Source organism: Pangasianodon hypophthalmus, chromosome 12 (assembly GCF_027358585.1).
Source record: "Pangasianodon hypophthalmus isolate fPanHyp1 chromosome 12, fPanHyp1.pri, whole genome shotgun sequence".
Taxonomy (NCBI): domain Eukaryota; kingdom Metazoa; phylum Chordata; class Actinopteri; order Siluriformes; family Pangasiidae; genus Pangasianodon; species Pangasianodon hypophthalmus.
In genome coordinates, this window is record NC_069721.1 from 17,647,338 (window position 1) to 18,103,458 (window position 456,121).

Below are 456,121 nucleotides of genomic sequence, written 5' to 3' on the forward strand. Positions count from 1 at the left end.
GTATCAGTCTGTCTGTACATGCATGCTTTGCTGTATGGTTAGGATTGATTTCACCACCCTACATGCACACACACACACACACACACACACACATTCTGTTTGCCCTTTAAAAGCCAATTAAACAGTAAACTCTCAGTGTCCCACTTACTATGCATACTGTCTCTAGTTCCCTTCCACACTCCTTTGCATTTTTTGTTACCCATCACTCCTGATGCTGCTGCTTTGTAGCCTCCAAACCCTAGCTGACACTTCCCCCTTCAGGACAAGTGTAGAAATAAATAGACCTTAAAAGCCTGTACTTTTCATTCTCAAAAAAGTTCATTCTTTCTCACATTTTAATGTCACAATTGCCAAGGATGATGACTATCGGATGACAATGTGTATGGGCCTGTTATTAATGCAGTGTTAATGGTAAGACAATAAACACATTTACATTTCCACATCCAAGCTCAGACAGCTCTGTTTCACACGCTCCAGGTCAACCACCTGGACTCTGATATTTCACTGTGCCACTTTAAAAGTCACCCACTGGGATAACACAACCAGTGTACTTGTGTTTGTATCAGTGTAGTCTAATGTAATGATTTTAGTTGGGTTATAAATAATGAAAAAACATTTCTTCTTACTTTTAGAGGCTTTTTCTCAAACTATTTTATACCAAGAAAGCCCTTTGCTGCCACTAGACTGCTTTTCATAATACTTGCACATACCATTTCAACCACTAGAGTTCAGTAAAGTACCAAAGAAGTACACAGGCTTTCACATGTGATCCTATGAAATGTCTGTATTCTGATATCACATGCCCACTAAACCCTCAGGTGTATACACTCAGGTAAACCCCCCCCCCCCCCCCCCCCCCCCCACCACACCACACCACACACACACACACACACACACACACACACCCCTCTAAAGGAGTGTCCACCCCCCAGTTTTGCAGTTTTGCTGCTGAAGTATCCATGTATGTGTAATCTCTTTACTCAGACGTATTTATTACCAAACTTTTCATAAAGTCATGGTGTGTGTGATAGAGCAGGAAAAGCATTACCACTCCAGGAGCAGGACTGGGAAGCACTGCTGTAGTCTATAGTCCACACCACCCTTCCAGGTAACTTTCATTAGTTTCCTTAGCTGACATCTTTGTTAATGTTTCACAAAAAAAAAAAAGCTGTTCAGTACAGCGTAAATCAGTGCAACACTGCAGGATGGCACAGTTGTTTCTTTTTAATTAGGCTATAATGCTATAACATATAGGGCTGTTCAACATGAGGATATAATACTGATATCATGATCAATAACATCACAGTGCACATTTCTGCCATGTTGTTGGTATTTTCAGTATTTTTAGAACACTGTTTAATTTTGCCTTCTATACTGTGTTAACTAGGCTATTTTATTTTTGTAGTCAATAATAGTGTCATTGAACTTATTATTGTACTTTTTTAAGGGGGATCTACTAATAGGGATCTACCAAATGCCATAAATGTAAATCTAAATCTACTGTTTTGCTGGCTTTGTTTTTTTTTTTTTTGCAAAACACTAACAAAAATGTCAACTAAGGAAACTAATGAAAGTTACCTGGAATCATCCACCCTAAAATGTTACTCGCTATTTCACAGCATTGTGAATTCTATAGCTATGCCAATCCCATTGCATAAAGAGATTATTTATCATGAAATGCAATGCAATGAATCTGTGCACAGGGGCTCTAATGTGCATTATATCAGACAGTTTCCTACAGGGGCCCCTAAGGCTCCATGGCTATACTCAAGGCCTTTGGTTAACTTTCCTAGCTCCTTTCCCATGGCTCCTCGGGGCCCTTGGTGTCTTTCTTTCCTAGGGTCTCACTGAGCCCTAGAAAATTGGTCTCATTCCCACCTTCTCCATTTATGGCAACCTACTCTAAGAAATGAATCAAACGAATCAAAACCGCGTATTCGGTTCACTACAACGAGTTTGCGCGAAAGAATCGACACAGTAACGTGTGTCCCATTGCGCGTAATTATTTCCAGCAGGGAGAACAATAAAATGTAGGCAACAGTGTGGCTGACTCCAGCAGCAGGACTGGGAAACACAGATGTGAGGTGCTCTTCGCTTGAATACACACACACACACACACACACACACACGCACAGACTCCCTTCATCCGGCGCGGCTCGATCAACCGACGCGTTTTGCGCACTTCCTGCTCCGGCCGTCAGGCGCACGGGAGGGACAGAGAGAGAGAGAGAGAGAGGGAGAGAGAGAGAGGGGAAAGGGGAGGAATGCTGCAGGAAAAATCAGTACAGATCTGGTGTATCCACTGAACAGACAAGCGGCTCAAATGCCGCGGAGAATTCCTCACGCCCATAAAACGCGATCGAGACAAGCAGACGGCGAGCCCCAGCTGCTCGGGAAGAAAGAAGATCCCTGAATGGCCAGCTTGGGTTAATCTTTTTTTCTCTCTTGATGGAAGAGGACTAGCTGGAATGCACCGCTGCTGCTGCTGCTGAAGACCTTCACGTTTCATTCGGGGCCGTTTCCTCTGAGATCAAGATCTCCGCCAGTTTATGTTGACATGGTTTGCCTGCTTTAAGCATCGCCCTGATTCCAGCTTGTTATCGCTTGGAGAAGAAAACTCCACCGAGATTCTGTTCAGAGAGAGAGAACAGACCCATAGAGGAGAGGGGATTCGTTTGTTTACGCGCGTTCACGATCGTAAACAAAAGCAGGAGAATCAAAGTCCTTGCTTTTCCTGCTTGTTCCTTTTGCGCTCGTAGCCTGCATTCATTTTCAGAGAGCCTGGGTTGCTGGACGTCAGGAAAAAAACTCAGTATTTTTAAAAATCAAAGCAACATCCAGTAAAACTGATCCTTACTAATGACGTGATGGTAACTACATGCAAAACATTTCCGCTGGATTAAAGTTTGACACTGTAAAGGTAAGCAGTTGCCTGTTCTCACATCATCATGGTTGTTTTCAACGGCTTGCTGAAGATAAAAGTCTGCAAAGCTCTGGACCTGAAGCCCACACCATGGTCACTGCGCCATGCCGTGGGCCCCAAGACCCAGACCTTCTTGCTGGACACATATATTGCCCTCAACGTGGATGATTCACGTGTGGGCCAGACCTCCACCAGGCAGAAGACCAACAGCCCGGCATGGAACGATGAGTTTGTCACAGAGGTATATGATGGAAAGAAGATCGAACTCTCAGTTTTTCATGACTCCCCGATCGGCTATGATGACTTCGTGGCCAACTGCACCATCCAGTTTGAAGATTTGCTGCAGAATGGCAGTAGGCACTTCGAGGACTGGGTATGTTTCTGAGCCAGGCCTGAACAGCTTTGCTCCTAAAGTGATGGAGTCAAGTTTGGTTATTTTCTTGCTCTAACTGGTCTGATTCAACTCTTTGATAAACTGCCAGATTTAACAGACGTGTAAGAGGAGGGAAGTCACCAAACTAGACTTTGACCCTGGAGGTCAGCAGTTGGTCACTATCTGAGCTTTAAATCCTACACTGAGTGTCATGGTACTCACATAGTCCTTTGGTAGAGAGAGCTGTCTTTAAAGCCTGTATTTTCCACAGGCTCTTCTGGGCGGCTTTCCTGCTTATCACCAAACATATTATGCTCTTTGGATCAGAGAGTGACATTCACAATTTCTATCACATGAAAATGTTTTGCAAACTCAAGTCATAAGACATGGCCTGTCAGTGCGAATGTATGAAATAACAGGATTACAGATTTTGATATGCACTCCACTAGCTTAGTTTATAATGAAGTAGTCAGAAGCATGCTATAGAGTGGATGTGACTGAAGAGGTGGGAGAGGGGGCACTCATTTGCTTTAAAAAATCTGAACTCTATTTACTGAGTATGCATCTCTCCAATGTTACATAAAAATATGAAATACGAACCTATACCTTGCTAGACTCTAGTTCAGGCTTAGTATATTCACACAATATCAGGCTTTCAGCTAGAGACATGTTGTAGAATAATCAGCAAGTGGTTGTTTTTTAGGGCAAGGTGTTGACAGTTTGGGGAATAAATAGCTCACATCTACTTTTGTTCCTTGTAACACCCAATCTAATCTTAGACACCACTCACAGACTGACTACTGTGCACAGTAAATTGCAATCTATTATTGAGTCACATATAGATGGTTGACAAATTAAAGGAAAAAACTGGTGAGTTATGCTGTGCACAGCATTTTGCTGGCATGGTTTGGGTCCACTTGTCCTCTTAGAGGGACAGTGCATATTAATACAAATTTCTTCTGGCGGACCAGCTTTATCCTATAATGGTTTGCTGATAGTGGGTTCTTTCAGGATGACCCCACCCCCATCCACAGGACATGAGGTCAAACTGAATGATTTGATGAGGATGAAAATGGAGTAAATCATATGCTGTGGCCTTCACAGTCACCAGAACTCAGCCCAGTTGAACACCTATGGGAGATTTTTGAGTGATGTGTTAGAGCGCTCTGTATCACCATCATCAACACACCAACTGAGGGAATATCTCTGGGAAGATTCATCCCTGCAGTATAGTTCCAGAGATGTGCAGAATCTATCCCAAAGGCACACTGAAGGTGTTGTAGTGCCTGGAGACAGCCTGGCACCTTACAAAGACATTTTATCTTGGTTTTCCCTTAAATTTGTCAGCCATCTGTAGAAAGCTAACTTCAGTGTGAGCGATAAAGCGGTTTACATTGTTGTCAGTTTGTAGGCAATATAAAATATAGCGTTAGATTTGCATTGCATGCCAATGAGCTACCATTGTGTTTTATAATCTCAGTCCAGCAAAAGGGTTACTCAGATGTCGCCATGGTGGGCATCCAGGGAAAGGTCAGTGTGAATTGTGAATTGATCATGTTCCTGTACTGGTACATCGTCCCATATCCATGTTGCCAGCTCACTCTGCAAATGTGTCAAGTGACAGTGTGATGGGAGGAAATCAATTTAATCTCTGCTCTCCGCTATTATTTATGCTCACAGACACATCGGTCTTTAGTGCTGCTGGCAGAATAGGTCTCTTGCTGCCTGATGTAGAGCTCCTACATGTGCTCAAGGCTGTGTTTTGCATGACTGAAAGTGTATTAGCAGACGTCTATTTTGGAATCACATGAGCTTGGGTACACTGTTAGAGGTTACAGCCTTATTTCTCAGTGCTGTATAACTGATATAACCTTGGTTGAACTTAAACCAATGTTTAAGCTAAAGAATTCAAGTTTGATGAGAGAGCAAAGCATTGTATGAGAGCTGGGGATTGGTTCTGTATAACAGGACTTGTTATATAGAATGCTCGGCTTGTATGCTTATCTGTTTGGTCAGTCGAACATGTGGCTAGACGTCTACAGTCAAAACGCAGCTCCTAAGAGACAGCATACATCAACACTCCCACACACGGATGCACAGGTAGACCTTTATTTTCTTCAGACTACAGTGTTTGAGAGTGTTTATTTAGATACCTGTCTTAATCTTAATCTTATGCCACACATGCAATATAGGGCATTTCGGATGAAAATGTCATCGTTGTGGTAAAATAATAATTAATAATTTGCATTTTGTGAGAATTCAAAGGGGCTTTTCTTAAAGAAACAAGAAGTTGTTGGTGTTGTGTCATATTTGTTACATAACTACTTCTTTTTCTGTCACAAACTACACTGAAAACCGCCTTGTAAGATGGCAAATGCTGTAATGCCGTACCACTGATTTCAACATACTGTAAACTAATGTGCGTGTGACTCAATTGTCAATGACAATTTTTATGTCTCACTGGATGCATGTAAGAGTGTCATACTTTGTCTCGCTCAGGCTCAGTGATGAACTGCTTATAAATGGCTTTTTAATGTGTTATGTGCACACACATTGGTTTTGTCTGCAGAATCCATCCAGGGGCGTAACTAGAGCCGAGGGCCATGTGTTTGTGGCTGTGTTTCAGACAGCAGCGAGACCTGCCCTCCTGTCTTTGTCGTGTGAGGCAGGGAGGACTTAATAATTCACAGGCCTAATTCAATCAGGCTCTTTGTGTAGCACTCAGGCCTTTAGTCTACAACCATGGTTACAAGGTGCTTAGGTTTGATACGATCCCTTGCTCTCGTTTTTTATTTCTATCTTATTTTAAGATGCACTTGTCTGTAAGAGTCTCATCCTCGTCACTTTGCAATGGATTAGGATAGCTTCTCAGATATCACCTGTTTGCTGAGCTTAAAGTAGGGTGTTAATGATGCTCTGGCTTGTTTGGAATTTGGTCTGATTTGGTTGTACACTGCACAAATTTAAGCAGGCAAGTAAGACTAATATGTGTACTAAGGGGCGTGTGTAAACAAGCACTGCTGGAAACATACTTGCAAAGTCGTTTATTTATAATTATCACAGTTATCGCATGAACAAGAGTGCTGTTGTACTGAATATTAGTATGTCTGTATTATATCCACATAATATCAGTATTATTCATGCATGAGGCTGCAGGTAATCACAACCGTGCTGATATTCAGTGCAACAGCATAGTTAACAAGAATTAACAAGATTAATATGGGGTAACATTTCAGACACAATGTGGCTAAATATTTTTGCTCCATCAACGAAAACAATTCCCAAAGAAGGTACAGATGAATAGAGTGTTGCGTGTTGCCATGCAACATGCAGACTGACTGACAGCCCATAGTAAGCGTAGCAATGGTTTTAAGGTAACTTTTGCTAGAATTGGAATTTCATGTAGCAAAAACAGACAAGTGGAGTGATACAAACAGTGAAATGTCCCAATGCTGTTAGACTAAATATCAGCACTCTTGGAAGACTGCTTATCCAATGAATGTAGTGAACCAGAACTAGAACTAATTGAATATATATATATAAACATTTCAGAAGCATGTATAGAAATCACAGCAATCAACCAAGAAAAGTAAGCAGATAACTGAGTAATAAAATAATAACTTATTGTGTTTGTCAGCACTTTTCAAAAATTCAGTTTAGCATCTCGCATATCAGTAAATGCTACAACCTGTAATACATTTCATGTTTGGGTTACTTCATGTTAATCAGGATTGTTCTCAGTGCAATCAAACCACACTAGGGTTAATTTAGAATCATACTAAGGGGTTCAACAAACCAGTTTGCAATTTAAACAGATGAAATATGCTTAGTACTTTTTAAGGAGCATTTTTAAGGAGCAGCAGTGTGTGTGTGTGTGTGTGTGTGTGTGTGTGTGTGTTTGTGTGTGTGTGTTGGTATGGATGGAGAGGGTGATGCTCCTGCTGGCAAAAGGCTCAGGCTAAATGGGGATCACCCATCTTTCAGGACTACCACCCACTCACTTCATTTCTTTGTTTTGTTCATTTGGTCTCCTTCCTAGTATTGTCTTCCATTTTCTGTCCTCTTACCTCTCTCACCCTTCAGTCCTGAGCTTCCTTCCTGTATTTCCAATTTTTTTTTTTGCTACCTTTTTGACATTGTCCACATTTCACCACTATCTTATTAGCTCTTATAAGGTCTCTATTCAGATTCTTACAGATAATTTCACACTGAATGCTGTGTGTAGCTAATGACATTAGACTCTGAAGACCTGCTATTTGTCTAATGCTTTTGCGTTTCAAAGTGTGGCCTGCATTATAGTGATCAATGGCTTTAGTGTGTTTTCTGCCCAGCAGCCTCCTCGTTTCTTCTGCTTAAATATGGCAGGCTGAGTTGGGGACGCCATCCTCTCTCTTCCTCTTTGGCACATGGTTGCCATGACAACTCATGGCACTCCCTTGCCAAGGCAGAGCTGTTAACAAGAGTCCTCACCTGCCAGTAAAGGGATGAGCATCTGTTGTGTTCACACATCCTTCTCCCTTGACCTTAGCTTTTAAACTGTATAAATATATTAAAAATGCATTCTGTTTAGAATGAAACAGAAATGGATCACTCTGTACTGAAGGTCTTGGGATTGTAGCCTGCTTGTTCTCTGTATGCAGACTCTATGGAAAGTGCAGTCGCCCATAGCAGGCTCTTTCTCTGGTGGATAAGGACGATAGAGTGGGCCATACAGCAGCAGTAATTAGTGATAAGAAGTGATGTGCTGAGGAACTGTTATCTCTTCATTTCCTGTGTATTATTATCTTTCAACCTGATCCAACCATTGAGATGTTGAGTTGTATTAAGAGCACTGCTGCTTCTCAGTTTGAATGAGCGACATGCAGTTTGAGTTCTATTAAACTAGAGATGTTGCGATATCTAGCAGGCCTCAGTTTGTCAGTATGGACCACTTTCTTCAGTCATCCAACTTCTGCATTCAGCTTTTATCCACCATCTTCATTAATGATGTAAAGTATAATAATTTACATGTTATAGAATATTTTCGTAGATTGTATCACAGTTAATCAAACTTTATAGTGTGTCATACCAGACCCTGTTGAATTCTCATTTCAGAGTCGGAAGGTATGGATAAATTTACTATAACAGCAGCTCGTACCTAACTGCTGGCAGTAATTCAAATCATGTGTATATTAACGCACTCATTCTAATACATTATTATTTCTACACTAACAGCTAATTCACAGGGAATTTGTGGATGCTCCACATAATCTAAGCCTAATAATAAAATAACTGATTTTTAAAAATTTTATTTAACAAAGAAATATAGTCATTGATATGATGCTTTTTGTAAGTAAACGTTTATTTAACATTCATGGAAAGTCTTAGGTGTCAGTGTTTTCTGCCACAGGAGGGTCATCAGGACAGAAGACTTTGCTTCAAGAAGCACAAAGAATGCAACAAGAAGTCACTTTTTTTTTGTTTGTCTGTTTTTTGTTATTTTTTTTGTCTTATTAATTCAAGAGAGTAGAAAAAAAGAGGCTGGTGAAGAAACAACTGTTTATAGCTGCTACAACATTAATGATAATATGAACTAACTTATCTCATGAATGTTCCACATTAAATGTAACTATAAATGGTTAAAAGTATGATATGTCATTCTTTAATTAATTTGTAAAAAAAAAATGTATCATTGACAAATTGCTGTGGTATAAGAGGAATAAACCCCTTCAGGACATGATGTTATTGGGAAAAAATATTTTGGGGTTGAAATGATAACTCTCGTTGCATTTCACCACTCTGTTGTTGATTACTTTCCTATAACAGCACTCCACATCATATTTTATTCCTTACAGATCTTCCATATCATGTGTTTATTGCTCCTTAGCTGAGATTGTATTGAATATTGGGGTCTACTGTATATTGATTGATATTGTTGATTTTACAGTCAAAAATTTAAAACACAAGTGTATGCAAAAGCAGAAAGGCTATAATGTAAGTCTGGAACTCCTCCATATGTGTTATGAAATACCTGTAGATACTTTGCAGTGAATAGTCATCTATTACATCACATGGAAACTATCTTCATATGAAGACTAAAAACCTCTTCACCAAGTACTTAAATTAGCACTTTGTTATTATATAAAAAAAAAAAAATCCTTGTCCTGTATTTTTCATACAATACCAAACTCCCCAACAGGGTTTTTAGACTGATGGTACGCTTAATCCCTGACCTAGTGAACTAGCATGAGGATGTGTTTTTTGATAGACACTTCAAAGCACTTATGTAAGTTGCTCTGGATAAGGGCATCTGCCAAATGCCATAAATGGAAATGGAAATGGAAACAAAAGGAAAATCAAGTCAAATGAGATGACAGTGTTTCTAAGCATACTTGTTTATTTGATCATACTTTAATTTGTATGCTTTTTAGATTTTATTTAATGGATTAGATTATGGCTGTGGAATAACTGGTTTGTTGGTTGACCTTTTACTGATTTAGCTATTGAGCCTTTGGGTGTGGTTGTGGTGTGGGTGTGTGTCAGTGCTAATAAGGGTGTTGGTTATTTTACTGTAACATGTTGTGCTGTACTGTTGCCCAGGACTTGTGGATTTTACTTTCACCGGAAAGGAACAATGGTGTGACATACAAATATTTATGTACTCTAACAAAAACATTAGTGCCGCCCTGCCCTCGGGACAATCACACTCATGCACATGCACATCACACTCATACACATGGATATACTGTATACACATACATATTCAAATTACTGCCCTTCAGTAGTATCTAATGCATATGTACATTCATGTGCCGTAAAGAAATACCTGATTGTATTGGCAATGGTGCAGATTAGAAGTAAAACTAATAAGTAGAAGTTTGAGATAGTGTGGTGCGTGTGTGTGGGTGGGATTGAAGTGGAGAGGGTGATGCCCCCGCTGGCAGAGGGTGAGGAATGGTGAAAAATAAAGGGATTGGATTGTGGTGAGCAAGAACGAAGCGAGGACTTGGTGTTGCCCCATGTCTCGATTAACACTCACTCTCATGTGGAGTTGCATTCTGACCAGGCGGATGAGCCAGGCGCTCTCTCACCATCTTCATTAATGCCATCATCATCTCTGCGGGAGTTTATAAGAGGCCCAGTGAGTTTCAGCACTCCATTCACACACAGCGCATTCACACTCACACGTCCACCCATGCACTACAGTCGCCCGTGTGTGTGTGTGTGTGTGCGCAGACATGGCAGTTATCAAAGCATCACTGTGATGTTTAACAGGCCAGTTGGTTCTTGTCTCTGTAAAATTCCATCCCACCATTGTGTCTACCTCTCAGCTATTGTTTTTGTTTTGTCAGGATCTGATTTTCGTTATTTACAGAGTGAAAGCCTCTGAGCTTTACTCGCAGAAACGAGTATTTATTCGAACATATTTTCAATCAGAACTTCAAAGGATCCCATTATTGCACCCTCCCATAAATTATGCAAAATTAGCCTGTGTGTTTGCTGATTAATAATTCATAGCACTTAAACAGTCACACTAGTGTGTTTGAGATTTGAACATGCACATGTGAGTGTACAATGCATTCTTCATGTGTATGTATGTGTGTGTGTGTGTGTGTGTGTGTGTGTGTGCGTGTGAGAGAGATAGAGAGTGTGAATGGGTTCCAGGCGTGCTGCCCTGTCTTCATACTGAGAGTGTGCTGTTGACAGATGGACGTGGGAGGGCTGTTACTGAGCTCGAACTGTCCGAGAGAGAGAAGTTGGGAGGGGGCCTTGGGGTGGGGGGAGATATATGGATGGAGAGAGGAGTTTAAAGGGAGGGGTTCATTGAGGGGGAGGTGAGAGAGAAAGTGAAAGAGAGGGATTACTTGAATTGTGTAATTGTGGAGGAGTTAATTTTATTAAGAACTGAGCAGTACATGTGTTTAAGGTTGCCTGCGTTGCCTGGACCTATTTTTGATTTCCCCAATGCACAGTGGAAATGAAAGAATTTTCAATCACATCACTCTTATTCTCATGGGCTCTCTCTCTCTCTCTTTCTCTGCCCTCCTGAACGAATAAACAGTTTTAACAGAACTCAGAACCTAGTGCACTATGCTATTGTTTCTTCGTCTTGTTCTTGGATACCGCAGTGACTTTTACAGACTCAGCTGCTGTGTGTGTGTGTTTGTGTGTATGTGTGTGTGTGTGTATGTGTGTGTGTGTGCATTTCTATTTGGGGTGGGACAGGGAGGATCTGAGACATTAATTTGTGAAAATTGTTCTAGCTTTGTGGGAGTCGTGATTCAGTTTGATTGCTGGTTTTTATTTAGTTTTTTTTTATTTATAGTCTGCATTATGATTTGTTCCAGTATGACCATTTGTTACTTTAAAACATCATTATTATTATTATTATTATTATTATTATTATTATTATTATTCATGAAGAACACTAGGCCCAATGGCTTTGTAACAGTATTTATGCATAAGCTATGTGTAAAGCGTATAATATGTAATAGTTGCTCAAGGGTATGTAACAATCGATTATTTTTCCCATCCCCACCTCGTATATAGCAGTTATCCAAAAGCCTGAGATTTAACCTTTATTGGGAGAGCATCATTCTTAGAAAATGTTCAGAAAATAATCTGTGTTACACAAGCATTTGGGCGTTGGGCAAACTATCAGAGAACCGTGTTATGTAATGATGTTCATATACTATGCACCCTATGTGCCAGTGTTGCACTCTGCGGTTTTACTCTCAGCCTCAAGTTTGAAAAGAAACAAGAAACACTCTAACTGTGTCAACGTTCTGCAAACTTTTGTGGCCAAGTTATGCAAAATATCAGAGGCATGGTCATGGCAGAATGCATAATTCAGTCTAAATTGTGCCCATGTTTACATGCAAGATTGTGCTGTGTTAGTCAAAATTCGTTATGAATGTATAAAATGTATAAATACACGTCAGATTTTAGCCTATACTGATCCAGCATTTCAGACCAGTATCAGTCTGCACACATATTGCTAAAACCGGCATTGCAAACATTTGTCCAAGCTTTAGCATACATCAGTCCAACTATTTGTCAATATACATGAAATACACGAAATGCACAAAAAGACTAGAACCATGACCATGAACTAAGATCACAAGATAAGTGCATACTGGCATCAGGTAACACACAACAAATGCTGGACAAGGAAATGCACAAAAAAACAGAACTTAAATAACGGTCCTCATTAAGTGCGATAAGGAACACGTGTGTGCGATCAGTGGTGCATGTGACATAGTTCTGTGATATGCTGGTGCTGATGGGTATTGTACTTCCTTCCCGATTTTGGCGCTAACGTGACATAAATAAATTTTTTTCCAGTCAACCTTTTAAACAGTGTGCATCATGTCAAATAAAAAAGTGCAAGGCCTTTCAACAATTTACAAAAATTTAAGAAAATAAGTAAGGAATAAAATAGGATGGAACATGTTGTTAGGCAAATAATCAATGATGGGGTGGTGTGATGCAATTGCCAACACTAGCAATTTTTTATTCATTAAAGAACGATACTGTACATTGTTTTGACGCGTTTATAGTTATGTTTAATGTTGTGGAACATCCTTGAAACAAGTTCATTTCTGGTATTGTTCCCTCACCTCCCTCTCTTTTTTTCGCTCACTTGAAGGTAATAACACAAAAGAAAATGCAGCTTGTCATATTACCAGGAAACTGCAAAGTGCAAAGTCCTTTGTCCAAGACTTTTCTGTGTAGGAGTACTTTAAAAGAAGTGCCATACATCACCCTATCAGAAAGATCTGACACTGGAGACTCCTTCTGAAAATGTTAAATAAACATCTCCTCACAGAAAACTTTACCATTTCAACGATTAAACACATTCTTTAATCTGTTTATGAGCTTCTGTCTTTTGTGTTAGATGTTACTGCAGAAATGAGTAATGAGTATGATATTAGAATGAGCATATTAATATAAATCTATTGACTGAATTACAGCTAGCGCTATTGTCAGAGCTACTATGATAGAAAATTAATCATCACCTACTGACCAATCAGAATAGAGAATTTAAAAGTGCTGTGGTATCATAGGATTTAAGTATTCATAATCATACTGCTTGTAGTTGTAAGACTAGTATCAGTCTCATGCAACACATTACCTTGCCAACCCACTCGATTTGATAATAGTCAACATCTATGTAAGATATTTGTGGATCAGCTGTTTTTAACTACCTCACAAGGATATACAGCCTATTGCTTTGTGACGTCTTTCATTATAGGAGATCATATTAAAATGAAATCAAAGAAGCGCTCAAAACAAGTCAAATGACAACATTCCAGGTTGTGACAATCATTTATGTTAAAAGAATGCTGATAAATACTGTAAAGTTTAAAGATGACTAAGCTGTTTTTTTCTTCTTTTTCGTAATAAGACAGTACATAAGTACATAAGACAATAAATATTAAAACTCAAATTTAACCAAGCTTAAGAGACACTAGAGAAATTAATTGACTGTTTCGAAGAAAATTCTAATGGTGTGTATGTGTGTAAGTGTGTAAGTGTAAGCTGTTTATTCTCTTTGATTTGTATTTGCACGGCAGTGATTAGAGCTGAAGTGTAACAGAGATGGGAGGAGAGCACAAGATGAGCGATTTGTGTATTTCCCAGAACTAGAGCGAGAGAGTGCAGAATGTACAGATGGGCAAACAGCAGTGGCAGCAGCTCTTCCCTGTTTATGCTCTCAGGCTGATCCACATAAACACACGCAGTGACCATACAGACGGGTGACAAATTAAAGGAAAAACCCAACAAAATGGTTTAGTAAGGTGTTGGGTTACAGCTTCGATGAACCTTGGCATTGATTCTACACATCTCTGGAACTGTACTGGATGGATCAACAACATACTTCCTGAAGATTGGATGTTGGTGTTTTGATGATAGTGGTGGAGAGTGCTGTCTAACACGTCAGTCTGAAATCTCTCATAGATGTTAATTTAGGGTGAGCTCTGGTGACTATGAAGGCCATAGCATATGATTTATATCATTTTGACAGCATAGTAGAGCCACCAGTTTTTCCTTTGTCAAGTGACTATATATCAGACACAGATATGCTTCAACTGTTTAGTTAAAAATATGGAGTCAGGAGGTCAGGGAGAAGAATAGTTTTTTTTTCTTGGAATCATATATTAAGTGTATAAGTATACACTTTCTTCTGTGAGCACAGGGTGTTGCATAAGAGGATCTGCTGCTGTCCCCAGCTTATCCTTTGCTTTATCCCTGCACCATATCTTTCTTGCTTACACACACACACACACATACACACACACACACGCATACACGGAGACAGTCCTTGCTTCCTCTGTCTTCGTCTTACTCTCACTGTCCCTTAAATGCACTTATATACATGTGCGCACTTTGTTTTTCTGCCTCTCTACTCTTTGTGCATGCATAAGTCTGTGTTTGTGTGTATATGCCTGTGTGTGTAACGTAATCCAGCGCTGAGCAATGCCGCTCTGCATTATTTAGCTGACACAAATCAGCTGATTGACAGGTCTGTCACTGTGATGCTTGCTTAGTGTTGATGATTTGCCTCTTGAACCCTGGTTTGTTGTAAGTGTGGGCAATATGTTTTTGTTAGTGTGATAATTTCTATTAAGTGTCACATGAAGGGTTTTAGTATATAGTGGTTATTGTCAATATTTTCAGAAACACTGACCTACTGCATATTTTTTTATTTAAAAAAAATGATAGATAATGGTTATGTACAACAGACTAGTAAACAAGCATTAATTATTGAATTAAAATCACACTGTAGCAACATGGAGGTATTATAGGAACTGGAGAGAGTAATTTTAAGGTTTGTTCACTGGTGCATTGTCAAATGGCATTGTTTTCTTTACTTCACGGAACTTACTTTGCAGTTGTATAGTTTTAACCTCAGTCACAAATGCTGTGTGACCAACCATGTTAGAAACCCTAACACTAACAGCATTTCACCATCATTGATGAGTTAGTCATGAGGTGGAGAAAAAATAAAGTGCTTTTTTCAGTTCAGTTCATTTTTATTTGTTTAGCCCTTTTAACAATAGACAGTTAGAGAGATAACTTTACAGAAATCCAGATGTATCTCAAGATCTCTGCTGAGCAAGTGAGTGGTGAAAGCGGCAAGAAAAACATGAGGGAAAAACCTTGAGAGGAGCCGGACTCAAAAGATAACGCATCCTCTTCTGGGTGACACTGGATAGTGAGATTATAAATCAGTTCGGTCCTAGGATGTGCACGGGACAGTGATTGCAGCAGCAGTTGTTAGGTATGTTCTTTGCTGCTTCACCCTAAATCAAACAGTATCTGGAAAAAAATAATTAGTGTAATAACATAAAGAGACCCAGATATCACTTAGAAACTTGTAAGGCTATGTGGAAACGTGCTTTTTGGCAACATAATTGATTTCATACTATTTGACTGCCAAACCCTTCCCCAGCGGCTGAATATATTTTATCCTGTTACAGAAATCTAATTTTGTATATGTTTTACTTTAATATGTTCATACTTTTAATTTGTATAAATGCTGACTTTATTGTATTTACAGCCTTTAAATGTAGCACTTTGGTACTACAGTTTTGCTAGTACTAGTGCATTATGGAATCTCTATGGAAGCTACATTAGCCACCAACCATGTGTTAGTGGTTATACACTATTTGACCAAAAGTATGTGGACACCTGACCATCACACCCATATGTGTGTTTTGAAGATCCTATTCCACATTTAATCCCCCTTTGCTGTTATAATAACACCCAGTCTTCTGGGAAGGCTTTCCACTAGATTTTGGAGCATTGCTATGGGGATTTGCCATTTAGAGGAGCATTAGTGAGGTCAGGCACTGAGGTTGGGTGAGAAGATCTGGGGTCCAGTTCATCCCAGAGGTGTTCAGTGGGATTGAGGTCAGGGATCTGTGCAGGCAACTCAAGTTCTTCCACTCTAAACTTTGCAAACTGTGTCTTTATAAACCTCGCTTTTTGCACAATAGCATTGTCATGCTGGAACTTGATTGGGCCTCTTAGTTCCAGTGAAAGGAAACTGTAGTGCTCCAGCATACAAAGACATTCTATAGAGTTGTGTGCTTCCACCTTTGTGGCAGCAGTTTTGAGAAGTCCCACATATGGGTGCAAAGGTCCACAAACCTTTGGCGATGTAGTGTATGTGTATTTGGATATACACCACACATACCATGTCTCTTTCCGGCAAGCCTAACATCAGCGCAGAAAGTTGCACCAGTCTTCATGACCCAATCGATACGGTAAAGAGAATAAAGTAAAGGAGGGATGAGAGAAGATAATCTTCTACTTTTATGAGGCTTTTATGATTAGCCCATGTGCTTATACATAAACAATCTCTCCCATTTATTGACTCTATACAAACTGATTTTATTCAACTTGTTTTTCACTGGCTTGTTGTATGTGAAAATAATATTGCAGTAAATATTTGCACAAAAAGTACTTTGCTAACAATTATGTAATTTAGGAATAATTTGTTTACAAACTGACTGTATTATCCAAGTTTGTTTTCACATATGAGGAATTTGTCCTGCTGAGTGTGGGTGCATTAAATTAAACATTATAATAATGAAGGCAAGGCTATTCCTTATAGTAACATGTAGTACAGTATGGAGTACAGCAGAATTATCATTTGATTTACTGCAGTCATGTGACAATCCATCAGTCAAATTCACTTAAGGACACAGTTCCCCAGAATGATATGCATCATTTTTAGGCATTTAAAATTTGTTAACTTTTGAAAATTAAAGTTAAAAATGATGTCCTGATGCAGCAGAAAAGCTATAATGTAATTTAGCTATAATTATGGAAAAAATGACTGCAATGAAAATACAATAATACTACAATTAGCATAGATAGACTGTTCTGTATCAGGTAAGCCATCATATCACAGCATAACCATCGTCTTCCATATTCTATTAAAAAAAATAAAATGACCACATTGCATTTGTTTCATAAAGACAGCTATACTAGAAATTGTTATATGGTTCACATACTACATACTTCTTTAAGGTGGGGTTTAGTACAAATAGTATGTTTAATATGACATTTTAAAAACAACCAGAGATTAACTGTACTAAACATTATCAGAGTGGCTGATCATCGAGAAAACAATTAAAATGTCAGTAAGACTAAAAATGTAGATTGTTGCCCAGTGTTTTAGTTACCAGGCATGTGAGAGAGCATGGTTCTCTGCCACAGGCCTTGTTACTTTCAGTAATGGAAGACAGAGTTCTGGTGACTCTAGGCTTTGTTTATGTGTGTGTCTGTGTGTGTGTCTGTGTGTGTGTGTGTGTGTGTTGTTCAGTAGTTAAAGCGTTGTTTGGCCTGGCTGTGAGCACGTTCTGGGTGTGTGAAGTGAAGCGAGGCCATCGCTGGGGCATCGCACTGCTGCCTGCACTCTGTTTGTGTACGTGTGTGTGTACAAGTTGTGCTTTGACTACAGTGTACAGTCCTGCAGCACCTTCTGATGAGAGTGACTTTGGGAAATAGGACACAGCATGCACTTAGTCATGTACACACACACGCACACACACACAGAGCCAGAGAATCTCGACTGTGTCTTGCCAACATTGTTTAGCTGCAAAGCATTTACCCCCTCTTATACAGACAGTATCATCAGAGAAAATTGCACACGTGGGACAAGTGAGCACGTATACACACACACACACACACACACACAAACACACACAAACACACACAAACAGAAGCTTTTCCTTCCTCTGCTATATTTAGTGGCCATCGAACCTTAGAGACAGCCTCGTTCGAAGAGGCAGCAGTTGAATGGAATCTGGTGACATCACCGGAAGGGGGAGGGGCTTGTATGGCGGGATGACAGACATGTCATCACCTCATTTGTGCTCTAGATGACATCATCAGCTATTCACAGGGAATCTGTTTTTCAGCTTATTCCACTGTGACATTTCCATCAAGACATTTTCCTCTTTGAGAAGCTGGGAGACTACTTACAGACATACTGCCTGTTTTGCAGATTGATGTCATTTGCCATTAATGGATATTTATTAGATTAGATTAGATTCAACTTTATTGTCATTGTCCAGAGTACGAGTACATAGCCAATGAAATGCAGATATTTATATAAATATTATAAATAAATATTAGCAAAAAAAATTAAAATGAGGAAGAATCTGTTTAGAAACATGCAGTTTGTTTACACATCGGAGAAATTACATGTGATGCCGACACATTAAATTAGACATAATGAATTTTAAAAAACTGAAGAGTTTATTAAACAGCAGCATTCAGGTCAGTCTGTCAACGGTAAATCTAGCTCATTTCTATGAAAAGGCATAGACAAAAAAAATTATAAGCCCCAGTTCCTATCTGTTTTCATTGGGTGTCCTATTCACAATTGTCTCTGTCCCTAGACTTGCTCTGATTGGCTGCTGACATCCAAAAAGTAAAAGACAGTGAGAGAACGAGCTAGCGCTTTCACACCAGACCATGTGCTACAGCATCGTATGGTTGCTAACTGAAATAAAGAACTCTGGTCGAGTATCTGTGGGAATTTCCCACCACATAACTGTACCCATGAAAGCAGGAGGAGTTCTTTGGAGGTTGTGAGGTTGGGGTCATGGGGATTAGTGGTTAACACAAGTAGCATAAGGAGATTAGCATAAGGGCACACAAACACCAAAACAAGAATATAGGTTAATTTATTTTAAAATCTATGTTGCACTGTCATTTATCTACGTCACAGAGCATCTGCTGTACACAAGACACAGCAGGTTTGTTGTGAGCAAACCAAATAAGGCAAAGGGTGCCAATACTTTTTTAAAAAATGTTTGATAAAATAAAGAGAATGTAGTATACTAAGTTTATAAGACAGTTTTATAATATAACAATTATTTTGATATGGCTTATCCTACGTAGTGTGCAATATTTTGTCTATATTTTATTTTGATAACATTTTGTTAGTGCCTTATTAAATGCCAGCATAAAAAAGGTGGGAAAAAAGTGAAACTTTAGCTGATAATCAGTATTCTGCAACTGAAGATTGTTGTGCCATACTGAATGGTAGCTATTCTATCTACCTAATATTTGAGACAATTCTGTCCCGATTGTGTTTGAGCAGTGGTCTGCATTAGTTCAAGCTCCGCCCATATGTCCCTGTTGTGTACTCTTGGTAAGTAGTATGTGTGTTCAAAGACAGTTGTTGTTTAGTGATACAGCTTCAACAAATTTTCAGAAATAATGTTGCTTAAGCAAATTAACTGTCAAAATGTATGATTTTCTGTGATGTACCATGAGGTTTGAAAACAGAGATAAGGGTAGTGTATGGTGATTTTATATGTGTGTTGGTGTCTGAGTCTGTGTGTCTGATGATGAATAGGAAATAGAAAATTGTGCTGAATTTAGAAATAAATCCTGTTCGCAGTTTTTATTTGAATCTTCCAAGTATCCTGATTCAGCCGTCTTCCTGACAACCCCATCCTCCTCCAGCTATTGGATGCGCCACATCCTTCACTCTTTCCATCCCCCTCATCTCGCTGTCTCTTTCTCTGACTGTCTCTCACTGGATAATGAGATTAAGCAGTGGTTTCCTGTCAGTGTGAAGCTTCTCCCTCTCATGGCTCAGCTGCCCCATGCTGTGCTGATGGCAGGGTGGGCGTCATGGTAGTGCAAATGATCTGAAGTGGATTTATAAAACATCAGCATTCTCCATGCTAAATGTCTGTAGCTCAGCATGTCCATAACTGAGAGAAACAGCTATATGGGACATGATGAAGATGCAACAGTATGGCAGTGTAGCATGATAAGAAAATCCGGCATGCTTATCCTGTTATGCTGTACTAAAATAGATCACGACTGCAAAAAGACAACAAGTGCAAAAATAAGAAGTAAGCCATAGATGTGATATTTTTGGTAAATAAAGTAAATCAGATAAAATACAACTTATTATACAACATTAAGTATATAACATATTTTCTGCTCCATTAGTAAATAGATGCAGTAAATAGAGATTACGCTGAAAAAAATCATTGAATGTTTATTTGGACTTTTTTTTGAATTAATAAGTTTATAGGCACAGAGGCTGATGAAATGCATGGCATTATGAAATGGGTAGTGAATAGTGCTTTGATGTCACAGTGATTGTATAATCTCCCAGTCCATCAGCTAGAGTGATATTTGCCAGAGTACAAGTCCTCTAATCTCTGATTCCGTGTGTGTTCTCTCCTCAGATTGACCTGGAGCCTGAGGGCAAAGTCTACGTCATCATTGACTTGTCAGGATCCTCCAGTGAAGGTAAAATTAAAATCCATGCAGATTCTAGGTGTTTCCTGACGAAAAATCTTGAAAATTTCTAAATGCAGTAAGATAATACTGCGTCAATGCATCTTTCTATTATCGGAGCAGCTTTTGCTCTGATGAAGGTTCCGTTTTGTTTTACAGTGGACTTCTGCTTTCTGATACATATGCATTAGAGCAACAGGTTTGGTACTTCCTGTGCCAGCCTGGCTGGAACATTGTGTGTGTGTGTGTGTGTCTGTGTGTGTGTGTGTGCGTGCTCATGTGTGTGTGTGCATGTTGGAGAAAGTGTTGGAGAAAGTGGCAGCTATCTGCAGGGAAATCCCACTCTTTTAAACTCTGAAAGTGTGTGTGGGTGCCGGAAATGCGAGGATCATAGCGTCTGAGCAACCTGAAGAGCTCCCACGCAATATTGCAGCTCTCGACTGCAGGCTGGCACACATAGGCTTCCTGTGCACTGGAGCAAATCTAACGAACCACCACATATCAGTTTCAGGATATCAAATGCACACATTTCAGCTCATCTTGGGTTTCTTTAGAAGCTTAATATTTTCTCTCACAAGATCAAAAAAGCTCCTCCTTCACTCTCAGAATTTTAAGAAATTGATTTAGTTTTTTTAAGCAATAGTGAGGATTTCTTTTTCTGAGGAGCTGAAAAAAAAGTTTTCCTTCCACACTGAAACATTGAAACCTATATACTGACCATGTGCATGCTACCTGAGCCAGAATCATAGCTTGATTCATCAAATTTTTTCACCAGACACTCATTCGTTCTGGTCTTAGCCTAAATCTTCACACTTTTTGTGTGGTCAGTAAGAGCACTGAACATCCTGAGTCCGGCCATCCAACATTATATACAAAGTACTTAAACTTACACAATAATGCTGCATTTATATTGTACTTAGTATTTTCAGTTGTATAAGAGCATCCAGAAGCTACCTTTTGCAGCTTAAATAATGTGGCAGTCAGGAGCTTACACATAGTTACAGGGCATCACATTTTTGAAAATCACATTGCAATGCACAAAGCAGAAACTGTATGTGTTTACTGATTGTCAGAAATACTGTTACATTGTGGATGGAAGGCCAAAATGGAGAATAACTGTCATAATAATCAGCCTAAAATTTTATAGTGCCATAGGAAAAATAACATAAGCAGTGATGCAACACTAAGATTTTGAATCACATAACAGTGAAAGTGAATTTTTTTTCTTAAGGAAAAAAATCAGGCAATATCATCATTTTATCATAAAATATAATGCTTTAGGTTATGTTTTTATTTATTAACTAGCAGTAATGTTTTCCTGTCACTGTTATATAGTGTGCACTTATTTTTAGTCACTCCAACATGCAGTTAGGCCAAGTCCCAAATGGCTTCCTATTCACTATAAAAGCTCACTACATGGCATCTAATGTAATGATGTTCTACAATCTATGTAGTGTACTAAATACCCAGTAAAATGGCATTTGAACTTTGCAACTAATGAAAATAAAGTATGTATAAATGACTTCCATTTACTGAGAGCTCTTTTCCTGCCACAAGCAATGCGAGGGTCATTTCAGCATGAAGTTAAGGAAATGTGTATTTTGTTACGTAACTAATAGGAACACATGAGACCTCAAACAATGGAATATTTTTCTTCTACCTTCGGATACAGAAATATAATGAAAACTCAAATATAAATTTGTTCTGACAGCTCTAATGTAGATAAGGCTTTAAACATACTGAACTGGTTTACCAACATCCTGAGATGATATCTCCCTGAATTCCAGAGGATGTTGCCAGGATTAGCAGACACACACACACACACACACACACACCAAAAACAAACACACAGATGGATGATTAGTGTGTAAAACGATAATGGTGGTGGTGTGTGGTTGACACTGTAATCACAGGCCCCTGCTGCGTGGTGTTGGTAACTAATTTCAGTTTAATTCTAGCTTGTCTGTGTCTCACTGCAAACAGCCGTTCTGTGCTAATGTGTGGGCATGGCTCAGCACAATGTGTACAGTGCCTGGTCACTTTGCATGGACCGTTAATGAAAGTGCAGCATCATTCATGCCTCATTTGAATGGTCTTATGTGCACAGGCCTGCGCTAAGCCATGGCCGTGATCTCTACTCTGTTCCAGGAAGCCCACTGCAGTGTGACTATGTTCATTCGCATGCTCATTGATTTCTGGTTGATTTGCTCCATCGACCCAAAGCGGGGTGATCTTACTCCCAGAGAATGAGTGAGAATGCTTACACCAGTAGATGCACTTCTATAAACACACAAATAGTATGTTAACAATAAAACTTAGAACATATCAGCATACCTTTACTAGTTTGGGCTTTGCATCATTCAAACTTGCAGCCTTCAAATGGTATTTTACTTGGATGCATGCATTCACAATTACATTAGATGTCATTTGACATGTAATTGATCAATAGATTTTGTGGAATTTATGTTTCAAACACTTGAGTTTGTCAATCACCTGCATCTCCTCTTTACTTACACCATGTTTTTGCTGTTGATTTAATGATAAATGAAGCATCTCACAGTGCCATTCATTCAAGGAAAATTTATTAGTTTCTGCACAAATGACTGACAGGTTCTTCTTTCCCAGCAGTGTACAGGTTTCTGTTCACACAGGAGCCCTCCAGCTAGTTTCCCTATAATTTTCCAGTAGTTTTGGCATGTCCATTTTCCACAAGATATCAACTCTGGCTTGTTTTCACACTTAATCTCTTCATGATTAATGATCAGAAAATTCCAGCATAGAACTGTGTGTGTAAATCTTTCCCAGAGTTTTCAACCTTAAAATCTGAGACATTGTCACTATATTGTTAAGTTCAGGCTGCCCATCATTCAAACTTTCAGCCTTTAAATTACATTCTGCCAGGACAAACCTGTCTACATTTGCAGTGAAAGTCCAGTTGTAATGTATAAGGATGTGATATATAACAAATCCCACATACAGAGGAGTTTGTGAAATTTATATTTTTAACAGTTTAGTTTGAATTTATTATTGCATCTTCTCTTTACTTATTTTCTGCTGATAAATGATCGTATCCTGCAGGCCAACTGAGCCATTCATTTACAAAATAATATTTGTCCTTGGCAAATAGCTCTGTCATTTTTAAATTTATCTAATTTCCAGACATTTTTTCTGTTCTTCTTTGTCAACTTTATTGTTTTCCCCTAACACAACTTATTGTTTTCCCCTAACATAACTAATGTTTGAAATCAGCTGCCACAAAAGGTGTCAGAGCACTGTAAGATAAATAGTCATCAAGATATCATGCTGATAATTTCCCAGGAATTGTACTAGGTCATGTCCTGATTGATTGCTGTGTCAGTTTTCCTAGCATTTTGTCCTTCTAGGTTCATACACAACTCCTTTCTGATTAGTTACGCCTGCGGAAGCCAATATGAAAAAAGACATATCCAACATGCACAATTTTTTCCCAAATGATGACCCCAACATGACCTTTTACCTACTCCTATGGCAACAAAAGCAGCTAGTGTCCTTCGGGCAGTATAGAAAAGAGAAACAGACACCCTTTCTGTTTCCACAGACAGACCAATCGATGACACACACACACACACACACACACAAGAGAAACTCTCCAACGCTGTGAGGGGGAAGCTGTGCTATTTTCAGTGATGCCTCAAGCTATGCAGTCCTGAATAGCTCACACTGCAGCTCCCCACAATCCCTGCACCATTACCCATAATCCCACCTGCTTGGCCCTGTCCTGCTCAACAGTAGTTCAGGCTCAGAGATAAAAAAAATTTTATCTCCTTTCAAAACTCTGCTGACTCTACAAGCCCTGTGTCAGAAAGAGAGACTCCATGTAATTATTAGATTTGGAGTGAGTCCCATTTGGAGCAGTCTCATCTTCCTCTGTACTGCCAAAAAACCTTTCGCAGAAAAACTGAATTTCATACTCAGTGGGCTAAAATTAAAGATGGTGGGTCCTGTATGTTCCCTCCTTAGGGCATGAATTGAAGTTAATAAAACTAGATTCACTCAGTGCAATTCATCTTGGCTTTCTGAATCAGTCTATTCCTGATCATCACTGATGACATCGGAGGGCTATTTATGCTATCTGTCCTTCTGTCATGGTGCTAAAACAAGCATATCAAGTCAGTGATTAATTTTAAACCTAAATCACGAGGGAATCACTATCTAAGAGTTACACATGCATCCATACAGGAAGAATATAAAGAAGATGCTATGCGAGTGTGACGTCAGAAGAGTTAGTCACACAGTACATTATATAGACCCAAATCACTCACTTGCCACTAACTAGAGCAATGAACAGGATTAAATTAATTAACTAACACTGCCTGGGGAGCTTGTGTGCATTAGTGGGGTGTCTCTTTCTTGTATCTGTCTGTATGTGTGGTACATGCATGTATATGTGCATGAATAGAAACGTTTCTGTCGGGTTCATTATATCGGCTGACCAGGGTTTACATGTCTCAAAATAGCAAATGAGACTTAAGCTATGGATTATCGTACACAGATATACACACACTTAACTGGAATCCTAGGGACGATCAGACTGTACGTGTGCTGCTGACCATCGACTGGAAAATTATGTACCTGAATATCTATGTATTTCTAAAGAGATCATTTTACCTAGCTTGTTTGAGTGTCCTCATCATGCATACACAAACTCCAGAACTGAGAAATATGGACACCCATCAAAAGGGTAGACAAAATAATTGTATAAAACAAATATTACACACAATTATTTAAATTTAACATTTGAGTACTTGCCAAAAACTGCTTACTTTTCCAGCAGCAAAAATAATTCTCATAATTATTGCTTTTTTTTTTTTTTTTGGAGAATAGATTATTGCCACTCCTAAAGAATATTTAAAATAAATGCACCAAAAACTTTTAGCCTTGAAAAGCTACATTATCTTAAATCTTATTTTAAAGTCTTTCTAGGAAATCTGCTTTTGCTCTTGACCATATCCTGTTTCCCTGGATTATGAAAATGAGGTTGCACACATGTAAGATTAATTGTTTTGCAATGACCATTTTATTCTCCAGATGTGATTTCTATTGAAACCTGTCTGAACTGACCACATGTGCATGCTTAAGAATATAAAGGTGTTGAAATATCTTCTACAAGTGTCTTCAAACTTGTTAGACATTACAGGTAGAGGCTCAGCACTGTTTAGGAGAGACTTCATATATACACTATATGTTGTCCCCATATTTTAAAGCTCGTATTGTCTTATCGAATCTGTTATTAATGTTTTTCTATGAATTTTTGCTCATTTTCATTAAGGATGGCAATAATTCTAGAGCTGACTGTATATATACTGATACTATATAGTAACATCAGGAGTTACATCAGGAGAATATTGGTTGGTTTAGTATCAGATATAATGTATAATATATACTTTTAACGAGTACATTTTTGCATAATTAGGATGAGATACTAAGCCATCGCTCCAGCTAAAACCTCCCCAGTTTCTGTTTTCTCTTTCCTCGTTATATATTCTGTCTCCACCCATGTCCTCTTCTAGCCTCACCTAAACTTTCTCTGAGGCTTAATTCGTTCCTAATGTGTGCAACCCATCACCAATTACCATGCAAACGCATGCGGCTCTGGAGAGAGTGGTGGAGCGAGAGGTCTATTTTTAGACATACTCACTGTCTCTGTCTCTCTCTCTCTCACACACGCACACACACTCTCAATGATTTGTTTTAAGCCTAATATTTTCCCATCGTTCCTTTCTCTCCATCCCTCATCTCTGCTCAGACCCTCACTGCTATCTCCGTCATGGTTGAATCGATCGGTGCACGAGTGTGTTCGGGGTCTTTTCCACTCTCTCCTCGTGTTTGTACAGCAGGGCAGCCCTAGCGCTCTGATCGTTTAGATTGCGGGGGTCGTCATGGAAACCAGCCTGTGAGCTCACAGGTTTCCAGGGATGGAAAAAAGGCGAGAACAAGGTCTGGAGAGGAAAAGAGAGAAAGAGGCCAAGGGATGAGAGACGTGCATGTAAAGGGGATTGGTCCAAAGTCCTCATCTGTTTATAATCTGTTTCCAGCATGCTTATAGCACCTTAAAATCCTGTTAGAGTGCACAGTGCTTTTTTGTGTATTCATGGAAATTGTAGTTTTTCAAATGTAGTATTTCTGCACAGTGGAGAACTTCTCCTCTGCTCTAATATGTTGAAAGAGATAGAGTGAGAAAGATATTTGCCAGATGGCTTGTTAGATAACATCTCTTCTAGACACAGCATGTCCATCATATCCTTGTATTCATCGTCAGCCAGCTCCCAGTGTGTTTCTGAAGGAAAGAGAGATAGAGATTGAAGAATAAATCTCTGTGCCCTTCTCTCAGTCTGGTTTTTTCTGTCACTCTTATTCTAAGGAAGACAAATGAGGTGGGGCTTCATAGCTCTCACTGAACGTTATCAAAGAATAGTTCAGCAAAATATCACATTTACACATTGTTCCCTGAATGTGTGGTGTCTTTCTTCTTCAGTTTTTCAGGTAATAATTAATAGAAGACAATTTTACCCAAAATCTCTTCTGTAAATGTTCGATCCAATTCTATTTGTATAGTACTTTTCACAGTAGACATTGTCACAAAAGCAGCGAACAAACCTTGGAACTCAAATGGACTCAGACCATTTCTAGTGAGATAGTGAAATTATAAATCATTACAGAATACAGTTGTTGAAGACTAATGGCAAGCAGCAATATGTTTGTGTTACATGAATGGTCATAATGAGCATATTGTGAATAAGAGTCCTGGGATGAGCACAGGAAAGTGTTTATGATTACAGCAGCAGTTTTTAGGTAAAAAATCTACAGTATCCAGGTGAGATTGTCCACTGAAGCATGAGTGACAGTTAATTGTTTTTGGAAAGTGCAAATCATTAGGGTATCCATGTGGGACCATCTACAAGAGCAGAGGGTGAGTTGGAACTGCAGAAAGCTTGAAGCAGAAGTAGAGCATCAGAATGCATCCAATTCTTCAGTAATGTTATGCAGACTTGATGATGTGCCTTAACACCCAGTATGACCTACTGTGATCTATAAACATGAACAAAACCTCTCCACCAATTGCAGTGACCCCAGGTCCTATCTCAAAACACTTCAAGGCATGATCATATAGTTCCACTCTGAAAAAAAAAAAAATATATATATATATATATATACAGTACTGTGCAAACGTCTTAGGCACACTATTTTTTTTTTAATACAAACTTTGTTATACATTTTTATTTTATGACATTATTGATTCAGTACAAAAAACATTTTAGATTTCTGAACATTAGTTTTCCAGCACAAAATTAAATGTTACAGAAAAATATTTGTATGTCAGTAAAGAAAGTGGCATACTACATAAGAAAAAAAATAAGAAGCAAGTGTTATAGTCAAAGTCTCCAGAAGAACTGTGGCTGCTTCTGCAAGATGCTCAGTAACACTTACAGCTCATTTCCTTATAAAACTGCACACACTGCACCTGAGATACTGTTTTATTTTTAAAAAAGCGAAGGATCGTCACACCAAATATTGACTTTGTTTCATTTATTACTGTTTACTGCTCTTTATAATGTAGAAACATTTAATTTCATTATTTTTGAAGGCATCTTTGCTCTACAGTATTTCTTTGCATGTGCCTAAGACTTTTACACAGTACTAGTGTATATATATGTATATATATATATATATATGTATACATATATATGTATATATATGTATATATATATATGTATATATATATGTATATATATGTATATATATATATGTATATATATGTATATATATATATATATATATATATATATATATATATATATATATATAAAGTATATGGGGATTTGGGAATGGATTTAGGGTGAGATAGACTTCCATTATGTGTTAGCTACTTCAAACTTGTAGCTTCAGTGCAAAACGAATGCTCTCTACACACAAAACATTTCTTGATTGATTGACTATATACTGTTTGTGTTGTTGGAGTAACATTAAATTCCTTTAAATATGCCATATACTGCCAAACACAGTGTTAAGTAGTGAGATGTATGTTGGTCCAGAGCCGACCAGATCAAACCAGTACTACACTGGGCCATGTTGTTTTTGCTTTTACTATCATAATTCAACTCATATTTTTAATAATGTGTCAACATCTATGCTCTGAAATATGAATCTGTCTCTGTTTGATAAATTTCAGCTGTAGTGTAATTGATTGACCTCAAGCTATAAAATGGCTCTATACTGTGTTTCCAGCAGATGTGTGATTTTTCTCACTCTCTTTCTCTCTGATTAATACTGTTTTCATTGGTGTGTGGCCGAACCGTGGCTGGCTTGGAGTGTGCTTGTGTTGCCTGTTTATGGTTTGTCTGGGGCTGAAGTGGTGTTGGCGGTGAATTGTTGTCCTCTGGCAGTCTGGCTGTGGGCGAACATGGCCCTCTGTTTCACTCGGCCTGCCCTCTCATCAGCTCAGCCTCCTGCACGATTCATCCTCCACTCCACGCTGACAGAGAGAAGAACGAGAGAGAATTTAATGAGAGAGTGAGACTTAAAAATTGAGGGGTGACGATGAGGAGGCATGAGGGATTGTAAGGACAGGGACAAGGGGAGATGGTCTGACTGTATTTAGGTGTGTTTACATTTAAATGCTTCACAAATGTTAAGCTGATTCCTAAGTTGGCAACAGAACATGTGAATTGTGTATTCTGTCTTTTACCATTCTAAAGAGAAACAGTAAGATGGCCAAAATAATAATAATAATGATAATAGTAATAATAATGATAATAAGCTGTAAGATGGTGTAAGTTGTAATTCTGATCTTGTTTGTCAGTAATGAGTGGAATCATGTAAATATTAAGCAGTTAGATCACATTAGTTGTGGAGAAACTGCACCGTTCTGAGGTTACACTAAATGTTTGGAAGTCTGTGCTGCCAGACTTTTGAGCATTTTTTAAGGTGTAGAGTAAGCACTTGGAATGTCATTGCTTATTTGAAAAATACGTTTCCATTGCTATTGGTTACATCATGCTTTATTGGAATGCCAGTTTTCCATCTTGGGCAAAGACCCTTATATTTTTCCTTATGGAGAGATTCAACACTTCAATAAAGCTATGCAGATGGAAACTCTATTTAAGTGGACCAATTTGTTTAGACAGTTTGTTTTTGAATTCCACCTGCTGAATGCTGTCATGCTTTTATGTATGTACAAGTGTCTACAAGTGAGCTTGCGTGTGTGTGTGTGTGTGTGTGTGTGATTACTTGAGGGTTATTTCAAAATATAGAGTGGTTGGAGGGTTGCAGACTCTGTTTTTACCTTACAGCCATGGACAAACATCTGGAGGAACATCTGGAGGTCAAAAAAAGCACAGACACATACGTCCTAAACAGTCACCGAGACACACACACACACACATACACACACACACACACACACACAATATTATTCAAATGTTTGAACATTTCCTCATGGAAGGGTTTTTTCTGCTATTTTGAATATTTTAGCGTAAAATAGAAAAGATCTTAGATGTAGATTTAGACAATTATACAAAATGTTCAAAAATGATCTTACTACCCAATCTAATTATCTGGAATGCTTATTTTACTATTATTATGAGTACACAGTATATATGTATACCATGTTAGGTTCCTATAAATTCTAAACATGTTTAGGCTGCTTTTGTTAAGTTAGAAATTATAAATTTAAATGTAATTTTTTTTGTTCCAGAAACAAGTCCATACATAAGCATTAACTTCACTATGTATATTTGTTTTTGTATCTAAAGCATGAGTCTTGATGATGTCAGGTGTGTCTTTTCACTGTTCCTAGATATGAAGATATAGTAGATGCATAATAGCCATGTCAAAAGCATTGTATTCAAGCATCATGTCTTTTGTGTGTGTGTGTCTGTCTGTGTCTGAGTGTATCTGTGTGTTTTTGACTTTGTGTGCTATATGGAAATGAGCTGTGTATCATAGCTTGGGCATCACTGATGGTTTGTAGATTTGTTTTCCTGCAATCTGTTACAGTCAGCTCTCTAATCAGATAAAGCATTATGTAAGCACATCTATCCCGCTGAAGTCCTCTTCTCCTTAGCAGCTGCCCTTGCTGCAGTATACCCAACAACACATATGCAAATATGAAGCACATTCCAGAAGACTAAAGATACAAAACTGACAAAGAGGCAACAGAAGAGTTGATGGTGCATATGTTTGTAAAAGTAGGTAAAGAAACGCACACAGTATGACAGAACACACACAGTATGATTCCCCATTCCCAGAAGCTTTGTTGTAAAAGGGAGAATTGCTCATCCACAGTTCATACTATAATATCTATACAAACACTCACACACACGTGGAAAAAGAGTAAAATTTTAATTAGCCCAGACCAGCCAGTAGCATGAAAACTTTGTTTGGAGTCCAGTCCATCCCACAACACAAAAAATTCTGTCCAATCCCGAATGTCATCAATAAGAAACCAAATATACTCCAACATTCCTTAATGATAGCATGTTACCTTGTAACAATGACAGCTGTTGTCAGATCATAATTAATATTAGTCAAATCCACATACAAGCTAACAATAATCAGATTTAATCTACACCTAATACACACTGGAACTTTAATCAGGTCTGAGTCTGAGAAGTTTCTGAATGAGTCTAACCAGAGCTCCAAAACATGAAAGAACAAGATGCAACAGATAGTTCATTGACAATAGTGAAACTGGCTTGTTATTTTATGCAAACTCTCCTCTGAACAGAATGGATTTAATGCCAGGTCCTAATGTCCAATCGTGCATGTACGCACACACACATGGAAAGAACCGAGCCCAGTCAATGCTATTCTCCATGCATTGTGATGTCCCCAGGCTATGTGATTTGACCTGTGTTAAGGCACATGGCTGAGCAGAGCACATGCTGGGTCAGGTGCTGTCAGGCCCCAGGTTTCTCTCTCTCTCTCTCTCTCTCACACACACACAAACACACACACAGTGTTGAACCTTCAGGAGGGCAATTAGGTGGAGGAATGAAAGATGTGTTTGTTCTTATTCTCTGCCGCCTGAGGTGACCTCAGACAGTGGGCTTGAGTAACTCTGTTTTAAAGAGGGATATTTCGGCACAGCACAAGTGGGTGTGTTTCCCCTGTGCAGTTTACAGTTGGAGATGTTTAACTCTGCATGTGAGAGAGTGTGGATGAGTGTGTACGGTCAGATGTATGAGGAAAGGATTCAATCTGGGGTAGAAATTGACCTAGACGCTGCCCTTTTGCATGGTGACGATCTGTAGAATTTAAAGGTGCTTTAAAGCTATAGTCATTAGTTGTAGTAGTAGTAGTAGTTTTTATTATTTAGCCTGTGGCTCCACAGAGAGTTTTTTTTATAATATAGTTAATTGACAGCTACCGTAACATTAGAAGATTGATGCCAAATATCACAAAACTTAAAAATCACTGACCCTTACGGCTGATCTTTACGGCTCTTTAAGTCCTATATAATATATTCTATAAGCGCAATTTTTGGGATGTAGTGTTACAGTAATGTCTGTACTGTCTCACTGTTTTAATTCTTGAGCAACTTAACCTTTATCTCTTTGTGTGTCTGACAGCTGCTGCATCTGGGGAAAATGAAGAACGAGTGTTCCGTGAGCGCATGCGACCCCGCAAACGTCAGGGGGCAGTACGCAGACGTGTCCATCAGGTGAACGGACACAAGTTTATGGCCACTTACCTGAGACAGCCCACCTACTGCTCCCACTGTCGTGACTTCATCTGGTAAGGTGTCTCTCTCTCTCTCTCTCTCTCTCTCTCTCTCTCTCTGGCCCTCTGAGTGCATTCACATGCACACTAATATTCATTACCATTATCTGATTAGTGAACTGGTCATGTAAACAGCATACTATGATACTTTCTAGCCAAACAAATGAAAGATAACTCAGAGAAGGACAGCATTCTGTGAAACCTGTTAACCTCATTAGAAGCCAGACACCTTGAGTCAATTGTCACAAAATATAAATCATGATGGATTAAAAATATATAGTTTGTTTTGTGTGTCAATAAAACAGAACAATATTCTGCTAAAATAAATGTGATTATTAGTTGACTCCTGTAGACCAGAGTTTTCCTGTTATTGGATTACTGAAGTGCATTGTGAGCAAGCTGATAGAATTATTGCCCAAATCATATTTTTGGCAGTTATCAGATTACTTTGAGCATGTAAATGTTCTCTTCTCTTTCTTTCTCTCTCTCTCTCACTCTCTCTCTCTCTCTCACTCACTCTTTCTCTTTCCCATCCAACTCCTGGAATTTGCATCCACCTGTTTTTATGCAAATGTCTAATGGTGATGCCAGAAATAAACAAAAAACACATTGGGTGTCCAATCAGTACAGAGACAATGTGATAAAGGACAATGGGAAAAGTATATATAGTATATTATATATTTTCTGTTTTGAATGTAAAATGTCAATCACTGTGTGCTTCTGAAGAGGGACAACAGATGATGCAGTCAAAAAAGTGCCAGTCCTATACACACGGCTTCAGTTTTAGTTATCTTTACAGTTCTTGATAGACTTTTATCCTCTACTACATTTACTTTCTATACAGTATGTAATATAGTTTACTATAGCCTACTGTGATATAGACATATTATTTAATCAAGTCCCTTTGGGACGCAGTAAGATGTGCTGATGGAGCAGACAGACAGCTGTGGATATTTTTACTCCTCTGCTGTTTAGTTCTTTTTTTGGTCTCAAGGCCGCACAGTTAGTCAATTTGCATAACTGTGTGCCTGTGTGACACCAAACAACAGTGTGTCTGTGTGTCACCACACAATGTTGCCTTTTTTCTGCCATCAGTAAGCATGGTGTGACGTTTATTTAACTTTTTTTTTTTTTTTTTTTTTTTTTTGAGCAAATGGCGTCCTCTACTGCTCACAACAGGCTGTACACCTTTTCGGCTGTGCTTCTGTGCTGTGGAAAATTCAGACATGTATATGCGTTGACAGACCGTGATATCTGGTTCGCCTAACATGTGTTTTCTGTGTTAATTTGCAGGGGTGTATTAGGAAAACAGGGATACCAGTGTCAAGGTTGGGACCTTTCACCTTTCCATGTGTGCTTAGCTTTCTTTACACTTCTTTAGCCTCTTTTCTTTCAGAGAAAGACAAGATATTCCAGTATCTAGTATAAATATAAGCACTATTCTTGTAGCATAGGACAAACCTTCCTTTAACACTCCTTTAACTGAAAGTGGTTTTAATGTGAACGTAATATATGTGTGTGTGTGTGTGTGTGTGTGTGTGTATATATATATACATATTTATATATTTTTTTTCCAGTTTGTACCTGTGTAGTCCATAAAAGATGCCATGAGCTCATCATCACAAAGTGTCCCGGGCTAAAGAAGCAGGATGACACTCCAGAGGAGGTAAGTTTTCACTCTATTTTCGTACATTTTTATAGTCAGATACATAAAATAGAATTTTTCCAGAAGAGTGAATCTAGAACAAATGAACAGCGAGTGTTATGGATGTGATTTCTGTGCACAGGTTGGCTCTCAGCGCTTCAGTGTAAACATGCCTCACAAATTCAGTATCCACAATTATAAAGTACCAACCTTCTGCGACCACTGCGGCTCTTTACTCTGGGGGCTGATGCGACAAGGGCTGCAGTGCAAAGGTAAGGCAGATATTAAGGGTGTTGTTATGAATGTGTTGTGTTGAAGGAGTAGTTTGTATTTCTTTTCAGGTTTCTGTTGTTTTTGAGGACAATTGATAACGCAAGAAAAACATGGAGAACATTTCACCTTAATCTCATCCCACTCTCCGATAAAACTTTGTATACCCCATTATTCAGAGCTGACTGGAGGCGGAGCCTATCTTGGGGCCTGAATAGAAAAGATTTTTAACCTGGAATTTTAAAAATGGCATTGCATGACAATCTGAATTAGAGTTTTTAATGTATCTTTGAAAGTATATGATTATTACAGCTCTGGAAATATATAAATATCACAAACCACTATTTTAATTTAGTTTCACTATTTCATTTGTTTCACTATTTTATTTGTTCTTGAAAAAAGGACAAATGTTGTTATTGATATGAATTATTCTGGTGCTTGTTTGTGCCTACGATCATTAAGTATGCAGGTCAGGGCTGAATATAGATGATATCACTGAAGCCTTTCCTTGATCAAATGAAGAAGTTGTTCAGATTTTCATATCAAGTGTGAAAAGAATGAATGTGATGTAGGAAGCTGTTAGATATTTCTGTCTGTAGCTGATCAACAGTTGTGTATGTCTAATGTGAAAAATGTTCCTGGCTGTAGGCATTTGGGTAATGAGAGCAGTTAATAGTTGGTCTTATATGCTTATTATATTCACATAAAACATGGTTTAGGTCCAGCATACGAATACTTTTAGCATTAAGCCACTAGGACAGAACAGTTACTACTGACATTAATAATGTTGTATGATGGTAGCAGAATTAAATGTGGCCTACTTATGCATAAAGGTTTTTACTTTTACTCCATATATGCACAATTTGTGCAAATATTCATACATTTGTTAGATCTAACCAGAGTCAGCTCACATCAGGTCCTCCCCTTTCAGCAATCATGTATACACATTTTATTTGAGTAATAGTGCCCCCTGGTGGGGGATCTTCAGCCTGTTAAACCTAATTCAATCATTAGGTTCATAAAGTGTTTATTCAGTGATTGAGCTACAACCCTTGAGATGCTTGAGATGAGGTGAATCAAAACATTCATGTTGGAGATTAACAACCGCAGAGGCTCTAGAGTGATTTTTCTACATCTCTCACTGTTTCTTTGTCTGCCCATGTTTCAGTTTGTAAAATGAATGTTCACCGGCGTTGTGAGACTAATGTAGCTCCTAACTGTGGGGTGGATGCAAGAGGAATCGCGAAGGTTTTGTCTGATCTCGGAGTGACACCAGATAAGATCTCTAACAGCACCCAGCGCAGGAAAAAGGTAAATAAAACTTGAGCTGTAAAACCTCTGATAAACCACACTCACTGAGCACTTTATCAGGAACACTATGCTACTACTGGGTAGGACCTCATTTTGCTCTCAAAACAGCCTCAAGTCTTCATGGCATGGATTCCACAAGATGTTGGAAACATTTGTTTGAGATTCTGGTCCATGTTGACATGATTGCATCACGCAGTTCCTGCAGATTTTTCAGGTGCACTTTCATGCTGCGAATCTCCTGTTCTACCACATCCCAAAGATTTTCTAGCGGATTCAGATCCGGTGCCTGGGAAGGCCACTGAAGAACACTGAACTCATTGTCATGTTCATGAAACCAGTTTGAGACATTTGTACTTTGTGACATGGTACATTATCATGCTGGAAGTAGCCAGGTAAATTGATGGGTAAATCAAGCGATGATTGATTGGTATTAACAGGCCCAAAATGTGCCAAGAAAATATTCCCCACACCATTACCACCTCTACCAGCCTCGACTGGCGACACAAGGCAGGTTGGGTCCATGCATTTATGCTGTTGGTGCCAAATTCTGACCCTACCATCTGTGTGCCTCAGCAGAAATCGAGATTCATCAGATCAGACTACATTTTTCCAGTCTTCAACTGTGCTCACTGCAGCCTTAGCTTTCTGTTCTTAGCTTAAGTGGAACCCAACATGGCCTCCTGCTATTGTAGCCCATCCACCTCAAGGTTTGAAGTGTTGTACGTTCTGAGATGCTTTTTTCTCACCACAATTGTACAAAGTGGTTATCTCTGTCAGCTTGAACCAGTCTGGCCATTCTCCACTGACCTCTCTCATTAACAAGGTGTTTCCTTCTGCAGAAATGCTTACTACTCGCTGGATTTTTTTTTGTTTGTTTGTTTATTGCACCATTCTGAGTAAACTCTAGAGCGTGAAAATTCGAGGAGATCAGCAGTTATAGAAATACTTAAACTAGCCCGTCTGGCACCAACAGTCATTCCACGGTCAAAATCACTGAGGTCACATTTTTCCCCATTCTGATGGTTGATATGAGCATTACCTGAAGCTGCTGGCCTGAATCTACATGAATTTATGCAATGCCCTGATGCCACACTGATTGGCTGATTAGATAATTGCATGAATGAGTAGGTGTATAGGTGTTCCTAATAAAGTGATCTGTGAGTGTATGTGCAGCATACAAATTTCCTTCCAAATAAACAGAGTTCTAATTCTGAAATGAGTGTCAACAAGGGATGGTGAAAATGATGATGATAATGATGAAGGTGGGTGGTGATAGATTAGGGAAAGACAGTAATGACAGTAAAATCCATTATGATTAAGGCAAGTGAAATGAGGAATGTGATGTTTTTATTCTGTACGCAGTTGACTCCGGGCCAGGACGCCCAGCCAGCCACCACAGAGCCAACCTCATCAGAAGAATCTGATCGCTGCAAATCAGCTCCAACGTCACCTTGTGAACAGGGTAAACACACTTCATTTCTTTGTTTCTTTAGTGGGATTTCCGTCCACTGGTTTAAATGCAAATTTCTAAATAAGAAAATCATGAATTGAAATGACAGACATTTAAAAGGGAATTTTTAAAAAATAAATGATGCCTACTTCCAAAACCACATACTAGCATAATAAATAGTAGGCAGAGATAGATTGTTGAACTTAAGTGTTTTTGCCTTTGGAATTGAACTTCCCTTATCACCATGTCGGCTGTGTTTGCTTTTCATTTTTTTCACATTTTACAACTTTTCATAAATTTGCTTTAAAAACATTTTAATCTGTATGGAAAAATGTACAGCATTTCATTGAAATTATCCATGCATTCAGCAGTGAACTGTTTCCTTTTCTTTCTGTCTCAGAGCTGGCCGAGCTTGAAAGCATACGTAAGGCTTTGTCATTCGGTCAAGAGCACAAGTCTTCCTCGTCCTCTTCTTCCGTAGCCACTGGGCTCCAGGATACAGTGAATGAGGGCCATGAGAATGGAGACGTGAAGAGTGTTCAGTCGAAGAGGATGAGCCTTGATCACTTTTCCTTTATCAAAGTGCTGGGCAAAGGCAGCTTTGGGAAGGTGGGAAAAAATAAGTCAGCTTTTGTCGTTATGTAATACAGAACCTAGTGCAAAAGGAATTATATCTCATACTGTGTGACAGATTCATGATTACATGAGTGCAAGATATGCAAGATAATATTGTTATTATATAGCACACTACTGGAAAGCACTTTGGTGCTGTGTATATATGGGACTGCAATATATACGCAGCACCAGTGTCCTTTCCAGTAGCGTGCTGCATATATATATGGGACTGCAATATCAAAATTAAGATCATACAGTTGAAAATGTGACAGTGGATTTGCATAAAAAATTGCAAAATATTGATAGGATACTAAATACTTGTAGGACTAAAACTCCATTTTATTGATTATGTAGTGCAAAGGACCAACAAATTTTTTAAAATATTGGATTTATAGTGCAGAAGGTTCTAGATGTAGCTAAAATACAATGATATAAGATGTTTTTAACATCATACTTACTTCAGTTACAAATTTAAACTGTCTTTTGATTGGAATCAATGCAAAAAAAATAAATAAATAAACGTGTCAGAGGATCAAACGTGTAAAATGGTTGTAATGCACGTTTCTCTTGTCTCCCCTTCCAGGTGATGCTAGCTGAACTGAGAGGCACAGATGAGGTGTATGCTGTGAAGGTGTTGAAGAAAGATGTCATCCTGCAGGACGATGATGTCGACTGCACTCTGACTGAGAAACGCATCCTCGCTCTGGCCAGAAAACACCCCTACCTGACCCAGCTTTTCTGCTGCTTCCAGACCAAGGTATAGGACCTGCTCAAAAATAATCAACCCACATCCAGCTCATTTAACCAGAAAGTCAGAACACACACATTGTACCAGGTAGTGACGTTCTCCTCATATTCTGGCAGCTGTCAATAATATACATATCTGCGGATATGTGGAACCAGGCTCTGTGGAACCAGGCTCTGTAAATGGGAAAAAGCAAATGAATGGGCCAGCATCCTACCAATCAGGATGAAGAGTTGTCTGCACTTACCTGTAAATATTGTGGGTTTTTCCATTAAACTCCTTCTCCTATAGTAGTATTCAGACATGAGTTTCAAAACAGATTCAGCTGACTTCCACCAAAATCACCTACTATACCTTTAAGACTCATATTGTAAGAATTATGACTTTGTTCACACAGCAGGGCAAGTCTGATTTCATAAGTCCAGTTTCATAAGTCCAAGAGACCAAGTCTGATTTGTTTGTTCAGAATTTGTTTTCTTAGCCACAATAATTGTCATAGGACCATATTTAAGCTGTGTTAAGCTCTCATAGAGAGGACTTAATACCAAAATTGCACACATCTGTATTCAGATTTCAAACATAACTATGGGTTTACATAATATTCACACAATTGTGCAAGAGCAGAGAGGAGCAGTATTAAGTCCAGTGCCACTGTCTGACAATTTGTTGTACCCACAGTACATAACCATTAAATGTCGTGGGTTGCAAATACACTCTGAAAAACTATGGAATTGCATTAAAGTGCAATATTATATAGATAACAATGACACTATACTTTTTGCATGACATAAGAGACATTATCTTAGTCAGAGGTATTACATGTCTCGAGGATTGAATTTTTTTATGGATAAAATTATGACCTGCACTTATTAAAAGTGAACTGTAACTGTAGAAGATGAAGGCTCTGTCAGCTTAGACTTTAAACCACATTTTCTGGTATTTCTGGTATTTGATTAATTTGACATCTCAAAATAGTCAATTAAAAACATGATAAAACACATCCCATAGGCACATTACTATTTCAAGCCATTATCTCATTACGTTTTCATGTCCTTATTTAGTATCTTGTAGCCGCATTGCTCTCACAATTAACTATGCATGATCTAATACTTAAATAAATAAATATTTTTATGGCTGGTCCATTCACTTGTTGCAACTCTCAACTTAAGCTTTACACTTTTTGCAACTGTACTTCTATTTCACTGTACAGACAATACACTGTGTTGACCCAAGTGCTATTTTATAACTTGCCTGATAAACAGTTATACAGACATATTGTTAAAAATGTGCAGTAATTAACCTGATAATTATGACAAGGACTATACAAATGTGGCTTAAATCAATCAGTATACTTAAGTCAGGAAATTTATATGAACCAATATTTCAATATTTCTGTGATCTCTTAGCTACTGCACCTGGAACACTGGTGGTAGAATGTTACCAGAAGGGGGCAATGCAGCCTCAGTCTCATCCCCAGGAAGGAAACAAGACATGTTCCTGGCATTATTTGTCAGCAGAGTTTACAGTCAGTGGTTAAGAGTTATGCTTTTGTGCTTTGCTAGGCAAAAATGTGCAGGAAATGTGTCAGGTTGCTTTAATAGTTAAAATTCAGTGAGAATGAATTTGGTTTTTTTGTTTCTAATTGAGTCATCAAGTTAACGGTGTGCAATGAGGACGTTACACAATTTGTATGTAAAGTGAATGAAATAATTGTTAATTATTACAGTCCGTTTTATTACTGTTAGCAATGCCACATAAAAAAAACCCTTATAAATATGTTTGTACGTCTTTCAGACCTGTTGTGGCATATCCACTCATTTTTACATTCATTCTGAAGAGAGTAGAGAGGCAGTCACGAAACAGAACTATGGAGCACAAGAATAGCTAAGGAGAGAACTAGAAAAATCCAGAGTCCTGAAGTAAGCAGCGAGGAAAAGAGGAAAATAAAGAGATGAAGTGATCAAGGTTGAACTCCAGATGAACCTCAGGCTCTGTGCTTAATCAGCACTGGAATCGCGGCCATGCTCTTATCAGCCATAATTACAGCGCAGCAATGTAAATAATGTTACATAGCGGGCTCTAAGAGAGCCTGTTAGGACCACAGAGAGACATGTTGGTGCAGAGAGAGAAAGCGCCTAAGCAGGAGGGGATTAGAGGAGATGTGAAGCGAGGTAGAGGAATGGCAGTTGAGATGATGTGCATAGAGCTGGAGTGAAGAATGGTTAATGGCATTATGGAGTTTATGATGCTTGCAAGATAGCTTGGGGCTAAAGAGAAGGATCAGGGTCAGGCAGGTTTAAGAAAGTTTAAAGAACCTAAAACACACACACACACACTTAACAATACATTTAGTACCTTTAGGAAACTTCTTGACACTAAATTACTGGTAATTAAACTGTAAAACTGAGCTTTCTGCTGAATGAGGTCATTTCAAAGTTCAAAAAAGCTACAGTAATGCCGAAAACAATACAGTACTGTACTGTTGTCTTACAGTAGAATCGATTAATTGACTATCATAAATGCACTGTTTTTTACTGTAATAATCATTAGAGTAATATGTTAACATCAGTTACATTTTACCGTATTATTGTGGTAGAAGTTAAGATTTGTACTGTATAAATAAACAATAAATTCTAGGAAACTACAACTAAAGAAAAAATAAGGTCACTAGGAAAACCCCAGAGCCCGCAACCTTGTTCACTATGTGAACTATTCTTATTTATAAAGTGCGCAATAAAGACTAGATAGATAGATAGATAGATAGATAGATAGATATCATAGTGGTTGAGGCCATGACTTTATGCAAATCTGCATGGTTAGGAAGATAAGCCAGAGATTTAATGGCTGATGTGGAACACCTGAACTTTGCTTCACTTTCTGTTATTTTTTTCTCTTTCTCCCTCTGTTTTTCTCTCTCTAGCAGTGAGATATGGTTGTATGCATGTGTGGTATTGTTGCTGAAGGTGAGACAGAAGTAAGGAAAGAGTTGGAAAGCTACTATTTAGTTAACGCTTATGAGTTTAGTTCAGTTCTAACCCGTGCAAACTGTCCAAGTTCAAGTTCAAAACTCACCCTGGGTCTGATGAAAAAAAAGGGGGAGAAAAAAGGGGAGGGGAAAATCTAATTGGAAAATCTGTGTGATACGAAAATGTGAATGTGTAATATGAAAGTGTCATTACATCATAAAATATAAAAGCCAATCAGGCTTTAATATGCAAATACAGACAATGCAGTATTAGATTATCAGGAGAAGGAAGTGGGATGTGTAAGGTTGGGGTCAAACAGCAGTGTGTGGGTTTTTTCTTGTTTTTTCTTTATTCCATTTCAATGGGATGTGAAATTTGATATTTTGCGAATAAATGGCTGTAGCTTGAGCTTGTCCCGTGCTCATGTTCCTGTGTGAGTTCAGTACGGTAACCCAAGGCACAAGTAGAAGCAAGATGAGGTAATTTTATGTGTGTTCTCGCTGCTTGCTGATCCAGCTTTGTTCCAGCCTGTTTCCCAAGCATTCATGTCTTCACTGACCTCCTTAGTGTTTGATCAATAATTATAGTAATATAGATTTACTGTGATACTGTGATAACTGGTGGATATACTTGAGTAAATATTTAATATCTAATGAGCATTAAACGTTTTTGTGAACTGCAGGTAATAGATGTAAGGAGAACACTGACACACAGAGAACATTTAGTCTGTATGTCTTTTATATTTTTATAGCTTTGACGTTTTATATAGACAACTTAAAATGGCAAAATCAGTTAATTGCAAAGTCGTTGTTGTGCAAATTATAATATGCACTCTAGAAAAAAAATAAAATGATTATATGAGATATAATCTGGTGCTGCAGGTGGATTCAGGATCAGGCTGTGAAACCCCTAACCTAGACAACCTCACCCTCTCCCTAGTGTTTGTTTCTGTATCTCAGTGATGGCTGTTTTGTTATTTACTTTCTGGTCTTCTTAGATGATGCTCTTCTTGCTGCCAGGAACATGCTGAGTCTGAACACTCTGTTTTGGACACACATGTGTAGACCCTTGCCAGGTCTGTTATGGGTTGCATTGTGTTTGTGCATTGTCTTGCTTGGTGTGTGTTTTCCAGAACTCTTTATTGCTTTGTGGGACTTGCTACTGGTAATTGAAATTGTGGCTGATATGCACATTTCATCTGTTTTATCTACATTTTGTTCAATATTGACTTTCTCAGAGTCTGCTCAGGGGGCAGAAATTATTGTGACTGGTTAGATTTGACCACCAGTTAAATGAAAATAGAGAGGAGGCAAGGCTTCCTGCACCTTCAGTTAAATAGGTAATGTATTTATTGTTGTCACAGACATTACTGGGGCATTTTACTGAAAATATTTATTTCATTTTTACACTTGATACACTATCCAACAGAAATAAGAACAGGTTTAAGATTACGTATGTCATTCATCTGTCTTCTTCTCTCATAGATTAATAAACAATGTTTTGAATCCGACCATTCAGGAGTGTTGCTTTTATGTGAGAATATGTTTGTAATTTTGTTTCCCTCTTTCACTTTTCTTTCTCAATGCACTGTTCATGGAACTTGGTGCTTCCACAAAGACTGTCTCCATGTTACTGATTATTTAGCTCTGGTTCCTCATTTTGCTTCCTCTGCACTTTTGCGGAAAGTGGAAGATGTGGAAGATAGAGGAATATGAGTGCATAATTCTTTCTAAAGCTTATATAGCTTTATTTTTTCATATTCATGCTCACCACTTTCCTTAGAGTCTCACTTTTTGCTACATAATTTTTGCTCTGAAAACTGTGAGACATTTGCAGCTGATGTGCTTGGTATGCCTCATGAATAGAAACACTTGACTTGGTCTGTTTTTGTTGTTCTCAGTATTGTTAATCATCCTGTTTCTCAGAGTAGACAGTGTGCACTTCAGGCTCCGATCTGTTGGGCCATGTCTGCTCTGCTATCTCCCAATCAGAGCTGTACTGCCGCAGCTTGCACCACCCGGAAGACATTATTTGTCTGTTTCTAATTAGGAGCAGGCACTGTTTGTTCACATTTGATTGGGTGGACCTCCTTCAGGATTCTTGGCACATTTAAACAATTTCTAAGCATCCTGTTTAAAACTGTTCTCTATATAAAGAACAAAACATACTCAATGTAGAGGACAGTGTAATGGTGTCTGTGTTAAGCACAAAATGTAGATTGTTTCACGTTGAATAGTAATTAATACTTACCAATTCCCCAAGGGCCCTGGGTTTGAACATAAGCTCAGGTTACTGTCTGTGCAGAGTTTTACAGGTGAGTTTTAACATGTTCTCCCCATGTTTGTGTGGGTTTCCACCAGGTTCTCCTGTTTCCTCCCACTGTCCAAAAACATGCAGGTAGGCAGACTGGCTGTGCTAAACTGCCCCTAGATGTGAATGAGTGCCCTACAATAGACTGGCAGCCCATCTGGAGAGAATTTTCCCTCCTTTTACCAAATGTTCCCAGGATAAGCTCCGGATCCACCCTGATCAGGATTACAATTTCCTTTCACTGGAACTAAGGCGCCCAAACCTGTTAATTATGAAAGTGCCTCTGTGCACAAAGCGAGGTCCATGAAGACATGGTTTGGCAAGGCTGAAGTGGAAGAAATCAAGTGTACTGCACAGTGCTCTGACCTCAACTCCACTGAACGCCCTTTGGATGAACTGGAACACTGACTGCACGCCAGGACTCCACACCTTACTTCAGTGACCAGCCTCACTAATGCTCTTGTGGCTGAATGGACAAATCTCCACAGCCATGTTCCAAAAGCTAGTGGAAAGCCTTCCCAAAAGAGTGGAGGATATAACAGCAAAGGGGAACTAAATCTGGAATGAGATGTTCAACAAGCACATACAGGTTGTGATGGTCAGGTGTCCACATACTTTTGGCAACATACTATATTTCTCGGATCCATTGGACCTTTTTATTCCTGAACTTTCCACCCACAGAGCACTAAGCAGTTACACTGTATTACAGGACTCTAAACATTTTGTATCATATTAACAGAACCGTAACAAAAGTGGCAGGACTCTGAGTGTTCAGAGACTGTAAGTGAGATTTGATTTATTGCTGGTTGTGGCCCTTGGCAGGGTCAGCAGGTAGTAATATAAAACTTAAAAAGCTTTGGTTGCTTCATTCAGCTCTCTTAGTGGAAGGAAACCATGAGCCTTTTGGCCTTTCCCACACACCATTCAAACCATTCGATTATAGTTATGACTTACAATAACTTTGTGATATTCACCACTATTAAAAAAAATCACTGACCCGCTGGCTATGCTTCATAGATCCCACTTTGTGAAACATGGACACTCATTTCATTTCTCTTCATCTGGAAGAGTCTGGCAGTTTTTTAATGGATGCATGTTTTATGACTTTTTAACACTAGAGGTATAGTTTTGTGATATTGCATTGAAAAAATGGTTTCCAAAGTGTCTTCACGATATTTTTATTTTAGCTATGACAAATTCTTCTTTAAGGGCTCCTTAAAGTCCTTAAGTCCTTAACCTACTAACAGTGTTCTACTTGTAACTCTTTCTAATAGACAAACACTCTGTTGTACGGTTCTACATAGAACCTTTAAGGGTTACTCCAGAGAGGCAAGCAAAGAACCCTTAAGGCTTTTTGAGAGTGTAGACGTAAGTGTCTGTTGGTCACATTCAGAACGTTGTATGACCGCGATGTATAAATGTGTAGTTCATTGTCAGTATGAGTGTGTGGTTCATTGTCAGTATGAATGTGTAGTTCATTGTCAGTAAGCTATTTCAAAACAGAGATCAGCAGATCTCACTTCACTGAAACTGGAAGGCTCTTCCTTTTCACCAAACTTATGGCATTGTTCCACTGTAAGGACATTATAAAAAATGTGTCACCTTCCTTATTGCAATCCGTAAGGAAAAAAAAGCAACAATGGCATGTGATGAGAAATAGTGCAGTGGATATCTGTATATGTTCCCCCCACCATTTCCCACATCAGCAAACAGGAATGCAGGAAGGCCGACCTTTCCTTTTCTTATTCCCCTGGGGGAGGAGCTTCATCAGGCTGGATTAAAGAGCATGCTGATCCTGCTGCGCTGTTAAAAGTCTATTGTTATTATACCTTTGTACTTGTATTGTTTGTAGGGAAACAGAATTGATTTTGCATTGCACAAGAAAAATACTTGTGCATTAGGAAACTTCTTATCCATATTATGATGAGTCTATGTGCCTTATGCAGGCACGGGCATTATTTAGTTGTATCACAACAGTACACTGGTAATTTTTGTCTTTCCCTGTTCTTGCCCAGTTGCTGTTTTATTGTCCATAAATAAATGTTCCTGCTTTTGGGTGGAGCAGCATAACCGCGGGTTTAAATATTTTAAATCTGCTGGCACAGTGGTATTTAGGTCCAAAATTGCATTTATGTTATTAACTATAGAGAGCTTTTCTTAGTGCAGACACAAAGGCAAAATGCTACTTTCCTGACTTAAAACAGAACCCTATCCCTTAACCCTATTTCTTAAAAGCAGGTTTTGTGGATTTATGCTATTTATGTTACCCCACTTTTATATATAAATGAGCCACTTCACCCAAATAAGAACTAAGCGCAGTGGACTTAATCTATTTTTAATACATAACAAATAAGAACAAACAAATGATTTGCGGATAAATGTGAATCAGTTGACATTTGAACATCATTTAATTAAAAGAATCAACTGAAATTAAATGCCAGAATTACCAAATTTATTGCCATAATTGAGACAATGTATAAACACTCATAGAGAGAATCATAGAGAGAAGAGCCCTTGTTTGCATTAATTAGTTATTATTAATTATTTTTAGAGCCGCACAGTGGTCTAGTGGATAGCACTGCAGCAACACACAGCTCCAGGGTCTTCCATTCAATCTGATGCTTGGATTACTGTCTATGTAGATTTTTTGTGCCTGTTCTCCTCTTGTCTGTTTGGGTTTCCTCCAGGTTCTCTGGTTTCTTCCCACCTCCCAAAAACATTGTGGAACCTTACATCTCCCTTGTCTCTGTCTTTGTCTCACCACAGGATCGGTTATTCTTTGTTATGGAATATGTGAACGGGGGAGACCTGATGTTCCAGATCCAGCGCTCACGGAAGTTTGATGAGGCCCGTTCACGTTTTTATGCTGCTGAAGTCACGTCTGCCCTCATGTTTCTGCATCAAAATGGAGTCATCTATAGGTACATTAATGAACACACACATCTGTACCCTCATCGAAAATATCAGCACAAATCAGATATGAATGCATAATACAAAGTATGTACTCTGAAACACTTATGAGGCTAAACCTCTCCTGAAAGTGCAAGTGCTGAGTATAACCCCAGTGACCAAGCCTCGTCTAGCCTGACCAGCCAGGCCATCCTGCTGATCTCAGAGAACCTGTTCTGCCAAAACCTCCTCTCCTTTTATGCTTTACATGGTTAGTCATTTGTAACATCTTCAGTGAAAAAGAGGGCTGCTGTGGGTTCTCCATGGGGTGAGAGCAAGTTTAGCCTAGAGGGCAAAATCTGTGCCAATGTTTTATTGCTGCATATTTTATTCTATTTTTTTTTTTTTTTTTTGCATCATCTCTTTATCTAATTCATTCAGAGCTGCAGAGGTAATTGACAGTACAGAAGTTGGACCCTTGATTAAATGAACATTGAGAGTTTGAACACTTATTCAGCAACTGGAAACATCTTTATTATCTTATTATCAACCACAGTGGTGTGCGGTAGGGGACAAACTACAGATATACTGCCTTTCTTTCATTTCTCATGACTCCATTCTTCAGAAAGTTTTCAAAGGAAAGCTTTACTATCTGTGATTTAAAATGCTGACTATACCAGTTTATCAAGAGTCTTCCTATCTTCTGTGTAGCTCTAAGTTTATCTCCCATAGTACTTATTAACTAGAAATCAAATTTTACTATCAATACCTTCACTATGCATTCATCAAAGTTGTAATTTAAGTACACACTGTTGTTTTACTATATACTTTCATTTCATAATAGTAGAGTTTTTTACTTAATGAACTTGGGGATTAAAGGAGAGAAAGGTTAACTTTTGAGTTATCTTAATCAGAAAAATGTATTGGGAATTGGTGGGTAATGGGGGAGGGAATGAACCTGTCGAACTCAACAGAATTTCCCTTCTCCCCCAGCTCCCCCATCTGGTTCTTTTGACTTAACCTAGGTCTTTTTGCGTGAAAGAGGTTATAGATGACAGCTCTTCAAGTGCCCCACCTTAAAAAAAGAACATTTGCTTTGATTAATACCTGACCTTTTACAGATGTCAAGCACTGAAATGCATGAAATAACTGTCATCATGACATTTCAAGCTGTCATCATTGTCATATTTTGGATGTTTCTTTGCATATTCAAAAGTGAAAACATACATTTAATTTAATATTTGAGTACTATTTAGAAGTTTGTGTGTGTGTTCAGTAAGTGACCATGCACAGCTTTATCTCATATTCATTTAAAATGACTGTGTTCCTATATGATTTTCTCCTTGTCTGTGCATTTACATGGAACTACAGAGCAGAAATACTCTTCCTATAGACTTATAATATATAATCTAAAGTTATAATTCAGCATCTAATGTAGACAATTAAGGAACAGACAGTGGTAAAACTGGTTATTCATATAAGGTCACTTTATATAAATACTAAATACAGTGTTTAACAGCAGTCCAAAAACTTTCCCAACACAAGAAGCTGCATCAGCCTGCAAAATCACTGAGGTATCTATATGGACAGGACTAAAATGATCAGAGTAGAAAACAGTAGGTAATTTGTTCAGTAATTCCTGTCAGGGAGAAGGGAGTAAAACACAGGAATGGCAGATCCAGACAGAAATAAAATCACAGAGTAGCACCTGCAAATGATTAACCCCAGGCTCACATTTAAATCTAATCTTATCCAAATAGGGCTTATGACTGACTACTATAGTAACGAAAGTTTAACCATGGTTTGCAAATGTTGTTGTTGTTGTTGTTCATCAGAAAACACACATTCCATAATGTAGTTAACAGGCCAAAAAAAAAAACAAGCTGACCGTAAAGGCTGTGGAACAACATTTTGCAACTCCCTCCACAAACGGTCAAATCTGGAAGCACTTTCCTGGAAAAAGCAAGGATTACAAAAAATTGAAATGAAATTAGTTTCACTTTATGAATCCAAAGACCCCGTTCTGTACTCATCAGTACTGTGTAAACTGCTTTCTGTTTACTGCCATTATCACTCTGGGTTTTCCCTCTAGTGTTTTCTGCAAAGAAGGATTGAGAAAGATTGGGAGGTTTTTTGTCACTGAGGAACAGAGCACAGAAGAATGAGTAGAGCATGCTGCATCTTGCTGTTCTAGCTGTCCAGTCTGATTTTTATCACCTGCCCTGCAGCACTTGCATTCTCTCTGCTTCGTCTGACTCTTTAAGACATTGGGCTACTGATCAGAATCAGAATGGTGCAAGTTCAAATCCCAGCACCACCAAGCTACAGTCATTGGGTCCTTGATCAAGGCTCTTAACCCTCAACTGCTTAATTGTATCTTGTCTCAGTTGTAAGCCACTTTGTAAATGTTATGTTGTGGTTATTTGTGTGTATGAAGTGAGTCCAGGCTTCATGGCTGGGCTGGAACAGGGAGTTATCGCACGAGACGTGAGTTTGTCCTGAAGTCCTATGGAACAATCACTCCACACTAATGAGGAACACAGGAAGAGTTTTCAATAGGGTCTGATTGAGTGTGTGTGTATGTGAATACATATGTGTGTATGTCTGTGAGGCTGCTAGTGGGTGGGGGGAGATGAAGCAAAAAATAACAGCATCAGGGCTTTGTAAACTATATCTACAACATGAGAGTCCAAGGGAGCACAGGACAATGTGTCATGTCTCCAATCAGCAGATGTTAGCTTGCATTTTGTCATGTTTAAGATAAGAGTCCAGTTGCTTAACTGGACCAATCGTAATGCAGTGAGTTGCTGAACATCTGACTGATTGATTCCAGTAGCTGATGTTTCTGTCAGGGTTTTTTTTATTGTCATGTTGAGCAGCACTCAGACTGAATTTAGAGCACTTAAAGCACAACCTGCTGGGAATCAGGCAGTGTTGTCATGTTAAGTGCATATTGCTCTTAAATCATTTTTCTCCCAGTTGTCTCTGTCTCTAAAATAGAACAGTTACATAAAATCAGTCTCCTGGCTCTTGTCAGAACAGTGGCTCAGAAAAACACCTCTACTTGAGTGATGCTGGTGAAGCCATGTTGACATTTTTTACCATTCAACCATCAAAGCCTGAGTCTTTTTCCTGGGAGACTTTATCTGGACATCTTCACACACACACACACACACATACACACACAAACAAGAGATAACAAGAGATAATATAAGCAAGGAAAAACACAGGCAGTGCTGGTGATTCTAGAATTTGTTGAAAATACTAATGACTAATTACCTAAATTCATTTTTAAGGAAAATGGTAGTTCGCTATATAAGGAATAAACACGACGGGCCATGCGGTTGCTGGAAAATAATCAATGTCGGGTCTGTCACCACCTTGAAGTTGATTATTTTCCAATAACAGCTTATTACAAAGTTTTTTTAATTCCTCTTATACCATAGGAATTTGCCAACACTAATATTAAAAAAATAAAGAAGGAGGGACACATCAAAGGTTTTATCTGTTTATAGTCACATTTGATATTGTGGAATGTCTGCAAATGTCTGTTACAAAGCGCTGATACTGGAGGGTCCTTCCAAAAATGCTAAATAAATGTGTTACTTGTTACGGTAGAAATGATAACATTACAAAGAGTGCATTAATAAAAACACCTTCTGACTAATTAGAATTAAGAATTCAACAGCACTGTGTGTGAGAGATTATAATCACCTCTTAATTTTGCATAAACGAGTTATGTATGTTATCTGTCATGAGGGTTCCTATTCATCTTTGGAAAATTATAAACTAGTTTTTTGAAGTCATGGGAAGCACCAGGGAAATGTGAAAGTGGACAAAATATCCTAGAGATATTATTCTGGAAAAGTATAAACTTGTCCTTAAACTTCCAGGGCCCATCAGCAGATCCAGATTTTAATTCCTTGTTCTTGTCGAATAACTAGCTATATAACTAGTTTGTCAAGGTTTATTGGTGTTTTGAGAATAGTTACTAAATATTAAATAGTAGCTAGTGATTAGCCTGCTTTTAATGGGTTATGCCAGTGACATTCCGTATCTCTTGTAAAAAATATGACATTAGGGGCCAGTGAGGGTCACTGTCTAGTTCGTGTCACCCAGCAGAGTCAGTTTACTTAAATGTACTTATGTACTGCATATTAAAAGAAGAATCCCACTGAGGTAGAATTTTATTTATTTGGCTTTCTCACCAGATCTGAGATTGTTATGGGCTTAGGTGTCAAATTGTATGTATTTTTCTTTTCATACAAGCCATGAAATCTGAATGTTGTTCATTTTCTACTTGGTTCTTGGTTCAGATTTTTTTTGGTAGGCAGGTGGACTTTTATTTATTTATTTATTTTTTAAATTAAAGAGTCAGTTAACTTTATCAGTGAGTAATTCTGTATATTTAAAATTTATATATCGTTATATAATTATTTTATATATAATTTATATATATTTAAAACTTAAGATCAAATGAGAATTGGTTGAGGAGTGGTTTATCTGTGTGTGTCTGTTTCAGTAATTCAGCCAAGGGTCGTTAGAGGTCATGTTGTTGACTTTAATGTTAAAGATGTCGGCAGATGTGAGTCATTGTAAGATGATGATCCGTGGGCAGAGGCTGTGACATATATGGCAAATGTCCTAGAAAGTTCCTGGAAAATGATTTGATAAAAAACACTGGAACCACTGTCATGTCATTTGATGCCATATGCAGTGGAGTACTGAAAGGAACTTTTTTTATGGATCTTTACTCTGATTAAAGGGCATTCACACAACTTCACACAACTGATTTTTTTTTTCCAAACTGGATCCACACCGGACACATCAACACGTCCTACAACACACCATTTTTCATTGTAAAGATGCTTAAGTAGCACATGGCAGAGTCTAATCTTCACCTTCTCTGCTTGCTGGCCTGCTCGCCTCAAACAGGTGCTTAAAACCCGATGAGCTGCAGGATGACAAACAACACTGAGCATGAATATTAAAGACTCATGTTGAGCAGTCTGTAATCGGATTTTCTGTTTGTGAAATGTTCCAGTGGTTTGTTTTGCTGTGAACATTTTGAAGTCATGCTGGTCTACTCTCTTCATCATCTTTTATATATCTGTGCCTACAGGGAATGTTCTTGATCTGTTCAAGTTGAGGCTTTTCTTTATGATTGAAATAAATGGTTTCTTCATCTGTCAGGTCATCTGTATTTCCATGTTCACCAGCAATCGCTTTATTCCTCACGATAGGTGGCAAAAAATAGCATATCTTGGTTTTAATCATATTTTTAATATGTTACTATTTTATATTGTATGATATTGATATTAGCATATCGCTCTTCTTTTCAATGGTCCAAACTGTACAAAATGTTTTAACTCCTCTTCATTTCTGATTTTTCATAATTGCATTGACATTTTTGGCCCTCATGCTGAGAGGCAAAAACAGCAATGTTTCAAGGAAAATGGCACATGTAGAATCAACTGTAGACTTTTTGTAAGCTCTCTTGTTAGTGCATAAATTAATTATGCAACCACATGCCAAGAAATCTTTTCATATTGATCCATAATTATCCAATAGAGATAATAAATAAAGTATATACCCAGGACCAGACTGGTGCTTGTGAACCCTATTCTCCCTGAGACACTGACCCAAACACGCAATCAGGCACTGCTCTTCAGTCTGCTTTCAGCTTCTTTGAAAAAAAAAAAACAGCTTATCATCGAGGACAATCATATAAGCCATGTTCTTCATTCCTGTCTCTGTGTAGCCAGTTTGTTCATGTTACAATCACACATATGCATGACCTGTACTTACTGTATATATTTATACTGTATACATAGACTCACATGCCAACTTTGCTTGACCCACTTACAGGATTAGAGTTCTTCTGTGATTTTGCCTTTGTCTTTATGCACCAAAGCATTACTACATTCTCTGGAGAAAAGAACCATTTGTATATATGAGATCCCTCACATACAGAACCACTGCTGATATGACTGGTATGTCACATGTGACAGAAAATGTCATACAAGCTGACAGATAGATCTCCTATTGATACATGTTGAGATCCCTGTCCTTGGTCTAGATTCCACTGTGTAATCCTCAATGGTGTGCGCAGAGAACTCAAACATAAGAGTGCAGAAGCATATATAGCACATTTCACCCTTCATGTGTTCTTTCCAGTAGCCACTTAATTAAGCTCAGAGATCAGACCTTTTCAGATAGCTTCAGTTTGACTTTCACACTCTTAAAGCTTGAAATTACAGAGAAATGATGTGTGTGTGTTTATAAGAGAGTGACTGGGGACATGGCCTGAGGGATGGAGATCTGGAGGAGGAAAAGTAGGACTCTGGGTGGAATGGGTGGAATGGCAGAACGGGGGAAGCTTAGATGGAAGGATAAGATGAAAGCTGGCACTTTGGGTGGTCTAGTAGGTAATGGCCAGTGGCCTGCTGGGGGCACTGCAATGGCCTCTCAGTGTACGGACTGTTTACACACTCATTCAGTCAGATGCTGCATGCCTCAAGCCCTTCTGACTTCTAAGAATCCATACATAAATTTAAAATTTTATAATTATAAAATTATAATTTTATAAAATATTCAATTTATTATAAAATAATAAATTTAAATTTAGAAATTTATTTATATAATATAAGCGTTACATATATTTCGTATATATTTTAAAGGCATTTGAAAACCATTAGGTTGTGTCCGTTAGATGCGTTACGAAAACTTTGAGGAACTATAGTTACAGAACTCTTCTAAACAAACAATACAAGATCCCCTTTATCAGTCTGCATTTTCTTTCCCCTTTTTTGGGGGCTTAAAGGCAAGTACTTTAAAGGGGTGGTCTAAAAAACATCTTAGACAGCTCTACTCATGAATCTGGCATAGTAACTGCACTTAGGTAGTTTTAATAATCTGAATGGGCTGTCCAGAAAATCAGTTTAAGCACCTGCGTAAGCCAGCTCTGAATGTGGAGAAATTTTGCAGTGTAAATATTTATTTAACTTTTGAACTTAAGTTGCCATATTAAGTCACGAATAGTGTATGCTTGTTAGAGAAATGTCACTCCATTAAGCTTGTGCTTGAAGAGTCAGCCATGAACAGTATGGCAAGGTCTGCCACAATAGTGACTGGGTTCCTATAAACACCAGTTTTACTCCCCTTTGTTTTTTTTCCATTTTTCTCCCCAGCTTGGTGATCTGTCACTTCCCACCCACCAGTCAGCCCTTGCCCATCTGCCCTCTTCCACATACATGAGCTCACAGCCACCCATGATTTGCTAGTGTTGCTGTGATTGACAAGGGACAGACAGTAATGCCATCCTTCCCACCCAGTAAACATAGTAAATTTTTGACTGTGGCATCAATGGGGTTCCATCATGCAATATTCTGAAGAAAGGGCAACTGCTTTTCTGTTGCGCCACTTGGGAGCCATTTTTGATATTTTTAAAAGGGGGTTTTTAAGCATGCTTTGTTTTTATAATGGCAATATAATGTTGGTAAATCTTCTCTCATGGGGACATGGGACTGAGCATAAAACAGATAAAGTCTTTGCATAAATATTAAGATTTAACTTTATTGTCATTGTGCAGAGTACATTTACAAAGCCAAGGAAATGCAGTTTTTCACGTATCCCAGCTTGCCAGGAAGCTGGGGTCAGAGCACAGGGTCAGCTATGATACAGTACCCCTGGAACGGATGTGGTTAAGGGCCTTGCTCAAGTGCCCAAAAGCAGCAGCTTGATAGTGCTGGGGCTTGAACCCCCAACCTGTAACCCAAAGCCTTAACCATTCAGCCACCCCTGCCCATCACTAGTTGGCTACTGTTCAGCCACTGTTCAGCCATCACCGCCCACAGCCACCACTGTGTTATACTATCACATTTGAAATAGACCTTCTTTATGCCCATATGTTCTCAAATTGTCAGATTGGTCAGTAAACATTTTGTGTGTGTGTGTTTTTTTTTTATTTTACTTAAAGTGGCTAAGCTTACAAAATCTGGCTATAATGAGGGCATTATTACTCTTGTTAAGACCTATTAAGACTGTTAAGACATAACACTTTGTCAGGGAGTTCACATAATAGAGTGTCTCTGCCCCAGCCTGGGTAAGTAGTGGTGCTAAACTTTAAATAATGGTGGTACTTTGTGAAACGATTACTTTGACATTAACATTGTCCTGCATTGTCCTACAATAACATTGTCCTGCAGTTATTGACATTAACCACCAAAATGGTTCCTCATGTTAATGTGTGTTACGTGCAGTTGAGGTTCACCCAGCGCACCTGATGCTATTTTTCTAAAGACCTTGGTGACCTGTGCAATTTTAACATACATACCCAGAAATGCAGAGCTATTCTGTCAGTGCTGGTGCAGTTATGCCCTGGTGATCTCGACTGTCACCCGGCTCTCATCACAATTCACCTTGGGAGAAAAATGACTGTTAATGACTTAAAGCTCTGAAGCCCCATCACTCTCTCTTTCTGTTTTGTTCTTGCTATGTTTATGTCAGAGACCTGAAGCTCGATAACATTCTGCTGGATGCCGAAGGTCACTGCAAGCTGGCGGACTTTGGCATGTGTAAAGAGGGAATCCTGAATGGTGTCACCACCACCACCTTCTGTGGCACTCCAGACTACATTGCCCCTGAGGTACAAAAATAAATGCAGAATTCAGACTTTTCCTGTCTTGCTGTCAGCACTGCTTGTCTATGTATGTAATATTTCACACCTCTTCTCAGATCCTTCAAGAGTTGGAGTATGGTCCATCAGTGGACTGGTGGGCTCTGGGCGTGCTGATGTACGAGATGATGGCAGGTCAGCCACCATTCGAGGCCGATAATGAGGATGATCTATTCGAATCTATTCTCCATGACGATGTACTCTACCCTGTCTGGCTCAGCAAAGAGGCAGTCAGCATCCTCAAAGCAGTGAGTGACCTCTTCCTTATGAGCTACTGTTTGTACTTATAGTGCACTTTTTGTCCTCACTCTTTTTGTTTTTTCCATCTCTGTGTGATTTCTTTGGGGTCTTTCCTCTAATTGCTTCGCCCCTCCCTGTTCATTTCCTACCCTTATTTGCCCTTCACTCAAGTCCTCCTCAATGATGTCTCCAGTTAAGCAGGTTTATGTATTTGTGTTCATGTGTACTATCTGATGCTCCAGTCTGGCATCCTAAATATTAGCATTAAAAGAGTGAAAATCAGAGAGTAAATTAGCAGGATTGGAACAACCTTTTTTTGGTGCTGATTACTGTGGGCTAACTACATTGCATTTATGAAAGTGCTTTGCAGCTGTCAGCTCTTGCTGTCTCCCATATATAGACACACAAATATGCTCACAAAATGTCAGGGTTGAGTCAATGGTAAGTGGTCTCCTTAAGTGGTACAGCTCTCATTTGCCTTAAATTGCAATTGTTCAGCTGAGATATTCTTAAATATGGTGCTGGCGTAATTTTCACGTCAGGTTGGCTGTGTATCTCAGTAATCAAGTCATTTACCTGCAAGTCAAGTCTAAAGAGTCTGAACAGGGAACAGTGCTGTATGGCATGGTGTGATAACATATTTGTGATCCCACATTTTGTTATTTACATTGTCACTGAATACCTAAGCAGAATATGGTTACCTTTCTCACCAGGGTACCAGAAGGATTTATGGGAAAGGCATACGGATGGTACACTAGACACTAGGCAATAACTTTTCTACCATGAATTTACAGCACAGCAGTAGTAACAATCGTAGTAGTAGTAGTAGTAGTAGTAGTCTCACATGAGTAGTGTCTCATAACATCCATTAAGTAGAATTTGAAAACCAGAAAGTTCCATTTGGATGGCTGATTTTTGAAAAAATTTAAAAAGTCAATCAGACTTTTTAAGTTTCTGTTGCTGCAACCGTTGTTAGCATTTACTGTTAACTCAAGTGACGTGTAGGAAAAACCACCCTATGACCTCCAGAAAACTCCTCCTACTTTCATGTAATGGGAAAGGGAAACAGGTATTCAACCAGGATACAGAGATTTCTGAATTAAAATCAGTAACAACACTAAAGCCGTATCACACTGTCAGATGGAAAAGCACTGAGTCAGCCCACCTTATCCAAGTCAGATCTGCACTTTTACTCGGCACAGCAGCTATTTAACAAAACTTAGCATTGCTCTCTGATGGCTCCAAACATTCTACTATGTAAAGCAGGCTGCAACTGCTCAGTGCAAAAAGTGGCCATCGGTCCACACTTCATTCCTGGCATGGTTTAACCTATTATCCGGGTATTATACCATATATCCCACTGGATATCCCAGTGTTAAAATACTATGCCCATTAAGCATGCAGTGTATGCTACAGAGCTAATATTTCTTTCCAAAACAGCTATTACTGTTGACTGATAGCTGTTAGCAGTGTTTATTTGTCAGTTTGTCTTCAGGTTATAGAAAATGTGGGTCCACTTATGATTTTTCAAAACCCAGAACCTAAATTTGTTCCTATTTCAATTGTGTACTACTTTGGTTTGTTTCTTTGGAGACAGCTATATTGCATATTGAACTTCCTTGTTCAGCACTTTTCACTAAGTGGCAGTTCTGCTTCATGTTAGCACCATGTAGTCACATTTTGGCCCTAATGACATCTATAAATATTTAATGCATTCATAATAAGTTACTGTGGATTACATGTTGAATGTAATTTTTATTGACCTTTATTGAAGAGTGACAAAGTAATACTTGTCACTTGGATCAGTTAAAACCTGGGATTTGCCATTTCATAATGATGTTGAAACATGATCCAGCTAATGGTAGGATGCGTACACAGAGCTGTAGGCCTGTCGTAAACACTAAGAATACGATCTGTTATGTGAAGAAGCTGAATGTCTAATTTTCTGCTCAATTCTCAGTTTATGACGAAGAGCCCAAATAAGAGGCTGGGCTGTGTGGTGTCTCAGGGGCTGGAGGAGGCCATTAAAGTTCATCCCTTTTTCCGGGAGATAGACTGGGTTCTGCTGGAGCAGCGGAAGATCAAACCGCCATTTAAACCACGTATTGTGAGTGCCCTCAAACACACACACACACACACACACACACACACATATACACACACACACTTTTGCTATCCTAGTGACAATCTTCCATTGATGTAATTATTAATGCAGCTAAATAAGTCTATGCCTACATGTAAACATAACCCTTAACTTCAGTAACTAAATGGAAACATTTTGGGTTTTTCATTTTTTTTAAACAAAAGCTGCAGTTTTTATTGAAAAAAAAAACAGGTTTCCTTGTGGGGACCCACCAAATGTCCCCACATCTTTTGTCAGCTCACACACACAAACACACAATAGATAAAGATGCTATTTATTAAGTACTCGATTTAACTCTTGTGCACTAAATATATAATGTGCAGAACACAGCAAAACTCACCCCACCAGATTAGAGACTGCCTACTTTAACTGAAAGTGTGTTTTTGTGGTCTAGACTGAAAGTCAGATGCCACAACGACATCGCTCTGCTTCTGCTTTCCCATGGTCTGTGCCTGTGTGTGTGTGAGAGAGAGAGAGAGAATTTGTTTCTAAGTATGTGTGGTAAATCATAAGGTCACAGAAAGGTTAGGCAGAGATGCTGCCACCACTTGCTCTGGTGCCTTTCTGTGTGACCTTTGTCTGACCTTCTCTGTCACCTCATTGGCTTACCAAGAGTCTGTACAAGTACAGTAATGAAAGTAAAGAAGCATCACTTTCTGCAAAGCGGAAATAGTAATGTATGTTTGTGAAATTATTAGAATAAAGTATGATCTGATCCTTGGACTGATCAAAGCCAGGTCTGGTGAAGAATTATGCTTTCCCCATTGTGCATGTTTTATATCAGACGTTTGCTTATGTCATACAAGGAAACAAGCTTTTCAATTGTCATCTCCCTGTTCTGTCCCTTTCATTAAAATATGCTAGGAAAGCACAGTGCACAGCACATGTCTCTAGATGTAGTACACAATCAAAGCTTTTGCTCAAACATTTCAAATGAGTAGCTCTCTGTTCTCTATAGACTTTGGAAATCAAAATTATCTGAAAGCTTGGAATTTCGGTTTTCAGTCGATGCAAAATGTAATTACAGTGTAAGTTTAGTCATAAGGGTTTAGAGGGAGGGTTTTATTAATTCAACCACACATCTGATAAAAGTGTTTTTTTTTTATTCGCTTCATTGATGTGTAGTATGTCAGAGTCCATTCATTACTCATTACTAAGGTAATAGTAGAAGTCCATATTTCCCAGTTTGCCTAGTAAGGTTCTCATGACTTTTACCACTTTTACCACTGTGAGCATGTCATGGGTTTGACTTCCCATGTTACATAAAAACAGCAAGAAGAAGTTTAACATCATTCCGCTTTCTGCATGTTTGCTTTTTAAAATGTTTAACTTCTAAAAATATGCTGGTCAGCTTTCGTTAACATGCAGGTTTGGCATGTACACAGAGATTCAGACTGCGTGCTAAATCAGACTCAAAATCCATCCATCTGTTCAATCAGTAGAATTTCATTCAGTCATTCAATTTATTCTTTTCATCCGATTTCTAATGGGCCGCATGTAATACAATGGCACTATATGTATCTGTTTAGTGCTCCAAATATTTCTGTATCTGTATTGGGATTTAAACTTGAATTGGATGTGGCCTACATCTAAAAGTTTATTTTATTAAATAGAAGTGGATGTGGCCTACATCTAAAGGTTTGTTTTATTAAATATGAACCCTACATGGAAAACAACAGATCCTACACTGTCAGCATGGTGTGTACATTCTAGCTCTGACATTTTCTCAACCTCAGCTACAGCACTCAAGTTCATAATTCTGAATAAATGAATGCTGTAAATGCATCCCAGTCTTTTTTTTTCATTCCATGAGCTTTGTATCTCACCGCTCACCCTTTTCTTGTTGTGCTCTGTGGGAACCCATTCCCAGCACAACCCTCTAGACTCAGTCAGATGCCCTGTGAGCCTTTCTGGCAAGCTTTAGAAAAAAAAAACTGAATAGTGTGCCTCCTGTTCCTATTTCTATTTGTTTATAACACATTATCTGTCCATTCCAAATAACATATTTGTAATCAGTCGTGTAAATGTAGATTTAACTCTCTCTCTCTTTCCAGAAAACCAAGAGGGACGTTAACAACTTTGACCAGGATTTTACACGTGAGGACCCCATCCTTACCCCTGTGGATGATGCCATTATAAAGCAGATCAACCAGGAGGAGTTCAAGGGTTTCTCCTATTTTGGAGAAGAGGCACTGTCTTAAATGTCAGCCTCTCAGCACCTGTTCAGACACACATACAACAACATTCTCTCTCACACACATACACATGCACACACACACATACAGACACATAAACACACACACAAGTGGTGACAAATGTGGACAGAAATGCTGATATTGGGGTTAAGGCAAGAGGTCCGGGTGTACGTCTGAAGCTACTACTGCTTTTGTTCTTTTCCACCTCCAATCGCTTCCTCTTGCCTTCTTTCACTTCAGCTCTTTTTTTTTCATCCCTTGCCTCTCCAGCCTCACAGATGCTCCGTTAATATAAAGCTACTTCCCAAACTGCTCAAGAGTGTCTGCTTTTGGAGAGGAGGGGCGGGATTGCACTATGTCGAACCAAATTTGATTATACCAATGATTGTAGTAACGTTAGCAATCAGATAGAAATGAAGAAAAAACAATGACAATGATGTCCAAAAAGGAAGAATATTATCCTGCATAAATGACAATGAAATGTGTTGTGTTGTGCAGTCTAATTCCTTTGTGTATTCAGGTGAACATTTTGGGAGCAATTTTATTTATAATAACGTTACTATACAGTATATTTCTTGATAGTGTTATGAAGGCCTGCTGTATGTGGGTTGTGTTGAACCGAAGTGTTGACTGGTCGGTCCGTGCCCGTGTGCATGTGTTTGCATGAGCGAGTGCACATGCCATCTTTAAATCTCTTTATTTTGGTTGTTGTGTTTTTTTTCTCACACATTCATTCTCTTTTCCTGGCTGCTATGTGTGTTTAGTGACCTGCCACTATGCAACAGCAGACATAGAGGCCAGTGCCCGTAGCCGTCTTGCCCTTTGTACAGAGCGTAATGTACATACTATCTGCTCCAAAGCCTGTGAACGCTTCAAATAGAGTAGTCAACTGTTGCATGGTCTGGCAAATGAAGCTATTATTTGAGTTGTACTATGTACTAAATGTATGGAGAGAAAAAACAAGTTTCTGATATTCATGTGCAATACACTGAACATACTTTTCAGTTATTATTCTTATTCTTTTGCTGTTGTTTGTTCTTCGTTTGTGTTGTCGCTTTCCTGTCCATCAGCCTTGCTGATATTAAATGGAGAAGAGTGTTCGATGGGTCAGAAGCCTGGCTGAACAGCAGGATGTTGATGTTGAATTAATGAGGAGGGTCTCTCTCTCGCTCTCTCTCTCTCTCTCTCTCGCTCTCCCTCTCTCTCTCTCTCTCTCTCTCTCTCGCACTCTCTCTCTCTCCAGATCTCTACTCATGTACATAAAGCATAAACTGTGGAATGTAGCTTAAAAAAATGTGTGCGTGCTCATAATTTATTTTATATCGTACACATAGTGACCCTCTTGTGTCAATAAGCAGGTCATTTCCTGCTTACGCATGTTTCAGATGACTAAGCCTTGTTATTACACAGCTCCATGATTCTTACAGAAGGTTTTCCCTGTCTATCTTATACATTTAATAGTGAAGTCAGTTATTTATAAAATGTGAACAAACATGACAGAGAGGTCAATAAGAGAAACAGGGTACATTTCAGGCGCACTAATTAAACCTTACTGGAATGTGACAACTTTGCTTGAACAACTCAGTGGCAATTTGACAAATCTTTAGAGTTTTGTTTCCAAAGGCGTTCTTTTTGATCATTCATCACTTCTAGTTTTTTTCCCTTAGTCTTAAGTGTTTATTCTTTGAAACTGCATTGTATTTAACTGTTTGTCGCTCCTTCTTTCTGTCACATCCCAAACGTTCTCTCTGCTCTGCTTTGTTCTTTCCACTTTCTTTTCTACTGTAAATGAATGAATTTGCTATTTAGGAATCCACAATGGTCTGTCTTCTAAGTAAATAAAAAGAAATAGCTAAAATATTACCTCTTAAATTAAGTACAAAGGTTTGTCTGGCTGAATATTAAATATTTGTGCATACAGTATTACAATACATAAGCATTTCATAATGTATGATAGTGCTGTATGTATTATATACATCTTGTATTAGATTTTAGTTTGTTTGGTGAAACTTTGTGTGAACAGAGAATTCTCTCTCTCTTTTTTTCCTGGATACACTATCTCTCTCTCTCTCTCTCTCTCTCTCTCTCTCAGTGTAAGCATTTTATTATGTGCCAAACGTACTGTAATCTAAAGGATGTGAATGTGTTTGGTTTTTCTTTTTGATCCTATTAAATACTATGATGTCAAACCCTGATGAGGTCTGAAGTGATTACATTGATTAGCTTTAATAGTTTTGTGGCACACCCACACATTCAATCAGAAGAAAGTCTTTCAATCTTCAAATTACAGGAGGGGGGAAAAATGCAGCCTTTTGTTTTATTACATGTTTGGTCACTGTAAACAGAAACAGTGTTCCTTTGTCTTGATAAGGGCTAACCTGTTAGGCTGGCTTGGTAGGGTGCTATGATGATCAGTTAGTCTAGTTTGAACTTTAGCCCTGTTTTCCCCAAAGTCCACCAGAGGAAATGCGCCACTGATCTTATATCCTGTCTGACCCGTTAGGGCCACTAAATGAAACAATTACCATGCTGTCACCCTTCAGATTGTGGCTGTGTGTATGTTACTGGTGGCATGGTGAATGTGTAAGAAGGATCTAGAGGTCAGAAAACACGCACATTCAAGCGCTCTGAGGTTGAGGTGGTGCAAGACAACGTCAAGGTCCCACTGTGGAACGCCAAATGGATCACAAACACGGGCAGTTTATACCCAGACCCTCACCTGAAATCAAAAAGCCTGTCTTTAATTAACTTGTTAGATTACATACATATATTAGTATCAATCACTTAAAATCGCTCCATAATCCTACTTTAAAATACAATTATTCTGTGGCCTAATCATGTTCTCCTTCTTTCGGCCGCTCACATTAGGGGTTGCCACAGCGGATCATTGGTGCGCATATTTGATTTGGCACAGCTTTTTTTCCCCACTGACGCAACCCTCCCCAGTTTTATTCCGGGCCTGGGACCGGCACTGGGAGTGCACTGTCATATGCAACCCCAGTCTCTGGGGTTGGTTCCCTGGCCGGAAATCGAACCCGGGCCACGTCTGTGAGAGCGCCGTGGCCTAACCACTAGTCCTCCAGGGACCACTATGTCTTCTAACTATATAAAACATTAATATTAATAAGTGCTCCCAAGTGGCACAGCAGAAAAGCATAAGGGGTTGGCATATTCTCTTTCTTCTGTCAATCACAGCAACACTAGCCAATAGTGGGTGACTGTGAGCTCACGTATGCAGAAGAGGGTAGATAGCGCTCTCTTCTGAGTGTGTTGCACTGCGCTGTGTTGCAGCATGAGCAGCCGTTCGAAAAGAATTCAGCTATCATTGATCAAAACTGCTGAACCAAATTTCACTTAGAAATAAACAGGAAGAAAACAGTCTTTACCAACTTTGTAATAATGTCAGCGTTGACATATTGAGTCATATTTGTTTCATATCTTTGCTTAGCATCTTATTTTAAGTCAAATATTACAGTAATTCAATTCCAGTGAACCTCGAGTGAGGTTACTGTTTTGAAATACAACAAATGTTAGGTTGCATTTAAGATGAAAGTAAACACAAGCTGATAATTAAAGTATATAGTATTAACCCAAAATACACAAAAATAATCAAAGGTACATCAAATAATCAAATAATCAAATCAAAATCATGTTTCTGATGCCCAAACAAAGGTTTGTGGAAATTGATGGAAAAAAATACTTTTTTTAAAGCTCTATTCGGACAGGATTAGATTTACATTGGGAACTGAGATAATTACATCATTCACAGGTACAACCTGATGATTTTATTTCCATCTGGATAGGCAATGTCAGTGTTTTTCCTTTCTCTAAAATGTGTTGTAAACTGTTTTGTTGTTCTGATCATTTTTGACCCATCTGTTAGCTATCTATAGCCCTATCTGAAAATGATTAGTGTCTCTGAGTGGTATCTGTGATAACATTTTTACATCTCCTCCATGTTAAAACTCTTGCTTCTGGACAGCAATTAAATTAATGCTGGACAGCGAACGTTTCTACTGTGTTGTTTTTCCTATGAACACAGATGTTCGTGTTACACATGGTAAAAGGGTTTTTAGTCTTGTGATGTTCTTAGACCATAGCCTACTTGTACTTGTACTTCAGTGCACCTCTGTAAGTCACTCTGTAAGTCTTTCTTTCTTTCTTACATTTTTTATGTTTAATCTTTAAAACATTTACAACTACATTTACTAATTTATTTGGCATTATGTGACATTACATGACAGTGACACACCTGCTATTCCTTTATTTCTAGAAAGCTAAATGTTAGCTGATATTGTCACATAAGTGAATAGCACATATGTGACATTATACCTGTACCTGTCATTATAATAGACCCTTTAAACACTTTGATACGGATGGATATGACGGATATGCGCCATCTAAATATAGCAAGTAGTTCTCAACATTTTCTAATGCAAGATGCTGCATTGGACTCCAAAATCACAGGGTTGTCTATCTGAATGGGACTAAAATGATCAGAGTGAAAAACAGATCATTTGGTCAGTAATTTGTCAGGGAGGAGGAGGAAGAACTCATACACAGCAAGACAGAAGTAAAATCACTGAGTAGCACCTGCAGAATCCCTATGTAGATCTGATCTGGTCACAATGGGGCCTTTTTGCTAAGGTTTTAAAGTTTTCGTTTACGCTCTGCGAGTTCACGTTTACATTTTAAGTTTACATTCTGACACAAACCTCTCATGTGGGCGGGCTTAACAACGCTTTACTCTCATTGGTTAATGAGATTTGGATGGACAGATCCCTGACCTGGAAGTAGAGACTTTCACTGGCGCAGATTTTGGAGAGCGTTCTGGATGCGGTTCTCTGTGTAGTTATAGCATTTGTACTTTGTAGCGGAAATGACTTACTTACTTACTTGGTTAGTGTATTAGTTCGTAATTAATATTTGAGGTTTGGGTAGTCTCATACGACTATTTTTTCCAGATGAGCTCTCAGGAGCGTCTCTACTTCCAGGTCAGGGATCAGTCGATCCAAATCTCACTAACCAATGAGAGTAAATCGCTGTTAAGTGCGCGCACACGATAGGTTTGTGTCAGAATGGTGAAATTAAACTTGCGGCGCGTAAACAAGAACTTTGAAAGCGTAAATGAAAACTCTGGCAGCGCATTCTTAAACCACGCTTAGTGAAAAGGAAGCTTGGAAAACGGTTAATAAGGAAAGCTGTTTATTTGAAGACCATGTTAAAAAATTTTGCCACTAAATTTTTGTCACTGTTTTCAGTTTCAGAGTATTTTTCTTTTTCTCATTGTTCTCATTTTGTTCATTTGTTGAAAAGTTACATTTGATACTTTTGGCACAAATTTCATTCCATATGCAGCAAAAAAAAAAAAAGAAAGAAAGAAAGCAGCCTAAATAATAATAATAATAATAATAATAATAATAATAATAATAATAATATACAAACAAACAAGCAAACAAACAAACAAACACTGCATATGTGATAGAACCGTACCACAGAGGGTAAAATCAGTGAGTGTAAGTCAGTATTTTTGGACCATATGGCTTTCCATAGCAGACTTTAAACTTGTCCTCACCAAGACGCGTGGCCCGGAGAGCTTTCGACCTTAAAGCGCTCGCGCCTCCCCGCCTGCTTTCCACCGGAGAGGCAGTGCAATCCTCGGCAGTGCTCTGAGACTGCACTTTACTACTCCGACCTCTCATCAAATGAGCTCAAACCCAGAGCATGGACATTTCAGATTATAAATAACGACGACGCTGGAGCTGGATATTGACGGGTTTTGCGCGTAAAACATTTTCCCCGAGAGTTTTCTCAACTGCCTGATTTAGGGTTTGGAACAGGAATTAACCATGGCTTCTGAGAAAGAGAAGAAGAGGTAAGAGGATTTATGTTCATACTTCTGTCCTGAGAAAGCGTTCATTCGGAGCTATTACAGCAGGATAGTGTGTTTGTGTGATGGTGTTTATTTTGGCATTGGGGGGATTGTTAACTGCGCAGTCTTTTTTTACTGTTGGAGAGGCGCACGGTTTCACATTCACACCCACCTGTGTGTTTAACACGTTCTCAGATGATTATTATTGCTGGTATAACGCATCTTATCACGTGAAAGTGCACCAACAGTCAAATCAGTTAGAGCCCCTTTTTTTAGGTCGCATCTTAGAAAAAGTTCTTCAGTGGTTCTTCACTGGGTTCTTTGAATAGTTAAGGGTGCTTAGCTTCATGCCTGGGTTCTAGCCTGGAATCCCTTCTGACAGGGAAACACTCTTACAGGGTTCTAGAATAAAGAACAATCCACCAGAAGGGCAACTAGAGAACCTTTCATGGTTCTAGATTCGACTTTTTTTTTCCTATGAGTGTAAGACTGATACTTTTCATTACTCAGTATGAAAATTACTTTGTAAGGTCTGCTTAAAAAAAGTGCTTTATAGGACAAGGTGTCAAAAGAAAGTGCTTTGTAGGACAAGGTGTCAAAAGAAGAAAGGCACATGGTGTAGTCTGTTATCTGTCAACCGCCTGATCACTCAGCTCATAAACCTGCTTTAGACTTCTGATGTGGTTTTCCTTAATGTTTCCTTTTTGTTCATAACTGTGTCCTGTTTCAGAAACAAATAGAGAGAGAAAACATGCATTCTTACTATTTATGACCTACAATTTAGGCAGTTAAAATCCAACAAGGGCCATTAAGATGAACCAGATAAGAACATGTTAAGGTTCAGATGGACGTTTGAGAATATCCTGGAATTCATTCAACAGAAATGAGTTTACTAAAACAGTTTATTATATGTATATATAAAAAAATCATTGGGTTGTTGTTGAAATCAGTGTTCATTCAGGAGTAATGATTAGGAGTAAAGAGTAATCTCTTTCACATTATTGTATTATAATATTTCTGATACAGTAGATGCAGCAGATACAGTAGATGCTACTACTTTGTCAGAGAATGTCTACTGCATGATCATGTGTAGCATTTCTCAGTTAAAAATGAAATATACATGTGGAAACATCCAGATATTGAATGATGTCTTCATATGTTGCATTCTTGTAAATTACACTTACGTTGGAGGCATTTGGTGAGAAAACGGGGCAGCTAATTAAAACATCAGGTGTTTTCAAATTCCATTGAAATTGTATTTCAGAGTAAATCCTCATGATAAACTAAAAATGAGGAACTGAGTAACTCTTCAGGTAATATCACTCATTTACTGTCTCCCTGTTTTCCTCTCATTCTGTCTGCGTTAAAGAAATGGCCCTGTTTTGCATTTAGTACAAGGCGACACTGAGTGCCTTTTTATTGCCACCTGCTCTGCACTAGGCAGTCCGAGTCACAATGGTCCCTGTTAACCACATAGTCACAATCCACTGCATTTGGTATCATTTACGAGTTAGACTTTATTCACGTTTTACTTAGTTGACTTTCTGTTTTCAACCATGATTTTCATTCTGTATTACATTTTCTACCATGTGGGCATTTAATCAGAATATGAATCAGTGTGGCATTGCTGTGAGCTGATGCTGGCTCATGGATGTTCAAGGGACATTTAGAGAAGGACTGATTTGTTCGTAGTGGCTGCACTCAGGCTGTTATTTGCTTGCTAAAGGGAACTTAATGTTCAAGAGAGGATTAAAATTAGCACCTTTCAGAATTGGTGGAAAACACAAAGCGTTGGGTAACTAGCACAGCATGGTTAGGACTCTTCAGTGCAGCTCCAGTCCTTTCTAGTCTTCTCTTCACTTTATCAGGTCATCACATGTCATTCATGCTTAATTATATTTTAACCTCATTATCTTTAGAGGGAGTTTTGATGATGAGCTATTGCATGCGTTTGTGTCCATAATCACCTGCATGACCTTATAAGTGATTTTCTTTTCTTTTATTCAGTTAGTCATAATCATTTTCTCTAGCATGCATTATTTTATACAATAGCACCCTTTGACCACCTCAATTATAGCTGCTTTTCCTGTAGATGGATGAGTAAAGGACATGTCATGTCTTTGTATAATAATTTAAATCCTTATTCGGTGTGAATGGACACTCTATGTTGCCAGAGGTCGGTTTTCTTTTTTTCCTTTTTTGAATTCAGTGTAATCTTGTTATGTAGCGAGAGCGATTGGAAGAGGGGCGAGGGTCAGCTTAGCAGTCATGTGACTGCCTTTTTTTTCCCTTGCCAATCAAGAGTTAAGAAGGCCTCAAGGTATTGAGGATTGATAGAAGTTTTATCTTATTTAACTCCAGTTGTAATCAACATCGTGATTTGGATTTGAGAAGCCAATTTTCTTTTCTTTTATACAGTTTGGTATGGGACATTGTAGATAAAGATGACCCAAAACAGGTGCACTGAAATTTGTGTCTTTGTTTCTTTACAGAATATTACAGTATATGTTTGCTTAATTTATGTACTTTAAATATATAAGTATGTAATCAAATGGTTTTAATTAACAAATAAAAAATTTTTATAGTATAGTTTAATTTCAAAGAGGCACACAATTACTCATGAAACGGCCCAAATAGTGAAATGCGTTCACTTCAAAATGGGATGTATTCAATGTATTCAAAATGGGATTAAACTGTTGTGTGATTCAAAAAAGCTGACACGCTCTATCATTCCCTCTCTATCTCTTCCTGTCTCTCCCAAATGTCTTTCATTTTTCATCCAGATCTCATCCAGATCTGCTTTAACATTGCTCTGAAGCGTTTTTCCCATTTAGTGCTTGATTGACACTTTTAATCAAAAGCGATCTATAATTAAAAGCCAAAGGTAATGGCTAGTAAGTAGCTGTCAGATAACATATTTTATAGCTCATTCTGTTGTAATAATTCAGGGAAAGAAATATGATTGATTATGCTGTCAGCCTGGGGCATGTGCAAATAACACAGACGTGTTAAAATTGCTGACAGCAGAATGTGCAGCACACCTTGACCTCCTTTTCTTTTTCGTTATCGAATGCTACAGAAGCATGTGAATTCCTTTAGTGCATGTATGCAGGGGCCCCTTTACCCTGCTAAAGCTGAAGCCCTGTGCAGTGCAGGCTTGAGGTGGAGGTCAGCAGCTGGAGTGTGTGGGAAAAGGACTCAGTACACTAGGCCACTTCATTCTGATGAACAGAGCCAGGAGGAGTGAAGCCAAGGCTACTGCAGAGAGAGAGAGAGTGAGAGAGAGAGAGAGAGAGAGAGAGAGAGAGAGAGAACTCGCAGCCAAAACAACACAGCTACTCAGATACAGTCTATTATGAGCTTTTTGGAGTTTATGCAAATATGTAATTTAATAGATTATATAAGTGCTGCAGTCGAAGCTTATTATAAATGGACAAGTTGAGTGTGAGAAGGGCCAGGGTTTGTGCAGATACTACATAGTTGCTATGATACTATAATATTAAAACTGTTACAGTATTATCATGCTTCAGAGTGTGATTACTAAAGCTACTATAACGGAGAGGTTTTCAGATTGTTACGCCAACATGTTATTCATAGCCACAATTCTGTAGTGTCTCATGTTTTCTGAGGCACCTACATTATAGCTGCCCTCTGTACAGTTTGTTTCTGAGTGTAGAACACATTTGGCCCGGGTTAAGGCCTAGTTTATGCTTGATGTGTGACTGTGTATGCGTGCGGATGCGGCAGCAACATGATCAGCATTGTTCACATACTCACCTGTGTGAGTTATGTACATCTGGAAGATTAAAAGCAACATCCACTAGATGGCACGTCGGAGCCAAAATGTCACTCACTGTCAGGTTTCTATGTAAACCTATAAAAAATTTCACAATTTCATGCCATGTTTGTCTCTGTGCAGAAGCATGAATATGACAGGATGTTAGTTTCTCATTAAAACTTTCCATTGTTGTCATGACTGAGAGGCAGCTCATGACAACAGTTGGAAAACTATGCCCTTACTTTCAAACATTTTGACTACACTAAAAGATTCAGAAATATGTAACATAGCCTTTTTAAATTAAAACACTAACGGTAAGGCAGTTAGTGTACTTTACATATGTATGAAATTGAGGCACAGTTCTAGTTTGTTCAGTTGGTTGTAGACATCGTATCATATCACATCACGCTATACTGACCCCACTATTTACGCTGTGCACGCTCAAATGAAGTGCAAAATGAATGCAGGTAACGCACAGGATATTGTGTACGCATAGTTAAATATAAACAAATATAAACCCGGTCTAAATCTACAGTCCTCACCTTGTATAAGTAGATTTGTGTGTAGTGTGATAACTATTAATTTATTAAATCAGTCCATCAGCCGTTGATATTTGAGCTCTAGCTACTGCAGAGAATTGTACATAAAGCTAGAACCTCACGTGCACATGTTGCTTTACCTCAGGCTGTAAATGTTTCAGTAACAGGTGAAATGATGGCTGACAGGGAGAACATTCATTTCATCATCTGTCACCTTGTGCCATTAATTTATCATTACCAGGTATTGCTCTTGTTGCTCTCTCCTCTGGATTGCAGTTTGTAATGATGGCCCTGTGTTTTCCCTGTATTTCAGCCACCAAGATGATTGATGATGTGTCATGTGCTCACTGACATTTCAGTTCTTGTTCATTTGACAAAAATTTCATTCTAGTATTTTTCCTGGTTTTCCTATTTGTCTCAAATTATTGTTAGATTTTTTTATTCTTACTGAAATTTCACACTAAAAAGTCTCATTGTGATTCACTATTAATCTATATTTAGCATATCTAACGCTGCAGTACAGCCAGAAATGTTAAAAAAAAAAAAAAATTCCTTAACTTCCAAACACCACATTTCCATTACTCCCTCTTGTAATTTTAGAGAAGAAGTTTAAAAATCCTTTCCCCAAAACTATCCTAACCATCTTCTTATACCAGTAGCAAAATCCTATATGCGAAATATGAATTAGTTCAAACTATATCAAACCTGGTAAAAGTTTAGAGTAACTACATTGCACCATTATGTAAGTCTCAGAGGTTGTAACCTTTGTAAAGCATGATAATAATGCAGATGTTGTCCAGTCTTTGTGGCTCAGCATGAGTTACATACAAGTTAGATATCTCAAATGTAAATATACAGTATAGTACACTGTTGCATGTACAAATAACATATATAGCTTTACTTGTATTTACAATGAATAAATATGCATGTTGCTGACTAATAAAAGACTGTAATGGCCTTTATGTCTTGGGAAAAATGATGACGATGTGTGATGATGATGTGAAATGTGGGTCATAGAAAGGACATGTTTCTGCTGCCTAATACGCAATACGCAAATCCATAATAAATGATTTAGCTCAGTCCAGCAGGCCCAGAACTTTGTTTTACACACACCGTTTGAGCTGGACTAGGGAAGCTAAGGATGCTCACACACTACACAAGTGATATAGGAGTTATATAACCAATTCCCACAGTAAAAACAGAACCACCTATTAATGCAATTAATGCAATTTGTAGCATCGGTTTTGTGTTTCTGTTTCTGTCTGTATTTATATTGATATTAATAAAGGTAATAAAAAGCCCAGTATACTTAGCGCTTTCTCTTCTACAAAGAAAGAAGAAGCAGAGGAATATTATTTGGACTGTGTGTATGGGTGACATGGGTTGCTGTGGTGTGCCACACATGGGGCACGTGGAGTTCAACCTCTCTCTGCCACACGTATTCGTACTTTCATAACCCAAGCTGCAAAGCCTCAGACCACAATGCCATTACTTCCGGAAAGATAATGCCTTCCAGACATTAGATTACAGAATTAAGATTACAGAATCTTATTGATCGTTACACATTTCTAAATACAGAATTTCTTTTGAAGAGTTCAGAAAGTTAGACTTTCTCTTATGTACATACAGTTTGTGCAATATTAGAAAGAGTTAAAAAAGAGAAAATTGTTTACATTTTATTTTTGGCCAAACAATTTCTTTAAGACTTGAACAGAAGATTTATTTTTTTTGTCTAACGTCATTGCTAATAAGTCAATGGTCACCATATTTAATAAACTTCAGAGTATTGAAGAATAAACTAAATTGTGTTGTTATAGTATAGTTTCATTTCAAAGTGGCACCCCAATGAACAGAAGTCTGTGAGTTCAAGGTCATTAAGGAAGCACATGATAAGTGAGCCATATTTGGCCATGCTGTAGTAATCCTGCCTCACCCACGCGTTACCGTCCAATTTCATATTGTTGTCTGGCTCTGCTCATTGTGATAATGACTTCATTGTTTCCCTTGGAGGGCATGTCCGCACTCATTTACAGTGGATAAACAGGAAGTAGTAGCGGTCTGCTCAGGTACGGACTGAAAAAGATCACCAGACATTCTGGCTCTGTGCTGCAGTACAATCAAGGCTCCTGGAATAATCATCCTGTTTTAAATATAGTAGAGATGTTTGGCACACACCCTGACATCCTCCAGCACTTGATTGAGTTGTGTTGACTTTTGACCTTTGGCCTGTGTCCACAGACATCCTTCAGAACGACGGAAAGAGAAGTCGCGTGATGCAGCGCGTTGCAGACGGAGTAAGGAGACGGAGGTGTTCTACGAGTTGGCACATCAGCTGCCTCTGCCTCATAGTATCCGCTCACACCTGGATAAAGCGTCCATCATGAGACTGACCATCAGCTTCCTCCGTACACGCAAACTTCTCACATCAGGTTTGGGTTTTACACAAACACACACACACACACACACACACATTGTCGTCACAAACTGAAACACTGGCCATGTGATTCTTCAGTACGTGCGTCAGTTTTGGTGATGGTTTGATACTGACCATCAGTACTATCAGCTCGGGTAAATACCAACAAGGCTCTTATCAACAGACATACACACACACACACACACACACACACACATATACAGCCTCCATCATGATCATCACCTTCCTTTGTGCACTCATAAACTCATCTGCACTGCTCACACATTTACATTTATTAATTTGGTTAAATATTTAATGTATATATATATATATATATATATATATATATATATATATATATATATATATATGTATGTATGTATGTATATATATATATATATATATATATATATATATATATATATATATATATATATATATGTAATGTGTGTGTCTGTGTCTCTTGGTTATTATAATTATTTACACTGAAAGTTGTTTTCTATTTTTCTGTTTGTATTTCATCATGGTTGCCTTCATTCTTAAGATGTTGCCTTTATCACTTGCATTAGTTTTAAGATGAAGAAGAACAGATGCAATATTACACGACTCAGGAGGAAATGAAGGGTGAACAGTATAATTTAATTTTACAGGATAATATGATGCTATAATGAAATCTCACCTGATTTAGCAAAAGAAATCAGATTTATGAAGAGCACTCAAAACTAGTGCTATGTGGTGTTAGTCAGACCAGTAGCAAAAATATCGTAATGGGGCTGTATGCTTTATGATTGGGATTATATAATAATAATAATAATATGAACTTTTATGAACCCCTTGAACTTTTCCACATTTTGTAGTTTTACACTACAACTGAACTGAAATGGATTTTATTGGGATCGTATATCTTGAATGTACAAAAAATAGCCTGTAATATTGAAGTAATGGTGAGGCTTGTTTAGGTATGTTGTCTGATAAACTCTGGGGCTGCTTCCAAATGTACCTACTACCTTACTATACAGTAGGTGAAATGTGGTATGCCAAAGGAGTAGTGTGTCCAAATTCCCAGTATTCATAAAACAGTAGGCGAGAAATACCCGGATGACCTACTGCTTCCACCGAGATTCTGCAGTATGGAAGCAATGCACACTGGGACTGGCGAAGGAGTGGCGAAAGACAGCGTGTCAGCTCTTTTTAAGTTGTAGGTCACATGACAATGCCAACCTGGCAGATGTAGTATGTCTGGATTGTATTCATACTACACACATATACTGATCAGTACGTACTATATCAACAGCCGAGCAGTAGGTACTGAATCGAATGCAGTACGTACTGTCACGGTATGCGATTTCGGACACAGCCTGGGGCTTAGCAGGAGCTTATATTGGGATCATTTGACCCTTTAATTGCACACAGGTTAACTCCATTCAACTAATTATGTCACTCTTGAACCAGAACTAATTTAGGACTTTGACAGCATTGTGGGTGAATACTAATGCAATCAAAGCTTTTACAATGTCTTTTGTTACTGTGTCAATGGAGTTAATTTAAGATCTTGGACAGTAATATATAATATAGTGCACTCAAATATGCCCCAGTTTTTGTTGTTTCTTTGTATTCCAGCATCATGTATTTAAAATAAAACAATGGTCATGACTTTAAGGTGCAAACTGTACAGTTTAATTGAATTCTAATTTAATATGTGGTTGCTAAACATTATACTAAATCTATACATAATGACTGTATGAATTCTGTGACTCACAAACATCTCGAACGTTGGCTGTTCTAACGATGTTCTCTCAGCCTCTAACGCTGCTGTTTGCAGTTGCTACATGTTTTTGCTTTTAGTAAACTGCAGGTCAGTGTGGTTCAGCTTGGATGATTCAGTCAGGAATTAAATTAAATTGGCCAGACAGGAACATTTTATTTTTTAGCCTTGAATAATGCATCTGTGCTTTTAGTAGGACATTTCAGATCATCATTACGTCTTTGAGCTTTGTGTGTGTGTGTCTATACATATTTAGCTCTTCATGAGCAGCAAATAGGACCAATTTCCCTACAATGATAGGATGCTGTCAACTGTTCCCACAATCATGAAGTCCTCACAGAAATACTGATTTTAGTTTTGCCTGAATGCTAAGGTTAAGTTTAGAGTTAAATTTAGATGTAGGCGTAGCATTAATTAGCTAGAACATTCGTTATGTTTAGGGAAGATCCTCACAAAGATAGATGAGAATGTGCCCAAAATGATAGGGATATCTGTCCGTTTAGAACTTGCGGGGACCAGGTAAACTACACTCTTTAGTTAAAAAAAGAAAATAAAAGAGCCAAATTGGTTTCTTTTGGTTACTGAGATTTATATTAAGCTTAGCTTCTGGTGTAGGCAAAGTATTAATTAGTTACAACAATCATCACCTCACAAAGATAGAAAGAGTGTGTGTGTGTGTGTGTATGTGTGTATGTGTGTGTGTGTGTGTGTGTGTGTGTGTGTGTGTGTGTGTGTGTGTGTGTGTGTGCGCGTGTGTGCGCGCATGTGCGTGTGCGTGCACTGGCCTCTGCAGAACAGCCGTAGAGACGTTCTGTACTCTGTGACACAATAAGATTATGATCTCAGGAACATAGACAAAGAACGTGGGCGGTTTCCAAAGTTCATCACTGATTACGAACTCACAAGGTTGTGTGTTTGTGTGTGCTAACTAGACTGTTTTTGTGACATACATGACAGGTGTTTGCAGTGGCAGGGAGCATAATGCAAAGAGAGAGATAGAAGCAAGTGGTGAAAACATGCAAGTGGGTGGAGGTGAATGACGAATTGTGGTGAGATTAGTTGATATAGTGTTCTGTGATTGATGAATATAATTATTTTTCTTCTTCTTAAATCAAAACCTTAGCTCAAAATCAGATATCACACCTTGGTGTTAAAATGAGAATCTACTTTTCTGTTATTTTGTAGGTGACGTAAGAGCTCTTCTAGTCTCGTCCAGTAAGCAAAATATCAAAGTATTTTTTTCCTCAGTACTGTAGTTTGTCTTTTTAGTACATCTGATGGTCTAGAAAATTTGCTTGCACTTGTGTTCTTGTGGTGTTGACTGGGGGAAAAAAATTTTTTTTCGTTTCCTTCATGCATTTAAAATTCACTTAGAAGAAGAGCAGATTAAAGGAGCCGTTTGTTATTTTTAATGCCCTCTGCTGCCTGCAATGCAAATTTTAATGAAGCCATTAACCAGTCCCTCCTTTCCCCAGCAGACACCGTCCCCGCTAATGAAACTACATGTACCTTATGGGTTGCCATATAACTAAAAGAGCAGTTCTATTCTGGATGTGGAGGGAGATCATTTCTGGACCAGAAAATTTTAAACAGAAGCTTGAAACAAAGAAACTAACATGATCCACTGCATAGTAATACTGCAAACCACAGTTTTGCTGAGATATGATAGTTATACCTCTAAAGGTATAACATTTAAACAAGAACACAAACTGTACCTTTAACCTCTCAAATCCCTAGCTTATTATTCAATTATTCCAGGGCAGCCATTGTTAGTATTGCCATGCCAACACTACTTTTCATTTACATATTGTCCCGCAGTACTAAGAAGCAGTTTAGTTGGTGAATAATGTGTGTTCAAGTATTAACACTGATAGATAAAATCTAGAGAAATCCAGTCCTGATTTTATCTTAGTCATCTAGACGCGATCAAGCGTGCACTTGCGCAACTCAAGCAGATCTCCTTCCCTCACTGTCAGTGGTCCGTGGTGCTTTGACAGAAAAGCATAAAAAGATATTTTGCTTGATGTGTGAAAACCGTACGCACAATAGACCAATATGAATTATTATGCACCGGCACCATTAATAACGCTACTACTAGCTAATGTCTGGCTAATTCCTGTTACCATCAAGCTATTTAGTAACTGCCCAAATGCGCAGCTATAAGTGTTGTTATAGTTATAGCTATCAAGTTGCTCAATAAAGTCACATACATGCACCTTTAAACATCTGTTAAACTAATGTTACATGCACCATTAATATACATTTAGCACAATGGGCAGCAAGTCATACGTCTTCTTAAAAAAATACCACAACAAAGACATTTGGGACATTATGCTGTTGAGTTTTTTTTTTTTTTTTTTTTTTTTAAGTAACTTTTACTTTTATACTTTTATATCAAGCACTGAAGAGTAACTGGTCTAACACCAGACCAACACATAGGAAATAGTTACGTAGATATTAAATTAAAATTTAAGTTATGCTTTCGAAGCTTCGACTGTGCTTAGTTTTAAATAAAATACTGCAGAATGCATATTTGTATATTTATAGTGGATGAAAGTGGGGGGAAAATGACATTCAGTAGAAAACATGTATTTATTCTTTCCCTCTGAAATTATGTAATCTGATATTAAAAGTAATTTTTGAATCTAAATCAAATCGTAAGCTTATGGAAATTAATACAAATTGAAGTTATTATTTTATATTATTATGTAAAATTATATATTTTTTATTTTCTAAATAAAATGTATTTCATTTAAATTCATTTTATATATTATTATTATATTCATTTATATTATTATTTGTGGGATTAGGTTTAGGATATAAAACATGGCTACATGGGTGTTAGGGTGTCAGTTTGAGTACAGTCTTTATGCAATTCATGTGCATTGCTTAGCATGCAATTTGGGCAAAACTACTCTTACACAAGTACTTTAAGTTAAAGTATTTAAAGTACGTTATTCAGTAACTGCTATAAATTGTTTGGTAACTACACTGAAACTAATAGAAAAGCTATGTAGTCATGAGAACATGAGGAATGTACTGTAAGTTTAAGAGGTTAAACAGGCTGATTTCTGAGAAAACAGGTAAGGAGAGACATGCTTAAACAAGAACTGCTTCTCAGGCTGTGATAGTGATTGACAGAAAACTTCAAAAGAATGTCAGGAATGTCAAGGCCTGGCACAGAAGCAACCTAGTTGGACATCAAGGAGCAGTATTTATAGTGTGCAGATGTTTTTAAATACTGTAGGGCTAAAGGTAGAAGAAAGAGCAAGGAGCCTGACTGCCTGCTTGGAAAAAAAAAAAACCTCTGAATGCGGCAGAATGAATGATGATGTCCCGTGTGGGTCAGAAAGACCACAGTCAGACCCTCGCGCCTACTCCCAGCCTTTGAGGGAAGGAAGGTCTTATCAGGGGGAAGCAGATCTCCACCTCCCAGCATGAAGCCTTGCTTTAATTATTGCCTCAAGTTCTTAAGATTGTTCAGTGCCATTGTGTGTGTTGAAGCTCCTCCCTTTGCTGATGTTAGATCTGAGATGTGTTTTGGTTCTCATGGTGAATTAGTTAGGAGGGACAAAAACGAGGAATTTTTTTTTTTTGTAATGTAGGTATTTGGTGAGTTAATAGGATTAGAATTTTCATATTTGAATGTTTTAATGTGTGTTATTGGCAGGATGCTTGAGCAGACAGCTAAAGGACGACCCACAGATGGACACTCTGTATCTGAAGTCTCTGCAAGGCTTTGTTGCCGTGGTGACGTCAGAAGGAGACATGATCTTCCTCTCAGAGAACATCAGTAAATTCATGGGTCTCTCACAGGTGAATCTTTTCTTCTTCTTTCCGTCTCTCACTCCAGCATGTCTGTATCACTGTGACAGAGGTAGCCAGGATGCTGTAGTGTTGTGTACTTTCTCTCTTAATGTTCTGTGGTAAAACCTTTCAGGTGGAATTAACAGGACACAGCATTTATGATTTCACACACCCTTGTGATCATGAGGAGATCCGAGAGAACCTCAGTGTCAAAGCAGGTGTGTAATTTTTGAGTTGTTGTTTCATTTGTGTTTTGAAATGTGTAGCTCAGTCTTTAAAGCCTGAGAAAGTTTGTTTCTTCCTTATCTTTTTACATAGTAGCAGGGAAGATGCCCTTATGCATTATGCCTTATCACCATTTGGATGATACATTTCTTACATTCCTCGGGTGGTTCTTTTTAAGGACTTTCTTGCTCTTACCAAGAGGCCCTAGATCCCTACTTTATTTACGTTCTCATAGTTAGGAGAACATACTTGTACTCTAACAATACTGTAAGTTAACAATCCAACTGATGCAAAAAAAAAAAAAAACTGGTTCAGTGAGGTTCATGAAAGTTCCTGTTACACATTTTAAGAGGTTTCAAATAACTGTGAGCTTGGATGTGGATAAGATGGACAGAATGATGCTATAAATCAATGCTTCATGCTGTCTTATGTTTAATAAGTACATTATCCAAAAAAGGTGGGATAAAACAAAAATCCTTTGCTCTGTACTGCTACTATCACTGTCATTTCTAATCCCTTCACTAGGCACTTTTCTATTAAATATTGTAGTATATAGTATATTTCATATTTCTTTATATTCCTTATATAGGTTTAAATTGGGTTGAGATCTGGTGACTGTGAAGACCATAGCGTACATCCGTATCTATCTGGATAGAAATGTTTTCTCTTAGGATAAAGATGATCGGTCACCAGAATTTTTTATTGATTTGCAGTGATTCTTCCTTCTAAGAGGACAAGTGGACACAAACAGTGCAAGCAAAAGAGCCATTTGTTTTACCTTTAATTTGTCATCAGTTTGTATGTAATAAAATTATATATAAAAATGTAGAATTTAAATATTATGAATCATTTTTAACTATGTTGGAAGCCATAAATCTATTATATTTTCTGAATGTTATTATGTTGAATGGGGTGAGTTTATGACCAAACACTGGGAAAAATTCCTAATATATGTTAATAAATTTGGTGATTCTGTAATAATAATGATAATAAATGGCTTGAATGTGGTTGTTAGGGCCGGTGTATGGCAGGAGACATAAGGAGTTGAGCACAGAGAGAGATTTCTTCATGAGGATGAAGTGCACTGTCACCAACAGAGGACGCACAGTCAACCTTAAATCAGCCAGCTGGAAGGTAGGTTCATGTGGATTGCAATAAATAAAAACACATAAACACAATTCTTTGGACAGGACCATGTTAGTTGATGATTATAACCCACCGGTGAACCCCTGTCTTTTTTAGTGTCATGTCTGATGTAGTGTGTGTCTTCCCTCAGGTGCTGCACTGCACAGGGCATTTAAAGGTATACCCCAGCCGGCCCCCTCATATTTTGTGTGGGTTTGCTGAGCCCCCCCTGACTTGCCTGGTAGTGATGTGTGAGCCCATCCCTCATCCATCCAGTGTGGACACACCAATTGACTGCAAGACCTTCATGAGTCGACACAGCATGGACTTGAAGTTCACCTACTGTGATGAGAGGCATGTAGCACTCTCTGACTATTCTGGCTGCTGAGTATTTGAGAAACCACTGAGTATTGAGTATTTCAGAAACTGCTGAACTTCTGGGTTTTTTACACAGAACAGTCTCTAGAGGTTACACAGAATGGTGAGAAAAAACAAAAAATATCCAGTGAGCAGCAGTTCTGCAGACCTTGTTGATTAAAGAGGTTAGAGGATAATAGCCAGGATGGTTTTAGCTGACAGGAAGACTATGGCAACTCAATCAACAGAGCAGAAAAGCATCTCAGAACACACAACACTTCAAACCTCGAGGCTGACAGGAGTGGAACCCAGTGTGGTCTTCTGCTGAGATATCCAAAAATGCTGAGATGTCAGATTAACCATTTTAGGAATAGTCTGAAAGTGTGTTTATAGTAAATAAGCATTTTATACTATTCCTACGTTAAAGAACCCTGGGAAGCACCATTCAGTCTTTCCTCAAATGCGTATCATCTAGGTTTAGGTTGTTGTATATTTATAGAACGTTTTTATGAGTTTTGGTATATTTGTGTGATTAAAGTTAGGATTCAATTTCTCATCTTCACTGAGATATACCATAGAGATGCCTGTATCATTATTATTCTGTGTAAGACCGGAAAGCAATTAGAGTTGTTTTTGTTTAGAGTTGCCCAGCCTCGGGCTTGTGTGTGGGAGTAACCTCTGCCATCTTACATAACCAGCATATGGATAGCTAACTTGACCAGTAGAGGGATAAAAGTCAGTCTGCCATCAATCTGTCAAGACTCTAAACACATACAAAATGTGCAGTGAAGAAGAGCCTAAAAGATTGATATACTGTATATGTCTCATTGCTATGTTTGTTCCATGCCGGTACGTAAATGCCTGACACCGCGATCACAAAAAAGATCAATTTCTGAGAGAGTCCTGGAGAAATTAAGTTTGAAATGTATGTAAAAAAATTGATTTAGCTTCCTGTTGCCACTGGTTTTAAGGAGGAAAAGGCAGATATGTGTAAATCCTGTAGTTCGTGTTAAAAAGTAGTTCAGCAGTAGGAAATTTTAGAACAAAGATGACCGTCACTAAGAGGTCAAAGCAATCACAAAGGTAAGAGGAGAAACAAAGTAAGGATATTGATCAGTGAGATAAGTTGTGTGTTGATTAACATCTCATTTCATAGCTGCATTTAATCATGCTAATGTACTAAGGTGGGCTTTAAAAGCTTAAACTGCTCTTTGCACGGTACTGAAATCAGTCAAACAAAGCAAGGGCAGCACCTCAAAAGCAACAATATGCCCTTCACCAACATACAAGTGTATAACTCACAGTGTGTTATTTCAACAAGCAGGGAAAAATCTCAGAAATAACAGACAGAGAAAAAAAGGAGTCCAGAGAGAATGAGGGAGAGAAGGATTTATTTTCTCAGAAAACAAAAAGCCCCGATTGTCAACAGTTGGCATTAAAGTGGGAAAGGCATTTACTTTGGCTTCTCTTGTCTCATTTAGTGAACTGATTGCTTGTCCTGTCTTTCAGCAGCATATTGCAGGATCTGAGACTCGATCTGTGAATGCGTGCTTTTTTTTAAATTTTTTTTAACTTTTGTGGAATTTGTAGAATATCCAAGCATATTGTACCAAAGCTCTAACAACTTTGACAATACTTACACTATAATACATCTGTATGCAAGATAGGATATAGTTAGAAAAGCATTTGGATTTTTCAATTGCTTATAACAAGTTTGGAGTTTAAACAGACTGTATCAATTATTTAACACTGTTTTTCAGTGTGAGAAATCTGATGGGCTACACACCAGAGGACTTAGTGGGGCGCTCTGTCTATGACTTCTACCATGCACTGGACGTGGACACGATGACTAAGAGCCACCAGAACTGTGAGTACATACTTCACCCATTAGCTACTGTATGCATTTGAAGTGCATAGTATATACACAACCAGTATTTAATCCTCAAACATTCTCATAAACTCCTGTATAGGCAGGAAGATACCTAATGTTATATGTATCAACATGTATCACGTGTCCTAAAACTCACTGGAAATCATAAGCAGTTCCCTTTCCAAGAATGCACCAAGATCTTAACCAAAATGACCATTTATTTGGCAGCGATCCATGTTTCTTATCTCTTAGAATGGGTTAGATTGCTGTCTTGAAATCAGGCTTCCCTGGACATGAGGCACTTCCCATGCACCCGCTGACTGAGGGAAGCAGATGTCCAGCTTGCGCCTAGGAATTGTTGAGTTATTTATAAGCTCAATGGTTATTGCATTGCACTGTTTATTTGCTTAGCAGATGCCACGGTGCAAATGTTCCACTCTGGCCCAATAGCATTAAATGTTTACATGATGGGTTTTATGGCTTTACCCTTCAAAGTAGTCCGGGATAAAAAAAAATGCACAGTTAAAAACCATGGCTTTATTCTTTTCAGCCAGCATTGGATGAAGTGATTTGTGGATATTGTGCGTCAGAAGGATTGTCCTGTGTCCTTTTTATGTTTTGTCCACAGTGGAGTTTGGTATGTGCAACCTGACCCACACATGTATTCAGCTTCGACCTTTCCACACAATCTATCAAAGCAACCTATGGCACTTTCTCTATGCCATGACTATTTTTTACAAATTGCAAATTCTTGGATGTCTTTTGCAAGCCTTGTGTAGCATCAAGTGACTGCTGACCTGTCCACACTGACTGTCTGACTATTTTCATTCAGGGCTGCAACTCAGGCAGTTTGGCCTGAAAGAAAGAGGGCTTTTCTTTTTTCCCTCTCTTTTTCTAATTATAAGGTCATTACAGGTTAATAATATTAAGCATGAGCTTGACCTCACCTTTATGTTTATCCAGTGGGTCAGATAAGTGGTAAAGACACATGTCATTGAGTACATTGTTTGTGTGTGTGTGTGTGTGTGTGTATATATATATATATATATATATATATATATATATATATATATATATATATATATATATATATATGTATGTATGTAATATATTTTATATATATAATATACTACATTTGAAATCGTTAGTTAATTTGTAGCTAGTTAGCTAGGATTATCAATGAAGATTATGAGCATTTATGACTATGACCTAAAATCCATTCAGAAATCCTTTAAAGTTAATATTATCAGTGAGGTTTATAAACATTTCTGAATATTACTTACTTACCCTCTTATTTAGCTAGCTACATAACTAACTCAGCTGTTAATGAGTTTCTGGAGTGCAATTATCAGCAACCAGAAACCATCTTAATCACATAATCGTTTGATTTCAATGAAGCCATGATTAAAAAAATATGCACACATGAAAAATTGATGAGATATTTCTTTACACTTGAGACAAATTAACAGTGAGCTGACAGTGTTATGTCAGAGATGTTCAGGTATACCAAGTAAGGGAATTGTATTGCTTGACGTTTGTTAGGCTATTCTGTGCTGGGGCGCTGATTTTTAGACCAGAAGACATCTTTCTGTTCTCTCATTGAAAATTAGTGTACAGTTTGTTCAAGTTCACTCAAGTCTTGACAATTCTCAAGTGCTTATTACATGGTTACTGTAAAAATTTACTAAACAGTAGTCTGTAGCATGTCAAGTGTGATAGTCTCTCGACTTTATTTAATATTGTTCTGCCCCATCAAAATTTATGGTCACGAGCTGCTCCTGTGTACAAGAGCGCTAAAACAACAGAGTTGGTTGTTGTTTCTCTGAGGTCTAATGCAATGTCAGTGCTAATAAATTAACTCATTACGAGGGTGAAAAGTCAGAGTAAATCTATTAGAGACAAAGACAAAATGTTAGTGATGTTCGTAAGATCTTTGTTAATTATATGCTTATGGGCTAGATGGTCCTTCTGAGCTCTGGGGGCTTTATTAATACCTACTAATTGAAGTGTCATATGACTCAAATGATCAGTGTCTTGTGACTGCTTTAGCAACTGCTCAGTCTCGAGTCTGGTAGGTAGGTCAGTCCACCCTATTATCTTATTGATTAATGGCATTTTAAAGTGAACTGACAGGGTTTCTCTGATTTTTCCCCAAAAAAGAAGTCAAGTCAGCTATGCTAGCATGAAGATTATGAACAATTATCTGTATGATTTACAAATTCTGCTTAGCTAATAAAGTCAGCTTGGCTAATAAACTCTGTGCAAATACATGTGCTATATGAAAACCAGTAAACTTCTTTATTCCTATTTGAAGACTTCTGTATCTAATCAAACACAGAGCCACTCACACATCCTCTCAGAGCTGCTCTCATTTTCATATATGAACTCAAGGACACACTTTCTGCAGTCTATGATGTGCAGGCATATCTGAGGTACTTACACATCTTGTAACTGTTCAGTCCTGAGTTTGGCAAGGCAGCTGAGTATCTTATTGATAAATGACACTTTAAAATTAACTGACATCGTTTTTCAGATCTCCACCCAAAACAGAGCGGTTTCAAAGCTTATCTGTGCTGGTAGGGAAACTAAACTGCGTGCAAAATTTCACACATTAATAGAACATTGTATGCAGGTAAATACCAGGACTCCAGCTAGCTTTAGATCTAGATCTGGATTTCTGTAAAGTTGCTTTTTCATAAGATTTCTTGTTAAAAGCATGATACAAATAAAATTGAATTAACATTATGAATGAAATAACATTAAAAACAGCAAACTAAGAAGTACAGTTTGGTTGTTTGATATACCAGAAGTTCTAATTCAATTTTTATATCTAAATGAAGATCACAATGTGAGGATATAATTTCCCTCTCTGCATAAATTAGCTATGCTGTTTTTTCTTTGAAGGCATCAAGTCCTCTGGCTTCTCTCAAAAAATAGTAATAATTAATAGTAGTTACTACAGTAGCAGTTATACATGATTAAAATGTATTAGTGTTTCTCCATCTGTACTTGTTAAAAAGTACAAAACTCTGTAACATGTAACAATAAGTTCCTTTTTCATCACATGCATTCATCAGTTGCATATTTTATAAAAGAATTCCTGCTTATTTTTTTTCTTTTGTTCTGCTAAATATGCTTTGAATTCTTAGTGCCAGACATTTGCAAGACTTAAGCAAATCATCAAGTTTTATTTCAGGGCTTAATAGTTCCAAAGCTTCAGGTTAATGCAGTAAAATATATATTTTTTATTACAGAGGGCTATATGTTCTTCCAATAGTTATAGAAACTACATTATACACATTCTTCCATAATTGTTGAGTTGCCTGACATTTACAAATACAGTGCCTTACAAGGAGTAGTTTTGGGCAGAGCTTATAAAAGTTAATTATTATTGTTATTATTAGGTTTATAATTTGTCCATATATAGACATATATTTGATCCACTCCCAACTGGAACAACTTTTCTTAAAAAAAGGCAAATTGTATAAATGGAATAGGAAAGCTAAATGTTTTAGAGAACGCTTTTAAAAACTGCTGCTTTAAGTGTGTGAAAGATGCCAGTGTGCAGCCCATAAATTGAATCACCTCTAGATCCAGTAACCAATCTGGATGAGGGTCATCACCTCTGTGGACTTTTGAGACCAATTTCTATTCATTATAAGGGAGTGGGCAGTGATTGGATTATCATGATAATGTTATATACTGTATGTAGTCCACAATTTATTGTGCATAAACTAAATTGTGACAGACTATAATGAATGCCTTTTCAAAAAAAATTCACATAAAATATTATTGATTTCTTTTGTGTGCAGTGTGTGCTAAGGGCCAGGTGGTGAGTGGTCACTATCGAATGTTGGCTAAGCATGGTGGTTACGTATGGGTGGAGACACACGGCACGGTCATCTATAACAGCCGCAACTCTCAGCCACAGTGCATCATGTGCATCAACTACGTCTTAAGGTAAGACTTCATATGCTGGCATATTAACCATAACCTATGCTGCTATATATATTGATTTAAAATTACATGCAATTTGCACATTCTGTTTAGCGTTGCAACTTCCAGCATGATCTCAAATGTTATTACTGTTCTGTTTCAGTGACGTTGAAGAGAAGTCCACTGTGCTCTCCATGGACCAGATGGAGTCGTTTTTCAAACCTCGAAACATGCTGGTCACCAGTGAACTCTTCTGCCAGGGCTCAGAAACATCTAACATGCCCTTTACCAAACTCAAGGAGGAACCTGAAGAGGTGCCGCAGCTCGTGCCAACACCAGGAGAAGCGATCATTGCCCTGGACTTTGGTCAGAATTCCACCCACCGCTACCTCTATCCCCACAACAACTTCTGCCTGTACTCCACCCTACCCTTTGACAGCATGGCCACTCCCCTCCTGCATGCATGAACTCATTTAATTAATATCAGTATTTATCATTTTCTACCTCAGAACCACAACACGCACATATGCAGTGCCCATAGTGATGAGCTTTGCAATGGCAGCCTTTGTAAAGTTGCATGCTTGTAGCTTGGCATTGCTGCAGGTTACGCATTATATAAAACTAATTTGATATCTCTGCTCTGAAGAAAATTATGCCTTATTCAGAATAGCATGGGCACATTAAGTATTGATTACAAACATGAAAATGATTGTTTTTTAAAATAAAATTTTAAATGAATTTTTCCCTGGTGTGCAAAATGTTGGGGTGCTGGTGGTGTATGTCATCCTCTGCTGGTTCTGGGTTTTAATGGGTATGCAATTTCAACTATTACCATAATTTATTGCATGCAATGGAAACCAAACTAATTTCTCTTTTGTCTATTTTAGATGAAACCTTGGGAGCATGTGTGGGCTCATTTTCCCTTGCCATTCTCACACTCTCATCTTTCGTTCATACACACATGTTGGGCGGGAACCCTAACATTCTCAACTAATACTGTGATAGCTTATACTGGACCAAATGCAAAGCATATGATATTGGTCTTAAAGGAATATGTCAGCGTTTTTCAATCTAAATTGTGTGTACCACATCTGTAGCTTATGTGTGATTACCACAGACAATAATTTTGATACATTTCCCTTTGCTAAGAAAACAGGAAACGTGTTTAACCGAACTTTCACTTTTTAAGAATGTCTGAGGTAATGTGTATAAACTATTTAAGACTATATAATGCAAATTCAAAACTACACACTCTAACGGTGAGGTTTCTTAGGTTACTCTGGCTACTTCTGAAAAGAATTCAAATTACACAGATTAATCATATAATCATATATATCTTTATATATACCCCAACAGCTGCCCTTGGACTTTCATTATAAGTGAAGTTTGGGTTTTCTTGGGGTTTTTTTTTCGTAACAGAGAGGCATCAAAATTCTTGTCCATAGTATCCAAACATACGCTACAGACATTGGTATTCAAAATGCTGGACTATTCTTTTAACACTGTTTCTAACACTATATTTGTATCTATGGATGTATGTATACATCATACAATGTTTCAGACAGCATTCAGCTTTTAGACTGGTTTTTGGCTACAACAGTGACATGAGCTACCCCATGCATGTTCTGCACTTTGCATTTACAGGAAGTCCAGAGTTTGAAGCTCCTGCTACCTTCTACAAATCTCCTAGTCAGGCTTCAGTCAATAAGCTGTGGGAAACTGAGTCTCCACAGCATAGCTCTGACAGGGGCCTGGCCAAATCTTCATCCAGCCCAACTACAACCCTGAGCAACAGTGGCAGCTCCACCGTACGTTTCCCTCTGTGTCTCTCATATCCATCTAACGAATGATGCTGACTATTGTGTTGTATTTCAGAGCTGGTTGCTTACCTTTATGACACTTTTATATATAATTTATAATCATGTTGTCTGCTTGTGGTGTGCAGCCTGATAGTACAGGAGGAGATTACTATGACAGTGAGGAGACTGAGCTGAAGGTTGAGCTGACAGAAGGCTTTTTTGCGCAGGACACTGACAATGAAGTAAGTCCATTACACATTTTGGCACAATACTATAGTCTGTCTGAGGTGCCAACATCTACTGCTTAACAGTAGCATTTATAATTTCTGACTCCTGGAGACTTGAAAACTGCACTTCTCTGCTTTTTTAGCTAAAGCATCAGTCAGAATAAACAATTCGCCTGGCAGAAAAAATTCGCCTGGCAGAAAAGTCAATTCACTGAAGGGGAAAGGACAAGAAAGATGTGCATTTGTTGCTAGTAGTAGTTACAACACTGCAAAAAAAAAAGACATCTTAGCAAGTGGAAATATCTTGAATATATTCAAATTTGCTATTATAAGATTACATGTATTATAAGATTATTAACCAAACTTAAGATTATTAAACCTATTTGTAGACATTTTACTAATTTATCAGTCTTCATGTGTAATAAATAGTAAATAGTTCTACTGGCAGATAATTTTGCTAATTTGAAGCAGTTGTTTCTAGAAATAAGCTAAATTATCTGTCAATAGGATAAAAATATTCAAAGTTTGAAATTAGTAAAAATGTCTTAAAATGGGTTTAATTATTGTATATTTGGTTTATTGTAATCTTATAATAGGAAATCCTAGATAAATTTGAATATATATTCAAGATATTTTCACTTACTAAGATTTTTTTTGTAGTGTTCAGCTTCATGCCAGATTTATCTAGGTGAACTTTGACATGTGAATTCACAAGCTTTGGAAGCTAATAGAAACCATGTGTGTGGGTCTGTGGCCTTCTTTGGAAGATAAATAAAAATGTAGCTGTTTATAATTACACAGCTTCCACATTGGATTTTTGTCTCTTCCTTGCTTTCATACTGTTGCTTGGCACAGACCTTTAAAAAAAAAAAAAGCCTTCTCGTCCACTGACATACTAGTTTTGTGGTAAAATTCTGTTTTTTCTCTCTTCCTGATAGGATTTTCTTATTAGCAATGTTAATAATGGTCATAATGGTTTTCAAACATCCAGGTCATTTCAGAATGTCTACTAATAGTTGAGATGACTGGGTTGAGATGTCAGTTCTAGAGTCCTGTCACCTTTTGAACATTAAATATAAATTTAAAGGTGAATGTAAAAAGAAATTAATGACATTCTGCTGTTTGTAATTTTCAGCAGTGGAACTTCAGTGATCTGGACTTGGAGACATTGGCTCCCTACATCCCCATGGACGGTGAGGACTTCCAGCTCAACCCCGTTGCTCAGGATGAGTCCTTACCTGAGTCCAGCTCAAACCTTTGTGCCCAGCCTCAGTATAAGTTCAGCAATGTGACGAGCCTCTTCCAGCCTTTGGCCCACCCCACTTCTGAAAACAAGAACTGCCCCAGCTCCTACCCTGAGATACCACTCGTTCCTGCTTACCAGGCTCCTCCAAGTATCCCGCACTCGTCCGGAGCAGGCATGCGCCTTGATCAGATTACTCTGGCTAACAGTTTCAAACGCAAGAGACAGGATGAATTTGTTTCTTCCTGCTCGTTTCCAGATATTCCTCAGGTAGGGTTTAAGGAAATTTCCCATGCAGATTAAAAAATGATAAATATTAGCACAGTTGTCTAAATGAATACGTTTCTGTCTGTGTTTGAAGTGTATTAGGCAGGATGGAATAAGTCGCAGTGAGTCAGTAGACAACGTGTGGAAGCGAATGAAGACAGCAAACACAAATGGGTGTGCCTTTTCTACCAGGAAACCCCCTGATCCCATAGGTACATAGAAATGGTTTCTAAATACGCATATTTTTGTTTTGTCTGTCTCTCATTTCATAGCATTTGATGTGCTTGGTTTTTGTTTTGGGTTTTTTTCCAGACCTCTTCTCAGCTGGGCTAGTAGGCAGGCATTATCAGCCTATTCGTTGTCGGCCTCCTCCAGATCCCCGGATCTCTGGAGAGCTCAAACAGCCTTTTACTGAGCGCTTCTGCTCTTCAGCGTACAGTCCATATGGCATGCCACCTTCCATAAAACTCACAGGTCAGTGCTGTAAGCTGCATTCATGCATGCATTTCCATCATTTTATATGTTTACATTTACACAAATTGTTGAGAGAGGATACAATCCAAGCAATTAAAGGCTTTTAAGAGTGGCTTCCTGAGATTTTTGGGATTCTAACTCATAACCTTCCTCTCACTACGTCATAGCCTTAACTGCTGAGCCTTAACATCACCTTTAATACACGTTGTGTCTCTTAGGGGTTACAAATCGATTACTAGGCCCTTCCTTTGACCCCTACTGCCTGGCGGAGCTGACGCAGTATGACTGTGACGTCAACGTGCCACTGCAGGGAAATCTTCACCTGCTGCAGGGCAATGATCTGCTCAGAGCTTTAGACCAGTCCACGTAGGCTGTGAAATACTTAAATTACACCCAGTCTGGGTCTCTCCGTTTATTCTGTGCCTACTACATACATGCCTTTCTTACAATGGTTGCCTTTCCAATCACATATATCTACAATTTCAGAATATAGAATACAATCTCCATAACTCAGACACAACTGTTTCAGCTTCAGACATATACATAAGAGCTCTATGAAATGTGCATTTTATTGTTTATGTAAGAGTTGTTACTACCTTATAAGCTGTTAGTACCAGTTAATAATGTGTAAACTTTACCTGCTTTTGTTTGGTGTTGCAATTTATGCTCACATTCAGACATATTATACTGAGAGTAATTTCTTTAAGATGGTATAGTTTAATATTGGTATTACTGGTGCAATTTTCTCATTTCTCTTTTACATATATATGAAATGTATTATATGGTCTCAAGTCAGTTTGGATGTTGCAAAGAAAAATGCAGTTTTTTAATAGTAACTAAAACATTTTCGTTTAGGGTTTGGGGTAAAATAAAAATGCATGGAAATTCAAATCATGAATGTGTTTTGCAATTTGGATAATTTGTAAAATACCCTTTTCTTGCTTCTTTTTTGTTTCAGTCTCTCTTTCAGTCTCCCCAATCTACCCGAACAACTGTGATGCTATATGTTGCATTTCTCTCCTCTACATCATGTGAAGCACTTTATTTAAAGAACATTAAATGGACCCTTTTTTTGCATAGACCAAATACAAGAGAATGTAATATTACTTTTGCATGTGGTGCTTTTAGTTCTTAGCATCTAGTCAACCACATCCAACTTTAACCAGTACCAACCAACTCTTCATAATTTTCTGTCTTATCCTTCCCACCAGTATCACCAGCACGTTATGCTAGCAGCAGTGGTTAAGTTAAAGTTATATATTCTCATATAGATATGTGCAGTGTCTATAGGTGGTGCTGATCAGTGCCTCGGTACCTTATCTTGTGTACTCTAGTAGAAACTGTAGCTTTTCTTTTTTTGCATTCTTAATGCAGTTTAAAGTTATATGTATGATTGTTTTTTTGCAGCTCAAGCTAATGTATATAACCTCCATTTGATACTATGGAGCTCTTATGTTTCATTAGTGGACATCTAGAACGATTTCTGTCTAAGACTGTCAGTGTTTTTCAAAGGAAGGGTGATTATAAACATGCACAAAATGTTGGCATATAGTAATAATACTTGTTTTTAACTGTTTCACTCAAACTATGTAGCAGTTCGAAATTATTCAAGATTCATCATGAAATATAACTGAACATGTATTTAACACATGGCCTTGTAAGCTATATTAACTCATGCACATTTTAATGATGAACCATAGTACCTGGTCAGTATTTATTTTTCTAATGATCCTCGTATTTCTGAGAAAGCCTTACTTAAATGTTGCTGATGTTCACATTACACAGTAACATAAATCTATGCGCTATATATATATATATATATATATATATATATATATATATATATATATATATATATACACCTATTCAGATTACAGTTACTGTCATGTATTACTTTAAAACATTTTTTGACATAAATGAATGGTAGTTCATTAATTTGTAATTTATTAAGTGTGTCCATAAACTGCATATTTGCTGTCTCAATACAATTTATGACTTACATAACTAGCTCTGAGTTTAGGATGGACAGGGTAAACCAATTGCTAAGTGAAAATGTTTAACTTACAATGCAATGTTACATAACTGTTCTCTGAAGGGAGATCCACTGGTTTATTTTTTTTCTTTTGTTAAGTCAGGAAGCCTAAGATACTGAAAAAAATGTATCTAACTTTATGTGATATTATGAATTGCCTACATATCAAGATGTTACTTTCATGTTTCTTTTACTCCATGTAAAGAAGCACTTTGTTGGGCTCTTTTTGGTAATAAAAGGAGTAGTCAATAAAACCTATGTTTCTATCTTTTTTGTGCTTGTATTAAATATTAATGATGATTATTATACAGAAGTATATAATATTCAATAAACCGGTTAGCTCTTGAGTCTGAAATTAATCTAAAACTAATTAAAAGTGTTATAAAGGATCTTTTGGTGTGTAATATGGTAGTGGGTTACATTAATAATTCTACTTAACACTGCAATTCTTCTAACAGTGCGCTTTATTACCCATTTCTGCCTGTGAATATGTGATTAGCTCTTGGAATTTCAGTTTTTTGTGCTGAATGTACAACCAAATGAACCATAGTTTCCTCTACTACAGACCAGAAAGTTAAGCCTGTACCCACTGTTGAAGTCACACTGACGTCTCGTAGCAAGTAGAACAGGAACTACACTGAACTGAACTAGTAAAATGCTGCGCACTGCATTTTTGTTAGAACAGGTTTTTTTTTTTTTGTCAGACATTGCATACCTAAAGTGGGAAATTGAGAGGAGAAAGAGACTGTATTTATTACCCTGTGTTTGGGGTTTAAAAAATTAAAGGATCATATACCCGTGAGTGAGTGAACATAAGGAAAGTAGTGAATGTAAATCACATTTTACAATACAAATACAGGACATGGATTGACTCCTGGAAAATTCAAGCCCATAATCTTCTAAGAACTGTTTATATTGTTCATACTGAACTGTTCGTATTGAATTCCATACAATACCCCAATCTCATAACAACATACAGAATATTTCTTATTAGTCTTACTGAATAAGCTCAGGTTAGAAGAACTGGTGATTTTATTCTGGACTGCGTATTAATTTTTTTGATGTCAGTAATATTAGCCCTAGCATCCATTTCTAAATAAACAGAGTAGTAAAGTATAGACCACTGTTATACCACAGAGGAAACTGAAATAACAGTGCATTCAGACCCCCTCACTTTTTCCTTATTTTGTTAGTGAGCCTCACCCAAAAATGGTTCTGCATCAATAAACAAGTTTTGTAAATTTATTAAAAATAATTTTAAAAAAACCCTGAAATTTCAGATTATACCTTTTATTCAATACTTTGTTGAAGGACTTTGGCAGTGATTAGAGTCAGAACCTCTCAAGCACTGTCAGGAGGGAAAGTATCAACATACCAGACTGAACAAGGCACGATGGCAGGATGGGTCCATGATTACACGTTGCTCACGTCAAATTCTGACCATACCACCTGCCTAACCACGTAGCAGCAGAAATCTGTTTCGGCTGCTACTCTACTACTCTCTTCTTTCTAAGGTGATTTTATTCTGGACTGCGTATTAATTTTTTTGATGTCAGTACTATTAGCCCTAGCATCCATTTCTAAGTAAACAGAGTAGTAAAGTAGTAAACAGAGCCGTTCTTTCTCACGAAAGCTATGGAGCCCAGCCAAGTGCTCTTATTCTCAGTGGAGCGCACAGACGTCTTTGAGAGGGGCAGGGGCTCTGCAGTGGAGCACCGTTTTCCATGGCTAAAAGGAAAATCACTGTGTCAACACATCACTCTGAGCAAATAGAAATATATTTTGAAATATTTTTCTAAGTGTGGCACACTGCTCCTATTAAGGAGTTCGAAAGTTGAATGAAGGTGAAGGAACCATTCTTTCCATTCCTATTGTGGCCTCCAAAATTACACATGATATATGACAATCAAAGTCTTCTCTGGAACAGGAAATTCCCATTCACTTGTTTATCCCAGTAGTCCCATATAACTTAAATTATGTCTTATTATGCAACAAAGTCAGCTTTTTTATTCTTGCTGTGAATAATATTTTGAGGGCAGAAGGAAATGTGAACCCATTGCTAAAATCCTATTCCCATATAGAATATATTTTAGAGCATTCAGAAAGGGGTTTTGCCAATTTTTGTTAAATAAATAATATTATAAATAATGATCACTGATCTCCTGTTGGCAGTAGTGCAGTCTTGGCAATTTATGACTAAATTCTTGAGTCAGACTTCAAACCAAGATATTAATTAACTCAAACTGGCAGATGTCTTTGCTGATTTCAGGCTTTTATTTCTAGAGAGAAGCAAAATTACATTCAGGTTGTACAACCATTGATTATGTAAACCATCCAGTAACTTCTCTACGAATTTTATTTCTACTGAGTTGGTTTTGTTTTTGTGGAATTTTTTTTGAGTATTCATTTTTATGTCAGTAATATTAGCCCTGGTCTCCATTTCTCTGAGCTACTGTTTATTTTGTAGTTTTATTTCTAGCCAGACAAGACCATTTTAACCTAAACTTGAGATTAATAAAATGTCTAGAAGTAGGTTTGATTATCTTATATTTGTTATTTGCCATGATATGAGTTTGACAGTATTTGGTAAATGAAGCATCATATACTGAAACCTGTTAAGTGAATTTTTTCTCTGCGTTTCACTGCAATTCTTGAATGATTACTGTTTTTTTTTCTGATGACAGTTAAAAATCAGCTTATCAGGAAAACAAAATTATTGAAATATCTACTGTATTTCTACCCTAATTTTACTTCCTGTAATTCTGTGTGTGTTAAAACCTGTGGAAAAAGTATTCGCCTAAAGACACAAGAAAAAAGAATCAATGAAATTTTAAAAGCGCCAATCCTTCTCCCCCTGTCTTTTTAGTTACAGTTATAAATAGAGCTTACGCTTCACTAACATTGGCAGTTACTGAGACACAAGAGAAACTTGTCTGTGATTATATCTGGGTACAACATCCTGTGCGACCTCTGAGTGACTTTTTGACCTGAGTGTATCAGGGAAGTCATTCTGTGGCCTTGTGAGGGACATGTGATAAGTTGTGAAAGTAACATGGTTACAGCTGTAATTTGCCATTGACAAGCATGATTCAAGAATGCTCTGATCTGGATAGTGCACTTTTTGAATAAAAATACAGGATTTGAACCGCTTATTTGAGCTGATGAGGTTGTAACTGACAGTGCTTTGTGACGTTGTCTCTCAGTCAAGCCCATGCTGTGTTATACACACATGAAAAAAAGAAAAACCACACTGACCACAGCTTCCGGCAGAGAGGCACACGACAGGAGCTTTCTCGTGGGAACTTGTTCAACTCTTTGCCTTGCAGCCCTCCCACACTTACACACTTCTGTCTGTCGTGTGTGTCATGTGTACTTATGTATGTAGTTATGTACTAAATCTGTGGATGTGGGTCTGTCTCTGTGTATATGATCGTGATTGTGTAATGAATCTGTGTGTAATTCTTTGCGTTTAGCACTCAAAGTGGTAAAGCCTTATAGGTGCTATAAAACATACCAGGCATAACCAAATCTGCTGAACACAAAAAGCCCCTTAAGGACTTGTGGGCCTTAATGCTGGATGCTGAGGTATAATTTGGGGTCATGAATAAGAGAGAGTCCCTTTAAACAGTGATTAAACAGCATTCATTGCACAGAAAAGCCAAGTACACCAATCAGGCCTTGTGAAAAGCACCGCTAGATTCTTTAACCCTTGACACTTAATCACCTGATGATTGTGTGTTATCACACTTGACTCTACACCCTCTATACCAACAACTGCACCTGCAAAGATCCTTCTGTAGAAACGTTTGCTAATACAAAACACTCATTTTCTTCTTATGACAGAGATGAGTAAGGTTACATGTAAGTGGTGGACCAGCTCATGTCCTGGTGCAGTGTTTAAAGTGAAATATTCTACAGACTGTAGAGATGATTGACACCCCCTCCTCTACCAACCATCATGAAGAAGGACATGTGGTAGCTGAAGATATTTGCCAGTGTCTTGTTTGGCTCTACTACCTACCACCAACGTGTTATTCGATCTGAAGGGAAGCTCATTGGCTGTGACTTCCCCTCCCTCACCAACCTTCATGACAGCAGAGCCAAGTAGAGTGCAGTCAAGACTGTCTCTGACCCTTCTCACTCTGCTAACCCACTTTTTTAACCACTTCCTTCAGGGGTGAGATCTCGAACCATGATACCAAAAATCTCCAGACATAGAGACAGTTTATTCCACTGAGCTGTAGCCCTACTCTGGACAAATCTCATTAACACAAACTAGCGCACTGCAGAAACTACTGTATCTTTACAACTAGTGCATGTCCTCTCAAACTGGATGATACAGCACTCATAATTTTGCACCTATTGTCATATTCTATATATCGTTATGATCTTATATTCTATATTATTTCCATTATTAATTCAATTTTTCCCTGTACCTGTCTAATTCACAGATTTGTTTCAGTTTAGTCTCTGTTAATGGAGCAAAGTAAAATGCTCTTTTTAAGTGAAATTTTACTTGACCAGTGTATTTCTGATTCTGAAGCTATTATCTAGTATCTGACAGCTATATGGCGCCCTCATGTGGCCTAACAGCATAAGCAACAACTTCCTGCTCAGTATAAATGCTCAGAAAATCAAGAGTGGTTGTAGCTTGTCATTTTTCTCTAATGCATTTCTATACAATATATGCAGATATAAACAGTTGGATTGCATAATACAATTAAACTGAGATATTGTTGCAGGCATGTCTGAACTGTGGACTTTCATGATCTTTAGATCAACTTAGCTAGTAGTACAAATATTAACTGATGTGTAAGAGGCTCGTCCTTCACCTAATTACAGGGGTAGTATGTATTTGTTTTATTTTTCTATTTAATTCCTGCTGCTCATTTGATTACAAACCTATATGTGTCTCCTCTTAATTAGTGAAAATACTTCTTTACATCATGATATTATTCCTTCTATCTTGATTAGAGCCCCAGTTCCAGTTGAAGAGAAGCAGCCACATAGCATGATGCTACCACCACCATGCTTCACTGTGGGTATGGTGTTCTTTGGGTGATAAGCTGTCTTGTTTTTGTACCAAACGTATCTTTTAGAATTTTCCCCAAAATGTTCTACCATGATCTCATCAGACCATTATACATATTGCCACATGGTTTGGGGTGATTTAGGCAGGTTTAGATGTTTTGTTTTTTTGAAAAAGGGCTCCTGTCTAGCCACCCTTCCCCATAGCCCAGACATGTGAAGAATACATGAGATTGTTTTACCATACAAGGAGTGACCAGTACTTGCCAGATATTCCTCCTTTAATGTTGCCATAGGTCTCTTGGCAGCTTCGGTGATTGGTGTTCTTGTTCTTTCAGATTTGGAGGGACATCCTGTTCTTGGTAATGTCCCCATTTTCTCCATTTTGTTGTTGATGGCCTTCAGAGTGTTTTTTTTCTTCCCCTCCCCACTCCCTAAAATGTTTCTGTTTATTTTTCACTTGAATTTTGTTGGTTGCTATATCACATTAATGTTAATCAAATGTTATGTTAAACAAAGCACTGCCTGTTGCATAACCTCAACAGCGAATCAAATTACCAGTCAATCAGGACAAGGCAGGATTTACAAACTTTACACATGGAATTAATTTTTTGCTTCTTCTTAATGCCACAGTTGTAAGACTTTATTTTAACCTTTGGGTGAATAGTGTCCAGTGTAAGAGGCTTAAGCAAAGGGTCAACAGCTCTGGTGTGTTTGCTGTGGAGGAATATAGCATGTGCCAAATGAGTGTCATATTTCTGTCTCTCTCTCTCTCTCTCTCTCTCTCTCTCTCTCTCTCTCTCGGTTAAACTTGTGCATTCAAAGGCTATATTAATAACACTGTTTCTTTGAGTGCTCTGTCACCTCTATAATCATTTCCCTAAAACTCAGCTATGATTTTTTTTTAAATTTATTAAAAATGAACCTAACAGTAAAATATAGAGATTTTCTTTTATAAATTACTCAGCCTCGTATATCAAATTCTTATTTCATGCTGATTTTAACACTTTTCACACATATACTGGTTTTTGTTTTCTGTATTGCCTCTTTGGCATTCCATATACAGAATGTTCATTTGTTTTATTACTGAATCAAATGTGTCATGTTTTATATTAGATATTTTATAATATATAAGAAATAATGCAGTATAATTGGTTTGTATTTGCTTTAATAATGTACTGACTATAGCTTAAGGGGCCATTAGTGCCTTGTGAGCTTGCTGCTGAGTGCTGATTTTCCTCGCACTAAGAATAACAGCAAGTAGGACATTGTAATTAAACACTGCTGCACCAAACAAACACTTTTCCCAGGAAATATATTGGTGAAAGCCTTTATTTGACAAGCACAGAACTGGGTATTATCATCCAATCAAATCTTGTGTGTGGAGTGGGTCAAAGCACCATAATTTACTGTCTCCCCACCTCCCCCCTCATCCAACCACATGGTGGGTGTTGTCTGCGTGGGAGCCAATGATGTGCTCCCACTCCCCTCAGTGAAACATAACCATGATGAAACACACCCCCAAAGACAGGCTACTGAACAGGAGGGCAGAGTGGAGAGGAGAAAAACAAGGCATGCTGGGAGTGTTTCCTTTATCACAGGCTGTACTTTATGACTTTTTATGGCTGTGCTTGATAAAAAAATATCAGGTTCTTATATGCTCTTTGCCATCAGATAAAGGTCCAGGGAATAAGTCATAACTTAACTTAAATAGTCACATATCCTTAAATATTAACACAAACATTATATATTATTGTCACCAGTCTAATATTGGTGACAACAATATATAAGGTTGACCTTTAAAGGGCAAGCAGTGTATATATATGCAACATTTTTGTCCAATTTTCAACTGTTCACTTGAACCTGTGCACATTGTAACCTCAGATTGTTGTCCTTGGCTGACAGGAGTGGAACCTTATGTAGTAAAATGCTGTAGTAACCCATTTGCCTCAAGGTTGATGTGTTGTGTGTTCTGAGATGTTCTGACAGTTGTAGAGTTGTCAGCTACAAGTTAACAAGATAGTTTTCTGTTTTATATGCACCAAATTATAATAAGGACTAAAAAGGTTCACTAAACTGACATGCAATAACCAGTAATATAATCTAATGTTTGATTAACTTAGAGTGCGAATTTAGCACTTATTCTTTGGCACTGTGAGATCTAATTCTTATCTTGCCCTTTGAAAGTCCATAGAAACCTGAGATCCTATCACTCCTGACAGAACCAGACTTTACAGGTCATCGCCATTGACTTGTGAAGACAGGCTGTGCAGGGAAGCGTGTGACGCAGCATTTCCCCAAGGTTGCCCTCGTACCTATCTTATCTGCTGGGCAGAGTCCATATGAGCCAATTTAGGGTCAGTGCAAAAATCTGTGTAGTCAGCGTCAGCAAAATGCAATTCCTGTTTTCACTGTTCACTGAACGTACAATTTGACTGTCACAGCCTGATACAGAAGTCAGATTGTTGTAGGGGTTTATGCTATAGAGCAGGGGTTCCTAACTATTTTTGTCAGCTGAACATATACAGCCTAAATTATTTGTCTTAATTACCCCCTGAGATTTCAGGCAGGTTAACGTTAAGTGAAACATTTACTTCTTGAAAATGTTTTCTTTTTAAACTGCTTGTCTGCTGTTTTAAACTACGCAGCCTGCCTTGAAACATTCAACTAGTTTTGTGGCCATTCATGCTTTGCACTAAAAAAAAATAAATAAATAAATAAAATATTCCTCTTTGTACTTACAGAACGCTTCCCACTTTGGAACTTTTGTTGTCTTATTTTTGTGCTTCGATGTTCTTCCTCTTGTGATCTACTTTTACTGACAACATATGTCCATTTTCATAGATTTGACGGTATTGTAAAGATAAGGACATTTTTAGTCATGAAGAATGCATTACCTAGCTAACACTGTTTTTTATGTTTAACTCTCATGTGCTAAGAACTATTATCACATGACCCATGAGTAATTCAATCAACTACTACTATTTTTTACTTATGAACTGAGAATAAAATGTTGGAATTAACTGTTTTAATTAATTTAGTTTCAGCTTATATTTTTAATTAGTATTATATTATTGAAATTTAACTTAATGTGACATTGACATTTTCATTACAGTCTCACAAACCCCCTACAATGCCACCACGAACCCCTGGTTGGGAACCCCTGCTGTAGAGAATTCATCACCCAGCTTAGTTATTATATTTAACGTTAATGTTGTTGTGATTGTTAGGTTTGAATAATCACAAGACATGCCACTTTAGAGGTCTATTTGAATGCAAGCATTGTGCTGACTGGTTTGACAAACAGGTAATGTGTAAAGGTCTTGTCTGTCAAACAGGAAATCATTAACCACAAACTAATGAAGGAGAACGACATACCAATATCAGCAAGACAACCCTGAAACCTTCTATACAGGACTATCTGAATTTCTACACAATTTGTAATCTAGGGAGGACATTGTGTTATCTGTTTAGAGATATACACACAGGTCTTTTCTTTTTTATTCAGAAAACTACAGCCACACTACAGCAGGTCGTATTGCTGGATAGTGAACTACAGTAGGACTGTGACTTGCACATCATGTAAAACAGAATGTAATAATAGAGGTGTGCACGATTAACCTTTCCTGCTGCAAAGCTTCAAAATGCCTCAGTGCTGTTGCTCTTCAATGAATCTGTATTGACACTAGAGTAAATGTGTTTAACCTTCATTCATCTAAACCACCAACAAGACTGATAACAGTGTCCTATAATAACCCAAGAATAAGAATTAATAAGCTATTCAGATACTCTGACAGAAGAATGGGTTCAATTATATAAAGTGATAAAGTCAATCAAGTAATATTGAGCACTTGCACTTATCTGAGCAAATTAAATCAATTTCCTAGTTGTAGAAGTGTTACGACTACAGAAAGAGCGATGTGTGGCGCAATGTAACACTTGCTCCTACCTCCATTTTTAGTTACATTTCACATAATACACTTTGTAAGTGTATTATGCCATGAAGCCCCGCCCCTTCCCCCATCTCACATTAGTAATTTTTTGGCTGATGCTCTCATCTTGATTTAATCTCATCTCTGAAATATGTGGCCTCACTTTCTGTCAAGGTTTTGAGTTCGTTAATGTGAAATTAATCTATCAGTGTATGTTCAACTTAGCTAACGTTACTTAAGTACATATTTATTAGGCATGCACCAAAATTTTGGCTGAAAACAAGCAAAAGCGGCAATCTCAGTTTTCGGCCACAACAAAATGTTTCACAAAAAAAAAAACGTTGAAAAATTGAAAAATTGGAAAAAAATAAAATAAAATGTTGGCCCTGTGGAACCATTTCACAGTTCCTACAAGGGACATGAGATAAGTGATTTGTGACAGGACTCCATCGAAAATGTTTTTTTTTTTTTTTAGTGTTTACTGCATCCCCCTCCTTCTAACCCAGGACTACACAGTATACCTCTGAAAATGACATGGTCAGTGGAGCAGACGACGGCGTAAACTCACAGTCTTAACTTTATTGAGTACACATCAGTGCTATATCTCAATACACTCTCTAGACTAGCAGAAGAACCCCCAAACCTAGCAACCCACCCTGGACCCAACAGTTTAACACCCAATCACACTCTACAGTGTACATGATATATCACCACAGTCAGGAGAACTACACTGCATGGTGTCCTAAAAGTCTCCATACATAGGGAAATTAACACTTTTTAGCAAAATGTTTTCCAAAATTTCTCATAGTTAGTTTATATATATATATATATATATATATATATATATATATATATATATATATATATATATATATATATATGTATATATATATATATATATATTGTTCAGCCTTTAAGAATGCCTTTGACAAAAGAAGAACGTATTGAAATAATTCTCATAGCTGCATGCATAAATCATTCTCAGGAAGCTGTTGCAAGGTTGACTTTAACAGGAAACATGGCAAGCACATCACGCACGACACTGCTGCCAAACTTATTAACAAATTCAAAAAGACTGAAAGTGTTGTGGACCAACCGAGAAGTGGACGTCCACGAACATCCACTGACGAAGGCACAACTGACATGGTACTGGCAAACACAGCCCCCTATGTATGGAGACTTTTGAGACACCCTGTATATGGCTGAAATTTTGTGGACACCTGACTATCAAACACATATCTGCTTTTTGAACATCGCATTCCAGATTTAGTCCCCTTTTCCTGTTACAATAACCTCCACTCTTATGAGAATGATTTCCACTAGATTTTGGATTGTGGCTGTGGGGATTTGCTCATTCGGCCACAAGAGCATTAGTGAGATCAGGCACTGATGTTGGGTGAGGAGGTCTGGAGTGCAGTCAGAGTCCCAGTTCATCCCAAAAGTGTTCAGTGGGCTTGAGATCAGGGCTGTGTGCAGGACACTAGACTTCCACTCCAACCTTCTTCATGTCTTCATGCATCTCGCTTTGTGCACAGGAGCATTGTCATGCTTTGTGCACAGGAGCTTTTTTCATGTTGGAACCGGCTCCTTAGTTCCTGTGAGGAGAAATCTTAAAGCTACAAAGACATTTTATACAGTTGTGTGCTTCCACCTTTGTTGGAAAAGTTTGGAGCAGGCACATATACAGTATGGGTGTGATGGTCAGGTGTCCACACAGATTTGACTGTACAGTATAGTGTATCAGGGGCAGGTGCTCCACCCCTAGAGACGCGCCCCCTAGTGCCCTTAGTGCTAAGTGCACTAGCTCTGCGCACTTCGCGGTGCCTTTTAAAGCGAGGGGGGATGGCACGAGCGCTGTCATTTCAATACTGAATGAGGCTCACAGAGGAGCTCGTGCAGTCCTCGTTCACTTCCCCCTGTTTTCGTTTCCTTTGCAGGCCTCTTTGTTTATTTTAATCTCTTCTCTTCCATTTTAAACAACACCCGCTTTCCCTGGTCGAAATGTACCGGTATTTTGGCGAGCTTGTGAGCCGCGGAGCAGGCAGCGCTCTGGCGGCGGGGTGCGTGGAGGCAGCGATGCCGGCTTCAGCGTCTGTAATGCGGCTAAGGCACTACAGCGACGCCGCGGATAAAGAGGACGACCCCAACTTCTTCAGGATGGTGGAGGGCTTCTTTGACCGCGGCGCCGCCATAGTGGAGAACAAGCTGGTGGAGGACCTGAAGACGAGAGAGACACCCGAGCAGAAGAGACACCGAGTCCGGGGGATCCTCAAGATCATCAAGCCGTGCAACCACGTCCTCAGCGTGTCTTTCCCCATCAAGAGAGACAACGGAGAGTGGGAGGTTATCGAGGGCTACCGGGCGCAGCACAGCCAGCACAGAACTCCCTGCAAAGGAGGTATAACATGTTTGTTTATGCCTTTATTTACAAATACATTCACATTCCCGCGGTTTACAAATACACTCATTTCCTTTACATAGAATTAAGTTTGGGACATAACCTCCAGCATACAGAATGCCTGTCTGGGAGCTAGCATAGCCCTATACCGTTAATTGTACCGCAAGACAAGGACGTTCCAAATCCTCCTCACGCACTACACTCGAACACTACTTAGGGTATGGCATAAAGGTTTGTGCACCTTACACAGTGCACTCTACCTTCAGTAAGGGGTAATCAGGACGCGGCCAGGGTCTCCCTGCTAGTTCCGGGAACAAGAGAGCTAGTTTCAGGAACTGGCAAATAGCTTTGGTTTTGATAACTTCAGTATTGTTGTTACTACTTACACCATATATAGTGCAAAATATAGTTTATATAGTAGTTTTTATAATATTATATATAGTACACACACACACACACACACACACATATATACTGTATATATATATATATATATATATATATATATATATATATATATATATAATGTGTGTATGTATGTATGTATATATTTGTACCATTCTTTCTATTATATAGTCTAATCCCTTTTCAGAATGTGAGAACTCAAGGTGATGTTTAAAAACCTAACTGTCCTGGTACATGGAGACATGGATACAAGGACATGGAGTTGTCCCTATGGCATTGAAGAGCTACAAGACCAAATTGCTCCAAAACTCCAAAATGCCTTAAACTCAATTTTAAAAAAAACCCTCAAACATATCCCTTTGTCAGAAGACACTTAAATAGCACTTGGTTGGATCTGTGTGTGTGTGAGAGAGTGTGGGTGTGTGTTTGATTTATGACTGCATTGATTAATATGACTGAGAGCACTGAGATCAGGTACAGTAAAAAATGAATGGACAGAACACTGCTATAAAGCATGTTAGCCGTCTGTAACAGAGCATGAAGACATCAGCACAGAGCTCTTGTGTCCTTCAGACTCTATTAATAACTCAATAAGAGAGTAGCTCAAAACCCATTCCATTCACTGGAATACAAAGGTGTGTAATGCATGTTGCTCTGATGTTAAGGAACAGTGGTGCATTCCCGTGCTCGAGGATACGAGGTGTGGGAGGAAGAACACCGCAATGGGCTGTGGGTAAAATTTGAGTTGAGGACGTGACGTAGGCTATCCAGAGGGCGTTTTTACGAGGGTGGGCTGGGGGAGGGTGGATCGTACTGGCCCAGGCACTCGTATTTTGTCAGCTGCATGACACAAATGCATTTCTAACCAGCATGCGTCAGAGTGCATGGGCATCTGGCTCACGAGGGTAGCCGTTTCCATGTTCAGGCAGGTTATGTAAGAGTTTTCTAGCTTGCGAAAAAGATCTAAAGATTATTTTCAGGTTTGACCGTATCCTGACTTTTGTAAATCAGACTGTTCACTGTACAAGAGAAGCCAGACAGACCTATAATACTATTTGGCATTTGTGTAAAACTAGCTGTTCATTTCATTCCTATACTCTTTTAATTATATAGGTATTTGGCTGATAGTTGCTCATTGTGGGTCTGCAAAAAGCAAAGCAAGCTTGCTGTGCAATTAAGTCTTCTGCAACAGTGATAATCCAATGTCCTACAGGTTGCTCAAGCATTTGGAATCATGTAATCAGCAAATTTCTGGCATAAGATCAAACAAGGAAATAAACAAGAGCGACTCCATGATGTGAACATGACTTTAAGCTAAGTTGAGTGAGTGTCCAGACTTGTGGTTATCCAGGAGATGGCAAGCAGAAGAGCTCAGTGCTGAGTCATTCCTCCCTCTCTCTCTCTCTCTCTCTCTCGCCCTCGCCTATCAACCTCTCTCCCGCTCTTTCCATGTCGTCCAAAGTAGTCCTTTCTAGAATGTGCATGTTTCAGGACACATCATTTCAGAGGGACTTGTTTGTAAATGTTGGATCTTGAATTAAACTCTATTGTTTTTGATCATTTTTTTTTCACTATGTTATCATGCAGTACATTACTGAGGTTTGCACTTGTTCAAAATGTCACTGAAAGGCTGCATGTAGTCACTCCAGTACACAGAAAGAAAAATCTTCATTGGGCTATGTGTACCGATGCAATAGCATATCTGTCCTTTATTTTATTGACGTATATTTTATTGACAGTATAACACAATGTCTCCCAGGTTCATTTCTATCTGAAATAGAAGTTGCTGTCCTGTGTTGCACAATGCCGACCTGTGAAAATGGATTTGATCTGTTGATTTATGATGGTCTTGCTTAGGAGATTAGCTGCTTCAGACACACACATACACACACACAGAGGGCTTTAGCACTCAGAGGTAAAAATTTCAAATAAATGATATGCTCTTTGTTGAACCTTCATATGCCACATCATTTGCCATCATTAAAGGGTTAGATTTGAGTATTTCTGCTGGTTACAGCACTAATTTCCGAGCCAGAAACCAAATTAAATCTCTTGTATTATTGAGTCACAGCTTTTCTTACAGCTGACAAGTTACAGCTGACAAGTTACAGCTGACAAGTTACAGCTCTAACCCTTAAATAGAACAAGCCACTCCTTAAATTTTGGCCAGACGAATGTGTCACATCACAGGTTTTACTTGTTTGTTTTAAGAGATTGCATGACAGTTGCGGTGTGAAGCAATAAATGTGTAGTATGCTATTTTTGTCTATCTTACGCAGACCTGCCGTAGCAGCCTTGGATTCTAATGGATGTGTGTCAGTGATATAATAGTGAAGTCTGCTTCTCTAATCCATTCTGTACCTCGAGTGCAATCACGCTTGTCTGCACAATAATTGTATTTTGTATAACTGAATCATTGTTGAATCACGAGCTAAAACTCAGTGTTTTCAGCATATACTAGTATTCTGCATGGAGATCAGTCTGCTGTTTCTATTCTGCTAATCTTATTAGCCTCATTCAAAAGAATAAATGGCCGTAGTGATGTTTTTTTTCTTTCTCTCTGTCGTCTGGCTTTTACAAAGCAGCAGCTACTACAGGAGTGAGAATTATTTAGCACGGCAAGAACATTTCCTTCAGTCCGATTACTGTGCTGATTGTAGCAATTACATGAAGCTGTTTTAATTAGAGTGAGTTATTAGTCCAGTTATTAACAGTGATTTAACTTCCATATTAGAACAGGTGAAAGTAGTAAAAAGAAAATTCAGTCTTTTGTAGTTTCCCTTTAATAATACTGACTTTTCTGCGTTTCTTTTGTTGTCTTTTTTTTAGGTATCCGGTACAGCACAGATGTGTCTGTGGATGAAGTTAAAGCCTTGGCCTCGCTGATGACCTATAAATGTGCTGTTGTGGGTAAGTGGCTCTACAATTAATGGTGGACAAATCAGTAGTTTGGGCGCCTGGGGCAAGCAGATTTCATGTAAGGACATTAGTGTTTTATTTGCAATTGCCCGACAGACAAGTGGGTTCAACAATCGGAGAAGGGGAAAAAAGCAATTTCCTTACTGACATTCGCAATAGTTCTGCTGCTGCAATACACTCTTCAGGTTCCGGTACTTACGTGCAGTGCAGCACACAACAGGATACAACATGTAAGGAAAAAGATATAAAAGTATAACCATATAAAAGAGTACAACAGTATACAAAAGTAAATACAATAACAATATAATAAATACACAGTATTACATATGTACAACAGAGTTGTTGTGTGCAGGTATGTGCAAAACATGTAAAGGTATATAACCAGTAGTATATTGCACTATTTCTCAACAATTGCAAATTGTTGAAAATAAAGACGCTAGTCGGATTTGAATAATATCTTTTACATCCACTGCATCTCCTAGCTGAAATGTTGCCCAGCAACTTGCTGAGTTGTTGTTGAGGGTGCACGCATGATAGAAATTTTGTTAGAATAGAATAAGGTCCATGATGGAAATAAACTTTTCTGCTTTGTGCTCAATCCTGCATATTCTGTTGCAGCTCACTCACCATGCAAACTCAGATGCCATTATTGTCTGTGTGCTATTATTTAAAAAAAAAAATCGAAATGTTTTGTAATTCTTCCCCAGATGTGCCGTTTGGAGGTGCCAAAGCTGGAGTCAAAATCAACCCTAAAAATTTCTCTGTAAGTACAACACTCCAAGGAAATGAATAGTAACCAATGCATAAATGTCTTAGTAACTGTTTTTTTCTCTCTTTTTCTCACTGTTTCCTTCTGTAGCTCTATGATGTTATAATAAATGATAGTATTTATTTCTGTATAACAGAAATGTCTGTAGGTTGAGTCTAAACTCCAGGCAGCTTGCGCCCTACAATCTGAATTCAGTCCACAGATCATCTTTTCTCAGATTCCATATCCTGACTGTATTCCTGAATCCATAAGATTCAAGATTGTTCTTGCAGACGTGCATCTCTCTATTTTTTTTTTTTATAGCCGATATATTTCTCACATCTTTGACTTAATGGAGGGAGCAGATTGCTCTGGGGATCAATACAGAGACAGAGGAGGTGCATTTAGACCTCTTCTTCATCCTAAATGTACTTTCCAATATCTCTCTTTAGATCCCTATTCAGCCTGTGGTCTAAAATACAAGCAGACTAATTTGCTCTTTTTGTCTTTTATTTAGTTCGTAATGCTTGAAATCTGAACATTTTGAAAATGAAAAAAAGATACGCATAACTTTCAAAAGTTTATTTATATTATGGACGTCATTCTGTTAGTCATTCAACACGGCTAATTTTGTCAGAAGCAATAGTAAAGGAGTTCTTCTCTGAAATTTTGCACTCTGCTAGCTAAGGAGTCTTTGTGCCCTTCAGAGTGAAAGTGCTGATCAGAGAGACAGTGGTTTGCTTCTTTAGCTTTATGGCTGAAGTAGCAAATCTGCTGGAACAAACTAGCTGGGTTTATTAGTTTTGGTAATTGACATGCGAAGTGCATACAACATTTTTATATCTCGTATCACATTACTATTTTTTTGATCCCAATGAAAAGAATATCTTAGCTGACTTTTATCTGTCCATACAATTTATTTTTATGATTTGTATATGATTTTATTTTGATAATTTGGTCGTTGATGCTGTGTAGGACAATGAGTTGGAGAAAATCACAAGAAGATTCACCATTGAGCTTGCCAAAAAGGGATTCATTGGTGAGTAGCATTAACACTAATTATATTTGCTCTTACTCAAACAACTGCTTTACAAATCATTCAGCTCCAGGTAGTGCCAAATCCATCCCAGTGGCTTTATTGCTTAGCAAATAAGTCATGTTGCCCTTTAAGCACACCGTTTTGTTTGTAGAGCAAGCTTCAATCCTGATAAAAACTGCCCTTTGATCTCTGATAAATGGTCATGGATGTATTACCAAATACATACCTGAGGAGGTATACCCTTAGGTTCTGCATTTACAGTAACACGGCCTGTAATTCTGGGGTAGACGTGAAAAGCTGTTTAGCACCTCTTTAAACATTCTTTAACTTCTCCTGGTTCTCCTGGCCTGGAAAAGCTTTTCTCCCTGTGTTTTGTTCGGAAATGACCTCCTGCTTACCTCCTCCACCAGAGCTGTTTTTGGAAATGTATTTATTTGGACGCCTCATCAGTGACCCCCGCCATGACAGGTGGCAGTAGCAGAGTGAAGATTAGAGTGAAGCAGGGATTAGAAACAGCGCATATTGGAGTGGCAGGAATGCTGAACTGTCTCAAGGTTCAGTCTTGAAACTCTCATACGACATCAAGATGAGCAATGAGCTGAGAGTAATTAATAAATTAGTAACATTCTCTTAAACCAGACCCTTACGGCTGAGCAATATAACAATAAAATATAAATATCGTGATTAAGTTTTGTTATGATAGTTTCAGAGCTATGTGAGATATTGGAGATATCCATATTCTGAGCAATAATATTGAGCTGACTGTCATATCTCCTGCTCTTCTGTGGCCTATTACTGCAACCTTTTCCTTGTAATATTGTCATTGTAATTAATTTTGTCATTGTAATATACAGTAGGCTACAATTACAAAATATAAGCAAAGATGCAAATAAATTGGGAGAAAGAAAAAAGAAATTTCACTGAAACTGGCCACAAATTGAGACTTTCAGAAGCAACATTTTGGCCTCAAACAAAAGTGTCTCACTAAACAAAAATATTAAATATAATAACAGTATTAAAACTTAATTACTTAGTGTAGTGCCATGATTGTATTTATTATTTATTATTGTGTATTACTTTTATATGTCTATATTATAAAGATAAACAATTTAGATTAATTATTTATATAACTTGTTGATTTAAATGAAGATATGAGTAATAAGTAATTTAAGTAAGTAATTTAACCACACATTAGTTATTTCATCCTGCATAATGAAGCTGATATACACTCGTGTTGCCTTTGTTTGTGCTGTGAGTGTATCTGGTATACCGGTTCACATGGGCAGTGTGTGTGTATTCCGACCTCAGCACCTCTGTGCCACTGTTGTGTAGCTGTCAGGTTATAATAAAGCCTCTCATGTCTTTTTCTGTATCCTCTCAGGACCCGGTGTTGATGTCCCTGCCCCTGACATGAGCACTGGCGAGAGGGAGATGTCCTGGATTGCTGATACTTACGCTAACACTATTGCTCACACTGTAAGTCACTGTGCATGAGTATGTCCATTACACAGAACTTCTATATTCATAGACTTTTTATTTTTTAGCCAAGCAACAAGCCCTGCAAACAGTAATGTCATCAGCACAGAATGTCCATTACACAGAACTTCTATATTCATAGACTTTTTTTTTTTTAGCCAAGCAACAAGCCCTGCAAACAGTAATGTCATCAGCAAACAGTGACTGATATAAACGTTCACCTAGGCAGAAAAGCCCTTTCAACTTAGAGCAGTGTAAACAGCTCCAGTTATATGTACATATTAACACTGGCTTTGTCAGACAGGCTTTGTAATGTTTGCCTCAGTAAGTTACAGCCACATAGATTTCTGTCTGAATAAACAAACGTTTAAAATGCATCTCCAGGCAACATGTGTTCATATTAATATTTGTATTAGTGATTTGTTTGGAACATTAATGATGGTACACCCACTGATAGAGAGCAGCAGCTGGCATGAATTAAGTTACACTCTTCTCTGGAGTCACACGATACACTATTGACATTAGGGCATGAATACAACACACCATGTAAGCTTTTATTTTATTTCTATTACCCAAATCAGATAAGATAATGTGAAGATAATGATGCCAAATAATTGTCCATGCCGAATGAAGGTTCATAATGTCAAAATATCAGTAAGCCTGAAGTTTTTCTTGAAATTATTTTAGTGGCAGATAATTTTCTTTATTTTAAGCCTGGATCCTCTTTGTGTTTATAGAAAGAAGCAAATTATCTGAGAAATATTAATTAAACTTGTTTTTTTTTTGCTTTTTTTTTCCCCAGTTTCCCCAAAATGTTTTTATGTATCAAGATATGATATTTCTTAATCCTTATTTTCTTAATCCTTTCCTTTTTGTCACTTTCTCTCCATAGACATGTTTGTTTTCAATGTTCTTGTACAGTTCTTACACAGAGTTCATGCACTGGCAGTGCTGTTGCCGTGGCAGCTTGGGAAAACTTTCTTTTTAACACAGCACAATTTCCTATTAGCATGCGAAAACCGAAGCGTGCAGAACAGCATCTGTAAGTGTTTCATAGCAGGATGTGTCCCTGTGCTCAGCTCGGCAGTGGAGAGGAGAAGAAACAGCTGTCGTTCTTATTTCGCTGTGCTTGAATACAATGAAGCCAGCACAAGCAATTCATGTGCATGATGTGCCACTTCATGTAATCTCTTTAGTGCAGAGATAGATTTCGCATTTTAGCCAGTTTAGCCGGATAGATTGTATGTATAGTGTGTTTTATTCACATTTGAGCCCCCTGCATTGTGCACAGGATAAACATGCATTTGCTTGTGTATTCAGTTGACTCAGATGAACAATAGGAGCCATTGTTCAGCTCAGCCTCTGAATAGGACATGTCCCATATACAAGGATGATGGTCCTTATGTTTCTTTGTGACCTCTGGGATTTTTAAAAGCCACATGGTCCTTGCTTGTATACAAAGCTTTCCAGGTTATTTTTGGCTTTGTTCAAAGAGCTGATTTCTGACAGATCTGGGTAATTCGATGGCCGTGGGCAGTGTTTCTGTTAAAGTGTTCCTTCATTTGAAATGGCAGAGAGACAGTGTGGTGCTGACCCACAGGTGAACAGTAAGTGATTAATGATTCTGTGGAAAGGATCTAAGTGGGCTGGAGTTGATCCAGGTTTGAGTGAGGACAGCGTTTAAAAAGACAAACAGGCATGTTGTAAGCACTGGTAGAGGGAAAAGAAGAGTGAATAAATAGAATTATGGGTGGGCGATATGACTAAAATATATCACGAGTCATTACAGTTATATTTATCATAGCATTTAGGTTTACTACCAAATTACCAGCGAAACTGCAAATAACAATCAATTATCTGTTGAGGACAAAGAGGTAGAATTTTAAAAAATGGCACAAAAATAGACTTCGACATCCAATCAGCTGTGAGTGACTGTGGTCTGTGTTAAAGTACTGACAAAACCTGTAATACTCTTAGTGTTTGGTGTTACGATATTGTGAAAGATTATTGTCATATTGACCAGCTTGGAATAAATGAATGAAAATGAATAACACGGTTAAAGAATAATGTATAAATTCCTGCATGAAGTCTTAAAATGTAGCTCTTAATATTTTTTTAGCCATTAGTTATTTTTCAGCATTTTCAAGCATTTTTCAGCTATGTAAATCCTCACTGTAGTCTAGTACAATAAATCGATAATCTAGTATATTTTTATTGTATCTGATTCTATATAATAAAGGTAGTTTATATTTAGATGGCTGCTGACCTCATGTGAGGGTTAGTCAAGGTGGTATAGCTGTTTTGTACTTCTCTCGTGTCGTATAGCCCTGTGACTACATGTCCTCTGTCCTTAGTTGCCCCTAAGGGCAGGTTCCAATATAAGGTTCCATATGGTCATGTAAATAGACCCATTCCTCATGCCTTTCCCATAGGAAGTAGCCATGCTTTTAGTTGACTGTCTGTCACATTTGACCCGTAGTGCATGGATGATTCCGCAGTTGGTGTGCCATTTAGCCCTGGTGACTCTTAAAAATAAAACTTTTTAAAATAATTTTTCAACACTTAATTAAAGAAAACATGCATTCAAAAAATGCATTAACCCGTTTCAGGCAATCATCTATAAGTTCTTTGCTGACAGTGGCTACATTTTTCTCTTAAATTAGTAACATGGTTGAAAGTAATAGTGTTCACTTTTTAGCAAAGAACTATGAAATGTGCAAAATGTATTAACTAGCATCCATGCAAATGGCATGAAGACAGTAAGGACATTCTGATAATTTACTTAAAAGTAACTTGAATGAATAATGTAGCTATCATTTGGATAACAGGGTTGTGCTTTCAAAATGGCCTCATTGGTAAAGATCACAATATCATTGAAAATTAGGGGAAAAATCAGAAGAACTTACTTTTCTTCTTCGCATGATCTTCAGGAAATTTGGATGATGCAACTTCCTGTTGAACATATGACTCGTGAAATATTTTATAGGGGTGAATGTGTAAAATGGACATTTTTTCATAACCTATATGGAAAAGGATGCTTCAAGCATGAGGTGTTCAAATAATGCAAAAAATAATATCATGATATCAATAATATCAAGGTATTTTAATGATTATATTTCAAGGTAAAGTGGTGTTGTAGTGGGCTGGGACAGACAAACTGCTTTTTTCTAAATGCTGTAGATTTTCTAGGTTTTATTAATGTTTTTTATGTGTTTTAAAGTTATTTATCTAAAAAATGCATGTGATGATGTAAAGAACACTTTAACTATGTTTAAAATGTCTCTTACCTTTGCTTTACATACCTATTTGTAAATGTAAAAATCAGTGAGACACCCCAGTGGCACCCCAATCATGGAATTACTTGCATGGACTTCTGGGATTTGTAGTTCAGCCTTGTCTCTGGCAAATCGTTTTAGTTTAACTGAGAGCCTGAGAGAAGCCACCGTGGATTTCATCTGAATGTTAGACCTGTGTCATTTTTCAACATGCCTGTGTGTATACCTCAACAAACACTCATCCAGCTACTCAGGTGTAGATGTTTCACTATGCCATGATGATTTTCCCCCACTGCAGTCTACCTTTTTTCCCTTATATTAACATAATCTTAGGTACTCATGTGTAGAACAGTGAATTTGGTAGTACATGTTTCAGTATTGTAATTGTATATGCTTTTTTGTAATTATACATAGTATATTAATGTGTATAGTGTATTTCTCTCTATAAAGGACATTAACGCTCATGCCTGCGTGACGGGGAAGCCCATCAGCCAGGGAGGAATCCACGGCAGAGTGTCAGCCACAGGGCGTGGAGTTTTCCACGGCATCGAGAACTTCATCAACGAGGCATCCTACATGAGCAAGCTCGGACTGACGCCAGGCTTCGCTGACAAGACCTTCATCATCCAGGTACAGTGTGTAAAAGAATGGTTTAGAAGCAATATGTATTGTTAATTTAAAAAGAAAAATCTGTTAATCACCCAAAGGATACACTAGGGTATATAAACATGTGCATTATGTAGAGTTTTGTGTTGAATTTATCTTTTTTTTTCTGTAATGCTCACTGGTTTCAAACAGGAATAGAGAGTTAAACATCAGCATCAGATATAACTCTCAGTTCCTTCTGGGTTTCCTCATGGTGCTTCCTCTCTGTCTAATCCACTCGTCTTTGCTCTGGGTGCCTGTCTCAGAGTATTGAACTCCAGCTGCTGTCTGTTCTCAAGATTAAGAATCAGTGTCAGAGAACAGTAGCAGACAATGACTCTTTCTCTTATCCACTGACGTTTGCTCTTAATTGCATTGGAGATAAATCTGCTGCGACCTGTGATGTGAAGGAGAAATCCCTAACTATTCCTCTTTTTTACACACTGACTAATCTGGTGCTTTTCTATAGGGATTATTGCCTTGTATTAAACTGTCTGAGATTTACTGTTACATTTACTGTTACACAGTTCTCATACAGAGAAGGGACTGCAGGAGGAGTGCATTAAAAGGACATGGTGAACAGTAATGTAGATTTATGCACATGAAGCTAATGCTGAAACTTCCCTCTAAAGGGACAGTTACACTTTCTGATAGATGCTAAATTAAATTTCATTGCTCTTGTACTTTGTGCAATGATGATAAAAACATATCTGAGTGGTTGCTTTAACTCATAGAGAACACATGGTGGCACCAGAGATCATTTACAAACTAAGCATGTAGAAATGCTGATTCATTAGCAAATAAGATATCTTTAAACAGCTTCCCAGTAGTCTATCAATTCAAATAATAATACATAATCTAATAATTCAAATAGTAATACAGAAACTGATAATTAAGTCCTTTTCCTCAAACAGTACATGTTTATTTGATTATCACCTCCTGCTGCTTCTGAGCAGATTGTAAATTTTTTTCTTTCTGTTACTGTCAATAGCAGTTATTCTCCACACCACACAGAAGAAAAATGGCTTACATTATTTAAAAGAATTTCTTTTCTTTCTCAGGGTTTCGGAAATGTTGGCTTGCACTCTATGCGTTACCTCCACCGTTACGGTGCTAAATGCGTGGGTATTGCTGAGATTGACGGAAACATCTGGAATCCTAATGGCATCGACCCCAAGGAACTCGAGGACTACAAACTGGTGAGCACAGAAGAAATGTTTAGTCCTATTCGGTGCTGTCTTTGTGGCTCGACTGTGCTATTACAAATGGATGTCTATCTGCTTTTCTCACAGCAACATGGCACTATTGTGGGCTTCCCTAACGCTCAGCCCTATGAGGGTAGCATCCTGGAGGCAGACTGTGACATCCTCATCCCTGCCGCTGGAGAGAAACAACTTACCCGGAAGAACGCTCCCAACATCAAGGCTAAGGTCAGAGATGCGTACCAACCCACTGCTTTGAAATCTCCACACTGTGAAGTCAAGCACATCCCATAGCTAATTATCTCTCCTATTTAGGCCTGAAAATCCCTTCCAGTGATGTAAGCCTGTTCAAGTGAAAGTCTATGGATTTGGTGTCTGTCTTTATCCAAGGTGTTTTTGGTTTGATAAATGTGACTGTCAGACCATTCTACTCAGAATGTAGGCATCGAGGGTAGACTGTTTATCTAAATGGATGTTTATCTGATGTTCCCTGCTGGAATTAATGAAAACCATTAATCCTGATGACACCCAGCATCTCACATCACAGGAAACAGGGGGCTGGTAGAGAATCATTACATTTAACTATTCACTACTATTCACTCATTCTCCTACTAAGAATTACAGCTTCAGGATCCAGACAACAGAAATTTCTGTGTAGAATGCAAACAGTGGGTGATTTTATGAAATTGAAAATTTTATATTGCAGTATTGCAGTTATATAGAAGTACATATTAGTGTACACACATTTTTATGGAATTTCAATCAAAAATGATTGAGACTAGTTTGAATTAAATTTACATCTAACAATTTACTTGAGTCTTTTACGAAGTTAAGATGCGACACAATTGAAAAAGTATATATTAGTTATGTAAAATGCAGTGAAACAAACCAGAGAACTAATGAAGAAATGTATTGTAGAAGATCAAGAAAAAGAAAAAGAAGAAAGCATTTACGGTATACAAGTACAGTACTGTGAAATCCTTACTTTACATATTCTTGTTAGGAAGCTGGAGCTCAGGGTTAGCCATGATACGATGCCACTGGAGCAGAGCTCGCTAATGACCTTGCTCAGTGGCAGCTTGGTGCTGCTGTGATTCAAATTCAAAACCTTTGGATCTGTAGCCCAGAACCTTAACCACTGTGCCACCAGATCTGTACCGCAAATGAGTCTGTCCGCAGTGCAAAAGAAGCTCTTAGTTCTTAAAGTGCTATTAAAAAGACCATATAAATCACTTCAAACCAATTACTTCCTAGCCAGTTCTTCACTATCAGTAATTCAGTTTGTGAGTTTTACCGTATTCTAGCTGAACAGGGTCAATGTGGCAAAATCACAGTCCTTTTGGTGGTGTGACTGTCAGCATGTTGTGTACACAACTTATTTTGTAACTACTCTTTAATCACAGGTACCATGTAATGATTGTATGTGCAGAGGTTTTGCATTTCGCATTACAATTTTTAGTTTCTCATTTATCCTGGTACACTACCTATCACTATATAATGCTATCTGTAACATTGTCTTTGGGCTTAGCTTAATACACACTTAACCTGCGTATTGTGATGGTTTAGATCATTGCTGAGGGAGCTAACGGCCCCACCACACCCGATGCTGACAAGATCTTCTTGGAGAGGAACATCATGGTCATCCCGGTAAGATTCTCCACAAACGTGCCCTCAATTAAACACTGCGATGTTGCTACTGTATGATTTTAACAGCATGTATCATTTATGTTCCTGAAACATGAACATGCTGTCAATACGTTCTTCTGTTGAAATTGTTTTTTATCTCAAAGGTTGTTTGACGTGATAAATTAGTCATTGAACTTTGTGCTAAGCGAGTTCACTTCTGATCTAACTATAGGACATGTACCTGAATGCCGGTGGTGTGACCGTCTCCTACTTCGAGTGGCTGAAGAACCTGAACCATGTCAGTTACGGGCGTCTGACCTTCAAGTACGAGAGGGACTCCAACTACCACCTGCTGAGTGAGTCTTATACAAACTCCCTTACTTACTACACTAAAACACAATGTGCATTACCTCTGCTTTAATTACTAAAAGCAAGTATACACCTTGCTTTAACGACTTATTTCAAATAATAATTAGAAGAGAGTTTCATGTCTGCGTTAGACACACTGATTGAGCTGAGTCATTAAGGAGGAGAAAAATAGGGGTTACTTCAATCACTGCTTGTATTTTGAGCTGCTTCTTTCATTTGAATTTGTTTTGTTTTTAAGGGAGGTACTGCATAGGCTGTGGTGTTGGAATAAGAACAGATGGTGACATTGTCTATGCCTCATTCATTAAATCATTCATTCATCTTCAATAAATGTATTATGTGCTTTTTGGAGCATCTTTGTTTATTAGTAACCTAACAATGCAGAGCTAAAGAACCAGATTCACTTCTTAGTCCATTTTACACAACAATCCATACGTTCAACAATCTGTGACTCAGCCTAGACTCTTTGTCTGCACCCGAATCATCAGGGTGGTGCCTTTTGCCCTGCAGCAACATGAACATTCCTACCTTCTCAGTGGCAAGTGCTTATGCGTTAGCACAAGGTCGCTTACATTTTTCTGTTTGATGTTTTTTCCCTCTCTTAGGTTCTCATGTACATCATATAAACTGGCTCGCTGTTGTTGGTAGAACATTAGAGATATAAAGTAGGAAAGAGGAGGACCACCATTGTCAGAGGGGCCTGTTGCTAATTTTGATGATATGGATATTTTTTTACTACAGTGTCGGTATACAGATAGAAGCATATAGTATGTGTGAAAATGATTAGGATCATGTCATGGTCAATTTTTCTGCCTATTGCCATGTCTCATGCCATCATTTATGATATTCTTTTATATATTTGAAGGAATGAAAGAATAAATCTTAGCAGAAATTAGAAAGACTTGCATATCTGTGTCTCGGTTATTGTTCAAAATGAGTTAGTGAATCATTAAAATGGAGAAAAGCACTATTACTTTAAACTCTGGTATGGTAAATCATATCTCGGTGTGGAGTAGCTGGTAAATTTAATTTTTAAGGATGTTCTGCGTAGGCTATGAACAAATATTTTTACATGCAGAATTCATAGTTCACCCAGCTTAATGTTTCATAAGGCAAGTACATGACCATTTCATTGCTCTTATCACAGTGTTAATACACTGTATCATACAAAAGCTATACCGTAAAGCATATCTTTATTCTTACTGCCAGTGTGGGAATATTTTAATACTCTCGGATTATTGCAGAACACTGCTGCATTACCTCCGTCTCAGTCCTCCTGCAGGTGTTTGGTAGGAAAATACTCATCATTTCACTAATTCTTGCATTCGTGTTTTCCAGTGTCTGTGCAGGAAAGTCTTGAGAGGAAGTTTGGAAAGCAAGGTGGTCCCATCCCTGTGGTTCCCACTGCAGAATTCCAGGCTCGTGTGGCAGTGAGTATCAGTTCTATCTTTGTGTGTCTTTGCGTGCATTAGAAAACAACATAGCACATTAAGAGAGTTATTAAATATGAACCAAGAATTAATTATGCTAAATGAAATTACAGAGCACTGTATGACATAAAAAGTGTGACATAAAAATTGGCTAAACCTGAATAATTGAGATCGTAATAGAGGTCTTATGCTGTCCAAGCAAAAAATATTGAAAAGAGGAAGAGTTTCTCACTGAGAGATGTCTTACTGTGACATTTGCACGTCCAATCATTTTTCATGATCACTTTACTTTTCATTTTACTGCACGGATATCAGTCGGGCCACTCAGAGGTGCGTTGACTGCAAGTGTAAATGCATGTGGTTAAAATCTTTTCAGGATAGGGTATAAGCTTATTTTATTTCATTTAGCTACTTATATTGAGTAAACAGGTTAAATAATTTTGTGTATAGTAGTTTTCAACTGGCTGAAGGCTTTTAGCTATATTCGTCAAGTCTGGAGGATACTGTTGCACAATGCTTTGATTTCACGCTTGTGAAATCCTTTCTAATCCGTTAAGTTTTAATGAACTAATAATGAACATATAGCCACTTCACATGTCTCATTTATTCGATAAATGATTAGTGAGTGCTGGTCTGTTATATACTCGTCTAATATAGCTTTTCTGTATTGTGTAGGGTGCCTCTGAGAAGGACATTGTGCACTCTGGTCTTGCCTACACAATGGAGAGATCTGCAAGGGTAAGTCATCCTGCGTGAGAGTTTCATCACTATATATAAAAATATTCTTTATGTGACACAAAGATGAGAATTTACTGTATGGGTTTTCTGTGTGTCATGCTTTCTTTGTTGTCACAAAAAGAAAATGTGAAAAATGTAACTAAAAGTTTGTTTAAACGAGGTCTTTTTTTTTTACAATGACTCCTTTTCTTGTGTAAAGGAGGTATTAGCTCTGTTTGTGCAACCTTAAACACATGATTTAAAAAAAGAGCTCGTAGACGGCAGTAGAGTTGGATGTCATTGCAGATGAAGTCTGGCAAACAGCCAGTTTCCTAATATAACAACACAATAGCAACACATCATGTGCTTAGTAGATGATAATTGTGATCGAGCCACTACCCCTACTTCAGGCATGTATGAGTCTTCTCTGTGGAATGATCATTACTGTGTGTACAAACGCCTCTGGGGCTTTTCATGCCCTTAATATTGAGCTTATTTTAGCAGTTCTCAGTATCTGTGTCCAAATTGTCTTTCAATTAGAAAGTCTTACTTTAATCAATGTGTTCTTAGTAGTTATTCAAGAAGAACAAATCATTTTTTATTGAAAAAAATTCTTTCTGTCTTTTGTAGCAAATTATGCGTACGGCCAACAAGTACAACCTGGGCTTGGACCTCAGGACAGCAGCTTACGTCAATGCCATTGAGAAGGTCTTCAAAGTGTACAATGAGGCTGGCCTGACCTTCACATAAATCCTCAATCTCCCCTCTACCAGCCACTCTATACCGGCCTTAGACCAACCCTGTGCCCCATACCACAGCCTTTTGTCATTTTCTGAGTTTACAATGACACCTATAGTATCCCCACATTATTAAAGTAAATGAAATGAAATATTAAATTACCCCATTCATATTTTGCCAAGTTTTTCCATATAGTTTATCGTAATTATGCTGTAACATCTGTATACTACTGTTCTGTATGACATAGAAAGAAGCTGCTAATTATGTCATGGAGTACATCATGCTATGATGTTATTCAGTTCAAATATCTCAAATTACTGTTAGTTTTGTACTAATTTTGTCATTAACTAATGTTTGCAGTATTGGCAGTATTCATTCGCCAGCCCTCAAGATATATTTAGATTCATTTATTAATATTGTTTGTTGGCCCAAAGCTTGTGACTCCACATTGTAAGTATTGAAAGACAACACTAAAGATGCCTTTGACCTTAGAGCAGGAGTTTTATACTCGCAGGAATTCTGTCTTTATACCAGTGGTTCAACATTCATAAAATACCTCACATAGGAAAAATCCATCCAACACACTGGTCCTATTCAGCAATTTGTCTTGGAGACATTCTAAATCTAAAAATCTTCAATTTAAAATGTCTGAATATTAAACCCAGTGGATTTTGTGACACTCTGGAAAAGTGCGCGTGTTCGTGTGTGCGTGTATTCGTGTGTGTGTGTGTGTGTGTGTGTGTGTGTGTGTGTGTGTGTGTGTGTGTGTGTAGGTGAGTGTAGCTCATGGGGGAACAAAACCATTCACAAAGCTCATCTACACCGTCATGTGGAAATTTGCTTTGGAAAAATTTGTATTGCTTTTCTTTGTTGTTGAGAATAAAGAAATTGAAACACGTTTTTGTTCCATTGGTGTTTAATTAAACATTTTTTATGCACAGGATTAATAATCATGTGATATAAACAGACAACTAAAGTGCTTTTGTTCCATTACAACAGAAGCAGGATTTGTTTGTTTGTTTGCTTAAGTCTGGTTTAGATATAGAAAGTACTACAAAGCACTGTAGGTTGCAGGTATGCGTACAGGACTGAAGGATAAGGTTGCTTTTTGAGGAGGTGCATTATAAGAGATTTACTCTGCAGCAAATAAATGAAAATCATTCAAACAGCTTCTTCGTAAAAGGGATAGCCTTATCTGCTGCGTTCCCAGCTACTTGGTCCGCTGCTGCTTTGCCAATCGCACCGCTCACCATGTTGCCAATACCTGCAGCAATTACAGTCATAATTGTACAGTACACATTGATCATAACGAAGAATTTTATTCCAACCCTATAACTGTAACACAATCTACCACTGCTTTAGGATACATTACAAAGATAATGAAACTGCTTGATCCTTGCTAATACAAAACAGTCAGAGATTATTATTATTTTTTTTTTTAATAAATATTGGCCAAAGATAATAAAATTACCTCCCGCCTGTTTCTTGTTCTTGTTTTGTTCTCCTCCAATGACCTCACCAATTTTCTCTTTGGCAACCCCAGCTTTAAAAAAAAAGATTTTAATATTACAAATAATGTAATCCTGTGAGACAACTTTTAAGAAATCGATACTGCACAAAACTTCATGCAAACTTTTAGTAGCATGCAAACCACCCTCAATCTACAAATTTCACACAGGACTGTAGCATGTTTTGTAAGATTTTTAATCGAAACAGAAAAATGTGTAAAGAAAAAGTGGAAAGACATTTCTAATAATAATAATAATAATAATAATAATAATAATATAGAGAACATATCTAACTGCATTACAAGTAGTATTTGTATAAATTCTTTAATTATTTTATTTAAATTTTATTCACATCATGATAGTAAATTTATTCATAAATACCTGTTTAAATGTATTTACTGACTCACCTGCCTGATCGATGACCTTATTGACCTGTCCATCAATGGCCCCCTTGGCAAAGTCCATGTTGGTGAGTTTAGTCTTACTGTCAACAAGTGATAAGTCAGTGTTTTTGTGTGTGTTTGTGTGTAACCAGAGAACAGCATACTTTTTATAGACGCAAAACTCCCAAACACACCCCCTGAGCATAAAACACAACCACTCACAGTTCTTCAACCTTTGCCACGCACAATGCACAGTCAATATTTTGTTCTTTCTTTCTTTCACTCAGCTTGTTTAAGCGTATTGTGGAATCCTCGTGAAGCTCGGGGAAACTGTGTATTGTAGCCCACTGACTTTCCTACTTTCAGACTGAATTTCTTGTAGAGAAATTATGTAAATATACACAAATGATCATTTAGTGATTACAGTGGCACATTTGTATAAACAGAATAGTTACATTAGATAGGAAAAAAAAGAAATATCATGACTGATTATACATGTAAACAAATTCGATTATCTGGCTGCAAGTGTGATGAAGTCAGTTTTTTCCATTCTTTTTTTTCATCTTGTTTAATAATAAACTGAATAGCACACATTCTCAGTATGGGCAGTTTTATTCTGAACAGGAAATACAGGCTTTCCGTGAAAGGGTAGTAATGCCCTACCATAAGACTGCTGCCTTGTAAAGCATAATTAAAAAGACACCCAAAACAGACACACCTGATTAGAATCCGACGCTTATATACAGTTAGATATCCACTGCAGTGCATGTAATGTGGAGGTTGTAAATAGTGTAACATTAACTAAGTAAAATAAAATAAAAAAAACAATACTTAAAATGATACAGGTGTCTGAAAAAAATCCTCAGTTTATGTCCTCTGTCCTGATTTGTGTCTCCCACCAGGTTTGGCTCATTTCTCACAGCATTTGTGTTTGGGGTGCGGTGCTCAATTGTTTTGTTTTGATGTTGGTTTTCTTTATGGAATTTTCTGTGGTTTAATTAAAGATCCTACACTACTAGGTCATAAAACTGCTTCACGGATTGCTAACAGAAGACGCCCAATTCTATTACTACTTCTATTCTACTGTAATCTGCTACAAACCAACAGAAAACAGCTTCCATGTTGTTTCACCTAAATAATGCGATAACAAAATGTCTGATTTGTGTGACTTTTTAGGTTTAGATTCAGCTCTTACACTGCCCGATTCTCTTACACATTGGAGCTGGAGGAGACAGGACAGGACGAAAGTATTATACATAGTATATACTTATAAGGTGATCATAGTACTTTTTGCTGAGCCTAAAATATTTATTTCAAGTTGTAGTTAACGTCTCTTACCACTTCTTTGCAAGAAACTTTGACTGTTGGAACTAAAGCGAAGATCAGATTTAATAGGACATCTTAATACATGACTTTGTAAGTAATAATGCTCAGATATTAATTAGTAATTAAGTAGTAGACAATTTTATTCACTTAACTGCAGTAAACATTACTGATTTATTCTTAGTTTCTGTCTCCTGTTTTCCTTCAGCTTTCACTTTTTCACTTTTCAGTGTTATTAGACAAAAAGAACAAAAACTAATGTACTGTCATGTACTGTAATGCCAGAATCGACATCGAACTCCAATTCCCAGAACACCTTGCAGCCTACAAACACGGCAGCTCTAGACCACAGCACCCATCGCACAAGATCACAATCACATTCCCACTCCCCTCATTACTGATTGCACTCATCTGGTTCCCATTATCCATTACCCTATACATACAGTCATTGGACAGTCAGTTAATTGCGAAGTAACGCTCAGTGTATTCTAGCCTGACTTTCCAAACTTTATTTTCGATGTTGAGATATTGTTTTGATCACATTCATTACCAGTCATGTACATTAGTCATGCTTAATGCATAACACAACATAGCATTAGTCAATGCATATGACCAGCAAACTTACAGAGTTGGTTTTGTGCTTGTTGTTCTGTTTGGTGATCACCTGACTCTCTGCCTGTTTTTTGACCCTGAAATTGTCTTGCATTTTTGTCTGCCACTTTCCTAAAAAACATCTTTATCTGCAACTGCAAGCATCTCCACCACCTGACATTTACAATGTGCTTGATTATTTACAGGAGTGGAACAAGTACTGAGAAATAATACGTAAGTGAAAATGTAGATACTGTGTCAAAATTTTAGTCAAAAGTGGAAGTACTTTTGGAAGAAAAAAGTTGATCCTTTTTTTTTCTCTTTTTTTTAGGTTAATTTTATGGTTTTATGTGAAAAGTAACTTTTATTTACATAAGTTTGCTGGTCATATGCATGACTACTGCTATGTTGTTTTATGCATTACGCATGACTAATGTGCATGACTGGTAATGAATTAATCAGAAGTTAATCATTAATCAAAATATCTTTACCAATATTTACCATTAGCTAGAATTTGACTTGCTGCCTAGCTAATTTATGTTAGCTACTGGAACTGATGCTAGTCCAACTTGGCATTAGCAAAGGAACATTTTATTGAGGTAGGGCCACGGGTGTTCATCCTCAAGTTTCTGAAGCCTGGTGGCTTATCCATATTCAAACACACATGGATAGCTCCAGCATTAACTCCATTGTGTAGCATGAGAAGATCACAGCGGATGATGAATTGGCACAGTTTTGATAGTTTTTCTACATTAATGTAGAACTTGACTAGAGGTTTTTTCTTGGAAATGTATTTATGTAAGAGTACAAGTACTCAATTACAATAATACTCAAATAAAGTATAAATACAGCAAAGTAATACTTAAGTATAGCAATGAAGTATTTTCCACCCATGGTTATTTCCAATTTTGGAGCTTGGAACTTCTACTCCTCTAATTTTTCTAAAAACTGTTATTTTGGATTGTATTAAATGAACATGTCATGATTTAAATATGTATGTACAGAGCAGATGTACATGTAAAATATTAACTCACCTCTGTAACTCAAGTACATTTTAAGGGCAAGTACATTAGTATTATCTCAAGTGGGTTAGCTTCTGCACCTTATATTAAATGTTAAAGTGATTAAAAACATTTAACAGACTTTAACAGATTTCAACAAAACTTTATTTCAGTTTTTAATTTCATTTATACTCTCTATAAAATCAGCTTTTCTGCTTTGATGCCAACTTAATCAGGTTGGGGAGTGAATGTATGTTTGTACATGTGTGTGCATGTGTGTGTGTGTGTGTGTGTGTGCGCATGTGTGTATGTGTGTGTATGTATGTGTATACATGCGTGTATACATGCGTGTCTGTATGTGAATTTGTGTATCCTAGGAAATTAGTGTGAGGAAAAACATCAGAATTTTTTTCCACGTGTGATGATTAGAGTGCTGATAAGGCAACATGCAGTCTTCAGGTTCCAGTGGCTTCAAACAAAGAACACACAGCGATATTCGAAACATTTCCCCTGCTAAAAGCCAACATAAGCGTACACAGACTGAGCCGGGACACAATGTCTAAGGGACTTCAGTTGGAGAGGGAATAAATAGGGATGGATAAAGTCTTCAACTATCAACACATCTTGGCATTCAGTTAATATAACACAGTGCTGAAATATCATCACTGCAAATTGCTACAGAACAAACCATTGACAAACTCTGCAGTGGTAGAACTATTGCTTCACATCACAGGCATTAGAAATCTCTGCTATGCTGGCACACCAAATTCACAACATGCGCTGCAGAAAAATAAAAATCAAACAGCATGAGATGGGTTTGTTTTTTTCTATTTTCCCTCCAGCTTGCATCATTTTTTTCAGACACATACTGCTTCTTTTAAATAAATAACAATACTCGCATCTCGATTTCTGCCTTTTCACAATTGTACAAAGACAAGCGAAGGAATAGATGCAAGACTGCCAGTGCTACATAAAGACTAAGCAAAATAGAGTTGTATTGAAATGTGGATAAATATCCATTTATTTCTTTGTAGAATTCTCTATACAATAAATCTACTATTAGTGATCAAGCACACATCGATTCTTTCATTCAGTCTGAGCTAAAGGAATGTAATGTATCTGAGTGTACACACCTCATACAGCATCTTAAAGACAAAATAACTCCAAATAAGACTGCATTCATGAATTACAAGGACGTAACATTGATTATTACATGCTCTAATGGATGTGAATGAAAATGTCTTGTAAAACGTCAACCATCCTTCACTCACGTGATAATTCTCCTACAGGTTCACATCATTGGCCTTACTTGTTTAAACTGCTTGTAAGAAAAATATGACACTGTAAACTGTGTTATTGTTAAATTAGACTGCCTAGATGAAGGTTAAATCACATTTTGGGAGTCAAAACGCACCACAATAATTTTCACACAACTACACATGGCCAAGCATGATCTCCTCTTCATATTTGCCATTTAACATAACATTGCTTGTGTGTGAAATTAGTAACTGGACTCGGGGTGACAACACCAGGAAAACAGCATGACGACACCAACACTGGAGCTTTGAGGGAACGAGAGCATTACACATAGCAAACAGGAGCCCGGGAAAGACATGTTCTGTTTTGGTTTTCCATACTGTCACAAAAAAATCTGTGTGACGTGTTGCTGGGATGAGAGGACAGGAGTGAGGAAACTGACGGGTTGAGTGTCTGAGGAAGGGCAAGGGTGTTGTTTCTGACTCCAGGCCTAATAACCCTGTTTGAAAGAGATGAAAAAGTTTTATTAGCATCATAGTCATGCTGTATATCATTCAAATGATAGGTGTTAGATAATGTTCAACTGTTCTTGTGGCATTTACCTGGCCACCATCTCCACCCTCCATCCCGCCCTGGGAGAAGTCCGCCTGGGGATACACATGCACGCGCACACACACACACACACACACACACACACACACATCTTACTATCCTTGTGAGGACCTTCCACTGACAATTTTTTTGACAATTTTTAATGCTGATAATTAATGGTATTCTACACCTAAACCTAACCGTAACCAAAAAGAAACCTTTTGACTCTAAGTTTTGTGGCATGGTGAGACAGTGCATAGCATTGCGTCCTCAGAGCTCCAGGGTCCCTGGTTTGATGCTGTGCTTGGGTTAGTGTGTAACCCTGGTTACACAGTAACCCCTGCCCCTGTGTGTGAATAAGTGTGTAAATTGTGTATGCATGGTGCCCTAAGGTGGACTGGGGACCCATACAGGATGTATTCTTGCCTCAAACCTGGTGTTTCTGGGGAAAGATTCTGGATGAACAGATGAATGAATGAGGGTTTTTGCAGCAAAGGTTTTGGGGTCAGCTAAATGTCCCTACAATGTCAAAATTGTCAGATATTCCTAACCTTGTGGGGTTGTGGAGTTACACAGAAACATTTGTGTGTCATGTTTGGAATAGCAAAAAGCTTCACTGATTCTACAGACTTGCCCTATTGATTTGGATAGAGCCCCCCCATCTCTCTCTCTCTCTCTCTCTCTCTCTCTCTCTCTCCCCCCCCTCCCCCCAGTCTCTCGGTACCCTCTCTCTGCAGTGCAGCTAGAAGGTTCTGCTGAGTCACTGATCCAGGAAAATGGATCCAGACACCCTTTTTCTATTCTCTTAAATCTCATTCTGCCATTCTCACTGCTGTTCAGTGCCTCATGTACTGCACTATTTGTTCAGCATTTTGTAGGCCAGCCTACAACACCATCATTTAAAGAAAAAATGAAAAGCCTATCAGACTTGCAGACCTGCTGACCTGCTGGTCAGACAAAAAAACCCACATCATCTCTAGAGCATTGATTTTTCTCAGTTATTATGTTGTTATGGATGTATTGTCCCATATGAAATATTTCCCTCTACCATCAAACTACTGTGTCAATTTGTTAAGAAATTTTGTTAACAACAGCAATAATAATAATAATAATAATAATAATAATAATAATCTTTTGTCTTGCACTCTGGTGTATTTATTTTTGTATATACATACATCAGTTTTCACCCACCATCTTGGTTGGAACAGTACAGAATGATTACGTTTTTACAATAGATGTTTTGGAATATTTCAGCTTGGTTAGGTCACACCATAGCAAGTTTGAATATTATTAATCAATTTGAAAACCACAAGCATATTTTATTGGCTCTGGGTGGTGCATAACAATGAATCATCTTCAGTGAGTATCTAGATTCTTATAACTGACACACCACACTAAGTTCCTAATGAAACTCCAGGTTTGAGACTTTATGTCAGATGTACTGTAAAATTTAGGAGGGGGAACTAGTGAAAACAGTCCGGCTTGTGACAGAAAGCAATAGTGAGGTCTTTCTTGTCCACGTCCAGAACTGTATTTCAAGGTATCTTAAGGTCTGCTCAATTCAGTTCAATTCAGTGCAGGCATGCAATATGAGTCTATCAGAGAAAATCAAGGCAATTACAGAAGCAAGTATTCATGCATCCACTATACACTAAAATTACTATTATTGAAATTTTTTTTTTAATTGTGAAGCACTTCACAGTTAAACTGTCACTTACACTGTAACTATAATAATAGATAAAGCATAAATATAATCAAATCAAAAGTAACAGAAGAAAAAATAGTCAAGTTTCTTTGTATGTAAACTTTCCAGTTCCAAAAATAAATCTTTTCTGACTCCAATTCAAATCTTCACCATTTGTTACAGGATCTGATCCACCATTTTTTGCTTTTTTGCATTATTGGCCTGATACTGATACCCAGTATCAGTGTACCATCAGTATCACCAGTGCCATCTTTAGTATTAATTGATATTTGCTTTAATTAGCTAAATGTACCTACATATAGCTAATGTTTGTTCATCCATAACTAAAACTCCACATGAATTACCATAAATTAGAAGTCCACATGAATTACTGCAAATTAATTATATGGTAAATTAAAACCCGTCTCTGGGTGTAAGGATTAATTAAGGTTTTAATTCATATTGGTCGTTGTGCGCTTATTTGTGCACTAATAAATAGAAAAACTTTGGCTGAAATAGGTGCTCATTATCTGACTTATTTGGTTCATTACAATTTGGGTTCAATATTATCAACTAATGTTATAAATAGTATTACTTAAACATTCCTGAGTGCATGTCAGAGGAATGAAAAGTATAGAGTGATTTATTTCCCTGCGTTTATTCTATTGTTATGAGACTCGGATTAGTATGTACAGGTTAGTGTGTTATTTCTGTTGCCGCATAGGGAGCGGTAGGCAATCTTATCTATTCCTTTTGGCAGATTAGCAGATAGAATGTTATTTCTGGATTGAAGCATCTTTGCATCTTAGTAATGAGGTTAGAATTAATTCATTGTAAGAAAGTTGTATGATAAACAAACAAGAAAACAAATGCACACTGATCTATATGCAGGTAGAAAACACATCCTGTGTAGTGTTAGTAGGATTTCTAGTTATTGGTTTTAATAGTAGTGATAGATTAAAACCGCAAGCACTGTTGTAAACTAAAAGGCATCACAATATAAGATTTTGTTATACACCAGCCTCAAGGCACCACTTCATGTATACAAAAATAGAGATATCTGCACGAATTTATTCTAGACAGTAAGACATGCATACATTAGTATTGATGTCTCAATGAAGAGAAATATCATAAGCACAGGGCCATTATCTGTATGATATACATTAGCTCTGACATTCCTGCATTCTGCTTCATCCTGTGTGTTAGCATACATGCTATGCATTCAGTAACCATACAGTTATGCTTCCCCTCCCAAACCCATAAATAGGCACCTCATATACAGGTTCATCCTGTTATCGGCATGGTGATAAAGACAGACAGAAAGGGTTAGTTACACAAAATCGTTCAAAACACAAGAGAAGGGAAACACCCAACTGGAACAGTGTTAGAAATCTAGGTTAAGTGTTTTATTTCCTGGTTGGCACTTACTGATACACAGCGTATGTCTATAAAAATGGGTTAGAGTTACACTGTTGCATAGTTAATACTTACTTCTACTTACTACACTGGTCATCTACATCATTCTGAAATGTATAATAGTACTAAGATAAAGGAACTTGAGTGATAATCTTAAAATCGTGGCTCATTTGAGGTTCTAGTCCACAAGAGAACTGAGGAATAGCAAAACATCTTTCTAGAATTGTATAGAAGATATATCTAGCTCCACAAACCTACTATAAAATATGCAGCCTTGTTTTAAAGGTACGGGTTGCATTGTATAAAGGTGTTTCTAGACCTATAATAATTATATAATTTTAAAGGCATAAAGGAAAACTAACTTGCAATATTGCCATGCAAAAGACTTGGCTAGTTTCCTCATTTCAAGCTTCTTTTTACATATTTTCTGACCCTGAAATGAGCTCCACCCCCATTCAGAATAGGGTTGCCCAGCTCTGCCTCCTTAAAAGGTAACTAACAAAGCATACATAGGCTAGTTTTAACTGAGGAGGTAGAGTCTGGTGGGGGGAGAGGAAAGCTTATAAGTGGTTTCACTGAAATTGCAATTCACATTACAGACAGCAGAGGGCCCTAAACATTGTGTACTGCTCCTTTAATTGAACACTGCAGTTCCTGCAGGCAGTAGAACTCATTTTGGGAATGTGCGTCATCTGCTGGCACTGAGAAGGAAAGCTGCTCGATTCAGATTGACATGCACTTACTGGATTCACCAAGCCAGTTGATGCAGCCACGTTCTCCACTCCCTCCACAGTCTTCTGTCCCAAATCATTAGCACTCGCCACTGCTGCATCGCCAACGATGTTTGCCTGCTCTGTAGTCCTGTTTGTCACTGGTACAGGCACAGAGAGATGTAAGTTTATTTATCAACCTACCACAGCTATTTCACACAGTTAACCTATCACAGTTATTGCTACCTTTACCTGTGTTGACACCTGATACAACTCCCTCCTTTGTCTTATTACCTGTGACACAAAAGAAAACAATTATTGCCTCAATGTTTTTCAGACAGAGTAATATCATTGCACTGGGTAATTGCAATTGGATAATTGTATGCCTGCTTATTCATGCAATTATCCAATCAGTTAATGATGTTGCAGTAGCCGAATACATGAAATCATGTAAATACAGGTCAAGAGCTTCAGTTAATGTTTATATCAAACAACAAAATGGAGAAAAAATGTGATCTCAGTGACTTTGACCATGGCATGGTTGTTGATACTAGATGGGCTGGATTAAGTGTAAACTGCTGATCTCCTGGGATTTTCATGCAAAACAGCCTCTAGTGTATACACAAAATAGTGCGACAAACAAAACACATGCAGTTAGTGGCAGTTCTGTCTTGTTGATGAGAGAGGTCAGAGGAGAATGATCAGACTGGTTTGAGCTAACAGGAGGGCTATGGTAAATCAAATAACTACTCTTTGCAACCGTGGTGAGCATAAAAAGCATCTCAGAATGCACAGCAGGTTGAACCTTGAGGCAGATGGGCTACAACAATAGAAGACCACACTGGGTTCCACTCCTGTCAGTCATGAACAGGAATGTGAGGCTACAGTGGGACTCACCCAAACTGGGAATGAGACAGTTGAAGTTTGGAAAAAGACCAAGCAACGTTTTTCAAATCTTCAACATACAGTGTGTGTATACACACACACACACACAGAGAGTGAGAGAGAGAGAGAGAGAGAGTACTCTAAAACATATATTTTTTTGATGGAGGAATGTATTACATACACATTCTCCATCAAAAAATATATATACTTTAGATGGAGAGATGTGTCAAAGACATATCTATCTGAAAAAATGTATTTGCTGCTGATGGCTGAACCTAAAAGCATTCTGCTTGTTTCGTGACTGTCCACAGGCCTGCTTTCAGATGCTTCCCTGCTGATTAAATGGCAGTTATATAACAGGCTCTAGGGAGGCTGAGAATATGGTTGTGAGGAGAGGGGCAAGGGAAAGATGGAGATGGATGGTGAGAGAGAGCAAGACAGAAACAGGGAAAGATAGATAGATAGATAGATAGATAGATGAAAGGAAAGAGATGAATTGACAAAAAAGAAAACGGCCTAAGGGATCCAGATGCAGGGAAAATACCAATAATTATGTCAGTAAGCTATTTATCTAATCACATTATTTGTTCATTTGTAATAGGAAGAACCTGTGACCTTTAAGAAGCATGTGTGTTTCAAGATGGAAGCATCTGTTTTCGGTTTCTCTCACGTCCAAATATGATGGCGCACCTCTCTCCCTATTTTTGAACACACTCAGTGTTTAGTAGGAGCCACATGGTTCTGGCTGCCTGAGCGGGACTGTGTGACAAGCGTCTGCATGTCTGCACCTTCTGCAGTTTCTATTCCTGTTATCCCTGAAAACTGCATCACACTGTCCTAGCCTGCACTTACTCAGAAGCATGAGCAAGATCTTTTTGTTTTTCCATATGCCTTAGGATAAAATGGGGGGCACAGTGTATATTTAACTGCTTTTTTCCCCGTTGAAGCCACAGGAATGCTTCCATTTAACCATTATAAAATAGTTAGTCATAGTGAGATTCTGTGGAAAGCAGTGGATTCCTGGAACCTTAAAACAAAACTAACCTTTTAAGCTTCCATAGAAATCCAACAATTGCATATCACTTTACCTTGTCATCACTTGTTAGCCACCAATAGAACCGACTTATGTTACACATAAGCATATTCTCATTTTGTTTTGTTTGTTTTTTAAACTAAACCAGAATAAATTAATCTGCCTCATGTCTCAGAGAAGACAAATGTGTAGACAAAAGCAAACGATAAGTAGAATACGTAAAAACACACAAGACTGTGAGCAAAAACTATGAAGGTCGTAACACACCTTAAATGGTTTTGGGCCCAGGGAGTTATTAAAATCCTACACCATGTACATTGTGCCATATCAGTGACAATCATATTGTCCTATTCTGAGACGTTCTTGCAGTGAATCAAACTGAGGCATTCTCTGCAGACCTATATATTTTATCCAGCAACTACTTCACAGATGTCTTGGTCACATTCCTATCCTACATCATACAGAACTAAAGATGAAACCTCAGAACTGCAAATAATATCTACACAAATTTTGTATTGTTATGATGAGTCAGGATACTGTTTTTTTTTTAATCAGTTAACCTGAGTTCGTTTATACTGCATAAGATTATAAATAAACGAGCACAAGCTTTGGAGAAATGACCTTGGTGAGAGGAGTGGTGCAATCCGGAGAAACAGAGCACGCCGTCCTTTACTGCAGCGTTAGGACATTAACGCTGATGCAGGCTGGTAAGCATGACTGATTTAATTGGATTAGTTAATTTCATCACAGAAGAGGTATAAATGAGCAATAAATCATTAGCATTTAAAGGTTTAAAAGAGTTAACCTTAGGAGTATGAAAATATCATATCCTGGAATTAAGCTATTGGATATGTAATGCTTCCTGTTTCTTAGGTAGAGGCATCAATCAACCCCTAATCTTGTTTAATGACTTTTTCAACATGCACTAAGGCCATAGTGAAGATGTCGCAATTTTTTTCTGTCGCATTACATCACTGGGCTAATGAACATGTGGACACAGCTGGAGCTGCATGCCTGCCACACACCACACTGCATCTGTCATTCCAGCTTCCGTCTTTCTTTCAGTCGCGGTGGAGCTACTGATCTCAAGCAGGCTAACAAACCCTGCCGCAGAGGCATGCACGCACACGCATGCATGGAAACACACACACTCACACATACACACACACATGCACACACACACACACACACGTTAGGGAGGGAGGAGACACACGAGAGGAGGGGGGATGACTGCAGCAGTGCTCAGCTGATCTTTAGTTATCCACAGACAGGTACAGTGCTAGATGCTGCACAGAGTAATAATAATAATTAAAAAAAAAAAAAAATCGTATCACAGTCTCATAACTTTGGATCACTATAAATGGATTTGACACACCTGAACACGCATTCTGCAAAGTCCCAATTAACAAAGTGTTATCATGCAATCTTCACAGTTAGACAAGATCTAATATTATGGGAATATTTAGGTTCAATACTGTCCTACAATTCAAAATGCTGCAGATTTTTGTACCCTCTTTTTTGCATCACTTGGATGAAAATATTTAGCACATTTCTGCATCACAAGAAATGTCACAACCAGTCACAAACCAGAAACATAATTTGCTAACTATAATTGCTTTGTATTCATCTTTCCTTTAGGCATTAAATCTGATCTGCAATTCATTCCATTTGGTTGCTTCTAAAACCTGCTCGTCCTTTCTGTTCCCTGCACTGGCTCTGCAGTACCATAGCTCATCTGCCTTTCACATTTCCTCCAACCTACTGAGACACGCATAAAATAAACATGCTTTATCATATTTACCATCCCCATGAGACCCCTGTCATACACACTCATACACAGACACATAGGAATTACAGAATGGAGTCATTAATCACATGCACTTAAACTCCACAGAGACCACATCTGAGTCCTCTGTTTGGGTTCTTTTACATAATGAGCAGATCATCACTGGTGTCAGCGCTGCAGTGTGTTATACTACATCAGGATATGTTATAGCACTGCACCTGCAGCAGACAGACAATCCAGCTCTGCTCTGCTTTCCCTGTCTCACTGGCACTTACCTACATACAAGACACCCTCTTTGGTCTTGAGAGCCGCCTCTTCAACGCCAGCTTTGGTCTTCTCTGCAGCAGCCACCACTCCCTCTTTGGCCATGGAAAATCCCTTCATTAGTACATCCATCCTGGATGCTGTGTATGGAGCTGAGGCTGAGATGGAACAGAGAGAGAGAGAGAGAGAGAGAGACGGGACAGCTCTCTGCGGTAATGTGCGTGTGAGTGTTTGTGAGTAAATAGAGCAGCACAGAGAGAGAATGAGGGAGAGAGGATTATGGGGCAATTCTGTGCTCAAACAGAAACACACTGAGCCACCTTCGACGTAGAGATTGGTCTATCGAGCATGTGAGAGTGAGAATGAGTGCGTGAGTGAGTGTGTGAGAGAGAGAGAGAGAGAGAGAGAGAGATAGAGAGAGAGAGAGAGAGAGAGCAGGCTCACCAGGACTGGGTGCAGAGAGACAGAACCTGCTGGATGCTGCAGTGCATTTAAGTCAGGCTGCGGCTACAGACCAGCCCCCATTCCATACACACACACACACACACACACACACACACACACACGCACGTACACACGCACGTACACACGCACGCACACACGCACGCACACACGCACGTCAAATAAATTGATCATGAATGAAATACACTGATCTGAAGTAGGCACTTTTACATCACGGTTTTTAACATCAGCATCATCGTTTAATCAAAATCTTTTTTTTACATTATAAACAGGTAATTTCTTGTTGATTGTTACATTTGTGCTTTATGTACTATAACATACCATCTCAGCAGTTTCACACTGTTTCTTAGTTGCTTAAGAGTATTGGTTATTATACTTGGCGATTATACTTTAGTGAAACTAAGCTGTGATATTTCTTCATGTTTCTATTAGTATTCTCCCAGCATTTTTTTTTTCTAACAAATAGTAATATAGATGATACATATGAAGACGCTCTAAAGGAAAATATGCTTGAGGAGAATCCTCAATGATGAAATCCAACCATGTCCAAAATCCCAAAATGTTCCATTACTAAAAACTGACCACAATCCTAACAGCAGAAAACCTGACCACCAAAAACAGCTGAATCACTCTGTTTTAATCCCGGGAAAGGATATGACTACACAGCAAAATTTTTTATCTAGTGTGCTGTGAACTGCTGAACGTCCACTCTCTTGCTCAAAGCTGATTGGTCCATGACGGGTGAGTGGGCGGATTTGACGGAGGCAGAGGCAGTCTCTGGAGGCCTGTAAGATGGAGTGAGCCCTGATGACAGCAGATGGGATCTCTCTCCTTCTACACACTCAACGCTGGGCTTCCAGTCGGCCAGCTGGCTACTATTACTGCCAGACACAGCATGAGGGGGGTAGCGTCAAACACACGAAGTAAAGCAGACAAAACATGAAGCATGTTTGTGCTCCCTTCTGCAGTGGCTACAAACATGTCACAGACATAACACCCCATTACACGACAGAATTACACTGCTGTATACTGCAAAATATCATGTTACCAGTATATGCACATTCATAGCTCTTAGACAGTGCATACATATATATATATATGAAATGTGTTGCATATTGTAAATTAAATTTCGTGCATAAAATGTAACTCGATGTATCGCTAACAAAATCCTTATTGTCCTCTGAAAAGTGGGACTGGCAGTCAGGCATGTTGGATTGAGTATATATTTATATTTTTTAAAGGCATTTTGATAAAGGCTAAGTGCTGAAATCTGTTTCTAAGGTGGTCTTAGTGCTGAAATCTGTTTCTAAGGTGGTCTTAGTGCTGAAATCTGTTTCTAAGGTGGTCTTAGTGCTGAAATCTGTTTCTAAGGTGGTCAGGTTTTCTGCTGTTAGGATTTTGGTCAGTTTTTAGACATGGAACATTTAGGGATTTTGGATAAAGGTGTGTCCAAAACTTTAACTGGTAATGTATATTCAATATATATTTTAACAATATTTCAGTCATTATATTTTCATATAAATACACTTATAAATGGGGGTCTTAGTGGTTAGCACTGTTGCCTCGCACCTCCGCAGTTGGGGGTTCAAATCCTGTCCCCACCCTGTGTGTGCGGAGCTTGCATGTTCTCCCCGTGCTTTGGGGGTTTCCTCCAGGTACTCCATTTTCAGTCTCCAGTTCAAAGACATGCATTGTAGGCTGACTGGCATTTCCAAATTGTCTGGAGTGTGTGTGCAATTGTGCCCTGAGATGGGTTGGCACCCCGTCCAGAGTGTCACCCGCCTTGTGCCCCGAGTCCCCAGGGATAGGCTCTAGGCAATTTCAAAAGAGATTCTAGACATGATTTCTTAGTTTTCGGTCAACGAAATCATCTGCAGCAACTGAGAGCCACTCATGATTATGAGATCAGCTTTCCCATTTTGGTCATGTATTTCAAATATAATTCTAAGAATTAAGGCTGAGAAATAAGCACAGAGCCAGTGAGGTGGGAATTTCTGTCTTCATACTTCAGTTATGGAGTGTTTAACCAGGACCTGGTTGGATGGCTTCAATCCCACAGTGAAAGTGGACTGAATCCAGGCATCACCGCACAACTTAACATGGCAACATAGACAATTATAGGCTCAAAGACTGAAGTTTGACCAGGACAATTGAAAATTCTCACAGAAATATGACTGCACTATTTTCTCTCTGTCTGTCAGTCTGACACCACCAGCACTTCTGAACTGAAATCTCAGTTCCCAGGGGAAAATGTGTAGGATAGGAAATGACTAGCAAACCGCAGGCACAATATTCTTTTCATGTGGACATAATTAATGTTTTTCTCCATTTTTATATGATTTAGTTGTTGCCAATTCCCACCAAACAGCTGGTTCTTTCCTATTGCATAACAGTTACCAATCTGAAAGGGTGAACTAGAACATCTGCTTTCTCTGAGCTATGAGAAAGTAGTGACCATCTTTTGTGCTGTCACTCATGCAATGGTACATGGTAGCTGAACTTGCTTGAAGGGGAGCACTAATTTTTCTATTCTGTACCTCTTCTGTATATATAAATTAAGACACACTGGAAATTGGCTAACACTGCTCTGCTTGAGCATGGATATACGTTCTTAGATTCCCAGCCACAGATGCTCGTAGCATCACTGGAATTTGAAGTTTTGATCAAAGTGAAGTTGTGATTGGAGTGGGTGTGGAAGTGAGTAAACAGGAAGTTTTTTTTTTCTTTGTTTCTTTTTATTAATAGAGAGGTGCGAGTGACTGTTTGTTAAAATGTTGGTCATGCAGTTATTATTTTTGTTTGTACCTGGCTGTGACCCAAAATATATACAATCTAGTAGCCTAATTTAAACCACCTTGCCCAGGCAGTGACTAAGGATAATTGAATGAAATGTATCGCTTAATATCTGAAGAATAAACTTCCCATTCACGTAATTTGTTACATCCCGTGGGATCTGAGTGATGATAAACACCTCTACCAGATGAAAGCTGAACCTTTTTGGTAAGCTTTCTAAAAAAAATAGTGTACCATCTATTTGTAACTGAATTTAAAATGTTTATGTTCATTCTACTAAAGTACTATACTTGGTGATATTCCAACTCCAGAGGATCAGGTGAATGCTTAGACCATTGCACCACTTGGGAGCCATTTTTAAAATTTAATCAAGTTTTCCACTCCAGGGATATAACACAAATAATGGCTAAAATGCGATGACACAGTGGTTCTGAAATGTGAGGTCACTAAAGGTCTGCTCAGCAGACAGGAAGCTCTTGATCAGTGTGCAGGAAACAGTGAAGTTTTGACAGGGTCTGAGGCCAGCAGCATGTGTTTGTTGTCACAGCTGAGCCGCACACGATAGAATTGGTCAGGCGGACACTGAACCCGTGGCTCTGAGGCGCACCACACTACAGATCTACACTGAAGCCTGCATTTCTTCAACTTGTCCACACAATAGGACCCTTCTCCCTGAGATTGTCATTATTCCAAACAGTGTGAGCCCTGCACAGCTGCTTCACTGGTGGGATGTTGTCTCTTCAGCTTGAGAAAGAGCAGCTGATGTCTGCTAAAAGGGTCTGGGGTCAGCACTGAGAACAAGGCCTCCAGTGTGAGAGCACGTCGTTGATAATTGAGGACACAGACGTGAAACCAGGCTTTGGTCATGGTTCATTTTCAGCTCTTTTGCTCTGGTTAATTTTGTGATGTTAAAAAACATCTGATAAAATGATAAAATGAAGATCTATTCTGAAAATTGCAAAATAAATCTCTAGGATCCATAACAATATGCAAAACACACAGAAAATTTAAACTCAACTGTTTTCATACAGGTTAGAAAGCATATGAAGGGCACATACGTGTGTGTGGCTGTGCAAGCCCAAGCCCACTATATATTTGACAACTGGTTTATTGTCCAGCACCTTTAACCCTTTAAAGCAGGCAGCCTCTTTCCTTCAATTGTCTGAAGGCGTGATATTGTCAAGGGAGAGGAGGGGGTGAGAGAACGAGAGACAGGAAGTGGGCGCAGAGAGGGTGGGGACTGAGAAAGTTTTGTGAAAATGCTTGAACTCTGAGAGAGAAAAGCACACAGATAGAAAGGCAGAGGAAAAAACTGTTCAACGCTGTTCTCAGAAGCAAACCACAAACTGGAGAAGCATTTCCAGTGTATTTTACCTGATGCTGCCTGTGTGTTTTTGTGTAAGAGGCAGTAGGATGGACCTCACAGTGCTCACGTTGCTGCTGGCCATGCTGCAGTTCTCATCCTGCTTAAGTGAGCTGAGAGCCAGGGATCCAGATGTAGAGGAAAAAGAAAATCCAGGGCTCAAGAGCAGCTTTAGCACAGCTCACATTCCAGTACCTCTTGGACATGAGCATCTCAGCAGATCTGGACAACTGGATACTCAGCTGGAGACACCTCAGAGCCCTTTGCCCTTCTTGAGAGAGAGTTCACACCAGCCTGCACGCAGAGGGTAAGTACATCTGACTTATAACATCAACAATAAAAAACAAAGATTATATTGACACACTGAGACTTAGAAAAAGATAAATACCACACCAGACTATCAGTGCTTCTCAGTAGAAATGATGCTTGTTTGTTTCCCATAAAACTATAGATATCAGGGCTAGTAAGAATGCCTCAGTTTGTTAATTTGGCCATTTTCCTCCCATCAACTATATCATATATTTAAATAAAATACAAATGATCTGCCTTCACTGTAAGAAAAAAGTTACTGTGGAAGTACAGTTTTGTATCCCAAAGTACAAATAATATAAATGACTTCCTCAAAGGTACAACAGTGGTCCTTAAAGGCAAATTATCTATTGTATTTGGGTTATACAGATATGTTACGTTCCCTTTGACGCACTTGCATCTTACATTCTCCCAAATCGTCTATTATATAGTGAGGGGAAGTAAGTATTCAGACACTCTTGATTATATTATTTAATATACTTCCAGTGCATAGATCCACCTCAAATGTACACACATTACACATTTACACACAAAGTCTTTTCACTTGGTACTTAGAAATATGAACAAAAAAGTATGTATTTATGAAGAGCTGAATTATTGCCAAAGAGTTCTATTTTTGTTTCGTCTGACCAGAGTATATTGTTCCAAAAGAGTTTTGACTGGTCTACATGCTTTTAGATGTGCATCTCTGTGATTCTTTTTTTAGCAGAGGAGATTTGCGTGGAATGTTGGAAAAGAGATGATTGCGGTGCAATTCATAGCTTATAGTCCTCTGTGTAACTGTCGATCCCGCTGCTTTCAGGTCATCCTGCAACTCTTTTCAAGTGACTTGACTTCTGTCTTACCTTCATCGTTATTAGTCTGCGAGCACGAAATGTGAGAGCGTGTGAAATCTTGCATGGTGCATGTGTCCTGGGATGATTAGTGGACTTTCCACCTGCATATTATTGAACCAATTGTCCTGACAGGGATGTTTATGGTCTTTGCTATTGCTCTGTAGTTGTTTTCATTTGAGCGTGTTTAATAATTTCGTCCCTGAGAAATTTAGGAGTCTCCGTCACCTTCACCATCATTGCTACTTGTTCTCAACCAATGTCAACATATTTTTCACATCAGATACACTGTATATAGAAGGTATTCAGACACAATTAATTTTATATATTGATAATGTATCAATTATATTTGGTAAACATATATTTGCTTGAATTGTTCAATTCAATTCAACACAGGCATTGTCAAGCAGCTTTACAGAAATCCAGATATAAATTTTAAATCTATCCCTAATGAGCAATGTGATGTCCATATTTATAAATACAAAGTCAACAGATATTATGTTCATAAATTTGAAGTGGTTCTATGCACTGGAAATATATTAAATAGCAAAAAAAGAATGTGCCATCAAATATATTTGATGCTGCTGTCAAAACTGCAAAACATAATTGTACGGAAGAGTGGAAAAGCTATAATTTAGTTTTAAAGAGGTTGAAATAATATAATATGTTTTCAATCATTTGAGGATAAGGTGGTAAATGTGGCTGTTTCATGGGCATTAGATCATATCACGACCTCAAGCAGATATGCTGTCATCATTTAGAGCACACATACCCAGTGAACAGAAAATATTATTCCAGGAGATTCTCTGCAATGGGGATACACAGTATAGCTCAATCATCAGCGTATACGAGTCTAGACCAGCATGAGCCATTGTATGTTCGCAGACATGACTCATAAAGGAGCCTCGTAGAGAAATAAGAGGTGTTTAAAAGGAGATTAATTGATAAAAGCTTAGAGAGATGAAAGAAAGAGTGAAGATTAAAGAGAGATGAGATGAGGGATATAGAGGCATGAGCAAATGGTAGTAGATAAAAGTATACAGCACACAAAGAACAGGACAGTCAAGCCACATGATAATATGATAATTACAGATGATAAGCCAATCCATTTTTAACCTTGTATGTGTACTGAGCAATTCATAGTACCAAAGTAAACAGCATTCTTTTGTTTCAGTCTATTAAATGTTAAATATGAATGTTTTAGTTATGTCTTTTTTGCCTAATACTTGAAAGTACTAGATTTTGTGTACATCTAAATAAAGACATCTTGGTCGACCCAGGCCTGACTAGGTTTAAGAATTGGCTAGGGTTAGGGTTGGACTGGGGTTGCAGATAAAGGAAATAGTGAATAGTGACTTTGAAAACACTTCTATATGTCTCTGCTAATAAATATTGTAAATATGTCAGTTGAAAAACATCTTATGCTTCAGATTAAGCTTTTCTGTTAGCACTGAATTATGATTAAACATAATTTACACAGAAAGTGGCACAGGTTGGTCTAAAGTACCAACTGGTGCTATATTTTTAAAAAGTAAGTAATGTATATATGCACTGAATAGTACACTAAAACATCTTTATTATAGGCATTAATACTTTAATATCATCATAAATGTTGGAACATCAAATTCAACATTACTTCAATGTTAGAACAATCTACTAGATCTGTAATCTTATTGCTAGTATATTGTACATGTTGGTGTAGAACAAAGAACCCTTATTTTTAGTTTTTGAAAGAGTGACACTATCTGTCGTAGAACTTAAAAGAGCCAATAGAAAAAGAAACAGAGCCTCTCTACTGCATTTATTCATCCTTTCTCATATCGCTTGTCATATCTCAGCTCTTATCTTCCTTTTCTGTTTAGTCTTTAATCTTTTCTTCATTTAACCCAGATTTCCTCCTTTTTGTGTTTCTTTTGTTGTGCTCTCTCCATCCAGAAACTGGTGTGCATTTGTCCATCAGCGTTTGGTAAGCGTGGTAGAGCTCAGTGATGCTGAGGAGCATATAGCGAAGTCAGTCAACCCCTGCATTAATGGTGACCCTGACTGCCAAATATTTAAGTGAGTTGCCTCTGTCAGCCTCGTCAACTCTCATGTATACAACATCTCATGTTTATACATCAGGCTTCATTTGTGAAGATATTTAATCTCAGTTTTTCGTGTTACCATAAATTTGGTTTGGCATGTCAGTTAGGGCATCTACTTTGTTCACATCAGAGGTAATTTTAAAACAATTGATTACAGACAGATTTTTTAAGCTTTGATTCACTAATTCCAGTAGGTCAAAAGTTAAGGAGTTGGTGGCATCAGGTACCAAAGTATGTATATCTACCTTTAAGAGAGTCCTACATCAGCATGGCCTGAAAGACCTTCATGCAAGGAAGAAGCCCTACTCCATGACTGAAATGAAAAAAGCCAAACTGAAGTTTGCCGGTGATCACCAGGATGAAGCCCTTTGGAGGACAAAAATTGAAGTGTTTGGCTAAAACGATCAGCCCTATGTATGGAGGAAAAAGAGTTAGGATTAAATTCAAAGAACACCATCCCATCTGTGAAGCATGAGGGTGGCAGCATCATGTTGTGGGGTGTTTTGTTGGAAAAGGGACTGGTACGCTTCAGAAAATAGATGGCATCCTGAAGAAGGAAGATTATTTATAAATACTAGACAGACATCAGCCATAAACTTTAAACCTGGTTGCAACTGGGTCTTCCAGCAGGACAATGATCCTAAGCATATCGCAAGGCTCACAAACCTGACTGAGTTACACCAGTACTGTCAGGAGGAATGGGCAATAACTACTGTATTGTGAGAACAGCCAAGGGCTAAGGGCTAAGGGCTAAGTCCAAGCAATTAAAAGGCAATGCCACCAGATCCTAACAAAGTGTATGTAAATTTCTGACCTACTGAAAATCTGATATAGTAAATAAAAGCTGAAATAAATCTGCCTCTTATGGAAACAAAGCAGATACCCTAAATGACTGTACACAGGAAATTTATGTGAAAACTTAAATTTGAACTGTAAGTTTGAACTGTATAACTGTATGCTGTTAACTGTAAGCTGATGTTTAGATATCAGCTCTCCTCATGGCCTGTGTACAGACAGAAGCAGAAAACTATTACTGCACTGCACTGGAAGTGCTGCCCAGGCCATGGAGGCAACAATTGTCAGGAGACAGGTAAACACATACATCCACAATCACATTAACCCCATTTTACACTATAAGCACCCATGTCTCACTGCTTTTCAATTTACACCGGACAATGGAGGGCGGAGTGTGGAGCTTCACTTCCATGCTTTTCTGCACTAGGTTAGTGAATATAAATTGCCAGGTTATTATGAACATGCCTTACCACAATATATAATCAAATAGTGTTTATGAATCTAATTAAATTTTCACTCCTGTGCTTGGTGGCAGTTACAACCTTCACAGTCTTCACAAAAGTCTAAATTTTGACAATTTCGGTAGAACTACAAGCTAGAGTATTTTGAATAGAATAGAATAGAATAGAATAGAATAGAATAGAATATTTTGCAGTTAAAATTATTTATGTAACTTGTGCAGCAAGCAGCAGAAATAGAACTCAGGCCATAAAATACGCATTTCATTGCACACATTTGATGTAAAAGGATACATTAAGTAGCACTGCTTGGTACTGGTGTAAAATGGGGGTAGGAACACTGTGGATTATGTCAGAGGTCTTAAATCTTATTGGGAAAAGTGCAGGGCTTTCATGTTTTCATTCCAGCCAAACTGAAGCCACACCTACTAGTTTAAAGAACAACATTGATTGTTTAAACAAGTGTGATCAGCCACATTGACCCCTGCATTATGTTTTAATGAATTGTTTACACTTTATTTTGGTTATATTTCATGTTAATGAAATATATTTCATATTATGTCCATGTACCACTTCTATGTCATCCACAGTGAGTCTGACAGAAGAAAGTCAGTCCAGTCAAGAACACACAGAATCAGCTCCAACAGGCGTTTCACAGGCTGATGACTCTGACTCTGGCAAGTATTCTGAATTTGATCTGGGCCTGAATGATCTCACTTTTGGCCCATAACCCATAATCACTCACACTACAGCCCTTGTTTGCTTATTCCAATGACTTCTGGCTCTGACATATAGAAGAAATTCCCCAAAAGTATCTGGCTCTCTGATGGACTTCAACTGTCTTCAGACAGGAAAGTGAGGGTGAGCTGCTCTTCTGTGTATGGGGAGTATTGTAGGCAGGGAAAACAAGAGGGAGGCTCAATATTTCCATTGAACCTAAGTATCAGACAGCGTGAAAGTGTTTATCTAAAAAAAAAGTCAATACAACAATTATAAAAAAGAAATTTCCAGGTCAGCTATTAAAATATTTCAGCTGTTAATACATCTCTGCATCATGTGTGAACCCTAAATGGATTTGAGATATCACTGTACTTATTGCTATACTTAACCTTACTGTTCAACCATCAAAGTCCTCACATGATATAGAAATGTACAGGTAGTGTAAATATAAATACTGAGAGGTGCTCAGAGGATGTGCAAATTGGTTATAAACCTCTTTATGTATCCTCTAAGCAATATTTAATTCCTCTCAGTATTCACATCTATGTCACTATACACTGCCTTCTTCAAATCAGGTCAAGCCAAGAAGGTCAAGAAGACAAAACTGTGACTTCTGATTTTTGGTTCTGTCAAACTATTTTTCTGCGGTTTAGCCTTATATTTTAGGTAGGATCTTGTTGCAGGATACATACACATTTCATTTTAGATTTGCATTTTCCTTTTCTCATCCAGAAAACATTGATAGATGGAAAATTTTCTGCTGAACTTTAGATTGTCCAGGGATAGGCTCCAGATCTACCATGACCCTGGTTAAAATAAAGCAGTGACTGAAGATGAATGTAAAATATGGCTTTATGAGAATACACCAAGGCTTGATGGAGGAAAGAAAAAACAATAAAGAAAAATACATTATTTTATTGAAGCTTATTCTTTTTTAAAAGGGAAGCAAGAGTGCCAGCATGTCTGGAACTTCTTTGTGGGATGATTTAGCATTGACAGCTATTTTTGACTGTATAAAAAGCCATGGTAATAAATGTTCAGACTAGAGGCAGATATGGCTGAAGCTCTTACTGAGGCTATGTATCCTACTCTGAGTAGGTGAAATGGTTAAGATTACTGACATCAATGTTTTGTTTTAGGCAGTGGTGGAGCTATTCCTCCTCCTTCTTCTCTGCCTTTCATGGATTCCAGCAGCCTCTTGGCATTTCATCAAATATTTGCAGCAGTAATGACCCAACTTCAGCCAGTGCTGGATGGCTTTAATCGTACTTTGGAGAATTTGTCCAGAAAGGTGGAAGGTCTGTCCATTGATCTGAAGAATCTGAGGCATGAGCAAGACAGCATTTCCAAAACTAGGCATGTCCATGAAGAAAAATGTGAGAAAGGCTTAGAAGACAGCTTTGAACAGATGCAGCAGATATGGACAGAGTTGGACTCACAACAAAAAGAGATAGAACAAACAGTACACTTGCAACAAGAACATCTGCTTCATAACATGACCAGTCTAAAGAACAAAATTGACCACTATATCAACATGAGTCATGAGGAAATACAGGTAACACATTATTACCCACTATTAAACAGCCTTCAGATCAGAGTAAATTAGAACTCAAGGCTGCAAGAAATAGTAAAAGAATATTAGAGTGTGTTTGAGTCTTCTTTTGTTTGTTGTCATGACATTTAGGTGAGCTTACAGTCTCTGAATAAGTCCATGGAGAAAATTCGACTTGATCATGAAAGGCTGCAGGAGACAACACTGGAAGAACATGCTCTCTCAGTTAATGCCAGTGGAAGCCAGTCACTACTGGAGACCAGTGTGTGGGAGGCCATCAGTAGTCTGGACATGAAGGTGCTGAATAACACAATGGAGCTCAGTCCCCTAATTGAAAACTCCAAACATTTGATTAATATTGTCCGGAAGCAGGACCATGGCTTGAGGAACTTGAGTCAAAGACTGGAGTATGTCAGCCACAGCACAGAGGCCCATTTGGCACACATCGGGCTTGAAGTGGAGGGAGCTAGAGTGGCTACGCTGAAAATCGTTAATGAACTAGCTTCTAATCTCAGTATCCAAGAGAGAGATTTGCGAGAGATTCAACTTGACGTGGACAATATTTATCAGCATCTCCAAAATAATGAGCCCACCACAGCAGGCGAGATTTGCAGCTGTAAAGAAATCAGTGATTCATTGACTAGGTTAGAATCTGAGGTGGCTAATGTCACAAACTTCGCCAAAGAGAACCGGTATGCCCTGGAAGATGCCGAGGCAAAGAGGGGGCTTAGCCAGTGGGCCCCAGAAGTTGAAGATCTCCAGCAAGGTTTGTGGAGTGTAAGAGAATCACTAGCATTTGAACAAGTGAAGAGGAAGACTATTAATGACAACCTAGCCCAGTTAAAAACCTCCCTCCTGGACAGCCAAAAAGAGATTATAGGACTTAAAGGCCAATTTGTTGCTAAGGAAGCTGAAATCAGAGATCTCTCTGCATCATTCAGTTCTTTACTCAAGGATGCCATCCGCCACTCTGACATTCTTGAGGTGCTTTTAGGAGATGAGGTCATGGAGTTCTCAAGCTGGTCTAACAGCCAGCAGAAGGAGCTTGCTATTCCTGTACTGCTACAGAAAATGCGTCTGATGCAAGAAAAGATTGATAGTCATGAGAACAGCTTGACCTCTCTAAGGAGGAGCAGTACAGAGAAAGCTCAAATGACCAATGATGACCCTGTTGCATTCACAGAATGGAGCCTCACAAAATACCAGGGAAGTTATGCTGAAGATCATCTAGACACTTTACCAGACATTTCCAAAAGGGAGGATGATGAGGACTACTCTGTTAGCGACTTCTGGAGCCTTGGGAGGGAAGTGGAGCAGCTTGCTAACAGACTCAGCATGCTGGAACAGCAACCATGCAACTGCACTGCTGCCCCCAGTGGTGTTGTAATGGAACTACAGAGAGATATTATAACCCTGCAACAAACTCTGGAGACTCATTTGAGTACTTTCCAGAATTTATTCAGATATACAGAAGAGCTGGCTAGCTCCTCTGATGGTGTGAACTTGGACCAGCTGCAGACCATGGTGAGGACAAAAGAGAGGAAGAGAAAGAAAGGACAAAATATGAGGAAAAAGGGAGATACAAGCAGCATGCGCAGTAAAAGGCACATTGGTACAAAGTAAGACCACTCCTGGTGACTATCATCATTCCGTTAGATCATCACAAAATCATTACGGGGACACTCTTAGGGGGGCACTAAGGGGGCTAAAAGACAAAAAAAATACCGAGTGGCTTCTAGACTTTAGATTTGTAAGTACAAAAATTGTGAAAACAACTTCCAGATGATGCATCTTACTGTTGGAAGTAAAATTTTAAAAACTCTTTTAGCAAATTGGATGTTTGGACTTCATTACACATTTCTGCTAGCTTCCTTACACTCAAAAACTAGTAGGAGAGCAGGAAAAATAAGCAGTCCTATACTGCTATTGCTAGCTAAAGTGGTACAAACTCTTTGGGAAAATCCCCTCCAAGGGTTCTTACCTGTGTAAAAGTGTTCTGCTTGGAAGCACTCAGTTGTACAAAGTACCTTTAAGGGTTCTCCCAGGGAGACAACAAAAAATCCCTTAATGTGTAGAATCGTAGTGAGAATCCTAATGATTTTATGACAGATTTGCATAATGCAAGCTGGGTAATTGTAGTGAGAGAACAGATTGTTTATTCAACAATCATAAAAAAATGTGAATTTTGCAAGTCTGGGAAAACAAATTTGTTCTACAGAAGACTATAAAAGATGATGTCACTATATGCTAGCTTAATGTTATAAAGCCCTTTAATCAAATTTTACAAGATCACTGGTGCTAGATGACATGATACCATTATCACAACATATTAACATGAAATATTTTCTGTATATCATGGGTATCATCAAGTATTGTTGCTTTTACAAATCCATGGCTGCTTACTGTAATAAGTATCTGATTATACATTATTTTCTGTTTATACCATTATTTTCTCTTTAATTTTCCCTCCTTCTTTTTGAAAGTGTTGAATAGAACATTCTTTCTGTGTCTCATTTTTATTTATAGTATTGCAGTATATTTTTGCCATATTGCTCATCTTGCAAATAAGCTTTACAAGTAAAATACAAGTAAAAATGTTAACATCCTTTTCATACGCTATTTCATTCAACATACTTATGCAGCCATCACTCTCCTGTGGAGTTCATCACTGGTGTCCAAGAGGCAGCAAGGTGTTTCTAAACCATGGCAGTGCTTTACAGGAGCATGTTATGTATCTCACAGTGGCATCTACCCGACATTAGATTGGGTCATTTCTGTCCCAAATGAAGTGGGTATCACTCCTGTGGTGTCCCTCAGGCTGGGACAGGAAGAAGTAAGGCTTCTGAGGCAAGCATGTCTCCTAAAGCTTGAGATAGATGAGGGAGTCACACAGGAGCATTGTGAAAGGACGATACAGAGGAGAAGGACATGACAGAGACCTAGTAGAAGTAACTTTGAGTTACTGCCTGCTATCCTTTAACGCACACAAAACTGCCAAAAGAACACATTCCATTATTTTTGTTGTAGATCTTTGTATTCAAGTGCCCCCTTGTGGCCATTTGTAAAACAGCAAAAACACACATATAGGTCCTGCTGTTCAACCTTGCTCTGTTGCTACAAATAGAGTTCATGATGCTTCAAATAAAAGTGAAAAAAGAGTAACTCCGGTGACCAATCTTCCCTTTGTTAAACTGGCCAGTGGATATCATGGCGTCATAACAGACACGGTAACACAGAAAGCGGTTCTCTGATAGAGGTTCTCTTATGTTCCACTAAAACATAGGTAAGACAGAAGCAGGCAATAGAGTCAATGAGCTACCCAATGGCTACGTGTAGCAACTTTGTCCAAAAAGGTTTTAAGGCTGATATACGCATTATATGCCATTGTCACGAATTAACTGTTAAAAAGTCTCAATTAGTGGATAAATTTCTTCTGGTTTATTATTTATACTGCTTATCTTCCACCACTTAGTGCATTTTAAAACAGTGCAGTTCTTAGCTAGCTAGTTTTGAATAGACAAGCACAACTGTACCTTTTAACAGCCCCAATCAAATAAGCCATGGCACTAGTTTATGGGGGTCATGGCACATGTCTTAGGTCTAACATCAATAACATTTTTGGGACATATATGGTTAAAGAAACATCACTTTTGTCTAGACTTTGGCATGATCTAAATAAGACCATGCTTCTCTTACCTTATGTGTATGTTATGCACTATAACAACCTCCTGATCTGCATAATTCAAGTATGAGGAGAAACACAACCTTATTCAGTCAAAAGAATTACAAAGGGTTGCATACTAAAATATTGTAATTTACTTTAAAATTGATACACTGGACAAATTTTGTGTACAGAACAGCTTTTCTTGGTAAACATAAGGCACCTTTCTTTAACCCAGATGCTGTACAAAATAAACAACAAAAAAAACTTTCTACACAAGCTTCTTTTGCACATTGGACATATAAGACAAGGATAAAAGATTCTGTAATCAATCAATTAATGATACAGATGAATTTCTACTGGCTACAACACATTTATTTAGTCAAGAACAAGGTAATGGTCATGCGCTGATGAACCGATTTTGAGTGCATAGGTGCCGAGCTTTAGTAATTACACAAAACAAGCTCTGATGCATATTAACACATGGACACTGTGGTGTGGAAACACTGTATTCTGAAGGTCTGAGCATTGAATGCAAATGAATTCCCAGAAACTGTGTTCCTATATCAGATGCATAACGTTGGCATTGTTATGGTACTAAAGCGTTTTGGCGGGAATAACTGAACTCATTTTAATTCAATAGTTACTTCAATTCAATTATCCAGGCTAAATATAGGCACACAGTCAATAAGCACAATACGTTTAATTTTTTTTTAGCAGAATTCATGTGATTACTGGAATCAATATACTCCGTATATTTTCTGGAACAATTTTTAAATTAAAAGTTTCACTTAAAAAGGTAACCATTTTTTAAAAAGTAAATAAGATGGATTTTTAAGAAAAGTACTGATATTTTGACTTTTTGTACAGTAAGAACGGGACATTAAGCTAATGTTAAGCTGTTCTGTAATAATATTGAATACGTCACTTTTAAAATGAGTATTTTCTTTTTATCACAATAGTTCATTCAACATGACATGATTAGAATAAATAGCACATGCAGTTTTATTCTTCAATCCCATCTGATATTTATGAGATTCTATAAGTAATCAGTCACATTAACCAAAACTCTAAAAAGTAAACTCATGAATCCTATCTGGCATGTATTAATGTGATTTATTGGCATGTTTAAAGCAGTGATGGCTTAGTGGTTAGGGCTTTAGTTCAGATCACTAGCACTGCCAATGTTGGGTCCGTGAGCAAGGCCCTTAACCCTGAACTGCTCAGCTGTATTCTGTCTCAACTGTAAGTCACTTTAGATAAAAGAGGAAGCCAAATGACGAAATGTGAAGGTAAAATTTAATGTGGATGATGAAGCTACATGGCACTACATCATAGTCAACCAAACCATGCTTGTTATTCAGACAGAATACATGACTGACAGCCCTGCCATTTATAAAGTGTAGAATGATTTCTGTCCTATGGTGTGGAAAATCTGTGATGAGATTGTTAATGCCCATGTACAAGGCTGTTTCTAAACCTCTGTGAGTCCTGTATATAAATCATGCACTCTCATGGCGCCCACTATTCTTGGAGGCCCCAAATGACCGCTTACACCAGTTATAGCTCAAAACGGCCCTGCCCCTGTACTTCTGTCCTCACTGATTACATCATCCAAATAATTTTTGACAACACATCAATATTAATTGGACAGACGTTTTAAAATAGAGAATGTGTAAGAAATTCTTCACTTGAGTAATTTTTTTTTAAATATCAATAACATTATTGATGAATAATATTTACTTATCTATAATAATATGAGAGAAGATCATTTAAAATAACGGTGCTCTTTCCTTTGCACCTGTATTGTGTGCTGCACATAGTCCGCATTCAGAGCAGTCATTTTGAATCTGCATGGAAGAATACCTCCATTTTGATTCATACATCTCTAAGGCTGATGAGGGATGGAAGAACGGTACCATACGGAAAATGAATCAGCCTTCTCCAAAACGTTCTTGTACTTCAGGTTTTCCACTCAGTTGGCATGTGCTGCCATTTGCATCACGACACACAGCTTTCACGGAAAGCAATTGATTCGGCAGATCTCTCCCAATAGAGTGTCTAAAGTAAAAGAGGATGGACGGTTGAAGTAGGGATACAGCTTGATCACTCTACTTTGAGTTAGTGTTTAGGATCGAAGAGACCCACACTAGGTCTGTATGTAGTTCTTTGTAGTGGTGACACGGCACTCCTGGTCCAGCAGAGGGTGCTACAGGGACACTGAGGGATTTCAGTGAAAGAGAAGTGCTCTGCTCCATAGCACTCTGCTTCACATTTATGTTTGGGAACTCAGGGAACAATTCCTGTTTCAAAGGAGTTCACATTTCCACTCTGTCACTGAAGCACACAGTGTAATGTGTAGTGATGCACATCTCATATTTTGATGTCTTGTGATTCCACCATTTTGGCAAGTGTTTTCTTTATTCTCAGAGCAGTGAGGCGAGAGGCTGGGTTATGGGCCCAGCACTCGGACATCAGCTTCAGCATGGCTCTGAGACACTGTGGGGAAAAAGAAAGAGAGGAAAAAAAGACCATTCTGTAAGCAGGATCACATTACCAAATTAAGCCTTGAGGTATATTATTTCTGAATTATTCAGTAACTACTATAGCCTATGAAGAAAACCCTATGTCCCAATAAAATATGTATAATTGGAATGATGAAATTGCAATTTAAAAACCACAATTACGTTCACTGGTACTTTAATGACTTTATTAAAATAAAAATATAACTCATTACCTCGTCGCTGTTCCAGCGATTGGAGACTGTAGGCCGCGTGCCCTTTACACACACAACTTCCCTCATGTCCTCGTAAGATGGATCTGAAGGAACTGCGTCCCAGTACGGTAACTGGTACTCTTCCACAATGCCTGCAGAAACAACAGAATCTAAATAGGGCTGATCTTTAGCCAGGATCATTCAATAACATGTTTAGGAAGTATAGATGTTAAAATAATTTAGACTACTTGTGCTTTAGATGCTCATGTAGTATGTTAAATTCTCTAAAAGACACAGGAGTGTAAAGACAACAGATAGATAGCACAACAGACCTCCTGTTACACATCGCCGGGCCATCTCCCAAACCACGAGGCCATAACTGTAGATGTCTGCCATGATGTAGGCCTGGAACTGATTCTTATTCATCGTCTCATCCAAAACCTCAGGGGCCATATACCTCCGTGTTCCCATTCGCGTACTCAGAGGGACGTCCACCTCATTAGTGTCACTGAGGGGAAATAAGGTAAAGGTGTATGGATCATTAAGTGTGCATTCAGACATCTGAAAGGGTTTATTCAATATCCAACAAAAACAACAAATATAAACGTGTGCATAGTCAGACAGCGTGTGCATGCATCCATGTGCATGCGTACCTGTTGTATTTAACAGCCAGACCCAGATCAGCGATGCAGCAGGTGCCGTTCTTCTTGATGAGGATGTTCTTGCTCTTCAGGTCTCGGTGAGCGATGGCTGGTTTGCCCTGCGTGCCATAGATCTCAGTATGGAGGTGACATAGACCACAGGCTGCAGAGTAGGCCAGCTTCAGCAGAGCCTGAGTGTCCAGGGTGGTGAACTTCAGATAGTCATACAGAGAGCCGTTCTCATGGTAGTCTGTGATGAGGAAGAGCTGAGTGAAGGCTCCTGTGCCCTTAATGTCAGCCGCAATAAAACCTGGACAGAGGAAAACAAGTCCATACAGTCAGTGCAACTCCACACTGGTTAAAAAGAAACTCTGAATGTTATACTGATCATGGTACACTACACTGGTAATAGATAATACACCTTCTAACCACACTGTTAACATTGTAATCTCATTTTATAATACGCAATTTTTGTATGAGATTAGGACATTTTGTAACCTTTCCAGTACATATTCACCTTCAAACTTTGGAAGGCTGGGGCTTATGGGCCTACTGTGTGTCAGTATCAGACTATACAGCTACATTTGACTATACAGCTACATTTGACTATACAGCTGTGTTCATTTTTAAAGATTACACCAAGTCATGCACTGAAAAGCCTTGATATTACTGGAGAACTGAATGAAGTTAGAGAAAGATATTAACAGATTTTGGTCAACAAAACTGACAGGATGTCCTAATGCAGAGCTATTCAGTTAGAGGCTCAGGTGCCAAACCTGGACCTTGAGTAAATCATAATTGGTCCTTTGACTAATAAGAGCTATTTAAATGAAGACGAAGAAGAAAACATGGATTTTGTACACACTATGTGCTTTTAACCTTACAGACATTAGCTCGGCCATGAGAGTGGAGCAGCAGGCAGTGTGGTAAGCGAGTTCGATCCCGAAGATCTTTCAAGTACCCGTTTGCCTGCCATCAACTTAGATATTAGGTTTGGCTAACATTTCCGCCTTTACTAGGAAATTAATTGACACAGAAGAAAAAGATCTGCATATAATGTGGTTAACATTTCTCAGATAATAATTTAATCACCATCAATGATGCAAGATAGCTAGCTAACAACTTGTAAGCCTAAATTCATTGCTACCGTTAGATTTAAAAAAAAAAAAAAGCAATTTTTCTAACTAGGTATGCAGCATGTGTATGCCTATGTGCTTGAATATGTAAAATAGTGAAAAGTACCTAAGGTGCATGGTGCTATTTGAATATGGAAATGGCTTTGTGTATCTTGATAGAGTATTTTGCCCTAAAGACTGTTGATACATTGCTCTCATACTTCACAATTCATGTTATATAAAAGGTTTCATGCTTTTTTTTTTAATAAAGGTAATTCAAATATGTCCACTGAAACAAAAGTTATAACAACATCTTTGGCCCCTCATCTGGTATTGTTTTTGTAATCTTGCACCTACTGTGAACTAATTAAGTAGCCCTGTCCTTATCCTGATAGTTAAAAGTTAACTACACAGTAGTCAGATGAAAATACAGTGGTGTGACATACCGAGAATGTTCTCGTGTCTCATCAGTACAGTCTGGTAGATTTCAGTCTCCCTGAACCAGCTGGTCTCCTCACGGGTGAAAAACACCTTTACTGCCACTTTCTCTCCTCTCCAGCGTCCAAGCCACACCTCACCATAGCGCCCCTTCCCGATCTGACGCACCATCTGGATCTGTTTAGCGATAGTGCGCTGCACCTGGGAAAAAAAACACGAGCAGTTGAGCAGACCATCAGAGCTCACACCTTTAAATAGCGTACCTTTAATAAGCAAAATTAATGGCAGATTTTTCATTTCCTACATTTTATTTTCCTAATTATGTGTGGCTGTAGACATGCAATCAGTGAGCTTTATTAGAAAGAGAAAAGTAAGGTGTGATTGGAGGCCAAGGTTATTCCGTTTCCCTGTGAAATTTCATTTTAATAAGTTTTCACTTAGGATTTCTTAAGGTAGGTAATTAATTTTTTTTTTTTTTAAAAAGGGTGCTATATACAGCATATGGTCATTGTCAAGAAATGTAGACTATAGGTGGAGTTTGAACAATTAAACCAGAATTTAGGTGTAATAAGTTTCTCATGTCTAGATCCTTTGTTTCAGTCTGACTAAATGTTCTAATAATGAAAAACATGTGTACAACATGAGCCTGAAGCAAAATAAAGGGAGGTCAGTTAGTCGATATTTTCTACGTACCAGCAGGGGGAGGCCTGAGCCTGAGCCGGTGCTCGACTGGCTGATCAGGTCTTTGAGAGACTCGCCAGCAGGAATGAAGGCCTCATCCTGCTCCAGGTCTCTTTGGTAGCGTCTCCTCTCTGTCTGCAGCTTATACCTGAACACACACACAGGCAATCAAATCACAGTTCAGCATTATCACGTAGTTTACTGAGCCATTCAATAATGACACCTATTGTTACTTATCACTCGTTCCCACATTCATACTTATTGAACGTTTTCAGTAAGTGTTGCAGCGTGTTCTTCAGTGGGTGAGTCTGTCCCTATTCTGTGAGTAGCCAAATCTTTCGCCTTATTACAAAACAATCTGTATTACCTGTAGTATACCACAATGGTAATTGCGATGAGTGTGAAGCAGCACACGGTCACAGAGATCAGGAAGGCAAGCCAGTGGGCATTCACGAACAAGGGGTCTGGATTAAGAAAAAGACACACTCAGATTTGAAAGAGAAAAAAAAAAATTAACAACAAACGATGACACTTATCACAAGATTCAACTACAGTATGTTTATATAAATGTGCTTAAGTCTGGTCACTTCAGACAGAGATTTCTAGGGTCAGAAATACATAACCAAGGTCTTTTTATTTCAAGTCTGTATTGGATTTTTTTTTTTTTAAATTAAGTATACCAAGAGTCAACATCATGTTAATATTTATAGACAGGTGACAAATTAACAGTGGCTCTGTTGTACTACAGGAGGCATTTTGATAGCATGGTTTGGGTCCACTTGTCCTCTCAGAGGGAAGAGTTACTGCAAATCATTACAAAGTTCTTCTGACTGATCACCTTTATCCTATGATGAAACATTGCTATTCTGATGGGAGGGGTCTCCTCCAGGAAGACTCTGCTCCCAATCACAGGGCAATAGGGCTCACTGAATGGTTTGATGAGGATGAAACTTATGTATATCATACGCTATATCCTTCACAGTCACCAGATCTCAATCTAACTGAACACTTATGGCAGATTTTGGATCAGTGAGTTAGACTGTGCTCTCCACCCCCATCATTGAAAAATTAATTTAGGGAATATCTTTTGGAAGAATAGTGTTCAGAGAGCAGAGTAGAGTAGAGTTCAGTAGAGTAAAGCTGTTCTGGCAAAACTCTTGTTTTTTTTAACTGTTGTTAGGAATTTTAGTAAATTCCTAACAGCCTTGTGGTTGAAGTAGCAATAAAGTATTGATCTGAGTTGTGTCCGGTCAATCATATTTGAGCTTTGAGCTCAAGTTCACCTTGGATAACAGGAGGTGGAAGAGTAGGCTGCAAGTCTCTGTTACAGAAGTCTGTGGAACAACACTCAATCGTCCTCCTCGTCTGAGCGTTGGGAGAATCCTGTCACAAAACAAACACTCATCAACACCCAAAAGCTACAAACCTATTTGTTAAAGCTTAGTACATTTAAAATTGGACATACTACTATTAAAAAAAAGTAATATATAGGATGACATCATGTATATTGTTCAGAAATATGTGACTTTTATGCAGATCATAGATATTTGAATAAATAAAATCGGATCGGAGTATATTATACTTATGGAGTAAGATGTACGTTTTACCATTACCCATCATGCATTGTGCATCTTTATAAGGGGTTTACCTTGCACTGAAAGTGGGAGCCTTCATATTTCATACATCCAGATGTGAGGACAGCTTCACCATGCTCATCCTCCTCGATGATGGCAAAGCACTGCCCGTTGGTCCTGATCACACACACACACACACACAGAGAGATCCATTACTCACAGGTCTAACATGTGTAATGGCTTTGAGGTGTTACGCACTGATGACAGAGAGGAAGAGAAGAGTGCGAGTGGTTAGTTTAAGGCCAGTGGAGTAAGACGGTGACTCACTCGCAGGTGTTGTTGGTGGCGTCCTCTGGGCAGTGGCCTGAGCAGTAACAGCTGAGGAATCGTGCAGCGTCTTCTGGAGCCACGGTGGAGCCGTCCTCCGCCTGAGATTTTTTTGGCTCTCCATGTTTTACTCCCGTGCCATGGAGCACGTAGTCTGGATTCTGCCCGCCTATGAGTAAAGACAGTTAAATTTTTAATTTAAAAAAACAAAAGAAGAATAATGTTGTACACTTTTGACTTTATAGAGTTTAATGTACATGAACTACGAATACTAAAAACAGGACCTTGGATTAAAGCACACTTGACTCAAAGTAATGAGATTTTTAAGTGGTTAACTCGTCTTGGAGCTTTGGGGGTTTGTGTCAAATTTGTTAGAATGCTAGTAAGCTGTCTTTTTTTCTATTTGAAACTGACATGTTTTCAGCACTTCCATAAAAACACTGACTTGTTACATATGAACTCAGGTTCAGTGGCTTGCAATGATCACGTCCGATATGCAAACTTTTAGAGGACGATGCCATGGTGTCCAGAGAAACCATGTGGTATGTGCGCCATCTAGTAATAAACAACACTGAGGTTGTTCTGGAACATTCTGACAGGTTTGACTATTGTTAAATAAACTGCTAAGAGTATGACGGAAATCAAGACCACCCATAAAAGCCCATTCATGTTGTGACAAATGAAAGATAGGTTAATCGTTGTGACTAGTCAGCTAGCTAACTGGGATGGCAAGTGGACATGCGTGCATTTATTGCAAAAACTGCATATTTAGGTATATTCATAGTATTTTAACGAGAGTGGACACAAAGTTTTGTGTTATTTCTTGTAAGTTTAAAGGAAATTTATTACATGGTTAAAAAAAATAAAATTACATGTTCATGGGTACTTTATGCACAATGTTTATAACCACCTAAACCAATCTGTTTGCACAAAAAAAATTCCAGCTAATCACATTTGATATATATTTTGTCTGATTGTATAACAGGTTTTTGCTTATTTTTATGCATGGTTTATACTGATCACGAGTGAATGCTACGATTAACCTTCAGACTAAACAAGCTGAATTGATTGTTACGGTAGATTTACTGACTGACTCATCTTGCTTAACTACAAGAATCCAAGTTGACTTATTACTGATTGAAGCTCCTCTTTAAGGAAACAATCACAAATATATACGCAACACTTCTATTGTGAGATCTTATAAAAGCAAACGAGGAGATAAGTCAAATAAGGAGTGTCAAAAGTTTAGCTAACCCAGGAAAGATAAGGAGGAGATTGAATAAAAGTGCTGTTAGCTAAGGAGGTAGTCATTAGCTCCCTCATTAACTAACAATCTACATTTCCCACTGCAGTACAATTAACCAGCAACATAGATTTTTTTCCCCCGATAGTGAAGCATATATTCAATTACAGCACAGAAAATCACTCAAAGAAGCTTTATCAAATACATGGGAGGCGGTACAGCATGACCAAAACAGACTCTCAGACTGTGAGTAAGAGACGAAGATAAAGATTGAAGCAGGAACAGAGGGAAGACAGAGTCATGGATGTCTGAGAACTGTAACCTGATCTATGTGTGTGTGTGTGTGTGTGTGTGTGTCTTAGACAAGCAGTGTGCATACTCCCCAAGCACAAAGGCTCCTGTGTTGAGAGCTGTGGTTCCTCTTAAAGTCACGGTGCTGCTCCTCAGCCTGCAGGTCCAGACAGGCCTTCTGGAGGCCTCGTCTCCGTCAAAATAAGCCCACGTTAACGTTTACTCAAACGCCACATTCCACCCCTAGAGTCCCGCTTCAGTGCCGCACACCTCAACACTCACATTGACAGAAGATGACGGAGCCATGAAATCACCCAGCCACACATTTCCCCTCGTGGAATTACAGGAATATGGCGGGGGGGAAGAGGAGGAGGAGGTGCAGACTTGGAGCACATACAGTAGGCAGATCCAGTCATGTATCAGTGCAGATAGCAGGCAGTGACACCTCTACATCTATCAGACTGGGTGGAGTCGAGCTTGCTGATATACAGCATGATATCTCTTCAGCCGTGTGGAGCCAGGCAGTCAGAGCGCTTTCAACTCCAACACTGATATCAGCTGGGGGGGGGCACAACGACCAAACACACTGATATGACAGAAAGGGGGAAGGGAGGAGTGGTAGGGTTTTACTTGCTCGCTGCTAAATAGGAAATGACCTCTGTGTCCCAAGGCTTTTGTTCTTTACTACACTCAGCATCTCATGTTCCAAAAATCAATGAGTCCATGATACAGCACTGAGGCCCTAACGCCCGCCTTCAACAGAAAAGAACATGATATAATGCCGTGTTCAAATGGAAGTCAAAAACGTGTGCTCCGACACGGGAAAGTGGTCACACAATGCACTCGCAGTGCAACTGGTTAAATTTGTGAGACCACTGTTGCTAGGCAACGGGGAAATATGAATACTGAATACAAGTTAGCTAATTAATGATTTAGCTAGCCAGCACATACATGTTAAGTCTTTTATATGGACCACATAAAAATATAGCAACAACGCAAACAAGATAAAACCAAGGGGAATATAAACATTTCTTTCAGATGTGTCAGTGAATTACTAAGAAAATATTCTGTAACACTGTAATTGCACTGATCGTGAAAGAGATCTACCATACTGAGAAACGTCAACATATCATTACGACTCATGAACTCAGAGCCGACAGAGAAGTGAAAACTGTTCATGTGGAAACTTTTTGTAAACACAGTGAACATGACCATTTTTGACTTTAGCATAAGCTGCGTTTCCAGCAAAAGTCCTGAACCTTTTTAAGGAACCAAGAATTTCTAGAACACTCTTAAATGAGAATGATACATTTCCTGGATGAGGTATTAATTTACGTTTCCACCAGAAAGCAGAAACCATGACCATTAACGTAAATATATATTTTGTTGTGGAAACTTTCCTCTTTTTCAGCCTTTATAGCCATCTGCTCTAATCTAAGTCTTAGTAACCGCTGTTTAACATTTAATTTATTTATTAGTGTTTATAAAAATATCAATTTAAAAGGGTTAAGTCATTTTCTTATACTTGTGTTTAACCAATTAATGATGTTCAGTCTGACTCAACGCAAATAGATTCTGGTCCTCAGAAACTACATACTCTGGAGCAGAGCAGAACCAACGAAGAACTCTGATCAAAGGGTGTAAGGCCCAGGACCTAAAAATCAAATTAATCAAACTAAATTTCCTAAATTCCTTAAAAAGCCCTGCAGTGTAAATGCATCTATAATATAAAATCTGCAGCTCTTGAAGCTGCTTTGTGATTTATTTACTTTTATCACCCAGGCAACTGTGATCAGCAGCATCCTTCATAAAACACTGTGCAAAACTGTAAGAAAAAGAATTAGCAGAAAACAACACATTGTATTAGCAGCATTTAAAAGGCCTGTGCCTTCTCTCCCACACTGATACACGCACACACACTCTGTGGTGTTTGAAAGCCTTTCCAGACATTTGCTGGGTGCCAGGGATATAAAATATAAATCCTTTGCTTATGTGTCAGGGTTTGATTTTTACAGTTGAGAAATGTTCGTTTGATGCCGCGGTGGAAAGCGTCCCTCAGCCCCTCCATTAAGCTGAGCATAAAATACACATGTTGAAAGCGTTTAATTTTACATCTTTGATCAGTTTGCAGTTTAGGCCAGGCGCCGCCGCTGTTAAACAGAGCTCTGAACGATAATGGAGGAGGAAGCCGGTAATGTAAACACTGCTTGATGGAAAAAAAATAAAACGTCCTCCTGCGAGGTGAGAGTCCACACTCTGGAGTCCCTCAGAGAACACGCTCACAGAGGCCTGTTTTTTGTCGTCCGCCCCTCCCATCTCTCTCTCCCTCTCTGCAAGAGAGCACTAAATTTAAGGAAAGAATGCAAGTAGTGGGGCCATGATACAGGCTACTTTTAAGCGAAACAGTAAAAGTCGATCCAATCTGTCATGATGTGTTCGGTTTACCTACAATGATGGCTACAAAACTGCAAAAAAAAAAAAAAAAAAAAAAAAAAGGAACAAAAATGGAAACAAATAAGGCACAGGTTAGACTGCACATTAGTCTCTAAATCAGAGCACACACAGCATGGTGAGTGCGCGCCTCTGAGGGACCTCGACAGCTCAAATTACTGCACCAACAGAGCCGGCCTCCAAACCCTATCCAATCTACTCGCTTTCCCTGCTCCTCCCTTGAAAAAGAGCTGCAGTGTCTCCCTGCTTCTACATGTGTGCTTAATTCTGGCTGGCCGTCACAGCGGAGTCTGAGGTCTGGCAGCGCTCAGGCAGTAATGAGTCCCTCTGACCACATTCTCCCAGCCTGCAGACTGCTCTTAAAGAGACAGCAGCCATAAAAGCAACCCAATTCACCCGCCATTGCTCTCTAAAGATGCCTGAAAGCACGCATTCAACACAAAAAGAAATTAAGAGTGAGTGTGAGTCATGTGGAGGAATACAGTGAAGTCTAACTGCAGTTATTGTGCAGTTACTTTATGTCAGATAGGAGCTACATGGAATGAATTTTTGCAGTTTGCAAAAGCTCTAGCACATCTGGGGTTTAACCCTCATAAATATGAGGGCAGGGTAGGCAGTTTGGAGAGCCCAGTGCAAGGCTCATAAGAGCCCGGAGCAAGATGTGAGCTGGGATATGCTGAGAATGCAGAAGCAAAGGGGTGGAAACTTCACACCTTGATAAACAGGATTCATCCAAACCACAATGCATACCATGACCAGAATGATCAGAATTAACTATGTTGAGAATGTAAAATAAATTTTAAAAAATAATAATAAAATATAGCTTTTCTAAAAAAAAAAAAAAAAAAAGTAGCAACACTTTTTTTTTTTTTTTTTTTTTTTTTTTCAGCAAACTGACTTTCTCAGAACCACAAGAAAGTCTGAGCAGGAAATGATGCAAGACCTCAGCCAAGTCTCTCGAAGTCTATAATCAAGGCAGAGCTCATTCTTACTGCGCCTCGAAGACTAAGCTAGAGCTGTGGAGAAACACAAATCCTCCGTTACACAAATCCTAGGCCAAGGCAGAGCTCAGAGTATTCATTCTCTAAAATACATCAAAACAAGCAAAAAACCAAGCCACAATATGCTAAATAAGGGACATGCACTTTTGTAGTAGTTAAGTCAGAGGTCCTTGTTCCATGTTGCATTGTACAAAACCTATGCAGTTCAGCATTTACCACACAATACCCTTACACTTTCTATAACAGCTCTATGAGAAAGTCCATTGAAAGACTGATGATTAAACAAAAGCAGACCACACTTCTAAATTGGATAGTTAACACTAGCAAGGCTTAACAATAAATCACAGTGCCTGTAATGGTCAGAGGTTTTCAAGACATGGCCTCAGGTTTCAGAAGAAAGTCTCCAACACTTAATAATCCTTTGCTATTAAAGGACTAGCTTGTTAAAAGGGAATGAGAGGGAGAAAGGAGAACATGTGGAAAACAAGTGCCTGCCTGAGACAGACTCATAAAGTGGACTGGATTCATTAAAGTGTGTTTTTAATGGGTTGCGAGACACCTCCTGAACCAACCTCCCCACAACCACACAGCCTTTCGTACAGCCGTGCCTTATTAGAAACACACACACACACACACACAATAGCTGGGTCTTGTTAATCCTTTTCTGTCAGCGTATGAATATCATTTCCGGAGAGCAGTGAGTATTCCGTGTGCTTAGTTGAGAATAATGACCATCCCGGAGTGTAATACAGGAAATGGTTAAAGTGTTGGGGAAACGCAGATCACCAACAATAGACTCAACAAGCTTCCTGTAGTATGGCCTGGGCAGTCGGCCCACCACAGGAGCGAGGGATGGGAGGGTAGAGAGAGGAGGGAGGGACGAAAGAGCGCTCACAGGACAGGAGAGATCATGAGGGGTTCAGAAACAGCAGGGTTAGCACCACAGAGCAATCCCGAGCCATCCAAGTATTAAATGAGGGCTGTGCTAAACAGATGACTGAAATGAGAAAGAGTAAAATAGTGAAAGTGGTGAGCCACAGCAGACATGCAATTCTTAGCATACGGCCCGTGTGATTTTACTGCACTGGGCCACAATACAAATAAAAATGGCTTAATTTGGACAATGCGTGTGTTTAACCTTAGTTAGTATAAAACTTGGGCTCGATATATCATCTGAAATGCAGCGTCTTAAAAAATGCTTCTTATAGCAACAGTAATAGCATTTCTTTCCATTTTTTTTTTTTTTGCAAAAGATACAAAAGAAGGGGAAAAAATGCTGTCACCATTCAGCAGAATTTCCCAACCCTGATCCCATCTCCTCCTCATAACACAACTCCCTCATGCTGTTTAAAATGAACCTCTGCAGTGACCGAGGTGGTTGCCCTTTGTTTTAATGGCTCTGGCCATATTTTCAGTTTATGAGCACAAAGGAATGGCTTCCAGCGTCTGTTTCTGCACCCATCCCAGGGTAGAGATAGAAATAGCAACACGGAGGACATATTTTAGGCGGACGGTGACCACTCCACACAGTCACATGACTTGAGACAGCACAGTGGACTGGTCACAGAAACACTGAACCAAAATATCTACGGCAATTTCATGAAGGGAAAACACTCAGCCACTCTCCCTCTAAGAGCTACAGAAGGAAATCCAACAATAAAAACTTATCACAACGACATCTATGACCAGCGTGTGACCCTGTGCGTGAATTATAACTGTTTTAAACAGAACTAACAAGACTGTGAGCTATGATTGAGTCATTTCACCTTCAGAGAAAAGCAGACTGATCTCTCAAATCTACTTTCCCAATCAGCCTAACGCTAGTCCTACTGATCATTTCCTGTAGCTAAGAATAGTCACTGCTCAAGACTGCAGGAAATTGTACCCAAACATAGAGAGGCTTTTTAGAAACAAACACACCAAAAAACACATACGACCTGGTTATATTAATGAGAAACACTCAAAATACAAATAAATGACTAGAAACTGCATATACTGGCAAAATTAGCAAAGCTGGGTCAGCTGTCACACATCACTACTGCCACAGAAAAATCAAAACCTAACATTATAGCCTAGACATGTAAATGTATAACTGAGTTAATACTGCATTCAACACCAGTCATTTCCATTAGAATCTTATTAACTAAAACTTAAGATTACTTTATATTAAAAATATAGAGGCTAATGTAAGTTAGCTGTGTCTTCTGCCAGAAGTAGACTGTCTCTGCTTAAGAGCTTAGTCAAACAATTTCTCTATTAGTGTTTTTCATGATAACGCACCATGTTATCTGTAGAAATACAATCACCCCAATTCACCTTTTCACAATCTGTTACATCTACAGATGTGTGTCAGTTCCAACCCCCAAGCACCAGCGACCGCAAACAACGACTGCTATGCTAAACGTCTCTCCATACATCTAACCACACTATTTGCTTCACACTCAAACCTTTTATGCATAGCCAAATGGTCCTGTTTGGGATAGCAACGGCTCATTCACACCTAACCAGTGAAGGATGAAAGATATGGATTCTCACATTACAACTAGAAGGCCAATGATTTGGCTTGTTAGTTAGATAGTGAACAGGTACAGCTTTCTCAAACGGAGTTAAGATCATTTCTGATAATGCAGAAAAACAGAAACCACTCATCCTGCCTCCATCTGCTACGTATTATTAACTACTTCTCCTGTTAAAAATCATCATCATTGCAGAAACGTTCAGGCACTTTTTATTTTCTCTGCCAATTTATACAATTAAATGTAACAAAAAAACAAATGTGGATGGTTATAAGGAGTTTATGACTAAAAAACACATTAAGTGTGGGGGATATAGTTTATTATCAATATTATGATTAATTATGTAACGGTATAGTTTTCTGAGATATTCCAGGTATCATTTTATTAAAAACAATTTTGTTTTACATTAAAACCATCATCAAAACTCAGTTTTTCATAAAACTAAAGTTCTGCTGGCAGTTTGTTAACATTCCTATATATATAGTGATACATGTTATGTATAAATGGCTTGTATCATGATATACTTTGTCACATCATTTACCTGTTAAATACATTTGTTATTTAAAAAATAGGTTACAAAATAGTTGTGACAGCTTCAGATGAGGTAGTTGTCTTCTTACAGAACTTGCAGTCTTACCTTCTGTTTGATGGCTGAGAAGGAAGACTCCAAACATTGCAAAGAAGACCCTGATTGTCTTCATTGTGGCAGTTAAAGGATGAGAGGCTGCAGATGGTTTGGTGTTGTGGAGTGATGGTGTGGAGGGACACGTCACAGGATGCAGACAGCAGGACAGCAAGACAGAGTGGTGAGGACTTCAAAGCCTAATCATGGATTCCTCCTGGTTAAAACCCTACAAAATGCAGAGAGCACAAGTGATTAGTTAGTCCAGTGACAAGCGTCCTGTGATTACGTGGCAAGAACAAGACATCTTTTACAAAGTTAAGCAAATTAAGTCACTTGTCTTTACTCCTTCCTATCATACATTTCCTTTCTGTTGAAGCTTGACCCCAGAGCTTTGATCAGGGGGTGTATTATACAATGGGTGGCACTGGGCCCTAGCCAGTGTTACTACTTCTACTACTACTACTAATAATAATAATAATAATAATAATGTGTGTCTGCTCCCTCATAGCCCCCGAGTGTCTCTGTGCAATTACTGGGTCCCCATGGCTGCTTAGGGCTCAGGGGAGCCATGGCTAGGAGGCTGGTTTCTGTCACTTTTCATTTGGCCAAGGGGCACAAAGAGCCCCGACCTGCGCCCTACTTTTCACACTTCCAAGGTAAGGGGAAAACTAAAGAAGGGGCTTTGGCGGGACCCCTTAAAATGCTGCGTCCTCCTAGAGGGAACAACTGGCATAGCTATAACCTGGCCTCCGGTATAAACAATTAATAAATCATTCACAATTCTATTGGCTTACCCCACACTGAAGCAGCTTCAGTAACAACATACATAACTACAGCATAATCGTTTCCAATGCATATGGAATTTACTGATTTAAAATGCACAACTTGCAAAGCCCCTCAGATGGGAAGCAGAAACTTTTTGAATTTTCAAGATTGACCTAATCCAGTTGTTTTAATTTAGTACTTCTACTCATTCCTAGAAATAACTGATATGACTGAGAACCTTTAGTTATGAAAATTCACAAGCTAATCTGTTGAAAATTGAAAACAACCAAAAGCATCAGGGCTTTAAGGTTTGAGGTACATGATAGCAGAGGGACAAAAAGGATGAGCGTCTGGTGGACGGGTGAGCACGCTAAGGCTTGAGATGAGTTTGTGGGACTGTGAGGGAAGACAGTTACATCACACTCGCACAAGGCCTCCTGACACTCATAATTCCATCCGTAAACAAGAGCTTCCTCTACACACAGTCACTGCTTAACACACAAGCCACGTGCTGGACTCCACAACAACCTCTTCCCACTCCAAAACCTTCAGACTGAGATACTGAATAACAGATGCTACCATGATATTTCACCAATACAGACTGTAAGCTTGAGCATTCTCTTCACTTCAACTTCCCTGACGTGACTTGACATGAGTTAATATTATAACCACAGCATGGTCTCTTAGAAGTAGGGCTGGGTAATGAACCATGATTTTGATAGCTATTGCCACAATTATTCACACAACTTCTGTTCGGAAAAACAAAATTGCTTTTTCATGCATTAGATGCACAGAGGAACATTGAGCTCCTGTATTTTATTTTTTCAAAAGTATAAATCCAAATTAAAGTAAAACTAATAAACAAATCACCAGAGGATGCATTTGAATTCAACAGGTAAAACATATGAATGGAGATTGTGTGATTTACCGTCTGTAGCTTATCTAACCTCACCAATACTTGCAATTATGCAGAAGTTATTTATCTACTTCCATTAGAAAAGCTCCGTTCTCTACTTTGGCCTTACATGGGTTAAAAGAGACCAATATAAATGTGTGTGGCTATCACTGCCCCTTATTGCAAAACACTGAGGCATGGGAAGGAGATTCTGGGATGGAATTCCCACAATCGTCAATCACACAAATCTTAAAAAAAAAAAAAAAAAAAAAAAAAAAAAAAAAAGAGACAGAAATCTGAGAAGCAGTATGGATGGGGCAAGGTACCAAGAATAATTGTGAATGTTGCCCTTTTTTTTTTTTTTTTTTAGGTAGGAATATAACTCACAGACTGGAGAAGATCCAAATAGACTGAACTTTATGACTTTAGATTTGGCATAACGGTACTAACTCGTGCTTGGTCATGTCTGAAAACAATTATTACAACATCCTTTTTTTCCCCCTGGAAATTGTACAAGTTATTCAGTCTAAATGTGGATTTAAAAAAAATAAACCCAGATGTCTTTACTCTACCCACATGGGGTGCCACCATTGTTCAAGACTGATGGAAATCAGACAAAGAAGTAAAAGGCAGAAGAAATACAGAAGTACACAGTTAAAATATTTTTTCCTCATATTTTCATTATTATAAATTTAAATCAATTGTTTTAGTTTCATTTTAGAATAATTAATTCTATTGTTATGGGATGCCTACAAGCCGTGAATAAATACTTTTATAATATAGCCTACATCATGTTGTTTGCATTCTCGTATACAATCAGTTAATGAGGAATTTGTTTAAGCTGTCTGGTGCGTTCCCTAATTTATTTCAGAATAGAGTAATAATCTGGTAAACTGCTGCTAATTGAATTATTCTTAACAAATGTAAATATTTGGGGTGGTAATAGACTATTCTCAAGCAGTTTAACAGTTTGCCTTTAGTTCTTTATCCGTTTTACATTGTCCTATCACCCAGCCCTAGTATAAACCACATCATGGCACTACGAGGACCTAAGTAAAATAAAAAAATGGAATGAAATAGGAGCACTACAATATGTAAAATATAAAATAAATGAAAGTCTACTTTGAGAAGCATCTCGTTATGGGCACTGTATGCAGAATGGCTGCATTTGACTAATGCAAATGACATATAGGTGTACTGAACTGCATATGCAAATTCCCTTATCTTTACACTACTTATTTAAAATTCATTGCGCATTTGAGGTGCTAATTGTCTGTTAATCATGTGCTTTTAGATGTAAATAATCATAGCACCTTTTTTTTGCGCCAGTCTGAAATTATACTTTATAGCATGCAACCTGTATTTATAATATGACAGATAAAAGGCTAAACAGCAGAACATCTTTCAGTAAGTCTTAAAGATACTGGGAATGGACATGCAAGTATGTCCAACCTGTCCTGATCATTTCTACAATAATACTTAAAAACTAATGAAAAGTCCTCTTCATTAACACCTATACCTACACACACCTTCCACTGCATCTGGCTCTGCTGCCTGCCTCATAAACTGACTGAATGCGAGAGCAAACATGGCATATGTTGCCTGTGTGTGTGTGTGTGTGTGTGTGTGTGTGTGTGTGTGTTCCCTCTCGGGGCCCCCCCTTGCAGGCAGTGCAGTGCCTCGGCTGCCTCTCAAGGCTTCGGGAAGAGCAGACTTCCCGGCTCCACTCACATTGTTTGCTTGGCTGCTCCTGTGCCTCATTCCAGGCTGGATTAGCATAAGAATAATGAGCACTCCCCCTTCCAGCACTCCTGCTATACTCCTCCTCTTCTCCTGTCCTCCTCCTCCTTTCTTCCCCCTCTTCATCTATCATTCCCTGCTGGCTGTAGCCCCTCCAAAACCTCAGTCATGTTCGGCCGCTGGCGACATGCTGGCTCTCTCACATCCACAGCGTGTCTTTGGCTTATATCTGAGACTTATCAAATGTTTGTACATCCCTCCAGAGAGAGAGAGAGAGATCACGCTGTGGCCGAGAACTGTGAGGGGGAACGGGGAATCACCTGAATATCAAAACTGGGCTCATTTATGTTAGAATGACGAATCACATTAGGTCTAGGGTATTGAAGAATTTGCAGTCATTTCCAGAACTATTGGCACCCTTTAAGAGAATGGGGAACAATTCCTCAATAAAATTCAATTACACACAATGATTCGAAGTTTCCACTCAAACAGGAAAAACCGAGTGGTCTCCTCTGACAAAGCAAAAACTCCCAAATGTACACTACAGCACACTCTAGGAATAAAATGAGATGTAATAAAAATTAAACATAGTACAATGCTCATAGAGACAAAGGACGTTCAGCTGGGCAAGCACTTTGACCATGTCCCATTTTGCCATGGATGCACACGTGAAAATTCCCTCTCATCCATCCCCACAAGACAGACATATAGTGGTGGACCCCAGATAAGTCACGGTCTACAAATTGCAAACTCAGTTCCAGGGGTTGTAAAACTGTTACACACCAGATAACAAGTTGTTTGGAAGGGTTGCATCAAGAAGTCCTTCCTAAATTAAAATTCTGCAGCGTATCTATATATTTATGCTCCCTAGATCACTCACTACATATGTTATTCATTTTTGTCTATTTTCCTTCTGGTTATCGAGAATGAACATAAAAATCTAAAGGAAGAAATAAAATATCTTGTTAAACATTTGTGCTCAGGAGCATCCAATAAAAACAGAAAAATAAACAAATATAAAAGATCATTGAATTTTATATATGTATATATATTTTGTAAAAATGGCACAGAGGCTCAGTCTGAGTTCACGTTTGGTTTTTGCTTGCTTTTACTACTGGTCTGCTTCATGAAAAGAAAGAAAGAAAAAAAAAGACATTCCAACTTAGACTGGTCCAAGAGTCTAGACAAATTGTGCAGTCTGTTCCCAGACTTTTCCTCATTTCAAGAAGCAGACATATGGCGCATCGTTAATGACCCTGCAGATGCTCACTGCCCATTCTAGCAGCCTTTAGTCACTTTCCTTTTCTGTCAGGAGATCAGAGATCACTTCCTCAGCTGTGTGTGCTAATACTGCTCTCAGGAATTTCTTGTGCAGGTGTAATTATTCTGCCGCAACTACGGTAGTTAACAAACAGGCTGACATCATGTGTAGTAAAAGCACCCCTAAAAGAAAGTTGAGACTAGCACCTCCAGTCTGACCTCCAGCAGTCCCTGGGAAACTTGTGCAAAGACTACTGTGTATTTGCTGGCTGGAGAGTCTCAGGCCAGCCTGTAATTACTTCATGCAGCTGAAAATAAGGCAGAGCTTTAGAAGACCCACATGCGCCGACACATACCAAGAAAAAACAAACAACTGTGCTATCTGGAAAAGGCTCAAGTCTTCTCACACACGATCACACACAAGGTAGTAATGCTACATAAGACTAATGGCCATTACCAAAAGGGACGACTGCCCAACATCCATCTTTCAGTTCTATGGACCAAACTCTCAAATTCTACAGTGTAATTTTCCACACTGGTACAAAACAACTGCCAACAGAACAAAAATCAGGCATCTGAACAATCTATAACAACACTTTAGTAGCTTGAACTTGTAAATTAATTGGAATACTCAATCCAAAATAATGTTACAAAACATTCTGGAAAGGTCAGTAGAAACTTTACAACTGGTTTTTCATGAAAGCATATGTACTGACAGAAACTTTAGAGAGTTTCACTGTCCGGATCAGCTGCTTATCATTACTGGAACACCACATCTCTAAGGACTTCATACGCCATAACCAAAGGCATTCCTCACCAGCGGTCTGTTTTACTTCAGAACACACTTTTCTGTACCTGGGAAAGATCAACCCTTCTCCATAATGTGGGCCCTTTTAACGAGAGTGAATTCCTGCCTGCCAAGTCACTGATTCTAATGAATACAGACCTGTGAAAGCTGTTCTGATAAAGCATTCAGGGGAAACAACGTCCTCATTCACATGCACTCCCCATGAATACGAAGAAACATGTCACATGGCTCGTTAGCGGATGTTAAAACACCGAGCGCAGTGTTTAAGTGGTGCGAGTTGAAAGACAGGATGCCATATTAACTAAGGCACAAAAATGTACTTCATGCAGGTAGTCTGAGTGACTCTGCCACTCCAAGCAAAAAGGCCTTAATGGATTCACGAGGAGGTTCTTCTCTTACAGATCACTTTCACACTCTGCAGAATTTGTGCTGCCACACTGTCTGCACAGCCACTCTTCCATGGGCTTACAAATCTAGATGTCTGCCACACAGTGTTTAAAAGCATGCCTTTTTCCCCCTCCCTTATCCATACAGACTGAGGAGACATGCTGTGCTACCCTTGGAGATCTGTTCTCTTATCGCTGTGAGGGGGTGGGCAGTTGTTTTGCTTTTTCCTGTGAAATTGAGCTCATCTGGTGCCGCCGTTCGCGCCACTCGCTTTCACAAGGCACTTGGGCCCGACACTGCTGGGGAGAGGTATTTTCCATTACCTGCTTGTGCATTCCAAGGGGGGCAAACGATAAAGAGGCCTTATCTTGTGTAGCAAACTTTCCTTCTTGCAAAGTCTTTCCTGCTTTGAAGAGCAAAACAGACATTCTTATACTAGGGTGTCAACAGCAGCTAGCACCAAGAAGTAAAAGGATGCTTTGGGTAGCCCTTTCCCCTCGACACTGTGGTGCTGGTTCCAGAGCTGGTCAATTATCTTCACCTCTTTTCCATGTTTCCTCTGCAAATGGGCAGAAAATCAGTTCTGTTCCAGTATCAAAATGCTCATGGTCTGGATCCAAGAATTGCTTATATCAAGGACGGCGTCATTTAATCACCATGACCGCTTAGGCACTTCATTCATTCCTAAATCATCATTAGAACAGTTAGACATTATGAATAATTAACAAAAAGCAATAACGCTCATGTTGCATGTAATCACCTACACTTCATACTGTGTATATTCATTCATTCACCTTTCATCACTGTGTTATTCTAGTCAGAGACATGGTGGATCCTGAGCCTATCCCAGGAACGCTGGCTGTGGAGTGGGAATACAGTTCTACAATCACACCTATAGCCAACGTTTTTGGGAAGTGTGAGAAACCTGGAGAACCCGAGGAAACCCACACAGACATACAATCAGTAACTCATGTTCAGGACCGAACCAGGAACCCTGGAACAATTAAGCATTAATGATTCCCCACCGCGCCACTGTGTCACCCAGTGCTGTGGATAGACTCTGAGGATTTGGCTTTGGATGGCAAAGTATGCTCTCATAGCCAGAAGTACAACTTGTAAAACCTTCCATACTTATTATATTTATGCTAGTTCTAAGTATAATCTGATTATGTAATGGTTTGGCTCAAAAACTGGTGGAAATGCAGGATGATTCTTAAAGAGGCTTGCTAATTCCCTGGAACCAGCACCACACATGTGGAAAGATGTAGGGGTCACAGGTCTACAGGCAGCCCAAAGCTCACAGACTAGTCACAAATCACACAAAATACCATGCACATCTGCACAATGCAATAATCATCAACAAACAATATACTCTGCATCCCTAATAACTATCCATGTATTAAACATTTAGACTTTTTTTGCTGAAAATGTGCCTTTTAGAAAGTGCTGCAAAAAATACTAAGCAGTTGCAATTTTACAGCTTTAAGCCAAGGCTGTCTAATTGAAGCAGCAGGAGAGCTGTAAAAGTGCAGATTTAACGCATGTTCTCAAGCCGTCAGCCTCCTCAACGCCACATTGTCTTCAAAGACCAAACATGACGTCTGGTTTGTTTGATCCTACGTCCAAGGGCACAGTTACACTCAAGCTCCGCCTGCCTCCATGATTTCATGCTCATGTTTAACAGCAGTGGGCAGAGCTGATAACTATACGACGGCGAGAGACTCGCATTAAGAACACCGGATCAATTTTTAAGTGCAAACAATATAAAATCCATTTTCCCAATACGTGTATATAAAGCTGAGAAACTCCAGGGATCAAATTTCCCCAGTTCAGCTTTCCGTGTGTGGTCTGTGCAACTACATGAACTCAAAGCTGCACAAGAAATTTTACGAGTGTGTGGAAATGACTGTTAGTGTCTATGGCTTATGAATGCAGGAGTGTAAGGCGGCATGGCAGCGTGTTTGTGCTGCAACCACAGTAACGGCAAGGCTGGAGAAACACACTGGAAAACTTCTGAACTGCCCACAGGCGAGGACCCTGTTTAAAGTCTGGCAGATCACACAGCCTCGTTCAGCTCCACATCCTTTGCAAACATGTGGCTGCAATTGAGTGGAACAGCCCCTCCCCCAGGTCGCCATCTCACCAGTGCCGTGTAAACATCCCTGGGCCGCACGGCTCACTAAACCGCACTCGAATGGCCCCGACTGATCCACTTCTCTAAGCCAAACCTAAACTTTCACTCGGGGCCAATCAAAACTAAGGTCTGCATATTGGTTACATGGTGATGTGGACTGTGACAGACCAATCAAGCTCAGATAATCAGGAGACAGGAAACCCTCTGATTGCTCAGGTCTGTTTCTGCAGGGTTAGGGGTCAAAACACGCTCAGGGCGGCACAGAGGTAAGAAAAAGTGGAGCAGTCAGAAAGTGGGGCTTTGAGTAAAGGAGGTTATAGTTGCATGGTTACATGCCAGAGAGTTAAGTTTACAGACTGATGCATCATTCTAGTTTATAATACTACACATATTAGTTTATTCTAAGAGGAAAAGCAAAGCAAAGTGCAGTACTGAGGTCTAGCTACATTCTGCACATCTCTCTGAATAAATAGAAGAGAAGACAGATCCTACCTGAGAAGGGAGCCAGTGCAACAAGACATGATGTTTCAGAGAGCAGGGGCTGGCCAGTTTCATGAGTGGTGAAGGACAGGACGTCCCACGTTGAGGGAATTTCCAGGCTACTTTCGAGGAGCAGCACCACCAACGTGCCCACGATCCCTCAGTGGAACTGCAAAGATGGTTTGGAAAAATACAGAGACACTTAAGAAAAAATACACATAAAATATTAATATGAAATAATTAAAATGATAGTAATAATTACAGTAGGAACAACACAAAAATATATAATCCTGAGAGAAAAAGTTGTAGAGAAAAGAGGAAAAAAAAAAAACTGAAAAAATACATTTAAAATACGTCAAAAAAGTTTTAGCAAAAATTTGCTGAAATATGGGTAAAGACGGTTAGCCAAAAAAAGTGATGACATTTATAAAACACACAGATAACCTTTAAGAGCCCTTGTACAGTGGAAATAAAATACCAAGCACTAAGAGCTAGCAAAAGGTTTCATGATCCACCTTCAGCATTTGCTGATGTTTCTGATTTACACTGGAGCTCAGCCACATAGACAGGGAAACACGAGAGAGAGGTTTCATTTTACAGAATATTGAGTTAGAGGCTGTGCTCATAGTTGCACCCGGTCAATGCACACATACACAGCTTGGATTCAGACTAAAAGCTGCTTGGCACTATAACCGCTACTCTGTTATGAGCATTCGGTTTGGTGAGGCGTATAATGGGCTCCTTAAAACTGCAACTTACAATTTTACTGCAACATTAATACCTACATTAACGCAAATCCACTTTCTCATTCCTCACAAAATCAACCAGACACCGAAATTGCATTAGGATTTGACACTTCTGTCTTCATTCAACGCGAGGACAGCAGCCAGTTTTCCAAAGCGCTCTGAAACCAAGTTGCACGTGCTCACATGTGGAATTTTGCACAGTTTATTTTTTTACTCCAATGAGCAGGCCACCCAGCAGAAACTGTTCGACGCTCCAATAAAATATTTAGTCGTCTAATGTGTCGTTCTAATATGTAGGTTATGCCCACACACAGACCCAGCAGAAAATGTACTTCAGCGTATCAACTATAGGAGAACCAACATTTATTCAATAACAGTGGACTGAATATAATGGTTTTCCTGGGCAGAAAGACAGCAGAAAGTTGAGTGACAGCTGAAGGAAGCCCAAGTCAAATGGTTGAAGATGCCCTCGGCACAGTTAATTCCGATGGGTTTAGTAAAGCCAACAGAAAAGCATGTGGGTGTATGAAAAGCAGCTGGGGCGAATGCGATCAAAGTGGACGATCGACCATATCTAATGGAAATTAAAGCCCATGAAATGAGAAGGCTAGTGCGGCTTATAGGGGCACTCTCTGTATGGAAACACAGAAAAACTGGTGGGAGGCCACTGACATCCCTCCTGGGTGAAACAGAATTTCCATCAGACTTCTAGCATGTTTAACAGAGAGGTAAGATTCAGAAAAATGTTTCTGTCCAGTGTTATTAATGAGCTGTAGTATGACAGCTCATTATACCTGCTTATTCTCAAATCAGAAGGCGTGGATTCATTTTCTAGAACATCAGCTCTGCCAATAGTTCCAGCTGCAACATAAATGATCGGTTTATATGAATGGGCTCATTCTAATACATTATTGTTTCTATAGCAACAGCTCATACATGGGAACTTGAATAGTGGATGCACCACATAATTGAAGACTAATAATAAACAGATAAAGCATGCTGTTATTAAACAAAGAAAAACGTGTAATTGCTGATATGGTGATGTTTTTCCATAACGAGACTTTTTTTTTTTTTTTTTTTTTTTTTTTTTTAAAACATTTATGAAAGGAGTCTCAGTTGTCCACCATGCCGGGAGTTTTCGCTTTTGAGCTTCTCTGTAACTTGACAAACTGCGTTTTCTTTGTTTAATAACTTCAAGCAAAAGAATAAAAGAGAGACTGGTGAGAGAATGACCGTTTAGAGATGCTATAACATAAGTGATAACAGGAACTAATCTATTTTGTGGACGTGCTCTTATAGGAATTAATCCACTTTGGGGTGGTAACAGTTACTCTGCTTCATGTTGGGCCATATCACACCACCCTTGCATGGATTACTGTCCTATAACAGCATGGCCCATCATGTTATTCCTTACTTAATGGCTTAGGTTTCTTGGACTTGAGCTAACCTACACATGTTCAAACCCGAGGTCTGATGAAGAAGTTGTATTAGTTTTTATTGTTATTCGTTTTAAGTAGTCCCGACCAGGCCAAAGACACAAACCATATCTAAATTACACTAGGTATCAAGTTCATGCTATAAATACTTCTTGGCCCAGGACTGATTCAAATATATACGTAAAAGTCAGCCATGTCAGTGAGGCCATAAAGAGATAAAGCAGGGAGGCTAATAAAAGGTGTTAATAATGAACCTCTTACTCTTATGAGCTTCCTTTATCAGAGTAATGCTAGTTTACTATCTAAAGTATAGTAGCTATTCATATTCACAGAGCTATTTAGGAAGGAATTTTCAAACACCAGCCCTGAAATTTAAATCACTGAGTAGAACTAAAGGTTTGCGAAGCTTAAACGTGATCATATCATGAAATGTTTTAATGCCAAGGTGAGCACTTTGTGATATGAGTAAAGGTTGACCTGTATGTTTACCAGCGTTTTGCTTGTTACATGAGCTAATTTGTATCAGAATTGGCCACTTTTTTTGCTATTATTTTAAAGTAAAGACAAACAGTCAATTGTCTATTAATATTCTATAAAATAAATGCACAAGAAGACCAACATGGCATGAGGAGTACTCGATTCACCTCATCTCATGTGAGGAAATAGCGTAACAAGGTGCTAGTGTTTTTTTTTTTTTTTTTTTTTAACTGAAGTAACAAACCCTGTTTCTCCATCAGTCAGTGTGGTGCTTTGTGCTCAAAGGTGTACAAGAAACAAATCTCCCATTGCATCATGGAAGAGAATCTTAGGCAAAATTACTATTCAAATTTTTCAGTGTATTCAAATAACACACAAACACACACACAGTTTAAAATATTAAGACTTTATCCACCATGGTGTGTGTGGATATACAGTATGCTAGATATATATATATATATAAAATGTATAAAGTACAGTAAGTGACAGTTTAAACGCACTACACACAGTACACGCCATCAAAATCTTTAAAATTAACTGAATTTAACAAAATCCTTATGAGGCGCTTAGCTAACTTACAGAATGTTTAAATAGATAATCCTCTACCTTAGCTGGTTTCACAGAGATGATAAGTGACAATCACTTTGCACTGGCTAAAACACCACTTTTCCACGTTTTGCACACATTAATGTGACTAAAAATATCTAAAAATACTGTACAACGACATGTTATTACTGAGGCACAAAGCCAGGATACGTAGAGGAGTCCTAGGCTTTTTTTGGGAAAATAATCTGAAAAACATCTGGGAAATAACTGTTGTATAGCTTTCAGACTTGGAGCTAATCCACAGTGAGCATGTCTTGATGACTTAGCGCAACAAACCAAGTCCACACTGGAACTCAAAGCAGATGTGGAGCCCTCTTTTTTTTTTTTTCCAATGCAAAGGGATAGACTAACAGATGGACTAGTGGATAGACCATGTATGTCATGCTGCCATTGATGGTTGGGAGCCTTTTCTCAGATTAATACAGATTAATGACACCACTGGTCAGGTTCCTTCTCTTCTCCTCATCCTCATCCCCCCAATGCTTTAGCATGTCACAGCACCTTCTGCTATTACAAAACAGACAAATGGGACTTTAACTACAATAATTAAAGTCCACAGTGAACAGTGAATACACCGAGTCCCAAAACCAGACCAACAGTGCAAATGTTCAATATGCCAAAATTTTTCTTTGACACTGTTGGCTCTGTTGTTCTCACTGGCAATCGTGATCTACATCTGGATTTTTGTAAAGCTGCCTTGTAACAATGTTCTATTGTTAAACCAGTACACGAGTAAAATTGAATTGAACAGACTGACATTCTGCCCATGCGGTGAAACCCAACTATTGATCAATACAAATAAAAAAAAAAATGTTCGTCTTTAGCCTTCGCTGAATTTAAGGACTTGAAAACCAGTTACTCTAAAAACAAACCCAAATATCACTCTAAGTTGCATTCAAGAGGCTTTAATCCCAAGCCTATTATCTACTCACACTTCAGCCATTTTCATAAGCATTTAACTATTATTTATGATGATTTCCTGCTTCTTTGGTTGAATTCTGCTACAGGGATAACAACTAATTAATGACACACTCAGCTTTCAGTTGTAGTTTTGCAGCACAGTCAACTTAAAGTGCACTAAGATTGAATTGTACTCTGCATACATGACTCCTTTCAGCTCTGAATCCTGAAACATAAATATGCCTCATGCCTGACACCCTGTGCAATAAGCAAGCTGACATCCGACACCAAAAAAGCATCAAGAACAGCTCAAACACATTTTAGATTTGCTAAGATAACACAGGCATTTCAGCTGCCCTAGTTATGGGATCTCATAAGGAAACAACAAAGGCTGTCTGTAGGCCACCTAGGTGGAGCACAACTAGCAACACTAGTCCTGTATGAAGTTAGTGTAGGCTGGACCGGGGATGGGGGTCGGTGTTAGGGTCCAAGCATGGCTCAGAATGAGTGTGTGTACTTGTACATGCTCCAGCTCCCATAAAGCAACCCAGTTCCTTTGTTCACACACAAAAAAAGTGCTGCCGAAACAAAGGTTTGCGACTGAAATGTCCTTTAGTGGGCATGAATAGAGGGACTTATGCTGATGAAAATGCAAAGTGAAAGCTGAACAAGAATTAGCTTATTGTGCGATAGTTGATAGCTACCATGTCAATAGAATGACCGTTAAAAACACTTAGCCAGAAAAGAGAAAAAGACAGGTACAGGAAATCAAATACCTAGACTAAACCATTACATCAACCAGGCAATTGAGGCAATGACAAAGTAACACTGTATAAGACTAGTCTTACTATTCTGGGAATAATCTGAATAAAACCACAAAAACAAAGCAATGCTATTGAATTTAACAGCCCTCCTTTCTTTTTTTTTTTTTTTACCTTCTCTTCTATCCTCAGAGCTCCTGAAAAGAGGTGTTCTTCGGTTGCCAGACCCACACAAGTCATTTGTAGACTCAGTGCTCATTAAGATCTACCGATAACATTCAGCGAGAAAAAAAGTCGCCGAGCCAGGAAGTGCATGCCTGGCTCTTCAGCAGAAAGGGAAGTAAACAGGTAGGCTATTGCAGCGATGAGTGATAAGATCTCTCCAGACACTGTTTCAGCCTACATTCATTGCTGTTACCATAGCCCTCCTTTGGCTTTTCAAAACCATGTCTTATGTCAGCCAAGGGCCGTATTACAAAGAAAAAGCTTTGAAAGCAGGCGGTGAACACACACACATGCACTAGGCTACATCTTACAACTGACAAGATATTACCAAGTGGTTATTTGAAGTAAGTTGGGTAAAATAGCTTAACCAGACTACTGAAAGATTATACACAGCTCTGTTTAAATGAGCCTGAGAAACTTGTATATTGCTTTCTCCTGTCCTTCAGCTCACAGCGAATAGATTGAGGCAGTAACCTGACTCTTGTGCTTGCCTCCAATACCCCCACCCCCAAACCCCAAAGCAGCACCGTACACTTCCTGGTGAAAGCTTGAGGGGTCGGAAAAGAGCCTGGGCTGTTAAAAACGAGGTAAACAGGCAAGACTTTGACAATTTCAGACAGAAGTGTCTAGAATACTGGCAGCGAATTTGAGCATTTCTTTAGAAAAATTAGATCACGCAATTTACAACCACCAACAAAGGTGTTAAGAGCGCAGAGTCTGAACTTACAATCCTACTTGAGGGCAAATCACGTGTGTCCGAAACACAGAGACACTATAGGCAGTCCAGCTACCCACAAGTTCCCTACTTATAGCAGCACCGCCATCACCACATTAAGTGCTATGAGAACAAAATGAGTATTTTCATGGGAGAAAACAGTTTCACATCACAGAGTAACTGAAACTGTTACAGAGAAAAACACAGAGGAATTCTCTTTCAGTCATCTAAATCAGTGGCTCTCAAAAGGAGGTTCCATGAAGCATAGCTGGGGGTTCATGCTCCCCCCCAATGTGATGGAAATCACAACCAACCTTAATAAAAGCTGGATTTATGAAGGAGTTCTTAGAGTTATTAGCCTGTTTGACTCCAATAAATATCCAGAAGATTTTTGTACACATTTGAATAATGAGCCTAATATCTGAATAGTTCATAAAATAAACCTGAGGCGGTCTGTCTCTTTTTCCCCCAGTTAAAGAGGCTGCAAAAAGTTTAAGAACCATTGATCTAAATCAAATTCTCGGCAAACTGAAGAGATGAAGGAGGAGGAATTCACTCTGTTAACCCTGGGACAGTTGTTATTCTGTTCACACACAAGGACATCCCCAATGATAATTATTTGGAGCGCAGATGTCTTGACACAATCTTAACCGCGCATGCACTGTGGTGATAAAACCTTTAAAGAGACGCCGCAACAGGGAGGTGAGAGTTAAAGCCACAGTCCAAATACAATATGACAGAAACAAACACACAAAACACACACACACACCCCTATAGACCCAGAAACACTCTTTAGTCATGAACCACATTTATACTTAATTTCTGCCTGAAACTTTCCCTCAGACACTATTAGGAATATGCATATTAAATATACTGACACACAAAAATTGGCTCGATGTTTCCCAGAACAAGCACTTACAACTACCCTGATTAGCTGGAAGCTCAAAAAAAAAAAAAAAAAAATGACTTCTACAGCTAAGCAGCTTAAAATGCCCAGTGTTTACTTGTGAGTCTATTCATATTCACTGCACTGAGACAGGGAGAATAAACCACAGGCACTAAACTCTCTGCCCATTTGTGTTTCTGAAGACTGGCACTAAAAGGGAAAAAAAAAGAAAAAAAAAAGCTGTTTTTCTTAGCAAAGCCAGGATGCAAGCACAGCCCACTCCGAGCTTCTAATTTTCCCCTTAGTGTTTTTCTCCTCCTTCCTGTAGCATGAGAAGTCTGATACCACTCTACCTGTGACATAGGCCCTTGATTCTTGAAAATTTTATCCCTAATACTATTTATATACACAAGTCCACTGGGAATAATCACATCATCAGAAGTCAGGTCACTCTTTTCATTGTTGGAAGGACTAAGACACACAGATTTACTGAAACACATTGTATGTCAGGAAGCCCTTGAAGCTGACCACTTTAAAGGGCAAGACTGCACTTTCTAATCAGCAGCATACAAACACAGGAGGGTGGCTACGATGTCCTTGGGGCCATGTTGGTACATGCAGAGTCTTACAGATGCACATGGTTCACTTCTTGATTCGGTAGACATGTATATTATATACATATACACATCAAGCCCAAAAAGGCAAATATGAAGTTTTTAATGGTCTTAACAACAAATCATTGGTCAGAAAATGAGCAAGAATTAAACAAATGCACTCCTGATACCTCCTGTGCCAACATGTACTTGTTTACTTTTGCTGCAGTGAACTGTTTGGGGAAAAGCTAGAAACGGGGAAATTCACTTATACAGTCTTCTTGCACGCAAAGGTAAAATCATGATAATGATTAAAGTGTTTGATGTTTTTTTTTTTTTCCATAAAAGTTTAAAAGATTAGTGATTATTTGGCTATCTGCCACACCTGATGTTGTTAAGACCTTTCCCCCCCAGGAGTGTGTGTGTGTGTGTGTGTGTGTATACATATATATATATATATATATATATATATATATATATATATATATGTGTGTATATATATATATATATATATATATATATATATATATATATATATATATATATATATATATATATACACACACACATATATACATACACACATATATAAATACATACACACTGTTTATTATGTGTGTGTATATACTGTGTGTGTGTATATCACTGTTTATTATAACACTTCGCATAGAGAAATAGTGAGATCAGAATCCTGGGGGTATAGCTTAACAAATACATGTATAAAATTAACAAAATCTTACATTTCTTTGCGTTATTTTCAGTGTTAATATCTGATGCTCATTGGTCTGATCAGCTCCATCACACACATACACTTCGCTCTGGATAGAAACCACAAATAAAACCTGAAACACACTTTTAAAACATCCTCAGTCTCCTTTTAAACAAAGCAAAGCAGTGTCTAGCGTAGGCCCAGGCCCAAGGTTTCTACACAGGGAAGGAGTGGGTCTGGTTAGGACACACACTAGGCCTACAAGGTATGTTTCCACGTTGCAGGTTGGAACTTGTAACACAGATCCAGATGCATCACAGACATTAAAAAAAAAATCATTAAAAAAAAAAACAAAACAAAAAAAAAAAAACACTACAACACCATGAAAATAACAGATTTGTGTAGAGAACTGAAACAAATAAGCTATTACTCATAGTATGTGATGGTTCAAGTGTATCCACACACACACACACACACACACACACACACACACACACACAAACACAAGAAAAAAAAAAAAGCCCACTGAAGGAAAACTATTATTATTAGGAGTAGTGAAGCCAGGCTACGGGCCAATCCGCATACTCACCTACTACATAGTGTGGAAATAAACTAGTACGCTGCCTGTCTAGCCCTAAGCAGCACACTAGTCTATGTAGGACGCAAGTAGTCTACTAAATGTAGAGCGCATCGGCTTTAAATGCCTTTAAACTGCACATGTAATTAAAACAAACAGACGCCATTTAAAGTGATAACACACGGTTTAACCATGAGCATATTACACCTGTTTAATATTTATTTATTTATTGATTTATTAATTTTATAACCAAATACATCCCTCTGAAAAGAAAAAAAAACCCTGAACAAACACCCGGAATCTCCACTTACCTATTTAATAAATTCACACCAGCATTTAAAACATCCTTACAAAACAGCTACTGACTGGATGATGATGGTTTCAAAGCAAAAGGTCGTAGAAAGGTCCAGAATTAGGAATTAAAAGCGGATTTATCCAGTTAGTGTGGGTGTGAAAGCGAGGCTCGGAGGCTCCAGCGTTGTTTTTATGTTCGTAGTAACCGGAGTCAGACACATTCCGCTCGCGCAGCTCGGGGCTGAGCAATCCTCCAATCAGTGCACAGCAGAGGGAGTGTGGAAAGCCACAGGGGCCACAACGTCTCAAAAAGCAGAGGACGAGTAGACATCCACACCTCGGCTTTATCTCAGACTAGTGCTTCACACGCCATCTCGTGGCCATCCTGAAGCAGCTCAGTGGACTTTCAACCCACATTCAAAATTATACTACATTTATATTAAATCACTGGTTCTGTGCACTCATGTCAAGTTAGGTTGTTATGCTCAAAATTTGTCTAGCAGTTGAACAATAGTTGTAGACCTACTGCCAAAATGATAGATTGGACAATTACTAATAATTACTAACAATCATTAGTTACTACCAAGTTCATTCCCCCTCAATAGAGCTCTATGTAAGCCCATGCAATGTAAATACATTTTTATACCTTTGACACAAATTGCATTTAGTGAACACAGCCTAGAAAAACTCCTGCATACATTTTCACTTGTTTTCTGGCACCAGCAGGATGTATTTCTACAACACAATCTGCAATAGTTTGTTTCAAAACTGACTGTATTACATTCAAGTTCAAAACAACATGGATAGGAGGTTGGATGTCAGTCTGATAGCAGTAACACTATACTGAACTAAATCAAAGCCCTAAAAAGGGTCAGGGTGCATGCTCTGGTGCTGTGTTATGCTGACTCACTCTGTACTGTGAGGTCTAGTTGCATTACTGCTATACTGGGCATGCAGCATGTTCACTAATCCTACTGCCTCTCTTACTTCATTTACATGTACATTCGCATTAAATCGCTTATTTGCCTTATATACACTTTAAGGCTTAAGCATTACAGTGTATCATAGTGAGTCAGTACCAGTATCATAGATCCTGATGTCTGTTGTTGAATTATTCCTCTACCTGCATATCATCACGTGTGGTAGGGGCGGAGCTACAGGCCACGTGACCCAGGTGGGATCCGTCAACTGTGAAAAGGGCATGAGGGCAAAGCCCAAAATGGCAGTGGTGTTAATGGTCTTAACAACAAATCATTGGTCAGGAAATTAGCAAGAATTAAACAAATAGATAAAGGAAGTTAGTATGGGAGAGCTTTTCCCTCCCTTTGATTTCTTTAAATGTTTAAGCCTTGTGGCCCTCGATGGGCTTTAAGAAAAAAAAAAAACATCCCAGAAGATATTTTTGGAAAATTTTGTACACTCAGATATGTGTTGGTTTGAATTTTACATCAAACATTTTAATCATTATCATGATTTTATCTTTGCGTACAAGAAGACTGTATAAGTGAATTTCCTTGTTTCTAGTTTTTCCCCAAACATTTCACTGCAGCAAAAGTAAACGAGCAAACGGTGTCACAGGAGCTCTCAGGAGTGCATTTGTTTAATCTTGCTCATTTTCTGACCAATGATTTGTTAAGACCATTAAAAGATTAATATTTGCCATTTTGGGCTTGGTCTTTTTTTTTTTTCCCCAGGAGTGTACATTTACATGTTTGGCATTGCCAGACACCCTTATCCAGAGCGTACTTATCCAGAGCGTACTTATCCAGAGCGTACTTATCCACAGCTACTTACATTTATCTCATTTACACAACGGAGCAGGTGAAGGTTAAGGGCCCTGCTCAAGGACCCGGGAATGGCAGCCTGGCTGTGCTGGGATTTGAACTCACAACCTTCTGACCAGTTGTCCTTCAGCGGAAAAGAGATGACTGATGGAAAATCTGACCTTTTGTACCAAGGAGTTAACATCATCAATATCACAAATTTGTATACATTTAAATTGTGACCTAGAATCATCTTGAGCATCATCTTGAGTACATAGTCAACTGTCTGTTTATTTTCATTTTATTAATAAAAAGTCCCAGATTTGCAGTGTGGTCTCAGACTTTGGGACTTTGGTAGCAATTATACTTAAAATGGTATTTAAAAGCTTCATTGTTTTTGAAAGCATCTTTGCTGTATAGAAGTTCTTTAGATGTGCTTAAGACTTTTGCACAGTACTGCATGTCTTACATAACTGGGTCAAGTGCATGAAATTAACCCTTTTGTGCATGAATTAAATTTTAAAATTAAAAAGATATCCAGATTCTTTAGACTTTTTCCTTAAACTTTTAATAATTAATTTTAATAATTAATAATTGCATGTCATGAATTTTGACATTATCTAAATATTACTTTTAATAAAAAGTAAATGGATTGTCCATGTGAAGGAATGCCTTGAATAAGGAAAAAGGATAAAACGTTTCAACAGAAAAAAAAAAAACTTCTAATGTGTTTATAAAGATTTTACAGGTCTAAAATATTTAATGTTGATTACCAAAATTATATAAAATGTAATTTTTGAACAAAATCTGAACAAAATATAGCAATATCATTGATGTGTACACAATTTATAACAGTTTAGGACTGTTGCTTTTGTACTGAAATGTAATAATTTCTGTAATAATATGCTGTAATTTGTTATGTCATAATAATTTGTTAAATTACAGATTTGGAGGTTTGGAGATTGGGAGTTAGATCTTAAATCTTTCTAAAAATAACCTGACTGACCATAAGTGTGGACACGATGCATGAAAGAGTTCAAGTTGGAACTAAATTCTACACAACAGTCAATCTGTAGCAGCTATTGCACACTTTATACATATACATGTATTAGAAATATTTATATGTCTTATTTATATTTTAAAGTTCCAGTGAAACATACAGTATGTAACACACCTAGACTGAAGGAACACTATTTCTCTGTATGTTACGTATTTTTTTTTTTTTTTTTTTTTATTGTTTAAGTGTTAACTTCCTGTCAGGTAAAGAGGAAAGTGGGGATAGAGTTCTTGTTTTCTATAAGAATCCTAATTGTTGCATAAAACTGATGTTTTTGAGGGAAAAGGAATATAAAATAGAATCCTTTAGTGATAATTTTTGTCATTATTCTCCAGTGATACATAGGCACATTGCCAAGACTGAAATGAAGCAGTTAACACTTGTTTCGTTGGTTTGGATAAAAGAATAATGTTTTATTCACATTAATAACAGTACATTCGATTAATATGTTTGCAGGACATATGGTGGTGCAATGAATAGTATACATTGGTTTAAGTTTCTCTAAGATTTTGTCTTTGTACATCAATAATTAATTTTTAATTTAGAATAAACAGCCAGAAGAAAAAGAAAAGAAAAGTAATATATTATCTTATTGGCAGGAAGACACACGAAACATACATGACATATGACCACATAGCAGCAAGGGGAGCACTTTATCTTAAATATTAATCTACTGCATTAACTCACAAAGCCATCACTACAATACTCTTCACTTTTACCGTCTTTTTTCTTTCTGCCTTTCCTTCATCTCTTTGTTGTTGCTTTCCTTTGTAATCCCTGTCCCTCTGCTTTAGGAAGTTTTTATTCTTGGACGTTCAGGATCTGTGCAGACAGGCCATGGTGCCAGTTTTTCAGTTTGGCAAATCGTGGGCCTTTTACCTCTGATTCAAATCTCTCCCTGTAAAGAGTGGAGTGCAGTATAAAAGAAGAATGTTATTTAAAAAAAAAAAAGTAATTAAACTGAGACCCAACTTGCACATAATACAGACAGCAACAAACAATGGAAAATACCTTGATTTCCTGAGAGCCTCCTCATCTGGATCTTGCACTGTAACCAAAGAAAGACAAATGAGCCTGTAAGCCTGGAATGATTCAGCATATACATGATACAGTTCTCACAGCAAACCTGCTCTTATAATGGTGACATGATTGCATAACAGTACAGTATGTCTACGTAGTTACATGCGTCCAAGCAGTGAGACACTGTGAGGGAAAGCAGACAGAACTCACAGTATTCGGTCCCTGTGACGTGCGCGAGGATACGGAAAGACTTGGACTGCAGGTTGGCAGCGCGACGAGCCCAGTCAGAAAGCTCGTTCTCTTTATCCTCTGACTTTATCACAGCCTGGTATACTGGAGAGGCACTGTCCACCAGAGGATCTTTGACAAGGAATGAACTGTTTCCCAAAGAAAAAGAGAACAAAGTGAAAACAGAGATTAAATCAGACATACAAAGCAAACGTTGCTACAATTTTAATTGCGATTGAGTCACGACTAAGGCCTGGTTTATACTTCTGTGTTAATGCATACTTGTGCATTTCCAGCTGCATAACCTGGAAATCTTGTGATGTGACATTTCTTCTGTGGGTTTTGTCAAGGGATTCAGAATAATTTTGTGTGCAATAAAATTAAATAAAATAAAGTGTAGACAATAATTTTTTTCCCTTATTGCATGTAGTCTTCTATAGATTTGTGCTCCTCAACTGCTTTTTGAAAGTGTATCATAGTTAACTTCCCAAGACTTTCTATCTAAGGACAAAATGGGCCTTATTTATCAAGTTGGCTATGAAAAGATTTATTCGTAAATTGCTCATAGGAATTTTACCCAAGAAATTTTGGAAAAAGGCATATCCTACTTCTGCTTCTTGTGCTTCTGAGCATGTGTAAATTTATACATAAGAAGACTAACTACTGTAAACCTTGAAATTATATAATTTTCATGGATTACTGTAATTTTATATACAGATTATACTGTCGAGTTTAAATTGCTTCTTTTTTTTATTATGTTTACCGTATTTAGCAGACACCGTTATCCAGAGCGACTTATAGGAGTGCTTTGGAATCTCTATCAAAACACATACTCATGCTAGTTCACTAGCACAGAGACTCAGAATACCATCAAGAAAATGTTGTGAAACTCAGTCATTTTATATTATTGGCATTAATTAAAGAATATAAAAACAAAGACCATGAGCTAAAACAAACCCATAAATTAAGACAAATAAAACTATTCATTCAATCATGACATAAACAAGGACAGGCCAGTCTGTCTGCGCATAGCTGTAAGCTGTAAACAAATGCCTCAGCTGAGGGAAGATTTATGGGGGAAAGGATTTTTCAGCCTTTCCGAAACTTTTGTAAATCTGGCAAAATTTTAGTTCTATTTGGCTGACACAAACATTTACACACAACTTTACTAAAAGATAGATAAATGAGGCCCATGTTCATATTTTTTTCATAAATGTTGAATACTTTTTAAAAAAGAATAAACACCATTTGTCAAATGTAATAGTTGTCGTAAAAGCCCAAATCATGTGTCCAGAGCACCTATCACAACACGTCAGATGTTACATTATATCAGGGCTCAGATGTACTCAGAAAATTCCTTAGTATTTATAGTCCAATTGAGAGAGTGACCCCGCTGAACCGATACCACAGACATTTCCTGCTTAGTTCATTATTCATAAATGTATAATAAAATGATGAAGGATATAATATACAACATAGGTTTTGCAGCCAAACATTTTCAATGATGAAAGCACACTTGGGATGAGAACACAGTGTGTGATGAGTGTATGAGGTGAACTGTGACTACTCACCCTAGTGGAGATCCAGCAGTATCTTCACCACTGATTATCACGTGATGAGCCAGAATGGACAGGAACGATATGGGGCCATGGACAAGAAAGGTGGAGCAATGATGAGGTATAACGTGAGGTTGAGTGGTTGATTGATGATGGAGTGAAAAGGAAAGGGAGGAAGACGAAAGATGAGGTTGACACACATGATAGTATGACAATCTGATGCCTAATCCACTTACTGTATATTGTAAATACAGACTCTTGTTACATTAAAGCTGTAAACAACCAATAACACCCCCTAGTGTACATATAGAGGAAAACATTTGTATCTTCGGTTGAGTTTGCTAGGCTTGTCCATGAAAATTCTCAGGAAACGTTGCCTAAACTTCATTTTCTGGCCCTAATTTACAAATGGTTGGAGGACTAATATCCCATATACTGACAAAACAAAACAATGAGAAGCACTTTTGTGTGTAGTTTTTGCTTTTGTTTTTATGTACCTTACATCTGTCTCATCTGAGTACTATGGATTTAAAAGTGCTACTGATGGAACTTGCCTCAGATCGCTGCCTCTTGCCTGAGCCTGGCCGGCGATGGCGTCCATGATGGCATCCTGTGAGTACATGCTGATGGGAGTGTTGTACTGAGCATGGATGATGGTGGCTTTGCCTCCCGGGCCCTTCACCTCAATAGGCTTGTGAGTGGACAGAGCAGAGTCCTTCAGTGCAATAGGGTTGAAGCTGGGAACGTACTCTTGGCTGTCAGAAAACATGTGAGTAATGGTTGGTGGAGAGAGCATTATTACAGGGCAATAGTCTCCCGTCCTGGGGCTCAGAGCAGGGTGCAGTTGGTGATTTGCAGGCTTTAACACAACAACTAAACCTGCTGATTAACTGGTGAGTTCAGTCAGGTGTCTTTGAGCATGAAAATCACCAACAAGTGCTCAGCCCCTGGCTCTCCAGGACTGGAATTGATGACTCTTGTTGTAAGGACGTTTAAGTGACCAAGTGCTACTTACCTACTAAAATCAAGCAGTGTTAGCAGAACGTTTAGTACATATTTGTGTGGCGGCATGGGAAAACTGTTCACATGGTGAAACTGACATTTTCTATATGCCCTGACAGCACTGACAGCATTCAGTGCAAAGAAATCACAATTAACTAGGAACGTTTTAGACATGTTTAGGCAGGCTGACTGTTTTTACCACTGTGTTTGCTAAACCAGCTCTTTACCTAACATGATCTTTACAGGCAGACTGCCAAGGCAAGGTTACAAAGTAAATGAAAACCTATGAATATATTCATAGTTTCTTAACATTTGGGTATAAGAGTAGGTCATAGCCAGAAAAAAACAGTTTGGGCCAAAACCTGATTTTTTTTAAGCTCTTTGCCTTCAGCCACAGCAACAACTGTTGGATTTTCCCAGACTGCCACACGTTTTTAATAATTTCTAAATGTTTTAGGATCCTTAGAGTCAAGCTGTTGTTAGAATCAGACTACAACTACTGAGATTTGTTATTAGCAAACCAACGCACAATTCTTGTAATGTATTTAAATTAGAAATGAAAGGTATACAAAGATTATGGTGAATTTGGGATCATCTGTACAGTGGTTCAACATTAAGGTAGAGTCAAATGCACTTCATACACTATACATACACTCACTTACACTTACACTTTATTAGGAACATCTGTACACCTACTCAATCATGAAATTATCTAATCAGACAATCGTGTGGCAGCGGTGCAATACATAAAAACATGCAGATACGGGTCAGTAGCTTCAGGTAATGTTCACATCAACCATCAGAATGTGGAAAAAATGTGATCTCAGTGATTTTGGCCATGGCATGGTTGTTGGTGCCAAACGGGCTGGTTTAAATATTTCTATAACTGCTTATCTCCTGGGATTTTCACACATAACAGTCTCTAGAGTTTACTCAGAATGGTGCAATAAAGAAAAAACATCCAGTGAGGTGCAGTTCTGCGGATGGAAATGCCTTGTTGTTGAGAGATGGCAACGGAGAATGGCCAGACTGGTTCCAGCTGATAGAAAGGCTACAGTAACTCAGATAACCACTCTGTACAATTGCGGTGAGCAGGAAAGCACCTCAGATTACACAACACATCGAACCTTGAGGCAGCTGGGCTACAACGGGGAAGGCAACATCAGGTTCCACTTCTGTCAGCTATGAAGAGAAAGTTGCAGTGGGCACAGACTAAAAGGCTCCAAACCTGGACAGTTGAAGACTGGCAAAATGAATCTCGATTTCTGCTGAGGCACACAGATGGTAGGGTAAGAATTTGGCACCAACAGCATGAATCCATGGACCCAATCTGCCTTGTGTCAACAGTCCAGGCGGGTGGAGGTGGTGTAATGGTGTGGGGAATGTTTTCTTGGCACACTCTGGGCCCATTAATACCATTCATCGCTTGAATGCCACAGCCTTTTTGAGTATTGTTGCTGACCATGTGCATCTCTTCATGGCCACAATTTACCCATCTTCTAATGGCTACTTCCAGCATGATAATGCACCATGTCACAAAGCAAAATTAATCTCAAACCGGTTTCATGAACATGACAATGAGTTCAGTGTTCTTCAGTGGTCTTCCCAGGCACCAGATCTGAATCCAGAAGAACACCTTTGGGATGTGGTAGAAAAATCTGCAGCAATTGCGTGATGCAATCATGTCAACATGGAGCAGAACCTCAAAGAATTGTTTCCAACATCTTATGGAATCCATGCCATGAAGAATTGAGGCTGTTTTCAGAGCAAAGAGAGGCCATACCAAGTATTAGTATAATGTTCCTAATAAAGTGTTCATTCTTTAAGTGTTTCATTCTAAAGATGGGGTTGAATGATGGGGGCGAATTATATGCAAGATTCTACCTCAAATAGTCAAGTCTGTATTAAAAGTATAGTAGTTTCTGTCCAGTGTTTAGACTGCTCATTAAAGATCATGCTATTTGTGATTAAAATAGGTGACAAGCAACCTACAGTAAAAATATTCAAGAAACATGCTTGTGAGCACTCAAACACTCTCTCACAGACACATTCAAGTTTCTGCACTCAGGAATTTTACTGACTTGGCAGCTGTGTTCGCAATGACCTGGAGTAACATGAAAAATTAGACATAGACAAAGAGAAACAGAGGAATCAGTGTTAGCTTTGATGTAACAATAAGGCCACATAATAGAAAATAATTTCCCTAGAGAAAAACAAGTTCATGAAGGATGGAATAAATGTAATTCCAATCTTTTTCTGTTTCCAAGAACTAGCGCAACAGTAATCTGACCACACATACCGACCCATATGTATTCAAATAGCCTTTTCCCAGGTCACATGATGAAAATATTGGTTATTATTGGTGTACATATCTCATATGAGTGACATTCCAGTTAGTTAGCTAGTGGGTACAGAATGATTGACTGCAACAGAAGTTACTGCTCCTGCAACATAACCAGAGAACAGGAACACTGATATCTAAGCCTTCTGCTAAAAACAAGCCAGGTTTACATAGAAATAATCATATATACAAAACATATACAAGACTGTGACCACAAAAACAAAATTACACACTATGTGTAAAAGAAAAGGATATGACCAGTAATTTCATCTTGATTTATCAGTATTAAGTGCAAATGTACCAGAGCTTTAAATAGTCCTGATTATGTCAGACAGCAAGCATGAGCCAACATCCAAAAATAAACCTGAGATTAAAAAATGCAATGTAAAATGGGTACGTAATGTTGCTGTAAGTTTTCCAGTTGTGTGGCCTGCAAATAAAAATGGATACATGACAGGATAAGGGATAAGTGCAGTTATTTGGGATACAGTGTTACAAGAGCTGTGGTATTCTGGGTTCGTTAAAAAAGCTTGTCGGTAGGTCACACCTCTATTAACTCATGATGAAAACATCCCTCATGGCACAGGGCTCATTTTTGTGCCAGGCCTGGGACACAGCACATGAATGCGCCCTCATGTTCTGGGACTGTCCAGAATTAGAAAAACCTTTGCACTAATTACAAAGGGGAGAGACATTGTATCTGAAAATAGATAGGACATCTGCTTCTATGGTTGTGAGGCCTTTATCAGCTGCAGTTTCACCAAACACACATCTGCACTTATAGCACAGTATTACAAAACCAAATCAATTTGAGAGACAGTGTGTAGATGGAGAAACGGATCCACTAGGACTTGTTCAGAATCCAGTCAGGAGGAAAAGGAAGAGGACCAGGTGAGCAAAAAGTGCCTGTGAGCTCACTTGCAATGTTCCAAAGCAATTAAGAGAATGTTCTGAGTATTGCTTTTCGATAAGGTCACCCAACCACCTCCCCAGCGCTCTGCTATTTGAATGTTATCAAATGTAATGAGGTTAATTAAGGCCAGTGGTGTTGGTTGAGGAAATAATATAACCAGTCGCCTTGAGCCTTGTAACATTAACTACCCCTGGAATGGCATTCCATCAAAGGCACCATGCTGTGTGGCCATCCGGAGAGTCACTGCAAAGTACAGGACAGTTACACCTCTGGTTGAGAGCTATTTTTACCCCATACTCAGGGAAAAAAAAATATGCAGAGACAGGTGTTTAACTCATGGCAACATATTTTTCTTCCTCTTTGGAGACGATGAATGTTTGTTATGAACAGAGTTTCCCAGAGGGTTTTTTAATCAAGCAAATGTCTAACTTCATCAGTTTTTGTCATGATTAATAAACTATTAAGCAATATGAAGTAAGAGTACAATAGATAGAAGACCTGTTTAAGCTAGATGAATGAGAGAATAGCTGATGAAGCAACAGGACAGAAAGTCCTGACAGATCAGCCACTTAGAAAGACGTGTACCGCCATTGTTTTTTTGTGTAGTTGAGGGTTCCTAGCATGGATAGGGAAATATTCTTGGATTCCTCAAAAGGAACAAACCAAAAAACCTTTTTTAAGTGTGTTTAGGCTTGTCAGACCTTATTGTATTACCAATAAGGTGCTTTAGAGGGAGCCTGCACTCAAATGAAAATTCCGATTAGATTTAAAAGCATATTGAAGATGCTCATTTCAACCACTAGATTTTCTGAGCTTGGTGAACTCACATGGCTTATTAAGCATATAACATTGCTTATTAAGAAGCATAGGTCTGAAACCATCGCTGCAAAAGATGCCACCTTAAACACCATTTTGGTGTGAGTGATAGGAATAATATTACCTTCTGGTGAGGAATAACTGGCATGGGCGAGTCCATTCTTGGCGTAGCTGTGGGCACAGGGGCTGGACGTCTTGATCTGAAGGGGCCAAAACAATTAAATCGGTCATTAATGAAACCCTGTGTCTTAGGTAAGGAATAAAACACAAAGGGGCATGCTGTTATTGGGTGGTGTGATTATTTTCCAATAAAAGCCCATTCTGAAGTGTTTTTCCCCCCTGTTATACTGCAGCAATTTACCAAAGCTTTTTTATATTCCAACAATTCTTTATTTATTAAAGAACGACACAGTATTCTCTTTATCCATTTATGGTTACATTTTAATGTTGTGGAACATCCATGAAACAAGTTAGTTCCTATTATCACTTGCATTATGATATATAAATGTTTTTTTCCCTTGCCAGCTTCTTTTTTTCTCTCTCTCTTGAAGTTAATAAGACAAAAAACACAGCTGATGTTACCAGGAAACTGCAAAACCCTTTCTGCCTGTCATAGGAAATGTAGTTAAAGCGGTATCTCTGACTATTACAAAGAACTGACACTGGAGACTCCTTCCAGAAATGCTAAATAAACGCCTCCTCACCGAAAATTTCACCATTTCACACGTTTTTAAATCTGTCCACTATACAAGGCCCTGTGTAAGTTTTTACTATAGAAAACACAACATATTAGAACAAGCACATTGATAAATCTTGTAGCCAGAACAAGTGTCAGAGCTACCGTTATAGAAAATTAACACCTTCTGACCAGTGAGACTCAAGCATTCATCAACACTATGGTACTAAGAAATTGAAATTCTCTTGTAAGTAATGTATGTTATATTTCACTGATGCATCCCAGTTGACCAGTTTGTTTTCACTGCAAAAATATCTGTAACTGACAGTAAAAATTATTTATCCGTTTGAAAGTATGGACATATCTTAGGTAATCGATGCTTGTAGTTATTCACTGCATACCATATAATAGATTGAATGAGAAAGGTACAAGCCTCCACCATGTTACCTTGAAACACCATAAGAAATATGGACAACAGCTTGTACGTAGGCTTGTACACAGTCTAAGGTGTACTATATGTATAGTCTATGACAAAAACAGGCAGTTACATGGACAACAGGTTCACAGCTCACCGTTTACTTGAATTTTTAACAGAGAATGAAGTCTGTCAAGGCAAAAATTGCTTTTTTATTGATTTCCATTCAGAAGGTGGCCCTGAGTGTGGAGTGCAGTTATTGTGATTGTTGCTATTGTGAATGAAGAGGGTAGGTCAGGACCGTCATGGTAAAGGTGCTTTATTAACACATTTTAACATTCACAATAGCATTGTGACCTTTATTTTGCCCTGTCTCCTAACATAATAATCAGATCATAGGTCAATTCGGTCTATTCTTGCCTCCCATGGATTTTACTGATCTGTCATTTGTGCTGTTTAACTCCAACAAATTATGTCCTTAAATTAACTATTATTTTGAAAGTAGAAGGTCAGACTGATAAACTGATAGATGGATTTTCGTTTCACGAAGTATTGGTGTTAATGTGCATTTTGTAATATTGTACTGTAAAATATTTTGTATTTGTTGTAATCCATCATCAAGAGTTAAATAATGAAAAAGAAATAAACTAACAGCTCCAATATATCCCTATCTTCCTGTTGTGCTTTGGTCAGAGAAAATAAAGAAACATCAAAAAAAGGCAGACTGGATTAGTCAGGAATGGACAAGGCTTTTAAAATGAGTCTTGCTATAAAAATCCTAAAATGCCTTAGGACGACATTGTCCCTATTTGGCTTGCCAAAATGCAATAAACCTGAGCTTGCTTCATTAAAACGTCTTTCATGGTCTTCATGGTCTAATGTGAACCCATTAGATTTATGAAAATGCTTAGAGTCATGTCCTAGATCTTTCAGTATTGGCCCATGTTCTTAAGGTCAGTCGTAACGTTTGGAAGTTCAGACCACACTCTCACCCAAATGACAAGAAATATGTTTTTAGAAGAGTAAAAAGTGGGAGAACTATGACACAATGGGCTGGACTGCTTCTGTTTAGCACTAGATAGCCAGATAGAGACGCGGAGGTGGTGAGTGCGGAAACTTCCCTATTAGTGGCGAAAAGGAGAGAGAGAAGGGAATTTAATGCACGACTAATGAAAACTACCCATTAAAAATGCTACAGAAGCTTTGACAGCCCTCTCTGTTTCTGTCAAAGAGAACGCAGACATTGATGATATTTTCATCACTAAGGAATACTCTACAAAAATAAGAATAGTTAGACGCTCTTATAGTGATTAGCAGTGGTATTTAAATAAGCATTCTTTTCGACTTCGGCTCAGACTGTTACATCGTCTTGCTAAATCTTCACTGGTGGAAACTGACTGTGGGTCTCTACCCTGATTAAAAAAGTGAAAAAGCTGCGTTTAGGAATTATATCGAGTTTAACAGGAAGCATGTGTGCTTTTTTTCATTTCTGCAATGTGCCAGGTCATCTGTGTCTGTATTTATTCCCAAGATGGGAGGTGTTTAATTGCAGAACACTTGTAATACTTGCATCCACTCAGCAGAACAAAGTTATCAAAATGAAGGTGGATATGATGGATTACTGGTGTCCCTGTTAAACATCTACAATACAAAATAGGGTCAGCAAGTTAGTGTGTGTGTGTGTGTGTGTGTGTGTGTGTGTTTTAATATTTACTTTTGCATGCTGAGGGTCAGTTTGGTAGTGGCTAATTTGATCTTGTTCTGGGCCTCCAGATGGGTCATGCCTTCAGTGCTGACCCCATCGATGGCTGTAATGATGTCACCTTGGGCCAGGTTTCCATTAGCTGCCTTGCTGCCCGGTGTGATCTGTGGACAAGCACAAATTAAAAAAGGAATTTGACACTGTTTCCAATGGGGGTCTGAGAGCAAGGGACCATTTCTTACTTTAACTTCCTTTTAATGAATATGAGATGGACATGAAACGGAAGTTAAAGTAAGTAATGGTCCCTTGCTATGAGCTGCTGTGCAATTTCTGCCATTTCTAATTTTTGAACATTTTATTATGATAAAAGGATTGGCATTTCTTACATGTTTGCTGTAATCATTTTCAAATGTTCAGTATCAAACACAGAGTGAAACACCATCCTGCTGTGAGGTGTTAGCTTGGCTTACAGGCAGCTCATTAAAATGTTAAAAATAAAGAGTGCTGTTGAGGGCACACGCCTCCCTCCATTTGAGCCTGCACAGCGCTCCTTATTCTCACACCTGTTGCCGCTACTCAACACACACCCCGAGGTAACTCAGTTGCCAGCAACTACCAAACATATTGATTTAAGAGTTCCTGATCAAGAAACATTCAGGTACACTTTATCAGGTACACTTTACACTCGTTTCCTATGAACTTTGATTGAACATCATTTACTGCAGTCTTATATATAGACTATGCTATCAAGTTTAAATGGCTTATTTATTTCGATTAAACAAAAATGAAATGAATGTTTAGTGAAAACCAGTCTCTCATATTAATGAAAAAAGGAATCAAAAACAAATCCATACATTACGACAAATAAGACCAGTTGAGCAATTAGGACAAAAGAAATGCCACCCTATAAAAGAAGGAAGAGCTATTTGTGTGTCTCTCTTAGCTGATGCTCTGCAATGGCTGAACTGCATTACTGGAAGACTTGGTACACAAGATTCAAGTGACTTACTCAGGATCGCAGAGAGCTGCAACACTCTTCAAAGAGAATGCTAACTGTTTGACTTCCATACAATGGTGTATATCTAAAATGTGCAGGATCATTTATTGATGGAAGAAGAGATGCACTGAAACCTTAATTAGTGCTTGAAGGACACGTCTGCAAGCTGATGAACCGATCCTTCATTAAAGCCTCTAGTGTGCAGTCCATTTGAAAGGTCCAAGACACATGGCATAAAAAAAATCAATGTTTTTTGGAACAAATGATATAACAACGTCCGTCCATAGTGCTTGCAGCAGGATACATAAATATTCCTCTAGCATAAAAGCCAAAGCAGTACAGCTCAGGGTTTATTAATATAAATCCTCTTTTGAGATGTTATTGGATTGGGCACTCTGTGTAGAACATGATCACATACTATATACACACCTTCTCATGCCTAAGCCTTTTATAATGAAGAGCAACACCATGCATTGTGATGCATTTTGTATTAGCAGCTATTTGAGTTTTTCGCCATAGACTACATTACTGTAGTAGTTCATAAATGTTTAGTGCGTCAAAAGGAATATGTAATCAGCTGCACCTTTTGTGCAATGCATATGTATGAGGGTGCCAACATAGTTTGTGTTGCTGTGTGCATGGTGTTTAAATTGCACATTTATCCTTGTATGTCAGTTTTGTACATAACACACAAGGTTGAAAATAGCAGCAAACAGCCTAGTACAGCAGACCCTTGCTGTCTTGAATAATTAGCTTCAGTTAATAAACTATACTTCATACCGACACTATACAATCGGCCGCTCAAGCAGTTTCTTAAAACATCAAGTAGAATTTTGTTATAGCTCGTATCATTGCTGTGAAAGTTAAAGTTTCATTTCTTAAAGTCATTTCTCAAGTCTCATTTTAGCTGAAAAAGCTGATTAAAACACATGTACATATCACCAGCCAAGTGCAAATGTGCCAGTCTGAAATGGTTCCTGAATTCAGTCTCGCTGTAGCTATTTGGAGAGGATCACTGCTTATTGTCCTGTACAAATTACTGTCTATGTGCCACTCATATTTATGCATAAACCTTTCTTGGTCTCTATATCTGCTCAAGTCAAGTGATTTAAAAAAAAAATAAAATCAAATCAAAATGGAAAAAGAGTGACAAATGACAACTATGTCAGACTCTTTAAAATACACACACTCCTCTAAGAACTTTTATTTAGTTTGACAATTTGTAATAGCTTTAAGATAGAGCCTTTTGGCACTTTTTAATTAAAAGTAGATAATAGTACAACAACCAAAACATAGTAAAACAGAAAGCAGATGCTTCTGACATTTAAAAAGGTCATTTCCCCACTGCAAATTTATTTGCTAACAAATTCTACAGGCATATGTTATTTTTCTGTTCTGAAAATATCTGATCTAAACACTCGAAAGGGTCTTTTTCATACATTTGTATTACATATTATCCACTTTTTATGTGCCTGCATACAAGAATGACAAACAGGACAGACTTATGTAGAGACTTCTTATCTGAAGTCCACTTGGAATCAGTGTTGAGAACAACAACAACAACAACAAAAATAAATAAATAAATAAATAAAATTTAAAAAAGAATAAAAAAAAAAAACAACAATCTGGAATTATGCAAAAAGTCCAGTCTCAGGTTTCATTATTCTACTATAACAGGTAACAGGGTCTCCTGCTTGTACACTCATCCAGTTTTGGTAACGTTTGAGTGAATGTAATTTTATCAAAATAAATGTGTAACAAGTTTAGAAACTGCAAGGGAAACCCAAAATCTACATCATGCTGAACACTTTCAGGGTTGGATAAATAATGCATGTGTTAGCTAGCCAACCAGGCAAGTAAAAGCTCCAGTGTGCTGCTCAGTCCCGTGTTTTGTTTGTCCCAAACGCTAACTGACTAAGCTAAAAAGTGATAGCTAGCATAATGCAATAACATATGGCAAGCAGGTTAAGAGAATTACATACTAGCATAGAATACTGGAAATGAACAAATATATGATCATATATCACACTGTTTGCACCCTCGAAAAAAGTTAAAAAGTCATTGGCCAACGTTTTGACAGAGCTGTGGTGTTCAGTCCTCACATCACATGTAAAGTCTGGCTAGCACATATTTTCTCTTGATATGTTTAACAGTGAAATAATTGCATGTTGTGCAAGCTTCGGCCCATATGTAGTGCAGCAGGTGGACTTTGGAGTGAGTAGTGTGTGCTATAGTTATAGTATCAGTGTACACCTGCGTTAAACCTACATTCCAAGTGAAAACTTTTGTTTTGGAAAAATCAATAGGATGAACCTACCTGTCTGGCAGGCAACTACAAATTAAAAAAAAAAAACACGTCTGCTTGTTCTTTTTACTAACTCCTCAATCCAGCAGGCTGATGTCTTTGCCTGGACTTACAAATCGAACAATATAAACAATGACTGCCTCTTATTATGTAAGTAGTAGTCAATATGTTTCCATTAGCACTGTGCTCAGAAGCCAAAAACTCTACAGTAATATATTCCATATATTATAGATATTTAATGCTAAAAGAAAGAAAGAAAAGCAGGATGTATAGACAGCAGTCAAAAAACCCATCCACCCTTATAAGTGCAAGTATGTATATAGGTATATTGTAATATATTAATAGTAGCTTAAGGTTGATTACTTTGTAATATTATCAATGCACTAGTTCTGCTTCAGAACTAAAAACAGGGATAAGAAGTATACTTGCAAGTATACTTTCTCTCCAAGTATGCTATATCATAAGTAAACTAAGTATACTTCACACTACCTCCCTCTTGGTATTCTTACACATGCTAGTATATCAAAAAGTAAGCTAGTGTACTTCTCTCCAAGTATACTAAGACATGCTAGTATATCAAAAGTGATCTGTTAAGTATACTTGATACAGTGTACTTGATCTTTGCATGTACTAGAATACTATTAATGTTAATACTAATTAGAATATTGCAGTACATTTGAATACTTCTTTCTTCAAGTATACTTGTAGTAACCTTGGAAAAACTTGTAGCATACTTGAATGGACTGTTCTATTCATAAGGGATACAATAATGCTCCTGTCATGTCCATAGAGCCTGTAAATCCAGGAGGAGGGGAAACACACCTGGCAGCTCCTGCTGGATCGAATGACGTAGAGTGACATTGTTTAGCATGCACACTGTTCAGAATGTCTTTCATGACGTGTGTCCTTTTCACACTGGCACACAGAGCAATTACGCCAGGTTACTTCTAGCTCCAGTCATATATTTCATTTCTTCTTCATGTTGGCCCCATCAACCACATAACACTGCATGCTAAAAAAGCCTTCTCTATTAGGGTCAGTATCTGATTTCTTGGAAAATGGCAGCTATTTTAGCAGTTACCAGCCCTGAGCTAAAACAAGGTCCGTCATGTGTGATTAACGAGGTCTGAAACGTCTTTCTGTGAAACATGGCATTAATTCACAGAAAGTTTTCAGAGCATCAGAGAGAAAACATACTTCTATCTAACTAACCTAAATACGGATTAGGAATCATTCAGTATTCAGGTGTTGTAGAGACAATATTTTTGTTTGTGCTGCTAAAATCAGTGTCACGCAGGATCACAAAGTTTCTTGTGACAATTAAGCCGATTTTCTGTAAGCAAATGACAGTTGGCAGTTCAACAAAGCATGTGTAATTTGGCCAGACAAGCTGATGAAACACAAGGCCCTAAAGGATCGCATAAGCATAAACCAAATACAATATTTGATGAAGAAATATGTATCTAAACCTCAGTTTTTTCCTCAGCAAATCAAAGCTACACTTGCACATGTCCATTTTGTCAACTTCACCTGACATAGACTATTCATAGAGCCTTAACTCTGTGGTGCTTCTCAACGCTCTTAGACCCAACACTGGATACATAACGTCAAGCTGGACTATGTCAGTAAGGCATAACAGCTGCAGTGCATAGTTATGTAATCCTGTCCTATGTATATGTAGCACATTTCTGGTTGCATATACAAATCGGTGCAATATATGAACAATAGAATGTGCGATTTTGAAAAAAATGTGGGTTGTGGGTCAATTTTTTAAAAATTATTGTGTCAATTAGAATGGATGTCTAACATATGGCTTAATAGACTGTCAAATAATTAAAATATCAGGATTTTTTTTTTGTATTTCGTATATGTGAAAAATGAAATGCTGGTCTTACCCTTGAGATTGTAAGGGGCATGTTGAAGTCTTTGCCTCCCTGCAGTCTGAAGCCCCATGGTGCAGGTCCACCCAGAGTTATTGTGTAATTGCTCATTTTGGGGAGAGTTTTGATGGAAAGCCTCGCCTTGGGACAAGTAACTCCTATTTCTTTCCTTGTTAGCTTTTCACCCTGCAGTCAGGACGAACACCCGGGGACGGGCAGGCGCCGAGGAGCCTCTACAACACAATAACAACAATGCAGGAATGAGTGGGGCAACACACAGCTAGTCAACAAACATCTGTACAGACAGGACACAACCCAGAACCCAGAACCTAGAACCCATCTCTTCCTAAAGTAGAGCAAAACCTGATTTTAACTGCACTCTTGACTACATGATCAAAATAAGTGAGAAAAAAAAACTGTTGAAAAGCAGAAAGAGCAGAGATCTTGCCTGTACGGATGGCCTGGACAGACAGCCTAAGAATAGCCATCCACTGCAAAAAGCGATAGCACTCAAGTCCTCAGGGTCCATATTTGGTGTGTAAGGGGACACCCTGAGATACCAAGCCCCTATGATTCACAGGGCGAATATAGCCTCTTCTTAGGCCAACACATTTTTTTTTGCTCTGCCCCTGTGACCATCCAGTGAGCAAAGTGCACCCCAGAGTGGTGGGAAGAAACTTACAAACAAGAAAAAGCCATTTGTTGATGGAAGTGGGATGTGGTTGGCAAGCACAAGCTCCAAATGGTTTTCTAGTTAATCTCGTTATTTTCTGGTATTCTAGTTATACCTGTGTGCCTGACATTCAACTTTTACATTGTCATATTGATCCCCTCCCAGGGCTCTACCTTCTGCTGTGGCTCTCAGTATTACACAGTGCTGCCTCCTCACAGATGATCCACTGAAGACCAAGTAATTAAATGATGCTGGTACAAGCAGGTTTCATCAGCTGCTTTCACACATTGGCTGATTATGTAATTGCGTTATTATGATAAAAAAAACACACAAAATGAGTTAAACAAGGCACACCATATGCTGTAGTAATGTAGATAAATATCACATGAATTTTGTAAGGTTTTCATAAAGTTTCTAATATAACTTTGGACAATCTCTTTGGAATAGCATTGTTATTCATTGCAAAAACCTTTTCAGTTTTTGCCAGTTATTATTGTTTAATAGATTTATCATCAAATGTGAGGACTAGTGCGGTACAGTAAATAAGCAAAAGATAAATTGTAGTAACATATTCCATATTCCATTCTAAATCCATTTCTTTTCCAGGTTGTATCACAGGATACAAAATATGGAACATTTCAGTAGAGGTGAATACTTATGCAAGGCACTGTAGCTGTCTAGTGTTAGCCACTGCAGATTGCACTGGGGTGACTAAAGTTTGGTAAAGCAATATAAAACTTCTTTGTCCAATAGAAGTCTGATACTCTAAACAGAAATCAATAGTCAAGCAAACAGACACATCTTTACACATTAATTTATTCACTCATACCTGCATGCATGTTTTTAGACATTTGAAGGAAACCATCACCTTTTGTTGCTTAAATACAAACGTAGAGATACTTTTAGGAAACTAAGGCAAAACATCCATAGGCCAATTCTGCGATGGTTCACCAAAGAGCGTGAAGCATCAAAATCAGTCACAGTGCTCAGAAGTGCACACAAGGTTCACATTTCTAGAGTACACTTGTAAGGTCTGTGGGCAAAAGGGCAGGGGCGCTGTTTCTTGAGCATACTTTTTTAGTCTTTAAATAGCTCACATAACTGATCGTAATCACAGTATTGGTGTAGTGGTGATCCCACTGTCCTTATTACTGTAAATGTCCAATCAGTAGTGTGTCCAATCACCAAAACTCAGCTGGCCCAGAATCAGTTTATAAATGTGTGAACTGTACGGTCATGTAGAGGCAGCACACTAATAGAGACCAAAAAGACACAAAAAGAGAACACAAAGCCACTGGTTTTCTTGTATTAATGAGTTGTGAAGTGTGTCAGTCACAGAATAATTTTACACTGTCCTCTGCTCCACTGAACCCATTAGCATATTTTAATTTTTAATTCTGGTGGGGTTAAAAACTGGTAATGCCAGTGTGGCTCCAGGTTTCCTTCCCACCCATCTAGGAGACATAATTTTGTAGCAATTTGACCAGGAACAACTAATTAAGCATGTAGAATGAAGTGTGGTGGTGCTTTCGCATATACAATGTTGTTTGTAGTTTGAATTGAGCACTGTTGCGTGTTCCCTTGGTGAGGTTTGTTTGGGCATGTGTGAGACTGTCTGAGCGAGGTGATCTCAGTCCATTTCCAGTTGAACCCTAGTGGCAGTGAGAAACTAATTTGAAAGTGAAAGCAACCCAACAACCTAACTTTGGTTGGAATGAAAGCTGGCAGCCATAGTGGCCCTTTGTGGATAACATATTGAAGACCAGAGCACACAATTCCAGTGGTGAATAGGGTTTGTTTAATAAAATATATAAACAATATAAACAATTGAAACCATAAATAACATTGTATCAGATTTACACTAAAAATATATGGACTAAATATAATTTATTTAATACTTGAATGGTCATACCATGTAATCTGGGATGCAAAAGTTAAATTATACACATTAAAAATGAAATATTGAGTTTTGGGTATTGTTAGGATGTGAGAAAAACAGTATACACAAGCCTCAGACAGGAATCAGAATCACACTAGTTGATTCATTGAGGTATACAGTTGAGAGAACTTTCTGGATTATTAATTGGTTTGTCTACAATAAAAAAAATGCAAAGATAAAGTCACATTCTTATGACATAACTTAAGCTACCTTGTTTTACATTTATGTTCTGGAAGCAATAATAACTTACTCGAGTATTTAGACTAGCATAAGTAAAGGAGACTACACAAATATATACACAGACAATAAATAAATGAAAGGACAAGTTACAACAAACACAAACCATTCTTTTAAACTTTACCATCTACAACACACTGTTCAGAAAGAGAGATTAATGCAACAAAATATACACAAAACACAATGTCTCCAGCCTTTTATCAGTGGATGGACTGATCTCATTTGCAGTATATTCAGAGGGATCCCATCAGAAAGACAGCAGGTTTGGCCAAATCAACTATTCTTAAAATGAAAGAAAGCACTGGTGAGCTCAGGGAGACCAAAAGGCCCAGAAGACTTGTACAGATTTGTACCAGAATGATGGAAAGAGAAGAGTATAGAGAAAGAAAGGATCTGCTCACGATCCAAAGCATACCACCTCTTCTTATAATGTGAGTATGTATGGCTGCCAGTGGAACTGGTTTCTTTGTATTTATTGATGAAGTGACCGCTGACAAAAGCAGCAGGATGAATTCTGAAGTGTGTAGGGCTATACTATTGGCTCAGATTCAGCCAAATGCTTCAAAACCCATTGGACGGCACTTCACAGTGCAGATGGGCAATGAGGCGAAGCATACTTCAAAAGCAAACCAGACTTTTTTAAGGTAAAGACGTGGAATGTTCTGCAATGGCCAAATCAATCACCTGACCTGAATCCAATTAAGCATTCATTTCACTTGCTGAAGGCAAAAGTGAAGGCAGTACACCCCCAAAACAAGCAGGAAGAACCAGTGAAGAAACCCAGCAGGGAACCAGGGAAGTGGACTGGGAATCCAACCAGGGAAGAAACCCAGCAGGAAGTGAAGACAGCTGCAGTAAAGACCTGGCAGAGGGAAGAAATCCAGTGTCTGGTGATGATGGTGGGTTCCAGACTTCAGGCAGGATTTGCAACCAAGTATTAAAAATGACAATTTAATTTATGACTGTTAGTTTGTCCAATTACTTTTGGTCCCTTAAAAAGGAAGGTGGGTGGGGGCTTGTAGACAGCTGTGGTAGACCGCTAAAATAGCAATAACTTTGTCACTGTCCAAATATTTATGGAGCTGATTGTATCTAACCATCTCACATTAGATAGCCATTGGCACTTTTCCACCTGACACAGTACAGTAGCAAGTAATGCTGAATTTGGTTGTCCTTTTTGCTAGGCTACTCTGAATATTAAACAGAGACATATGAGTGGAGCTAGAATATATATATATATATATATATATATATACACTATATTACCAAAAGTATTCGGTCACCCATCCAAATGATCAGAATCAGGTGTCCTAATCACTTGGCCTGGCCACAGGTGTATAAAATCAAGCACTTAGGCATGCAGACTGTTTTTACAAACATTTGTGAAAGAATGGGCCGCTCTCAGGAGCTCAGTGAATTCCAGCGTGGAACTGTCATAGGATGCCACCTGTGCAACAAATCCAGTCGTGAAATTTCCTCGCTCCTAAATATTCCACAGTCAACTGTCAGCTTTATCATAACAAAATGGAAGAGTTTGGGAACAACAGCAACTCAGCCACGACGTGGTAGGCCACGTAAACTGACGGAGAGGGGTCAGCGGATGCTGAAGCGCATAGTGCAAAGAGGTCATCGACTTTCTTCATAGTCAATTGCTACAGAGCTCCAAACTTCATGTGACCTTCAGATTAGCCCAAGTACAGTATGCAGAGAGCTTCATGGAATGGGTTTCCATGGCCGAGCAGCTGCATCCAAGCCACACATCACCAAGTGCAATGCAAAGCGTCGGATGCAGTGGTGTAAAGCACGCCGCCACTGGACTCTAGAGCAGTGGAGACGCGTTCTCTGGAGTGATGAATCACGCTTTTCCATCTGGCAATCTGATGGACGAGTCTGGGTTTGGAGGTTGCCAGGAGAACGGTACATTTCGGACTGCATTGTGCCGAGTGTGAAATTTGGTGGAGGAGGAATTATGGTGTGGGGTTGTTTTTCAGGGGTTGGGCTCGGCCCCTTAGTTCCAGTGAAAGGAACTTTGAATGCTTCAGGATACCAAAACATTTTGGACAATTCCATGCTCCCAACCTTGTGGGAACAGTTTGGAGCGGGCCCCTTCCTCTTCCAACATGACTGTGCACCAGTGCACAAAGCAAGGTCCATAAAGACATGGACGACAGAGTCTGGTGTGGATGAACTTGACTGGCCTGCACAGAGTCCTGACCGGAACCCGATAGAACACCTTTGGGATGAATTAGAGCGGAGACTGAGAGCCAGGCCTTCTCGACCAACATCAGTGTGTGACCTCACCAATGCGCTTTTGGAAGAATGGTCAAAAATCCCTATAAACACACTCCTCAACCTTGTGGACAGCCTTCCCAGAAGAGTTGAAGCTGTAATAGCTGCAAAAGGTGGACCGACATCATATTGAACCCTATGGGTTAGGAATGGGATGGCACTTAAGTTCATATGTGAGTCAAGGCAGGTGACCGAATACTTTTGGTAATATAGTGTATATATATATATATATATATATATATATATATATATATATATATATATAATTCTATTTTTCCCTAAAAAAGTAGTTGTCATTTAGAATTTAAGAGAAGCAGTGAGGCCGATTTGGGATCTTTAAAAAGAGCCTCCTTGGTGAAGCTTCTTCATGAAGCTGATTGAGAAGAAGCCAAGAGTGTACAAAGCTTCACCAGGAATAGTGTTAAGAGTTTAAACTGTAAAATCCAATAAATGAAATAACACATATGGAATTTTTATATACTTCCATATGTCTTATTTGATAATGTTAATGTCTTTATTATTATTGTAGTAAAAAAAACAGGTCTGGGCAAACCTGTGACAGGTAGTGTTTGTATAAATTAAAATTGAGAAGAGACTGATGAGATGTAATGATAAAGTTAACACAAGACAGATGAAGGAAATAAATGGAGAATGTAGCATTGTGTAAGGAATTTACTTTCTCACTGGAATGAATGAATCACTTGTAAATAATAACACACATAGCACTTGATTAAGGCATGGGGAACAGTTCTAACTGGTATCAAGCACTGGGTAGACAAACACGTAGTACTGCTGACGTAACGCATAACCGTGAATGATAAGATACAAACCATGTGTCAGCATCAAGGTCAGCATTACACTGAGTGAATTCCAGCCAATCACTTGAACATTCTGGCCATCTCACCACAAACATAATGAAGTGCCCTAATAATGAACATGCTGTCACAATCCAAAAACATTTTCATATCAGAACAAGGTGAGCACATCTCTCATTCCAAAAAAGGAATAATACAAAAAATAGCTGAGAGTGACCTGAATGGTGCTAAAGCCCACCACCTGATACAGCATGTGTGAAAAGAACATCAACTGGATCAGCCTTTCCACAAAAACTAATCTTGTTAAAAGCATTCTCTAGTAATCCTCCAGGAACCTGTGAGGCTGCCATATTAATCCCACTAAAGTATTTCCAAAAATGCAGTCAAAAAGAAAATCCTTCGTCTGAAGGGTATAGTGTGCTTAAAGCCTAGCAGCACTTATTTAATTTACTGTAAATAAATGATTCACATCTGATGAGCAGTATCCAGTAATGGTGGTGTGATTTAAAAGAAAACAATACTGAAAACTATATCAATCAGCCATAACATTAAAACCATTGACAGGTGAAGTGAATAACATTGATAATCTCATTACAATGGCACCTGTCAAGGGGTGGGATATAGTAGGCAGCAAGTGAACAGTCAGTTCTCGAAGTTGATGTGTTGGAAGCAGGGAAAATGGGCAAGCATTAGGATCTGAGTGACTTTGACAAGGGCCAAATTGTGATGGCTAGATGACTCCAAAAGCATCTCTTGTGGGGTGTACTGGGTATGCAGTGGTTAGTACCTACCAAAAGTGGTCCAAGGAAGGACAACTGGTGAACTGGCAACAGGGTCATGGTCGTCCAAGGCTAACTGATGTGTGTGGGGAGCGAAGGCTAGCCTGTCTGGTCCGATCCCACAGAAGAGCTACTGTAGCACAAATTACTGAAAAAGTTAACGCTGGCTATGATAGAAAGGTGTCAGAACACACAGTCCATCGCAGCTTGCTGAGTATAGGGCTGTGTAGCTGCAGACCGGTCAGAGTGCCCATGTTGACCCCTGTCCACCGCTGAAGCATCAGAGCATCAGAGCATCAGAACTGGACCATGGAGCAATGGAAGAAGGTGGCCGGGTGCATGTGCGTCGCTTACCTGGGGAAGAGATGGCACCAGGATGCACTATGGGAAGAAGGCAAGGCAGTGTGATGCTCTTGCAATGTTCTGCTGGGAAACCTTGGGTCATGGCATTCATGTGGGTGTTACTTTGACATGCACCACCTTCCTAAACATTGTTGCAGACCAAAAACACCCCTTCATGGCAATGGTATTCCCTAATGGCAGTGGCCTCTTTCAGCAGGATAATGTGCCCTGCCACACTCCAAAAATTGTTCAGGAATGGTTTGAGGAACATGACAAAGTGTTGACCTGCCCTCCAAATTCCCCAGATCTCAGTCCGATAGAGCATCTTTGGGATGTGCTGGACAAACAAGTCCGCTCCATGGAGGCCCCAACTTGCAACTTACAGGACTTAAAGGATCTGCTGCTAACATCTTGTTGCCAGGTACCACATTACACCTTGTTAGGTCTTGTGGAGGCCATACCTCGATGGGTCAGAGCTGTTCTGGAAGCACAAGGGGGACCTACACAATATTAGGCAGGTGGTTTTAATATTATGACTGATTGTGGATTATGTCACATAATTACACTGCTTTCATGAAAATGTATTCACTGGAGGCTAGAGAAACATAACACTAGTGAGATATTTAACATATTACTTTTAGATATTTTTTACTTTCACAAATATCAAGATTCAGTTATTTAAGTTCAGCTTGTGACTCATGGATGCAAAATATAAATGTAATATCTTGGAGATGGTTAAAATCCAAGGAAAGAATTGTTTTTTTTACTTCCTGAATATCTTTTTGATTTGATCTACTTTCACTATTAAGTACCACATTTGTTTTCCATACTCTATAATTTAATAAGAATACCTAAAAGAAATATAAGTTTCAACTGCCAAAATAAGAACAAATAAACACCCACCAATCTGTGCTCAGAGAGTAGATCGTATGCTAGTCAATATACAATACTGGATCATACCTTGACACTCAAACTGGAATACTTACTACACATACTAAATATAACATTACAAGTTATAAGAAATAATGCAAATCAAACAAAGAAAATGAACAAAAATACACAGTGAAATTAAAAGTGACTGACTAGATATCTGTGAACATTCTCATTCTATATTATTTTAAAAATATATTCTGTAACACCAAGCAGTGGTTGATAAAATAAACGTATACTGTGAACAAACAGCAGTTCACTGAAACATCATTCTCCTGCATAACAGTGAACAGCAGTTGATGATGAAATAAAACTTATATTGAGAACAAACAGCAGTTTGCTGAAATTTCAGACTCCAGGTGATTCATTCTCCCAGGTTGGAATTTGAGGGTTTATTTGAGGATTTATTGCCCTGCCGTACAAGTGATTTTGTCCATTGTATTTCTGTAAAAGCGCAGTATTTGTTCCGCATTGGCTAGATGCGGTGTGCTGCTTCCTTTGTCAGCAGTAGATAGGAGAAAACTTTGCTCTGACTTTGTAGTTAAATCACTGCAGGCAGTTCTGTCTTCCTGGAAAACCTCCAGGGAAGACATTCTACACTGCAGAAACCTTGAGCTGTACCACAACGCTCTCTTATCTTTGAAGATGACACATGTACATACACACAGAATGAAAAAGGGTGAATGTACAGTTTCAAAACCTGCACACCAAGATGACTGATGTTATAACATTTTAAAATGAAACAAAAAGGTGCATGCTGGTTATTTCCAGCCTTGTGCAAGGAAGATAAGGTAAGAGAGATAAGGACAGGGCAGTTGATTTTTCAGATTCTATGCTGTGGAATGGTAATGTTGGCAGTATTATTGCAGGCCTGTGAAGTGCTCACTTGATCCATCACAAGAGGCTCCATGCTGACAGAGGCCACTGGAGAAACGTTGGGGAGGCATTTAGAAAGGTGGCCATTTGTCCCTTCAGACAGGAGGGCAGGATGGGACTCGGAGGTTACAACAATGGCTGGAATAGTAGCTGTCAGCTTCTTATGCTCAGCCTGCTCTGAGATCACACACGGCTAAAAGACAGAGTAAAAATTGTGTCATCATATGTTCACCTCAAACAACTTTTCTGAACTTAATTTTAAATTTCAGGGGAATATGTACATTGTGGAAATGATAAGGCCAGTGCACAGAGGAAGTTGCTGCCAAGGCAATTTCACAAGTTCTATACCAGTCGAGATGAACGATCATTTATTAGAACAAGTGCATTATTGTAAGCGTGTGATGTGCCCACAACCTTCACAGAAACTGTTGTAGAAAATTAATGAACACCTTCTGACCAATCAGATTTGAGAATACAACAGCACTGTGTTATAAGCTAGACCAGTTAACCCTCTGGGCCCCAAGCCATACCTGAGCATTTTATCATTAACTTTATTCTGTCCTACTGATTTTTTCCTTCATCTTTTACAGATTTGACTTCCTCCATTTGACTCTCCTTTGCAATTAGAAGTAAGGCAGATTCAATTAATGTGTTTCTGTCTAAAAATGAGGCCATACTGGTGTATAACCCCCTTATACACATTCAAGAGTTGATTTACTCAGTGAAAAATATTGTACCCAAATAAAGCATGGTTGGATGAGGATGAACTTGGATTTACTTTGAAACTGTCAACACTAACAATGATCAGGAAAGCAGTTTCAGCCTCCAGGAGTTCAAAATGTCTTAATGAATCTATCCATGACAAACTATTGTGGCTTATTAATGGTTTACTGAAACAAACACAGTTGGTGTCCCTGTAAATTTAACAGGATTGATATGTACCTACAATGGAGAAGCTGTCATTTTTTTTCCTGAGATTAAATCCTGCTGATGCGTCTATTACTAGAGAAGTCCATCTTTATTACTTCATGCGTGCCAAGTCACATATACACTGAACAGATTTCAATGCAGTCACTAAATCAATGGCTTTGCACTTACAGTGGAGAGCAGATGATTGGACTGGACAGACTCAGTCATGGAGATGTCATCCTTGTCCAGCACAGTCTGTAAAGCCACAGACCAGAATAAATGGCTTCAGTATTTACTCAGACTTACACTTACTATTCCCTACATGCAGCATATATTTTTTTCCATGCCAATAAAATATTGCTTGGTAACATTTTCAGTGTAGATCACATCTATAATAAACTATGAATACATTCATAAGATGTTATAATGTTATAATGCATTATAACATTATGTCTACTGGCATTTGAATATCTTTTTATTTGTATTCTTTATTTTAGAGCTATTGCCTTACACTTTAATATTGACATCTGCTGGCTTGCTCCAAACAATATCCCACGTACTTGTACAGTAACAATAATGGTATTTTATCTTATCTTATTTTTAGAATTATTTATGAAAATGCATCACACTTTATAGCTGTCCTTATTATGCAGAATAAGTTAACATGATGCATTATAAGTAGTGTTCATAATACATTATATCATTAATATCAAACTAACCCAGCCCCAATTTGTATAGTGTATTATGTTCATATAATCTGTTTCAAACACTATTATAATTCTGTTAATAGTTTATAAATCATTATAAACATTGCTATAAAATGTAAAGCCTTTTCATAAATAATTATTACTGTGTATAGTGAATGCATTAAAACATGATTTAATTTAATAATAGGTTATTATGCACGTGTTTCAACCCAACCGTCTGTCATAATCTTTACTCCTGCTTTGCTCAGCCTGTTTGCCACTGGGCTTTTGGCAGGTGATAGTAAATGTGGCATGTCTGAGAAGAGTGCCACTTAGTGGACACATTAGTCACATTTCATCTGACACAAGTCTTGTGGACACGAGGCTGTTTCTGGGGATTATCTCAAAGAGCAACAGATTAGACGCAGAGAATTATACACCCTGCCTTAATCGCTCAGTTCTAACTGACCCACACAACGATCCACACCACGTGACCTAAATCAAGCTGCTCTTTCGGGCCACATACTGATCTGCCCAGATTGCATTCCCTTCAGAACTTATTGGGGCAGAAAGAGACCAAAATCAATATTGTGGTCTAATTTTAATTACTAAGTCATTTATTTTTTATCCCATATAATGCATTGTGGCTGGGAACAATCAAACAGTGATATTTATTTCTCAGGTAAATATTTATTTCCAGGGACAGGAATAATTAATGCATTCAATCCATTAAGTGTAGAACAATAATAAAGATAAATTTACTCAAACAAAACGAGTTAAAATGAATTAGAAAGGGGCCTCTGGGTATTATGATTTTCTAGCCCTTAGGTTAACCTGGAATATAAACACAGCAGAACCAAGATTAAGTTATCTACAATATTATATATTATACTAATGTCTTGGGGTGTTTTACTGCAGTAAGTGAGTGATGCTGTTTTCATGACCAAGTGGGAACTGGGAAGTTTTTGACTTCCCAGTAGGAAAGATCTGTTTGAACGGTTCTCCAACTTGTTATTGCTATTCAGACAGTCAGAGTTTTTTGAGGACTCTGACTTCTCTTATTCTGTGATGTCTTCAGCATTGCAGAGCTCATAATGAAAAGTAAGAACAAGAAATAACAGCACTGAGGTTTTTAAGCAGTTTTTTAAGCAGTTTTTTTCTGTTAATATTTGAAATCCTTAAATGCTGAGTGATACTTTGATTATTTAAATATTAATTCACTTTCTGCAGATTTATTTTTTGGATTTTTCCCCAAGTTTCTCCCTAATTTAGTCATGGCCAATTCCAACCAGGGAGGGCAAAGGCTATCACACGCTTCCTCCACATCTTTTTGAAATGCTGCTCATGTAATGTCAGGGGGCAGAGTAACACACTTGGAGGAAAGCGCTATCCGCCCACTTTCGCATCGTGAGCTCACAGACGGCCATGATTGGCTGGTGTCATTGTTGATGTTAGGGGAGACAGAGTATGCCACCCCTGCCTGACAGCATGGCCAATTTTTGCTCTCTTGAAGCCCCTTAATGCACCTCCATTTCCTACTTCAGACAGCTGAAGGAGTGAACACTAATGAGACTAATGAGGGAAGTAGCGGGTTCTGAGTTGGACAATTCCGAGTCCCCACTTATCATGAAAGCAGCATGAGATCCAAGCATCTGAGATTTACAAACTAAGCTACAATTAGACATGATTGTCAGGATTGACAGATAATAGAAGTTTTAATTTAATTTTCATTTGAGAAGTAAATATTGACAGCTACAGTACTGTGCAAAAGTCTTAGGCACATTCAAAGAAATGCTGTGGAGCAAAGATGCCTTCAAAAATAATGAAATTAAATGTTTCTACATTTTAAAAAATACTATAAAGAGCAGTAAGTAGTAATAAATGAAACAAAGTCAATATCTGGTGTGATGAAAAAAAAAAATAGTAGTCTCAGGTACAGTGTGTGCAGTTTTATAAGGAAATGAGCTGTAAGTGTTACTGAGCATCTTGCAGAAGCAGCCACAGTTCTTCTTGAGACTTTGACTGTCACACTTGCTTCTTATTTTTGCAGCAAAACCCAGCAGCCTTCATTATGTTTTTTGGTCTGAAGAGTGTCTCTTATGTAATATGCTGCTTTCTTTACTGATTTTTAAAAAAATTTCTGTAACATTTAATTTTGTGCTGGAAAACTAATGTTTGCAGCTCTAAACTGTTTTTGTACTGAATCAATAATGTAGAAGTCATAAAATAAAAATCTATAACAAAGTTTGTACTAAAAAAAAAAATAGGGTGCCTAAGACTTTTGCACAGTACTGAATATAAAAAAATAGTGCTGTAAAAAATAGTATTGGGTAGTCAATATAAAGCAGAGAGGCTTTGCAAGCAAACATGGCTTCTTGAAATTCAGCCACACTATGACAAGAATACTACTATCATCTGTCACACAACTCTGACAGTTTAAACCTCATGTTGCATTAACTATGTTCCAGCTAATTTCACAGATCCTATCGGAAGTGCACAAACAATATCATGGACTCTTACTCACGCTGATGTAAGCATAGCTGGTGAGGTTTAGACCTGTATCAACAGGACTTCTGTTGAAGCTGCCTGAGTCTCGACCCCTCACCTTCACCTTTAGAGAGCTGCAATGCTTAAAGTCGGACAGATCTTTACGGCCCTCGTACGACACCTGACGGGAAAGAGCACTCGCCACGTCCACCTCTGTGTCCGTCAAAGCCTGACATAGATACAGAGAAATAGAGTGGCAGTCATGATCTCAGCCTCATACTAACTGAACCAAATACTCAATGAAAGGAAAACTGTGATGGATGGGTGAAGGTGTGCTCATACAGACTCGCTGTCGGACATTGAGGACAGGCGCGTCCTGCTGGTTTGACGCATGCTGTTGCCGGTTTCTGAAGCCTGGCTGGTCACAGTGGAGCGGCGTGTGGACATAAAACTGCTGCTAGTCAAGCGCTCTCCATGAGGAACACACAGTAGCACACCCAGCCATGGAATATACCTCGCTAAAGCAGATCTGACGCAACACAAGAGAGTATAGAAAAAAGAGTGCAGAGGAAAAAGCATATTGTGGACGAACATAAATATAAGACATAGATATTTTCTTTGAGAACAGAGAAAATTGCAGTCTGAGATAAGGCATATCACGAGAGTGACTCAGCAAAATTAATATAAATGTAATATTCCTAAACATATGCCATAAATATTGTTTTGTAGGTTTATTTTGACTTTTTTATTTCTTAAAAAATATTTATGGTTAAAATAGTAATACAGATTATAATTCTGAATGACAATATTGCATTTTCAGATTATTTCTACCTTTCATGTGTATTTTTCCAACATACATCTTTATGAGACAACAAAAAATCAATGGTGTGATGTTATAAAATATTTATACTGCAGAAATTTAAATATTTTCTGTAAAACAACAGATTTTAGATGTAAAAAGGCACGTCTTGACTTTGATCCATCTGCGCTATAGCCTTCTATAGATGGACAAGACATAACTCATACATGTGGACAATATATTTTGTTATCAAAATTACTATAAAACCACATACTTCATTCTAATGGTAACACAGTTTGTTCATTGTTCACTGATGTTCTCTTTTACCTTTAACACCTGAGTATACTTTTTGACTTGTTTGGAAAGTATAAATTTTGTTACAAAAGTATATTTTCTTTTTGAAAATTATAATTTGACAAAAACTGTTATTTAATACAATACTGTGCATAAGTCATATGCACAAGAAAAGTCATATGCACATGAAAAATGTTCTGTAAAGCAAAGATGCCTCATAAATGGAAAAAAATATCAATGCAATTACTCTAAAGAGTAGTAAACACCTAAATAAAAATATATTTGGTATGATCCTTTTCTTTAAAATTGCATCAGTTCTGTTGTGCAGTTTATTATTTCTAAGGTAGTTGTGCAGTTATTATGTAATGAATTAAACAAGACGGGAAGTGCTGTTATAGGAAAATAATCAAAGACACAAAGCGGAGCTGCAGTTACCACCCTGAAGTTGATTATTCTTCAATAACAGCATGTCCTGAAGTGTTTTATTATTCTTGTTTTAGCTCATAGTTTGTGGAAATTGCCTCAGAGAACGTGTCTCAGTTCTACTGCAGATGTGCATAGATATTTAGACCATAGTTTATGGACCATTATAATAAATACATTCTCTGAAATGATAAAAGGTGAGTCTTTTGTAAAGACTGTGTAAACATTGTGTAAAGATTTTTGTATATCTGCAGCTCAGAGCCTGTCTAAATTGTATGCTAAAGATACAATTATTCATTTCTTTCAAGCTCTTATTAATTAAATCTTTTCAGTAAACTGAAGACAATCATAAATAGCAAATGCTTGGCACTTTCTAATATGAGGATGACAAGATTGCAGCTGTCAGCAGGCAGTCACTTGCCCCACCAACACAATCAAGCCTAAGGATTCTTGTTCTAGACTGCTTCACTCAGCAGTATCATTCAGGATGTGGAAAGCAAGCAGTGCAGTGAAATACCTGTACTTGGGATGCGTGATGGCGTAAATGATGGGGTTGTGGATAGCCGAAGCCTTGGCAATCACAGCAGGAACAGAGTTCATGTACGGGGTGAGCAAGTCAGCGTAACTACGTGGAGAGAATTTCATAAAATGAATGTTGTACAAATACTTCAACACAAAAGAGGTGAAAAAATGAGTAAAACCACAGATGTGTGCATGTTCAGATGTTCTACTTGCCAGCGATAGTCAGCAAAAGTATATACTGTATATGCAAAGCTTAAAAGATTTCAATGAGAGACTATAGTATCCACATTAAGGTTAACATTAGATTAAAGATTTAGGTAACTAGTTCTAGCTGGTAGGATCCAAGTGCAGAGCCCATTAAATCAGAGGAATAAACCCAATCAGTAGTTGTAAAGCAAGGCAGAGAAGTCAAAATCACAAAAATTAATCAGACCAAAAGATGAGGCAAAAGGTGAAAAAACAGCACTTGGTCTTTTGGGGTAAGAATCTACCAACTCAGCACATCTTGATTTGGCAATCTTCCTTGCAAAAATGCTCCAAATCTATCAGATTGCTAGGGGATCTCCTGTGCAGAGCCCTCTTCAAGTTATTCCACGGGTTTTTGGTAGGATTTAGATTTGAGCTCTGGCTACACCATTCCAAAATGTTGAAGCCATAGCTTTGTTGATTTGGATTTGTGCTTTGGATCGTTATCGTGCTGGAAGGTGAATTTTTTCTTCATCTTGGAGCGCTATCTTGAATAGAGCCCCAGTCCCAGCTGAAGAGAAGCAGCTCCATTACTTGAGGCTACCACCACCATGCTTCGCTGTGGATATGGTGTTCTTTGGGTGATAAGCTGTCTTGTTTTTGTGCCAAACCTGTTTTGGATCTGTGCCCAAAAAGTTCTACCTTGGTCTCATCAGACCATAACACATTTTGTTGGGGTTAATCAGAATCATTTCACTGATGAAAGGTGTATGATAATTACTTTTAACAGGAGTTTAAATGTGATTTGATTAATTCTAAGCACAGTCACATGACCCGTTATAAGTGCACACTTATGCAGCAATTATTATACATTTTCTGTTTGTTTTCCTAAAACTTTTGTTTGTTTTTCACTTGAATTTTGTTAGTTCCTATACCACATTAAACGTGGAAAACATTCTGACATGGTTTATCTTTTTTCTTCTTTTTTTTTTTACATAAAAATCTTTTGATTTTAATCAATTTTAACAGGTCTGTGTAGACTTTTTTTTATAGCCACTGTATATGAGCAAAGATACCTTAGCAGCTAAGATTCTATGCTACTAAGTAGAAGGTTGTGATTTCAAATCCCAGCCCCGCCCAGGACTTTTTTGGAAATTGCCCCTTAACCACTGCCTATATTAGATTTTGGCTATAACTTGTTACTTTGCTGTTTGCCAAATGAATACTAGCTATAGCTATTATCTTTGCTCGCTACACACTACCACAACTGGAGCAGATATGTGTCACAATTGTGTGTATTATCTCTTAATTTCTTTGGCTGCCAGCTACTTTAAATTGTTATAATTTAATGACATAATTAAGAATATAAATACTACAGAGAATTAACAAATCCTTTGTAACTTTTACATGGACTAATCCACTGTGAATTAAAAACTCAGCATATTGATCCATCCAGTTGTACGTAAGCTAATGTTGCATTGTTCTAGTATTTTAACTTGGAGTTAAAAGACATATTATAGCCTCAGAACGATATCCTGTTTTTCTATCTAGAAATGCTTTCAAATTCTTTCAAGCTCTTTGTGTTACTTTGGTGTGCTTCTGAGAAGCTGGTTATAGAAAAGGATTATGGTATTTGTGGTACGTTAAGCTTTAGAAGCCTTGTTGGGATTGAAAACATGGATTTCTCAGGGATGCACCATCTGGGCCATTCTTAGCCTGTTTATTTACAGAAAGCCTAGCTATAATCAGAGAATAATAATGCATAGTGTGTACTATAGCAGCTGCAGTATTGTGATTAAATGTGAAAATCATCACAGTTTAGAGTCACTTTGTGTCACTTTTACCCACTTCCTGTTCTACTTCCAAGTTCTCCATTCATCCATGATTTCAAGTCAGTCAGGACAGCATGCTCCATCACATGACCCATTGTCAACCTATCCATGTTCTCAGTCACCAGACTCTCAGTCTTGATCCAACATCTTGTCTGTGATGTTACTGAGCTGTTTTTACATGCTTCTCTGTTTGGTTTGGACCCTAATCACATTAAGTTCTCTGCTCATTTGGATTTTGCTCATGGATACCCTAGAGATTTTCACTTTCCAAAAGCAGTTTATGCCAAAGACTCATCCTTGCTTCAGTGGATAATCTCAAATGGATACTGTAGCCTTGTACCTTCTAAGTATTACTGATGAGAACATACGTGTACCTATGGCATAATTTTACAGAGTAACTCATTTATTTTTCAACATGCTCAAAACTGCTGATATTTATGGTTCATATTTTACAGCTGATTGAATAAAAACACTTTTCAGCTGATCAGTGAATCCACAGTACAGAGTTTTGTCCAAGTCATACTTTTTTGTAAAGCAGCAGATGACATAAATATTGCTCCTCACCCTGCAAACGCTGTCAGTGCCACACAGGAATATGGAGACCAGGAGATCACGTACAACAGAATGACTATGAGAGCCACCTTTGCCATCTTCCATTCACTCTTCAATCGATGGAACTTTTTGATTGAGTCTTTGGTGATTCCTCCTTCCTTACTAATTTTACCCACAGCACTGTAACACAGACATTCAATTCAATACACAGACTGTATCAAGAATACTGGTAAGAACACTGTGATAAGAACTAAAGTAAATAAAACTTTCCTAAAGCCATAGAATAATAAATGGTTTAATACAGTGCCTTTCATTCGTATTCAACACCCCCCTCCAACCCCCCACCCCGAACTCTTCTCCATATTGTTAAACCTGTAATTGTAAGTGGAATCTTACCAGCTTAATTGCAACATACATCTAATATTTGAAAGTGCAAAATATTTTTTTCTTACTGTGTCACAAAGGTTAACTAAATAAGCAGCCGACTTTGGTTGGTTCATTGCCTGGAGTCAATACTTTATAGAACTACCTTTGGCTGCAATTACAGCTACAAGTCTTCTGGGATATGACTCTATCAGCTTTGCACATCTGGATTCTATATGTCTGCCCATTCTTCTTGGCAAATTGCTCAAGCTCTGTCAAATTTGATGGAGTCTGTTGGGAAAGAGTCTTACCACAGATTCTCAGTCAGAGTAAGACCTGGGCCTCAAATGACCTATTTGAAAGTGAACCCTTTTTTAGTTTTGCCCTGCATTTGGCTCTATCCATCATGCACTCAAGTTTCCAAGTCCCCACTGATAATAAAGCATTCCCCACAAAATGATGCTACCACCACCATGCTTCACTGTGAGGATGATTCAAGATTCAAAGAACTTTATTAATCCCAGGGGGAAATTGCTTTGCCATGTTACAATTGCTCTCAAGAAAGAAAGAAAGAAAGAAGAAAATAAAATAAATATACACCTATACAGTATATATATATATATATATATATATATATATATATATATATATATAAATAAATGAAAAAGTGAATCAATAAATTAAAAATGAATAAGTAAACACACAATGATTATGAGCAGTGTTGGGTTTCTGCCAAATGTAGCACTTTGTGCCATCTTACCAGAGAATGTTTTTCAAAGTTTTCTGAGTGTCTATGATGCCTTTTGGCAAACTCTAAATGGGATTTAATGTGGCTTTTTTTCAATAATAGCCACTTAAGTCCATTGAAGTTCCAGGTTATAACACTACAAAATGTGGAAAAACACAACAAGGGTGAATACTTATGCAAGGCACTGTATTTATTTAGGACTTAGGACTTTATGCTTTCGTAATAGTAAAAACTTTCAAAATGCCTCCTAACAAACAAAATTATTTTGTTTATCTCTAATATGAGTTAGGTTAGCTAGTTATATAGTTGAGCAGATTTGTAAAATCACTGTGAGCTTATTTGTAGCACAGATTTTCACAGAAATACCTGAGAAAATTTAAAATAGAAAATTGGACTTTTGGATTATTCTAACAATGACCTTAAAACTGTTTATATAACCAGAAACTGACCTCAAAAAGGTATCATTTGAACCACTTAATAATGACATTTTTGAGTATAGGTGTTCATTAATCACTGGATCCTCTATCTGGCTTATTTATGTTGGCTAACGTTAAGAACGGAACCAACCTGGTGGTGTTGCGAATAGCACAGAAGATGCAGCAATAGCAGTACATAATGACAAACAGAGGGATAAAGAAGACACAGACGAAGAGCAGCATTGTGTAGGTACGAACAGATGGGGTGAACGTCATATAGTCCCATGTGCAGGATGTCATCAAGCCCTCAGGAACATACGCACCTAGGAGACAATACAATATATTTAAAGCCATTTTGTGTGTGTGGTTGTTATCAAGAGAGAAAGAGACACAATATCAACTCACTCCATCCAAAAAAGGGAGGAAGGCTCCAGATCAAGGTGTACAGCCAGGCTATGGCGAGGACGATAAGGGCACGCTTGTGTGACATCTTGCCGATGGAGGCCAGAGGGCGCGTGATAACAAAATATCTATCCACAGCAATGATCATTAGTGTGATCATAGAGCACATCCCAAAGAGAGCACCACAAAATGCATACAACTCACAGCCTATAGAGAGAAAGAAAAGAAATAAAGTTTTAGTCAACCGTAGTATTCTTATTTACTCTTGAAATGCCAAACCTCTATCACATTTGATAATTCAGCTCTGGTTATCTTTAGACTGTCTCCATCACATTTATTTTCTGTCACTATGGAAATGTCACTTCAATCAGGCAAACAATGTCAAACTAACAAGCACACAATTAATGTAATTATAGTTACAGTGCTAAAGGAAAAAAAGAAACAGGAATAAACACAATTTCATGTTCACAGCCATGATGTTCACAGTAAAAATGTACAATTTCATGTTCACAGCCATGATTTCATTGCAAATCAAACAAATCACACAAATTTGCCTGTATGATGCAACATCTGCAAGCCAGGTCAGGGGTCAAGGTTGGAACTTAATTAGAAATATACTGCTAAGTTTCCTACAGTAAAAAAAATAATAATAAAGCATCAGATTATTGAAATGTGCACCTGGGACAAAAGATTTACAAAAGAATCATCCCTGATCCGTGCGGCATATGTAGCTTCTATACCCTGTCTTCGGATTAGTCATAGAAAAGCTGTACATTTGTGTTGCATTCCTCGGTAGCTTTCACTGGCTTCTGCGCACGACTGGAAAAGCAATCAACTTAATGGGATCTCAGCTCAGAACTCACTCAGTGATATAGAGTGAAGAAAAATGCACAGTTAGAGTTTCAGAAAGTGAATTAAACACTCCAGGAATAAGCACGCTGGGCATCATCAAGCCAAGAGATTTGTCAACATTTCATAAATAAATACACAAACAAACAGACAAACAGACAGACAGACAAACAGATACAAACAGACAAACAAACAAACAAACACAGGCAGGCAGACAGACAAACAGATACAAACAGATACAAACAGACAAACAAACAAACAAACACAGGCAGGCAGACAGATAGACAAACATACAAACAGACAACCAACCAAACAAACAGACAGACAGACAGACAAACAGATACAAACAGATACAAACAGACAACCAAACAAACAAACAGACAGGCAGGCAGACAGACAAATAAATAAATAAAGATATATGACCCAAATTTTTTAGACGTTTTTCCAGCACCTACTAATGCATGGCTCTATAGCAACTACATTCAATAAGAAGCAAGCTATATAGTCAAGAATATATCTGTGTAATTGGCATGAACTGCTATTGTACCATTGCCATGGTACACACTCTTCACACTGGGGTGTCAGCATTACACTTTCACCTTCAGTGCTGCATACACACTTGTTGAAAATGCTGTTGTGCTTACACAAAGAAAGGCATTCACACCAGCCAGTCACACCACAAGGAATCAACATAGGCTGCAATAAATGAATACTTAATAATAAATACACAAATACACAATAATAATAAATGCACAAATAAATATTATTTATGCATTATAAAGAGCAAAGAAAAGGGAAAGGCTGGGAAACTGAGAACGAGACAGAACAAGAGGGAGAGATTATTATTTTTTTTTTTCAGTTGACCAGGAAACAAGCTCAATGTGCTTCGACTTATTCAGTCATCCAGTAACTGCCCCACTTCAAAAAGAAAAGGTCTAAAAACAAACTTCCATTAGTGATCAAAGGTTTCTCTCAGTCTATCCATCTGAAGGATGATGTACTCTGCTTGTCAAAAGTTTGGGAACATTTCTAGATTGTAGTCATTGTATAAAAAAAGAAATAAAGCAATACTAGGAATAGCAAATACCCTCTGTATATAATGGATGAATGAATGAATCATACACAAAGCACTTTTCAGCCTCTAAACCTGATGTGATGTTACATATTTTATCCCCATTTCTGATGGCCTGGAACTGAGCGATTAAAGAAGATGAAGGGATTAAGCAAGGCTGGGCCATTGCTGACTGCTGGATTACCTTTCTCTCCAAAGATCCATCTCCTGTGCATGCTGGTAATGAAGAAGATGGGCGTCTGAGTGACACACATCAGGAAATCAGTTATGGCCAGATTAATAATGAACATGTTGGCTGGTGTTCTTAGACTTCGACTCCTACAAGAGCACATGCGGGTGAGAGAGAGACAGAAAGTTAGAAATGTAATCTCTACGGTTTAGTTACATATCATTTTGTTTTTTTGCACTGGGAGACTTTGGCTAGAGTTTTGGGAATATGGCCAGGAGGGAAGAGTGATAACTATCTATAAAAGTTTTCGGGTACTGGTTTTAAAATGTCTACTATTAGTACATTAAGGTGACTGAACAAGTGGTATAAGCCTCAAAAAACCTGTTGTACACCAGTGACAGGATACTTTTTAGGTAGAAATCCAATCTATGTTTGAGGCTCTTGTCCAAAACTTTGACCCATATGAGTAGAAGACTTTAGACTGCAAAGACTTTCTCTTCCTCTTGGTATTTACAGTACATGGTTGTTTGCTACAAGTGTAAATGTTACGTCAGCAGCCTGCTAACCTTCATCATGATCAGATGAATGAACACCAACCACCCTTACTCTCTACTACTGCAGTGATCTGACACTTCTTTCCACTAGCACTGTTTAGAGCATCATTTCAGGAGAATGCTTATTCCATACACTCCACTTTGGAGACATTTTTATTTATAATAGATCTACATCAGTAAGAAAAGGGAGGAGTCCCTTACTTGCAGAAGGCATACATGACCAGAAAGTTGCCCACCATTCCAGTGATGCCAATGATTAAGATAACAGTGCCGATAGTATAGTGGGCATGGTCTGGAACATCCACAGTGGGAAAAGGATAGCGAGGAGTTTGAATCATAGACACCTGTGAAATGAGACAAGCAAATAACAAGTCAAGTTAAGATAAGTTAAAATAGAGTAGATAAGTCTAATGATCACTGGACAGCACGGTGACACAGTTTGTTGTTATTTCCATTGCCAAGTTACTTGCCCATAATTTCAGTACCTGTCCTGATTTTGGTTATGTTTCTTACCAGGAAGAGTACTGAACCAGAACATAAAGGCAGAGTTAGAACATTTGAGTCATGATTGCAAAAAAAAAAAAAAAAGGCAGGTTTTCCACCAGGGTAGGGATAGTTCTGAATATGGATTACAAATCAAATGCAATTATGTGGTTTAAATGCATGTCAGTATGTATTATATAAATAGATACACACTGAACCCTACAGTGGTAATTATTACTTATTGAATAAAATTTTTTAGCACATAATGTATTATTATCATTATTATTATTATTAACAACATATGACGTATATTATTAACAATAATGTAGCCTTTATTTGAAAATGTAGTTTAATTTAAAATGTGTTATTCATAACTAAATTTAGTTAATAGGAAAAAAAAAACTCACTCAAAAAATACAAAAAAAAATTGCCCCAAAAATCAACTAATTAAATTAAATGCAGTTGTTATTAGTGGGCTCAGTCCTTTTTGGAGCCAGCTTTGGGAAGGTGCTATTGTATATTGCTTCCCATTTGTTCATTTGTCTTTTCCTCCTACAGTCAGAGAATTCCACCATTGTCTGTGGTCAAAACATACACATGATGAGTGAACCTACAAGTCACTCTTCAATCCCGTTGCCTACAATTATGGCTCTGCTTTCCTGTGATTGCTTAGCTAACAATTGTAGTGCATCTGTGAATTTGCAGCTCACCAAGTCTGGGTGCTTGGCCCCCAAAACTGCTGCTTGCAGCTTGCTTGCTTGCTTGCATTATTTATTTATTTATTTACTTACTTACTTACTTACTTACATACTTACTTACTTACTTATAAATCCATAATTGTAGAATGACCAAAAACAAACAAAAAAAAGGATTCACCATATTAGCAGCATTTTATCAGTGCTACACAAGCAGCCAGTAATTTTGATCACAATGTGCTGTTCAATATTTTAGTACCAAGTTCTGGAATACGCTTCAAGTGTTTAAAGGGTAAATGTTCATGTTTAGTCAGGGCTTTGTTATTTAGACTCTCCTTGTTGATACAGATGTGGAAGTTGCTGGAGAACTGAGATAAAATGAGATGTTGGTGCTGTCATTCCACCAATCTTACGCAATCACTCAGGTCTTTGAAAGGTGGACTGGAGGGGTGCTGATGTCTCATGGTACCCACATGACTGTGCTACATTCAGCCTCATTGTGTGCTACATTGTTTAATTAATCTGTTCTAGCTAGGACTGTTCATATACATGCACTCTTGCTGTCCTTCCATTCTCCTCGGACCTACCAGAGTTCTTCTTATGAAACATCTTCCAAAGTCACTCGTTCTGTTGAATGAACTTGCTAATCAGGTGTTCCAGCACTGTGGTTGGCCACCTAATCAATGACCTTAGATGAAGCTATGCAGGACTTTCAGTGAGGTCCACTAGAGTGTGGATTATACATGCTGATTTCGAACACTCCTAACACTAAAGAAAAGCACACACCTTGATTATGATTAATCATGTCCAGGCTCACGATGGACACCTGCGCAGATTGGTGTGCTTCACTGACCACAAAGGCATGTCCAAATAAACTGAACTGTCCCTTGTGTTTGTACAAACAGACCCATGATGTGTAAAGGTAAATGTGAAACAGTGCAGAAGTCAAAACTACTGGGGTTGTGTTTGTATCCTTGTAGGTAAACATGTGTGTATTTGACAACTTGACAATCAGTTAAAACAGCTATTTGTAAGCAGGTGCCATACAGAGTCACATGACATTAGCCACCAAATGACAGTGGTCCACTGTGAAAATTCATCCATCAACGGCCAGTCCGAGTCAGCTTGAAGCCAAGTACACAAGAAGAATTAGATGAAAGCCACTTTCCTGCTTACAAATGTATCTATAATCACAACATACTAATCCTAGAAGACATTATTGGGCAGGAGTCAGTGGAATCCATTAAAAAAAAGCATTTCCATTTAAAAATGGAGTAAAATACACCTGGAGTCTGACCTTGGTGTACCTTACTGTGAGCCATAAAAGGCCCGAGTGTCCTCTCTTTTTCCATAGTCTTCACCAAGTCACCATGTTTTCTGTGCAACAATTTGTAACCACTACCAAGCAAACAAAGTGTTTTAATAGTAGAATTTGGACAAATAGTTTTAAAAGAAAATGGAAAACAGTCCCTGGACAGGGCATCTTTGTGCATCACGGGGCAGCCGACATTTTCTTTCATATGAAATGTAATAAATTAATTTACGGTGTTCTAGAAATAAAAACATTATGTTTAATACATTTCCTCACATTTAAAGTAGGAGGAAAAGTGAACTTAGATGCTGACGTCCATGCATAATGCTAAGACTTTTCCCACCCACAATTTTCATGCCATGTAAAGTGTGTGTTACTGTCACAAAATTTTATTAATTGTTTTGATGGAAAATTGCCAAATAAAAGTAATATCAGTTTATATTTCATACCTGGCTGGCGAGTATAATTTATTATTTTACTGTTTTACTGGCCAGAAAAGGTGAAGTGTACAAAATACTGCGCTATTACGTTAGTGATACAGTACAAGCATGTGTCCTTACATAATTTTTTTTTTTTTTTGCGAACATTTCTGCCAGCAGCTTCCTCAAATTTTGCAATAAAAAAATTACATAATGGCATCACTTCCTGCAGCCACCTGCTGTCCAGTTTTGATAACTTTGCAATTTTGTTGCTACTAGTGTGCACTTGCACGAACCTCTGTTCTCAATGTCCAATGACCATAGTTCCGAAGAATCAATCACTGATGACTATTGTTCCCAGTGACCAATTACTGATTGGTCTGTCAACACCAGAGTGATACATCTGACTGATTTGTGCTTGCACAAACCTCTGTTCCTAATGACCAATTACTGAGGATCATTGATTTTCCCAACAGCACACTTCTTTGCTCTTCTTTTAAACTCTATTCTTGGTTATATTTGCAATTAATAAAACCAAGGTTCCTTTGTGTACATTTCCTGAATAATCACTACTACGTCTTTTTATACCCAGCATGGTTGAATGCTCGAATCTGATTGGTCAGAAGGTGTGCATTATATTCATATAGCAGCACAGCTCGGAATGTAGTTCTGGCTGTAACATGAATGATAGGATAATATTAACGTGCTCATTCTAATATGCTATTGTTTCTATAGTAACAGCTCATACAGAGGGACTCCAGATAATCTAAGACTAATAAACGGATTTAAAAAACGCGTTGTAACAAAGTAATTGTAATTGTTGATGTAGCGACATTTATTTAACATTTATGGAATCAGTCTTGATTATAAGTGCTTTAAGAGTCACAGTGTCTTCAGGACAGAGGAGTTTACACATTCTAGTTTCTTGGTAAAATGACAAGCTGCGATTTTTGAGGGAGAGAGCTTGAGAGAGAGAGAGAGAGAGAGAGAGAGAGAGAAAGATTGGTGAGGGAATGACTGTTTATTGCAGCTATAAAGTGAGAACAGGAACTAACTTGTCTCTCAACATTAAATCTAACTATAAACCGTTAAAATGTGTGAAGTTTCGTACATTAATAAATTCAACATTGTAATCGCTGGCTGCTGTGGTATACTGTAAGTGGAACAACACACTCCAGACTGTGCTGTTATGCAAAAATAATGCACTTCGGGAAGGGGGTGTGGACTGGAGTGGGGCATCCCGGCATGTGTTATTTTCATATAACAGTGCAGTCTTGTTCCCTGCTTATCTGCATTCTTGATACAAAGTTATAGTATTTTATAGATAAATAGCCAGTATGCAAATATTTGTGATGCAATGACTCTTTTGTACATATGCCAATATTTGTGATGCAATGACAATGACTTCTTTCTTTAAGAAATAAGTTCTAATTATTTTTTTCTATTCTGATAAAACTCCTATTCTCTTCTATACTATTTTAAGAGTGCAGAAATTCTTTCTTCTTTATGTAACACGTTTTGATATGCAAATAAGCACGACAACCATGATGATCCAGTGAATATGCAAATGCGTATGACATCACCAGGCGATTTCTAGCCACTTTTTCAACATGCCTTAGCGACTTTTCCCTGAAAATAGCTGGCAACACAACTGCTGTCACACCTGATTGCCCTGCCTTTCTTCTTCGCCACCTGATGCGAGTGAGAAAAACATAAGGGGTGGAATCTACAGAGCTCTGATCTGCAGTGCACTGATTAATATCGACTGGTTTCTTGTCATTACACTGTGTGTTTCAGAGAAACTCCACAGTGAACATCATGCATAATGTCGGCTCGCCGACTGGGCACATGAGATTACAAGACACTGTCCTTTTTATATGCTGTAGTTTACCATCAAATAAAGATGTCACATTTTATTTTTCTATAATTCAACTAAGAAATATTCTCTTCCTTAATCCAGCTGTGGTGCTCTACAGATGTTGTGTGCATATCGTCTCTCCGAAGTGGCTGAACTCCTGTTTCTAATGTTTATTTCAAAATCCCAAAGAAACTACTGATATAGCTTAACATTACATCCTCATACAGGGCTTATGATTCGAGGTTTATGAATCTTGCTTATAGCAGTGTGTGTGTGTGTGTGTGTGTGCGTGTATGTGTGTGAGAGAGTGAGAGAGAGAGAGAGAGAGAGAGAGAGACTCCTCTCACTCTCCTAGAATGATCTAAAGTGGTGTGGTTCAGTCTATAGACAACTAATCAGTAGAATAATACAATATTGTGAACTTTTCCTACCATAGACGTTATATGGATATACAGACAGAGTTTTACAGACAGGTTGCAGCACCACACCTGACTCCTGCTTTTCCCGCTGCTCTTTTATTGGTTCGATGGAGCAGAGGCACGTGATAAATCACCTCCATGTGACACTACATCTATTGCAACATTTTTTTCCCAACTGTATTTCCTCTCAACTTATAACACATTGAATATTCTGACAGTGATGAGACATGCTCATTCTTTTATGCAATCTTTTAGAAGAAACAGCTGCCCTTTTTTTTTTTTTTGAATGCAACATAATTAATTTCTGGGCTGATTTAAGCTCTTTTATTTTCAGTCCTACAGAAGTGTTAATCACTCCCTTGTTCTCAAAGATATTATTTTTTCTTAAAACCATGAGCACTTATCTCTTGAATATGTTGTCAACTTTATTATATTATAGCAAAATTTTTCATTCATAAACAAAAAATAGTCAAGATCTCCACTGTGTCTTCCGATATTTCTTTTTTGAATTCAACTCTCTCATTTTGTCCCTCAGACTTAGACACAGCAATAAAAAGACCAGATTTTTGATGCTTTTTCAGAGCTCCCTTAAAGACATAACTTTGATGTCCTGCTTTTCATTATTCGAGTATATGTTTGTTTTACTTTGTTCTTGTTGTTCAAGATAAGAATGTGATCTCCCTGTTCATGTATGCACTTACATGTTCTGCCATTTAAAAAAAAAAAACATTTAACACATCAACAAATAATGCATCCCATTTTTTCTGACCTTAAACAGAAAAAAAGAGTTGTTGATATATAAAATATTATTGCAATACATAATAAAATGTGCAAACTTTTTTTTTTTTTTGCAATGACAATGTTATTAAATCCCCCCATAAAATCAAATTAAATAAATTCTGCAAACTATGTAGAAAGCACACACATGATCCTGTCATCAGTGTGATGAGTTTGAGTTGTAGCGCGTGACGCACCGCAGGCTTTTCCCGCAGGCAACTCCGCGCTCATTCATGCACGCGCGCGCTCTCTAACATCTTACCCTGTTCAGATAATAAAGTGCTGGACATTCAGGGACAGAGCACGTTTATTCTGTCCGCACGCAAAGCATCACAAGAAGACAAGTTCACTTCAAAGCAGAAGTTATCAGGTATGAATGAGGTCTTACCGGGGTGGTGCGCGCGAGCAGCTCCGTGCTGCTGTAGTTCCAGTAAGGCTCGTCGGTGTGTCCGCTACCCGCCATGCTGTTCGGCTCGGGAGTGATGGGGAACCCCGCACACAAAGTTCAGAGAGGAGAAAATGCCACTGTGGAGCTTAGTGCGAGATGAGCATCACGCAGAAGGGGAATGGAGTTCCTCCTCCGCCTGTAGCAGAAGTTTACTGGAGAAAAGGTGTGTAAAGCAGGTGTAAAGACAGAGCACGCGCACGATCCAACCAGACTTCAGAGTCCTTCATATAGCTGTGTTATAGTGTGTAACAACACAGCACACTCCATATGCATGGACCAGTACATGCATACATGCATACAGAGCTCAGAAAGCTACACATGCTCGCTCTCTCTCTCTCTCTCTCTCTCTCTCTCTCACACACACACACGTTTGTCTTGCTATCTTTGTAAGAACCTTGCACTGACATAATTATGAATACAGTTAATGCTATACTACACACAAATCTAACCCTAAAGTTAACCTCAGCAACCTAAAGGAAACACCTAAGCATTTTTAAGTTTTAGTTTACTTTATTAAAAAAACATCAAGAAATAAAACAACAGTTTTCTTGGGGGAAACAGTTGGGGGTCATGTGCCTATCCTTGCTGGGACATTTGGTCCACATAAAAACATGCCAAAAATATTCTACCTAGCAGGTTAGTCCATCAGGAGAACCTTTAAAGATTTTTAGGAGATCATACAAAGAGATCTTTTTTCTTCGTGTTCACAAAACCAGACATAAATGTTTTTTTTTTTTTGTGGTAAAATATTACAATAAGACACGAATATATCTAGCTGGTCATAAAGGGGAAAAAGTTCCATCCAGCAGCCCTGAGTGTTCTGTGGTTTGTCCCAAGAGGCTTTATGTAGAGATATTACAGGACTTTCTGAGAGGGTTTCAGGTAAAACCAGTAAACTAAGAACCTGTAACTATCATAAGAACCTCTGAGGAACTTTTTTACATAAGAGTATGAAGACCAGTTTAGCATGGCAAAAATTAGGAAGAGGATTAAAATATTAAAATTAATCATGGTCCAACATGTCCTAAGTATATAAATGTACTTGATCTCATGATCTCCCAAGGGTAATGTTATTGGATTTTACTGAATTTTATAGGAATTAAATCACAGAAAATGCTACAAGCACTAAATTCCACCTCTGACCCCAGTGCCTTCCTTACTTTTCATTTGGCTTGAGTAGTGAGAGTTGTTGTGAATTTGAGAGAGTGTGAGAACATGCTGATGAATTCCAACAAACAAGGGAGATGCAGAAAAGGATTAAGAAAAGCTACAAATTCTAACCCTGTCCCTACAAATGATTTGTTGCTTCTCCTTTTTTCAGCTCTTGGTTTTTTCTGGCTCAGAATTCCTGGAATTGTTGCCTTTGCACAGAATACAACCCGAGGTTATGAATACAGAGATCATGTGTACCAGGGCAATGCAGGGTAACTCTCCAAAACCCTCACTGCTGTGGGGTAAAGCTGTCTGATCCCAAATATCCCAAAATGCTCCACACCAACTGTGTGTAAATTATTCATGCTTTTATTATATCTAGATTGGACTACTGCAGCTCTCTGTATGTCAGTGGCAACTGTCCTGCCTACAGCTTGTGCAGAATGCTGCAGTCAGGCTACACGACAAAAAAAAAAAAAAAGGGGGAGCATCTTACTGTGTTATCATCTCTTCACTGACTGCCGATTTAGTTCAGGGTTGATTTTAAGATTTATTATTTGTTTTTAAAGCACTACATAACTTGGCTCCACATTATATTACAAATCTCCTAAGCCTTTATATTTCGTCTAGGCCTCTGAGGTCTACAAATCAAATGTTGTTAGCTGCCACTTGGTCTAAGCAAAAGTCAAAGGGTGAACGGGCATTCTCTGTACTTGCTCCTAAATTATGGAATAATCTCCCCTTTTGTATTCACTTGGCCCTATCAATGGAAATTTTAAAGTCTCAGCTGAAAACACCTCTTTATACTTTGGCATTTGAATTGGAGTAACATTGAGTACTAGAGATATTTGTTCTGATATTGATCGCACTTTGTATATGCAGTTTGTAGTGTTGTTGACGTGTGTGTGTGTGTTAATGGTGTTTGTCATTTTACAGTTTTTTGATTTAGTGGTTGTGAAGCACTTTCGTCAACTCTGTTGTTTTTAAATGTGCTATATAAATGAAATTGATTTGAGAGTTGAGAGAAAATATCGTGTAAGGTAGGTATAAACAAAACAAAAAAAGTCTCTAGCTGAGACTTATTATGAACAAAACATGCTGACAGTGCTGGCATTTCTACGTCTGGATTTTTTTCAGTGTTTTCCAGTGTTTCCAGAGGCACACAGGTAGGGTTAATACAAAAAAAAAAAAAAAAAAGGTGTTAGGACACATCCACTTTGGGTTTAAAAGCCGATTATGGATATGGATATTTGGAGTCCTAAACTGATACAGATACAGATAGTGGCATTGTGTTACACCCATACTCTTTATCTATCTGTCTGTCTTTATTAGAAATATGATGGAACATCTGAGCTTGAAGGCGGTTATGTACTAAATGTGGGAACATGAGACAAGTGGAGTGAGAGTCTGCTGAATCACAGAAGGGCTTTTGTTGTGCTTGTGTGCTCTGAAATCTAGTGTAAGATATTGGAGATATCAGAGGCTATTCAGTGTTTCCTCAAGATGTATCCTCTTGCTCCATTTTTTCCTGTTGTTTTTTTTCTTAGCTGTCATAAGACATATGTCATAAGATATCAAAAGTTTGCTCAATATTAGGACAAAAGCTGTGGGAAAACCCAGAGGGATGCAATTAGAAGAAAATTATTTCAGAGTGATATAATGAGCAAAATATAAATTCACAGAACCTTTCAGTGTGTACGTGTACATGCCACAGAAGTGAAGTGAAGTGTGGCCATGTATGGTGAACCATACTAGGAATTTGTGCTCTGCATTTAACCCATCCAAGTGCACACACACAGTAGTGAACACACCCGGAGCAGTGGGCAGCCTTTTTTTGCTGCAGCACCCAGGGAGCAGTTGGGGGTTCGGTGCCTTGCTCAAGGGTCTCACCTCAGTCGTGGTACTGAGGGTGGGAGAGAGCACTGGTCGTTCACTCCCCCCACCTACAATCCCTGCCGGACCTGAGACTCGAACCCACAACCTTCAGGTTCACCTTCGGGTTGCAAGTCCGACTCGCTATCCATTAGGCCACAACTGAAGATGGCCCACGGTACTCATGGCCCCATGTAGTAAAGGTTGCGAGCGAAGAGGCAGTAGGATAGGATGCTGAGCTGCAGCAGTGTGATCCTGAACAGGGAATAGAACAGCTCTTGTCCTTAGTCTAGGGTTTGGTTTGAGATCGATGCAAGCGGCTACCATTCCAGCTCCCAGAAATGTATATGGATGTGGGAAGAACAGTGAAACTCTGCACAGACAGTAACAGGAGTTCAGGAACAAACCATTTACCCTGGAGCTGTGAGGAACCAAGGCTACCTGTTGCACCATTGTGCTGCCTGGATGCCATCCCCTGGGTTTAAAAAACAACAACAACAAATAACTTTTTCATTCCCATTCATTCCCACCTTTTTCATTTGCATTCATTCATATTATATAACTTAAAATAATGTCTGTTATTGATTTTCTAATTCTGTTCCTGATATTTACCTAACGGATCACTTCGGCTGTATTACCCTATGTTCTCACTACTAGTAGTTTGTTTCTTGTGGGTATGTAGCGACCACTAATGTTGTCACTTGTGTGTGCGTGCACTGTCCAGGATTTTTTCTTAGTTCTGATGATAAACTGTATTAACAAAATGTATAGGCTGAGATACCAGAGACACCAGTGATCTCTGCTAGGTTTTTTTCTTTGTAAAACCCTTGTATACATTTAAAGAGGGGTCATATATGACAGGATAAGATTAAACCACAGTTATAACTTTTTCTTCCATCTTGTTGTGCAACAAACAGTAAATGGGAACTAACTGCAGGTAGTTGAACTTCACACACACCATAGGATTGGTCACTTAATACATCATACCTAGTTACACAGAATGGAGAACATCTCAATTCACATTGCTAGTTACATTGTCGCATTGTCACTTACTGCTGTCGCTGAAATCATGGCAGTGGCCATGCACATCCATAGAAATTGAATGGTCACCTGTTGCCTGCTAATGTGAACATAGGGTTAGGTATTCTTCATGCCAAACTACATCACCAGCACTTGAGACACCTGCTCTGGGATCAAGCCCCTGAGGCGCTTTCTCAATTGCTGGCCCCAAGACACTCAGCCTCTATTGCTCTATCAGTTTCTACTGCTATCTTAACTCAGCCCATGTTCCTGTCCTGGGCCTTGTCTTCGATTCTGCGCATGGCTTTGCCTCAGCCTCTGCTTGTGTCTCCAGGCCTGTATTCGCTCATTTCGTGCCTCTGACCCTGTCCCTGTGGTTCCACCATAAGTGGGGGGCTGAGCTTTCTGTACATGGGTGCAAATGGGGGCAGTAAAAAATATTCAAGTCTTATTCAACTCTATCCATTTAACCATTACAGACCTTTTTTTCCCTGCAGAAAATGAGGGGAACCTTTAATGTACGCATGTACAGTTATCTGTGTTTAAGAAAATACCTTTACATGGAGTTAGCTGGGTTTGAGTATGTACATGATGTGGGTAGTTTATGTATGATTATATGATGAGAACACCAAGCATGTTAAAACATACTTTATTTCCTCCCTCCTACCAAAAGCATGCAGGTAGGTGTATTATCTACGCTAAATTGCCTCTAGGTGTGAAAGCGTGTGAATGTGTGCATGTGTATGTATGTGTGTGTGCATGGTGCCCTGTGATGGACTGGGCTTCCCGTCCAGGGTGTAATCCTGCGTAGCGCTCAGTGTTCCTGGGATAGACTCTGGATCCACTGCGACCCTGACAGGGATAAAGACACTGAAGATGAATGAATGCTAAAGCATGAGGTGTATACAACTGTGCTATAGGTTTATAGCTTCAGGGAATATTGTGGTCTTAATGCAACCCTATTTTGATGATGATATCTTTATCTGAGTATTTTATCTGCGTATGTTTCTAGTGTTTGTTTTTAGGTATAAACCCTTAATTAGCCTTGTAATCTAGACTCTGCATTGTGTATTTAACATTGTTAACCATGTTAAAACACTCTAATTTCTGAGATCAGGAAACTAACCTTTTCAATTCAATGAAAACCTTCGGTTCTTTAAAGATGTAGCAAGGCTTTTTTTTCCATTCACACCAAAGATTCTCTAGCTTTTGTGCAGAAATGAGAAATGCTACCTTTTCTTTCCATCACATTGTCTTCTGCAGTGACTGAGGTCACCAGGTCAAGAGCATAATGACAATGTGAAGAATTAAATTAAGCAGATCTTTAGTACTTCAGTCAACTATTATGTAGGATGAAGGCATTGAAAAAAAGCAAATGTTTAGGTTGCGGTAACAGCTGCGATTACATAACCCAGGTTAATATAACCACAGTCGTACGTAGCTGTTTCATGTGTCTCAAATGTCTGAAAGTGATTTGAGAGAGCGGATCATGGTGCGTCTCCAAGAGGCATTGGACCCTGTTCATACCTTTATATATGTAACTGTATCACCTGAAGCTGTTGTTTACCACGTTAACCAAGGCAAAAATAATTTTACTGAAGATCATGACAGTTCCATGTAAATTAGTTCTTTCTGAATAATATCTTGATAATCAGTTTTTTCCTTAATAGGAGATTTGTGTTTGGGTAAAATATACTTCATCCTGGTAATAACTGGTGTATATGGTATATGTACATGAGGCAAAAGAAACAGTAACCGCTTTGTTGTGGTCAGGGTCACAGAAGACCTGGAGCCTATCCTGGAAACGCTGTGTGTGAGGCAGGATGACACCCCGGATGAGATGCCAGGCCACTGTAGTGCACAATGCACACACACATTTGCACATTTATTCACACCTAGGGGCAATTTGGCTTACACAGTCCATCTGCTGGCATGTTTTTGGGAGGTGGGAAGAAACTGGAGAACCTGGAGGAAATTCATGCGGACATGGGGAGAACACGCAAAACTCAACACAGACAGCCCTGAAGCTGTGAGGCAGCAATTCTACCTGATTAACACCCTTGGTTGCTGTTAATGTGTAAACTTTTATTTAGAAATTTCTCCATCGTAGAGCTAGTTTGGATTTCTGCCTTTGTAGAAAGTACTAGAAATGTGACATAAGTATTTGCAGTTAGAACTGAGAACTTTCTAGAACCTGTGAGAAAGCGGTGGGAAAGCTGTAGGAGGTTTTGGATTGGATCGTGTTGTGTATCTCTATTGGAGAAGAAAGATTGAAGAGAGGAGAATATAGCTGGAAAATGTGGCTGGAATAACACTTTGACAAACCTACTGTTTTACATGTGACCAGTGTTAAAGAACACATAAAGAACACAGGAAAAGTCAGTTGATAGGAGCTATAATAATAAAGCTGTGAGGGCTCAGTGGATAGGGCTCTCGGCTACTGATCAGAAGGCTGTGGGGTTGAATCCTGGTACCACCATGCTTTCATTGCCCTGAAGCAAGGCTCATAACCTTCAACTGCTCGGCTCAATCGGATGAAAGCGTCTGCCAAATGAATAATGTACTGTAAAAGTAAACGTAGCTACATTAGCACAGAGTTTCCCAGGATGCCAGTCTTTATGCTCTGTGCCACGTCAGGATAAGCTTCTAATAATCCACTCTGCTCAGGGCTATGCACACTACAGAGCTCAGTAATCTTGTTACAAAACCTGCCACCTTGTGAACAGCACTTATAAAACTGTTAAGGTAATACCTAATGCCTTTAAATATGCATAATCAATGAGAGCTGTTTAATTATCCTGCTGACAGGGACACTAAGGCGATACTCCGTTGGCAAACAAAAACTACATTTTTTTAGAATCCTCCAGTGAATAACAAATCATATGACATGTTACCTCACTCACTGGACTTGTTACACATGTTCCCAATCATTTGTTCACTACATATACACACCAGAAACCTCAATTCATTGTGAAGTATTGCTTCTAGATAATCACTAGTGAGGTTACCAAGCCTTTACTATTGAGTGTATTCAGTTCTGAAATTGATCTTTTCTGTTTCGTTGATCGAGTTTGCCTCGCCTGTTCTAGCCTATTTATTGATTGCTTGAACCATCTCTGCCATTTGGATTTGTCTGCTTTGCCAATTGCATCATAAAACCTGTACTTATGTACAACTAATCAACTAAGTAGCAGACTCTTTTGTTTATGTGAAATGTTATGTCAATAATAATAATAATAATAATAATTATTATAATTATTATTATTATTATTATTATTGTCCACATTCACTCACCTGACTTAACCCCAAATTCATTAATTGATTTTCAGTAACTGCTTTATCTGGATCAGGGTCGAGGTGGATTTCACGTACACACACAACACACACACACTAGAGAACGACATAGTCAAGGATCTTGCTTCTGAATCTTGTCCTTGATGGACACAACTCAAGTATGTATGGTTATTTTGCTTTGTAGAAATAGCCTTGAAGAATGATTACATGACTTGAATGACTCATTTACCATAGGAAATATTTAAAAAGCAAGGGACACAAAATCAGCAAAATGTGTGCATCATCAAAAAGTATGCTCGAGGAGAACCTCCATTAACTGTTAAATTTTTTCCTAACATACACTATTATAGCTGCTAATAACCAACTCAGTCAGAGCTGTACAGAGACCCTTAAACTGGAATTTCACTGTACAATGACAGAAATCTTTTCATCAGACTACTCATGCTATGTGACTTGATTTCTTCATGTACAGGTGAAAACCACATCAGAAAGTTGTTCATACTATATGATACCTCATGACCAGTGCTTACAGTGTCCAAACATCCACAATTAAATGCCAGTAATCATCAGTATAAAAATGCTGACAAGTAGGTAGCGCTCAATTTGCATGGTTTTATGTTCTGAAAATTCAAAATAAAAGGAAGGCCAAGGAATAGCAGACATGAAGGACACTGTTGTGGCTGTTCAAATAGTTCTACTTCCATCACCTGGGTGCTTTTGTGATCTTTATTTCCTCTTAATGACTTGCTTGCTGTTGAATTAAACTCATGAAACAAGCAGGTCACTCACCATGCAAAGCCTACAGCAAGTGAATATGGTTACCAAGCAACCACACCACGCTGATGATAGCAAAGTCACAGACAGACTTTACCTGATGGTGCTAACTAGGCTTCTGAAATGTATATCTGACCATGACACTGCTCACAGTACATAATAACTGATTAAATTTTCTGACGTGATAAAAATTTCTTGAGACCTCTGACGGTTCGATTATATGCTTTTATTTTGCGTTGTTTACAGGGTGCTAAGTTGGTGGCCTGGGGAATCTGAGGCTTTTGTGGGCACAGTTTTACCAAAATGGGACAGGTGAAGGTTGGAAAAACATCACCTGGTCTTTTTCCAAACTTCAGCTGTCCAGTTTGGGTGAGTCAGTGCCCACTGCAACCTCAGATTCCTGTTCTTGGCTCAGAGGAATGGAACCTAATGTAGTCCTCTGCCGTCTGCTGCCGCCTCAAGGTTCCACATGATGTGCATTCTTAGATGCTTTTCTGCTCAATATAGTTGTAAAGAGTGGTTATTTGCCCCAAGACATTAGCAGCAGATCCTTTAAATCCCGTAAGTTGCAAGGTGGGGTCTCCACTGAGCGGACTTTTTTGTCCAGCACATCCCACAGATGCTCGATTGGATTGAGGTCTGTGGAATTTGGAGACCAATTCAACACCTTGAATGCAAGGTAAGCGACGCACACGCACCTGGCCGTCCACATGTAAAAGAAAATGTGATTCATCAGACCAGACCTTCTTCCATTGCTCCATGGTCCAGTTCTGATGATCACGTGCCCATTGTAGGCGCTTTCGGCGGTGGACATGGGTCAGCATGGGCACTCTGACCGGTCTGCGGCTGCACAGCCCCATACACAGCAGTGTGTTCTGACATCTATCATAGCCAGCATTAACTTCTTCAGCAATTTGTCCTGCAGTAGCTCGTCTATGGGTTCGGACCAGACAGGCTAGCCTTCGCTCCCCACATACATCAGTGAGCCTTGTGCACCCGTGACCCTGTCGCTGCTTCACCGGTTGTCCTTCCTTGGACCACTTTTGGTAGTTACTAACCACTGCATACCAGGAACACCCCACAAGACCTGCCGTTTTGGAGATGCTCTGACCCAGTTGTCTAGCCATCACAATTTGGCCCTTGTCAAAGGCACGCAGATCCTTACACTTGCCCATTTTTCCTGCTCCCAACACATCAACTTCGAGAACTGAGTATTCACTTGCTGCCTAATATATCCCACCTCCTGACAGGTGCCACTGTAATGAGATAATCAACGTTATTCACGTCACCACATATAAATATATGTCCCACAAGACCTAGGTCTGACATCTGCATGAGCAGGGCACAACTTCAGGTCATAACCCTGCATTAAATGCTGGTTTGTGTTGTTTATGCAATGGAGGAAAACAAAAGGATTATGGACCGATAAATCCTGTGTGGGAAAGAGGGATGGCTTCCTAAAAGAGAATAAGAACTAAAGCCTCCTTCTCAATACTAGTGTTTTTGATGATGTTTAAACTAGTTTAAACGTAGCATACATGATCCTCTTTAACTGACTCATAATACGGTATGTTTAAAGCACAATACACTTCGGTTTCGCATTGCTATCAAACACTGTAATAGAGTGAAGTAGATTAGAGTTCATACATGTTTAGGTCATTGTGAGCACCCATTAAAAAATATAGAAATATAGCAAGCCACATTGGACTGCCTTCTTGCTTGAAGAGATATTTGGTTAAATAAATGTTCAAAAAAAAACATAAATGAAAAACAAAGCATTAGCTATGAGCAATCAGTGAAGAAACTGTGGTATACACACACCTTCTTCTGCTAAGACCCAGTGGTGGTTGCCTCACATTTCCAGGGCTGTGTTCAAGAATGAAGGCTTGAAAAAAAAATCCTAATCTTCAATCTTGAATCCTGATTAGAATGATCCAGATCCCACATTTGTTGGCTCTAAATAAAATAGATCACAATTTGCTAACCCAGTCATACATTGGCTAAATCAGGATTATGCATATTTATTGTGAACATTGAAAGCCACAGTCATTTGAATGAGCTGAGCTGGCCATTTCTGGAAGCCTTTCTCAGGGACAACTCATTGGAGCTGCCTACCCATAGGACACACGTGTCTGTATAAATATCAGATATTTCCTATTTCGTATGACTGAGATTAAATAATCACCGATTTATGTGCTAGAAAAACAAATGTAAACAAATAGGCTACTGTAAAACATGATAAAGTAAAGCCTTTACTATACTTCTCTAAAGGTCCATTAAATTCCATATATTTACAGTTGTATGCGAATGTTTACACATGACACATTTTGTTCATTTTTTAAGTGTAAGGAAGTAAACACTTCCTTTGGCGTAATCTGCAGCAAACCTAAAAAGAAATTCTGCAAATATTAATGCAGAGTTACTTTTTAATTTGATGAACTTGCTAGGAATCGCTAGGTATCTATTCTTGTTTAATGAATTTTCACCCACTCTTCCTTGCAGAACGTTTCTAGTTCTGAGATATTCTTGAGTCGTCTTGCATGCACAGCATGTTTAAGATCGACCCACGGAGTTTCAGTGATGTTTAAGTCAGGGGGATGTGAGGGCCATTCCAAAATTTCTTGAAGTAGTTCACAGTGGATTTTGAGATATGTTTTGGATCATTGTCCAGTTTATCCTTTTTTCCTTACACACCACAGCAATTTGCCAATGATTACATTTTTATTTAGTAAAGTGTGACACCTCATGTTTTTATTCATCTATAGTAATGTTTAATGTTGTGGAACAGCCACAAAACAAGTTGGTTACTATGATCACTTACTTTATAACAGCTTTAAAACGTTGTTTCATGTCCAGGCTCTCTATTAATAATAATAATAATAATAATAATAATAAACACAGCTTGTCATGTTATGTTCTGACTTTACCTCTTTACCTTTGACTGTTACAAAGCACTGACACTGGGCACTCCTTTCAAAAAAATGTGAAAAAATGATCTTCAAAAAACAGTGTGTGTAAATGTTTGCATAAGCCAAACCGAACTAAGAATTTCTGGCAAATACACAAACATTTCTGAAAAAGCCTATTTCCTTTGCATTCATGTGCGTATGTTGATAAATGACAATCACCCGTAAAATTACCGGCCTTGTGCACAGCACAGCTGATTTGCATTTAGTGACGCCCACAAAAGGCCATAGAAGACAAACCTCACAAAGCAGAACGTGCAAAATGATTACTAAACATCCAAAAAATGAAGAATTTCTCAGAGGTAGAAGTGGAAGTAGTTTTGATTCACATCTAATAAAAATATATATTATTTAGCAGTATAACCAGCTGAGTTACAGCACCTGAGGCCAAAGGCCAAAATATGGAGAGAAACCAAGTGTACTTGCCAATGCTGTCTTGGGAAAGCAGGATGCAATGGCCAGAGCGGTCGAGGACATTGCCGCAACTGTAACAGGCATGAGTTCAAGTTTAAAGCAAATATGCCAATCACTGAAAAAAGTGAAAAGGTCTTAAACTGGATTTGAGTTGGCTTGCTGTCTTTATTTTGATAATATTTAATACTTCCATAATGTCATTAATATGAAATGACAGGATTAAAATTGTGTGTATAATTGAAATAAATAAGCAATTTAAACTTGAGGTTTACATTAGTTAGTCTTCTAATGCCTAAATGTACACACACTCAGGAGCACGTGTAGGGTACAAAAGTTTTTCCAAATTTATGGGATTTTCATGAATCCTGAATTTCTTGTGTAAATGCTTGTATGAACGATTTACGAATAAGTCAGTTTGTATCAAGTGCATTAATCTAAACCTTGCAGCTGGCACTATTAAGAACTGCTGTTACACCTTCTGACCAATCAGAATTGATCATTCAACAGCACTGCGGTATAAACCTATTTAATGCTTTATTCAAAAAGTTGGTGTACAATCCAAATAAGTGTAGTTCAACTTTATAGGTGCTTCCCTTCTAGGTATTAGTGACCCAGTGTTTATGGTCTAATTGTTTAAACCAACCCCATTTCAAGATATCTGTTCTTAATCCAGTACCATTCATTGGCATGCATCAACAAGTGCCCCAAGTTTCTCTAAAAGTGGGACTTTCTGCACTGTTTATTTGTGTTTACAGGTATGCTGTTGATTTGGATTAGGAAGGGAATGAAATAGATTTCACCTAAGAGGCAGAAGAAACCAGAATCACTGAACCTTGTTGTTGGCTCTGAGATTACAATTCACTAAAGCCCCTCTGAATATGTGAGATTTATAGTGATGGGGGATTATTTTGAAAACAGGGAGAAAGGATTTTAATATACATGAATCCCAAAATAACCCTGCCCCATACCATCCCTCCTACAGGCACACACACACAAACTGGGAAATTTTATTTGATATGATATGGTGGAGGCAGTGTTATGGCATGGGCATGTATGGTTGCCAATGGAACTGGGTCACTGGGGTTTATTGATGATGTGACTACTTATAGAAGTAGCAGGATGAATTCTGAAGTGTACAGAGCTATACTTTCTGCTCAGATTCAGTCAAATGCTGCAAAACTGATAGGACAGCGCTTCACAGTACAGATGGATAATGACCCAAAACATACTGCAAAAGCAACCCAAGAGCTTCTTAAGGTAAAGAAATGGAATAGTCTTAAATGGCCGAGCCTGTCACCTGACCTCAACCCAATAGAGCATGCCTTTCACTTATTGAAGACAAAACTGAAGGTAGAAAGACCCACAAACAAGCAGCAACTGAATGTGGCTGCAGTAAAGGCCTAGCAAAGCATCTCAAGGGAGGAAACTCAGCATATGGTCATGTTCATGGGTTCCAGACTTTAGGCAGTCACTGACCGCAGAGGATTTGCATTGAAGTATTAAAAATAATCCTTATATTTATAATTGTTAGTTTGTCCAATAACATTTGAGCCTGTGAAAATGGAGGGACTATGTAAAAAAATGGCTGTAATTCCTAAACGGTTAATGCAACAATTTTGTTAAACTCCTTGAATTGAAGCTGAAAGTCTATACTGCAATCACATCTAGATTGATTTATTTCAAATTCATTGTGGTAGTGTACAGAGGCAAACTGACTATGCATCGTTCGATATACAGACATATCAAATCAAGAGCCTTGTATCGAATGATATGATACACTATGCAGTATCATTACACCCTTCATACATATGAATTAGACAGCAACTAATAACGATCACAATTTAAAAATGAGATAATGGAAAGACTGGCTTAGTGATAACTTACAAAAATCACATTCATTATATCCTGCCACCTCTACAATATGTAAAAGGAACTTTATTAATGCAAATAATTCATAGTTGTACTTTTTCTATTAAAAGCCCCATTAATGACACTTTTTTTTAAATTAACAGTTAACAGCTTATTTGAAATTTCTCCCTTAAGCAATAATTGTGTAGTCTATGCACAGACATGCTCTTAGATGGTGTAGCCTAATTATTCATTTCAAAGTTGTTTCCTGCGATTTAGTGTTACTAATGAGCATGTGACATCATGGTCATTAGCCATTTAATCAAAGTGATCTGTTTCTCCCTGAGCCAAGTCACTTTTCTCAAACTTCAAAAGAGGTGGCTGAAGATGATGAAGCTGCATAATTTCAAAAGATTTCAAAAAGATGATGAAGCTGCATAATTTCATACACAGTTAGAATCTGAATTGACTTCATAATTCTTAATATTGTGAGTAGTCTTTACATTGGAGCTGTTAGTTGAAAAATGTGTTTTTGTGATACACAAGTGCATACGTAATCACCTATTTCCTTATTTGAATATTTAAGTGACCCATACTCAGAATTTGTGCTCTGCATTTAACCCATCCAAGTGCGCGCACGCACACACACACACACACACACACACACACACACACACACACACACACACACACACAGAGCAGTGGGCAGCCTTTTTTGCTGCGGCGCCCAGGGAGCAGTTGGGGGTTCGGTGCCTTGCTCAAGGGTCTCACCTCAGTCGTGGTATTGAGGGTGGAAGAGAGCGCTGGTCATTCACTCCACCCACCTACAACCCTGCCAGACCTGAGACTCGAACCCATGACCTTCAGGTTCACCTTTGGGTTACAAGTCCGACTCTCTAACCCTTAGGCCACAACTGCCCCCAATACATTTTCAATACATTTTCAATACATTTTCAATACATTTTCAATACATTTTCAAGTAAAATCACAATAAAAACTATTGTATTGATGTATGGGTTCAATTAAGTAACTTAGAATTAGAATGATGTAAATTGTGAGTATAGGAAAAACAATAAACCTATGGGGCTGTGGTCTCACCATGGACTGTGACTCAGCTATTTAACAGCTCCTAGGCTCTGTTTAAAATTAGTGCATAAGATTGTCCATGGTAATTGTGGACTTATCAGAAATTCATTCAGATGTAACAGACAACATCTGTTAAGTCCACAATTAAATGGAGATATACCATGGACAATCTTATGCACTATTTTTAAACAGAGTCTAGGAGCTGTTAAATAGCCGAGTCACAGTGCATGGTGAGACCACACCCTAATACCCTAACCCTAAGCCAGCTGGTAAACTGATATTTTATCTTTAAAGGTTTATTCAGACATCATACACTTTTATGTATGCTTATGCTGATTTCATAGTTATTCATAAAAGTGACTGATTTGAGGTAAACCAGCTGCTGGCAGTAGGAAACACAGCAGTGATTGATAGTGTTGAACAAGGCCAAGCTAATTTTGCCTATTTGTTTTGGCTTGTCACAGACAGATGTGACAGACAACATCGATGTAGACACCAGCTTGCACAGCATCAATGACAAAAAAAACCAACCAAACAAACAAACAAAAAAATTAACATAATTCTCTGGTTCGCACTTTCCATGAGGCAAATCAATGAACATGCAAATGTATTGATCAGGAAACCCAAACAGAACACACACATCTAGCCAATGTCAGTACAATGTGCGTGACAGAACTGCATGCAGCTCTGTTGCTAACTGGGAAGGGAACTTGAGCTCAATCTGTCACAAGCTGAGTGTGTGGAGATTTACGAAATCATCACTTAACAGGAGTTGAACCCCTGAACCATTATACACCAGGACGGCTGAAAACAGCAGATGATCACAAAAAAAATGATGTTGAACCAACATCTTCCTGATTAGCAAATGAGATGTAAATTGTGCCGACGTGTGTCATATCTGGATACATTCTACGACAATGATGGCTGACTCGATAAAATGTACTTAGAGAAAGGACATTTTCCTTTCAGCTGAAGATGACAGGTTAAGTTCTCTTGTCAAAGTGTAGTCCCAATGTCTATCAGAGTGGTTCTTGGATTGGGAAAAAGTGTCCAGAATTTATTTATTTATTTTTATTGAGCTTTAGTGATGTTTTTTTGAATCAAGGATTACTTACGTTACTGCTTTATTCTGCTCCAGGAAGCAAGTTTTTCTATATTCAGAACCACAATGGCCCACAATTTCTATTCTTTAAAGAAAAGATTCAATGTGGACAACTTGTATATTAATGTAATTATCTAATGTGATCTTCAGTGTCTTCTAGTATTTATTTTTTATTGAAATTCTGTTCTGACTTCTGAAGTTTATTAAAGTTTTCAATGAAAGGTTTCCTTCAAGATCAGCCACTTTACATATTACTGAGCTCTCGGAGGTTACAATAGTCTCAAGATTCTAAGAACATTATCAGATTCTTGGAAAGTGTGAGATTCTGGGAATGCTGTTTAGTCACAAAGTGGATGAATAAAGAAAAGATGTCATAACGTATCATTTCAGTGAAAGTATAATAAAGTTTCATAAAATATAATTTCAGTGAATGGATGGATGACAGTCAAATAAGAGGCACAATATTAATTTCTTTTGTCTGTAATTGGTAGTTTGCTTCAGTGGCCTAACCTAAACACTTCCTTACTTAGCTCCAGAATAAAACCATTTTTCCACCATTTTTCTGTACAAACCGGCCTGAATTAACAAAAAAATTATGCTTTTATAGAGCCAGCACTCTATATAGTCCACACAGTCTATAAACACCATGCATCTCTGCTGGTGTTTCAAAAAATATATATATAATAATTTAAAAAATATAAACTTGTATATTTATAGCACACATTTCACTGTTCTTCATTATTAAATGAAAATCATCCTAGAAAATCACACAGGCATTATAACGAGGTGCTGCTTAAAGGACCCCATTCTCACTGCATCCCAGAGTCATAGTACATCCTGATAGAGTGTCCACTAAACGGTTCAGATCTTTCTGGAATTTAAGAAACCCCAAAAACTAAAGTAAATAATATTGGGTGGTTATCAACTATAAACAAAAAGGTCCTTGATTTGAGAAAGACATTGTTGTGAAAGATGGTTCCCTAGCTTACTCAGTCATGTTAGACAAAACTTTCCAGAAAATGCCACATGATGAGACCATGTTGAGCTGAGGTCAAGGAACTGTAGACGTTTAGGAGTATGAAGTATTGATCTGCAAATTGCTTTTTGCTGTTAAATTTTTAAAAAAAGTCCATTTATTTATTTTTTTTTTTGCAGCAACATTTTCCAATGTGCATAGAGTAAGGGGCATAGAGAAATTGTGTTACACCCCAAATGTAATAATTATAATCATTACTTTTTTTTTAATCTCATTTAAGCCAACTAAGACAATCACAGAAAAACAAAAAATGTCTCTTTTTGCCTGCTTTGCAGAAACATACCCCATATTTTTTCCCCATATTTCTTTAATGCCATTTTAAATGACAGGATTAAAACAACATACAATAAATTTGTGTATTTGACTGAAATAAGTAAGGGACTTAAACATGACCATGTATTCTGCATATTAAATGAAGTAACTCCTATGCAAATTATATGATTTGAAGCCAATCAATCGAGGTTTACATGAGTTAGTTTTCTTATGCCTAAATTTAGACAAACTCAGAAACAGGAGTAGAATCCAAATGGTTTTTCTGAATTTACTGGATTTTCATGAATACCAAATTTCTTATGTAAATGCACCTACAAATGATTTACGAATAAATCCATTTGTATCCAGCTTGTTAAATGAGGCCCAGTGCCAGAAAATGTCTGTAAAACATGGCTGTCCTACTTGCAGCATCCTACCTTTATTAACCCTATGAAATTATTAAATATATTAATGATGAATGCCCTGTCAGAAATTATTTTTAGATTTCAGGATAATGTTGTAGCCATAACAAAATTAAACAGAAGAAATGAGACAAAATATCCAAAGCTCATACAGCCCCAGAAATGCATTAATGTTAGAATAGAAAAAAGTACCATGTTGAATTCACTGTATGAAGGATTAGAAGGAATTACATAAGGAGTACAATGTTCTTACTGTAACACATGGGGAAGTCCGAAAATGATTGCCTCGTAGACTATTTTCTTTTCTGAGTGAAGAAAAAGTGTGGTCTTATGACTCTATTTAACAGACTTTTTCTGTCAAATGAAGTTGCATTAAGTGTAAATTAAGATAAGTAAATAACACAAAGGTGAGGTCGCTCTTGTGAAAAAAATGGCGTCACAGGATACAGACGTGAAAGCAGAGATAAACTAAGCTCTTCTACACGTTGCGATAGATTCTGTGTTTATTGTCAGGCTCAGTGTTCAGCCCTGCAATGTCTTTTGCTTGAAGGACACATGGAGGCAGCTTTAAAAGCAATAATGTTGTAGTACTAGCCTTAAGACATCACTGTCACTAGGGCTTTTATTTCATCCTCCCTGTAAGCTGATGCATTTGTCTCTCTATATTAGAAGAGTTGCTCCTTTATATACGTAATATGCTGTATCATTTTCAGTTTAAAATTTCACTGTCCTTATATTAGATCAGAAACAATCTGAGTAAAGAATTGTGCCTGAAAAAAATGTCCTAATCTATTTCAATGCCTCTTTTCTTAAACATTATTTAAAATCATTATACTGTATTCTGGAGTATAATGATAATATTGGAATTACTAGCAGGTTTTTACAAGTTTTGGGAAAATGACTTTGACAATGGCATGGTTGTTGGTTCCATAGGGTCTAGTTAGAGTATTTCACACACACTCTGTAGAGTTGTGTCTCTTGAGTTTACACAGAATGGTGTGAAAAACAAATAACATCCAGTGAGAGGCAGTTCTTCAAGTGGAAACGCCTTGCTGTTGAGAGAATTCAGAGGCCAGACTGGTTTGAGCTGACAGGAAGGCTATGATAACTCAAATAACTGCTCTTTACAGCCGTGATGAACAGAAAAGCAGAATGGGCTACAACAGCAGAAGACCACATCTTTAACTGTTCAGTTTCAGTCTGCCTGTGCATACCTTTATATGTACTGAATGACTTGAATGCAAAACAAATAGGCCATCAGTCACCTTGCTTCAAGATTTCCATACAATACTATTGTACAGTCTAAAAAATGCTGGGTTATTTCTACAGTCTTAACTGCTGGGTTTAGCTGTTGGGTAGTTTTCTCTGATGCATTATATTGGACTATTGGCTAGCACTGGAAATAAATTAATTTTAATTCTGTGTCTGATATTCATACACTATATGGCAAATGTTTGTGGACACCTGACCATCACTCCCATATCTGGGTCTTCTCCAAATTGTTGCCACAAAGTTGGAAGCACACAATTACACAGAATGTCTCTGTATGCTGTAGCATTACAAATTTACCTTCACTGGAACTAAGAGGCACAAACCTGTTCCAGCATGACAATGCCCCTGTGCACAAACCGAGCTCCATGAAGACATGGCTTGCCAAGGCTGGTGTGGAGGAACTCGAGTGGCCTGTACAGAGCCCTGACCTCAACCCCACTGAACACCTTTTGGATTAATTGGAATGCTGACTGCGCCCCAGGCCTTCTCACCTGACATCAGTGCCTGACCTCACTAATGCTCCTGTGGCTGAATGGGCAAATCCCCACAGCCATGCTCCAAAATCTAGTGGAAAGCCTTCCTAGGAGAGTGGAGGTTATTACAACAGCAAAGGGGGACTAAATCTGGAATGGGATGTTCAAAAAGCACATATACATGTGATGGTCAGGTGTCTGCAAAGTTTTGGCCATATAGTGTAGCTCAGGATTTCAAAATATAACCAGATATGATATTGCATTATCATGTTTTAGTTGAGTGTTGTCTGTAGAAAAAAAAAAAAAAAACGGTGATTGATATGGAAAAAGGTTGCTCATGTGAAGTGCACACTGAACCATAACAACCTGGGTGTCTAAAACCCAACAATGTAGTGATTTTTACCCACAAGTTAGGTTTAAAAAACAAACAAACATGATGGGTTAACATCCTAACCCAGCCCTGCTGGGTTAGTCCATATTGGACCCAGTATCTGGTTTCCAAATTGTGTTATTATATTTTTTTTCCCCCCATTCACCCATTCTCTGTACCACTTATCCTACATAGGTTTGCAGGGTAACCTGGAGCCTATCCCAGGGGACTCAGGGCACAAGGTGGAGGACACCCTGGACAAGGTGCCAACCCACTGCAGGGCACAACTGCACACACTACGGACAATTTGGAAATGCACGTCTTTGGACTGGGGGAGGAAACCGGAGTACCCAGAGGGAACTTCTGGGGAGAACACGCAAACTCCATGTGCAGAAGCAGGATTCAAACCCCCAACCCCGGAGGTGCGAGGCAACAGTGCTAACCACTAAGCCACCATGCCCCCTTGGTTAGTTTTCTTAACCTACCAATTGTTTTAGAATGTAGGATAGATGATCAATGATTGACATTCACCTTCTATACAGCTGGTAAACAGTGGCTAAAAGGACAATGCATCCCAAAATGGTTGCAATGTTGGCTGGGCTCCATAGGGAAATTATACAAGTATGATATGTGGGGTGTACAACATGCTAACGAAACAAAATAACGATATAAGTATGACACGTGGGGTGTATAACATCCTAACGAAAAGATGATATTGTAAGTATATAAAAGAATGAAGTGCACTGCAAGTTAAAGGTGCAGTTTGCATCGTTTTAAGGTATTCTTAGGCCAATAATAAATAATTTCAAATAAGCCTAAACAAAAACTAATTTGCAGATGAATTAAAAGTGTAGAGTGCAGTGGCATAGAGTGTAAATCCTAGTTCCACTCTGTCTGGGCATGAGTTCAAGCTTCATGAACAGACGTCAAAGTCAGTTCTTTTCTGGAGGCTCTTCCATGCAGTGTTGATGTAACCCTTAGAGAATTTAAGAAAGTACATGACCTACTTAACAAGCAGAAGAGATAGGGAGAGGATCCATGTGATCATGGGATCCTGGAGGGCTTGGACATAACAGGCTGGACATTGATTATTCACTTATGAACTCAATACTGAATCCAGTCTCCCCTCCCTTTTGTCAGCAACTCTAATTCACTAACATACAAGTATAGCCTGTGGCCTCACAGCACACTGAATTTAATTAGCTGAACCATGTTCACTGGAAAACTCTGATCTTGTTTGCCCAGAGGTCTATAATATGCAATGTCCTTACATGAATCGGTGCTTCTTGTTAAAAAGCCAACATATTCACTAAAATATTGTCATTTTAGTCTGATTCAAGGTGTAAATTACAGTAGGGTTTGGGTGGTTTCAGCTGCCTACTTACAAATTTAACCCCACAAAAGAAAGTCAAAAAGTTAGTAGGGTTCTTAATAATTCAATATTGTTAAATACTAAGTAGTAAATTATACAACAGTTTGTTCGAGTCCACTAATCTGATTGGACGAGCAGCATTCCAAGAGTGCGTATATGTAGTATAACCGCACTGAGACGTTTCACTGTGTGTGTCACTCTGCTCGTCTGTGTTTGGCACATAAAATTCCACTTCCTAGTTTGAAGCGGTTACTACAGCAGTGTAAACGACATCATCAGTGGATGTGGCAAACGATACTTTTTTCATGAATATAACCTTTAACTTAAAATATGAAAGATGAAAATGAAAAGGAAGAAGGGACACCAATTTCACCGGAAGCAACTTTAACAGGAATGTACAAATCAATGTGAGCTAGCTAGCCAGGACACAACTCGACGCACTATAAAGTGAGTGTAGCTTCCTCGGGATCTATTTCTGCTAGTGGAGCAAAAAAAAAAAAAAAAAAAAACATTTGGCCATATTGTGTCCAAAATGTCATTTACTCAATATTAATTTCATGTTTATAAAAGCAACATTGCACAAGCAAGAGTGAGGTTATACTGAATATCGGCATGGCTGTGATTATCTATAGTAATCAGCCTGCGCCTACGTACCTACAGCCAAATCACAGCTGTGCCGATATTTAGTATAACTGCACTCTTGATCAAGCGATATTGCTTAAATATGATCCAAATGTTCAATTCAGATTCATTGGTCACAATTACCACTTAGAGGAATGAACAGATTTAGTGAACAACCCATGCAGTTATCGTCTATAACAGCTAGAACACTTTTATAGTTATATTTAATGTTGTGAAACATCCATAAGACAAGTTATAAAAAGCTATATAAAATCATTCTCTCCTCTTTTTTTCTCTTGTTAATAAGGGGAAAAAAATGCAGCTTGTCATGTTACCAAACCAACTCCTCTGTCCTTTAGACTTAACTGTGGCAGAAAACTTACTGACTGCTATAAAGCAATGACACTCAAAACTCCTTAACTCCATAAATGTTAAATAAATGACAAGCTTCAACTTATCAATGATTTAATGTTTTTCCATGTTTTTTATTTGTTTATTATTAAACCTTTGATTATGTGGGCTGCCTGCAGTACAAGTCCCTTTGAATGACTCATTAATATAGAAACAATACTACGAACGATCGCTTGAATATAAACAAATTGTCAGGTTACTCAACACCCTCTAACTAATCAGAATCAAGGATTCAACATCACTGTTATATAGGTAAAGAATAAAACACGAAGGGCAAGCTGTTATAGGAAAATAATCAACGGTTGGGTGGTGTAATGTGGCCGAGCGTGACGCAAAAGGCCATTACCACTCCAAAACGAATTGTTAATAATGAAAAAGGTATAAACATTGCTCTGGTAAAGAGGTGAAGATGTATATTTAATATTTATAAAGGAAGACCAGTCAGTGGAAGAGATTTGACGTAAAGCTGGTGTTTTTAAGTTTTCCATGGAGGGTAAAGTCTTCAGGAGTTTGCGCTTTGCAGTCTCTCAGTTATGTGACAAGCTGCATTTTCCTTATTTTCACTTCAAGAGAACGGAAAAAGAGTGACTAGTGAGGAACATTCATTGGCAAACTGCTGTGGTGTAAGAGAGCTAGCTGATCCCACTCTGGATTTATTCCTAAGCTTACAACCCATCCTGATTTCCCACAAGTCTAACAAGTGGCAATAGCATAAGAACAGTTAAATAACTGTACCTTTTGATACGAGTAGACTTGGAAGAATTCATACGAATCTGTAACCATTAGACTGTGTTGCTCAAACATCTTTAACCCCCAAGCCTGTGGCTCATGTCTAAATCATACATTCGCTCCACTGCTCAGTAATGAGAATAATTGGCTTCTTGAACACTGACTGCATCAGATTCCCTGATTTGTGGTGAGCTGTTTTTTTTCCCTCTTTCACAACACTGTGCTTGAGGAGCCATGTATGGTTGGTTGAAGTCATGTGAGAACAAACTTACCTGACCCTGAACGATTTGTTGAGCTGAAAGAATACATAAAACATGCAACAGCATTATCTGGCATATTTTGAGAAATCACTAGCACTGGACTGCACATGGCGTCTTGTTGGAATGGAGGACAATAGAGTATATTTTTCGAAAGACAACAAAACTAAACTCACGTGATTAAAAAAATGCTGCCAACTAAAAAGCCGTTTATCTAAGTTTGAAAGTCAGCAAATTCATTCCGGTTCTATGGAGGTTTTATTGAAAAGAAAAAAAAAAGCACTTTTTTTTTTTTTGACATTTCACAAGCCCAGTGGCAAAGTGATAGCCGAGCAAACAATGTTGCTTAGCAGCATAATTGCATTGCAGTGTGGAGATTTTTTCACCGTTACCAACCCTGGTTTAATACCTTAAGAGCAATGTGATAATTAGATGGCAAAATTCAAAACAAATTGCCATTTACTCAGTTAGTCTTGCTGATTGCAACAAATGAACACGTTTCCACAGAAACAGTGGACTGATTTGACCTTAATCTGTCAGGCCCTCGATTCTTCACCATAATGGTTATATTAACCATTATTAACCGTATTATCCATCACTGTCTCAGTAGGGGAGAGCCGGCACAATTGCAACATTTTATTCTTACAAGGGCAGGAGTTAGTTGTGAGTTTTTTCTGTTTGCCACTTTATGCTACTTTGTATGTTTATACAATTATCAAACATTACAACTGTGTCATGCAAGCAGAAGGAGCATATGAAAGCATATGACAGCATAACTCTGAAAACTTTGCTAACAATATAGAGTTAATTGTACACATCTGCACAGAATTCAGTTTTTTAAATGTAAGGAAAAAATAATATTAGAAAATACTTCCGTTTTTTTCAGCCTTCTTCAGCCTGGCACAAAATAGGTTTTACACAAAAATCTCCACAGTCCCACAGTTTTGTTTTTTTTTTTTTTTAAGTGAGACATGAAAAAGGGACAAACTTGTACAGACGTCAGTTGTGTGTGTGCATTTAGAGAATACAATAGGGCTACAACTGCACCAGCTCTCCCCTGCTTGGCACTACAGGCAATATATTAATGCAGCATAACAGGAAAAGGAACCTAAACATTATTCATATTACACATTTCAGAACAGCTACAACACGTGGTGCCTTTTATTTTAAACCATCTAGCCTTAGAGCAGATGCATGTTAAAGAGTCTGCCTGTCTTAATTTAAATCATTCATAAGCCAGACAGCTGTCAGGATGCTTCCTTCTAAACCCATCTATTGATTCAATGGGGGGAGAAAGAGAGAGAGTGAGAGAGAGAGAGAGAGAGAGGTTTTTGGATGTTTCAGTTACCTGGCTCAGGCTTACTCATAGCAGGATATCTATAGTGAGTCACCACCAGTTGTCCTGAGACGTGTGTATGCATGTGTTGGGGTTCAAATCCTTAAGTCCTTTATTTAGAACATGCGCATCTGTGGTTGGGTGCACATGATGCAGCGGCAAATTGCAGGGAAGGAGAGCAAAGAGATGAGGCTGAGAAACCCAGAGCAACAGCTTCTCTCCTCACTGGAACACGCCCACACTGAAGACATGGCCATTCTCAAAGCCAGCAGAAAAATCAGCATTAAAATAATGAAACATTGTCATGCCAGTATGCAGGAAATAATGAGCAGGGATTAAAAAAAATAAAACACAATTTAAAGAAATGTCAGCGTCTGCCTTGTATTACTTCACTCTGCAGCTAGAACTTAACAAAAGGCCACACTTTTGGTAAGGCCATGTCTCTGTCAGTACCAGGGGGAAAAAAAAAACACATACAATTTACCATCTGTTTCTAAAGGGCAAACACTAAGCAGTTACCTTTGTCAAAAATAAGCTATTCAGAAGAAAAACTTTGCAGAAAACATAGCAATTTCCTGAGGAATTGAAATAAAACTGAAATTGAGATTGATTTTTCTCCCTGTGGTCACCAGAACGACCTGCACACATTCCAGTAACGTCACGTGGCTCCATCTGAAACCGTCATATAGAAATCATAGAGCAGCTTTTAATGCTTCAAAAAAGCAACTTAATTAAAATAAACCTAATTAAAATAAAATAGGCTAGGTATCATCCCCTGGTGATTTCCTACTTTGCATTTAATGCAAACAGCTTCAGGCTTTTGTGTTTACTAAGTGAAATGGAGCTCACATGGGCTTCAGGCTGGGTGATGGCCAAAAAAAAGAATATTCTTGTGTCGCCATCATAGTTACTTGGGTTCAATAGTTCATTTGACTGGATCTGAGAAATTTTCTACTTTACAGAATTCAACCTAATGAATTATGTTTATAGCATCCACTGGCACCTCCTATTTTTATTTTCGTAATGAATAGGTCATTGTATCACATTCTGGGAAAGTGAGCATCCTAAAATTGCTAGAAGAGTGTAAAAAAATAAATCATAAGTGTTTTACTGTCAAATGTGGTAGACCTTCTAATTTATACTACAGCACTGTTGAATTCTCAAATCTGACTGGTCAGAAGGTGTTGATTAATATTCTATAACTGCAGATCTGACAAACAGCTCTGCTTGCCATAATTCAAATTACAAGTTTTATATTAATGAACTTATTGTAATACGTTATCATTCATATAGTAACAATTCAGACAGGGACTTGTATAGCAGATGTGCCTTAAAGTATTAGGCAGATTGTTAACTAAGTGTTGAAGGTTGGAAGATTTTATGGAAGGTTTTCCACCACTGGAAAGTCATCAAGACAGAGGACTTGCAGTTTCCAGTTTCCAGTATTTTTTTTTGTCTTATGAAATTCATATATATATATATATATATATATATAGTCAGGTCCGGAAGCCATATACACCACCACAATGGGTTTGAGATAAAACAGTCAAGATGTGATCAAAGTGTAGACTTTCAGCTTTATTTTAAGAGGTTCCACAAAAATATGGCATTTACCATTTAGGAATTACAGCCATTTTAAGCAAAGTGCTTCCATTTTCAGGAGCTCAAAGGTATTTGGACAATTCACTGACAAGAAGTTAATTGACCAGGTGCGGTCCATTCCCTCGTTACTTCAAGACAAGTAGATAAAGCAGATAAAAGGTCTGGAGTTGATATCATGTATTGAGTTGGCATTTGGCAGCTGTTCGACTGGAGCTACCAATATGAAGTCCAAGAAGATCTCAATGCAAGTGAAGGAGGCCATCATTAGGCTGAGAAAACAACATAAATCTATAAGAGAGATAGCAAAAACCTTAGGTGTGGCCAAATCAACAGTTGGGTACATTCTTAAAAAGAAAGAAAGCACTGGTGAGCTCAACAACATCGAAAGGCCTGGAAGACCACGGAAGACAACTAAAGTGGATGATCGCAGAATCCTTTCCTTGGTGAAGAAAACCCCCTTCACAACATCAACAGAAGTCAAGAATACTCTGGAGAAGGTAGGCGTATCATTGTCAGAATCTACAATCAAGAGACGCCTTCGTGAATGTAAATACAGAGGATTTACAACAAGGTGCAAACCACTGGTAACATTCAAGAACAGGAAAGCTAGATTAGACTTTGCCAGAAAACATCTAAAAAAGCCTTCCATGTTCTGGAATAAGATTCTTTGGACTGATGAAACCAAGATTAACTTGTATGAGAATGATGGGAAGAGAATGTATGGTGAAATAAAGGAACAGCTCATGTTTCAAAGTATACCACATCATGTGTCAAACATGGTGGAGGCAGTGTTATGGCATGGGCATGTATGGCTGCCAGTGGAACGGGCTCACTGGTGTTTATTGATGATGTGACTGCTGACAGAAGTAGCATGATGAATTCTGAGGTGTATAGGGCTATACTCTCTGCTCACATTCAGCCAAATGCTACAAAACTGATAGGATGCTGCTTCACAGTGCAGGTAGATAATGACTCTAAACACTGCGAAAGCAACTCAAGACATTTTGAAGGCAAAGAATTGGAATATTCTTCAATGGCCAAGTCAGTTGCCTGATCTCAACACAACAGAGCATACTTTTCACTTACTGAAGACAAGACTGAAGGCAGAAAGACCCACAAACAAGCAGCAACTGAAGGTGGCTGCAGTGAAAGCCTGACAAAGCATCTCCAGGGAGGAAACTCAGAATGTGAGTTTTGAGAACATGGGCTCCAGACTTCAGGCAGTCATTGACTGCAAAGGATTTTCATCCAAGTATTAAAATTATGGTTATATTTACAATTATGTCACTTTGTCCAAATACCTTTGAGCCTCTGAAAATGGAGGTACACTTCGATCACATCTTGATTGTTTTATTTCAAATCCATTGTGGTGGTGTATAAAGGCAAAATCACAAAAACTCTGTTATTGTCCAAATACTTCTGGACCTGACTATATATATATATATACACATATATCTCAAATAATCTACAGGGTGCTACTGGTAACTCAACTTCACATTAGCCCGCATCACACCACCCTGTCATTGATTATTTTCCTATAACAGCATGCCCCGTTGTGTCCCAGCCCTTGTAACAGACCATGTTACAGCAGAAAATAACAATGATCATCGTTTGCCCCAGATTTTAATGCAAAGAAAACAGAAGAATTTAAAGAGGCTGTTAAATCACAGGTAGAACTGCACCATATATCAGTTTCAACATCCATAGAAAGCTGCAATTTTTTTTGTATTGCATGCTCTGAGCATCTGAGAAGCTCCATGAAAGTGTGTGTGGAGGTTCTGACAGATCATAGCATTTACAAGATACAGGAAAAGTATCATTTCGGTCAACATAATACTGCCCATTCTTTAAGAATGTGTTTTTGCGACTGCAGAATGAAACAGGGTAATGAAAATACTATATTTTGTGCAGCTCTTGTAACTCTGCTAATCAGCTGGCGGAAAGGAGAAGGCCCCAATGGATAATCTATAGGGAATGATGTGTGCACTGAAGTAGCTTACTCAGAGAGCTGAGGATAGGCACTGAGGAAAACCAGCCACAACGCGGCGCTGTTTCACTGCAGTCCAGTTCTATATTGTTTTATTACTGCATTTGACACTGCTGTCATGCTGGATTTCACAGAAAGGACTGACGAGTTGTATTACTGCTACTGCAGAATGTTATTCTATTTAAAGTTATTTTCACAAACCTTCTGACATGTGATACCACAGTGTTATGATCACGATCTAGAAGAAGCGACATCATAGTATTGTGTTGTTGTAGCCTTAAGTAGACTGATTTAGGTTATGTATTCAGAGCAGACAGTAATAATGATGAATAGACAACCCACAGAGACAGCAGGCAGTTGTGCAGCACCCCTGCTGGAGTGCATTGGTAATAACTTTATTGCAAAAATACAAGTTCCCTCAGCCCCAAGCATTTACAAATGAGTCCCAAACAGGAAAAACCATTGAAATGATTTTTCATCTTCGAAAAATCCATCTCTCTCTGGCTACAGCTGGCATTCAAAGGCTGATATTCATACAGACGTTAATATGTACATATTTAACGATTCGGCAAGAAATCACTTTCATCCTCAGTTAAAGGAAAAACCAGGGAGGTCTGGAGGAACATACGCACACACACACACACACACACACACACACACACACACTCACACACGGCTTTGTCCCAGTCTGACTCTTTGCTGGTTGTTCAGGAGAGTGCGATTTGTTGCATAGCATACTCGTGCACCACCACTGCTACATTCTCAAACACCCTTTAGATGAAAAGGTGGATTAAAAAATTAGTAACATGGGCGAGCTTTGTAATAGTGCCAATCTTTGGTTGAGAAAAAGTTAAATAAATTCTGAATGAAATACAAAAAAGTTTAATCAATCTGTAGTTAAGCATTTAGCGCTTACTTTTTAATGTGAAAGTAATTATCACAATATATGATTAAGACCAATGGGTTACACACTGCAACAATCAAACTATACTGTGATATCAAACGTCTGTAGACCATTGATCAATCTTTGTTACAATATTTCAATAATTATTTATTTATATTACAATATGCTCATAGCATAAAGTACCTTAAAGTACCTCTTGTGCAAAATGTTCATAAATTGTTGAAACACTTATAAGGGCTTCAAGTTATTTCTGCTACATTTTAGTAGCTATCAGGGCCAAACATTTTTAACTTGTTTTTATAATTGAATCACAATTTTGCTACAGAAATGTTTACTAAAACTACATGGAATGACTGTGACTCTTCTCTAGGCCAGATGTACTTACTACAGTAACTCAACTACATTGTATCAGCCTCATAGCTACGTTATCAGTGTCAATGCAGGTTACAAAAGAAATATAAAGAAAGCTTAACTTGGCATATCTCCCTATACAAATGGGAGAACTGTCAATAGAATTCAAATAGCAGTTTGACTCCAGCTTTACACTTCTGAAGTGTACTATACTCGTCTTAATGCAGATAGTAACTAGAACCACTAAAATGAATTAACATTCCATAACGTCATAAAGTAGAGTTTCTCCATTCCTCTGGATAATTTGTAAGTATTTCAGTGTTCATATGTTTTTCTTTTACAATAAATTCATGGATTAGCGTATATTCAGTCAAAAGGAGTGAAGCAGTCTTTGCCTGTAACACTAGACAGAAAACAGGTGTGTGCTACAGGGAATGCCCATACAAGAGGAAGAAAAGGTCGAGTTAGTCCCGTCCGCTCTCCACACTAGGGCTGCACGGATACATGCGTGCTCCGACCAAGCGCCAGAGCCAAGAAATGAAGAAATACAAAAAAACAAGTACAGCTCCTTCCACTGTTCTCTTTTTACAGGGTGTGTAAGTATGTGTGTCAGTCAATAAATCAGTACAAACTATGAGCTACTTGTCCATCACCCTACAAAAAGTGAGTCAGTTCTTTCTAAAACAAGAGTGAAAGAAAAGAAATCCTTTAAAACTGTCAGAAGAAAGGATGCGCTGTGGTGGGTTTGCTTGAGTTTTTACATTGGGCGTTGTTGAAGATGGATGGCCTCCCCCACACTCTTGCCCACACATACAAAAGTGGGTTATTTCCATTAACTTGTATAGTATTGTAGCTAAATAATGCTATGCTACATCTAAACCTAATCCTAACCTTAACTTCGGTATCCAAAAGGAAATATTTTGACTTTTTTAGTTTTTCAAAAAAAGCTGCATTCATATTGAAAAAGAAAAAGATGACCAAATGTCCACACAATGTTAATATGTTAATACTGTCAATGCTGTATTTATATCATCATGGGGACATTTGGCCTAACTAAGTGTTAAATAGACTCACACACAAACACACACACGCACACACACGCAAACGTTAATCATGTGCAGTAGCTAAATAGACCTCAGAGATATTGAAAAGTTATCCAGGATGCTGCTGGATCTCGCCGGCTTTGCAGCTCCACGCAGTGCGTTTAATTAAGTTAAGTGCTCGGGGTAGGACGGCTCGCTGCGGGAGGGCCAAGGCTCAAAGCCTTTCTTGTACCACAGCATGCTGTTAGCGCCACACACACACACACACACACACACACACACACACACACACACACAAAAAGCTACTCAGTCCATCACATTATCCCAAACAGTAAACAGAAGAAAATATGCTCTGTCCCTCCCTTCACCATGCTGTGGACAGGAAGGAAACACGCTTTAACACACTTTAAAACACTGCTACGCAGGACAGAGGCAGGAAGAGGAGGCTGACCCAGATCCATTATACATGAACATTGAAAAGGGCAGAGCAGCCCACCACACTCTGAATGGGAAAAAGTTAAAGAGAGGAAATAGTTAAGGAAGACACAGTAGGCAACACGCCACATGAATAAAGGAAATGATGGGAGCCCATCATGGTCTGAGAAACAGAGGTGGGGCTATAGCTACAGGAGGATTTTGGGCTTCAAGAGGGATCCAGCCCTCCAGAGCTGCTAGTGCTCCAGTGGGCTTGTGTAGCTAAAAGCTAGGGTAACTGGGATTAATCTCTGTTACAACATTCTAGCATTTACTTATTTGTATGTGCAGGGATCCTTGCAGGGATCATAAAGATGGAGGATGTTGTAGGTGGGCCTAGGACACCAAGGAGACTACTGCCCAGGACGTCAGTGGCACAGCTCTGTCACATTTCACTGGTGGACTGGACTGAGCTTGACCCCGGTTAGACACAGCCAGAAACTTGGCGACCCTCTGGACACATCCTGCAAAGGAGGAGGATGGTCGAGTGTGAAGAACAGGATTTAAAGCAATTCGAAGAATAACAAGAATAAACTCAATATCAAGAAGCACAATGTAGAACAGGTCGGTTTTGATCAGAATCCTGACACGGAGACTTAAAGCAGTGAAATGAGCATTAATAAGCAGAAAGCAGTGTGAGAACAGCCTCTGTGGCTTGCAGAGATCATGGCGATGAAGAATGAGACAGTTTTACCTTGGGCGGTCCCACGAGACCCAGGCTGAGGCAAGCGAATAGAAATGGGAAAGATGGAAGGCATGATGGACTGATGGACACACAGGAGACTGCATGAGCAAGAGACATGGGCAAGAAGTGTGACATGAATTTGCTCCTCATGCAAGACATATACATATTACAGACAGACACATGCTGAGAGACTAAGAAATGAAGACCAGGGATGGGAGTAGAGGGACAAATGTAGTTAAAACATCCATACATGGTACACATGGTAGATAAGTTCTCATTAAAGGTACGTTAGTATGAGTAGACACAAGTGACGGTTATAGGATGTGGACACAGGATGGCAGTATAAGTCAGAATGACAGTCAGTATTCATGGTCTGTGTGTTTTGCATGTAGATAGAGAGTGTTATTGGGTGAAAGCCCTCACAGGCTACTGATTTCTCACAATATGTCCACAGACTAAGCCATATTAGTGCACCGTGTTGCCAGTGGCAGATGCAGTGTTGGAAGAAACTCATCATATACAACTGTAATCGTGACATTAAAATGTAACAATATACACCACCCCAAGACACTGACATTATAGCAGCTGGTTTAATCTGCAGATTATCCTTTGTATGTACTATGGGGCATTTAGAGGAGCAGTTTATGTTATTTAGAGCCCTCTGCTGCCTGAGAGGCAAATTGCAATTGCAGTGAAAACACTGAGAAGCCCCTAACCCTGCTGAAACTACATATACTTTGTGAGTTGCCTTTCGGGATACAGCCTTTCTATTCCAGCTGGGGGCGGCGCTAATTTCCAGGCCAAAAGACTGAGAATTCCAAAACTAAAAAATTCTGTAAATAGCTATGTGACATTGTGTGAAATATACTGTTGTTATCGATAGTCTCATTGAGGTACAGGGTTTTCTGAGTATGTCCTGAGCCTGGGCTGTTTCTTTATTATTATGATGATACTTTAATAATAGTAATAGTATTAATATATAGTATGGTCAGAAATTCTGCCAACTGCTGCTGTCTTTCTATACTCTCCAAAATACTATGTATATTTCACACAAGGTCACAAGGCTATTGCCATATATATATACATATATATATATACATTTGGTTTTGGACATCTTTTTACATTTTTCTGGCCTGGCAGTAGCCTTGGGACCTTGTTTGAAATACTATATATATATATATATATATATATATATATATATATATATATATATATATATATCTACATATGTAATAGTCTGGTTGGAAGTTCTGCCTGATATGGCCTCCTTGTTTCTGAGTTGAAAACTTTCTCACCCCATGGTTATGTTCATATTTTGCTGAAAAGTTGGTCATTTTTTAGTTTTATTTATGGTTAGATGTTTTCCATCCTTGATCTATAGCCTGGAGGTTGAAAATAATAGCACAGTCCTCATTGGACATGTGCTATCTGTAGCATTGCTATTACTATGGTTACCTTGCAAGAGAAGCAAGCAAATTTTTGCCTGCTGTATCAACAGCTGTGTTAAGCAGGAAATCTGACTCTTCATACATGAAACGGAGAAAGACAGGTGAAGCAGAGACAGAGATGTGCTGCTTGTCATGGCTAAAGCTCTTGAAGATACAGAACTATTTTCTGTCATTTCAATTTAATAGCCATTTCGATAGATGGTCTCTTTTGGCGATTCCTGATACTATCGTCAGTCGGTTAAAGTCTACATGGCAAGATATTACTGTATACTGTATATGACTATAGTCCACTTATAGTCTAGTCTAGAAACACTTATATATTGTATTTTTATTTTGAATTATAATAAAATGTCACTTAACATAAATTGTGTGATCTAATAAACCTCACTGTGATTCATTCCTCTAGTAAACACTATTAAAACAGACTAAGAAACTATAAGCAGAGTTGCAGAAAAGTTTGATAAAAGCACTATTGATGATGCTATGTATTGATTGGGTATGTAACAGCTACAGCACGTTTTACTATACTTCTTGAACAAACCTTAAACATGGTTACCCTAAAGCACTATAAACAAGGGCAGTATTATGGTTTAACATCTATTAACCATACATATCATGAAATATCTTAGTAAATAAGTAATCACTGTAGTATCATGGTTCATGTTTTATAATCATAGTCACTGTAAATCTTAGAACTATACTGAATTATTGTCAGTGTGGGGAAGCACAAATTGTGTGATGTGATTAAATGGTATGTACATAGCACACAAGGGAATGTGTAAGTGATAAAATCTGATGGGCAGGTAACAGGCAGCACACATCCGCACACACACACACACACACACACACACTCACACACACTCACATACACAAATTATAAACAGAATGAGCAGGCTGAGATTCAATCTTTGAATACGTGGGGAATGTTATATAAATGCAAGGAGCTTTATGAAAGTGTATGTATATATCTGTGTGTGTGTGTGTGTGTGTGTGTGTGTGTATCTGTGTGGAGGATACATACAAAGCTGCGTGAGACAGCAAGACGGTCCTGTCTACGTCCAACTGCGGTCCCACTCAGACTGCGAGCGATGCGGCGCAAGTGATCGGGATCATACTGCTTGTCATCCACTGGCTAGAGAGAGAAAAACACACACACACTAGTCCCAAGCACAAAGCACCCTGTAAACAAGGAACAATCAAAAGAGTCATAACTAACATAACTGTGAGTGTACGTACACTTATTTGGATCTTCTGCATTACCATTTAGACTTCCTTTATGCAGCATTACAAATTAGTATGACTTTAATTAAAAAAAACAACAACAAGTAGATAGAAACAAACTTGTGTATGTACACTCAGTGGATAAAGTGTCATGTGTGAATGTCTCACCATGTCTGTGTGTGCAGTGGAGCTGCGAGAGCCTGGTGCTCCAAATGCAGTTCTCTCCAGCTCAGCCGTGGGGGTCTGTGAGCGTCCCACCCCAGAGAGGAGCTGCCGCGCTGCAGGAGTCACTGAACAAGGCGAGCAAATTACAACACAGCGCAATACGCTCATGATCCTGTGTGCACTCTAATACAGAACTGACCTGTTTCACAAACCACTAAACCGTGTTTGGAACATCGCATGTGTGAAAATGGATAATAAATCCCAAACCTATCATATATGTCATATATGTAGGTCATACCATATATAGCTCATAGTTATAGAATAAATATGAGCAAAAGACAAACCAGGATTTAAAAATCGTGAAAATATGCCACCAAGGCTAATTTGTACTTTTATTATGTTTTCACAATATGAGGAGCAAATGATAGACATACCTGGTTTCCCAGCGGCCGGGCTAAGACGACGGCCTGCTCGTAGACTAGCCTGGTACAGCGAGTCCAGCTCTGAAAGCTCCTTCTCCTCATACTCTGCAGCCTCAGCCTCTAGTTTTGGATCAAACTGAGAGCTGGCAAACTTTTTGATACTCTTGTTCCTGGAGCTCATTGGACTATGGGGTGGACCGTTCCATCCATGTGGGCGTGGAGAGACAGGGGGTCTAATGAGGTGGCTCTGATCTGGTGGGGTCTCATGGGGCGTGACCACGGCATCAGGGCGGTCCAGGCTCCAGGAGGACCAATGACGAGCTGCAACGGGAGCAGGGGCGTGTCTGGGGCTGGAGCGGGATAACACAGGTGACGGGGGGAAGGGAGGACTGCGTAAAGGTTGCCATACAGGAGCTTTGGGGTGTTCCTGTACACTCTTCTCAGGCTGAGGTGATGTGTTTGCTACATTAGGATGGGGGCTATCAGAGGTGCCCCTCCACAGGGATGAAGCAGGGGATGTAGAGGAGGAAGCTAAAGGCTGCTGGTGCTGGGAAAGCTCTTCATCTTCATCCAGAACACCCCACAATTCCAAGGGAAGAGATGGCAGAGAGATGGCCAGGTGCTTATGGATGGGTCTGATCTGCCCTCCTGAGGCCTGCAGGACATCGGAAAGTTTCACACCACCCCATTCTGTGTCTTTCAGTGACTGATCACTTCCTTGAGTAGGGTCTTGTGGGCGTGGCTGAGGTATGGGAGAGTGGGGAGTGTTAAGTGACAGGCGGTTCAAAGCAGAAAGTGAATTAGAGGTGAATGGCTTCGTCTGGGCAGGAGGCGGCGGGCCAAGGGATGCGTCTTGATTGACTTCCCACACCTCCTCCTGATTGTCTGTCAGCAGTATTTGGACCGAGCCAGGCTGTTCACTGCAAAAAGGAAGGACAAAATCAAATTGAGTTTCCTCAAACAAACGATAGCATCAAACACTGACAGGGTCAGCACCTGGTTACTAAAGAACATAATATTTCAAGACATTTTAGAAAATTGTGGCTTTTATCATTCTTCAGTCTTTTATCTTTGCATTTTATTACTTATGTAGGAGATATGAGTCTGTTGCAAACCCTTAAAAACTTGAAAAGAAAGGGTTTTGTCGTTGTTTTGTCGTTAATTGTAAAAAGATTTATGATGCGGCCAAAGGCGCTTTCATAAGGCACTTTGTCATCAAGAGACCAAGCTCAAGGAGACTTGAGGCAGTTTCATCTCGCTTAACATGACATACATACGTATGAACACACACACACACACACACACGGCGTGCACAGAATGACCTTGACATCATTTTGATAGCCACTGCATGAAGCAGAAGATTTAAAGTAGAAATAAATATGCCTATAAGCTTTACTGTCCATTTATCAGTACGACTGAATAGCTGGTTTCCTCTAGAATGATATCCACACACTTAAAATGCTGTCTGTAAATTTCCAAACACACACCAGTCAGTATTTAAATTCCTCTTCCATCTTCATAAGACATTCAGAAGGTGTTTCTAAGGACTAATATAGCAATGGTAGAGCTAATTATTATGGATCAATGCACAAACAACTAAAGCTGGTGAGACAATTTTAGCGTTATAGCCTAGCTCAGGAGCTTTGGCAGAGGAAGCCCCACGTTCCTTTCAGGATATATTAGAGAAAGGCATGACTAAAAAGAAAAGCCTTGTTTAACAAGGAGCGTTTAGGAGCGTGCTAGGGTGCTTAAAGGGCAGCTCATTTAGCCTGCATGCTCCAGCGTTGATTGGTGTAGTCAGTGAAGTACGAGTGCAAACATTCCTGATGAATGTGCTAGCGCACCGACTCCCTGTAAATACTCCTCAAGCAGCACGTTAGCTAATTACCCAGGGGGCTTCAGCCGGGTCAGCCCATACATCACATCAGCACTTCTGATCGATAGGGACGAATGAGAGAAGAAAAAAGTGCGGAGTGAAATAACCGCACTCCATTGATCACACTGCAGGGTCCCCTGCTGACTGCAGTGCCGGTTCCCCTGTAGTGTGACTATCATCTGACAAGAGCGGCAGCAAGCACCGCAGATTCCGTAATAAGCCCACGGCTGTAATGAAAGTAGCGGCTGTGATGAAAGTGACGTGCTGTCCTCTTGAGTAAGCTGTGCTGGCAGCGTGGGTGGCTGACCTCTGCTTCTCGAGTTTACCAGAAATCTTTACCCGTCTTATAGCCCCAATCCACTAGGAAGCTTACAGCCACACAACAGATGCCAAAAGAAACTAAAGTTATATAAAAGTTATATAAAGTTCTAGTGAGGGGGTGGTACATTACATTTTCCAAACTGGAGTGTGTGTATATACAGGGTTTTACAGTAACAGTAAAAAAGGGGAAAAAGGCTAATGCTCTTCTGTTTTAGTTAATTAATGTGAAATAAAAGCCATTAATATAGGTTTGACTTAGCTAACATTAAATAAGTATATAGTTAACATCAGTTCTGTTAACATTTATAAAGTTAACATTAATATTTATTAGGGATGATGCTGAAAGTGGTCAGAAGTACTTTTCAAGTACAGAATATTTTCACTTCATTTTACATTTTAGTTAAGATGTGAACACTAGAAAAGTTTATATGCACACTTCCATCCTGTTTTAGGAAAATCACTTTACCTACAGCAATTAATAAAAATGTGCGCATATAAACCTGTGTAGTGTCTGCATCGTAACTACATGCACTCCAGGTTCTACCATGATGGGCTTGACTATACTGTTTGAAACTGTCTACTCTGATCAGCACAGGAGAGCAAGCAATCAGAGTTTTTAATCATATTCTAATTATCATTACCATTAAAATGATCTGCAATGTGCTGGAATTGACAATTTGTTGTACACCTATTTAATCTTTTTTTTAAATGAAAAAGTACTGTACTTGAAAAATACTTTTTCCCATTTTCAGCATCCCTAACAAATATTAATGTTAACTTAAAAAACAAAACAAAAAAACTGATGTTAACTATATACTTATTTAATGTTAGCTAAGTAAAATCCATATTAATGGCTTTTATTTCACATTAATGAACTCAAAAACATTCTCCTTGTACCTTGACAGAAAGCGACATTGCTTCATCAGTGCATCTGTCAAGCAAAAAAATCAAGTTACGACAAGAGCACCAGTCGAAAACACTAATGGGAGATGGGGGAAGGGGGCGGGGTTTCCAGGGGTGTCAGTTAATATCAGCAAGCTCAAAACACCTGCACAATTGTCAATTCCAGATTTATATGTCGATCGGCTCATCTCCCACTTATATTGGTAAAATTGGTGTTTTTGACTGGTAACTCTTAGCAGTAGCAAGTAGTGTTGGGGGAGTTTCCAGTGTGCATATTCATGAATCCAGTATCTCTTGGTGAAGTGAAAGTGTTTTGGCTGTCCAGTGATATTTTTTTTGTGTAACCACTACATCAAATAGTTGAATATTAATGTATAATGTATGAAACAGGTTCTGGGTGACTTTAATATGGCAGAGACACAAGCAACATAACAGCACACAATCTAGAGGGCATGCTAAATATAAGAACACACAGCATCTCTCTTTTGATCTCAAAACCTTTGGCATCTGTTTCTCAGGTAAAAACACAGACAGACAGAAGGGAGCAGTGCTGAGTGTTTTTGGACAGGCAATAAGCCGGACACACACGGGGAGGAGACAGTGGAGGTACCTGCGAGGCCCCTGTGGGCGGCCGGGCTCCTGCGGCTGCTCTTGCTGTTGTTGCTGCTGCTGAATGCGCTGTTGAAGGCCTCGAGCTCTCCTCATGCATTTTTGCAGCTTGGCGTCAGCAGCCATAGTCCTGCTATGAGTGTTAGCACTGCCCTCATGCATGGAAAATCTTAGTTTAGCTACAAATGTAGAAAAAGAAAAAACCAACAACAAAAAAAGGGAAGAAGAAAGGGAAGAAAGAAGAAGAAGAAGAAGAAGAAAGGAAAGAAAAGGAATGCAGAAAAGAAAAAAGAAAAGAAAGAGCTGAGTTATGAGGCGCCCGCATGCAGACCATTTCTTTGTTATAGAAACGACAGTAGTGAGTTTTAAATAAAGAAGAGGAGGTGAGGGGAAATCGCCCACCTTTCACCCAAGAACGTGGCCTAGGCTGTGTTCAATAGGCAAAGCTTTGCACACTGTTTTATCCCAACATCCTTAAATTCCTAACAAACCCAGTGAAAATGAAGAATGTCTGTTTATCTCCTATAAGAAGAAATCTTGTGTAAGAATCTTGTGCAGGGTTTTGCTCACTGAACATACCTGTCCCATATGAGTGACATGTTAAGTAAGATTAAACAACGTATGGAGAAGCACAAGGCTGTCCTGATGTCCCAACAGGAGAGAAACCAACAATAACCAAAATCCTAGAAAACTCTTTATGTCTCTTTTCCTTTTCAGTAAGGCTGCATGATAACAGCTAAAATGATCATCACAATTATTTCGCTCAACATTGAAATGATAATTCTTCATAATTATTTAGCCAATTTAGGGGAAAACTCATTTTACCACTTCATCATTTACATTTTAATCAACTATTTCTACACTGATAATCCTGCGACTGTCAACTCCAGAATTATTGGCACCCAATAATTAGATCTATCCATAAAAACCTAGTAGCGGAGGCATAACACCAGATGAAGTCAATGTTTTGAGCTAAAGCATATGAAGGTCATATATAGTTTATTGTAATATAATTTTTTTTCTAATAAACATTTCTTAAGTTCTTCAAAATTCTCTAAAAATAACAGTTTGTGAAGCCTTACACTATAGAGAGTAACAGTACTGAGGCTGTTCTCACAACCAGTTGAAAGCTACAGCCACGTCTTAACCTCCTGGACTACTCACGCCAAAACATCTGCCTCTTAAAGTTTGGCAATACCTCTGGAGTTTTATACGCATTCATACACACATATACAGTAAATCTGTTAACAATTTGTGGCAATAAATAAAATAAAAAACTGACTCAAAATAAAGAAATAAATCAACAATCCATCACAGTATCCAATTACATGCACAGTTAAGATGCATGATTTAATGCACCAATTAAAAAGTCAATAAGATTCTATCTAACATTATTAATGTTAGCTAAGCTCACATTTAAACAAAATCATGATCACAATTAAAATGTGATTTATTATGCAGTCTTACATTTTAGGATTATTTTTAGAACTGTATTCTCTTTTTTATTTTATCTTCAGCAGGACAAACTCCTTGTTGGTTATTCACACATCTTTAAGAGAAGATGATTTGGTTGCTCTCCTGTCTGCAGCTGTTACATGGAAAACGGCATGGGGGTGTTGCTATGGTTCCCTGAAACTTGTTTTATTTAAGCCTGAAAGATCATTAATTCTGCCTTTCATAAATGTGCTATTTTCAGTACATTTAAGGCTGATCAACACCAGCTGCTCTTTGGTTCAGTGTAACTGCTGCTGACGTTCCCCTCTCAAATCTGAGCTGAGAGAGGCGGGCGAGGGGACAGGAAGGACAGAAGGGGTTTGGGCCAGCAGCACCACATACACACTACACAACACACAATCACACACACACACACACACACACACAGCAAGCAGGAGCACAGCTGGAATACACACTCTGATGCACAGACAGGGGGACACATATAGGCAGAATGAAAGGAAGACACAGACAGACAGAGAGGGAGAGTGGCAGAGAGAGTACCACTTATGGACTACAAGGTCACAGCAGAAGTCCTTAATCTGGGCCATTTATCCGAAAGAACCAGCTACAGTTTTCCACCACACTGAAATCATCACCTCAGAGACCAAGCTTCAGCTTTTCAGAGCCTAAAAACTGGATGACTTTGACAGGGTTTAGACTGTTAGACAGGCAGGACAGAATAGAACAAGGGTTTCAAAAAGCTATATTTATACAACCTGGCTTTTCCCTTTCCCTGCAGAACGCACAGACACACACACGCACACACACACATACATGCACACATACACACACAGAGCAGAACAGGGAGGGACATGGAGTGTTTGCTGACCTGGATAGCAGTTTGTGAGTGGGGCGTGGTATAAATAGCTTGGTGGAGAGTTTTTCCTGGCTAAAAAATTATTCTCGCTTAATTAATCATGCAGTGCTATGAACAAAACGCTGGAACCAGAACTCAGAGTGGCAAAGCCAGTCTAGAAACAGGACAAACGGATCCAGACAAGACAAATACTGGGTTGAAGTTTTAGGTAGGATTTGGCAGCGAGTCCACTACCTTTGTTTACCTTTGTACAATTAAATAGTTCATTGCTTAAAAGAAAATTTTCACTCTTAAGCTCGGTGGCAGGAAGCACATTCACAAAGTTAGGAATTATGACCATCTGCTGTTGCTCCTGAAATAAATGTCCTGATGTAATTGCCCAATTTATCTTGAATATTGAGTACTGTATTTTAGTGGTAAAAAGGCTACATTGCATAACATAACAGCTTCAGTAGCACATCCAGGTTTTAAGACATGGGGTAGCAAATGAGGGTAACAGCACACTAAATGTGTATAGCATATTGTGTTTTCAGAATCTTTGAGTAGTTCCTCGAATGGCCATACAATGACATATACACACTGACAATCACAAATTTCTGAACATGTGCATGATTTTTTGTGTACCCACGATTGACAAGTAAATATGAAAACAAACAAGTATTCCATCAAATACTTAAAACTCTGTATTTTATACAGACTTGTTCATTGTCCACTCTCACATTTTTATGGGACTCTAAATGAGTGCTTTATTAAAGGCATGTGCTCTTGTTTGAAGATGTTACTGTAAAGTTTGATTTACACTGTACAATTTCAGCAGTCTTTTACATTATTACTTGTCACACTTTAAGAGATGATCTCAACAAAACCTTGGCTGATTTCTATAACAGACTGTGAGATATTGTCTTCTCAGATTATATAGTAGAGATGTCAGAATAGACAATGAAGATCCTCTAACGATAGACCTGCGATTAAAGAAAATGGCTATGTTTTGTTTACGTCATCCATCAGGCACAATCCTGGCTTGTGCACAAAATGGTTTAATAATAAATGATATAACGGTATAATAGTAGCAATGTTGTGTCTGGAAAAAAACATATTTTAAAAGGTAAAGAAGATGCCTTCTTTCAAAGTGAGCTTGAGGTAATAAGGATAGTTTTCTGTCGATTAGAATCCATATCTTTGCAAGTAACTGCATGAGGGGCCAGATATGTAGGCTGGTAAAGTTATATTAATTAATGTGATTAATTTGTATTTCTATTTCTATCTGTATTTCTATCTGTGCTGTGAGTTTTTGTAATCCTATACCATCCACTTTTTGCTGGCTTTTAGACAAGCGTTGGAGCAGTGGTCACATTCTTAGAATTTAATCAGATATTTCTGACACTGACAGAACTCTATATCGGTGACTGTCTTTGGTTACCATGGCACTAAATGTGCGCCAGTCATCACGTCACATTATGCACTCTAAGTCCAGAAATCATTCACTGTAATCCTGGCTTAATCATAAGTTACTGTATGCCTAGATTTGTTTTGATATTTACAAGAAAACTATTTGATATTAGACAGTGTTAATATCAACTATAAGACAAATCTGTGTTCATTACTGCCTAATACTGACCCAAATCTGCTTTTTCCAGTTGCAAATAGATTTTTCCCCAAAAAATAAATAATGTCACAAACATTTCTTAGCTCCTTATATCTATTTTCTTAGATTTTCTAATTCTAGACTATTTAACTTGAACCAATTTCCTAAAGTTTAAGCAAAAATATTAATGCATGAAAATATGTAAAAAAATACGTGAAAATACGTAATACGTGAAAATATGCATTGCATTGTAAATGCTCTTTAAGTAATTCAGCCAAAATGCCCAAAAGGATATATCAGTGATATAATCAACATGATCTACCAGATGATTTATGAAATCTGCATTAATCTGATGTCAGAAGGGGTAGAAATTGGTGTGATATGAATATTTTCACCCCGTGCCACATCACTGGACAGGCCTCTGAAGACCAAACTGCAAGTGACGCCATAGTAGTGCTATGGTTACCTCTTCTGGTGGAAAATGGGTTTTAGGATGGATTTGCTCCTAGACATATTTGGTTAGCGCATCATAAGCTAAGAAGCCTAGGCAAATAGCATTTTTATTACATCCTCTAAAAACCACTGGACCAAATCTGCATTCGCTTCTGTCTGCACACCAGGTTTCAGACAGCAAGTGCCTTTCAACAGCATCAGACTATCAGTGGCAGTACTAATTCACCAAGGCTGAGCCTACATGAGGAATGTAGTAGCTCTGAGAGAGTGTGAGAGAGAGAGAGAGAGAGGGTCACTCAAGTAGAACATGAAGAGAAGAGGACGATGAATGATGAAAGAAAGGACAAACATTAGGACAGGTAAAGGGGGAAAGCAGAAGACAGACAAAGGCAAGCAGACAGCTGTGGGGCAGGGGGCAGCGTTGTTGGGGAGTGTGGGCATGTTTTGTGCTAGTAGTAGGCACAGCGGGCAGGGGCACAGTCACCATTACTTACACACAACGTGCTGCAAGAGTGCCAGGGCGGTGGCTGGGTCTCCAGCCTGCTCCAGGCGCAGCGACTGCTCTAACAGAGCATCCGCCTCCGCCAGGCAGCGCTTAAAACTGCACCCCTTCCCTGCAATTAACACACCAAGGCCAGGCTGCTGAAAACATGCACGCACACGCACACTGCCTGTGGCACGCCGGCGAGCTCCTGATACACACATAAACCTTGCCACTTTATGCAGAAACAAAAGATGCAAAAATATCACCAGTAGAGATGCACCCAGGTAGCTGCACAAAGACACAGAAGCATGCACTCATACTGAAAAACACACCGTGTTAGAGTTTGGACTACTGAATGACTCAAGAGCTAACATTCATATTTTATATTTTATATTATTTTATATTTTATATTCATATTAATATATGTATACTATTGCTTCAGTCTCTTGATGATCCTGTTGTGCTGCTGGATTAGATTAACTCGCACTGTTCACACGTCTACAGGACAGGGGAACATCTGGATGAACGTCTGGTTCACTCTTATAACATGAGTCAGTTCAAATGTTCGCCTCTCTTCTTGCTGCTTTCCGTTCATTTACTTCCTCTCCCATTAGGGCATCCCAATAACAGTACCCCTGCTACTGAACCCAGAGAGAGGAAGTAAAAAGAGCAAGGCAAGAAATACATACCCAAATACAACCAACAACATAATTATTGGCACCTTCAGGAGAATAGTGGCAGCCTTGCTGCTTCACAGCTCCAGGGTCCCTGGTTGGAACCTGAGCTCATAGACAATGTTACTGTCTATATGTAGAGTTTCTGTGCATGTTTGTGTCCACATGGGTTTCCTACAAGTTGCACGGTTTCCTCCCACCTCACAAAAAATGCTGGTATGTGGACTGGTGTGAAATGCACACACAGTGCTCTTGACCAGAATAAAACCCTTATTGTAGATGGATGAAAGAAATATAGCTGCAAATAACTGTACGGTAGTACAGTGAGTTAACTTCGCTAGTTAAACAGGCCAAAGTTAACTCACTGCAAGAATATTAAGTTTAAAAGTTGAATGTAATGTAACTTCATGGCACCTGGCACGCACGAATGTGGCCAAAATTTGAAATATTATTAATTAAATGCTTTGACCTATTTCCTGCCAAAAGGTTGAGACTTGGCTGTAGGTGAATCTTTCAGTATGATTCCAAACATAATATACAAAATTAAACAAGAAAGCAAAATAAGTGTTTTTGCAATGGTCATGTGAGGCTCTACGTTTGAACTCCATTAACAGCTCAGGGTCTGAATTGAAGTGGGCAGTCCACACACACAGCTTAAAATGTTGTATGTGGAGGAGTGCAGGAGGATTGGTGCTGTTATTATCTCCTCATCAAATATTAAGTGTAAGGATGAAACCAGTGCGTTGCAAGAAAATGCACTTCTTAAGACTGAGTTTTGATAAACGTATTAAAACAAAACTATTCCATGTCCCCATATACAGTATTTAAGCCTAAAATGTATTGTGTAGGTGTCCATACATATATATAAAGTGTTTTATCCACTTTATATATTTGCTTTTCATGAAAGGTGCCAATAATTATAAAGTTGACAAGTACGTCCCCCTGTTCATTTGTCTCGGAACGGTCTCCCATCTGTGTCCTGATAACAAAACTGTTTCATGTAACTGGCAGGAACGGTTGTCTGTCGCCTGTCCTGTGTGGTATTTACCCTGGTGTTGGAGTTCATCCAGATCCATAAACTTGCTGGGTTTGGGATTGAAGCCCATGGCTGCCTCTCTCTCCTTTTCCTTCTTTCTCTGGAGCTCCTGCTGCCTTGCTCTGCGTGCCACCTCCTCCTGCAGCTCATCAAGTTCACTGCGGCCCTCCCCTGCACACACACACACATAAGCACACGCACACCCAAATGAATAAATATTCAGATTTCTAAGCAGTTAGGCACTAAATTCTGGCATTCTAAGCACTACATTCTGGCATTTGCTGCAGCTCACCCAGATTTACAGGGCTGCTGCTCCAGCTGGGTGATCGCACTTCTTGCAAGATGGCACTGCTGCTCTTGGATTTTGGCACCGTTCGCCAAGATGGCCCTGAGGTCATCTGCCTTTTACTGCTGGCCTCCCTGAAATGAGAACAAGGGGGTAGCCAGGAGTGAAACAAATGACCACAGTCTGACACTTTAGTGCATGTGAATAGACAGTATTATTGTTCTGCATTCATGCATTCATGTATATGACCCATGTCACATTTAAAAGCAATACAAAGCCAGCTTAGTTTCGCTGGCCCACAGCCTGCCACTGGACACTGAAGGAGTTGTTCATATCACCATAGCAACCATAACAGAACAGTGCAAATTAAGAAGTATTGCAGATTTCTTGTTTCTTTTATTAACAAATGAATAATGTAAAGGTCCAACAAGTCCAACAACAATTGTCAAACATAGAAGACATGGCCAGTTTTTGTTTCAGAATTGTGAAATCGGAAAGTGTCAGAAGTTTAGTTTAATTATAGCTGTGCGCAATATTAACAGTGCATTTCTTCAGTGCACTCATTTCTAACACTTTGGCCTTGCAGCTAGAAGAGAGAAATTAGCAGGTACGGAGTTGTGAGCTCTACCCACATCCAAGATCCATGATAATTACCTGCCAAGCTTTCTAATTATTAATGAATCTCAGAAGTGTGGCTAAACAGCAGCTTATTTGATGACAATACACAAGTGTTGAAAAGCTCGAAAGTAACATGACTATAATACCTGGGTGCACTGGTGATGAGGTTCTCATTGAGAGGCATGTCCATGCTGATAGGGCTGCTGCTGTTCCTCTCACTGCTCTCATAGCCGCTTTCCATCCTCTGGATTAACCTTGGTGGCTGAGCCACGCCGCGTGGAGCGGCCGGGACTGGAAGGTGCCCCATTCCTACGTTAGATCCGCCTCCCACTATATCCATGGGCTGCGTCTCTGTGGAGTCAATGACATCTGCTCCCATTCCGGGGAAGGATTCGTTAGGTGCCTGAGGGATGGCATCCTCGGGGAGTGGACTCGAGCCTAGCCGCTGCCTATCACGGCTGAAGATGCTGTCAATGTTCAGCGCTTCTCTCCTCGGCCTCCAGCATGGCCTGTAGCGTCCCCCACTGGAGCTGGACTTGGACTCACTGCTGGTGCTCTCATCCTCCCAGTCCCTGGCATGTGGCCCAGCTTCGGATCCGCCAGCACCCGAGCCCACTTTTTTATAATCGGGCAGTCGTCCTACAGAGGATGGCCGTGGTGGGGACTGAGGAGCTGCCTTTTCTTTCAGGATATCACCTAGACAAAGAACATATTGTGTTCAGGTCAAAATGATCCATTATTAAAAGTGGCCCAAATTCAGGTTTTGTAATGTTGTTATTATGTTCAGGTTATTTTGCCCTGAAAGAAACAATGAGAAATAAGACAAAAAAAAGGTGATTGGAATCTCTGTAACACTTCTACCATGTACAGCTCCTGTCAGGAGGATTCACCAGCAAGTGAATGGGTTGTGTTTATATTTCTATAAACAGTGAAAGATATATTGGGTATTTTACAGCTGTAATGCCATAAAATCAAAATAGATGGCCCGCGTAAATGGGACTGTCATAGCTAAGTAAACAGAACATGAGGGTTAAGAGTATGAGGTAATGTAGTAATTTTGTGTGTGTGTGTGTGTGTGTGTGTGTGTGTGTGTGTGTAGGTTAGAGGAATCATATTGTTACCTGCAGAGTCCATGCTGTTCTGTGAGCCGCTGCTGTCCTGATTGCACACCACAGTTCCCTGAGAATCTGAGGAAAAATGGGAGGCCATGGACTCGTGGTGCGAGCGTGAGTGCTTATAACTGTAACTGTCTGTGGAAGAGTCTGTGCGTGTGTCGCTGGAGATGGACGGCTCCCTCCCTGAAGATACAACAACCACAAGGACACTGATTTCAATGTAGGGGTGAGGGATATGGCAAGAAATATCCTATCACTATACTATATATTTTCACTATACAGTAGATATAAAAAGTTTACACACCCCTGTTGAAATGGCAGATTTTTGTGATGTAAAAAAAATAACGAAATAAAACCAAGATAAATCATGTCAGAACCTTTATTGTGAAATTACAACCTGGATTTAGATATGGACCATTCCAAAACCTTGATCTTGTTTTGGTGAAGCCATTCCTTTCCATTGATTTGGAGATGTGCTTTGGGTCATTGTCATGCTGAAAGGTGAAATTCCTCTTCATCTTTTTTAGCAGAACCCTTAAGGTTTCGTGCCAAAATTGACTAGTATTTGGAGCTATTCATTATTCCCTCTATCCTGATTAAAGCTCCAGTTCCAACTAACGAAAAGCAGCCCCAAAGCATGATGCTGCCACCTCCATGAAAAGGTTTCGAAAAGGGGTTGAAAAGGTTTCTGTTTTGCCACCCTACCCTGTAGCCCAGACATATGAAGAATTCAGGAGATTGTTTTCACATGTTGGGGGCAACCAGTACATGCCAGAAATTGCTGGAATTTGCATAATGTTGATGTCAGCCTCTTGGCAACTTCTCTCACCAGTTTTCTCCTGGTCTTTATCAATTTTAGAGAGAGGTCCCTCTCTTAGTAATGTACCTGCTTTGCAAGCTCTTTGTGGCCCATAGCGTTTCCATTTGGATGTTACCAAGAAGATGTCAGGAAAATCCTATAGGAACAGCTGTACTTTATTTGGGGTTAATCAGTCACTTCAATTGACAGCAGGTGTATACTGTTGTTCTTCTTCTTTCAGCTGCTCCCATTAGGGGTCGCTGCAGTGGATCATTGGTCCGCATATTTGATTTGGCACAGTTTTTATGCCGGATGCTGACGGAACCCTCCCCAACTTTATCCAGGCTTAGGATTGGCACCGGGAATGCACTGTCGCGTGCGGTTCCCTGGCTGGGAATCAAAGCTGGGCCGCAGAGGTGAGAGCGCTATGGCCTAACCATTATTCCTCCAGGTAGGTGTATACTAATTAGTATTTAACATGAGTTTGAATGTGATTGGTTAATTCTGAACACTGCCACATTCCCAATTTTAAAAGGGTGTGCACACTTATGCAAGCTGAGTATTGGAAATTTTTTGTTTTTCTTTTTTCCCTAAAACAAAACGTTTGTTTGTCACTTGATTTTTATATGTTGCAATTTCACAATAAAGGTGCAAAAGGTTCTGACATGGTTTAAATTAGTTTCATTTTTTACATCATAAAAACCTGCCATTACAAACCTGCCATTACCTGCCATAACAGGGGTGTGTAGACTTTTTATATCCACTGTATGTCATTGTCGCGATGCATTATGTCTCACAATATTTAGGCTTGCTTACAAAGTGACAGCAAAAATATTTTATTTGATATCTGAAAAAAGAATTATTTAACAAAAATTGCTGCCACATGATTGGCTGCTAATTGGTAATGATTGGGTAATTGCATGAATGAGCAGTGGTACAGGTGTTCCTATTAAAGTAGCCAGTGAGAGTTTAAGCACATACAATGAAATTCATGATTTAATATTCAGAATGGCCCAGTGGTAAAAAACATGAGTATTTGGAGTTTATCAAGCATGAGCCACAGTCACAATGACATGAACATTAAAAACTTGGTGTTGTTTAAAAAAGTTTCTGTTCAATCATCATCTTTTCCTCTATTCTCTCCTTCACACATTTCATCTTCCTTTTTCTTTCTCTATCGTCACTCTTTCTTTCTCCTACCGGAGTCTTCGCTGTCGTAGCCGGCCTTGCTGCAGTGGTGCAGCTCCAGCTGAGCAGCCGGCATGTCCTGTGATGCCACAGGCGTCCCACGGGGGTCAGCATAGAGCAGCAGCAGGGGCTGGTAATGGCCCTTTATACATCGTGAAACCACGTCTTTCCACTTAGGCCCGATCTGTAATGGTCAAACACATACAGCAGTCACAACACATGCCATACATTAATTAACTTTTCCTTCATGAGTGAAGGAGCTAAATGCTTGTTTAACTCCAGCTGTTACCTCTTTGACATGGGCGTCATCGAAGTACATCCACTTGCGTATCTTGGTTTGGAAGAAAAATGTGGAGTAATGCTTGCCGTAGTAACACACCATGCCCACCAGGTAGAGCTCTGATTGCTTGGCCCGGTCATCTGTCACTCGGTAGAACAGCTATGGAGCAGTGTGAGAAATAAGTGTGAGAAATAAGTGTGAGAAGCCTGGCTGTAAGAGCCAATCGAGCAGTCAACTTAAGTGGATGGTTTAGCATTAGGACGTATGGAGCCACCCACATGAACTGCAGAGAAAGTCTAAATCATTATGGGGGATACTGACTCATCAGCACTGTGGGAGGGCGTCCTGACTTATACGCTTCACAGTGATGGCTTAATGAATACATTTCACACAACAATACAGCCATAAAAGTTGCATGATTGAAGTTGGGGTTGGGGATATCTACAGAGCTAAGGGTTCAATTGAGTTTCAATTCAGTGTTCTATGAAGCGATTATAAATCGATATTTTCTGTATTTCAATGTTGATTTCTGCAGCATACATAATTATTTATTTCCAGGATGATTACTTGCTGGTTTAAAAAGATCTTTTTCATCTGTCATGGAAAAAAAAAAACTTACTCTCTTTCCCTTAGAAACAATGAACTCCAGTATTTGAATATATCATAATGTTCACATATTCAGACAGCAAAGTCCAAATTCGAATGTTTATGGTCCAGTGTTCTACTGTTAGTCAGTAAAACATGTTTCCAAAACTTTTTGCCTCAATGAATGTTCTTTGATGTAGGAAAAGGGCTCTGAATAGATTTATATCATTTTGGTATACTTTACTTTTTATTCAAGTTTTGAATATTCTAAAAATATGACATTAAATAAAATACAGAAAATGTTCCAGTAGTTAAAATTCTTGTGGGTAAATGGATAAAAACTAATGTAAATCATTACAGATAAATGTGTAATATGATAAAAAAAAATTATCCTGCTGTGTGATTTACTCTGTGAAGTGGACACATAGCACAAGCCTTCTTCTAATACATATAATATTATAGGCTAATTAATATTCTAACACTGGAATATGAAATCCTTCAAGTGATTTTAATGAACTTTGACAATCCTAGCCTATAATCATTTTCAGAAAGCATTTAATCAAAAATGTTTGGTATACCTGACAGAAAATGCATATTATTTCATCAATGCAGAATACATCAAGATATTTTTAGGATGCTTTTGGAAATCAGTTCTTTTTTCCATCCCTAATTGAAGTCTAATGAATGTGGCAAATAACCTTGTAAAGCAAGATCCGTGCATAGTACAGATCATAATATAGTCCATAATGTCCATTGCAGTAAAAGCATAATCGGGACTTTCATATGTCTTAGCTGAGCGCATGGTAGGTGTGTGTGCGTGTGTATGTGTGTGTGTGTGTGTGTCTTACATCCCCTAGACGCAAGCATGTGCCCAAGCTGTGGATGACATCCTCGGCCAGGTCCGAGTGGTCCGAGTCCCACACCAGGCCGATGCTGATGATCTCAGGAGAATTCATCAGGACACGGCGAATACGTAACATTTCTCCACAGTTACTCTGAGAAACAGAGACAAATGAGCTACTGTATGACTCTGAGTCCAAGACAAGGGTGTAATGAAAAAGCATAGGTCGGCTCTGTCAATCTCTGTGCTTCAATGAGCGAGAAAAGGAGAAAAGAGATAGTCTTTGGAAAATGGCTACAAGTTCCAGAGAGGCCTTATGTTCAGCACCCAATGTTCTAGCAGTTTTCTTTGAGTCACTGCCCACCACTGAGCTGCTTGGCAGTGGAAATGCGGAAACAGGAGGAGAAAACCCTGGCGATCAGAGGCATGGCCAGCCTGACCCGTGCCCACCCCAGCTCTGCTTTTGTGCAGTCGAGAGGGAGAAAAGCCAGCAGGCTGGCACAAGTCCAGGGTAGGATAGGGATTAAAACAAAGAGCGCGTTTCTCAGAACTGGCCACAGAGCATCCTCTGCTTCGCTCTCTCTCTCTCTCTCACACACACACACACACACACTCTCTCTCTCTTTCTCTCTCTCTCTCTATACAGACAAACACATACCAGTGACTGACTAATAAGCTGCAGCAGTAGGACAAACACAAACACCCAGCGTCCCATCAGCCAGCAGTCTTGCTGTGTGTTCTTAAGCCTGTCAAGTTGGGTGCCAGAGATCCACAAAAACAGAGTCTTCAGCTTCAATTCCTCACCACATCTCAGTTCAGCCAACTTGGGGGATCAATCCAAGACATGAGTACAAGCAGTAATTATAAGTGAAATTGAGCTGAATTCTGATCTCCTGATCCATATTAATCCAGCTGAGATTAGCACCAAGGGAAATCCTACGTGAAGCAGCAGCAAGGTGATGGAACATGACTGCTTTTAAAAAGTGCTGCTATCTGGGTTTTTTTGGTCACAGAGGATTTTCCAAAATTAAAAAAAAGAAGCCAAGTGACATTACAAGAGCTTTTTTACCTCCTCACTGATCAGGTCTCCAGCTGAGGGACAAGTGAGAGAAACAAATAGGGTGGTGCCAGGGAAATGATTTTATCTTATTGGTGAACAAATATGAGGAGATTTATGATATACTGAACCAAAAATATTCCACTGCCAATATTCCAACCTTGCAATGTAACTAAAACTAACTTTTTTGGGATATTCACTGGTTGAAAATGGAGCTCTCCTTTGCTTGTTTCTCAGCCACTAAAGCTACAGTGAAGGCACAAAAGCCTCTTCATCTCCAGTCTTTATTTAAAATTTATTACTGATATTTCATTTATATCAGTGTATACACACAAAGTATATATACATATGTATGTGTGTGTGCTCACCGGGCAGTTACGCAGGTCTCCCATGGTGCTAGCGTTGCGCAGAAGCTCCCCAAACATGTCTGGGGTCGGCTTCTCCCTGCACTCAAGCATTCGCACGGCCTGGTTACTGCAGCAGAGGAGCAAAGACGCAAACATGTCCTCAAGCACCAGCTATACACTTGTGCAAAACCATTGCATTTGTGCAACAACAGGCAAGACATTCAAGATATTTCTGTTTACTGAGAAATCCTGTTCATTTAAACACACATAATGGAAACTGTAATCTTACCATTTATGTGAAACATCTATTTTTGTAAAATGGCTTCATGAATTCATCATTCACAGGTATTTGTAAATTAAGCTCCAGATCCATGTAATTCATGAATATACAGTATTTTCAGAGGGGAAGATGTGTGGTTAGCTATTACCAGTGTAGATGTGTGGAACATACAGTACTGTGCAAAAGTCTTAGGCACCCTATTTTTTTAGTACAAACTTTGTTATAGATTGTTATTTTATGACTTCTACATTATTGATTCAGTACAAAAACACTTTAGATTTCCAAACATTAGTTTTCCAGCACAAAATTAAATGTTACAGAAAAATGTTTGTATGTCAGTAAAGAAAGCAGTGTATTACATAAGAGACCACATTTCAGACAAAAAAACATAATGAAGGCTGCTGGGTTTTGCTGCAAAAATAAGAAGCAAGTGTGACAGTCAAAGTCTCCAGAAGAACTGTGGCTGCTTCTGCAAGATGCTCAGTAACACTTACAGCTCATTTCCTTATAAAACTGCACACATTGTACCCGAGACGACTATATATATTTTTTTTTAAACGAAGGATCGTCACACCAAATATTGACTTTGTTTCATTTATTACTGTTTACTGCTCTTTATAGTATTTTTTTAAATGTAGAAACATTTAATTTCATTATTTTTGAAGGCAGTGCTGCTCTACAGCATTTCTTTGCATGTGGATAAGACTTTTGCACAGTACTGTAGATGTCACAAAAATGGTTTTCTTATAATAACCAGAATTACCTTCCGTTGTAGTCCAGGCTTGGAAAGTGTTGGAAACAGGTTTGTAAAACCTTCTCTGCTTTATCATGTAAGCAGATGCTTCTCTGCTTAAACATCTTAAACTCTGCTTTATCCTAATACCTTCACTGTTAGAGTGTAAAAATTGTAGTTTTGAACTTGCGTAGTAGTCATTCATTTATTTGTAGTCATGCATTTATACATTTACTGACTTCCCCAACACTGTACCTAGATGTCCTATTTAACTAAGTTTGGAGTAAACAGGCTTTCCATTCCTTTCTTAGTACAGGGAAATATATTGAAATTCTTCTCTGTGGCAGTCGCTGTTATAGATAGTGTGGCAGCAGGGACGTGGTTGAGCGTCAGCTGCGGACGGAGAGGAGGCGGCTCGAACCGGCAGGTAACAAGACACAAGTGAGAATCATCACGCGTTACCTGCTGGTTCGACCCGCCTCCTCTCCGTCTGCAGCTGACGCTCAACCACACCCCTGCTGCCACATATAGACACTTCAAACATGACCATTAAAAATGTAACACGGTGATTAGTGTAAAACCAGATATTGAACAATCCAGTTTTAGGCAGCAGTACAAATCTACTATGGCTGTTATTGACCACTGCACAGCCGTGTGCTCAGATGAGAAGAGAGCCTCACTTATTATTGAATAAATCTTCCTGATAACACTGACAGCTCGCAAATACCAATCACAGTCACTTTAAATGTATCTAATAAATGTGTCGAACATAAGTTGTCTCTATAAAGTCCTCATGAAGCGGTTACTGGTTCTCAACAAATCAGTAGTCACTGGGAGGAATGAGAGGCAAATGGAGCCGTGCTTCATCTAGGTATCCATCACCGCATTAACTGCAGTAGGAAGAAGCTGTGTTTTAGCAGCTTATATTTCCCAAAGCTTACTTCACTGTTTCAGAAGCATATCTCCAGCACTGCACTGGCTGTCAGCATGTCCTGATGATGGGGGAAATGTGCCGAGACAGACCCCCAAGGGCTCGACAACATCTCCGCACACAAATACAGAGCCAAACAGTCGCACACACTGGATCCAATCAATCAGATCGGAGCTCTCTCTGCACGACTTTACCGATTTTCCTATTGTGCTGGTTCTTATGGAACAATGCCAATTAACCCTGGAAATGAAAGGGGCCACTACTGTACCAGCCTTTTGTTCAGATGTTGGCTGATCAGGCATAAACATATACATTATATTGCCTGCACTGAAATATTCATTAAAATGCTCATTTGTATGCATTGTACACATGATGGAGAATAAATCTGAGGATTATGAGAATTCACAGAGTGAGACATGGCGACATTCAGGAATTATTTATTAATCATAACAGGAAAAGAAAAGAAAATTGCTCATCTATCCAGTTGTCTAAAACTCCACATGTACAAGCACATAGTAATCTTCTTTAAATAGCTTCATCCTTTAGGATGTTCCAGAAACCATTTAAGGATGAAAAAGCAGCACTTTCTATCTTCCACTATGTGACGTGGTGGAAATTGGAACTGATTTAAGTTCAATTTTGTGAAGGTGACGAATAATGTTCACCATTTTCTCTGCTGCTTCCCACCTCACTCAGCACTTCTGCACATTCTGGACAGCACGATTTAACAGTCCCATCAGTCGTAATACTGAAATATCTGACCTTTCTTTCCTGCGTTTCTTATATTAGTTATTTAGTATGACAAATTTGACTGCGCTTACCAGTTTTTGCTAACCTTGCAGTTTCCCGTAAATTTCATGGAACATTGTGTCCATTGTGCAAACTTACATTTTTCCTTTAACCAAGAAACTGAATTATTAATGTGTGTGTCTCTCAGATGCATGTATTGTATAAATCATTGCAGGTACGCCTGTTCAAACTTCCAGTTTAGTCCACATCCACTTCACGTTTAAATCCAAATACAATATAGATAGTGCTATTATTTACATACCTTATATGTAAAACATCTTTTGCTATACACTGAAGACATTTGGGTTCGAGATCAAAAGATGAATATGAGACAATAGGTCAGAATATCAGCTTTCGTTTCCTGATATTTACATCTAGATGTGTTAAACAACTTAGAACATGGCACATAGTTTGAACCCGCCTATTTTTCAAGTGATCAAAAATATTGGAACATGTGACTCACAGGTGTTTCTTGTTGCCCAGGTGTGCCCTGTTAGATTAATTGTTTAAACAATTAATAGCTCTGAATGTCTACTCTTGGTTTGAGCTCTGGGTTTCACCTGTGAAGACTTTTTTGTTTGTTGAGTTCAATTTTTGTTGAATTTGTTGTCAAAAAGGATAAACCAACATGAAGACCAGACCACTGTCTATGGGAGAAAAACAAGCCATTTTGAAGCTGAGAAAAGAGGGAAAATCTATCAGCGCCATCGCACAAGCATTGGGCAGAGCCAATACAACAATCGGGAATGTCCTGACAAAAAAAAGAACTCTCTGGTGTACTAACAACCAGACATCGAACAGGTCAGCCAAGGAAAACAGAAAACAGAAGTTGATTACAGAAACATTGTAAGAGCTGTGAAGAAAAACCCAAAAACAACAGTCATGACATCAACAACCTCCACAGGGCATGGGTGAAGGTATCACAATCCACTATTCGAGAAGACTTTGAGAGCAGGAATATAGAAGCCATACCACAAGATGCAAACCACTGTTCCAGTACTTTTGCTCATCTAAAAATTGGGTGGTCTGCCACAAAAGGCACCATGTTCTAAATTGTTTAACACATCTAGATGTAAATATCAGGAAATGAAAGATGAAATTCTGATCTATCGTCTCATATTCATCTTTTGATCTCAAAATCAAATATCTTCGGAATACGGCAAAAACAAAAGAATTGCCGTTCCACTCCTTTTGGAGGAGACTGTATTTCTGTAGATAGATTGATCTGATATCCATCTGAGAGAGAGAATTATGGGTGTCCATTAAGAGGATGGGTGAAATTTATTGCATAAATTAATTTAAGAAGAAACTACTTACTCTTATAAATATATTTTTCATACAAACTTTGTGTTTTTGAGTATCAGTATTTGCGTAATCTTACACTTCTTAGTCAAAGGCAACAAGAAACTGAGTTGAGGTGCTAATTTTGATACGATTTAAGAGGTAATACCTACATACTTATGAGAATGATTTTCATTAAAAGTAAGCCAATCATTGCACTCAATAGGTACCAATAATTTGTGCGTGTGTGTGTGCGTGTGTGTGTGTGTGAGAGAGATCTGAGCCTGCTGTGTGAAAACCACAGGCAGGATGACAGGGAATGTGCATCTAGCACACAGGAACACTCTGTACTTTTACTGGTACACTGTGATACAGGCAGCCACACACTCTACTGCAGTGTGTGTGTGTGTGTGTGTGTGTGTGTGTGTGTGTGTGTGTGTGTGATGGGACAGAGACAGGGGAGAGAGTGTAGTCAGAGAGAGGTAAGGGGTATGAGTGTGACCTGGGATGTTTATGAGTGTGCAGCAGGTCATACTAAAACTCAGCAGACATCTGCTACCTCTCGTGCCCGCCAAGTTCGGTGGACTAAATTAAATCGATTTGGCTGCTGCCCTCATGTCTACTATGGAGGTCAAAGCATGCCGCTTCTAAAACAAAAAAGCTTTCGTCGCCTCTCTTCATAGATCATTTACTGCTTTTCATTTGATTGAAATGTTTGACCTCTGTCACAACCAGAGAAGACACAGCAATCCACCTATAGACAGATTTCAGTGCTTATCTGCATTCCAACTGCACCCTGTCATTTTTAACACACGGCATTGAGAGGTTACGCGCTAGGAGGAGAGATGACACATCGAGAATACACAAGGGAAAATCCTCAGTCACGACTACATTTATAATGACAGTACACAAAAAGCTGGAGTCTCTTCCTGATATGATATAAGATTGGATAAAGACAGTCAGGCTCTTCAAGAGGATTACTGGCTAATGTAAACACTCTCTGAGCACTCAAGAGGAAATGGTCCTTTTCTTACAAATAACGGACAGACAAATCCTCATTTAGCAGGAATGTACATAGGCCAAAAGTAAAGTAATAGCATTTTAAATCCTGGTTAACTCTAAAAATGAAAAAGAGCTTCCATTCTGACAGATGTCAAAGTATATTATTGGCAGAGAATCTCAATTTGAATAAAAATTGTCATTGTTGGATATTTTCCAGAATGAAATGTCCAGATGTCAGAGCAAACCGATGGGTTTTCCCAGACCACCTAACCAATAATATTCTCTCTAAAACTTCAGCAGACCATAACTAGCATAACTAGAAAAAAAGTGCAAAAGTGACACATCTTCCAGATCCTGTCAAATACAGGGGTTCTGTTTCACTTCCTAACCACCAGGGGCTGTGACAATCACCTGAATACGTTACACGTGTGCGCACGCATTCCAAGACACGGCACAGTTTTTGCAATAAATACCTCTCTCATACAGCCATCTTTCTCTTTTTTCTTTTTGCCTCAGACACATATTGGATCATATGGAGCTATCTGCTTAGCAGTTTGTGACTACAACTTGATGCCAGTAACCCACGGTGCTGACGGGAAACATATTACAGAAAGTCAGCATTGTTTTTTGGGGCATAATGGATTATATCTATAATCTTTCATATGAAAAATGTCACCTAATTGCCAAAAAATTAATGGTGATTAATGGTGGCAATCAAAGTAAGGCAGACTGCAAACTGTGCTCTGAGACAATATCAAGATGAGGAACTACAGCAATCTTTCTGCAGTATGCTGATAGTAAGCTGATAAAACATCTTAAACATAAAACTCAGCACGAGGAGTTCATCGTTAGTAGCACACTAATTAGCCTGCACCCAATGATGCAGGGTAGGTGAGAAAAAAGTACACAACCCAAAGGCTACGTATAAAGTAAAATCTAGTTTTATCAAGTAGAAAATACTGCGAAGGGAAATCTGTTTACTGTTGAGTGTGTGCCATCAGGTGTGTTTATGTCAGAGAACTCGGGAAAGGCGGATGTTGCCTGAGTTCCTGACAACAAAATCCATTCCACTGCACCTTTCCGTGTCGGAGGTCGGGTTTTTATGAGTTCCAAGTACAATTGATTGCAGCATTACAGCTTTACAAAAGTGCTTTTCCAAAGTGAAACAAAAGCCACTCTTCTCCACTGCAGCCCTACTCGATCCAAAGTAAGTAATGTAGCTAGCTAATGCACTTCATTTAAAATCAATGCACTGACTGATGTTATAAAGAATGAGCCCAGTAGCCTTAGCATGTGAATGCACATGTGGCCACAATGTAAGGAAAACAATCAGAGCTAAAAAAAAAAAAAAGTTCCACGATGCTCCTGTCTGATTAATACTGAGTAGGTTACTCATTTCAGTACCAGCAAGTACCAAAAACATGTACATGTGTGAAAAAATGGAAGTGATTTAAGGTCTAACAGAGCAGCAGAGTAATTTTACTGAGTAGACAGTAAAAGTAGTGTGAATGAATGCGCGTGTGTGTGTGAGTGTGTACGAGTGAGTGATTATGTAGGTAAGTGTGCAGGACTGAGAAGGAATCCCTTCTAGCCAAGACTTCCTTTACATCGCTCTACGGAATGGCTCTCACGGGTCTGATATGTGCAATGACAGCTAATAACCTGTGATATAGAGCCCCATTTCAGCTTTGCAGGCATGCTGGGAGTGGAGCTGGGGTTTGGGCTTCACTCCCTCCATCCTCCCTCTCTCCTTCCACACACCTCTGCCATCAATTCTACAGCACAGCCGTCAGTCCCACTCAGCTGAATTGAAGCAGTAACAGTGAAGTGTGGCTCATGCTGAAATACCTGGTGTGTGTGTGGGTGTGTGTGTGTGTGTGTGTGTGTGGCATAGTTCTCCACTTACCAGAGAGATGTGGTGGAGATGTAGTGCACCATCTGAATGAATGGGAGAGGGTCCGAAGTAGCTCCACAACTGTTACACACACACTGATGGATGGAAGTAAAACCATTAATGAAACATGCATACCCTCACACACAAACATATAAAACATGACAAACTCTGATTTATAGCAGAGCGTTGACCGCTGTATCTACGATTCTATTGGGAGGAAATATGGGATATATACAGCCAGCTCCAGAATTATTGGCACTCTTCAAGAGAACGGGCAAAATTTATTGTATAAAAAAAAAATTCACACAAAAACAACTTGGTGAAATTGATACAAGGGCTCCACAAATGCCCCCAGACCACGAGTCACAAAACAGAGCAAAGTATGATCGTAGTAATCTAGGAGGTTCAGTGTTGGTTGTATATGAATTTTTAAACAACAGCATGAACCAAAATATACAGAGCCCTTATATGACTTCTTGACTTGATGGTTTGGTTGCACCAGAACGAATTTAAGGGTTTCAAAGTGACTGGGCTGTATACTTATGCAATCACAATGTTTACATTTTTTTATTTGTAAAATGTACTGAATTTTGCCTCCCACTTCAACATTATGCATCATTTTCTGTAGATTCATGACCTATGATCCAAAATAAGTCAATTTCATTTCCAGATTGTAACACTACAAAATGTGTAAATGTAAAAGTTCAAAGGGGTGAATACTTATGAAAGGCACTGTACATTCAAATGATCACACAACTATATTCTGCAGCAGTTCTCTCAGTCTCTGAATTTTTAAAACATGTAGTGAGAATAGAAAAGTCCACAAGGGCAAGCCTCAAACATAAAAGATTTTAAATGCTCTGCCTGAAGTGCTGTCCATGATCTTTACAAGTGTCTCCAGCCATGTTAGAGATTACAGAATGAGGTTCAGTGCTTCCAGAGAAGTGAAGTGAAGTGATGTGTAGGAGGCCTCACCACAGGAGTTTCACTGGGGTTTAGGAGGGCTTTTTTAATATGTGCAACAATAACAGGAACAGTAAGTTTCAATTTAGGAGATATTAGGGTTATCATCAAATTCTTATCATTATGTTTTTGGTATATGTATATGTTTATGGGACTAACTTACCTAACTGCAGGTTTTCACAATTTTTTCTTGATTTGTGTGCATCGCATTCAATCATTTATTGTTTCAAAATTAAAATGGGAAAACATGAAAACAGCTTTTTATTTTAATTTTGTTTTTGTTGGCATGCAGTAAAGGACAAAAATGAATTAATTTTTTTTTGTTTCTCCTTTTATCTCCACCACAGAAAACAATTTTTCACCTGGAAGTACAAGTAGGCTTTTCTACAAGCTATTCTCTGGTTAAGATGTGTACTCTGGAACCTTATTCTGTTTTCATAAACAATATGATAAAAATGGGATCAGCATATGCAGAAATAATCACTCATAACTTTTAGCCCTAAAATGAAACAAAAATATGAGAGTTATACATAATATTTATTGTTCTCAAGCCAAAAACTGTTCTGAACATCTCATTTGCACGTTTTTTAAAAAATGAAAACCGAATGAATGCAACGAACACCGTCCCTTGTTTGGCTGTTTTGCTGTCAAAGTAATATTAAATTTTTGACCCTATGTTTCTGTAGAAAAAATGAACTACTTAAGAAAACTTCTGATGTTCGGGGAAAAAATAATGTGCATTATTCATTCGTTCACAGATTTTTAAGCTCAAAATATTAAAGTTTCCCCCAGTTTCATGAAGGGTGCCAATAGTTCTGGAATTGAGGTACAAATATCATAGAGGTTGTTAGTGAAAGACACCACATGTTAATATAACTGACCTGTTCAAATAGTGTCATAGCAAACTTCTGGTGTGGGATGCAGTGTTTGGCTGTGCAGATGTCCTCTTTAGTCTCGTCGGAAATGTGGAAGTGGATACGCATGAGCAGGTTCTCCTAGCCAGAGAAAAAAAATACATTTTTCACCTCTCTCGGTGTGAAGCTGTGCATGTGTGCTTTCTGTTCGCCTGAACTGTCTAGGATGTCTAGGATATTTTGCACTAGTGCTTTGCTGCTGTGTGCTGTATGAAAGCGAGGTGTGTATCTGTGCGTGTCGACAAAGCTGGGCTGGTCTGTTTCGTTTATTCATTTTTCACTGTCAGCACTCACTTCACGTTAATCTGATCAAGAGAAAAGAACACATCTATATTTCATAAGAGGCATTTTGATTCCCCGGCTGAAGGAATTTAAAATCAATCGATCACGCTGCTAGTTCCTGATACAGGTATACACAGTGGGGAAGACAGAGATAAAGTGCAAGTGGAGGAAATAGTAGAAAAAAGAAAGAAGGAACAGAGAGAGAGAGAAACCTTCAGCTTGAGACGTAGATGACTATACATCACCACCTTCTCCTGGTCTTCAGCAACTAGTTCATGGCTACATCTATACCACCTTTTAGACGTGGGTGAACAATCACATTATCAGTATGTAAAGTGCATGTCATTTCCTGCTCAGACAATAATGGAGTTCTGTCATCCGCAGCGGTGCAGATGTGTGGAGCACGTACCCAGACGAGAGGAAATGAAGAGTGCTGCTAATGTGTAGCCTCCGATTCTTCTTCACACTGGGAGGCAGTGCCATATGAGCGTGGTATACGAGGGCACGATGAGTACCCGCCTGGCCCAGTGCCTGTCTCTGCCTCATAAATGAGCTACTCAAATAAAGTCCAAATTCACAGTAGCAACCAGATTTAACAGCTCTTCGGTTAAAAATACTGAGCTGAAGCCTGAAACAGCACCATGCTGCAGAACTCCCAGAGAGCTGCTAATTGAACTAAATAACACTCTGATGACGTCGTCTTTTGTGACCCAGGGAAAAATGTTCTCAGATGTGGAGTCTACAAAGTACTGGCACAAAAAATCGGCTGCATATAAATGGCTATTTAAGATAAAGCTGATCAGAGGTTCCTTCAGCAAGTGAGCTTCAACTGCTAAGTCTGTCTATTTGCTTAAAGGCAAGTATCAGTATTGATGTTTTTGCAGTGTGTCCTTTAAGGCCATAAATGTTAGATAAACAGAACCCTCATGCCTTAATCAGATACAGGCTGAATAATCAGGTTTGGTATTAATCAAGTGGGAGAAGGCGTGAAGACTAGTGTGACACAGCTTGTTATATTTATGGCATTTGGCAGAGACCCTTAGCCAGAGTGACTTACATTTATATCATTTATACAACTGAGCAGTTGAGGGTTAAGAGCCTTGCTCAAAGGCCCAGAAGTGACAGCTTGGCAGTGCTGGAACTTGAACTCATGACCTTCCACACAGACACCCAACGTCTTAACCACTGAGCTACCACTGCCCACAGCTTGTTACAAGACTCCTCACACACTATGTAATAAACCAAAGCAGTGGACTAATCAATGCAATTATGGACTTGCAGATGAAGAATGAATGCATAAATTAAAAATAAATGAAGAAGCTATAAAAGAAAAGCCATTATCATTGTCACTGTCATTGTATAATGCAATGGCAACCCTACCACTGAGATGTGTTAAACATTATTAACTTCCTCTGACTCCCTACACTGTCAACTCGCCTACTTTCTTTGCCCACGCTCCTCAAACCAACGTGTGTGTATATACAAATATCCACACAAGAAGAACAAGATCAATATCAGATCAATGACAATGGAATCCAACAGAGAAACAGGAAATTTGAGAGAGGAGGGCAGGGGAAGGGTAAGAACAATGAAAAGAGAATCAGAACAGAGTAGTTGAGAGTGATAGAGACAAGCAGGATAACAGGTCTTACAAAGCACTCGGCAGCGTCGTCCATGATGCCCAGCTGGAAGCGCTGCTCATCCTGGAAGGTCTTAGCCAGAGCACTGCGCAGGGCATCCGAGGGCAGCACCTTCTCACTGCTGTACTGGAACTGGGCAAAGATGCTCTGTAACAAACAAACAGCCCAGACATGAGCCTGTCATCGCATCAGCACATCCACGCTCTGTGTGGTTAACATTCACATTATCAGTTCAGTAATCACTGCATAGCGACACATTGTTTGGTAAGTTAATGCTACAATCCTACCTCACTTATAAGAAGCTAGAAGATTTTCAACATTGTATCAGACAAGAATTTCAACATTTTTAACATCCATGAGAAATGAGAAGAAACCAGTGTAGTTGAAACACTTATAATGGAAGTCTAATTGTTGATAATAAACTTCATCAGTAAAAGTTTCAACTAGTACACAAATTTAAAACTACATACCATTTCATATTAATGATAAAAGTCTTCGGATGAGACAGAACTAAAGCTTTTATGGAGTTTGAGAGTCAATCCACTTTCCACAAACATGCATGTACGGGGACTGGCTACACTAAATTGCCCCTAAGTGTGAATGAGTGTGAATGAGTGTGTGAATGAGTGTGAATGCCCTGTGATCGACTGGTGTCCCATTCAGGCTGTGTTCCTATCTCATCCTAAGTGTTCCTGGATCCACTGTGAGGATAAGCAGGTACTGAAAGTGAATGAGGAAGTGAGTGTTGTGAAGAGGTCGCTAGTCCAATGGCCACTGGGAGAAAAGATCTCCTGTGGTGTTCAGTGGTGCAATTTGGTGATATTAATCTCTTGCTAAATTTACACCTGTTTGCCTGCTGACAAAGATAACAAAGAGTGTGAAGAGTATTGTCCAAAATGTTCCGTAGTTTCTGCAGTATCCATTAGGGATGTAAAGATATCCATTATTCAGATTAAACAAACAATAAGAACAAACATGTAAATAAGAAGCCTTTTTTTGGTTTTAGAAAGACATAGAAAGAAGACAAGGTTGTTTTCTAAGACAAGGTTCTAAGCCAGAAAGATTCACAGGGCATCCGGCTTAGACTAGACGTGTGCATTGGAACCAAGATCGCACAGGATGCAACAAAAAAAGTTTCACAACCTGGAGTTTTATTTTCTTTCATGCGAGTGTAAACCAGCAGTCAGATATGAAGCTTGAGGGACAAAGACCACGTTCCTTAACATGCATTTACGGCATCCTTAGTAACTGCCTGGTCAGGGTAGTAGTGGTTCAAATTAGCCTACTAGTTTGTTTATACTGTATTTTGGGAAAAAAGAACAAACTAAATTCCTTTAGCTGAAAATATCGCAGGCAGACACAAACACAAATAATAACTTTGCGAGAGGGATTTTAAAAAGAAACAGTACTGTGTTGAGACCGAAAAGTGATAGCTGAGGCTGAGCCAGAATTCCAGTCAGATCCAGGGATTCAAAATAAATAATTAGATTACATTACATTCCATAAAAAAAGACACCCTTCCAGTTTAGGCCACAGCCACACTGGGTTTCACATATTTGGAGCACTAAATAGATACAGATACTATCATTGTTTTACACCACTAAAAAACATACACAGGCTTTGTTCTGTAAATGTTCTGTGCGAAAACGAGAAGCATTTGCCTGTAATTTAAAGTTACTGTAGCCCATTGTTTGACACTTTTAAACAGAGCCATTGTTTAAAACTGTCGATAGATAATCCATCACCCCATCCATCAGTACTGGGGCTGCTATTGAACCCTCTAAACAAGTGCTGTAAGAGAATGGCCTCTCATCTCAGCACAGCTGATAAGCAGCGCTAATGGACTAAACACACTGACATTAGCAACTACTGCGATGGCAATAGTGACATAATGGCTTTACCACTAGACTTTACCTCTGGTGTCCTGGACATACAAATGTATCTGAAAAGGATAACAGGAGCAGTGTCCACACACACACATATAGGGTATGTTAGTAAGCGTAAAAATCAGGGTGTTCCTCAGGGGGGTGGGCTGATGGCACTGAAACAGGTAATGCAAAGAGATGACTGCAGTACTGCACCAACACGAGCTAGAATGTAGAGAGGGAGGGGATAAGAGAGGCAGAGGGGTAGCTATCTCACTGAGCGAGAGCTAGATGATGGCAAATTTCCCCCACTCAATCACTCCCATCCTCTAATCATGCGGGTGAGCCTCTGCACAGAATACAGAATCATTTTCACCAGCCGACATTTTTAATGTCCTTCACTCTCCCACGCACACACACACACACACACACATAATCTCACTCAGTCATACATTCCTTCAGACATACACAGATACTCACTTCCACTCATACACCCCTTCGCTGCCTCATTCTCTGCGCTAATAAGGACAGATATGGATCTAGTGGTGGTCCAGTGAGTAGATCTGCATGGAGAAAGATACTAACAGAGCACTAGAACTGAGCTTGCTCTGGAATCCATCAATGTGTGTGTGTTTGTGTGTGTGTGTGTGTGTGTGTGTGTGTGTGTTGATGCTTTTACACCTAACCTAAACCTAGGATCATTTCTAGGCTTGTTTTAGAGGATGACATTGTCAATACAGGTTTGTCTTAACACAGAGGATTTTCTTCTAAAATATACTGCACTTTTATGCATCACTTCTGCTGTAGAGGAACTCCAAAAAATTGAGATATCACACTCCTAGACATTCCTCAAAGGTTCTCTAAAAAGGTTTTATCTGAAACATTTTAAACACATGGTGTATCCAGTACCCAGGTTTGCTTAAGGTGAATACTAGAGCGGTGTTTGGAGCAGTCCCAGGACACACTGGGTCAAGAAAACAGCTTTCACTATTGAACAAACCAAACTCTTGAGTTCAAAGTGCTCAGGTCTGGAAAAAAAAGCATCAGTATGAAAAAAAAAAAAAATGCTGTGAGACTCCCCTTTCCCTGAGACAGCTCTGCAAAATAAGCTTCTGCTGATGGAGCTGTGAAGTGTGGAGAGAATGAGATTGTTATTCACACAAGATCAAAGTCAGTCTGCCCATCCCAGAGCTGCAACAAACTCACCCGTCTGCTCTGGAATCATGCAATAAGAGTCACACGCAGAGAGGAAAAAACCCTACACACAAACACACACATGCACATACACACACTGTGCACTTCATTGTTAGCTCCAGGCCCTGAGGCATTGTCTATGAGATGTTAACCTCCACTCAAAGACGCAAGACACCAACATATTCTCTGCACTGCTCCAACTCACAAGGACACTGAGAACATACACACACACCCTAGATAATTAACTACATATTGTAATTTTTAGCACTAATTAACAAAATGTTCCAATGCAAATCCCCAAAAAGATAGCAGTAATGTGTATTCTTACAAATCAGATGAAGGCGATTAGTGAGCGCCACAAAAGCTGCCCCCGGCTCTTCGCTCGAATACTGCACTGCTATTGACCGGATACTTCGGTGAAGGAGAAAAGGTGCAGTAACAAGCATTATTTTACTACCAAAATGCCACAGCATTCATTACAAGCTACATCAATATCCCTTCAGCTCTCATACCGATATTCTTTTATTATGTTAAAAAATATAGACATAATCACACACAGATTTGCTCTGGTTTCACACAAATTTGCTCACCTCTCTTTTTTATAGCGTGCGTTTGCATTCCAGCACGTTCAAACTGTTTTGTGCTCTTAATCTCGGCTTTTCTTGTAATCACTGAGTCAGAAAGGGTTATACATTTTGATGCAGTACTGATAATATTAACAGAAACGGTTGTCAGTTTTTCTGTGAAACTCACATTATTACTTACCACCAACATGAGATCCTGCCTACTAGCTGACTAGCTAATGTTAAGCCTGGCTAGCATTGCCCTAACATTGTGGAATAGTATATATAGTAAATGTTTGTTTCAAATGAATAGATACTAACAATTGACCAGTTATACTAATTTTACAATTTCAAAATAAAAATACACAGGACTTTAACAGTGCACTTGGTAATGTGTGCATAGTTTATGCACCACGTGCATAATGAAACGATAGGCAATGACTTCTGCCACACTTCGACTCACAATTAGCTTTTTTTTCCCCCGATAAAACGGGAGAATCTGGAATTATTAGCACAGGTGTTTTTTAGCACTGATGATTTACATTCTTTAATATGAAATAAAATCTATAGATTTATAGATCTATATCAATGCATCATACGACTTAGTTAACATTAGACAAGTCTATAGTTAATGTCCGTTTAACTATATTTATTAGGAATGCCACCAAACACCAATTTTGAAAGAGAATAAAGGATGAAAATTTTGACCTAAAAGGATTAAATAGGTCTATAATGAAGTTTCAGATCTAACACTTTACAAATAATGTTAATAGTGATTATAATTATGAAGCAATTAAATACATTGTTTGTGTTATTTTGTGTTCAGATGCAGCAGATCAACAGAGAAAATGTCAGCTGTGTGGACTCTAGACAACTCATTCATTCATTTCATTTTCTATTGAAAATGTCCCTTTTTTTTAGTGTTGATTGTGCATTACTGCAAAATCACCTAAAAAAATCCACTGCCAGATAGCAGGTCCCGACTGTACAGCTAATAATAAAAATACAAAATAATAAAAATACGCCCTCCTGTACTGTCCTGTAAACCTGAAATGGTGGAAGTGCTCGATTTCTTGTCTGTTTAGGCAGTTGATTCTGGATGATTAAATCATCTATCACAATTTTTTGATAATCAATCACGAGCAGGAAAGGTCAAGCTTCCACATGCCTATCCTGCACATACAGTATCACCACACACACACACACACACACACGCCTCAGCAGAAGTGGCAGTAATATCTGCAACAACAAAAAAATGCAAACTATGCATCTGGTGATTGTTTGATGCAATAATGGATTTTATTCATATATTGTATTTTCAAAGTTGTTGATACATGTGGATCATTCACATAATATTAGTGATTATTAAATGCAGTTCTTTTCAGGGAGGAGGTCTTTTCACATTACAAACTATGAATTCCAATCTGAGTTGTCAAGGCTGTAAGATCAGATCTAAGTAAAAAGTAAATACAGTGCATGTTGTACTTTCTACCTATTTACCACTGCATCTAATTCTGTTGCTATTTATGTACTGTATGTACCATAAACAATGTCTCCAGTAAAGTACCTATCTATCTATCCATCTGCCTGTCTAACTGTCTACTCTTCTTTTCATTGTCTCACTGAGATCTCCTTTCACTTCTATTTTGGTCATGACAGTTTGACAACTTTTGCATATTAAAATGGTGAGGAAAATGTTTATGGTGATGTTTGTGGGATGTAACAGCTGTCAGCTTGTGGAAGTTTGACTTGCTTGTGACTCTGAGTGTATATGGGTGAGTGATGTGCAGCTTTTTGCTGTCAAGTACTGCTCCCATATTGTTGCTCACCCATACCAAGTTTTTAGCATACTTTCGTATAATAGTTACAAAAGAATACTGCCGTCATTTTCGCCTTGACAAACCTAAACCTTAGATCAAATATTGTTCGATTTAGATTGTTATTCATAGACATTTATTTTTTAAAATGCCAGAAAACTTTTTCAATTCAATTTATTTGTAGAGCGTTAATGTGTGTGTGTGTACTATACCGTTCCATGGACTGATGTCTCATCCAGGGTGTATTCATGCCCCACCGTGACCTTGATCAGGATAAAGAGGTTACTGAAGATGAATGAATGGATCTTTCTGCTGTACAGAACAAAGCCGCAGCAGTGACTCATAGCTGGCTTTTGGATTCTGTAGCAACCAAACGAACCAAAACCCGGATTAATTCTTACGCAAGTACACAGATCGATGAAGGGTTTTATTACACACAAGACATCCCCATACATCACTGTTACCAAAACCAGTCCATATGAAAATATATGTGGTTCTGATATTTTCACATACTTTATACAGTATGAGCATAAGTAGAACATTTTAGTGTAATTACATAGAAATTATAGCACTTCTTCTACAAATTGATTCTATCAATCCCAAGAAATATTATGGTAAATATGGAAGCTGCTGTTGTCTTATCTTAAATCTTAACAGAGCAAAAAAAAAAAAAAACATATTTTGAGCTCACTATCTTATGGCTGGAGTACAGACAGAGGATGAAATATACTAGCCACTTCAATAGCTTCACTACTGAAGTGCACCTTTAGTGAGACTGTATTTAGTAAGAATGATCTATGCAGACTCCCATAACAGATAAGAGCTCTCTCTATCATCCAGAGATCATCAGTTCAAATCCTGATGATGCTACAGTCATCCCTGGCTAAAATTGGCTGTGCTCTCTGGGTGGGAGGGATGACATACTCTCTCTCCCCATCAATCACAGTGACACTAGCCAATCATAAACAACCATGAGCTCATGTATACAGTAGAAGGCGAAAAACAAAGACCGCCTTCGTTATAGTGTGTTACACTTCCCTGTGGTGCAACATGAGCAGGCATTCATGAGGAAGCATGTGCAAGCCTTCACCCACCCAAAGCTGAAGCTAATATGAACCTAATAATACCTTATAAATGTGAAGAGTAGTGGTAAATTTGTGCATGTCTATTTCATTATAATTGGACTTGACAACCTGATCAAAAAATCCTAAGATGGTTTTTCCTTCACTAAACAAGATATTTGGATATTTTATGATTTAAATTAGGTTGATATAATTGGGAGAAAATGAGGTTTATAGAGCTGTGAACACCTGTTTATTAACTCTAGATTGTTTAATCTAAAAGTGGATGTGGTTTGAAACTCCATGGCTCACTCTCTGTTGTTGGGTCAGTTTCCAGTGAGATTCTCCAGGACTGTGGTAATGGATGGCTTTGAAAATAAAATGAAAATATAAAAGCACCAGGAGAGATAGAGAGAAGGGTAAAGGGCAGAAAAAAAGTGGAATTGGGCTATGTCCCTCCTGGGCCACAATGGATGAAAAAAGGGGTGCTGATGTACCTTAGCTAAATGCTAGTGCGTTTTTTAAGAAAGAAAAAAAAGATTGTGCTAGAGATACTAAACGCAAGGACACATTTTAAGTGTGATGGTGCACCTCTTTCCTGCCTTTACTGAATCATTCTAACAGCGTGTGCAATCACTGATTATAAGTATGTAGATGATTTTTATTTTCTAGTTCAGGGTTTCTCAAACTTCAATAAATAAAAGTCACGGACGTCCTCAGTACAGATTGTTTAGTGACCACAATCCAACCATTCAAATATTAGTCTCATAATTTCAATGTATACAATAAGATTCTGGCTTTTTATTGCAGCCATAGAGTTTTTAATCCTGAATTTTTTTGCAGACAGAACATGTTAGCGTAACATTTATATTATTTATAGGTCTATTTGCTTTTGAGCTATTGAGGTTTTGGATACCTGACCAGTCAAAAAGACTAATTCTAAGAACTCTAACTAACAAATGCAATAAATGGGCTGTGATTGCCAGCACTGTAACAAAAAATGTTTTTTTCCCCACAGACTCCTGGGGTTCCCTGGATTCCACGCTGAGAACCACTGCTAGTTGATCTAATTCTGGATTTCAATCAGTTGTTATCATGAATGAGTGGGTACGGGAAATTTATTTTTCAGGATTGCAATAGATAAAATTTAAATTAATGCACTACTGTGCAGCTTTGTAGAATCACCTTCACCTACAGCTTCAGGAAGTTCATTCCAAGCAGGTTCTCAGGGATTGTGCTGTTCATCTCAGCCATCCTGAGAATGTTGAGATGGCTACAATTTGATGATTTCTATTTGCCATGACAACTGCTCCAAATTTCCTATGCCACTTTCAGAATCATTCAACTGTTAAGTGAACTAATCGAATAGTAAAGTCTTCCATATCCACCAGGATGGACAGTTCTTTAAAATATTCTTCCCTTCTCTCCCACTTTAAAATGTATCATAGCCTAGTTAATCCTACATTCAACCCTTGATGTTTTTGTCCCGTGGAATATTTTGCATGTTTATAAATCAAACTCTCATAATAAAATCATCTCAGGCTGAAAATAATGTTTCCATCTAAATATTTTAGAAGTTTAAATCTAATTTCTGAAAAGTCTGCAAAACAGAACGTTATATTAAATATTTTTATGTTAAATGTTGGGGTACATGGTGGCTTAGTGGTTAGCACTTTTGCCTTGGACCGCTGGGGTCGGGGGTTTGAATTCCGCCTCCACCTTGTGTGTGCAGAGGTTGCATGTTCTCCCCGTGCTTCGGAGGTTTCCTCCGGGTACTCTGGTTCCCTCCCCCAGTCCAAAGACATGCGTTGTAGGCTGATTGGCATTTCCAAATTGTCCGTAGTGTGTGAATAGGTGTGTGAGTGTGTACGCGATTGTGCGCTGCAATGGGTTGGCACCCCATCCAGGTTGTCCCCCACCTTGTGCCCAGAGTCCCCTGGGATAGGCTCCAGGCTACCCTGCAACCCTGTGTAGGATAATCGGTATGGAAAATGGATGGATGTTAAATGTTTTGAAGAGGAGCAATAACGATATTTCAGCCTTTCATCCTCAGCAGCGTTCACTGGAGTATTAACACCTGCAGCTTGTTCCTCAGCCAGTCAACGACTCTTTAAACATCCCACTCAGTCATTCAGTCTTCTCACAGCATTGCAACATTCATGTACTCTCGTGCTGCTATTTCGTTGTCATAGAGCCAAGTATAATTCCTAACCTGTGTTTCCAGTGTTTAGCACTAGTCATGTACTGGTCTGTTGTAGTTTTGGTATTATTCAAGCTGTGAATCTGTATCACTGTCGTCAGCTTGTCTAAAGTTATTTCCTGGATATCAATAGCTCAACGACTGTCTGTTATCTGTGTTATCTCTTCACATCCACTCTCTTTGCCTTCAGTTTAGTGTGAACATGCATGCAGTATCAAATCATTTTTTAAATTTCTTTACTAAAAAGAAGAGAGACCAGTCATCAACAGATAACATTTTACTAAACAAGGAAACCCTGGACCGAGCTGAATCACTTCTCAATCCAGACTAATTTCCACCTTTTGCTATATGATAACCCTTGTGGCAGACGTGAGGAAATCACTGCAAATCTGTGTGTACAGGAAAGCAGTTGTTGCCATATCAGAAGATCCTAAACTGTGTTCTGGGAATAGCTCTTCAAACACTCTGTGTGTATCTGGTTTGGCTTAATGTCTTCAAGAACTGGAGCTAGAAATGAGATCTTAGTGAGCGTTTCCAATATTCGCTCTGCAAGTGCTTTCAAGTAAACACACACAACACGATTCTACACTTATTTGCTGTTTGCAGTGAGGAGCATATTGCAGTGCACATTAGCAGTGTGAGATCATTAAATTTCAATACGGTTTCTGTTGCGAGAATGGCTGGAGAGCGACACCTGCAACGACTGGAACTCAGGCTTCATGAGCCGACACTAATGGGCCTCCATTAGAACCATGAGAGGCTCCACGCTGGCCTACACAACACCATGTGGGCACAGAGAAAGCCTGATGGAGCATCGCAGAGCTTCGACTTGGACATGCTGGAGGACACGGGACTTAGGCTGAGCGAGAAAAGGAGGCAATCAGAGAACAAATTTCAGCCAAGTGTAATTATGTCTCTGATTGTTTTCAGTCACACAGGTCATTTTGACTTTTCTACCAGCAGGAAACCAAAGCAACTGGACTCAACTTATAATCACAAAGATATTTAAGTGCTACTGAATGCTGAACAATTCCCTAGCATTTAAATAGGGTGTGAATGTTTTAGGGAGACATGAGTTGGTGTAACACGGTCAGTGAAAAATGTTACAACAACACTGTGTGTGAACGATTAGTGGTGTTGCAACCTCAACTCCTGTTCAGGGATGGCTGTTCCAGTTTGGCATCGTGAGAATATCCACTATTTTTGCAATACACTACCCATTTGGTTACACAATTGCACTATTTGACCATGTAGTACACAGTTATAGAAAGGATTTATTTATAATTGCAGTATTCGTTGTCACCCAGATGAGGATGGGTTCCCTTTCCCTGAGTCTAGTTCCTCTCAAAGTTTCTTCCTCAGATCGTCTCAAGGAGTTTTTCCTTGACACCATCACCACTGGCTTGCTCATTAGGGAAAAAACATACATTTAAAATTTATATCTTGAATGTATTTGTTTCTGTAAAGCTGCTTTGTGACAACGTCCGTTGTTAAAAGCGTTAAACAAATAAAACTGAACTGAATTGAATTGAATTGAATTTATGGACCATGCTCTGTGCACAGTGGCATTGTCTTGCTGGAACAGGTTTGGGCCCCTTAGTTCCAGTGAAGGGAAATCTTAAAACTATAGCATACAGAGATATTCTATACAATTGTGTGCTTCAAACTTTGTGGCAACAGTTTGGGGAAGAACCAAATATGGGTGTGATGGTCAGGTGTCCACATACTTTTGGCCATATAGTGTATATCACAAGGTTCCATAGAGCACGCTAAAGGGTTCTTTGCTTTGTTCTCCCTGAGAGCCTTTCAAGTTCTATGTAGAACACCATATTGTTTCACTTTCTAAAACATTCAAAGTAGAACCACTTAAGAATTTTGTCCTTTAAGAAACCTTTTCTAAGAGTGCAGCAGCATGTCGCATGTGTTAATGGCACAAAGAGAAAGCATGAAGTCTTGCCTCACATCTGGTCCCTCCAGCACAGAGAAAATGCAAAACATTACGTCACCAAGCTCCAAGGTTAAATACTGAGCTTGGCTTACTGTCTATGTTGAGTTTTCATATGTTCTCCCAATGTGGGATTCCTCTGGGTTCTCTGATTTCCTCTCACCCCCCAAAACATGCCAGTGGGTGAACTGGATACACTAAATTGCCCATAAGTGTGAATATGTGTACGGTGCCGTGAGATGGACTGGCATTCCATTTAGTGTGTATTCCTGCCTCATGCCCAGGATAAGCTCCATATCCACCACAACCCTGACCAGGATAAAGTGTTTAATACAGACGAATGAAGATTTTTTAATATATTTTATAAATGTGAATGTGTATGATGTTGACTGACACAGCACCGATCTTGCACATGAACACAGGACACAACTTGCTTAAAGCATGCCACCATAACCTGTCAAAAGCTTATTCAGTTACTAAGAGGATGTCAGGAGAGCAGTTTTTGGTATCAGCCAATACCCACAGCTCTAATATCGGTATCATATCTTAAAAATAGATTGCTGCATTGCTACCCAGATTTGTAAGAAAATTGCAATGATGGTGTAACCTGAAGGTCATCAAGTACGAGAGAACAAATAACTTTCAGTCTTGATTCCCAAACATACCGCATCCAGTGATCCATCCTTCAGCTCCCAAATGTCTTTGTTTTACTCTGCTGCTCCAAGCTAATGTCAAAGCATCACTCCACACTTCTACTAACCCTTTTATGTGCTTAGCCAGATTGTAAGACTGGAAACTAAAAGCATTTTTTAAGGGAATATGGAAATTTCATTAATGCATGCAAAGAGGATTAAAACAGCATGTGAGAATGAGAAAATGGAACAGAGAATATGAAGGACAAAGTGATACATGGAGACAAACAGAGAAAGTGAGAGAGGAAACAGAGTGAGGGAAGGCAGATCATAGTTGACATTCATTCATAAATCACAGCCTGTATGTGGATGTTTGTGATATGTATGGCCATTATTGTGGAGCTCGCTCTCCACAGACCAGATCCAGTGCCTGCTTTCTGCTGTCTCAGCACCTCAGCCACACAAACACGGAAGGGTGAGAGACAGAGAGAGGACCAGATGTATGAACATGAGGAGGATTCAGTGCAAAATGTGACTTGATGAGGCCACAAAGTCATTGTCTGACATTTATGTTCATTTTAATAAAGCTCGTGCAAACCGCCTACTAAATGCACTCGGAATGAAGTGCAAAGTGGTAGAAATTTAAAAAGGTAGATATGGTCATCCACAGTGCTGAGAGAATGCCAACACAACAATGAATTTCCACCACACACACATAAAGATGATACTGATATCAAGAACACACACAGACACAATATTAAATTTCATGTAGGAAGGACATATGGGTCATGCAATCATACATGAAAAAATAAAAGATTCACTAGGGGTGCACTGATTGATTGATCATTATCTGATGATGATCTGAATCTTTTTTTCAATATAATAACTGCAAAAGCTGTTTTAAAGTATGTGTGAGGATGCCTCATTTACCGTTATTGGCTTTTAGCTACTGATGGGCTTAAGATGGAAATAATGATCTGAAAATTCACACTAAAGGCATAAAAAAAGACCTCAGTGGTTCAGACTGGAAAGTACATCAAGTCTGATGCGATACCAATCCAGAGCTTCAGGCTCTACTTAGTATTGGATTTGCACATATTCACACTTGTAATCACGCTCAGATACTGACACATGGACACACGGCAGGCGCACTTACTCCCCACACGTACAAAACATCCACACGCATCACCTTATGTCTGCTTCTCAGGACGTGACCTCCTCCAGCCCGTCAACACGAGATTCACACTGCGCCAGAAGGCTCCTCTGCTCTCATATGCCACCACAGATTGTTCACTGGGTTATCATCTTAGTCATATTTAAAAGCCTTGAAGGCCAAACGGCTTCCCTACAGAGCCTCCAAATCAGGCCCAAACAGATCAACAAGTATCTGCACACCATGTCTCTGTTCACTTCTGCTGCTTCAAACTAATAACTGGAATCAGCGGTGGTCAGATATGAAGCTCATGGGACAAAGAAAGGCCGCATTTATTCATTCATGAGAGAATACTGGGTGCTGTGCAACATATTTACCACATTCATTTATTCATCTTCAGTAACTGCTTCACCCTGGTGAGGGTCACAGTGGTTCAAACTACTCAACTTTTATTTTTTGGGAGCTGAAATTACAAGCAAGTGCAAACAAAAATAGTTACTGCAGAAGGGGGGGGGATCACTCAAAATTTCTCCAGGAGAGGATTAAAAAAAAAAAACAGTCCTATACACTTGACACTTCTGCTAAGCAACTAATATTCTTTAGGAAACTGTAAAAGAGAAGCTCTATTCTTAACAAAATACAACAGACAAGGACAGATGGGTGTAAAAAGGTAAACAGTAAGGATGTTTACACACTTGGCCCGAATACGCGAGACCGCACTCAGGAACCATTCCGAGCTTGTTTGGGGGAGAGACTCAATCACAGATTTGATTTTACACAGAAGATTTCCTTCTAAACTGTGGGTGATCTGCGCAATTCCGCATGTCACTTTTACGTTCACAGGTTTGCATAAAGGGACGCACTGAGTTGATCTGTTTGCCATTTTTAAAAATTATTTTCCAACACTAGTAACAAAAGCCACTATACCTGCAAATGACAAGCTGATCGCATATAAGAAGATTTTTATGAAATAGCAAGCCCCAGACCACTGTTTTAAAGAAAACACCACCAAATGTACTGAACCCGGGGCAAACGGCTGCGAGTCGGGGAGAAAAAGGAGGAAAAAAAATACAAGCGTTAAAATGACCCAAGAGACTCTATACCTGTTTACTCAAAACTCACTTCTAATGTAAGTCTAAGGGAGGTTGTTAGGGCAGTCATAAACTTTTAATTCATCCTTTTACTGATGAGACTTTTTCCAGGGGGAAGAATTTGTAGCTCATGTTACACAGCTAAATGTAAAGACAGAAACACAAAGTGCAAGTAACTGAAACTGCTTTTTATTTGAAATTTCTTTTCATGCTAAGATCTTTATTGTTAGAGTGTAATCGTTTCAGTAATGAATTCAAGTTATACATTAATGTTTATTATGAAATTCAGATTCTGCCACATGATTTCCATTATTATTGAGTTTCAGGTAATAGATTTTTCAGTCTTTTCTCAGTACCGGGAAATGTCTCATCGATCTTGTCTGTGGTAATCCATGGTGAACTGGGATTAAGCTGAAAAACACCTTTTTTAAGAAAGCAGTCAGACTAAAGTTAAAGCAAAGTGTGAATCATTGCTTTAACTGCCAAAGCCATTGAGATGAAACATTTTTGGTAGGAAGTAGTCAAGGTAACAGGTAGTCGTGGCAACAGTCAGAAATGGCAAGCCGCTGAAGGAGTCAGTAGAGATTAAAAAGTGTCAGCAGTCAACGAAAAGACATAAAAAGACTGAAAAGGAGATTAAAAAAACCTGAAAGGATGACAAAGCTGCTCTATCCATCAGACCTTTCGGAGTGTTCGCCATTAATGTCAACCCTTTTATCCAGCGAGGTGAAAGGAATATACAGCTGGCTGATGTGTTGTTATTTTCAGGAATAAACATCCAAGTAAAAATGACAAGAAGCCCTTTTCATGTGGAGCCACAGCTAAAATTAGAGTCACTCAAAAAAAACCTGTCAGCTTTTAGGCTTCTTCCAGCCAGACGAGGCCCATAAATATCTTCCACATTTAAAGCAGAGGCAACACTGGCATAAGACGTTGTGTGAGACGAAGATTTGTGCATTTTATTCAAGACATGAAGCATGTTTTACCCTCTTGCTCTTTGTCATGCCAACTTTTGCTGATGCTTCTTCTTCATTCACTCCCAGAAACTATGTCTCTCAATAGACACAGTGAGCAGAGGAAAGAAAAAAACTAGAGAGAGGGAAGGAGAGATGATGAGGGTGGTGATGAAGATGAACTAAATTGCATTAGGGAGAGTGAGGCAGTGAATCAGCTTCCTGTTCTCAGGATAGAGAACATCTCCAGCCAGCCACAGACACAGTGAATACTAGCAGTAGCGCTATACTACCTGTACGTGTTCATATCACAAAAACCATGGAATGTGAAAACTTAAGCGAAGAAAGTCACAATGATGATATCGTTGTTTTATAAATTCTGAACATTTCAGGTTATTTTTGTAGATTTACCAGAAGTCTTTTTATCTGTTGCTTTTTACTTCTTTTTTCTGTATTTAGAGGATCTAAATATTGTAAAACCATATAATTATGTAAAACCCTCTAACAGAGTGTTTCCAGGTGCGATCGGCAGGTCCAGACTTAGAATTACACACAACTACATACACTATAGTATGGGCAAAAGATTGTGGACAGCTGAACCATCACACCCATATGTACTTTCTGAACATCCCATTCCAGATTTTTCCCCCTTTGCTGTTAAATTACCTCCACTCTTCTGGGAAGACTTCATTAGATTTTGGAGGATGGCTGTGGGGATTTGCTCATTAGTGCAAAGAGCATTAGTGAGGTCAGGTGAGAAGTCCTGGTGTGCAGTCAGCATTCCAGTTCATCTCAGAGGTGTTCACTGAGGTCAGGGCTCTGTGCAGGCCATTTGAGGTCTTCTACTCCAACCTTGGCAAACCATGACTTCATGAACCGCGCTTTGTGCATGGGGCATTGTCATGCTGGAACAGGTTTGGGCCTCTTAGTTCCAGTGAAGGAAATTGTAATGCTAGAAGATACAAAGACATTCTATACAATTGTGTCTTTCCAACTTTTTGGAGAAGACTCACATATGGGTGGGATGGTCAGGTGTCCACATACCATTGGCCACAGAGTGAACATTCCTCACAATTGTAACTACATATCTTTCCCATTAGTTTCCTATTAGGTAAGATGGAGTTTTTGCATTCTTTCTTGCTGAACCTATAAGGAATTTACTAGTTCTCTAATATCAGAAAGCTAATGAATGACAGTGATCAGAATGCATTTCATAATTAATGATGTTAATCAAAGCAAAGAAGACTGTGCTCTGTGAAAATATATAGGAGGAACTACAGCGCCTTCCTGCAATACAAGTAACCTGATAAAACATCCTAAACTTAAAACTCAGCAGTAACCATCAATAAGGCAAATGCTAGCTAGGCAGGGAACAAAAAGTGTCTACAGACAACCATAGGTGAGTATATCAAATATCAGCTCTTATCAGTCACTATCAGTCATTTCCAATGAACTATTCCGATGCAATGAAAACAAAAACATACTTACAGCTGTATAGAGACACTTTTCTCAAGTGAAAGAAAGAAGTGAAAGAAACCCTGATCTCCACTGAAACCCTACTCAATCCAAGGTAACTAATGTAGCTAGCTAATGAGCTTCATTTAAAATCAACTAGCTAACATTATAAACAATAAGACTTGTAGCATATGCACGTGGATATGAAGGTGTGTGCTTTTCATGTACACTATTTGAACAAGGGAAACATAAACAGAGCTAAATGAAATGTCGCCCCATGATGCCCCTGATTTCTGAATACTAAACAGGTTACTCATTTTAGTCCCAGTATCGGTCTCGATATTGACGAGTACCAAACAGTCATATATTCACACTCAGCCTGAAAAAAATGGGATTGATGTATACCTAGAACAAAAGACACAAAATAGTGAAATATATACACAGAGAACACAGATCAGCTAATAAAAATACACACATCAGAAGCGACTAGAGGTGGTAGTTTTGTTCTCTACACCAAATTTTAGTTAACTAACTATGGTTGGTGGGCTAGTTTGCATCATTCAGTCTCACAGATGCACTGAGCCATCTCCAGTGCAGATAAGTATGAGCCTACACAGGAGTACGCTGTGATTACAGTCGAGCAACCAAGAGGTTTTGCTTTTTCACCTGATTTTCACTAAATAAGACAGTCACATTGATGAGCACAAAGTTTTTTATTCTCATAATGCTTCTGTAATACTGAGGAAACAAAGCAGATAATTATATCCTTTGAGTCGAGAATCATTGCGCCACATTCCAAACCTAATACTAACATACTGAACAGTTTGTCAGCACATCATTGGTGTCATTACTATGTAAGCATACTACTTAGTGCACATTATGCAGTTTGGAACACAATGCTGAATCCTCTCTAATTGAAACTCAGAGTCATGAGATGAATTGGCACGTTGAAGGACACACAGCACAGTTACAATATTCTTCTGCAGGTACCTTGCAATAGCTTTTTCTACCAGACACAGCAAAATCCCAAAACCTTAGATCTAGCAGCTTTAAGTAATTTGGGTTGACTGATTTACCATTGCTAATATTTTGTTAGTTATACATTCTGTTGTGAACAAGTTCACTGAACAAGCTGATAAAGCAGCCTTCATATTATTTGTATTCTCTTTTCTTATCCCAATTTTCTCCCCAATTTGGTCACTTGCCAGTTCCCACCTACCAGCCACCTCTGCCCTATCACATGACAGCTACCAATCAGAGTGAGTGAGGCAAACACATGCTTCCTCCGAGACATGTAAGGCCGAACTCCACGTTTTCAAATTGTTGCTCATGCTGTGTCATAGTGCAGAGTAACTCAGAGGATGCCTGCAACTGGCTAGTATCACAGTAATTGACAGGGAAGAGAGAACAATGCAATCCCTTCCACCCAGACAGCATGGCCAATAGTCTCCCGGCCACGAATGGCTGTGGCATCGCTGGGATTTGCACTTGCAATCTCCCGGAAACACTAAGGAGCCCATGATTCGTGTTCTATTGCTAGTTTGCTAAAATGTATTAAATCTCGAGTTTTCCTTATATGTCATCTATATAGGTTATTCAAATATTTAGTCCAATTATTTGGCAGAATATTCAAAAACCGAAAATAATCAATAATTGGAGCCCTAGTGTTCAGCCACTCTAATGCCTATTCGAAATTTCATGTAATATTAGTTGGGAAATTTGCAAAATATACAAATACCAAAAATATTTATTTAAAATGTAAATACTAATACAGAACTCTTTAAATTACCTGAATTCTGAATTACCTTGCATAATAAATACACTATATGGGCAAAGGTCTGTGGACAATTGGAAGCACACAATTGCACAGGACGGCTTTGTATGCTGTAGCATTACAATTTCCCTTCACTGGAACTAGAGGTGTTTAGCCCAACTCTGTTCAAGCATGATAATGCCCCAGTGCACAAAGCAAGGTTCAAGAAGACATGGTTTGCCAAGGTTGGAGTGGAAGAACTCAAGTGGCCTTCACAGAACCCTGACCTCAACCCCACTGAACACCTCTGGGAAATCAGTGCCTGATCTCACTAATGATCTTGTGGCTGAATGAGCAACTCTCCACAGCCACACTCCAAAATCTAGTTGAAGGCCTTCTCAGGAGAGTGGAGGTTATTATAACAGCAAAGAGGGAACTAAATCCAGAATGGGACATTCAAAAAGCACATATGGGTGTGATGGTCAGATGTCCACAAACTTTTGACCATATAGTGCACAATACAATATTAAGAAAAACAATGTAGCATTTATCAACTAGTTTAAATACTTAAGCTAACTGATTCAAATAGCTTTGTTACATATGGCATGAAGTGACGTAGTGTGTGTTTCATAATATAGACTAAATAATCAAGAACGAAATTCAATGCAAACTATTTTTATTATAGTATTTTATTGAATTGATTATTTGTTGTAGCCCTACATTCAAAAGTCAATTTTTCTGCTTTGGATATGCAAATCTACTTGATCAGTATTTGAGAACGGATCAAACACATGCCTATGAATGCAGACTTACATAATCCTATCCTCACCCACCCCAATAGTTAGATACTGCACTTACCTTAAGAGCACAGAAGATGCACGAGTCCTCCATGCACTTGTGTGTGGTCAGTTGCCGGAAGCTTCTGCGGAAGATGTCAAGGTGCCAAAGTACCTGAAAGCAAAAAGATGATTACTAGAAGTAAGGGCGTCAAATCCAGCTTTGTATATAGTATTCACTTTGTAGACTCACAAATCAAAGATTAAATGAGGCAACAAGCCAGAAAGACCCATCCCATGATTCTTTACAAGGAGGCACAATGTGTCCAGAAGCGCCACCACTAGAACACAACCACTTTACCACTTTACATCTCCTCAACACACCCACACACACTCACCCCCCCACAAATCAGCACATCACAGCATGCCTTTCTGGCCCCGTCCTGCACCTACTCCCTCTGGCCAAGATTACTGCAGTGCTCCAATCCCCCTCAAACAATGTGAGAAAGCCCTGGCAGCCTATATCCACTGATCGCGTGCCAGGTGCCCACTCCACTTAATCCTCTCAACAGAGCAGGAATTCAGCACCTTTTAACAGCCGCCCCGCTCCAGGAGCAACTTTCCCGCAAACCCGGCTTCAGGATAGAGCAAAGGAGGGAAAGGGAAAAGGTTAAGCAAGGGAACTGCAGATCCGCAGAGAGAGAGGGAGAGAGGGGGAGAGAGAAAGTAAGAGAAAGAGAGAGAGAAAGAGAGAGAGAGAGAGAGAAAGGGGGTAGTGAGCACTTAAAGAGGGGAAGTGCTAGTGAGAGATAGCTGTGATAGCAGAGGAGCCAGAGAGCGAGAGAGCGAGAGAGAGAGAGAGAGAGAGAGAGAGAGAGAGAGAGAGAGAGGGAGGGGGGGTGGGGATGGTTGTTGCAGAGTGCAGAGATATAACTATAAAGTGCTGATACTGAAAACAGCATGCAAGCAAAATAGATCACATCTCTGATTGTTGCACCAAGCAGGTATATGCGGGTGTACCTGTGTACCTCTCTGTGTGTTTGTGTGTGCATGCATTTGTGTGTGTGTGTGCGTGTGTGTCTATTCACCATGCATCAGAGTCTTCATTAGTGTCTTTAGTCTGGCACTTTTTTAGATTAATTCACACCCATTTGACAAAGTGTGACAGAGAGAAGCAAGAAGACAAAAACATGAATAAAGCACATCTACAGATGCAGCTTTACCTGCAATCAGGATCTGAAGCAGCAAAATCCAAGAATCTACAATCATGCAAACACACACACAGTCTAGGGTCGATATTTCAGCACATCAATTATTGCTGAACAAAACATTCTGAAAAAATAAAAAACAAAATCCAAAAATACACTCCATCATATGCCACTCACTGCCTCTCACTGTCAGCCACCATAAATATACGAAAAGGACAGTGCAATGAAGTACAAGTGCTCAAACTGGTCTCGCCTTCTTCTCACTGTTACACACACTTATACACACTTTCATAACGAAGTTTTTCACATTGGCATTTTAAGGCAGTTTCAAAACGCTTTCTGCTGGAAGATGTCGATACTAAGCATACCTTGCTACCTAAGCTAGGACGTTTTTATGCCATTAGTGCCAAGCAGTATGATTTTGAATTTAAATTTGTCACGCAGCAAAATTAGACACTTTGGATGGTTGGTAGTGACACTGAGCATGTAGAGGTCAATCATATAGCAGTTTATATCGTACATGTTCAACTGTAAAAAAGTGACCAATAATGTCAGTTCATCTCCTGTTTTAGATGTGTTGGAGCTGTGACACTTGACAGTCAGGGGCCAATCACTGCACAACAGCGATTTTTGAAAATATTTTGCAAAACACACACTATAACACAAAAATGACTTTTTTTCAGTGGTCAAAAAATGCTAAATCAATGTGGACAGAGGGACAAAATATAAACATTTTGTCTTTGCTTTTTTTCTTTTTTTCACCCTAATGGTCACAGATAATGTAGGAAAGAACACTTCTCAATTAATGCCACTTCACTCAGCTTAGACACTGATGTGTGTGTATATATATATATATATACAGTGTATAGCTTTATGGCTTGCCAACAGCATTGGGTAAGCAAGTGTTGTGAAAAAAAATCAAGTCAAATAGAAACAACACGACTTAACTAAAGTTACCAAGGGTTTATTTTAGCTTTTTTTTATTTCTTCTTAAATGTATAGCCTAGAGCTACAAACTCTAGTGTAGTCTGGAAATACCCAAATTATGCCCTTGATTCTATCTACGTGCTTTAGTGCCAAAAGAAACTCTCACGATTCAGTGCATAATGGCTGCCAAGCAGACATGTGCTCCTTGATCTGATCCAATCTAAATCCAAAGCTTTGCCCAACCAGCCCCTCTTAGCAGACTTTCATTGTTCATAAAACACTGCAGAGTCACACTAGTGCCCTGTGCTAACACTGTGATGGGTGTTGTGGGACCAGACAGGAGCTGGGGCATGGTGCTGTTCTTCACTGCCTTCCCTGACTTTTTCATCAGAGAAATTTCATTTGGACTGGTCAGATCAATCTACTCTATTCCACATGAACGTGTTTCAATTCAACTGAGCTACCAGACAGATTATTAATAGATTATTAGACTGGGTGTAAATCTAGCTATACTGTACATAGGAATATCAGTGTCTCAAACTGATACCGTCAGTTCCTCTGTTTTAAAAAAAAAAAAAAAGAATTGCAAAAGTAAACTCTGGGCTGTCTTAACTAGCAGAGAGTTCATATGATTTAGCTGGATTTATCGATACTCAAAGCATCTGTGAGGGGTTAAAATGAATAAGGAGCATCGAAATCCCCCTGACTGGGCTAAATAAAATGAGAGGTTATGTAAGGAATCTCACTCTATTTCTCTCTCTTTTCCATTCTTAACATCACTTTATCTCTCTCAGTGTGATAAAATGATCTCCAAGCCTGTGCCTGGAGTCAGATTTTAGTCACATACTAGAACACTGCAGCAAACATTACATCTCTACCTTAACCACACACTGAACGTTCGCTCAGAAACGCACATACACTCTCACAAAGACAAAAACCCAGAGCACTGCCAGAGCATTCTGCTCTCCGCTGCGCTGTTCTCAGCTATTTTTCCCTGAAGCTCTGGCAGCAGCATTAGTGGACTGCCGAGCAGATTTGCCATTATGTCTATAAATTCTCAGTGGTTCTACTGCACTGGCCTGGTTTAGTCTCATAGAAACATTGTTCTCTTCGACAAAACGCTCAAATTGGCAGAAGACTATATTCAAAAGCAAGACGCAAAGAAAGATACAGAACATGAAGAAATTGACCCAAGGGCACTAAAGTCAAATTAAACACAATACACAGACTTGTTCGTTTTATCTGCAGTCTGCTACTGCATAAGAGTCACTGAACCATGTAAATGCACAAACATCATTGTCATGCCATTAGCAGAAAACTTTAAGGGTGAGATGATGAATTTTGGAGCTCTGGATGGAAGACACGGGTTAAACAGGACTCAGGATGAAGAGGAAGGAGGGAGGTGGATTATAGATTCCGTCCCGGTGCTGCCGTTTGCCCTTTTCTCCCACCTTCTTTATTTTATTTACAATGCACCGTAAATGAACAATGAAGTGAGGGAGCGGTGGAGGGAGGAGTGGCAGTTGGCACATAGGGCATAAGGACACAGAGAAAGAGGAAGAAAGAAAAGAAGGAGTTAGATGTAGACTCCCTTAACACTTATAGAGAGAGATTAATGAGCACTCATGAGTACAATTGTAGTGTGTAGAAACTAACACACACAGTTGTTAGGCTTACTGTCCTTGTAAGGACCTTTCATTGACATAATTATTAATACAACTAATTAATACTATGCCTGTACCCAAATCAAACCCTAACCTTAAACTAAGCATCCAAAAGGAAACAATTTAAAGTAAAATCATCTGGGGAAACAAAACAGTTTTCCTCATGGGGACCAGCCAAATGTCCCCAGAAGGTCAAAGCTGTCAGATATCCTTATATTGTGGGAACATTTGGTCCCCACCAAGATATAAGAACATGCCAACACACACACACACACACACAGAGGAAATAGTCGACCACTAAAACGTGGTTCTAAAATGCAATGATGTAACATTATTGCTTATGTAGTGAGCATATGTAGTGAATAGGAAGCCGAGGAAGACAAGCTATTGCAAAACGTTTAAGATTCTGAATGATGAAGATGATGCATGTGCAATGTGCAGTGTTTAGTCTCGTCACCTATAAATATAATTATAAATAAGAAATGCCGAGTGGCAATAAAGGGTGTATGTGTGTATGTGCGTGTGTGTGTGTGTGTTTCATGTGGGCAGGCTGGGATGACTCAGAGTGACGGACGCACCCGTTCCTTGTGCGTCAGCGGCCGATACATCATGAACGGCTCCTCAAGGAGAAGCGAGGATGCAACATTATGCACACTGCAAGCTCTCTGCATCAGAGCAAAACCTACACCACTGTATTTACACCCACCCACACACACACACACACACACACACACACAAAACATATACACACACACACGAAGGAAAACAATGTATAACTAATAAAATGCTTTTCCTAAAGCACAATCAAATTGCAACCCAGCATTTTTCCTAAAGTGCGGTAAATGCAATTTGGATGAAAGTGACTAGTTAGTATGGGGTGGAGAAATCAATTAATGAATTCATCTAAAAATTCCCTAAGATCCACAGTCTGGCGTTGTTCATTCATGTAACTTAATCTGGTGGGAGAAAGGAGTCACTCGCCTTTAATAGCTGTTTGCTGGACTTCTTCCAGACTGGAGTAAGTAATGCTTCAGCACAGGAGCAGGAGACTAATAGAGGGCTGAGAAATAGCTCAAGAGGAAGAGGATGAGGGAGAGATGAAGAGGGAGCTCACTTTACCCATCTGTGTAGGAGCGTCTCTGAGCATCTGCTTCAAGAGCTCTCTCCTGACCACGCTTTCATTTGCTCTTCCTCAGGCCTGGGGTAGTAATTAACATGATAGACGTTCTATTGAGCTTGTCTGTGTGTGTCTGTGTGTGCATGGTTCATTTAGTGGGAGTTGTGAGAAGTTCTAATTAAACCTTTTATGTATTGGGTAATGTCAAGCTCAAGCTCTCATGCCCTTTCCTCTCACCTATGGTCTTTCTTTAGCACCACAGTAATACCTCTAATACCTCTGTTAACATGAGACCTGAAGCATATTTATTTGTGTCCTGTTTGTAAGAGGTTTTTGTAAAAGGTTTGCTTTGTGCAAGATACTAAATATATAGAATATGATTAATATGTGAGCCGGCTCTTATACATTTTCATTAATAATAAATCTTATCTCTGAAATATGTATTTGAACTGATGAGGAAAGTGTAGGATTCATAACCCCATTAGACATCCTCATATTTTACCCAAGCATTGTGACTGACAGCTTGTGACCCAGTTTATCTCAGTGGGAAAAAGACAGATCACTTGAGACACTCTTCTCACTATATCTCTCTCCCTCGCTTTTTCCTTTCAAAGCAAAAAGGACTACTTCAGAATAACTTTGTCTTCATCCCTATATCTGAGCGAGTGAGAATGATCCACTCAGTGCACAAGCGCAAAAACATCAAAACACCGAGTTAGGTGTCTCAGCACTATGACAGTCCCTGTAGTGTTGATCCTGAACACAAGGACAAACCAAAAGGCAGTGGACATCTTCTCGTTTTCTCCCTCACTCTCTCTTTTATCTCATCTTCCTTTAATCCTCTAATCTCTCTACTGCTTCTTGTAGTGTTGCTCCATTTTGGGCCCTTAGGCAGTTTTCATGCCTTTGTTGTACTGATTCATTTTTTGTTCAATAGAAGCATAAAACTTGATCGCTCTTTTTCAAGAAGCACATCAATCTCTTCTAACAACACTGCTTTTCATTTTTAATAAGCATGGTGACAATCAACCCATCATCACTCCAGCCTCTGGAGAACTGCAGACTTAGCAGAGAATTCGGACCACCACAACGGGCAGTATCTGGCATGCAGGGGCTGCTGGGTAAGTGATCAGGACCAGAAGACTCTTAAGGTCTGGGTCAGTGCAGAGAGGTGTGTGTGACAGGAGTGGCCACTGAACCGCTTGGCTGTGGCATCTCAGCAGGGTCAAACAGAGTCAAGACTGAGAAGGTCTGGACTTTAGGGAAGCAAAACGGATGAAAGGAGGAAAACACACTATATGGCCAAAGGTATGTGGACACCTGATCATCACACCTACATGAGCTTGTTGGACATTCCATTCCAAAGCCATGGGCATTAATATGGAGTTAATAAATATCTTTTTATGCAGTAGTATTTACAATACCCTTCACTGGAAATAAAGGGCGATGAAAAACAGCCCAAGACCATATCCCTCCTCCTCCAAACTGTACAGTTGGCACTATGCATTCCAGGTAGCGTTCTCCTAGCATCCTCCAAATCCAGATTCATCCATCAGACTGCCAGATAGTCTGATTCAGCACTCCAGAAAACACATTTCCACTGCTCCAGAGTCCAACGGCAGTGTGCTTTACACCACACCAGCCAACACATGGTATTGTGTGCAGCTGCTCGGCCATGGAAACCCATTTCATGAAGCTCACGTAGCACAGTACTTGTGCTGAAGTGCCTCCAGAGGCAGTCTGGAACTTTGTTTCGAGTGATACAACAGACGATAGGTGATTTGTACACGCTACTTGTTTCAGCACTCGGCAGCCCCGCTCTGTGTGTTTGCATGGTCTACAGATTCGTAGCTGAGCTGTTGCTGCTCACAATAATTTCACAATACACCTACAATTTGTGAAATTACACCTAAAATGCACCTACAGCTGACAGATCAAGCAGGGCAGAAATTTCACAAACTGACCTCTGACAAAATGGCATCCTCTGACAATGCCACAATTAAAGTCACTGAGCTCTTCAGCATGGCCCATTATAATGGGTGTGTCACACATAATTCTGCTAAACAGAGCTAATGTTATATGGTTCTATTAATAATGGCCATGACTGGGTTTAACCACCAAAATGATTAGTAAAATATGACTCAAGATTTGCAAACGGATTTTCTCTGACCTTAGACAATGACCTTGAATTTCTCTTTCTGAATGTATAATAATTTTCCCACCTTTTGCCTAAAAAGTCTTTGCATATCGTCTAAGCAGCTTTGTAATATTTGTCTCCCAGTTCTTGCTGACATTTCTGCTCTAACTCAGTGCATTTTTCTTGAAGTTAAAAGTCACTTAGATGTCATACACTGCAGTCTTTAAAGCAGATGTGCTATATAAGGTCATAAGAAATATTTTTACATTTTGGATTCTTGTTTGGATTATTGTCTTCTTATTATTGTCACACCCACGTTTTGTTAGAAACTTTTTGGAATCTTTTTTTATTTGGAGATAAATTAGAAAACAGAGGCAACAGCAAAATTTTGCAGTGTAACAGTGACAAGAGAATATTACTATGGTAAAATTAAAAATCGAAAATATTGTTATATAAAATATGCATACAGTGATAGGGTGGTGCAGGTAGTAGAGTTTCTGCCTCACAGCTCCAAGGTCTTTGACTCGATCCTGAGCTTGAGTTACTGTCTGTGTGAAGTTTCACATATGCCTGTGTGGGAATAGTCCAGATTCTCTGATTTTCACCAACCTCACAAAAACATTTAGGTTAACAGTAAGTGCTTTCACTATTCTAAATTGCCCCTGGATATGAAAAGAAAATACGCAAGGATCCTTTCAAAATAATGAAATGAAAAGTTTCTATATAACAAATACATAGACTGTACAAAACTAGATCAAATCAATATTTGGCATGACCACCCTTTGCCTTTAAAACTGCATCAATTCTCTTAGGGACACAGTCATGCAGTTTTATAAGAAAATTGGCTGATAAGCTTTTCCAAGCAACTTGGAGAACCTTTTGTTTCTGCAGGCAATACCAGGCAGCTTCAATGATGTTTTTTATCTGAAAAGTGGTCTATTATTTATACTGTATACAGTATCCTCCTTTCTCATGCACCATACAAATAATTCTCTTTTTTGGAAATAACACACTAATTCAGAAGACATAATAAATACTTGAGACAAAATGACTTTTTTGACTTTTGCTCAGTAGTGTACAGAAGTGATGCTACTATTACACATTTATTGTCTATGTTTTCTCTGCTTGTGCAAAATGAAATTATATGATAAATAAATTCAAATAAATGCCGTGCTCTTAGGTCCGACCTGTAAAATGTAAATGGGCTGCAGAATCAGGCATCTGCAGTACACGATGTCATAATAACAATGAAGGTCAAAGTAGAAAGAAAATCCTGCTTAAGCAAACTTTAACAGTTCACAGGAATCTAAAATCCTCTACTCTTTAGATGTCGGATGTAAGGAATAAAACAGGATGGTGTGTGCTGTGATAAAAAAAATAATTCATAACAAATCGGATTCTTTTGAGGCATGTGTTAAAGTGTTTTATTCCTGTTATACCACAGCAGTTTAGCAATTATTGCTAATTTTATTTATTAATTATTGACACATCATGTTTGTTAACTATTTATAGTTACATTTAATATTCTGGAACAAATATCACTTATGTTATAGCAGCTATAACAGTCATTTAACACTCTCCCATAGCGGAAAACTTATTTACCACATAAGTTACAAAGTTCTGTCACTGAAGACCATTAATATTAACATTTTTTTAAAAATCAGAATAAAAAATGATATCTTTTTCTTTTTCTACTTTTTAAATCTGTTTTTTTTATCAGTCTTAGATTATGTCTATCATACTAGATTATGTAGATCATCGTCCCTGTGAGTGAGTTGTTACTTTAGAGCGTGTTAATATAAACCTGTGATCTGAATTAAAGCCAGAACTACTGTCTGAGTTGCTGTTACAGAAAATTAATCACCACCTTCTGTACAATCAGATTCGAGAATTCAGCAGTGCTGTGGTATAAAGTTCATTATTTCCAGTGAAAGGAAATTGTAATGCTACAGCATGCAAAGACATTCTATACAATTATACGCTTCTAACTTTGCGGCAACGGTTTGGGCGTGATGGTCAGGTGTTCACAAACTTTTGACCATATAGTGTATCTGAAGATGAGCAGCAGGGTATCCTAGGTAACAGCAATTCCCCTTTGGCCTGTACCATGTGCAGTGTTCAATAATGGACCCCAGTCTGTAAATCCTGAAAAAACTGCAAAAATGGCTGACTCTGCATGTTTCCTTCCCTGCACCACATTTCAGTAACTTCTGGAAATGTGAAAAACATCCCACAAATCTCACAAAGCTAATGCATGGATCTGACCACTTTTCTTTTCCTCCAGCTTCAGCTCGGTTCATGTCACACACTGCATGAGAAACAATTACACACTAAATATAGCTTCAATGTAAATGATTCGGTTTCAGTCGTGTCTCAAGGCTGTGTCACTGAGCCAGGCTAATTTCTGCTTTATGATGATAAACATGTTGCTCGTGCTTTCTCACAGCTGTCCTCACACCCATCTTAATACTTTCATGTGAGAGTCACACACACACACACACACACACACACACTGCTGGTGGGATGACTAGAAGTGCTGTGCTCCTGGACACTCTTTAGCAGTGACAGCACCGCACCACAGCACAGGCTCACACAGTAATGAACTAAAACGAGGATTTTGCCTTTAGCAGCTTCTCTCCATTAAATACACTGGAATAAATGGAATTATTATAAATATTACATACATTTTGTTTTCCACAGGAGTGTACTCAACTGTCAAAGTCACACAAAATGTACTTTGAAGACTTTTCTTTATAAATTGAATAATTACTTCAAATGGTGGTTTCATGGTCATATGGTCAATACTCAATTTTTCAGTGAGATTTTCAGCTCTTCCTGTTTGTTTAAAGAACGCAGCAAAACCACTGCAGTGACAAGTTTTTCATTTTGACCATTACACTCAAATTAATTTTTATTAGCTTTATTAGCTTATTTATTTTTATAGCTTACTTATTAAACATACTTCTATTTAGCACTTGAAGAATAAAACAACCAGCAAACTGTGTAAAGGCTTTGAAAAAGTGATCCATATAGTGAAAAAAAATTAACGCCACTTCCCATAATAAGTCATGATTTCCTGAATGCCACTTTTTTTTTGATAAACTATAATTCTTAGTGCACATTATGCAATAGTTATGGTGAATATCCATTACTTACCAAAAGTTATTGTTTCTTTTCATTTACAGGTAACTATATAGAAACCTTTAGTGCTCTCCAAACATGAAGAGCCTCAGTCCAATGTAAATAAATCTGTGAAACATGTCTCTATTGTCAAATTTGTCTATACACTGAAAAAAAGCTCACTGAATTTACTTAATTCAAGTGCATACACTGGTTCCATTTGAATAAATTGTATTTACACTATAATTGAGTTGCATTAACACAATTTCAATCCCCACATCCAACATGATTTGACTGTGCATTTTCAAAGCACTGAATAAACTCCATGCTCTCACCCAAACTGAGGATCGAACCCAGGTCAGTGGCATTCTGCAACAACCACATTACCACTGTGCTGTTCCACTACGCATATTTTTAATTGTGTTTATTTAATACTATAGTCATAGTTCCCGTCAGTGCCAACATCCTCACGAAATTTCATAACGTAATTTATGTTAATACTACTTCAATTGTTTGCTCACTCTACATAATTCTTCTAGAAATTAGAAACTTGTTTAAATTATGATTAGTATATGTGATGAAATCACATTTTCAAGAGAAACCTTAACTTTTATGTAAACTATACTTAATATGTTCTCGTAAATCTGACTGACTACATGTTCACTTTTTTTCAGTGATCTGCAACAAAAAGTCACAAATTAGCTGCACTAATGAGTTTCTGTGAGTTTCAGTTAGGAATAAAATGTAAACCTCAGTTCAATTTGAGGATTAAAATAAATTGTTGGCCCTCGTTAGTTTTTAATTGCCCCTCCACTTTCCATGCATTTCCAGGTAGGTCCAGGTATTTCTGCCTCTCTAATTTCCAGGTAATTCCATCATGATTGTATAAGCTTCTGATGTATGAGGAGACATCTGAAAAATGGCCTTTTAAGTACTGCAATCATCATAAAATTTGGATTTGATCAAGCTGGCTAGGATAGGGAGGAGATTAATGAAGGCAGAGAGACGGGGTGATCCAGTCCAGAGGAGAATGAGCCGAGGCCTGGGGAGAACTGAGAGGGACAATTACTTGTTATGGCGAAGGACAGAGGCTTCTTATTCAAATGAGCTGTGATAAGGTTTAATGTGCATGCTGCCTTATTGCTCTTCTCCTAATGACTAAAATCACACTGATCACCCCAAACAGGTGCACAGACAGACAGGAAAGACAGGCAGATCACTGTAAAACACCACTAATTGGCAACTAAAAAAGAAAATCGTAGCTGATGGTGTGGGATGATTCAGACTAAACATATGTTGCATCCTGACTGCCCATCTACCAATTATTTCAAACAAGCTGACGGCATGTTTTTGTAAAGTAATCAGCTTGATTCCAGTAAATATCCCAAGCCCATTTCTGAAGAGTCTGTCCACACAAGCTGTTCTTCTCTGAAATGTATAATTAATAACACATGGCACAGAGGTGAAGCAGGGACATGGCAAAGCCAAGAACTGACGTCTTCCTGATTTAAAAATCGTGGAAGAAAAAACTTTCTTTCCATATTAAGAGCTAACTGTGTTATTTAAAATGCTGTAAAGAAACTGAGATGAATTGAACATATGGTGCAAAGGCCACAGAGTGCTATCATATGGTTAGAGACAGCAGTTCCCTGCCCAAGATCTTCTCCTCCCTTCACACATCTTATTTAAAGCATATGTAGTCAGTTCACCTCATCCAAACCACATTTTAAGTAAATTTCCTGTTTTGGTAAAGGAAGCCCTGTTAGCACAATCAGGCACTCTTTTGTAGAAGCTGTGCAAAATGCCTTGTCCTCCTTCTGGTTTAATATCAGGAATGTAAAGAACACAAGGGAACGCAGACCAAAATGAGCAAAAATATCACACATATACAGGTGCTTAATAACCTACAGTGCAGAAAAGGCCACCTAAATCCCATTTTAGTTCAATCTCAACTCAGCCTCCCAAAGGAGTAGCAAACGGATCGAAATTCATTTGTATTTCCCTTTAGCTATTAATACACCCCTATTGTGAGACGAGGGAGCAAACCTTTGCTCCTACACCTGGTCTGTTTAAAGAATCTGGAAACAAAAGCATCACTACTAATCACAGTTCACGCTTCACAGATCCCAGTTCCCTGATCTCTTTTTTGTCTGAAGAAGTTTACTTCAGGCTGAATGAATAAAGTATGTATTGCCAGTTAACATGGCCATCCCACAAATGTGCAATCACTGTCCAGTCCAGAGAATCTTACTCTGTTAGTCACGCGGAACTTGAGCAGGGGAGGACAAATCACTAGCTTAGGCACCCAGGATAAGCCGATATTGTGTCCATGCTATTAGTTTTTAATTTGTAGTTGCCAGATTTCCTTTGGTATAATAATGATAATAATAATAATAATAATAATAATAGTGTTTCATTTATATAGTGTCTTTTTAACACTCAAGATTGCTGTACACAGACAAAACACACGAAGTCAGTGTAGTCACTAAGGTCCTGGGGTCAGTCTGGTCTTAGAGACCACCAGTAGCCCAGTATTGGTGGACCTCAGAGTCTGGGCAGAGGTGTAGGGCAGCAGGAGCACAAAGATACGACAGAGCAAGGCCATTTAGTGCTTTGTAAGTGAGAATGAGTTTGTATTTAATTCTCTGTGAAATGGGCAGCTAGTGTAACTGTTGGAGTATGGGTGTAATGTGTGCTGAACATTTGGTATGGGTAAAGACTCAGTTGAATTCTGAATATGTTGAAGCATGAGCTTATGAAAGCATGATTTGGGGTTTCAGCATCTTTCAAACTAATTAAGGGTCCAAGTCAGGCAGTGCTGTGATCCAATATTATAAAAATATATACCTAGATTGTGATGCACCTCAATGCTATAAATACAGCACAAGGAACTCAGCTCAAGGCATGTGCTGGCTGTTGGCAGAACTATTTTTACTAGGTGGATTAATTAAAGTGAATGGATAACAATGTTTTTAGGCTCAGGAACACACAGATATGTGGAAACACTGACAAAACCAAGCAAAATAAAGTGCAGCACATTTATATTTGTCACATTTAGTACATGCAGTCAATTCGCATGTAAACATATCTAGAGAAGATAAAGATGATAACCAGATACAAATAATATCTTTTACAATGCGATGCTTGGACAGGACACAAAGGACAGAGGATACAAATGCGATGAGCCACATGATCATATACTCGATCGTTTCTCTGTATTAATGAGCTTGACTAGCTAAGTAGCTCATTATACATTATTATATTACTTTAGCTTCCACTTTTCAGCCTTGTCAGTTTTTTTTTTTCAGGGCTACGAAAACATGCGACTGGAGCTTTTATTTGCCTGGTTGGCTAATAAAGTCAATGTCTAATAACATCATTGCTAAAGGTTGTTAACAACAAGTGTAGAGTGGTGTTTATATGTAGCAATCTTAGTCAGACAGATGGACTTGTTGTTAGTTAACTACATAGCTTGTTAAGGACTAAATTTCCATTCTGATGTGTTGTCGAGTAGCTATTATTTAACCACTGACACCCCATTAACTTCAGGCTCAAACATACTGAGTATTACATAAAATGCTGTCTTTAAATTATCTTTAAATTTATACTTGTTTACCAAGGGAAGAGGCTGGCGCATGCAGGTTTGGGAGTGTTTCCCCTGTCTCTCTTTCTGTCCTTCACTTGTTTTATTTCGTGGTTATGCTGCATTGAGTGCTCACTGTGCTTGTAGAGTGTGGATCACAGCCGTGACAGGCTGGAGCACAGAGGAATGTTTAATTCATGGTCAGACAGACGCCTAGGCAAGACACTGAATGATGTAAGTGGGAACAGCCTACAGGAAAGACCCAGATAATTGTATGCTATGCTAAACATGCTAAGAATGAGAAGCAGTGACAGCACACTTTCTGCACAGTGAGGCACAGAGAGAGAGAGAGGTGATGAATCAGCTCATCATCTTCTGTCTGAACTCTGCAGGAGCTCAGTCATCCCAGCATGTTAAATGATGATCTGTCATGGTGTGTGAAAATTACATGCTTACATTCTGGAGTCACAAATAAAAAGCTCTATATATGCCATAGCATCAGTGCAGCCTCTGCAATCAGTGCAATGTGGCAAAAATATTATATTTATGCACAATACTTTGAGACATTTTGAGAAAAACGATATGTATGATGACTTGGCTGCTGCTTCTTAATTGTGCATTGTTTATCCATTTTATTATGAATATGAATGGCTCATCTATTTTTCTCTTATTGTGTTTTTAAATTCTGACCTGAGTAGATTTTTGGAGTAATTTTACATCCTATTTTGATCTTACCACAGCTTTAATTGCCTACCGTACACCCTCTTCCCTTCAGCCTCACACCCTTTTCAGTGCGGTTGGGTTCTGGTCATCATGACGTTGGCAATTAAGTTGCGTATTTCTGAAACGCTGTTGGTTTGCTGCTGGGGGTTCTGCCTTGCCTCCTGATTCACAGCCTTTTTTTTCACCAGCTTGTTAACTATTTTGGTTGGAGAAATATGAACGTTTGTAGCTGCTCAATGCCTCATAGTTTCTGTTGTTGTTGTACTTTTATGTGCTTGTGTAAAGTTGTCATTCTGGTACTCATGATTTCTTTTGCTTGTTTGTTACAATATGCAAAAATAGTAACTGCAGGAATGGGCGGGATTGGTCAAGAGTGTCTACAAGAGCAGGTGGGTTTAGTGGAATAAATTCCTCCGGAAGTAGGCAGGAGAAGGATTTAAAAAAAAAAAACTTTCCTGCACACACCTATATAGTCAGGTTCATAAGTATTTGGACAGTGACACAATTTTCATAATTTTGCCTCTGTACACCACCACAATGGGTTTGAAATGAAGCAGTCAAGATGTGACTGAACTATAGACTTCCAGCTTTAATTCTGTATTTAACAGAAATACTGCATTAACTGTTTAGGAATTATGGCCATTTTTCATAGAGTCCCTCCATTCTCACAGGCTCAAGAGTAATTGGACAATTGACTGCTAATCAATTTCCTCCTTATTTCATGACAAATTAAGGACATAAAAGATCTGGAGTTGATTTGGTGTTGAATTTGCATTTGGTAGCTGTTCATGGGAACTCTCAATATGTGGTCCAAAGGGGTGTCAATGCAAGTGAAGGAGGCCATCATTAGGCTGAAAAAAATACAAACCTATCAGAGAGTTAGCAGAAACTTTAGGAGTGTCCAAATTTGGTACATTCTTAAAAAGAAGGAATGCCCTGGTGAGCTCAGCAACACCAAAAGGACATGGAAGACAACTGAAGTGGATGATCACAGAATTCTATCCTTGTTGAAAAAAAAACCCTTCACAACATCTAGCCAAGAACAGGCAAGAACACTCTGGAGGGGGTAGGCGTATCATTGTCTAAGTCTACAATCAAGAGACGCCTTCATGAAAGTAAATACAGACCTCAAGTTGCAAACCACTGTTAACACTCAAGAAAAGAAAGGCCAGATTAGACTTCACTAAAAATAAAAATAAAATAAAAAAAAAAGCCTGACCAGTTCTGATGCAAGATTATCTTGTACCAGAAAGATGAAAGGAAAAGAGTATGAAGAAGGAAAGGAAGGGATCATGTCATCTGTCAAACATGGTGGAGGCAGTGTTATGGCTTGTGCATGTATGGCTGCCAATGGAACCGTGTCATTGGTGTTTATTGATGATGTGGCTGCTGATAGAAGTAGCAAGATGAATTCTGAAGTGTATAGAGCTATACTTTCTGCTCAGATTCATTCAAATGCTGCAAAACTAATAGGACAGCGCTTCACAGTACAGATGGATAATGACCCAAAACATACTGCAAAAGCAACCCAAGAGCTTCTTAAGGTAAAGAAATGGAATAGTCTTAAATGGCCGAGCCTGTCACCTGACCTCAACCCAACAGAGCATGCCTTTCACTTATTGAAGATAAAACAGAAGGCAGAAAGACCCACAAACAAGGAGCAACTGAAGGCAGCTGCAGTAACGGCCTAGCAAAGCATCTCAAGGGAGGAAACTCAGCATTTGGTGGTGTCCATGGGTTCCCGACTTCAGGCAGTCACTGACTGCAAAGGATTTGCATTTGATTATATTATAAGTTAATCCAATTACTTTTGAGCCTGTCAAAATGGAGGGACTATGTAAAAAAAAATAGCTGTAATTCCTAAACAGTTAATGCAATAATTTTGTTAAACCTCTTGAATTAAAGCTGAAAGTCTATACTTCAATCACATCTTGATTGCTTCATTTCAAATCTATTGTGGTGGTGTACAGAGGCAAAATTATGAAAATTGTGTCACTGTCCGAATACTTATGGACCTGACTATATCTATATAGGTGGTTTGTTAACCTGCCTCCTTACTATACTTTGACACACCTCATGTGGTTATTGAGATAACATCATCTGTGCAGTATCAACTTGGTCTGTGCTTCTTACTTCAAGGAGTTTTTACGATTTTATTAAATAAATATTTTGGTGTTGTTTCACTCTGGTTCACTGCTACAGAAAAACCGACCCCACCCACCAACTCAAACCCGATTCATCATCTAAGCCATAAATTTAACCAGGAAAAACCCAGTGTAGGGCTAGTATTATTCTGAGTCATATTATTTAACTGTCTGAGAGTGAAGTTACTCAGTCCTACCTGCAGTGCGCTGTTGAGGAAGCAGCTGTTCTGGCCCGGCTCGTTGCTCAGGCCTTTGCTGGGAGCGATGGAGTTCATGGTGCGCGGGCTAGAAATGCTCTGCAGCCCGCTGCTGCCAGACGCAAAGTAGTTCCGCTTCCACGACATGGATGCCGCCCAATCCCTTCACCAGTCACCACAAAGGCTGCTTCCTTCTCCAGCCAATCATGCAGGAGGAGGAAGGCATCCTGGGTGAGTGTAGGTGATGCAAGTGTGCAGGTTTATGGAAGTGTATGGGTGTGTGACAGAAACACTAGATGAGACACTGCGAGAAAAAGCAGGGATGTTGGTGTGGACTGGCTCCTATGTCACTCCCATGTGAGGGCGATGTGTCTGGGTCTAGAGCAGCACTGTGTGTAGCTTAGAGAGTAGGGGAGTTGCTAACAGGTGTGCAGAGTACAATTTCTGCTTTTCAGAGGAAGGACGCTAAAGAGGCTCTTTTTCTTACGAATTTGTCCCAAATTGAATAAAGTGACGAGGTGACGTAAACTGCAACGAATGGCTTAGACTTTTTGCCTTCTTGGATTGTGTATGCCTCTCTGTGAGTGCCGTTGTTTCACTCTGGACCAGGAGAGTACGTTTTCCTTTAGCCAAGCCTTCACACTTCTCACTTAGCCCCTTCTCACCGTCCAGTCTTGTGGCCAAAACTTCTTATCTCTGCTCAGCCTGTGCAGAGAGAGAAAGAGAAAGGGAAAATACAATAAGTCTAAAGCACTATCCCTAAATAAACCAGCAGATAAGTTTGGAAACAATGTGCTCTACTAAATTTAAGAACAAAACCATGGATTTTTATCATCACACATTTTTACCAATTAAACAAATTGTCTCTCATCACCCTCTTCCCTTCTTCATCATCATGCTGATGATAGTTGGGCAGGATCCCAACTATGGCCACTTGATTAACTGTATTTTAATGGTGAATATAATTTTTGCCTTCCTCAATCAATTAGTTAAATACAGTCAACTGCGTCATCAGTGAGCTTAGCTTAAGTTAGATAATTTTGTTTTTATTGACTCTGGTACATTAACTCATAAGCTCCCCATTAATATGTTTTAAGTGTCTGACCAAACAGCATGCTCTGGCAAATTTAGTCACTGCCTCTGAAACACGGCACAAGACTGCAGACAAAGTGCTGCTTCTTTAACTAACAGTATTTTCTCTGGGAAAAAAATCTGATAAATAAAATAAATTTTAAAAAAAATTGTCATCACTTAAAAATTCCCAGTTTGTTCTTGCCTGAGGTTGCACAATAAATAAATACAATAAAATCTATTTGTCATGTGTCATCATGGGAAAAATGTAAGATCTTTCAACACAAGACACAAGTCAGTTAATGGATATAACAAATACACAAGCAGTTTGAGAAAATAATCGCAATCAGGACAAAAATGAGAAAAATTTCAAAAGTCAGTTGAAATTGCCAGGAACAGTTTTAAAGGGTTAATGAACACTCACTGTCCACTTTACTAGGAACAAATGTACACCTGCACATTCATGCAATTATCCAATCAGCCAATTACACAGCTGCAGCTCAATGCATAATTTCATGCTGATGCAGGTTAAGAGCGTCAGTTAATGTTCACATCAAACATTAATGTGATCTCAGTGGCTTTGACCATGGTATAGTTGCTGGTGCCAGATGGGCTGGTTTGATTAATTCAGAAACTGCTGATATCCTGGGATTTTCACACGTAACAGTCTCTAGAGTTTATACAGAACGGTATGAAAAAAACAGAAAACATTTATTGAGCGGCAGTTGTGCAGGTGGAAATGCCGTGTTGATAAGAAAGGTCAGGGGAGAATAGCCAGACCAGTTCAAGCTGACAGGAAGGCTACAGTAGCTCAAATAACAACTTTTCGCAACCATGGTGAGCAGAAAGGCATTTCAGAAAGCACAATATGTCAAACCTTGAGGCAGATAGGCTCCAACAGCAGAAAACCACATCACACACATGTACCACTCCTGTCAGCCAAGAACAGGAATCTGAGGCTACAGTGGGCACAGGCGAAGATCCAGTCTTGTACATTTTATTCACTTATATATAGATTTTTCCCCCCTCTCATTTTACAAGGAGGGTGCCAATATTTCTGGAGCTGACTGTATTTAGTATTTAAAGCACACATTTTAAGAATGTAGTTTTATAATATACAATGTGAAAGAAAGTCAAGTTTTCTGATTATATAAAATGATGAAGTGCCAAAACTACAGCCTACTCCATAATTATTGGCACCCACCTTACAAAATAAATAACATGCAATGACTCTACAAACATGTCAGTGTTGGTCCGGGTGGGTTTTTTTTTCAGTCATTATGCTGTTGTAAGATCTATGTACAGCCAAGTCATAACGTCCTGGCAGAGGCAACAAGTATTGAGGCTAAAAGACCCTGGTTTTCGCTGAATTTATGATGCCATCCATCTTCATTAAACCCCAAATAATCAATTATTCATCATACTGTACCTTTTATCATATGAGTTAAAATATAATGGGGTATCAATATTGTGAAAGAGAGAGAAAGGGAGGAAGAGAATTACTGCAAAGCTGCAGATATCTTATGTGTTCCTGCAGCCTGAGCTTGCCTCATGTGTTTGGGCTACAGTTCGAGTAGTGTGTGAAGGTGAAGGCAACTCTTTAGTTGCTCAGGTGAAAAGTAAAGCATGTGAAGCCAAAGTGTGACAGATATGAGGCAGGTGTTGCACTAGGTTACGCACAGAACTCTTTCCTCTCTCCTCCCCCTTTTTTGGCACTGTTTTGCACAAAGCTGGAGTGCTAACCCATTGCTAACATGTGCGTACTCACTGTACCCACGTTTTTTAGACATTACCCAACATCAGATGGGCTACCGATACCGAGAAATACGCAAAACTGACAGCACATGTAAAAGAATGCTTTTATGCTTGAGCATTACATATATTCCCTGTCTCCAATACCCCTTTTTATGGAGTACCCAAGTTGTAATGCCCAATGTAATATATTATTATTGTTTCGATTTAAATGAATCTATATATAAATGCTGATTACACATAACCAACCATTTTATTAGGAACACCTGTACACTTGCTCATTCATGCAACTATCCAATCAACCATTCACGTGCCAGTAATGCAATGCATAAAATCATGCAGATACGGGTCAAGAGCTTCAGTTATCGTTCATCTCAAACATCAGAATGTGGAAAAATGTGATCTCAGTGACTTCAGCCATGAAATGGTTGTTGAAACCAGACAGGCTTGTTGGGATTATTTCAGAAACTGCTGATCTCATTGGATTTTCACACACAAACTCTCTAGAGTTCACAAAGAATGGTGCGACAAACAAAAAACATCCAGTGAGCAGCAGTTCTGCAGGTGGAAATGCCTTGCTGTTGAGAAAGGTCAGAGGAGAACAGTCAGACCGGTTCGAGCTGACAGAAAGGACATGGTAACTCAAATAACCACTCTTTGCAACTGTGGTGAGCAAAAATGCACCTAATGTCATTCTTTCCTTCATTCATCTTCAGTACAATATCAAGATAAAATTGGGACACTGGAGCATTCATCTTCAGTATGACATCAGGATCAAATAGGGACCCTGGAACTGTGACACAAAAATGCTACCTGCTGTGCCACAATGTTGCTCCACATTAAATTGTGGCCTTTTAAGAAAGGTATCCAATAGCTTAGGTAGTGACGTGAGTTCAACACTGAATGAGTCTCTTCCGCAGCTACAGGAGCCCCTGGTCAAGGCTACATCATAGTACTATGTGTAGTAACATTAACTAGCTAACATGCTATTATAGCAAGCTACCCAGGTTTAGCATTTTAAAGGTGTGTCTAGTGTTAGGTGTTATGGCAAAAATATAGCACAATACTTGAAGACCTTTTCACAATCCACAATATAACTCATAATTTTGGTTTTCCTAACAAATCCGTGGAACCATATTATGACCAAAGGCACAGATTCTTCCACTGAAATTTAAGTTTTTAATGTGGAAAAAGAGGAAACCTGTCATGAAAACAGCAAAGGCAACTGACAATAGCTATGATACTCAGGAAAGTGTATTATTATGTTAATAAATCACAATACCATGTGCACTGTTAGTCCCAGTTCTGCAGCTATTATTTTTGCTTTACGGCACTTAACATTACATAGTTAACATTACTGTCTTGTGTTTTTCCTTAGAACAAGGGTTCCTAGACTCAAGAAGTTCCCCTTTACTGACCATTAACAAATGATAACAGCGGATCCCACCCACTGAGGTTGATTGGCAGAACACCTTATCAATCAAAACTGTCATAAAATAAAGATTCCATTGAGGTTTACTTAATTATTATGCATTCAGCAGCAACCACTACTGAAAATTTGTCCTAAAAAAAGAAACCGCATTAGTCTTGATATATCGATTGTACTGTGTTAGGTTTTTGGCCAAAAGGAAATATATTAGAATAAATAAGAAGTGCTTCGTCAGTTATATATAGGAGTACACTCTCAGAAAAAAGGGTACTAAACTGTAACTTTTCTTGTTTCTGGGGTGATGCCCTTATCTTCTGTACATTTAATATGTATCTTTCACCTGTAAATGTTGATTATAATGTTCTTTTCATAAAGATTTAAAGTACATAATCGGACCTTTTAGAGTAAAGCTGTAAAGGTATGTTTTCCAAGAATGTAAAAGATACAAAGGTGTATGCTTAAGGGTATCTTTTTTTAAGAGTGTAAGACGCATGTAATGCCCCAAATGTAGCAAGGGCATAAGCACTTCTAAGCGTGTAGTTGGAAGTGCATCAAATACACGATGACGCAGTTGTGAGACCTCTGCTTTAAGGGCAAGTGTTCAAACAAGACTGAAGCCTTTAAAACGGTTGTACGTGTTCTACCAGGACACTAGCTCACTCACTTCAGGGTCACACAATTACCAAGACTTTATTTCCCAGCATTCCCTCCATGTGGCATGTTGGGTCAGTTAGAATGTCCATTAGCCATTAAGGTCACATGCTGATTAAGCACAAATCAAGGCAGCATATCATTATTGTGCCTCTGTGCTTTTACATTTACATAATGCACTGTAGTAGGGAGAAGGCATAGAGATCGTCAGCTCCTCATAGTTAATTAACCCTGAGGAGACCTGTTCCTCCGGAACTGCAGCTCTACCTGCATATTTTATACATAGGAGTCTGAATGAGTGGTGCGAGCAGCCTCTTTAACAGGGCAACAATCAGCACCAACCCCTCCTCTCTTTTTTTTAATTACATTGTGAGCCCTGTGCACTGTAAACAGGGAGGGCTAATCAACCCTTGGTCAGCGCACTATTTAACATGTTGCATAACATTCCCAGTGCACTGTGTAAAAACTGCATTGCCTACAGCCCATACACACACACACACATCCTTTTTGGACAACTCGTCCCTGCCTTTTAACTTTGGAACACACATGTACCCATATAGAGACACTCTAAATCCCTCTTTAATTCCATTATCTGGCTCGGCTCCAGTGCCAAGCTGCTAGGCGAGGAAAGGCCTTGGCAATCTCGAAGAGGGCAGCAGGGTTGCATCATGGACTGCCACTAACATAAAGGGCTGTGGCAAGGGCTTCCCTCAGCCTTCATCATAGCGCCATGTTAACACAACAAGTTTAACCTGAATTGTCAAAGAATATCACAGAATAATCAGGAGATTAGTTCACTAGTTCACATGGCAGTTTCAAGCCTGTTCCACCCTTAAGACATTGAGGCAATTGGTAAAGGTATAACTAGGAAGCACATATCAATGCTGCAATCGACAAGACACAGAAATGAAAAGAACCCCGACCCCCAAACAACCCCAATTCCCCCCTTCCCCCGGCATATGATGTATTAATTGTCAAGTTTTTGTCCAGTCGACAAAATCTGAACACTGATCTTGATTTTATTAACTAAGAAGAATGTCATTATTAATGTTAAATTAGTATTTAGTTTGCATTTAGTTTTCATCATGCGGAAAAAGGGTCGTGATTTTTTCGTCAACAAGATTAACACTGCAGTCAAAGAACATGTACACCGTGAAATAAGAGCCATCTGGAAAAGTGAAGCAAATATGTTCTCAGGCTCTCAGGAGGCGTGTAGGAGGGCAGCACTGCAGCACGTTCACAAAGCCAAAGCCACAATCATTAACACAGCATTTCACAGTGCCAGGACCATATACACTCTTAGGAGATGGCAGAAGCCCTGACGCTGCCTTCACACATTAATGGCAAAAAAAAGTAACTGTATGTGATAATGCAAAACAGGCGATGAGCGACATTGTAAGCTGCAGAAGGAGTCTTGATGTTAAATGTTGACAATCATGTAAATATGAGCGAGATGAAGTTATTAGTTGCTACTGTAAAATCACGAATGAAGAAGGGAGAAGGGTATTCGAAAACAGGTGTGAGTTCATGCTTCATTTCTTTTAGGTAATTTTTTTAAGAGCTTGTTGTATAGTATCGGAAGGGTGGTCTGCACACATAAACGCCTTTCAGGGTGAAAACATTTTCACACACCCCTTAATGACTGCAGCACAGATTTATTTGATAAATATAATCCAAATATTCAATATTTAGCATACTATTTTTATTTATTATTTATTTATCAAATTATTATTATTATTATTATTATTATTATTACTTATATATGTGTATATCATTTATTTATCAAAGGCGGTAAAGCTTTTTATTCATAATATTTCTGCCCACAAAACCATAATCAGATCAAATGTGTTTTAATGTAGATTTAATAACATTTCTTTCACAAACTTTGCAGTTTATTAAAATTGCATTTAGATTCAACACTGACATAATGTATGCTTGTCTTCATGTTATAAAGCATCACAATAATACAACTTCCTATAAGAAACTACTTCCTTTTAGAAACCTATTTAATTTAAGTGACCAGTAAATTAGGATTATAATTAAAATAAATAACTAAATATTAACTATTACTACTATAGCCATAATAAAAATAACATTAAAACCCCTTCCCTTGTGTCATGGACCCTAGACGCATTTACACATTTACAATCAGAGAAAACTGAACTTTCTCTGTCTTTGAAAACTTTCCAGATTTCCATCAACCTTGTACTGCTAACATGTCAGTGCAGCAGGTGAGCCTCTAACCATTATCCACTGCACTTAATAGGCAGCATGGAAATAGATACATATCACTGTAATTAATCCTGACAGTTATCTGCTACATTTAGATTGGAATTATGATGCTGAGCATTGTACGTCAGAAGTAAGTTGGATGAGAAGAACAACACATGCTGCACACACACTTCCTTCACTGGGTTGTTACACTGATCACATTTGCCTGTGATCTCATTTGTCTTAACTAAACTAACTAAAGACGGGAAATGTTAAATGGATTCCTTTCCTCCATTACCATATCCTGCTATTTTGCAAACAGTACATCTTCATGTCTGCACTGAGTCAAGTCAAGTTTGTTTTAATGTCATTCCTCAGTGCACGCTAATTAGACAGGACAACAGTACAGTGTTGGATGAAAGAAACCAGTGCAAACTACTGTAAAGTGTAAGAGTTACTCTATCATGCAATTGCGTAAGAAAAAAAGATGAATAAAACTATTACCAGGTGAAAAGCAACGTCATTATGGAAGTAAGACAATCGAAATGGGTGGAAAGGTTTAAGAACAGGAAATATGTTAGAAATTCAAAATCAAATAACTACCAAATGCCAGAGATGTGATGAGGCAGAAATTACTGGCTTCTTCATTCGCACATGGAGGCCATAATCTTTCAGGGCGAGTCTCTTCAATTCATTAGTGGAATTGTACCAAATCCAAGAAACTGATGATGGCTAAGACTTGTCAGAACTAGACTCAACCCAATGGGAGCAAAACATGAGTCGTCTACGCTGGCATCAGAATGCAGTTCAGTTCAATCACAGCCTGCTAATGCAGCGCAGCAATGAGAAAAGAAAGAAAAGAAAACATCCAGGGATTCAAACTGAGCAATTAGGCAGCGAACACCAGCATTTATTGAGATTTCAAAGCAAGTTGTCATCCTTGTGGATGATGTGTGTTACACTGTGCTGCCTCGCATGTCGCTCGTCGTTGAAAGGGTTTGCGTGACTGCTGCTCCTGTGCTCAGCCTATCTCCTACAGAGTGTGTCATTGATCGCTGAGGGCTATGTTGGCAGGCCATGGAGGTCTCCAGGGTGTGAATGAAGATCTGGAAGACAGCCAGAGAGATGGAAGGGATGCACGACTCTCCTCTCTGTACAGGCAGAAGGGACGAGCAGCACTTATCTGCAGGGGAGGTGTGGGCGGAGGCGCGGCGCTCCACAACTGAGCAGCCGAGATGGGAGCTGTGCACTTTAATTTCAAGGAGCCTTTTAATGACTTTATTCCAATCGATACCTGACTTGGCACAGGTGGAATTTAGTGGTAAGAAACTGCTCCAGTGTAGAAGATGTGCAAATACATTGAATACTTTCTTTTCTTAACTCGGTCCCAATTTTTTCAGCCCCAGCTAAATCTTCATTCCAATTAAGGCATCTAACTGACATGTGGCGAAAATCACAAAAAAACATCTACTGGCATGCTTGGAACTGCAGCCATTTAATTACATTAAAGTGGCATTAGCTTTTTCACGTGATCAGTGACTCCTGTCGCACATCTGATTTCAGCATTTCCTTAGCGAGGGGGATGAGCTGAATTAAACGCGTAGCCACTGCTCACCAGCCGAGTCTTGCTGTCTAATAGGACTCCCCAGTCCTCTAGCAAGGAGAAAATTAGCAAGGACGCTCGTACTTTTCTTCAGATGATGCATGGAAAAACAGACACATTAAAAACCTGAGTGTCCATTAACCCTGAGGCCCTGGTATTTCAAAGCAAATGGGAAAATACATGATGAACTAAAAGAAGTTAGGGCTTTTAGCCAAGTCAGTTTTACTGAAAACATACTGAGGCAGATACTGATGTACTAAGCACACAGAGTAGACCTGATGTACAGGGCACATAGAGAGTAGAGCTGACGAAATTATCTCCCAGTCTAGCCCTATTTACACACAGTGCCATCTGTAGATAATTTTTCTTGTTGGTTTTTTTAATCTCTGTATTCCATTCAGCACATTAGGTTTGAAAAAAAATCCTTTTGAGGTTGAAATGCGGCTTGAATTTGAATCTATGCAAAACAAAAGCAATTCATCAGATGAAGCTGTAACAACTGGTCATGTACCACTACTTGTCTTTCAGTACAACTGCAATTTGAAATTACAGATGATAAAAGACACAGATGTGCATTAAGTAGTATTTTTTTAGTCCAATAACATACGAACAATACAAAATTCATCAGCTTATGCTTTCATTAAATGTTGCTAATCAATCAATGTGCATAATTGTGACTTTAAGAAACAAATCATGGTAGCATGGAAAGTCGTATACTTTGATAAATTTAAAGCGTAAATCAGCAATCTTCTGTTAGAGCAAATTTTTGGGTGCTGATTTGCATACTTTCCATTGCAGGTGGCAATAAGTCATTTAAGATTTATTGTCTCGGTTGTTTCTTAGATCACACTGATGGTTATATTCAGGAGACTCTTGCTCCTCTCTGGCTCATTTCCTGTATCCAAGAGCACAAACCCAAGGTGACAGGGGCTCACAGGCACACCAGCATGCATATACATCTGAGTGCATGAGTGTGTGAGGAAAAGCTTAGCAAATTGGAAATTCACCATGGAAACACATCTCTGAACAAACAGAAGAAAGCTAAGGCATATGACATAAGAGGAAAAAGCAGGCTTGAATTGTGTATTGCTAAACTCTATAATACATGGCTCTGTGACGTGCATCTTCCAGGAATATTCTCCCCTTCCTGCATGGAAAATGTTTCACGGCTTAACACTGCTTTTAAGAGCTTATGTTCTTACATTCAGCGCTGAGGATTTCACCAAATACAAACAGAGGCCAGGGGCAAATATCTCTATTTTATTAAAGCAAAAGCAAGAAACTGTCTTTTTGAATATGGTTCAGGAGAAACACTTAAAATTGCACTTAAACAATGTTCAGAAAGCTCAAATGCTCCATTTCACACCTGAAATTACATAAATGGGAAACAAGCAAGACCTGAGTCCTAGCTTTATATAACGGTCTAAGTATTCGGCATATCATCTGAAATATCCCAGTGATGACACAGCCATCCACAACCCTGCAAAAATGGCCTTCGTCTACTATGTCAAGAGCAACACTAGTCAATTTAAGGTTTGTGCTCTCGATTAGCACATTCAGCTGCCCTATGAGCAGCACTTCAAAAAGAACCAGTCTCGGAAAAAGCATGTGTTATCCTTCACACTGCTGTGTTGAAAGTCAGCATGAGAAACGGGAGGCTCAGCTGGTGGGAGGAAATTGGCTACAAGTACACTGGGAGAAAACTGGGTTTAAAAAATAGTAGTATCATACAAGTAATTAGATTGTGGATCCACTGCTGGTTCCTTGGGGTACGAAAGGTCAAAAAATCTCATTAAAGTAATCACAGCAAAAATAGGGAATATTTTATGGATGGATACTTACTTTAACGATTCCATATGGGAAATTGATAGACTTTTACTAAATCACGTTTTGTCTTTTAAATCCTGGTTAAAAATAACAAAACAAGAAAACGATACTCGTTTCAAATACGTGTTCTGCCACTGAGGTTCTATATGAAGGTCTAACCTAAGAGAAAGAGGCATGCTGTAGCTGTGCCTGCACTAGATCAGGATATAAGCGATCTGGAGGGGGGTGAAGATGAATTACTGCAGGAGCTGGAGAGACACAGCAGCACGCTGATGAACTGAAGATCACTTTCTATGATAAAGAGCTCCACATACATCTCACTCCTGAAGAGAAGACTTTAGATTCTCATGCATCCATTACTGTTGGTCAACACGGTTCCTGTGATAACCAGTGACCTCAATCTGGAAGAGTACGGAGACTGATCATCTAATAAGCTCTGAGGCATGACATATACACACACACATACACTCACGCACACACATACACATACAGGAGAGTTAAAAAAATCACAGAACAGAAATTGGGACAAGTATTACTGGCAGAAGGTCACAAATTGAACTAAAGATGTTTGTGTTTATGGAACTGGGTCATAGGCTTGTGCAATATATATATATATATATATATATATATATATATATATATATATATATATATATATATATATATATATATATATATATATAATGATGTAATCATCTTTACACCACCACTACCACAATATTCAGTGACACTGACTTGCATTATAAGCTTATTACACCCATCCAGCAATAGCAGCTCTATATTATACAATGTCAAAAAGTTGCAATGTGTGCATCTGGACGAATGTAACTTAGCATAAACCTGGACTGGCCAGAGGTGGCTGGTATAAATGGACTAGCAGTGCTAAGTCAAACCCTCCCCCCAAATTCTTTCAAAGATAATAAGCTGAACTCGACGCCAACAGTGTCACTGGGGATGTCTCTGGCACTACCAATTCTAGTCCTTCTTGTTATTAATTTGCCAGAACTACCCTAAAAATATACTTCAACCATGAAGGAAGCTACTGAAGGAAAAACTATTTCGGACATTTGACCTTGCTGTGACCTTGATACTGTATTGAGCAATTTCAAAATCTAATCAGTTCATCTGCTGGTTACAATGATAATTCCATATACAAACATTCAACCTCTCGTTCTTGAGATATCGCTATAATGAGAACCTCAAATCTTGGACAGACACATGGACGGACAGACACAGATGGACAGGTGAACACATGGGCAGGCTGATGGCAAAAATCATAGCTAGCCAAAATGGGGCTTGATTTCATGAACATGAATCCCTAAGTAACATCTTTGTATGACACACAAGAAGGGAGCTATTGAATAAATACTATTTCAGACATGTGACTTTGCTGTGACTTTGATCCTGTTTGGATCAATTCTAAAATTAAATCAATTCATCTGCTGGTTACAATGATATTTCCATCTAATCTTTACCATGTTTGATATTCGGAAGACACATTGCATGAACCAGTAGAGTATTACAGACTTCTAATGTTTAATAGAAATCACAAATTCAGCTACCTATCTGCCTTTAAGCATTTGTGTGTGTGATACTTTGTCCCATCATTCTTATTGTTCCATCAGAATAATAATCAGATCTCATGATATAATGCATTGCTCAACCCTAATAGTTTCGCTGTCAAGCTACTGATAGATATTAGATTGTAGCCTTCTCATTTAATATCACGACCAGGACAGATTCTCACATTACAGGAGTTGTAGTATACACAGGGACAAATCTGTTTATGAATTATTCGACAAGTATGAAGGAGCATCATCACACTGTAACAGGCCTGCAAAATCACCAGACCTCAGTTCCATAGAAAACATGTGGGATTATTTGGGACAGCAGGTGAACACCAAAATTTAGCTGAATTGCACTTCCAGTCAGTAGAAGAGTGGACTAAAGCTGACAGGAACCGTCTCAAGGCACGGGCGAAATCCTTACCTGACAGGATTGGCACTATTATTCAGGTGAGGGGAGGCTTAGCAGAGTATTAGTAATGATATATATGTGGCTAATTTTTCTAGGGAGCTTATAATATTACTAAATGATCAAGTTTAATTTATAGTTAGAAATGCTTAAATTTCCACACACACCACAAATGAAAAGTTTTTACCGTATCATTTTCAGAACACCAATATTCATGACAAATCCATACTTAAACCACTTACAACTGCCTGCCTCTGTTCACTGGAGCATCCAAGTTATTTTCACTTTCCCTCATTTTCCACCTCACCCCCTTTTTCTATCTATACAACTGTCTGTTCACACCAACTATATTTTGCCACATCTGGCCCAGCTAAGCTTGCGCAAATGGCAACTTACAGCTGGTGTAAAGACGAGAATGAATAAACCATATAGAAATCAAAATGTACACACTGTATGCCTAGCTGTGTGAGTAAAGCACTCATGCATAAAAAAGGTTATAATACAAGCAGCACATATAATAGATGCCTTTTTTATGAGAAGTACGTTTACCCTGCAGTGTTGCTCATAAATTAATGGAATTGCCCACATCTGGCAGCGGGCCAAATGTTAATTGCAAGCCCTGGATATGGCAATGATGCATAAAATGGACTCAAATATACTCTACATTAAATATAGCCACACATTTATATATTTCATTTCCCAACAGAAACAGTTTTTGGATTAAAAACAATAAATATCTCAAAAAGCTCTCAAATTTCTTCCTTTTCTTTCTTCTTTGCTGGTTTTTCATTATTTCAGATTCATTTTGGAGCTAAAAATTATTGTGTTCTTGAATGATGGATATATATCAGCAATTACTGGGTAGTAGCAAGAAGGGTAGATTAAAGATTGTCATTAGTGCCTGACGTACTGCTGATATGGATCACTATCTGCAGGATGCTGTAATTGAAGAATATTTTAATCACTCACATATCTATGCTGAGCCTATTTTATTACATCTTGAATGAAAACAGAATAAGGTTCCAGAGTTCAAATCTTAACCAGAGAATAATAGCTGACTTGTACTTCCAGGTCCACTCTGTTCACGCTGAAATGTACTGCAGTGGAATTTTTTCATATTTGGATTCATAAATTTTTGATTTCTAGACTTTGTGTGGGGAGCCAAGTACAAACAGTCAATATTTTTATTATTATTATTATTATTATTATTATTATTATTATTATTATTAATTTCATGAAAAATAATGAATTCATTTCCGATTTTAATGTGTTTTTTTTTTTTTCATTTTCACTTCGAAAAGGAAAACCGAAGAATGCAACGTACATGGACTTGAGTGCTGACTAATGCTGAATAACGCTAGCTCTGAGCTTTTCCCCGAGCAGTGAGATGCAGTAAAATGCAGGTTCCAGCTGAAGCATGTTAGTACGGTCATGTGTACTGGAACGTGATTGTGTACGCAGTGAGCAGTGAACACTTGCCCTACACATCTCCTCTAAACATCCTGCACCCTGGCAGAGCTTTGCTGGGGCTGAAATCGCAGATTCAGCGTGAGTACGTGAACCGTGCACTAAGGTCCTGGTGCTGATGCATATTGATGACTCAGAGTGTGACTCATATGGGGATGAGGGAGCAGCTCTTTAACTGATGCCTCATATGCACCAATAGTGCACTAGAAATTGTATTCATGAAACCCCACATTTTCACCACTCATATTTGTGCACCTTTTGGGACCGTGGTTTTCTAAGTGGAGTCCAGAGAGAATAGCCAAGAGGTCTGTGTTTTTTGTCTGTTTGTTATAATTGTAAGTAAGTACTATTAGAATCAGAAATTTTTCTATTACCAAATAGAAAGAGCTGAATCCTTTGTATTAATATCACTATAATAAAAGAACTAACCATTCCCAGAAAGATCTTATTACTTAGCTAAAAAGACAACTGAAATATCCATGAAGCACTGACTCAATATTTTAACAAATCACTCAACCTTTGACCAATTCCCATTACATTGTGTACATAAAAATGATCATTAAATAAATCATAGTTATATCAAATCTTAGTTTTGATAAAACTTTGAATAATGTTGGTACTATAATAAAAATTTTACAAATCTGTTAATGCTCAGAGTGTGAAGAGCTCCAAAATTAATGGCTCCAGTTAATAAGGACGATGGAACATATTGGCCTAATATGCTTAATATTTGAATAGCTGGATTATAAATAAAGAAAGAAATCTGTGCTACTGTATCATCAGAACAGGCTCCTGAGGAAAAAAAAAGGATATCAAAAATGTTCCCCAGCTACAAAAGGTTTAAGAACCCTGTTTTAGTCTACACTGATTGCCTGAAAAACACAACACAAAAGAAGGTTGGGTCTAATGAGTGCCTAGAAGATCACTCGTGCAAGTAAACGGTTTCTAGCTGTAGTCATCTGCAGTAACGTGTAGGCTCTGTTGTCACAGGTCTGCCTTTGGAGCAAAGGTTTGAAATACATTTATTAAAAATTTATCTTGCATCCATCATGATTTTCTCAATATTCAAAACTAAAAGTGGCCTACTTAGGTTAACAAGCCGAGAGGAAGCGTGTTTGGAAGTTTGGCTGACTCAGACCTTTTCTCTGGACATGAACAAGCCTGGAGGAGTGTTCTGAGCTCGGAGCAGAGAAACCAGAATCACCTAGAGCATTTTGCCTTGAGTCACAGCTAACGGCAAACCCAACTCATCCTGAAGTGACACTAAAACTTCCAATAACCTGAAAATCAAGCAGCTGAAATCCCTAATATTTAGCCCTTGCTTTGTTCTTCATCCTGCTCTGTAGACACTCTCATAACTCAAACACTCATGCTATTCATTTAGCCTTAGTAATTATATAAAGGTAGAACTGAAATATGAAGTGTATTCTCACAGAGGGAAAAGTGGAGGAAATAATCCGTTATTGATTGTGAGAGTGGAGCAGTGCTGTTGAGTTGCAGGGAGATTTACTGCTGGTCTTGGCTCATGAAATGCAATGAGAGATCCTCCAGAAGGCGCGGGCCGGGCGAGGGGTGCCTGCACAGCAAACACATAAATAATGCTCTGATCATGGAAACTGCTCCCTGAATCTTAAGTGTTCAATTTAAGCTCTTAGTAGAAGAACATGTTTGAAATTCAATCATGTACCTGATTGGGAAATTTGTTATTAGTGAAAGATGACTTCATCCAGACACACACATTTAGAGTTCTAAATTTTATTTTATGAAATATGCCGTCTGGACATTCAGGTATCTCCAGTGTAACATTCCAAAAAGGATATTTCCATGTCCTATAATCTACGATTAACATTAGGTTCCATTCCTTCTGGTGTATTTTTCGTTATAATTGATCATTTGTGTTTTTAATATTTTTAATTGTATAATTCCACCAATGCAATATCTCATATTACGCATTAGTGTGAAATTAAAGCCAATCACGGTCTGTAGTAAATAATAATAATGTTATTATTATATATAACATAATAGTGTTATAACAAAATAAAGCAATCTGAGCCACAATATGCACACTTCAGCTGTTCCTGTCAGATATGCAGACAAAGCAGATCATCTCCAGTGATTCATGTCAATTATCTTCCTAAACAGAGGGCCCCTAAACAGACACGTCTCAAATCTTCCTCAACTAAGAGCCACAGAAATGTAAATGCCTTTGTGATCAAAAGAACTCAGCAGCTATCAGTAGAGCATTTCAGACAAACAACGTGCTGTTTGATATCTTTTTATGAGCGATCTGAGACATTAGTCTCTGTGATCAAAATGTTTATCTCCAACCTTCAGTACTGATCAAAATAAACTGCACAGGGTGTTGCACTTCCCATCTACTCAGCACTGGAGATAAAAGATAGCAGTCTTTCTCCCACAGCTGGAACAGCCAAAAGAGCAGCCAAATCTCTTACAACCTGGGGCATGAAGAGTGCCATAAAGAAGTGCTATAACATTGTAATACGTCCAAGGTTCTGTGATTTAAAGGTGCAGTTAGTAATATTTAAGTGCTCATAGATCTATAATGATTATATAATCCTAATTTCACAGATACTTTGAAAAAATCTGTGATTAGAAATATTGCTGTGCAATGAATTCAGGCACTTGTTTACATTTTTCTCATCCAGAAATTGGATCCAGCCAGAAGAGATGTGCTCAGCTATGCCCTTTTTTCTTACAAGGCAAGTCTTGAGACGTACCAGAGTGGTAGGGTTGGTTATTTATTAGCTAGCCTATTAGGCAAGCCAGTGTACTACAAGTGTACAAGTCTCATGTTTCAGTTGCCTGGAAACTGATTCATCTAAAAAGTAGTAGCTAACAACTATTTAAGTGCATTAACAGAGACTAATGGAAACAAACATGTAGGCTATATGATTATTATTCCCCTTTTAACAAATGTATATTGTAGCACATCACGTTTGCACTCCCTATAAAAGGTCAGCAAGTTGTTGGCTGAGGTTTGAGCTATGAGCTGTGTTGTTCTTTCCTCCCATCACAGCGAGTCTTGCTAGCGTCTTTATTTTCTCTTGATATGTTTAACATCGCAAGATGACTGAGTGTAGTAAGCAGGAGAATTACATGATGGCTGAACTTTATTTTGCTCTTTTTTTTCCCCTTGGTATGTTTCCAAATGTCTGCATATTCCTGATTCCAAAACATCGTCAATCATTACACAGTCAACCAGATTGTGTCTCAGTCCATGTGCGTAGTGTAGCAGGTGGTATTTGGAATTAGAATTGTGAACTATGGATACAGCATTACGGTGCATCCCAACACTGTCATGAACATTAGGTTTAATCATACCAAAATGTTTTGCTAGAATCAACAGGATTTTGTAAGTTTTTGTTATTTTTCTGGCTGTTGAACCTACTTGTCTGAAATTGTGTTTCATTTCGCAGGCAGCAGAGGGCTCTAAAAATAAAAAACTGCCACAAATCATTTGTGTATTTACAAATAATTAATCCATTGTTATCTTTTCTGAGAAACAAAGGCCATTCTTGCCTTGGGGGCGTTCTGACAGGTGGGTACGGGTCAGCTACATTGTGTTGGAGCAGCACAATGAGTGATTCACCAACCAAGACAAAAAGCTAATGTTTAGGAACCAAGATGTCACTTATGATCACACTGGTCTTTTGAACAATACAACCATGACTGTGTCCTGACCACATCAGAAAGCCACATGATTTTTCAGAGTCAGGAGGAAGAACAAATCGAGGGCTCTCCTGGTGCTCCCTGGTACCTCACTACTCTGCTTTTTTAATATTAATTTGTGCTCTTTGGGTTTTGGGTTCATTTGGGTAGTAGGCTATGAAGGGAATAGTTACATAAGAAGGAATGAGACCATCTCTATATAACACCAGTTCCCTTTTCCTGTATTATCATTAGCTGCTAAAGACATGCATTGTTAAGAAGCCTTCTCATACATTTGGAGTAAAGCCATCCTAAATGCCATGTCAAACACCTCTTCCATCTTTCTCCGGAATCCCAAACAACCACCAACCAAACACAGCAATGCCAAATATAGCTTCCTTGGTTTAAAATACATTTGATCACAAGTAGCTTTTTTCATATGGATCATAAGTTGCTCTGATGCTCTCTCTTCCCTACTCATTACAGTGAGCAACAAACTGCAGGCACAGCTCTGGGTTTTCTGACCCATGAACAAACAAGAAAAAAGTCATAACAGAAAGCACATATACTGTGATGAGAGTTTACAGAAGAAACCTTACGGCTTTCAAAAAAATCTCCACTCGGCTAGCATTGTGAGGGAAAGAAGTAGCTGGGAAACTAAGACTGGTGCTTTTGAATCAACTCTCATGGCTGTCCTGTGTATTTGTTCGAAGAATAATGATCCAAGGGAGAAAGCAATTAAACAGGCAATCTGGGAAGATGTTAGGCAGTATTGCACACACCTTCGAAAGGAAGGCAACAATCCTGCTCTGAGTCCTGTGTTTCTGTTTGTTGCGTGTTTGATATATTTGTGCTATCATGCAGGATTAACCGGGGAAGTTGTCCCAGGCCCAGGTCAGGAAGAGGCCCATATGTAAAATTGGCCTTTCTAAAATCTTTTAGTACGAAGATCTGATTGACTGAGCAATGTTCAAAGCTTGTGTAAAATCCTCGATAAATGCACGTCTGTGACTGCATCATACTTGAATTCTATGGTAATGAGGCAAATTTTAAACCAATAAAAATGTTGCACAAGTCATTGTTTTGCCATAAGCTGTTTCAATCATTTTATCATCTCGTGGTTTATTGCTTAAATTTAATCATGTTACATGGGGGTCAAAAACAACAAGGTTGGCAATCGTCCACTTAAAAACCCTAGGCTTCTATAGAGATAATAAAGAACAGTGAAATCACTCTGATAATATACACCGATCAGCCATAACACTAAAACCACCTGTTGTGTAGGTCCCCCTTGTGCCCCCAAAACAGCTCTGACCGATTGAGTCATGGACTCCACAAGAGCTCTGAAGGTGTGCTGTGGTATCTGGCACCAAGACATTAGCAGCAGATCCTTGAAGTCCTGTAAGTTGTGAGGTGGAGCCTCCATGGATCAGACTTACAGTATTTGTCCAGCACATCCCACAGATGCTCAATCAGATTGAGATCTGGGGAATCTGGAGGTCAAGTCAACACCATGAACTTTTTTCATGCTCCTCAAACCATTCCTGAGAAATTTATGCAGCGTGGCAGGGTGCATTATCCTGCTGAAAGAGGCCACTCCCATTAGGGAATACCGTTGCCATGAAGGGGTATACTTGGTCTGCAACAATGTTTAGGTAGGTGGTAGGTGTCAAAGCAACATCTACACGAATGCCAGGACCCAAGGTTTCCCAGAGCATCACACTGCCTTGTCTTCTTCCCATAGTGCAACTTGGTGCCATCTCTTCCCCAGGTAAGTGATGCACACGCACCCGGCCGTCCACATGATGTAAAAGAAAACGTGATTCATCAGACCAGGCCACCTTCTTCCATTGCTCCATGGTCCAGTTCTGATGCTCACGTGCCCATTGTAGGCACTTTTGGCAGTGGACGGGGTCAGCATGGGCACTCCATGACCAGTCTGCAGCTACGCAGCCCCATACACAGCAAGCACTATGTGTTCTGACACCTTTCTGTCATAGCCAGCATTAACGTTTTCAGCAATCCACGCATTCACTCCCCTCACAAACCATTGAGCCTTTGCTGCCCATGACCCTGTCGCCAGCTCACCGGTTGTCTTTCCTTGGACCACTTTTGGTAGTTACTAACCACTGCATACCGGGAACACCCCACAAGACCTGCCATTTTGGAGATGCTCTGACCTAGTCATCTAGCCATCACAATTTAGACCTTGTCAAAGTTGTTCAGATCCTTATGCTTGCCCATTTTTCCTGCTCCCAACACATCATCTCTGAGAACTGACTCTTCACTTGCTGCCTAGTATATCCCACCTCTTGACAGGTGCCATTGTAATGAGATAATCAATGTTATTCATTTCACCTGTCAGTGATTTTTTAATGTTATGGCTGATTGATGTAGATAATATGCAAATTTTTGTGGTGAAATTATCCTATGGGACACTATACTACTCTAATACACCATGATGTTCTTTATGTCTTTCTCTATTAGTCTCCTGTCCCTGACTGTGTGTCTCTCTCAGGACCAGATATTGGCCCCACTCCAGCAGTCACGGACTTAAAGTGTAATTCACGTATACAGCTAAATTAATGGATTTATCAGCTAAGACAAGTGTTGTCTGAAACATTTTCAGCAGTTGATCCATCAACATCTCTCTTGTGATGGCATACCCATGGGAACAATTATCCGTTAAACATATACAAGCTTCAAGAGAGGGAAAAAACACGTTCTGGGAATTCCCAGGGACAGGATGGCAGGTGATGTCTTCTGATAAAAGACCTGTGCTTAGAAAGGCATGAGACATTCAGACAGGAAAAGCTGTTCTTCTAAGGAAGGTGTCAAGTCCAAGAAAAATTTTGAAAGGGAGAAATGTCTCTAATACACATGTCCAGCAAACGGACTCACACGATTAACGTTACCAAGAATAATACATGCAACATTGCCTTAAAATGCTGCCTACTGTACCTACACAGATGGAAAGCAGAAGTAGCGGCTACATATATACATATCATGTAACTAATTACTGACATACCTTATCCAATCAAATGTTTAGGAATAGGCTAGTAAGTGTACAGCAGCAATTATCAAGCAAAATGCTGGCCACCAATCAGGCCTAATGTTGAGAGAAGAGGAGCCGTTTATCCCATTAACCTGCAGAGATGATTAGGTGGCTACATGCCAAGCCACACCAAGCCACTGCACTCTTAATGAAGGACACATACTAACGTCTTTATAGATTTTCAGACAGGTGATACACTGCTGGGTTAACAAGAAAAACAACTCAACACTGTATTGGGAGGAAATGTACCAGAGAGAGCACTGGTATTGGTATCAGTCCAATATTACCACAAAATGCTGCATTGGGTGTTACAGAAAAAAAAACAAAAAAACAATCCAATTCTCCTACTATAACATGCTATTTAATGCCATGGTACAATTATAAAGGGATGTTCAATTGATTTCCTACTGCTAATTTTTTTTTTCTATTTCTAACTGTAAATAGTTTTGCTCATATCTTGGTTTAATTATATTTATCATAACTAAGTATAACAATGAAAATACATTACTTTTATTTTAAAATGTCCAATATATATAAAAAATAAAAAATATCTGTGTCCAAAAATATCTTCGGTTTTGTTTAAGTCATGTTGATGGCTATGTGTGTCTTCCCGCAGACTGAGCAGTTGGACTACTATCTTTGGTGAAATGCTTCGACTGAAAAAAAAATTGCTCATTTAGTGGTCTTAAAAAATCAGATCGGGATCAGCCAATTTTACATATTTTACATTTTATTTGATTGTACTGTGTCATTTTCCCTTTATGTAGATAAACACACACAGCTGACACAATGTCTCTCTTTCTTCTGCTTTTTGCCTCAAAAGTGTTTGACCAAAATGTCAGCCGGGATTAGAGAAGGAAAGGTTAAAATGGGGATGGAGGTATGGTGGTTTCTCCACCCATTCTCCTGTTCTACATAGCCATCACACACAGACACACAGACACACACACTGCATTCCAGTCCCCATAGGTGAGCATGTCACATCTAGTGTATTTCTGCACCAAGTCAATGCCCAAGTTGATGTGATTTAGTCAGACAGCAACAGAGCTCGAGCAGGCATGCAGTAGCAGTGTATCATCTGTCAAATACCAGCAATGCCCAATAATGATAGAATAAATATACAAAATCCACTAAAGGATTTTGCAAATAAACGAACTATTTCAACTAAGATAATGACTAAACTGATTGTAAAATGTATTGGAATAGGACAAAAGAAAAGAAGAAAGGAGGGAGGATCATAGCGAGAGAGAAAGTAAGGTTAAGCTACATTTGTGCTCATATATGGTAAAAATCTGTGGTTCTTTTCAATGGGTTCTGTAATTTCAATTAAACTAACATCACCCCAGTGGGGCGCTACATCATAATCAGCGTAATGCAGCCGGAAAACTGCAGCCAAAGAACAATAACTCGTGCAGTGAGTTTAGGTCTCATCAACTAGGGATGGGTATTTCTGGCATTATTCAAATCATATTTATAAAATTCATAATATTCAAGATCAGTACTTTGCTTTCTAATGGATTTGCATAGCTGTTGTTGTGTCATAAAATCCCAACTGTATTCAAAATTTGCACTAGTGACATCATACAGTAATGACTTCACGGGTACATGATAACAGTGCATGCTTCCTCCCACTACCTGTTATGTGCTTCATTTCCACATCAGCATGTGGACAGACAGGTCACTTCCGAGCATGTTCAGTCAATGACATGATCATTAGAGACACGTGTAGGTACCGAGAGTGTGATGCTGCTTGACCTTATTACAGATTCACAAGTTTCTTCACTGAACTCTTCTGCATCTCAAAGGCACACACTCTAAAAACTGAAAGTACATCAGTTCTATAGTAATTCACTTTCTCAGCAGTTCCTGAAACACACACAGTCTCTCATTCCTCTGCTCCACCTCACTAGCGGTTCTCATCCCTCTGCATGTCTACACAGTCCCTCTCTCCAATAAGTCCAGTGCACCTGCCAAGTTCATCTCCTCTTCCTGTCCGGCACACTGCCATCACCCCATGCTTTCCTTCCCCTGCACACCACTCCTACTTTTCTGGCCTCTTTTCGTATGGCCTGTGTGAGAACAGCTATTACTTTATTGCGCAATTCTGAGATGAATCTAATCCACTGGCGTGATTTATTTTTAAGCGATCAGAGACTATTATAAAACAGGTCTATAATCAGGATTGTATTATTGTAAATGCTAGGGGAAATCCACTCTGTGCTACTACAAAATAGATTTCCATCCAAATATATATTTAAGTCCTAGTGCCAATTGTTTTTGTAATAAAGTATGTAATTTATCAGCTCTTTTCACTATTTTGTGCAACATTTCCCCTCGGCCCATGTTTCTCCTTAGGCATACACAAAAAGCGAAGAAGGCCAAGCTGAAAATCAAATTCAATAATGCAGTTAGAGCTTGATAAAAAAAAAAGCTCTCTATAAAAATTTCTCTATAATACAGAGTCAAAAGAAGAAGCCTTGAAGAGAAAGAACAGACAACAAAGTGTGCCACACTCAGTAGCATTGAGCTCAAGACTCCTCTCAGCATCAGTTAGGTTAAAAAGACCTAAAGTAATACTGTCACTAATATTTGCCTTGAATTATACAATTTTGAGTGGCTAAAAGATTCACCTGGGCTAAATTATGAGTTACGCTGAAAGTTGTTTGTTTATGTGCTTTGTAAGGTAACTGAAAAAGTATCTGTACAATCCAGGGGTTTCATTTATAAAACAATCATATGATCAAAAATGGATTTGTTCTAACATTCAAAGTAATGGGTTCTGTAATTTCAATTAAACTAACATCACTCCAGTGTGGCGCTACATCATAATCAGTGTAATGCAGCCGGAAAACTGCAGCCAAAGAACAATAACTCGAGCAATGAGTACTAGGAATGAGTATTTCTGGCATTATTCAAATCATATTTGTAAAATTCATAATATTCAAAGTCATTATTTTGCTTTCTAATGGATTAGCATAGCTGTTGTTCTGTCATAAAATCCAAACTGTATTCAACTTGTGACATCATACAGTAATGACTTCACAGGTACATGATAATAGTTCATGCTTCCTCCCACTACCTGTTATGTTCTCTATTTCCACATCAGTATGTGGACAGACAGGTCACTTCCGAGCATGTTCAGTCAATGACATGATCATTAGAGACACGTGTAGGTGCTGAGGGTGCGATGCTGCTTGACCTTATTATCTGTACAATCCAGGGGTTTCACTTATAAAACAATCATATGATCAAAAATGGATTTGTTCTTACATTCAATGCGACATACAAACAGTGATTTTAGAATCCTGATGTAAAAAAGACGTAAAAACGTTCTCATACATATGCGAACTGAAAAGAAAGTTCTTTCTTTATGTTTCTTTGTGTTCAAAGTCAGTGTAAGAACTTTCTTTGTATCAGTATGCCAGTGCATGCTCACTTTCCCCGGTCAAGGACATTTTGTGAAGCCGGCGTTATACAATTAAGAGTGACTCTACAAATGAAGGAATTTCCCATTAATAATCAATTAATAGATACAGGGATGAAGCATAAATATTTTTTTCCACCAAATGTGTTGTCATTTCAAAATGTCTTAACTATGTTTACATTCACATCAAATTCCTTTTAAGGTCTATATTCGGGTTGCAGCCATATTGCGAAGACGATGTTTATATGCGTACAGGCATCAGAATATTCCTGTATACCTAGCCTACAGCTAAGCATCTGTTAGCCCCCACAATTCCTTGAGGACTGAGCATGCCCATATATGTCCTTTCAGTGGATTTTATGAATAAGGTGTTTATATGCAACAAATTTCCAATTAAAACAGTCATATTCCAGGCATGGGAATCGGAATTTGATGAATCAGAATATTGTCTTAATCTGAATCGGGCAACTGGATTGTGGCATTTACATGACTGGATACTGATTAGAATACTGCAAAATTATTATGCGATTGATATCGAAATATCGATCGTGCATGTAAATGACCCCTTGGGATATTTTCCAAGATCCATTATCCATTACATGAAATTGCCAAAAATTTCACTTGCAGAAAAATGTTTCTTTTTGCTCCAGTATTCAACATCACTTGCCACTTTAACAGAAATTTACTAGGGATGTTTCTAGACCACTTTTTTCCGACTGCGTACAAGTACATGTCTTTTGGTACTTGTAGAATGAGTAACCAACTTCTTGTCATGGAACTTTTTTATATCTAGCTGTGTTTATGTCGGTTGTTGCTGTGTGCTGTTACCATTGAACACTTGGTGTTAAGTTTTAGGTTTAAGACGTTTATGGTGCCATTAATTGCACCTTGATAGGAAAGGAAGCCTGCGTCTCACTGCTCAGTGCTCGCAGAACTGAAGTGCTCCTTGTGCTCACTGAAACTGCTCTGCACACTCATGCTAGCCACCTTTGTGCTCTCTGTTTATTAAAGATTTGAATGAAGATGTTTAATCATGAAGATGTTTAATTGAGTTACTTGTATTGTTGGAAGACGCTGTCATACCTCCTCTTGATATTGTTTCAGGGCACAGTTTGGAATTTGCTTTGATTCAACTGCCATCATTAATCAGGAAATATGTTCAGATTGGCTGTCATTTTACGTCGTCTGTTCTTTACTGCTACAACGTACATTAGGCTTATGTCACATAGTATTGCGTGTTATCAGATACTGTTATCAGAGCATTTTCACGAGGATGAGTAAATGAGCTTGGCACTCGATACACACACGATACCAGCATCAGTACTGATGCATCACTAAAAATTACCATGACTAATTATAGTCAACTATTTATATTTCTTCTGTCCATTGAAGATATTTGGGGGCGTTCTCTAGGTGAAGTCAATGTGCATGTTCATAAACAGATGATTTAAAAGGATTTGCAATTTCTTTAAAAAAAAAAAAACGTAGGCAGTAGGAAGGATTTAGAAACATTCTTTCGTGCAGCTGAATTTCATACATTTTTCAGGAGAACTTTTAGGGGAAAAAAAAGTTTCACATTTAGGATTGCTTTGCACACATCTTTGTATCATTGCATTTCACAGAATGAACAGTAAAATTCCAACCTTTTACATCCAGTCTCAATTTTTTAAAGTCAGGCTGCCTAGAGATGACAAAAGTTTTTGCTCTTAGCTCAATGCGTGGGTGGGCTCAAGGTACATATAATGAGTTTCTACCACTCACCATGAAAAGACATGGTGGTGCTAGGGATGGGGGGGGTAGGGGGTGTACAGAAATATGTAACAAATAAAGATAAAAATAGGGCTGCCCTTGTCAATATAGCCCATTAATGCTATGTGGATGCAGAATAGGAGGGAGCCATGTCTCACTGCTGACATGTCGTTATGCAGTATTTTCCTCCCAGTGTTACGGTAGACTAAATGATTAAAGATGTGCTGAATAACACAGGTCCTGCAAAACGGTGAGAAGCGGTTTCTCCTGCATACCCATGCAAAGTGAGCTCTTTCATATCGCGTCACATTCGGCAGTTCATCTGATTCAATAATTCTGACATGCCTAGAGCTGGTTATGCCACAAAGACGTTAATTATAAAGAATTGTGAAATAGGCTAATAATAAGCATGCAAACCAATGTTATTCTACTAAATATGATGAAAGGAGATATGACAAAAAATTATTTATCTTGTGATAACCTATAGAATGATAACTATATTCTTATTACACAAAATATTCATAATCTAAATTAAAGAGAAAAAAATCAGTAAGACAGATGATATATACTGTACCTTATATCAAGATAAACAAGAAAAAATCAACACAGAAATATAGCAGTATAATAAATAATAAAGTATTATTAAGGACTGTTTATGTCAATGCAATGATATTGAATTTGTGTTGCATGTGTAACTTTTTAGCACCTGTTTTATACATTAACATACAGCCCTGCTGTAATTTAAGACTGAGGTTATGGACAGGTTTGCTATGAAATGTTTAACTTGCTGATAAAATTCAGAGTGACAGGGGAAGGTTGACATGCACACAGGAATGGTCAGCTTATCTGAAGGCAGATGTTTGTTCAGCTGCTTTAACATGGCTGTATTGTTAGCCATCTGTCCATCACTGTCATGTTTCTTGCACTGACTAATACCAGGAATCAAATCTGCACTCTACTAGTATTAGCAGCAATTAGTTAGTAATCGCTTTTTAACTCTTTAGGTTAGTATTACCTGATCATACATCTGACTAAGTAAGAAATAGGTATAAATGTTTATGACTTTTTAATTTTACTGGAAATATATCTAGATCTAACTGGAAAAGGTTGATCTAGATCACTCTAATTTGGCACTTGTATCCTAAATCACTTATCCTGTCTAAGGTCATATGTAAGACAAATCTAGGCTTACAGTAACTTACAGTAAAGGCTCTCCAAACTTTAATGAAGCCCTCATTTCAAGTCCCATTAGAATCTGAGATTGGACAATGAATAAATCGTTAAATACAAAGATGTACATATCTGATAAAAACACATTTAATTTTTTCTTTATTTAATTACTCTACAGTGAATAAACTGTAAACACTGGCAGGAAATCGAATTACTCGATTTGTTATGCCATATCCTGTTTTCTCTTATGGCAGTATATGACCTTGGAATTATAGGGTTCATTATAAGAACATTTTGCCAAAAAATATTTCTATAATAAATATATTATTTTAAAGAGCATGGATATGCGTGTAAATGTACACAACAATACAATTTGAATAAAATATATTGAAAAAATGATTAATGTTGTGCATGACACATTATCCAAGCCAACATCAATAAAAACATGACTCATTAGACAAATATGTCCTGTAATCTGTGATTTTTTTCAAAGTGTTATTGGCTTCATTTATCTTTCCATATGTCAGGCCATTCTGACACAATATTACTAAAGTTCAACATTTTTAAACAATCCATTCAATGCTTTCTGTTTTTGTGAGTTTACTTTCTGGAAACACAATATCAATACCCCACTGCAGAATGGGAAAATAAATAGGCGTGACAATGCTTCCCTTGCATAACGTCAATCATTGCATCTCACATCTGTCACTTTTCAGGATACTGAGAGCTGGTGTGTGTGTGTGTGTGTATAAACTGTGGCACATGCCACAGCACTGACAGGCATAAGAAAAGACCCAGCAGTGGGACCGGAAGTTTAAAGGAGAACATTAAGGTGCTTTCTGTAGCATCAGCTGACTACAAGAAGCCGGTCAGATGGCTGAATGGCTCGCTGCGTGAACAACTCCATCCTGGAGATATACACACAATACATGTACATCTGGGAATACATGTGGTCCTTCAGAATGGCGTGTGTTACCAAACTGTAAGACAGGTGGTCCTTTCTATTCTCTGATCACCTCTCTGGACAAATTCAAACTGAATTTTGCATCGAAAAACTAAGAACCAAGAAAAATGTGTACTTAGTAAACCTGTCAAGATGATGACATTGTGGATGACATCATACAAATAATTAAAAGTCATACACAAAACTGTGACTAACGATTACGTTGATTTTTCTGTTGACTTCATATCATTTTTATAATATAAGCATAATGGATACGTAATAATGAATGTTCACAGCACAAATATTAACTTTCGTATATAAATTTACTGGTCAATAGACTGTACAATAGCAGAAACTACGGAAACTAATCTACATATTTACAGTAACAAAGTACATCTTGTTATCTTCAAGAGGTTTTAATGATAGTTGCTATAATTCAACAGTAAAACAGCTGTAATTTTGCGCAGTACCGTATGTAAGGGAATGTATAACTGTGGAATTACGATTAATCACAATCACCTCAAATAATCCTGATCAGCACAAATAACTGCGCTCAGGCGACTGTGTAATCATCATGACATGCCTGGTGCTTAATTTTCTCAGTGCCCTTGGGGTCAGAAATCTTTGTAGATGAATGAAATTGTTGTTCCTTTCACATGTTAATCAATCAGGAGCCCTGCAGGTTCCCTAAAGCTCCACAGAACAAAAAGTGAAGCTCTGCATGGAGCTAATTTAATGCTGAGATCTGGCACTGGCAGCCATTTTAACCTGCCTTCACCTGGAGGGCCCTCATCTCCGTCTGGAGCGTGAAGTTAATGCTGACAGCACAGGCCACACAGGTTACCATGTCAACCTGACACTAGTTACTTATTACAGTGCAACCTGAGCAAACTGTCACTGCAACTCCAGCAGGCTGCTGGTGTAGTCACTAACATCTTGGAATGCACTGAGAACATTTTTCCAGACTGAGGACGAGTACAAGTACATGATTTTGATACTTGCCCATACCAACGTTGATACCGAAATGACCTTCTAATAAGTGTTGTGTCAATTCACACCGAAAACATCTTAGCTGTTTGCAGACAAGCTACTGGCAGAAGAAAGACCAACATCACACTTTGATTTCAATCAGTTATCAATAGGTGCTTTTTTTTTACTTCCTGCGATTTTTGTTTGTTAATGCTGAGATCTGGCTGCCAGTGCCAGATCTCAGCATTAAATTAGCTCCATGCAGAGCTTTTTTTGGCAACTCCAGCATTCAATCAATTATCAATTGGTGATTTTTTTTACTTCCTGCGATTTTTGTTTGTTTTGAGACAGATATTAACTGTTTATTGCTTATTATACCATGGATCAATGTTCAAATCTGATTGGTCAGAATGTGTGCATTATTTTCTTTAGCTTTAACAATGAACAATATGTTAAAATTAATATGCTTGTTGTAATGTTTTGAGAGAGAGAGAGAAAGAGAGAGAGAGAGAGAGAGAGAGCAATCCGATCGAGTGAGAGAGAGAGAGAGAGAGAGAGAGAGAGAGCAATCCGATCGAGCGAGAGAGAGAGAGAAAGAGAGAAAAAAGTGTGAGGCTGGTGAGAGAATGGCTGTTTCTCGCAGCTGTAGATGAGAACAGGAACCAACTTGTCTCTCGGATGTTCCACAACATTAAATCTAACTATAAACTGTTAAAAGTGTGACATGTCATTCATTAATAAATTAAATATTGTAACCATTGGCAAATCACTGTGATATAAGCAGAATAACACACTCCAGACCGTACTATTATACGAAAGTAATGCACTTCGCTTGTGCATCTTGCCAAATCACACAACCCAGCGTGAATTATTGTCGTATGGTGCCACAGTCGGATGTGTGTTATTCCTTATGTAATTAATTGAAAATGCCAAGCCAAGCCAAGTAAACTCTCCTGTTTACTAATTAGGCTACTTAAATTTTTTTCCCAAACTGTCATCAATAGAAGGCTATTACAACAAACTAACAAACAACCTGGACAATTACACACCTAAAAACCAAAGAAGTGGAATTTTTTCCACTCTCAAGTCTTCATTGCTAAATCTGTTTTGTCCACAGCGATCTGCCAGATGTACTTACAAATCCATTCACCTTAAAACCTACTTAATGTTGTCTTTTTCTTACCTAGCTGGCTTTTGCTGCTAGCAATGAACTCTTCGTTCTGAGTTTTATGTTTCAGATGTTTTATCAGGTTACCTGTATAGTAGGAAGACGCTACAGTAGTTCCTCTTGGGATTTTTCAGAGTGGTTTGCAGTGTGCTTTGCTCTGAATGCCATCATTAATCCTGAAATGTGCCCAGGTTACTGTCGTTTCATCCTAACTGTTCATTAGCACAACAACATACACTAGAATTACATCATCTAGGTATAGGAGCATTTTTACTAGTACAAGTATGAGTAACTGAGCAGAGTATCAGGCCAATACTGATACCAGTATAGGTATCAATGCATCCCTATTTATATTGCACCAGCTTTGAAGGCATACGCTTCCTCTGCACACTCTGGATGAAAACGGTGACAGAGAGAGTGCAGAGAGAGCCCTGGGGTCTGTGCTTGGCACACGAACTACACAGTGTCACCTCACACCCTGCTTCCTGTGGTGAGCCACAAAACCGCACTGTATACTGCCAGGATGTGCCGTGATGCTGCTTCTGGTGTAAAAAATATGATCCAGCCTGGGCTCAGATACAAGAGAGAGGGGATTGGGGCTTTGAGGCTGGATCTGAGTGAAGAGGGAACAGATTCTACATGACACACTCTCTGACTGCTGTTCTTCCCCCCCTTCCTCTGACTTTTCTTTCTCCTTTCACCTTGATTGCTTTGCCCCATTCTTTGCCTGTTTCCTTACCTCTCCCTGCTGAAAAAAATAGCTTAGAGCAGCATGAATTGTGTGTTCATACAGGCTGGCTTATGGTCTGGTGACAGCTGACTGGTCAATCAGCATGTCCATGCTTGTTAACAGATCTCTTCAATTCAACCTGCTTTAATGGCAAATCTCCATCTTCCATTTTCAATACTATATCAATATACAGTAAGATGTCTGGGTGTAAGTAAATACCCTCAGTACAGTAACCGAGTCAAATCTCTATAAGCGTCTGCTGCCAAAGTTATGCGAAACATGATGACGGAGGCTTTAACATGTGAAACATGATGACAGAGTCCACAGAATACAAACATAACACTATTTACACAATTTTACATATGGTGTGTGCCACCCTGCTTCAATTCACATTTCACAAGTTGCTGGGAATCGATCCCAAAAACAGTTGATTCCACGATTCCACTGAAAACTACAAGTAAAAGAAACATTCCTAAACGTCTACTTTAAGCAATGGAATTCTAATATGTAGTCATGATCGGAAAAATTTATTCTGAGAGAATTAGAATAAATTAAACACTAACATGATATTTGTAATATATTTCTGAAGCATTTTGTATTTTGTATTTGTATTTAATATATGCACTGTTCTAAACTTTTTAAGGAGTCTGTAGAACTCTCTTTTAAATACTTTTACATAGATTTTTTGTTCATTTTGTTAATTTTATGCTCGGAGCCTTTTTTGGTGTGTGTGTGAATGCACATGTATCCAGTCCTCTGGCACTCATTCCTGTGTATGCTGCGGACAATAATAAAAATTGGTTTCACATTAATCCATGTTGCCTCCAGTCTTGTGTTGCTAGATAGATATTCAATTAAAAACACAGCACTTCAGGAAAGTAAGGGAGATTTTTGTGCTGATACGAAAAAGTGAGCTAGTTTATATCGAGTGGTCCATTATTACAGATACAGTATGCATATCATATAAATCGATTTTAAAACATCAGTATGGATGGTTATAGCACCACTGGAGCACTATGGCTGAATAATTGTGAAATAATCCTGATTTAATTAAAATAACTGTGATGATCAATTTAGACGTTATGATGCAGCCCTAATGGCTGACTAACCAAACTTTAGTTTGTAAAACTGGTCTTATTGATTATTTCCTTATTTCATGAATTATGTTTTACATTGATCTAGGCTATTTTTCTATCATCCTTTCACTTCTCCTTTGTGTCCAAATATGAGACTACAATACAGCTTTCCTGCAACTGGGTTATGTGTAGCTCCAAATAGACACAGGTGACAATAGGGAGAACCCAAAGTTCATTTTCCTGGCTATTCCTCAACCTTTTACAAAGCTGGCCAGCACTGTCACAACAAACTAACTGCTGTCTAGATGAAGCTGATATTACACATCCTTTTAAACAGAGAATAAAACCTTCTTGTCAAAATAACACTGTTTTCTGCAACGCTCATTTGTCACATCATTTAGTTTCCAAGAAAAATTCTTCAGTGGAAACTTTAAAAGACAGAGATAGAAATGTTACTATATGATCATGGGCAGAAAGGTGTTAAGAAACTAAGCAGAACATTATATAAGGATAAAGATGTCATGTTATTATAAGACTTTTTCTTCTCAGCCTCTGCTTCTTTTTCATACCTTGGCCAACACTCTGCTGTTTCTTCCTAAGAACGCTGGTTAAAAAACAAACTACCTGTACACTTATTGAAAACATTTAAAATGGTTCAACAAAATCAGTTTTCAAAGAAGAAGATGGTGGGCAATACATAAGGTGTGCTCCAGTTTCCAAAACCGGAAGGGTTCATTTGTTGAAGACAAAAAGCTGCTTAGAATCAAAAGATCTTATCTGAGGAGGAACCACACAGAGTGTTAAGACTGTTACTCTCCAGAGGTTTGAGATATATAGCTGTTCCTCTCCCCATTCACACAAACACCAACCAATTTCACTCAGCCTCTGAGAAAATCTATAATGACACAAGCTGATAAAAAAAATTCTTCTGTCTCAGAAGTAAACACTTTGACTGATGGTCCAAGAAATGGGCTTAAAACAGCTCTATTGTAACATTTTTATGAGCTCCAACCGGCACCACATGACCGATTCAGACAGCTCTCGGTGAGCTCCTCATTGCATTTTGCTCATGCCCCTAACAGCAACTCATTGGAATGGGAAGCAACGTTTCGCTGATGACCTCCCCACGGCCCACTACTGAATTTATAAAAGCACACAGAGCTCTTAATGGCTCTCAACAGCGTTTGCCAGGCATTGACATGAGCACCCGTGTCCAATGTGGGTCAATAACAGACATGCAGGCACAATAAACAAAATGCTCCTATTAATGAGGCCACAAACTATTAACCAAGGCAGGGGTCAAATTGAGGTTTTTAATGGTGATGGAATAAAGAGATTCATGCAAATGTTTATTACAGATATTACAAACAAAGCAATACTGCATTTTCTTTGTTTCACTTTTTGTGTAACATTTCTTTGAGATAAAGACGGGTTGCAAATTAAAAATCAAATCAACATCTTTTCGTTTTTTAGTGAGCTGTTGGGCCACCACAACGCTCCAAAACAGCTTCAGTGTTGCTTGGCGTAGATTCTATAAATCTCTGGAACTGCACTAGAGGGATGAAGATCGTTCTTCCAAAAGATATTCCCTCAGTTAGTGATTTTGATGATGGTGGTAGAAAGTGCTGTCTAAAGCCGAGTTTATACAGTATGGTATCTGGCCCTACTTTGCTGTCACAGGCACAATCATATATCACAAAGGATAATCTTTGGTCGTGAGTTGAGATTGGTGGTCTTAGAACGTATAATGTGACATGCTCACCGGTGGCTGATTTAGTGCCATTGTGACCAAAGACTGCCAATGACAAAGTTCTGGCAGTGTCACATAATTTTGCTTCAAAACTCAGAGCGTGACCGCTGCTACAACATACGACTCCTAAAATCTACCACTAGAAGAATGGCATACAGACACGGTAGTGGCAATGGCAAAAAAAAAAATGCTCTGTTCATAGAGTTTATTTACTATAACGACAATGTGAAACTATTTTTATGCTTTCCAGTTGAAGAGCTATAAACCTGTGCTGCATCACTGCATATCCAGTATGGCAGAACATAGTAACTATCTTCATCGTTTAATCTGATATGAAGAAGACATGTTATCGCAGTCTGTTATAGAATTCCTATTGGGATCATCTCGTACAGTGTGACAAGTAATAACCGTAAAATACTGCTGGAATTGCACAGTGTAAAACCAGCTTAACATGTCATTCCAAAATCTCCCATAGATTTTCAATTAGGTTGAGAGCTGGTGACTGTGAAGGTCTTAGCATATGATTTATCATCATATTCATCAAACCATTCAGTGAGCTCTCTTGCCCTGTGGTTGTGAGCAGGGTCATCTTGGAAGATTCAACTCCCATCAGGATAGCAATACTTCATCACAGGATAAAGGTGATCAGTCAGAATAACTTAGTATTGATTTGCACTGATGCTTCCTACTAAAGGGACAAGTGGATCCAAACCATGCCAGCAAACTAAATAAATGCCCACACAGCATAAAAGAGCCACTTTTAAGTAGCCAGTGTCTATATCTCCTGGAAGACGAAGACAAGCACCAGCTATGAGTGCAACAGAGCTTGCTTTACAGCCCAAAGCCTGCTCTTCCTTCACGGTCCTCGTCTGTGGAATACGAGGATGCTATGTCTACAATCATGTCTTGGAGATTTTTCTAGGCTCATAATGACCAGGAAGTTCAATCACCATGTTCAACTATGGTCTCAGCAACATCCAAAATAAGGTCTGTGTCATCCCTTGCTGACGGACTCTAAACTAGCCGTGGCAGCTACACTCAAAATGGCAGCAGCCAGAGTGGGATTGGACAGTGATACACAACCCACAGCACCGAATGCACTCCTTCACACAGCTCTGATTGCGATAGTGCACAGACTTTATTGAGCTTTCTAAAGGAGGGTTTAGACAGACAGCTCAACCAATCCGATCATGAGCAGGTCGACTAAATGCCTGTAACTGATGCTTGTATCGTGTTGCCGGTGGTCTCACCACATGAAACACTGCATCCAGATGTGTGCCTCACAAGCACTCAGTGCAGATACAGGGATAATGTTCTAGTGATTATATTATTAAATTATATTATTGCAGCACATGTGGCAAGCAAGTGCAATACTTTATCTGTTTCAACAAGTGCAATAACTTACCTGAAACTGATCCCTCGGGGAACGCCAGCATAACTCACACCTCGCAGTGGGACACCTAGGCTGGATATGAGGTGGCTCGCTGCCTACGTAATTTGTACCCAGCGCCAAAAAAGGGGAAAATCTGCCCTGTGTCCCAGGGTCACATTGGACAGCACAGGTGCCAGATTCACAAAACCAGAATGGCCCATCCACGGTGTGTTTTTAAGTCACTGTAACACATTTCCACGTTCCACACGCCGGCTGCCCCACATGTGCCTTAGGCAAGCAGTGTCATGCCCTCAAGCCACTAAAACGTGTCTGAATGTCCCATATCCATTCTGTGGGACAGGGCATAAACAGCGTCGTCCCCCCACCACTAAAGAGTCCTGCAGACCATGCCAATGAAGAGAAGAGGCTGGTGGCAGGACAATTTACAGCCAAAATAGTGGGGCAATAGTGGGAGACCTGCACGCTCTGGCAAAAAGCTTACCTTGCTTGCATGGCCAGATGACCCTCGGGTGACCTTGTGACTGAACCCAGGTTTTCTGCCCAAGGTCATATAACCCAATTTTGTAAATCAATCAACTGACTTTGCAACGTTCCATGAAGGTGAACTGCAAAGCGTTCCTTGTCGTGCCCGGTATGCACCCTATGGTACTATTTAGACCAGACGGCAGCCATCCAGTGCTCAGACCATCTGTTCATCTGTCACGGAAGAAAGAAATAGTGGCTCCCTTGTCTAAGCAGAGAGTTATCCAGGGTTCACAGATTAGCATTATGCTACTCATGCCATGGAGTTTGTAGTGTAACAAGCAACATTTCTCTGAAGGATAATTTTAACAGTGTACATTTTTGAAATGTAACTACAGTAGCTTGCTCAATACTGCCTGTGGTCCTTTTCTTGTGCCACAAAATCATGAGGTTAACCAGCAAGCTGTGTGGTGGAAAAACCTGACTCCAAGAGTGAAACACATTCACACAAGAATTCAAAATGACCACAAATAGATTTGAACTTTAGTAACTTTGTTTCTGCCCTGGACAGATGGTAGCATTTTTTGTCCTCATTTTGACTCTATAACAAGGCTGAAAAATTATTCATTGGAAGGTTTTCTGGTTCTTTAACTCTACACTTTCAGAAATGACTCAATCTCACAGACAAAACAGACGATTTAAGTCTTATGGCTACACCACAAAGTGTGGATGCAAATGGTCTTTTCTCTTCAGACAAGGCAGTAACATAAACATTTTATTCTAATTCTCAAACATGGGCTTCAGTGGTTAAAAAATATCATGAAATCCTGAAAATCAACCCTTAATGGCAACAAAGGAATATGAGTTTCTGCTATGTACTGACAACACCAAATTCAGGGCTACTTTCATTCATTCATTCATTCATCTTCAGTAAAAACTTTATCCTGGTCAGGTTCAGGGTGGATCTGGACCTATCCTGGGAACAAGGGACACAAGTGGGCACACTGAATGGGACGCCAGTCCATCACAAGGCACCATGCATACACACATTCACACCTACGGGCAATTTAGAGTCGCAAATTAACCTACCAGCATGTCTTTGGTAAGAAACCACGCAGCCCAGTGGAAACCCATTGTGAACATGGGGAGAAATGCAAAACTTTTTAAAAACCTGTAACCTGATCTAGAGGACCCTATAGTTGTCAGGGTTCTATGCTATCTGCTATGCCACCATGGTGCCTTAATGCCACATATAACAAGATTCACACAATAACAACTTCATATAATCATATCATCCACCCCAACTATATGTTTTAGAATCCGTAATAATGCTTAGTAGAAGGCTACAACTAATGATTTTTTAGTTAGTAATGATATTTTTCCAATTAATTAACCTTTATTTTTTTATTAATCGACTAGATTGGATTACCTTAAAAATATACTAAGTATCAAAAATGTTTCTTTTCAGTATTTCAATCTAGCCATACTACTACAGCACATTTATTATTATTATTATTATTATTATTATTATTAGCTACTACAGGGTGTTCGACAAGTCAGGAACCAATAGGAATATGTTGAGCAAATATCTCGATCCAAATATGTTGAGCAAAATCCACAAAAACATGACACAGTGGTTGAGAAATTGTGTCGAGCCTAAGGGCAAACATGTAAAGCATAGTATGTTGCAAATAATAAACACAAAATGAAGTATATGTCATTTTACTCCCATTGGTTCCTGACTCTTGAAAAACCCTGTAGTTCATCTAGTGTTCAGCTGTATATGAGTAAATATAATTGATTTTCCAGCTTCCTTAACACTTTACTAAATAACAAGACACGCTGTTTTGTGTTTTTCCATCCGTTCTCTGTACCGCTTGTGAGGCCTGTCGCAGGGAACTCGGGACACGAGGCAGGGGACACCCTGGACAGGGTGCCAACCTATCACAGGGCACAATCACACACACACACATTCAGAAATGCTTTATGCCACTTGCAAAAACAATCCCGAAACATCCCGCAGCACCATCCAGCGCCACGTCAAAACACGCCGTGTTCTCACGAGAATGCTTCCTGTTTTCTGTGTCTAGTGTGTCAAACTAGTAAGCAAGCCTGGTACACTATATTGCATACTATACAGGCATTTTATTCAGTATACAGCACACGTCTTGGACTGAAAGAGAAAACCAGACTACCCAAAGGAAACCCCCAAAGCACATGCAAACTCTACACATAGGGCAGAGGCAGAATTTGAACCCCCAACCCCAGATGTGCACGGCAAATGCGCTAACCACTAAACCACCATACCTTCGTTTTGTGTTTTTCCTTCAAAATAATTGCAGCATTAGATTTAAAAAAAAAAAGGTCTACCAGTTTGATTAGCTGCTAGCTGGTCAGACCAAGCAGGATTATTCAAGTTGCAGGGTTGTATGCCTGAGAAGTAACTTTGTTCCTGCACTGGTTAGATGGTTAGATGGTTAGATGGGTGCAGGCTCCTAATGCCCTGACAGCAGGAACATGTGCAGGATGATGATGCCTGATACGCCATTATACTGTATCAAATGACATTACTAGCATTAAGGTCATGCTGAATATGATTAAAACCAGAAAATAAAGCAGCAAGGCAAAAGATGTTTGGGATCTATCAGTATCAACAAGTACTTGACCTCAGCCTAAGACAAACTGTGAAGAGAAACACACCTAGGCGTGAGTTCACACTGCGTAACGGGCTGATGTTGAGCACATCTGTGCTGTTAGAAAGAGTCTGTAGTCCTTCCAGGTGAAGCAGCTCGCTGTTCATGCTGCTGGAGGAAAGATGCTGAGCGTGACAGTGCATTTGTGAAGCGCAGTGTTAGCTGTTTGGTTAGATTTGTGTTGTTACCTGCAAAAAAAAAAAAATAATAATAATAATAAAGGAGGGGTAGGGGGGAGGGCTGGCTTTGTTTACAGCACTGCTACAGTATACATCATGAAGCACATCATCCATAACAGAAACGAGCCATTCGAACTCAACGCACATGTCTGACACGCACATCTGGAAGCACGCACATCTGGAAGGCTACGTTTAAGTTTCACTTCCTGCCATTCACACCCATTTATCCTGCTTCATCGTGTACTAAGTTGTAAAGAGTGCTTACTCACCTTGTGCCTTCGTCCAGACGCGGGCTTGTGTCCTATCCGAGCAGAAACCTGTAGGCGAAAAAAAAAAAAAAAAAAAAAAAAAAAGCTCAACCCGCAAAAACATTCCGAAACATCCCGCAGCGCCATCCAGCGCCGCGTCAAACCACGCCGTGTTCTCGCGAGAATGCGTCCCGTTTTTTTTTTTTATCTAGTGTGTCAAACTAGTAAGCAAGCCAGGTACACTATGTTGCATACTATACAGGCATTTTCTTCAGTGCGGTAGTGTGGTGCTGTGCTGAGCGGGTCGGAGTATGCGCTTTGGGATGGAGCTCAGTGAGCTGACGCCATCATGTGAACCACTTTCTGCCATCTAGCGGCCTGAGTGTGAACTGCACGCCAGGGCATGACGTCATCCGCCTTTGCTCTGACTTGACTTTTGTGATGAGGGTTATTGCGCCTTTTTTTTTTTTTTTGGCGTATTCATCAAGAAACCTTTATTCTTTTTTTTTTCAGTGATATCATATAACTAATACAGTTTGGCCTGATCTACTTGTTCAATCCTGTGGCGATTAATTATTCATTGAATCTCAAAGACACAAGATATAATCTGGCATTATAATAATGTCAATATGTCATTTTTCATTTTATATTTATATCATTTTTTTACACATAAACAAAATATCTGCAAACCTACTTCATCCATATTCTTGATTGATTGATCAAATAACTTCTCCAGTCCTTAAATCTTATATAAAAACAATAAATGTAACAGATTTTTGAACTATTATAACCATCTCCTAGAAAGGACTCAGACATGGCATTGACTGGCTTTCCTCTTTAGTGTGTGTGTGTGTGTGTGTGTTTGTATCTTGCTGGGGACCAGATTATTTCCCTAGGAGGACAGGAATATCTGACAGCTTTGACCTTGTGGGGACATTTGGCTGGTTCCCATGAGAAAAACTGCAATTACAAAAAAAAAAGAAAGAAAGAAAAGGGAAAAAAAGCTAATAGGGCCAAAAGGTTTCCTTTTGGTCCTCGAGGTTAATATTAGAGTTAGATTTAGGTGTAACATAGCATTAATTAGCTGCATTAATAATTGTGTCAATGGAAGGTCCTCTCAGGCATAGTATAAAAAATGTGTGTGTGTGTGTGTGTGTGTGTGTGTGTTGTAATGATACGCCACAGGCTCCCAACCTGCAGTACCCACTGTCCTGCACATTTTAGTGTTTTCCCTGCTCTAACACACATGATTCAACTAATTGGCTAATTAGCAGTTTCCCTGAGTTGAAGTAGGTGTGTTAGAGAAGGGAAAACACTAAAATGTGCAGGACGGGGGGCAATCTAGGACCAGGGTTTATAGCTCTATTAGTCTGCACTGAATGCCGTAGGTTCAGGTGTGATTCTTGACCACTAATGACAAAAACAAACAAATAATTTCAAAAATAATCCTGAAAAAAAATGATAGAATTGAATTCCTTTTATTTATGTATTGAATGATCGTTCATGGTAATGAATACAATGTTTCTGGCATGTCCCAATTTTTTGACTTTTTAAACAAACTCATATTATGAGGTGGCTCCACTTGGTTATGTATAGTACATAGCTGTATTTACATCTCATTTGTACATTCCCATACAGTGTTAAAATATATTGGCTGTTTACTTCATAGCTGCCAGTACCCAAGAGATCTGGCAAATATCTCCAACACTACAATATTGATTTAAGTTGACCTGAGATAGCTATGGCCTGCATGAATCAGCAGAACATGGTCCTCAGAGGTCTTCAGTCTCTCCTTCGAAGGGGATGGGTTCCAGGGTCAGGGGAATGTAGCTGGGCTCTTCGCTGCACACCCAGCCAATGGGAGTACGGTTGAAAGATGGTCGAGAGTCGATGTCACATTGGAACACAGGAAGTTGCTCTGGTTCTTCAGAGCCAAGCTTGATCTCAGGGATCTCAAATGTCAGCAGGTGAGAAGCCTTGTCAATTCCTCCAAAAGGCAGCGCTGTTCTATAAGATGAAGTGCAGAAACTAGGTTACATTTAACTGTAATTAGAAACCAAACCACTGCTGAGGATCATGTTTTGTATGATCCTTCAACTTCCTGTTCTAAATTCAGAAGTATGTACCTATTGAAACTCTTGTATTGGGGCAGGTCCTTGTGCACATGAGGCCCTGGCATTTGTGGCTTCAGGGTGGCTTTGAGCTCATCATCATCTTTCATAGCACATTCCCATGGTGAGACATATGTTTTAACATACTCACAGCTCTTCTTCTCCTTCTCAGTCTCAGGTTCTACTTCATCTGTTAAAAATGATAGGTGAAAGCATCAAATAATTTATTAACCATTTAACAATTATTATCTCAAGCATAAGCTGTGTCACAAATTCACTTGGAAGGGCATGTAGTTTACCTTTTGGAGGCTCTGGTTTGGGGAGGGTCTTGGGTGGGGTCTTTTCAGAGTTTACAGGAGGTGCCAGGTTCTGGAGGTTTTGCTGGAAAATGGCCAGAAACGAAAAAGCTAATTAGTATGTCATATCAGAGTTTTAATGAGGATTATAATAAAGGTCTACATGAAAAGCAAGGTAGCCTATTCAGCATGAGTGATCCAAACACAATTATGTATGTTATGCTCTGGATGTCTAGTTAATTTTCTCCATGTTTTCTCCATACTGTACATTCAATCCTTTGTTTGTAATTCTGTCCTACAGAGTCTCTGTTCTCTTGAGCAGGTTTACCAGGTTCTCAGCACTGATGACGAACTTATCCACTCTCTGCTGCCTCATTTTGAACATCTTAGAGCCTTTGCCTTTCATCAGAGACAGTTCCTCCAGCATCACTTCCTTAGGCGTCTTAATCTTAGTCCCAAGGTCAAACTCAGTGGCTTCTGTTTCGTCTTCCTCTGGGAATGTTTGGGGGAAAAAAGGGGTCAATAATGAAAACAGTTACATCCCAAAAAGGATTTTTTTAAACTGCCATTTAAAGCAGAAAATAAATCAGTTCATTTGGGACTTCTAGCTTGAAGGCTCTCACTGAGAACAACCTGATGGGTGAATAGCTGCTGAGTCTGACCAAAGCCCAGACTGCACATGATGTCCAGCAGTGTGTGTCAGAACATACAGTAATTCACAAAATCCTTTAAAGCTTAGAAGTGCTTAAAGTGAAAGATATATTTCTTTTTATTTTGCACTAAAAAGATCTGATCCATTTTACAGGACCAAAGGTACACTACTGTGTCATCAAGCAGCGCTATTTATTCATTCTCCTGTGTGAAATCAGTTATAAACCCTGGAGGCTTGCCATAGCTGGTGCCAAAGAGAAGGATGCTGTGCTGAGTGCTGCATAAAATACGACTTTAAATGCAATTGAGCTGTGCAAGCTCGCACAAGGGAGCATGCTATATACTGCTTTGTAAATTTTACAAAAAAAAGGTTACAGTGGAATATTAACTGTTTTAGAGTGCCAGAACAAATTAAAAGGTGTTTCACAAGCTCGGGGTAGGTGTCTCTGGCTTTAGGCTATGCCACCTTTACAACAGGACCACTGCTATATAAACCCACTAGCTGCTAAGCCCCTTGCATGGCCCTTGTGTGGGTTTTTTTATTGGTATCTTTTTATTAGTATCTTTATTGTTATTGTCCCCATGTTACTCTGTGCAGGTTTAACAGCAATGCTGACTGTGGATCTGGTTCTGGACTAGCAAGCAGAAGACTGAGCTCCACTTTTTGAATATAAGCAACTGCCAAATATGTAAATTTAAGTGGAAAAGTGAAACTAACTGAGCAAGTTACCAAATTTTACAAAGGTAAATAAATTTTAGTTAATTTAATACGAGTGTCCTAGATAGCTAGTCAAGCTATGTATTATGGTGCTTGCTAGCTTGGTACTGTTTACACACAGAAGAGCAGTTTGACTCGGAGAGGTGTGGTACAACAGTTAATGGTCAAATTTTATACCCTAATATTTTTCGTGGAGTCTTTAGCTTAGTTGTAGATGTTGTCGTATCTACCCTGCTGAAAAATCCAGCTAATTCTGACCAGCTACCAGTTGCTAAAACACAGGCTAAGACAAGCTGGTAGATGGAAACAGTTTCTGAATTACAGATACTAATGCTACATCATGGAAAGCTGTTTTTAAGAAAATAACACAGCAGTGAGGCAATACATTTTATTGAATTTTGGCAGCTGGTAGCTGGTCATATCAAGCTAGAATTTTCAGCAGGGTGGCTTGCTAATGTTACAGATTAGTCATGCTGCTAGTTAGCTAGCTACTAGCTAGTGATGTGGACTCCACAATGTAACTGTACTGTACGTCAGTAATAATAGAGGATATGGTAAAAAATAAATGTAGCAGACAAAGTTTCCAGAGAAATAGGATGTTGCTCAGCTGCGCAGGGAAAGTGTTTCTGAGGCTGTAGGAAGATTCTTGGTTTCACAGTAGTTGCATGCTATTTAGGGTAAAGTAACTTTACCCTGTAACTTGGTTTAAAAATTGTGAGAAAAAAAGAACCTTTTCCTTGTCTATAGCCCACAGATCCAGTGGCCGACAGTGCTTGTAGTATATATAACTGGTTGAAATGGATTCATGCATCATATACAGCATCTACAGAACACCCTGGGTAAGTATGAAGAGAGGAAGAGAGATAGAGGGAAGGTTTAGGGTTTAAAGAGCAGAGGCACTGTGAGTGAAAATGTGCTAGAAATCCTAGAACACCTGTTCATTTCCACCTCCATCTCAGTGGCACTAATTTGTCAGCTAATTTCGATGGGTGTGAAAGGAGAGCTGTTTGTGCTGACACTATAGGAGCCATGTTGTCCTGTAAACAGGACAACAAGTCATTATGAGTGCTGAGTCCAGCTGATGAAGTGGGCACATCCAATAGCATTAATCAGCCTTCAGACACTCAACCTCTCACACAGAATTGCTCATTAGAGAGCAAGAGTGGAACATCTCCCTCCATATCTCTCTCTAATACACACACACACAAAAACACACACAAACACACACACACACACACACACACAAACATATACATGCAGTGACAACATCTCTGAGATCATTTTGTCTATTTTTTTATTAAAAAAAAACTGGAAGACAAAGCTGTGAGACCAACTCCTCATTTTTTCATTCAGACTGCGCTTGCATTATTACTTGTTTCCAATTATCTGAATATGACGTTTCTGTACTGGAATTATTTATAGACCTTTCAAGATGCAGTAATGTTTTACTTACTTTAGGAAGAAAATCAGCATGATTTTGGATCATTATATTTAAAATGTGATGCATAGTTGGGCCGAGTGATTATTCCAGTCTCCTATATGTGTGACACTTATGTGGCACTTATTATGCAGATTGACAGAACATATGTTTGAATTTGCAAATAGAGGCTTTACATCCAGACAATTAGCTGTGCTCTGAACAAGAAATTATGAAAATGGTGCCTGATTTCCTGCAAATAAATACTCCTGGGAAATAAAGCACAGCAACATGATCTCACTCTTCTTAACAATTTGCATAATGTTTGTATGAAACATAAAGAAAGTTAAAGTAAGGGGTAAGCGCTCAAGAAAGTTAAGGTAAGTTAAGGTAAGGGGTGAGGTTAGTGTTAAGACCTTTTCTTAAAGATTTAATTTGTATGGAATCAAGCAATATTCTGACCATATGGCCCTCTTTCATTCAAATTTGTACACACATGTTATTATATATGTGCATAAGACATACATAAAAACATACAGATACTGTATACTGACCATTTTGTGTGATGTTGGAGAGGTCAGTAATGATTTTAGAGGACTTTTTCTTCGTGTTGGGAGGAGCTGGAGTTGCTGAGAGGGGCATCTCTATAGCCTATAATGGGAAGAGCAGATCACTGTCATGTTTTATCATAGTCATATTGCCATCATTGTTGATTTCATTGACACTGCTGTTACCAGTGATGGCAGTTACACAATTTCTAAATCAAACCTATTGATCTCTATATAATACATAATTATGTATACATAATAAACATAATAATGGCATAATAGCATTAAAGACATCTCCATTGCTATTTTTGATGGTTTAACACCTTTAAAATCAGTTTTAAAATAATTGTGAGAACTCACAGGGTGTGAAAGACTGAAAGTAATTTAGGCCACCTTGTAACTCAATCATCACCAGATATTTCTGGCTACATTTAAGCAGCAGGTATGATTACTGACAGAGAAAAACGCACAGTTGTCTTCAAACAGCTAGTGACCTTTTTTCTTTCTTTTTTTTTTTTCAAATAACCTGTCTTTTTTCAGTGGATGCTGTAGCATGCTATAGTGTGATATATAAACACTTCCAGTATGTAAAGGGAAGGCTAAGGAAATGTATAAACAGGTCTCTTGTTGCGGTGAGGGTATTTCTGTTTCAGCAAACTAAATCAATCCAGCACAGCCAGAGGAGTGTGGCCGGCTCAGCAAATTCCTCAAATGTCATGAGCCACTGCACCAATGCATCTGTGATGTTACTGTTGACCAATTAAGAGGAACATATTAGTGTATTTTTTAGCAGGAATATTTAAGTATTGTATTTCAAGTGCAGAGCAAATGTTGTTCATGAATGCATATGCGATGATGATCATTAAATAAATATTTAATTAATGTTACAGTAAAGTAAAGTTAACTACACCAGGGGTTCTCAAACTTTTTGCAGTGAAGGATCCCTTTAACTGTAAAATACGCTCAGACCCCCTTTAGTTCACATTTTTTAATGAACATAATCCAACTATTCAAATATTATGCTAATTATTTAAATGTGTATGATGCTATTTTGGTTGTTTATTGGAGCCATAGAGTTTTCTGAACTTTCCAATCACAGAACACATTAGATCCAACTTAACACTGAATTGTTTTTTTAGGTACTGATGTATTACTGATGTAAATCATGGACCCACTGGTAATGCTTTATTGACCCCTGAGGGTTCCTGGGGGAACCACTGAACTTCAACATGAAGATTTCAGTGCACTTCACGTATGTATAAATATGAAAATTTGTTGATAAATACAAACCAAAACTAAATTAAAACTAAATCTGTACTCTAGGCTCTTAGGAAATGTAAAATTTCCTAGCACTGATTTATCATTTATAATACATTGTTCTTAAGCACAACACAAACTTTAGTTCTAAACCAAGAAGTTGTATATTTATATTAGTTGGTTAACTGAAAAATAATTATAATTCAGCTAGAACACATCAGGTGTCAGTCAAAGCCAAGATTATGAGCTCATTACATAGAGTATACATAGTTATTTTATCACCATGAGTTTGGTATTCACTGCCTGCAGTCTGAGCATTGCTCTGGCACAAGCTCTGTCTTACCTCAGAGAAAAGAAGCTTGTAGGAAGAAAATAAATTTTAAAAAAGTTTTTAAAAAATCCACAAAGGACTTGTTTTGGTTTAATCCAAATCCCTGGGTTTAGTAGCGTCTATTTTCCCTTAACCGTTCCCTTTAGTTGTCTTCTACCAGCCAGAGAAAATGAAGGAGTGCAGCAATTGGAGTGGGGGGTTTTTCTCTGTATGATGCAAAGAGCTCATGAGTGATGGTAAAGGAGATACTCTTCCTGCAGATGCTTCCCAGGCATATATATAGAAAGGTGAAGAGCTAGAAGTCCTGACAGAGGCCTCACCACAAGGGACAGTGACAGAGAGAAAGAGAGAGAACTGGATCATCACCCTTTTCCTATTACAGATATGTTGAATTACAGAATCATAAAGACGTCTACGCTAAAATGCCGTAATCACTGGTGTACCCCTTTAGATATAGTCAATACAGTGTATAAACATTCTCTGTAGTCAGCAATATGGCTTATACCTGCTGATACACTTGACTTACTCAGAAAAGAAAGATGTACAATGATGTTCTCTTGATTGTACAAAATATTTACAGTGGTGCGAAGCGTTTTTATTAGCCGTGTTCAGTATTCAGTGGCGCACTTGACAGACCCACGAATGAAGACTTATAGCTCTTCAAGAACAGTCTCGTTTATTTGCTGTCTGCATCCCACCAATTTACAGCTTGGACTATAAACCAAATATGGTATGCAGAGAGCGTTCTGCCAGTGCCTTCCAGCCTCAAACGTTTCAATGTCAATCAGACATCCAGATCATCTATTATGCTCAAGTAGGAGGGAAAAAATAGCCAGTGCCCATGCATTACTGAAAGGAGGGCTGGTGTTTGATAGAAAAAGCCTAGCATGCCAGTGAAGTTCATCCGTGCCTGCCAAACAGAACCAAACTGGTTTGTTCTCATTGCTAATTTGAAGTTATCTTGGGGCTGATATGACACAGGGTCCAGCTCATATCATGACATTCACCACCCTGACACATGTCTGTTGTTTAATCACACTGGGAAAATGAATTGTATTTGAATGTAATGTTTCCAGGGGCACCAACACAAGTTAATATCTGTGCAGAATGAGCAATCATTCAGCGAAGTGCCACCAACATGCCACTAAAGTTAGCACCAGATACCGTGAGCCATGGGCTGAAGACGTTAGCAGGGTCAGCACGCAGTTCACCTTATGGAGGGAATCGAGTTACAGAGGCAAAGCTGTAACGCTCAGTGCAGCAACAACATGCCACTTCTTGTTAGTGGCACATGCACAGAATTATCTGGACTGAGTTCCCAAAACTTCTGCTGCAATAAGAACAGCACAAGATCACTGAAGAATTATTATTATGACCTAACAGGTCTTGTCTAATGTATGCACCCTCTACTTATGGTGCTAATATAGACAGTAGCTGCTAAGCTTGCCCCCTGAGTATTAGTCTGTCTCCCAGGCTTTGACCATTTTGCTTTTTAAGTGCAGAAAACATGTTTCCTTATTGTTTTTGGAGTCTTGCAAAACTGTTATCCCTGCTCTAAGGTACTGTTTGAAATGTACTGATTGTTGTTTTTTTTTAGATTTAGTGTCTTTCTAACTAGCTTTATATTCATTAATTAATTTTACATGTTAACATTGCATGACCTAGTTAGGGTAGAATGGTTACCAACTGCCATATTAGCTGAGCCAAACATGGATCTCATAACTAATCAAGTAGTAAACAGTTTTTGAGAAATCCCTGCAGCAACTACAGGGATTTGCTGAGGAACTACAATTGCATAATTTATTCATTCATCTTCAGTAACTGCTTTATCCTGATTAGGGTCACAGTGGATCCGGAGCCTATCCTGGTAACACTGGATGCAGGGTGGGAGAATTCACCCCAGATGGGACACCAGTCCATTACCAGGTACCATTCACACACTCATTCACACCTATGGGCAATTAAGTGTAACCAATCTGCCTATATCCATGGACACTGGAGTTCTGAGTTGGCAATGCTACCCACTGCACCACCATGCCTCCCAAGGTTATATAATATTTATTAATTTGATAAAAAAGCATTGGTTTCTAGTTTAAAATGTAACAAAAAATAAAGAAATGTGAAAGTAAAGAAATGAGAAAAGAATCTTTTTGTTTCTTTCTTTTTAGTGAGAACTCCAGGACTCCAAGAAGTAGAACATCAGGCTTTCTTCTTACACTGAGTAACTTCTTATAACTGCATAAGACCACACAATTTTTAAAAAAAAAAATTTAAGATTTAAAAAAGCCTCAGAATCAGCAAGCTACTAAATTAATTAGCTGACCACCCATTTAAACTGTGAGTTGCTGTACTCAGAGAATAGGGACAAACATTGGCTCAACTGTAACCACTTGACATGAAGACATGCTGCTCTCTGGTGGCCAGTCCATTTAGTGTCTCTGACTTCAAATTGCCAGTGACAGAAAGACAAACACAAATGCCAATAAAAAGTCACACAAGGCTAAGCCAAGTAATGAAGTTATAAATGTCAGGGAAGTAAGCTCCACATCACTGGGGAAATGAAAATTAAAAATGAAATAAGATTATGTAGTAAATTTAAAATAGGAAAATAGGAAAATGTAGTGGTTGTTACTTTAAGGTTTTATGACAGTTTGCATGTTTTTGTGCTGTGTTCACCTTCATATAATAGCTAATTTAATCTACACAAATAGAAGAAGCCACTTAAATCTAGATTGCTCCTTTCTTTAAAGTCAATTTTGTTAACTTTATGTAAAGCTTAAATCAAGTCAAGCCAGCCAAGATTTTTGATATTTATCCTGGCACTTGACAATAATTTTCTAAGAAAGAATTCTAAGAAATCTGTAGTGCTACATGGACATTTTTCTTTTTCGTATCCTGAGGCATCTTCTCAAACACAAGGGGAAGTACAGAGAGCCCGGGGTCAGCCTCTCGGCCCCTGTTGGAGCAGTTAGGGGTAAGTGACCTCTGCAGCTGCAGGCTGATGTCTATCAAAATCTACTTATCCCGAAACTTCAGATCAGCAGCCAACACAGGTGCAGGCTCTTAACCACAGAACTACCACAGTCCTTTTCGTACAACATATGTAATTATGTAGTTATTATAGATTTTAATTACTGTGTCTTTAATGAGAAAAGCAATCACTAAAAAAAGATTTCCCATATTTTCCAAACAGTACAATATTAGCACTCCTTCTTTAACATTTAAAAACAAATTCTCCTTTTCGATGGAATTGCATTTGTCAGATAAAGCAAATTTATCTCTTTATCTCATATGAAAATGAGATAATAAAATAAAAGATAATAATGAACTTAACTGAATTCCCACCACTCTGAGAAGACGTGTCTTTTAAGGAAAAATAACAAAAATGCATAAAAAAAATCTAAATAGAAACCAAAAATTAAACAGAACCCTTTATTATATACAGAGTACAGATCATTCAGATTTTTTCACTTTCATGGACATTGTTAAAAAATAAAAATAAAAAAAAAAACGGAGAGAAAAGAAAAACTTTCAGATGATTTTGAAAGTATACTTTGATGAATAGCTTATTCTTGTACTTTGATGAATAGCCGGATGTTGGCAAATATTACATAAATGACATAACAGATAATATCATTTATGTAATATTTGCCAACATCCACAAAACAAACAGTATAACATAGGTCACCTTGGTTTCCTTTGCACATTTGGACAAGTTTACCATCTGTAGGAGCTGGAATACCAATATTAATTTCGTGTTGTGTGTTCTGTGAGTATGGCTTCTCTACAGGAAGTCAAGCTGATTGATGCAGACAAATTTATATGTAAAAGCCCAGGTCCAGAATGTAGAATTACTCTTAAACATAGTCTTAGAAGCCTTTATAGGACAGAGCTCTAAAAATGTACTCATAAGAGGGCCATGTATTGTTATTCAGGGTCTGACTCGCCTAGTTCTAGTCAGAGACCTCTAAACATCTCCAAAGTTGGTCCAGGGTGGATCTATTTTGTTTACTGAATTAAGAAATGTATTTAGAGTTTAAGTAGTCTACATAATTGAAAAACATATCTATTTTTTTAAGCAAATTTTTCTTAGAAGCATTAAAGACCTTCTGTATTCATATATAAAAACATGAGCCAAATGAAGTATAATATCTGTAATATATATATATATATATATATATATATATATATATATATATATATATATGTATATATATATATATAAAATCATGTCAGCTATCAGGAGGAGTTTATTGCAGTTATTTAACTGAACTAATGACCATCCCTTATTCAGTGCTGTAAGCCGTCTATAGTGCTTTTCATTTAATAATCAAATCACCAGCACCACCACATTTATGCAGGTTTGTTTTGAAACAGGATTAATTTCTTGTTTAGCAATGCACTAGACCTGTAATGTCATTATACTGAACAACTGACTGAATACAGCAGCTTACATACAAGAACATTGAAAAACAATTTAATGTTACTAATTAAAAAAGGAAAAGAATAATAATTTTAAAAAAAACCTTACAAAGCCTACATTACACAATAATCCATATATAAGCACTCAATTTTGTCATATAGGCCTCTGCAATGTACATATAATATAGAGCAGAGTTGTTGTTTTTTTCACCTTTTTCTCATTTTCATTCTTGTTCACAGTTTTAATAATTGACCAATTTATTAGAAAGAACAATTTTGGTATTAGTGATAGGATTTTACTTGCCTTTTACATCTTGTTTCTGTTGCAGGTTATTAGTTAACTTAATGGCCAATTTTTCATTTCCTTTATCCTGCAGAATTTGTCAGTAACCTGTTATTGCCCTGGGCCTATGTGAAAAGGAAATACTGCAAATACTACTACAAAATACAAATACTTTCAAAAGTCTTTTCTGTACATCTACAGAAAAATTTAAAAAGTTCAAATATCACAGTTTTCTCTCTTCACAGGAAACTGGGAAAAGAGAAAACTGTGATATTTGAACTTTTTAAATTTTTCTGTAGATGTACAGAAAAGACTTTTGAAAGTATTTGTATTTTGTAGTAGTATTTGCAGTATTTCCTTTTCACTTCTGTACATTCAGTGGAAGAAAAGTTTGTCCAAAGGTCATTTGCGTGACACTTTGTGCTTCCAATTATTTCTACATGCAGTTGATATCTGCCAAAACACACACTCTGGTCAAAGTTACAGCAGCCGGAGGAAGCACACTGCCATGCCTGAAAGGGAAGGAAGGAAGGAACTGAAACCATATAAATTATGTTTTATTTAGTCACCTTGGAGTATATTATTTAGTATCATAACAGTATTACTCAGCAACTACTCTGAAACTTAAAGGCAAGTGTATTTTTTTAGTCAGGAATGCAACAGCTTCTGGGAGTTTAAGAGGTTACAAAACAGTAATGTCTGAAGCAGGGTTCAAGACAGAGAATATAAAGAAATGAATAAACCGACATCCTAAAATGTCTCATGTATAATGTCTAATGTTTGAAGACAGCCTCTAATCACTACCATGGAGCTAGCTCTATAAACTTTGAAGGCAGAGACAATATGAAGGATAAAATTGATTGCAAGTACACACAGACAGAAACTCAAGCTCAGGATTGAACTGGGAACGCTGGAGCTGTGGTGTGGCAATGTTTCCACTGCACCATCGTACTGACCCTCTTAAATAATGTATAACAACATAAATGAAATACTGCAATGAAGATACAGGAATTTATTGACTTCCTCATTACTGATTTAGTAATGTTACCTGATAAAAGTTTAACTATAAGCTAATTGGTAAATATTATTTTACTAGCCAAATTAATAAAACAACAAACAAACGAACAAACAAACAAACATATACTTTTAAAATATTACATTGTCTTTTATTAAAATGCATGAATCATTACCTAAATCAGAAATATTAATGCAAGCTGTCTGGTTTAAGCTACTAGCTGGGTTAAGTGTGTCATATTTGCATATAATCCTTTATTTCATATTTCAAATCTTTTAAGAGTGGCATAGTAGCATATTTATTTTCTTTGATTATCCAGGTTACTGTATTAATGCTGCGTGGTGAAATCTCTGGACTAGAAGAACACAGGTTTGCCCATTCCACATATCACATTTCACTGCGTCACCAGAACAATTAACGTAATTAGGCATTGATTAGCCAACATAACATGTGTCATATAGTGTAATTTGGTGAATACGCCGGTGTATTGACTATTACTGTATATGTTAATTGAAAATTTCTGTAGTCTTATATCAAACTTGATATGAATTATTATGAGTTATCTATTTTTCATAAACAGAACTTCAACGTCATTTCCCTAATTAAATTCTCAGGAACCATTAGAACTCTCTAAACTCTTCACTTAACTACACATGTTTGACTATAAGTTTCAGTGTAGTTACTGAATAGATTATAATAGTTACTGAATATTATTATTTAAAATGAATAAGTGGATTATAATCCAGGAGCTTAAACGGTTAAAGAACTAACAGAACTGTCAGCTACATGAGACACTGTCAGGGTTGAGGATGTCTATAATTCTCCACTGTTGATTTTGGACCCTACAGGCACCAAGCTAAACTTCTTGAACTGACCTTTCTTTGAGGTACAGGTTTCTGACACAAGAGAGGAAGAGCACACTTTAGTACCGAGAACAGAAGAATATAAATCATAACTAAGCCTAGGAAAGAATAATTTTGATGTTGAGATGGAGATAGTAAGCAGAGAAAGGTGGAGATTTGACAGATGACAGAATGACAAGTGACTAATCAATTGGGTCCTGATGTGTTAATGATTAAATAACTAGCATAATGTGTGACACACACATGACACCTGTTTTTGCCTAGGTGCATCAAGCAGATAAAAAAAAGAAAGATAAAAATCACAGGGTGTGTGGCACCACCATGTAATAGGTGATCGCTGGAAAAAACATGAACAACATGACAAGCTCTGTGATTTTGCATTCAGCATTCAAATCAAGTGATTTTCTATTATCAGAACATACAAAATATCTTTCTATGATGTTTTTAGTTCTTTAAGCTGAGTATATTTGCAAATTAAAAAGTTTTGCAAATAAACTAATTCAACTATGATGAGTGATTTGGGCTTCATGGAAATAAGGAAACATTGACAGTGACATTTCACATGCAAACATAAACTGAAAAGAAGAATGTTTCCATTGGTCACAAGAGAACTGTGATATCCAAGCATCCAGAATAGTAATGTAACTATTTTGATTGGAGACCACATTGTTTGGATTTTGCATGATTATCATGGTTTGGGGTGGTCTTTGATACCGCCTTTGTACAAAATTGTTTCTCATGGTCACTAAGGCTAGATAGGTCTGTGTTTTATTCTTTTCAATGGAAAGAATTAAAAGCAAAACTGAACCTTTCACCATTTTAGATCAATAAATCACAAACCCAGAAATAAGAGTCTTGTAGCTGCTCTTTGCTGGATCAAACAAGCTTGTGAGACATTTCATGTTCCCATGGATTGGTAAAATGATCACAGCCAGCCCAGCAAGTGGCTAATGCAGACAGGATGTTGGACCTTGGAAGTCCTTGTGTGAGCTCGGCATCAGCGTGTCATAGGTCATGGCCAGAGAATGTGGAAAATGAAATGGGTTATAAAGTTTAATGTCAAAAACAATAACAAAACCTGTCAGTGTCAAATTATTAGGACACACAAATACATATACATGTCTGAATACACAGTGAGGTGTCATCTACCCATGCAACAGTGGGATTAATGCAGGGGTTACCAGCCTTTTCATCAGTGAGGACTGGACACCATTTTTGTAAATTCCATTCAAAAACCTCAAATGCATTAATAGTGCACGACTAATTTCTGTTGAGATTGCAGAAGTTCCGTGGTGGCTCGACGGTTAAGGCTCTGGATTACTGATCAGAAGGTTGGAGGAATTCAAGCCTCAGCACTGCCAAGCTGCCGCTGTTGAGCCCTCTCTGCTCCAGGGGCGATGTATCATGGCTGACCCTGCGCTCTGATCCCAGCTTCCTAACAAGCTGGGTTATACGAAGAAAAGAATTTCACTGTGCTGTAATGTATATGTGACAAATAAAGGCTTCTTCTTAAATTAATTATTATATTAATTAAATATTAATTAATGTCATTAATTGAGTTATATTTCATTAATCTATTATTAATATTTTTTTTTTTGTAAAAAAAAATGACTTAATCCTTGAAATGTGGCTTGTTGGATAGATCATAATAAGACCTACACTTCTACAGGACACATTTTCATCATGAATACATCATTAAATAAAAGAACATGTCTTCTAGAAATACAAATCTAATGAGACACTATTAAGGTTTTGACCTTATGTCCTCGTGCCACTGGGTCAGAATGATGAAGAAGACAGCAACTGTATACCTCACACTGCAGAGACATCAGTTTTTCAAAGTTATCAGTTCTTTAATTCTAGCATTATATGTATGTCCCTGTGTAGCTCGTTACTGCATCATGACTCTGAGCTACCACATGTCCCTAAAACCTCACTTCCTCAGTATTCCTGTCTTTTCTTCCTCTCTTTTCACCATCTTTTCTTCACACATTTCAGCCTTGTATGTACTCACCCCTCCCCATCCCTCCCTCCAGCTCTTCACACTCTCTCCTCCCCTCAGCTCTCCAGTTCCTGTCCTTTTCTCACTTGCTGGCTGCCAGGCTGCAGTGATGTCCTTACACTGTGAGTACCTTGTCTCTCCATTAATCTCTTTGGTCTCACCCTTCTCTCAGATTCCTGGGTAGGGAATCTGGCAATAACAGGACTCAGGACCCTTAAGTGCATACATGTGGGGACCAGCATCAGGCCCTAAAGGTAAGAAGGCCTCTCTCTCTATCCCTTACATTGTTCAGCTTACTATTAGACATTATTTCTGTCCCAATATTTACCTTCACTATCACCACTATTTGTTTTATGCAATTAAATGTATATACTTTTCTTTTAGTTCTGATAAAGCTGACAGTAATGTTTTGTTAAATATTTGACTGTGATGAATGTGCAGTTAAAGTAGTGACAGTTTTCTGTACACAATTAATGGAGTTTGCTGAGACCAAGTTTATCCAGGATGAAGTTTTAGTCCATAAAAACAGAAAAGAAAGAATACAGAAAAAGATAAATGTGATGTTTTGTGCCATGGTATAAATGTCGCCTCACTGGTTTAAGTTTTTGCTATGTCTCATTTTTTTGGAACATGTAAATGTATATAATGTAAACACATATATAATATAAAATGTAAATATATATATATGTCTGTTGATATAGATGTCTGTGAGTTCATGCATTTCTTTTCTGTGAAAATTTAAACTGAAACAAGTACCATGTAAGTGTTAATATAGTGAGAGTTTTATTTAGGAGTAGTTGATTTATATCAGTGGTATCACTGACTATTTATACTCTCCAACCAAAATTCTTTCAAAACATTCCAACTTCACTAAAATGATTTGTGCTAAAAATTAGATGGTGATATGACACTTCAGGCCACCTCCTGTGTTATGTCATTTTAATGTCCACACAGAGTATGGCATAAATCCAAAGGCCACTTTTTGTTAGTTGTGAAATGTCACTCCTCGGAATACTGTACAATTCATAATTTGCAGTCTAAGCCTGACTTTAAAAAAAGGTTTGAAAAAAGGGTTCAGCTTCAGAGTTGTCTGGATTACACAAACTGGTAATGTAACAAACATTATCTTATGGTCATGTAACATACACAAAAACCTTTACTCAAATCTATGAGATTAGAGGAACGTCTTACAGGTTTGAAGTAGAACCCTATAATAAAGGGTTTCCCTTTCAGGTAAGATGATCAGTAGAATTCCTTTAGGAAATTGAAACCCTATTAAAACACTATTCACAGAACCTATGAGGAACCAATTTTTCTAAGACTCTAACTATTAACTATCCTAAGAACCCTTTGTAAACCGCCTATTTTCTAAGAATGTATCGCGTTCCCTAACATTTACCACAGAATGCACCAAGCATTTTACGTTTCATTTTACAAAAAAATTGAGAATATTTAGCATAACAATTTCTTATATTTGAGTCCTATGCTCCAATTCAGGTTTGAGTTTACAAAAATTCAGTGCTATCATTACTCTTCTGAGAAGCAGGTGGCCCTCAAAACAAAGTAACAAAGGAGCCGAGATGCAACATTGATGGATCTGTAGACATTACTTACACTCAGTTACACTTGATAATGTTCATAGTCTATCATAAAAAAAACACTGAAAGCTGCAGTGTTTGAAGGTTATCATAGAGGAACCCATTACTACAGGAAAAAAAAAAAAAAAAAACACTGTGTCAAGTTTGGACTTGGATGGTCCACAGTCTGAAGCACAGTTGAAGATACATATGGTATAAATTCATACAGCTTGTAGAAAGCAAAAATACAAAATACCAACACCAAAACCTCATGCCAAATGTAAAACATGGCGGAGGCCATACTGTATATTGTTGTAAGGCTGCTTTGTTGGCTCATAACCAGGATGCGAAATCACTGAGGGCCCAATGAATTCTATAGCAAAAGGTTGTGCCGTTTGTGAGTGATCCAAACCATATGGAGAAAATGAACAGCAGATAGATGTTATCAGCTTTAAATCCTGTAGTGTGATCTGAGAGTCCACCAATTTAAACAATTTGTTTAATAGAAATCTAGTACTGTAAATTGAAACTCACTCACATTATCTCTCATTCATCAAAAAGTCAGTGCACTTCAACTGTTTTCCTGCTATGCATACTAATAGGGACCGTATAGTTATCCCATTGCCCTTGAGCCTGGTTATTGTTTCAAGCATGAATAATTGAGAAGGCTGGAAAGAGCAGAAAGACTAAAGATAGTGTTCACTGCATCCTACCTCTGGCTTCGTCCCAATTGCCTCATCATACCCTACACGCTAATCCCTAGGCAATTCTGTTCAGCTCAGAACAATTCCACTGGCATGGTATACCTTCTATGTGTTAATGATATGGCTAGCAATTTGAGACAAGTCCATATTCACACCATTTGGCCCCCTCTAATGCGTTATCAATGGTGACTGCACAAGGCATTCATGTTCTTACAGGTCTCACAACATAGTGTTTAAAAATACATGGACTGCTATAGTATAACACAGTATAGGAGGGATTCCCAGAGGAATTATAAAAGTGTCCCAGTGCATCAGTTCACAGCTGCACATACAGAGCTCAGTTTGAACTGTTTTTCCCATGTTTGAGCCACTGCTTTCCTGTTCAAATAGCATTATGCTGTAAGCACGGATGCCTCCAAGCATGTGAACTGGTGCAGGGTAAGAAAACATTGCCCTTGTCCAGTACTGACTGTGAAGTCCACTGCGAGCTCCAGTGCATTCTGAAGCCCTGCGCATCTAACCCGAGTTATTCCGCATGACCTTTTATGGCCAATAGCTATGCACTTCATCCAACAGATGAAAACTTTTGTAATGCGGATTTTGGCTCTAATCTTTAAAGCCAAGGAGGAAATACACACAAAGGGCTGTATTAAGAGTTGGCAATTTACATCAGCAACTTAAAATTCAAAAGCTTGAAATTAAGTGAGTTATTATTTAAGTCCATAGTTATGCGTAACCACTCAGATTACTATAACTGCATGCAGTTCAGATTTTAAACGAGCAGACCTCACAGGACAGGCGATTTTCAGTTAGGGCACTACCTTTAAAGAACTTTCCTTGAAGCTCACCAATATGGGATAGAAAATGCAGACTGACAAAGCAGGTGAACTTTTCCTTATAGCGGTCAATTGCATAAAAGCAAGACGTAATAATGTGATGTAATGTGATAATTTATAACTAGGCATATTCATGCAGCAATATATTGGCAGTATACTTGACTCGTATTAGATATTTATTTCAATGCTTGCCATGTTCTTATTCATATATCATCATTTTTTTTTAATTGTCTCTTTTTTGTTACATCAAATCACAAAAGAAAAAAAAGCTGTCTGCTTCGTCAATAGTTTTCAGGCACAGGTACACAGGTAATTTGCATAGTCTGAATGGGGAGCCCAGAAATGCATAATTCAACTCTGAATACCAGAATCTTTCCCCACATAAATATTGACGGAACTTTTGGACTTTGGTCTCCAAGCTAAATCCGAATACACCCCTGACTGTGTAAGTATAATTTATAATCCAGAATTTTCAAAAAGCAGGTCATCCTCAGGAGATTCAAAATAGCTTAACATGTTTGCTTGAGATTTCCCAGGGGAATACATAGTAGCAGTAGTCACATGTATTCGCCTGCCCCAGTTCCCAGATAAGCAACTTATATCACTTGTGATATTCTTCCCTTTCTAAGTTATCACACTTTGAAATGTGTTATAGAAGTGAAAATGGCATTGAACAAGCCAGTCGCTAGCCAGATGACTAGGGATTTCACTGCTCCACATAATTCCTGGTTGACATCCACAGTTTAGGATTCAAGGTTGTTAAATTCTCCTGCAATTCCCCATGTTGATCCCCCTTTCTATCTAAATAATGCAGAATTATTTAGAATTTTCATTGCTATTACCTCATGGCAATCTGGTGCAGTACAGCATGTGTGTGTTTGTGTGTGTGTGCTTGTGTGAACAAATGAGAAACACTTTGGCTAGTGATAATTAGTGCTCAAGGACATATTGATCCAAATATCGATGCAAGTCTGAACTGTATGATCACTAAAGGTAATGTAGTCCGTAAATCACATACAGTATATCTAACTTTTAACTGTACATCAGAAAGAAAGAAAAAACAGTTTTTGCTTGAAAATGGTGATCTTTTTGTATTTAATTTTTTTTAAAATATTGAGCCATTGACCCTTCACAGTTAAGAAATGGGAGTAATGCACAGTAATCTTCTCACCCCTAAACTCCTGCCCTGGAGGCTTGACATAGCAAAATAAATTGTAGGAAGACAGCTGAAAGATCATTGCTGCTATTTCAATTTCACCCTGCCTTTGTGATTCTGTCCACCTAAGCAATAAAGCACAATGTCCCAGGCTGTAAATCTGGATAACGTTGTCTGTATGTCAGTGGGAGGGAATGAATTACCTTACTATTTGGTGCTTAGTTTTAACGGTTCCTCTTCACTGCTATAATCACCAGCCCTTAAGCCGCACTAGTAGACCTGTTTCCAAGAGATGCATTATCACCTCATCAACAGGCTTGGCGATGGGGATGTTTTGCAGAACCTGATTTTTCAGTATTAAAAAGAAAAATACAAACCAGGCCATAATTTAGAACTTAGTCGAGTGTGGAAAGCAAATAACTAATATTGAAGCATGTCTTTCTTGCCCTATTCTCTAGCACGGGAGGAAGGGGCAAGCCAGGTGAAATCTCATTTAGAGATGATGGAGTATAGAGCACTTGTGTGTGGTGGGGGATGTTCATCCACTGCCAGGATTTGTTCATTAACTGACTGCTGGTGTCTTACCAACTCATTTTGATCTAAACATGCTATTTTGAAGGAATTTGCCTCTTTCAGCTTTCTGTAGATATCGAGTAAATCTAAGTACATGGTTCCCTCATATTTTATGCTAGATAATAACCAGACAGCTTTTAAAGCAGACATCCTCATCTATCCTAGATGGGTGTGAAATCACACTTGCATACTAACTGCATTCACACTAATTAGCACATGAGTAGCACACAACCTGTTGTGAGTTTCCGAACACAGCTATGATACTGAATTACATCCTATTGTTATTATCTTAAAATGTTTTCAATATATTAAGTTACACAGTGAATGCAATCGAGCCGTGTGGAGAAAATGGCAAGCTGATAATCGATCTGTTCCTGCATTATTCAGTCATGTATTATGTATCCCATCAACCCAGGCCATCACATTTGATTACATTATAAAGCAATTATTTCTGAAGTACCAAATCTGTCTTGTCCTCCTATTAGTTCTTCTCAATTCGTTTTAATTATAGTCAATATAAAAATATTTATAAGGTCAACTTTACTGATCCTGAAGGAAATTCTTGTGCTAGTAGCTCAAGACAGTACAAAACAGTGATGATAATAATCAGTAATAATGATGATGATATAATAGATAGATAGATAGAGACATAATAGTAATAAAATTTTCTCTGAAAACTAGACAAACCGTGCAAAAAATGACCAACTTCACAATGTAAATAAAGTGTAAAGTGTAATGTAATGTAAGTACTGTATAGGAATGTTCTTAGGAATATTCTTTAAAATATGGAATTAGACACACATTTAAAATGGATCATTTTGATTCAGACGTAAAGGTTAATGCACTATTTTACAGTTCCCTACTCATTATCTTTGTTGGCACAGGAGAAGCTTAAGGGCCATGATTGACTGGTATAATGACACGGTGCCGAGCCACCAGGAAAAGGAGCCAAGCACTGATGAGTACCAAAGATCAGAGTGTGTTCTCGGCTACATCCCTGTTATCTACTATAGCATCTTGCTGTGTGTGGGATTTCCAGGTAGGAAACTTGAGCATGAGTGTCATTGGTAAAAAAAATTAAAATGGCCAATTATTTTTTTCCTCATTGTGATAGCATCAATAAATCTTCCACTTCTGAATCAAACCTGTCCAGAAGAGTTGTTTTTTTATTTCAGTCTTCTAAAAACATGTTACTATTTGCCAGGAATCATGATAAATGGGGATCATAAAATTCCACATTCTCCAAATAATTTTGCACTTATGTGAGCCTATAAATGTGTGTGACTGTTCATCTGCTCTTTCTTAATGTTTTATTCTGTTTGTACTTCACATTGCATTGGTTTATGATTTATAAAGGGCTAATTTGTCTCCCGTAATAAATAATACATTCATTTTGGTGATTTTTGTAAAAGTTTCTTGAAGCCAAATGTATAATCAGTGATCATTAGACCAACCATCATCCTCTTGGAGTCAAATTCTGTATGCGCCTTACACGAGCTTTTCCTTTATTTTATTTTTTAATATATATAAATGTGTTCCAAATTTGTCCCTGCAGTGGCTCTTGGTAGTTTTTTTTCTCTGGCCTGGGAGCTAGATATGATCCCAGTCAGAACAGACCTGTCCTTTCAATCTGTGGGACTTCAAAAGTAAAGTATGATTTTTCAGCATTTGGCATTTCAATGAAAAGCGGAAAAACTTGTAGTGACAGATTCCCTCAGTAGATATGAATTCCCATTTCTGTTTCCACTCTTGCTCCCCTTTCTGTTTTCCCAGTTTCTTTCACCTTTCTGTTTGTCTTTTCTAGTGAACATCTTAACACTGGTGGCTCTGTCCCGTTTGACCGCACGGACCCAGAAGGCCCTGTATGTCTACCTGATGGCACTGACCAGCTCAGACCTGCTCAGCCAGCTCTTCATCATTTTTGTGGGGTTCCTGCTGGAGACAGCTGTGTTCCACCGTGAGGTACCCACTATTCTGCTGCGATCAGTCAGTGTGCTGGAATTTGCCGCCAACCATGCTTCTATCTGGGCCACTGTGCCACTCACTGTGGATCGCTACGTTGCACTGTGCCATCCACTGCTCCATCGCCAGATCAGCTACCCGGCGCGGGCTCGGCGCATCGTCGGTGCAGTCCAGGCATTGGCGCTGGCGTCTGGTGTGCCCTTTTTCTGGTGGTCAGACATGTGGAGGGTGAGCCGGCCACCTGGTGCGGTTGATTTTGCCCTCATCTGGGCTCATGTGACTATCATCTACTTCCTGCCATGCAGTATCTTCCTGGTGCTCAACTCACTCATTGTTCTGCGTCTCAGAAGGCGGCAGCACCGGTGTCAGGATGAAAGCAGGCAGCAGCAGCTGGCACCAGCAGGCAGGCTGGGCAAAACCACAGCAATGCTTCTGGCCATCACGTCTGTATTCGCAGTGCTGTGGGCACCCCGTACAGCTGTGGTGCTCTACCACCTTTACGTGGCATCGGTGCACAGAGACTGGCGTGTGCACTTGGCATATGACCTAGCCAACATGCTAGCCATGCTTAACACAGCTGTGAACTTCTTCCTATACTGCTTTGTCAGTAACCGCTTCAGAGGCGTTGTGAAGGATGTGCTGCTTCTCAGAGGGGCACCGCTTCATCCTCAAAGGCCCTGCCATCAAAGACAGGCTTCTGCTAATGCCTCGAACTCATCTCTGTCCAGTGGTGCCATGCGCTCTCACAGACATGCCAATATTGCTTGGGACTGTCCTTAATTCTCACTCATATCACCCTATAGACAAAAAAATACCCTACAGTAAGGTTTTAAAAAAAAATCCTAAATATTTTAAAAATTCAATATTGCCAAATATGATTCACAAACTTAATTAAAACATATTTTTGACATTTACTGAAACTAAATCAATACTGGGTATTAATAGTTATTAGATGCCAACAATGAGTAAATATATTCTGTCACAAAACTGAAAATTATTTGAGTTTTATACAGGGAATTAAAAGATAGAAATAAAAAGATAAAATACAATCTTTCAACATTAAATGAAGTTTTTTAATAATACCATCTGATAAAAGATTTTCATTTTTTGATAACTGATGAAATAATAAACATATCAGACTAGGACTTTGTATTGGTATTGTATTGCGTTAATACTGGAATTGTGATACGACTCACTGCGCACGTCCTTGAAGCATGAGTTATATATTTCTGTAAAAAAAACCCTGATCTGATTTTTATATATAGCTGTATCACAAAAATAGATGCCCACAATCTCCCAGAGAGTATCACATTTTACATTCTTCCTTGTATTGAATGGTCTTCTTATGATGTTTTTTTGAAAACCAGGCCCTGGGCACCTGCAATCTGCCTCCATCTCCAAGAGAACTGAGATGATGGACAGCTGCTCACTCCATCTTCTCTGCCAGCAAATTGCATCACCTTCAGTCCATTTGTGTTATTTATTGTGCTGTCTTCTGTAGAGATGTTCAGACCCATCAGGCTCATCATATGAATATATAGTGTTCCATGAAAGGTTGTGAATCAAAACCTGTTATTTGGTTACTACTTTTTTGACCTTTACATAATTAAAACATACTCCTAATTAGAGAGATAATATGGGGACTATACAACATTCTGGTTTTGTTTGGGCCTAGACTGCTGTTTTTTGAACCCTTCAGCACAAGAATGGTCACTTAAAGTAATATCAGAGGTAATTGATCACAACCAAATTAAATGACTGAAAATTAGAAAACTACGCAACACTTCATTGTTTATTTTCTACAAGAAACTGTAGACCACAAACAGAACCTTTGGCCAGGTATGTGTCACAGATATGTATGACATATTTTTCCAGGCCAGATTACACAGCAGGCCTTTTCTGAGCATGTTAGGTGGAGCAGAGACAGATGATACAGCACTTTCCCATTCATAAGCAAACCGCATCTGCCAGCCATGTTGTTTATTCTTGGTGAGACAGGACTTGATAGGGCTTTCAGTTTGGAATGCTTTCAGGTGCATCAGGAACGATGCTTCCCCCTAAGCAAACACTTTGTATTCTGAATGCACAGGTCACACTGAACCTTAGCACACTCACTCTCTCTCTCTCTCTCTCTCTCTCTCTCTCTCACACACACACACACACACACACGCACAGACACACACAGCAAGTATCTGATAAAAGTCAGTAGAATAAGTCATGCTACAGTTGGCTAAAGTGACTCATAAACTGATAGATTGTAAAATGCATATTCTGCACTGGAGTGGATGCCACATGAACATTACTGTTACTGCTAATGCTCACAAGAGCCAGATATCAGTAGAAAAGAATGGAGTAGAGAATGACTGGAACTGATTTGTGAATAACTGCCTGTTTTATAACAAATTAGCCGGTTTGCAATATGTTCCTTAACTAAATCCTAATTCATTTCTTGAGTAACCCTAGTAGTTAGGGTTATAATAATCAAAGGGGCCCAGACATTCATGTGAACATATTTTGTGTCAATAACAAATGCTTTTAAATATATTTTTGAATGTTGAACATTTTAAGTTAAACCAATTATGTCGTATATAACACATGTTGGTCCACACATCCACTTGGTCATATATAAACTCTGCTTAGAAACACCTTGTGCCCTATGAATGACCTCTCTCTACACTCTCTATACTCTCTGAGTAGTGTGTTTGACTTCATCTTTTCCCCTCCTCTCTCTAGCTAGCCAGATGTTATCATCTGTAGCCTCCCGCTGTATGTCAAACACAGGCAGCGGGGAACACACCACATCAATCACTAAGCTCCTGATAAACAACAGGGAGAGCGAGCAAATGGGTCTAAACACTTTACACAATAAAGTCACAGTGCAGGCTCAGGCTGGAATGTGGACATGAGCTAAAGGACCCTTTTTGGGTGACACAGCTGCAGAATGGAGGGAGAACATGCATCTTTAACATAAGAATGAGAAAGGAGACTAGTGATAATGATTACTTTAATGGCTAAGCCTTTCAAACTTTTATCCATGAAATGGACCCATATCTGTAAAGAACATTATGGATTTCAGGCATCCCAAGTTCAAGTAACTCTTTGTCCATTGTACTTTCATAGAAGAATGAATCTGACAGATGATATTCAACCATTAATGGCAGGAAACGACTTGATTTGCATTCATCCAGTGAGCCTAAAGGCATTTATAAAGTCTAAAACTCTTCTTTGCCAGATGTTAATGGGGAATCTTGGTTTCAGACCATCATCTGAAGACTTAGAACAGGCAACTTGGTATGAACCTGAAAGATTGTTTATTTAGCGGACAGGTCAGGGTGGACCAGGAATGCTCTCAAGTTAACCAATAACAATGTTTTTTTCTAAACTAATTAAAGTCACACCAAGTTGGTCCAGTAATGAATGTGGTACAACACTGTTCAATAACTCATAGGTAACTATGCAGGAACTAAGTTGCAATTAATGAGTAGTATTATATTAACATCTATGTCACTACTATAAACTATTAATGAATACTGGGTACTTATTCAATAAGTAGTAAAAAAGTAATGGTTTGGTTCATTATGACACACACTGGGTCTTATATACACTCACTGTCCACTTTAATAGATCAGAGGAGGATGACCAGAGTGGTTTGAGCTAACAGGAAGTCTATAGTAACTCAAATAATCACTCTTTACAACAGTGGTGAGCAGAAAAGCATCTCAGAATGCACAACACATCAAACCTTGAGGTGGATAGGCTACAACAGCAGAAGACCACATCAGGTTCCACTCCTGTCAGCTAAGAACAAGCATCTGAGGCTATCATGGGCACAGACTTACTGAAACTGGACAGTTGAAGACTGTGATTTTTTTTTTTCTAATCTTCAACTGTCCAGTTTTGGTGAGTCTGTACCCATGATAGCCTCAGATTCCTGTTCTTGGCTGACAGGGTACCCAGTGTGGTCTTCTGCTGTTGTAGACTATCCACCTCAAGGGTTGATGTTTTGTGCATGCTGAGTTGTTTTTCTGCTCACCACGGTTGTAAAAAGTGATTATTTGAGTTACTATAGACTTCCTGGCAACTCAAACCAATCTGGCCATTTTCCTCTATCTTATCAACCTCTCTTATCAACAAGGTGTTTCCACCCATAGAACTGCCGCTCACTCCATGTTTTTGTTTTGCGCATCATTCTGTGTAAACTGTAGAGACTGTTGTATGTAAAAATCCCAGTAGATCAGCAGTTTCTGAAATGCTCAACCCAACCCGTCTGGCACCAACATCCATCCCACTGTTAAAGTCACAGAGATCACATTTTTTCCCCATTCTGATGTTTGATGTGTAAATTAACTGAAGCTCCTGACATGTAGCCACGTGATTTTATACACTGTTCCGCTGCCACATGATTGGCTGATTGAATAACTGCATAAATGAGCAGGTGTACAGGTGTTTCTATTAAAGTGGACGGTGAGTGTATGTCATGGACAACATTTAGCTAACTAGCCTTTAGTAATGAATTAGCATGCATTTTACTTTACAATACTGTTACAGATCAGATCATCATTATCTTCTAGGACACAGTAACACTTCAGTGATTATCTAACATTTAAATGACTTACTCGTTCGTTGAGTAAGTCTCATCGAATTGACTCATTCAGCTGTATTTCCACATGGAGTAAGTGACATTTTGTAGTACATTTTTGGACAGACATTTAAGTCTTAAGACAATTTAAGTTAAGACTTAAGTCATTACATACAAGATTTTCAGAAGTGTTTGGGGCCAAAATCTAACTTTCGAAAGCATTATAAGGGCAATGTCCCCAGCATATAATACATCTATATGCTATAACATTGCTTATGTATGCAATTTATCATTGCTTTTTATAGCATCCTTTAAAAAAGAAATCAATAGCAAAATATATAAAATTTCCTAGTCTGTTATTTGGTGAAATAAGATATACTTTCTCAGAGGTTAGGAAGTTTAATTGCCTGTTCTTATTGCTGTTGTCAGTTTAATTATTGTTTTATGTAGTATTGTTTTTATTAAGTGTTGTCAAGGACTTGTGTTTTGGACTGACATGATACTGTTAAATCTTCAGAAAGCACTGTAATGAAAAAAATGACACAATTTATCCCAGTCTTGTGTTTGCTTTCCATTTGCGTAATGATCCTGATGCAGTTTCATGAACTTTACTCAGTCATGTGAACCCTGCAAAACAGTGTTTAAACACTCATCTCCTGTACTAGACTCAGCATGTAGCACTTGCATAAATGCATTAATTAATCTACAATTTAATTTTTAAATAGAGGATGGCATGGTGGAACAGCAGGTCGCATTGCTGCCTCACAAAACCATGCCAGTATGTGGACTGACTACTCTAAATTTCCCATAGGTGTGAATTTGTGTATGTGTGCATGGTACCCTGTGATGGATTGGCATTCATTTCCTGTCATTTTTGCAATTGCACACATATGCTTACATATGTATGTAGGACCTACTTCTGCTGCAGAACACAACCACGCAGTTGTTCCTCATTCACATATGCAATATATATATATATATATATATATATACGTTATACATGCTATGTTAATGTGAAAATTTTCAACATGCTGTGCACATGCACTAATTGTACTAATTGTACTAATCATGCTACCTGATCTAACTGATCATAAAGTAATTGCAAAACAGTTAAGAAAGTGTTATGAATATGCAAATACAATATGCAAATACAAATGCAAGTGTTATGAATATGTTTGTTGGTTGTTTAGTTATACACTATATGGCCAAATGTTTGTGGACACCTGAGCAATCACACCTATACGTGCTTGTTGAATATCCCATTCCAGATTTAGCCCCCCCCCGCCCCCTAGTATAATAACCTCCACTCTTCTGGGAAGGCTTTCCACTAGATTTTGGAGCATGGCTGTGGGGATTTGCCCATTCAGCCACAAGAGCATTAGTGAATTCGAGCACCAATTCATCCCAAAAGTGATCAATGGGGTTGACGTCACGGCACTGTGCTGGCCACTCAAATTCTTCCACACCAGCCTTGGCAAACCATGTCTTTATAAATCTCACTTTGTGCACAGGACATTGTCATTCTAGAGCATGTTTGGGCCTCTTAGTTCCAGTGAAGGGATACTGTAATGCTACAGCATACAAAGACATTCTAGACAATTCTGTGCTTCTATCTTTGTGGGAACTGTTTGGGGAAGGTCCACATATTGGTGTGAAGGCCAGGTGACCACATACTTTTGGCCATGTAGAGTAGATTTTATCATTTTTGTGAGAGTGGTCTGATAATACTGAGGTCATTTGTTTCATTTATTCATTTCTTTTTTTTGTAAGACGCTATTTTTGCAGAAGTTACCCTGTATGTATTTACATTAGGAAATTTCAAAACTAGACAAGTCCACGATGTTCAGTGTCATAGTGAGAAATCCGTTATGTGTCTTTTGTCTTATTTAAACATTTAGAAATTTCAGGTATTCCCAGCAAACAAATGCTAAAACTTTACTCTTTGTTTAATGATTAGGCCTAAATATTGAGTAACAAAAAAAAGTTCCTGATCAAAGGGTAACTCCAGTTGGATTATAAAAAGCAAATCAGGAGAAGCCTCAGATAGAAGAGTCACTGACAGAGTCACTGTTACTGCTGCACAATGTTGCCTACAATTATCTTGATGATATGTGTTCTTGTACACCACCATCAATTTTTCAGTTCAGGTAAGTAGGGATAATTTCTGAAAATGTTATATGTTTTTTAGAGATTCAAATGAAATGATTTTAGAGTCAGAGGAATTGCTTTCTTGTTTTTTTCCTATTACATGGCAGTTAGTAGTCTTCCCTCTCTTATCTCTTTAATGTTATTTACACTGGGACTGTTGCATGTTGCAGGAGAGGTGATCACCCCTAAGCCAATACTTGAAAATGGCACGTATATAAACCCAGAGCTTGGTAAGTATCATAGCAGGTTGAGGACTCTCAGTCGGAGCTGCCGGGACATCAAGGAGAAATTTGGAGCAACAAGAGGTGAGAGCTTTCCCAGCATGGCACAAGCGGTTAAACAACAAACCAAACTTTTTCTTCATATGAAGGGAAACATCCTGACTTATTGGCTTATGTCTAACTTTCCAGTATTTATTAATTCTGTATCTAACATTAGATGCTCTGTTATTCTTCAGATGGCATCTATTACCTAACAACTGCAAATGGCGTGATGTACCAGACATTCTGTGATATGACCACGGCTGGAGGTGGCTGGACACTGGTAGCCAGTGTGCACGAGAACAATATGAATGGAAAATGCACTTTAGGTGACCGCTGGTCAAGTGAGCAGGATAGTGATCCCAAACGGCCTGATGGTGAAGGAGCCTGGGTGAACACTGCCACATTTGGCACTGCAGAGGGGGCTACCAGTGATGACTACAAAGTATGTTAACATAATCTTTACAATTATGCATGGAAACCTATAAAACAGAAAAAAGGAGGATAGAGGCTCTTCAGTTCAAATCAGATCAAATGAATATCAGCAACCATGTCTCCATGAAAGACCTGGCACAATCAATTTGTTTTGGGTTTCTATATAAATCTCTTTCTTAAAGGTTCAGCAAGTTATGTGTTTGAGCATTTGAAACCAGTCAGAAACTACATTAGTGGCATATTGCATCCTGTTACTATTTTTGTTGCCAGAAATGAATGTACCTGCATTGGCATGGGTGGAGCAACATGGTGGAGCAGGGGGTGTGGCATTTATACTATAATTATATAAACTTAACTGAATTATTTTATCCATAAAAACCAGTGCATTTGTGGCTACTAGCTGTGAATCAGTTGACTTGCTAACTGGAAATTATGGAAACTGTTTTAGATTTGTCTAAGCTGACCTGTGACATTCTCGTAGGTCAGTTCTATGTAAGCAGATTTCCAGTAAATCATATTCAGTTGTTAGGTTATCACAAGCTATACTTGTCTTTCTGTGATATCTGATATACCTTCGGCATCACGTTACAGAAATCACACATGCTTTTAACTACTGAACTGCAGTACACAATAAATAAGGTTATTATTAGAAAACAACTACGCATTTAGGCCTATATTATTTAGTATATTAATTCATTCATTCATTCATTCATTTCTCTTCAGTAAGTGCTTTATTCTGGTTAGGGTTGCAATGGCTCTGGAGCCTATCCGAGGAACACTGGGTGTGAGTCAGGAACACACCCTGGATGGGATGCATAGACCTATATACAAACTCCTATTATTCTCAACTGAGTTACTTTCATCATTCTAGCAAACTAGTTTGAAAAAGCATGACGTTTTCTTCCTGGGACTACCTAACTTCCAGAACATTATTTTATAGAATGCTGGGTACTACGACATTACTGGGGAGGATGTGTCAGTGTGGCATGTTCCTAATGACGCTCAGCTCCAAAACTGGGCAGGCACTGCAATCCTGCGCTACCACACCGAAACCAAGTTCCTCAGCCAAAATGGTGGAAGCCTCTACCATTTATTTAAGGTAAATTAGCACACTCAATGAAGTAACACTTGTCTGGTTGATTGTGTATACAGTATCTTGTATTTGTACATCTTGAGTCCTATATACATCTTATACACTCAAGCCTGGTGTAAGACTTAGAAGAATAAAACAAGATTAAAATCTTGTTCTAGCTTTTATTTAGATAAATTCTCACTTTTAATGCTCTTTTAACTCTCCTTTTAATATGTCATGTATCATAATTTTCCAGAAATATCCAGTGAGGTTTGGAGCAGGAGAGTGTAAAGATGACAGTGGACCTTCTATCCCAGTGGTATATGATACAGGCGACAAGGATTCAACAACAAACCTTTATGGACCAACCGTTAGAGGTTTGTACCATAATTTTTAAAAACTCTGAACTGCAAGTGGTGGAAAAAATGTTGAATTGTTAACTAGATTTTTTTTTTTTTACATAGTATCTCCTTATTTCAAGGAGATAAGTAATTGTAATCTCAGTCCTTTAAATATGTAATTGCTCATTTGACTTAATTTGTAATTAAATATTTTTTATTAATTTTTATTTGTATTTGTAATTATATAATTACTGTCTTAAAGAGAGTTTTTGGGATCTTTAAATAATTAGATATTAAGTCACAACAACCACTAACTTTAAATGACAAAATATTAACTTGATATTTTGTTTCTATGTAGAAATAAAGATAGGATAAATTTGAAATTACACTTCAGAATGAGTTAATAAGTAAATAATCTAATCTCATCTTCCTTTTCATTTTTTATGTTAGATCAGTTTGAGCCTGGCTTCATCACCTTCAGAGTGTTTAATGAGAAGAAGGCAGTGATGGCTCTGTGCTCTGGGATCAAACCAACTGGATGCAATACAGAACATGTACATTATTTATCCTGGGAAACAACACATCTGTGTTTTATTATAATTTATGTATGTGTGATGTGTTAGATTAATTTATTTTTGTACATTTTGCAGTACTGCATCGGTGGAGTAGGACAGCCTGGTGAGTGTGGGGACTTCGCTGACCTTCATGATCTTCCTGGAGCGAGCTCATCCAAGGAAATAACAGAGGCAGCAGTTCTGATCTTCTATCGCTGAGAGCCTTCATTGTATTTTATAGTACTTTTAAAAATTCATTTGGTCAAACTGACAGTGCTAGTTGACGCTTCAGCCTCTGCAAAATGTGTAGATCATGATTAGTAAATAAAATTTTTTTTAAAAAATCATGTAAACTAGTGTTGGCTTGCATTTCTTTCAGCCTTCTGTCCCTGATTTACTTAACAATATCAGAAATTTTTTGCAAGGAAAACACTTAATTAAAGTAAAGATAAGAGCTAAGTCCATCAAACTCCCCACTAGGTGGCACTTTACACCCATTTATACTACCAACCATTCAACGTGGGCCTATGTTTAACTACCTACAGTATTGCCCTCAATGGATCATCAGATGAACCACATAAGCCATACACCAGTAATGTATTTGCAGCTGTAATGTCTGAATTCTCTGTGCTTGCTGAAATTCACAAGAGTTGCATGTGCTTCAATACACAGGCACCTTCATTGGCATTTAGTTTCATGACAAACACAAAAGGGACAGATACGATCTACTTTAGCTGTTTAGATCATCAACAGGAGAAGACTGATGCTACCTAAAAGTAAATGCTGGCAAAATGGAGAAAGCAAAACAGTGGCAGCTCGAAGAAGGACAAAGGTGTGAACAAGCTTGTAATCAGACACACTCACACACACACACACACACACTAACAGATACAGGACAGAGAAGTGTGTGTGCTGAGTGAAGAGTGAAGGCATGCAAATATGGCTCTTCATTTCACAGGATCAAGGTCTCACTGCTTGAAAAAATCACTAAGTATTAAGGATTAGGGTGAACACTATTATAAGAGAGACAGTATGATTTTCTTATCTGTTTATAATTCATCACATTAGCAATAAGATATGATTTTATATCACAAGATGTCCCAATGTCATTATCCACCTGACAGGAATTTTCTGTTGCATAAGCAGTTTATGATGTTATGTGTAAATCCAGCAGTTCTTTACTAAACTCTTTGCCTTCCAGCTGGTTTGACATGTATTACAAGATAATGGTTATTATAGTATTACTAGTATTTGTATTAGTATTATTAGCATTAGTAATAACAATAAGACATCCAATGTCACTCAGAAGACAATGGGCTCTCTTTTCAGTCTGCTTTCTCTCAAGGAATTCCTCCTCATGTTGTCTAAGGACATTTTGACTTGTCACTACTGCCATGGTTTGGTCAATAGAGATCTAAATCTACATAAGCATTTCTGTAAAGCTGCCTTGTGACAATGTCTATTGTTAAAATATATATATATATCCTCTTTTGGGTGACAGTAGATTAGTGTGATTATAAATCACTACTCTTCTAGTGTATACTATAAAGTCAAACACTGCTGTGTGTGTGTTGTAATGAAAAGGAGCCCTGGAATAGGCACAAGACATTCTTTATGATTACAGCAGCAGTTCTTAGGTCTGCAGTATCCAGGTGTGATTATGCACTGTGTAAGACATGGGCATAAATTATAACATTGTGAGAACTAGTATCATAATGTGTGTGTGTGTGTGTGTGTGTGTGTGTGTGTGTATTGTGGTCCCTTTCCATTGCTGAACAGAGCAGAGGAGGGTTGACAATTTGGGCAACAGACTGAATACAGGGTGAGGTTTGCTTTAAAAATAAATAAATAATTTATTTTATTATTATTATTTTTTAAAGCCCTCAGTTCAGACTACATCATCAGGCTAAACGTCATCTTGCATGGCGCGCTACACTGTGCACGAGTTCACATTGCGCGCGCTCGTACGAGCACACGGACACGCGCGTCCCCCCGCCTCGTTAGTGAAGTAGCAGGTTCGCCACGACGCTATCAGTGAAGAGCAAGGCACGGCAGATTACAGCCCTGTTCGGACCAACACTTATGAAGATATGAAGTGAAAAACAAAAAGTGGAGCATTTAGAAGAGTTTAAAATCTTTCTTTGTTCTCTGAGCCCTTTTTTATGTTCGCAATGTTCGATATTCTTTCACACACTGAACTAAAGTGACTGAAAAGGATATTAAACAGACGAGCAGAGCAGCTGAGCATTTCCTCTCTTCTCACAGCTACTCTCAAGTAAGTGCAGTTTCTCTCCTGATTTATATAACCATACTCTTTACAGTTAAAGTCAAATGTGACGAGAAAGTTTTTATTCTTCCTTTTTTTTACTAAATAGTTTACTTTTAGCTTAACATGTGAACAGGCTATTATAGCCTACACACGAGCAACTTTTTTCCCCGAGATTTTACGCATATTTAACGAAAAGTGAATATTTTATTAAAGTTTATAGCGCCTAGATGGCAGTGTCTGCGACTTCAGACGAGAAACGTTTTTTTTCCCCCTTGTCTAAATAAAACACAGCCGCTATTTTATTATTATACACCCTGAATGCTACTTTGTTGATTTACGCAGGTGTGTGCTGAGCTTTTTTTTGACCCGCCTCTACCCGAATCTGATTGGGTAGCGCTCAGCGATTTCGTCATCTTATTGGTCCAAAAAAGAGTCTGTCAAACAAGACGCATCTTGGATAATAATTTTAGACGGTTAACACGTTAGAGTATTTTTTATTACTAAATAGTAGTTGGTTTACATTATTTTGATATTAGTTGAGTTACCTGTTTTCCACCTTGTGTGTGTAAAACATTTTTGGGGTAACTCTTACAGTGTATTAAGTGTAATTAACTGTAACAGTGTTAGGTTATAGGTTCTTTTATTGTCATGGAAATAATCAGCATTGTAAGTGTTTATCAGTTAATTCATTTTATAACAATACTTTAAGAGTAAATTCCACACTGTTCACGCAATGCTGTGAATTTTGTTGTGGATATGACTACACACACACACACACACACACAGATCTGAATTGTGGATAGGAAGTGACAAAAGTTTTGAATAAACAAAGATGGTAGTGTTAAAGCAGAACATCTATAAACCCTGAAGCGTTGTTGCAGGAAGCCTGAGTAAAGAGAAATAAACAGGTTTAACGTCATTTATCAAGGAGCAACAGGAGTGTGTTTAGTGCTTATTCCAGCTGTGTGAACTTGCCTCTTTGGGTTTGACATCTCACCAAGTGAAAATCTTCAGGCTTAGACATTGAATTACATATGCTTTTATGTTACTCAGCAGCATTTATTTATTTATTTATTTATTTGTACCATTTTCAGTGATTATCAGAAAATGGTAGCGCCTCACAATTTAGATGACTTGGTACACACTGGTTTATGATTAACTACGTGGACAGCAAAGCGTGCACTAGCTTTTTAAATAATAATCCACCTCTTTTCTACTTTTGTTTGAATCAGTTTCTGCTGTCACACTTTGAAATTTCCCTGATTTTTTTTAAAAGCTGTGTTGTTACAAGCTTTTTTTTCAAACTTTTTTTAAATAGATTGTTTAAATTATTGTAAGCTCTATACGCAACACTATTCTTGGAAACTCAAACGCACAAAGAGTTTCTGTACCATAACACTGTTATAACTAACATCTTTCTATAACAGAGTTTTTTTCTGTGTTTGAATCTAAAAACACAGAAAACACTTGTCAGATTGCTCACTGCACAGCTAATTAAAAAAAAAAACCTGTTCTGTTCTCCAGTGCTCCAACAATTCCCTTGAAAAAAGTCAATATTGTGTAAAACTCATAAATGATTTACAGAGCTGTGTGAATCAACTCCAGGTCTAGATATTCCTGTTCTCAGGGTGAGACCTTTTGTGGCGTTCCCACACACACAAGCACAATGTCACACACACAATCACGCATGTGGGCAAGGCATCTCTTTCAAGCATGCACAAACAACTGATCATTTAATATGACTTTTGAGATTGTCTCCAGTTTCAGATCTCCCTCCTCGGGCGTGTTTTGTAATTTCCGTTGTAAAGATGATTGTCGCATCTTCAAAAGCTCAGTTGTGCGTTCTCTGTCTGTTCTGTCTGTCTATTTTTTTTTCTCTTGGTTGATGTTTGGTCTCTTGTGTGTGTCTGAACACAGGTGATCTCAGCCATGGATTGCTTCACTACCAGATCCTTCTGGAACCTTCTACTTGCCCTGGTTTTTGTGCCTGGCTCGACAGGGGCACCACAGGGCTGTGGCTCCAACGTGAGCTCTCTATACTATAACCTCTGTGATCTTGGTGCAGTTTGGGGCATCGTGGTGGAGGCATTTGCCACCGCCGGAGTGTTGGTATGCCTCATATTGCTGATGGTTCTCCTTGCCAGCCTGCCTTTTATGTCAGATAACAGGCGGCGCAGGTCGGTACCTTTGGACGCTGGCTTACTTGTGGGCACTCTGGGCCTCTTTGGGCTCTCTTTTGCCTTCATCGTGGACAAGGACTTTTCCACATGTTCCTCACGCCGCTTCCTGTTTGGTGTATTGTTTGCAGCCTGCTTCTCCTGCCTTCTTATGAAAGCCATAAATCTGAACATCCTGTCCAGGCACAACAAGGCACCCCAACCCTGGGCACTATGCCTAGGAGCCTTGGCGCTTTGGTTGGTCGAAGTGATCATCAACACAGAATGGTTGATTATCACAGTGGTCCGCCAGCCCATTAATGTCACCTCTAGTCTGCCTGTGCCATGCTTGATTGCCAACGAAGACTTTGTAATGGCTCTCATTTATGTTATGGTCCTGCTGGTGGCTGTCTTTGTTGCATCCATACCAATCCTGTGTGGCGAGCACCAGCGCTGGCACAAGGACGGAGTCTTCATCCTGCTCACTGGAATGTTCTCACTGGGCATTTGGGTGGCGTGGATCGTCATGTACACTTACGGCAATGGCAAGCATGGCAGTCTTAAGTGGGATGACCCGACCCTCGCTATAGCACTGGTGGCCAATGCCTGGGTGTTCCTTCTGCTTTACTCAGTGCCTGAGCTGTGCCAGTTGACGGAAGACATAGAGGGGGTATCAACCCTCCCCACAGATGTCTATGCCAACCAAGGCGTGGGTTATGAGAACATCCTGAAAGAGCAAAGCTCCCAGAACATGTTTATGGAAAATAAGGCCTTCTCTATGGACGAACCCAAAGCAGGTACACAATCTTTTTCATTCCTCTTGTTTTACTGTGTGCTTTGTAGGTGGTTTGTAAGCTGCTTTCATAAGCTGCTTTCCCGATGTCCGTGGGGCACATTCCTAGCATTTGTACAATGGTGGCAAAAACTTGTTGTGGTGTTTTGGCACAATAAAATTAATAATAATAATAGGATAAACGTAATATGAACGCATTTTATATACAAAATCCTAGAGATGTTTGCACCTGTTTCAATCTGTCAAGTTAAACTAATTATTAACGTGAAAAAAACCACACAGTCATGGCTCGTTAGGTGGGTAATGTATTCAAACTGCTGAATTTTCACAGATTTATTGCAGTAAAACATTCTCCAGAAACTAAACTTAACGCTTAAAATTGTAATGCATTAAATTTGCATTTAATTTCTTAACTGTTTGTTAATTATTATGCAATAGCATTGTATTTCTGGGAAATATATTGTGTTGTAGGCAATTTAAACTGGATGAAAAAAATGATTAAATAGTAGTTTAAAAAGATCAGACAGAGAGCTGGATTTTGCCAACGCCTGCTGCTTACACAACTGAATTTGATATGCTGATGTTTGAAGTCACGTATCTGCAATGACAGAAGACTGGAGTCTTTAGAACACGTTGTTCTGCAGATGTCCTCTCTCTCCTTTTCTCTCACGCCCTGCTTCTGTCTCATTGTTTTACTAGATTGTTCTCTCTAGATCTTTTTATTTATCATCCTTAAGCATACATTTATGGTTTATTCAGGACAAATATTAAAAAGCCGTCATAATGGTATAATGCTATCATGCTATTTTTGTTTGTGTTTGCTAAGCCATTGTGATTTTGAAAACAAAACGGTTCTGCTTTGAAGAAGAAACATCACAGAAAGTCATTTTTTTCCATTTTAGCCCCGTCCCACCCCCGCACATGCAGACCGCGTGCCTGATTACTCAGTGAAGGGCAAAGTGAACACACACCAAACCCTGTTTAATGACAGTCAATATGGGCAATATGTTTCACAGAACAGTGATTCAGATTGGTGTATTTACTCTGTCACATCTCCACAGAGACTGAGGTGTGGCAACACTGTCGTGCCAGTCAGGTATTTCACAGAAGGAGACGACATTTCCCTCCCAGCGTTCCTACCCATTATACCCTTCCTTACTAGGATACAACAATATTTTCTGATTTCCTGTGAACATATAATGCCATTTTTTGACTCTTCTGGTCCACATAACTGCCCAACTAAAACTAAATGCATTATTAGCCAATTAAAAAAAGAAGTGTTTGATTTTTTTCATGTTATTTTGTTTTAGTATATATATATTAAAATAATCTTACTATTAGCCATCAAACAACCCTATATCTAATTATCTAGCTGCTATTTATTTGGCATCACTAATTATTCTCTGTTTTACTCTAAGCAATTTCTGCTTTGTGTAGCAGATATTAGGAGCAGGCAATATGAACATATACCCCTGATAAATTATACTTTTTTTAAAAATTATTTGAACACCGGCTGACTCCATTATCATTCACAGATTGGGTATTAAAATCTATATTTATCAGTTATACTTTTCATCTTTATTCAATTTTTATGATAAGTGATGTATTTTGTGATGTACAGCCTTGATGTACATGATGGGGCATGCTGCTATAGGAAAATAATCAACGATGGGGTGGTGTGATGCAGCCTGACACAAAGTGGAGTTACTCTTACTACCCCAAATCATTAAAGACTGACTTGTTATACTTTTTCTCCATTTCTAGTTACATTTAATGTTGTGGAACGTCCATTAAAACACATTAGTTCTTGTTGTCACTTACTTTATTATAGCTTTAAACTGTTGTTCTCTCACCAAGCTATTTTTTTTTTTCAAATAAGACCAAAATTGCAGCTTGTCACATTCCCAAACGATCACAAAGCCCTCTGTCTTAAAGACATTCCCAAGTCTGTGAACTGTGACTACAGAAACAATAACATTAGAATGAGTTTATTGATAATTAGTCCTGTCTCTGGAACTACTGTCAGAGCCACTGTTAGAGAACATCCATCACTCAGAAACAACTTATTTTCCTTTCCTATATTTGCCCCTAAGCAAACCCATGTAAACAAGCGTGTCATGTTAGAAATGTTAATTCTGCATTTTCTCCCCGGGTTTCTCACTCTGACTTTTTATTGTGTGCTATCAGGTAACAAGCCAGTGTCTCCATACAGCGGCTACAACGGGCAGATCCGCAGCTCTGTGTTCCAGCCCACAGAGCTCGCAATTATCACCAAAGGAGTGACAAATGTGAGTATCACTATTCACCATTCCTGTTTTACCTGTGCAAACCCACATGGCAACATTATTACTGTTATTACACAGCTTAGTGACACTAACAGTGGAGACTTGCAAAAGCCTTGCCACAAAACATTTTCTATTTGATAAATGTATAGCACTTCTTTCTCACACACATGCTTTCTCCTTGTTCCTGCTTGTGGCTTTAGCACCAGGTGGACCATTTATTTGATACTTCGATCCCACGAGCCTCTCTCGCTTCTCCATCCAGTCAGAGCGGCAGCATCAGCCCGACCCTATCCGACATTGGACAGAAACCCGTCACTAATGTATGCAGCTCTGCGATCATACCTTGTCTTTCCAATTTCCTTGCATTATTCTCCTTTTGTCTTCTGATTTACTCATGGTCATTACCTCTGGGGCCTCCCCCACTGATCTACCACACTCTTACTTCTCTCTTACTTTATTATTTGTCAGAAAGTCTTGTTTTCCTGCTCCGGTGTTCAGTCTATCCTGACTCTCTCTGTTTCTCCCTCACTCTCAATATCCTCATCGTTCACTCTTGCAGTATCAGGTTCAGTTCTGGAAATCTCATTTTATTTTTCCTCTGGGATTTTTCTGTCCTTGATAGCTGTTCAGATTTGCATTGTATGTATGTATGTGAAAGGCACGCACTGAGCAAGAGAACGCTAATCACAAGTCAGGTCGTAAGCACAGGAGAGTCCTACTTGATTTGAAGATGTTGTCATCTGACATTCTTTCTTTTCCTACTTAATCCTCAATGCTTTGACTCGAAGCCTTTTTCTTCCCTGCCAGGTTTAAAAAAGAAACTTGCAGTACCTTCTTTACCTGAGAGAATCAGCTATGTCTGAATATAACTGTAAATTTTTACCCAATATGGGAGATAGAATTGGCATTTTCAGGCCTCCAAAATAACTCTTGTTGTTCGCATAGATTATAAATGACTATAGTTAGACATGGACATTAGAATGCTTCATGTAAAGGACAGTAAGTGTACATCTAAGGGTGTTTTCACACTTGAGCTGAGTACTTGAATCCACACCCAGTACTGATTTTGGGCTCATGCACACAGATTTGCAAAATGACAGACAGATGTCATTTTGCAGGAAAACCTCCAAATAAGGAACCTTCCTATACCTTCTTGTATAGGAAGGTATTTAGTCACTGATCAGCTGAGCCAAGTCTTTAAATTGTAGCTGCTGGCATACATATAAAAGCAATTTCGAGTTTTTGTAAGTTGTGGCAACTTTCTTCTGAATGCCTTCATCCCTCCTTCTATCAATAAGGTGTTCTGTCTCCTCTGCTGACCAATCACGTTACGCTGAGCGCAGAGTATGAGTGTAAATCGTTTCCAAACACCACACAGACTTTACCAAGTTTTAGGAGAGGACCAGAGATCGGCTCAAACAGCTTTCAAATTCCACCAACCATAGCAAACTTTCAGAGCATACGACCCTGGGTCTGGAAAAAAACTCAAGTTTGAAAAAGACCTAAAATGCCACAATCTAGACTAAGAAGGCCAAGGTATAGATATTTTATCCTCCTCAGATGTACACTATGATCTCTGAAGTAAACAGAACTGTAAGAGTTTATGTTGCTACCTTCGAGTGTATCAAAATAATAACTGTTCTCTCCTGTTCTTCTGTGTAGGGTAATGGCTTGCACTGGAAATCTCAGTGGTGAATCTAGCCAAGACTTCCTGCTCTGGATGCCTTACTCTGTTCTTTTTCTCAACAAAGTTTCATTATGTTTTCACCTCGGCCATGGATCTTTTCTCAGGCCAAACAAACTTAAGAGCTTCACTTTGGAATGGCTAGGTATCTGTTTGCCCAATAGAGACAATATATGGGCATTTTGTCCACAATGACACTGAATAAGAAATTCAGCCCAGGAGATGAGACTGTACAGATGGATGTAGGATATGCAGACTGTTCATGTATTACCCAGTGGCTGTCTTAGCTACTACAATACTATGCATTTACAGAAAGGAGAAAGAATGGATGATGAATGGTACTTGACTTTGATACTTAATAATGTGAAATAATCAGCCTATTATTGGATTAATACACTCTCAGAAAAAATAGTAGCTGTACCTTTGCTTGTTGCTGGGGTGGTACTCTCAAGAGTACATCTTTGGTACCTTTAGTGAGAGCCTGTATCTCTCACCTGGAAACATGGATGTAGTGGACCTTTAAAGTTGATTTAGGGAACATAAATCGACTGTAATCTTTAAAGGTACACTACACACAAGAAAAAAATGCATATTAAAGGTACAAAGTATCTACCCTTAATGGTACTACAAAGAAATGTACAGTTTAACACCTTTTTTCTGAGAGTGTATGTCTGAAAGTGTCACTCAACTGCTTCAAACAGTAATATTTAGGTAGCGAGAGCATTGGTATGGATGCACTACCATTAAATTAGAGGTACATCTCAGAAAAAAGGTACTAACCTGTTCATTTCATGGTACAAACTCTTGGTAAATCTTCTGTACTGTTAGGATATATCTTTCATCAAGTAAAGCTTAATTAAGGTACATAATTGGACCTTAAGTACCACCGTTGTATCCTGAGAGCGCATTTACTTTGTACCTTTATTGTACCTGCTTTTCTGATAGTGTAGCTTGCAGCAACATTTCTGTACAGTAGGTATCTTATGATTACTGTATTTTTAATAGTGCCTAATTGAATCAATGTTGTATTGTAAAGTTTTAATGCTAAAATGTGTTCAGTATTGCAACACATTATTCACAGAACTTTCACCAATGATTGTAATAATTCCAGGCAATAGACTGAACTGAATAATATCCACACGTGTGTGTGTGTGTGTATATATACATACATTTTATACATATATATGCCTAAGTCAGGTCCGGAAGTATTTGGACAATGAGGGAGTTTTTGTGATTTTGCCTTTATACACCACCACAATGGGTTTGAAATAAAACAATCAAGATGTGATCAAAGTGTAGACTTTCAGCTTTATTTTAAGAGGTTCCACAAAAATATATCATTTACCATTTAGGAATTACAGCCATTTTAAGCAAAGTGCTTCCATTTTCAGGGGCTCAAAAGTATTTGGACAATTGACTGACAAGAAGTTAATTGACCAGGTGCGGTCCATTCCCTCGTTACTTCAAGACAAATGAAGCAGATAAAAGGTCTGGAGTTGATATCAGGTATTGAGTTGGCATTTGGCAGCTGTTCAACTGGAGCTACCAATATGAAGTCCAAGAAGATCTCAATGCAAGTGAAGGAGGCCATCATTAGTCTGAGAAAACAACATAAATCTATAAGAGAGATAGCAAAAACCTTAGGTGTGGCCAAATCAACAGTTGGGTACATTCTTAAATAGAAAGAAAGCACTGGTGAGCTCAACAACATCGAAAGGCCTGGAGGACCACGGAAGGCAACTAAAGTGGATGATCGCAGAATCCTTTCCTTGGTGAAGAAAACCCCCTTCACAACATCAACAGAAGTCAAGAATACTCTGGAGAAGGTAGGCGTATCATTGTCAAAATCTACAATCAAGAGACGCCTTCGTGAATGTAAATACATAGGGTTTACAACAAGGTGCAAAATCACTGGTAACATTCAAGAACAGGAAAGCTAGATTAGACTTTGCCAGAAAACATCTAAAAAAGCCTCCCATGTTCTGGAATAAGATTCTTTGGACTGATGAAACCAAGGTTAACATGTACGAGAATGATGGGAAGAGAAAAGTATGGCAGAAGAAAGGACAGCTCATGATCCAAAGTATACCACATAATGTGTCAAACATGGTGGAGGCAGTGTTATGGCATGGGCATGTATGGCTGCCAGTGGAACGGGCTCACTGGTGTTTATTGATGTGACTGAAGTAGCATGATGAATTCTGAGGTGTATAGGGCTATACTCTCTGCTCACATTCAGCCAAATGCTACAAAACTGATAGGATGCTTCTTCACAGTGCAGGTAGATAATGACTCTAAACATACTGCGAAAGCAACTCGACTTTTTGAAGGCAAAGAAATGGAATATTCTTCAATAGCCAAGTCAGTCGCCTGATCTCAACCCAATAGAGCATGCTTTTCACTTACTGAAGACAAGACTGTAGGCAGAAAGACCCACAAACAAGCAGCAACTGAAGGTGGCTACAGTGAAGGCCTGGCAAAGCATCTCCAGGGAGGAAACTCAGAATGTGAGTTTTGAGAACATGGGCTCCAGACTTCAGGCAGTCATTGACTGCAAAGGATTTTCATCCAAGTATTAAAATTATGGTTATATTTACAATTATGTCACTTTGTCCAAATACCTTTGAGCCCCTGAAAATGGAGGTACTTTGTTGAAAATGGCTGTAATTCCTAAATGGTAAATGCCATATTTTTTGTGGCACTTCGATCACATCTTGATTGTTTTATTTAAAATCCATTGTGGTGGTGTATAAAGACAAAATCACAAAAATGCTGTCATTGTCCATATACTATATATATATATATATATATATATATATATATATATATATATATATATATATATATATATATATATATATATACACATACATATATATATATATATATATATATATATATATGTATGTATGTATGTATGTATGTATGTATGTATGTATGTATGTATGTGTGTGTGTGTGTGTGTGTGTGTGTATATATATATATATATATATAAAGTAAAAGTGTCTCATGGTTCATCAATAGCTTGATGTGTATTTGTGTATATGTGGTTTGGTTTTCATTTGCGTGGAGACAGTCAAAGCCCTGGCTGTGTGTGTGAAAGTTTCAACCTGATAGTTAGGACAGCATGAAGATAAGATCCCAAAGAGAAATGTATCAAACGGAAAAATTCCCGTCTGTCATAGTCAGTGCCCACAATATTTACATAGCCACAGTAGATAAGTCTGACTTTTCTACCTACAGGCTTAGATGAGTCTCTCAGCACGCAGATTGCAGCATAAGGTTTTTTAAGGGCAGCCAATTATAGGTTTACATTCAAGGCCTTTTCTATAAGCTGTAAATATTTTTCTAGGCAAAATATGGCCTTGTTATTACTAGACATGAGATTAGAGAGTATTATTAAAGTGAAATCTTAATTTTTTTCATTCAGTAAGCTTTGGTGCAACATTTCATGACTTCTAGAACATGTGTGAGTATCTATGTACACTATGCCTTTTTTCCAACAAGAGAGGACAAGAAATAATTTCTATTATTATTATTATTATTATTATTATTATTATTATTATTATCATTATTATCATTATTATTATTCCATTATGCACCAAGCCTTTACTGTGCATCACACCTTTACGTGATTATTGACGTGGTTATAATTCAATGATATAAGCCATGGGTGTGTTTCCAACATTATGAAACTATTTCCGCATACTTTATTTATGGTATTTAAACATTAAACTCAAACAACATTCTTTTAAAATAATAATTGTAAAGACTATGGGCCATTTCTCAAATAAAATATATTGGACTACATATAAAAATATTTGCATTTAGCTGTATGATTTGAAACCCAACAGAAAACAGGAAGAACAGGTGGTAGAAATTATAAAACCGATTGAATAGGAAACATTAATTGTTTTGTGTTTATCGTTAATTTGAGTATTTTTTTATTTTAAATACTCACAGTATAAGAATCATTAATAAGGGCATCCGATAATATCAAAGACAGATAATGATTGTCACAGGAGCGTTTTAAACAGACATTATTTTTGGGTTCAGGCTCCGTCTGAATGGAGCCTGATATGTACTGACCTCTGCTTTATTTTCTAATAACCTTGAGCAGCAGAAGCCAGTTCTCCTTTTTCTATCTGTCTGTCCGTCTGTCCTGTTTACATATCGAATGTTCAGCAGTTCTGGTAAAATGGGAAGCTGAAACTCTAGGTAACACAATAGGTTCCACATATTTGGCCCTGCAATAAACGACAGAGCTGAACGGATGGATGAGAATGAAAGCCATCATGATTCCATGGTATTTACATAGTCCTTTTATTTGACATTCAGTGTGGAGACTAGTTCCTTCTTACCCTCCTACCAGCCAAAAACAACTACACAGCATTTTATTTCCTCTAAACCAGATATGACCAGGCCCTCTATCACACGTGTCAGATCTCTGGACATCTATCAAAGTGCAGCTCGAGGCCATGACATTCAGTTCTATATTTGTAGGTAAAAAGACATGATAAATAATGGATCAAGCTTGAAATGTGGTAACGTTAATCGATATAAAATAATCTACAACAAACAAGAACTTAAAAAAAAACAACAGATAAATTATTGCTAAAAACAGATAAAATTATAATCTTATTATGTTAGTAAGCTATATGTATTAACATACATGTGATCAGTAATTAAAGGTGCCATTTGTAAAAGCTTCTAGACATAATTATGTAATTTGAAAGGCACCATTAGCAAACTGTGACACAGTGTTGTCACACTGTGTAGACCCTTTGTTACAGACTCAGCCCTGAAACTGGCTCCACCCACATCAGAATAGCTTTGCTTAGGTCCATAGAGCTCTACAAAGCAACCCACAAGCTATAAAGGTATTCTAGCTATTCGCTTGATGTTTCACATAGAGCCGACAAAAGAGATCACGCTTCAGAGGGCACAAAATTAAAGTCAGTTTAGTATTTATCTAAAAATTGGAACCTAGCAAAACACGATCTGCATTTCATTCTATAATGGAGATCTCTTATTAGTATAAGGACTCAAGAGGTTTTGCTGCTTCTGCAATACCTGACCACAACAGTGACTACCTGTCACACCCTTTTCCCATTCCTGCCCAGGTTTGCCAACTCCATTTAAAAGCTGAGATTTTTTAATAGGATGTATTGCCACTATGTACGTAGTCAATATACTGGTATAAATACCGCAGTACTATATTGGAAACATCTATGGATAACAAATATAGTGCTCTCATTTTGAAGCTTGTAAAAATCTCACAAATACAATGTTTATATAATTTCAGCCAGGGGGGTTGGCATGTTGTCTTAGTGGCTAGCACTGTTCTAATTCCACCGCCGCCCTGTGTGTGCGGAGCTTGCATTTTCTTCCTGTGCTTCAGGGGTTTCCTCTGGGTACTCCAGTTTCCTCCCAAGTCCAAAGATATGCGTTGTAGGTGGATTGGCATTTACAAGTTGTCTGAAGTGTGTGAGTGGGTGGGTGATTGTGCCTTTCGATGGATTGGTACCCTGACCAGGGTGTCCCCCACTTGTGCCCCAAGTTCCCTGGGATAGGCTCGAGATTTTATCTTAATTACTTGACAAAGTTGCAGAAGGTCACGTGACAGTTTTCCTCAGAAAACACATGTTAAACAGAAAACACATGTTAAACGAATGTTGTTCATTCCATTTTCATTATTGACCACCATGAGTACAAAACTAGACTAAACTAAAGAATAATTAGAGGGCGTGTTCAACCCTTATTCCCGGTGAACTCCACCTTCTCTGTATAAAAGGACAATGGACGTACTTTACAGTACATTGTTAGTTAAATCCTGTCAGAAACATGGCAAATCATAATTATTTTAAACATGAACATAAAAAAATGCTATGATCCATTTAATAGTGATAATATAAATAACTGCTTCCCTGGGTCGCAACAATCAGGTGTCTGTCATCAGTCAGTACAGGAAAACAACTGAACATAAGTGTATATGTATCCATAAGTAAATATCTTCCTCCAAAGATTTAATTATGAAAATACTGTTAGATCGAAGTCCTCATTTATGGTTTGGGGAGCCATTGCTTAAAGTTTATAATGCCAGAATGCTTCCTGTTTTAGTAATCCTTATTAGTAACATCAATATATCCTCCATGCTGTGATATGTTCATTTGTTCAATTCATACACATTCCAACTGGCTAATGCTAATAGCTAATGGCTAAGGCAAACTATTACGCATACACATAAAGACAGCTGCATTAATGCATTCATTTAGATTTTTTAAAAACAAGTCTGTAATACCCTCCTGGCTACTGTGTCATGTTTCCTCTGAATACCAAACACGGTAAACAGAAAAGTTGTAACTTTTCATTTTAAAAAATCCATTAAACTTGTGGTTCTGTCGTCTGTCCTTTTGTGTAATTTGAACTGTAGATGGATTGGACAATGTGTGCTTAGTCTATTTTGTTTCTCCTCCGAAGGCATTTTGAGAAAAAAGGGATGATAGAGTAAATATTCCACGTTGTTCAGTATGCCCATGACTGTATTTCACAAGCAGGAAAGGAGTCAAGGTTATCCTCTTAGGATGTCTCCTGTCTCATTTTAGGCTTCACGTGGGATATTGGTTAGGACTAATCACAGGCAACGAGTTTACTGACAGCAGCGAGAGCAACATGACAAGAGAAACTAAAACAAATTACAATTGACTGTAGATCACTCTTGATTTTGTCTGGGACAATTTCACCGTCTATGTGGGTGAATTATTTGTTTAATTATCCTGGAAGCCTGCAGGCCATTTTATTATGCAAAGCCTCTTATTTTCCTACCGCTTTCTGTCAGCCTACAGTCGCAAAATGAATCCTAAGAAAAAATATTTACAACCTTACAGTACTTCCTCTATATAGCCAACACCTTTCCACTATGCAAATACTGAATGAGGTAGAAACGCAAGCCAGAGTGTTTGTTTTCAAACATATTTATGTCATCATACCCATAGCAGATATAGGCAAATAAATCATAATAAATAAGTAATATGTACGCAATATGTTAATTAACAAGAAACATCATAGTTTATTTAGTATGTAATAATACTATACAATGAATTCAGTCTTAATTTCATTTTGTATTTTGCAAGAATGTTGAGAATCACTGCATCCTTATTAAAACATAATTGGGTCTTGGTTGCTTGATTGTTTTGAAGCATGATTAACTGAATTAGGAGCTTATAGAAAAAGAAGAAAACGTGGTTAGAATAAATTTATCCCATATAATATAATAATAATAATCAATAATAAACCTTCCTTATATAGCAACTTGCATACATAAACAAATGCAGCTCAAAGTGCTTTACAAAGAAGAAAATGTTAATAAAAGCAGCAAAAGGGCATGAGCAGGAAAGAGAGAAAAAATGTAAGAGAAATTCTAATATTAAAATAATTTATCATATATTCAAATATAATTAAACATATTAATCTCTGAAGACAGTGCAATATTTCAGAAAACCGTACTATTCTGGAAAACAAGATGCCAGTAAACGAGTTGTGTTGTGATGGTTGTTAGCAATCGGAATTACTGGAATTACAAAAACACAAAGACTTCAGTGTTTTAATGTACATAATTCAGATAGGATAAGCATGTGGTTAGTACGTTATGGCTGGCACAGTCTGTTTTATTCCACCGTTATCAATCTGTTGTACTTTCCAAAATGTTGTTGTGCATTTACATCAGATGGAACTAATAAATGCATTTACAGCATGTCATATTATTGATGCACTGTAAAACCTTGTTTCATATCAATAAACATTCAGATATGTGTTTCCTATATATACACAAGGGTTTGTTGTCACTATATACATAAACATGACTTTGATAGGATCATAGCACACTTTCTTTCTGATATTCTGAGTAGATGAAAAATAAAAAGACTGTAAACATGTTGCAGTGGAAATTTGGATTTCACTTGAATTTATTTTTATTATTTTAATTTAATATAAAATAAAATAATTTTTATTTGTAATTTTTATTTTTTTAAATAAAAATAAAATATTAATAATTTAATAAATTATTTTAATTTATTTTTCTCATGAATTTATTTTTACTTTTCGATAACCCAGGGTATCTTCATGCATGGAACAAAAACTATACTACTCTTTTGGCATTGAATTATTTAAAATTTGCATGTCTTTTTAAATGGCTTGTGGTCTTCCGGGGTTAAATGCATTATTATTTTTACTCTGTAACTGTGATTTAAAAAAATGTAATGAATTACAATTTTAATATTTTAGTGAAAAAAAATCTCAAATAAAAGTACTAAGATTTAATTATACTAAATAAAGAACCATTACAGTAAACTATGTACTTAAGTACTGTAAAGAGAGTACATGTAGTTTGTTATTTTCCACACCCAGTTAAAACAGATGTCAAGAGTGCACATAAGTTCACAGATATCACAGATATTTAAACTCTTTTTTTTTTTTTTTTGGCTATTAATATCTTAACAAACACAAACTGATAATGAAGGAACATCTAACATCTTTGAAACCATACTAAGTGTCTCACTTGTTAGATACTTGACTATATTTCGTCTTAAGGCTATGCAAACTTTTGTACTCAACTGTATTTAAACCCAGGTTTTTCTAGAATAAAAGAAGCATAGATTGAACACACTTGATGTCCCGATTAAATAAAAAATAAATACTGCAAATGGGTTGCAGCCAGCATTTAACTATCAGGATGAATGATATAAACTGAATTTGTTTGAGGAACTAGGAAATGTGTTGTAAGCGTGTGTGTGTGTTGGTAGAGTTGAGGGAGTTTCACTCTAATACCTGCTGATGTTTGGGAACTTTTCCAGCCTAGAACATTCATGCCCATTAAGCCTTGTGGAGGCTTATTCAGTGAACTCCACTTAACCTCACGAGTCAGCAATCCATCATCAAGGGACCTAATTTACAAATCTCTGGCCTTGTGGTTAACAGGCTCAAGTTAATGTGAATAGGTGCACGAATAGGTGCACTATGTGTGAATTTATGTGTTAGATACATCGGCTTTGTGGAGCGTTACTTGACCTGCATTTGGTTATTTATGTTGGTACTGTTTAAAAACTCAAAGTTTGGTCCCTTTTGTCTATTATAAAAAGTTACTAGATAACATGGTAAACACATGACATAAAGTTCATTTGAACTCGGTGTGCTATTTATTCATGATCTCAGACAGTTTATTGCCATTATTATTATTATTGTTATTATTATTTATTTATTATTATTATTTTTTTTTTTTGCTTTAATGCTAAACCTAGACTGTTTGTAAAGATGCAGATCCAGGTTAACTCAACCGGGGAATACATCGACTCCCATTAGAACTCGCCTTTTCTCTCAATGTTTGCTCTTAATTGGTGTGTTCACAAGTCTTCGGGTCCATGTTAGCAAGGCTGCCATGGGGACCAGGATGCATTGTGTCCCTGTAGGGAGAGTTTTTGTTGTACCTAGCAATTCATCATTATATGCAGCCACCTCACACCACAGGAAATTGTGGAGCAATTACCACACCGCGTACATCAACACAGTCACTCGCTACACACCGGAGTGATAAATCAACAGCTGCTTAGCTTGTTTTGTCATAAATAGATATAGAATGGTAAGTATCATTGGTCAGGTATGTCATCTGATTGAAATAAAAGTTATTTTGCAGAGCTGAATGAATCCCAGAGGTGTGTAGAAGGCCGCCTCTGTCCTTCACCCATTCCCCGAGTACAGCTCTGCATGTCACAAAGGTGTTATTCTGGAGATGCCAGCCTCACTAGGGGAGATGAACAGTGTGGCCTTTGTGTGAGACACACAAAGCCGGACCTGTGTGAAGCTAGTTAATGTCCAGGAGGCAGGCCAAGGGCATCTGAGCAATGCCATCGCCCTCAGTCTGTGCTCACCTGCCCAGCTACTCATTCACCTCTCAGCCTACTTCACATTAAACTATATGGATCTCCTAGCATTACAACCCAAACCATATAAAATGAAAACAAAATCCCTTCTTGTTTCTGAGGCTGTGGTGAATGACCAATAGGATAGCAACATCATGTAGTGCAGGCTGAGCTGTGTCTTGTTTACTGTTGAGCATATCCCATTGACCTAGGCCATATGCTTTTACAATAATACAATTGTATAAATTATCATGCAGACCAATATACTGTATAGTTCCAAGAAATTAAATAGTACTAGATAAAAAAAAGTCTGATCAGTTCAAAAGTTTCAGTTTCCTGCTTACAGCCTCTGTGTGAGTTTCCTCTGGGTTTTTTGGTTTCCTCTCAAGTTCCAAAACATGTCAGAAGGTGGATTGGCTAATCTAAATTGCCCCTAGGTGTGAATGATTATGTGAATATGTTTGTGTATGATGGACTGGTGTCCGATCCTGGTTGTATTCCCACCCCAAGCTTTGTGTTCCTAGGACAGACTCTGGATCCAGAGTGACCTTGACCATGGTAAAGCGGTTACTGAAGATTAATAAATGAATAAATGATTATACATATTAACACTTTGAACATGCTCATACTCAACATCCTTGCAACACACTTAATACTGTTTGACATTATAGTATACAGTTATGGAAACATAATGAGCTATAATTCCACTATCCGGTGTTACCCAGAAGAGGATGGGTTCCCTTTGAGTCTGGTTCCTCTCATAGTTTCTTCCTGATGTTGTCTCAGGGAGTTTTTTTCTTGCCATTGTCTATTCTAGCTTGCTCATTGTGGATCTATTCAAATGTACATACATCCTTATTTCTGTAATGCTACTTTGCAACAATGTCTATTGTTAAAACTACTATACAAATAAGATTGAATTGAATTGGACATGAACATGACCTTAACTTAATCTCTGCATTACCTAATCTTTTCATTATCCAAACAAAAACATAAAAACAAGAACAGAATAAACAGGGAAAAGGCTTTACTCAAAAACAAAGTGAGCTGCAATACTGATGCACACTCTAGTGTAGTAACTTTGTGTTACTATAAATAGCACATTTCTAATGCTGCAGTACACTGTGTAATTGTTCAACTTGTTGACTCAGTTGAGTGGGAAAGACTTGGCTCTTTAGGTGAAACTGGGTAGGGCTGTTCTTTTTCCTCAAGATATGAGCCTTACTCAAGCCCTGTCATGCATACAGAGCAAACTCATTTCTGTTCAGTTTTATTTGGATAGTGCTTTTAACAATTGATATTGTCACAAAGCAGCTTTACAGAAATAAACTGTATGTACAAGGATGTAAGATTTCCTTTTAGTTACCTCTTAATGGTACTGCATTTTTTCAGGATGAGATCATCAAAGCCACTCTATTTTAGTCCAAAATGGCAAAATATTAAACTTTTATTGGTCTTAACATCAAATCACTGGTCAGGAAACTAGCAAGAATTAAACAAATAGATAAAAGAACTTAGTATGGGATAGCTTTACCCTTTGATTTCTGTACATGTTTAAGCCTTGTGGCGCTTGATGGGCTGCTTCAGGTGTGGCAGATAACTAGATAATGACTAATCTTTCAAGAAAAAAAAACCATCCCAGAAGTTATTTTTGGAAAAGTCAAACATTTTAATCGTTATCATAATTTTACCTTTGAGTACAAGAAGACTGTATAAGTGAATTTCCCTGTTTCTAGCTTTCCCCCAAACAGTTCACTGCAGCAAAAGTAAACGAGTGGCACAGGAGGTCTCAGGAGAGCATTTGTTTAATTCTTGCTAATTTTCTGACCAATGATTTGTTGTTAAGACCATTAAAAGTTTAATATTTGCCATTTTGGACTTGACCCAATTTTTTTTTTTTTCCCAGAATATATATATATATATATATATATATATATATATATATATATATATATATATATATATATATATATATAAGGCACACCACAGCTTAGTTATTGTAATGCTTGTGGCTGCGTGAATGTATTTCGGGCCATCAGCAGTATAGAGGGTTGAAAACATTGGAGTGTGGAATGTGCCTGGAATGAGCATTTCCATTGACAGCAGGGATTAATGTTTAAAAAAAGAACTTCACTCCGCTCAGTCTGATGACATGCTTTTGTTTCTGAAAACATGACCCATAAAGCCTCTAAGCTGTATTTTTACCGTACACTCACCGGTCTGATTCACACCTAGTCAGGCTGCCCCATGGCCCTCTGGGAAATACCTGCCTGAGGTAAGCTGAACATGGTTCCCAAGGCAACAGTTGGGGAGAGAAATCTAACCCAAAGGGGGCACCAAGGACTTTGGAGCTGCTGCATGTGTGTGCGTGTGAATGTTGTTTCAGAGCATTCTTTCTGTGCAGTGAGTTGACACACACACACACATGCCATGCATAGTTACTGATTCACATATGTAATCTCTTTCTCAAGGGCTCAGAGAGGGTCTCAGTGTGTTCTGCCAGAGATAGTGAGTTTTACAAAGCATCCTGCGTACTCATTTACAGATAAATACAGCTCAAAACCATAATAATACATTGTTTTAATATGTCTAAATCATTTTTGCCTGCTCTTTCTCTTGTCTTTGTGTCCTTAACAAAGCAGATGCTATTGCTCTGGAAATAAAGGTACACATACTTATGTAAAAATATTATTAGCACTTTTTTTTGATTGACCACTAACTTGTTTTAATAAAGCTTGCTTAAATAATAGCACTGAGAGTATAGTTTATTGTGTAGACTATATCTATACATTGATATAGTTCAAAGATCGTCAGTAACAAAACACAAAAATCTGAGTTTCATTTGTATTGAACCTAATTATTTCAATAAAAGGGCACACATGACTTCTTTCGTGTTTTATTGCAACATGCAGAGGTGCCACACCTGTCCACACCTCACCTATCTCTCAGGTGATAGAGTCTGGAGTCAGAACCACACTGATATCAGCATACTGATAGGACCTAGACATTAAACTGACTGATATGATATTAACATCTTATTTTAACCAGTGCCCCAGGTCTGATTTAAGAATATAGGCTCTTTGATTATTTTAAAGACAAATATTTTTCAAATAGATATTAAAATATCATGCAAATAAAATTGTTTGCTTCATTGCATATGATGAATAACTTTTAACTCATGACTCTAATAGTAGTACTTCACTTTAAGGTTTCTTTTAATGACATAATTTTACACATTAGTTAATATGAACAAACCATGAACTTCAGTATTAATATACCATAAGTAGCATTAACAAAGTAAGGATAAAGTGGCTACTGAAGATGATTGAATGAATGAATAATTTATGTGGACTTATTTTTAGTCATGGATTGTATTAACATTAGTCATTGTTGTAGCCATTGTCAATGTTTATTAACATTAACATTTACACAAACGTCAATTGAGAATAATAATGTTACTTTATTAACATTACTTATGATCTATTAATACTGGAGTTGTTTGTTCATGTTAAATAATGCTGCCAATCTTAATGTAAATCACAATCATAACAGTATGTTGTGTGATTAAACAAGCAAGGGTTTTATAGGAACGGAAAATTGATTTTTCTTATGTGTGTAGGTGTGTTGTGAATAAACCATTTCCATTGAAACCTTTTGTTTTCTACAAGCATCAACAAGTTTCAGATTGTTGGGCCTTGTTTCTGGTCCAGCTGGTTTCTGGATCATTTTTCCAAGTAAATTCTGGATGAGCTTCCCTTGTGTGTTTTGGCTTCCTCTATTATGAAAGAAAAAAAAGTGGTTTGTCATTGAAATACAAAATGATTAATGAAAGAAAGAAAAAGTGGTTTATCACTGAAATACAAAATGATTAATAGTCAGTTGACTCAGTAATTACATTTTAATTTTGACTGGCCATGGTTGAAAATAGGCCATGTTTATCTGTTTAGCTTAATGTGAAACAGGATTATGAGCTGAATCAGTACAGAAATATACTCTTTTTTTTGACATTTTGGGATGACACTCATTTAATTTAACACTAAGAAAGCTGACCCATTGTCAAGACTGGTGTTCAAGAATGAGACATGGGTGCCCACTTGCAGCTAATTAGCCATCCAGCTCTTTGTCTGCTGTGCCCATGGATCAGCTTGGAGCAAAGTTCTTGGCTCAATTCGCAATACAAATTACAGGCAGCAGCACGAGCGGGCTACAGGTCTCCGGAGATGCTGTGAGTCGTTTCTATGGCCATGCTTGTCAAGCATGCAGGCCTGTGGGAGTAGATGGCTGCCACTCTCACACACACAAACACTGCAATGAAGGATTAAACATGAAAACCTGCTGTCCATATAACAAAGGGCTGCCACTTCAAAGGACCTACGTCCTTATTGAAGAAATGGATAGTGTTTTACTTTCCCACACACCAGACTGGTTTAAACAATATCCTTGTAAGAACACAGTAGATTCAGAATTGGCTATAACCCTTTAAAGGGCAAATGTAATAATGACTAATAAAAGGTAGAGGAATTTAAAGAAACAAGCAACTGAGGTTATTGATTAGTCAATTTACTTTTTTTTATACATGAACCTATCTGTCAATCTATCTATCTATCTATCTAGCTAGCTAGCTAGCTATGTGTTTATGTGTTTACGTGTTATTTATGTGTTTTATTTTCTCTGAAATATTAATGGCATTGTATTTATTTCATGCTAATTAGGAGTCCTGATAGTTCGATTCACTTCACTTCAATTCAATTCAATTCAAAGAGATTTATTGGCATGACCAATACAGTGGCTATAGCACTGCCAAAGCATTAGAATGATAAATAAATTTTATACAAATGTCCAGGAAAAAGTATCAAAAACTAGAATTAGAAACTGTACTTACATAAAAGTATGGGTACTGAGTTGAAATTAAGAGTTAAAAGAAGTGTGGAGCCAAAAACTACTTCAGTTAAAGTCAAACATTTATATATATATATATATATATATATACACACACACACACACACACACACACACACACACACACATATATATATATATATATATATATATATATATATATATATATATATATATATATATATATATATATATATATATATATATATATAAAAACTTATTTATTTATTAAATTAATTTATTTATTTTTAACTGATCAGGGGTATTTGTTTGTTATAATGCATGTTATTTTCTGTTGAATTTACTTGAGTAAGAATACAAGCATTAATTTTCAATAATACTGTATAGTACAGTAACGGAACTACTCACTTACTGCAAACAGGAGTAAAAAGAGAAGAAATAGAGCAAAAGCACGTTTTAAACAGATACTTCATCTTTTTCTAATCTTTTAGTGACCTCTACAGTATAACTGCGGTATCACAGCCCGGTACATGCCCCGCCCACCGAGCGCGCGTCAGAGTTCTCTTCACTCTGATTGGTCACCGCAGCTTTACAGCGGAGGTCATATTTGCGGTACCAAAACAATATCGTGTCTTGTAAAAGTGAAGCTCAAGCTCGCTAGCTGATACTGAAATAAGAGCGTTTTTATCTTCGAGGACTTTGTCATGACTTCGACATGATTTTATGCTGCAGCTCTAAGTTGTTCCTGTGTTTTTTATTTACAGGATGTCTCTAAATAACGCTTCACCATGTTTGCAGAGGGTCTGTATCTTGTGCTAGCTAACCGGAAATAAACAGACTAACGTCTTTTTTTTTATTTGTTGCTTGAGAAATTGCGTGTAAACAAACGCCATTTTGAACTAATTGTCACCAGAAACCTTAATGCAGTTCTAGCTTTGGAGCTAGCTATATATTTTATAGCATATGGTATAATTTATATCTGAATTAATCCCACTTTATATTTGGATTCATTGGTCATTTTATCAGTAAACCTGACATTTGTGTTTACTTTAAATATATAGAAAAACTAAATCTGTAAAAAGGGTAGAAAATGAATACTTTAAGGACCAGAGAGCCATTAGGGATGTTAAACAGCTCTCTAGTCAAAGTATTGTACAATGTGTTTAGTTGTACACTCTCAGTACAGCCCTCTGACATTCATCTGGAAGTAACTTAAATGTATTCTCTTTTTTTTTCCACAGTTGTTTATCTTCCATTTGTCACGCATAAGGAAGAAACCCTTCTACATCAGTACCATATTCCCCCAAAGCAAACGTCTACATTGTACTCCTCATCACTTCCAGTGCAACAGCCTGGATCCACACACTTCCCAGTCCCCAGCTGCTTTAACACAGAGTGGTAGAGACACTACAGATTCGGGTCCTCTGGGTCCACCTGGTCCTCCACCTCCTCCAACGTGCTGCTGCATGAGTGGCTGCCATAACTGTGTGTGGATTGAGTATGCTGCAGAGCTGCTCAAGTACTACAGCGATGGTGGAGAGAAAGCACTGGCTGCCATGGAAGACAATGTTCATGACGAGAACCTCAAGACTTACCTCAAAATGGAGATCAGGCTACTGAAGAGACCATGATTTTTGTATTATTTATCCCTTGCATGACTGAGTTTTTCTTTTTTTTCTGACATGGTGTGAAAAGTGGTATGAAATAGGAATGACACCTCTTAAGCTAGTTTTGCTGATAATATCATGGGTTTTTGGAGGTCAGTTTGTAAGAGCATGAATATGCAATACCAAAAGTGTTATAATATTCTTCAGTTCCATCTCCAGAGTAGATCCATACCTGATACATCATATACAAGCATGTTCACTGAATATGTCATATTCACTACATAGTCAACCATGTATTGCACAAATGCCCATGTTGTACATAAAATGACTTTTTGGAAATGAAAAATTTTAGTTTACATTTGCATTAATTCATTTAGCAAACACTTTCATCCAAAGTGACAATTGTGATGAGCACGTGAAGGTTAGGGGACTTGCATAAGGCCAAGTACTAGTTTTCTGGTAGTCCTATCTTACAACTCCTAGCTAAGAACTCCAAATACTGAGCCTCCACTGCCCTTGTAATACAAGTATTAAAAGCCCTTTTTTATGCATCTGCTTGTAAATAATGGAGTAAGTAGATACTCTGTGTGTCTTTGGCAAATGGGACCATTCACAACCCTGATAAGTCCTTATATTGTGCTTGGTCATTAACTGTTTGGGAATGAACCAAGTAAAAATGTTTAAGGTGTCACACAGTGCCACTGTTTGCATCTGCATCTGAGCATTAAGGCTCTAAATAATCTTTTTTTTTTTTTTTTTTTATAAATTAAATATGAACCATACAACTATAACCTCCTGAAACGCTGAAAAACACTGGAAAAAAAAAAACAGGTAGAAAGGCGTGGTTTGTGAATTATGGCTCTGAGAGTTCCTCAATCTCAGCTAAATCACTCAAGAGATGTGGCTGCACTGTTTATTAATCATGCTTACACACATGCTCTTGTACATGTTTGTGATATGATGGATTAACTGGTTCTCCTCCACCATTACCTTGACCAGGCAGTTACAGGATTCCAGTCTCAATGCACACCTCTAGTCTAGTCCCAACCAGATTCCCTGTGTGGCTAAGCTAAATTCAGCTATTCATATTTACTTGGATCTGTTTAGAACACATTATCTGTTCATTCCAGGTAATGTATTCATATCCAGTTACATCTGTGAAACACATAACTGACTGCTGTATGATCTATACTCAATTCTAAACTTATGCATAAGCTGGGAACTTCCAACAACTTTACACCCTTTTACAGAGGTTCAAGTAACACACTTGTTTTTAACAATGACAGTGCTGTATTTGAAAAGTTGCAGATTAAATACTTATTATTAAGTACCTAAGTACAGATTAAATATTTATTTATTGTGAATGATGATGTACATGTACGTTATTGAAATGACAAAAAATATATGTGAAGGATAAGTGAAGTATGGTACTTTGTTTACCACTGGCTTTTTTCAGCGATCAAGTGTAGTTCACTGCTCACTGACCTCTAACTTTAGTCTTCATGTGGATGATTTAAGATGTTTTGAGAACTTAAACATGTGCTGTGTCTTATTAAATCACTCACTATGATCTGATACCTGATACCTGATTAGAAGAACAAGATGATTGTTAAATTCAAAAACAAACCACATCTTACACACAGGAAATTAGATTAGATTCCTGATGTTAGCTGGCTAAAGTAACAAATGGCATTTGCAGAACTATGTGTGACAAATTGCTACCACTGACATTGGGAACAATGCTGCTCCTGTCTGTTATCTGCTACACGGCCTCCCCTTTCATTCTCTGGTGCAAGAAGTATCATTTGTTTACCAAATGTAGTACATCATCAGAATACTTCCACGTGCATTTACATGAAACGGACTTTGATTATTGTTCATGATTGTACGTACATACACTAATGTATATGTAAAGATTTGTTAGAGTACTACAAAAGTATGTGATTCAAGACAGCTTTTAGGAGAATAAGAGTGAATGTCATACACATCACAGAACCGTGTGTATTGATTTTTCATGTGGGGTTATCATACAGTATTTTCCAAAGGTTCAATGACATACATGTACAAATGTTGAGAATAAATGTTAATATTCCATTTTAAACAAATATAATTAGTCCAAATTGTTAGTCATTCACAAGAAATCCTTCACAAATGAATTATGACAGCACATTTCACTCTTATCACCTAGTTATTAAAAAATGCTCCACAGACAAAATCACAGAAATCACAAAAATAGCATTGCGTCATTATACATTGTCTATAGGATGAATGTAACTTAGCATAAAAAATTCTGTGTTTACTGTGTTGAGAACAGTGGCTTTTAAAAAGCAGTGTCTTATTATCATCATGTAGCAGATGCAACACGAATATAGATATTTTATAGAAGACGCTGTTTTTTTTGAAATATCTGTTTTTCAGATTTACATGGAGAAATGGCTCATGTGAATCTAAAAGCAAAAGGAGCGCAGCAAATAACAAGGTTTTTGTTTAATGAGGCAAAATAATCCTTACCAAAAGCTCACCCAGTCTAATCAGCTAATTAACATGGCTCCTTTAATCTAGACACTTTAAGGAGGATTCACTTCTGTGGTTATCTAATGTGAAATCAGCCATCGTGCTTTGTTTGTGTTTGTATGTACACTTGTGTGTTTTATATTTAGTTGTCCATTTGGTTCATTTGTTGTCCATTTTCTTGTCCATTTGATTCATTTGCACTATATCCATTGTGTCATAAAAGACATGTAGAATAAAAAGTTATTTAAGATTGGAATTTGGTTTAGATAACAAGATATTAGCAATGTTACAATATGTATGACTATATAAATAATGTTTTAGTCTATGGTACATAATGCTTCAGCACTCTTTGATAAAGAATATATATATATATATATATATATATATATATATATATATATATATATATATATATATATATATAGAATGAACACATCCTCCATTTTTTGGTAGTATTTCCCGTCTGACTAATGCTCTGACGTTTGGTGGACGGCCTGCTCTGGGCAGAGTCGTGGTTGTGCTGTATTTTTTACATTTTTCAATAAAAGATTTAAGCATCTTTCATGGGGTGTTCAAAGTTTGCGATTTTTTATTTATTTATTTATTTTTATAAGCGAACCCTGACTGATACTTTTCAAGAACAGAATGCTGTTTATTTCGGTATGTTCTCTAACAAACTCTGGGTCTCTCCAGGAACAGGTATCTTCATATTGCAATCATGTGACACATTAAATGCACACAGATAAACTCCTTTCAACTAACTGTATGACTTCTGATGGCAACTAGCAGCACAAGAACTTCACAATCACAACATTTACATTTTAGTTTTTGTTTTTGTAAATTCTTTTGGCAGTTATATTGATCCCCCCCTGTGTATAGACACACACATACACACACATACACAGATACACAGATATGAGATCAGAGGTGGGTAGGCGTCCCTTTCCTAATCTGCTAAGGGGTCAGAGAATAAAAACGCCCCATCAGTAGTGTCTTCCTGAGAAAGCCCAGCGTAGACACCCACTCCTCCAGCAGTGACGGAGACACATACAACGAGCGGTGCTGCGCACATCCAGCCTGGCAGCGGTGAGTAGAGCTTTAGAACCCTGTGGAACATGGAATCCTTTATAAGTTTAAAAACCTGCAGATTGTGAAGTCATAAAAAGATTTTTAGGTATCACTGGAACATGGAATCCTGAACAGAGTTTTAGAACCCTGTGGAACATGGAATTCTGATTGGAATTTTAGAATTCTGCAGATTATGAAATCATAAATAGAGTTTTAGAACTCTGTGGAACATGGAATCCTGAATAGAGTTTTAGAACCCAGTGGAACACGGAATCCTGAATAGAGTTTTAGAACCCAGTGGAACATGGAATCCTGAATAGAGTTTTAGAACCCAGTGGAACATGGAATCCTGAATAGAGTTTTAGAACCCAGTGGAACATGGAATCCTGAATAGAGTTTTAGAACCCAGTGGAACATGGAATCCTGAATAGAGTTTTAGAACCCAGTGGAACACGGAATCCTGAATAGAGTTTTAGAACTCTGTGGAACACGGAATCCTGAATAGAGTTTTAGAACTCTGTGGAACACGGAATCCTGAATAGGGGTTTTGAACTCTGCAGATTATGAAATTATAAGTAGATTTCTAGATATCATTCATCAAAGTTCTGGTACACATTTAAATGCTGGGTAATAAGATTTGGAATCTTGTGTCAGGAGATCCTGTTATTCTATGTGGTGAAGGTGAAAAACACTTCATTCTTGTAATGGAATTATACTTCAGGTGAATTGTACTGCTGGAGCATCTGGTAGTGTTGATGCCTCATGGCTCCAAGGTTCCTGGTTCAATCCTGAGCTGGGGTTAGTGTCTGTGTGGAGTTTCATATTTTCTCCCCATATCCATGTGGGTTTATTCCCACCTCCCAAAAATTCCCGTTAGAGGTATTGGATACACTATTGCCCATAGGTGTCAATGTGTGTGTGCATAGACTAGCATCACATCCAGTATGTATTCCCACCTCATGCCTAGTGATCCCAACATAAGCTCCGGATCCACTGCAACCCTGAACAAGATAAAGCAATTACTGAAGATGAATGATTTATACTGAAGTCTCAGAAATGTGGAGGATTAACAAAGCAAATTTCTCTCAAAAATGTATTTGTCTAGTGATTAATTTAGTACATTTAATAAAGTTTTTTGGTTTATGCAATAAATTCAAGTTCTGGATTTGGTGGTTTTTGAAATTATACACCCACCCACACCCACACACACACACACACACACACGCAAGTCTGTCTTCAATGTATCAATACTTATAAGTTACTTATTTACGCTATCATTTTTCCTATACAATAGAATGTTCTAAAATCAAAATAGCTCACACAGTTGTTTGCTCACACAGTAGCTTGTATGCTGTGTCTCCACACATTAGAGAACACAGGATATTATTTCATTAATAATAATAAAATTAATATCCTGTGTACTGTAATGTGCGGAGCCACAGTCGAGTCAGTCTGTGTGTTTATCACTGAAGGAGATCAGCTCAGGATATTTCACTTGACTCAGCTCTTTTCTGAGATCTTAGTATGTCCATCATTGTCCCTTTGTGTAATAAGATTAGTCCATGTCATGATCAGTAGCACTGGGGATCTTATTAACTTGAGCCCAGGATTAGATAAATTGGGTCACCCCTGAGCTGTACTGCTGTCTCGAGCTCCTCCATGGCATCATGGCCCTCATGAGGCATTCGTCTCTAGCTTCATTTGTCTATAGACACATGTCGTTCATCAGTAAGAGGATTATGGATCAAGTCCAGGACAGTGTACACACTATGCACAGTAAGAATGGAAGGATTGTGTCATTACGCTTATTGACACAGAAAATAAGCTCTAACGTTCCACTGTAAGAGATATATGTAAATGATATGTGATAAATGTGCTAAAATGACTAATATTACACTATTAATATGATAACCAGCAAGTCGCAAATGTCTTGTGCTCATTCTCTCTCTCTCTCTCTCTCTCTCTCTCTCTCTCATTCTCTCTTTGTAGTAATATCAGACTGAAGCTCTACATCAGGGAGAGAGAATACAGAGGGGGTTGAACACAAAACAACCACGAACCATCAGTGGTTTCATCAAAACAACCAACAGCTATGAATCTCGAGCCCCCTAAATCCGAATTTAAGTCGGCCACCCGGGTGACCGGAGGCCCAGCCACGCCACGCAAAGGCCCACCCAAATTTAAACAGAGGCAGACTCGCCAGTTTAAGAGCAAACCACCAAAGAAGGGCATCCAGGGGTAAGTCTGATTGAAAATGTTTTTTATTATTATTACTGTTAGTAGTAGTAGTATTTAATTTTATTCTACATTTATATTTTTATTATAATTTAAAATTTAATTAATTTATTTACTGTAATGTATTTTTGTTATCTAAGAGTGGAATAATTACAAATCGCCTCATTTCATTTGATATAATGTCAGAGTATTCATCATGCACTGCAGCACATCATTTACTTAGCATGTTAGTTAATAACTCTACTGTTGGCCTTGTCAGATTTGGAGACGATATTCCTGGTATGGAAGGTTTAGGCACTGGTAAGTGCAATCTTTTCTTTATCACCTTCTCACGTGTCTTTTAGCATCATCTCAATGTCATCACCCGTTTATTCATGGCTGCTCTCATCTGAAGTCCTTGAGCTCAAGTTATATTGTACCTCAGACAGGCTGTTCATATTGGTGATGACTCATTATAAATGCTCTAAGTCAGATTATAAAGGCTTGAGTGCTCTCCTGGCAAGCTGCTTAAGATAACCAGGAGGACACTGAAAGGCTTTTCAGAAGGTGTCTGAAAAGGATAGTGCAGATTTAGTGCAAGATATAGCCTATAATTCTACTCTTATAATTCTATGCCTATTTCCATAAATTCCATACATTTGGTTTGGTGTGAAATGTTGTATTATATGCTTTTAGAGACCATTTAAGTGAACTTGTGTGTCCTTCCCAACAGACATCACAGTCATCTGCCCTTGGGAGGCCTTCAGCCACTTGGAGCTGCACGAGCTGGCTCAATACGGCATCATCTGAGTCCACCATCTTCCCACCATCCTCTTCACTTTCCCCTTCCATTCTGCCTCCACCCTGGCCATGGGCTCCTGTGGGTCCATTTGCACACACACCTTATCATAGAACATTGCAAAAAATGGAAAAATCAGAGCAAAAAACAAACAAACAAACAAACAAACAAACAAAAAACTTACCTAACTGTCCAGCTCATGGTTTCTTTCTTTTCTGCTCATAAATTAACTCAGACCAACATAAATGTCTGTGATTGACTTGTTGTCTGTCAGATCGCAATCTGTTATATTAGAGGTATTCGTTTCATTCTTTCTCCATTCCCATTTGATCTCTTCTTTCAGTTCTCTATCCTCCTTTCTTTTGGAACAGAACTTCAAACTTAAGCAAGCAAGACAGCCTCAAAGTGAGTATAAGTGTTGCACCCGTGAAATGCTCGGCTTCTCATTTCACGTGTCCCAGCCCCTCTGGAGACATCTTGGAGGTCTATCTATTTTTTTCTTTCTTTTTATTTTTTAAAAAAAAGGTCATACTCCTGTAGACATGGGATACCAGCTGACTGACAAAGAATAAATTTGCATTAAAAAAACAAAGCAAAACAAAACAAAACAAAAACACTTCCACTAATTTTGCTGATATACTGGCACTTTATCCCTTGTCCTACTTTATTATTAATCTTATCATACCTACTCCTGCACTCAGGCTTCAAAACGTGCTCATTGTTAAGGTTAGGACTTCTCAGAAAAACAAACTGCCACTTTTTTGGCTGTCTTGCAATCTCAGGACCACCTGATGTGTCCACAGCTTGGTTTTTATAGCAGGTTTAAGGAAAATAAAGAAGCCAGAACAGCAAGTCAAAGACACAGTTAAATGTGCTGCATTATTAAAACTTGTTTGATTAAAGTTTAGTGCATGGTTCAGGCGATTACGATTGGGAAAGTGTTAAATCGGTATGTTTTGTGTCTTCTTTAACTGCATGCTTGATCTGATTATTCATTATTCAGTATCTTTCATACTTACACGGCATCATTCATTCTCACTGTGTCTGTCTGCTGTCTTTCTGTCTCCACTTTGCTGTTTCAAATCCATAGCCTAATTTAAATTCCATCGAATTCTTACTGATTATCTTTGCATATGTCATGTGTATATTAAACCATCATAACCTGATTTCATTTGTACATTCTGTAAAGTGAATTGTTCCTTTCATAGGTTTCCTTATTCATTATACAGTCTTTATACACTCTTTATCTATTGGATGCTGCATTGTGCTGTGCGGCGTGTGTGTGTGTGTGTGTTGTTGTGTGTTGAATAGTCTCATTTGAAATATTCTGCCTAATTTCTTCATTTATTTACAGTGGCACACTGCTTATCCTCCACGCAATCCCTCACAGTACTCTTTATACTGAACTGACTTGACATGTTTTGCATAATCTCAAACATTTATATCAACTCTCACCCAGTTTCCTCCTAAACTCTCTGAACTTGGATGATTTGAAGATTGTAAGGGCGGTTTTGCAGCATTTTACTCCCTGGATCTGTTGGTATGTTTGCACAAGAGATGACAAATGCATAAAATCTTTGACAGTTTACTCCATGGCATGACTGTCTGTAATCAGTGACTGAAGTAACGGTGTTTCTGCTCTACAGGATGAGATCAAAATAAAGCTTAAAAAAGGGGAAAATATTTCTTGGTTGTAACGAGTCCAGTTTTCCCTGATGTTAATACACATAATACACATATTAATACATTCCCATTTGTCCTTCCTTTTTTTTTTCTACAAAATTTGCTAAACAGTTTCATTACATTCAATATATATCAAGTTTATTTATTTTGATCAGTCTATATGTGTTGATTGCAAAATTAATTACAATACAGCATGAACAGTACTATATATATATATATACATTTTAAATTAATTAGTTTTAAAAAAGTCCAATAGTAATCAAATGGTAAATTTGAGTTTATAATCTTAATTTAATAATAAAATGGTAAATCTGAGTTTATAATCTTAATTTAATAATAAAATGGTAAATCTGAGTTTATAATCTTGTTTATTATCTTAATTGATTAATTGCTACTACTAAGTAATTAATTAACTGGTTATTTTTCCCTCCACATAGTAAGGATTTTGATCCTGCCAGGGGTTTATTTCACCACTTATGAAATAAATGTTTAGGATATTTTCAGAGCAATGTAAAAATGAGCTTGATTTTTCCCCCCGAGTTAAAAAAATTAAATGTAGATAAATATGCTTCAAATTCAACCTTCCATCCTTCTGATTTTTTATTTTATTTTATTTTTTACCTAATTATTTGTCCACTGGTAATTTTTTCCACAGTTTTTGAGCAAGTTTTTTTCAACACTTACATTTGGAGATTACGTGTATGTGTGAACATCAGTGGAACTTTTATTTATTATATATATATATATATATATATATATATATATGTATGTATATATATATATATATATATATATATATATATATATATATATATATATATATATATATACTCCTGGCCAAAAAAAAAGGGTCGCTGTTTGGGTTTAAATAAGCAAATACTTAAGAGCCTATGATTGGATCATTGCTGCAGTGATTAATATGTTTCAGCTGGCAACAGTTCTTTTAACTTTAACTGATGCAGTGTGTAGCTTTTCATTTCTTAAACAATCATGGCAGATTACGTATCCCGTGGTCGTGGAAAAGATGCTACTGAAGGGGAAAATTGTTGGCCTGCATCAAGCAAAGAAAACAACTAAGGAGATTGCTGAAATCACTGGAACTGGGTTATGAAATGTCCAGTGCATTATTAAAGCCTGGAAGGATAGTGGTGAACCATCAACTTTACAGAAGAAATGTAGTTGGAAAAAAATCTTGAATGATCGTGATCGGAGATCTTTAAAACGCTTGGTGATGTCACATCGTAAAAAAATCGACAGGAGAACTCACGGCTATGTTTAATAGTGAAAGTAAGAGCATTTCCACATGCACAGTGTGATGAGAACTTACAGGATTGGGACTAAACAGCTGTGTGGCCACAAGAAAGCCATTTGTTAGTGAGGCTAATCAGAAAAAATGACTTCAATTTGCTAGGGAGCATAAAGACTGGACTGTGGAACAATGGAAAAAGGTCATGTGGTCTGATAAAATCAGATTTACCCTATTCCAAAGCAATGGGCGTGTCAGGGTAAGAAGGGAAATGCATGAAGTGATTCACCCGTCATGCATAGTGCCTACTGTACAAGCCTCTGGAGGCAGTTTTATGATCTGGGGTTGCATCAGTTGGTCAGGTCGAGGCTCAGCCTCATTGTGTGGCAATAAAATGAAGTCAGCTGAGCACCTGAATGTACTGAATGACCAGGTTATCCCGTCAATGGACTTTTTCTTTTGCTTAACTTGTGAAAGAGTCGTTCAGGGAGCATGAGGAATCATTTTCACACATGAATTGGCCACCACAGAGTCCTGACCTTAACCCCATTGAAAGTCTTTGGGATGTGCTGGAGAAGACTTTACGGAGTGGTTAGACTCTCCTGTCCTCAATGCAAGATCTCAGCCAAAAATTAATGCAACTCTGGATGGAAAGAAATGTTGTGAAGTTGCATAAGTTTGTTGAAACAATGCCAGGACGAAAGCGTGCCGTAATCAAAGCTAAATGCAGTACAAAATATTAGATTGTGCGACTTTTTTTTGGCCAGGCAGTGTATATATACAGTGTGTGTATATATTTATATATATATATATATATATATATATATATATATATATATATATATATATATATAGAGAGAGAGAGAGAGAGAGAGAGAGAGAGAGACCTTGTTCCATTGCTTTATTTCAAATAAAGCAACTTTCCTTACAATATTATTATGGTACTGTTATATATTATGGCATTAGTTTAATAAGGCAAGATCGCCTTTGCGTCTGTTAGCTCCATAATAGCGCTCAGAAAGGCTTTAATTTTGAAAAAGACACACTTCCTGCAACAGTCACAATTATACATTGATTTATCCCACCCGTATTCCTGCATCTTTAAGGGAGAACGTTGTCATACTGTCCCGCTTTTTGCATCACGATTGGTTGATTGAGCACACTCAAACTCCACTGTCCAATCAGCAACGGCATTTTTTTGTATTATGAAATATTAGCCAATCATAACGGAGAAGGCGGGGTTTGTCTGAATGCTGGTGGGAAAACAAATAAGGCGACGGAAGTGGTTGTGACACTATCGCCGTTTTCACACACAGTGCAGAGTTATGGAGTTGAGTTTCGCACAGACTGTAACATTTATAGCCGGTACTGTAAACGCTAATATTGTTATCTGAGTTCGGGTTTCGGGATCACAGACCCGAGTAAACATGTCGGAGAACATTGTAAGTATGTGTTTGTGCTGTTTTGATTAGCAGGTGGTAATGCTGGGAGAGGGAAAGTGAGAGAAATGTGCAGTTTATTCCGGGTGATGAGGCAGCAGAATTGTTAGCGTGATGCTAACTGATTAGCAAGCTAACGGTCAGAAGAGTCAGGGCCAGGCTAAGATCAGGGACAGGACCAGAGGAGCAGGAGGAGTGGAGAGGGATAAGTGAGAGGAAACACTTAGCTGGGTGGAAAAAAAGGCTGAGGTGGATGTGTTTATGAGTTCATTCTCAGGCTCAGTGCACTCGGCTGTGTGTGTGTGTGTGTGTGTGTGTGTGAGAGAGTGTGAGTGTGTGAGAGAAATTAGCAGCTCTTTAGATGCTGAACAATGAGACACTAAATTCCTGATAACTTACTGCTATCTCTCACGTTTAACATCTTAAATTTCAAAAATCCTCCTCTTAAGTAGCTGCTAAATCCGCTTGATGAGAATAGTGTCCCCCTTTAACCATTACTGCTCACTTTACATTTACTTCAAGCTGCAATACGCCTTTTTTTACATTTCTTACATTTCTTACTTGTAAAAATAATCTGAAAGATACATAGAACATAATAAAAATAATGCTTTAGGCCATGGCTTTAGCAGAAGTGTGTTAATTGGCTGAGAAAATGTTTGGAAAACTGAATTCCGGTCCGGAAAGCTTGTTTGTGTTTGGATGCGCCTCCTGTCAATCATTTTGTAGATAGTCTGCTCTAAGGAGCGTCAGATCCTGGGGGCGGAGCTTCGTGAACATGGGCGGGAATAAGGGAATGGGGTGGGATCAAGAAGTTAAAAAAAATCATTCAAATGTTAAACCCACCTACTTAACCATTAGAGACCTATTCTTAAAAAAAAAAAAAAAAAAGGCTAATCTTACCTATTGCATCTTTAATGAAGATGAGTTATGTGCAGACAGATATGCGTTATCTGTTTACACCAGTGTGCTATGCAGTATGTTAATTTCAGTCCTCACGTGACAAATCGTGATGCTAGCACTTGAATGTATCACCATTAACAAGACCCTGATTCATATTGATTCATACTGATTCATATTCCTATTGATACAATCAGCGGGTTAAACAGCAGTGTTTAAATGAGAGTTCTAAGTTTGACTTAACAATTCAAAACTGTACCTCTGAATAAAACCACAACCTGGAAAACAATTTCCTGCCATGATGGATTTACTAGTCTTAAAAAAATAAAAAAAAAACAGTAGAGAGTTACTCTTGCGATCTGTAACTATTAAAAACCTTTTTCAGCTGTTTGACGTGTAAACCCCAAAGTAGATTCGGTGTCATTATCAGCGCTCAGAGGATCATCCGATACCTGATACTGATCCAGAATCAGCATCCTCACAGCCAAGCCGATTCTGCTTCCAGTTATGTGTCAGCGATCGGCTTTTAAGACAACCTGAGTCCGTTTTTCTCTTCCATTATATAAAATCCAGTGCTCTTCTCTTCCACTGTGTGAAACAGGTCCGTGGACTGGATCAGGAAATGTTTCAAATCCCGTCTGATACCAGTTCAGCATTAACCTTGCTACAGATACACACAATCAGATCTGCAAGATAATACAGTTAATCCCAAACTCAGATTTATAGCTGCATCTAATTAAATTAAAACCACAGGAGTTAAGTTAATGTAAATTTATTGTAAAACTGAAAGCAGGATTGTATCTGATCCACTTTATTTTTAAACAAGGTGTAAAGGTTGATGCAGGTGGATCAATAGATACATTTTGATTCAGTCTAAGTTAAAGGTTAATTTCTTTCAGCACAAGTCATCCAGAGTAGGTTTGATTTACATTAACATATTAATACTTTTGCCTTCTCTGGAATTTCTAAAATTATTTTAATAACTACAAACGTGGCTCTTCATAAAATTTGCATTCTTAATTTTCCTGCTTGGTGTGTTTTAACAGATATTTAGCTAGCATACAAATTAGTTTTCTATCCAGCTTTCAGCTATGAACTGCAACATAAGATACAGGGTTTTTTTTGTAAGTATAATGACTGAATTAGCATGTTAGCACGGTTAGTTCAAAAGAAAGCGCTGAACATACAACACACAACTATTACACCTGTAGCTGGTAGATCAAGTTTTGCTGAGAGGTTGTGATAAGAACAGTTCGAGTGTTCTGTCCGAAATAAATGTGAAATAACCTGAAAGGCTGACTTCATTAATAACGTGCCATGTTTGTTTGCTCTTAGATCATTCGTGTCCAGTCTCCAGAGGGGATGAAAAAAATCACTTCAACCAAGCGGGAGACTGCTGCGGCTTTTCTGAAGAAGGTGTGAAGCACACTAGATCTTTGAAAACACACACATGCACAAACACACACAAGCAATAAAAACACAGAAGAGCTGATTTGGCAATACTTTATTTGTGTACTCCATTTGAATTTCAGTGCTCTTCTCTATGGAATCCTAAAATGACAACTCATTCATATGCTATAACGTGGATATAATGAGTCATAAACATAACTGAATAAAACAAATATTGATTATAGTGTTAGTTTTAACAGTGTTGACAGGACAGACTGAGCAAAAGCACGATAAATCTTTAATTAGTCAGACAAACAAGTGTTAATTAATGTGCATTGGATGCCGAAATGACTCATGGACATTTTACTTATCGTCTGCACATTCGTGGTTCGTTATCAACTACATGACTGACCAGATGGATTCTTCCAGAGTTAGCTCAGATATCACTAAAAGCAGCATTTTTCATAGAGCACTACAGGACTTCACTTCATGTCACACTATCCTTTATTTTATTATTATTTTTACTATCCTGCTCTTGCTCATCAGCCTTCTTTAAGTCTTACTGGACATACCTATGAATACAGCGCTCTTGACATTTCCAGCAGCTCAGACAGCTTAGCTTAGCTCCTGTCTCCTTACAGTAACCGTGTTCACTGCTGATTTATTGATGAGAGCTCGGTTTAAAATGGAGACGCACCGCCCGCTTCTCCGACACACGCCGCTTTCTGAGCTGTGCGTGGCCGAGTCACACAAACGCACACTATGTCTTAGCAAGGGACTTCATGGCACGCTGTTGTGTCCGCACGCTATCAGCAAATCTTGCTAACGAAGAGGATTTGCTCACCACCTCTATCATATTACAGAGCAGCTATTGTGAAACAAGAAGTGCACAGTTGTGAAAAATGCAGGACAGGAGCAGAAAAATCCCACTCAGTTCATCTCCTCAACAACATCTTGTTAAACGTCACTGTATATATCTGATGTAGAAGTTGTTTTGGGATAGATTAATAGTTGTTACAGCAAGCAGCTGTGATACACCAGCGAGAATAGTCAGACACACACCGTTGTATGCTGATTTCTCTCTGTGGCTTCCAGTTAAATGCAATTTGCATGGATGAAGATCAGCTATCACGTTAAGTACATCGCAGCACAGCACGAGCTCATTTGTAATGTCTTGTATTTGTATGAATAAACGCATTTCGGAAGAAGAAGCAGCTCCGCAGTGTCAAATTAAAGATTCATGCATTGCTGTGGAGAGCGAGCGAATCTGCAGAGCAGTAGAGAGATCATGTTCTGTTATTCCAATAAAGGTCAAGACAGGATTTTAAATGCGATGCGGGATTGGCTGCAGCGATGTCTCAGCTGAAGACATTCTCACACACCTGGTCTATTTTAAACTACTGATATTAGACTTTACATTATAGCGCTCACGTTTTGACTGATGGCCGTGGGCTCGATGCATTCCTAATGAAATCTGCCTGGGTTAAACGTGCTCTTTTTCCATTTATTGCTAAGTGCACTGAGCTCTGTCGTCGCTTCCGAACTCTGTTCTCTATTAGATATCGCCCACAATTGCATTACGATTGATCCTTTAATGTCCTTTTAAGAGTTCTGCTGGGCCATGTGGTGAATTCATGCCTAATCATGCATCTAACTTTGTTCACTGACAAATTCAACGTGAGATCATCCTGAAAATGTTGAGAATTTAATTCGTATTTCAGATTAAGTGGTCAGCTTCTGGTGTCTGACTTTTTGTTTTTTGACTCGCTGAGTTGTCACAGCTGTGAAACTGCAGCTTAGGGGCTATTTCGTAATATCTATTGTAATTCCTGTGGTGAGTTTGTGAGTGTGTGAGTTGTGCTGACTGAGCTGCAGAGTAGGGATTATTGCCAAGCTACTGCAGCTATTTTTCCTTTCCCTGTTCTTTTTCCTTGTTCTTTCTTTCTCGCTATTTCACTCAACCAGCACAGCCTTTACATCCTGCTTTCCACAGTTAAACCAGTGACGATTTGGCATTTCGCATTTGATAAACCAGACAGGGCGGTTTTGTTACTTTTATTAAAATTGTCTTGTTTTTGCACTACCTGTGCATTTTGTTTTCTATTTTAAAAGAACAAACAGGATGGACAGCATTTTCTCCTTCTGCTTTTCTCCCTAAAAGGTTGCTAAAGAGTTTGGTTTCAGCTCGAATGGGTTTTCTGTCTACCTGAACCGCAACAAGACAGGCGAGATTCTCTCTCAGAACAAGACCCTTAGTCTGCTTAAAATCAAGTAAGTCTACACGTACATTATGAACCATCAGTATTTTTTGCACAGTTAGACATGGCACTTTTAATATGCACAGGTTAAATTGTATAATCATCTCTATAATGCGCAGTCAGATTTTTCCTTGTACATAGGTTAATATATATTTTATTGTACACATAGTTGTTTTATAGCTTTTTCCCCCAAGATTGTATTTAATATTTATTTATAATCTGACGATTACATTAGGAAGATTACATTGTACCAAGGGAAATAGAAGTCAAAAAAAAATTCCACTGCAACACGATTGTAACCCCATTTTGCCTTTCTGTGCTTAAGACAACTTTAAGCTGTGCATTTTTAAAATATTTATTCTGCCCACTTGTCTCTCTTTAAATATTCATGCACTCTTTCTGTCTAGGCATGGAGACATGCTCTTTCTCTTCCCATCATCAGCTGGATCCTCCAGTGAGAACATGGACACAGCGCAGCCTCACTCTTCTCTGTCTTCTTCTTCCTCATCCTCCTTGTCCCGTTCACACTCGGCACCGCAGATCCAAGAGGATGAGATCGATCAGTATCTGGCCAAGCAGGACGGCAAGATATACAGAAACCGAGATCCCCAGCTGTGAGTCTGCCTTTTTCTTTTTCTTTTTTTCCCCCTCCCCCCTTCCCCCCTATCTAGGTTGCTTTTATGTTCTCAGTGTGTGTGTGCAGTACAGGTTTCACTCTGTGTTTTAAATTGTATGCGTGTGTGTATTTTTAGATGCCGGCATGGTCCCATGGGGAAATGTGTTCACTGTGTACCTTTAGAGGTAAGAACATGAATATGAGAGGTCCCCCCCGGCCCCAAATGCTTGTTGGGAAGTAATTCATACTCGAGTCACTGCATAAATAAGTTTAAAAAAAAAAAAAAAGAAATGATATTATCCTATAAATGACATAAAGGTGCAAATTTATTGTTCTGATATATAATTCTTTCTTTTTTTTTTTTATCTTTGACAGCCTTTTGATGAAGACTACCTGAATCATCTCGATCCACCTGTTAAACACATGTCGTTCCATGCCTACATCCGCAAACTGACAGGTGGAGCAGACAAGTGAGTTTTCCTTGAAGATTTTGACTTTATGGGGGAAAAAATATTAATAATTCAGGGCCTCTGGAACTTCTGATTTAAAGGTGCAATACTCCATTTTTTTACTCCAATTCCTTACTTGTACAATTAACCTGAAAGGTATGTAGAACATGATTTAAAAAAAAAAAACAATGGTTTAAGCCTTGGCCATAGCAAAAGTGTATTAAGTTGCTGAGAAAACCCGTTTAGTAAAACTGACTTCTGGTTTGGAATGCTTGTTTGTGTTTGGATACGCCTCCTGTCAATCATTTCATAGCCATAGATCATAAATCCTGGGGCAGAGATTTGTGAACATGGGTGGGTATCATTCAAATGTCAACCTAATCTTGAAAAGAAAAAAAAAAAAAGACTAATCTTACGTAATGCTCCTTTAATCTCCTTTCCTTCTCAGAGGCAAGTTTGCAGCATTGGAGAACATCAGCTGTAAAATCAAGTCAGGCTGTGAGGGCCATTTGCCCTGGCCTGAGGGCATCTGCACCAAATGCCAGCCCAGTGCTATCACCCTCAACAGACAGGTACTCTAAAGCATCATGGTCTTAAAGTCTGAGCAGCTCTGGAGCTTTGGAGCTTTTTTCTGGGCCAGAAAATGCAAACAGAACACTAAAATGAAGAAACTAGACTCATCCATTGCATGGCTGTATTGTGAATACCAGTACCAAAGATATCCTTAAAATAAAATATTTGTGGGCCTATATATTTATTGTATTTAAAATAATGGTTTTTGCAAATTCCTAATTACAGGTAGAGTGGGTCATTTAGTATTTTGTATATGAAAACATGTTAACTGTTGCTTTATTGGTAGTTAGGGTAGTATTTTATGTGAAATGCTGTTTTAAGATTACCTTTGTTGAAAGAAATGTTCGAACTCATTGGACAGTCTTGGGGTAATCTCTGTCCTGATGTTTGATATTGGCTGGGATGCTATTAGTTTTAATTCCTGTTGTCAGTCCAACCTTTGGCTACATGAACTTGCTCTTCGTACAGCAGCAACTTGATCTAACCATGGCTTAGAGAGTGAAAGGGAGCCTATTGAAGTGTTGTGTATCTTGTCTATCCTATAATGTTTAACGTATAAGTGTGAAGCTATGGGAGAGCGTTGAACAAAAACGGGTTTCCATTACAGAAATACAGACACGTGGATAACATCATGTTTGAGAACCACACCATCGCAGACCGTTTCTTGGACTTCTGGAGGAAAACAGGAAGTCAGCGGATGGGCTATCTGTATGGCCGCTACACAGAGCATAAAGACATTCCACTGGGAATCCGTGCTGAAGTGGCCGCCATTTACGAACCACCACAGGTGACGCTTCAATGCGAAAGTTTTAAAGAAGGGGATTAAAGCTATTAGTGGGGTACAATGATGCAAGCAAATATTGCCTCTGTCTGTCATGTGCTATCATAGCTGTTGTATCTGGTGTGGTAATTATTTGTTTACTTCTAGTGAGGCATGCAGCATTCAAGAACTTGTTCAAGGTGCTGGCATGACAGTGATACATTTGCATTACAAAGGGTGTGAACGAATGAAAATAATGATAAAAGGAAACAGTACTGTTACTAGTAAGATGAAGAAGAAACATAGCAAAATAGCACAAATTAAAACTTGTTTGGCCAAAAGTATGTGGACACTTGACCATCACACCCATATGTGGTTCTTCCCCAAACTGTTGTCACAAAGTTGGAAGCACACAATTGTATAGAATGTCTTTGTATGCTGTAGCATTACAGTTTCCCTTCACTGGAACTAAGAGGCCCAAACCTGTTCCAGAATGACAATACCCCTGTGCACAAAGTGAGGTCCATGAAGACACGGTGTGTTAAGGTTGGAGTGGAAGAACTTGCATGGCCTGCACAGAGTCCTGACCTCAACCCCACTGAACACCTGTGGGATGAACTGGAATGCTGACTGCAGCCCAGACTTCCTCACATGACATCAGTGCCTGACCTCACTGATGCTCTTGTGGCTGGATGAGTACAAATCCCCACAGCCACGCTCCAGAATGTAGTGAAAGCCTTCCCAGATGAGTGGAGGTTATTGTAACAGCAAATAGGGGACAAACTCTGGAATGGGACGTTCAAAAAGCACATATGAGTGTGATGGTCAGGTGTCCACATACTTTTGGATATTGTATAACTGCAATCGTAACTGCCCATGTTTCAATAAATTAACAAATTTGGCAAATTTTGACCTTTATTTATGGTTGGATACGTACTTCTTGTATGTTTGGTTTCAGATTGGCTCTCAGAACAGTCTGGAGCTCATTGATGACCCCAGAGCTGCAGCAGTGGAGGAGATCGCTGCTAAACTGGGTCTCTGCAAGGTAACTCCTGTGCCCCCTCTTTAATGCCAGCAAAGATTTTAACACATTTCTGTTCGCGTTCTTGCCTAGTTACCTTGTTTTTAGTTTAAGTACTGGCACAACATTTCTGTAGTCCACTGCGTGCCTGATCTGTGTGACTGTAGGTTTAGCTTGTGTTCACTTGCTCCTTTCCCAGTGTTTGAGATTAGGCATATTAATTTGTTTCTCTGGTCTTGGTAAATTAGGGGAAAAAAGTATATTAATACAACAGTGATCTAGATGATAATTATTTTCTTGTGCTCCTAGGTGGGGTGGATCTTCACAGACCTGCTGTCGGAGGATACAAGAATAGGCACAGTGCGTTACACTAGAAACAAGGTAAGACAAATTGCTTGTCTAAAAAAAGCGAGCTTTACCTTTAACCCATTCCAGTAGGTAAGTCTTCAGTGCATTCGTAAGTAAATTCATAAAGTGTGTAATGTGTTTGCTGCGCAGGACTCATACTTTTTGAGCTCAGAGGAGTGCATCACGGCCGGACACTTCCAGAACCAGAACGCCAATTCATGCCGGCTCTCTCCTGATGGCCACTTTGGATCAAAATTTGTCACAGTGGTAGCAACAGGTGTGTGATTTCTCACATTTTTCCATTACATGTTCTAATGTTAGTGAAGACCTGTAATGTGTTAGTCATTGTGTGCGTGAAGAGGGAAGTGTGTATTTATCACCAAGTTGTATCTCTTCATGCTCTGATTTTATGCAAAATTCTGCAGCTACACAATGGCAATGTCTACATGCAAAGGTTTTTGTTAATCCAAATGAATCATTTTTTGATTGCAGATTCTAAATAACATGGAAATTTTAGTCACATTTAATACACTCCAAATTTGTATGTATGTGAAACGAGGGATTTTAGTGCAATCAATAGCTAAAATTAACTCAGCACGTCAACACTCAGAATTGAAAGTTTAAATGGTGATTATTCTTTTATTAATCTGATTATTAAACAGTGGCTACGTTTACATGCACATTATTATCAGAATTGTATATTAGGAATTTGGCAATATTCTAATTAGTATTGAGTCATATAAACGCCGCAATCCGATTGCCCGATTCAGATTAAGACAATATTGGAATATGCCTGTTTTTAATCAGAAATTTGTTGCATGTAAACACCTTATTCAGAAAATCCATTGAAAGGAGATATATGCGCATGCTCAGTCCGCAAGGAATTGTGGGTGCTAACAGATGCTTAGCTGTAGGCTAGGTATTTAGGAATGGCAACTCAGGCATACTTACAACAACCATGTATACAGGAATATTCCAATGCCAGTACGCATATAAACATCATATTCGGAATACGGCTGCAACCCGAATATAGACCTTAAACGGAATTTGATGTGCATGTAAACGCAGTTATTGTCCATCTTTTTTTTTTTCATTTCATGTCTATTCTGTTGTGTATTTGAAAGATTTTTATTACAGCTGAGCTATCAGCGAGATTATTAACAAATTATTAGCCTACATGCAATCATGTCTAATGATTAACCTTAAATGCTAATAGCTTGCAGAGCTCTGATGCTTTTTTGTGTCACTCTGCTGTTGTGAAAAGAGTTAGATGAGTCATGGACGTAGTGTTTTAATGCCAGTACTCTGTCTTGTAACTGAACTGAATTGTCTTGTGTATGCCGAGGTCTAAAACTTATCTGTGTGTGTGCGGGTGTGTGTGCAGGTGGTCCTGATAACCAGGTACATTTTGAGGGATACCAAGTGTCTAACCAGTGCATGGCCTTGGTGAGGGACGAGTGCCTGCTGCCCTGCAGAGACGCTCCTGAACTCGGCTATGCTAAAGAGTCTAGCAGTGAGCAGTACGTCCCTGACGTCTTCTATAAGGTAAATGCGTGCACACTCACACTTGCATTTACAAAACATGCATGTAAAGAATACACAGAGAGCCTTTTCTGTTATCCAGTGTCAGTTTACATTTTATTCCTTTTCCTAATCTATCATTTTGTATCAAAGTATATTCTTTTCAGTGGCACCAAGGCTTATGCTTAAGACGTTAAAATTCTCTCCACACAGTACCTTTGCCAATACTTGTGCAATGGCAGAACATTGAATAAAGGGAAAAGTGTTATACAAGTCTGGTTTAAATTCCAGGGTGGTAGTGCTGCTGCTCTGCAACGTCTGATGTAATTGAATTCAGAAGGAAACTTGTTAGAGCCTGACTTGCTTTGACTTGTAAATGATTGCTTTTATTATTAAATTGTAATAGGGCATGGCACAGGTGAGATATAGTGTATCATAAAAGTGTTTTGAATGGAGCCCCTGAGCACTTTGAATACTGTGCTGCACATTTGGTTTGAACAACAAGCCTGGCTGATAGATCTGACCATTCTGAACTTGGTGTGAACCTGAAACTGTCAAAGCAGGATAACAAATGAGTTGGACAAAGGTTTAATTTTTTCTGCATCTTGTGAAATATTCCTTCAGTATGTTCCAGTTAACAGTCAATTGCCTTTAACCTCTCAGAATCAAATGTTTTCCTCTAATTTCCTGATCTTCAGTTTCTTTGTGCCCACATTTTTGTATTTCTCTTACTCTATTTATCTTCCTCTTAATCTAGGATAAAGACAAATTTGGCAACGACATCACATACTTGGCCCGGCCTCTACCAGTGGAGTACCTAATTATTGATGTAAGTAGCATTTCCTTTTTTGAATCTGCCCCGATGTTTAAAGTAGTTCAGGATCTGACATGTTTTGTTTAATTGTGTGATCACTGTCATGATAGTCATGACTCAATACGACTCAGTATAACTGGTGACCCCCCCGTCATAGTCAAGTTCACCAAGCTTCACTGTGGAATTTATTTTACACTTGAAGGGGTTTGAGTTTGAGAACCTCGGCTATCCACAACCAATTTTGTTATGTGTTCAAAAGTCTGAAGTGCTACATGTGGATAAGCTGAAGTTGTTGATTTCCTATCTCAGTGTGTGTACAGTAACAACTTTTTGAAACCTTTTTTAATATAAAAATATAGATATAGTGGGGAGTCATATATTCTAGGCATATATTCTTCAGTATCTGCTGTATATATATTTTCTAGGTTTGCTTGAAATTATTTTTAAAAAATATATTCTGTTTTTGAACAGATCCCCACCACTTTCCCTAAGGACCCTGTGTTCACCTTTTCCTCCACGCTCCGCTTCCCCATCGAGAACAGAGATGCACTGGGAGAAACACAGGTAGCCGCCTACACACCTTAGACACTTCATCATCCTAACTGAAAACAAGCATATATTTCCGCATTTTGTGTCAGGTATAAACTGAATGTTTCTGCCGGTTTATAATATACACTCTTTGGCCTGAAGTATGTGGACACCTGACCATCACACCCATTTTGTGGGCCTTCTCCTAAACTGTTGCCACAAAGATGGAAGGACAAAATTGTATAGGATGATGTATGTATGTATCTGTATGATGTAGCTTTGCAATTTCCCTTCACTGGACCTAAGAGGCCCAAACATATTCCTGTATGACAGTGCCCCCGTGCACAATGCAAGGTCCATGAAGGTGTGGTTTGCTAAGGTTGGAGTGAAAGAGCTCTACTGGCCTGCACAGAGCCCTGACATCAACCCCACTGAACACCTTTGGGATGGAACATGAACCTCCTCACCTGATATCAGTGCCTGATCTCACTGATGCACAAATCCCCACAGCCACATTCCAAAATCTTGGGGAAAGCATTCCCAGAAGAGTAGAGGTTATTATAACTGTAATGTTGGGACTAAATCTGGAATGGGATGTTCAGTAATGTCCACACACCTTTAGGCATATAGTGTATCTCTGTATGGAGGTTACCGTTAATCAAGCTGTCACTATGTACACTATGTTCTTTTTATAGATATTTTTAACATCTTTAATTAAATATAATCTTTAATACGGTACATTTTCATTTACTAAACTCAGGGTTTACACTAATCATGTTAATGTTCTGTGTGTTTGTGATTATCAGGACTTCCACAGTTTAGCTACATATCTCTCCCAGAGCTCCTCCTCGTCCTTTTTGGACATCGTCTCTGACTTCCACCTGCTCATCTTTCTCGTCACTAATGAGGTCATGCCTTTGCGAGTAAGTATTGCAGATTAACTACACACACACTCTTATATCTTCCTATGATCGGTATGTTAGGTTGTTAAATGTTTTTCTCTTGCGTTAGTTACACTAGCTAATTAACATTAACCTGGTTTGATTGCATTGTGATATTATTAGTAATGTGATTATGAGTGAAACATACAGTATGCATATTCATCCCAAGAATTAGCCACTTGGTAAATACTTTGTTCAGCAGATGGCACCACACACAGGCCAGTGTTTGGACATTGCATTTCTTTCTCTGTTTTTTTATGGTGTTGAAACTACACATTAATAAATAGTTGTGCTGGCGTTTTCGGGTGTCTGGCTTCCTTTATGGACCAAAGCTCCACTGGATATCTATAAGGAAACTGTGCTTTATATTATATTTCTTTTCTATTTACAGGACAGTATTGGGTTGTTACTGGATGCTGTGAAAACCTCAAATGAAGAGCTGGCACAAACCTGGAAGAAATCTGAGCAGTGGGCTACAATCGAGCAACTCTGTAGTAAGTGAATCTCCAACTCAATTTTGACATTTGGGGAGTTTTTAATCATTTGGGTCACATGCTTGCTAATTTATTTATTAATGCATAAACCAAACGGAACTAAAAATAACATATGTTTCGGAAGTGCTGATTTTCTTCATATTTGTGTATATGTTGAATGCCAGTCACCTGTAAATTACCAAGCTTGTGCTGATTTGCAAGTAGTGATGCCCACAAAACTTCATAAAAGTTCAAGTGCACAGACAGCTGTGAGCACCAAACGATCGCTCAGGGTAAAGCCTGAAAAAACAGAAGTGGAAATTATTTTGACTCACTTCTATACCAATAAAGATATTTAATAATATATAATAAAAAGCGAGCACAGTCTTCCATCAGCTGAAGCATTTGTTTACGGCTTATGGCTATCCACAGACAGACCGGCCTGTCTCTCAGTTTATACTGAGGTATTTCTTTTGTCATAATTGAATGAATAGTTTTATTTGTTTTAATTTATGGGTTTGTCTTGGCTCGCTTTCTGTATTGTTTTTTAATATTCTTTATTTATGCCAGTAATATAAAACAACTGATTTTCACAAAATGTTAACGATGGTACTCTTAGTTCCTTAGTTCACTAGGAGCTACACTGCCTGGCCAAAAAAAGGTTTGGATTTAAATAAGCAAATACTTAAGAGCCTATGATTGGATCATTACTGCAGTGATTAATATGTTTCAGCTGGCAACAATTCTTTTAACCTTAACTGATGCAGTGTGTAGCTTTTCATTTCTTAAACAACCATGGCAGATTACGTATCCCATGGTCGTGGAAAAGATGTTACTGAAGGGGAAAATTGTTGGCCTGCATCAAGCAAAGAAAACAACTAAGGAGATTGCCGAAATCACTGGAACTGGGTTATGAAATGTCCAGTGCATTATTAAAGCCTGGAAGGATAGTGGTGAACCGTCAACTTTACAGCAGAAATGTAGTCAGAAAAAAATCTTGAATGATCGTGATCGGTGATCTTTAAAACGCTTGGTGATGTCACATCGTAAAAAAATCGACAGGAGAACTCACGGCTATGTTTAATAGTGAAAGTAAGAGCATTTCCACACGCACAGTGTGATGAGAACTTACAGGATTGGGACTAAACAGCTGTGTGGCCACAAGAAAGCCATTTGTTAGTGAGGCTAATCGGAAAAAATGACTTCAATTTGCTAGGGAGCATAAAGACTGGACTGTGGAACAATGGAAAAAGGTCATGTGGTCTGATAAAATCAGATTTACCCTATTCCAAAGCAATGGGTGTGTCAGGGTAAGAAGAGAAATGCATGAAGTAATTCACCCGTCATGCATAGTGCCTACTGTACAAACCTCTGGAGGCAGTGTTATGATCTGTGGTTGCATCAGTTGGTCAGGTCGAGGCTCAGCCTCATTGTGTGGCAATAAAATGAAGTCAGCTGAGCAGCTGATTATACTGAATGACCAGGTTATCCCATCAATGGACTTTTTCTTTTGCTTAACTTGTGAAAGAGTCGTTCAGGGAGCATGAGGAATCATTTTCACACATGAATTGGCCACCACAGAGTCCTGACCTTAACCCCATTGAAAGTCTTTGGGATGTGCTGGAGAAGACTTTACGGAGTGGTTAGACTCTCCTGTCCTCAATGCAAGATCTCAGCCAAAAATTAATGCAACTCTGGATGGAAAGAAATGTTGTGAATTTGCATAAGGTTGTTGAAACAATGCCAGGACGAATGGGTGCCGTAATCAAAGCTAAATGCAGTGCAACAAATTATTAGATTGTGCGACTTTTTTGCAGTGTAGTATGAGGATGTGTTTATGATAGAGGCTCCAAAGCTCTCCTATAAGTTGCTCTGGATAAAGGCATCTGCTAAATGCTGTAAACATAAGAAAATAAACAACTTAAACTTGACAGTATATTCTGTATATAAAAGTGCAGCAATCCATGCAAATTATGTGATTTGATCAAGCCAGGGGTTTACATTAGTCTTCTTATGAGTAAATTTACACAGGCATAGGATAAAAATATTTTTCCAAATTTACAAGATTTTCATGAATACCAAATTTCTCATGTAAACGCTCATACTAATGGTTTACGAATAATTCCGCTTATATCCAGCTTAATAAATGAGAACCGTTTATCAAGTTGGATACATTAGATTATTAGCACAGTACAATGTTTTTTAACAGAAGAAAAAATTCAGCAATCTCATACATAAATAATAACAGACATAATTTGCTGTTAGCTCCTAAAAACAAAAGAGCAATAGCTTCTTTTCTCACTCACCATTTTCCAGCAACATTCAATGTCATATTAATGAGAAATCTAGCAAAGAAATAGTGGAGACAGCAAACACTGGAGTCAAAAGTCCAGAATGCAGTGCAGCTATACGACATAGTTGTGAGTTACTGTAGAGTCTCAGCTTGACTAGTTAGTGATCTTTGAGATATCAATCATGAAGACTTTGATTGAGCTTTGGAACCTGATCTGTTTGAACAGAGTATACAGATAAAGAGGAGGTGAGAGAGCTGGACCTTCGGTAGAGATGAAACAAAGGCTAATTTCCACTGGTGCATTTGTCAGCTCGTAGATGAATGGCATTGTGGGTTACGTAGGAAACCATTAACCTGGAAAGAGAGACCAACATTTTGATAAAAGAAGTTTAGACTAGAAAAGTCACCTAAGAAGTTCATTAGAAATGTTACTCGTTAATTATAATTTTTGATATGCAATTCATTAAGCAGGGATTTTATCTTCTATCTTTTAAGATAGTAAGTGTTTATGTTTGTTTCATGTTCTCATTATTTTGCATTCTTTCCTTTCTGCCACAGGCACAGTGGGAGGGCAGCAGGGAGGCTCTCTTGACTACGCCATGGGTGGCCCGTCTATCCCAGCATCCTCCTCTGCCATGTGGTCCTGCCTCCACTGCACCTTCATGAACCAGCCGGGAACGGAGCACTGCGAGATGTGCAGCCTGCCCCGTAGTTAAAAAATAAAACACCACCGCCCTGGCAGACAGCAGCAGGAGTGGGCTTCAACCTGTTCTCAAAGCCCCTCCCCTCTTACACACTCGCTCCACCCCCATCAGAACTCCGCCCACTTCATCACTGCCTGTCCTGGGTTGCTATGCGAATACCAGTGGTGTGCTAGGCTACATGTCCAAAGCTAACAATGATTGTGTTCCTGTAGCCTCTTTGCAGTGGCCACAAGGCATGCTGGGATTGATTTAGGTAAAGCACTTGGCCAAGGTTTCTTTCTCTCTGCGGTCAAAAATGAGTTGACTGCGTTGTTGCGTTCTGGACGTTGATGAAACTTGCTGAATTTGTTTTTGGAATTAAATTTATGCCCCCATCCTTAATTCTCACAGCCTGGAGATGTGTTGTGTAAATAATATGCAGATTGATACTGATACTGTTATTTAATTTCAGTGAGGCTTCTTTCTTTTTTTTTTGAACCATAGTTATATGTATATTGATTGAATTTAATACAATCCTGTTTTCCAAAAAAAAAAAAAAAAAAAGCCCTATTGAGGTGAATAAGCACTTGGTGGATTTTCACGAAACAAAATGCACACTGCAACACACATGAAACAACTGTCCAGATCATTGGACCCTTCAACTCACCGTAACAGCTTGTTCTTGAGTTTTAATTGAGACTCCCTATTAAAGGTTGCACAAGCCTTTTTCTCAGTCATTACATGCTCTTTTTCTTTGATTTTGTGTGGTTTAATTAGCTACCTTTGAGGGTTGTAGTCACTTGTGTCTGACTTCTTTATGGTGTACATTAAGTTACAGTTTGAACTTTTCAGCACACCATAAAGCAGTGCACAGCAACTGGGACTGCCCTGTTTTTGAATGTGGTGTTCTCAGAATTTCTTCACTTACTGCCTGCCATCCTTTCATTACCTTTTTCTGTCTCACTTGTTGACACCAGTGGAAGTGTGGAGAAAGTTAAGTGCTCATGAAGCCTGTTTCACTGTAATCTTCTAAGTCTTCCAGCAGGAAATGCTGCACACTCTTGAGTTTTCTTAGCTCCCTCTGAAGAAGAGGGATAAAGAACAGAGAGAAGTAGCAAAAGAAAGGTTAAGGGTAGGGCTAAATAGGTCATTAACTGAAATACCTTTTCATTTGTTTTCCTGCTGTTCCTTCCTACATGAAGTTGAAGGCAGTTCTAGTGTTTGTGCCCAACACCAAAAAGAAAGTCTCCTTGCACCTTCTTCTGAGACATCTAGTGCTGGGTTTATAGGCGTGTAACCGAACAGATACCGAACAGATACGAACTGAACAGATCATGTGTTCTAAAGTGATACAAAAGTAGATATGATACCAGTAACACTATTCCACTATTCACTATACTAATGACACTATATCTGTCTATCTGTCTGTCTATCTATCTATCTATCTATATATATATATATATATACATACACACACACACACACACACACATACAGTTAGGTCCAGAAGTATTTGGACAGTGACAGTTTTTGTGATTTTGCCTTTATACACCACAACAATGGATTTGTAATAAAACAATCAAGATATGATCGAAGTGTAGGTTTTGGTGTAGAGCATTTGGTTGGGATTAGAGATGTACAATAAGGGACTAGGGAAGCAAAAAAAATATATTTCGAGCATGAGCTTTTTACTTTCATGCAGGCACAGAAAGATCAAATTCATTAATGTGAGTTGCTGTGCAATGCATTTACTGCATTGATTCAGTCAACCCAAGTAACTTCCTATAGTGAATAGAGAAATTCCCCTTGTAATGAGTGTAAAGACTGACCTTAGCGGTGCACTGGTCTTCTCACTACTGTCCGGCTGCACCTTCTCAAAACAGGACAAAAACATGCAGAAATATATTTTGTGACTATTATACTATTACATAGAAACTATTACATAGAAAAGATTCGTTTCTTTTCACATTCATTTCAGTTATTGGCTTCTTTAAATGTGTCTCATTTAGATGTTTCATTTTGGAAAGAGAAATCTTTTGTGAAAAATAAGCATTATTACAGTCGTAATATTCCTATATGGTTTATTTTATTTTTGGAAGATCAAAAAAAAAAAAAAATCTCAGAAAAAACAAAATGATGCAGAACAGCAATTAAATGAAGCAACATACAAAATGAGTATCTTATTAAATGCCTATGTCTTTGGATTTAAGGATTTATTAACTGGCAAACTCTTAGATCCTCATTGTTTATTAAAGGCACATGGAGAGTAGTGAACAGTGTTAGTATTAACTTTAAAACACATACAGTATATAAAGTAACCTCAGACAACAACAGCATGATGTACGCTTTACATCTCAACAAGGTTTGCTAACTGTGAAGACGTCTATTCAACATAGTTTTGTCGATCATCCTCTTTTCTATAAAAGCTATAATGTATGATTTCAATCCATCATTGTTGTAAGGCAGCAATCCATCACCAAGCATGTGAGATGTACATACATGGTTACATATTTACTTGTATTTACAAATGTATTGCTTTAGACGGTTTTACCTGCTGAGATGAGCCTGTATGGTTAAGCTATCATGCATGCAGACCAGGTTTTTCCATTGGTTCCATCGGTTCCTCCAGACCCCAGATGTGTTGCAGATGATGTCCAGGAATGCTGCTTTGGAGGTAAGATGTCAAGATCAAACACAGCCTGCAGCTCAGAGACATCATCTATAGCCTATCATCTATAGCCTTGTTTTCTTTTGATGTTGGACTGCATGCGTTTATTTTGGAGAATGGGTTTACGGTTTTACTATTGAGCTCCGTTTTTTTTTTTTTTGTTGTTTTTGCTTATATGACTAAATTGTCTATGATATTGAGCAATAGTCAACACAATGACAATCATAGACCCTGCTTTAACTTTGCTCAGTCAGTGAGTGGGAGGGGGGCTGGATCGGTATAACACGCACTACTCCATGTTTACGCAGTTTACTGAGTTTACAGAATGTGGTATGTGAGAACGACATTGAATTGAGTGCAAAATTTGGATTTATGTGTCTAGCCTTTAGGATTCGCAGAAACACGACTCCACCCCTCTCTTCATGAAGACCCCAATGAAGGGGTGGGATTACAGTCTTGACAGACAGATATAAATGGCAGAAGGATTGTGCTTAGGAGTCATTTGAGACATTTCATCACTTCCTAGTAGTTTGAATTTTAACCATAGGTTTTTGATGAACTTACTTGGAGGTAAGCAATTATTTATGATTAAACAATATGTACAACTTTTGCGCTGTTTGAGATTTATGAATATGTATAGTAATAGTTTGCATTTTAATTAGGTGTTTTTGGAAGTGTCTATTATGTTGTGATTTTATAACTCGGATGTAATGTTGTAATTATTTATTATTTTTGAATTTCACTGTTTTAATAACTTACAAACCTAAAAAATGGTTACAGTTATTTCATCATCATATTTATATTATAGGGTTAGTGAGAGTCTTGTGCTTGACCTGCTTAATTTAGGTTTGTGTCTGTGTGTGTGTGTGCGTGTGTGTGTGCGTGCCCGCCTACGTGTCTAGAAAATGCAGATTTTGCCGTTCTTGTTTTTTATGCTCTCTCTGGGAGCTGCACAGAAAAACACTGAGTGGGACTACAGAGCTGAAGGTAAAACTATTTTAAAAAATGATTTCAAGAATCAGGAGACATATCTGGTTCAATATTTTTATCCCTAGGCTAAGAGAGATGCCTTGCTTAATTTTTCACCCCTTATACTTTTTCACTATTTGTAGTGTTATAACCTGGAACTTAAATGGACTCTTGGTTTCTTCTCCCTTCCTGATCACTGACTTTGGTGGACCGCCTCCAGTTGTGCCTCATTCTTTCCATTTTGTTTTTTAAATATTGAGTTTACTGGTGCTCCTCTGGATGTTCTAAAATTTGGATATTTTTTATATAATGCTGAATGATACCTTTCCAGAACATTGTCGTGGAATGTTCTAATAGCTCCTTGGTTGTCATGATGCTTTTTATTTAGGTAGGTTCTCTAACAAACTCTGGGTCTTTCCAGGAACAAGTATATTTATATTGAGATCATGTGACACTTTATTTGCACACAGTTGAACTCCATTCAACAAATTATGTGACTTCTGCTAGCGACTGGCTGTAAAAGAAAGAGTTTAGGGTTCTCACAACATTTCAGTTCTCACAATTTTTCAAACTAGGTAGATTTTTTCCCTCCATACTTTAATATTACAGGCTATTTTGTGCACATTCAAGACATATAATCACAATTAAGTCCATTTCCGTTACAGGTTATAACACAACATAATACAGAAATGGTCGGGGGATATTTATGCAAGCCACTGTAGATACATTTCTAGTCATTACAGCAATATTTCTCAGCTCTAAGCCCATTGGATGAAGAACTAAATGTCCTAACATAAGTTCAACTTACTACTAGTCATTTGAGATATTTCCATAAACTTCCATAACTTCCATAAACTTAACAGTATGAGAGATTAAAAACAGCCTGGATAATTAACCCCTAGTCTACTAGGGGTTAATTAACCCCTAGTTAAAGGACAGTTAACTACTAGTCATTTGAGATATTTCCATAAACTTCCATATTTCCATAAACTTAACAGTATGAGAGATTAAAAACAGCCTGGATAATTAACCCCTTGCCTGTCGTACTGCAGCTGTGAAGGTGAATGCCAGAGGATGTGCTAATCTCACTTTAGTCCTGGGCAACTGGAAATATGCCATTATGACTCAGGTGAAAGATCTGCTTCTCAATGACCACAGCACTGTGCTACCGGACTATGCAAGGTCAGTTCTGTGGTCTGCAGTACGATACTTCATACATCTATAGTATATTTTTTATTGATATAATCTATGGCTGCATTTTTCCCAGACATATGACACAATAACATCTCTCTAGGATTGGATCTCTGTCTGAAGCCCTCAGTGATCTATATAAAGAGTTCAACTCTTTAAAGGAGCGACTAGGTGAGCTCACAGCCAAGTTTGAAGGAGTGGAGTCTTTTGTCGATGAGGTTCGGTCAGGACGAGAGGAGAGACCCAGGGCAGAAGGAAACGTGGTGACATCTGAAGCTGACACCAGGCCAAGACGCAAAACCAGAGTGGTGATTCGAAGAGTGATGAAAGCAGGAAATCCATAGGTGTCATTTCACTTATTCTTCTTCATCTGTCAAACTCAGAGAAAGGATTAAAAAAACTGGACTATATTCAATCCACTATATATCAGTGAAGAATGCATCTACTGAAATAAAAATACAAAATGTATTCTCTAGTGAAGCTATGATCTCTTCTACTGAAAATTGGGACAACTGGGACGTTTAGGACATTTTAGGCTCTATTACATATTATACAGTTACTGAGTTTTACTATTATACTGTCCATGATATTCAGTTTAGTGTGAAACGTAGATATATTAATACATATTTTTCTTAATTGACAGAACTCCCTAATGTAGTATGTTTTTAATAATTTTGTGCTGTTTTTTGTCAAAACCTGCAATTGTTCTACAACTGATAATGTTAAACACACACTTTCAGTTTAAAATAAACCTTCAGCCCAGTTTCTTGTTCTGCTCATACAGAAAAATCACATACATTTCACATGTGATTATTTTTAATGTGATTAGGTAACTATGAGATCATGCGGAAAAACATGTAAAAGTGCATTTTCACCATGTTATTCCCTGAAACCACGCATGTGAAGTCAAGTAAGCACGTGAAGAATGTGATGATGCATGAAAAAAATGTGCTGAAACGTGTAAAATTCACATATGAAGTTCGTGTGAATTAAAAATAATGAAATGTTTTGAAATTAAATGCTTTCTTTTGTCATCTCTAGAAGAAGTGGTTGTTAAGATTTTTTTTTTTTGGACAATATACTGTATACAGAATAAGGCCAAAAGTTTGTGGACACCTGACCATCACACCTATATGTGGGCCTTGCCTTAACTATTACCACAAAGTCTTATGTCTTTGTTTGCTGTAGCATTAAGATTTCGCTTCACTGGAAATAAAGGACCCCAAACATGTTCCAACATGACGATGTCCCTGTGCACCAAGCGAGCTCCATGAAGCCATGGTTTGCCGAGGTTGATGTGGAAGATCTCCAGTGTCCTGCACAGAGCCCTGATCTCAACCCCACTGAACACCTTTAGGATGAACTGGAATGCCGACAGTGTGCCAGACCTTCTCGCCTGACATCAGTGCCTGATCTCACTAATGCTCTTGTGGCTGAATGAACACAACTCCCCACAGCCAGGCTGTAAAATCTACTGAGCCTTCCCAGAAGAGTGGAGCTTATAATAACAGCATTATAAAAGGAATGAACTTTGG

At 38.4% G+C, this 456,121-nt stretch overlaps 16 protein-coding genes across 28 annotated transcripts; 10 read left to right on the forward strand and 6 right to left on the reverse strand.

Annotated features, from left to right (window-relative positions):
* Positions 1-2,165: 2,165 nt before the first annotated feature.
* On the forward strand, positions 2,166-61,972 carry prkcea (protein kinase C, epsilon a). Its single transcript, XM_026915176.3, has 15 exons — positions 2,166-3,296; positions 20,510-20,573; positions 32,171-32,336; positions 33,615-33,649; positions 33,899-33,987; positions 34,109-34,238; positions 35,405-35,547; positions 36,910-37,009; positions 37,398-37,606; positions 38,196-38,369; positions 46,400-46,554; positions 55,031-55,169; positions 55,259-55,447; positions 57,400-57,546; positions 59,637-61,972. The coding sequence occupies exons 1-15, from the start codon at positions 2,949-2,951 to the stop codon at positions 59,781-59,783; spliced, it is 2,235 nt and encodes a 744-aa protein (XP_026770977.1). The 5' UTR covers positions 2,166-2,948; the 3' UTR covers positions 59,784-61,972.
* Positions 61,973-65,359: 3,387 nt separating this feature from the next.
* Positions 65,360-91,760, forward strand: epas1a (endothelial PAS domain protein 1a). Its single transcript, XM_026914794.3, has 15 exons — positions 65,360-65,652; positions 72,205-72,395; positions 77,815-77,960; positions 78,085-78,169; positions 79,192-79,310; positions 79,453-79,655; positions 81,419-81,525; positions 85,341-85,488; positions 85,628-85,830; positions 87,109-87,272; positions 87,410-87,505; positions 88,626-89,003; positions 89,095-89,212; positions 89,313-89,474; positions 89,693-91,760. Exons 1-15 carry the CDS (start codon positions 65,627-65,629, stop codon positions 89,842-89,844), a joined length of 2,298 nt encoding a protein of 765 aa, XP_026770595.1. The 5' UTR covers positions 65,360-65,626; the 3' UTR covers positions 89,845-91,760.
* A 10,551-nt stretch (positions 91,761-102,311) lies between these two features.
* glud1b (glutamate dehydrogenase 1b) lies at positions 102,312-120,351 on the forward strand. The gene is made up of 13 exons (XM_026914964.3): positions 102,312-102,864; positions 106,099-106,179; positions 106,896-106,951; positions 107,912-107,975; positions 109,357-109,451; positions 113,177-113,356; positions 114,433-114,570; positions 114,664-114,801; positions 116,140-116,220; positions 116,432-116,555; positions 117,907-117,998; positions 118,674-118,736; positions 119,346-120,351. Exons 1-13 carry the CDS (start codon positions 102,468-102,470, stop codon positions 119,463-119,465), a joined length of 1,629 nt encoding a protein of 542 aa, XP_026770765.1. The 5' UTR covers positions 102,312-102,467; the 3' UTR covers positions 119,466-120,351.
* Positions 120,352-124,401: 4,050 nt separating this feature from the next.
* On the reverse strand, positions 124,402-134,383 carry sncgb (synuclein, gamma b (breast cancer-specific protein 1)). 2 transcript variants are annotated; one of them, XM_026915831.3, is made up of 6 exons: positions 133,897-134,383; positions 130,170-130,211; positions 129,951-130,078; positions 129,063-129,080; positions 126,119-126,163; positions 124,402-126,015 (listed from the first exon to the last, which is right to left on the reverse strand). In XM_026915831.3, exons 1-6 carry the CDS (start codon positions 134,015-134,017, stop codon positions 126,007-126,009), a joined length of 363 nt encoding a protein of 120 aa, XP_026771632.1. In that variant the 5' UTR covers positions 134,018-134,383; the 3' UTR covers positions 124,402-126,006. The 2 variants fall into 2 exon arrangements, with proteins under 2 accessions (XP_026771632.1, XP_026771633.1); XM_026915832.3 differs by lacking the exon at positions 129,063-129,080 and having other exon boundaries at positions 133,897-134,380.
* A 3,797-nt stretch (positions 134,384-138,180) lies between these two features.
* Positions 138,181-147,855, forward strand: mmrn2b (multimerin 2b). Of its 3 annotated transcripts, none has more exons than XM_053238493.1 (6): positions 138,181-138,810; positions 141,581-141,703; positions 142,713-142,819; positions 143,573-143,663; positions 144,846-145,257; positions 145,387-147,855. In XM_053238493.1, exons 1-6 carry the CDS (start codon positions 138,518-138,520, stop codon positions 146,875-146,877), a joined length of 2,517 nt encoding a protein of 838 aa, XP_053094468.1. In that variant the 5' UTR covers positions 138,181-138,517; the 3' UTR covers positions 146,878-147,855. The 3 variants fall into 3 exon arrangements, with proteins under 3 accessions (XP_053094468.1, XP_053094469.1, XP_053094470.1); XM_053238494.1 differs by having other exon boundaries at positions 142,743-142,819; XM_053238495.1 differs by lacking the exon at positions 142,713-142,819 and having other exon boundaries at positions 138,673-138,810.
* A 1,192-nt stretch (positions 147,856-149,047) lies between these two features.
* On the reverse strand, positions 149,048-182,219 carry bmpr1ab (bone morphogenetic protein receptor, type IAb). Of its 2 annotated transcripts, none has more exons than XM_026914802.3 (13): positions 181,946-182,219; positions 173,016-173,172; positions 164,547-164,760; positions 156,408-156,576; positions 156,155-156,257; positions 155,790-155,889; positions 154,874-154,970; positions 154,519-154,654; positions 153,834-154,026; positions 152,285-152,582; positions 151,964-152,139; positions 151,653-151,783; positions 149,048-151,414 (listed from the first exon to the last, which is right to left on the reverse strand). In XM_026914802.3, the coding sequence occupies exons 3-13, from the start codon at positions 164,608-164,610 to the stop codon at positions 151,289-151,291; spliced, it is 1,593 nt and encodes a 530-aa protein (XP_026770603.1). In that variant the 5' UTR covers positions 164,611-164,760; positions 173,016-173,172; positions 181,946-182,219; the 3' UTR covers positions 149,048-151,288. The 2 variants fall into 2 exon arrangements, with proteins under 2 accessions (XP_026770603.1, XP_034165105.1); XM_034309214.2 differs by lacking the exon at positions 181,946-182,219 and adding an exon at positions 181,647-181,667.
* A 2,921-nt stretch (positions 182,220-185,140) lies between these two features.
* Positions 185,141-201,194, reverse strand: ldb3b (LIM domain binding 3b). The gene is made up of 10 exons (XM_026915827.3): positions 201,048-201,194; positions 200,615-200,832; positions 195,430-195,581; positions 192,749-192,824; positions 190,636-190,658; positions 188,107-188,307; positions 187,568-187,597; positions 185,979-186,145; positions 185,760-185,796; positions 185,141-185,646 (listed from the first exon to the last, which is right to left on the reverse strand). Exons 2-10 carry the CDS (start codon positions 200,708-200,710, stop codon positions 185,550-185,552), a joined length of 879 nt encoding a protein of 292 aa, XP_026771628.1. The 5' UTR covers positions 200,711-200,832; positions 201,048-201,194; the 3' UTR covers positions 185,141-185,549.
* Positions 201,195-203,063: 1,869 nt separating this feature from the next.
* Positions 203,064-243,455, reverse strand: opn4b (opsin 4b). The gene is made up of 11 exons (XM_026915460.3): positions 229,094-243,455; positions 222,944-223,086; positions 222,204-222,337; positions 220,102-220,305; positions 219,848-220,019; positions 218,182-218,349; positions 215,595-215,702; positions 213,904-214,090; positions 213,599-213,790; positions 210,578-210,643; positions 203,064-209,672 (listed from the first exon to the last, which is right to left on the reverse strand). Exons 1-11 carry the CDS (start codon positions 229,166-229,168, stop codon positions 209,427-209,429), a joined length of 1,695 nt encoding a protein of 564 aa, XP_026771261.2. The 5' UTR covers positions 229,169-243,455; the 3' UTR covers positions 203,064-209,426.
* A 13,722-nt stretch (positions 243,456-257,177) lies between these two features.
* On the reverse strand, positions 257,178-366,031 carry usp54b (ubiquitin specific peptidase 54b). 6 transcript variants are annotated; one of them, XM_034309450.2, is made up of 21 exons: positions 365,574-366,031; positions 365,133-365,313; positions 326,890-327,594; positions 310,152-310,244; positions 291,624-291,758; positions 289,657-289,770; positions 287,825-287,907; positions 280,924-281,029; positions 279,506-279,652; positions 278,082-278,231; positions 277,805-277,976; positions 275,812-275,988; positions 274,837-275,386; positions 274,079-274,206; positions 273,799-273,957; positions 272,087-272,206; positions 267,245-267,422; positions 263,547-264,454; positions 263,116-263,237; positions 262,748-262,858; positions 257,178-260,057 (listed from the first exon to the last, which is right to left on the reverse strand). In XM_034309450.2, the coding sequence occupies exons 3-21, from the start codon at positions 327,034-327,036 to the stop codon at positions 259,986-259,988; spliced, it is 3,672 nt and encodes a 1,223-aa protein (XP_034165341.2). In that variant the 5' UTR covers positions 327,037-327,594; positions 365,133-365,313; positions 365,574-366,031; the 3' UTR covers positions 257,178-259,985. The 6 variants fall into 6 exon arrangements, with proteins under 6 accessions (XP_034165341.2, XP_053094705.1, XP_053094706.1 ...); XM_053238730.1 differs by lacking the exon at positions 365,133-365,313; XM_053238731.1 differs by lacking the exon at positions 272,087-272,206 and having other exon boundaries at positions 365,574-366,030.
* Positions 366,032-367,014: 983 nt separating this feature from the next.
* On the reverse strand, positions 367,015-373,121 carry myoz1b (myozenin 1b). Its single transcript, XM_026915521.3, has 6 exons — positions 372,894-373,121; positions 371,300-371,396; positions 368,288-368,451; positions 367,963-368,044; positions 367,679-367,853; positions 367,015-367,559 (listed from the first exon to the last, which is right to left on the reverse strand). Exons 2-6 carry the CDS (start codon positions 371,385-371,387, stop codon positions 367,325-367,327), a joined length of 744 nt encoding a protein of 247 aa, XP_026771322.2. The 5' UTR covers positions 371,388-371,396; positions 372,894-373,121; the 3' UTR covers positions 367,015-367,324.
* A 5,785-nt stretch (positions 373,122-378,906) lies between these two features.
* Positions 378,907-389,416, forward strand: gpr142 (G protein-coupled receptor 142). Of its 2 annotated transcripts, XM_053238415.1 has the most exons (4): positions 378,914-378,970; positions 380,747-381,720; positions 387,197-387,351; positions 388,117-389,416. In XM_053238415.1, the coding sequence occupies exons 3-4, from the start codon at positions 387,213-387,215 to the stop codon at positions 389,052-389,054; spliced, it is 1,077 nt and encodes a 358-aa protein (XP_053094390.1). In that variant the 5' UTR covers positions 378,914-378,970; positions 380,747-381,720; positions 387,197-387,212; the 3' UTR covers positions 389,055-389,416. The 2 variants fall into 2 exon arrangements, with proteins under 2 accessions (XP_026771450.2, XP_053094390.1); XM_026915649.3 differs by having other exon boundaries at positions 378,907-381,720.
* A 5,427-nt stretch (positions 389,417-394,843) lies between these two features.
* On the forward strand, positions 394,844-398,010 carry itln3 (intelectin 3). Its single transcript, XM_026915470.3, has 7 exons — positions 394,844-395,000; positions 395,172-395,306; positions 395,459-395,706; positions 396,637-396,795; positions 397,025-397,145; positions 397,560-397,663; positions 397,760-398,010. Exons 1-7 carry the CDS (start codon positions 394,937-394,939, stop codon positions 397,880-397,882), a joined length of 954 nt encoding a protein of 317 aa, XP_026771271.1. The 5' UTR covers positions 394,844-394,936; the 3' UTR covers positions 397,883-398,010.
* A 1,621-nt stretch (positions 398,011-399,631) lies between these two features.
* gprc5c (G protein-coupled receptor, class C, group 5, member C) lies at positions 399,632-408,915 on the forward strand. 3 transcript variants are annotated; one of them, XM_026915815.3, is made up of 5 exons: positions 399,632-399,938; positions 401,850-402,885; positions 405,069-405,169; positions 405,367-405,486; positions 406,829-408,915. In XM_026915815.3, exons 2-5 carry the CDS (start codon positions 401,862-401,864, stop codon positions 406,859-406,861), a joined length of 1,278 nt encoding a protein of 425 aa, XP_026771616.2. In that variant the 5' UTR covers positions 399,632-399,938; positions 401,850-401,861; the 3' UTR covers positions 406,862-408,915. The 3 variants fall into 3 exon arrangements, with proteins under 3 accessions (XP_026771616.2, XP_053094772.1, XP_053094771.1); XM_053238796.1 differs by lacking the exon at positions 399,632-399,938 and adding an exon at positions 400,425-400,598; XM_053238797.1 differs by lacking the exons at positions 399,632-399,938; positions 405,367-405,486 and adding an exon at positions 400,414-400,598.
* Positions 408,916-422,204: 13,289 nt separating this feature from the next.
* Positions 422,205-424,813, forward strand: oxld1 (oxidoreductase-like domain containing 1). The gene is made up of 2 exons (XM_026914778.3): positions 422,205-422,425; positions 422,866-424,813. Exons 1-2 carry the CDS (start codon positions 422,390-422,392, stop codon positions 423,253-423,255), a joined length of 426 nt encoding a protein of 141 aa, XP_026770579.1. The 5' UTR covers positions 422,205-422,389; the 3' UTR covers positions 423,256-424,813.
* A 1,915-nt stretch (positions 424,814-426,728) lies between these two features.
* Positions 426,729-431,566, forward strand: pde6gb (phosphodiesterase 6G, cGMP-specific, rod, gamma, paralog b). The gene is made up of 4 exons (XM_026915679.3): positions 426,729-426,831; positions 428,803-429,051; positions 429,308-429,348; positions 429,761-431,566. Exons 2-4 carry the CDS (start codon positions 428,906-428,908, stop codon positions 429,835-429,837), a joined length of 264 nt encoding a protein of 87 aa, XP_026771480.1. The 5' UTR covers positions 426,729-426,831; positions 428,803-428,905; the 3' UTR covers positions 429,838-431,566.
* A 2,473-nt stretch (positions 431,567-434,039) lies between these two features.
* Positions 434,040-450,495, forward strand: nploc4 (NPL4 homolog, ubiquitin recognition factor). The gene is made up of 17 exons (XM_053238675.1): positions 434,040-434,197; positions 436,427-436,507; positions 438,642-438,751; positions 439,146-439,352; positions 439,491-439,539; positions 439,730-439,824; positions 440,252-440,375; positions 440,984-441,163; positions 442,095-442,181; positions 442,467-442,538; positions 442,656-442,782; positions 443,890-444,050; positions 444,784-444,855; positions 445,312-445,404; positions 446,175-446,291; positions 446,701-446,803; positions 449,634-450,495. Exons 1-17 carry the CDS (start codon positions 434,183-434,185, stop codon positions 449,789-449,791), a joined length of 1,851 nt encoding a protein of 616 aa, XP_053094650.1. The 5' UTR covers positions 434,040-434,182; the 3' UTR covers positions 449,792-450,495.
* Positions 450,496-456,121: the final 5,626 nt, after the last annotated feature.

Coding starts and splice junctions, on each gene's coding strand:
- oxld1 (XM_026914778.3), top strand. CDS start 422,390: ATGTCTCTAAATAACGCTTCACCATGTTTGCAGAGG. Junction 422,426..422,865: donor CTTCACCATGTTTGCAGAGG/GTCTGTATCTTG, acceptor TTTTTTCCACAG/TTGTTTATCTTCCATTTGTC.
- ldb3b (XM_026915827.3), bottom strand. CDS start 200,710: ATGAGCAATTACACAATAACTCTGGGTGGACCTGCACCATGGGGCTTC. Junction 195,582..200,614: donor TGCCCCTTACAATCTCAAGG/GTAAGACCAGCA, acceptor GCTTGTCCACAG/ATCACACCGGGCAGCAAGGC. Junction 186,146..187,567: donor ACTGCTGGATCTCCACTAGG/GTGAGTAGTCAC, acceptor TTTGGGAAACAG/TTCATTCCTTGTCAAAGATC.
- sncgb (XM_026915831.3), bottom strand. CDS start 134,017: ATGGATGTACTAATGAAGGGATTTTCCATGGCCAAAGAGGGAGTGGTG. Junction 130,212..133,896: donor AGAGGGTGTCTTGTATGTAG/GTAAGTGCCAGT, acceptor TTTGTGTCACAG/GTAATAAGACAAAGGAGGGA. Junction 130,079..130,169: donor TGTATCAGGTGTCAACACAG/GTAAAGGTAGCA, acceptor TGCCTGTACCAG/TGACAAACAGGACTACAGAG.
- nploc4 (XM_053238675.1), top strand. Junction 446,292..446,700: donor ATGAGGTCATGCCTTTGCGA/GTAAGTATTGCA, acceptor TTCTATTTACAG/GACAGTATTGGGTTGTTACT. Junction 446,804..449,633: donor TACAATCGAGCAACTCTGTA/GTAAGTGAATCT, acceptor TTTCTGCCACAG/GCACAGTGGGAGGGCAGCAG.
- gpr142 (XM_026915649.3), top strand. CDS start 387,213: ATGATTGACTGGTATAATGACACGGTGCCGAGCCACCAGGAAAAGGAG. Junction 387,352..388,116: donor GCTGTGTGTGGGATTTCCAG/GTAGGAAACTTG, acceptor TGTCTTTTCTAG/TGAACATCTTAACACTGGTG.
- myoz1b (XM_026915521.3), bottom strand. CDS start 371,387: ATGCCCCTCTCAGCAACTCCAGCTCCTCCCAACACGAAGAAAAAGTCC. Junction 368,452..371,299: donor CTCCAACATCACACAAAATG/GTCAGTATACAG, acceptor AAACATTCCCAG/AGGAAGACGAAACAGAAGCC. Junction 368,045..368,287: donor TCATCAGTGCTGAGAACCTG/GTAAACCTGCTC, acceptor GCCATTTTCCAG/CAAAACCTCCAGAACCTGGC.
- usp54b (XM_053238730.1), bottom strand. CDS start 327,036: ATGTCGTGGAAGCGGAACTACTTTGCGTCTGGCAGCAGCGGGCTGCAG. Junction 279,653..280,923: donor GAGACCTGCGTAACTGCCCG/GTGAGCACACAC, acceptor TCTGTTTCTCAG/AGTAACTGTGGAGAAATGTT. Junction 275,387..275,811: donor GAACAGCATGGACTCTGCAG/GTAACAATATGA, acceptor TTCTTTGTCTAG/GTGATATCCTGAAAGAAAAG.
- epas1a (XM_026914794.3), top strand. CDS start 65,627: ATGGCTTCTGAGAAAGAGAAGAAGAG. Junction 81,526..85,340: donor GACTAAGAGCCACCAGAACT/GTGAGTACATAC, acceptor TTTTGTGTGCAG/TGTGTGCTAAGGGCCAGGTG. Junction 89,475..89,692: donor ACCTTCCATAAAACTCACAG/GTCAGTGCTGTA, acceptor TGTGTCTCTTAG/GGGTTACAAATCGATTACTA.
- prkcea (XM_026915176.3), top strand. CDS start 2,949: ATGGTTGTTTTCAACGGCTTGCTGAAGATAAAAGTCTGCAAAGCTCTG. Junction 20,574..32,170: donor GTCAGGATCCTCCAGTGAAG/GTAAAATTAAAA, acceptor TGTGTCTGACAG/CTGCTGCATCTGGGGAAAAT. Junction 55,170..55,258: donor CAGACTACATTGCCCCTGAG/GTACAAAAATAA, acceptor ACCTCTTCTCAG/ATCCTTCAAGAGTTGGAGTA.
- bmpr1ab (XM_026914802.3), bottom strand. CDS start 164,610: ATGAAGACAATCAGGGTCTTCTTTGCAATGTTTGGAGTCTTCCTTCTC. Junction 154,971..155,789: donor TCCACCTCCTGTTATCCAAG/GTGAACTTGAGC, acceptor TTCTTAATCCAG/ACCCCTTGTTCGTGAATGCC. Junction 151,415..151,652: donor ATCGCTGGAACAGCGACGAG/GTAATGAGTTAT, acceptor TTTTCCCCACAG/TGTCTCAGAGCCATGCTGAA.
- glud1b (XM_026914964.3), top strand. CDS start 102,468: ATGTACCGGTATTTTGGCGAGCTTGTGAGCCGCGGAGCAGGCAGCGCT. Junction 109,452..113,176: donor CTAACACTATTGCTCACACT/GTAAGTCACTGT, acceptor CTCTCTATAAAG/GACATTAACGCTCATGCCTG. Junction 113,357..114,432: donor ACAAGACCTTCATCATCCAG/GTACAGTGTGTA, acceptor TTTCTTTCTCAG/GGTTTCGGAAATGTTGGCTT.
- itln3 (XM_026915470.3), top strand. CDS start 394,937: ATGTTGCCTACAATTATCTTGATGATATGTGTTCTTGTACACCACCAT. Junction 395,001..395,171: donor CCATCAATTTTTCAGTTCAG/GTAAGTAGGGAT, acceptor TGCATGTTGCAG/GAGAGGTGATCACCCCTAAG. Junction 396,796..397,024: donor GCCTCTACCATTTATTTAAG/GTAAATTAGCAC, acceptor ATAATTTTCCAG/AAATATCCAGTGAGGTTTGG.
- mmrn2b (XM_053238493.1), top strand. CDS start 138,518: ATGCTGCCTGTGTGTTTTTGTGTAAGAGGCAGTAGGATGGACCTCACA. Junction 143,664..144,845: donor GATGACTCTGACTCTGGCAA/GTATTCTGAATT, acceptor TGTTTTAGGCAG/TGGTGGAGCTATTCCTCCTC. Junction 145,258..145,386: donor TGAGTCATGAGGAAATACAG/GTAACACATTAT, acceptor CATGACATTTAG/GTGAGCTTACAGTCTCTGAA.
- gprc5c (XM_053238796.1), top strand. Junction 402,886..405,068: donor TATGGACGAACCCAAAGCAG/GTACACAATCTT, acceptor GTGTGCTATCAG/GTAACAAGCCAGTGTCTCCA. Junction 405,487..406,828: donor GACAGAAACCCGTCACTAAT/GTATGCAGCTCT, acceptor TCTTCTGTGTAG/GGTAATGGCTTGCACTGGAA.
- opn4b (XM_026915460.3), bottom strand. CDS start 229,168: ATGGCGGGTAGCGGACACACCGACGAGCCTTACTGGAACTACAGCAGC. Junction 222,338..222,943: donor GTCATGTATGCCTTCTGCAA/GTAAGGGACTCC, acceptor GTGCTCTTGTAG/GAGTCGAAGTCTAAGAACAC. Junction 218,350..219,847: donor GCTATTCGCAACACCACCAG/GTTGGTTCCGTT, acceptor TCTGTGTTACAG/TGCTGTGGGTAAAATTAGTA.
- pde6gb (XM_026915679.3), top strand. CDS start 428,906: ATGAATCTCGAGCCCCCTAAATCCGAATTTAAGTCGGCCACCCGGGTG. Junction 429,052..429,307: donor CCAAAGAAGGGCATCCAGGG/GTAAGTCTGATT, acceptor TGGCCTTGTCAG/ATTTGGAGACGATATTCCTG. Junction 429,349..429,760: donor TATGGAAGGTTTAGGCACTG/GTAAGTGCAATC, acceptor CCTTCCCAACAG/ACATCACAGTCATCTGCCCT.